The following is a 504506-nucleotide window of genomic DNA, read 5'->3' as shown; positions in this document are numbered from 1 at the left end:
GTTTCCCAGGCCAAACATGTAAGCTCTCTTTTCAGTGATCTAATGCTGCCCACTTAGGACTTGGAACCGGAACCTTCAGGGGCTGTGGATACACAAGCACACTCCAAGTTCGCCAGGGGACATAGCTCTTCTTCTGGACCCTGAAGGCTGCTGGCTAGACAGGTAGGCATTTCAGGCAAGGGCATGGGCACCCGGCTTAGGAAGCCCACTCCATAGGGAGACCCTGTCAAAGGGCTCGTATCCCCCAAGTTCTACCTGTCTTGGCTGTCTGAGACCACCTTCTGCTTCACACAAACACATTGCTGGACGGTCCCCCTGCCGTTGTGACCCACACTGACCTCCCTGAGTCGCCCCATGTGGCCTTGTTCTCTGCCAGATTCTGTCCCCTCTCTGGGAGGGGCAGGCACATGCTTGCTCCTCCCTGTGTCCCTGCTCCTCCCACCTGCCGCCTGGGGCAGAGTGAGGAGCAGAGGGGAAAGGAGATCCAAGTTCTCCCCATCAACACTGACACAGTTCTGGTCCCAAATGGGTGGAGGAGCAAACTGACCAAACTACGATTATTTTTTGTAATTTCTTTTTTTCTAACCCTCACCTGAGGACTCAGTGGGTTGAAAGGAAGGAGAGGGGCCGACTCCTGGCTGTGTGGGAAGATAAAGGATAACGAGGTTCCCATGGATGCACCTCTGTTTCTTCCTGCCCTTGGACTCGGCTGTGTCCAACAGGGATGGAATCCAGAGACACCAGGTGCAGACTTGCCCCCCGCTCACCTGGCGACTGGTCCTCGCGCTGTCTTCACCCAGCCTAAGATGTCATCATCGGAAAGTTCCTATCAAGCGTCTGCCTGCAGGTCATAGGCAAAGAGTGGCTTCTATAACCCTTATCTGCAAGCAACGTCCCAAGCCCCCTGGCTTTGCAATGTCTAATTGCCCCCTAGCTAGGGGGTGGGAGTTGGGATGGGGGGGCAAAGGAACAGAAGACACATGGATAAATCCAAAAATCTAAGTGTATTGAAATTCACACTGATTTAAAAATAAATGTACACCACAGGCATGTCTAGGAAAATGGAGAGGGGCTGAATTTGAGGGGGAAGAATTGCTAAGTGGCACGCAGACAGGCTGCAACTGCTCCAAACAAGCTGTGCCTTTCGTTCCATTTCAAAGCCTTGTGCCAAGCGAAGCTGGAAGCTGAGCTGGAGAGGGGCAGACCCCAGGAAACTGGGCTGAGGAAGGAAGACAGATGACAGCTTCTGAGCGGGTTTCCAGGGAATGGGGAGCGCAGCAAGAAGGGGGACCGAGGAAGCCCATTACCACCTGGTGTCCAACTCTCTGGGAACTGTGGTCCCTCAGTGACTTGATGGTGTCTCATGTAGACATTTCTTGTGCATGAGGAAAAAAGAGGGGGAGGGGCACAGGTGTGTGTGAGAGAGAGAGAGAGAGAGAGTGAGCGCGCGCCCAGGCTGTGGGTCATCCTCCAGGGCATTCCTCAAAGGTCCCAGGGGAGGATCCAATAGACTGTCCATCAGCTTCCCAGACCTATCCTTTTGGGGTCCTGGTCTCCACTGATTGGTCGGCACCAGGGACAAGGCCAGGGAGCGTTAGTCATCGCAGCTGGTCCTGAGGTCGGCCAGTGTCTCTCTCTGCCTGGTTTTGCTTCTTTTCTGTGAAACACAACCGAGGCCTAGATGTCACATCTAGTTTGACCAAACTCTGTCTCTGTGGTCAGCAGACTGAAGGCTTCGTCCCTCAGATTACTTGACTTGGGTCAGAACCTCATCATCCTGAGAGCTCAATGCTTCAGGGAGAGTTGTGCAAGGGCCTGTGTGGGGTTCTGTGGGGCTGTTCTCTGGCCCCCTTGCTCCTCCTCTGTGGGGTGTCAGCTGTGTGACCAGCGAATGAAAGGTCAGGAGGTCTAAACTTCCTGTAGCGCATGCCAGGGAGGAAAGGTCACCCTGGGGCTGAGGTCCTCACCTACACTACTTGTTCTCCCGGTTTTCCTGCGGCTGGGCCCCTGGGGCATCTGGCCTGGTGACCTTCCATGCCTGGCCCGTGGTTCCTGTCCCACTCCAGTCATCTGCCTGCTTGCTCACACTGCTCCTTCGCTGGGCCTTCCCCACACACAGCCAGCAGGCACGCTGGTGCCAAAACTGAGTCTCCATCCAAACAGTTAACTCCGCCGGTCCCCCCCTCATCACACAGAGACCTGAACCTCTTTCAGCAACAGTTCCTCACAAGCGGCTGGCTGAGCCTGTGCCCTGGACTTCCCTGAAATCTCCAGAAGGTGTACAAACCCCACACAAGCAGTGGCTGGCCTTGGTGTGCCCAGTACCTCGTGCCAGGCCACCGGAGCTCAGTGCGAGCAGCGGCCGGACACAGAGCAGTTTGTGGCCCCTACCAGGTGGCCCCAGGCTGGTCAGAGGCAGTGGTTGACCTTGGCCTGCCAAAGCTACTCTACCCAGCAAGGCTATCACTTAAAATGAAAACAATGATAAAGAGCTTCCCAAATAAGAAAAAGCCAAAGGAGTTCATCACCCTCAAATCAGTATTACAAGAAATGTTAGAGGGAGCATTTTAAGAAGGGTGAAAAAGATTTTAAAAAATATGAATAATAAAATGACAATAACTACATACCTATCAATAATTACTTTAAATGTAAATGTATTAAATGCTCCAATCAAAAGACAGGGTGGATGAATGGATAAGAAACCAAGACCCTCACACTTGTCGCCTACAGGACACTCACTTCAGAGGGAAAGATGCACGCAGATGAAAGTGAAGGGGTGGGAAAGAGAGTTCACACAAATGGAAGTGGAAGAGAACCTGGGGTGGCAACACTTATCCCGGACCAAGGCTAGGACAAGAGACAAAGAAGGATGTGTCCTGCACCACAGCAACCGAAGTGTCCACGGGCAGACGGCACGGTGCAGACACGCAAAGGAGTGTGACTCAGCCGCCACACAGGACGAAACGTTGCCATCTGCAGCAACGCGAATGGGCCTGGAGGGCATTGTGCTCAGTGAAAGAAGTGAGGGAGACAGACAAACGCCACGTGATTTCGTTCATGTGTGGAACCTAAGGAACAAAATAAATGAGCAAACAAAATAGAAACAGACTCACAGACACAGGGAACAGACGGAGGGTGCCCGAGGGGAGGGAGGTTGGGGGCAGGCTGGGTAAAAACGGTGAAAGGATTAAGAAGTACAATTTCACAGTTACAGAACAGTCACGGGTACACAAAGCTCAGCTCAGGGAGCATAGCGAGCAATATTGTTGCGACTGTGTGGGGGGCTGGGTGGGTGTGAGGCTTATTGGGGGTCGTTTCCTAAGTGATATAAGGTGTCTAAACACTGCACCTGAGCCTAATACAGCATTGAATGTCAATTGCATTTGGAACTTCTTAATTTTTTAAAAATTATGTTTCTCGGAGAGGCTGGAGCTCCAATTACATCAGGTATTAAATCCAGGTCTGGGGTCATGGGCTTTTAGAGCCAGTGACGCCAGGTTGGGCTGCGGTTTTCTCTCTAACTACAGGTGTCCTCCCTGCAAGACCCCTGGGGCGCCCACCCTGGCATCGCCCCGAGCACGCTCCCAGGCCGCCCAGTCGGTGCTGGAACATTCTTGGACTGAGTAGAGGTCCGACTTCATTACCCTTCGGCCCCAGTGATCCCACTCCTGCCCTGCGAGTGGCAGAATGAGCCACGTGCTTCTCTCAGTCGATAGCTTGCCAGACATTTGAAGGCGGTAGTCGCGTCCTTCTGACGTCTCCCAGCTACACACGCCGGCCGCTGCGGCTCTTTGTCCTGTGAGGCAGAGCCCGGGCCCCTGCCCGTGTCCAGTGGACGGGCTCCAGTCTGTCACGATCCCTCTCAGCATGTTGTACCCTGCAGCATACACGGCACTTCAGAAACGACCTGGCCAGCACCACGTTCCCCGGGCCGGTCACTCCCTGCGGCACCGGATCACCCTCTGCCCAGTGATGTGGCCCCTGAGGCTGCACTGGCTGTTCAGCAGCTGCTTCCCATTCAGGGCTTTTGCTGGACCCGCGGTGACTTTACTCCCCACATCAGTTTCGTGTGAACTTCAGCCAAGTGAGGCTTATATTGTGCAACAGACTTTTCAACCAAAAACGGGGCCAATAGAGCTTTTCGCGCTGAATCTCTTCATGCTGGTTTTAGCCTCTCCTGTCAGGCAGGCCCGTGGCAATGCTGACCCCTCGTCTCTAAATGAGCCGTAGATTTCAGTCTAGTTCCATTAGCTATCTTTCCTAGCTTTGTGTCATCTGCAAATTTAATTCAGTGTGGCCTTGAACTAGTCATTTCACCTCTTTTAGGCCTCAGTTTCCTTACTGTCTGTACACAGTGAGGGGGCAGGGTTAGGGCTTCCTGGGTCTTAAGAAATTTCAATAGATCTTGTACCAACTCAAATGGTGCGCTGGTGAAAGACTGGGGAGGGGAAAAAGAAACCATGGAGTGACCCCTTCCTCGTCGGGGTACTTTGCTCAAGTAACTCATGGTGGTCACTTCCATGTGTCCACCCGACTGGGCCGACGGAGGCTCAGACAGCCGGTAAAGTACTGTTTGGGGTGTGTCTGCGGGGCGTTTCCAGATGGGATTAGCACTTGAATCAGCAGACTGAGGACAGAAGCTCTGCTCTCACGCGCGTGTACAGGCGTCGTCCAACAGCCAAAGACCCCAAAGAACAAAAAGGCTGCGGAAGAACAGAGTCCCTCTCAGTCCCCTTGAGCTGGGACACCCGTCTTTTCCCGACCTCAGATAAGGGTGACCCTGGTTCTCAGGCCTTCAGACTCAGACTGAATTATATGGTGGGCTTCCCTGGTCAGCAGCTGGCAGATGTGGCCGAGCTGAGCAAGTGGCCCCAGGCCCACCGCACGGTACAAGACCAAACTCTGAGGTGCCTCCTTTTGCAGGGGGAGGGAGTTTATTGTTCGGCTGCCTGACAAGGAGACAGGAGGCAAAGCTCAAATCTGTCTGCTCAAAGGCTTGAGATAAATGTTGTTTTTTTTAAATATCATCACTGAATGACGTGTTTCCATTGATTTTAGAGAGAGAGGAAGGGGAAGAGAGACAGAGACAGAGACAGAACCATCAACTGGTTGTCTCCCCAAGCGGGGATGGAACCCACAGCCGAGGGCTGTCTGGGCCTCCGTCGGCCCAGTCGGGTTGACACATGGAAGTGACCACCACGAGTTACTTGAGCAAAGTACCCCGACGAGGAAGGGGTCACTCCATGGTTTCTTTTTCCCCTCCCCAGGCTTTCACCAGCGGGCCATTTGAGTTGATAGAAGATCTATTGAAATTTCTTAAGACCCAGGAAGCCCTAACCCTGCCCCCTCACTGCGTACAGACAGTAAGGAAACTGAGGCCTGAAAGAGGTGAAATGACTAGTTCAAGCATGTGCCCTGATCTGAATGTACTGGGAGCTCTTCAGCGCCCGGAAGGCTCCGGCCAACCGAGCCACGTGGCCAGGGCCAGAGACAAGTTTTAAGAGGCGAGGATAAGAAGCGGGTGCACGTGGTCATAAGCTCCAGTTGAGGAGGGTCTGATCGGATGGTTCTGGCACTTCACCAGTGCAGGGAAGGAATGGGGAGAGCAAGCGGAAGCACAAGGGAATTCCAGCTATGGCACGGACTGCGCTGGTGGGAGCCATGCTTCCCTGTGGTGGTGGTTTTCTTTCACGAGGCCACAGGTTCAGGCACGGCTCACTTCAGGTGCGGGTCCATGGGCACCGTGTCTTCACAGGCTAGGCCCCCCTCATGTGAATTTTGGTTCTGCCGGGCTCTCAGGGCCACGTTGCAGTGGCTCAATTGCCGACCACACAGGTTGAGGTTGGCTGGACCCGGTCCAAGGGACACTGGCAGTCACAGTTGGCGGTTACAGCTGGAGGTCACACGTGGCTCTGCCAAAGGGCCGGGACACTGCCTCCTGCCATGTTCCACAAGACACTTAGAAAAACTTGTCATCAAGGAAAAGAAACGTGGTTAGTGTCCGGCTGGTGTCTCATTCCACAGGTGGCAGATCATGGGACTGCTCGGCCTCCGGGACTGTGGGAGCCAATTCCTACAATAAATGGATAAATGGACTTACTTATTTATTTTTCTAGAGATCCCTAATACAGGGTGGGGCAAACATAGGTTTGCAGTTGTTCATATGGAAAATAATAGTATAATAAATAACAATATGCCCTGGCCAGTGTAGCTCAGTGGATTGAGCACCAGGCTACAAGCAAAGGGTCCTTGGTTCAATTCCCAGTCAGGGCACATGCCTGGGTTGCAGGCCTAGTCCCCAGTAGGGGGCACTCAAGAGGCAACCACACGTTGATGTTTCTCTCCCTCTCTTTCTTCCTGCCTTCCCCCCTCTCTAAAAATAAATAAATAAAATCTTTAAAAATAAATAATACAAGAATAAACTGTTTTGTGTACTCACAACTACAAACCTACTTTTGCCCTATCCCGTACATAAATGTTCTGTGTTCAAATACATGGATTTCACCTTTAAACCTCAGGCATTCCCTTATAGAAATTAAACTCTGAAAACGACATAGTAGATACCTTCACCATAAATAGACATTCTATTTTGCATAGCTCTCGTCTGTGGGGGGAAAGGCTACAGAAACATATAAGGATTTTGTCAACTGAATTGCTATAAATGCACCTCCGTAGTTCCACATGTTATCTACAACTATGTGGTAAAATATTCATCTCATACTCCCTGCAGTGAAATCAGTGCTACATATTGTGTTTACATTCAGAAATCCACTCTAACATGGCTCAGTAAGAGAACCTATGGAAGATCTGTTACCAGAGTGTACCCGTGCCTGTTGATTTTGCAACAGCCTTTAGCCCTATAGTCCGCGGCAGAAACCTGCCAGCCTGGTCTGGATTCACAAGGCACGCTTCACTTCTTCAACGGGAGACAGCAGATGTCTAAAAGGCGTGAAGACATTCCAGGGCCAGAGCTGCTCCCACCTCCACAAGAAGGTGGGACTGGCACCTTGGCTGCCCATTACTGACGTGAAAGCAACCTTATCCCCAGCCTTTGAAAGGTCTATCACTCCAGTTGCTTTTCCTCGGAAAGTCCTCCCTGCCCAAGCCCCACCCTCCATGACAATGTTATTAAATTTACCTAATCATCTCGTTGATGCTAAACACTGAAATGAAGGGCGGGGGTCAGAGGGAGATCAAGGGCACCTTTGCTATGTGACAGGGTGGAGCTGAGGCCACCACCAGGGTCAGGGGTGAATAAGCTCCGGGGTCCAGCGTCCCTGACTTACCACTGGACCTCGGAAAGCCCACCGGGGGTCTTACATCTTTCCTCCCTGAAGCCTAGTGTTTACCACTTCTTGTTTATAATGCTTTTCAAAATAATAGAGATACTGAGTGTTTCTGAATGAAACAAACAAAAACTACAAAGTCTAATTTACCAAGGGGAAATTAGAAATTATGATACATTCAGGTGATGAAATATTGTGTAACATTTCAAATAACATTGTTAACCCTTCCTGGTAGCTCAGCTGGTTTGAACAGCGTCCTGATGCACCAAGGTTGTGGGTTTGAGCTCTAGTCAGGGCTCACACAGGAAGCAACCAATGAGTGCCTCAGTAAGTGGAACAAACGAAGCACTATTTCCTTCTCTCTCTCCCTCCTCCTTCATCCCTCTCTCTAAAAATCAATGAATTAAAAAGAATTTTAAAATAAAGCAATGTTTTTAAAGAACCCCCAAAGCCAGTGGAAACAGAAATTAGAACATAAGAGGTACCAGAAATGACAGTGACTCTGGACGTTCTGGGACGTTTTCCCTGATGTCCCTTTGGTCCGTCCCCACACGGCCGCGGGCCTCCTGCTTTCTGGTCAAGCAGAACGGGGTGGTACTTCCAGCTGGACCACTGGGTTGCACAGTCTTGCACAATAGCCGGGATAACTGGTAGGAATTGAGGAGCGGGAATTGGAAGACAGTGAGAGACGCCCGGAGGACGAGGGGGCTCGGCGTGGGTTTGAGGCTGAAGAACAGGCCGTCTGCTGGGCGTCTCCAGACACTCCCTGTCCCTCGTGGCTCCGCAGACGCCGGGAAACCGGGAGCGCCCGGCGCGGCCCCCGCTTACCTGGACCTTCTCTTGGCCCAGCGGGGCTCCAGCTCCGGTTCCCACGGCAACCGCGACGAGCCTGCGCCCACCCCAGCCCGGGCTCGGCGCGAGGACCGGCGGGGGTCTCCGCGGGGGACCTCCAGACCCTACGGGGAATCGGGGGAAGGACCAGGCAGGCAGGTGGCTGCGTGCGGCCGCGGCGGCCCCTGCAGCCCGGGGACCCACGGCCGCGGGAACCGCGCGGACCGCGCCCGCAGGAGAAGCCGTTGGAAGCCCTCACCGGTGAGTCCCAGCGAGACTCCCTTTAGGGGAACAGACCTCCTAAGCGACGAGGCGCTGTGTCTTGATGCCTTTGTAAAAACGACATTGAAAAATGGTTAATGGTTGGGAGGCATTTCCCTGTCTGACACCTTCTGGTTTACTGGCGTTATCGTTTCGTCTGTCTTTAAACGCACGGCTCCCCTAGCCAGTGGCCGCTGCACCCAGGCCCCGTGCTGGCATTAGCGCACAGCCCCCCACCCGCGCGGACACCCGCGTCGCAAACGCGCGCCCGGAGCCCACCGCAGAAGCGGCAGGGACCCCATTCACACACTTGCATCCAATTTGCTCTCCGTTCCGACCGCAACCAAGCAGGCACGACCGCAGGCAAACCAGGGCCAGCCCGATGTCCGAGGAATGCCGGGAGGTCCTCGGCGAAGCTGCGGGTTTTTTGGCAATGAGCTCACGGCAATGAGCCCACGAGCTCCCCCAGAAGAAACAATCGCGGCCGGGGGAGGAGTCCCCTTCCCTCCAGCGGGGGGCGCCGGGCGCACGGCGCGCTCCACTGCCCCAACCGCCGGCTCCAGCTGCAGTGCGTGCGGCTCAGGGGCCTCTGCTGCAGATCCTGAGCAAAAGGACGCTCAGCTCGAGCCTTCCTGGGGGCTAAGGGAGAGGCTGGTGGAGGGTGGGGGTAACTGCTTGGGGACCGCGTCTTGTTTTAAAGGCAAACGATGGTTCCCATGGCAAAATACTCTCTGGGTCTCGAGTGCTCTCCTTGCCCGTCAACCCCACCCTCCAACCCCGACTTCCCCCCAGGCCTTCCCTGTTGGTGTAGCACTGTGATCAGCTAAGGTTTTCGTGGTTATAAAGATTCCTTTTTTAAGGGAGGGGGAAATCTTGCTGAAATGAAAGGGAAACAGAAAGCTGAATGCTGGACCCCTGCAAGGCTGGTGTTCTGGGTGCCCCTGGACCCTGCTTGCCGGTTGGAACACCTGGGCGGGTGGTTATAGAATGTCAGGGCCTGGGTCTCATACCCAGACATTCTGAATTAATCCGTCTGGGATACAGTCTAAACACTGGGCGGTGCGGGGGGCGGGGGGGGGGGGGGGAGGTTGGCCTGGGGGGGGCGGTTTAAAAAGCTGTCAGCTGATTAGAATGACCTAAATTTGTCATCCATTCTTCTAATCAATCAGGGTGACGTTCTTCCATGTGAACTTGGCAATAGCTTAGCCTCTCAAATAGTTGGCTGCTGTGGGGCAGGGTATATGACCTTCACCAATGCCTAGAAGCTGCGAGCTGAGAGCCGGCAGGGGTGGGGCTGTTCCAAGAGGTTTAGGATGCAGGTCAGGGAGCATCTCTCTCAGAATAGGTCCCCTCAGGACCTTCCGATTATAGCCCAGGGCAAGGGGGAAAGGAGGTGGATGCTTTTGCAAGTGAGTAGGATGAAAGATGTGGCCGCCAGTGGACTGTGGGCTTCAGACCTGCTAGCACTGACCAGAGTCCCGTGTGTGAACCCCCCACCCGCCCAATGCAGAAGCGCACACAGGGTCCGGACGCTGTGGTCAGGCCAGTGAAGGGAGAAGCAACGGATCGCCTGGATCACAAAGGATGCTCTGTCTCTGGCCTGCAGCCCTTCCAGAGGGCTTGAACTGCTTCGCGGCTGGAGGGCAAATCCTAAAATCTTAGTTTTCCTGAAAGTTACGCTGCAGGGTAAGCTCCTTCCTACAGGCACTGGTCCCGACTGGAGGCAAACCTGTGCTGAGAGGTTCTTCCCCGTGGAATTCTAAGGTCATCTCATGAATATTCATTATGCTGTGGAGCTGGTAGGAGGCAGAAACTGCAAGTAGGTAGGAGTTCCAAATGCCTAAAGTGCTCAAGGAAATTAGGTAATCCCTTAAAACTCTGGGCGTGAGAGACAAAACTTGAACTACACTGGTTACTCTCCTGGAGCCAGAACCTCGACTGCTGCTGTACAGAGAGCATTCTGGGAAAGACAAAATCCGGGAAAGAAAACAGATTAGTGATTGGCTGTGGCTACAAAGGGGCACCAGGGAACTTGGAGGGGGTGGTAGAACTGTTCTATAACGGCATGTATGTTACAAATCAGAACTGAACACTAAGGAGGGTAAATGGCCCTGTAAATTATACTTGATACACCTGACTGGGAGAGAAAAACAGCTCCATGGATACATTCCCGGTCCATGAGGAGAAGTTCACTGGGCAGGAGAACATGAAGGAGCAAACAGACGCAGAGATAGGAGTTTGCCACCAGCAGCAATCAAAGCTGCGAACCACTTCTTCTTGCGGGTGATTAACAAAGTTAAGACCACAAGGCTGTTGAAAGTGCAACCAAAATTCATTGTTGCAGTGTGAAGTGGTAGAATTGAGGGAAAGGCAACATGATAATACACAGGAAAAGCTATAAAAGTACTCTACCCAGGAACTTTTCCCAATAAAGTTACTTAATAACAACTTTTTAAAATTCCAAATGCATGAAATATATACTCTATTGTGTTAGTTGTAATACAAAGGTAGAAATGGCTGAAATGTCCAACATTAGAGGAACAGTTTTAAATTTTCTGGTTCATCAGTGCAATGGAACATTTTGCATTTATAGCAATGAGAAAGTCTCATGATAACGAACAACAAAAAACAAACCAGCAAGCACAGCATGTTTGTAATCCAGGTGCACGGGGAAGACAAAGTGCGTGCGGGCAAGTGGCCGTGCCGAAGGGACGGATTGCAGATCGTCGTTAAGCTCCAAAATTCATTTGCTGTTGTGTATTGCCTTACCAATAACAAAGAACACTCAATAAAACCTTCAAGACTTGGAGAAATAAATGTGGAAAATAAAAGAACTTCCAGAAATTATTACAGTACATTGTCGATTATCGTTTTCTCAGGCCTAGAAACCAGAAGAGTGAGGAGAATCACAATGATGTGGAATGACTTCACCCCATGGGGATTTTCTTTCCCTCTCATTCTGAGCTAATGTCAACTCTGGTGCATTCTTCTCTTACAGCAGGTAGTTTATGAATATCTGCTCGAGGACTGACTAAACAGCTAGGTCTTTTAGTTGTAGGAAACCTGGATTTATCTCTGAAGAAGCCTCACAGATTTTAATGCAAATAACGTCTTTCTTTAATGATCTAGTATGAGGGAACCTAATTTTTCCAGCACAGGGAACACACCTTTGGGTTTTTTCCCTCATTAAAAGATTTATAAGAACATTTTGTCCTGGCTGGTGTGGCTCAGTGGAGTGAGCACTGGCCTGTGAACCAAAAGGTTGCTGGTTCGATTCCCAGTCAGGGCACATGTCTGGGTTCTGGGCCAGGTCCCCAGTTGAGGGCATGTGAGAGGCAACTGATTGATATTTCTCTTCCCCTCTCTCTCCCTTTCTTCCTCCCTTCCCCTATCTCTAAAAATAAATAAATAAATAAATAAAATTTAAAAAAAGAATTAAAAGAGCATTTTAAGTAGGTCACATCTGTGAAGGGAAAGGTAAGTTATGTGACGGACACGCTCCGGGGAAACTTTCATAGAACCTGGGCTAATGTGGATGTTGGAATGATGGGAAGAGAGTGGGGAAGAAACAGAAGCAGTAGTTCGGGGACGTGTTTGCTTGCTCTCAGACCAGCTGGCCTTGGTTCCTCAGCCTTGAGAGGCGTGGAGACTGGCTCTCTTCCTTCTCCAAAGGCATGTGGGGCAGAAGATGGCATGCGCGTGTGTGTGCCCCTGCGTGCCCACCTTCAGGGAGTTCCTGACTGGGTGAGTCAGCTCCAGTCACGTTCAGTTTTTGCATCTCTCTGCTTCACACACCTTCCAGGAAGAGAAGTCCGCCTGCCCCGGCGGGGCCTGTGCTGCCTGCCTCACAGACGGACAGAGTGCGGGGCTCATCGGTGGACGTGACGGGGTGGGGCAGAGACAGTTCCCTCTAAAGAAGATGTAGTGCTGTTGCCCAGCAAGAGGGCCTGGGTGCTGGGCAGGCAAAAGCCGTAGATGCCCACCGTGGAGCGAAGGCCCCGATCACGCCAGCCCAGGGCCAGGCGCCGAGGAGCAGCCAGCTCCGTGGATATCCGCGGCTGCTGGCATTTTCATGTCACCTCCTGCGAGGCAGCAGTTCCATGCAGCCCGTTGTGTGTGACAGTACACCTTGAAATCCCCCCTCAGGGCTCTTGGTACAGGTGTCCTGATACAGCCCAAGCAGAAGATAATGTTTGAACAGAACACGGGGGACTGACAAGGTGCTGCTGCAGGAAGAGGCTAGCGGGAGGCTCTTGGCCACCACTGGCCACGTTCTGCAGCCCCGAGAGCCAAGGACATGAACGTGTGCCACCCCACCCCCTGCCGCCCCTGAATTTAATGAGTCTCTGAGCTAGCAGCAAGCAGGGAGAGGGCGGGGGGGGGGGGGGGGCGGGAGTGGGGGGAGCTGCCAGCTATTTCTACCCCCAGGGCTTTCATTGTCAGGAATTTGAGATTTTCAGGAAATAAAAGGAACTTCTCTTCTGGACAACGTTAGGGACTCTGGCCCATTTTCTCTCCACCTGCGGTGCCCCTGTGCTGCTGCGATGCACCTGGGGCAGCTCTGAGGGACAGAGACCTCTTGTTGACACGCACAGGACCTTTCTGAGCAGAGATGCGTGGGCAACACCAAGGACCTGGGGTCATGACAATGGCTGGAGGACCCGGCAGACGTTAAATCCGGAAGAAATGTGGATGCTCTTCTCAGTTCCCCCTCTTCCTCCCTCCCTCTCTCTCTCCCTCTCTCTGTCTCTCTCTCTCTCTGTCTCTCCCATTGAATTTTTCTTATTACAAATGTCTGCTCCGTTGTCCATTCTTCTCCCAAATGAAAAAGCACAAATAAGCAAGAAGAGGATCATTTCGAGCCCCACCATCTGTCCGTTCACCTAGATGTGAACACGTTAGGGTTTGTACTTTCAGATTCTGGTCTTTCTAACTCTCTACCTACCACCGCCTGGGCAGTGAGGTTGCTGAAAAGCCCTGGTGTGGGGAGGGGCGGGGGCGCTCTGCTTCTCTGCTTGTGGGCACTGGGACCAGGGAGAAAGGAGGCTCGCTTCAGGGAACACTTTCCCTGTGTTTCGAGAGGCCACTCACATGACCATTCTCTAAGAGCAAGCCTCCCCCTCTCCCAAGACAGCATTTTCCGCCTGGCAAAGACCCTTTCTCATCCAAGTCGCATTTTCCCAGCTGTACTGTCAGCTCATTGAGGTCACGCCCTAGGTCTGTCTAATTGACCTTGGAACTCTCCCAGCACCCAAAGCACCTTGCCCATCACAGACATCCATGATGCATGAATGAGACATAATGAGAGGCTTAGCTCAAACAGAAGTTTCATGATCTTAAGTGAGAGCAAGGAGGATTGGGGGTCCTATACATGGCTTTGCTAGGCACCAGATAAAGGGAGACTTGAGATTTCTCCTTCCCTATAACGAAGCCGATCCACTTGGATGTGTCCTCTTGAATTTAAGAGTGAGATTTGGATGCCAGTGGTTGCCAGCTTGTTAGTTCCACTCTGAGGTCCTATCGGGGCACCTGCTGTCCTTCCTCCACTTCCTGCATGTGCGGGATCAAGTGCACTCTCCCCCTTTTCTCTTTCACAAGTGAAAACAGCTGTGTAAAATGTTATTTTCAAATATAATGCAATCGGGCTGACCATGCTGTTTGCCTCATGCAGTATTGAAGCTGATGCTTTCGTTTTTAGAACAATGTGTCTGAGAAGCAGAGGAAGGCGGAATCAGAAGGCAGGACTGAAATTTCTTCCACAGACTCCCGTCTTGGTCTTGCTTGCTTACACTTAGAATTTCTGGCTGCTCCAGAACGTAAATACCCCAGTGAGTTTGGGGGAGCACCTCCCAATTTTTTTTGCCATTGTGTTACAAAAATGGGTGCAGAAGTAGATTTGCAATTTTGTCAGGTTGCATTTAAATTTCCTTTTTTCTGGCAGAGTGGAACTTTCAAGTCAATCAAAAATTAGCTAGAAAGATTTATTTAGTTAAAAGATTTCAATTTGTTTAAAACCTCACTTGATGATGCTAGCCCAGGGATAAAGGTCAGGACCCAGGGTGTCTACCAGCTCAGGGACGTCCCAACCCATGATCCCCAAGCTTTTCTCCAGAAGACTGGGTGGGCTTCAAATCAGGTTTCTGTGTAGAAGAGGAGCAAGGATGTCAGCTTTTTATAACCTCAGGTCTTCATTAGGTCCATGTGACAGCAGATGCAGCCCACAGATCAAGTTTGTACCAAACCATTCCGTTCCTCCCTCTTGATGGTCTTATCCTACAGACAGAGGATGGGCTTCTGAGCTTGCCCATGGCATCCTGGGAGCCTTCAGGCTTTAGGCTCGGGGTTTCCCTGGAGGAACCTTAAAGTGGAACACCCCTAGTGGCTGTGATGGGTGTGATATTTGGGATGCTTGGAAGGGATGTACTGAGTTCCTTTTGGACCACTGAGTCCATCCACAGCCAGGGTTTCTTTCCGTCAGTATGTGTATGTATGTGTGTGTATATATATATTTATATTTATATTTATATTTATATTTATATATATTTGCTCTGCTAGTGACAGGAAGTTAATCTTACACCAAACTGGTGTAAGATTAAATAAATAAATAAATAAATAAATAAATAAATAAATGCATGTCCTGGCTGGATAGATCAGTTGGTTAGAGCATCGTCCTGATACGCCAAGTTTGTGGGTTTGATCCCTGGTCAAGGCACATACAAGAATCAACCAATGAGTGCATAGACGGGTGAAACAACAAGTTGATGTTCCTCTCTCTCTAAAAAAATAATAAAATAAAATAAAAATAAATAAATAAATAAAACATTTAAAAATTTTTAAAAGAAGGAATTCCTTGTCTCATGGCTTCCCATGAGCCTCGATTCAGGGCTCATGGATGCGACCAGACCCAACTTTCCCTCTCTGCATTTCTCAACTCCACCCTTTTGGGTTGGCTTCTCTTTCAAGCAGGCTGTGCCTCGTGGCCCAATACAGCTGCCTATAGCTCCCAGAGCTACCTGCATCCCACTTCCAGTCCCAAGACGGGTTGTGAGCAGTCCCAACCAAACCACACTGAGAATGGGGAGGCTACTGATGGCTGGAGAGGAGGAGACCCTGTGGGGGGTGATCATAAAACAAAGATAGAGCCAAGGGACAAGAAAGCCCGGCAGGAGCAGAGAGAGACATTGAGCAGATGAGCCACTTGCTATAGAGGATGCGCTGCCAGTTCTGTCCACTTGGACTCATCCACATCAGAGACTTGGGTGCCATTGAGGAAATGCAACTGATTCTAATATCAGCCAGTGCTCAGTGTAACTCAGATGACCGATACCCTTTCACAGCTGAAACGCTTTGCACTGTGCATTTGTTACCCATCTCAAAGGTATATAGACCTGTGTGTTCTGAGCCACTGCCTCGTTTGGGTTCAGGTGAAATGACACTGAGTTTGTCTGGCCACTGATCATTTCAGCAGATTCTACCCCGAGTTCTGTATCATTTTTCAGGGATTTGGGAGAAGAGTGGTTGAGTGGAGGAAAAGGGAAACATACACTATAATTATTAAAACAACAAGATGTTTTTCATCTGTCAAACTGGCAGATGAAGGATTACAAAAGCAGAGAAATGCCCAAGACTGCTGAGACTTCAGAGAAATAGCCCCATCATGCATTGCTGGAGGGAGGGTAAGTGGCATAACCCTCCTGAAAGACAGCTTGGAAATATATAGGAGACATTTAAAAATGTGTGTGCCCTTTGATCAAGCAAGTCTATTTCTAGAAATATTAAGAAATATTCATAACATATATAGTACATGGATGCTCCTTGAAGTTACATATAATAATGAAAAATTGGAAATAATCTTAATGACTAAAAATATAATCTTGTTTAAATAACTTAGGGTTTAGTCATATGATGCAGCCATTTAAAATCATGTTTTAGAATTAATTTACTTGACTTTCTTTTTTTGTTTGTTTGTTTTGGAGTTTTGGTTTAATTTCTTTTTAATTTTTATTGTTATTCAATTATAGTTGTATGACTTTTCTCCCCATCCCTCCACCCTAATTTACTCATATTTCCAAGCCACCTCCTTGGTTACCATCAAAGTAATGATATGGTCACCACATTAGTGGACTCCTTTTCACTTTTATTTGAGTTTTGACAATGTCTACAAGTTTGTGGAGTTTGACTTACATTTTTGTGAGTATTTCTGGATGATTCTTAAGGATTATGAGGTTTCTTTTGGGGGTAATAGTAATATTACAAAATTGGTCAGGGTGATGGATATATAACTCTAAAAAAAAGCCACTTAATTGTATACTTAAAAATGAGTGAGTTATATAACATTTGAATTATATCTCAATAAAGCTATTAAATTATATGAAAAAAATAAATAAAATCATGTTTTAGAATACTATACTATGTTGGCATGGGAAAATACCTAGTCTATTGTTAAGGAGAAAGTAGAGTGCAAAGCAGTTTGATCAAATTTTGTTAAAAAGGTAGATAAAAAAAGATACACAAAGAAAATACAAGAAAAAAATACATCAAAATGGTAACAGTGATATGCTGGGAAGGGTAACAGGTAATTTTTATTTATTTTTTTGGTGTGCTTTTCTATTAACAAATTTTTGACAATGAATATATATTACTTTTGAAATCAGATTTTTTTTTTCTTAAAAAACAAGACAGAACACACCACAAGCCTTCCAATGGCCAAAGTAGGGATTGACTTTATTTTTTCCACTGTTTGGTACCTGACCAGTTATTTCTGGGTATCCTCCATGTCTCCACCTTTCTCCCCAGAACACATGCACATCTCCCCCCCACCCCGTCCTCTCCCATAACTCAGCTCCTTCTCTCGCTGGAGTGGCTGAGGGCATGGGCTTGCACGTTACCTGGGGGTGGGATCCTGCCCCACATCTTCTGAGGCGCAGGCCGATCTTTCCTCACCAGGTGGATCTGAATCTGTCACCCTCATCCACTTAGCAAGTGTGGGCTGTGGGTGAGATCCATCAGGATAACCCCAGGCAACCTGACAGCTCTTTGTTCATAATAGGTGCCCAGTAGATGTGTGGATGCATAAATAAAGCACTCAAATCAGTAGAGACATTTTATGGCTCTCTGGGGACAAAAAGACAAGAGAGCCATGGGCCAGCCAGGCCGAGAGCAACTCAGAAGGATTGGCTTTAAGATACTGTGCTCAGGCCTCAATCGATATTAAAAGCTTACTGGCTCCCACATTTTATATTATGCTAGGGTGTCCTCCCCTGTGAGGATTTCAACAGTTTTTTTAAAATGAAATCATTAGTCCAGCTTATATTTCAGGGCTGTGTTACACTGGTCAGTGGAGCAGGATATTTTACTAAACAGCAAGTTGGACACTTACCCGAATTGGTGGGCCGCATCGCCCCACAGAGAAGTCCCTTCCTCATGGGCATGGAGCTTAGTCTGTGTCTAGACAGCAGGGAACAGTTTTCGTTGCCCTTTGCCACTGAACTTGCCAGATGTGTCAAAGGCCTAAGCTCACTGACAGAACATAAACAACACACCAATAAAAAGAAACACAGTCCTTGTCCCTCTGCAGAAGTCTTTCTTGACTCGGGTTCCACCCCCTGGATGCCAGGCGTGGGGTTCACTGTTGTGTTTGTTCCCATGTTGCTATCTCTGTTCTCTACTTGTTACACAGACAAGGTTGTGCTTGCTCAGGGTGCAGGGATTTCCATGGGGAGAATGTGCAACTTGGAAAACCAGACTCTATTGTGCACCAGCCTTGTTACCTTGTTACTAGTCAGCCATGCAGAGCTGTAGCTCTCTCCCTCGCCTGCAAAGAGAGGGCTCCCAACCCTTCTCACGTGATTGTTTTGAAGCTGGAATGATATTATAGGGGTAGAAATGAGTGTAAAACATGTTATACGTGTATGACATTATCTTTTATATGGAGTGCAGTAGGTTCCTAAGAAATAAGAGATAGAATTGCATTGTGGGGTTATGAAGGTGGGTACAGAGTTAGAACCTCACTGTGTGTACTCGGGCAAATCAGCTTCTGTGTGCCTGGTTTTCCTTCCATAAACAGGAAGAATAACAACACTTCATAGAGTTGATATGAAGGTGAAATGAATATAATACATGCAAAGTACTTCTAAACAGTACCTGGCACCTATGAAGGGGGTATCCCCACCAAAACCAGAATTATCTTCTGGAGGGTGGGCCCCTTGTAGTACAGGCTTCCCTGGCTAGGTGAGTGTTCTAGGAACCCATCTGTATCAGTGCACCAGCTGGCGTTATTGTGAGAGGCTGCATTCAACTTCAGTGAGTTTTGTTTGACGACTCTTTGAATGTGTTTGCCCATTTCATGATGGGTGGTTTATGAGCACACCTGCCCACACCGCACACTGAGTGTTCAGCAGCTTTTGACCCAAAACAGTGTGCCTCCCATGTTCCCCCCTCCCTATTCACCTGATCTTGCCCCAGAGCTGTTTTCTTGTTTGTTTGTTTGCTTTCCAGGATGAAAAGAGTCCTCAAAGGGAAATGTATTGCCAATGAGGAAGAGGTGAAACAAAAAACAGCAGAAGCACTAAAAGACATCAACATTGACGAGTTCAAAACTGTTTTGAGCAGTGAGAAAAACATCTTGATAGATGTATTGCATTTGAAGGTGACTGGGATTTAAACATGTAAGAATAAATACACAGTTCTTTAGAAATACATTCCATTTTTTGGGGTCCCCCTTTTGTAGTAAGCATTCAATAAATGTAAGCTGCTGCTGTAAATGAATGAGAAAGGTAAAAATGTCCATAAAAAATTGCACATTGGGGCCCCAAATCAGAGTGATGGGGGCACAGAATAGAAATGGGAGCTCTGTAATCGAGCAGCTTCTGTGATCAATCCGGGAAGGCTTCATGAAGGAGTTGGACTTGCAGGAGCTCTTTGAATAACAGTCAGAAGATTAGTTGTCTGTCTGGGGAGGAGAAACTGTATCCAAACTCCTGATAAAATTTGGAAGAAGGTTCAGAGGGTGTAGGGTTACCAGATTGATGGGAGGTTGGAAAGCTCTGAAAAAAGAAGCTTGGTAGCCAAAATGTAGGCCTGACTGCCTGTAGAAAGCTCTAAAATAGAGCAGACTAGGCCCCCAGGGCCACTTTCAAAGTCTTGAACTTGACAATTGTGCTTTGGAAGCATCCTTGGCTGTGCTCGGAGACGGCCTTCCCCAGACTTCAGATGGACGGGCGGTCAACAGGCAGATGCATATTAACTTAAGTTTTGTCTAATCGTGTGATGGAAGAGAATTGAGAAAGAGGTGACTGTTGGAAAAGCACAAATTCTGGGATATTCGGGGGCTGGGGGGCTCTCCACATCTGAGAAGAATAAGAAAAAAGCTGTATTCTAAAGGAGCAGGGACACAGAAATAATATTTCATTCGTCTTTACAAAAGGTGTGGTTGATACTGTCTGTGTAAAGGATTTGGTGTCAGAAAGTCTACCAACTTCCAAACAGTTCTTTAGGATGGCGTAGCATGCCCCAAGTCGGAGGAATACTGGAGAGTAAATACTGTTAATCGCATACAAAGGACCATGGGGTCACGAAACAGAAGGGCTGTCAGGGATCAGTTCTTGTCCGACGTCCTCCCCGTATTAGAGGAGGAAACTGAGGCTGAGAGAATGGGGTAACCCACCCAAAGTCTCTAATCCAAGCATTTCAGAATTCCGCTAGTCTCTTTGTTTCCCGTTTGGATAGGATCAGGAAGAAAATTCCCGTTTCGTGGTGCGGCGGCGGCTAGCCACGAGCGAGTCCCCTTTAAGCGCATCCTCTCGGCTCCCTGGCTGGCAGGCTTTGATGCGCCCACCGTGCCTTCCCATTGGTCATTTTGTGCGGCTCCTTGGCCCCTTCCAAGATTCCCAACCAATCCACTGCTCCCTCTGGCGCCGGGGCGGGCTTTGAGGAATGTACCATGCGGATCGTGCGGGGGGGGGGCGGGAGGGGAAGGGTCTGGCGACCTCGCCTTCCTTTACCTTTGCCTGTCACCGTGGCATTCCCGCAGCGCTGGAGCCCGTAGGTAGCAACAGCTACCTAGGGTGGGGAGCCACGCAGAAGCGCCCGGGGTGCACTTTGAGCTGCCACCCCCAGGCTGCGGCCCCGTGGTGGGGCTAGAGGGCCGCAGCCCCCGCCCTTCCATGTGTCCGCCCCGCCGGCGGCCGCAAGGCGCACTCGGCTGCGCGCTGGGTGCAGTAGCCCGCGCCAGGGGCTGCGGAGCGCGGGGCGGCGTCCGGGCGGCAGGGGACGCCGCGCCGGAGGACACAGCAATGAGGAGCAGGTGAGGACCGCCAGCCCCGAGCTCGGGTTTCCGCGGACGCTGGCGGACGCTTGAGGCAGGTGACCCCCGCCACCCGACGTGTGGCCGCGGTGCTGCGCCCGGGCCGCCCGGGGGCGCGAGGCTCGCCGCGGGGATGGCGCCGCCTTCTGGAGGCCCTTCCAGCCCTTCTTCCGCGGTCACGGCCCCCCGGCCCCTGCCCTTGACCCCTAGAGGTGGCGGCCGCGTGAGCCCCGAGTCCGGGGAGGTCTCGGCATCTGGTGGGAGTGGAGCGGGGCGCGGATGGAAGGTCTGGGAGGCGTTGGGTGCGGGGGTCGGAGGCCGGAGGCCGGGGTCGGGTGGGGCCTGCCCGCTTCCCGCTCGGCCTGCCCGGCCTCCGGGCGTTGCTCAGTCCTGCCCTGAGCGCCCTGGTCTGCGGTCCGGCGGGGCTGCGTGTGCTGTGGGGTCTGCGTGGCAGGTGGCCAGGACGGCACTCTCCAGTCCCATTTCCCGTTCTTTTGTTGTGATAGTGGCGCACAGAGTGAGGCGATGGCAGCCACACGCATGCTATCTAGGAGCCTCCTCTCCTACTCCCCACCCTAACCGCCTGGGAGGTATGCTCAGTCCCTTGGGAATTCCTGCCGGGACCGTCACCTGGAGGAGTTGCGTATTGGGTCAAAGGCACCGGGGCGCGCGGGGAGCCGACGCGGCGGCCGCCGAGCTGCGGGGCGCTGGGCAGGGCCCCAGCCTCCCTCTGGTGGGGCAGGGACTGGCCCTCTGTCTCGGCTGTGCGTCCGCACAGCCCGAACTTGGGAAGCGCTTCCAGGAATACAAACCACGTTTACGTCCTTTCACGCTGGTGTTTAAGGCAAACGTTAATTATGGTTTTCGCCAAGTGCGTTCATGCAGAGGAATGCAGGTGAATTGTAAACAGCGTCTTTTTTTTTTTAAGGCTCGTGACTTTTTTTCTAGTGGCGTGTGGATGAAGAGAATGGCATTTAAACAGCAATACACCAGTGTGTATTTGGTCCCATCTGATTGTGTGCTACATAGACGGTCCTTAGGTTGACAGCGTGTGTCCCCCAGGGCTGAGGAGCTGGGTTTTGTAGAAGGAGAGGCTCCTCACATGGAACTGTTGCTGCCCCCGGGAAGGCTTTGCCCTCTCATAGGTGGGCACACAGGTGCCAGGTCTCAGCTGGGATCGCCTTCTCTGAGCACGTCTGTAAAGGGCCTTCAGCGGGATCTTTAAAATCCCATGCTCTCTATTGTCGCATGTACTTGTGTCAGAGGTCCGGCTTAGGTTGTTTTGCCCTGCACTGAATCCTTCTTGTGCATCAGGGTTTAAAATTTTAAAAACTTTGATAGTGTATTAAATAGCATGAGCTAATTCCAGAATTGTAGGGGAAACATAGTTTGGAGTTCCTCTTGCAAAGGATCTTGAGGAACTTGAACGCAGTTCCTAGTCAAGACTCCTTGTGTTCACAGCACTAACCTTTAAAATGCCTTGGGCTTGATGACCAGATGGTGATTTTTTTTCCTCCACCTGGTACAGTTCCCATCCAGTGAGGCTGTTTCTAAGTGTGGGAGCAAAAGTAGGCCCTGGAATAATGTATGTAAAGTACTCAGGGCAATGCCTAGAGATGGTAGACATTTAGTAGACGGGAGTGCATTCTTTTCTTTCCTCTCTGGAGGCCTGTGGGTGATGAAATTGGATGCCATGGGATTGCATGCTCACTTCTGAAGTGGGGGAGGTGGGCAGCCTTCTTCCCACCCCAACCTGTAGCTCTCACTTGGAAACTTTTGTGGTAGGTTATAAATGAAATTCAAACCTCTAGACCCAGAAGTAAAAATCCAACAAGAGAAATTGAGCTCCTTCCTCCTGGCTTGCGAGTCACATGGTTCCAGAGAGGACGGTGCTCACCTACGGCAGGAGGTCTGTACCGCTCTGTGCAGGAAGCTACGTGGTCAAAATTGACCCTGACCTGGGTCTGTTGAGTAGTCTTGCGGGTGAGGAATTTGATGGTTGTTGGTTTGACATGTCCAAGTGGCACCCTAAGCCTTCCCGAATTTCTCCTACACCGGAGTCTGGGAGGTGGCCCCGGGTGGGGGAGGCCCGAGCAGCAGGTGGGGCAGTCTCAGGTTCACTGGGCCCTGCCTCTGACCTGGGCTGGTGAGGAGCCCTATGTTATTCCCGTTCTATAGGAGAAGTGGAGGTGACGTGGTTTGCTCTAAGTTGCCAGTGACTTGATGTCTGAGTTGGACTTGAATTGGGTTTTTCTTCTTATCTTACATTCATTGATACTTTTACAGGAGAAAATAAAACTCTCTTTCTTGGGAATATGAAGGACTAAAGACACCAGACCATTGTGTTTTTCTGATGACGAGAGAGCTAAGAATAGTTGCCATTTGTATTCCGTGCTGGTGTGTGGGAGCCGGGCTCGCACTTCCTGCACCTAGCCCATTTCTCCCTCACGGCCTTATGCAAGGCAGGACTCCTTATTGGTTCCGTTCTGCAGGTGATGAACTAGGATTTGATGAGAGCCCAGGACAAGGAAGTGACAGAAAGCAGGGCAGGCCCTCAGATCAGGGCTGTCTGAGTCCAAAGGGTGGACCACGACCCCCCGTTCACCGGTGGCTAAGGAGCCAAGCAGAGTCCCTGACACTGTTGTGTTGCTTCCCTGGTGTGAGGGGCTGTTGGTTGTGCTTGGCTTTATTTTTTATTTTTATTATTTTTTTTTCAATCTACTGATTTTTACAGAGGAAGAGAGAGAGAAACATCAACCTGTTGCCTATTCATGCATTCATTGGTTGGTTCTTGCCCATCCATGCATTCATTGGTTAATTCTTGACCAAGAATCGAACCCACAACCTTGGCGCATCAGGAAGATGCTCTAAGCAACTGGACCAACTGGCCAGAGCTGGGCTTTATTTTTCCCTGAAGTAGAGTTTTGACATGCTGGACTTTCCTTGTGCCAGAAGCATTCCTCTAGCGAGGTGGAGGGTTATTACTTTAGAAACAATAGCCACAGCTGAAAAAAATCTGTATTTGGAGACTTGAAGTACTTAACAGGACCAGATAGGAAGAATGGGGCAAGAGAGTGGAGGTGGGTTGTGGACAGAGGACGTTTGTGCTGTTCTAACCCAGGGGACATAATGAGAAGCCAGGCTTTTTAACTTAAGCTGTGGATTGAAATTGTAAACCTGGAGACCTTGCACTTGGGCTAACATCTGTGTAGTAAACGAGGCTCTCGGTTTCTTTAGGTGGCAGGCTTGAAAATCTGATTCCTCTTTGGTCTTTAGCTACACAAAATTGTGGGAATGGTGGAGCTAAGTGTTTGGAAATTTACCTAAAATGTTTGTGGACTTCCCCTACCCTCTGGACCCTCGTGCCCTTTGGTTCTGCTTTTTGGAATTCAGCACTAACCCTGTGCCGTTGGGCAGGGTGGTGGAGGGCGTCTTGCTCCTGCTTGGGATGCATCTGCAGACAGGACAGCACCCGCCTGCCCGCTGCGGCTCAGCTGCTCGTGGCCTGCCGTTTTCTTGGCATGGGCTTTAGCTGTCTTGTCGTTATCATTGTCCAGACACTGCGGGGTGGGATGGGGAACAGGTCAACTGTCGCCCCAAACCCTGCAGTTCATGACTTTTTGTCATTGGCAAGTCAGGGTCCCACAGAGGAGGAAAAATCGTGGTAACTTAGAGCCGCAGCGGAAATGGTGGTGGTAATCAGATGGAAGGATGGAGAAGCGGGACTGTGCCATGCCTTGTGAGGTGGACACCGAGGGCGGAGCACCTGCTGAGCAACCAGTTTGCTCCTTGGTGAGGAAGCTGAGAAAGGCTGCATCTCTCAGCAGCGCCTGCTCTGCGTCTGTCACGAGGAAGGAAGAGCCAGCGTGTGTTGGTGTGTGAATGAACAAAAAAGGAGTCTTCACTTAGATGGGCTTGCAGAGGTCGGTTCATTGTGCATCTGCTCAAGGATCTGGTCTGGTTAGCTGAGCAAGGAGAGGGACAGTGCGGGCACTTGGGTAACTGGTAGCTTTTATTGAGTTTTCCTTGCTGCCTTAAGATAAGGAATAACTATGTGGAAGGCAAAGTGAAACTTTGGTTGGTCTCAGCCTCGTCCTCTCTCCTGCTCGCCTCTCTCCTGTTGCTGATTTGCCTTGCCGCGTCGGTGCCTTGGCTTCAGGAGAGAGGAGGGCCCTGCCATGCAGAGGGGAAATGGAGAGGGGGCAGGACCTGCTCCCAGCACCCACCTGCACCCCTGGTTCCAACAGCAGACCTGTTGTACAGGCTGTCCCCGGCCCACAGAAAGCTGGCCAACGAGATCTGGCTGGCACCACCAATGCTGCCTTGTACTGAGTGAGAATTGCGGGGTTTGTTAGGGGAGAGGAAAGGCAGGGGCTGCGTCCAGATGCTGGTGGCCTCAGCAGGGATTGTCCAGGCAGGCCAGCAGCACAGAGAGACCAGTGAGGCACCCCAGGCCTCCCCTCCGCCCTTTCACATTTCCTTCCCTTTGCTCCGGGTTTTCTCTCTGGAAGCCTCAGGAGAGATGCATTTAGGTTAAGCAGCATGTCCTTTATAACTGGGACAGAGTCGGGAGGTGATTTTGATGCATTTAGAGGAGAGCACAGGTGTGTGCTTCCCAGCAGGGCCACTTGGGATGTGTGAGGGTCTCAGGACCTCAGGGCTGGGCCCCTGGACCTGGGAGGAGGGTAGGTGACAGCTCTGCTCCCAGAGAAGGGGAGGAGGCCCTTCTCTTCTCACCCTGGTCTTCTGCAGACCCTGGGACTGCCCCAGCTCAGCCCTTTGGGGGCAGTTTTTATTTTACATGTTTAGTTTTTTTTATCCAAGCTCATCTGGGATCCTAACCACTTCTGGGAACAGAATCTCTTACCCAGTCTGGTCATGACTTGGTCAGTCACTTATTTACCTGTAAAAAGGAAAAGAGAAGTGTTCTAACTAGTGAGAGACAGGGAAAAAAACCAACCTGCCTTTAGCATTTTAAGCACTTTTAGATAAGTGGTTCCTACGGACACTTCCATAGTAATAGCTGTCACTCACTGGGCGTTGCTGTGGGCCACAGGCCTTGCCAAGTGCTTTGTGTGTGCACAGTGCGCCTGGCCTTCAGGTAGGCATTACCACCCTATCCTATGGGAGAGCTCTTCCGGAGAGCAGTAGGGCCTACACCCAGTCAGTTGCAGAGGCTGGATGACTCCTGAGTCCTGCGTGTTTGGTCACCTCGCTGAAAAGGTGAACTGTGGAGGGAGTGACGGAAGAGGAAATGGGAAGAAACACATGAGACCACACCTTGCACAAGCTGCAGCATGCGCTGCACATGGCGTGCGCAGCCTGCCTGGGAAGAGTGGAGCACAGGAGCCCGGGAACGCAGGACCTTCGGGCTCCACGTTGGGGCAGCTGCTGTGCATGGCTAAGGCAGGTGCCGGGTGAAGGATGATGTTCACCTGTGAGAGGTCACAACGTTGCGGGGGGGGTGCATAAAATGCATAAAACAGAGTTGCAACGAGGGACTTAAATGGCCAGGGATCCTGAACATGAAGCGGTAAGAAAGTTTATATACTAACTGGAAAGTTTACACTAACGGTTAGGTTTTGTTAATTTTATGCACATGAGATGGAGAATTCCTAGACTTCACCTAACCCTGTGGCTGTTCTTTCAGGCATGTTTGCATCCTTGCAGACTCCCCTCTGAGGACCAGCCCTGTACCTGGGTGGCAGGAAAGGCTGGGGCCACGTCCCCTCCTCTGGAGGTGGCCCTGTGGCCTGTCTCAACTGAGGGCCTGGGGCTCAGCAGGCTGTCCTTGCAGTCCCTGTGTGCCTGGAGGCTGAGGGGGTGGGGGTGGGCGCTGTGAGCAGTACATTGACGAGGCAGCTAGAGGAGCCTGCCCTCTGGGGGGCCCTTTCCCAGGCATTTCCACAGGGGTGGGAGTTGTCTGGGCACAGAGTCCTTAATTGGTGCTTTGAGAATAGTGATGACCCTGTTACTGTCAAGGCTCTTCTCACTCAGGGACCTGGAACCAGTGGTGGCCTTGGGGTAGCGTCTGCCAGGCTCCCACTCCTCCTGCTTCCTTGAGTGTCTCTTCGTCATGCGCCAATTTTAGAAGCTGATACATTGTGGGAAAAGGCCTGATGGGATTCTGACTGGTGGAGATTCTTAGTCAGAGACAGTCTTTGCGTGTGTTTTAATCTCTTAGGAGACCTGTGGGTCACTTTGATCAGTCCGTTCAAATAGAAATTACTCATGTCTCCTGGAAATGAGGTCCCCATCCCTGCTGTGTTGACTGAGTTGGCTCAGTTTGGTAATAACTCGTAGGACACAGGTGGCAAACACAAGGCCCACGGGCCGAATCCGGCCCTCCACCTTGCTTTATCTAGCCCAGCACCTTGTTTCTACCCGGCTGCAGCGCCGAGCGCTCCCTTAACTGTCAAGGAGTAGTTACATTTATACAGTCCTAAAATTACATTAGGCCCTTTGAAGGCAACCATGAAGGTGATGTGGCCCCCGGTGAAAATGAGTTTGACACCCCTGCTGTAGGACCTTTCTATGTGCTGCTCAAATTCTCTCTCTCTGTGACCTTGACCCCCGAGGTTTGTCAGCTTAAAGGTATCCCTTACTTTAAGAAAACTTGATGTGTGGGCATGTGGATTGACTCCCAAAATATAATACTGTGTCTGTACTTCTTGGTTTTAAATTTAATTCTTCACATAAAGCAATTTTTCAACAGAATTTGTTCTCTAGGAATTTAAAATTTTACCTTTCCATATACAGCTTTTTAAGGCAGTCTGGTCTTCCACTGTTGGTGGGAATGGCTGCTGGTCACTTTCACCCACCTTGCCCTCTCTGTCCCCACCACACATGCAGCCAGGAAGCCACAGGTGTTACCCAGCTCCCAGGCCTGTCGTCTGCATGTGCAAGTGTGGCAGACAGAAGCAGGTGCATCGTGGCTGTGGGTCAGGACACATCCTGGCAGTGCCCAGCTGGCCAGCCTTTGCTTATGTAAAATTCACTGAGCATCAGGGTCCTTCTGTAATGCAGATGGCTGTGCTTAGCACCCCCCCCCAATCTGTGCTCACTGGTCTTCAGGGTCTTCAGGCTGTTTCATGAGGCCCAGACAGGCACTAGGCAGGAAAACCCAGGCAGAGCAAAGACTGTTCCACAGTAGTCAAAGAGGTCAAGGAAGTTGGCTAAAACCCTTACCTACATTGAATAAGGATCACACTGAGGTGGGCAAGGTGGGAAGGGAATTGGTTTATGAGGAGTCTGTTTCATAAATACACCAAATGACAGGCTCTCCTTTGACTGTTCCAACAGGTATAGCAGGTGAAGTGAATGATGCCCACGGAGGTAGGGGGACGTAGGGCCCAGTATGGTCAGATGACTTGCCTGAGGTCTCTCACCTGCTGAACAATGCATTAAGAGTTGAAAAACCCAGAGGTGTCTTGGTTGAGAGTATGAACTCAGGGAGTGGTCTGCGCTGCACTGTTCCCTGCAGGAGTGACCTTGGGTGGGTTCCTGACTGCCCGGCCTCTGTCTCCTCATCTGTTCAGTGGGTGCCTGCACTGAGCATTCTGCTGGTGCAGGGCGAGCACGTAGCTTGTCAGCTCCTGCTGGTGTGGACCCGAGTGTAGGAAACTGGGGGGGGGGTGAATTCTGAGATTTCGGCTTGCTGTCATCCAGCAGCCTCCAGTGAACACATGTGGGCTCATGCTTATTAATACGAGGGTCCCTCAAATGCCCCCCAGCCCCAACTCCTGCTCTCTGCTTTTTCTCTGCCTCATCCGGGGCTCTGCGTTATTTTTCTCAGTACCAACTTGTTAGGTTTCCTGGAATAGTTTGTTCATTGGCTCAGGGCTCTTGGGCTCCTCCCCCACATGCGCGCTGTGCTGGGTGTGAGGGTGGGGCAGAAGCACGTGACCGGTTCCTGTGCTGCGCTCTTGCACTTCACTGCTCCAGAAGGTGCATGTGCCTGTGCAGAGCAGGTGGGTACAGGGGAGGAAGAACAATGAAGCAGGTGATGTCAGAGTGCCTTTATTGTACACCGGGCACTGCTCCAGACTTCCCCTGCACTGTCAGCCCTGCAGGTGACGTCGCCATATCCCACCTGACTGATGAGGTCCTACAGGTGTGCGCATCTTGTCCACCATCTCACAGCCTGGAGGGAGGCTCCTGGGGTTGGAACCGTGGTCCACACAACTCCACGGTTCCAAGTGCCCCCACCCCACCCCACGTGTCCTGTGTCCCAGGCCACTGGTAGGGCTGCCCGGGTGAGGGGCAGGGAGCTAGTGGGAGCCAGGCCGAGGGCTGCCAGCGCACAGGACACGTCCAGAGCAGTGAGGGGCCGGCTTGGCGGGGCGGGGCGCGGGCAGCGTCTGCACAGCCGAGCCAGGTTCCTCTGGGTGCTGGGAGGCTGGTGCGGTGTGCTCCTTGCCTGCTGGGGTCTCCCAGGGTCTGGGGAGACAGACAGACACACAGATGGTTTTTGTTCTGTGGCGAGAGCTAGGGCAAGGCAGGACTGGGTGCCGAGGGGACAGAGGAGGGTCCAGGGAGGCCCCCTGAGTCCTGGTAGGTGAGCACAGGCGTGAGAGCACCCTGCCAGGCGGAGAGCAGCAGGGCCTGTGGGCTTCTTGCGCTGGTTGCAGATTATTCTCCACGTCTGATGGGTGTTGCGGTGGCCACGGAAGTGGCGTTTGTGTGGGTTTGTTGGGCGGAGGCGGGAGAGATGAGCACCCAGCCAGCTGGCGGTGGGAGGAGCCGCCACGTTTTACTGTGAAGGTGGGAAAGTGATCAGTGGCCACGTGGCCTCTGGCCACAGACAGTTGGTCAGCGCCTGGTGCGGCCGCGGGCCAGCAACGCTGCACCTCCTGGCCCCGCGTTTGAACTTCGTATAATTCTCACAAGTCAGAAAGTCTTTTAATACCGCCCCCCCCCAACTATTTAAAAATGTAAAAGCCTCCTTCACTTGCATGTTGGTTTGGGCCCCCAGCTCAAGGTTGGCTCACCCTGAGCTGTGGGAGGTGACGGGTGATGTTCAGGTATGACCTGACCAGGAACTGGGGCCAGGTGCTGGGGTGGAAGCGGAGAGGAGGGGGCTGGTGTGGGAGGCCTTTGGGAGGGACAGTGCTCGGAAGACCCAGGGCCCTCCCCAGGGGCGAGGCCTGGAGGAGCCGGACTGAGGAGACTCGGGCATCGAGGAGGGGAGGAGCTGGACGAGTGGGAGGAGCCCGGGGCGTGGAGCGGCACCAGCAGGAGGAAGGGGATGAGCCCCCCCCAACAGCATTGCGCCTTCAAGGCTGCTGTTTTCCACGTGCCAGGAATATGACTTGATTCTGCAGAAAAACCCAGAAAGAGCCAATATCTCAGGTGCTCCTGGACTCTGTCAGCGCGGTTGCTTGTTCCGATCATCTCCTTCTGAGTGTCACTGGGCTGCCACCTTGCATCTGGGCCTCCAGGTGCCTTAGCAGGAGGTGGCCTGCCTGTTAGGTCATATGTAAAGTTCATTTTTTGAATAATTATTTCTTTTGATAAGATTTTAAATTTACAGAGAAGTTGCAAGAGCAGTACTAGGAGCCCTTTGTACTTATTATTTACATTTATTAATTGGACTTTATCAATTGTTTACATTTTGCCCTGTTTGCTTTATCATTCTCCCTCCACCCATGTGTTCTACGTGTTTGCCCTGACCCAGTTGAAAGTTGGAAACACTGTGTTCCGTTTACCCTGAGACACTTCAGTGCAGGTTTATCAAGAATAAGCGTGTCCTTCCACAACCGTAGCAGGGTGGTCAGCATCAGGAAAGTGAACATTGAGATACTGCTGTTACCTAAGGGTTATTTTGGACCCTAACACCCCTCCATAGCCGTTACTCTGAGATTACCTGTCATGCAAAAAAGGATACTGCTGTCCCTTTAGCAGCACGATGGACACAGGTGGGTACCTGCTCAGCTCTGGAGCCTACACCCCCAGCAGCGGTGGCTCCCCAGCACCCACGCAGGGCTTGCAGTGGGGTGTGGCAGGGCCAGTGACTGACTGCCAGAAAGGAAGAGGAGTTTTGGGGCTGAAGGCTCCCGTGTTATCTGAGCCTCCCAGGGGCAGAAGCCGTGTGCTCACGTGGCCCCCGCTCTCCCTGCTGCTTTCGTGAGCAAGTCAGACTTCCAAACGGAAGGGCACCGCACCCACTGCCCTGCCCGGAGGTCTCAGCGCTGTTACAGGCCAGCGCTTCCTTTCAGCTTTGTTCTCCTCCCTTGCATCGCAGTCCATGCAGAGTGGGTTTTTTCGCAGGTTTGCTCTAGAAAGTAGGTTAGGTTGGATTAATTTATTTTGGAAATTACCATTTCTGACTTAGAGCAAAAGGGATTTTCTTTTTGCTGCTTTAAAAGACTGAAACCATGCCCTGGATGGTGTGGCTCAGCGGATGGAGCACCTGCCTGCGAACCAAGGGGTCCCTCCCTGGTGTGATTCACAGTCAGGGCACAGGCCTGGGTTGCGGGCCAGGTCCCCATTGAGGGGCGTGCGAAAGGCGACCACACAATGATATTTCTCTCCCTCTTTCTCCCTCCCTTCTGTCTAAAAATAAATAAAAAATTTTAAAATGACAAATCAGAGGCAGGGCAGTGTCCGATGCCTGTTGTGTTGCTCCTCGTGAGGAGCTCGAGCTTGCTTGGCTCCTCAGGCACCTGGGGAAGAGAGTCTGGAAGTTGTGCACGTGACAGGGGCCGGCTGCTTTCAGCTGAGCTCTGGGACAGGCCAAGAGGCTTGGTCTTAGCCTTCGATGTGCTGACCAGACTGCGACCGCTCCCTGCGCTCCGTTGCTGCTGTCTTGTGATCTGAGCGAGACGCCTGAGTTGTAAGAGCTGAGTCCTCGTGCCTTGAGTCTGTAAGCCCCTGTACTGGTGTGGGAGGGGTGTCCGGGCTCTGAACTCCTCGAGTCCCTGTCTGTCAAGCAGAGAGATGCTGGCTGTCACCATTGTAAGGGGACATCCTGAAGATACAATCTGAACATGAGGTTGGCCGAGTGCTTGGAAACAGATACGAGTACCATGCACATTCCGATGTTTTCACAGCAATACCCTGCTCCCCACGGGCACACGCGTCCAAAGCTGCCCGGATAGGGTCTTCTGTCCTTGTGAGCCACGTGGCTCATGGAGTCCACCAGGCCAGGCAGTATTCAATTAACTTCACCTGGAAAGCACCCAGGGGTGTAGGGAGCAAGCTCAAAGTTCACTCTGGGCATCCAGATAAGTGAGAAAAGAGCAGCTAGGACAGGGATGTCAAACTCATTTTCACGGGGGCCACATCAGCCTTGCAGTTGCTTTCAAAGGGCTGAATGTAATGTTAGGACTGTATAAATGTAACTGCTTCTTAACAATTAAGGGAGAGCTCGGCACAGCCACTGGGTAGAAACAAGGTGCAGGGCCAAATTTGGCCCACGGGCCTTGTGTTTGCCACCGGTGAGCTAGGAAACACTGGAAGACCCAGAGAAACAGCCCTGCACAGCCTTGTGCTGCTCAAAGCCCAATGTCACTGCCCTCCACTCGCTTTGCTGAGGCTTCCCAGGCCTCCCTGTCCTGCAGCAGGCCAGGCGCAGCCCACCCTGCGGCCTCTGCACACGCTGTTCCCAGGAGGTCACATGGTCAGTTCCCTTAGCCCCACACCACTTTCTCCATGGAAACTTCTCATGACACCCAGTTCAAGTTCCAGTGTGTCCCCTTCCACCTCGTCCTCTGAACCCTTTCATCCTGCTTGTAGTTCCCTTTCTCCCAGGGCGCTCCCCACCCTGCAGCGTGCACCACTGAAGTTCACGGGGCGCTTTGTAGTCCAGGCAGCGGGGTCCAGGTGGCTAGGTGTACTTCCCAGCTTCACCTGGGCCAAGACTCACGTCACCTCGAGTAGATGTCTTAACCCTTGTAGCTCAGTTTCCTCATTCAAAAGAATGGTCCCTAACTCAGGATTTTCATGAAGAGTAAATGGATTGATATTTATAAAATGGAGTAAGTACTGTATGCGTGATTGATCACTATAGCTTTTACTGTTTCCTCCCACTGAATGGAAGCTTTGTGAAGTCGCAGAGCTTTATCCGTTTTGTTCTATAACGTGTCCCTACATTCAGAACAGGGCCTGGCGCAAGTGAGAGTGCTGAGTGAGAGGGCAGGTGTAGGGGAGCTGGGCTCACCTGTGGCCAGCAGGGGCTGAATTGGGTACCTGGTCCTGCCCCACATGTAGCGGCTGTGCAGTCAGACAGGGTCTTTTTAAACAGTTGTTTCATTTTCAGACAAGATATTTTGACTTCCTAGCATACATTCACAGCTTGTTTCAAACTCCCCTTGTAATACTACTGAGCTTCGATTGTATTAATTTTACCTTGTCAAACATTGACATTCAATTTTATAGCATAAATCCTCTAGGATTCAGCGGTAATTTTTGATTATTTTATTCTGGCTTTTCTGTTGTTGATGCCTTTATTTTGATTCATCTGTCAAAGCCCTGACCAGCGCAGAGATGCTCCTTTGCACAGCTCCTCCCCCCTGCTCACTCCTCCCTCGTCTGAGCCGGTAGCAGAGTCAGATAAAACGTGGCGCACCAAGCACCCAGACGATAGTGGCCTGGCTGGGAGCAGGTGGTGACTGTTGATGCTTTTCCTTCCTCAGCTCCATGGGAGGAGTGAGAAGGGGGGAAGCGGGTTGGTTCGGGCGGTGGGGGGTATGGTGAAGGGAGAGGGACAGAACCAACCAAGGTGGTGCATCGAGGTGCAACCCTCACAGGCAAGCCTGGCTGGGGCGGCTTATAAAAGGAGTTGTTTATGGTCACACTTGATGCTAAGGTGAAGGGCTGAGTGTTTCTTTGATACTTTATTTTGATATTATTTCAGGAAAGTGTAAGAATAATGCCAGGAACTCTTGTTTACCCTTTTCCAGAACCACCCGTTGTTTACATTTTGCCTGTGTGCTTCTTTGTATATTTCTCCTCCTCTCTGTATGAAATAGGTACTTGTATTTATTCCTAGGAACTGGAATATCCTCTTAGATCTTGACAGGCAGCCTCAGGTTCTTAAGTAAGGAAGTGGTACAAAAGGAAAAGTGCTTGGGGAGATGGCAGGGCCTATGGGTGGCCGTTTGGCGTAATTTCCACTGGAGGGTGTTGACGACATCAGTGATAGAAGTGGACAAGGGGGTCGGACCCAGGAGGGGCTTAGTGGAGCCCTGGGTGTGTCCTGCTGGGGACAGCTGAGGATCAGAAAGGAGGGGCCTCGTCTGCCATAAAAGCAGCCCTGCTCTCTGGGGAGGACAGCAGCATGCATGGTCTGAAAAAGCAAACCTAACTTTGTTTTGTACGTGGGGAAATGAGACACCACTCTGTGCTTTTACTTCTGCAGCAGTATACAAAGGTAAAAGTGTTCTGCGTTGTTTTTTTCCCATACATATTTAATCCTCAGCTGAGGATACATCTATTAATTTTGAGAGGGAGAGGTAGAAATGTTAGTGGGTTGCCTCCCATACGAGCCCTAACCAGGTATCGAACCCGCAACCTTCTGGGGTGTGGGACTTGATGCTGCTCCAACCAGCGGAGCCACCCGCAGGGCTCCTGCATTCCTAAGGGAGCAGCAGGGACCTGCTTTCCGGCAGAGGCGTGCAGGGTGTGGAGGGTGTGGGGGTGTAGGGGGCAAGATGCAGCAAGGTCTGCAGGAGGCACTGCAGTTGCTGCTGGCGGGGGAGCTAGTCAGCAGGGACAGAGTCTGATACAGGTCTTGGGACCATCAGCGATTCAGTGAAGACCTTTGGGACCCACGAGGGGTGAGGTGCAGAGGAAGAAGCTGAAAGGCAGGGTGGCAATAGTGATGTAAAAAGAAACAGGATTAAGAAAGGACCCACACGGAGCCAGAGTAGACCGAGTGAGCGAGCTCCAGCGTTTCAGTGCCAGGCCAGTGCCTGCCGGGCCCAGAGGTCCTGGTCGGGCTCTGTTTTTCCAGAGATGTGGCCAGAACTAAGGAACACCCGGGGAGCGATGCCACCCAGGATGGCGAACCCAATCAGACTGTTGAAGGGTTTACAAGTGACCTCCCAGGGCCCAAGTGTTTTGTGGAACAAATACCTCAGGGAGAGTTTATCATCAGAGAGGGGGTCTTACATTTGAGCTGATACTAAGCATCGAAAGACCCTCCCCTTCAAAGATAACATGTTAAATGGAAGGTTGATATTCTCTGTAGCTTTCAGAATCTCCAGTTGTAGGAGAATCTTCCTACAGGAAAGTTGGGTGGCCCCTGGAGCAGCAGCTCTGAGGAGTGAAGTTGCCACGGGTCACTTAGATGGTGTTCCCACACGTGTGCATCCGGCACCTCTGTGGCTAGAACACAGAGAATGTGGGGGTGGCGCCCAGTAGGACCTCAGGGTCACATTTTCAGGAATTTTGCAAGTTGGTTGTTAAAAACAGACATTATTAAAAATGAATCCTATAAACATATAATTAAGTTATTTAAAAACAAGGGTAATAGAAACACCCATCTCACCACATCCTAGTTATTTTGGCATTGGCTACACCCTCCCATTCCCTGAGCCACGTACTGGAAGTTCTGGGGCGGGGGTGGCACATCTCCTGCCAGCTCTGCGTGTTTGGTCCGTTGCCTCAGCAGGTGATGGAGAAAATGTTACCATTTGCAGTTTACACTTAAAGTGTTTGTGTCTGTCGCCATTACGTTATGAACAGCACCCAAATAATTGAGGAAATACGCTCCTTGTATTTGAAAAGTAGGGTGCAGTTCAGCAACGAATTGCTCAGATCATGTTTGATATGCATCTTTCTTGTTCCACTTTTGTTTCACTCTTACAGTAAATAAAATTACCCGCCAGCATTCATTCATCAGCCTAATCCAGGACAGCCTTCTGTGAGACCCAGTTGGAGTGGGGAGTTTACTGGAAAGGCATCGTGTATTTTATTGCTACATTACTATCGTATGCTGGTGTATGTTTATCACTGTATTGCATGTTTTAGTACTGTTGTATGTTATGTATCTTTCATGTCAGTAAAATTTATAATGAGTGTTTATGCATATCAAAGCAGGAACATGTTTTTGGAGACCAGGTTAAGCATTGACCAGCATGCCACCAGACCTTTGGGAGTCCCCAGTGGTGTGGGGGAGACGTCAATAAATCATCACAGACAGCTCAGTGTGACAGGCATGGGGGAAGGACCAGTGAGGGTCCCTGAAAGTGTGTGACCAGGTGCTTAGCCCGCAGGGAGCCAGGAAGGCCTCAGGGAAATGATCCAACTTCAATAAAGCAGAAACTGGGGGTGAGGGGGTATCGGGGCGCCTACGGCAGCGGCACAGCTCTGGGCGAGGTCAGAGTGTGAGGCTCAGAGGGAAGGAGGCAGGTGTTCTGGAGAGAGGGGTGTGGAGCAGGCTGTGGGGCTGCTAGCTGTAGGTCGCGTGAAGGGCATGCTAGCGGTCTCAGGATTCTGCTTTAGGTGGTCGGCCACTCGGTTGCCACAGACACTCACAGGCAGTTCTCCATGTGGCTGACCAGATGTGGCTTCAGGAAAGAGGTGTTGATAGGATTCCTGTGGAATAAGCAGTTAGACTGGACAAATAGGAATCCCCCACTTGCTGTGTGCAGGACTTGGTATTGGTGGTTTCCAAGGAGACAAATGGTAAACATTGTCCCTCATCCCCGAGGAGTGTGTTTCCGTGGTCAGGGAGCCACGTGGACACCCAGCGAGCTGTCTGCATAGACACAGTGCTGTGGGGGGAGCAGTAATGCTGACTGCAGGTGCGGACGGCCACATGGACAGGTGTGCTAGGAGTGTGTAATAACTTTCCTTGGGGGACCCCGGAAGAGTATCCCACTTTCATTGTGTGTGTGCCAGTAAAGCATTATTTATAGACCAGGTAATTTAAAAGTTAACATCGTTTTCACATGTCTCGAAATTTGAAATGTTATCCTTCTTCTGGTTTTTTCCAACCATTTAAAATGTAGAATCCATTCTTAGCTTGGACCGTAATTGCAGACTCCCGCTCTAGACTAGAGGCTACCAAAGGCTGCAGGAAGTTTCTTGCAGTGCCCAAGAATGTGGAGAAGGACACATTAGGAGCCAGATGGAAATCATTAACCCAAAGTCTGGGAGGGAGACGGTCTCCACCAGCCACACTCAAATGGGAAACCTGGGGGCTGATGACCACTAATGACCACCTCTCCCTCTCGAGGTTACAGTCTGGGCATCCCTCCTACCAGCAAAGCTTGAAGATCACAAAGGTTTTAAACCAAAGTTCCTTTATCTCACTGTGGTGAAGCGATTTCTTCTCTCTGTCCGTGGTTGTAAGGCTTCTCTCCAGCGAGTGTTCAGCTGGTGATTCAGGACAGTTTTTCTCCAGTGAGGCTGCAGTTCCCGATTGGTCCTTGGAGGAGGTGGGTGTAGCTCCCACTCACTCCTCTGCCGTTGTGAGTCCCTGAGGATCCTGCTTCTGACCAAAGGCCTTTCATGTCTTGGTTCCTGATTGATCCCCATCACTCACTGCCTTGCTGGTGACCGATTTGTTGAGTGCTCATCGGTTCCACCCGAGTGCTGGGGTGGGACGCTTCCTGCCATCCTCCCATCCTTGGGGACGTGCTTCCAGAACGCTGTGCTGCTGCGCTATGTCTACCAGGAAGGCTTCTGGGAAGAGGCCGAGACGAGACTGACACGGAGCATCCGCCTGACGTCGAGGAGCCATGCTGGGCTAGAAGGAGGTGCAGAGAGGGGCTCTGTCCCTCTGGGCCAGGGTCCCAGTGTGGCACAGCGCCCTTCCAGCGAGGTCTTCGGTGAAGAGGCTCAGCACTTGTCTTCTCATTTTACCCCATTCACTGAGTGCCTGCGACGGGCCAGGCCCAGTGTTACTGAGGATAATACAGTGACACATAAGACGTGGGTACTGATCTCAGTTTTTGTAACTGCTTTATTGTATAATCCACATTCAGTTCTGTTCACTCATGTGGCATGTGCGCCTCACTGGGCTTCAGGACGTGCAGAGTGGCGCCACCATTGCCATAATTAGTTGTAGAACATTTCTGCCCAAAAAGAAACCCGCAGGCCCAGCAGTGAGTTTTCACTTCTCTTCAGCCCCTGCCCCCAGCCCTAGGCAACCCCCACTCTCCTCTCCGTCTCTGCAGATTTGTTCTTTGGACGTTTCTCACGAATGGAAGCACACCATATGCGACAGGTCGGCTTCGGTCGCTTAGCACGGTGTTCGTTCGTAGCACGCGTCAGGACTTCTTTGCTGTGACCGAACGGTACCCCGTTTTGCGGGTGCGCCGTGTCTGCACTGCACAGGCGATAGACACTCTGCTTCTGGCTGCTCTGGACAGCGCCACTCTGAACACTCGATTGCAGGTTTTGTGGGGACCTTAGCGCCACTCTGAACACTCGATTGCAGGTTTTGTGGGGACCTTAGCGCCACTCTGAACACTCGATTGCAGGTTTTGTGGGGACCTGTGTTGTCCCTTCTCTCGTGCACACAGACACCTCGGCGTGGGGTTGCCGGGTCACAGAGTGATTGTGGGTTTAACACCTTGAGGACCTGCCAGACCGTTTCCCACCCCCACCTCCTCGGCCACACTGCTCACAGTCTGTCCTTTTGATCCCAGCGATGTGAGGTGGTGTCTCACTGCGGTTTCGGTTGGTGTTTCCCCAGCGACTGATGATGCTGAGCAGTTTCTCCTGTGATTATTGGCCATTTGTGTATCGCGTTTGGAGAAACTCTAATCAAATCTCTATCTAGCTCATTAAAAATTTGGGTTACTTTTTAGGATTGAGTTGTAACAGTTCTTTGCATATTCTGGACAGAAATTCCTTGTCAGGTACATGATTTCCAACAATTTTACCCATTCTCTGGTTGTCTTTTCATTTTCTTGATAGTGCCTTTATGCTTTGAAGCATAACAGCTTTTCATTTTGATGAGTCAGATTTTCCCTCAGCTCTTGAATAAACCCCGGTTTCTGAGGTTTCAAGTGTTTTCTGTTGCATTGGAAAAGTCTCTAGAGCTGAGTACTATGTAACCAGTCTCATAACTTTTAATCCTCGGAACCTTGTATGTTGGTGATGTTGTTTCAGCCTCTAGAAACTTCAAATCCCGTGACAGCAGAGACTAAGGCATGTCAGGTTCTTCACAGCATTCATTCACCACGTTGCTGGTGAGAACGACCACTCTGAGACCATTGGACACGCTGACTGAGGCCAGACTTCTGCAGGTAGCTGGGCACACAGGTATCAGGGTGTATTTTCGCACAAGCCACGGTCACGTCAACTCCTTTGTGTGATCTCAGGAGGTTGTTCAGCTCTGTTTACTCTAATAGAAGACGTGGACTTAATAACAAGAAGTGCGTCTGGGTCCTGCAGGTAAGTGATCAGAAGGAGAAGGGTGAACTGTCTCCCGTGCTGATATCTACGATTATGTTGGCAGTCCACCCGCCCCCTCTGCTGTTCAGGCAAGACAGGGGAGAAGTAAGACGTTTGCTGACACCTGACAGACACCTGTGACAGGACGCTCCGTCCCAGTCGGTGGGGTGGAGCGAGCTCCGTTGCGGCACAGCAGGACCATGTTCCACTATGAGGTGGGGAGGCTGGGTGCTCTTTCAGGGCCTCCTTTGTTCTGGGCCTCTTTTATCACGCGTTGCCGTTCCTGAGTTGGGGTAAGCGAGTGTGTGGGGTTTTTCTTTGTGTGTAATGTGAGTAAGTGGATATAAATCGTGTAGCCGGGGGTGGGTGGCAGGGCATAGCATCATGAACGGTGAGAAGGAGGGGAACCTCACTAAGGAGAAGTGGAGAAGATGACAAGTGGCTTCTCTCCAAATGCAAGGAAGCTGTGTCAGTTTGTTAAATAGGAAATGAATCAAATAGGCACAAGACAGTTTAAGAAATCCCCACACTGGCCAGGTAGTTCAGTTGGTTAGAGCATTGCCTGGATGCACCAAGGTTGTGGGTTCTCCTGGCAGGGCATGTGTAAGATACAACCAATGAATGCATAGACAAGTGGAACAAGTCGTTACTTCTCTCTCTTTCTCTCTCTCTCTCTCCCTCCCCCACCCTTTCTCTCCCTGTCTAAAATCAATTTTTTAAAAAAGATTTTACTCATTGTTAGAGGACAAGAGAGGGAGAGAAACATCAGTGTGTGGTTGCCTCTCATGTGCTCCCTTCTGGGGACCTGGCCTGAAACCCAGGCATGTGCCCTGGCTGGGAATGGAACCAGCAACCTTTCGGTTCACAGGCCTGCGCTCAGTCCACTGAGCCAAGCCAGCCAGGGCTCTAAAATCAATTTTAAAACATCAATTAAAAAAAGTATGACTCACAGGGCATCGAAATACTTGGATGAATCTTGAGCAGGTACAGTTTTGTGATGGAGCCTGGTCTCACAGTCCCACTGTGGGTTGGGATTACCTGGGATCAGGTGGGTGCTGGTGGCACCTTGGATGGCTCTGGCCTTTCTGTGCTGCAGAACTCAGGACCATCCTGTGCGGAGTTGTGACCATAAGCTGACCTGAGACTGACCGTGCTTCCAGAGCAGCCAGTCACGTGTACACTCTTTCAGGAACCTGTGAGGCTTGGGCAGCTCTGGCCGTGTTCTTCTTGGGGACGATTTCCGTGCTTTGAAGATGGGTATGAAGTGGTTGAATGCGGAGGCTGTAAAGCACCCTGCCTGGCTTCAGTTCTGTCTCCTGCCACTTAAAGCCATGCGCCTTGAGGACATTGATACATTCGTTTTTCTGTGTGTAAAATGTAGACGATAATGCCTCCTTTGCGTGCTCATAGCGAGGATTAAGTGAACTCCCACGTGGAGTCCAGAGACCAGCACAGAGAGCAGGGCTCGTCGTGTGGTGAGCACACGGTAACTGTCGCTGTGCTGATGCTGACTTGAAACAACCAAGCGTTAACTTCTGCCCAGCCCTCGTAAGTGAAGTAGGTGATCAGATTGGGCAGAGGTGTCTTTAGTGAAACGTGAAGTGTGAAAATAAAAGATGATGTTGTTCATTCCTATTACCTCCTGTGTGTTAGGCCCTGTCTCACACTCGTGTGGGCGTGCGCGCGTGGTTCTCATTGCAGTCACGCATGAAGGTGCTCAGGGGGGCTGGTCCTCATCACGCATCTCCCAGGAGCTGGGCATTCTCTTGACTCTCTCACTGCTTTTTCCTTGTCTGTGTCTATCTTGGGAGCCAAAGCAACAAGAAAGTCGTCCTTTTGCCCTGAGCCTGTTGTGTCACCGACTCATGTAAAGCCACACCCTCAGGGAGCTAGGAATTCTGGAACATCTTTTTTGGGTGAGTCTTTCTGTTGCAGCAATTGAACAGTGATATGGAAGTCTTCAGGGGACCCGTCTTTCAAAAAGGTCTGTGATCACCTGTCCTACTGATCCCTCTTCCCCCACAGCCTCACCAGTTGCCCCAGGCTGGGGCATGAGGGTGCGACCCTGTGTCTCCTCCTTGCTGTCCGCACACAGGCTGCCTCAGGGCAGGGTCGGGAGGACCCTCCTGGGAAGGAATATGTGCTCAGCGACGTGTTTTCCAGAAACACATCCCTGATCAGATAACATGATTTGCAGAAATCTCCCGTTCTGTGGGTTGTCTTTTCACCTTTTGTTGGTGTTTTTCGAAGCCTAACATTTCCATGCCACCCCTCCCCTGCTCCTGCTGTCTGTCCTGTGTCCCACCTGAGGAGGCTGGTGGTGCCACCAGATATCTGAGAAGAGGGATGTAGTACCCCCCGCTCCCCCCCCACTCCCCTTGTCCATCAGAAGGTGATCAGCCCACAGAGATTTACAATGAAAGACCTGCGGTTTGGGAGGCCCAGAGCCAGGGCAAAGCTCCGTCTGAGGGACTTGGGGATGCAGAGAACACCGAGGGCTGGTGCCACCTGGGATGGACACCCAGTGGAGCGCTGAGCATGGGGGCTGCTGTGGGTCTGGCAGTGCCAGAGACTGCACACGCGGACGGGTCAGGTTGTGGTTGCCGTGGGAACCGTGACCTTTGAATTTCCTGGCATAGGCCTGGAATTTTAGTTGCATAATACTACAACAACTTGGAGCTTTGCCCCTTCTAGCCCTCCTTCCTGGCATTTAATTTTTATCTCAGTGAATTAGACCCACAGCTCTTGGTCTGTCCTCCTCTTCTGGGGACCAAGGGCCTCCCTTTCCCTCTCCAGCTCCCCCAGCACTTGGGCAGGAGACCACGTGGGGCCCTGGCCTGTGCTGCTTCCTCTTATCCCCAGGCCAGGCCTGAGGCTGAGAGCTGCCCCCAGGTGGATGGAGGTAAGGTTCAGGGTGGGCCCAGCCGCCCTTCTGGGCCTGCCAGTCGGCTGCTGTGTGTGCAAGTGTCCTCTCAGAAACCTGTGTCCCCCTTCCAGTAAACTCCACATGACGGGGAAGTTTCATTTGGCATTTCATCCGCTGTTGCCTTGGGGTATTTTTCTTGTCTTGAGAACATTTGTCATTTGGGATGGATGGGTGGTCTGGTTTCTATTTTCTACAAACCAGATTCTAGGATTCTTGAGGGCCAAAGTTGAAGTCACTGAGTTGCTTGTTCAGTGGTCACTGGATCTGTGGGGTTAAATGCGTGTTCTCCTAGTGTCTGCTCTGAGGAGGGCCCCGGTCTGGGCACTATGACGGCTACAGGGCAGACATGGGCCTTTGGTCAAATTCCTTAGGATTCCTCGCCTGGCCTTAAGCGCCATGGGCTTACCCACCCTGCCAGCTTCTTCCTCTCCCCAGAAACTACCCCGCCTCTTGATTACCTGGGGGCCTGAGCACAGAGCTTCCTCCTGCCCCCAGGACAGCTCCATCAGTCACTTAGCGCTGTTCCTCTGGTCCTGTCGAGACATCACTTCCTGGCCAAGGCCTCTCTCCTGACCAGCGCAGCCAGGGCCACCCCAGGTCCTGCTCTTTTTTCCCCACGGCTCCTCCACAGTCCGTGGGGGCATTTGCTCGTTTGTTTGTGCATCGACATTTTCACAGTAATGGATAAGACCCTGGCTGTCTTCCCACTCCTGGGACGTCAAGGCAGCATTTTGTCCACACTCCGTACTCAGACCCAGGTGCCTGGAGCTCAGTAGGCTCATAGTAAATGCCAAACGATTGAGTGTTCTTGTAGAAACGTGTGCACTTTCTTTTTAAGGGACAAGAGGCATAAAGTGGTGACTTGTCCTGTGATTGTACCACCGTGGCTGTTTGCGGTTGATGGGCCCGTGGGGCCACCAGGGTCCCACTCTCGAGGTGGAAATGGGGACTTCTTTGATCCAGGCAGAACACACGTGTTTCCAGTTCTCTCTTCCCTCCTTTGTTGGCTGGTCCTAGAAATAGCCTCAGGCAGCCCGGGCTCTGCCCTGTGCTGGACGGAGGGCAGAGTGAGGCAGGACTGCTGTTCCTGTCTTGAGCAATTGCAGACACTGATTTCAGAACCTTTGGGACACTTGGTTCCACCCAAACTCTGAGTCATTTCTGAGCAGCCGCCTCTGAACAGCTAGGAGAAGCAGAGGTCTTGGTTTTTCCTCCTCGCTTACTTCCCCAGAGGAAACTAATATGGGTATGTATGTTCTTCCTGATCTTTAACAGGGGACTTAATATCTCCACTCTGCCATGGGCTGGAGGCTGCCCGTGACCTACTGTGAAGTGTCTACACAAAGAACCTGCATTGCTGTCTCCCAAACACTTCCGGCTTGTCGGGGAGAAAGAGGTGCTCTGCAGACCCAGGGTGTAATTATTAATCAGACTTTCCTTTCCTCTCCTTGGCTCTGGGTCTACCTTCTCAGCTCTACTGCAGTGACGGCACAGGGAGGCACCGGCTGGCCCGCCCAGCCCTCCTGCCCAGGGACACAGGCTGGAGGGAAGCTCAGCTCACCACACAAGTGATTTTCAATCCTTTCATCTGGTGGCACATACAGTAATTACACTCTGCAGCACACCAAAAATGTATTTTTTGCCAATCTGACCCCCAAAATCAGTATAATTTTGATTCCTTTTCACCAGACAGCTATTGTTGTTGGCTGGTGTCATTGTTGGATTTGACAATGTAAGGGAAAAGAGGTCAGTGCCCCTGACTAAAGAGTCAGGTGTTGGCATGTTTTAAAAATTCTTGTGGTGCACTGGGTGAAAACCGCTGCCCTAAGCCATATAATTTAGCAGGATTTACAAAAATGTAGAAAAATGTTTTATTTTTATCTTGTCCTCTATTTCAGCGCCCCGCCCCACTTTGGGGCAGTACTTCCTAAACTATGTTCTATGGACTGTTAAAGGTATTCTGGAGAAAATTAAAACATGTTCTTAATGAAATGATTGAATTTTCCTATGTTTTTTTAATAGGGGGAAGATTTGTTTATAAAGCTTTTAAAAACTGATTATCTTCTGCAACAGTTAATTCATCCGTGAGACCATTTGATTTGTGATTGATGAAACACAAATGTATCCAAAATGTTAAATTCATAGTTTGGAACTAGGCATTTTTTTGTCATCCCATGCTAATCTAAGTACACCTAATATGTCTTGAGCTCTTTTAGTCTTCTTTTTGTCCGTTTTCTTTAAAAGCTTTTGTGGTCAGATCCATCGGGGGAATGCTGGGCTAGCATGGAATCAGTCTTACCTTTAAGAGGACAGCAAGTCCTCCCTTAACGTTGACAGATTCTTGGAAATTGCAACTTTAAGTGAAATGACATTGTATCAACAAGAGCTAAGTTACTACAGCAAAAACATTTTCACTGGTCACAGAAGTATCACCAAACTTCTAATAAAGACCCAAAACGTCTCTAATATTAAAAAGTGAAATAAATGTGAGCTATGCATACATCTAAGAACTATTAATAAAAACAAGAGTTATTTTTGAACCAGTTATTCCAGTTCCGGGTCCCAGTGGCCAGAGCCTCTCCCAGCAGCTCAGAGCGCAGGCAGCACCCGCACTGGACAGGACGCCCTCGTGTCACGGGGCCTCCCACACCCATACTCACACCAACTGGACGCTGTGGACTCTCCAGTGAACCTGATGTGCGTATCTTTGGAGCGTGGGAGGAAGCCCACACAGCCAGTGGCCCCATCCAGGAATCAGGTTTTCCCTCCTCATCGTTAGAGGGAAGCGATGCTGAACGAAACGACTGTGGAGGGCCGGCCACACGTGGACTGTGAGCAGGCGCCTGCTGGGTGGACACTGTCCTGAATGCTTCAGAGAGTTACTTACCTTGAGCCTCCCCTCAAAGTCATCCTATTCCCCTGAGTTACACCGTGTTAATGTCTGTCTCCCAGTGGGGGTGTGGAGGCTCAGGGAGCCGTGGGGCACCCTGGCCTAGTGTGTGTCGGTCCCAGGTTCGGCTCCGGATCCCGGGAGCTTTGGAGCCCATGCTCTGTCCACAGCTGCTCCTGGCGTCTGCACGATGCAACTTTGGGGAGCTGTGTCCTTGCAGTGCTGCAGGTCTGAACCTTGGGCCAAGGCCACTGCCCCTGCCCCCCTGCCCTCCAGCCCCCTGAGCACGCAGGCTTCCCAGGCACCTCCTCTCTGAGCCGCTGTGCCCGATCGATCGATCCATCCCACTCATCCCACGGGGTCTGCCCGGTCCTGTCTCCTGTGAGACTTGTCTGGCTCTGTTTGTGGACCTATTTTTACAAGCTTTGTCTTTCCTTAAATAGTGAAATGCTTATTATAATTAAATTTGTGAGGTGTTTATTGAATTGAATCCGTTAGAAGTTTACAGCTAATCTCTTCCTGGCTCCTGAGTGCCTGCTGTCAGTAGCAGCCAGTGACTCATGTCTGTGTGTGTGCACACGCGTGTGCACATGTGTGCATGTATGTGCCAGGTTGTGGATCCTGAGTCATCAGATATCTCAGCCAGGGTTAATGCCATTTTGAACACACATGTTCTAATTTTTTTTGCAGCATATGTGGGAATTCATTGGAAAATGTTTAATTCATAACTCTTTAATTGATAGGCATGTTTCAACCAACAGGTTATAAGGAATAGACTATATCATGTAACAGTTAAAAAAAAAATAGGTGATGGGCCCTGGCCAGCTGGCTCAGTGGGTTGGAGCATCGTCCGTGCACCAAAAAGTTGTGGGTTCGCCCCCTGGTCAGGGCACATGCCTAGGTTTGGGGTTCAGTCCCCAGGCGGCTGTGTATGGGATGTTTCTCACCTTGATGTTTTTCTCTCACCCTCTTCCTCCCTCTCTCTAAAAATTGATAAACATATCCTCAGGTGAGGATTTTTTTTAAGTGTTTAAAAAATGCCTTTAAAAAAGTAGTTGATGGTAGAAAGGAGTCATCACCTCATTCTCCCACCAAAAAAAAAAAAAATCCCTGGGGACCACTGGCTGTACCATGCATTTGGCGTTTATGTACCGTGTGTATTTACAGTTGTTTTGTGTGTTGTCTTCACTGCTTGCCTTGACCATAAGCCCCGGGAGGGTGGTACATCCGTCTTCAAGCAGAGGCGGCCCCAGGGGAAGGCTGCGGTTCCATTCAGTCCTGGGATCCCGAGTCACCTCCTGCCCCCACCCCTGGAGCTTGCTTCCTGGAGCCCTCCTATCCCTTCCTCCTTCTTGCAGCTTTCACAGACCCCTGACCTCCGGGAGGTCTCACCATGAATGGCAGTGACTTGTTGGGCTCCAGCTGTGCTTTCAGCGGCATTGGGCTGGGCTATGGGCCGAACGTTATTGTTTAAATAATTATTTAATGAGCATTTTGCTAGGCGTTTGGAAAATGCTGTAGAACTGGGTTCTCTCACTTACTTCTTAGAAGTACCCTGTGAGGCAGGTACGGTGTTTACTCCGTCTTGTAGATGATGCACCTGGGCGTCGCCCTGCTGAGTGTGCAGCGGGTCTGGCGGATCCGCATGGTGTTGGTCTCCCAAGGAACTTTCCACTGGGGAGGCAGAGACGGTGGCACTCAGCGGTGCTCGGACAGGGACCAGTATCAAGTAGTTTGGTACTGCAGGGAGCTCGGAGGCAGAGGGACTCAGGAAAGATGGAGGAGATGAGGGGCTGGGCAGGAAGCTGCCTTCTGCTGGGCTCTGAAGCGAGGGAGGGAGGAGAGGAAGCGAAGCTCCAGGGGCCTGCTTGAGAAGGACATGCTTGTGGGCGGTGGGGGTGGGGACGGAACTCAGCTGGAGGGCAGAGGGTCTCAGGGCAGGTGGGAGATGAGATTGGGTCACTAGAGCCAGAAGGATTTGAAGTCACACAGGAGTCTTCTGGGACAGAGATGCTGAGTGCATCTGTATGGTCTGGGGCGGGATGAGTTTCCTGCTTACTAGCCGTGAGGCTGGCAGCAGATGACAGCCTCCTCTGGACGCCGGCTGCCATCAGATCTGTCTGGTTCTTCATCATTCTCTCCCTGTGAGCCCTGGGACGCTACCGTCACCTGTTCTGGTCCCCGGGAACACCTGTCGGTACAGTGGCCCATGTCCATGGGTCAGACCACCCTGGAATGTGGTGAAGCTAACAGGTACAGAGAGGAGGCCAGAGACTGGACTTGACCCCGGCCCTGTAGCTGGACAGGTGATCTAACCTTCATTCTTGTTTGCCCCCGCCTGTAATTTGCAGGTAATGACATAGCCCCTAGGGTAGTTGCAGGATGGGTTGGGAGCAGATTATCAGTACAGAGGCTGTTTAATCTAGTGCTTCCCAACTTCCTGAGATCAAGGGCCAGTTCTCTGCCAGTGACTTTGGGCAACTGAGTGCCACACCTTTTTGTTATCTGCAGAGTCAGGTTGGTGCTGTCACTGCAGTCCTCACAGTGAGGATTAATGTGGTCACGTGGTAGTAAGTCCCTGAGGCTGTGATTAGCACTGTTCTGGTCTCACAGGTGTGGACACTGGAGACTAAAGCCTTTGGACTTCTTAGCTAGACACTGTCCCCCATGCCCATGTGGAGGCCGAGTGCCTTGCGCTTCTCTGAAGCATCGAAATGACCACTTCCAGGATCTTTCTGAGATTCCAGGTGTTACTGAAATCCTTCGAGAAAGTCAGTCATTGTCTTCAGATTCAGAAGGGCTCTTGCATCACAGCTTTTCTTAGGCACGGAAACATTTCCCTTCTTTTTTAGATAAAGGGCGATGGGTGGGGCGGGGAGAAGAATGCCTAGATTGCCTTCAGCCACAGTTTCTACCTCTGAAGACTTCCTCCTCCCCTGAGCAGGGGCCATCTGCCTGCTCAGGCCAGGTCAGCGGGCTTGGCTAGGTCAGCCCGGATGTGGCCTGGGGCCCCCCAGCTGCTGCGGAGTTTCTGCTCAGGAATGTTCTCCTCCCCCGTGCCAGGCCCAGACCAGCCGGGCTGGCCTCAGCAGTGCCTTCTGGCTCTTCCTCCCAGAAGCCTCCAACTCCTGCTCTTCCCCAGCAATTGGGTCCGAGTCCTGAATTGATCTGTTTGGAGCAGTTCTCCCCCCCCCCCCCCCATTTCCCTTCTTTAAACAAAACTCGATCATTGGATCTTGTCCTCTGTAGATGAAGTGAGAGTTGCTTTCACAGGACTGGTTCAAACCAGAAACCAGCTGCCTTGAAATTGCTGCAACCTTTTTTTTTTTTTCTTTTTTTTAAGTTAGAGACAGGGAAGGGAAGGAGAAAGAGGGAGAGAACTACCAATGTGTGGTTGCCTCTCACGTGGGCCCCACTGGGGACCTGGCCCGCACCCCAGGCAAATGCCCTGACTGGGAATCAAACCGGCTACCCTTTGGTTCACAGCCCACACTCAATCCACTGAGCTACAGCAGCCGGGGCTTGCTGTGACCTTTAAAGGGGCCGTTGGTGTGTGGACCCAGTTCCCTCCCTGCGGAACCATGTAGTCTGCAGGATTCTGGTGCAGGCTGTGCCCATGTCCAGCGGGCAACACCTGGCAGGGGTGCATGGGCTTGGTGTCAAGGCTTTACTCTCCCGCAGTGTCGGTCTGGTGGCATCAACCCCTTTCACCCTGCCCACCCGACCCCACGGTCAGTGGACATGCGCCATGTGCAGGGTGGTGAAGTAAACCCAAAGGCACACACTCCCACACAGGCAGACAAACAGAAGTGCAGCCTCATCACTCAGTGCCTCTGGAGTTGGCAGCATGTCTTGTGTGGGGAGTGGCCACTGAGTAGTTACTTTGTAAATGGCTGGGAGATGAGGCTGCGCATACTTGGCCTCTGCCATGCAAGATGAAAACGCAGTTGGGGGCAGTGAGTGGACAGCCTGCTGGAGGGCGGACAGGCGCCGAGGAGTGCAGGGTGATGGGAGGCTGAAGGCTGGCCTCCCCCGGGCTCTGTCTCTTGGGGCCTCAAGCTGGGTCTGAGCAGTACGGCCCGTCTCTTCCCTGTTAGAGCACAGGGTCCCAGCCCCAGGGGTGCCGTGGTGTGGAGCAGTCCACTGTCAGTGCCCTCGACATTGGGGTTAGAAAGAAACAGGCCCTGCCTCCTTCGGAAGGACTGAGGAGGACATCTCTCTCTGTTAGAGCCTCGCTTGCTGTCGCCATTGCAGCTGCACGTCTGCGGGGGGCTCTGATCTGCCCTGGACGATAAATGCAATAAGGATGGGGACCATGTCCTTCCGGTTCAGGTTCCGTCTGACCTGCTGCTCGGTGGGTGAAGAGGCTTCCTGCCTGAAGCCTGGAGCTGCTGCCCATGGAGGTGTGGGGCAGGGTGGGAGCGGCTCCTTCAGGGTGCCGCCTGTCTTCCCTGGAGCCTGACTTGCAGGTGTGCGGTGACTCCTGAGGGTGATGGGGCCCTTGAGGTCAGAAGGGGCTCGGGTAAGTGCCATCTTCCTTGGTCCAAGGGGTGTCAGCCCCACCTCCCACCTCGCCCACGTCCCCACCACTTGGCAGACGGGCAGGCGCAGGACAGTGGGCGCACCGCATGCTGACTGCTGCCTGCCTTACTGTTTGGGGCCGTTGTGATTCTTGGATCTTTCCCCAGGTTTCTGTAAAACATTTCCCCTCTTACACGTGGGTGCCTGACAGTCTTCCTCGGAGCTGTCTGTGTGGGGGACAGTTGTGGGTCAAGTTAGGCCGCGGGTTGGAGCATCAGAAGCATTTGTCAGTCCTCCTCCCCTGCACCAGATGTGGGTAGTAAGTAAAGTCAGCATTGGGTTTGTATGCCCTCTATATCTAATCTGCTTTGTTTTCTTTCTTCAAAATGTCTTTGAAAGTTGCTTGTCCCCAGCACCTCAAACTACACCTGTCAAAGTTGCTGCTCAGTGTTTGTTAAATGACTTTTTCTTTTAGAAGTCCTGTTCCCATTGCCACAGCTCTAACCTGGGCGCCCCCGCCCCCCCCCCCGCCCCCGCACACACCTGTCTGCAGTTCACCTTCCTTGTCCCACCCTCCGGGCTGATGGCTGGGGTGTCCTACTGCTACCCCAGGGGGGCCCCCGCCCTCCCAGCCCTGTGTGCCCCCAGCCAAGTCTTGCTCTGGCCTCTTCTCTGCTTGCCCAGTCCTAGCTGTGCCCCCTGCACCCCCGGCTATGTGGCAACACAGCTCAGGACACATTTGCCTCTTTGCTGTGGGGCCTTGACTGGGTTGTGAGCGGTTCCTCTGGCCCTGCCAGTGGTCATCCATCCCCCATCAGTCACTTCGTGCACAGCAAGAAAACCCTCGATTCACACACCGACCGCTCCTACGGGCCACGGCCTAGAGAATATTCACTAATGAGCCTTTGCCTACCATGACCCCACTTCAAACCCTTTTTCTACAGGTCTCATTTTCTGTTTTGGGCTACATGCTCAGGACACAGGTTTTGTGCATTTGGCTAAGGGGAAAAAACCCAGTTTTTAAGCCAAATCTCACGGGAGGTGAAGTGGTCAAGGAGAGGAGCCCCTGTGGACAGACATGAGTGGGGGCCACAGCAGGTATGGCTCACAGCCTGGGGCTGGGAGACCTTCCTCCAAGCAGGAGCCCACCCCACCCTGGAGGCCACCACCAGTCACCTGTCTGAGGGCAGGCAGAGCTGGGGTGGGGAGGCAGAGACCCTGCAGCTGCCCTGGCTTCCCCTTTCTTATCTCCTGTTTTCCCACCTCCACCCCAAGTCTGGCCAACCTCCTGCCACGTAGGAGATATTGGTGCACCAGTGTGGGGAGGGAGGTCTGGGAGTTGGTGTGTGGGACTGGCTGGGGATTGATAAGGGGCCCAGGAGCAGGGCCTGCCCGTGTGAGGGCACATGTCCGTCCACTTGGGGTGGGTCGTGGGGCTGAGTGGGGCCAGGAGACTGGCTCTGGAGACGGCCGGCAGGGAGGGGCGCCTGTGTGTGCTCCTCTCCATTTCTTCACTGGTCCTCTCAGTGCCTCAAGTCACAAATCTTGGGATCACTGTCTCTTGCTGTCCCTCCTCGTGCTTCACTCGTGAGCACGTCGTGTCACCCCCACTCCACGTCTGATCCGAAGTTCTCCCCACCACCACCCACCCCTGGGTGTCTCTGAAAACCTCCAGCCACTGCCCACCCCTGACCCCAGGTGTGTGGTCAGCCCAGTAGCAGAGTGGCCCTTGAAACCTGGCTACGGTCTCATCACTCTTCCCGTGCAGAGAGACCTCAGTCGGTGGTAGTTCCCCAGGGAGGTGGGAGATTTGGGCAGGGGAGGGGGTGGCGAGGCTGCCCCGGTGTCAGAACTGGCCACTGACTGCGGAGAGGGGTGGATGCTGATGGGGCCTCGGAGGATGAGAGCACCAGTGCAGAAGGTCTGGGGAGCGGGAAGTGGGGTGCTGGGGAGCATCCCCATGAGCACCATCCCCGTGTCAGAGCAGCTTTTCTCTGTTCTCAGTAGTGGAAACTGGGTGCTAACAAAAGTAGAACCACTCAGCTGATCCAGTCCAGGGCTGCAGGGTCTGCAGGGCCCTGAGTCAGTGCGGGACCCCTGTCCCCTGTCCCCCTTCGGTTCCGTCCCATTTAGGGACTGGGGAGCAGCTCTGAGCAATTGGACTCCTGAAGCCCCTTCAGGGATGCAGACACACCAATGCCCCAGGCATGAGTCAGCAGACTCCTCTGCTAACATCCCAGAGCAGAAAGGTACTTGGCTTCATGGCAGCTGGTGACAGTCACTTCACCCCTCCAAAGCCCCATTTGACTTGGAGTGAGTCCATACTTCCTTGCTGATGCTCTGAGTCTTCCTTTTGTGAAAGGAATGGTAAATGCCAGGCACACGCAGTGAGGTGCTGGCAGGTAGGGGCGCGTGGAGACAGGCCTCCCTCATCTCCAACCCTTTGGGAAGCTCTCCTACCCTCTGTCGCGAGGCAGATCGAGCTCGGGTCGGGTGTCCGCTTTGTGCAGTGGCCGTGGACCAGAGAGGTGATGTGGCTCGTGGAAAGACAGAGCCTGTCCTTCCTGTCCAGGTTCCACCCTAATTGGGAACCTAGTCCTGCCTCACCACCTGCCTCCTTGAGCACACACAGTGCACACACTGGGGGCCGTTCCCCGGGCACACATTTCCTTTTGCGGAGGGACTTCCTGGGAAGCGCCAGTGCCACTCTGTCTGAGGCCACAGTGGAAGTGACCCATCTAGGAAGCGGGGCCACGTTGCCAGATGGCTCGTCACAGAGGCCGCTGTCCTGGCTCTTCCCTGGGAGGCCAGCTCAGGGTGGTGCTGAGGTGTCCCGTCCATTGTGGGACAGTGAGGATTTAAAAAAATGACTTGGGAAATGTTCCTCGGCCAGTGGTGGAATGTGGGCCAGAAGTTGCGGTGTGAGGCTGGGAGCATCCCCGCAGCTGGGTGGCGGGCGCTGGTTCCAGGAGGTGCTCGCTCCCTGCATCCCCTCAGCAGGGTGGACGCGGGGCTGTTTGCGCAAGTGAGACAGCTCCTGGCTCTCGGGCGGGGCAGCTGAGGACAAGTCCACCCTAGCAGCCTAGGTGTTCGTGCGACCCCGCGGCCCCACTCTCAGACCCTGTTTCTCTCATCCTGACCTGTCACCCGTGCTTCCAGCTCCCCTCAGTCCCCGGGGGCTCTGTTTCTCATTCCGCCTTTACCTTCTCTGCAGCCCCCGGGCCGGGCAGTCCTGTGTGACTCGGGCTCCTGTTGGTGAGCCGTCAGGTGGGCATGGTCAGGCACTTGTTACCAGGGCAGCACCTCAGCCACTGCCAGCCCCCTGGCCTCTGGAATGACCCGGCCTGGAGACAGCCCTCCAGGGCTCTGGCGCTGTGTGCGTGTAGGAGCCTGCAGGGCGTATCCACTTGCGCCCGGTCCTCCCCTCACCTCTGGGCGGATCCTGGCACAACCTGGCCACAGACTGGGCACGAGTCAGTGTCTCCACAGCGACCATGAGTCCCCATTTGCTGAAAGTGTGTCCGAGCACAGAGGGAAGGTAGGAGAAGGCTGACGTGCGTGCTCACAAAAGTGACAGCTGAAAGGGCAAGAACAAGCACGAGAGGATGCGACCATCCGAGTCCCCCCGCCACCCCCCAGGCTCCGCTGGGGGCGGGACGTAGGTGTTGGAGCCAGCCGAGCCAGAAAGCTCCCTGCCTGGTGGCTCACTGTTGGTGCGGGACCGGGAGGTGCGGATTTATCTGAGCTCTGAAAGGGGCTAATGGCACACCTACGTGGCCACGTGAGGGCTCAAGGCTTGGCAGGCGCAGAAGTGGACACCATGGCCCAGCTTTTGGGAGAAAGGGTTTTATGGCCAATGGCAAGGAGCCCACAGGTGAGACTCACGTCTGTCTCCCATCCTGGGCTCAGGACAAGATTTACGGGGTTTCAGCACCGGATCTGCCTGTATAGTGGGCCCTCTGCTTCTGAAAGGGTTCCTGCGTCCTCGTTCCAGTCAGGCCCTGGCCAGGCCCCGGTCCTTTGGGTCCACGGCGGGGAGCAGGGCAGGGCTCATAGTGCTGTGTCCGAGGGTTGGACCAGTTTGTGCTGGTTCTGAGGTTACACTGACGATGTCCGTCCAAAGGCACAGGGAGACGATGCAGGTAGAGCACGTAACAGACGCACTAGGCGAGGGTAGGCGCTTGGGACACTGAATGTGTTTGGGGACCCAGCGACAGCAAGAAGTTGAGTTACTTCAGCTGGGCTCTTGTTCCTCTTTAAGATTTTCCCGTTTTTCCAAGAATCACGTTACATCTGCCCCGTGCTGTGTCGTGATCAGCGGGCCGGGCCGTAAGCTTCCAAGTGCAGGTTCAGTTCTCCCCAGAACACCCGTCTCGGGAGAAGGGCCTGCTGCCACCGGTGTGTGGATGGGTGTGGGGGAGGGAAAACCGCCGTGGCGCCCTGTGCCCATTCCGTGTCCCCCCGCTGCCCCCGCACCCTTGCTCCTACAGACAAATGCACAAAACGGACCACTGAATGGTGGGGCCCGACCGAAACAAGCATCCTGGGAGCTCGCAGGAACACAGTGCTCCTGTCTGTCCTCGCCAAGCTCGTGCACCCTGGACAGGGAGAGGCAGGCAGCAGGAGGGAGGGGACGGACTAGCCCCGGCAGGTCAGCGAGAACCGGCAAGTTGTCCTGCAGTGAAGGCCGAGCGCCTGGGACCTCCCAGTAGACGTCCTGGGTCAGCGCTGACCAGCTGTGTGTCACGGTCTCTGCGGACGCATGATGCTGGTTGGCGGGCGGCGTGGGTTCTGGGGGTCAATTCACAGAGGCACCTCTGGGTCTTTAAATATGGAAACCAGTGTGCTCACCCGCTGGACCTGTCCTGTGTAGAATCTGCTTTGCTTGCTGTGCCTGAGCCTTGTTATACGTCGTGTGACCATTTGTAATGCCAGACTTGCGACGTGATAGTGCCACATCAGTGAAGCATCAGATCTCACAGAACCCGCCGGTCAGCACCGTTGGTGATTCTGCAGCAGCTGCGTGGTCCCCTCCCGTGAGGTTCAGTGGAAGGGGGGCCACATCCTGCAGCTGAGAGTGAGGCAGGTGGCCCGGTGTTCGCCTGACCTCTGCAGGGTCTCCTTTCTTGGACTGGCCTGTGCTGTGGGGGTTGTGGCTGTGTGGCGGGCAGCCTTGGCCCCCCAGGCTCAGTGACCCCTTTGGCAGGTCCAGCCTCCTCTGCAGGACACAGGCTGCCCGGCGGATTTGGGCAGTGGTCAGTCTGGCCGAGAGAGCAGACTAGAGTGGGTGTGCCATCCAGGCTGGCCCAGCAGCTTTGCTCCAAGCCTAGATGGACCACCATTTGTGTACGGTGTTTTTCTGAAGTCTCTCTCCTTTCTTTGTGATTTCAAAGATTTTTTGCCTCTCACTGGGACTCAGCCCTGCTCCAGATCTGGAGTGTGGGGAGTCAGCAGCAAGATTCTGAGCCCCACCTTCCTGCCAGTCCTCACCCAGCAGCTTGCTGGAGAGAGAAGGAGGGGCTGGGGGGGGGGGGGGTACAGGCAGGAAGGGCCAGGGCTAAAAATAGGCGGCTCAAGAGAACCTGCTGGCCGCTGGCTCAGTTAGATACAGTCCTCCTGTGATAACTGAGCTCAGAGTAGAGTGTGCTCTCAGGACGAGGAGAAAATACGTCAGACCTCATTAAAGGAAAGAAGCAAATGAACGTCACCGCAAAATACAGGCTTTTACTCTGTCCCAGCTGAGAGGAACTTGGTGATTTTGGAGGTGTGTCCCTGATAATCCTGGGGACGTGTGCTTGTGAATGTGTGTGCACACGTGTGTGGCCTTAAGCATTTTCAGTGTTAGATGCTGTACGCTCTGGGGTGGCCGGTAGGTGTTCTTCCAGAGGCTTTCCCGAGAGGCTACCATGCGTGCGCCAACCCGCACCTGGAGGAGGCCCTGTGGAGGTGCGCACAGTGAGCGCACAGAAGTGCGTTGGGTCTCACACGGGAGGCAGGTCTTGCATGGGAGGTGCCTGGCTGTGGAGGAGAGGGTCCAAGGGCAAGCGGTCCTGGTCATTCTCATGTGGCCTACAGCTGGCTTCATCCCTTCTGTCTCTATTATAAAAAGTTGGGGTCCCTCCCTACCTGGGAAGGGAAGTCTCCCCTAGCCACCCAGACTGCAAGGCAGGTGCTGAGGGACGGCTCTGAGGGAAGCCAGTGAGACCACTCCCAGGACCCCACGGAAAACGTCTCCAGGACTTGAGCTGTGACCTCTGTGAGTCACACATGTCTCTCCTGATGCCTAGTGCCCTGTTTTTGCCAGGGAGGAGGTTCTGGCCTGGCTTTCAGACTGGGTTTTAAACAACTTATAAGGTTCTTGCTTTTGCGTCCTGCATGGCTTCTGTCTGCTTTTCCCCGTCACCTCAGAAGGGGGCTGTGCACTGGGCAAAGCTCAGCCCTGCCCTGTGCTGGAGCCGCGTGACCGGCCAAGTGAGTGCTCGTGTGGTGCTCGGCCTGTGGGACTCCCGTCGTTTCTTTCACCTTGGTCTGTGGCTACGTGCAGCTGTCTTTCCTTGCCCCCTTTGCTCCCTGGGCAGAAGATAAGCCTTGTTTGTGGTCTGTGAGGAGTGGGCTGTCCTGGCAAGGCCTTCTTGGGTGAATTGGGGCACCCGGGCGCTGCTGGCTGGCTTGGAGGCCCCTTTCCCTGCTAACACCTGAGCCTCAAGCCATAGCCTCTCTGGTAGCAGATGGCACTTCCTTCTGTGACTCTTGCCGCTGTTCCATTTGGGGAAACCTGGGCACGTAAATGATGGAGGATCTTCCCAGTAGGGGCCTTTCTTCTGGCTCTCAGTCCTACAGCGGGCAGCTGTGCCATTCCCACTACCCCACGAGGGTTAGATGCTCAGAGCAGGTGTCGGGACTGCTGGTGCAGGTGAGTTGGCCCAGGACCCTACTTTCCGACGGCTGGGGCAAGCCGTGCCTGAGGCACACTCTGAATTGAGACATCTGTGTGAATGTCGACAGTGAGCAAGGGCCGGGGTACAGGCCCTGGGGTGGCTCCGAGACCTGGCTCCCGGCTGGCTGCCTTCTCCCACACTGCAGGCCAGCAGCACCAGAGACCGGCCTGCAGGCTGACCAAGCCTGAAGCTCACAGTAGAATGTGTATTTATTGGCTTAATCTTAATTTTACATCTAGTCATACTGTTAAAAAAAAAGTGCCACTGCTTATGAGACATATTTAATTCATACACATTTAATTTAACTTGATAGCATTTTTATCTTTTATAGTAAGCTCAGGGGGTGTGGTAGCATTGAAAATAAATCACACAGTGATCAGTCAGTCACAGCCTCACCGCCCCCCAGCGTGTGTGCGCCCCTGTGCCTTCAGGGAACTCCCTGGTGCACCATTGTCACTTACAGGGAGAACTGGTGGGATCCAGTAGCCTCAGCCTTGGACCAGAGCCCAGTGTTGTCCTCCTTGCCGCCTGACCCTGCCCCGCGGGTGCGGCTGTGAGTCCCCAGGAGAGCTGGCATGCACCCCGGGCAGGCGGGGGACGGGGCCTGGACACTGCCTCTGTGCCCTGAGTGGAGCTGCCTCCGGCTCTATTGTTCAGGACTTGCTGCAACAATGTGCTTGGACATCAAGCCTCGTGCTGCGGTTGTGAACAATACTTGCTCTGTGAGTTTTCTGCTTCACCCTCCTCTCCTCTGCCATGGCCACCCCGCTCTCCCTGCACATTCTGACCTCTGCCAGATGGCTTAATTCAGGAGGTGGTCCATGTTTTCTGGGACGAAAAGGGACCCCCAGGACTGAGCCATGGGGTACACAGAATGCTGCGTAACTCCTGTGCGGAGATCTTAACTGATGTCTAGGCAACCTCGGGCATTTCTGTGCAGTCCCACTCCCTTCCCCGCTCCACAGCCCTGTTTGAACACACTCGTACTCACAGTCACTCGCACTCAAACACACACACACACTCTCACACACACTCACATGAGCTCAGATCACAGAAGCAGCTTCCCACACTCTCCTTCCTGGGCAGGAGCACTGGGCAGACTCCTCACAGCTCCTTACGGAGCAGAGGCTCTGCTGCCCGTCTTGGCGGGTGTGGGGGTGGCTGGTGGCAGGGGCCCAGGTGTGGGACCGGATGGTCTGCTGCTCACACCTAGGGGATTTGGGGTCTCTCTGTTTTCTCCACAGAAAAGTGTTGCCCCCGGCATCTCAATCCTATAATCGAACATGAAAACAGCGGCAGAGAAAACCCTGCCTCACACCTCTTGCACTTTGAATCACAGTGGCTGGTTTCACAGACGACCCCGCTCTGCCTTCCTGCGATGATGCCTGGCAACGACGTCATCGCGGCGTGACCTTCTTAGTCCCTAGCACCCGCAGCGGAGCTCTGGGTCCTCGTTCTCCTCCAGCTCACGGTTTGGACAAGAGGAGGCAGTGGGGGCAGAGCTGCCCCTGTAGGGTCTTAGCAGAGATTATTACGGTGTTTTTCAGGAAACTGTATTCAGGAAAGGGCAGGAAGAAGGAGTAATTCCAGGAAAATAAATACGTGAGAAAATGTTACTTGGTTTCTTGCGAAGTTGGGGAACGCTTGCTGTCCACTGGCTTCTGTTACAGAGGTGGCCAAGCTTCGATGTATGAGGGGGTGGGGGGCTCCAAGGAACGTGAGGGGCTGCTGTCGCTGGTCGGTGGGCTCCCGGACGAGACACGTGGAAGGAGCTCATTGCCACCCAAACAGCATCACAGGAAATGCCAAAGGGATGTGTTTGAGATGAAAAAGTAAAAAATATTGCAAAGAGAAAAAACTACTGCTGACAATGGCCAACACATCATAAAAGCAGGGATTCAGCCCACATGAAAGCTGGCACGAAGGTTAAAACGCAAAAGCGGGAAGATCATGTGTAATTACAACAGTAAATTAAGGGGTACACACAAACACACCCTCACAGAAGAAGTAAAAAATAACAAAAACATAAATGTGGAGGGGCTGAGAAAAATGGTAGTGATTTCAGAATGTGTTCCAACCTAAGTGACCATCAGCTTAAAATAGGCTGCTGTTCAGTGTAAACATAGCTTAGTGTATCTGCCCACAAACCAGAACTCTGCCAGAGAGACATATGAAGCGCGGAGTGAGGCTCCCGACACGGCGCTGCAGGAAGTCGTCGACACACAGGAGGAGGAGGAAGGACCGGAGAAGAACGGAAACGACCGGAAAACACTAAAATGGCAGGGACTATGAACGTGGATGGACTAAATGCTCCGAATGGCTGGAGACGAAGCGGTACCTCTGCACAGGGCAACCCTGCTGGGCCGTGAAGAGGAGGAGCTCCTACCAGTCGCAACGGCGCAGATGGACCTGGAGACTGTGGTGCTAAGTGAAGCTAGTCAGACAGAAGGACAAGTACCTCATGGCTTGACTTATATGTGGAATCTGAAGAACAAAAAACAGAAACAGACTCTTAGAAACAGAACAAACTAGGGCTTGGGGGACTGAGTGACAAGGTGGAGGGACTGAGAAAGACAGATGGGCCGTCACAGAACAGCCCTGGGACATGAAATCAACCATATTGTGACTGTGCATGGTGCCAGGTGGGCACTGGAAACATCGGGGCCACACTCTAAAGTGTATGACTGTCCAGCCACTGCACTGTGCACCCGAAGGCAGTACATAGTAATATTGAATGTCCACTGTAGTTGAAAAAAATTAAAGTCAAACAATTTTTTAAATTAAAAACACAAAAGTTACCGGTGAATTGGCCCTTGGGTGGGCTTGATGAGATCCGCCTTTGCCTGGTCCCAGATGGGCCTGCTGTGGTGCAGGTGGGCGGTGGGGCCCCTGGGGCCCCAGCTGAGTGGCACCCATTGGGCTCGGACTTGCAGCTGCCTGGGATGTCCTCACAGGCTGGGCTTGCCTTGTGCCAAGCAGCTGAATTACTGGACACCTGTCACCTGTAGCTGCTTAGACCTTGGGAAGCTGAAGGGAGTGGCCAGGCCTCTTCGGGTGTCTCTGTGGCAGGAGGTGCTGACGGTGGCCCCTTCCATTGGGGGTCCAGGGGCGCTGACTGAGCTCGGAGAGCCTTTGTCCTGCAGGGTCACACACAAGCATGGCCCGAGGCCCAGCAGTTACCTCAGGACAGATTTTCAGCCCACCTTTTCATCTTCCAACTAGTGGTCATACCTGAGTTAGCACTGCCCACAGTGACCATTCCCAAAAGCTCAACCACAGAGTCACTCTACTCTGGAAGGGCAGGAGGTGAGTATGTCTGGCAGGAAACCTGTGGGCGGGCCAGGAGCTGGGCCAGCGTCCGCCCCAGCCACAGAGCCGCCCTCGGTGGAGCGGGGCTGTGTTTATGGGCCCTTCTGAGACCAGCAGTTGGATTTCTTGGGGGAAAGGAAACTCTGAAGCTGGCGTGGCAGCCGCAGTGGCTCCTGCTGGTCTTCCTTCGCCCACTGGGGTTGTGCTAGATTCTGTTCTCTTCTGCAGACATGCAATCACAGGGCTGTCTTAGACGCTCTGGTGTGACTGCACCTCCGGAGAGACAGTACGGCACAGCCGGCTTACGTTCTTCGGAACAAACACACGCCTAAACATTAGGCACAGTTACCTGAGCCCTGTGGGACATTCCTCAGCCCTGTGGCTGGGCAGTTTTCCTTTTGTTGTTGTCGTTTTCACATTGGGGACAGTAGAGATTTGCTGAGTGGGTGGCTGACCCGTGCAGGGGAGAAGGCCGGTTTGAAGGCCAGTGCTGCTGCGTCCCCAGATTCGCCGGCCCTCTCATTCCGCTCTGCCCACCAGTGTGTTAGAATTCTCATGGGGAGAGTGACAGACCCCCACCCTGGGCCACCACAGACGCTCTGACTCGATGGAGCTGGGCTGGGGCCTGATAAACACACAGGTGTAGTTTTTCAAGTCTCTTGATGGCCCCAGTGAACAGAGAGCTCATCACTGCAGACTGCACTGAAATGCAGCGTGTTTTCCTTTTTCTTCCTCTCTCAGGTCGTGCACCCAGAAGTGGCATATGGATGGCAGTTCTTTCTTATCATAAAGTATGTGTTCCATACATGGAGAATTGCTTGAATTTTAAGAATGTTAACGGTCACTTTGGTGTGACATCTGAAGCTCAGCTCATCTCCGCTCTCCCTCTTTTAACTCCTGTCTGTTCGGGGGAGCTCCTTGTCTTCTGGGGAGAACCCAGCTGCCCAGCTGTGGGCTGCTGAGGGCTGTCAGGGTCCGAGGGGCCTGCCGTCCAGTGTCCACTGAGTGGAAAGCTTCGTCTCCACTCCTGGGGGTGACGATGGCTTTCAGCTTGGCTGACCATAGACATTGGAGCTTTTGTTCACTTCTCTGATGGTGGAATCTCTCCAGGCAGGAATCTTCCAAGTGCCCCAGGGCAGTGGCAGGCCAGAGCACAGTGGTATAGAGCATTGCTGGCCCTCGTTCCCCCATAGTCAAACTGCAGACTCACTGAAGTCTAAGAGAATGAGGAGCGCAGTGGGGTCTGGGCCATGTCGAGTGGGTCTGTGCCTGGGCATGTGGGTGGAGCACATGCTCACCTGGGTCCATTGTTACTGGCAGGTGGGAGCGGGGCAGGGGGTCAGACCCACCCCTGTACCGGGTCCTAAGTCCAGCAAGTGTGCTGGGCTTTGGGCTTGTTTTGTGTGATTTGTCACATCCTCGTTAGCTCTCTGAGCATTTGACGCTGGCCTGTCATGCCGAATGGACAGCTTTTCCTTTGATGGATCAGCCCATGGATCTAGAAAGTGTTCTTTGCCTGTGTGGTATTCTCCAGCCCCTCTCCCTCCCTGATAGCCTCAGGAGCTTCACGTGCCTGCTTACACCCTGGGTTTATGCCACCCTTGCTTCTCTCCTTATGATAAGTGCTTTTTTTTTTATTCATTTATGTCCAGATCTGTTTATTCTTTTGTGTGCTATTCAGCAGCCCACCACGGGCTGCACACTGCGTGGGATGAGCCCTTCCCTGTTCCCTGTGACCCCAGGTTTGGTTTGGCTTTTCTGAAGTTGTGTTGTGTAGATTTACCGGCCTCGTCAGCATCAGTTCTGCTTATAGATTTACTCAGAAATACTTTACACCTATACCAAGTCTTGGTTTTGACATTATGTTTAACTGGCCCCAAAAGAGCAGGTGTGGAAAGGCAGCTGATTGATATGTTGACAAAATCAGACCTCAGGCATCACATAGGAGGGTATGGAAGATGAGGGAGAGGCAGTGTCTGGGGGAGAAGTCACTGTAGCCGCTGTGATGGGGTTCGGTGGGCAGCAAGCACTGCAGCTGCAGTAGCAGCTCCCGCGTGTATGGCTGCAGAGCGTGGGCCTTAGGGAGCACTTAACCCACCAGGGACCGGAGGGCAGCCCTGGCGGTGAGGCTGGGCTGGTGGGGGCATGGGTGGAGGTGGTGGGGAACCAGGATGCTCAGAGCAGTGTGGGAATACTCGTTTAGTAATGTAAGATGCTCAGGCAGCTCACATACTTGGCCTTGACTGTTGAAAGTAAAGATAAGGCGCTTGGTGAGTTTTGTGTCGGCTCTCGCTGAGAAGCATGGGCACGGTGGACATAGCCTTCATCACTCACTACTTTCTCCGCTGGCTGAGTCTTCTGTTCTGCTCAGACCCAGGTGCGGCGCACTGAGTGAGCCTCAGGGCTGGCAATCCCTTACTGACACAGGGTCCAGATTGTGTTTGGTATTACCAAACACAGTGATTAATTTTAGATTACCTTCAGTTAGTCATTAAATATGACATTCTGTTCTCATAAAATAAATTATGCAGATCAACTTAACTAGAGCAACAAGTCCTTTACCACAGTTCCAACATTACAGACTTTACGTTTTTATAATGTGTAATGAAAATATCACCTATGTCCTCTGTTTTGAAAATACAGCATGTGTGTTTTTATTTGAAAGGCAAAGGTGAAAAGTCTTGGATTCAGCAAATGAATTATTTGTAATTTGATTATTTCATTTTGCTAATAAAAGAAGAAAGTCTGTGCTTTATGTTTGAAAAATGAGGAAAAAATGAAAACCGACCTTGGCACTTCCTTGCTCGGCTTCTGTCCAGGGCCTTGGAGTCTGGGAGCCTCAGGCTGCTGGCCATCCTGACGGGCCATCGGGGCCACTGGAGGGGGTTTGGGGCCCACCCCTGCCTGCTGACAGCGTCTGCCAGGACTGCGCACCAGGGGCGCCGGTGTTCCCTGGAGTCTCAGGGCCCCGTGGTGCTTGTGTGTGCTTGTTTTCCTGTGGCACCTGGACAGGGTGGATGGGACTCACTCTTGTTTGATGTGACAGTAGGAGCTGAAGTCTCCGAGTCACTGTCCAGCCAGGAAGATCTTGGCATCGCTCAGTGTGGGAAAAAGCATTTGGCTTCTTTGGAATGATTGACGGTCTGATGCCACCTGGCCGAGTTGGAGAGAAAGGCAGTCGGGTCAGTTTTCCACAAGGTAACAGAGCCGACTCAGAGCCTTGGACTTGCCTGCCTATACCTACTGTCTGCGGCCCATCCGTCTCCGCGGGCTTCCTGTCCTTGAGGATGGCAGCACACGGGGCTGGTATCACCCCTGCCTTTGTATCGGCTAGGACACTGTTCCCCACCAGGTGTGGGTGTGCAGAGTGGGGCTGTGGCTGGGTTTCAGCTCCCTTCTCCCTCCTCTCCCCACCCCCAACAGGGGAGCTTGCACGGCTACTCCTGGCGGCCAGGGCAGGAGCCTGGTATTTACCCAGCATTGTGAGCTCTGATGCCTGTGCGGATGTGTGTTTGTCTTTCGTTGCTTGTTACTCAAATGATGTTCACTGCAAGTGGTGAATGTCTCTGAGGTCCCAGCTGAAGGCAGGAGCAGCATCAGGGAGAGCAGCATCTTCTCCTTTTCATGAGAAGGGGCCTGCCTTCTGCCCAGTGTCCATTCAACTTTCAAAGGAAGCATCCTCTCCAACCAGGGGCCGCCTCATTCATCTCAACACCCACATTTTGTCCAAATTATGTTTGGCCCCAGAGCACAACACAGTGCTCCACCACGGTTAGTGTTGGTAAGGGCAGCATTGTAAGGAACCCTGCTCCTTCCCTGATCCTAGATCTGTGTCTCGGGAGCATCTGGAGCTGCTGGTGCATGGAGCTGAACCTGCTGATGCAGAGTGAGGTTCCAAACTGCCTCTGTTCCCACTGGGAGCTTCTGTCTCTCTGTGGAGGTGGAACCTGCCTTCCCTGGGTGACGGAGGAGGCACTTCAGGAGCAGATGGCAGTGACTTGGGCTTCAGACCGAGGTCCACAGCCGGCCTTGAACCTTATCCTCTGCATCATGTTAGCTGGGCCAGCCAGTTATCCCCTGGTCCCCAGTTTTCTCATCTGCATGGTGATGGACCCTAAGAGTTCAGGTAAGACACAGTCCTTGGCCCTAGGACACAGCAGTCTGGGGTGACGGTCCTCGGACTGGACCCCGGAGAACAGTGCAGCCTCCAAGGACTATGAGAGAAGCCACTGTGGGACATGGGGAGTCAGCAATGTCTTCTCCCAGCAAGTGTGGGACTGTAGTAGGTGGGGGAAAGCTGGACTTGGGCTTTATTTAAGTGAAAGTATTCTTGGAGGGTTGATTGATGGGCACCTGGAAGGACCACAGAAGAAGAGTTGGGAATCTCTCTCGGCCTCGTCCAAGCAGTGACGTGAGGGGGCATGGGAGGCCATGGGCAGGATCTAACCATTGAGCCACGGTGCCACTGGTGTGATGTGACTTGGCACAAGTAATTTCCTCTCTGCCAAGAGGGTGGCGTGAGGGGACGTCTGCGCAAGGGTTCCAGACAGGGCCACACAGCTCCCTCTTCTCATTACTCAAGCCTCTGCTTGGCTCACCTGCTCAGAAACACGTCTGTGACCACCTTGTAGGGGGTCCCACCTGTGTTTCCTGGCCTCCCCTTCCTGGCCCTCTTACTTTGTAATCACATGCTTGTTTGCTCACCTGTTCATCATCTGTGTTCTCCACCAGTCAGCACACCCCCCGGGAAGGGCATGCCATGGGCTCCCACTCCCCCAAGGGAGTGCAATGCTGTGCATGGGTCCTGCAGAGGCTGTACCCTCGACGAGTAGTCAGCTGAAGGAAGGAAAAGGCGGCAGAGAAGGCACGTTGGTCTTTTGCCTAGGCAGTGGCTGCTCCCTGCTCCCTTGTGGGCACCCAGAGGTGGCGGCAGCAGCACCAGCCTGCAGGGCCTACGCCTACGCTGCGATGGGCCATGCCCCAGGTGTTACAAAACGGACCTGCTATCGCTGGTGGGGATTGCGGCTTCCATGCAAACAAGGGGGTTAAATGGCCCCACTGGGGGAGGCTGCCCTTTCTGATGCTGTCCTGGCGGGACAGTTACTCAGCTCCTCCTGCCCTCACATTGTCAGCTTCTGGTCAGATGTCTCCTGAGAGGCAGACTGAGGTCCTTTAACGAAGTCTAATCTCTGGATTAAACACATACTTACATTCACTTTTCTAGAAGTGGGTCTACTCTGTGCCCAAAAGGGGACCTGAGAGGGGATGCTTCCCTTCCCCCCAGAGCCAGCACTGCCCAAGCCATCATGGGGGAGGGGCCCAGCAGTACCTGTGGCCATGCCCTCAGGCCCTGGGCCCCTCGGATCTTAGGCTGAGTCCATGAGCCAGCAGACCAGTGCACAGGAGCCGGTGCCTGGAGCACAGGAGATGACAAGGTCTAGAAAGTCGGGGTGGGCCTGAGTGGCTGCCTGGCCAGAGGAGGTGCCTACAGGTGGCCCTGGGCCTCCCGGCCATGGATGGCTCTGAGGATGCGGTGGGTGTGGAACGCCACCTTTCAGCCGTTGGGGGCTATGCCCCCTCATCTCACTGTCCTGCCTTGAGCAAAGATTAATTAGTCTTCTTTGGAAAAACTTTGGTAGTTGCTGGCTTTGAGCCCAGAGTAGTTGGAATTTTGGAGCCCAGAGGTCTCATGGCAGTTGGTCTTTTGCAGTTGGTCTTGGAAGGAAGGGGGCTGGAGTTTTGGCCGTCCTTCGGCACCCCTGGCTCGGGTGCGAGGCCATGCCTGAGACGGGGTGGCAGAAGCAGACGTGGCTGTGCCCATCCGTGAGTCTGCGGGGCACAGCGTGGGGCTCTTGAGGTGTTCCGTGAGCAGAAGACAGAGGAGCTGCTCGCTCTTCTTTGGATATTTCGTTTCTAACCGGATGGATCCTTCCCAGTGTGGAGGGTCCCCTGCAAGGTGGCCAGCAGTGTGTGCTTGCTCAGCAGGAGTCAGAGGTGGCGCAAGGGTGGCTGGGAAAACCGTGCCAACATCCCCAACCCTTTTAAGCTACTTTTGGAGGGAAAGTACAGGGGAGGGCAAAAGTAGGTTAATAATAAATAAATAAATAACGTACAAGAATAAACTCTGTCTCACGTCCCCATGACTGTAAAACCACTGTTGCCTGCCCTGTGTATTCTTTGGGGCTGGTTTAACATTGGTCCTCTTGGTTTCTCTCTGCCTAGAGACAAGTGGGGTTTTCACCATGAAGACTGAGAGATTAATCAGAGCCTTGAAACCCGCCCTCCCTCGGCCAGCCTTCTCCAAAGAGCATGTGCTTGTCCTTGGCTGCATGTCTCCCGTCTGCCCCCATGTCCACCTCCGGAAACCGTGAGGCATATGGGGTGTCTTTTCCCTGTTGTTGCCTGGCGGCGGGCACGTCGCGGTCACAGCACTGCGACGCAGAGACCCTCTGGTGTGCAGAGAGGTGAAGGTTATCCTGGCATGTGCCGTGAGGACAGGAGCCCCTTCCATAACGAGGGGCTGTCCTGAGAAGTCTCAGGGAACTCAGCTCAGGCTACTTCCTGTTCTTCTCTCACCTCTGAATCAGTTAATGATGAACTAACTACCCCACAGCCCCTCTTCTGCCTTCCTACAAAGTCCTCCGGTGACCTCAGACATTGTGGCCCCAGGGAGCCTTTGATCTGTGGATAGTCACGTGTTGGGGCAGGCAGGTGGGGCATGATGGAGGGGGTATATCAACAAGTGAGAGGAAGCCCGAGGAGGAGGAGGTTGGGGGAGGTTGTAAAGACCATGCAGTAAGGCAGCAAGTGCCCTGTCTTTGGAGCGGCTAGCGTGTTGTGGGTGACGTGTGTGGGCTGGCTGGTAGGACCAGGTGATCCTTCCTGTCCACCAGCCTTTGCCAGCCTTCAAGTTCTGTTCCTGGGCCCTCTCCTGCAGGGGTGGGTGTTCCAGGCCAGCCTTCTAGGCCTCCAGCTGCAGGCGCCACCCCTGGAGAGGGAAGCAACTGGGACACTACTTTATAGCCTCTAGGGGGCCTTGCCTTGCTTCCAGCAGCCGTGGTCTCTTCATGGGGTGTCGCAGTACCTTTGGGCTTTCGTGGCCCCAAGGTCGCCCTGCACCTGCTGCCGCACGGGTGTCCCCACAATAGACCCACACACAGTGCCTCCCATGCACCTGGAGCTGGGTACCCTGCGCCGTGTACAGGAGGCTGGCACCACTCCTAGGGAAAGCAGCACGGGCTATGCTTTGCTGGAGCAGAGCCTGCGAGAGCCTTGCTCCCCTCAGAGGTGGCACAGGAAGGCTTTGCTGTGGGCTCCCTGAGGGGCTGCTGGTGGCTGAAGCTTCAAGCTGGGACATGCAGGCAAGCCCCGTGTCGGCCATGCAGCCTGTCCATGGCCACTAGGAAGAGCTGCTGTGGGACAGGGCCAGCCCCATTTCGAAGGAGCAGAGGCAGTGGCATGTGGTGAGAAGGGAAAGGTCCTGGGTCGTGTGTTCTTGCTGCACATGCTTGGAACGGCACAGCCGTGGGCAGCTGGGCAGCTCTCATCCCCACAGGCTCTGCTCTCACACTGAGGGGCTGGGGGCCTCCTGAGGAGCTGTGTTCTCTGGTGGCAGCAAGCGGGGCACTGCTTTCCGGCCGTGCGGCCTTTCCTCCTGTCTAAGCGGCAGGCACCCCACAGACGGTGCCTCGTGGCCGTGGTGACGTGTGTGTCTGACGACTCGTGACTCTCGGTCTCGGCTGTTTTTGCTGTTACTGGTGGAAGCGCTTCCGCCTTGCGTGTCCTAACATCTCGGTTTGGCAGGAGCTCACTGACGTGGGTCCTGCTCCTGAGCCCGCCCAGACAGATGGGGCAGGAGGCAGGGCGATGGTGAGCAACGGGAGTGTTGGAATGTTTGTCTTTCTTTGAAAAACAGCTTTCTGCGGGCTCTCCTTCTGGATGTGAGTGGCCATTTATGTAGCCTGAGGGCACCTTTTGTTGCCGGGATGATGGGCTCCCTGACGGTGGTCACAATACGGCCATTGGCTGGGTCTGCTGTGTGCCTGGTGCCGCCGGCCATTCCACATTCATGACCTCAGCCCCTGTGACTCACCCTGTAGATGACCCTGGGCCTCAGCTCCATCCGACTCCTGCTATTTCCCCCGGGGGCCAGGCTTGCCACCTTCGCTGGGTGTTGGGTTCTGTCTGGACTCTGACGGCATGTTTGGGTGACTACCACAGGGCAGAGGTCGCTTCACTTCTGACGCACTTTGTACCTCCGTGTGTGGGTAGCTTTTCCTGAAGGTGTAGGTTGTTAGCGAGGAGAGTAAAATGAAAAGTGACGGAGGATTTCCCCTAGGGCTGTGTGGGGTCTTTCAGGATCAGAGAGTTAGATTTCAGGGCCAGGCTGTCCCAGGCTCCTGTCCGACCCCTCTGGGGGGCCCTTCCACAGCCTGGGGTGCATTCGGGGGTATGAGAATCCACAGTGAGAGGGCCAGGTTCTTGCTGCTCTCTCACTCGTAAGGACCCCCTCCCTTGCTGCCCAGGCTGCCACAGCACTGAGTGCCGCCTCTTGGGTAGCACGTCGCACATGTCCTCTCTCCTGTACTCCTCGACTCCCCCAGCCCCGAGGACTGGTCCTGCCAGCAGGGCTGCTGGGTCCCCATGTGGACCCCATGAGGGGCTCACGTTTCCACTTGGGGTCAGGCCGCAGCTCCAGAAACCTGGGCCATCAGCAGTGCTCAGTGCTGTGCCCACTCAGGTGTAGGTGTGTGTGGAGGGGGCCACAGGTATGAGGATGGGAGGGGCGGCACGCAGGTGGGGTAGGTGACCTGCTACGTGCCAGCGTGATGTCGAATGGGAGGGAAAGTCAGGAAGTTGCTGAGGATGGGCCCTCACAGCCAAGAGAAGTGAGAACACATGAGGAAGACGGCTTTCCTGCCATGTCTGAGCTCGCTTCTTGGTGCCCAGGGAGGCTGATCTGAGGGATTGACGTGGGAGTCCGAGGAGGGGTCTCATTCCCGTCCATCTGAGCTGGTCAGCTCACTGCCCCCTGCACTGAGGCTGTGGTCCTGTCTGCAGGTGATGTGGCCTGAACAGCTCTCGTTTCTGAGGCAAAACACATAGGAAACTCGGTCGTCTGAAGGCATTTCGCATCCAGGTTCCAAAACAGGCTTCCTCCACCCACCCCCAAGGTGTGTGTGGGCAGGCCGGGCCTCTACCGGGACAGGTGCGGCTCATGGTAGGTGTCCAGGACTCGGAGGCCACATGCTGCCCTGTCTGCTGACAGAGCAGGGCTGGGGAACTGGGGCCAAACTCGACTCTACTTTTATGCTCTTCAAGTTTAGCTCTTACTTTGTTGTTCTGTTTCTCTTTTCCTTTTTTTTAAAAAAAAGATTTTATTTATTTATTTTTAGAGGGGAAGGGAGGGAGAAAGAGAGGGAGAGAAACACCAGTGTGTGATTGCCTCTCATATGCCCCCCCCACTGGCGACCCGGCCTGCAACCCAGGCATGTGCCCTGACCGGGAATTGAAGCGGCGAGCCTTTGGTTTGCAGGCCGGCTCTCAACACACTGAGCCACACCAGCTAGGGCTCCTTTTCCATTTCTAAAGATAACTCTCCCATCCCTCCGGTAACCACCTGCCTATTCTAAGAGCTGCAGGCCGAGTGTCCTCATAACCAGCCCTGAGTCCACAGCAGCTGCCTGTTTACTCTTGTCATCAGCAGGGACATGAACTCGCCCCTGCACACCCCTCACAGGCGTCTCTCTGGCACCTTCCTCCACGCAGGGCCCGCAGGGCCTCTGAGGCAGCATCAGCCCTGTGGAACAGGTGGGCAGGGCTATCTCGCCTTCTCTTCCTCTTCCTCTTCCTCTTCCTCTTCCCCTTCCCTCCCCGCCCCTCCTCAGGCTCCTCACCCCATCCCTTCCATCTACACCTGGGCATTCCCGTCCCCGGATGTCTGACACCTTCCCACCAGGTTTCCTGGTCTCTAGGTTCCCGTGATGATTGTGCTGATTTTCCCAGGATACTGGGATGTGGCAGCACCCAGCGCTGGTCCAGGAGGGGCAGGTTCTGGGTCTGACCTTCAGGGTTGAGGGAAGTGAGGGCCACACGGGACCGGCCCTGCCACTGCTCGTCTGGGTGCCAGAGGAGTCCCGTGGTGCAGGAGGCCGCAAGTCTGTAGGCAAGTCTGCGGAGCTGCAGATGACACAGTCCTCCCTGTCGCTTCATTTGGTTTGCAAAGCAGGACAGTGAGGCGGCCCCAGGGAATTGCTCTCGTGTCCTCTCTCCTGAGGTTCCTGTCACATTGTTACAGGAACCAGCTCGCTTCCACTTATCTGGTGTCATTACTGACCCACAGGTCAGAACCCCTGACTGGGCTCTCCCTGCCGGCCTGCCCCCTGGAAGCAGGCTCTGTGGCTGAAACCTCGAGTGGGAAAGTGTTTCCAATCAGCAGAAGGGTCCGGCTGCTTTGAGTTGGAGGTTCGTCTGGGCTGTGGTTTGACCCGGTCCTCTGTGCTGTCAGCGCTCTTTGTTAGCCTGCAGAGTAGGCCTCATCTCTGCAAGCAGATGCCCGAGAGCCTTTGGGGGGGGGGGTGAGCGTGAGGCCAGGGTGACAGCAGCCGGGAAACGGCTTTGGGAAGTACATGTTGTGGGGTCTCCAGCATGTTGGTTTGAGCGGAAAAGTTGTATTTGCACTGAGAGCCCCAGTCCTGGCAGGCAGGGAAGGTGGCTGCTGTGCAGGAACAAAGCGAAATAATTTTCTCCCTTGACACGAGGCAGAAAGATTGGATCCGGGGTGTTGAAGCTTCGCCAACACTGGACGGGTAGGGTCAAAGCTGACGCGAGCCCCAGTGGGTGCACAAGGTCAGGTGGGCAGGCTGCCATCTGCTGGTCGGAGCAGCCAGTGAAGCCAGGAAACCGCCACAGAGGCCCCGGAGAAGTGCGCTCCGGACCCTTGTTTCTGGTCCCCGCTTCTGACCTGCCACCTTCCTGCACGGGTGCTTTTCCTCCCTGACAGCCATCTCTGACTATCTGTCATTTCTCAGATGAGCCTTGGCTTAGAAGAAAAAACACGAGCAAACTTTAAAACACTTCTCTTGCTGCTTACTGCCGCCTAGAGTAGACTTTGATTCAGGGGAAACTGAAGATGAGTTCCAGTTAATTCCGCTCCTTGCTGGGCCCTGGGCCACGCGGCTGTGGGAACACGCTGTGTCTCTCAGTGGTGTGGTTTTTACGTCCAGAGCCAGGGGGGTTGTTGGGTGAGCGACATGTTTGGGAGGAGAAGCCAGGCCGGTAGGTATGTTTTGGGTAAAGAATGACTCCAGTTGGCTTGGCCCCCACAGTGCGTGAAGAGTGTGTCTGTCGACACAGAAGGTGGCAGAATGGCAGTTCCTGGTGTTTATTGAAGACTTACTTTCGCTTATGAAACTTAAGCCACGTCCCTGGTTGAGTGGTTAACCTTCGCTGTCACGGGGAGGGGTGGAGAGGAGCAGGGTTGTCTCTCTGTCATGAAGGGGCGTCCCCCGTGGACTAGCTGCCGGAGAGAACGCAGTCTCGGTGCCCGCCTCCTGAGAACTGACTTCATCAGCACCGACGGCTGGTAGCTCCCAGGGCCCTTGGGCTGGTTCAATAAATAGGTTACTCATTGCTCCTACGCCTGCACGCAGTGGGTCAGCAGCTGACTTCTTCCACCTGCCCCCACCTCCAATGGAGAACCCGCTTCCATGCAGAGCTCCCCTGGGGTCCTGTCTGCCCCCCAAGTGGCCCGTTGTGGCACTCCTGTGAGGACCCGTCGTCTTGACCATGGTGCCAGGAGTGAGGACGGTGACCACAGAGACCCTGTGACCGTGTGGCCATGTGGCTGTGTCGGGACCTGCAGCCAGTACCTGGCGCTTGGGGCTCGGAGTCTCCCTTCCCCGCCTCCTTTCTGTGCTTCCTCTGGCTCTGTCTTGCTCTTTGGCCTTTGCCTCCTCCTGCCAGCAGTAGGCCTGCAAAGGGGAGATGAATGACACACGGTACATGTGACACATGGTGACACATGTGCAAGACAGCGAGTGGGTGAGTAAGGGAGATCCTGAGGCGCCTCACCCCCTGCAGCCCGGAGGCAGGTGTGCGGCTGTTCGGAGAGTGGAAGGTGTGGGCGCCCTCACCGTGGTCAGCTGGGTATGTGGCCTGGGGAATGGCCGTCGGTCCTCCCACCTGCCATGCCCTGGTGGGCAGAGCAGGGCTTTCTCGGGTCTTCCCGCCCTGCCGACTCAGACACTTCTGGTTTGTGCTTTGTAGACACCGTGATTGCTGCCCTTTGGTTCTCCTCAGACCTGTCTTCACGCTGCCTCAAATCTCTGCGGGGTCTCGTCCTTCTCTGCCACGCCTCTCAGTCTGGGGGGCCCAGGTCTGGCCCAGAGCCATGGCCGCACTGTTACCAGGACTCTCCTTGTGCGCTCACTGGGTGTCCTAGGCTCAGCGACCACCTGTATGCGAAGGGTGCCCAAATCGGGGTCTGGGTCCCCAGGCTTCTGTCACACCCGCCTGCCCAGTGAGCTGTCCCCAAGTGTAGTGCCTACATGATGTCCTAAAGGGACGTCCCCTCCAACCCTCACCCATGAGTCTTTATGGTTCCAGCCCACTGGCCTGGGGCCGCCATGTCCTTGGTGGCCTAGAAATCTGAAGGTTATCCTTGACCCTGACCCTCCTGTTTTACTTACTTTGCCGTGTCCCTGAAAGACTCCATCTTTGGCGGGGACCCCCACCCCTGTGACTTGGTGTTCCCAGACCCCGTGCCTCTCTCACAGCCATCCCTGCACTCCATGCAGGCTGTGCCAGAGGGGTGCAGCCCAGCCCTGCCCAGTGAAGGACTTGGACGCAGAGGAACTCCACGTGGAAAAGTTGTCTCCCAGGATGTGTTTGTAGACACAGATTTGGATTTGCTGACTGTTGTTTTTCTTTGATTTTGTCAGGCTACTCTGACGGCATCAGGTGGACCGGCACCATCCCCTGCCCCCTTGCTGGGGCCTGAGGGAGGGGAGCATGGAGGAGAGCAAGGACGAGACAGCAAACCGGGCACATGCCCTCTTCGACCGCTTCGTGCAGGCCGCCACCTGCAAGGGGACCCTGAAGGCTTTCCAGGAGCTCTGCGAGCACCTGGAGGTAAAGCCCCAGGACTACCGCTCCTTCTACCACAGACTCAAGTCCAAGCTCCACTACTGGAAAGCCAAAGCCCTGTGGGCGAAGCTGGACAAGCGGGGCAGCCACAAGGACTACAGGAAGGGGAGGGCCTGCAGCAACACCAAGGTACGGTGGGCCAGCAGTGGAAGGACCCACAGAGGCTGTAGGGCGAGAATGGGCCAAGTTGAGCCGAGGTCTGGTACGGGGGGTCAGGCTTCTACCTGTGGGAAACGTCCACTTGACTGTTCCGGGGGCTGGACTTTATTCGTGCGCCGTGTGTTCACATATTGAACATTCCGGGTTTTAGCTGTTAGAGAACAATTTAAGTAGTGCAGCACCTTGTTCGTTTTGCCGAGCCTCTGCTTTGAATCTCACACTGTTAGGGGTTGCAGGACAGCGAGCAAAGCTGCAGCCAGGCCTCGCCAGCATCCTGCACAAGCGTGGCTCCGTGGTGTGGGGGTTGTTTCCCTCCCCGAGTCACGATCCTGTGCTCAGTAACTGGCAAGGGACACATAGTATCCAAATAACCAGGGAGGGACACTGGTATCTCAGTAACTGGCGAGGGACACATAGCATCTGCCACCTGGGGCTTCAGGCCGCCTTTCATCCTTATCCCAAAGGTCTGTTTTCCTAAGCAGGGGCCTTGTGAACACGGTGATTTGTTTTGGTTTCTTCACAGTATACAGAAGCTGTGTTCTCAAGAAGAAGGTGGGCCTGGGCAGGGCTGTGGTTTCAGACACCTGAATGAGGTCTGGGAGCAGGTGGAGAAGGAGGAGGGGCTTCCTGCTGCCCCGCCCTTCTGGGGCTCGAGGGGCTGGCAGGGAAAGAATGTTGCAAATGACTTCATCACTGTGTCCTCAGTGCTGTTTCCCGAGTTTTAATTTGCCCCTGTGGGGGCCCTGACACCCACCCCAGCGGGTTTTCGTTTGGTTGTTGGTTAGATATTCGTCAGCACAATTTGGGGAGTTCAGAGGCTAAGGTGTGTGAGGGAGTTGTGGAGTTTTATTAAGGATAAAAGGAGTTCAAAGCAAACCATGGCGTGCCTTTCTTGATTTTCTTCTGCACATGCAGTGTGAACTAGTTAAGTGTCCAGGCTCACCCTGAGTACTGCTCTAAAATTCAGATTTTCAAGATTGTTTTCTTGGACTTTAGTCTAAAGACAAGGTTTTAGAACTGTTGTCAGCACGAGAAACTTGGGCCCCTGGCAGTTGCCTCCTGGGAATCCCTGGAGTGGAAGGCCATCCGGGACTCTGTGTATGACGTTCAATCACCCGTCTCCTTGGACAGAAATCTGCATCACCGAGAGACCTTCCCAATGGACAGGAGATGAGATGCAGTTTTCAAAGTGCTTGTTGAAATGACAACCCCCCCACTTAAACATGCAGTGAAGAGCCCTGTGGGGTGGGCTTTCGGGAATGGTAGTCGTGAGGTCACCAGACTTGTTATCAGGGGGTGCCACCCTTGCCTGAAGCAGCCGTGTTTTTCAGTGTCTCATCATCGGAGCTGGCCCCTGTGGTCTCCGCACGGCCATTGACTTGTCCTTGCTGGGAGCGAAGGTGGTCGTGATTGAGAAGCGAGATGCCTTCTCCCGCAACAACGTCCTGCACCTCTGGCCTTTCACCATACATGATCTGCGAGGTTTGGGTGCCAAGAAGTTCTACGGCAAGTTCTGTGCTGGGTCCATCGACCACATCAGTAAGTGAAACTGGTTCTCCTGTAGGTCTGCCCTCCCTCCCCCCACCCCTGCCCCCTCACCCAGTGTGTTCTGCAAGAGACCCAGGCAGGTTCCCTGAGGAACACGTCTGCAGCTGCCCTGTTTGCTCTGTGTCATCAGCGTCTGCTGTGAAGAAGCACGTCTACTGGGAGGCAGGACCAGGGCTCTGGAGTACAAGCACTGAGCTCTGGGGTCACTGAGTTAGGCCTCAGGCTCTCCTTCAGCACGCGCAGTGGTGGGATGGACACTGGGGCCAGGCCAGGCAGTAGATGACCAGTGTGGGTGGTTTCAGCCGGCTCTTTGGAGCGTAATGTGGAAGCGGCTGCACTGGCGTGAGGGCAAAGTGCTGTGGGCACACGGTCCTGGGGAAGCTGCAGCCGCAGACGTCTTGTTGGGTACGTGGCCAGCTGACGAGTCCGCAGCGGGATTCCTAGATTCTCGTGGGGCCCACAGCCCCGGGGCTCTTGTGCTCTTGCCCTCTCCACGCTCGGCTTGGCCTGTCTTTCCGGGGTACTTTGAAGTAAATGCAAGTCCATGCAGACGTGGATTCGTTTCTGTGACAGTGTGTGCGCAGGGAGACTGCGTCTGCCTTACGAGGGTGGAGGTCTCGTGTGCAGATCGTCACCGATGGTTCCAGGGAAGGCCTGTCAGGGGACCTCCCTGACCTCCTCCTGATGCATCCCAAACCCTCCGCTGTGTGAGGGCCGTGGCAGTTTACCAGCATGGCCACAGCTGCGTCTTCCCGGCGGGACTCTGACACGTAGAGTGTCGCAGACCCCAGTTGTCGTGAATGTGAAACATGCGCCAGCGTGGGCTTGAGTGAGTCTGCATGTGGGACTCAGGAGCGGTTGTGTTGTGTGAACTGGGAAGGCAACTGGAGGCTCTAGAGGAGGGTTTGCATGGACTCCTGGACAGCAGCTGTTAGCAAAGACCCAGACCGCCCGTTCGGCGGGTCTGCTGGCTAACATGCGGCAGGCTCAGCCACAGGGCTGCATCCGGTGCCAGGGGCCCGATTTTTATCTGCCTCTGGGGCGGCTGTGTGTCTGACACCTAGCCGGTCCTCACTGGATGTTAAATCAATGAATCTCATGGGATAATGAGCAAGGTTTTCGTTCATTTTGAGCCTTAGTTTCTCCAACTGTAGACCAGACGGGGGTCAGGGGAGACAGTGAGAAACGATTGAGCTTGCTCTGGGCCTTTCCCTTCTCACCTCGTCGTGCCTATGGAGACGGGAGGTGAGGAGATGAAAGGAGTGCTGGAGGCCCAGGGGGTTGGGCCGCCCATTTGGGTCAGGCCAGAAGGAAAGCGCACAGGGGGTGGGTGCACAACATCCGCCTCCTCTGGTCACAACCAAGGGTTGCAGGTCCTGCTGAGTCATTGAGGCTCTGACCAAATCGGGGAAGTTGGAAAGGCGGGTCTCCTGTCGGCCACAGTCTCAAGTTTAATATCTCACCCAAGAGGTGAGAGCTGGCCTGTGTGTCTTTGCAGCATGTTTCTGTCCCTTAATAAAGGAAGAGCATATGGGACATGGCTTGGAACATGCTTCTGTCCCAGGACCTTGAAGAACCTGCATCAGCCCTGTGTTGGGGGCAGGTGGGGCCTGAGCAGGGCCACCAGCAGGCACCCCCACCACAGCGGCCCCGACAAGTGTTGTCCTTTGACTCCCCAGGTATCCGCCAGCTGCAGCTCATCCTTCTAAAAGTCGCGTTGATCCTGGGCATTGAAATCCATGTCAATGTGGAGTTCCAAGGACTTGTGCAGCCTCCTGCGGACCAGGATAACGAGCGTGAGTGGGGGCGTTGGAGAAGGGTCCGAGGTGAGGCAAGACGAGATCAGTGCAGAGAATGAGAGCAACCTGCGAGCTGTTTTCAGAACTGGCTGCAAGGGGCTCTCCGTGTAGCCTGTATCTTCAGAGGGACTTTTGGGAGTCCCTGGAGATGGCCTTCGACGGGCAGGCGCTGGTGCTCATCTCAGAAAACTGAGGGACGGGAGTGCTTCCACGAGGCTCCTGCCTCTGGACCACATGTTTGCTGTGGGCTCTGCCTGCTGGGGTGTCGTGAGATGTCTCAGATGTGGGGGTGTGGTCGCGGCGCTACCCTCACTCTGACTTTGGTCCACAGGGATAGGCTGGCGGGCCCTGGTGCACCCTAAAACCCACCCCGTGTCAGAGTACGAGTTTGAAGTGATCATCGGAGGGGATGGCCGCAGGAACACCTTGGAAGGTACTGGTTGGTCCTGCACAGACTGGTGGGTAAGCAGAGGGAGGGCAACTTTTCTCCGCAGCCTGGGCTGAGAGCTGTGTCACCAGCGCTCACGCTGCTCAGAGCCCGCGTGGGGATCACAGCTTAGTAACAAGGTGACTTCCCTTTTGTTTTTAAATGGAATTCCTGGTGTTGAGTAATATTCTGGTTGGTCAGATTTCAAATTTTTTGTTAGTGTGTGGGAGACATTGTGCTCTTTTCCGGGTTGTTGCATTCTTTGGTGAGTAATCCCCTTATTTTCCGGTGGAGAGGAGCAGCCCTACAGTGTTCCCGTGGATTCTTCCCCAATGTGGTCCCTGCCACCATCAGCAGTGCCCCTCATGTCCCCACCTCCCAAGCCAGGTGCCACCACTTCTGAGGGCATCTCTCCCTCCAGGGTTTCGTCGGAAAGAGTTCCGCGGCAAACTGGCCATCGCCATCACAGCCAACTTCATCAACCGAAACACAACAGCGGAAGCCAAAGTGGAAGAGATCAGCGGTGTGGCTTTTATATTCAACCAGAAGTTTTTTCAGGAGCTGCGGGAAGCCACAGGTGGGTGTGGGTGCCTCAGAGAGGCGGGTTTGGGGGGTGGCCCACGGCCCATGCTCTCCTCGCTCCTGTGCTCTCATGTTCTTCTCTGCGTCCCAGGGCCTCAGCCCCTCCGGACAGGGTTTGCATTCGTGTCTGTGGTTTTTTTTTTCTTTTTTCATATCGTGTCTTTGTTTTTACATGTTCGTTCTGCCTCCCAGCTCTCCCTGACCCGCTCTCCCTGACCCGCCCTCCCTGCCGCGGCCCTGCGGACAGTGTGGGGTGCAGGAGCCTGCAGTTGGCAGTCCTCTGGTTTATGGGCGCCCCAAGTGTGTCCTCTTGCTCCTGACTCCCACTTTGGCCTTGAACTAAACCATGTGCTAGATGGGAAAGAGATTATTTTGTGACCACTTTGGAATACGTTAACATAGATGTTTTGGTGCAGCGATAACGTACAGCAAATTCCAGTTCTCTGTTTTCTAGAACATCATTTCTTTCCATGACATCTGGTTTTTTAGATTGATTGAAATTAAAAGTCAGTAGTTCATTCTCTGCTTTCAGGCATCCAGGTGTCTGCCCCATTCTGGGAAGTTCCCCAGTTGCCTTGACAACTGTAAAAGCAGCTTTACCTGGTCACTAACGCAGACCCTCTTATTCTTCCTTCCCTCACTGTTGACTGTTGTGTGTGGGATAACTTGGGGTGTCGGGGGACTACAGAGCAGTGCAGGATAAACTGAGTCCACCCTCTTTTTGTGACCGCAATGGGCAGGAGGTGAGACTCCGCTAAGATGTCTTGGTCATTGTCCCCCTCCCTGCCTGCCTGCCTGCTCTTCCCCCCACACCTCTGCCTCCTGCTCGCAGGCATTGACTTGGAGAACATCGTCTACTACAAGGACGACACGCACTATTTCGTTATGACAGCCAAGAAGCAGAGCTTGCTGGACAAAGGGGTGATACTGCACGTAAGTAATGAATTCTTCCATCCATCGAGAGGGGGCGGGGAGAGAGAGGTCACGAGTGCGAGTGTTACTGTCCAGGGATCCTGTTGCGAGGCGGTGACAGTGAGCCGGCCCCTAGCTTGTCCTCTGGTAACATATACTCTCATTTTTTTTAGTTAAACTTAAAAGATGACCTTGTACTGGGGAAATTTTCTAACATAAACAAATGTGGAGAGGACTGTCCGATGACCCCCATTACAGAGCTTCAACAATTATCAGCACCCGGTCAATACTGTGTCAGGAGAGCCCAGCCCACCCCCATCCCTGCAGTTGGATTATTCCAAAGCACATCTCCAGCATTATAGGAGTAAATATTCAGTTGACTTTGAGGTGATGTGATTTGAGGTTCTAGAGAATTGCGGATATGACCAATTGTTGGTTGATTCATAGGTGTCTTTTGGAAAGGGTGCTGGAGGGCACGGAGTTCGAGCAAGGAGCAGGGGGTGGTATCCCCGGAAGCCTGGCCCAGGTTTTCCTGTAGATGCGGCCGTTGGGGCCCCAGGACACTGACTGGGTCAGAGGTGATTGGACCCCAGCAGTCAGGGGATGGTCTGCACGTGAAGCCAGAAACCCCCGGAGCTGGCTCCCTAAGTTTGATTGTGTCTCCGCGTGAGCACTGCTGTCCCCGCACGGTGAGCTGGGGACACGTGGCCCCAGTTTGGGCTTGAGCAGCCCCACCAGACTCGAGTTGCTCTCAGGGGTCCCTTGTCTGCGGGGCAGTCCCGGTGTCTTCCGCCATCACCTGCTGCCACCTGGTGTCCACAATCCCGTGTCTGGGAGGAGAGACGGACCAAGCGGGTGCGAGCCCTTGGCCCTACCGAGAGCACGGCTAAGTGGGTCCGGTGCCTTGCCGCTGAGGCAGAGCGGTGAGCCCGTTGCTGCCAGCTGCCGCTATAGAGCGACTATCTGCAGTGCCCAGGCCTGACGTCCTCCCCTTTTCCTCTGTGTATTTGAGGGTGGGGGCCATGCACCTCCTATGTGTGCGGCTAAACCTAGATTCACTCAGGCCACTCACTCATTGGTGAGCACTCTGCTTCGAGGGCAGCTTGAGGGTGTGTGTTTGGCTTTTAGCATCTCGTGCTGATAGCTGAAGGTGCCGTCAGAGCCCTTGGGAGCTGGAGACCACACCCCAGGAGCACATACCAGGCTCAGTGTGCAGCCCTCTCGTCAGGAAAGGAGCTTCTTGAGCCTTTGTGCAGGACACCTCTTTTGCTCAACTTTGTTCTGTGTTGGTGGGGCTCTGGGGAGCCTTTCAGAATGGTCTTATTTTTTAAGCTCCTGTTCCATCTTGAACATCTTCCTTCCCAGTCCCCTGGGTGGCTGTCACTCCCAACTCCGCCTCCTTTTGGCAGAAGCTTTGGGTTCTGCCTTTGGTTTTGTTGAGTTGGTCTGAGCATTGCTCTTGGTCCCAGTTGCCTAAAACTGTTTGCTACCCAGAAGGTGGTGACAGGCGATAATGACAAACAGCTGACTAGGCACTGTCATGCAGATTACTTGGTTCGTGCCCAGCACGACCCTGTGAGGTGGACGGGAGAGGATCAAAGAAGTAGTGACTTGCTCCAAGTAGATGGAAAGCCAGGACTATGTTTTCAGCAGCAAGGCCTGTGTTCTTTTAGAAATGCCCCCCACCCTTCTTTGTATTTTGTGGGAAAGACTTGTGGGAACACGCATTGCTGTAGGGGAAAGGCAGGGAGAAACTTGGTGTGTGCACCGTGGCGTGGCTCAAGCCAGGTAGACTGCACCCAACGTCTCCAGTGAGCCTCTTCCCTCTTGGGAGCTAGGACTACGCCGACACAGAGCTGCTGCTGTCCCGGGACAACGTGGACCAGGAGGCTCTGCTGAACTATGCCCGGGAGGCCGCTGACTTCTCCACCCAGCAGCAGTTGCCATCCCTGGACTTTGCCATCAACCACTATGGGCAGCCCGATGTGGCCATGTTCGACTTCACCTGCATGTACGCCTCTGAGAATGCTGCCCTGGTGCGGGAGCTGCACGGGCACCAGCTCCTCGTGGCCCTGGTTGGGGACAGCCTCCTTGAGGTGAGTGGGCAGGGGGCAGCCCGGGACAGTGGTGGACACCATCCGGGGTCCCAGGAGGAGTGAGCATCTGGGCCCTGGGGACAGGAACGGACACTGTCAGGGCCCCTGGGAGGAGTGAGCATCAGCAGCATATGGTGACTCCCTGTGGGGGAAGTGTCAGGAAGCCCCGCCAGGCAGCCCCAGGGCTGAGGACCATGGAGAGGCTGCAGCTCTCCTGCCGGGCCCTCCGCTGGGTTGTCAGAGGCTGCTTTCCACTGCAGACTCCGTCTCAGAGCTCTTGTTCACATTTTATCTTGTGAAAGGCTGTTATCTTCGCTCTCTGTTTTCTCTTCTGTGATAGCCATTTTGGCCAATGGGAACCGGCATTGCCCGGGGCTTTCTGGCCGCCATGGACTCTGCCTGGATGGTGCGAAGTTGGTCTCTGGGAGCCAGTCCACTGGAAGTGCTGGCCGAGAGGTAAAGGGAATAGCGGGGCCGCTGTGCAGAGGGACGTGGTCAGGCGAAGCCCAGGATTCTGCTTTCCCTTTCTTAATGAAAGATATTTTCACGTGTAAGAGAGGAAGTTACAGAAACTTAAAGATTATGTACTCTAAATGCTCGTCTCTTACCCTTTCCAAATGGAATTCATTGCTCCTGATGGTATCTGAATCTTGGTGCACCGTCAAAGGGTGGTCCCTGCGTCCTTTGTGACAGTTACGTGAACTAATACATAAGAATAGTATGTAAGTCCTCGCATCCCTAAACGGGAGACACTTAAAGTAATGAAGTCAGCAGGGGTAATACGGGAGATACTAAAATAAGAGAAGAAATTAAAAGTAACTTAGAAGTCACAGTAAAATAACCAAACTGCTTGTTAACATTTCTCAAATTTTCACAAGTCAGATGCTTGAAGCAGATTACTGCAGGTGAGGCTGGGTGGTAACCTGCAAAGCCCTAACCCGAGAAAGAGAGAAATGGGATTTGCTGCTTGAGACGGGTGGTGGACGGCGTTTGAAGTCAGTCACCTGGGGCACCGTGGGTGGCTCGGTGGCACGTTCTTTTTTCATCTGTGCTTCTCTGAAACATTAAATGCTGGCATACTTGAAACAACAAAACAGTGAATGGACCTGCCTTTTTGGCCAGAGTCGGGCAGTGTCTCTGCCCACAGCAGGGCACCCGCAGTTATCATTGGCCCTGCCAGGCCCCTGGGGTCACTGACCTGGTGGCACTGGGAAGCAAGAGCTGAGGTTGCGTTGGAGGAAACCGGTCAAGGAGGAGGATTTGTCTCATCCTCCCAATCATTTGGGGACCATCGACACACAAGTGGCCTCCCAGGAGAGGGCGACATCACTGCGCGGGGCTGGATCTGAGTGGGGTGCTGTGTTGTTGCAGGGAGAGCATATACCGGCTGCTGCCTCAGACCACCCCTGAGAACGTGAGCAAGAACTTCAGCCAGTACAGCATCGACCCTGTCACCAGGTACCCGAACATCAACATCAACTTCCTGCAGCCGAGCCAGGTGAGCACCTCTCTGCCCGTGGTCCCTCTGTGGGTCTGGTGACAGCGCTTCTCTGGGGTGGATTCAGGTGGCCTTGCGTCTGAGTTGGTGGGAGGGGAAGGCCGACCCCATTGGCAGACTGAGCGGCTCAGGCCGAGGGTGGTTGGATGACCTGCCAGGAGGCCACACGTGAGAAGCGATGCCCCAGGACCTGGGCCCACACCTCTGAACTCAGACCATGTGTTTGGGAGAGCGCCAGTCACTCACTGGTCGGAGCATGCGCCTTCCGCTGGCACAGTCACTGCCAGGCTCTGTCACTTGGGTGGGTCATTTCTTGTTCCCTAACCCTTGGTGTCTTCCTCTGTAAAACAAGGGGATAGTCCCTGCCACTCGCGGACGGGGTCACTGGGGGAAAGCGGAGACTGTCCACAGGGGAGAATGTGGAGGTCAGCCACTCTACCAGTAAAAGATTGCCAGCCACTTCTCTGTACTGAGTTGTTTCTCAGAACGTCAGAGCCTTACAGTTCCATTACAAGTGACATTCTCTAGAGTATAGCCATCCCAAAGAGCCCACCAGGCTTTGGAAAGTAGCCGTTCAACATAGCTGCCTGTGTTCTCGTGGAACTTTTGATTCACTTTCTACCTGAAGTTTCCACCATCAGGCCTGTGTCTGTGGGTGGTGAGTCACAAGGGTACGTGGAACCTGCTGTGGAAGGTGCACAGGGCCCAGCCACTGACGAAATGACCACACATGGGCACCAAAGACACACCATTCAGGAAGCTTCATTTGTAACACGCGTCCCCCCGCAGGACTGTGAATAAATTCCTGCAGGTGCCCCATGGCCACGTGCGTGCAGCCGTGAAAAGGCTGGACTGCCACTACGTTCAAAGTGAAGGCACCTCGGAGACACCAACAGTGCACAAAAGAACCCTACACCCAAGTGTGTGCCGTGTGACTTCATTTACACGGAGTTCAAAAGCAGGAAGACTGGTCCTTGGGGATGGAAGGCTCACTCATGGTCACCGTGGGGGAAGGGTGCTGACGCGAGGCTGGATCTGTTTGGTCGGGTCCAGTGGCACTTGGGAATATGCACCTACAAAAATGCTCCGAGCTCGACTGTATGTACTGTGAATGAAAACAGTGAGCTGGGCAACAGCAGCAGCAGCACCAGAGGCCCGGCAGCCACTGTCAGAGGGGCCGCGGTGGCCGGGTGCTGAACCTGCGGCACAGCTTCCTAGCGAGTGCCTATTTGTCTGTGACCCAGCACGTTCCGGAAAGGGTTTCAGAGGTCCTCCTGACTTGTCTATGCTTTGCCCCACCTGCTCTCCCAGCCTCCCATCTGTCATTCTCTGCGCTGGGGGGAATTTATTACTGGGACTTGACTTCCTTCCTCACAGCATTTTACCTTTCTGTCAGGTGCGCCATTTGTATGATTCTGGGGAAGCAAGGGACATCCACCTGGAGCTGGAGGGCCTGGCGCATCCCAGGGCCACCCCCAAGCTGGTTCGCCATGGTGAGTCCTGGTCCTGGCCTCTGCAGGGCGGGGACTGTCCAGAGCAGTCTGTGACCACGTGGTCAGCTCCCAAGGACGGTGGGGTGTATGGCTCTGGTTCTGCCCCTCAGAGCACATCTGGAAGTTTCTGGAGACCTTTTCATTATCCTGACTGGGGAGGGGTGGTGCAGCTGGCTTTCAGGGATGCAGCTCACAGTCCAGCGGTGTGGTGCACATGTCAGCTCCCAGCCAGGACGTAAGCCGCGTCAAGATGGGGGAACCTTGGTCTAAGAAGGTATTGGGAGGATCCAAACAGAAACTAGACAGGGGTACTGCTGAGGAGGAGGAGGAGGAGGAGGGCGTGTGGGCACACACCCTACCTGAGGACCAGGGCAGCATGTCTGCTGAGTGTGGCAACGTTGCCAGCGCGCAGGGACAGAGGGAAGGCCAGCGTGTACTTTGTGTGAAGGGAAGGGCCCCTGAAGCTTTAAAGGAGGGGGGGGTGTGGACACGTACATGCAGGATGGGCTGGAGGAGGCGAACACCTCTCCAGGAGCCACGCTGATGGCCGCAAGGCCTCCCCCGGCACTGATGTGGAAGGGGGAACAAGGCGGGACCGTGGAGCCTGGTGAGAAGGGCGGGCCATGGGGGGCACTGCTGGGTCCCAGCCCAGGCTTCACCGTTTGTGGAGGGAGTGGTCTCGAGCAGGTGACTGGTGTCTCTGAGCCCTGGTGCCTAGTAGGTGAAGTAGGGTGACAGACACCTGCCTCGCATGCTGGTGCCCAGGCTCGTTGGTCTTGGTGCCCGACAGCTTGCTATTCCTGCCATTGGTGACTTTGCAGACTGGTTGTGCGTGCTACAGAGAGGGCCCACGTTGGTGCTGCTAGGTGACCACGCTTCTGTCGGTGTTTTTTTTTTTTTTTGGTTCTTTTAGAGTCTGTGCCTCGTTCAAACAAACTGCTGAGCTGGTGCCAAAGGCAGACGGAGGGCTACGCAGGGGTCAGCGTGACGGACCTCACCGTGTCTTGGAAGAGTGGCCTGGCCCTGTGCGCCCTTCTCCATCGATACCGCCCCGATCTCATGTGAGTCGTGAGTGGTGGCCGGACTTCCTGTTTCATTTTGTGTCCCCAAGGTCTTGGAGCACCCTACTATCAAGTCGCCAAATTTGTACATTTTTCCTAGAATGGAATCCATAGTAAGACACTTTCTCTAGAAAGCAGTGATTAATTTTGATTCGATTCTATTTAAAATTCTGAATGTCAAGCATTATGTAGCTCAGCATGGAAATGAGTCCCTGAGTTTTTAAAATCACAGCACTCAGATGGTCAAAAACCGATTTTAATGCCCACCTGGAAGTATTAACTTCACACAGAGGGAACCTCTGTGTAGTGGCCACAGGTTGCGCTCTGCTTCAGCCACCTGTCTCTCCATTGTTGCTGGTCATAAGAGCTGGCTGGGACGCAGGGCTGGCTCACAGCGAGTGTGTTCCCCATGCCTGGTGGTGTTCTCCCCCGTCACGGCCCACATACCTGCAGACACTCACCCAGCCCTGTGACCCTCAGGTCACCGTGACCACCACCAGTGGCCGCTCCCCTGGGGGCCTCCGTGCGGAATCGGTGCAGTAGGATGACCCAGGTCAAGCAGATGACTTGCGCACAGTGGGCTCCCCAAGGGCTTTCACCCTGGGACCCAGACAGGCGTGTTCGGAGCAGAAGTAGAGTGTGTGCCTGTTCTTTTATCATTAGGTCCACTTAAGGGCCCAGTTTTTTGTGTTTGGTTTGTTTTAACGTTTGCTTAAGAAACCCGCAAGGCCACAGCTCCTGTGTGTGTTAGGCTGTCAGTGCACGAGGCAGGCGCTGCAGCGGCAGCCGTGCCCAGGGCGGGCAGTTTGGGAGTTGGGTTTCTGGCTGGTCAGAAAAAAGGTGAGTGGCCCTTTGTTCTGCACCATAGCTCACACAGAGGTAGTGCAGGGCTCGCCCCTCCGAGATGGGGGCGGGGGAGCATGGGGAAGACTGATACTTGATGGCACAGGAGCTCTCGAAGGAAGAACCAGGTGAATCAAAGCCCTTCCTGGGGGGCGGCAGTGACTGGAGGGAGCCCAGCGGGTGGGGTGTGTGGGGCAGGAGCTGCGGGTGAGACCCGCTCCTGTTGGGATGACTGGTGGCCGGCTATCTGCTGGAGGCCTGGGCTGTGTGCTCGTCACAGAGGGCAGTGCCCTGAGGAGGGAACTAGCCCGGTTCGGACCACAGGGACCCCACTCAGGTTGAGCGGATCAGTCAGCAGGCTTAATCTACAGGGGAAAGGAGTTTTTGAAAATGAAAACCTGCTATGGGTCAGCGGGTTGGCACAGTGCGAGGCCTGCCCACTTCACCCGGTCACTAAAGGAGACCTCAGTCTTCCGTGACTGAAGAGCAGTAGGCTCAAAACCCAGTGGGAAATACTTGTCGTTCTAAGTACTTGGGAAAATCCAAGAAATTTAGTAACGGAAAAATCTTTTGAGGAAAGTTTTGGAATTCCCCTTTAAGGAGGAGACTGAGTGAGGTTTATCAGAGTGGATTTAGGGCGTCAGGAGCTGGTCAGGGGCCCCAGGGAGATACTGCCAGGCCTTCAGAAGCAGTCGGGTCAAAATAGGGTTTTTATCTTTATGGAGCACTAGGTTAATCAAGATCGAGCACACACGAGGTTCCAGAAAATACATATTGAAGGGCCCCAGTTCTTGAGCCTGGGTTTTAGTAAGAAATTTATGTAATTGGGAAAATGAGAAGAAATAACAATCTAAACTTCTAAAAATAATAAAATAACCTAAAAAAAAAAACCCAAAAAAGAAAGAAAATGATGGTAGTTTTTCAGCTTCCCCCGCCTCTTTTTTCCTTCATGGATAGATTCAATCATTTTTCTTCTCAACGGTGATTTGCCCTCAGATTTCAGGGAATCCCTGCCCACAGGATTTTAGCTGAGCCACTGAAAAATGGTGGTGACTTCCTGACACTGTGTTTTTGGTGAGGGGACAAGCTCCCCATCTTGACGCATTTTCCTTACCCCATTTCTCAGAGACTTTGATTCTCTGGAAGAGCAAAACGTGGAGAAGAACAACCAGCTGGCCTTTGACATTGCTGAGAAGGAGCTGGGCATCTGCCCCATCATGACGGGCAAGGAGATGGCCTCGGTGGGCGAGCCCGACCAGCTGTCCATGGTCATGTACCTGACCCAGTTCTACGAGATGTTCCGGGACTCACTGTCCTCCAGTGGTGAGGACCTGGGGCTCAGGTGGGGGCAGGGGGGCCCTAATGTCCTCATCGGTGCTCCCGAAAGCAGGCCGGCACTGACTCCCAGGCCAGCCCGCTGTCTTCACCCAGGCCTCTCGTGCCAAGGCTGTGAATACATAACGGCCCTCCTGTCCAAAGGGTTCCCAGACTCCACCACCTTCTCCTCCCTTTTCTCTCAGAACCAGCCTTTCTGAAACAAGTGGTTCACACTTGTGGGCTGTTTCTCTCCTGCCCAACCTTTGTCACCCCTGGCAGCTGGCGTGTCCTCACTGCTCTGCCAGACAGATGTCCGCCGTCACGAGGCCCTGCATGTCCACATGCGCCTCTCCTTCTGGGTCTCGCTGCGTGTAGCTTGCTGCGCCAGGCTGCACAGTGGGATGACCTCCCTTCCTAGACTCTCTCTCATTCTCAGCATCTGGGACCCTGCCCCCGACGGGCTCCCACACTTCTTCCTGGCACTGTTCCTCTTCTGGCTTCTCTGGCTTCCCATCCATTTTCCCGCTTTCCAAACATCTCTCCAGCATGAGACTCCAGTCTGTCTGCCTGCTACCCCAGGAGTTTCTGTCGCCATCTGTTGTCTCTGGAATGAGCAGAGCATGGGGCTTAAGAGTGTCGCCCATGGGCCCCAGGCTGGGTTTACACCCCAGTCCTGACACCTGTCCAACTTTAGACCAGTTACTCCATTTTCTTGTGCCTCAGTTTCCCCATCTGTAAAATGGGTTTTTTCTATAATTAGATTGTGACAAAGAAAATCTAAGAAGAATGTTTCTCAAGTGGAAGCACTTAATAAATGTTAGCTGTATTATTAGTTTCAATTATTTAAAAAATTACTATTGTCACTAATAAGACATTGGAATCTATAGTTGGTGGTACTCCAGGGTCTTCCAACCCACGTAGCCTCATAGATGTCTGTGGCTTTTTCTGACAAGATGTACAGTTTTTACAGCAGAAATCCAAGGCTCAGACATCCATCCACAAGGTTAGCGAGCCCCTCAGTGTACAGTGGGTATGTGGGCTTGGTGCCTAAGACCCCGTGGCCCTGCGCCCCCCTCTCTGCCTTGAAGCTTTTATCACAGAGGTGAGGCGCCAGCGCTCTGCTTGGACGGCCAACCAGTCACAGCCGACTTCCAACTCCTGTGAAAGTTCCTGTGACACAGGTGGAGGGGAAGGAGTGGGTGTTGTTTGTCTTGATGGAGAAAGAAGGCTCGGTGTCTAGACCTAAGTGCGTTCTCTCAGTGGGATTTCCTGCTGACCCTTCAGAGCCTCCGGGGGTCCCAAGAGGCCCCTGCGGCTGGGGCAGCCTGGACGGTCCTTCAGAGCCTCTGCAGCGCTGCCCTCTGTCCACAGATGCCGCAGCCCTGAACGCTGAGGAGAAGGCGGTTCTGGTATCCAGCACCAAGTCCCCCATCTCCTTCCTGAGCAAGCTCGGCCAGACCATCTCCCGGAAGCGGTCCCCCAAGGTGAGCGGAAGTGGCTTTGATCTGCTGCGAGCCCAGCAGCGAGATGTGGTGTTGTTGAGAACAACGCAGTCCGGTTCCTTCTTGCTGCAGGATAAGAAGGAGAAGGACTTGGACGGTGCTGGGAAGAGGAGGAAGACCAGTCAGTCCGAAGAGGTGAGAGTCATGTGGCATTTTTTGGAAAAATTTTGAATTGCCCTTTTTGTCTTAAATCCTTAGTTTTCAAACTGGTGTTACTAGACCTTTCCATGTCCCCTTTTATCAGGCTGCTTGTGGGCAGGTACTTTTCTGTGGGTTGTGCCTCTGTCTGATGTTTTGGCAATGCGCACAAGCCCGCTGTCCTGGGCCGTGACAACGCCAGCAGGAGTCGGGGACCCTGTCCTACTCCGTCTGAGACTAGAGCTTGGAAACACGCTGGCCATGTGCTCCTTTCAGGAAGGGGCATGTGGGGCTCCTCTCACGGAGGCCGTTTGGTGCCACTGTTGATCAGGAGGAAGTGCCCCGGGGCTACAGAGGAGGGCGGCCGGCTCTGGGAAGCGCTCTGACTGACCGGAGGACCGATGTTGCCCTCGGCAACCAGAACAAAGTCAAGTACATGGCAACCCAGCTGCTGGCCAAGTTTGAAGAGAACGCACCTGCCCAGTCCAGCGGCCTGAGGAGACAGGTGAGCACTTCTTGCACCTGGCCATCCCCACCGGAAGGGGGGCTCTTCTCAGTCAAAGGAGATGAGGGCTCATGGCTGAGCCTGGTCTCTGCTTGTCCCTGTTCAGCCATGGTTGACGAGCTCTCAGAGTTCCTGGGGCCTTGTGCTCCCCCTCCGTCCAGGGTGTCAGGTGGCAGTCAGCAGAGGGATTTTAAACATGTGCCTCTGTGTTCACGTTCACTCTGTAAAAGAAGTTCGTGCCCCGAGTCCCATCCCTGCTCAGTTGCCCTTCCCTCCGGTCCATCCGCGGAGCACGCTGGTTCTCACAGCCAGGCTGTCCTCCACATGCGCGTTCTGGGCTGCTTCTCTAAGGACTTGGGCCGCAGCCCCACCATCTGCTCCCAGCGGTGCCTGCGCTGTGTGCTGAGCCTGCCAGCTCCTCCTCTGGGGCCCACATGCTGGCTCCTCATCCCCTGGACACGGCACAGAGGTGACAGACATCCTGGTTAGGAAGTGGCTCCGCATGCCTCAGGCAACTCTCCTGGGTACCCCTGAACCAGGTTGAGACGAGGAACCTTGTGCAGTTCCCCGTGGACACCGACTGGCGTCCTGAATCCTGCCTGTGCCGGGTGGAGCCTTGAAGGGCATCTGTTCGGGGCCTTGTCTCCACGCTCCCTGGTCCGAAAGCCACTGAGATATCCTCAAGGGTGGGGCTGGGACCCGAAGGTCCACCCCCGGGGACCTGCCCCCTTTCACTCTTTCAGGGCCCTCAGCTCTGCATCAGCATCAGTGATGGCCCAAGGGCAGAGGGGGCTGGGCTCCAGGGGTCACTCACCTGTAGGCTTTCCTCGTTTTCAGTGAAAGATTAGTTTCCAAACCAGAGCGAGTGGTTGAGGCTCAGAACGCTGAGCTCGGGAGGAGGAGGAGCACAGCTTCTGTCCTTCTGGGGCTGGGGTTTTGCTTCCTTTATTAAGTGAACCTCTCTAAGAATCGATTCTATGTCTCCACCCCCGCCCCCAGTACACAGATGTGTGTCTGTCCTCCACAAGCTCTTCCTGTGTCTCCTACCTTAATACCTTTCATTTTGCTTTGTCTGCATGTCCTGCCCCCACCTGGTCTGTGCGTCACAGCCAACACAAGAACGTGCGGCCGGCCAGCTGTCCCGTGGCCGGCCTGAGCAGGGCCGCCCTGCTCCCACTCCACAGTGGAAACAGGTAAAGGACCTGTCTGGAACCAGAGTGGGCGCTGCCTGAGGGCTGCCCGCCCTGCTCCTCCTGGACCGGCCCGTGCAGGGCCCCCTTGTACCCAGCTAAGCCCAGGACACGTCCATGCTCGTCTCAGTAACGACTCTGGGCAGGGCGACGGCAGCACACCGAATGGTTCGGCTCCTTCTGCTCTTTGGGGTTGAGAAACCCGTTGGCGGGGGGCTGTGACTTGGATGTTGGAACCAGCTGAAGCTGTGTGGTCAGCTGTTCAGGTGCCCTGGCCTTCAGGGTATTGCCGTTCTGACTCTGTCCCAAGCTGACTGGGGGCTGACATGTCCCTGTGACCACTGGAGGGAGGGGCCGGCAAGCTGGAGGAGGGGCATCCTTTCATGGCACACAGGAAAACGTCCAAGAAATTGTCTTGAACTGTGAGTTTGATTTGCTTCAGACTCTGGACAAAGAGGACTGTGGGCTGCTTCTTGGGTTTTGTCTACATTTAAAGGGTCCTTTTTAAAAGTTTTCTCTCGTGGGGCTGTGGGGTCTCCTGGCAGCTGCCTCCCGTGAGCAGCAGGACAGAGAGAAGAGGGACAGAGCCACACTGTGCCCCCTCCGCGTTGGCCTGGACGCGTTTTCTCGGACCTGGTTCCATTTAGGGCTGCGGTTCTGAGAGGTTGAAGGGTGGACCTGCTGCCCCCCTGGTGCTACAGTGCCTGCTGCCTCTGGGCGGCACTCAGCAGTGGCCGGCATGGTTTTGGGGGAATATGTTCAAGGCAAAGTGAATATAACTTGTGTTTCTCACCTGTATTTTCATGTGAGGCCACATCAGAGGCTAAAGTGGAAGTTTGGGAACAATGTCCAGACTCAGGGAGCCAAGCAGCCCCGTCCCTCTGCATGGTGGGCCTTCTGGGGGCGGGGGCTGCGTTGGAGACTCCTGTCCCTTCCCTCAAAGTCTCAGTGGGAGTCAGGATTGGAAGGTGGTCTCTGGTGGAGGGGCTGCTGAAGGGCAGCATGGCCTCTGCTCTGGGCCTGAGCTCCAGACCCTCACGGGACTCTGGAGCAGCGAGCAAGGGGGGCAGCTGTAACCCGAGTGAGCAGGCGAGCAGGTGGCCCCAGGGCATGTGCCTGGGCCCCTGTGGGTGAGCATGCAGGGACATCCTGGGTAGGAAGTGCATCCCAAGGGGCCTGCCTGTTACCTGGGGCAGCTGCCTGGAAGGGCATCAGGAGCTCGTGTTTGGAGGCCTGTGTGCGGAGCACTGCTGAGCTGGGCAGGCAGCAGGGCTGAGCCGCAGCCTCTCTGGTGGGCTCTGGGGGTTGGGCCCCAGCCGGACAGTCAGGCAGAGCCACTGGGGGTGGGTGAGAGCCCAGGTGCCAGGAGCATCCTACCAGGTCCCTGACCTCTGGAGGGGGAGCTGTGCATTTGCTTGGCTGTGAGGGAGTGTGTAGGATGTTCCCCATGTAGTTTTTTTTCCCAACACTAAGCAGGGAGGGTTCAGGCCTTACAAGTTGCTGGTTGATTTTCCTCCTAAAAGATAGGCCTCTGAGGGGCAATGGGAAGCTGCAGACACCTGGGGACAGAGGGTAGGGGTGGCGCTGGGCCCTCTGCACTGACCCACCCCAGCTGCCACTCCCCACCCCCCAGGAGTGGGGCTGCCTAGCAGCACCTGATCCCAACTCACTTGGGCCCAGAATGAGGCAGGAGGGTGTGGCAGTGCCAGCCCAGAGGCCCAGGACCAGTTTTAATGTAGAGGATTCCTGAGGGTGCTTCTTGCCAGGGACTTTCCTGCTCAGCCCTCCTGGATCTCGACAGCATGTCTTAGAGGCACACGGAGCCCTGTCCAGCCTCGGTGGGGAAGGAGGTCGTCTCGGGAGGTGGGAGCAGGTGGGGCGGGAGCTGCTGCCCAGCCCCACTCGCACACAGCCCTTCTCCTTTCAGGCCCCACTGGTGCTGCTCCACTCGGTGGTTGTTTCCTAAGTCCTATGGGGCTCTCGTCCCGGACAGACTCACCAGGAAGGGGTGCAGGGAGAGGATCAGGGCGGGGAGGTGTCCGTGGCACGGATGTGGTTTCAGGTGGTGAAAGGTACTCAGTTTTTACATTCTAGTTCCTATACTTCCTTGTATGTCCTTGGTTGCTTTCCAGAGCCTTCTGAGGGTGAGTTAGGGGCCTGAGGAGAGGAAGTGGTGGCAGGAGGTCCCACAGTTTGCCCTGAGCACAGGCTGCTCTGCCACTGCTGGAGGTGCAGGGGACCCCTGTGGGGGTGGCCCAGGTGTCCATCCTCTCTGCTTATAACCAAGCTCAGTTCTTGTGTCCCCCACCTCCCGGATAGAGCCTGCTGAGGACATGCCCTTGGCCCCTGGTGTTTAGAAGGGGCTGTACCTCGAGATGGACCTGGACACCCACCATGGGCTCCACCACACGGCCGTCCTGGCCACGAGGTGCTGGGCAGGCAGATGGGGGCGTAGGGTAGGGGCCCCTTGGTCCTTCTGGACCTAGCCAGAATGTGACTACAGTTTCACCAGTGTTCTCTCTGTTTGTGTCTGTTGTGCAAAAGCGGCAGGGAAAGGAGCGTTCACGGACCTGTCCCAAAAAAGTGATCACACTCTCTCCACCCCCCACTCCACCTCCCTGCCGGGCATGTGGCAGCCAGCAGGTGATCTTGTGTGCATGCTCCATTGTCTGTCTGTGCCATCCTGCCTGTCTGTGGGTGGCTGGGGCAGAGCCCACACCAGGACCCCCTCTCTTCAGGGATAACTGTCCCAGAGCAGAAAGACTGGAGCAGCCTTTATGGCTACACACAGTCACGCTCCTGCCGGGCCTCAGGGGAGAGTGCTGCTCGCATTCACACCCTCGCAGCTGCACCCTGTTCTGTGTCCCGGGCATCCAGCTCTGCGTGCATAGGCTGAAGTTCAAACTCCCTCATGGAGATGAGGCCCGAAGCCCTGGGGGGACACACGTGTTCGTGTAACCCCATCTCAAGAGAAGGAAGCCATTCTTGCCTTGCTGCCCACGGGACAGAGCTGAGATGAGCTTTGGGGAGCTTTCAGTGGGGCTGTGCGGCAGGCCTGCTTCCTTTTGATTCTGACAGCCCAGCCCCCACTTAGCCCCCTCTGCGCAGACACCGGCCCTCCCCCCAGCCCAGGCAGACCCTGGGAAAGTGCGCTGTGGTGAGACGTAGCAGGCGTGCACGGTGGTGAGCGCTCTTCTGCACAGCTGCCCTTTGTCGTGGTTCCACATAAAGTAAAATGCCAGCTGCAGAGGCAGGACCTGGCGCAGGCGACTCCTCCAGGGAGGACCTGGGCTGTAGAGGCCCGGCCAGTGCCTGGCCACTGCTGCCCCACGCCGGTCTCTGAGTAAGAGCCGACGCACAGGAGCAGGGCCCAGGGATAGTCCAGGAGCTCCTTCTGCGTGGTCTCGGCCATTCTTCTGGCAGCCTGGTGAGGCCCTAGCTGCTCTCCCCCCTTGGCAGACAAGGATCCCAAGGCATAGGGCAGGGATCACCCAGGGGGACCCAGGGGCCCAGCTCTGTCCTTGTCCTGCCTGGACCAGAGCAGCTGCAGCAGAAGCTTCAGGTCAGTGTCCCCAGTACGAGGCTCTGAGGGGCCCCAGGCAGCCTGACCCCATCAGCCAGGTTCCTACCCAGCCACACAGGTGTCCCGTCCACTGGCGCCACTTCTGGGCTTTGCCCCCCTTGTCTCCCCTTGTCCCCTTTTCACAAATGCTGCTTTCCCCCATGCTTCTGTGCAGGGACCTCTGCAACCCCTGTCCCCTCTGGACAGCGTGTGTCACCCACCTTTCAGCTCTCTGGAGAGCCCCCCCCCCCCCCCCCCCCCCCCCCCCGCCTAACCCACCTCTCCCCTCTGACCTTCCGCCTGACGCCGTTGGCCTTGTGCCACCTTTGCACCGATAAGTCACTGTTCATCGTGCCGCTGACCTCACTGGGGCCTGGGTGGGCAGCACAGCTGTGCACGGTGTGGTCCTTGGGTCACCGGCTCTGGTGTCAGTGGGATTGGGGTTCCTTGGGGTAGGGCTTGGTGGGGGCAGGGGTCTGTGTTGACATGACTCTGACTTTATGGCTCTGTCACTTAGGTCCACATAGAGTTTTTAGATGGAGCTTAAATGTCTCCTTTGTTGCCAACAGACGCACAGGGACCGTGATGCCGACCACCGCGGCAAGCAGCGTCCCTACCACGAGCGGGTAAACACACAGACAGCCTGTGGCCCGGGTTGCTGAGGCCACACAAACGGGCACACAGGGGGAGGGAGATGGCCCCCCTCCCCTTGCTTTTTGCACGCTCTTGTCACCCAGCTGAGAGCCAGCGCCCTTTGCTGACAGTGGTGACTGGTGCCGGCAGCATGCACCGCAGAGTGCCCACCACAGCACTCTGATTGGGCAGATCCTATGGTTGGGGACCCATGGCACCCTGTTGCTGCCCCCTACCCCGTTCCTACCCCAGCACGCGTGTGTGGCTTCCCAGGGCACAGGGCGGGACCAGCCAGCAGGTGGCCTGCGCTCAGCTCTGAGGGCAGAGGTGGGGCTTGAGGTGGAAGCACTCAGTGATGGGGATTTCCTGAGTGTGAGGAGGATCGAGGGAAGGAAGGCGATGACAACGATGACAATGGGAGGGTCACAGAGGAAGGCTTCCACCACCCACAGGGGAGAATGGCAGTGACATTGGGCCATTGGGTGACTTGATGGGAAGCAGAGGTGCCTGTTTTTAAAAGCCTGCTTATGTCATGCCCCTCCCTGGTGGTTGCTATCACCTGTAAAGGTGGTCTGGCGGGAGGTGGGGCAGGCTGTGCCCCTGCTAACCTCACATGGGCCTGCAGCCGCCTTCCCTGCCCCTCCCGCCTTGGCTCTCCAAGAAGCCGGGCCCTGGCTCTGCAGTCGCTCGGCGGCTTCTCGGGTCCATTGGGAAGCTGGTCATAGGCCAGGTCCCTGTGCCTGCACTGAGCCAGGCATGCGGTCGGGCCGCCCAGAGCATGGCTTCCACGCACGAGCTCTGTGAGCCCGGCCTCTGCATTTTCACAGAGTGGGGCCTTGCCCTGTGTGCTGGGGAATACATATTTAACGAGGATTTGAAGGATTTTACTGAGACGAAGAGCAGGGGAAGCGTGTAGAATCCAAGGAGACGCTAGTGGGGAGGGATGTTAGGGTCTGGGGCAGCCGTGCATAGAAGGGAGGGTGGCGGCAGGGAGCTTCCTTCCATTTTCCCAGAGGGCTGCTTTCCAGACGCTGCAGGGCAGAGGCTTCTCAGCGTCACTGTGCCACACCCTCTCAGGACTTCCCGTGACAGCGCTGCATGCAGGCTGCCGCCCTCTGCTCCACTGCACCCCACATCCCACATACACCCACTTCCCATCCCCCAGAAGCTCAGTCTGCTGTCACTCCTGCTGGGTCACACTGCTCTGCGGCGACCCCCCCAGCTCCCCCTCAGCTAGTCATGGGGAGCACAGGCTGGTGACGCTCACACTGTCATCCCTCTGCGCTGCGATGTCAGTGTGGGCTGCTGGGAAACTGAGCATTTCTCATTTGCCAAAACCTCCGCCACCTTCCCTGTGTCCAGGAACTGCGCAGGTCTGTCCCTGCAGAGACCCTGCCCACACTGCCAATGGACCACCTGCAGTCTGCAGGGAACTGGGAGCCTCACGTCCCTTCTCGTGGCGACCTCTGGGCTGGGCGGACTCCTTGTGGGCAGAGCACTGGCAGTAGGAGGAGGAAGAGCCACACTGCTGTCTTTCATGTGGGGGGAGCAAGCTTCCCCCTAGACTTGCATCTCCTGCCCAGGAGAACCCAACTCAGGGGGTCGAGTGGGGGTGGGAGGATAGGCCGCACATGCTGCTGCTGCTGCTGCTGAGAGCATTTCTTTACCACGTGGCTTCTCGGGTCTGAAGTGGAAAAGGCCCTGGAAGTGCCGGCTTGTGCAGGTCCAGGTCCGTGTGCGACTTAACGTTTCCTCTGATTCTTTTCTCCGTCTTGTGTTTTATAGCCAGAGTCTGAACCTTCTCGTCGATTTTTTGTCGACCAGTGGGAGCTTTCTCTTAGTCTCCGTTCCTCCAGCCGCCCTGCCTCTCCCTCCTCTGACTCCCTGCGACAGGTAGCAGGCCTAGAGCCGGGCGGAGCTCTGTGTGCCCGCAGCCTCTGCGCACGTCTCTGCACGTGTCCACCTGGCCCGGGCAGGCAGCAGAGCGCTCAACTTTGGCTCGTCTCCTGTAGGGACCTGTGTGTGTGTGTGAGAGAGTGTGCACATCAGCCTGTTTTACGTGTGCCGTTTGTGAGCATGTGCCTGTGTTGGAGAGGCTGCCAGCTTCTGCTGCATCATGTTCTGTGGACATAAACCTACGTTCAGTACATTTCAACTGTGTCAGTGATGGTAAACACTTCCCAGCTGTTAGGTTTCTAACTCCGGATGTCTTTATGTTAACGTGTGTTAGAAAACAGGAACCCCAGATCAGCTGATCTCTTCAGCGGCATGAACGTACTGTCACTAAGGACTATGGGCCTGAGCCAGCCTCACAGTCGTGGACAGAGGACGGAGGGTCACTTCCTGTCCTCAAGCCTGCGCTGGCCATGAACGGGGTGTGTGGAAGCAGGTGCACAGGTGGCGGCAGCAGGACAAGTCCAGCAGTGGCTGCACTGTGACCGTTTCTCAGAGCAGGAAGAAGGAAACCACCTGCTCTTTATGCCCAGGACAGACAGAGCCTCTCTTGGGGAGATACTTGTAAACATCATCACGTCCCTCAGACCTGGGTGTGACAAAGGCCTGTGCACGCAGCCAGCCCTGAGCTGATCCCAGGGCTGTCCTGACAGTGCGGTGTCAGGGGCAGGGGGTGGCATGTGGAACAGCATGGCCCCAGGGCCCGCTCTGCATCCCAGCCTCGCCCCTGACACCCAAGCCAGGCCTCAGTCGCCTGCACAGATCAGTGGAGCGCGGTGCCCACTCCCTCGCATCAGCTCCGCTCTGCCTGGCGCTGGTCAGCTCCCAGCCTCAGCTCTCCCAGGGACCCTGACTTGAGGAAGCTTCAGTGTGAAGGCTGCTTATTTTTCTCAGCCACTAAAATGCACCTGAGTCCTCAGCCTCAGCTCCAGCCAAGCCTTAGAGCATCACTGGCCCACTTTGGCGTGGTCAGCGTTCCCTCCAGGGCTTCCTGTTTGTCCTGCCAGCCAGGGCACGCCTCACTCAGCGCTTCCCTCACACGTGGCTTTGGTGTCTGTCCACTCAAACCCTTTCTAACTGCAGTGCCGGCTTCCCCGAGACAGCGGCCCTGTGAACCCTGTGTCACGCAGCTCAGGAGCAGAGTGTCCCGTGTGCAGACGTCCTGGCTGTCTGCACACGGAAGCGTCCCGGGCGTGGAGCCTCCCAGGGACAGCCAGCAAGACTCTGGCCTTGTTCCCCCAGCCAGGCTCACAGTGGGGTTCCTTAGCAGGAAGGCTTGCAATTAGAATTGGATGGTTTCTCCTGTTGAGTCTTCAGCATTGTTAGAAAGAGGACTGATTTGGTTAGGTTTTTTTCTTTTATCTTTTTCAACCTATAGAAACCAGTTCCTCTGGTATGGAAACCTTTTCTGACTTCCCAAGACTGAACAGAGCAGCGTGTCTGCGTGCTGGGGGCATGGGCCCTGCAGCTGCGCATGAGCTGCCCGCCCCAGCTGGCTGGCAGCTTGGCCCTGGGGCCTGGACCCAACACAGACATCCACAGTGCAGGTGGGCTGGCAGGGGCCTTCCAGATAAAGCCAGGGTATGTCCGATGCACCCGTCAGGGTTACGAGTAGAGCGTCAGCCACAAAGAGGGAGGTTATTTGTTACTCATGTGGAAGGTCTACCTTTCCAAGAAGGAGCTTTCTCACTGAGGAAATGACCCCCAGGCCCTCCCAACCCCGGAACTGTGCTGTTGGCTGGGTGCCCCGTCCGGACAGCATCGCCCCCTGAGTTCTCTGAGAGGTTTGAGTCACCAGAGACAAAGGCCTGTCTTACACTGCATTGTGTTTGCACCCCGTCTGTCCACCCGCCTGCCCCCCCTGTGCACAGCACTGTGTTCCCCAGACAGACACAACCGACGGGCCCCTGTCCTGGGTGCAGTCCCCGACCTAGCTGTTGCTCCGCGTGGACACCGACACCTGTTGCTTCCCTGCTTGTGGACACCATGTGGGCGTGGTCTGCTGCTGCACTTGTGTTCACTGTGCACCTTTTAAAGAGTTCTTCGTCTTAATTCATTTGTTTTTCCTTTTCATTCCTTTCATTCTGGTCTCTCTGTAACCTCCAACCAATAGAAGTATATAAAGATGTACACAGGTGGAGTGAGCTCATTGGCTGAGCAGATAGCCAATCAGCTTCAAAGGAAAGAACAGCCCAAAACCCTTCTAGACAAGAAGGAACTGGTAAGCTCTGTACTGAGGAACCGTCTCTAGATGTAACACGCCTGCCTCGTTTTGAGAACCGCAGTGACACGTGGGGCCTGCGTGTGCCGAGGGTCCTTATTTTCGAGCATGTCTGAGTTCTGTGACTGAATCTCCAGGACTATAATTGTTGCTCAGCTAGAGTGTTGGTGGGGAAGCTCACTCGCTTTCTCTGAGAGTGACTCCTCTAGAGGCTAGGAACCCGCGTCCATGCAGAAACACGTGAACACGTCCTGTGCATTTTTATTGACCTTCCCAAACAGTTCTGTCAGAACAATTTGGTTTGATTTTTATGCACCTCTGTAAAATGGACTCAGGTTTCTTCTCGGCTGCTGATTCACATGGATGCAGCAGCGCCTGGTGCTGAGCGTGGTGGGGGACACGGGACACTCACTGTGGCAGTCCAGGAGCAAAGGGAGCATCTCGGGCCGCCTCGCAGCAGGACTCCAGGGAGGCCGTGCCCCCAGAAGCGGCCCAAGATGGCACCCTGATGTGTCCACCCCACCCTCCGCAGGGCTCCATGAAGAAGGAGTTCCCGCAGAACCTGGGAGGCAGTGACACGTGCTACTTCTGCCAGAAGCGGGTGTATGTGATGGAGCGGCTGAGTGCCGAGGGCAAGTTCTTCCACCGGAGCTGCTTCAAGTGCGAGTACTGCGCCACCACGCTGCGCCTGTCAGCCTACGCCTACGACATCGAGGACGGTGAGTCTCCCTCTCCTCCGTGTCTCTCCAGCCTTTGTTTCTCCCCACGACGCTGATAAACAGTCCCCCAGAGTCCTGGGGCCGCAGCCCCGTGTCGCGCAGGGACTGGTGGTGAAAACGGCCTGGATGCAGTCATCTCCCGTCCTCGGGGACACTGGGTACAAGGGACACGATGTGGATCAGTCTGGTCTTGACTTTGGAGGAGGGGGATCCTACTTGTTGTCTAAGCCCAGTGACGGCACGTTGACACCAGACCCCCTGCCTGGGCTCTCAGGCCTGGGCCTCCTGAGGACGCCGGGGCTGGGCTGGGGCCTCCGCTCTTAGCCATAGCATCTTGGGTAAATTGAGTCTGCTGGGGTACCTGGGCCCAGCAGAGGGACATGTGCCGTTAGGAGACAGCCGCTCGGGCAGCCAGACTGCTCTTGTCATGCGTGGACAGGCCAAAGGCCTGTGAGTCAGGAGAGGCCGTTGCAGAGCCACAGTGGTGGGCCGAGAGGAGGTAACTCAGCATCCTGACCCGGGGCCCCTGCCCCGTCAGGGGGAAGCCCCTCCCAGCGAGGGCAGGGCCCAGGTGGCCTCGAGATGAGGAGGGTGCTGTCTGGTCTGGACTTGTGTTCCCTTGTCCCACACACCTGCCCTTCGGATAGCAGCTTAGATCTCCAAGGACTGGGCTGGCGGGAAGAGCCCCCGCACATCTCCCTAACTGTCCTCGATGCCTGGGTTACTTCAGCCTCTTCCCATGTGATCTGCCTAGTAAGAGGGGCCCTTAAGGACTGGCCTGTGGGTTCCCAGGTGTGTTTGCCCATGGACAGCGTGCTCGTCGCTGCCGTGTCCTCTCGGGGACATAAGCAGAGTGTGAGCGGCCCTCTGGTTGTGTCGATGGGACAAGTGCCTGTGGGGCTGCAGCCGTGTCAGGGCATCTGGTGGGGCAGAGCTATGGCATGTAGGTTCTAACTTGAAGGGACACTCGGGAGCTCAGGAGCCATTAGGAATGACTGATCCAACCTCAGGCTCAACACAGAGAGAGAGATGCAGAGGGAAGAGCTGGCACACTCAGCGGGGGGCGGGGGGTTGAAGGGACAGGGTGACGGTGGTGTGGGGACAGGCAAGCACGAGCCAGCTGGGTAAGTGCCCTGCTCTTGACCTGGAGCAGGGAGGCAGTGGGCTAACCCAGCTCCCCCAGGCTAACCCAGGTGGACTTTGTATGCACTCCATCAGCCTCTCCACACAGGCCTGGTAAGCTGGAGAAGAGAGTGGAATTTTAGGAGCCTGTTCTCCAACCAAATCCCTGTGTGATTCAGAACTCAAACCACAGGGCCTCTGATAAGTAAAGAAAAGGCCAGGGAAAGTGTGGCTCAGGATGAAGGAAATCACCCCGGCGCTGTGCCGGGCCTTTCAGCACCTACGGGGTCATTCCCCCCTTATACCACCCTGGCGGGCTGGTTCTGTCACAGTAATTTTACAAGTCAGGAAGCTGAACTCAGAGGTTAAAAGTTGCTTGCCCACATTTGCACTCTCTGAGATCCCCTTTAGTTCAGATGCTCTGGGAGTAGTAACTCTGGGTCCGTGTCAGCTCCAAGTGGTAAACCGAGAAGCACACATTCCCAAAAAAAAGTGCATGTCTTCCCTTTGTCCCTGTGTACTCTTCCTCTCAGCCCTTATAGAGGGACACAAGCCGCCCTCAAAGTAAGCCGCTCCTTTTCTTGTCAAGTGCTAGCTTAGTTTTTGACTGCTGCCAAGTTTGAAGACATGAGCTCCAGATCAGAGAGCATTTCAAGTCTCCCTTGTCATCCTGAGAGGCAGTGTGTGCAGGGCCCCACCCGTCTCTGCCAGGCCCACCCCAGCCATGCTGCAGCTCCACCTGGACCGCTGGGCCTTCTGCCCCACCGTTGCCCCCATAGGCTGCTTCCACAAAGCAGCCAGGGCATAAATCAGATCTCCCCAGTTCGCATCTGCTGCAGTGCAGACAGCAGCCAGCCTTCCCAGGCAGAGGGCCTCGCATCCACCGCCCGGTCCAGGTCTCTAGCCTCTCCACTGGGAGCTGCCCCCAGCTCCCTGTGCCCAGCCACACTGGTCTCCTGTCCGTTCTGGACACACGGTTACCTCGCTGCCCCAGGACTTGGCCCTCGCTGTCTCCTCCCCTAAAGCGCACTTCCCCTACCTTCTCAGGGGCGTCCTGTCGCTCACATCCTTAGAGAGGCATCCGCACATCTGGCCTACAGGGCTCACCACCGCCTGGTCCTGCCTCTCATGCTACCTGCTCCCTCCATGCAGAGGCCAGGCTGTCTCCTGACGGGAGCGTCCTCGGTGATTAGCTTGCAGCCTGGGATGTGATGGCACTGGGTGAATGAGCTCAGGGCCCAGTTTCCCTGTAGATGTCTGTTTTCTCCGGTTCCCTTATCCACTCACTCCCATATTTAATCACCACGATTCCACACTTCGTTTGGACTGTGTAAAATCAGGGACTTGACTGCATCAGCCGTAGCCTGTGGTTCGTGTATCACACGGGTATGGCGGGAGACATGGTGCAGTGGCTACAGGGAGTGCCTCTAGAGCCAGGCGTCCGATCCTGTCTGAGAACGGCTGGGTGGGGCCACCGGGCTGGCTGCTTAGCCTTTCTGTGAAAGGTGGACGAGAGAACTGACCTCACTGGACTCTGAGGATTACATGGGTTGATGTAAAACAATTATAATAGAGTCTGGCACATGGGAAGTGTCAGATAAAATGAGCTCGTTTTGTAATCAGTCTGAGAAGCAGAAAGCACCACTGGGTTGAGTATAAGAAGAGACCTGTCGGTGGGCACCTGTGCCTTGGGACACGTGGCATCTCACTTCCTTACCTCCTTTGAGGGTGCGGGGCAGGCGGGTCTTCAGGTTCCGTGCAGGAGCAGAAGCCGTACGGTTCACACAGCTGTTGAAAGGTAGAGACAGAGTTTAAACTGTGGTCCGACGTCAGGTTCCTGGAAGAAACAAGGTTCTGGGATGTCTTTGAAAATGGCCTTTGGTTAGGCTCGTGGGGCTTGTGTTTAAAACCTAGACCGTTTGTTCCTATTAATTTAAGATATTGTAGCTAATTCACTGAGAACCCGCTGGTGGGTTACCTATTCCATTGTACTTTAAAATCTAGGATTCTACTTTTGTAGGAAAAAGCAAATTAATGCAGGGGAAAGAGTGGAAGAAAGGAATGAAAGTAACTATAACTGATTGTGGTTTTCTGATTCTGTAACAAGCAAGACTCTTGGTTACAAGTAATAGGAAACCCAGTCAGATTGGAGTTGGGCGTCGGGTTCACGTCTTCCTTCCAGGAGCGGCCTCAGGGAAGGGTGCCCCCCGCACCACCGACAAGAACCCCAAAAGGCTCTCAGAAGCCCGGCTCAGCCACATGCCAGCTCCTAGAGACCACGTGCTGGGTGGGCTGCAGGGAAGGGGTGTTCTGCCCGACTCCTCTGGGTCGTGTCCACTTCTGTGGTGGGCAAGGCCAGGCCCCACAGTCGGAGCCATGTTGGAATCATGTGGACAAAACACAAAAAAGTGGTGTGTGATGTCAGCACTCACATCTTTCCTGATTACATTTTATCTGAGTCCAAGTTGAAGGTGAAGTGGTTTATTACCGATGGTAAAGGGAGACTGTGTCCCAGCAGAAAAAATCTGCCCGTGGCTGTGCTCCCCCGCAGGGACGTCAGCAGTGAGGTGGCCGGTCCCGGCCTGTCGGCTGGCCGCCACAGTGTGGGCCCCTCTGTCCTGTCCCATAGTCACCAAGATCCCCTCTCCTAACGACCGTCAGTGCCGCGCCCAGTGCTGTGAGCGACAGCCCCCGTGCAGCACATTAGGCCCCCACCTGGCTGCTCTCGTGAGAGGAACTCTGTACCCTGGGCCCTGTCCCCACCCCTCAGGCCTGGCAGCCACCCCTCCGCTCTGCTTCTCTGGGCATGTCTTTCTAGGTGACGCATGAGGTGATGTCACATCATGTTTGTCTTTACCTGTGCGACGAATTTCACTGAGCCCATGCCGCCAGTTTCTTTTCTCGGTGACCAGCAGCACTTCATTGTGCCGTCACCATCCTCCCTCCCCACCCGCCCACCCCTAGGCCGTGGGATCTATGCTCGGTCACATGGGTGCAGACGTCTCTAATCGACTTCGGTTTCTTTAGATACCACCCAGGAGTGGAGCTGCTGGATCTTACTGCGGTCTTATTTTGAACTTACTCACCCTCCACACTGTTTTCCGTAGTGACTGCACCTGTTCACAGTCCCACCCGCAGTGCACAAGGGCTCCCTTTCCCCCACACCCTTGCCAGCTCTCGCTCTGTTTGTTGACAGCCATTGTGATGGGCGTGAGGGGACACCTCATGGTTTCTCCCACGTCTCCCTGACAATTGGTGCTACCCCTCATCTGCCTACTGGCCATGTTTGTTGTCTTTGGAAAACTGTTTCAGTCAGGTCGTCAGATTTTGTGCTATTGAGCTGTGTAAGTTCTTTACCTAGTTTAGATGTTAATCCCATGTCAGACATGATTTACACACCTTTTCTCATTCAGTTGGTGGTTTTTCATTTCATTTGATGGTTTCTTCAGCTCGCAGGAGCTTTTAGTTAAATGCAGTCCCACTTGCTTATTTTTTGCTCTTTGCTGTGCTTTTGCCGTCGCATCAAGAAAACGACTTCTGAGACCAGTGTCCAGGAGTTGGTCCCCTCTGCTTCCGGGAAGTTTACAGCCTCAGGTCTCACGCTGGAGGCTTCCGTCCGTTTCGGGGTCACTTTTGTGAGTGGCGGGAGACAGAGGCTGATGCCTCTCTCCCCACTTTCCCAGCACCATTGACTGGAGGGACTCTCTCCCTGTTGAGCCTCTCAGCCGCTTGTCAGAATCAGTGGACTGTCCGTGTGGGCTTAGCTGCAGGCTCTTGATTCTGGCCCGTTGGCCTGTGTGTCTGCTTTCCTGCCGTGATCTTGTGGTCTCGACACTAAGTCTTGAAATACCATCCGAAGTCAGGAGTGTGGCAGCTCCAGCCTTGGTCTTTCTCAGAGTTGCTGCTTGGACTCTTCAGGGCCTTCTGTGGCTTCATACACATTGAGGACTGTTTTTCTAGTTCTGTGGAAAATGCTCTTGGTGTTTTCTTAAGGGTTGCGTCGAACCCATAGGTTGCATTGGGTGGCGTGGACATTTTAATACTATTAATTCTTCCTACGCATGAACTTGGGACATCCTGCCAGGCATCGTCTTCAGTTTCGTGTCATCGTCGGTGGACAGGTCTCTCACACCCGCTTCATTTATTCCTAAGCATTTTCTTGTTTCTGATGCTGCCGTAATGGGATGGTTCATGTCTTCTCCAGGTGTTTTGTTAGCCTATTGAAATGCAGCTGTTTTGGGGGCATGTTGATGTTGTATCCGGAAACTTTACTGAATTCTTTGGTTAGTTTTAGAAGGCTTTTGGTGGAGTCTTTAGGATTTCCTCCATATAAGGTCACGTCATCTGCAGACAAAGACATTACTGCGTCTTCCTGTCCCGTGTGGGCGCCTTCTGTTTCATCTCCTTGTAGGGGCCCTGGTGGGGGCAGGGCTCCCAGTTCTCTGTCCGATAACTGGTGAGAGTGGGTGTGTCTGTCTTGCTCCCGATCTCAGAGGGAGCCTTTCAACCTCTCACCCCTGAGTGTGATGTTGGCATGGGCTGTCATGCGTGGCCTTGGTTATATTGTGGTGTATTTGTTCTACACTGAATCTGTGGAGCATTTTTTCACGAAAGGATGCTGTACTTTGTCAAATACTCTTTCTGAATTGATTGAGATGATCGTGTGATTCCTGTTTTTCATCCTGTAACGGTAACGTGGCGTTCCACATTTGTGGATTTGCTTACATTCAGTCACCCTGCATCCCAGACATAAACCCAGTTTATGATGCCGAGTGACCCTTCGCATGTGCTTGGAGTGCGTGTGCTACTGTTTTGTTGAGAAGCTTTGCATCAGCGCTCATCAGGGACGTTGGTCTGTCGTTTTCTTCCCTTGTGGTATCCTTATCTGGCTTTGGTTTGGGGGTGGTGCTGGCTTTGTAACACGAGTTTGGGGACGTTGCCCCCTGTTCAGTGTTTTGGAAGAGTTTGAGAAGGGTTGCTGTCGGTCCTGTAAACACTTGGTGCAGTTCCCCAGTGAACTGGTATCTGGCCCTGGGCCTCTCTGCCTGGGGAGGGTTTTGGTTACTGATTCAGTCGTCTCGCTTTGTTTTGGTCTGTTCAGATTTTCTGTTTCTTCGTGTTGTAGGTTCGTAGTAGGTGGTGTGTTTCTAGGAATTTACTTCTCTCTTCTGGGTCGTCCAGCGTGTTGGCATGTCATTGTTCACAGCAATTTCTCACAGTCCTTTGAATTCCTGTGGTACCAGTTGGAACGTATCCTTTTTCGTTTCTGATTTTGTTATCTTCTCATGTTTCTGAATTAATGTAGTAAAGGTTTGTTGATTTCGTTTCTATTGTTTCTGTTTTTAAAAACAGCTCTAGTGTTACCGATCTTTCCTATTGTTTTTCTGGTGAGGTTTCCTTATTTCAACTTTGAGAGCAGTTTGCTCGTCCAAGGAGCCCTTGCTCCTGAGCGGAGCGTGACGGGGTCCCCCGCGGCAGCGTGTCTGTGGCAGGCAGGCACTGCCCTGTGGTTTTCAAGAGCCGGTTTCAGTGGGAGTAAAGCAGAGTGGGGGAGAATGACCCTTTGTGACCAGCTCCTGCCCCCAGCGTCTTGGGAAAAGCCAGTTGGTGTTTCTCAAACCTCTGACTGTGGGAGTACGTGCCACCTCAGGACCCAGTGAACACAGGCCCAGCCAGACGCTGTAAGAAGTAACTTCAAATGTTTAACCCTGGTTCTGTGCTGTGCACTCGAATGCTTTCCATTCTGTCTTGTTCTGCCTCGCTATTTACAGTCCACTGCAGAGTCCGTAGGCTTTGTCCTCACTGTTTGTGGACTCAGTAAGGTCACGTGGTACAGTCTGAGCCGTGCTGGCCGAAGGTCCTGTCAGGGTTAACTGGCGTCCAGTGCCGCCCTTGCAGCCCCCACGCCTCCACCCTGCGCCTGGGTTCATCCTCGGTTTCCCCAGAAAGGCCGCTCCCCCTTCTCATGTGACCCCTCTTTGTCCGCACACACTGCTGCTTTGTGTGCGCTCCCCGCACCCCCACCCTGTGCCAGCCTGGCGTCGGGCGCTGGCTGGGGGTTGGCCCAGTGGCTTCACATGTGGAAAGGAAGCCCCTCCCCTTTAGGTAAATCAAAGTTTTAGGGGGGCCTGGCCTCCGGGACAAGAAGCCTGAGCCCGGGGTGGGGGCCCCCTGTGTCCAGATGGACAGGAGTAAAGTTAAGAGTCACGGAGCCATGCTCATGCCCCTTTCCCCTGCCTCTTGCCCCCCGCAGGTAAATTCTACTGCAAACCTCACTACTGTTACCGCCTATCCGGCTCCGCGCAGAGGAAGAGACCGGCGGTGACCCCCTTGTCTGGGAAGGTAAGGGTCCTCCTGAGGGAGCAGCAGGCCCTGAGTGCTTCGGCATCAGGACTGGTCAGGGTGCAGCCGCAGCGCCTGCTGAGCAGGCGCCGAGTTGCCCCTCCTGGGGAGGGACGGTGCGCTGGAGGGCATCCGCAGTCCAGTTTGGGGAGGGGGCATTTCACTGGGGCCACGGTCCGTTGCTCTCTCTTCTGTCACTGAGAGTCAGTAGCTCCTCCCTCAGTCTCGCTGCCGCACAGTCATCGCCCAGTCAGTGCAGGCAGGCGGTGTCCTGTCCCCTGCAGAGGGCCTCGTGGGAGGAGGTCTGGGGTGCAGCCAGGCGTCTGCTCCTCGGGACGCGCCTGAGGAGTGGCTTTTGAAGAAAGGCCTACTGTGTGAGCAGCACGGCTCTGGGCTGTTGGGCACCCTGCCTCCCAAGCTCGGCGGCTTCGGCCCCTCACCCCTCTCCCTGTGGACTTTCCTAGGATGCCAGAGCACCCCTGCAGGAGGGCCCCGCGGCAGACACAAGTGGAAGGGCCAGCGGTGCTGCTGGCCCTGCGGAGAGAACTCCAGGTAGCCTTACTTCCTTGTTTGGCTGGGTGGCGCGTCACTCGCTGGGCCTGTGTGACAAAGCTAGGGGGGTGAGCCAGCACCTGCAAAGCAACATTTCTGCGATTGGGCTTCAGGTAGCCCAAAACCCCCTGGACTCCTTTTTCATGTGCCAGCTGCTTGCATTCGGAGTCCCCTTTCTCTATGGCCTGTCGGAGGTGCTGGTGCAGATCCGAGGGGAGTTTCGAGGGCAGGCTGGGGCCTGCCGGGGCACCGTCTAGTGAGCGAGTGGGACCCCCAAGGCTGCAGCACACCTCAGTGTCACTGCAGCCATCAGACACATGGGGGTGGCTGCTGCAGGCTCCGCCCGGGTCACCAGGACTTCGGAAGCAGCTGCCCTGCCGCCGACCCTGTGCGAGCACAGAGTCGCAGGGCCTCTTGCGGTTCTAGTCTGGGACTCCCGGAGGAGCACAGAGGTGGATAAGCACCCTCGGTCTGGATTGGCATGCACCTGAACTTGGAACTCTTGCGTCCCACTCCCTATTTAGGTGTCTTGGTGGGCTGACACTTGTCTGCTCTTTGACCTGTGATCACTGAAGGTCGTGCCCTGCCCTGACCACTGAGGGCACGTGACCTCCTCAGGAGGACGGAACATTGTGCTGTTAACTCCCCTTCCCATGTCGGGGCGGGGGGACACCATCCAACAGCAGCAGTCTCTTTGGTCTCAGGGCAGGACTTGGGGGCTCGTGGGCACCCCACTCACTATGAAGAATTGCGTTTTTCCCATTAAAACTGCTCCACGTCCAGCCAGCCTGTGCGACATGCCCACGGCTCAGCCCAGAGCCAGCAGCGGGGGGTGGGGGAGCTGGGAGGTCAGCAGGGCCGTGTGTCTGCCCCACGTTTCCTCTCAGGCAAAGCAAATGTATCGGAAGCAGCCATGTAAAGATGCACAAAACCTACTGTGAAAAAACTAAGATGGTCAATTAATGCCAGGAATGGTGGGGAAGGCAGGGGGTGGGAAGAGACAAAGGTACCTACTCAGCCTTCATGTGAAAGGGCCCAGGGCCACCTCTTTCCCGTGCGGAAGAGCTAGTATGCATCTAGGAGAGGCGGGGTGCGCCCGGGGGGACCCCTGACGCAGGGACTGGAAGCCAAGCGCGGTAAACTGGGCTGTTCCCCCTGCGCGGGCCCTTTTCATACCCAGGGAGGCTTTCTCAGTGCCCTGCAGATTGTACCCACGTTTTATGCCACGGAAGATCCTGAAACCTTCTGTAGCCTTGAGCCTTTTATACTCTGTCTGTCCTATGAAGGGCTGACAGCCCTTTGCCGAACATGGGAAGCGCCGGCAGAGAAAAGAGCCAAAGGGATCGAGCCTGGTCAGGGTCCTGTGCACCACAGTGTGCGTCTGACCAGGTCTTGACCCAGCAGGTACAGGTTTTCCAAGGAGCCCGGCTGCTCTGTAAAAACAGTCCCAGGGATTGAGCCTTCCTTCCGGGTGCGGCGTGCAAGACAGTCTTTAAGAGGAGCAGGCTCAGTGGGGCTTGGGCTCTCCTGAGCAGACTGCTCCCTTCCGTGTGGTTCAGTCTGGGGCTCTTGTCGTCCTGTTGGGAGGCATCGTGGGTCTCAGGGTTCTGTTGAGGAGAAGAGTCCTTAAGAGCAGGGAGAGGAGATGAGAGTGGGTTAGACAGTCACAGCCTTGGCAAAGTGATCCCCCCACCCCAGTCTTGATGGGGGACAGTGAGAGTTGGCAATGTGCTTAAAGAATCAAAACAAACCAAAACTCATAGCCCTGAGTTAAAATCAGTCCCCAAGGTTCTGTGCTCTGAAGGTGACTTGCCTGTTGTAGCCCAAGGGGCCTGAGCTGTGACATCTCAGACCCAGACCCAGACCCTGAGCCCTGGGTGAGGGAGGCAGGCACTGTCCCCCCTGGAGAGGGCCCGGCTGATGGTGAGAGGGCCAGGCCTGGGGTCTGCTCCAGAGACGGGAGCTCTGGGGCTGAGTACGGCCCCAGGCAGCAGCTCTGTCCCGGGAGGCTGAGTGCTTTGCTGACAGCCTCTACAGAAGGGGCAGAGGCGTGGGTGGTCTTTCATAGTTGCCATGGGAGGGATTTGTTTTCTCCTTGGACAGGGATTTCCTTCTTTGTGTCCCAAATTAAGCTTTGATTGGTTAACTAGAATTTCCTTTTGGAAAAGCTTCGGAAAAACTCAGGGTTTTGGCATCCTCGAGTGTGGTAGATGGCAGCCATGACCCCAGGGACCATGTGCCCCCTGCACTCAGGAGGAGAGAGAGATGAGCCAGTGAGCTTAGTTGTGCAGAGCAAAGGCCCCGCCCCCCAGGCCCTGTCCCCCGCAGCAGGCTGGACGTGCCGTTGCAGTGCCTGGCCCCGCCCCTTCCTTGTGCACCAAAACACAGCCAGCCCCCGAGGTCCAAGTGGACTCGGCCTGCAGTGCAGTGTCGTCTTTCTGTGGTCATCCCGTCTGGAGCTGCTGCCTGACTCGGTGTCTGGAGGGCATTGTTGACAGTGCTGCTGTGGTGTGCTTGTGACGCAGAGACTCCTTTCTGTCCTCAAAGCCTGTAAACTCCTCGTTCCCCAGTGTCCCCCCTGACCCAGAGTGCCTTTCCTGGGCCCCACGTACCCCGCCCTGACCTCAGGAGAAGTCCGGGCACCGACCGGCAGAGAAAGGAAAACCCCAAGTGGGCTCTTCCCCGCCTGTGTGCGTGACCCTGAGCCGCATGGACCCCTTTTTTTGTCCAGAGGAGTCCCGGTCACCTCTCAGGTGGTGGATAACCATAAAAGGGGCAACAGACAGGATGGGGGAAACCCTTTGTCTCCTCACCTGAGGGAAAAGGCAGCCTTAACCTAAGAAGGGCCTCTCAGAGAAAGGACTGCCGGCAGGTGCCCGTTCCCTTCCCCCAGCACCCCTGCCTGACACTGGAAGGGCACTAGAAACGCAGGCATTGTTTCGCGGCCCAGCTGGAAGGGCCCTGCCCTGGGGCCATGCAGGCGTTCAGCCTGGCTCCTATCAAGATGTCTTTTCCTGCTCCCGCGGAGGGGCGTCTCTGCAGAGCCTGCTCATAGATCCGTGAGATGCTGCAGCCCAGCTGAGCACCCCAGCCCTGCCTAGGAGTCATAGTTAATGGTGATGTGTGAGTATTTATGTCTGTACACATAGCTATTTATAGAGATTTAATTTCTTACATACAAGTAGATATCTATATATTGTGACCTAAGTAATAATAACAATAATAACGAAGCTGCTTCTAAAGGTCCTTTTTCCTCAATTCTGGAAACCAAGGGATTGAACTTGGCAAGACAACCCCGGCCAGACTCCTGCTCTGCTCTGCCTGGGAGGGAGCCGGGCAGCCAGCACACCCGTGCAGGCAGGACTCAGGGGGTCAGTAGCTCAGAAACTGGGCAGGACCTACTCCCAGCCTCAGGAAGTTGTTTCAGGAGCAAACTATGGAGGCCCAGGTTCTGCTGGGGAGACTCCATAGAGAACGCTAGCCCCCCACCCCCACCCCACTGTGTTCTCAGGCTCAGCTGCAGCTCCACTTGGCTGCTCATTGCCATTTAGTGTCCAGTGTATCCCTGAAAGGGGACCCTCTCCACGCCCTTCAGCTCAGGGTAAAAGAGAGGGTGCGGTAGGGGCAGCAGGCAGGTGGCTCCCACTCGGGGCCCACAGAAGCCCAAGTGAGCAGGTGAGGGAGGGCGGCTGAGCTCAGGAGTGTCCCACCCACCTCTGCCTGCCCTTCCCCAAAGCCTTCGCTGTGCCCTCATTTTTAACCTGTGTTGTCTGAGTTTTTGGTGTGTATCTTTGTGAGTTTTTAATTTAACTGTGTAACTTTGTTTTCTGCAGTTTCTGTGAAACTAAGGTGTTGTGCTTTTAATTTTTTTTTTAACAAGTGTTACCATTCTTAAAAGAATAAACTCCAAACAATCTTCAGGTTTCTGAGTTTTTCTTTTCCTTCCCTTTTTCCTGATTAGAGTGGGGAAGGGAGTAGGGCAGGCAGGGCGGGGAGGAGGCAGGACTGTGTTAAAACGGGGAGCCTGAGCGTGGGTGCCTGGGGTACATGTTGCCATGTTCGGGGTTGGAAGACATTAACTTTGTAGCAGCTGTGGGTGGAAAAGGACAAGAAATGCCCCCACGTACCACGTTTGATCGGCCAGAGTGAGAGCCAAGGGCAGAGCTGGCGGAGGGTGGGTATTCCATGCCATGTGCAGACCCTGCTTCGACTCCAGTGCCTGCATGGACTGGTAGCAGCTCCACCCCCTCTCCAGACTTGGGGCTTTTGCAGGAGGTGCAGGGGCCCCCCACCTCCACCCCTGCCCCACTCCTGGTGCCTGAGGCTCTCACTCTGTGCTCCCTGGTGACGTCTGTCCCCTGTCAGCTTCGCTGTGGCCCAGACGCTCAGCTGGGATGTCCAGTCCTGCTTGTCCACTCCAGCCTGGAGGGACATGCCTGTCCCCGCCTCCCACACAGTGCTGTGTGGGCACAGTGGCACAACCCAGCTTTGGTGCCAAATGGGCCCACAGAGGGCAGCGTGCAGGGGGCACTCAGGGCCAGGGCTGCTCCTGATGGGCTTTGGGGACCTGGTGTCTGTCGTCACCAAGGCCTGGAGGCCTCCTGGGACGTGAGGAGCCGAGTGGCAGGGTCCTGGGTGCACCTGGCAGGGAGGGTCTGCGTCCATGCCGAGTTCACAGCTCTGCCGAGCATGGATGTCTGTTGCTCTTTGACCCTCAGAGCAATGCGGGCTCAGAATCTGTGCCAGAGGGGGTTTCAGTGGCTTCCCCTGGCCTTCTCATCCCCACACACCCCCAGGCCTTCAGTCCGTTGGTCAGTCAGTGTCCGGGAGCCTGCACCAGGCCGAGAGGAATTGCTTAGGGGCGTGGGGGATGCAGCAGGTCACAGTGAGTTGACTGCGGATGGGCGATGGGGAGGGGCAGGCGTGCATGTGTGACCCTCAGGCTTGAGCCTTGGCTGCCGTGGCTGTTTCGGACAGTGCTGGGCAGCACCTCAGAGAGCTGTGACAGCAGATGGGACTCTGCCAGCTGCTGTGAGGCCCCGGAGAACGGCCCTTGGGCCTCAGTTTCTGTCAGAAGCTTCTGGAGCCCAGTCTCTTTTTTTCTCCCGAATTCCCTGGTGATTTTCCCTGATAGAGGCCCTCCCTAGGGGGAGCTCTGAGGTGCAGACGTGGCAATGGCACCCCGACGCGGGGCCCTTTTTATACTGAAAGTAGGGCACAGGCCCCAAGGGTGCCCCCTGAGGTGCAGGGGGAAGGGGACACCCACGCCAGGCTGTGTGGATGCAGCGCCAGGCAAGCGTATCGGGAAGAGCCCTCCCCTTAGGGCTGAGGCTGATTTTCCTCCAAAGACTTCCAATCCCCTTACAGACCTCCAACCTTCATCAAGTGCAGGCAAACCGCTGAGTTGTAATGCCTCGCAGGAGGGTGTCCCTGGCTCAGGGAGGCCCTGAAGGCCGTGTCCCCAAGTCACCCCCAGTTTGCTGTTGTGTGTGTCCTGTCGGCCATGCCCTGTCTCTTTCCCACCCACACTCGGTAGGGGACAGGCCGGCCCACAGGAACACCTGCCCTGCACCTAGGCAGGGGAAGAGGCGGGGCCCCGGCACGTGGCCCTCTCTGTTATTTCCAGGTTTCACCTGCCGCACAGACACTGTCTCCTTTTACTTCCTGTAGGTCAGCTCCTGCACCTCGCTGCCTGCGACTTCTGACTATTTCTGGGGCACTGGAATGGGCCTCCAAGAAAGACCGCAGACGAGAGGTGGCATCACTGCCCCCCAGGCGGAGGGTGGCGGCTTTCTCAGAGCACTCCCAAAACCTGAGGCAGCGACTCCCCACCCCAAGGCCCCTCTCTGGCATGAAGGCAGTTTGGGGACCCCTTTTAGCAGAAGGGAGCCCAAGGCCCCAGCTCTGCCCTGTGTACAACAGCTTTCCTAGGGCCACACTGAGAAAACCAGTGAGTGGAGTTGGCATCGCTGTGGCAGCCATTCCTGTGCCTGTTGTGTGCCTGCGGCCTGAGTGCTTTGCTCCGCCCCTCTGTAAAGTGTCAGGCTTGTTTCCACTCCATCACTGTAAAGTTATCGTGTAGCCCAAGCTTTCAGGGCCTTGCCTGGAACTGTAGGCTTTTTTTAGTTGTTTTTTTTTTTTTTTTTTTTTTTTTTTAGAGAGAGGTGAAGGGAGGGAGAAAGAGAGGGAGAGAAATATCAATGTGTGGTTGCCTCTCGTGCACTCCCCACTGGAGACCTGGCCTGCAACCCAGGCATGTGACCTGACTGGGGATCGAACCAGTGGCCTCTCAGTTCGCAGTCCGGTGCTCAGTCCACAACCACACCAGCCCTGGCGGAACTGTAGTCTTTAATAATTATGTTCTGTTCAGTGGCCCCTGCCAGCCCAAGAGCTCAGGCCCTTGCTCCCTGAGCACCGGCTTCTCTGAGAGCCTGAGGCCTCCTTCCCTGCACCCCTGCCACAGCCCCCTCCCCAGGGGAGGTGAGCCTGCTGAAGAGAAGGGGCCCCAGCACCACTGGGCCAGGACCCTGGGGAGCCAGGGAGACTTAGGGCCACTGTGGGTTTTGGTTTTTGTCAACAAACATGACAGAATCAGGGGTGTTTCCCAGGCAAATCGCTAAACAAATGTCCTCGTTCAGTTCTCGTGGTATTTCAAGGTCAGTAAAGGCAGGAACGCCATGGGCGCAAATCCAGAGGGGTCATCTCAGCATTCGGCTGTTGCTCAGCATTGGAACCTGAAATGTGCCATTAGGTCGAAGCTCACGGGGGCCTAGGAAGGGGTTTTGTCTCTGAGGAGCAAATCTACCCCAGTAACAAAGGAATAGCTGATATCGATGAGGACAGAGTTATTAGAGATTATTGATTCTTGTTTCCCTGTTTTTAGAACTCAGGCAGCATCTAGAAAGGCCAATGTTGGAGAGAGACCCTCTGCACAATGTCCCTCCCACCATTGTACCAACCCGACTCGTATTTCGGTTCATTGTTTCTTCTTTTAAAAGTAAATATTCTCTCCTAGAGTTTTGTCTAAACCAGCTCCCTGCCTGCCCTTTTTGGGGATCCGACACTGGGAGGCCTGGCCTCGGGCCGCAGGCTGTGCTGGGCGTCCCGGGCGGGAAGGAACAGGCTATAGGAGGGAAGACTGAGGTCACTGGCTTTGCTGGGCCGCGGAGAGCCGGCAGTCACTTTCCACGCTGCCGAAACACCATGATGGGGTTGTCGGTGTCCACAACCAAGAGAGCCCCCTTCTCTGCCCACGTCTCTTCAAAAAAAAGTAAGGAGTAAGACCAGAGTTGCCCTGACTCTGGTTTCCCCAGCGACTGGCTCTTATCGGGCCCTTGGTGACAGTAGTGGGAGCTGTGGAGCTGGACGCATCGTGATGATAGCAGCCGGCAGGGAGCACTCAGGCCCTGAGTGTCGGGCCCTGTCCTGGGACTTCCTGTATTTTATTCACCACCTCCCGTGGTGGCTGATCAGGAGACAGGCAGGCAGCCACGAGGGCGGCAGGGTGGATGGAGCAGGACACACAAGAGCACAGTGCACCCACTATGCAGCCGCCCACCCTGCTCCCCTGCGGCCACGACCTCCGAGTGAGCCAAGAGGGAAGAGCACCCTAAGTAAGGTTCTTAGAGACAGGCACAGACACCCTGGGACGTGCCCATCCCGAATTCCTCGCTGTGATCCCCCCCCAGGAACCGTGCCTGGAGAGAGCAGCAGGGGACAGAGCTGAGGTCTGTACTACTGATGTGTGAATGGGAGAAACCATCAGACCACGTTGAGGGAGAGAATTACCCCCACCGACCGGCTGTGAGTCACAGGAGATGGGCGCCCTCTTCATTTTCTCCTTCTTGGCCCTTTTCTCGGCGGAGGAAATGCTGGCCTCCATTTCGCGTGGGCAGCACTCTCAGTCAGCCTCCGCGCCCTGCAGAGTGGCCGCCCCAGCAGTCCAGCCACCTCCCATCGTCTCACCGTGGGCCCCCTCCCCCACCTTGTCCCCAGACACTCTCCTCAATAGCCACCAGTCTGGTCTGGGTCTCCGGTTTTGTTTGGTTCCGTCTGTCTGTTTTGTGCAGACTCCAAGCGTGAGCGAAGCCGGCGGCACTTGTGTCTCTCCCCCCGGCTGGCCTCCTCCAGCAGGGAGCCCTCACGGCCCGTCCCTGTTGGCCCAAACGCCGCGTTTCATCTTTTCTTACAGCCAAGTGGCGTCTGCTGGGTAAATGCACCCCATCACCCCATCGCCTGCTCACAGGCACCTAGTTGCTTCCATGTCTTGGCTACTGTGCATAATGTTGCAGTGAACCAACTCTGTTTTTGGTCTTTATGGATAAAACCCGGCCTGAAGCTGTGTGGTTAAGAAGGAGCCTACAACGGTTCCTCCCTGCGTCCCTCCAAATGGAACAGTAAGGGGTCAGGGGGAATTGTCGATTGTTCTCCGGTCCCCAGAGTAACTGCTTCTGACCTAGGATCTCCGCTCGCTTGGGGCTTTCTGTACTGCCTCGTGTCCTTACACCACCCCCGGGGCGGAGGAGCTGACAGGTCCGTTCTCCCTGGCTGCAGTTCTGCAGAGGCGGCTCATGGCCCTCATGGGAATCTCCCTGCCCCGCCCCGGAGGGGCGGTGGGTTTAGGGGATGGAGACAGTGTCTGGCTGTTGTCCTGCCAGCTTGAGCGGAGTCCCCTGTGACAGGAACATGGAAGTTCTCAGGTGTCCAGGTTGGAGCCACTCCGGACTGAACTGCCAGAAAGTGACCGGCCGCAGCTGTGGGCTCACGTGCACTCCGCGGCGGGCAGCAGTTGGGGTTCTGCTGCGCCGGGCACAGAGATGCATCCAGGAAGTTTCCCAAGCATGCGTGCTTGCCCTGACAGGGAGCCGCCCGAGGCCGTCGATGGGGTGTTTTCAGAAACTGGGAAAAAAAGAAGAGCTGGGAACACTGGGAGACGGAAGGGGTGTTTCTCAGTGCTGTGCCCAGGAGCCTGGGTTTCTCCTGGGTTTAGGGCAAGGGGCTCCTGTGGTAACGTCACAGGGTTGTTCCACCCGCCAGCGGGCCTGCAGCCTTCCCCAGGAAAGGGGAGGGGAAAGGAGGACAGGTAACCAAACTTGTTTTTGGTCTTTTAACTTTTACCTCGGCCACATAGTAGAGCTCACATGCAAAACAAACCTGTGGGGCGTCTGGGGGGGCCCTTCTGTGGCTTTGCACAGGGTGGGCCAAGCCGTGATCTGTGAGTGGGGCTGTGCCAGAAGGTGGCATAGGTCCAGAGTTGTCCTGCCACTCAAAGAGTGTGGCCTCAGAACGAGCTCACTCCTTGGGATCCAAGCACCTTCCCGGGTTTCTCTCTGCAGACGAGCCAGCAGCTCTCTGTTCGGCGTGGCCATTCCCAGCTGGTCCTTCCCTCGTATTTCCGTGGGTCCAGGGGTCTTACCTTGGCAGCAGAGGTGAAGATGACGAGCATCCTGCTCTGTGTTCCTCAAGCACCTAGTCCAGGGAAGGCGGGGTCGGCGTGCTTGGGCGGCCTGGCCTGTGTGGCAACAGGTTCCACATGGTTGGACACCAGTTCCAGACCAGGCTTTGCTGCTCCAGCTCAGCAGCACTGGCACCGGGAGTTGGCTAACTCCCGGCGAGGGCTGTCCTCTGTGCTGGGGGAGATCCAGCAGCATCCTGGCCCCTTCCCACTGGGAACGTCTGCAGACTTTGCACGTGACCCCTGAGGAAAGTCACCCCAGATAATAAACCCCCGATCTCAGCTCAAGTGGAAAGAAGGACAGACGTGGTGTGGACGTGCAGTCAGCCCCGGTCTGATGGCTGCGAGTCGGCGACCAGGAAGGAGAGAGCGCCGGTTGTGGACGTGACCCCGCACACGTTCGAGGCAGTGGCCCCGAAACGCCACTGCGCGCCGCACCGCCGTGAGCACGCACGCCCAGAGCATGTCTGCTTGAAGACACGCCAGTCCCCTCCACGAACACTGTGCTGACGGATATTCTCTTCCTGCACCCCCAGAGTGCGTTCCCCTCCTGGGGTGGCCACAGGCTAAAAGAATCAAGCTGCGTCTAAACGGAAGGAGCGTAGATCAGTAAACGAGAAGCTGCTAACGTGAGTTCCCATTCTGTAGCCTTTCTCCTTGCCATCTGTGGCCATTCCCCTCTCTGAACCTCAGTTGCCCCATTTCGTAAAATTAGAAAATGGACAAAATGCTACCTGCTGTTCTCGACCTCGCGAGGCTGTATAGAGCAAACAATCTACAAAGTGTGGAAACTTGTTTGCTTAAAAGCAGTGTAGGAAAGTCAGAGGTGATTGTCATCAGCACAGGCTCCAGAAAGCACTGGAATAACCAGGTGAGGGAGTGCGGGAGGGTCATTCCTAGTGCCTGGCCGAGGGTCTGCCTGTGTGGGGATGGGGCACAGTGGCCCGTCGGGGTGGTTCCTGACCAGCAAAGACTTGGGGCAACAGATAATACGAAGGGCTCGGGGCGCTCTCGGCATCCGCAGAGTGGGCTGCAGGGTGGACGCACCCCGCATGCCTGCTCTTTCCAGGCATCGTTAAGTCTGTGTATGCACTTGGCTAACCTGCCACTGCTTTTCCTCAGCGTGCGCGGCGGGGGGTGAAGTCACTGCTGACTCCGTGCTGTACGTGAGGCTTTACCTGCCTCAGGATGTCAAAGATCTGCCCCACAAACGGATTGACTTGATAGATCACCTTCATTTGACTGCACGGGGTCTCCTGGTGTATGAGGCACGTCCACAAACTAGCAAGTTAAACTAGGCAGCCCGGGCCCGAGCTGGAGGCTCTGTTGGTTGGAGCGTTGTCCCGTACACTGTGAGGTTGCAGGTTCAGTCCCCGGTCGGGCGCATACGGGAGGCAGACACACAAGCACATGGACATGGGTATGATTTTGTCCATGTCTGGGACGCCCCTGGGAGTTGGGCACCGTCCTCATTTACACGCCAGGCAGTGGGCACTTGGTGCTTTCATGACTTCCCTGGGGCCTTCCAGCCCGTCCCTGTTGGGGTCAGGTGTTGAGCTTGGATTTGTCCGACTCTGAACCTGGGGGCTACGTCATGTTTCAGAGAACACATTAAAGAATGAGTAAATTATTTTTTACTGTCATTCAAGGATGTGTTCACTGATTTTTTTTTGGAGAGAAGGGAAAGGGGGAGAAGGAGAGAAACATCGATCAGTGGCATACGCACCCCAACCAGGGATTGAACTCAGAACCTGGGAAGTGTGTGCCCTGACCAGGAGTTGATCTGGCCAAGGCGAGAACAAGGAAGTTTTCTTTACATGTGGGTAATAAGGTACTTCAAAACAACAGTGGTGGTGTTGACCGGGAAACTGGTGTAGACTGAAGGAGATGAAGGAGACAACAGTCAAACACAACAGTTAAGATTCTCAGACGTGAGTCCATAGCAGTACTCAAAAAAAAAAAAAAACAGGAAACGGGAGAATTTCTCTACAAAAGGGTGATGGTGGAGAAGGAACATGAGAACGCCCAGTCACCAGTCCGTGATCCCCGGTGTGACAGCTGGCTCGGGCAGAGCTCACCGAGGATGCCGACACCAGCAGGTGGAAGGGTGCTGGAGGCAGGAGTCACCACAGAGCTGACTCCCCACAGGCCAGGCCACCAAGCCTGGGTCGCAAGGCGGGGGCAGCTCAGTTGCGTCCCTGCGCCCCAGTGCTGTGGGAGGGTCAGCGTCACAATGTGGTGGTGTTGGACAGCAATGCCAGTGACTCTGAGCAGACAGAAGGGCCTGCAGAGGGGGAGGTCAGCAAGCAGCCACAGGGCAGGAGCCACAGTCAGATCCTGGGTCAAGGGTGGAGCCATGGGGAGGACTTGTCCTTCAGAGGGGAAAGCTGCAGGAGAGGGCCTGGGGCTGGGACAGAGCTGCCTTCTTTGTCCTCCCAAGTCTCCCTCCCTGGACTCAGGCTCTGCCCTGTCCTGTGCTGGGGCCCCAGGTCCGTGCTGGAGGCCTGTGGCCCTGCCTGGGGGGCTGATACATCACAGCTGCTCCTGCATGGTGAGGTGCTGCTGCACTCACACCAGGGCCCCTCCCGGCTGCCACCACATTCGTGGCCTTGCTGACTTTCCATCTCCCCTCCTCTGGCTCCCTGGCTGTCGTAGGGGGCTGTCCCCCCCTTTCACAGGAAAGAGTGGCCGCTGCCTGGGTGCTCAGATCGTCCTTCCAGCAGCACCCCTCCTGCCTGCCCCCTTCGGTCATCCCCGCAGCAGGGGCTCAGCGCCCGCAGTCAGTCACAGAACTTTGCTTCTTCACTTCTCTTGCAGGGTCCAGTGTGAACGGCCTGGAGGAACCCAGCATCGCCAAGCGGCTGCGCGGCACGCCGGAGAGGATTGAGCTGGAGAACTGCCGCCTGTCCGTGCAGCAGGCTGCAGAGCTGCAGGAGGTGCCTGAGGAGACACAGGCCGAGCACAACCTGAGCAGCGTGCTGGACAAGGGCCTGGAGGAGGACGCGGCCAGTAGGTGAGCTGGGTGGGGCCAGACCATGGCCTCTGCCCCTGCGCTTCCCCAGACCTCTTCAGTCAGTCACATGGAACCAAGACTGTCTGGGCTCCCAGACCCCGCTGTGATGGGAGCTGCTCCTGACGACTGGGCTCTCTGGCCCTCGTCCTTCCTGGGGCAGGGCAGCCTGTGGTCCCAATTTCTGCTCCCGGCTGCCGTCCAGGGCAGGCAGGATGCCCACAGCCTCCTCCCTGCAGAGGGCAGACCCAGCAGCAGGCCTGTGCACAGGCAAGAGTCTAAAGAAGCCCCAGGTGCTGGTGGCAGGAGCCTGGTCAGACCCCAGGGCTTCTGCTTGGTCCCGAGGAAGTGACCTCCAGGAAAGCGCCGCGGGGAGTGGCCAGCGCATCCACCTCAGTTCCCAGGTGAATACAGCACGGCCCCTCAGAAATGGCCTGAGAGCCTGCGGCCTGACAGTGAGGCGAGGGGGGCCTTTCCATCCTGCGTTGTGCTCTGCACCCCAGGGTCCCAGCCTGTCATAGGTACAGCCCCTGTGGGCTCACAGGTAGAGGTGGGACTCCCTGCTCATGCTGGGTGCCATGTGGGGTGGGGTCAGGGCAGCACCCCACGCCCCCTGAAGCTGCAGCTTATCTCACCCCACCCCTCAACCCACCCAGGTTTCCAGATCAGCATAGGAGGCTTTGTAGCTTTGAGTTTGAAAGATGTAGAGTGACAGTCATGGGGTTGCACGTTGTTGTGTATTTATAAGAAAGGAAACAAGTGGCCCCGGCTGGTGTGGCTAAGTGGATTGAGCACCAGCCTGTGAACCAAAGGGTCGCTGGTTCAATTCCCAGTCAGGGCTCATGCCTGGGTTCTAGGCCAGGTTCCAGTAAGGGGTGCGCGAGAGGCAACCACATATGGTTTCTCTCCCTCTCTTTTTCCTTCCCTTTCCCTCTCTCTAAAAATAAATAAACAAACCCTTTAAAAAGAAAGAAAGTAAACAAATGAAAACTTAAAGGCAAGGCAGAAGTAAAACCTAAGTAAATTCAGAAAAATAATCAAAATCCAGTAGCCACTTTTCTGTCTGTAGCCCAAGCGCTCATATTCACCCACATCAGACGGCTGGTGGGGGGTGGCAGCAGAACCCCGGTCCTAAGGGCCCAGCTGCCTGAGCTGCCGAGGGTGTGCAGACCCTAGGACAGGCCTCGCTCTGCCCTGGGTCACCTGTGGGAGCTCCCAGGCCACCGTGGGCTCCATTGTTTCCTGGAAGGACTCAACACGCCCTGACAGGTAGCACACGTGTGAGCCGGGGCAGGTGCCTCCTTGTGGGCTGGGCTGGGCTAGGCTGGGCAAGAAGGAAACAATGGCACAAACACAGCCACTTGTCAGGAGCATTGACCAGGGTCCGGTGCTTCCACCCTGTCCCCATGGCCCTGCTCGCCCCGTGCTGTCTGCCCCCCACCGCGTCCAGCTCGTCCGCCTCCATTACCCACACCTTGACTGCCCACCAGGGTGCAGGGACAATGCTGCTCTATCCTCTCACAGTGGCACCTCCTCCGCACCGTGTCTCGTACGCCTGAGTCCAGAGAGCAGCTCACAGTAAAAGCAGACTCTCTCCACTCTTGACCCCTGGGGTCATGAGTTCACATCAGAAGGAGCCCAGGGTCTCTCGTGGCCATGTGGTGATGGCAGCTCGCCTGCGTCTCTGCCACTTTGCCCTCTGTCCACTGCCCTCCTGCCCCCTCCGGTCTCCCCTGGGCAGGGCGGCAGGCTGGCCCTCCAAGGGATCCATCCCTTCCCGCCCAGGAGTGCTCTGCGGGACACGTGCATCCCCCTGCAGTCTTGTCCCGCCTCACTTGGCCCGTGGTTCTTCCCACAGCAGCTCCGAGTCTGAGATGGAGGAGGAGGAGGACGAGGAGGAAGAGCCCCCGCTGCCCACCTCAGACCTGGGCGGCGTTCCCTGGAAGGAAGCCGTGCGGATCCACGCACTGCTCAAAGGGAAGAGTGAAGAGGAGGCAGATGCCTCCAGGAGCCGGGAGCCTGGGGAGGAGGAGGAGGAGCAGGAGGAGGAGGAAGAGGAGGATGAGGAGGAAGAGGAGGAGGAGGAGGAGGACTACGACGCAGAGTCCAGTGAAGGTGAGAAAACCATCCCACCCACCGCAGCTCTTCCCTCCCTCGGCATCCTGCCTGCCTGTGACCGGGGGCCCGGGCTAGGGAGCTGTGCACCAGCAGCCCCCCCCCCCCCCCCTGCACGCTCTGACCTGCCGTCGGAAGGTAGAGGGCCACGCTGGGGTCCGAATACCCCTCTCCTTGTCTTCCACTTTTTCCCTTTAGTTTCAGTGAGTAAAATTTACTTTGATAAAGAAAGGGAACTTAACTTTCTGGAGGCTCCCCAACACCAGGCACCCGATCCCGCAGGCTGCAAAGGCAGGCACAATCACTTGTTCAGAGCTGCTGCCACTGAGCAGGGCTAGCAGCCAGGCTCCCACGGGGCGGGCTCAGCCAGAGACGGGTGCTCGCGTGCTTGTCCAGACAGAGCGGCAGCTCCAGTGTCCTGGTCCAGTTGGCTCTGAGACGTTTTCGTGCTTTGGTTCAAGCTGTTCCAGTCCTGGCCCTGTGCCTGGCCCCGTGTGTCCTTGAGTGAGGGGGGAGGAGTTTGCTGGGCCTCCTCTTCTCCCCGTGGAGGACACAGCGTCCTTCTTTCTGTCTCTTGGCTGCACAGGGGTCTCAGTGCAGCCAAACCCCTGAGGGCAGAGGCTTTCTCCGAGGGGCATGGAGGAGAAGGGCCTGGGCCCCCAGCCTTCCAGAGGCAGTCAGTCCACATGGCCTGGGCATGCAGCACTGGCACTGCTGGCTCGGCCGCCCCATCGACCCCAGGGTCTGCTTTCTCCAGCACAGCGAGGGCAGAGCCTTGCCGGGTCTGAGGCCCCAGCTTCGGTCAGAGGCAGGGCACAGCCAGGTCCCTCAGGAGCTTCTCCACCCAGCTCTTCTGTGGGGGTGGAACCCACGAGGCAGCCCTGTGTGAGGTGTGGAAGGAGGAGGCCCCGGGCCCCCATGCTGGCGCTGGGTCCTGTCCCAAGGCTGCATCTCTGGCCTAGCACTGCCCCACGTGCCTGCTGGTCATGGGGCCACGGTGCAGGGTCACAGCCTATGTCCTCTGCAGCAGAGCTTGCCCGTCCCCCTGGCAGACTGCGTTTCCCAGGCCCGGACCTGGCACCAAGACCAAGCCCACAGTCCGGGCTTCAGAGAGACACAGGCAAACTGGCTGTTGTGCTTGGCCCCAGGCTGGGCCTGGGGCGTGGCCTGGGTACCTGTGTGGGCAATGCTGTGTGGGAGGCTGCCGCCTTGTTGCTGAGGATAAAGCTCCCTGTTCCTCTCTGCTGTTTCCCCCACGAGGGCTGCTCCTCGCTGCCTTTGCAGCTGTCTGGCTCCCCCTTGTGTACAGGCGGAGGATTGCGCTGGGGCAGAGGACAAGGCTGCTCCGGCTGTGGGGTTTCTCCCCACTTCTAGCCCGGCGCCCCCAGGCAGCCGTCCAGACTCTGCCTCCCAAGGCAGGTCGCAGGTGCACATACCTGTTTCCTAGAGCCGAGAGCCGACCGGCCTCATTCAGCGCACAGCCCGGGCCCAGCCATCAGGCCGCTCGTGCCCCAAATGGCATGTGAGACTAGGGGTTCAGGAGGAAGCCAAGAGGAGAGCCGCAGCGACCTCATGAGTCCGGCTGCACGTTCCCCTGCTCCCCTTATCCGGTGATACCTCCCGTCACAGCGCAGGCCCTGGAGAGGCCATGGGGCCCGGAACCTCCCTCCACTGCTCCTTCGGCGAACCCCAGGGGGGCAGACCCAGGCCCATTTACTGCCAGGAAGCAGGGAGGAGACTTGCGCTCTCCCTGTCGCTGTGAAGATTAAAGGGCCCCATGTCTCTCTCTGACTTGTCTTCCTTGGTCCGAAGACGACCAGGCCCTCTGGTGGCATCGCTATGATTCTGTCCCACCCAGCACCACAAGGGCCAGTCGGCCTTAGAAAAGCCCCCAAGGCTACAGGGACCTGCAGGTCTGAGTTTGGGACGACATTGTGCCCGCCGCCACGTCGGTTGGTTTCATCACACTCCGGCCCAGGTCACATTGCCCATTGCTTGTGAACACACAGCTGTCTTTGCAGCAATGAGGCTGAAGCAGGTTGTACAGTCAGGCTGCTGAGCGCGGGTGCCGCCAGGAAGTATGGGGTCCTGGGCAGGTGGCACCGCTCTTGCTGCCTGAAGAGCCCGCCTCCCTTCCCCAGTGCTCCCTCCCCTGAGCTGCTGGCTATCCCTGTACTTCACCCCACTGTGTGGCCTGGCCCCAGCTCCGACTATGGGGAGCCCATGGGGCAGGAGCCGCTTACAGACTCCTTGAGCTCTGGGAGCCAGAATAGTCCACGGGGCCCTCTGGCAAGTCCTCGTTTCGCTAAGGAACTGGCTCTCATGTCCAGTGGCTCCAAGTGGAATTTAAGGGAAAAGGGCTTTGACCTCAGAAAACGCAGAGAGGGATTGTTGGCCCATGAAGTCCCAGAGCTTTGGGAATTTATGGGACAGAGCTCTGCTTCCCCACAGCCGGGCCTCCCCACCTCTGCTGCCCATGGCTGCATCCCTGCTGTGGACCCACACAGGGGTGGGGGGTTCTGACTACAGACCGGAAACCCAACGCTCCTGTGCATTTCTGTCCTGTGCGAGTTGGCTGGTTGTGGCAGAAGGACAGTGTGTCCCCTCCCACCTCGTTCTTGTCACTCAACTCGGCTCTCAGAAGCAGGGCGGGCGGCACCCTTCTGGGTGACCCAAGAAGGAGTCCGCTCTATGGGGCCACCCCCAAGGCTGTGGTCAGGGTCTGCTTCTCGAACGTGGCCTCGGTCCCTCGAGGGTAGGCATGGGGAGAGGGGCGTCCAGAGGGAAGTTCTCGGTGCGCAGGCCGTGTCTCCTCGTGCGAGTCCACGGCGAGCGTGAAACTTGAAAGGACATCACGTGGGATACTTAGGGGCCACGTGTGTGTGTGTGTGTGTGACCTGTCGCGTGATCTCGACATTTGCCTCTTCCTGATTCAGTCTGGCAACGAGGTAATTTTTCTCTCTGTTTCCTTTCCTGTGGTGTTTCCTTCCCTCCCTCTCTCCTTCCCGTGACTGTTCATCTTCTTCCTCCTCTCCTTCATCACGCCCTTCCTCACTCCTCTCTCCCCTGCCGGGAACTGGGTGCAGCAGCTGCTGGAAGCCAGAGGCTGCTGCAGGCCCTGAGCACAGCCGACCCCCTGGAGATCCAGGCGGACGTGCACTGGACGCACGTCTGGGAGAAGGAGGAGGAGCGCACGGCGCCCAGCTCCACGCCCTCCGCTTCCCGAGGTAACGGTGTCAGACCCCGCACCCGGGCCCTCTCCTCACTGTGGGGCTTTGCTGTCATGGCCAGAGCAACCTGTCCGGCCCAAAGGAAGAGCTGACAGACGTTGTACTTTTTTCACATTGCTCCTGACCTACCCTGGGCAAGTTCAGAGGTTGTGAGTTCTTTCACAATCGATGCAAAACTGGCAGAGTGAACTTGGCCTTGGGGCGTGAAGATCGTGCTTTCTTTCCCCGTGTGACGAGGCCGGTCACTCTTGCCCTGCCAGGTGGAAGTCCAGCCCTTGGCTCGTGGGGTGTGCCTGACGGTGCGTGTGCTTTGGCAGGAGGGGCCGGGAGGCCTAGTGTGAACAGGAGTGAGGTTTTCAGGGAACATGGCCGTCAGGGAGGCCAGTGAGTCACTCTAGGCTGTGGGCAAGGTGGTCTGTGCCCCTGGTCGGGTGACGAGGATGCACACGTAGGAGCCGCGTGATTCCACCCCCTTCCCCCCTTCATCCTGCTCACTGAGCCTCACGTTTCCGTCCAGTCCCAGCAGGAACTGCGAGTCTCTGAGGACTCCAGGGGGTAGTCCCCACATTCGTGAAACACCTTTCATGCGGTCATTTGATTTGCGCCTCCCAGCCCCAAATCTTCACCCACAGGCAGGAGTGGCCCCAGTGAACTGTCCCTGCAGCAACACGAGTGCATGCAGAGGCCCCAGTGGCCTGGACACGGGTGGCCGTGAGCCCCCGTGCACCTTCCCACGCCTCCCCTCCTTTCCTGTAGTCCCTCCACACAGGCTCGCCGCCGGACCATCCCCCGTCAGTGCCGATAGGCCCGGCCGTGATGCCACCAGGGCTGCGCTCTTGGACTTCAAGGGTGACGCGAACCTGTTCAGGGGGCTTCCTTCCTGTGTAACGTCATGTTTGTGTCTGTTTTACATTCAGCGCCTGACCTCCCCTCCGTGCGCCGCGCAGCCGTGCAGGCCTGGCTGGAGACAGTGTCCGGAGGTAGCCGGGGTGTCTGTCCTTCCGCTCACTGTAACCGCTCTCTCTCAGCAGCTCCACTGACCCCTAACACTGGACTCCCGGTCCTGAGGCTGTGCATGTGGGGGCGGGGGCGGGGCACATGCATGCCTCCCCCGAGGGCCCCCTGCATGGACGGACACACTCCCCACGCCCCACAGGAACGAGCCAGGTCCTGTCAGCGGGACAGAAGCCAGCGCTTACTCTGATGCACAGATCGGGCAGAGGCCAGAGCTGCGAAAGCATTGTTAGCACTGAGGTGTAAAGTCTGCAGAATTCAGCCTCGTGTGAACGTAAAGGAGTCAGTGAATACTCCACAAACCTCCTGAAGTGTCAGGGGAGGAGGCAGCGGTGCTGGGGGGACAGATGGGACAATTGTAGGGGATGCGATGTTGTTCAGCTCAAAGCAGAGGGACAGGTAGCCTCAGCCAGGTCTTCAGACAGAGGTGCGGTGTCTCTATAAGTGATTAGGCCAAGAGCTGGCAAAGGAGCCTCAGTTGTCCTTCTTAAACTTTTTTGGGGAGAAGAATTTCTCAGTGAGGAGCTCCTGGCATTTGGGACAGGATGGCTCTTTCCACTGTGAGATGTTCGTGGCCTCTGCCCTCTGAATGCCCGGCAGCCTCACTCCCGTCCACACAATACACGCAGACCGGCTGCACCGATACCCCTCGGGGAGGGGGCTGCTGTGCCCGAGGTTCCCTGGGTCGGGCAGCGTGGAGTTCACAGGGGCCGCCAGTGTTCTCCCAGCAGCAGCCGAGGGAGAGGAGTGGAGCCAGTTAGCTCCTGTCCCCAGCACGGGTGGATAGGCTGAGGTGTCAGGACGTCCTAGCTGGCAGCTACGTGTGGCTGCAACTTTTGGCCTCCATAGTTAGTGGCAGCTCCCAGCACCCCGCACCTCACTTAACCGGGATCTGACCCCAGTCCCACCCCTCCAGCTGTGACTCTGAGAATACCCCGGGCCACCCTGGTGCCCTCACCTGTCTGTGACACCTGTGTTGTGACCTCTTGGGGCACCTTTGAGGGCTGTGGACTCTCACCTCTGCCTCTGCAGCGAGGCGAAGGCAGGCCAGGCTGAGACTGAGGGCGTCCAGGGCCTCGGGCTTCTCCAGGCTCGCTTCCCGTGTGCCTGTGCATTAACGGTGCAGGGAGCCCTCGATGCCCGGGGTTGGCACGGTGGCCTCCACGGTAGGCCCAGGTGCGGTTCCCACCGAGTCGAGGTGCCTGTGAAAGAGCGAGGTTCTGGCAGGGGGCAGCGTCCACCAGCTGGGTCAGCAGGGCTGTAGTGCAGCTATGAGCTTGGCCTGCAGGCAAGTGGTGCGGTGCAGAGGAGCAGAGGCGTCCCCCCGGCGTGTGGGACCATCTGAGTCTCCCCCAGGGTTTCCCCCGCAGATGCTGCTGTTGCAGGTACAAGCGGGGTGTGGCCGGCTCCCTGGGCTGCTCTGCCTCCTCAGAGGAGGGTGGGACAGTCACCATCTGCCAGCCCCTAAAGTGTCTTGAGAAACTCCCCATTTCCCCAAAACTCTCACTGTTAGCCCAGACCTGTCGGTCCAGTGCTCCGAAGCTGGGTGTGGACTGAGCACCCCCTTTCAGGAACTTTGGTGTACATGGGCCAGGAGATGAGCACACAGCCTGAGGAGCCACTACGACCACGGCACCACCGTGGCATGCCTAGGCCCAGGCTGGCGTCTGCTAAGTGCTTCCCCCTCCACTCCCCCGAAAGGTGGGCACTTCCTTGGTTGTCACTGGACAGTGACCTCAGCAGGCGCTCCCAGTGTTTCTGCCACACCCACTCTGCACGCTCTCAGGTACGGGGCTGCCTGTGAGCAGACTGACCCAGGCACCCGGGGCGGGGAGGGGGCGGGGGGGGGGGCAGGGCTGTCCTGGATTCGGCACAGCCTTGTAAGGAATCCTGCAGCTGAGCTGCGCTGGCCCCCCTATGCCCGCTGTCCTGTGAGCTCCAGTTCTCAGGCTCCCGTACACACAGACCACACTCCAGCCCCCTTCCCTTGGGTGACAGACAGCTTTCAGCAGCAATGTGGGGATGGCTGTGCTTTGAACCCGAGAGGGAGCCACAGGGCCCTAGACAGATGGGTGACGCTGGGGTGTAGCAGCAGCCTTCCCAGCAGTGGCCTTCCTTCAGACTTTTAGTATGAGCTTTGAGCGTGCAGAGGTCGGGGGCAGCTGTGAGTGTGAGTGTGTGTGAGTGCACTTTAGGGGCCGGCTGCTCCTCAGGAGAAACGAGTGTGTTAGTGCTTTGTCTGCCTTTGCAGCCCTGAAGGGCTAGGCCTGGGCCCAGCGGTGGACCTCTCACATACCCTCTCCCCACCCTGCACTGCTTTAGAAAAGCATTTCTCCTAATCACCCCAAGCAGAGCTGCCACCTCTGCCGCCCGTGGAGAGGGTGCAGTGTGGGCCACACCTCCCACAGTGATGTCGCCGACGCAGAGCACAGCAGCCACGGACAGTGTTGTCACAGATGGGTCAGAAACGGTCCCTCCGACTGCGTGAAGGGACCCGTGGTGTGGGGCACAGCCACACAGGGTCAGGCTGGCGCTGCTACTTTGCACTCAGGGGTGCTGGGCCTGGGCCTGGAGGAGCCGCGTCCCCCTGCCCTCAGCCTGGAGGAAGGAGATGACTGGGCTGAGTGTGAGTCCACGCCCACGTGCCCCATAGAGAAGAAGTCTCAGGTGTCAGGAAGGGCCCCTGCAGGGCACTCTGCCTGTCCTCCTCCTTCCTCTCCTTCCCTTGACGTGTCTGCTTCACAGGCCCGTCGGACGAGCATGACCTGGAGGAAGACGTGGACTCGGAGCCGGCGGAGATAGAAGGGGAGGCCGCTGAGAACGGGGACACGGGGGACACTGGCGCAGAGCTGGATGACGGTATGGGGACCCCAGACCCCCCTCCACAGGAGTGGCTGCCCGTTCCCCATGGCAGAACAGGCCAGAGTGCTCTAGACTCAGGGGAGATCAAAACAGTGCTCGCTAGACAGTAGGCAGAGGCAGGGGGCTCGGGGGCCAGCTGCTGGACCTCCCGGTCCGTTCCCTGTTCGGCCCTAATGGGGGTGTGTGTTGTACACCTGCCGTCGGCCGCCACTCAACACAGCCTGCATCCGTGCGGCTGTGGTTGAGAAAAGGAGCCGAACTGGGGGCTTGTACAGGGCCTGTGGCCCATGGGTGCTGTGTGAAAACCAGACACGGGGAAGCGGTGTTGTAGAATTCCACTTCGGTTGGTCGGGGCACAAGGGGCAGGGGCTGGGCTGGAGAAGTCAGAGGGGCAGTCCAGGCCCGGTTGTGGGGCAGCAGGGCTGGAGCCGCCCATGGGAGAGAAGAGCAGGTCAAGGCCAACCCTCCCTGGGTTCGCCCACTGGCCACCTTCGGCTCTGCTGCTAAGGGGCCCAGTTTGGCCCAGCGTCAGCTGCTGGGGGAGGAGCAGCAGGCAGGCCCAGGCCTGACTGAGCTCACTGTGCTCCTGTTCCTCTGCCAGATCAGCACTGGTCTGATGACGTCCTCTGGGAGGCTGAGGCTGAGGCGCACAGGCAGCTGCCGGCAGTGGCAGCAGCATCAGAACTGCAGCTGAAGGTCTCAGAAGACGAGGTGGCTTGGCCCCCTGTCTCTCCACAGCCCCAAGGCAGAGGTCAGTCTGCTGTGGCAGGAGAGGCCCCTCTGGATCCCCACTGAGGCCATGTGAGGACAGTGGCATTGGGGCACCTACACACCAGCCTCAGGCGACGGCCCCTGCCCCCAATGCCTGGGCCCCACCCACATGCAGCTTCAGCACCAGCCCTGGGTGTCTGTCACTGGGGCCATGAGAGGGTAGAGGACTGACCATCCGTGTGACAAAAAGCTGGTGCTTCTGACCCAGAGTGTGCACACAGGGCGCCTGGGGAGGCTGGTCCCTTTGCTCCTCATCCTGTGTCTGCAGGTGGCCGAGGGTGCCCAGACCCCGCTGCAGAACTGGCTGGGGGGAGGCACCATCCCACTGGCCACTAACAGGGTTTCCTCCTGTCAGTCCTCTGTTTCTCTGCTTTGCAGGTCCCTCCCAAGTCTCCAGTCCCATCCGGTCCCCTTTGGCAGAAGCTGCTCTGTTCCCCCGCATCCACAGCCCCTCGGCCGAGGTAAGAGTTGGGGCTCACTGGTGGGGGCAGCACTGGTGCCCTGAGTGGATGTGTTGGGAGTTAAGGCCCCCATATTTGTGGGATTACTGGTGCAACAAGACAGGTGCATATCTCCTTGGTGTTTTGTTACCATGAATTATGAGTTTTAAGTATTGTATTTATTTACTTTTTAGAGGGAGAGAAGGGAGGGAGAAGGAAAGGAAGAGAATCATCAGTGAGTGAGAGATACATCGATCAGTTAGTTGCCTCTCGTGCACCCACTACTGGGGACCTGGCCTGCAACCCAGGCATGTGCCCTGACTGGGAATCGAACCCACGACCTTTCAGTTCACAGGCCAGTGCTCAGTCCACTGAGCTACACTAGCCAGGGCAGAACTGTGAATTTTAACATTAAAAATATCCAGATTACCGGTGGTATGTGAAGCACACGTTGGAGAATAGTGTGTAAACACATCGTAACAACGTGTCCCATGGAACGGGCTTTGGAAAATACCTTCTGGAGGAAAGATCAGGAAGGGAAGTCCGAACTGCAGGCGGGTCTGCTGGATCGGGCCTTTGGGATCCTAAACAGCGAGGCAAACGTGGTGGTTTTGTGTGTGTGGTGGGGGAGCTTCCTGAAGCAGGGGTGGGTGGCCAGTGGGTGGGGGTTCATGTAGGGGTCCCTGGACCTTTGAGCCTCCCGAGGGGGATGATTTATAACACAGGCTGTGAAACAGCTGTTTTTAATCCACTCACCAGGGACCCTGATGGCTAGGGAGGGAGAACAGGCTGTGCCATGCCCTCTGATAAGCACGTGGCCAGCACGCAGGGGATGTGGGATGCATGCATTTGAGGGGGGCCAAGCCCTGACCACTGAGTCTGTCCAACTGGGCTGAGTGGGTCTAAACAAGTGGAAGGTCCTCCTGGAGGCACTGGAGCAGCAGCTGAAGGCGAGAGTGAGCACAGGCCTTTGGAGAGAGAAAGCTCCCCAAAGGCTCTCTGCTGACTACCAGTTCCGGCCCTCTGAGCAGCGTCCGTCTGTCCATCTTCATTTCTGTAGGGGGCCCGGATCCCACTCCTGTCTGAGGTCGCCAAGGTGAAATCGCCTGAGGAATGCCTCTTCCCAGAGCTCTTGGTCCCCAGAGTGGACGTGGCCACTGACCAGAAAGCTACACCCTCTCCTGTCCAGGCCCCGCCAGCAGCCCTGCCACCTCGGTCCCCGCTGGCCACCCCTGCTCCGCTCCCCATTTGCTCCCAGCCACAGCCTTCCTGCGAGGCTGCTGTCCCATCCCCAACCTTGTCCCCAATATGCTTCCAGCCTGGTCCAGCCAAGACATCCACCCCCCTGGCCCCTGTCCCCGTGAAGAACCAAGGGGACGCCCAGGACAGGCTGGGCAGCCCTCTGGCTGCAGATGAGGCTCTGCGGCGGAGCGACCTGGTGGCCGAGTTCTGGATGAAGAGCGCTGAGATCCGCCGCAGCCTTGGGCTCACACCCGTCGATCGGGGCAAGGGACCTGAGCTCAGCTTCCCCTTGCCTGTCTTGAAGCCAGTGTCCCTCAAATCCTATTCAGTGGAGAAGTCCCCTCAGGGTGAGGGGCTCCATCTCCTGAAAGCTCCACCTGTTCCCAAGAGACTGGGCCTCCCGAAGCCTGAGGGCGACCAGCCCTGCCTGCCGACCCCCAAGTCCCCATCTGACCGTGAGCTAAGGAGTGCCCACGAGGAGCGGAGGGACCTGTCCAGCAGCTCGGGCCTGGGCCTGCATGGGAGCTCCTCCAACACGAAGACCTTGGGCAGCCAGAGCTTCAACACTTCGGACTCCACGATGCTCACGCCGCCCTCCAGCCCGCCCCCGCCCCCACCGCAGGGCGAGGAGCCCGCTACTCTGCGCAGGAAGCCGCACCAGATGCGCGAGCATCAGGGGACGGAGCCCAGGGCCTCGGGGATCCCCCCACCCCCACCAGCCACCGCCCTGCGGCCCCCCCGGGAGGAGGTGCGGAAGTCATTTGTCGAGAGTGTGGACGACATCCCCTTCGCCGATGACGTGGAGGACACATACGAGGACAGAACCGAGGACTCAAGTCTGCAGGAGAAGTTCTTCACACCCCCGTCCGGCCCGCCCCTTTCTGAGAAGCCCCTCCGGCCACCCTCGACCAAGGAGAACGGTAGGTTGCCCAGTCTGGAGAGTGGGGTCCACCCGCAGAAGAGGGGTCTGCTTGTCGTCTCTCCGGAAGCCAAGGAGCGGGCCGAGGAGCGTATGCGGGCCAGGGAGAAGTCTGTGAAGAGCCAGGCACTGCGGGATGCCATGGCCACGCAGCTGCGTCGGATGAAGGAGATGGAGACTGGGACCAAGGCCTCCAGGCCCCCTGGGGGCACCAGCCGCAAAGCCTCCTCAGGGCCCTCCAAGGGTAGAATCCCTGGCCTCACATCCCACAGAGTTTCAGAAGAGCCCACCGCCAAGCACAAAGCCACCGGCGAGGAGATCCTGTCGCCCGTGTCTGACTTGGGGCCCCCCGATGGCTCACTTACCTCCTCTGAGGGCTCCAGTGGGAAGAGCAAAAAGAGAGCATCTCTCTTTTCCCCACGCAGAACCAAGGGGAGGGCGACCAAGGGGGAGGGCCGGCCCGCTGAGAAGCCCAGCGCAGACCTTCCAGAGGAGGCAGCGAACAAGCCCAAGTCCTTGTGGAAGTCGGTCTTCTCTGGGTACAAGAAAGACAAGAAGAAGAAGGGAGACAACAAATCCTGCCCCAGCACGCCCTCTAGCGGGACCACTGTGGACTCGGGGAAGCACCGGGCGTCGCCCAGACTGAAAGCAGGTGTGCGGGTACCCGGGGCCCCCACACTCCCCGCCCCACCCCGGGGCAGGGCACAGGACACATTCCTCTCCGAAAGTCCGGTCCCCATGCCCCATACCCCAGCCCAGGGCCCTAGAGCTGTGCTGACTGGGGAGAGAGAAAGGACAGAGGCCTCAGGAGGGCAGCACTGCCTGCAGACTGCAGCCTCCACACTCTGGCTCCTTGGGTGGGGAGTCATCTGAACTAGACACAACCCAGACCTCCAGCACAGGCCAGCACTGATGCTGCCCTTACCTGACCCTCCCTCTCCCTCCAGAGCTGCAGCTCCGTCGCCAGCTGAGCTTCTCAGAGGACTCAGACCTCTCCAGTGATGACGTCCTCGAGAGCGCCTCCCAGAGGCCGAAGCGAGAGGTATGCAGACCGGTGGGAGGCTGTGCGGGGGCGGGGGGGCAGGCTGAGCCTCACCCGGTGGTGCAGGTGGAAGATGCAGCAGGACCGAGCTCAGGCTTCTCAGGTAGCAGCCAGGGCTCCGGCCTCCGTGGCAGGAGTTTCTGGGTTTAGTTCTGGGAAGACAGATGTTCCAGGCCCAGACATTCCATCTGTCTTTGGGAAGTGCCCCGCGCTGTCCCTCCATTCCGTTGTCCCCTGCGGAGCAGCACTCTCTAAGCCAGAGACAGGGCTGTCTACACAGGGCCCCAAGAGGCTGCGAGAACCGGGCCTTCCTGGTCTCCATTGTCCAGCCCTGGGCACACGCTCCCCACCCCCTGCCCACCCACGGGGAGGTCCAGCTGCCTCCTGCTCCCCTTTCTGAATGGAAACTCCCCCAGAACATTCTGCACCTTCTTTACCAGGCTTCCCAGGACTTGGTCTTGCCTGCCAGAGGGGCTGCGTCCCGTCTGCATCTTGCTCCCTCCTCCCGGCCCGACCCAGTTCCTCTTTAATAACTTGTCAAACCGGAGGAAGCCAGTCCTCCAGCTGTCACCGCATTCCTGACGTGTTCGTCCCCCTGGACCATGCCAGTTCTGCATCTGTCTCTTCTCCTAGAAGGACACCCAGATTGCCAGGCGCCGCGGGAGACAGGGGAGCTCCTGTGTGCGAGCCACGCAGGGACTTGGTGGGGGCCTGGCCGGAAGGAGCACGTAGTCTCTGTGCTGACAAGCAGACCAATCAGTCCCGAACTTTGTCAGCCGGTGATTCTGGGGTTGGGTCTCTGCACTGTTCCTCTATTAATCAGTGAACCGCCTGGCGCCATGCTGAGCGGCAGGCTGCCCGAGCTGGCTCTGTCAAAGCCACAGCTCGGCGAGCACAGCCTCTCCCTGCGGAGCACAAGGCTGCAGGTCCCAGACCCGCTGCCGGAATCCTACCCCTCACAGGGGTGGCCGTGGAGGGAACCAAATATCCTCACGCCCACTGGGGTGCGGAGCCAACTGAGTGGGAGAAAACTGCTATTTTAAGAAGCAAAGCTAAAGGTGGAGGGACTGAGGGGGACAGAGGGGCCGTCACAGACCAGTCCCAGGATGTCAAGTGCAGGGAACACAGTCAGTTGTACAGTGGTTGCTGCGCAGGGCGCCAGGCGGGCACAGGGAACACCGGGGGCAGAGCTCTGTGAAATGTGTGATTGACCCCTGCGCTGTGCACCCGAAACCAGGACAAGGTGTGGCAACTGCCCACTGTCACTGAAAAAGGCTGGATGCTCACACAGGGAGACAAACCAGAGCAAAAGCAGCCGTGGGCACTGGCCGTTACAGGAAGTCTGACCATGGATAGCACACACACATGACCTCACTGGGCCGTCCTGGGCCATCGGCACCAAGTTCCTGAGAGCCCTGCCGCCACGTAGGGAAACGACTCTGCCCAGCAGAAACGCACTGACGTTTTTAGGGATGAAGCACTGTGGTGCCCACAGAAGTTTCAGGAGAAAAGATGGGGTAGAAAGTCTCTCTGGTGTGTGCGAAGCCAGCCAGCCAGAGCAGGTGAAGGTGTTCGCTGCCCTCCTCGGTCAGCTCGTCTGCCAGTTTGCAGAGTCTCAGAGCAGAAGCAAGGGGACCGTGGGCACCAGGCAGGAATGGGTCCAATGGACTCGCAAGGGGCCGGGTGCTGCCCACGCCCCCAGCAGCCAGGTGGGGGGACCGCGCCTCTGAGTCACAGGCCTCCTGTGAGGAAGCAGCTGTGACACTAGTGCCTGAGTTTTGTTTCATTTTTTTTTTAATTTATATGGTAAAATACAATTAATACAATTATTTCAAAAACTATTTGTTTTAGAAGTCCCTGGGGATTCGTCAATGTCCTTACTTTCCATGTGTTTACATATAATTAAGGAAACACTATTAAAAACTCATAAAACAAAAAAACACCAAAAATAACTTATTTTTACTTAAAATGTTTATATAGAAAATTTAAGATAATACACATTTTTATAAAATTTTATTTATTTTTAGAGAGATGGGAAGGGAGGGAAAGAAACAGCAGTGTGTGGTTGCCTCTCATGCGCCCCCTACTGGGACCTGGCCTGCAACTCAGGCCTGTGCCCTGACTGGGAATCCAACCGGTGACCCTTTGGTCTGCAGGCCAGCACTCAGTCCACTGAGCCACACCAGCCAGGACATAATACATATATATTTTTTAAATCACCTTGTAGCCTTACCAATAGGAGAGGAGCTCACATTTACATCATTTTTCTTTCCCCTCAGTCTAGCTTGAATACAACCCATGTGGCCTCTTGCTGCTAATGCTGCCACTCCCACCGCAGTCCAGTCTTGCTGGCTGTAGATGCACTGGCCCGGCTGACCTGCCCCGGGCGTATGCATGCTGGCACCTCAGGCCTCGGGTTGCTGCCTCCACCAGGGTTGTGCCGCCTCCCGCCTGGGTTGTGCCCCTTCCCGCCAAAACCTAGACAATGGCCACCCCCAGCCCCTGCGGGGCGAATGTTTAGTGCTGGTCCTTCGGTTGTGGTTACAGGGTTTTGAGACGCTGCTTGGGGAAACCCCTGTCTTCTGTTTCCTTAACTGACTCGTTCAAGTAACAAAATTCTTCCTCCCGGACGATTGGTGGGAGACGTGGGTCCCCCGAGAGGCAGGGTCCACACGCTCAAATTTAAACGTCGCCACTAGTGGCTCCTTCTTCTCGGGGCCCATGTGTGGGGGACCCCAAAGCCATGTGCAGGAGCCCCAAGGACACTGCGTCCGAGGCTGTGGGTCCCCAGACCTGCAGCCCCATGGGCTGGGCCGACGGCAGCTGTGACCCCCCTCCACTCTGAGCGGCTCCGCTCAGGGCTTGCTGGAGCCGGCAGACACAGTCTCTGAAACGTGTCTGATAAACGTCAGTTGTTCCTGCTGTCTCAGCTCCTTTCACTGTGTACAGTCAGGAAATGCGCCCCCCCACCCCACCCCAGGGTCTCTGGCGGTGGCGGGCGCCCTGGCCCTGCCTGAGGAGCCCTGCCAGGGGCTGGGGGCCTTTGGAAGAGGGTGGGTGTCGGAGCTCAGCTTGCTCTGTGTCTGTCTCCGGCAATGGGCCCCCCCCCCCCCCAGACCCTGTCCCAGCACCTGTTACATTCAGCGGGAAGGAGCCACCTGAATTGCCACAAGCAATTGGGCTACTGAGGGGCCAGTTTTAATTTACATGTTAGGGAACTAGAGGAGGGACAAGAGAAGGTTGGGGGCATGAGGAAGAAGCCGTCTTCCTGGGAGAGCCTGAGCCTGGCCCGAGTCAGGGTGGGGCTCCTGGAGGCGCCACTGGGGGGTCTGCACCCCCTCCCCAGCCCGGCATGACATTCTAAAAAAATAGTCACGTTTTGGTCTATGTGTTTGTTTTAAACTTATGATCTTGCTCCATTTATGTGTGCTGTTTTTAATGGTGATTATCATTGCTGTTCTGTTTTGTTTTCCGTCGCCACCCCTTTAAAAGTCGATACATTTGCCACACACCTTGGCGTCCAGGAGACCATGTGCACCGAAGGTAGTACCGCGTCCTGCCCGCCAGTCACTGTTGCATGCGTGTCTGTGATTAACCGCGGCGCCCAGCCCCCGCCACAGCTCACTAACTGTCCTGCGTGCATGGAGCGGTCACGCACAGCAGCCGCCATGTCAGGACTGGAGAGCATGAGGTGGCATCGGTCTGCGTGCCTGGGCCAGGGCCGGCACGGGGGCTCACGGCCCTCGGCCCCAGGTCTGCAAGGGGATGTGCTGGACACACCAGAGCGGCAGGACACAGGGCCGCCAGCTGGGTGGGCTCCACACAACCCTGTGCTCTGAGAATAGATCTGATGAGAGTGTACGGCTGGGCCGCACTTGAGCATCTCCCCCACAGTTGAGAAAAGTCTCCTTTTTTATTTTCCTGGGGTCCGTGAAGAAGGCGTTATGATTACAGGCAAACCCCCCTGGCAGCTGCCTCTCAGAGGTAGCCCAGTGCCCCTTTGGGGTGCCTGGCACTGCCTCACACCCTCACTGCCCACTTCTGCCCCTGGAGTGGCCCTGGCCGTTCGTTGGTGGAATCAACTGGATTTGGCCAGTGGCTGCCTCGACTCTTCACAGCACTGGCTGGAACAGCTCTGCCACCTGCCCTCCTTCCAGCAGCTATTGGGCAGCCCCCAGGGTCCAGGCAGGGTCACCCCCGTGGTTCCTTCTTCGGACTGTTAGCTGGTTCGGGGTTCATTCAGACTCAAAGTAGAAGCATCCCTGTTTCTCTACTTTAAATGTCACTTTTTAAAAGAACTGTATAAATATCACTCATCTGAAGGGAGTGGCTTTTGATTCCAAACCAGAATATCAGGGACCCTGATTTTCCTTTGCCTGCCTGTCTCCTACAGGCAGGAGGCATGGGGAACATCTTACCGATATTTTTACCCTGAAAAAGTCCTAAAAAGAACAGGCAAACTTGTATGGGAAACAGGTGAACCCTCTGTTGCGCCAGCTCCCCAGCTGTTGTCCCCAAGCCTCCTTGTTCCTGTCACCTTGGAAAAGCATCTCCACGTGGCATTTTGGGCTGCAGCCTCGGGGCCTCCGCACGCCGCGCGTGGGTGCTCTGCCACCTGGAGCTGGGCTCTTGGGCCCCTGCCGACCAGTGCCACCTTCTCAGGGCTGTGTGCACCTGACCAAGGGAACATCTTGTTTTCCCCAGCCGCGAACTTACACGGAGGAGGAGCTGAGCGCTAAGCTGACACGGCGCGTGCAGAAGGCGGCGCGGAGGCAGGCCAAGCAGGAGGAGCTGAAGCGGCTGCACCGAGCCCAGGTAACCCCAGGAGGGGCCCCAGCTCACGAGGGGGGTCACACGGCCCCATCCTCCTTCCAGCCAGCTTCGTCCCCATCCCCCTGACAAGGGAGGCTGCAGAGGACAGGGCAGAGCAGAGGCAGACGGGGCATCCCGCTGCCTGAGAGGACGGCCCCTAAGCCTCAGGCCACAAGCCCCTGGCTCACTGCAGCTGCACACAGCCTCAGCTTTGGGGGGTTGTGGGTGGAAACGGGAAGAGCCACGCTTGTGTTTCCAAGTCCTTACGGTAGAATGATCATTGCAAAGCCTCCTCCTTCAGTGGTGAGGACAGTTCTTGAGGGGCTCCATCACCTATCAGCCTCTGAGGGGTCTGGGACTTCCTCCCCATCATCAGCCCCTGTCTGCAGGCCCCCCCAGATCCCAGACCACCTGGATTGGGGGCAGGGAGACTGAAAGTAATTTCTTTACACAAAGTATTAAGAGATACCTAAATACAGTATGGTTTTTAAATGCAATCATATGTATTCAGAAAGTACACTCGTCCAAAGCTGTACACCAGTGAGACACACAAACAGCACACGCAGACACCAGCAGGTCTTCCTTCCTCTGGACCCCACGTCTCGCCGGCCCTCCTGCACATCCCCACTGGTGCTCGGGACCAGCCCCGCATACACTACCAACAGGCTCCAGCCAGTTGCCCCATTCTGGATCTGTTTTTCCCAGGGCAGAGACAGGAGGTCACCGTCAGAAAGATCCCGGGCTGTCGCACTTGAGTCCTTCCTGCAGGAGTTCACTCCACTCCTGGTGGGCTGGCCGCTCCTTGGCGCCTCGCATGCATCCTTCATGCTGATGTGCCAGGGCTTACAAGCATCCTTCACTCACAGGAGCATCTGCCTCTCTCCTCCGGGCGTCTGCAGAGCACCTGACCTCCCAGCAGCGAGGCAAGGCCAGGCTGTGAGAGACAGGCGCCCCTGTGGTTTTGTCCCCGCAGATCATCCAGCGGCAGCTGGAGCAGGTGGAGGAGCGGCAGCGGCACCTAGAGGAGAGAGGGGTCGCAGTGGAGAAGGCGCTCCGTGGGGAAGCAGGTACTGTCCGGCCTCCCAGGGCGGGCCATTCCCGGGGGAAGCCCCCGCCCACCCCCACGGTAGGGCTGGCTTTGCATCACCTCCTCTTTCTCTCAGGCAGGCGCCTCTGGGCCCCTTCGTCGCTGAGGTTGGGGGCTTCCTGGGGCTCTGGGAGAGGAAAGCCCCTCTGTGTGGGATGGCCCCTGGCCTGAGGCCTTGCCATCGGCCTGCAGGAAGGACCCCTGGTCCACGTCCTCTGTTGCTGGCAAGCGCTGGGCCTGCCCCCCTCCCCACCCCGTCACTTTCTCTAGGAGAAAAGACGTGGGGAAAGGGAGCCCGCACCACAAGGACCATCACAGAACTGCACCGGCAGGGCCTACCCGCTCCCCGCGCCACCTGCTGTCCTCAGCTCTCTGGTCCCCCTGCTGCCCTTGGCACTCACAGCAGTGTAGACGCCCCACAGAGCCCTCCACCTCCTGGGGCACAGTGCCCTGATACCTGCACTGTCCGGCCACCCAGGGCCCGTGGGCAGGCTCAGGGACTGTGGGGAGCCGGCACTGAGGGGGTGCTGGGCAGGAGCCACAAAAGCCGTGAGCCAGGTGGCTGCCGATCAAGGAGGATCTCAGCGTGCTGCATGGCAGCACCGCCACTCACCAGGGAGCCTGCGGGCGGGTTCGGCACAGTTGGGTGCAGAGAGAGCAAGGAAGTCCCTGAGTCGTCCGGAGTCCCTTTTGGTGCAAGATCTGGAAACCACCGGGCCAGCCCGGCTGCAGCCCGGCACAGGCACAGCCAGAGTTGCACGCCTCGGCCATCTCTACACAGGAAACTCGTCTCCTGCAGGGAGCACAGGCCTCTCCAGGGCACAGGGGCTGTGGCAGGCCATCTGAGAGCCCAAAGGGGAGCCAGTGGCCGCAGCCAGGAATGGGGCCCACTGCTGCCCGATGACTGACTTCCTGGTAAGCTCCCCGATGGGGTGGCCTCGTCGTGTGAGCCTGGAGTCAGACGGACTCAGGCTCTCAAGGACGGACGTTCGCCGGGGGAGTCGGGCCCAGACGTGGAAGAAGGCCTGGACAGCACAGCCTTGGCATTGGCTCCGTGCTGACCTTTGGGTGAAGAGCAGACGGGGGTGGGGGACAAGTGTGGATTCCCTGCCTCAGCCACCAAAGGAAATAAAAGACTCTGAGCCCCCATGGAGCCAGTGGGCCAGAGCGTGGCTGTGCAGCGGCTGGCCAGCTGGTCCCTGCCCTGCACACTGATGGGGCTCCTCGGTGAGGCCCTGGAGGGAGTTGGCCCAGACCTACTGGAAAGGCCCTGCCCTCGCCGCTCCCTCTTCTAGCAGAAGACCCGGGTCAGGGGCCAGGCCTGCCCTTCCTCCTGCGCCTTGCTGCAGGTGACAAAAAAGAAGTGTCTGTCGAAGTAGGGAGTGAAGGGTCACTCAGCAGGCACGCGCCCCTGCACCTCATGGTTCACAGATGTGCTCATGGAAGACGTCCTGCCTCCCCTGCACACACACAGGTGCTGAGGCTCAGGTGGGCGGCCCCGCCCCAGGGGCACCCGCCTTGGCACAGTCTGACCCTGCGAGGTGCTTCAGAGTCTCCACCACAGGCTGCCAGCGGCCGAGGTGCCAGAGGAAAGCGCGCCATTGGAGCCTGGTGTAGGTTTCCCCAAAGTCCCTCCTTCTAGGTGTTTAGATAATTCCCGTGTCATAAACACAAGCAGCCAGGATTCCCTTTAAGTCAGTGGTTTTCAACCTCGTTTTTTAGCAGCAGAACCCTTTTTACAAACAAAGTTATAAGTTCAAGTCTAACTCAAGAATAATTACTCTAGAATGTTAGTGAACGCAAGTTGGAAAATGCAGGTTTTGGTGGAGAGCCACCTCCACTCCCAGTGCGCACAAGGTGGGGACCCTCGGGACACGAGGGCGATGGCCGTGTCGGGTAGCGGTTGTAGCCGTGCCCAGAGCACTGGGGGCACGCACGATGGAGCAGCAGGGCTGGCTTCTGCAGTTAAATCGCTGACGGGTCCAGCGGCAGCCCACTCGCTTCTGAAGAGGAGACGCAGAGAAAGGCGCCCAGATGTGCAGTGACCACATGCCCGGCTCTGCTGGAGGCTGTGACATGTGAGCCACCCGCCCAGAGGACCTCGAGTGACGGGAGTGTGCTACTCACCGGAACATGGATGAAGGAACACGTGTCGCCTGCTCGGCATGTTCACAGGGAATGAAGACGCTCACTTCTTACGGAAACGCTTCGCTCCCACAGCTCCCCTTTTGTCAGAAGTCCGTGGCCCTGTCCCTGCTGGGCAGAGGTCGATCCGGAGGCCCATCAGTGTGCACTGGCTGCTCCCGGCCAGTCTGTCACTACAGCCTGAGTCCCCAGCAACGCTAATCTGCCCTGTCCCTGGGGGCCCACGTCTGGCCAACCTGCTGTTCAGTCTCACTTTGGGCGATGCTTCTAGCGCTGCGAAGGGGCACATGACCCAGTTAGCTACCCACCCTTCCAGGGAAGGCATCTGGAACGGACCTTGCTCTGGCCACTGGTCTCCCCTCTCCCCAGACACACAGACACTCAGAGCCTTCAGCCAAGGGCAGGACAGACACAGACGTGAGTCCTGTCTGGAGCACCTGGAAGCCCTTGCTGTTCCCAGACCCTGAGTCACACCTGAAGCACTGGGTCAGCCTTGAGCTGCGTTGGAAAACCACCAGGTTTGCATTCTCCTTTCTGCTGCATCCTCTCTTGAAGGGGCAGCCCTGGCAGGGAGCAGAAGGCTGCCAGGGTCAGCGTGCAGGCCGTGAGGTGCGGCACCCCGGGAGAGGGTGAATGGCCGGCATATGCTGGGTTCTGCGTGCATTTGTGACTAACTGGAAGCCCAGCCCCTTGGCCTGGCCCCGTCTCTGCATCTCAGGCGTGCAAAGCCCTGACATGCTTCTGGGGCAGCCACACACAGCTGAAAGCCAGGAATCCAGTGGCCGGCAGGCCTCCTTGAGCCTGCGGACAGTCACAGCCCGTGCCCTACTTGCTCCAGGAGGGGGCCACTGAAGCTGGGGCCCTGACCTCAGAGGGGCAGCATCTCCTTCATCGTGACCCCCCAATAAAGGGGTTCCTGCAAGGTCCGGGCGCACTCACAGTGGGGCCACACGCGAGTCCTCCAAGCGCTCTGGCTGCCTTCACACCTGCAGGCCGGAGGCCTTGCTTGGCGGTTTCAGGGTGTTTCCGTCCTGTCTCCAGCCCTGGAGCATCCAATAGTAATTGAGGAAGGAGCTGCCCCCGATCTGCCCTTGAGTGTTTTAAATCTCAGGTGAGGTCAAGTCCTAGCAGAGCTGGGATTCCCCACAAAGCCAAGGCCTTTCATCCTCACTGGTCATTGGAGGTGTCAACAACGCTGTCACCTGTGGGTTAGTGACCACCCCCCACCCCCACCCCGGCAGGAAGGGCGCAGCTCAGCACGTGTGTGTGTGTGCCCTGAGAGGTGCATGCATCCCAGCCGATCCTCTCCCTGTCTGGCTGCATCTCTGTCCCTTGCACTTCCCGTTCTTGTTTATACTGGGGGGCAGAGGGGTGGGCTGTCAGGTCCAGTAACTGTCTTCACCGGTTCCTGTTGTAGACTATTGGGGAGAGTCTTGTTACAGTGGCCTCATCGACTTGCATCTGGGTGGTATGTATGGTGGCACCTGTTGCTGACACTAACCTGCTGACCATCCCCCCAAGCTCTCCTTCCTCAGTCCCTGCTCACAAAGGGCAAAAAGCAATCAGCCCGGTAACCGAATGGCAAAGCACAGGCTCTTTTCCATCTTGACAGAGCAGCAGGGGTCCGTGCCCCCCTACCCTCCTGCCCCATGGGCTCCAGGGAAGAGCGGAAGTGGCTTCTGCTGCCCGGGGCCACCTGGGTTTCTTATGACCAAAGTTCACCTGTCCCACCAACCTCGAATCTGCACCCTGGTCCTCCTGATACCATTTTGGTGGTTTGACATCCAACACACACACACACACACACACACACACACACACACACACACACACACACACACACACCCAGCGTGACCTCACCACACGGCTTGCAGGTGGCATCCACTGGGGAGCTCACATTTCCCCCAGGAGGCCTGAGTGCATGGGGAAGTACCCCTTAGGGTTTCCACCCAACTCACCAACCTTGGGCCATGTTGACAGGTGTCAGTCACAAGGACCTTCTTCCTTCTGTCCCTCTGTCCCGGGCTGACTTTGTGGGTGAGGCCCCAAGGCCACCCCTCAGCTTCGAGACCTGGGAGCTTGTTATACATGCAGGTAGCCGCTCCCTACCCCAGGCCTGCCGAGTCAGAACCCTCGGGGGGACCCCCAGACCCTATGGAGTGAGAGGGCGCCTGCCTTAGAGGAAGTCTGGACCTGTGCTGTTATTTGTACTAGATGAGAGGGACCTGGGCCCATGAGCCTCATCTCCAGACGCTGGGCAGTCTTGCCTCTGGAAGCCGACACTGTGTCTAGAGGGGCCGCACGGCCGCCCCTGAGGTGAGCGGGGCTCTCGAGCCCCCACACCCTGGTTCGGGCAGTCTGGCCTCCCCATCCACCCAGCCAGCTCCTTGCCTACAAGTGGCCTTAAAACAAACCAGCTGGCACATACCGTTCTCTCTCGTTTCCCACCGCTGTCTCACCCGTCCCTTTAAAGTCTGAAGGCGTGGCTCTGCGGTTCCTGCCGTGAGCTGCCCAGGGAGCTGCCGGGCTCCTGGCTGCGCCTCTGGGCTGGGTATCACCGATCTCTGCCCTCTGCCTTCCGACCCCTTGGCCTATGGGTTGTTCAGGGACTTCCATGCTCATGGCCATTGAGACTGTAAAAGGGCTGATGCTTCCGCTCTGATTAACAGACCCCATTTCTTACCTAATGTCCTCTCCTGCCTCCTCCTAACAGTACCAGGGGATGTTTGTGTCGTTTCTAAGTGAATCTCAATGTGTGAAAATGTTTGTTTGTTTGTTTTAATCCAAATCTCCTGGGAGGGACTGTGACAACCCATTTCTTTAAGATTGTATCCACTCTTCCGTCCCCGTTCGCCGAGTGCCCCTGTGTGTGGTTTAGGTTTCTCTGTCCCCGTTGCATGAATGACAGGTGTTCCTCAACTCCAGCTATGAGCTTTTCAGATTTGGAATTCCAACAAATTGCAGGGGGAAAGGAAATAGATTTTTTTAAAAAGAAAGCCAGTGTGTCTTCTGAACTACGAAATGCCTGGTAATCCCTCTACTTGACTCTCACTGTCTCATCGCTCCTTCTTCAGCTCCTGTAATTTCCATGTGACAGTCGAACTTGTCCCTTGGCTTCTGACCGCCGCACGGAAGCAGGAGAGACGCCCCTCCCAGAGGGCGTCCCTGTGTTCCTGGGCGGGGGGCCCTGCTCCGGGTGGCCCCAGCAGAGCAGGTACCAGGGTAGGTCCCTTTTAGACCCTGCCAGCATTCCACCCTGGGGCTCTTGGCCATAGTCATTATTTGGGGGAAGAAATTACCCTTCTGAACCCTGAAGCCTGAAAGGTGGACCCTGATTGCTTCTCTGGTCCTGCGTCCCATCCCCGAAAGGCCACACACAGCCTGTCGCTGGGCCAGTTCCGTAGTTCACAGTTGAGCACACGAAACAGAGTTTATTCTTTTATTACTTGTTAATTATTGTATCACGTTTCCATACGAACAGCTGCACACCACGGTGGCCCCGCCCCGTACACACCTAACTTTCAGAGAACAGGAATGGCCCCGAAACGTAGCCCAAGGCCTGGATGTGATCTCTCACCGCTGCGGCAACCTGGGGTGGGAGGCACGGCTGGGCTGAGGCTGCCCCCTGCCCTCCCTCTGGGTCTTCCTGCCCTGCTCGCCACTTTGGTTTGATGTTGGCAGAGTTGGCTCATCTTTGCAGTCTGAGCCTTAACCTGGCTCTGTCTTTGCTTAGGAACTTCAGAGTCCTTGCGATTTCCCAGCACTCTCCTGTGTCTGTGTGAGGATGTACACACGTGTGTGTATAAGCGCACTTGGATGTGCTGGATCTCAAGTCTTAAATGCTGTTTTTTTCTTTCTTTTGTGTGTGTGTGTTCTTCATTTTTCTGGAGATCCATTCTGTAGTCAGTTTCATTCCCCCAATGAGTCCCCTGGCCCTGTCATCTGTATGCAGACGGGACCTCCGCACCAGTATGGTGCCAGCAGGCCGCTCTGCCGCCCGGCACCCAACCGGCCTGACCCCACCAATGGGGCCACAGTGTTTGTTGCTGTCCTGGCTTGGGACCAGCCCCTCATGTCAGGCCTGGCACCAGCGCTGAGCCAAGAGCCTTCCTGGCTGGAGGAGCGAGAACAGTTATGCATAATCTTGGTCCCCCAGACCTGGCTGATCTTCCTGTCCTCAGGCTGCACAGAAGAGAAAGTCCGTGAGAGCCCCACTCCTTACACCTGAACCTCAGGATGCTCTCTGAGCCCTGGGCAGGCAGCTTTCTGCACGTTTAACCAGGTGGGCTAACCTTGGGCCTGGAAGGGAATGTCCCTGACGTGCCTTAGGGAAAACAGAAGTCTGGTGCTGTCTGTGAAATGAAGCAGATGAACTGCCTTGCTGCAGCGCTGGGTCAGTTACCAGTGCATACAGTGGCGTGACCGCCAAGCACAAGTGTGAGGAATGGCAGTTACCGGGCAAGATGAGTTCCCCACGCGTGGCTGCCTGCAGGGACTGGCTGCTCAAGGAGGCAGAGCCTCGAACACACCTGAGGAGGAAGCACCCCTTGCCACCTAGCATACCGTGGAGGCTAAGAGGAAGCAGAATGAGAAAGAATCTCTTCCTCCCGGCAGGATTTCTCCGAAGCATCGCTGGGAGGACAGCCCTGAGCTCTGGGGTGTTTGGGAGGTGTCAGTGCCTAAGCCAGCCACAGTGTGTCGGGGGGAAGGGGGCAGTTTTGTGCCTGAAGAGGGTGCTAGTGCAGTGTTCCTGACTATTTGGAATTCTGTATTTTCATGTGGGAATGCAGGTGTAAGTGGTGGCTCAACTTGTGAAAAGTCCCCTTCATGATGCTTGTGTGCGGTGCTGAGCCCTCTGATCTCCAGCCACAGCCAGTCATCCTGTGGGAACAGCAGCAGCCTGGGCTGGGACCTCAGGGACCCGCTCGGCTCCCTCCCAGCCGGGCCCTCGCCTTGCTGGGCCAGCCACCGGCTGGACGCTGGCCCGTGGCTAGAGCAGGGCCTTGGGCCGGGCCCATCCAGGCTGTCACTGTCCTCACCTCTCCTCATGAGAAACGCACTAGACCCTTCTCCGTGCCCCAGCCTCAGGGGCACGGAGAAGGGACAGAAGTCGGACTGGGTTTGTGTGCATTTTGTGTGGACGTCCAAGCTCGGGTCCTGAGTCTTGGCTGATTGTTGGTTTCCTGTCAGCTGATAGGGTGGGGAGGGGTGTGGGACTTTGGGGTGAAGTGTCTCAGACGAAGCCTGTCGGAGGAAGATGGAAACAGAATGGACAAGTGCAGAGAAGGAGTTGCCAGAGAATCGCCCACCTTTCCCCTCAGTCGGCTCCGCAGCCTTAGGCTGCACAAGAGACAGAGCCTGGAGCGAGGCATCGCAGGCCAGGGGCAGTGTGGGAGTGTGGCAAGCACCTCAACCTGGGAGGGCAAGACCTGACCCAGGCCCCAGCTTCACGAAGTCCCCAACTGGGTCACGTCCTCTCTGGGCCTCTATGGAGACTGCAGGGCCAGGTGACTGTGCCACCCGACCAGGCCGATGTGTGACTGTCTGGCTGCAGCCAGGAGCCACTTGCCAAGAGACCCCCCTACCCCAGGAGCCTCCGTCGGTGCCTGGGGGGGGGGGGCAGACTCTCAGTTCAGCATGGGAAAGCAAGCTTGAGTTTTGGCCACATTCAGGTTCTGGGAGCCTTGGACACCTGCATCACAGGAGAAATGCTGGGGCCTATTGGGAGCCGCACAGGGAGAATCCATGACACACAGAGCCGGCTTCGCCTGGGCTCACTGCTGCCCTGGGACGAGCCGGATCGTACCTCCCTGGGCACTGCTGCTCTGCCGCTCCTCACGGAGCAGCTGTCACCTGCCCCCAGAGGTCATGGCAAGTGGTCACACTCCAGGAGGACATGCTGCTGCAGAGGAGACTGCCCGCTACCCGGGGGCGCTGGGGGTGGGGCAGGGAGGGTGGGAAGCCCCTGCCAGGACTGAGCCAGGGGTCACTGTGGAGTTGGTTTGAGAGGGTGAGACAGAGTGACTGTTACACAGGGACAGAACCCCAGCATTTAAAATTCCTGACCTTCTGTTTGCCGTGAGCTTGACACCATCTTTACCCCAGAACATGTGGACTGGGCCCATTCCTCAGAAGAGGCACCCAGACGGGGGCCTCCGCCGCCCACGCTCGCTGCAAGCTAAGGCTGTGCACAACCCCCCTGTCGGACTCAAGCTTCCCTCGGTTTGCACCCCTTGGGTTCTTGGTAAAACCGTCCTTATCAACTGTGTTTCCTGATTAAAATAGCATAGGTTATGGACATTACAGAGCGAGCAGAAAAGTCTAGAAAGCCAGAGCCACGTGGTGTGGGCTCACCAGCTCCCCTCAGGGGGCCCCCTGCCCTCAGCTCCCTGCCACAGCCGAGGTGGCGGGTCGAGGTCGCTGTTTTAGACCCTCGCTTCACCCAGTGCTGCCTGCTCTGACTTCACTTCCCGATTTCCGTTCTGAACGTTCTGCAAGGCCCTCTCATCCTCTGTCTGTGGAAGGGCCTCTGAGGGTGTGGTCGGCAAGAGAGGCCTGGAGGCTGTTCTGTGAGATGCGCGCAGGCACATCCTCCTCGCAGCACGTGTGTGTCATGTCCCTGTGCCTTGCACGCATGTGGGCGACATCTGTCCCAGGATGCGACCGGGGTGCTCAAGCATACGTGTTTCCTGGGATCTATCTGCGTGTCCTCAGCACGGACTCTGCGCTTTCGTCACAGGGAAGGCTGGAGGCGGGCCGGCAGCACAGCGTGTCTGCTGAGAGAGGAACACTCCCCGCACCCCCACGAGGCGGTGGTCGTGGCCAAGTCTGCTGAGAGCTCTGGGTGTGACCAGCATCTCACACAATTGCACCCACAGCTCTGGCTGCAGCTCTGAGTTTCACCAGAAACCAGACACGCATGCACAGCACTGTGGAGGCCACATGAGGCTCGGGAGGGAGAGGTGGGGGCCGGAGCTGCCCTGCTGCACAGCAGGGGGCCGTATGTTTGTCTGTCTAGTGGCTGGAACAGGCTCACTGCTCACACCATGTCCTCATGGTAAAGCCACCCACTCACCTGCCAGCCCCAAAGTCCCCAGGCATGTCTGCTGGGCACGCCCTGTGTGCCTCTGTGGTTCTGTGATGGTCCCTGCTGAGCTTCCCTCTCCCCCCCACCCCCGTCACCATCAGCTGTCAGCCTCCGAGGTGTCTGCGCACTGTCCTCTCCCAGCCGTCCCGTCCACGGCTGTCAGTGTTGGCATGTCCTGTCTTACAGTCCAGAGTGTGACAGCCTCTCCTGCTGTGGCATCGGACCCCTCTGTGCAGATGGGAGGAACAGGAGAAAAGGGGGGTGGCTCCCGCTGGCACATGGGGGACAGCGAATCGGACATGGGGGAGCAGCTCGGCAATCCGAGCATCGCACCTGTCAGAGCAGGGCTGCCGCCTGGCCGGCACACTGCCTCCTACGGCTGCGGCCGCGGCCTGTGGCCTGTCTGAGCTCAGCTCCATCGGAGCGTGAGGGTCTGTGAGCATGGGCGCAGGCTGGGCAGCCGCCCAGGATTACCACCTGCAAACTGAGCAGCAGGTTTGCTCCACAGAGGCCAGCAGGCCTGTCCTGGGGCTTTGGGTGTTTTTGAGGAAGGAACCCAACACCCAAAACTCAAAAGGCCCCTGTGTGGTGATGCCTGGTGCCACTGCCCCTCGGTGAGGACTGGAGGAAGGAGGAGCAGCCCCACCGGGAGCCACTCTCAGCCCGCCAGGGAGCGCGTGCACCTCAGGGGCCGCCCGAGCCGGGTCTGCATTTATTTGTCCCCATGTGGAGAAAGGACTTAACTTATGTGTAGACTTTGTCTCCCTTGCTTCTGCTTTTCCACTTCTTGTATTTTTTTCTTTTCCTCCTGTTGCTCCTTTCTCACTTTTATGCTTTTTGTCCTCTGCTTGTTTTTGTTTCACCGTCCCCCTGTCTCTCTCCACTCCCACACTCCTCTCCTCTTCCGTGTGTCTTTCTCTGTCTCCTCCTCCTCTTCCTTGTTTGGTCCTTTTTGAAGTTGAGCCCAGTGGCGGGACTCCACGGCGTAGACCTCTCTCCTTCTGCCCTTGCTGTGTCCAGGAAGGTAACGTAACCCCCCATCCCCACTGCCTCTCAAGTCGTAGCAGCACTAGTTGAAGAGGGACTCACTGCCCAGCTGTCTCTCTCTCTCTCTCTCTCTCTCTCTCTCTCTCTCTCTCTGAAACCTGAGAGCCCTCTTTCAAAACTCCATGAGTGTGCAGCAGTTTCTGACAAGGCACAGTATCCCTTGGACTGTCTCAGGGGAGGACGGGGTGTGGAGTGAAGCCAGGGGCCTCCAGGCCAAGCAGAGTCCCAGGACGTGGCTCTGCGGTCCGTGGTCGGCCTTTCCGTCCCCAGCGCAGCAGGTAGAGGGGCCAGGAGCATGGGCGGTTTGCACCGGTGGCGTCGAGGAATACTGTCCTTCAAAGACTGGTCAATGCAGATGCCCGAGTTCCTCCCCTGAACCACCATGATAGCACACTTCTCTGCCCCGTGTCTTGCCGAGTGTGTGTGTGTGTGTTTTAAGTTTGTCCAACCTGAAGTCTGTTGTGGGGATGAGACTGTCGTTGCTGAGGCATGTGGGGAGGGTGGGCAGTGTGGTCATGACTAACCCTCGCTCACCCCTCCCTCCGCTCTCATGCTGCTCACCTCTGACTCTCAATGTGCCTTTGCTCATTGGCTGTGAGCAGTGTCTACCAGCGCTCGTGAATGGTGTTTGGGCATCTCCCCGTGGGATTCGGGGTGGGGGTGGGGTGGGAGAGACCGCCTGGTGTGCTCACAGCTTGCCACTCGGACGGCTTGCATGCCTCGGGTCTCCACCTTCCGCGGGCACGTGGTGGGCACACTGTGCAGAGACGCTCAGAAAGGAGTGCATGGAACTGCCTGCGGGCTGCTTTTCCAGCCCCAGAACCAAGTCTGTCAGGGTTGGGGGGAGTGCCCAGACCCTCCAGCACCAGCACACACTCCACAGTAGCAGGCTCAGCCAGTCCTCCAGGCAGGGAGGGCGTCACCGCTGCATGCGCCCCCAGGCACTGTGCCCACATTCACTAACCCCCCGCCCCCCCCCCCCCCCCCCCCCCCCCCCGCGTACAAGCGTGGCCCCTGTTTCTGCCTCTACAGAGTGAGGCCCTTGGAAAGACTAACTGGCCTGGGCCTGTGTGTGTCGAGCAAACGACACAGTGGAAGGAGAGTTGGCTTTGATCAGTGTGCCAGGGAATCAGGTGTGGAGGCTGCAGGAAAGCCATGAGCAAGGAGCTGGACACATGAGGACTGTCCACCCAAGGGGGTGCTCCGTGTGTTCCTGAATTTGGCCATATCTAGGATAGAACATCCAACCCAGTGGCCCTAAAACACGGAGCACCTTGAAAAGTTCCCCAGTCTTAACGCCTCTTCAGCCAGGGCCCGTGGACAGGCTTCGGGGACCCCGTGAGCCCCCCCGAGGCTCCCTGTGAGGCTGTTGGGTGGGCACAGATGCGTTCCTCCCGAGGAAGAGAGCCCCTAGCTCTCCCGAGATGCCCGAAGCAGTCTGTAATGCAAACGCACCGAGGAACCGGTGCCACAGTCTGTCGTTTGCCTTCGGGCAGCACCTCAGTGGGGCTTTTGTGCTCCCTCTTTGGGTACTTGGATTCCTTAGGTCTTCTGTCCAGCCTCCTGCCACGGTCAAGCGGAGCGGGGCCAGGCTGCCCCTGGTGGTGAGGGAGGTATCAGCAGCATAGCACTGGGGCAGCTGGCGGCACCCCCAGACGCTAGCAGCTGGGCGGATCCGAGCGGTGCGCCCTCGCGTTTAGTCTGGGGTCCGCTGGTGCTGCTCTGCCCTCGGTGAGGAGCCTGGTGGCCACCCTGGGACGGACTGCCTGTCCCGTGCAGGACCCCGGGGAGAGCGTCTGGTCAGGATGAGAGGAAGGTGGATCCCCGAGGGGGCAGCACCCAGAAGGAGCTGAGGGTAGCGAGTGCAGTGTGAAAGGCCGAGTGTGGTGCACAAACTCACACCTGCCTCGGCCCGAAGGCTTAGTGTGTACAAGTGCCAAATGAATGTCAAGTGAATGAGCAAGGAAAAGAAGGGCACAGCGCTTAGCACAGACGGAGGGAAACTACTGACAGGCCCAGGACAGGCCCCAGCCCATGGAGGCCAGGTACTGAGGGGTGAGGGCCGGGCCTGGGCAGGACAAGTGGGAAGCACGGGTTCCACTAGGCCCCAGGGTGGGCATGGCCCTCTGGGGTGGCAGGCAAAATGGACCTGGCTTGGGCGGTTCCGGCAGCATCTCGCTCTGCTCTCTTTGCACATTTGCCCCAGTGCGGTGCCTCCTGCTGGCCAGGTGGACAGCGCGCCTGCCGCGCCTGACACGCCCTCCCCCTGCAGGCATGGGCAAGAAGGACGACCCCAAGCTGATGCAGGAGTGGTTCCGGCTGGTGCAGGAAAAGAACGCCATGGTGCGCTATGAGTCGGAGCTGATGATCTTGTGAGTGGCTGGGGATGGGGCAGACCCAACGGGGGTGGGGAAGGGCATGAGCTTGGTGCCTCTCACGGCAGGAGTACAGCTCTGTCCTAACTTAGGGGGTGAGGAGACGGGGTCCCCAAGTCACTGCTGCTTGTCTCCCTCTCTGTCCCCACCTCCCAGTGCCCGGGAGCTGGAACTGGAGGACCGGCAGAGCCGGCTGCAACAGGAGCTCCGGGAGCGGATGGCCGTGGAAGGTAAGAGGGATGAGGGTAGGCCACCCCGGAAAGGCTGGGTGTGGGCCTGCGGCCTCCCGCCCCGCAGGCCTGACGCCACTGCCACTGCCGCTGCCCAGACCACCTGAAGACGGAGGAGGAGCTGTCGGAGGAGAAGAGGATCCTGAACGAGATGCTGGAGGTGGTGGAGCAGAGGGACGCCCTGGTGGCCCTCCTGGAGGAGCAGCGGCTACGGGAGAAGGAGGAGGACCGGGACCTGGAGGCTGCCATGTTGTCCAAGGGTTTCAGCCTGAACTGGTCCTGAGCTCCTGCCACACACGCTGGCTGGTCCGTGGCCTACTCCGGCCCAGCTGGGCCCTGCAGACCACCCAGGCCCGAGAGCCGAGCAGGCCGGTGCCTCCTGGGCGTCCACGGGCCTCTCAAGCAGCAGTCAGGCATCTGTGCGGCGCAGAGCCCGGGTGGAGGTGATTGCCCGCGGCGGCTCTGCCTCCTTCAGGAGACTTGCCTGACTTCCGCCCCAGGGAGTGAAGGTCACGGGGCGGTGGTGCCACTCGGGTGGAAGAAAGGACTACGCGGTCCCCCTGGATGCGCAGGGACCGGTGTCCCTTCATGTGCAGCCATGGGCGACAAGAGAAGGAAGCAGCTCCCTCTGTCAAACCCATAGCCGCCAGGGTGCACCCCACGCAGAGGAGGGGCCTGTCTTCACGGCCCCAAAGTGCCACCAAAGAAATGAAGGAGACAGCCAAGGAAGCTGCCTGTGAACTAAGACCAGTAGGGGCCACGGCCAGTCAGCGTGCCGCTGCCCCATGTCACTGGGAAGCTGAGGGGCCCCATGGCCCAGTTCAACATGCAAGTAAGCAGGACCCACAAGGGCCCTGCTCCCAGCCCCGCACCACACACTGGACTCCACGTGGCCAAATGCCCCAGGCCTGTCTCTGACTGTGGCCTGAGGCCTGTGTATTGCTGCATTTTGCTTTTAATTCACGACCATTTGAACACTGGAAAATCCTGACTCGGCGATGTGTCAGGCCCCGAGGACGGAGCGGCGTGAGGCTGCTGTCCCGGGCGGGAGTCACCCTCCCGGTGTTTTCCTGCGTTTGCACATTGAAATGAAGCTGACAATCCAGCAAGACACTCAGACGCTTCAGACTCTTTTTGTCAATTATTTTTTTAATACTTGAAAAAGAAAGACTTCCTTTTTATATCTTTATTAGGGACACTGATCACCTGGCACCTGGTGTGGGGGCAACAGGCGTCCCCAGTTGCTGCCTGTGTGCTGGTTACACCGTCTGTTGATTACCCTTCCTTACAGCACCCCGGTTTGGGGGCTCCACTCCCAGCGCCTCCGTCCCCTCCACCCGGCACCCTGTCCTCACGCTGGCGCCAAACTTGGTGCCGACACCACCCACCTGTCAGGAAGACATTTTAGCTCAGTGTGCGGCCGCCCGTCTTTCCCAGTGGGAACCCCGGCTCTGCAGGACCCATTTCCTTCTCTGTTTTTGGTGCCAGGGTTTTTCACCTCCTGCAACATGTTTATTGGAGGAAGTTGGGGTTAGGCCCTCTTGCAGACTGGCTGACCCCGTGCCTGGTGAGCCCACCTGATTGGGATTCCCTCTTCCCAGCTTCAGATCCAACCAGAGAGACAAGCAGGTGGGGGCCAACCTATCGGGGTTCAGGTTGGTTTCTCCAGGCCAGACCCCTCAGTTCCTAGGTCTTGGTGGGGAGACACGAGGTGATTCCTTACCGCTCAGCCACAGTCTGAGGAAGCCTGGGGCAGCGTGGCACCACTTGGCCATCCACAGAAGTAGCCCACCGGTGTGAGGCCAGTCGGGGGGGTCCTCCAGCCAACTCCCGTGCAGAGTGGCCAACGTTCAGAGAGCTGAGCCCAGCAGCTTGTCCAAGCCACCTGAGGTCAGGCAGCCCGGGCATCTGTGCTGACCTCGGACTTCCATGGGGAACCACACTGTGCCTCACCGTGAACGTTTGTCCTCGCCGCGGAAGAGCAGAGCGCCTGTCTTACCCCTCACATCACCCCAGCGCTGCCACCCCTCCTGTGGGTGGCCGGGGTGCCGCCAGCCGCCTCCACAGGTCTGCCTCCCACCCTGCTTGCTGCGAGGCTGACAGACTTCCATTTTTAGTCTCTTAAAAGGGGAGAGGAGGGTATTCTAGATTCCATCCTTAAAACCCAGTCTTCCGTCAAATTGGACCTAGGACAGGACCTTTGTCGACAGCCCGTGTGGCCTTTTGCAGACCCTCCACCTCTTGGAGGCTCGGAGCCTGGCTGCACCCTGGGAGAGTCACCGCCCCACCCCCATGGCAGGGACGCCGTGTGCAGAGCAGTGGAAGGGACGTGGCCAGAGTGGCCCCCTGAGTGGCCTAATGCCACGGGATGTGAGGTGTTGCTGTCTGCCCATGCTGCCAGCCCAAGCTCTCCCCTCTGGAATGCACACTGCTTCCTCCCATCCCTGGAGCAGGGCTGAGGACTTCGCCGAGAAGCTCTAAAAACCCATGAGCCTGTACAGGGTTCCCCAGCACTCCACTCCCACACGACACTCTTTTTAAAGCTCCCGTTTTATAACCACTAGTTTCCAGTTTATTTAGAGCCCTGGCGACGTGCCGCATGATGTGTTTTCCAGCTCTGGAAGTGCATGCATGCAGCTCCAGGCAGGTCCTCCTCCTGAGGGGTAGGTCCCCTTGAAGGCCGGGAACAGGACAGACGTTTTTTGGAAATGCCCGAGGCCAAGTAGGCCCAGACATGGCCAACACCATGGGTGGCTGCCGTGCCCCCTCCCAAGCCTGAGTTGCCGTGGTGGGGGGCCGAGAGCAGGTCCTCGCCCTGCTCATGGGGTGTGTCAGGCCTTTGCCCCAGGAGCCAGCTTCCAGCTTCTTTGACCAGCAGTGACAGATGACTCTTCCAAAAGAAATTTTTCAGTGGAGCAGGAAGTGAACTGAAAGAAAAACATTTCTAAAGTGGTAACAACTGAGCTACAAAGGGGAATGGGCCATTTTGTGCGCAATAAATGTTTTCAGAGAAATGCAGCGTGTGTGAAGTCATTGTGCCAGACCCACCCCACCCCTACCCATCTTCCCCAGTAGCTGGTGCCGGTGCGAGTCCTTTCGTTGTGTCTGGTGCGGGTGTGCGTGTATGCAAGGTCGTTACGGAAGAGGTGGGTTTTCGTCCATATTACCCCAGCTCAGCCGTCCACTGTTACCACTAGAGAAAATGTCAGAAGCAACACAAGGTGGTGAGAAGCTGCTCCTCGAGGAGGCAGCCCAACACAAAGTTGTAAACATACCCCAAACATTGAGATTTTTTGTGGTTACGTGTTGCGATATATTCCATGTGTGGTCCAAGACAACTTCTTCCTCCAGTGTGGCCCAGAGACGCTAAAGGTTGGACATCCCTGAGTGAGTTCACAGCCGGAGTGGCCCTGTGTCCCCACAGCAGCCGGCCGGCCTGGCTCTGGCCTGAGAGCCAGCCCTGTGGGGCCCGAGGCCCCCGTCAGCGTCCCCAAGGACGTCTTGGGCCTTGGCGTCTGGGCCTTGGGGAGCCAACATCACCCGCCTCTAGTGGACACTCCCCAAGAGGGAAGGTGATTGTCCTGGAAATGCTCCACTCTTGGCTACAAGAAGCCCCCCGGCTGCTTTTCCTGATAGAGGCGCGGTGGCTGCCCCCTCCCCTGGTGTGCTGGCCAGGCAGGAAAACTGGGCTTGTCCCAAAGGCACAGTACTTCCCTCGGGGGCAGAGACAAGAGCAGCACGGTGACTGATGGGTGCCAGTGAGCCTTGCCCAGCCTGGAGGTCAGCCGGCTCAACTGCCAGCTGTCCCAGAGAGAAGGAAAGAGCCTGTGGATGCCAAATACCGCATCTTAGCTGGTATGCACGCACCTTGGCCCCAGTTACTGGAAGGAAAAAGGCTGGGTGCGTGGGCCTGTAGGGAAGAAGAGGCATTTGGAAGTGCTGTGTGGCCGGTCCCGGTCACTTCTTGTCCCTCCAAGTACCCCCTGGGTTGGAACTGGATGCAGGCAGGGTTTGACTGCAGATCAGGAAGCCCCCGTGGCAGGAAATGGGGGCTGTGGGTTTGGGCCGGGCACGTCCTCCCTCTCTAAGAAACAGCCGCATCTGAATCCCGCTGTCCGGTCACAGAAGTCAGAGTGGAAAATGGTGAAGGGAGAGAATGTGCCATTTTATTTCACTTCCTGAGCTACTGGACTGGCCCACAGAAGGCAACCCTGCCCCTCTCTGTCACTACACAGAAGGCCTTCTCCCCACCAGCTCAGTGAGGAGCCTCCCCAAACCCCTGCTGCTGCGGATCTTCACTGGGCAGAGCTTTGTGGCAGCCCCAACCCCGTCTCCTGCCCTGTGCTGGAGCCACGTGAGCTGGCTGCCTCGGCCTGAGAAGCCCCGTGCCAGGACAGCCAGGGAAGGGGAGACGGTGTGCTGTGACACACACATGCCCGTGCGCACACGTACACACCCGCTCCTTCCATGCCCCGCATGGCCTTTCTGGACAGAGTGGATCCGCCATGGGCCAGGGTGGGACCCGCTGTGCTGGTGGCCCAAGCCAGGCAGGATCCAAGTTGAGGGTCTTCCTGCCACTGTCAGCAACCTGGGCCCAGAAGGCCGTAGCCATGCCGACCCATCTCCAGGGTAGGTGGACAGCACGTCCCCCGGGCCCAGGAAAAGGGGCCTCCAGAGCAGAGCTGACTCGCTCACATGGCTCCCGTGGAACAAGGGCAGGCTGCTGATGTCTGACTACATCGGGGAGAGCGGCAGGGGCGTGAGGCGTGGTACTTGTCCCTGCCTCTCCCCACTGCAGACATGGCCTTGGGCACCTTCCTCCATCTCACCTGGGGCTGGGGCCCCTGGGACCAGTCTGGGGGGACCACACATTTTAAGGGCTTCGGACTAGAATTAGGGCCAGTGTTGGTGCAGACGCCCTTCATGGCAGAACTGACACCCATCTTGAAGAACGGCAAGAAGGCCCGGGGGGGTGAGGTGGGAGTGGGTGGTGGGAGATCCTAGTGCCACCAGGGCTGGCTCCCAGCCACCCAAGGTCATCTTGGGTCCCGGGCATTTATTGTTCTTTATTTTAAATGTTGTGCCGGCCCTGGCTGGTGTGGCTCAGTGGATTTAGCTCGGGCCTACAAACCCAAGGGTCACCAGTTCAATTCCTAGTCAGGTCACATGTCTGGGGGCGTACAAGAGGCAACCACGCATAGATGTTTCTCTCCCTCCCTCCCTTCCCCTCTCTAAAATAAATAAATAAAATCTTAAAAAAAAAGTTGCGCCAAATCCTCTGTTCAGGAACTAACTTACTGGACACAGGTCACTGCAGACGGGCAAGGGTCCCAGAACATCAGCTGGGCTGCCGCTGGCTGCAGGCCTGGGGCTGGACATGGGTCAGCACTCTTGGCCCATAGGGACGCCTCCGGCTTTTTCCTGCTGCCTCCCCTCAGCCCAGAGGAGGAGCCACGGCTGGCGGTCCCAGGGTGTCTCTCCAGAGGAGCCGCCCGGTGCCTGAAAGACAGGAAAGCAGCCCTGGGGTCCCGCCATGTTCTCCTGGGGGATAAACATGTAGCAGGAGCACGGAGAAAGGACCAAGTTTCAGGAGGAGGGAAGTGCCTCTCCGTGCCAACGTGGCTCTGGTTCCACAGAAACTGGGACAGGCACTGCCGACTCCGTCCACGACTTCAAGTCATGTGAGCCACGGCAAGAGACACACATACTGAGAGTGCCTTTCTCCCGTGGCATGGGGCGGGTGCGCACCATGCACCCTCCCCTGTTCGCCCTTGTGTGGCCAACACCCAAAAGAAAGTCAGTCCTTACTTTTTTCTTCGTTGTGGAAGAGGGTCATTTGCCCCCACGACAAGCAACTTCACTCCCTCAGCGGCACAGGATGGGCCTTCCCCCCTGGGCCCAGCGCCAGGTCCACCTGCCCACCAGGCCAGGCACAGGCCCACCCGGTGGCCTCCGCAGTGTGTATCCCCAGAGGTGACAGAGCCCTTCTCCCACTCCTGACCTGCTCTGCGGGGCAGTGAGAACGCTCCTCCTCCCCTTCCCCAGCAGGCAGCGAGGGCTGCAGGTTTGGGTCCAGACCACGTGGAAAGCCAGAGTCATGTCTCAGCGGGTTGGAATCTCTTTGCTGGTCTTGCCTCCGATTTGTAGAAAACGCTACTCCTGCGATGGCACAATAAAGCAAAGTGGGCATGTCTACGTCCTGGTGGGATGGAGTGGGCAGAAACATTGTCTTCTTTCCCCAGCTTTCTGCCCAGGCGGAGGACAGCCATGGCCCCATCAGCACGAAGCCCTTCACCTGCCCCCAGCGTGACCTGGTGGGATCAGCCAGTGCCTGCTCCCCAGGCTCCAGGGAGCGGACGCTATCAGATGCCCTGAGCAGGGTGCAGCCCACCAGAGCTTGGGTGACGGGGGTGCCTGTCGGCCTCTGGGGCTGTGGCAGCCTGGCCTCCCTGCAGCCCCACCTGCCAGTGTCTGCTGCCATCGGGTGCAGGAGAGAGGGGCTGGTGAAGAAGTTAATGTTTAAAACCAGTGAAGCATCAGAACAATGTCCGCCCCCAGCCTCCTCACCCCAAACCCCACGCTGTCCTCTGGAGGAGTGCTCCAAGGACGCCCAGGAAGGACCAACCACTCTCTGGGACAGGCCAAGGCCGCCTGGGGGAGCAGGGAGAAGCCATCTGCCCTGCCCAGCAGGCTAGTGACTGAGGGGGATGCCAGCACCACCCCATACGCGGCAGTGGGACCTGCGCCTGAGGAACACTCAGGCCTTGGATGGAGAGGTGTGGCTGGGTCTCCAGGTACCCAAGAACCTCCCGAGACTTTGAGGGCTGAGCTGCGAGCTCACCAGGGAGGGAGCCAGCACCACTGTGCAGTATGGGGTCTGCAGCCCAACCCGGCACCCTGCAGTGGGGCTTGGTCCCAGGGGTTTGGGTGGGTCCACCAATTCAAACATTTCCCATCCTTCTCTTCTTCCAGGCCAACAGTGATCTCTGCTCAGCCCCCCTCTGCTTGTCCTTATCTCCTGCCTCCACCCAGGAGAAAGTTCTTTTTTTTTTTTTTTTTTTAAGATTTTATTTATTTATTTTTAGAGAGAAGGGAGGGAGAAAGAGAGGGAAAGAAACATCCATGTGTGGTTGCCTCTCACGCCCCGCACTGGGAAACTGGCCTACAACCCAGGCATGTGCCCTGACTGGGAATTGAACCAGCGACCCTTTGGTTCACAGGCCCGAACTCAATCCACTGAGCCACACCAGCCAGGGCCAGGAGAAAGTTCTTTATCGGAGGCCACTGGCCTCGTGAAATGAGCTGGGGACCAGGACTCCAGTCTGGCACGTGGCCCCAGCTTGGCCACCTCCTGGCTGGTGGACCCTGGAAGCGGGAAGATAGCACCCACTCTGCCCGGGAAGTGGTGTGGGGCTGACAGGAGCTCAGAGACGTCGTGGGCTCTCAGTCTGTGGGCACTGGGCCAGCCCTCTGGCCACTGCATCACATGCTGCCCGCAGCGCCACCTACTCCATCCTCCCCTCAGGACCGAATGGGGCCCCTGACCACAAGCAGATTTGTCCCCGTCCCCAGCGCTCGTGCCAAGAACCAGCAGCAGCTGCTGGAGCCTGGTTTCCAGGAAATCAGTGACACAGCGCTTGTATGAAAGAAAGAAACCAGGGGCTGGCTGGGATGCAGGGAAATCCAGCTTCAGAATGAAGAGCCAGAAACTTCATGTGACTGAGGCAAGGTCTCGGGCCCTTGGGGTTCACGCCCAGACTTCTGCTCCTCCTAGCCGCAGGGCCAGCCCTGGGGGCACAAGGCCACCAAGTCCCACACAGGCCACAAGCACCCTCCCTCCTAGCATACCCATCCCTCCCTCTAAAGAATCAACGGCCCCAGGACCTCCCCTGGGCTCAGCTGACTCCTCAGAGCTCCTTCCTGAAGGGCAGGAATGAGATGCGGCAGGTGTGGGAGCCCCACAGCCTGGCCCACCCTGGGGGCCCCACTCTGGCAGCCCCCACCTTCCCTGCCCAGGAAGCCCCCGCCCATCTCCTTCTTTGGAGCCCATTCTGAGCAGAGCCACTCTGTTCCGATTCCGTGGGTGAAGGAAACCACCCCAGCAACGCTGGTTGTTGGCCCAGAGAGAAAGGTCCAGGGGGAACACCTGTGTGAGGTGAGGTCGGAAACTTCAGGTTGGTGGTTTAGTGCTGAGTCACAGCTGGGCCACAGCCCGCCCCTCACAGCTGCCCTAGGACTGGGAGACACAGGCAGGCCCCCTGCTCAGGGCAGCTCATCACAGGCCCCCAGCCAGATGGGGCCATTGCTCCCCCTCCTCCCCAGAGGACTTGTTCTCTTTCCCTCTCTCCTCCCAAACCCACCTGTCCCCCAGGCTCACAGCCCCCTGGGTGACTGTGCAAACAGCACTGAGTGTGGGGAACGTCAGGCGTGCCCACACAGTAAAGTATGAAACCCAGGCTCTTACTTGTTTTGCAAGACTTTATTCAAATGAATGACATACGACACACCTATCAGGGTGGTTGCCTCTGAGGGAGAAGGGACGGAAAAGGGAAGGGAAGAGGATAAATAAACTGATGACGAGAACTTTGCTAAGAACCAGAGGCGTGACTTATCCAGTCCACTGCACTGGAGATTTTTTTTAAAAGAAGAATAAAAGGAAACACTAATTTTTTTTCACTCTAAAGCATGAATACATGATTTTTAAACAAGCTACAGCCCTGGCCAATAGCTCAGCTGGTTGGGTGTTGTCTTGTGAACCAATATTTCCCTCTCCCCCTTCCCTTCCCTCTAGAAGCAAAAGTAAAACATCCTCAGGTGAGGATTAAAAATAATTAAAATAAAATAAGACAAGCTTACCTAGTGATTAGGAGATCGTTCAGGCTCAAAGTTCGGGCTGGGCCAGGGTCAGGGAGGCCAAGAAGAGCCGGGAAGCCCCACACCACATCTGCCTCTCCACCTGCAATGCAACAGGCGTTCTTGGTGCATCTTCCCAAACCAGTGTTCAGCCATAAGCGGTCCTCACACCAGAATACCTTCAGCACCTCGATCCGCCAAGTCAGCCTTGAACAGGCACTGCGGATGGAGCGGCCTGGGGGTGCCCTGCTGACAGGGCTGGGGGCCACACGCGGGTGGTGCCTGAGGCTGGGGGTTCAGTTTCCCTGCAGGCCTGGGTGTGGGCCTGAGCAGGACCTGGCCCTGGGCCCAAGCCTGGACAGGCCAGGTCCTAACAGGAGTTTGGGGGAGCCCAACACTGCTCCCCATAAGTCAGCAGGCACCGAGGCAAAAGACAGACTATGAGGAGAACACTCAGGGACCCAGGCCTGAGGAGAAGCGAAAGATTTGAGTTTTGCTAGAAAAGGGCGAGCTTTCCCTTGAGGACAGGGCAGCAGCAGAAGATCAGGGCAAGGCAGGTTCCTAGGGACAGGTGAAATGATGGAAGTGTCACCAGAGCTGCCATAAGAAAGTGCACAGACCCGATGGCTTAGAGGACAGAAGTCCCAGATGGAGGTGGTGTTGGGCGCTTTCTCCCGAGGCCACTCTGCTCAGCGTGTGGACAGGGCCTCCTCCCTGTGCCCTCACCTGGCCCTTCCTCTGTGTGTGTCTGCGTCCTGCCCCGTTCCCATAAGGACAACACTTGGACCGGATCAGGGCCCACTCTAACGACCTCATTTAACCCCACTGACTCCTGTGAAGGCCCCGTCCCCAAAAGCACTCACACTCTGGGAGGCCAGGGGTTAGTGCTCCAACACGTGAATTTGGGGGAGACAATTCAGCCCCTTACAGTGGACTTTAGGAAAAACCTTTTAGAAACGAAGCTCCTCAGAAATGTTTTTGAAAATGCCAGGCTGTTTCTGCTGCAATAAAGAGAACTTAGGCTGGTGGGGGTAGGGGGTGCTTCCCACAAGGATGGGGCCTCCCCACCAGCAGAGCGGGGACCTCAGGGAAAGGGGAAACTGAGGTTCTGACTGCTCAGCCAGCTGCACCCTCTCAGCGAAAACCTCATGGGGTTTGCATCCTGTTTTCATTACCAAGAACATTATTCTCTCGTTTATTTATTTATGTATTTACTTCATTTTGAATTATCATTTTTACATATAGTAAAATTCATCTTTTAGTGCACAGTTCTGTGAGAGTTCTTATAGTTTTTTTTTTTAAGATTATTTATTTATTTATTTTTAGAGAGAGGGAAAGAGAAGGCGAAAGAGAGGGAGGGAAATATCCATGTGTGGTTGCCTGTCAGGCGCCCCTTACTGGGGACCTGGACCACAACCCAGGCATGAGCCCTGACTGGGAATCAAACTTGCGACCCTTTGGTTCACAGGCTGGCACTCAATCCACTGAGCCACACAGGCCAGGGCAAGTTCTTATACTTTTGACAAAAGTACACAGCTGTGTAACCATCAGCACAATCAGGACATAGACGTGTTCCATCTCCCCCAGAATTTCCCTGTTCTCCCATAGCCGTTCCCCCTTCCAATCTGTGGTAGCCACTAATCTGTTTTCTGACCCTATGGCCTTTTCGAGAAGCATCCTTCTCTCTTAATTTACAAACAACGCCGACAGATTTTAAAGCCCAAAGCATAAGAGGAGCAGCAAATCAGAACCAGGGGACTGGACTCGGGAGAAACTACCCCGACCACAAGAAGCTCTTGAGAAACTTGCAACAAGCTGGTTCCAAGTGCAGACCAAGTGGTAGAAACCCCGCCCTGCATGACAGGGTCAGTGGGGCCACACTGTTTAGGATAAGATCCGAAGCTGTTCACCCAGGCTCCACAGCCTCCCTCCGACCCTCGCCTGCGATGCCCCAGCTGCGAGCCCCTCTCCGCCTTGGGACCCTGGCAGTACATGTGCCCTGGGCCCCCAACGGTCTTCCCCTGTTGCCAGGTCTGGTCCCTTCGACCTTAGCCACCGGCTTAGAGACGACCTTCTCAGACCCGGGTCTCAGCCACCAGTCCCTCGCCCTCACGGTGCCCTTTGATCTGCTGTCCAGCACCCGCCCCACCCGGCCTTCTCGTCCACACGTTCGTTCCGTTTGCAGAGCACCCTGAGCACCAGGTACTGTTTTCGGCACCAGGCAGGCAAGGCGCTTGAGTAAAGCAAGTTATTGACCTCCTCACAGAGTTCTTTCCAGGGAGGGGAGACCGTCCAGCACAAAGGAGTAATTGCAGAATGCTCCCGGTTGTGCCACGGAAACAGAGCAGGCCCGGAGCCCCAGGCTGCTGGGCCGAAGCAGAGTAACAAGGCGCGGCGGTAGGAGCTGCGCTCCCAGAGGGGGCGCGTGCACAAGACTTCGTGGGTCAGTGAAAGGCCTGGGAGACCATCATCTGACCTGTAAAGAGGGAAAGAATACGGGAAGCCTGGTGGTGGTGCGAGAGTTGGCAGGGGAGCCCCAGGAGGTGGGGCAGCTGGTGGGAGGGCGCAGCCGTGCGGCCACGTGGGGAAGCGAGCAGTTTCTCACGAAGTCAGCACTCCCCAACCCTAGACCAAGCGGTTCCGCTCTTCTGTGCCACACGCAAGAGGAGTGAAGACGCGTCCACAGAAAGGTTTGTAGGACGACGTGCAAGGCAGCGTTGTTGCCACCCGGCGTTCACAGAGGCGGGAGCAGCCCGGAGACGCAGTGTGCAGGGCGTGGCTTTGTCACCGTGACTCCCAGGCCTAGAGTAATGAAACGACGTCCAGAGTCCTGTTCAGGAACACAGGGAAGCGTGCCGTCTGCCACTCGGCCTGGAGTGGCGCAGTCGGCAGCAGCAGGGTCAGGAAAGCCGAGTGGGGGGTCGGGGGGAAGGGGTACCCGCTGCGTGCATTGGTTACAAGCCCAACCCCTCTGGCAGCCCGCGCACAGCTTCTTGGGGGACACGAGGTGGTCGGGCTGGTCCACACACAGTACAAGCAGAGCATTTAGGGTTTCCTGATGTACTAAAGGGACGAGAGCGTCGAGGCTAGAAGCGACTGACCGCTTACGTGGGGGCTCGGCTGCCCACTGAGGAGTGTCTGTTCTGGGAGAGCACAGCGCTCTCCTGCCCCTCGGGTCCCTCTCACTCCTCCGCAGGGCAGCGTGCGGTGCACGGACCACTGCCCAGTCATTCGGTCGCTGGCATCAGGCATCCTAATGAGTACTGTGCCCTTCACACTGTGAACCCCTAGAAAGAAGACACATGCCAAGAAGTGCTCCTGTGCTCAAGTTTAAAAAAAACAACGACAACAAAATCCACAGCCTAGAGGCTGTCTCCCCACAAAGGCCTCCCACAAACCGTGCTGAGAGAGCAACCCGCCCTGTATTCCTACTGCCTGAGCAGCCTTTCTAATAGGAGCTCCTGGGATCCTGTTTCAACCAATCGGAGTGAGGCTTTCCCCATCCAATCAGAGCTGCACAACTAACCCCGCAACATCTTAACTGACTAATCAGAGCACCTCCATTCTGACTAATCAGGACAAAGCCCTTTGGACCAATCAAACAGCAAAGATTTGGATTCCTTATTTGCATGAGAACAGGCCAATCAGGGACCTGGGGCGGGGACTTCTGTCCACATACAGCAGCTCCCTGGGGTGCTAGGGCTGCTATTTCTCTTTCCACCGAAGGACAGACGTTGCCTTTCCTTTGTACCACCCTGTGTTTTTGTTTTTCTTTAATTGAGTTATTAAAATCATTGTATTTTCCCAAGGAAAGCGAGGGGGAGGGAAATGGCCAGCAATGGATTTCAAAATGATGGTTAGCAAGTAGAAATACCCTGCATGGCAAAGTCAAATCAACAGTCCCCAGTGATGGGGGTTAGCAAAGCCCAAGGGGCTCTGTTTCCTGGAGCTCAGAGGTAAGGTGGGGAGGTCCGGGAAAGAACAGACAGGTGCGCCCTATCCCAGGGGTGGGTTATGGGGAGATGTGTTGCTGCGCCCCTGGGCAGTTCTCTCCTGCAGAAAGTAGGCCTATGTGGGCTGGATCCATCAATCTGGTCTCAAGCTAATCGTTTCTCTCTGCCCGGGAAACATTATCACCACACAACCTTCTACAAGAGGAAAACAACTTCCGTATCCAGGTCACTGAAAAGCTGGAGATTTGGGGGGTGGAGATTCAAGTTAAAGCCTGGAGGGAGGGATTACCCCCAAGTCCTGAGGGGCAGGCAGTTGGATAGAGTGTGTTTGGAGTGCCTTAACCCCCCACCCCGCCCCTCGTACCTATGCTGCTTAGGAGACTCACTTCAGATAGAAGGAGCCACACAGACTGAAAAAAAAGAGACGGGAAAATGTGTTTCATGAAAATGGAAAGAAAAAAAAAAAGCTGGATAGCAATTCTTACACCAGACATAATTGACTTTAAAACAAAGATTATAACAAGAGACAACAAAGGACCCAGCAATTCCACCTCTGGGTATTTACCTGAAGAACTCCAAAACTAAATGGAAAAGACATAAACACCCCTGTGTTCACTGCAGCATTATTTACAATAACCAAGACATGGAAACAAGTGTCCTTTAATAGATGGGTGGATGAAGGTGTGCATGTACACAACGGAGTGTGACTCAGCCATAAAAGAGAATGACATCTGCCATCTGCAGCAACATGGGTGGGCCTAGAGGGTGTTGTGCTGAGTGAAAGAGGTCAGACAGCGACAAATGCCATGTGATCTGACTTGGGTGTGGAATCTGAAAACAAAACAAGAACAGAAATGGGAACATTCTGATGGTTGCCTGATGGGGGAGGGGGCCCAGGGGATGGGTGAGAAAGGTGGAGGGATTGAGCAGAACTGATTGGCAATTACAGAACAGTCACAGGGATACACAGTACAGCATAGGGAATATAGTCAATAATAGTGTAATAACTACATGTGGTATCAGATGTGTACCAGATTTACTGGGCGATCACTTAATAAGTTACATGAATGTCTAATTACAGGGTTGTGCACCTGAAGCTCATAGAATATTGTCAAGTAAGAAGATAATATTCTCAAAAAGGAAAAATAAGCAAACACAAAAATGTAGAGATTAGAAAATTCCTGTGGTTTTTATTATTTTAATGTAACCATGGGGAGAGTTTTAGCGATACATTCTTCCAGTCTCGTCTCTTTCGGAAGCTCAGTTTCTAGTCCAGTGTTCAGGGATGAGCAGCTTCCTCATCCTCCCAGAAACTCGCTTTCCTGTTTCTGTTTCCCTTTCGCTGGTGCCACAAGTGTGTGTGGTTGGCCTGGGCGCACGGCCGCTGGGCGCGGGGCCTGGAGAGGGGCTTTCCCGGCCCTGACTTCTCGCGCCGAGCGCACCGGGCATCACCGAGCTCCCTCAGAGCCGGCAGTTCCACGCGATAAACCCTGGACTCGCCCCTGCGTCGCGGGGGTAAGCGGCCACCCGCCCCAGGTGGCTCCCTTGATCAGGACCTTGTCCTCTGCGTGTCCGCGCCCGCGCCAGGCGGAGCCAGGGCCCCCATCCCCGTGGGCGGTGCCCTGGTGGGGACACGCGCGGTGCGGGGGCCGGGCGGGACGCGGGGACCGGGGTGGCCCGGGGGCGGGGCCAGCGATCCAGGAAGTCAGTGAGCTGCGCTTGCTCCTCCGCTTCCCGCGCAGCCCGCCAACGCGCCAGTCGCTTCTGCGCCTCGGGCTGCTGCTGGGGGTGAGTAGCCGCCGGCCGGCCCGGTCCCGGGCCCTCCTCGGGACCCTCGGGGAGCTCCAAGCTCGGAGCTCCTGTATGCGGGCGAGGGGCTGCCGCCAGCCCAGCCCTCCAGAGGTGGCCGCGGCCGCGCGCGCCCTGGGGTGGGAACAGAGGGCAAGGAGACCCGGTGCACACGGACCTTCTGCTCCGGCGTCGGGGCGCCCTCCGTCCCCCATGGTCTCCGTGGTCCCCGCAACCCAGACTTGGTCAGAGAGGCTTTCTGCTCGGAGCCGCCAGCGCGCACGGGGCCGAGGCAGGAGAGCCTAGCCCGCGCGCTCCTGGTTTCGCGCCCTTGGCCGAGAGGCCCAGGCCTTGCCGGGGACCGAGAGGCTTTGTCCTCTACTCCCCATGGAGCCTCGCGTGTGGCCTCTTCTGCCGGGGCACGGAGTGGCGGTGGGGAGGGCTCAGACGTCCCGCCAGCGCGTGGCTTAGACCGGAGGCCTTGCGTCCCACGTCCAAGACCAGAAACCCCGCCGGAATGGACGGGTCCGGAACCCAAATCGAGGCGCAGACCTTGGACTCTGGCCTGTGGCACTTTCCCCTGGCACCGATGTAGCACCTGCCCCGGCGTGTCTTAGCACCGTAGGGACTCTGTGTGGAGCTGGCAAGGGGCAGAAAGTAATTCTTTCGATGTCAGTGACCCCAGGAGTCCATGGGATGGAGGTGGCTTTACTCCCCCATCCACAGCTGGGGAGAGGGAAGCTCCAGCTGTGGGTTTGGGCCCCGCCTTTTGGGACCCAACAGTCCTCTGAAAGGCCTGGAAGTGGTGAGGCACAGGCTGGGGGCCCCCGCTGTAGAGCATCTCCACTTCTCAGAGAACTGCCTCTTCCCATCACCAGGCGCCCTGGCCCTTCCTGCCAAGGCTTATCTGCTGGCCCAAGCTTCCCTCGGTGCCATCTCAACCGGCCCCTTCCTAGAAGGGGCTCAGCAGGATGCGTTTTTCCACGTTCCATCTCCACCCCCCTGGGCCCAGGGTGGGCTCAGGCTTGAGGGGACCGTCCTGGGCCCGGGAGTCCCTGGGAGGGAGTGTTCTGGAAGTGAGTCAAAGTGGGCGGGGGTGGGGGGGTGGGTCTGGTGTTACAGGCGAGGTGCACAGACCTCCAGCTAGACATATTGGAAAGAGGACCCCTGTGCCCAGAGTGTGCGGGGTTTTGTCGCAGGGGGAGGGGGCTGTGGGGAGAGGTGAGGGCAAGGCTCCCTGGAGTGCTGGGGGCCTTGCTGTGCCGGACATGGGGTCACAAGGGGCTGGGACGGAGACTGCTGTACCTTGATGGGAGGCGGGGTTTGGCGTGAAGAGCTGTGTGAAGGTGCAGGGGTTGGCTGGGGTTGTTTTTTTCCTTCACAGTTCATGTTCAGCGTACCCTGTACTAGTTTTGGGTGCCCAGCACAGTGGTTAGACCAGGGGTGTCAAACTCATTTTCACCAGGGGCCACATCAGCCTCGCGGTTGCCTTCAAAGGGCCAAATGTGACTTTAGGACTGTGGAAATGTAACTACTCCTTAACTAGGGGCAAGGAGCTCGGCACTGCCACCAGGTAGAAACAAGGTGGAGGGCTGGATTCGGCCCTCGGGCCTTGTGTGTGCCACGTACACTTGGCGGAGCGCTGCCCCCGATGTTGCCAGTGCCTGCCTGGCACCGTGCACCGGCACCCCAGTACGGGGCTGACTGTGTTCCTTGTGCTGCACTTGACATCCGGGACTGTCCTGTGATCTGTCCTTCTCAGTCCTTGCACCTCGTCACCCAGTCCACTCCTGGCCACTGTTCGGTTTGTCTGAGGACGCGAGGCTATCTACGTGGACTCTGACCGGTGACCAGCAGCCTGCCAGCTCCAAAAGGGGAAGTGCCCTCAGGACAACGCAGGGGAGGCTGGGGCAGGCGCCTCTGGGTGGAAAAGGGCGTCTCCAGGTGGGAAGGGGTGCTGCAGCCTCTGCCCCGTGGCCTCACGGCTGCAGCCCACCTGGGAGACTCGACTGGAGATCTGGGAGGAACTTGTGGCAGGAGTCTTCCTCTCTCAGAAGGGGAGGGACTGGCTGGCCTTCTCTTCCTGTCTCAGCAGGGTGGAGGCCTGGGGCGCTGAGACAGTGCCATCCAGGTCAAGGCCAGGAAGGACTGTGTGTGTCCTGTGGTGGCACCCGGGATGCTGGCTCTGCAGGGCTGGCCCTGAGGACACTCAGAGGACGTGCTTCCTGGGGCCGCCCTGGTGACCTTTTGCCCGCCCCCTCGGGCCTCCCACACACAGGGGGCTGCCACACCTGGCTGGCCACCCCCAGAGGCGGTGTACCCTTGCCCAGAGCCCCTGACAGGTCTGGAAAGGTCAGCCAGCTGGGGCGGGGGGCGGGTGATGCAGGACCCTGATGCATGAGCTCAGCACTAGCCACACGCACCAGAGAGAACTTGGTGTGAATTAGCTCGTGTGGACGGACGGTGTGGTCATCAGGCACTGGGTTATCCCTGCTCGTTAGATGGGGAGACCCAGGCACCAAGCGGCGACGGGACCCGCCCAGGTTCACGGCTGAGGGAGTCAGACTCTGAGCTCCAGCTCTAACCACTGGACACGCCGCCTCTCCCTGCTCATCCCCGAGTGGGGCCCCTCCACCTTTGCACCTCTTACCTGTTCCACCTGGAGGGTGAGGAGCCAAGAGAAGGATAGTGGTCCCCCCATGACTCTCCTGCCCTGAAGGCGGCCCAGGTGACAAGGCAGGTGTTCAGGGAAGGGGGGGAGCTTCTAGGGCCAGCCCCAGGCCCTCTCCACAGGATGCCGCCCCAAGATCATCCCCAGGTCCCCCAGCCCCAACTCCGTCTGACTCGTCCTTCCCCCTCCTCTTCCTGCCTGCGAGGCTCAAAATGGGGAAGTTTCAGAGGAAAGGCAAACTGCCTGAGGCACAAAGCAGCTACTTTGGTAGGATCTGCCACCTTGTGAATCAAGCACTAGGCTGACTCCAGGGGTGTCTGTGTCCAGGGGCCCAGAGCTGCCCCCTGAGAACACGGGGTGGGGTTTCAGTGTCCTGCCCCCCAGCAGCCCTGCCGGGTTTCAGGTGCTGGCAGTGGTGCCCGAGGAGAAGGAGAAAGGAGACCCACACTCAGGTGGAAGGGGTCCCCTTACCTGAGGCTCACAGGGATGCCTGAGAAGAGCTGTGCGGAAGTGGGGCCTCCATGCACACGGCGAGGCCAGTCCTCTGGGTCCTGGGTGCCAGGGTTACCATGGCGCTTTCTGCAAAGCCTGGGGCCCGGGCCTCTGCCTGGCCAGACAGGAACCTGCTGGTGGCTGTGCGGAGGGGGACAGGTCCACACCACCTTCGTGTTCATGTGTGTGTGCAGGGGTCCCACCTGTGGGATCGCCCAGGCCTGTCCTGTGGGGGGCGGCTCAGCTCCGACTGGGTGTGATTTGCATAACGATGTATCACACTTTCTCACGCTCTTTTGTGAAGCTCTGCAGGTGGGTAGCATCCGCTGGGGTTTTTCACGCACATGCCGTGTTTGGACAGGTGTTCAGGGGACTGCAGCCCTGGGTCCCTGGCTCCCAGCCTGGCCATGCCCCAAGGGCTTCCGCCTAGATCCACCCCCCACCCCAAACACACAGTGAAGGGAGGGACCTTTGGGTGCCTTTCTGTTTAGGGCACTGTCCCTGTTACCTAGTGGGCTCCCATGGCAGGGGGCAGGCCTCTACTCCGGATGGAGAAAGTGAGGTCATGTGGCAGGTGTGGAGCCAGCTGCGACCCCTCTACCTGTCCACTTTCAGAAGGTCGTCCCCTCCCGAGCCGGGAGTGCCAGGCCTTTTAAAAACATGCTGCTTTGTGCTGGGGTTCAGGCCTGTTGCTCTAGGCAGAGCCAGCTGCAGTCAGAGCGGGGGGACGGGACAGGGTAGGGTCTTGGTGCCGGGGGACGGAGGCCTTCTGTCCCCCTGGGAGTTGGTGCCTGAGAGGGGCCTGGGCTGAGGAGCCCGGTCCCAGGAGGATAAACCCAGGCCTGCGGCCTCAGCAGCATGGCACTCAGTTTGGAGAAGGCGGCTGGGCCTTTGTGTCCCACCCGCCAGCCCAGCTCTCAGCATCGGCAGCATTTAACCAAGGGTGGGACTGGCAGGTAGATCCCTGTCTGGCAGGGTTCTTGGAAACGGGAAGGAGGAGGCCGCCTGTGGGTTCTGCTGGGGAGTTGGAGCTTTGGGTTGCCGGCTTATGGTCAGGAAGGGCACCGCTTTGGAGACTGCCTGTCTTGCTGGGCCCATCAGCCTCTGTGCCTGGTGGTAGAGGGTAGGGGGTGGGGAGGGTGGAGGGACTGCGGCAGGCTCAGCACAGCGGAGGCTCCAAGGGGCCTGAAGAGGGAAACTGCCCCCAACCCCACCTCTGGGAACCTTCTTGCAGGGGCAGGCGGTTCCTCACCCAGCCTGCAGAGGTCTGCTGTGGGCTGTGAGGCTGGTGGGGTCCCAGGCAGATGGCAACAGCGGCTCGGCTGTGGGACCCCCTGGCCCTGGGCATCCGCCTCGTCTCAGCCTTGTTCTCTCCTCAGACCGTGGGCAATATCTGACCTCCCACACTCTGACCTGGCTGACCAGGAGGTGAGCCCGGGGCCTCCGCTGGTCACAGCGTCTCATCAGGGAGATGCTGATGAGGGTGTATGCACTGCCCAGATCTCCTGCCAGAACACACGGGAGGCCCTCTGTCCATGTGTGGTGGCCCTCCTGCCAGCTCCAGACGGCCAAGGCTCGGACCGGGTCTTGGTCACATCCTTTTTCTCCTGACCGATCGGGAAGAGGGGGATAGTTGCGCAGAGTTGACAGGCAGGGCAGGGAGACCGTCAGGAGCCAACCTGGACTTTTGGGAATAGCACCTGGGCCACCTGTCCCATTCCCAGCTGGCCCCCCGGCCCCGCCCGCTGTGCACAGTGCCTGTGGAAGCCCTGGGCCTGAGTGGGGGAGGGGAGCGGGAGACTCCAGGTCCTGAGGTCTTTAGCCCCCAGGATGATGGGCTTCCAGGCACCTGTCTGAGCAGCAGAGCTGGGGGAGGGGATGGCCTGAGTCACCTGGTGAAGGGTCTCCTGGCAGGGCGGCCCGGTGGGTTAGACCATGGTCCCAATGCGCCAAGGTTGTGGATTCATCCCTAGTCAGGGCACCCACAGGAATCAACCAATCAGTGCATGAGCGGGTGGAACAACAATTGATGTTCTCTTTCTCACCTTTCCCCTCTCTAAAATCAACAGAAAATAAGAGCCCCTGGCCCTTTGAACCACCTTCCCTGAGGCTGCCCTTTTTCTTAATTGAGGTATTTCCCATATCACAAAATCCACCCATTTAAAGTGGTTTTTTAATGTATTCAGAGTTGTGCGGCTATTACCACAACCTAATTTGAGAAAATTCAACATCCCCAAAAGAAACTCCAGGCCCGTTATCAGCCACTCCAGGCCCCTGCCTCCCCGCGGTCCCTGTGGCCCCAGGCGGCCGTGACCCGCCTTCTGGGTCTGGATTTGCCTGTTGTGGGAAGTGGGAGGAAATGGAGCCGCCGTGGCCTTTTGTGACGGGCTGCGTCACTTACTGTGCCGCTTCATCCCTTTTCACGGCCAAACACGACTTATTGTAGGGGTGTTCCACATTTTCTCTGACTCATTAGCTGAACATTTGGGTGAATGCTACTTTTAAACTGCTTTGTATAATCTTACTCTGAATAGTTATGTTCAGGTACAAATTTTTCTGGGGACATAGGTTTCATGATTTCTTTTAGACGTATACCTAGGAGTGGGATTGCAGGGTCACATTGTAACCAAAAACAAAAACGGGGGTCCAGCTGCCTGCCCCCACAAAAGCCCAACCTGTGAGGCAGGTGCCAGTGATAGAGGAATGAGGTGTTGTTCAGGTGCTTCATGACCTGGGAGAATGGTGGACTCCCGTCTCATATACCGTCTCTTTCTGCCATGGAAAAAGTCCAGTCGAGTCCTCAGCGAGGACAAGACAAAAGCCAGTGCCCAGAGTTCTGCTCCATTTTAAAGGACAGTCCTCTGGAGCCTGCAGGTGGCTGCTAAGTTGTCTCAGCCCCCGTCCAGGTGGCTTAGCTTGTTCCCAGCTGCTCTGCATTTCGGGCTCCCTCCTGGAGGCTGCGTGTGGAGCCTGCACAGCTGTTAAGCCACACAGCTCAAGGTAGCATTTATCCAGGGTGGAGAGTGCATCACCAGGTGGGCGAGGGGCAGAGGCAGGTTGTGAGCCAGCGCGCTTCTTTGTTCGCCTGGGATGATGTTAGCTTGGGTGTGGGACGGGCCAGGTGCTTTCTCAAAATGGCCAATCAGCTTCCCAGACTTTCCTGTGCTCCGAGTGGGCCCACATCCCAGCCAATCCCCCTTCCTCAGGATGGATTACAGGCCCGGGCCCAGCACCTCCTCCTGCCCCCACTTTGCCTGTCTTCCCCCACCCCACCTCCGGTCTGGTGATGGAGGGGCGGGGTGGGAAGTGCCTTTCTCACACTTGGTGTGAGAACCTCCTCTGGTGCCGTCTTGGCCAATGGGGAAGACTCCCGGCCTTCTGGACAGAAGGTCTACCAGGGAACTACTATAACTCTGTTCGGGTGTCCTGAGGACCTGCCAGTTTTCCGCAGCAGCAGCAGCAGCATTTTGCATTCCCACCAGCGGTGCGGGAGGGTTCCGGTTTCTCCACACCCTTGCAGCCACTGATATTTTCTGTTTTATTCTAGCCATCCTAGTGGGCATCTCATTGTGGTTTTGATTAGCACTCTCTGATGACCAAGAATGTTGAGCTTTTTTTGAGTGCTTATTGGCCATTTGAATATCTTTGAACTGTTCAGGGTTTTTGTCTAATTTTTTTTCTATTTATTTTTAGAGAGAGGAAGGGAGGGAGAAAGAGAGGAAGAGAAACATCATTGTGTGGTTGCCTCTCACGCACCCCCTACTGGGGACCTGCAACTCAGGCCTCTGCCCGACTGGGAATCAAACCAGCAACCCTTTGGTTTGCAGGCTGGCGCTCAATCCACTGAGCCACACCAGGCAGGGCTTTTGTCTAATTTTTAATTAGATTATCTTTTTATTGTTGAGTAATAGGAATTCTTTACCTATTCTGGATATAAGTCCTTTGTGAGATAGATGACTTGCAAATATTTTCTCCCATTCTGGGGGTCGTTTTTTCACTTTCTTGATGGTATCTTTTGAAACACACATTTATCATTGTTAAGAAGTCCAACGAATATATTTTTCTTAAGTCACTTGTTCTCATGATGCCATATCTAAGAAATCATTGCCAATTCTGACATCATGAAGTTTATTTTGTGTTCTAAGAGTTTTATATTTTTACCCTTTCCATTTAGGTCCATGATCTGTTTTTTGTTAGTGTTTGTGTATGATGTGAGGTGAGGCCCAAATTCATACTTTAAAAAACATTGTTTAAGTTCTCACCCGAGGATATGGGATATGTTTATGATTTGGGGGTGGGGGGGCAGAGGTTAACATCATCGTGAGACAGATACATCAGTTGGTTGCCTCCCAATGTGCCCCAACCAGCAGTTGAACCCATGACCTTTTGGTATGTGGGACAGTGCTCCAACCACCTGAGCCACCTGGCCAGGGCCACAACTCCTTCTGCTCGTGGTTATCCAGTCATCCCAGCACCATTTGATGAAAAGACTGTTTACCCCTGTACTGGCCACTTTGTCAAAGATCAATTAACTAAATATGAGGGTTTGTGCATGGACTCATTTCCATTCCATGGGTTCCTGTATGTGCCCTGACCAGGGATCGAACCCACAACCTTGGAGTATTGGGATGATGCTCTAACCAACTGAACTACCCGGCCAGGCCGGAATTAGTCTCTTTTAAAGCCTCCCAGCTGATTCCAGTGTGTGGCCAGGGTTGCAAACCACTGGTCTTGCCCAGTTCCTGTGCTTGGAGGGGAAGGAGGAGCCAAGTGGTCAGAGAGAGTGTTTGAACTTCTGAGTTTCCCCTGGGCCTGTGGGGAAGGCGGAGGAGGGAAGGGGGCGAATGTCGCAGGGTCCTGACCTCCAGCTCCCTCAGTTCCTGGCGGCTCCCCTCTGAGCAGACAGGCCCAAGCAGAACTCATAATAGAAGCCAGAGGAGGATGCCCGTGAGTGAGGGAAGCCCGTGGGCTCTTGGGACTGAGGAAAGGAGTAAGCTCGGGGCTTGGTTGTCTGGGAGGAAGAGACTTCCCTGTGCCGTCAAGGTTCTTTCAGTCACTCTAATGAGTACATGTACTTGGGACCCATTAAAAAGAGAAAACGGTCAAATTTAATTGCATACTTACATATGGGAAGCACACCACACACAGGAGAGGCTAGAGACAGAAAAGCATTCTGAGTCACGGGCAAGGTCAAGCACAGGGGCTTCAAAGGGAGGGCGGTCATCACAGGACCACAAGGAACGATGGGTGTTACCAGTTTGTCCTGCCCTCTGATAGGCCCTAAAAGCTTCTGTCTGGCGATGACTCTTGTGATGGGCAAGGCCCCTGATTTAAAATTCTTGAAGGAAGAGGGGAAACTGTCTCCTGAGCCTGCAGGGTCTCATGACTTTCAGCTCAAAGTAATTTACATACCAGGGGCACATCTTGGTGTGACTTGGTCCAAACCCCTGGAGACCCCTCCTGAACGTTCCAAGCTTCCCTGGAACGTTCACCTTGCAGACGTGGGGTTGCTAAATTGTTCTCCATCTCCTTTCAGGAGACGGTGGTGTGGGTGGGTTTGCGAACTTTGCCAGCAATTCGGTACAGCGGACCCTTGGCCCTCGAACTGAATTCCTTCCGGAAACCTGTTCAAGAAATGATTTGTTCGAAAACTGATTCTTCCTTGTTTGTTGCCTGAGAGATGCCTGACTGGTTTGGGGCTACTTAGCAAGAGGTACATTCACCGCTTACTTGGAATTTCAGCCTTGGTAGGTTTTTGGAGAAACCGCAGCACGGCACCAGGCTGGCTAGTTACGTGGACCAGCTTCAAAGAGGTGTTTGGCTGGGCTCTGAATGGGGTGGGGCTGGGACTCAGAATCACCGGGGTGTGGTCCGTGCGCCAGGTTGGTGGGGACTCATATCTGGGCTCCTGTGGGCTGTGGTTGGGAGGTCTCAACAAAGGAACAGTGGTGTCTGCAGCCCCTTGAGTCTGGAGAAAGCTGCCCCTCCAACCCCCACCCTGAAGCCAGACACTTCAGTTTCTCCCTGTGAGTCCCTGCTCGAGGTGCTGGCCCTTTGCTGAAGCTCAGGGTGAGTGTGTGTGAGTGAGCGAGGCCATGCGGGCCCTTTGATAGGACGCCTGAGTCTTTGGCAGCCTTTCGACCCACTTGGATGGAGTCCCTGCTGGTTTTTCACGTCCAACTGAGGGTGACGCCAAGGTTGTGGATTCGATTCTCGGTCAAGGCATATACAGGAATCAACCAGTGAGTGCATCCATGGGTGGAACAACAAGTCAATGTTTCTCTTTCTCTCAAATCAATAAAATTTTTTATTTAAAAAAAAAAAACTCATCTTTTTTCTCCAGTCTTAGGAATTAGGGCGGTGAAGATAGCTGCTTTGTAAGTGAAGGATAGTTGCTCTTGGAGAACTGGGTGGTCACTTGAGTGACATCATAGGCTGATCTGTCTGACTGTGTCTTCTCATCTGCAAAGTCAGCATCAGCACCGCATCCCACCTGCCTCCTCCCCCGGCGTGTGGCATGGCGAGGAGATCCCCCAAGGCTCCGAGAACCTTTCTGACGGAGGGGAGGAGCTGGTGCTTTTGTTGTGAGAAGGAGGAGTTGTGGTTAGTGGCCACGCCAATGGTAATAATAATAAAACAGATTTCTGGAAACTGCTAGGTTTGCTTTATTAGCTAAGTTTTGTTTTTGTAGGGAACTCCCTAATGTACATATTACTTAGAAAGTATCCATAACCAGATGCCCTCCTTGCGTGGACTGTGAGGCCTGGGCATTGTGAGCGGGAGGAGAGCAGGGCAGAGGCTGGAGGGGCGAGCACGGTGCGCTGCTCAGCACCTGGCCAAGTCTCCGCACTGCGAGGGGACCCACTCTGGGGCTGCAGTGCTCAGTTCCTCCCAGAAGGGGTGTCCCACCTGTGTGTCTGTGTCTCTTCCAGGCTGCTGCCTGGGACACCTGTGCCTGGACTCCAGTTGCACCACCAGCCGCCATGAATCCTCAGGTCAGGTGCTTCCTGGGGCGTGGGGGCAGGGGATGGTGTGGGGATGGTCAGTGGGACCCAGCCCACCCTGCTGGCTGTGGTGCCGCAAATGGGCGAGAAGGACCCTGTGGCTCAACACTCTTTCCCCGTCTCCCCCCCTCTGCTGTCAGCCTCCTCCACCTCCTGCCTGTCTGTAGGAGGCTGTCTGATATGAGATCATTTGAAAGCTGTAGAGGTCAAACAGGCCATCCCCTGCCTTCACAGGATATACACGGGGCCTTGTCTGCACCTGCTTTTGAACAAGCTTGGAAGAGAAAATTGTAACATTCCATCAAAAGCTCTTCATTCCTTTACCAAGTTCCGTAAGGTCTTCAAGGCCACCAGCTCTTCCGTGTGCACCCGCAGGCCTTGGCCCCCCACTGCTCCAGCGGCTGCCCCAGAGGGTTGGGATCTGTCCGCACTCTGGAGCCTACAGCAGGTCCTGGCACCCGGGAGGTTTGCAACAGGTGCCATCGGACATCTTTTCAGAAGCTCAGGAGCCACCTGGCATCGGGAGGGCGAGAGCCATTGTAGGCTTAGCAGGGAAGCCCTCTTGCGTTCGGGCCCTTTCACCTGGCCCATGGCTGTCTCTCCCAGGGGTCAGCTCTGTCCCCTGGGTCAGTCTTCCTGTGCTCCAAGGCTCGTTAGCTGTGGGTGCACTCCGCCCACTCTCCTGTTTCTCCTGACAGCCCTGCGGTGCAGGGAGGTGGATGCACTTCCTCCTGGGTTATTCCCAGAGTCCTTTGTCCCATCGAGGGGAGGAAACAGACCTGCTGCCTGTGTCCCACAGAGTCGCAGAGTCGGAGTCACAGGAAACCAGGAGCTGTGGGGCAGGCCTCGGCCTCTTCCCCCACCGTCAGCATTTTCTTCCTGTGACTGGTTTTTCTCACCTTTGGCTTTGATTCTTTTTTTCAGTTTTTGAAAATTTTGGTAAAAAATTTTAATTTGTGGTAGAATATACATGGCATAAAATTTACCATTTTCACCATTTACACGTCCAGTGTAAGGGCATTAGGTCCATTCATGGAAGAGTGTCGGCATCTCCAACCGAAGCTCTGTCCCCATTAAACACTCCTCCTCGACCCAGGTGGGCACTGGTCCCTGCACCTTACCATGTGCCTTCTATTTATTTAAAACAACTTTCCCCCTAAAAACCGTCTTCTAAAAGTTTTCTTATTTTTCTATTGAAAAATATCGTGGACTCTAGGATAGAAGTAAATTTCACCTGCACCTCCATCTCCTGCTGGCCTCGTGCGGCCCAGCACGCCTGCTTGCGTGTGTCCGGGCCTCCCGGACGCTTCCGTCCTTCATCCCGGGTCTTTGATTGTTCTGAGCACACCTGGCCACCGATGCCAACAACATTGTCCCGAGTGAAGTCCCCATACCAGTCGCACGGCAGAGGCTGTGCGATGGTGAACAGATGGGCCAAGGTCACGGCCATGCCCAGTCTCAGCAGGAGCCCTGTTCCCCCAAAGTAAAGCCAGCCTGCCTGCGTGCCAAGGTATCTGGCCACCACTGCCCAGTATTTGCTGAAAGCCTGCTGTTTGCACAAGACCACCCAGGGCCCCCGCAGGAGATGGCAGAGGAGAAGGAGCTGCTCCTGCAGGGCCACAGGTGGCTGGCAGGGTGGGCGCGGGTCGGGGAGAGACTCCTGGGACTTGGCAAAAGCCAGGATGTCCTGAAACCACCCTTGCGGTTCCCTGCCCCGCACTCGAGCACAGCCCAGCTGCACGGTGCCGGGATGTCGGTCACACTGTGGACAGCCAGCTGGTGCATCCCTGGAGCTTCGTCTTCAGCATCTGCACACAGGCCCGCAGATGTGGCCTCTGCCTGCAGAGACCGGCGGGACCTCCGTGTCCACAGGTGACTCAGGTCTCGGGCTGGTGTCTGAGGCCTCCCACCCCCTTTCCTCTCAGATCCACAACGGTTCTGGCCTTGGGGTTGAGCGCCTCACGGACCTGCTGGTGTTCAGCTTCCTCCAGCACGGCCCCAGCGACAAGCTCCAGGAGGAGCTGAAGAGGCTGGGCCGTACCCTGCCTGTGCCCACCGGCCCCCAGGGGCCCTGCGAGGAGGAGCTGCAGACAGACGGCAGCCGGTGCAGCCACTTTGTCTCCGAGGGCCGGAACAGAGGTGGGTGCCCGCCCCTCCTGCCTCGCATCACCAGCGACAGTCAGGGTACCTAGGACTCGAAGGGACTTTGGGCGCAGCCCCCACCACACGTCTGGGTGCCACGGGTGGGGGGTCCCAGGTCCCCGCAGGGGAGGCCTCGCGGGGTTTCTGAGTCTGCAGTGGTTTCTTTGTGTCTGTGCAGCACTTTGCACACTCACTTCCACACGTTAGGGGCTCTGAAGGGTCTGACTCCTGTTTCCAGATGGGGAAACCGAGGCCCAGAGAACAGAGAATGATAAGCCCAAGTCAGACGAGTCCTGGGCCCTTCCGTGGCCACCCTGCCTCCAGCCCGTTGTCCTCAGACCTTCCTCACTTCCCGCACCCTCATCCTCATCTAGCCTCAGGGTTGACTTCCCTCAGCTGCCCCTGCTGCTCCCACAGAGGGAGGGGCGTCCCAGGCCCTCTGTTGGCGGGTGAGCACCCGCTGTCCCCCAGTGAGGGAGCAGTGGTTTCCAAACACTGGGTCCGTGGCCCTGCTCCTGCGGCCTGGACCAGTGTGTGCCCGGTGGCGGCGGTGGTGGTGGTGAGCGCCCGGTGTGAGATGTGCTGCCTTAGAAGCCTGAGGTGACTGGGAGGCCTGAAGGTGGAGTTTGCACTGCCCTCTGGTGGCCGTGAGGAGGTCCAGCAGCCCGTCCAGCCCTCAGACCCCTAGCTGTCTCAGGTCTGGGGTTCTGGCCAATGGTCCCCACCTGAGAAAACAGCGAGTATGTCATCAGGCCAGGCGCTGCACTGGGATGAGATGAGAGCACCCAGCCCCTTTGGGGAAGGGCTAGGACGGGCGGGGCGGGGACGCCTTTGCCTTCTACACCATCCCTTGCCCCCAGAGGCAAAGCCTGGCGGGACTCCGTGGCGCTGGCCGAAGTGGTGATGGGGTGACGCACGTCACCTTGCCCTCCAGCAGGAATGAGCCTGTGAACTAGGGAAGCAGAAGGCAAAACATAGGCTCTGGCCACTGCCAGTTCTGTGGGTGAATCCACTCACCAAGAGGGCACAACTCCTGCAGCTGCTGAAACGGGGAGGCGGGGGGCCGTGCTGGGGGACAGGAGCCGGCCGGCAGTGCAGCTCGAGCTTCAGAGCTGGCAGTGAGGATGCCACACCTGCAGGGATCAGGAAGGGCTCTCTGGCTGCACTGAACTGGCTGTGAAACCGAGGGCAGTTCTGCAGTTCTGCTCCGGAGGTTGGGAAGCAGGAAAGGCCCGGGCCTGGGGAAGGTGCTGTGAATCGTTGAGTTTGGCTAGAATGTTTGAAGGGAATGGTTGGAGTTCAAGGTGATTGAAGGTTCGGTGGTGACTTGTCATGTCAGCAGAGGTGAGCACGTGGAAATCCGAGGAGGAACGTGGTATCGGGTGGACACTGCATGTGTCAAGGTCAATGCCACGGGGAGGTAGGTGGAACACGCAGGCACAAAACGCCTCCCGAGCCACGCATGGTGAGCGGATGGAGCAGGGAGTGCGGGGTTCGGAGGCCTCTGATTGTCCAGGGGCGAGGCTGGGGAGAGCTGGCCCGGAGGGGCAGCCGGTCTGTGCCATGAGATAGGATCTGCCCACTGGCTGAGGATGGGAAGGGTGAGATTTCCGTCCTGGTGAGTAAGGAGCCAGAGGGGAGTGTCAAGCACAGAAAAAGGAAGCTTTGGTCAGAATAATGACGAGAATTGCCGCGCACTGAGCCCTCCGTCACTGGGAGCCGGGTGCGCCCACCAGTCCTTCATTCAGCGTTTGCCTGCGTGTTGTCATCCTCGTGCTGTGTGGTTGGCAGGAAACAAAACTTTAAAAAACCAGGGCCCTCCTGAAGCTGACGCTCTGGCAAGAGGGCCAGACAGAGGGCACAGGTCACAATGTAGGATGTGGTCCCGAGTGTCAGGGCGGCGGGGTGGGAGAGGAAGGTGCGCTGGGGGAGCGGGATGTTCACCTCAGACAGGGGTGTCTGGCAGACCTGAGGGAGTGAGAGGAGGGCCTGGGAGAGGGCCCCCAGGTCCGAGTGAGGAGGAGGTTTGCTGAGTGAGGGGGACACGGGGATGGGGATGGCCGACAGGGGGGCCTGTAACTTGGCCTGACTGGAGCCCCTGCCCTGACAAGGCCCCAGCCACGCCTGTCAGGTGGTGGGGCCCAGGCTGCTGGCAGGCTCCTGCCTCCAGGACCACCCCGGATCCTCTTGGTGGGCAGGGTGGAATCCGTGGGCAGGGAGAAGCCTGCTTGCTCAGGCCTTTTCCCGGGACCAGTAGTCTCCTGTTGGGTACCCCTCCACCCCCCACCATGAGGTGCTCCGCAAGTGGGAACTGGCTCTGTTCCAAAGCAGCATCCTTCCTTTTCCAGGGGGTGGGGTGGGGTGAGGGGGTGGAACAGGCCGTCGTCTCAGGCTGCCTCGTCTCTGCCGCCCCTGCCCAAACACTCAGGTTCTGAGACTCAAGAAGATGTCATCCGGAACATCGCCCAGCAGCTAGCCCAGATCGGGGACATGATGGACCACAGGGTCCCCCCGAGTCTGGTGGGCCACCTGGTGATGCAGTTTAGGGACAGGAACCTGTCGGAGGAAGTAAGTGAGAAACCACCCCCCCACGTCCCTGTTCTGGGGTCCCTGAGGAGTGGGAGGGGTCTTCTGTGCCCCGTCAGATAGACCAGTGTCCAATGAAGGGCCCAGTCTGTGACCAACCACAAAGGAACTGACAATAGAGGTTACAGAATGGTTAAGGGTCTTTCTGAAGAATTAAGTCACTTGATATTTAAGAAACCTGAACCCTAAGCCACAGTTAAGATTTGGGGGATAAAAGTGCAAAAAGATAAGCAAAATGCATATGATTCGTCCAGAAATCACGTTCTGCTGTAGGGGACAGCGACAGAGAACGGTCAGTCCCTGCCCCGGATATGACGAGAAGAGTGGCGTTTCAGCCGCTGCTCTCCGCTCCGTGGTGCCGTCCACCCACTCACTCACGCTGTAGGGGTGCGAACACAGGTCTGCAGCACTGTGTCCTTTCTGCGGAACTCGGGGCGGGGGGGACACCCCAAGGGCTGTCGGCAGATACACGCCAACAGAAGTTCAAGGGGGGAGAGGCTCCATTCTTTGGACCCCCAGCTAAAACTGCAAGTGCCCCTCGCTATCTACTAGGGACGCATTGACCCTCCAGGGTCCAGCCAGGCCGAGCCTCTGGCCTCCAGGGGTGCTCGTCCCCACTTTAGTGGTCTGGTCCCCTGCACTATCCTGCCTTGGGCTCCCTCCCACACGTCTACTTAATCTCCCACCGGAGTCAGGAGCCTGAGGGTCCTTTCCCGCCACTGGCATCATGGGGAGCTCACTCATTGTTAATGGCAGTGCCTGAGAGGCAGGGGTCCCTGGTGCCAGGTGTGGGCACACGATGCTCGGGGACCACATGTCTGGTCTGTGTCGTGCTCCAGGGAATGGTCTCATCTGCCTTTCCGGCTGCCTCTCAACAATGAATTGTTGCTCATTCCCTCTCCTCGCCACCAGGGCTGCTCTGGAACTACCTCCCTGTGGCACTGGAGCTCCCTAGGGGGAAGGATGGCATGGCCCAGTCCTGGTTTGGGTCCCATGGGAGCCCTCTGTTCTCGCCTCTGCAGGGCCGGAGGGCATGCCTGGCCACCGCGGTGGACCAGGTCTTGCAGGCTTGCCCTAGAGACATGGAGGAGGAGAAGACGATGCTACTGGTGACCATGCTGCTGGCCAGGAAGGTGACCAGTCACACTCCGTCCTTGCTGCGCACGGTCTTCCACACAACAGTGAATTTTATTAACCAGAACCTGCCCACCTACGTGAGAGACTTGGTCAGAAATGTAAGCTCCTTGGCACTTGCCTGCATGCTCCTGGTCTCCACCTGCTCCCCGAACCCACCTCCCCTGAGGTCAGGAGACTGGCAGAGCCCTCTGCCTCCTCCCTCCCTTCACCCCGAGTCTGATGCCCAAGCCGCACGGAAGGCCGTGCGGGCCATCTTGCTCAGGTGGACGGGCTCGGCCCTGCTTTCGTGAGCAAGACAGCAGTGTGGTAGGAGGACCAGGGACCCCTGGTGTCCTCTTGAGCTTCATCAGCTTTATTTGTAAGACATGCTACTGTCAGCGGGGAAGGCTCACTTCATCCTGCCCGTCGCATGGTGACTGTGGGGCAGACACATGGAGCATCCAAGAATGTGGCCGAGGGGCCCAAGCTGCGCTTCTGGTCTGCTCCCAACTTCAGCTTGTCCCCAAAATAAGTATGATTAAATTATTTAAAAACATGTTTACAAAAAAAAAAAAAAGCTTACCAAGAAGGATGAAGGAGAGGCCAGAATGGGGGGGGAAACTGTCTAAAACCTGCCCCAGAAACATGTCCGCTAGGCGATAACCAGGACATGAGATTCACAGTTCCTCACAATGCTGCCCAGGAAGGCAGACGGTCCTTCAAGTCTGCTGCTCCCACCTCACCGAGCCGAGTGCAGGTGCAGTGGGTGTCTCGCTTCTGTACAGCTGAAGATCTTGGCGACTCTGGGATCTTATGGGTCAGGAGCGTGACTCAGACATCGAACCCTCTTAATGTTGACCGATAAACCTGAAACGCTCCTGTCCGCCATGGAAGCAGGGATACCTGGGAAGGTTCCCAGGCAGCAGTTATCAGCCAGTATCTGATGGGCATGGTGGTTTCATGTCATGGCCACTCCCCAAAGCCCGAAGGGCCCCAACAGAGGCTCGACTCTGAGGGCTCGCTGAGGTGCCTCCTGGCACCAGAAGGGACCCTGTGGGTGGGAATAGCCACATCTTGGCTCCTCTGGGGAATATGTTTTTGTACAAACCCCAGCTTAAGGGCTGAATTCTGGTTTGTAAATTAGGACAGCTAGTTTAGACCTGAGAAAATAATCGTCGATAGAGTGGTGGTGTCTACTGTATTAGAGGTGTGGAGCGAGCACTGAGAACTCACAGGAGAGGACAGCAGTGAAAACCTAACTGGATTTTAAATGTACTAGATAAACAGTGTGCTCCAGGTGTTGTTAGGGGTGTGTGAGGGGCTATAGATTCTAACTAGTCCTTGAAGCAAATCTTAAAATCCAGGTTTCAGTTGTAGCAGAGACTGCTAGATGCCCCCGTATCTGGTCCCGCCACCCCCACCCCAATCTCCTGTAGTCGCAGGGCCCATAGTGTGGGGCATGCGGCCATCCTGTTTGTCGATGGTCCCAGGCTCCCTTGTGAGCCGGGTGTGACCTGCGACTAGCCTGACAAAAGGGGCTGCAGGCTGGAGCACATCTCTGACCTGGGTCCCTGGAGAGAAGGAAGTTGCCTGTGGGCTGGGATGTGCGTGAGGATGTGGGTACAGCTGAGGGTAACACCTTAGTGACACGGAGCAGAGAGAGAGGCTCCTGGCTCCCGAGCCCATGATGCCGACTGCTGGCAGAAGTAGAGGAAAACTATCTTGTTTACGTCCTGTGTGGATTATCTGTCCCAGAAGCTGAGTGTCCGTTCTAAGAAATGCAGTGTGTGCGGTCAGGTGAGGGATATAGAACCCCCAGCCATCCACAAGGGCTGCTGGTAAATGGCACGGCCACGTTCATTCAACTGTGCACCATCCCTGGCTGCTTCCACACTGCGATACCAGAACTGAGCCTAAAATATCACCTGGGCCACAGTGGAGAAAGTGTCCCTGGAAAAGGAAAGAAGGAACTCTGATTGTTCAGAACAAGTTAGGAAAGAGGGAGAACAAGCAAAAAGGAAGTTAGAAGAAAGAGAATTTAAAATAAAAGTCAGCCCTAGCCAGGTAGGTGGTTGGAGCATCACCTGGGTATGCCGGGGTTGTGGGTCTGACCCTGGGCACAGATATGAGTTGACCAATGATGCATCAATAAATGGAGCAACAAATCCGTGTTTTGCTCTGTCTCAAATCAACCCTTAAAAATTTAAAATAAAAAAGTCGGAGTTATGACCAAATATCTTGGTGGTAAAAAAATTAGAGCGGCTAATTCTGGTTCTTTCTTGCTGTAGGAGATGGACTGACGGTGGCTGCAGACAGTCTGGTTAGTACCTGCATCCTGTGGAGACGGAGCTCAACATGTACACAAGGCTCCTGGAGCAGACGGACTCAGGACAACAGCTGTTTGTTCCTCACTGTTTTAAAGGTGATGCTTGAAGCTGGCGCCCCAGTTAGAAGTCTCCCCAGTGACATACTTGAATGAAAATGGCAACTTGCACATATTCAAACGAGTTCGATCTCATCGTGTAAATCTACGTGTTGTGCCTTTATCTTTTTGAGCTGTGTGGGTCCCCACTCAAAAATTAAAGTTAAAGCAGATTATAAGACAGAAGATTAAAAAAACCCACTTCATGTTTTTTGTCCCAAACAAAACACTTTATTAAGGTGTAGCCTTGGAGCACAGTCTTACAGTGCTGTCGTGTGTGGGAGAGCAAGGCCCAGACACGGGACTCACGTGCCCCTTACAAGTAAAAGTCCTCGAGGAACAGGGTGCATAGCAATGCTTAGGAAGGAGTCGTCTTCCTGTTCAAAAACCACATAGCACAGGGGGGTCTAGATTCAGAATGTGTTGAACGTTTTCAACTTAATTTCCTTTTATCAGAGTCGAGAAAAACTGCAGGCGAGTAAAAGGTGTGGAGGGGACTTAAGGGCCCATGTCACCCAGTTTCCAAAATCAAGTATCTGCAGGCACCTGTGTCTGTGCAACAAGTCCAAGGCTGTGATGAAGTTGTCAAGGGGCTGGAGTACCAGAAACTGTCTGCCTGTAGTCTTGTTTTCATTTCCAGCCGTAGCCCTTAGTCCCTCCAAGCTTTAGAGGCTGTATCAGGAGCGAACAGGTTCTATTAGGCATAAAACATGAAAAAACTTTAAAAAAATTCAGCAGCCGAGGTGCCTTTTCTAGTGACACGAAATCAAATCTCTTAGCGTGGGCGGGCGTGTATTCAGCAGCGGCGCCCCGTGAGTGTTCCCCGGGGTCGCGCTGACACACGTGACAGTGGATGCTGTTCCGTGCCTTGCACGTGACCCTTGCTCCATGCTGACACCCTTGTTGCTGTGAACGGGACACTCTGGAGAAGCTCATGAACGAGAGTGATGAAGTACCAATAAACGTTTCCTGTTACCAAACGCCTGTCTGTGCCGTGAATGTTCCATCAGAAAACAGGACGACGTCGTTCAGCATGAGACACACACCCCAGGGCTGCGGGCAGTCTGCTGCCTGCTACGTGCCGCGAGTGTTAAAAGCAAATCGTCCCCTCGCAGCGTGAAGGCCGTCGTTTGGGAAAGAATTCCCGGTAAGCGGTACTGGGAGGGTTTTACGGCGGACCTTTTTCAAAGGGTCCCCGTCACCGCAGAAAGAGTTGGGTCACGTTTATTGGACGTGCACTCCCGCCCACACCTGCAGCACCCGTGCCGGGAGGTTTTCTTCCAGAAAGCGCAATTTAAATACCAGCAGAGCTCTAAAACAGCCACTGTTTTGCTTAAATGAACCCATTAGGCCACTATTTTAATGCAGATTTTACGCGATTCGGTGAAGATGTCAGCAGCCGTCTGACAGACCTTGCTTATAAAGCAAGGCCGCCGCCCGGTCAGCGCCAGCGCCCGCGGGGTGCGTGGGAGAGGCCGCCAAACGGTGTTTCTCTACTTCCCCTAAAACGCAAACGTCCCGTGGCCGGAGGATTTTTTTTTTAAAGGCGCCCGGCGCAGCTGCACGTCGGGTGGGTTCCGGGGGCTGCGCGGACGGCGACGCCCACGCGGGAAGTCCGCGGTGCGGTCCGGCTCCGGGCCCGGCCGCGCGCTCGCGAGACCACGGCGCCGACGCCCCGGAACGGCTGCTCCCCGGTCGAGCACGCTCCTCGGGCTGTGAGGAGACCAGCCGGTCCGTCATCCTCAAACCTCGTTCACGGCGGCCGCCGCCGGGCCCGCCCCGCCCCCCGCCGCTCTGACGCGGGACGGCACCCGGACTCCGGGTCTGGCCCCGCCCGCCGAGCGCGGGGGCGGCGGCGGGGCCGCAGCGAGGGGCTCGTGTGCTCGCCGCCGCCCGAGTCCAGTCGCTGGGACACGGTTCGAGCGGACGATGCCGCGCCCTCGGCGGGGGTGAAGCAGGTACGAAGAGGCACCTTCGGCCGGAAGAAGGCCACAGAAGACTGACGGGAAAGCCGCGGGCCGGGAAAAGCCGCGCTCTCGCTGAAGGCCCGGCCTGTGTCCTCACGCGACTCTCGTTAGAGCCACGGGAGCAACTGCTGACGGGAGAGACCCGGCTCTCCTCGCCGACGCGTGCGCAGCTACATTCGGCAGATCTGGCCGCGCGCCGCCCGCCTGTCGGTGACGCGGCCCCAGGGGGACAGCGGGCGGGGGCGGCGGGGTTCCGGGCACAGCTCGGGCTGAGGCGGCGGCCGAGAGCCGGCAGCGCCCGCAGAGAGTCTTTCGTTCTGAGGACGTCCGTGGTGGGTGGGGCCGGAGGACAAAGTCACATACTGATGGGTGAAGGCGGTGCCCGCTTTCCCAGGGGCACGTGACGACCTAAACTGAGGTGCGTGCGGGGGTCTGTTATCCCGAATCCTTATCTTGCTCCAGATCCCCTTTGTTCATGTTGTCCTAAAACGAATACGCGACAGGAGGCAGTTAATGGAAATTGGGCCACTTTCCAAAGTTAGTTATGGGATCTTTCTGTGAGCACTAAGGAGTCCCTCGTAAGAGAGCGACCAGAGGTCGACAGTTAACCAGAGCTGTTTCATGGGCTTGTTCCTTCGGGCACCGTGGACCCTTCCCCGCATTCCAGGCCCTGGGATGAAAGCCGTTTCAGCGCTTTCTTTCCCAGACAGTGGAAACGCTACATAGAAGTTCAAGGGCTTCCCTCCCCTCTTGCTAACGTGGTGTTTCTTGTAATGTGGGAGCACCTGGCCGCGCTACCCACCAGGCTCAGGGCTGCTGAGTCGGCGGGTGAGCCCCGCCTCCCTCCTCCTCCGGCCTGGGTTTGCTCTGCGTTCTCCGGAAGTGCGGAGAGGCGTTTCCTGGCAACCAGGACGCTAGCCGCAGGGCAGGAACCACAGCACAGTCCCCGAGCTCTTCCCGTGCTGTCCCCGGCCTCACGACCGGGTTACTGCAGACTCTTTAGCAGGGGAGACTCTACACCTTTCCTGGGAAAGGGGACGACAAACTATTTTTTTTAATTATTTATTTTAGACGGGGGAGGGAGGGAGAAAGAAACATCGTTGTGTGGTTTCCTCTTGCACCGCCCCCTGCTGGGGACCTGGGGCACAACCCAGGCCTGTACCCCCACTGCCAACGGACGACCCAGGTGGTTTGCAGGCCAGCGCTCAATCCACTGAGACACACCAGCCAGTACGCAAGCAGCTAATTTTGAAGTGTCGGAAGTTTTGCTCTGATAGTCCACGCGCGGACCACTTTCTTGTAGCATTGCACAGTGCGCCCTGAGGGGGTCAGTCACTCAAAGCTCCCCTCAGGGTGGGGGCGGGAAGATCCCAGAGCGAGCCGCTGCTCTGCGTGACTCAGGCCCCGCGAACGCACCTGAGAGCAGGCGGCTCCGTCTGAGCCACAGCCGCCGGGCTGGGCTCCCGCTGCGTAAACTCCGCTCCTAGCCGAGGGCCTGGCTGACCGGCGCTGCCGGTGGGTTTGAGGTAAAGACAGAGCCTTGCTGCGTCACTGACGGCAATACATTTCCGACCCTGCTCTATGGAGGTGACTGAACGACCGCGCCGAGTTCAAACTGGCCGACGGATGAGGCGCTGCTGACCCCGCTTCTCGGGGCTTCCACGGGGCGGCGCCTGCGGTCAACCTCCGGCCGCGCGAGCCTCCGGCCTGGGACTGGGTCCCGGGGGCCCCACCGCTCTCGACGCCGACAGGTGAGCAGCCAGGACGGAGGGGAGGGAAAAGGGGTCCCCGGCGCTGCTTTCTCACCACTCGGCGCAGACTCCTGTCCACGCGCCTCGCCCTGGTGCAGAAACGGAAATACCCACCCAATGTGAACTAAGGCGGCAAACGGGCCCCAGCTGGTGCGGCTCAGCGGACTGAACGCCGGCCCACGCACCAAGGGGACGCCGCTCCGGTTCCCAGTCGGGGCACAGGCCTGGGCTGCGGGCCAGGTCCCCAGTAGGGGGCGTGCGAGAGGCAACCACACACTGATGTTTCTCTGTCTCTCCCTCCCTCCCTCCCTACCCTTCACCTGTCTCTAAAAAGAAAATCTTTTTTTAAAAAGAAAAGGAAGGCCCCGAGAGGAGCCCCTTCCCAGGTCGTGCCGTCTCCCGCCGCTCTCCAGCCCGCAGGGCCCCCCCGGACAGATCCGAAGGAGTCCGGGGCTCGCACAGGCCGCCTCTGGGTGCGGCAGACGGCTGTCCTGCCAGTGCTTGTTGGGCCGGTCACAAAACACGGTGCAAACTGGAAAAGCGTGGAGTCAGGAAAATTCATGGCCTTCATATGCTCGACTTTAGAAAAATTAGTAAAGGCTCAACTACTATTTGCCAAAATTATAATTACCCACACTTTTTCATGAAAAGGGATATTCTAATATGGACAAAATATGCCTCCTGAATCTGAACCCACGCCCCGCCGAGCCTCCTGGGGTGGTACGTGAACGGGGCGTCACTAACGCGCGGGGAGGTTCCGGGCACGAGCGCGGGCCGAGCTGCCAGTGACGTGAGGCTTCTGAGGGGCTGGTTCGGAGCCCAGAGGCTACTTCTGTGAATTGAGGAAATGTTACTGTCTCAAATTTTTTGAACGGTAAGTTCATGTAAAAAGACATAATAAATTAAGAGAAAAGGAAGAGAAGGCAATTTTTTTTTACCTGCAATACCTTTTATTTCTATAAAACAGCTCTTAAAATAATTTAAACATTCTATGGGCCTGACATTTGTCCACCGGTCGTCATCCCTCTGGGAGAAGAGCGGGCGCAGGCTCGGCTTTGACCCCAGCAGAGGGAGCGAGCGCAGGGCTGAGGAAGCGAAGGGCAGTGGCGGTTCCACACGCTCCGCCCGCGTGCGAGGGCTGTCCCTGCAGTGCGGACCAGGGCCAGGCACAGAAGGGCAAGGGCAGGCGGCGGGGGCGGGGGCGGGGGCGGGGGCGAGTGCGGGAAACGGAAGGTCAAGTCGTCCTTCTTCGTCCAGAAAGCCTTCTTTCTAGAAGGCAGTGATCGGAGAGCCCCCTAAGGCACACACTACAGAAACTGATTTCCCCGGGCTCGGAATTACCATTTTATTACAGAGGATAAATTAGCGTTCTTTAATTCGTGTTACTTTTCTCAAGAAACAGGCACTGGCTTTTTGCCAGGTGACCAGAAACCCTTCCACCCAGCAGAGCAGTTAAGAAGAGCTGTGGAGGACTAACAAATCAGTTCGAAGAATGAGGAATGACGAACAGTGATCTTGTTCCTGCATTTGAGTTCTGTAAGCACGTTGGATTTCTTCCGAATCATCCTTTCACCTCAGATTCAGATGTTAGGTAAGTAAGGGGACAAGAAGGAATGGCTTCCTACTGCCTGCCCCCACTAGAAGAAGGGAGGGTGAGACGTGATCTTCTCTTCAACGTAATATCAAAATTCACAGCTGCTCTGCAGAGCAGCTTCTGGGCGCTCCCTCCCTTTGCGGGAGGCGGGGATAAGGCCACGAGGACAGAACAGGGTGCTAGCGCGCCCTGTTTCTGCTCAGGAGCTCACGACTGGAGAGAAAATTAGAGCTATTTACCAGGACCCAGCAAAACGCAGCCAGCCAAGGACTTTGTGTGACCGTCCCACAGCCGGGACGACAAAGCAGCGCAGGACAGCATCGCATCCCCACGGCCTGTTCTTTGCTTTAGTGGAGACACAGACCCAAAGATCCTAAGCCACATGTTGCTCTCAGGCAGCTCAGAGATGAACCTGGTTTGTTAGTGTTGAAATGTGCTCAGCCAATGGGGTTGAGAATAGAGTTTCAAAGTGTGAACAATGTAAAGAAAATATTTTATTATAAAAGGGGGAAAAAATCAAGGTGACACACCAGCCTGCTCTTCCTCTGTGCAGACACAATTTTTAAAGATTTAGAGAGAGGGGAAGTGGGGGGAGAAAGAGAGGGAGAGCAACATCAATGTGTGGGTGCCTCTTGAGCACCCCTCACGGGGGCCTGGCCCGCAACCCAGGCCTGTGCCCTGACTGGGAATGGAACTGGCAACCCTTTGGTTCACAGGCCGGTGCTCAGTCCACTGAGCCACATCAGTCAAGGCTTGACCAACTTTTACATAGTATTGCTTTAGGGAGAAGTGTTAATTTTAAAAAATAAATTTAAAAAAGAAAGCATATTTAAAACATCAACTTTTGGTGATTAGGATAGGTAATTTTATCACAAATTTCAGGATCTAAAAAGTAATGTGTTCCACTTGCTAAGATAAATCTGAGATGACTGGTGTCAGGCAAGTGTGCCCACATCATGACACCAAGACCCCTGGGCACAGAGAGAGACACCCCTCCCCACCCTGTGGTGGTGGGGTCAGCGGAAGAAAGAAAACCACACTGATTCGCAACAGCACACGCCACTTAGGACCATCTGTTCCGCATCCTGGCACTGGACTGGGCAGAGTTCAGTGAAGGAGCCAAACTAGAATCTTCGGGGTAACCAAGAAAGTCAAGCTTCTCTTTTCATACTTTTTATTTCAATGACATTTAAGAGACTTTCTGTATTTATTAAGAATTACGATTCAGGTGGTCGGTAAGGACTGCAAGGAGCCAGCTCGCCGACCCGGAAGAAGACTGAGTCCAAGGCCCTGGCCCCAGACAGTGGCCCTGTGCTCATTTGGGCCGTACCTGCAGGGCCAGAGGTCATGTGAGCCATCTGCTCCATAAGACGGGTCTGGGAGCCTGTGACCCACCGCAGCACAGCACCTCCCTCTCTTTGAAAGATGACTAAGGGCAGTGTCTTTACCAGTGGAAGCTGTTGAGAAGAGTTGGGGACATGACAGGGACAGAACAGAGCAAGATCTCTCCATGGATCTTGGAGGAAACTTGGTGCGAAGAGGAGCCATGTGGCACCTGAGACACAGGGCAGAGCCCCCTCATGTGACAGGACCAAAATGGCGGGCAAGAAGAGCCAGAGAGAAGAATTGCAGAAGGGCGCACGAGCGTCAGGAAGGAGGGCATCCGAGGGCAAAACCAGTCGTGGCTGAGGGGTACTGCCATCCCGAGGCTTCCAACATAACCCTCCCCCTCTAAGCTGTGGCTCTGCAGGGGGGGCAATTGCACCCCCAGGGGACATTTGGCGATGTCAGGGAATACTTTTGGCTGTCATGACTGGAGGAGGATGGTATGGTATTTAGCAGGTAGAGGCCAGGGATGTTGCTAAACATTCTATAATGCACAAGACAGCTTCCCACAACAAAGAATTATCAAGATAACATTGGTGCAGAGGTTCAGAAACCTGTGCCCGATGAAGGACTTCACTCCTGAGACCCAGAGTCAAGCCTGAACCACGGCCCTTGGGACTCACAGTCAGACACCCATGAGTATCGCCACCTCCCATCCTCCTGCCTGGGTGACCTGAGCATGCTCCACAGTCGTGCAGGCAGCTGCTGATGGCTCACACTCAGCACAGCCAAAACCTAACATTCTTGCTGTCTCTTCTGAGAAACGTGCTATTTCTTCCTCAGAGCCAACGCCACCCCGACTGCCACCACCAGGGCAGCAACAGCGGCGGCCCCTCCAAACAGTAGCGTAGTTGTGCCCCTGGCTGGTGGCAGGGCCCTCTCCTCACCGGCCAGGGAGGGCCCTGGCAGGAGACGCTCTCCCTTTGCTTCCGTCCCCTCACTCCGCAGTGTTCCCTTGGGCTCCAGCACAGGCACCGCCTGCTCCTCTGCTTCACCAGGTTCTACAGCCAAGGAGGGCGCCAGGCTAACCTTTTCCACAGCAGTCACCTTTGCAGGCTCCCGCATCTGCAGCAAGGAGGTGGCAGTGATCCGTGGAAGCGAGGAAGCAGGGGCTTCCGGGAACACTTCTTGCAGCCCCCTGGTTGACAAGACTCCAGGAGCCGCAGCAGCCTCTCCTGCGCCCTCGGGGATCTCTTCCTTCTCCACATGCACGATGTCAGAGTTGGAGGAGTTGTTCTCACTCTTCTCTCCAGCCCCGTTGCTGTCTAAGCTTTTGACTTCTGGGTCCACGGCAATTTGCTGCCAAGACTCGGGACCCAGGGACACCGGGAGGCTCTCAGTGTGCCAGCTCTGGCTGGTGGACAGGGAAACTGGTAAGCTCTCCGACTGCCAGGAAGTGGTCACAGTGGGAGACTCTGGAGGACTGACCTGTCCAGAGTTGTCGCTGGGCAGGATGTAGATGTCATTGCTGTCTTCGGCAACAACTCCAGGGTCCTCCTCCTCCTCAGACTCAAGATTAAAGACGGTGCCCTAGAAAAAGAGCAGGAGAGTCAACACAAGGAATGGTAAATATAGTTTAAATAGACGTAAATCTGGAGCAAAGGAACAAACACAATACATTGTTTAAACCTACGGTACTTTCTGGATTCAATGCACTTATTTGTAGATCAATGCAGAGGAAGAATTTTTAAGAGATGGTCCTCTGACTAGTTTCCCTGAAGCTAAAAAAAATAAAAAGTTCATATTTAATTGAATTTATATATATTCGATGCAATAACTAATGCAAACTAACAGAGAAAATAAGGTGAGAAACTTGCTCTCAAGGAACTAATGACTTAGCAGAGCACAAAAACAATGCTATGCCCTGGCCAAAGCACTATGAAGAGTTCAGACGGAGTCCTGGCTGGTGAGGCTCAGTGGACTGAGCGCTGGCCTGCCAACCAAAGGGTCACTGGTTCTATTCCCAGTCAGGGCGCAGGCCTGGGTTGCAGGCCAAGTCCCCCCAGTAGGAAGTGCGGGAGAGGCAACCACGCATTGATGTTTCTCTCCCTCTCTTTCTCCCTCCTTCTCTAAAAGTAAATAGATAAAACCTTTAAAAGAAAAAGAGTTCAGATGGAGAACTGACTCTCTGGTGCAGGCTGGAGAGGGTGGGGAGGTGACCTGAAAGCGTCATGGGGGAACCAGCATCTACATCCTGCTGACATCTGAAGGTTGTAGAAGCGTTCATGGTGAGAGCCACATAGAAGATATAATACCAGCAGAAGCACAGAAAGAGGAAAAGGGGAACAGGAAGTAGCCTAGGTTAGTGTACAGTTCTTGTAAAGAAGAACAGGAAGTTCAGTTATGACAGGACTGTAAAGGAATGTGACAGAACTAAGCAGTATGAACTTTACTCAACAGGAAAAGGGGAAATGGCTAGTCCGTGATGCCTGCTCTACAAAATGACAATCAGGGACACCAGAAACGGGAGTCTTTCTAAAAGCAAATAGTATCAGTTTTCATTTTCACATTTAACAGTTTAGTTTAATAGGACCCACTGTGTGCCTATGGACTAGTAGGTGCTGTGTTAGGCACCAGAGTGATAAGAATGAATGAGACCTAATTCTTGTTCGTAAAAAATTCACTGTAGATATAACGACTGGCATGTGGCCCTGGCTGGTGTGGCTCAGTGGATTGAGCACCAAGCTGAGAACCAAAGGGTCCCCAGTTCTATTCCCAGTCAGGGCACAGGCCTGGGTTGCAGGCCAGGTCCCCAGCAGGGGGCGTGCGAGAAGCAACCACACATGGATGTTTCTTCCCTCTTTCTCCCTCCCTTCCCCTCTCTCTAAAAATAAATAAATGAATGACCAGTAGTGACAAACTTAAATGTGATCGAATTTCAGACAGGCATGTGTGCAGGGTGCTGGGGAGCCCAGAAGTTAGACATGATCAGAAAGACAGGAAGAGAGCCAACAGAGTGTCATGTCAGAAGTGCAGAGTTTTACAAAAAGTGTGGATGGAACTCAAATGCTGTGGAGAGTGTGACTAGGATACGTAAAGTAGACTAATTTTACTCTTTAATCAAGACCAGTAACTTGTACACTAAGTTCCGTGTACACTAAGGGTCTAATGTAAATCAGTAGTCCCTCTAACTAGTCCACAAAAAAGGAAAGCCAGAAATATAACTAAGCAAATCACAGGACCATAATGTCAACCAACATTCTGAGTGGCGCCCATCTACCCCGATCCTGCTGCAATGTCAAGAAGAGGTCCCGATAGGCATCAGATCGTCCAGCAATGAATGCAAGTAGAGAGGCAAACCAGCACAGTAATTAACAATGCAGTGTTTGTAGTAAAATAAGAAGTGTCTTGAATCCCACTTCCACCACGCGCCAGCTATGCAGTTATGAATGTCTTGCTTAACTTTTTTTAAACTTTAATTTCTTCATAAACAAAATGGGAATGATGACTTAATAAAACTGTCATAGAACTAGATGTAATATTTATAGTGCTCAGCTAGTGCCTTGTACACAGTAAGCACTCGATAAACGATGCTATTTTTCATTGTTCTTTTTGTCATCGTTTCATTTCGATGGCTATTATTTTGGGAGGCATGAGGAGGGGACAGAGCCACTCTAAATGCCATCTAGCTCTCTCCCCATAGCAGCCTGAGGTGACCTCAGAAATTGATTTGGCAATTCATTTTCAGAGGTCATGCCAAAAAACTATGCAAATTGAGAGGTTCAAATCTTTGTGTTCAAGAACACTCCTGAAACTTTCCAAGCCACCAAAGATGTGCATGTTTGAAATGCCACCAAGCATCTGAAAGATGTCATTTTACAGAAGCCATGTGTGCCATTCTGTCATCGACAATGGTGGAGTTGGCAGATGCGCGCTGTTCCACCTGTGGGACTGGAAGCAGGGTCAATGGCCCAAAAACAGTGCTGAATTTTTGCTGCATGTGCGTAAAAATGCAGGGGGCAATGCTGAACTGAAGGGTTTAGATGCACACTCGCTGGTCACCAAGCACACCCTGGTGAGCAAAGCTCCCAGGACCGCAGCGCAATGCTTGGAGAGCTCCCGGCCACGTGGAGATGCTGCTGCTGAAAAAGCGTGATGGCCCCTAAACCAGAAAGGAGGTTGGACAGAAGAAAAAGATATCCCAGAATAAAGTGAAGAAACAGAAACTACTGCCCAGGAGAAAATTCACGATAAAATAAATGCTAATAGAAGTAAAAAATAAAATAAAATACATCTACATAGAAAAAATTTAAAAAGTAAAAGCAGCTTGAAATAATACCCTTCCCTGGCAATTAAACTTTCCCCTCCTCTCTCATCTCTTCCAAAGAGAGACACCACAAAACGGAAAAACTCGGTCTCTTTGGAAACGACAGTGCTCGACACAGGGCTGTTTCTGGAGGACAGGGTCACAAGGCAAGCGTCTTACGTTATTTTTTTTTTACAATGGTCATGACTTAGCAAAAAAGATCTAGTTCCATTTTTGAAAAAACGTGATATAAATGGCCTCTGCTACCTCCTGGGAACTTGAGATTAGACATTCAACCATCTCAACATGAGCTGGGAAATAAAGAGGGGGGGGGGCGGCGGGAACCAACCTCTGGAATTTCTCCTGCAGGCGCCTCCAAAGCAAACGGCAGGACAGAGGCAACCATCCGAACGTGGTTCTTTTTTTAGTATTGACATCTACCTTTGGAACATTCACATAACCTAACATTCACCATTTTTAGATGTACAATTCTGTGGGTTTTAGTATATTCACAATGCTGTGCAATAACATTTCACCACTATCGACTTCCTGAACATTTCCATCACTTCAAAACAAGAAACCCTTAGCAGTCATTCCCTAGTCTCCCCCCTTTGGCCCCACACAACCAGTCATCGCCCTCTGTTTCTGAATGTGCCTGCTGCAGGGAGTTCACGTGAGTGGAACTGGCCGGGAGCCGCTCCTTCACCGTCACTATCACTGTCACTGGCATGCAGCACAATCCGCACAAACCTCCAGCCTGGCCATATGGGGTGCCTGGTAAAAAACAGTGTCCATAAATAAATACAAATCACAATAAAAAAAAAAAGGATGAGGATGGGTGGGGCCATAACAAAAGTGGGTGTTTTCTCTGCACAATCTCTTACAGTACTCACTCTGTGTCTCTTTCTTGAGGCTGGGCCTGCACACACCCCGGCCACCCTGGAAAGCAGGGGCCTGGGAAGGGGGGCACTTCAGGCCAGCTCATCTGAACCAGAGACTCAGCGAGTGGGAACCGCCCTGCCACCCAGCTTCTACTGACCCAGTCCCAGTGACTCTCCCCCACCCCAGTACTATATTCAAACTCTGGGCAGGCATTTTACTAACCCTAGTCCCTTCTTGGCCTGTAAGACACTTCAGAATTTCCTCACAGAGGTTACTCCTGTTTAGAAATTTTCAAGGGCTCTTTTTCACAAATGTCACCAACAAATTATAATTTTGTCTTTTACTGACTTGCATGATTCATAGTACAGTGTGGGGCAAAAGCAGGTTTATAGTTGTGAGTATGCGAAACAGATTATTCTTGTATTATTATTTATTAATTATTGTATTCTTCTCTATGCAAATACTGTAAAACTACTTTTGCCCCACCCTGTGAAAACCTTACTCTTGCATGATAACTACCATCAATCTTTTAAAACAAGATAAGGTTAGTAAATGATATAAATAGCTTGGTTGTTTTGATTTTCTAGAGAAAGGGCAACTTCCCTAACCTTGAACTTACAGTTATTAAACAAACAAAAACAAGACATGAGAAAAAAATATATCTTGGCAATAAAAAATTATTTTAAGTAAATAAAAACAAAAAAGGAATTAAGAATAATAGAAATACAAAGGGAAATATAGCTCCTTATGTATGTCGAAGAGATTAAAAAAGGATGTTTTGAGACATTTGGAAATTTGAATACTAACAAGATATTTGATATGAAAAAATTATTATTTTTTTTGATGTAGTAATGGTATTGTTTAGAGAGCCTTTATTTTGTAGAAACCCATAGTGAAACTTTTCAAAGTTTCTTTTTCTTTTTTTTTTTTTTTTAATGTTTTAATTTATTTTTAGAGAGGGGATGGGAGGGAGAAAAAGCGAGGGAGAGAAACATCAGTGTGTGGTTGCCTCTCATGTGCCCCCTTCTGGGGACCTGGCCTGCAACCCAGCCCTATGCCCTGACTGGGGACTGAACTGGTGACCCTTTGGTTCACAGGCCAGTGCTCAATCCACTAAGCCACACCAGCCAGGGCCCATACTGAAATTTTTATAGATAAAATTATATGATGTCTGCATTTTGCTTCAAAATACTATTAACAGTGGAAGTGCCCTGGCCGTGTAGTTCAGCTGGTGGGAGCGTCGTCCCATGTGACTGTGGGTTCAATACCCAGACCAGCACCTATGGGAGGCAACCAATTGATGTTTCTCTCACACTGTTGTTTCCCCCCCCTCTCTAAAATCAACAAACACATCCTCAGGTGAGAATAAAAAGTAAGAAGAGTGGAAGTAGGTAGAGTGTGGATAAAGCACAACAGGCAATGAGTCAAGGACTGCTGTGCCCCAGTGATGGGGGCTCATTACACTAGCCCATCTTTTTCACAGATGTTTGAAATTCTCCAAAATAGAATGATTTTTAAAAAGTAAGCTGTATAAGAGAATGAAGACATAAAAACCCACTGTACCTTCCCCTCTAAAATAAAGAGGGGTAAAGCAGCTCTATGCCAATATAACTAAAGATTTTCTAGGATCATATCCTAGAAATATCATCAAAAACTGACAAGAAAACCAGAAACCTTCCCTTGGATAAAACACCAGGTGGTTCTACAGGTACGCCATAGGAAGCAAGACACAAATAATTTCAATCTCACATAAACTGATCCCGATAGAGAAGAATTCTTCCCAATTCCACCTTCTTTTATGAAGCCAGTGTGCCCTTCACACTGAGACCGGATATGAAAACCGACAGGCCAGCCTCACCCACCAAGACTGGCACAACTCAGTGGGGAAGCCACCGAAAGCACTCATTTTAGCATCGGGAGAAAGACAAGGAGGCCTCCACAACTATTCCTATCATGCCGCAGATCCTGATTAATGCCGTGTTTTAAAAAAGACAGTTTGTCAAAGAAAAAACTATCACTGTTCACAAATGGTGTGGGGTTTTCTCTGTAGAAAACCCAAGGGAACCTAGAAATAAATCATCAGAATTAATACGAAAGCTCAAGAAATTTATGGGGCATAAAATCAACATGGAAATTCAATCATTTTGACAAAGATACCATAGTTACATACGATGATAAACCAGAGAAAACTGTGTGGACTGCATAGAGAAACACTTTATAACTTTTTTATAAATCTAAAATTATTCCAAAGTAAACTTATTTTTAAAAATGACTTTAAAAATTAAGTCTGACAATATTAAATGTTAGGAAAGATGTAGAGTAACAAAAATTCTTATAAATGCCGACAAAGGTAAGTTGGAAAACACTTTGGCTTTGTCTTGTAAACCAGAACACACCTGTACGCTCAGACCTGGAAATTCCACTCTGAAGTATAGACCCAGAGCAACCCTGGCACCTACGTGCAAGGATGTTCATAAAAGAATGTTTGTGACAGCAAAAAAGTGAAAATGTCTGCTGATGATAGATGAATAAATTATAAATAAACAAACTGTGGTGTGTTTGCACAATGGAATACCAAACATCAGCCAGCGCATCAACCTGGATTGTGCACTCTAAGGGGAAGGGTTAGGAGGTAAAAACTAGTTGGGAGAGGTAGGAAAACCTTAACTATCACAACGGCTGTGGCCTTCCAACACACCACAGTACACGGGCCTATATCTGTGATACTAAAATTTCATGGGGGGAGGAGGGAGATAATTAGGATAAAAATGTCTAAAAAGGATCCTTAGAGGTATAATAATAAAAAAAGGGTTGAGAAACAATGACCTAGGTAAATCTCAAGAACATACTATTGAGTGAAAAAGCAAGGTACAGAAGAATAAATGTAGGATGATACTATTTACATAAAATTCAAAACACACAAAATAATATATTGTCTAGGGATAGGTACATGTTTATGTATATATGCAGATACATGTGTTTAAATTATAATAAAGAAAGCAAAATAGGAGCTACCCTTGTGAATAGGTAGCATCAGGTAGAAATCTAGGAGGGACATATGAGGAAATTCCCAAGTGTTGGCTGTGTTCTTTTACAAAGGTGTTAATTTTATTTCCTTATCCCTTAGTTATTTACATATTTTTTGTTACTATGAAATGCTTCATAATTAGAGCTACTTAAGAGCACTACTTAAAAATACCACATATCAATTCACTATACATAAAAACTCAGCAGTTTAACTGAAACTCTAGAACGGCCTCTCCATGGGTTGTCACACAATCAGTATTAGATGATATTAAATGATGATATTCATAATATTAAATCTATGCTTAATTTTTCTCAAGAACAGATTTTTAAAGCCACAGCACATACCCAGCCGCCCTGCTGGATGATGAAGTCCGCTGCGTGGTCCTCCAGGTAGGTCACCCCGAACTGCAGCAGGGCGCTCAGGGGCTCCTGACCGCGCCTCGTCAGCTCCGACAGCATTTGTTGCAGCAGAATCAGAGGCACCAAAATCTTCGATGAGAAGATGAGAGAGAGACACACAAATGGAAATTCTTGCAGTTCATTCTACTGAGAAATTATGCTCAGATGCATCATTATGGAGTTTCACTTTTATTACAAAAGGGAAATAAAACAATAACCCCTGCTAGAATTTTTGTGTATAATATATACAGGGTGTATACCTTAGGGCAGCAATTTTCAACCAGCATGTCAGAAGAATTTTTAAAACAGGAAGTACCTGACTACTGAGTCAGGGGTATGGACCTCTTTTCCTTCAGAATGTCAAATAAGAAAATGACAGCAGCCAAGACAACAACAGCCATCCAATGTGAATGAATGAAAATTATAACTATTTTTTGTGACATCGGCCAAAAAAAAAATACGTCTTTTGGTGCACTGCAGAATTTTAAGAGTTAGTTTATGTGTGCCATGAGAAGATGAAAAAGGTTGACACTCGCTGCCTGAGGATGTCAAAAATAACCGTAATACAAAAGCTACCGTGCCCACGGGTGCAGTGCAGATGCACAGAGACGCCCCTGAAGCCTCACTCCCGCACACAGAAGCCTGGGAACGGCCCCACAGGCTCTGTCAACGCCCAATCAACAACATTTAATTTCGGTGAAAAAAGCAATATCCTGGAGAGTGTGTGCGATAATGTTATCTTTTGTGTAAAAAAAAAATATACAAGTGTATGTGTTTGTATAATCCTACAGTCTCTCTGTGCAAATATACAAGAAACTGGTCACAGTGGTGGCCTCAATACAGGAGATCTAGGTAACTGGCAGAAAACATTTTTCAGTGTGCACCGCTCTGTAGTTTTTACACTTTATGCCATGTGCTTTTATTATTCTGGGGTGGGAAAAAGTAAGTTTACAGTTGTGAGTATGCAAAACAGTTTTATTCTTGTATTACTTTATTATTAAAATTTTTTTTCTCTTTTTTAAGGTTTTATTTGTTTATTTTTAGAGAGAGAAGAAGGGAGGGAGAAAGAGAGGAAGAGAAACATCAATGTGAGGTTGCCTCTCATGCACTCCCTTACTGGGGACCTGGCCTGCAACCCAGGCACGTGCCCTGACTGGGAATCGAACTGGCGACCCTTTGGTTCCCAGCCTACACCCAATCCACTGAGCTACAACAGCCAGGGCTATTTTATTAATTTTTGTATTTTTTTTTATATAAAATGTAAACCTACTTTTTCCAACTCCTGCATATTTGAAAATAAGAACTTTTAAAATGATGATCTATCTTATAAAAGTCATCAAAACCCAGAGGAAACGTTATTATGATTCCTAGTAACCTTGTGGCTCAGTATTTTAAAATCATCAAAATTTATGACAGAAAATAACTAGAGTCTCTTGCCTTCCCCCAAAAAATTGCATGCTGGAAAAAAAAAAACACTAAGCATTTTCAGTTAACCATCTGCATGCAATCTTTTTTCTAAAACATCAAGAAGTACCAAATTGACTGAAAAAGAAATGCAAAAGGAAATCAACTCAATTCCAGTTCCTTGCTACTTAATTGCCAAAGTATAAAGTGAGAAATTACAAAATATTTCTGCAGAAGAAGACAAACAGAAAAGACAATGAGTTTATATTCATACTAATACTCTTTGACTTTTAAGTAGAAGCAGCCCCGAGGGAATCGATGTTCTAAAACAACTCCATCCCAAAATACATTAAAAACCTCTTCTTAATACCAATGGAGGGTACAGGACTGGAGAGAGGAATGCATTAGGCTTTTCCCACGATTAAAAACCATGTCATACTAAAGACGACAAAACTTGTTCATCTAGTCCCAGTATTTTGTCTTAGCAGGAGCAATAAGAAACAGCTTGTGAATCAGCCTTGTGGGATCACACCATCGTCTCCACTTCAGAGGCCTGGGATGTGCTGCACCTCAAAAGATTCAAATGTCCTGTAATAATCCACTAACATGCACCACTTTAGAATTATTCCTGTCCAAGCTGTTACCTCTTAGGGAAATAAGTTGCAAACATTTTACACCTGCTATGTGAAACAATACTTACACATACTTGCTTCAAATTTACCTCTTCCATATCACAAAGCACATGCCCTAGTCTCCCTCCATAGTTACCTGGAGATAAAGCTGTAACCCTGTCACCACTGTCTCAGTTTTAGTCCCCAGTCACGTTCCCGCTCAGTCTCTGCACTTTTGGGGCTGAATCTGCAGATCTTCAGTAAGTTCTGCACAGGGCGATCCCTACGCTCTGTGCAGTGACCATGTGTGTGTCCTTTGCTGTGTCCCTAAGTGCAGATGACAGGCCTCAAGAGACTCCAGGCGGTATGTGCCGTCTGCTTTACCTGCCTGACATGCTACTTTCCAGGGACCTACGTCATGACTTCCAGGCCCACTCTCTCTTCAGCACAGTTCAGATGCCTCTGTGTCGCTGAGGCCCCTGTCCTCTCACCTTGGTGACTAGACGCAAAGTTCCATGAGCTCCTATGACTGAGCCCCACCCACTGGGAAGTTTATGGTGCACAAGGATTTCATACCATCTGCACACCTGGCATGTTTCTGTGCTCCCTCCCACAGGACTGAAAACACGTTAGCACAAAACTGGGTTCCCAAGCATCCACACCTACAAGGCCTGACTGTTCGTATCTCTGGGACTTAAAAGCCACCAAATAGAATAACAATACAAAATTAAAATTAAAAAAAATAAAAATAAAAATAAATTAAAAATTTTTTTTAAAAAGCCGCCAAATAATCTTACCCTTTGAATTCCTTTCTGTCTTTTCCATACTGAAGAGTAGTCATCCCCACAACACACGGAAACCCTTTCTTCTTCATGTACTTTTGCAATAGAATTCTGAAGTGCCTTTGACCATGCGACAGAACTACCTCCACGGTCTCCTCACACGAACCACATGGCATCTCCTTTCAACAGGCTAGACTCTGCTAACAACATCCCCCTTTCCTATCGACCGTGTGAGCCCGCCCGGGTAGAAAGAAAGCCTACTGGATAGCTCCAAGGGCCCCTTCCAGTACAAAAGAGATCTGGGGCACTGTTTTGGTCTATCAGTCTACAATGTAATCAATCTATGTCTCAACAACTCTAGTGCATGCCACAAATTCTATCTGCACCGAATCCATCAATTAGGCTGGAAGTCTCTGTTCTATCTGCTTCAAAATAAAACTGAAGACATAACCAGGCACTGGGCATTGCTATCCCACAGCAAAGTGCAAAAGGAAATACAGAACAGCAAGGAAGTGCTGAGGCCAAAGACTGAGTCTGACCACACCCCAGGCCTCTGGATCCGCCTGCCCCTGGAAACACTTCCATGGGCAGGCACCTGCGAAATGGTGCCTCAGTGACACAGCCAGCAGATCCCCAGGGGACACACAGCATGTGAGTCAGAGCGAGAGAAAACAGGGAGAGGAAATCTACATGTGACAAGAGGCTGAAGTCACCAATGATGAGACTGAACCTCTATGCGACATCCAGAAGGCACACTCGGAGCGGAGGAATGGGCAGGGGGCTGGGCGGGGCAGGAACGGGGTGTCTCTTGGGGAAGAAAACATTTTGGAATTAGACAGTGAGCATGGCTGCACAACTCTGTGAGCACACTAGGACCACTATAGACGGGTAAGTCTTAGGGCATGTACAATACATTTCAGTCTAAAAAGGGAAAAGGAAGTGGCGTCGGCACCATGGCCAAGCAAGCAGACCTCTTGGTTTCCCCCCTTCAAGCCACAAGTTGGACACCAAAGGGTCCCTGCTCAACACGTGACCAGGCCTGAGCGCAGCAGGACATGCTGCCTCCTGAAAGGAAGCCCTTGTTCTTTCCCCACCGAGGCCCACTCACGTGCTCACAGACACAAGTCTGGAGCAACGCCCTGTCTGCCGCAGAGAGTTGAAGCCGTGACGGAAGCTAGCGGCAGGTGGAAATGCACGGCAGCGAACGACAGGACATGCAGTTTGGGGCCCAGCAGGACCTTGCAGCATTAATCTAAAACCCGCTTTAATCAGAAATACCTGCTTCACAGTTGGATTGACGTATTGAATAAAGAGCTCTAACAGTTCTCTCATTTGCTGACAGCAATCCCTCCAAACTTCATCATTAACACATTAAAATCTTGTTAGAGAAAATGTAATTTGGTTGGTACCTTATCCCAGCCGCTGGCATGGACTGCGGTCTCCAGTGTACACTCCCGGTATGTCTGGTACGTCACTGGCCTGTAGGAATTGTTTTTAAAAGTCTATGTCACTAAGTAGGAAAATTCGACATTTCCAGGAGAATAAATACACAGTCACTAGTCCAATGTTGTACAAACTTTTTGCAGAAGTAACAAAGGTTATCCAACATACCGTTTTGTAGGAGAGGGGTTTTACCACGGGGCTGCACTTTTCTCCGTGAGCTGTCTATAGGCTGACATGTATGCTACCAGTTTGGGGCAGCAGTTCACATAACAAGTAATAATAAATAATAATGTTTTATAATTGCTTCAAACTTATCCAACTGGATTTCTATGTTGTAGATAAACACAAATACTTGGATTATTAATATGGGATCAAATGATAACATAATCTTAATGAAATTAAAAGCATAATTGTAATTTTTTAAAAGGCAAAAACCCTAAAATATATAAAAATTAAAGAGACATAGCAGGGGAAGACTTTTCGAACTGAGGACATAAGAAGTTGGAATAAACAAGGCCAACAATCAGAACTCTATATTTTTAACTTGGTGTCTTATGAAGGAAAACCCTTCAGGGCGGAGAGACGAGCCTCTCTGACCCCAGAGCTCAGGCGCTGAGTGACGGCAGTGTCGCTCAGTGATCTACTAAGGGGCTCCAAGCACTGTACTCCAAGTCTTGGCTTCCTGTGCAAATTAGCGATGACAATACTTGGTAACAAAGTAACATACAAAGGCATCAAAAGCTTGAGTAAGAGATTTAATAAAATTTACTTCCCCCTTTTGCAGACAAATTATTAACATATATATAAAAAGGAGAGGAGTCTAATTTTAAAACCCATCCAGCCCTGGCTGGTGTGGCTCAGTGGATTGAGCACCAGCCTGCAAACCAAAGGGTTACCGGTTTGATTCCCAGTCAGGGGACATGCCTGGGTTGCGGGCCAGGTCCCCAGTGGGGGCACTTGAGAGGCAACCACACACTGATGTCTCTCTTCCTCTTTTTCTTCCTCCCTTCTCCTCTCTCTAAAAATAAATAAATAAAATCTTTAAAAATAAAGTAACTTTTTAAAAGGAAATCTAGTATTAAAAAAATGTTCTGATGACACAGGTATTCTTTTATACAAGTCAAAATAAAATCAATACTACAGTGATGCTGAGGTACCAGGAATGACCTTTTTAATAATATGATATCTTCCTGATAGCATATTCCCATCAAAGTAAGCGTAGTGTTTTTTAGAAGCCTTGGACTAAATACTATGCATTTGTGACACCTGAACTTAAGCAGATACTACACAGTCTCCCTACCTAGATTCTCCCTGCAACTTTACTTGCATATCTGTCCCTTCACTTCCTACCTGAACAGCCTGAGGCTGCTGTGCATCACAGTGGGCCTTACCGGTAGTTTGTCTATCAGGCTAAAGTCCTTTAGCCTCCTTCAGAATGGAATGATTTGAAAGATGTATGTATAGACATATATGCACATAAACAATCCAGCAGATTAAAACATTCAAATGAAATCTAATACACAGAAAAATTAGCAGCTGAAAAATCAGACGTATCTGATGAGCTATTTGAAACACAGCAAAGAAAAAGGGGAGCCCTGGCTGGTTGGAGCGTCGTCCTATAAACTGAAGGGTTGCAGATTCAACTCCTGGTCAGGGCACAGGCCAGGGCTGCATGTTCTGTCCCTGGTCAGGGTGCATGCAAAGGACCCGATCAGTGTTTCTCTCCCTTTCTTTCTCCCTTCCCATCCCTATCCCCCCACCACCAAAAAAATACATTTTGAAAAAGGGGGTGGGAAGTAGGGGGAACATTTTGAAAAGGCTCCTTCTACAGGAAGAGGCAGGGATTAAATTCCCATGAACGAACTGGAGGAGGTGGTGGTCATTTTCCACGGTACAAAATATTGCCACAAACCTGGGTAGTAATTCTGGTTCATCATCAGAGAGTTATTTTCAAGGTATTAGTAACAGCAATAATGACTTTCAAAAGTATATTTCTAATAATCACAATATTTTCTTCAATACTGGCTAAAATGTAACAGAACATTTCTTCTTGACTGCTAAAAGGGGTTCAATATTCCTTAAAAAATAAAAGACCCCTGCTTTACTATTTGCTATTTGATATCCTTTAGATTCTATAAATAAAACATCTTAACACTAAAAATTCTTATCTTTGAGTAGAAGAAAAATACTGAAAATAAATGCAATACTAAAAAAAAAAAAAAAAAGATTTCTGAAGAAAATTCATTCAGGGGCCTAACTTTGATGTACAACCAGAGATACCAATTTCAAAAATAATTATATCTGTATTCAGAGTTTAGAGGAAAAAAAACTAAATAAATATTCATCAAAGACAAGATATTAAAAAAGATTTTATTTATTTATTTTTAGAGAGAGGGGAAGGGAGGAAGAAAGAAAGAGGAGAGAAACATCAACATGTGGTTGCCTCTTGTGTGCCCCCTACTGGGGACTCCCCCTCCCGACAAGCCAGGCATGTGCCCTGATTGGGAATAGAACTGGTGACCCTTTGGTTCACAGGCTGGTACTCAATCCACTGAGCCACACCAGCCAGGGCAAAGACAAGATTTTTAAAATTATTTACTTGGCAGTGGAAGATACCCATTTTTCTTGTACATTATGAAAAGGACTCCAAAAATAATGCTTTTTAAAAATACTATATAATACTATTCTTCAGAGAGTTTATAATATCCTAGTAAATTTAAAATTAACAGATGGATAAACTGAGATAGTTTGTATCAAAATTGGAAACAGAATTTTTTTGTCTTACACATCTCAGTTATCTGACTCCCAGTCCCAGTAGCTTTTACAAGGTTGGTTGGTTTGGGCAAACTCTCTTCAGTTCGTCAAACAGCACCAGAGAATGTCCGTGGAAGCAAGGCTGCTCTGCTTTAAGAGCAGTGGGGCGACCCTGACCACCTCCCCACTCACCTGTCCTCCCTTCCACGGGGCCACTGGGCTCCGAGCATCCTCTGGCACGTCCTCCACACTTCCGGTTAGGCTTTATTTCCCAATACCCATAATGTGACCTCCTCTCCACATTTATGCTTACACCTCCCCATGTGTGAGGGTGAGAAACCCAAACGTGGCTCCATCGCACCACTTCCGGGGTGCGACCGGGGTCTCACGTGTACTCATGCCGCCAGAACATGCAGAAACCAACCGAATTCTCCTTCAACCCGCACTGCTTCCTTCTAACAAACAGCAACGTCTAACGTCTACATCAAAGTAAGGAATGACCTTACTACAACAGTAATTTAGCTTCTGAATTTTGGCCCTTTTCACGGAAGAACAGTTGTCACCCTGTTCTGGAGAGTTGTCAGTCTTCATTAAAACAAATATGTTTTTCTAACTCATACCAATTCCATAGTGATTCTCAACAAAGAATTAGGAGAAATGAATTTTTAAGATTTATAGTAAGTGATTTGTTTCTATTTTAATATACTTTCTCTGTGAGCTTCCTGCCTTTAGCTCTGACAGCCAGAATCATAGCTAGAAGGGAAGTTCCCACTTTAAGAACATGGCAGGACATCCATAGGCAGAGCTGCAACCCCGAAGTTCGGCAACATTTGGGACACCTGAGACACAGACCTGAGAATGTGAATCCCCGTTACAAGGCCTAACAGCCTGGCCCTCATCTCAGTGCTGGCTGCTGTCGAGAAGGGCAGAGCGTGGCCAGGACAAATGAACAGCTGTGTTTACAGCTCAGGGAGGGCACCTGCTGAAGCAGCTCAACAGGAAACACAACTGGAATGCTGATGGGAAGGGTTAAATCACTTTTCTAATGCAAAAGCTGTCACTCAAACCACAAACAGAGATGCTTGGAAAAGCAAAAGAAAAAGCAAAGAAAAGTGAATGATAAAAGAAGTGACACCGTTCACATAAAGCACAACCTTGACTGGGCAGTGCTGTGCTCACGGCGCAGAGGCTACTCGGCCGCGCAGCAGGGTCACTCACTGGCTGAGGAGTGTCTGCAGCGCCTTCCGCAGAGGCTCGTGCAGCTCCAGGGACACTCTCTCTCCAAGGTGAGCCAAGCAGTCTTCCACGGAGCTCTCCGGGTTAGCAGGGCTGAACACTGGAGAAGTGTGCCGGTCGAAGCCTGTGCTGGGGAAGGCTGAAGACAGGGCAAAGGGAACCGGATTGAGTAAACAGCATCGAAAGTTGTGCGGTAGAAGCTCAGGGGATGGGACACCTGCTACTGAGAGTGAGCCATGTTAGAAGCCACTTAAAAAGGGTCCGATGATCACTATGGGATATTAATCTTTCCTGGAACACAAAACTGGATAGGTCCTAAATTTGGAGATGTTTTTAAAGGAAAGATATTTATAGAAAATCTTAGTATTAAGAAAAGAAAAAGACTAAACTGAAATGATAAAATATGCAAACCAATGTAGTACATTACTACAGACCAGTGTCATGGGAGAACGATAAATGAGCCTTGGTGGGGTAACTCAGTTGATTACAGCACTGTCCCCATACGCCAAGGTGTGGGTTTGATCCCTGGTGAAGGCACATACAGGAAACCAACCAATGAGAGCACACATAAGTGGAACAACAAATCCATGTCTCTCTCTCTGTCTCTCTCCCCACTTTCTCCCTCTAAAATAAATTAATAAAAAAAATGTTTAAGATTTTTATTCATTTATTTTAGAGAGGGGAAAAAGGGTAGGAAGAAGAAGCATCAATGTGTGGTTGCCTCTCACATGCCCCCTACTGGAGACCTGGCCTGCAACCCAGGCATGTTCCCTAGACTGGGAATCGAACTAATGACCCTTTGGGTTGCAGGCCGGCACTCAATCCACTGAGCAACACCATCCAGGGCGTTGAAATGAAAAACTTTTAAAAAGTCATCAATGAGATTTATCATCCCTCTCTTACTATTTTGTTTTTACCCTTGTAAAGGTGGAACTTCTTAAACCACACTCAAATTGGTTTATTCCACCATAGAGAAATGAGTCGATTAGTTCAATCTCTAAAGATTTTATTTATTTATTTTTAGAGAGCAGGGAAGGGAGGGAGAAAGAGAGGGTAAGAAACATTAATTAGTTGCCTCTCCCACATCCCCCACTAGGGACCTGACCCACAACCCAGGCCTGTGCCGACTGGAAATCAAACTAGTGACCTTTCGGTTAACAGATGGGCGCTCAGTCCGCTGAGCCACAACAGCTAGGACATCAGTTTCTTTTCAAAACGCACTTTGTAGCTCCACAGCCCTGCCCATGGATACATGTGGAAACTAGGAAGGTTTACAAGGACAGAAGCTGCACGTGGAAACAGCGTCCCAGCCTGTCCTCCTCGGCCCAAACTAACAGCCTCTCCGCTGCTTCCTGCTCGCATCCCGTGGCTGTGCCCTTCTCTCCCAGCCAGCAGACAGGCGGGATCACTGGGTTCCAGGAGACACACAGGACTCAGGGCATGAAATCCCAGGAAAGCAAGCAGCTGCACCCTACTCCCAAGAACTATCAAAAATCTCCTTACATAAAGTATTTACTGCACTAGTCTAAGGCTTGCTCCTAGAAGGCTGTCAACTTTACGAGAGTTGAGTACACTATTCTTTAAGAAGTGCTTCCTCCAAGAAAGATGCAAAGGGCTGCCAGCTTCACCAGCAGTCTGTCTGAGCAAGCCTGAGCGTGCTGATGCAGCGACTGGTCTTTGTTAATAGGGGGGCTCCAGGAGGTGAATACAATGAAACCTTTGCTGCTCTTTGTCTTCTCTTGGCCTTTAGCCCGTTCTACTGTGTGTAAGTACTGCTACCAGAAGTGGACGAAGGATTCAAATAGAACTGCAACTTTAATCAATTAAAAATGTTGGTAAAGGAAAATAAAAGATTAAAATTAGGTTTCTGGATTACTTGTCTCTATTCATATTCTTCTCCACTAATGGGGAATTGATTTATAAAGATGATTTATAATTTTTCTTGTTAAAAATTATTGGGCAATATATATCCACACAAAAACTATACAGGAATGTTCATAGCAGCATTATATGTAACAGCCAAAAAGTGGGAACAACCTAAATGTCCACCAAATGATGAATGGAAAAACAAAAGGTGGCGCACCCACACAATGAAATATATTCTACCATAAAATGGAATGAAATACTGATATGTGTGACCACATGGACGGCCCTTGAAAAAACTATGCCACATGACAGGCATTCGCAGAAACCAGAGTGTAGGATTCCATTTGTGTGTCAACCCATAACAGGCCAATGCAGAGACAGCAGCAGATGAGGTGGGGCTGGCAGTGGGGGCTGGTAGTTGTGGGAAGTGACTGCTAATGTGTCCAGTGCTTCTTTTTGGAATGTTAAAAATGTTCTAAATTTAGATTGTGGTGATGGTTGCATGCTTTGTACAACTGAACTGTACACATTGAATGGGGTAGATTTTATGGTATGTAAAATGTATCTCAACAAAGCTACACGTGTGGCTCAATAGGCTGGGCATCTTTCTGTAAACTGAAAGGTCACTGATTTGATTCCAGGTCAGGACACACACCTGGATTGCGGGCCAGGTCCCCAGGGGGGTGTGCGAGAGGCAACCGATCAATGTCTCTCTTGCACAGCGACGTTTCTCTCCCCTCTTTCTCCCTCATATCCCCTCTCTCTCTAAAAATAAGTAAAGAAAATCTTTAAAAAAAAATAAAGATATCCAATGCATTGTTATTTTTGGAAGGCAAAACAAGAAACCACCCAAATGTTCCTGTCAATAGTAAGGGAATAATGGAACAGTCATTCAAATGCGGAATTTCATGTAGTTAATAAAATGATAACTACTCTGAAAGTTTATGGTGTAATGCTACGTACAAAATGTATGGCTATAAAGTTACATCCACATTACTGTTACGACTTTCTATAGCACAGATACGTGCAAAACTGAATGCAGTTTACCGACACTGTCCCCTCAGTGTTGTTATCAGGACCCCACTGAAGGGCATGTACCTCAACAGGACAGTTGAGGCCATCACTTAACCCCTGAACAGGCTGCATCTAAACTGCTGGGTGCACTTAGGAAACACTTAGAAAAATGAGAGGCTACTTGTTTCCCCCTTGTAGCTCTATACCTACAGAGTCATGCAATACTGGGAACACTGTACTGTAAAAAATCAAATTAAACCAACAGTAAACTCGAATAAACATAATCTTCTAATTAACTAGGAAAATAATAAAGAGACCTTCAGAAATTTCTTTGTCCAGGGATTTTAGCTCTTCTTCAATTTCAGATTTAACTTTTAATAAAACTTCTTGATCCAGAGATTGTGAAGCTACATCTTGTTGAGCTCCTGAAATCAACAAAAAGGTTACTATTGACAGAGGGAGAGGGAAGCCAGTAGAATATGGATAGTATTTTAATTATTAAGTCAAAATTATAAAGTTACAACGCACTGTCAAGGCTAGGGCTGGGAGAGGGTTAGAAAAGGGGGCAGAGAGGCCTGGGCCGGGCCCCAGTGCTGCCAGGAGAAGCGGGGCCTGGACCCGGTCACCCTGCGGCTAGAACCATGCATGTCTCAGACATGCATGTCCCAGGAAGCAAGATCTCAGAAACATTTGTGACAGGACAGAAATGGAACCTGAAAGGCTGTCCAGATCAGTGACACTATCTTATGATATTGACATTCTTCAATATCTTCACCATCCCTTATCTTCACAGAAACTTCAGCCCAAGAGAAAGGCTGTTACCATCAAAAGATTTATACCTTCCAACTGAAGAAAACCATGAATATTCTCATGCAGTAAAAGGGAAGGGAAGACCTTGGTCTCCAGCACAGAATGGAGAACTAAGGCGAAGAATCTGGAGGAGAAAATTAGACCAAATACTTGACAATTTACTAACTTCTGCCTCAGATATTTGGAGAACTTCATCATTTCTTCTAAAACACTGAATCCAAATATGACACTGCCCACCCCTCCTACTCAGAATATATTTACAGATGCATTTTCAGCACGTTCCCACCCAGTCGTTCATATCATTGTTTTCTACCACTGACAAGTTTTATAAAGAGAGGGATTAGATGTTTGTATGTTCTCATTTTTGAAAGCAAAATAATTCTTAATTCAAAGATAAGTTTATTGCCCTGGCACGGTGGCTCGGAGTTGGTTAGAGCATCGTCCCAACACATTAAGGTTGTGGGTTCAATCCCCAATCAGGGTGCATATAGGAATCAACTGGTGAATGCATAAATAAGTGGAACAATAAGTCAATGTTTCTCTCTCTCTCTCTCTAAAAAGTCAATAAATAAATTTTTTTTAAAAACTCAAAAAACAAAGATAAGCGTATTATTTTGAGCCAGCAAACTTGATTATTACAACATCGATGGGTCTTTATAATATCTTCGAAAAACAAAAGGTTAAACATTTGTTTCTTAGATTCACTTAATTTTCAACTTTAAAGTTGACAAATAATTTTCCTTTAGGCCACATAAAAAACTTTTCTTCTGAGCTGAGACTATTTTTTGTGGAAAATACAAAATTCCTTAATTATTTCTAGTTGAAGTGCAACATAAAGGATCCCCCTCGATGCCATAGTTAACAGGCATTTGCTTCACTGGACAGTTCACTCACCTGTTCTGCCTACACACATGAAAACTGGAACAGGGGAAGAAGGTGGTGTGGGCCATTGGTGTGAAGAGCAGGAGGCCAAGAAGATGGTAATCCCATTTGAGAAAATGCCCAAGAATTCTGGCACAGACAGGACACCCAGCCCCAAGGAGATCTTCCCCGCTTTGTCAAATGGTCCCTCTACATTCGGATGCAGCAGCAAGAGGCAGGTCTCTGTAAGCGCCCACCCAGGCCTTGGCCCCCCAAACAGCCATGCAGTTGCGTGAGCTGGCCCCCAAAGACAGACCAGAAACCAAGCAAGAGAAGCAGAGGTTGTTAGCCCAGGCTGAGAAAAAAAAGGCTGCTTGGCAAAGGGGATGTCCCCAACTGCCCTCCGAGCAGGGGTTAACACTCTCGCCACCCTGGTGGAGAACCAGAGGCCCAGCTGGTCATTAGGGCGCACGATGTGATGCCATCGAGCGGCCCCTGTGCCACAAAAAGGGAGCTCCCTGCTGCTCCATCAAGGGGAGGGCCAGGCTGGGCGTCTAGTCCACAGAAGACCTGCACCACTGTCGTCTTCATACAGGTTAACTTGGAAGACAAGGCTAAGCTGGTGGAAGCTATCTGGACCAATTGAAATAACAGAGAGGATGACAATATGCCACCACTGGGGCGGCAATGTCCTGGGTCCAAAGTTGGTGCCTTGCAGAGCCAAGCTGGAAAAGGCAAAGACCACTAAGCTGGGCTAAGTTACACTGTTCAGTTCTCTGTACATGAAAGTAATAAAAATAATCCTTCAAAAAAAAATTTTAAAAACCCAAAACATTACAAAAAAACATATACAATCTATTGAGCAAAATTTGAAGACAAGGTATCCTAGGAAGAAGGTAATCTTTTAAAATTCTCATAGGTATAAAAGTCTTGCCCTGGCTCGTGTGGCTCGGTGGATCAAGCGCCAGCCTGCAAACCAAGGGTCGCTGGTTCGACTCCCAGTCAGGGCACATCCCTGGGTTGTGCGCCAGGTCCCCAGTTGGGGTGTGTGAGAGGCAACCACACATTGATGTTTCTCTCCCTCTCTTTCTCCCTCCCTTCCCCTCTCTCTCAAAATAAATAAAATCTTAAAGTATCTTTGGCAAAAAAAACATTGCTAGGCAAATTAGAAGTGTTAATTTCAAGGAGAATGTTTGGCCTATTTAAAGAAAATAAGCTTTAAAAAAAATGTCTACCTTGACAGATGGTGTTTATTTTACCAATTTTTTTATTGTGGTAAAATACACATAAAATTTGCCATTTTTACTATTTTTAAGTGTATAATTCAGTATTAAACACATTCATAATGCTGTGCTACCAGCATCATTACCCATCTCCAAAGCTCCTTTATCTTGTAAAACTCAAGCTTTAAACCCACTAAATACTAACCCTTCCTCCCTGCCCCCCACAACCACTGCTCTTCTTCCTGTCTCTATGACTCAGACTACTCGAAGCACTTCATGTAAGTGGAATCACACACTATTTGTATTTTAGAGACTTGATTGTTTCACTTAGAGAGACTTTTAATAAATCTCAAGTACTGTTTTATTAATTACAGGAGGTTTCCTTTTAGAACACCTTGTAGTTCCACTAGGCAAAGTGACTTCCAGATATGCTGTGACATTATTAAGAAAAGGCAAACACAGACTGGAAAATTAACTTAACAGCAATTGTATTTCTTTCAATGAAATTATCTTTTTCTCTCTGGCTTCCTGGAAGGCAGCTCAGTGAAGTAGGACACAAGCTTTGGAGTCATACACTTCAGCTCATTGTATTATATTTTTAATTCTGTTTTATTGATTATGCTATTACAGTTGTCCTGATTTTTCCCCATTTGCCCCTCCACCCAGCACCCACCACTCCCTCAGGCAATCCCCCCACCACTGTTCAGGTCCATGGGTCATGCATGTAAGTTCTCTGGCGACTTCCTTTCCTGTTCTGTACTTACATCCCCATGGCTATTCTGTAACTACCTATTTGCACTTCTTAATCCCCTCACCACTTCACCCATTCCCCACACACTCACACCCCATCCAACAAGTATCTGGCAAGTAACTTCTTTTCTCTTGCTGCTTTGAAGATTCTCTCTTTGTCTTTAACCTTTGGCATTTTAATAATGATGTTTTTTGAACTGGGCCTCTTTGCATCCATCATAATTGGGACTCTGTGCTTCCTGGATTTCCATGTCTATTTCCTTCACCAAATTAGGGAAGTTTTCTTTCACTATTTTTTCTGAAAATTTTCCAATTTTTTGCTCCTTCTCTTCTCCTTCTAGTACCCCTATAATGGGAATGATGGAATACTTGAAGTTGTCCCAGAGGCTTCTTACACTATCCTCATTTTTTTGGATTATTTTTTCTCCTTTGTTATGCATAATTGTTTTCACTTTATGTTCCAAATCATTGATTTGATTCTCAGCTTCATCCACTCTACTGTTGTTTCCCTCTAAATTGTTCTTTATTTCAATTAGTGTAACCTTCATTTCTGACTGGGTCTTTTTTATGCTGCTAAGGTCCTCACTAAGTTCCTTGAGCATCCTTATAACCAGTATTTTGAACTCTGCATCTCACAGATTGCTTATCTCCATTTCGTTTTGCTTTTTCTGGAGTTTTGATCAGTTCTTTCATTTGGGCCGTGTTTCTTTGTCTCGTTTTGGCAGCCTCCCTGAGTTAGTAGAGCTGCTTTGACTCCGTGTCTTGGTCGTGTGGCCTAATGTAGTAGATGCCCTGTAGGGACCAATAGCACAGCCTCCCCTATCACCCAAGGTGGGTACTCGAGGTGCACCCTTCAAGTGGGCTGTGTACACCCTCCTCTTGTAGTTGAGACTTGATTGCTGTTGGCAGATCAATGGGAGGGGTTTACCCTCCTATGGCTGTGACCACTGACCACTAACCTCTGCCCTCCATGGAGGATCAGCTGTGCAGGAGCAGGGTGGTGGCCTGCCAACGTGGTCTGCAGCTGTCCACTGGGTGCACTGGCTCTGGGGTTTCCGGGTGCTGCAGGCTAAGGTCAGCCCCCACCTGTGTTTTGCCTGGGGCACCCTGCGTGAGCTGAAAAGCAATCTGAGATGGCTGCTACTTGTGCTGGGCTTGGACATTCCCAGGAGAAGCAGAGCTGTGAATCTTGGCTGGCTGCTGCTGCCAGTGTTGGGCCTAGGGCTCATTGAGGCCAGCCGCTCCTTGTTTGAGAGGGTTTAGGAAGCAGTGAAGCATGAGCCAAGACCAGCCATTCATATGGAAAAGCCTCTTGGGAGGGGCCCTCAGTTGGGTGGGGTGGAGTCTCTGGGGATCTCCAAGGTCAAACAGTGTTAGCCAGGTTTATAGAGTCTCAGATAGGGCACCAGTCTGCTGGCTCTGTGGGGGGAGGGTTTAGCAAACGGACAATGGCTTCTGCTCACCCTGATGCCAGACATTTCAGTTTTTCTCTGTACACTGATGCCCCTCAAGCCGCCTCTCCATCACCAGAGCTCAGAAGGAGTGAGTATGAGTAGGTGGGTCCATGTGCAGGTTCTCTAAGAGGAACTGCTTGGGGCTCCAGAAGTTTCTTCCATCGACTCAATCTCTGCTGATTTTTGCAGCCAGAAGTTGTGGGGATTTATCTTCCTGGTACTGGAATCCTGGGCTGGGGAGCCTGGAGTGGGTCTGGGACTCCTCGCTCCCAAGATATCCCTCCCAAATTTTGATCCACCACACGTGGGTGAGGGACTAGCCCAATCCGTATCAGCACCCCTCTACCAGTCTGGATGGTTGTGGTTTCTGTAATTCTGTAGTTGTCAGACTTCCACTCTACTCCATATCTGACGGTTCTAAGTGACGGTTGTTCTGTATTTTAGTTGTAATTTTGATGTGGTTGTGCAAAGAGGCAAGTCATATCTGCCTATGCCACCATCTTGACCAGAAGTCTCATTTTAAATTTTAAGGTTACAGCCCTGGCTCAGTGGGATGTGTCAGGATGGGCGGGGGGAGGACAAAATGGCAGCCGAACTACAACCCGGAAGAGATGGCTGACGTCAAACCAGGGAACCACCAATGATGGATTGCCGCTTTGTTCAAGGAGACCAATCCCTAGCCCCCACGAAGAGAGCCAACCAGAATTTGGAGCATAAAACCCCGCCATATGCCCTGCTTGGGCGCAACTTCCTCGGCCCGCTCTGCGGACCGGGAGCCTCTCCCGGTGCACGAAACCCAGTAAAGCTCCGTACTGCCTGATTTTGTGGCTGACTGGCACTTCTTCCTCGGCGAAGCCTAAGGAAACCTTTCAGGATGGGGAGTCATTCTACAAACTGAAATGCTGTGGGTTAAATTCCCAATCAGGATACATGCCTGGTTTGTGGATTCAGTCCCTGGTCGAGGAGCTTACAAGAGGCAACCCATTTGTGCTTCTCTCTCACATCAATGTTTCCCTCTCTCTCTCCCTCCCTTTCTCTTTCTCTAATATCAATAAGTACGTCCTTAGGTGAGGACAAAAAGAAATTAAGGATACAATTCAGAATATATTCACCTAAGAAGTTTCACTAAAGAGCTACATTCCTGAATACCAGATGTTCCACGGTTTTGTATGTTTCCTGATATGATTTGCCTCTAAGAGGCTTGACTTCAAACGTTTTCCAGGCTAAAATAATCTCTGCCATGCTCAAGAATGTTAGAATTTTGATCACTGACTGTCATGAGCTACAGTGAATAGAAGTGTTCTTAAGAGAATCCTTTTTATACACACTGATATTTTTTTCAAACATGCCTACACAACACAAGTAGGGTAACAGCCATGCTGAAAAAGTTTTAGTTAGCCTCTTAAGTTCTGCAAAAACATTTCAAATTTAACACCTGCTAATTTGCTCTTGACCTGCCCTTAATCAGAAACATAGAAATGAGCATTTCAGGCACTTGCCAAAGATTACAGCCTACTGGATCTAATTTTTTTAAAAGAGTTTATTTATTTATTTTAGACAGAGGAGAAGGGGAGAAAGAGAGGGAGAAAAATATCAGCGTGTGGTTGCCTCTCAGGCAACCCCTACCGGGGACCTCACCTGCAACCCAGACATGTGCCCTGAATGGGAATTGAACCCGTGACCCTTTGGTTTGCAGGCCGGCACTCAGTCCACTGAGCCACCCCAGCCAGGGCTGTTGCATCTAATTTCTTATAAGTTTCCTGATATGACAGGTAGTCCCTCCATTTCTCTGCATTCTAGATTTTATATACCTGTAATCTAGGTCTCCAGATAGTGTTAGCTGTTTGTCTTAATTGCACTTTGGTGGCATATCCTTAGCTTTTATTCAGAATCACATGAAGAGACAGTTTTAAAACTCAGTGCTGTGTTTGATGTTGACAGCACTTTCTACTGCATTCCTCTCCCTGTGCCGTGTGCAATGAAGCTCTTAAAAGAATGTCGTGCGGCCTCTTGGAACTAAGTGCACCTCTACTTTTCTGTCTCTGCAATGAAGATTCCGAGGATTACAATGAATGGATCTACATGTGCAGGTGACAACCTGGCTGGGGAGAGAAGACACTTAAGAAAGAAGACAATAATGGGAAAGTGATATAAATTCAGAAGTATTAAAAAACAAGGTTATCAGTATATTTTGAAGCCAGCTCAAATGACAAAAGTTAAAAGACATAAGAAAATGAAAAGTCATTCTACATGACAGAGTAAGGGTCCAGACCAAACACCGCTGGGACAGTCACGAGAGCACCTGCTCGTGGTGACGGAGTTGAGAGAAGAACACTAAGAGCGAGGAGTAAGGGGAGGGAGGCCCAGAAGGGCTCTAGGCCAGGAAGGCTGTAATCGACGTTTGAACCCTGCAGCCTCACCGCAGACGTGGGCGGGTCTGGGAGCTCACGGTTGTGGGGGTCATGCTCCGCACCACGTGAAGGATGCGGGACTTGGGGATTTCGAGGACGTGCCTCGGCTCCCATTAGTTACACAGAAACAAGATTAGAAAGACCATCCTCTGGTGAGCACAATTATTACTGAATTCTAAATACATGGCTACAGTTGCTGACATACAGTGAAAATGAGGAATACGTGAATGTCTTATCTGCCATCGACCTCTTTGGCAAAGCTATATACATGAAACGCACACACACCCAACACCCACTCACACTGCCACCAAACCACAACCATGCCACGGAGTAAGGGACAACTATGTCTTGGTCCCCAGAGGCCTCACCTGCCAGATTATAGGGAAGCAGCTGACTAAAGGAACAGCAAGCTGTCACAGCTGATACTGAGCCACGTGGAAAACCCCAACCATACAAAATCTGCTGCTGTCCGGGCAAAAAAGGCCATTTATCTAGTGAGCCAGTGACACAGACAGATCTTGTGATTTGCATTTACTCACCCTCCCTCCCAGACTCAAAAGCACAGAAAGCAGCTATGCAGTAGCACCAGTGCAGCATAAACCTGCACTATCAACCCGGAGGAAACTTTCAAAACACACACAGACCTGAGCACACTAACTTCCACCCCCCTCAGTGTCAGGTGAAGAGTCAGGAGGTCAGCAATCAACCTGTGCCAGCCCTGAAATGTCCGCAGGGCTGTCAAGGTGAGCATCAAGTTAACAAATCTAGATTAGTCAGTTGCATGCACTAGACCTTCTAGAGCAAAACACTTTCTAAATCTCTGGTTCCCCAAATGAGAGGCACAAGAGTTAGCAAAAGAATCGGGTAGACACCCAGATTTCAAGAACCCCATGGAGACTCTGGTGGCCCAGGTCAGGGGTGGAGCTCCACAGTCTTTGGGTAAGTTTTCAGGCCCTTTGTCTGGACAGCACTGCTCTAGACGTCCCAGCTAATTACAACCCAGTTTTAAAAATCTACTGAACATACAGATATCATGGTTCAATTAATTATTCAACAGCAAAAGCAAATACCCTGCATGATACTATACTGGACTAGTGAGCAAGAAACCAGTTTTTTTAAAAATCCAAATTACGAAGGTGCCAACCAGATGGGGTTTTCAGGCTCCAGTGCCCCACAGCCCCAGACCCTGCGCACAGGGAAGGACTTCCAGGAGGGCAGACTCAGAGGGGGAGAACGCCGAGGACACCTGCCATGCACCCAAGTCTGGCTGCACAGAGGTCAGGGTCCAACACCTCCCACTCCTGATGGGACACCTGAGGAAGAGACGCACACCCGTCTCCAGAGAAGGGATTCTGAGGCACTGTACAGAATCTGTGTGGAAAGGGAGTCTGACACAGTAGTACTCCCCCACTGATCTACAATGCAACCCCTATCACAAGTCCAATGCCACTTTGCCAGAAATGGACAAGATAACCCTAAAATTTATACAGAACTACAAGAGAACAGCATTTTTTTAAAGGAACAAAGTTGGAGGACTCACATCTCACAATTTTAAAGCTTACTACAAAGCTACAGTAGAAATCAAGATAATGTGGTAATAGTACAAGGACATACAGATCAATAAAATCTAATTGAGAGGCCAGAAATAAATCCGTATGTTTAAGGTCAATCGATTTCTTTTTAAATTATTGATTTGAGAGAGGGGGAGAAAGAGACATCAATTTGCTATTCCACTGATTGATGCATCACTGGTTTCCCTAGTACATGCCCTGACCGGGGATGGAACCTGCAACTTTGGTGCATCGATGCTGTAACCAATGGAGTCACCCGACCAGGGTGAGGGTAACTGATGTTTGAGAAGTGTACCAAGGCCATTCAATGGGGGAAGAATGGCCTTTTGCACAAATGGTGCTGGGACAACTGGGTATTCCCATGCAAAAGGATGAATCTGGACCCCTACTTCACACCATATACAAAAATTAACTCAAAGTGGATCAAAGATATAAATGTAAGAGCTAAAAGTATAAAATGGTTAGAAGGGAACCTACGTAAAAATGTGCATGACCTGGAATTGGGCAACAGTTACTAGATGTGAAACCTACAGCGTAAGAATCAGAGAAAACACAGATTGGTCGGACTTTGTAAACACTAACAACCTCCTGCAGGTCAGAGGACACCACCAACGTGCAGTGAGAGGACAGCCACAGAGCGGGAGAGTAGCTGGAAGTCACATGTCTGGTCAGGGACTGGTGTGCAGAGTAAGTTCTTGTAACCCAACCACAGAGAAACAAATGGTCCAAACTAAAAATTGACAAAGGATGTGAATACACATTTCTCCAAAGATATACAAATGGCCAATAGGCACATTAAAAGATATTCAACATCCTTAGGCATTAGGGAAATGCAAATTAAAACCACAATGCAATACCACTGCACAGCCACTGGGAAAAGGAAAACTGTAACAAAAAATATGGACGACAGCAAGTTTGGCAAAGATGTGGAGAAAAGGAACCCTTGGACACTGCTGGAAGGAATGCATGATGGGGCAGCCACTGTGGAAGACACCTTGGCAGTTTCTTACAAAACTAAACACACTCTTACCATACCTTCCAGCAATCATGCTCCTTGGTATTTACCCAAATGAGCTGAAAACTTCCATGTACACAAAACCTTCATACAACTTTTACCAGCTTTATCCATAATGGCCAAGACCTGGAAGCAACCAAGATGTGCTGCAATAGGGGAACGGGTAAATAAACTACGGTTCGTCCATACAGTGGAATATCATTCTGCAGTAAAAAGACATGAGCTACCACAATGACATACCACTTCGTCCCCATCAGGATGATATTAGAAAGAGTAAAACACAGAAAACAACTGTTGGTGGGGATGTGGAGGAACTGGAATCCCCATGCACTGCTGATAGGAATGTAAAATGGTGCAGCTGCTGTGGAGAGAAGTGTGACAGTTCCTCCAAAAACCAAACACAGAATGACCATGTGACCCAACAATACTTTATGTGGGTTTACCCTCCAGAGCAGTGACAGCAGAAACCCAGAGAGCTGTAAGCCAGGAGGTACAGGAGCATTACTCACAACAGCCAGAAGGTAGAAATAAACCAAGTGTCCACAACAAATGAATAGAAGAACAAAACGTGGTATATGCATTCAATGAATACGAGGGAGGACCCCAAAATAAGACGTTTATAAAAAAATTGGTTATTTATTTTTACGTGTTTAAACTTCAGTCACCTTCAACTACTCTCCATTTGATGCAATACACCTATCGAGACTTTTTTCCACTGCTAAAAAGTCTATTTTTTTTCAAAGATTTTATTCATTTTTAGAGAGAGGGGAAGGGAAGGAGAAAGAGAGGAAGAGAAACATCAATGTGTGGATTCCTGTCCCATGCCCCTGACCGGGAACCTGACCCACAACCCAGGCATGTGCCCTGACTGGGAATTGAACCAGCAACCGATTGGTTCACGGGTCAGCACACAATACATTGAGCCACACCAGCCAGGTCTGAAAACAGTCTTTAAACTCATTGATTTTGATGCCTTATAGTGCTTCTGCCATTTTTTTTTGTTTGTTTCATATCTTCTACATTGTCAAAACGTTTCCCTTTGAGAACGTTTTTCATCCGTGGAAACAAAACAAAGTCACTCGGGGTGAGATCGGGGAATAGGGAGAGTGGTACACGGGGCTCATGATGTTTTTGGTCAGAAACTGCTGAACACTCAGCGTGTGGTGTGGGCAGGTGCGCTGATAAATCAGCCATCATGAAATGGGCAAACACATTCAAAGAGTCTTCAAAAATATTCACTGAAGCCAAACACGGCCTCTCACAACAACGCCAGCTGGTGCACTGATACAGATGGGTTCCTAGAACACTCACCTAGCAGGGGAAGCCTGTACTACAAGGGGCCTGCCCTCCAGAAGAAAATTCCATTTTCTGGGGGGACCCCCTCAAAAAAGAAATGAAATCCTGATATAATTCTACAACATGGATGAACCTTAGACATTAGGCTAAACAAAATGAAGCAGACACAAAAGGACAAATATTGCCTAATTCAAATGAGGTGCCTAGAAGTGTCAAATTCAGAGAGAGAAAGTAGAGTAGTAGTTGGAAGGAGGAAGGGAAAATGTGGAATTACTGTTAAATGGTTAAACAAGTAATAAACCAGTATCACAACTACATGTTTTTGATAGTCACATTACTAATTACCACACATGAAGTTCCCTTCCTAACCTAAGAGAGCAATGTCTTTTTTAAAAGTTAATCTTTATTGTATTTTTTCCATTAAGAAATGTCTATTAAATCCAATTGATTACTATAGTATCAAGGCTCTATATTAATCGTATATGCAAAGTTGAGCACAACAGAAGTTATTTGACTCAGCAGGACTTGAACTAGTCAGAATATGTTATCCTTAACATGGTCGACGATACTCAGCACAAACTAACACCGTCTAGAAGAGCTGACTCGTTCTGTAAAAGTGTAGTTAACCACTTGTAGAAAAGTCTGCAGGCTGTCGAGCGCAGCTCAGGGAACACAGTCGACCACACTGTGCAGGACCACGTAACTAGGCAGGGCGTCAGGCGGGCACTGGGGTCACTGGGGGCAGCACTCTGTGAAGTGTGACTGTCTGACCCCTGCGCTTCGCACCCGAAACCAGGACAAAATAATACTGAATGTAAACTGTAATTGAAAAATAAATTTTTTAAAGGTGAAATAAAAAAGGTCTGTATACAGCACATGCTTCACTTAGGAAAAAATGAAAGACATTTAATGTGACAGAAATCGTGAGTCACGAATGTGGCCACCACCTCTCGCCTCCTCTTTTCCTCACACTTACTGCTTCCTGGGCTGGAAATGAACCAGCCCATATCACGCGGATGAACGATGCAGCAGGTCCTGGTTGTAACAGTGTGGCACAGAAGTGAACTCTGTGTCACATTTTATTTTTATTTTTGATTTTAAAAGTCTGTCCTCCACTGTAGCTACCAGAGCCAGGGAGCTGGCACAAGTCCTAGGTGGTCAGTGGTCAGTCTGAGTCCCCTCATGCGGGCTGTCACGGGTAACAGCCTGGTATTGGACCCCATCCTGGCTCAAGAGGGAGGACCCCATACGGTTGCCAACACCTCCTGGGGAGGGGGCTACTTACTAATACTGCTGGGTCTGAGAAAGACCCTCAGGCCCCCTTCGGTCTGTCCCCTGGGCAGCATCTGGGCTCTAGCGCATGGCTGAGGTCAGTGCTACAGAGCCAGCGGCATTTCCCGGGTGGCCCAGCTATGTGAGCCGGACTGAACGGACGACAGGGCGTCACTCCACTGCACTTAGTCCAGAGGGTAGACAGTGAGGAGTACCCGCCTGCAACGAGTCCCAAGCACCCCCATATCCTTGGCTCAGGGTGACCCCTGAAAACCTAACTGTCCTGACGCTGAGCCATCTCTGCAGCATACGCAGGTGGAAATGGCCACAATGTGACTGCGGGCCCCTGGGGAAGGGGTTCCCCGCAGTGCCCCGTGGAGCTTGTGGGCAGAGGACCAGCGTCACCATGATAACGCTCCTGGGGTCTGCTGGGCTGGGATCATGAACTGTCTGGCTCGGACCCTGCAGTCCCGATGTTTCCCTTGGCGCCCACAGAGTGCCAACAGACTGGAGTGTAAAAACCACGTACTTCCTAAAACTGACTCCCAGAATCACCCTCCCGACTGAAGTGCTGCGGCTACGCAGGCCCCACCTGACCTCAGGCCCCGCCCCCTCTGTGCTGGAGCTGCTCTCAGTGCAGCCTGCTCCGCCCAGGGCAGGTGCCTGCGAGGTCTGCACTCCTGAGGCTCAGAGCAATGGAACCCAGAGTTTCAGAAGTGACAACTAGTTTTTAGGACACTGCGTGAGAACCTAAAAAGATACTACATGGTATGACAAGCTATAGGCCACGTGTTTATTTTAAATGGCAAGACCCTCATGAAAACAGTATTATTCTTCGATTCTGTAGATTGACTCTAGATACTAATTAATCAAAAGTAAATAATTTTTTAAAAATCAGTGTAGGGTAGAAACACCCCTGGTAACCCCCATTGACGTGACCTGTTGTCGCGAGAGGCTTGCCGCAGTCTCACCGCGGAACCTCCCGAGGACGCCTGTGAGTGGGGACGGAGGCAGCGGGTGGGCTGCTCTCCAGCGTACTCCGTAGGCTGTATGCTTAAGAAGAATCGTTTATTTTTCTCCCACCCTGTTTATTAAAGTTGAAATTGAAATTCTCTAATTTATTTAAAATCAAAGACATCATTGAAATATGACTGTACAAAGACACTTGATATTTCTAGGAAACCTAAATTAAACGTTTTGGGAAGTTGCTTTAAAAATATCATTTCAGGTGGGGTATGAGAGAAACAACTGTAAAAGGATGGGGGAAAATCATAAAAATCTAGAATGACTCTTTAATCGTATTTTACACCTGTGTTTATGTTCTTACTCTACTTTAAATAAACATAAATTTGGAAACTATAAACAACAGACCCATATTAAAAAAAAAAAAAAAAAAAGGCCTTGGCCCTACTTCAAAATTACTAAGTACATGCACACTTATTAACATTTTAAAATAAAATTTCTTCTGTGTGACTCTTTATGTATGATCCCCTCTTCAATCAACTTTTTCAACTGCAGCCCTACTGCCAGGGCCAGCGACCTAGCTAGGCCTCTACAGCAAACCCGAACTGTACGGCAGTGCTTCCGAGTGAAAGGAAAAGAAAAGAAAAGATCTAGACATACAATAAAGGAGATGAACACAGAAACATGCTTTAAAACTGTGAAAAAAATTACAAATAATTGATTGCAACTATGTGTGAACATCAATAAAGATCATAAGACAACAGAAAGTACAAGTTGTGTGAGTGTGGCCACATAATAAATTAGACATTTGGTGTCACATTTTCTTTCATGAGTTTTAAAAGTCATTTGGAAGCCCTGGCTGGGTGGTTGGTTGGTTAGAGCATCATCCCAATATGCCAGGATTGCAGGTTCAATCCCTGGTCAGGGCACATGCAAGAAGCAACCCATGAATGCATAAATAAATGGTACAACAAATCGATGTTTCTCTCTCTCTCCCTCAAATCAGTGATTTTTTTTTTCAAGTCATTTTGAGGTAATTTTGTTTAGAATAGTAACCTACCTTGGGCACTTTAAATATGATTCGATATTTAAGAATACAACACCCCTGCCCTGGCCAATGGCTTGCCTGGCTGGAGCATCATCCGGTGCACCAAAAGGTTGTGGGTTCCGTCCCTGGTCACAGCATGTGCGGGAGGCAACCAACTGATGTTTCTCTCTCACACTGATGTTTCTCTTTCTCTCTCTCTCAAATCGATGAACATATTCTCAGGTGAGGATTAAGAAAATAAATTTAAAAAACTTTTTAAAAAACCATCAGATATGAGACTTCATTGTTTAAATCTAATATCCTTAAAAAAAAGGCAATTCAAGAGACTAAACTGTATTATAAATTGAAACTCATTATGTGATTCTAATGCACATCTTATTAAGTATGCAATCCCTAACGACAAGTGGACTTGTTTATTTACATGTATGTAATAGGTTTTGTCCCAAGGGCAACCATTTAGAACACCCAGCTCCTGCCCTGGCCGGGCAGCTCAGCTGGCTGGGGGTCATGGTGGGGGCACAGGCCTGGGTTGCAGGCTCAGTGCCCAGTAAGGACACATAGGAAAGGCAACCAACTGATAATGTCTCTCTCTCACATCAGTGTTTCCGTCCCTCTTTCTCCCTCCCTTCCCCTCTCTCTAAGCCCTCTCTTCTCTCCCTGCCTCTCTCTCTAAAAACAATGAAAAAAAGGAACTGGGTGAGGATATAAAAATAAGAAACTAAATAAATACATACATAAATAAATAAAACAAAACATCAATCTCTTAAAAAGCATTTAAAAGTAGTTGCTTCTGGGAACGGATCAGGGGATGGGAAGAGCGTACTGGTACCGTGTGAGCACCTGAACAAGTATAATCGCCTGGATGTACATGCTGTCACACAGGAAGCCCCCACCACTACTTAATACAAGCGCCTCCGCCGAGGACAGTACCTGGGGCTGAGGAGAGGCGCTGCCTGTGCGGGGGCCCCTGAGAGAGGAGCCCCAAGTAGCTGAGCACCACGAACTTGGTCTCGTAGTGAAAGCCCGCGGGCACAGCAGCAGAGGACGCCATGGGGTGGCGGCGGCGCTCCGGGAAGGTCTGCGGGCAGAGGTGCGCAACCTACGGCAGAGACGCGTTCTTTCAGTTTAAAGTCGGTTACATGCCAGTACATTTTCCCACAGACTCCAATTAGTCAACTAAATACCAAAACAAGTACTTGCCAGACTCCTCTTCTCAGTAATGTTTCAAAAATGTACTTACCAGCGGTCATGCCCCGCCCTGCGCACCAACCCCAGCGCATGTTCTCTCCTTCCAACTAATAACGCCTCCTCGACGTCAGCGAGGTCCCTGGCCCCCCAGCTGCGGTCTGTCTCCCAGTCTCCTTTGCACCATGATGCACCAAGCTCCGCCACGGGCCTGTGAGCGGACGTCCTTCTCTCTGCCCTGTGTGGGTCTTTCCTGAGAGACTTCCTGCTCCCTTCTTCCTAGGGCTTGAGATGTGAATGTGGCAGACACCTCGCTTTGACGTGCAAACCAGGACGCCACTGTCGGGGGCCACGAAGCAACTAGACAGAAGGCTCCTGGGTCCCTGGATGACCATGTGCAGCACAGCGGCCTCGGCAGCCTTGACCACTAGCTTCTGAACTGTTATTTAAGCTCCTATTTTCTGAATCTCTTCGTTATGCCTCCTAATTTGTTTCCTAATCAACACAAGTACAACTTTTTCACGTAGACTTAGTAGCGGTTTTACCTGCTATGTACCTTTTTAAAAAAGATTTTACTTATTTACTTAGAGAAGGGAAGGGAGGGAGAGAGTGAGGGAGAAAGAGAGTGAGAGAAACATCCACGTGTGAGAAAACATCGATGAGTTGCCTTTCATACACGCCCCAACCAGGTCGACCGTTGACCCAGGCTTGTGCCCTGACCGGGAATCGAACCAGGGACCTTTTGGTTTGCAGGGTGACACTGAACACCAGTCAGGGCAACACCGTATCATTAACTACAGTCCCCATGCTGTACATTTTATCCCCACAAATGACTGATCCCTACTGTGTACCTTACTAATTGTTTCCAACCAAAAGATGTTTCCAAATAACTTTATTTTCTACTTAAAACAAAATACGGACTGCTTTAAGATCTCAACAATTATCCAGTAAAAGAAAAAGATCTGGATAATCAGCAAACAATAGGAATAAAGCCAGGCAAGGCTAGCAAAATTTAAGATCTGCAACAAGCAAACAGAGAAATGTCCTAGAATGATTACTGTTTCTATCTTCTCGGGGGTAATGCTACAAAATTACACCAAAATATCCAACAAATCAAACAATATGCCTTGGACTGCCCAGCTCAGCTTTAAAAGTTCCCAAAAGCTTCAGAAAGGTATTTCAAAATATTTCCACATTCTCCAAAGAAAGGGGCAAGTGCTACGGCTGACACCACAGGAACACAAGCAACACCCGTGTTCTCACGGGGTGTGCAGAATATTCGGTCACACTTTCACCAGGTTCCCCAGTGCTTTAACGGGTTTTCACCTTTCTGTTTTACTTTCTTGCCAGCCTGTCATCTGAACCAACTTCTGACCTCGGCAGCATCCTCCAGGACACTGTCTTACTAGAAAACAAACCCCCACTACAGAGGCTACGATGGGCTAGATACTCTCCCCCTGTCCTGGTCTGTAGCACCCAGAGGACGAGAGGTGGTCTAGGTACAGCCCAGCCAGAGGGTCACACCTAGGATTTGGGCTCTGGAAGACATTCAAGGTAATTTGCAGAGAAGGCAGTGGTGTGGGTCTGCAAAGTTGCTGACCACCCTAGTCCTGTGGCTAGACCCTGGCAGAGGCTGCAGTAGGACAGCCCTTGGTTCCCACCACATTCCCAGCTGTCCCATCCATTCTGAGAGACGCCCTCCCTGTAGGTGCCTGTCCGCACACATGAGTACTGCGGGGCCACATTGTGTAAGCGACCAAGACCTAACTGGGACCTACTGTTCTTAAAATTTCTAAGGCAGTTTCCCAACAATTGTAACACGCTGCATTCTCAATTTACAGTTTAGAAGACATTCCAATTCTACAAAGCCCTCATACTGACCTGGTAACTATATCTATTAAAATAGAAGACAATGCCTTCTGACAATTTTGTTTTGGTGTGTTCATTCACCAAGTGCCTTAAGATACAAGGCTCACCACAGGTATCAGATACAAAGACAATCACCTGCCCTCAGGAGTTTTCAATTAAGGAGAACAAAACAAAAATATATAAACAAACAAGAACAACAGAGTTCTGTGACACAAGTCAGTATGCACCAAGTGGAAGACAGCAACCCAGCAGAGGAAACAGGCAAGCCTCCCTGGGGAAGGGGAAGAGGAAGTGGAAATCAGAAAAGGCTTTGTTAAGTAAAACCTGAGCCCCGTGGGGATGTGAAGAGGCATCCACTAACCGAACCAGCAGGGCAGTGGGAAAGGGATGGACGTGAGAGGTAAAGCAGGACAGAAAAAGGCACAGTATGGAACAGCAAGGACAACACGCGAACCACAGCGTCTGACACAGCTGTGTCCTGCGCCAGAGGGGGTGGGCTCAACAGGCCTAAGCAGAAGTCAGCGTCTGCTGTGCCAGTCTGGCAGGGGAGGCTAGGAAGCTTGCGTTGGATCCTATACACCAGGAGTTATTGTAGCCGTGTCCATGAATGAACCTTCTAAAACTGTGTGCAAAGTCCACGTGCATGAGCCTTTTTTTTTTTTTCTGGAGAGAAAAAACACTCCATTTCTTTCATTTGATTCGCAAATTAGGTAATGATGTAAACAGGCCAAAAACTACTGCAGAACCCCTTAGAAATTACGGAAGGGCTTTAAGCCATAGAAGCATATTAACACATCCTACAGTACTTTACAAATTCACTCTGGAGCTGGTGTGGGAGATGGAATGGAGATGGAAGGCAAGGACACAAGGTAGAGGAAGATGGGAAACATCTGAATGAAATAGGCTGGAGCTAGAGAGGAACAGCAGCAAGGGGAAGGTGATGGACAGGAAAACAGGCCAAGTTCAAAGGTGTGTCAACTAACTCAGTGAGACACTAACTGAGTGAGCTGTGTGGAAAATGGTATCATTCCTATTTCTCAAGTCAGATGGTACAGGAGAAGGGCTGGTTTAGGGACAAGGGCACCAAGTTCACTTTGGTGCACGCTGAATTTTAGAATGCCTGTGAGTTGTCCAGGTGGAGATGTACAACCACTAGTTGGATACTCAGGGCTTAAATGCAGAAAGAGGTCTAGACTGGAGACACAAAGCTGTACCCACATGAGGCAGCGGGAAGGATGGGAAGGGCGCCAACATCGCAGGGAGTAGGGAAAGGGGCTACAGAGTTTGAAAACACAGGAAACCTACTGTTTTCAGATTACAAAGTATAGAAAATAAAGCTCAGTAAATCTTCAATCTTATTTGTATCAATGACTCTCAGTGATGGGCTGGGAGGGAAGAACTCTATACCCCTCATCCCCATCCCAAACACGACCACTAGAGTAAGAGGCAGAGGAGTATTTATTTCTCAGAAGGACACATGATATGAAAAAGAAATACAATCAGAACTCAGGGCAACACTAACATTTCAGGGGTGGCCAAAAGGTGAGCTGGCAGAGGACAGTGGCAGCCGAGAGCTGGGAGAAGACCAGGATGGAGTGTGCCGGGAGTCAGGCAGGGGGCCAGCATGTGGGTGGAACATCCAAGAGGGAAAGTGCCAGGGTCCCACTCATGGCTGCAGAGCTCTGGGTGAGTGGGAAAGTAGGTCTACTCTTTCAAAGACAGAGCTAGGTTTGCAGGGAAGAAATGGAAGAGGCGAGAGAGGAGCAAAGGGGCTGCTCCTCTGCTCTGTTCTGTTTCTGTACCCAATTATAGAGACTTAAGCATTTTTACAATTAGTTGAGAAAAAGCCAATGAGATATAAAGAAACACAGAGCAAGGGATAAATTATGTAGAAAAGTTCCAAAACAGAAGGGGGGGGAACAGAGCAACTTAGCGTCAAAATGTAAGCTTTAAAAAGTCTAAGAATTGCCCTGGTTGGGTGGAGTGTCGTCGGTCCAGTGGACCGAGAAGTCACAGGTTCCATTCCAGGTCAGGGCACACGCCTAGGCTGTGTGTTCCATTCCTGGTCCAGGTGTGCACAAGAAGGCAACTGATCGATGTTTCTCTCTCCCCGCCCCCAACCTCCTCTCTAAAATCAATAAATATATCCTCACTTGAGAATTAAAAAAATATGTTATTAAAAAAAAATATATATATATAGTGATTTATACCACCTACCTCAGACATACTAATTTAGAATGTCATGGTAATGGTAAAAAATACAATAAAGATAAAATAAATAAATAAAATAACAGAATGTCATACCTATATTATATTCCTTACCTACCCCTTAGGACCATAACAGAAACACATTACAATTTAACATGTTTAATTAAATTAATTCAGGAAGCTCTTTGTTTTTAGGCCATTTCTTTCCACTATAATAAAGTTATAATGTAACAAGATTATTTACTACTCCAGCAATATGGAGTTGAACTGATCTATAACCCTGGTTTGCAAAGAGAGAAATAAAAATCCAGATATCTCAGCCACAAATCAAAACTTGTAATTTTAAACATTAACAAAGTAGTGTGGTTACCAGACCTCTAGTCTCAAAACTCAATGGTGGTCTGAATAGGGAACTTTTTTTGAAGTTCCACAAATTAACATAAATCCAATAACTATTTTTTTAATCCATGCTTTATTATCTCCTACAGAATTCTAAGACTTTCTTCAAAATTAAAGTAAAGTTAAATAATCCTAATGAAAATTGTGAAATTACAATCCACTCCCCCCAGCTGAGAAATGCAACTGAGCAAGCTGTCATTTTTAAAGCTCACCAGGCTCTACCTATTCTAATGCAGGCCATCCCTTTCCAACTCAAACACGCCGATTTGAAACCCTGCAGTTCAGCCCTGGCTGGTGGAGTGCAGCGGACTGCAGCGCGGCCTGTGAACGCCCCGGGTTCGATTTCCGACAGAGCACATACTTGGGTTGCAGGGCAGGTCCCCACTTGGGGGTGTGCGAGAGGGAACCAATCAACTGACGTCTTTCTTGCACATGATGTTTCTCTCCCCCTCTCTCTCCTTCCCTTCCCGTCTCTCTAAAAATAAAACCTAAAGAGTTGCCAGGGAGCAGTTTCTCAATCTGTTGAGATTTTGGCTTCCCCACAATTGTTGTCAATTTGCCTCAAATAAACTCATAAAAATTTAAAAATCAATCGATCAACCAATAAATAAATAAAGCTGCCCGAAATGCTCTCTCATCAGCTGGCACTCACTCTCCCCACAGACACACGCAGACTGACTTTCACAGTGAATCCCTGGGGCTCCCGGACGTTTGCCGACAGCTGGTGTCACAGGGAGGCCCAGTTCAGCTACTGTTACACTCCCAGGTCTGGGCCAGCGAGAAAGGAAAGCACCTGTCTACACAAACACCTGCACGTGAGTGATCACAGCAGCACTGTATGTGTAACAGCCAAAGCACGGAAATTACTTCCCATCAACTGATGGATACAAAAACGGAGCAGCTTCATACAGTGGAAGAGCATGTGGCCATGAAACGAGACGAAGTGCAGACACGCGCCACAGCCCGGTGGAGCCCTGAGAACGCTGCGCTGAGGCCCTGGGCCACCGCGCACACGCCTGGGTCAGGTCCCTGGTTGGGGGCGAGTGAGAGGCAGCCAACAGATGTTTCTCTCCCTTTCTCTCTCCCTCCCTTCCCCTCTGTAAAAATAAATAAAAATAAAGTCTTTAAAAAATTATGCTAAGTAAAAAAATCACAAAGTCCACATGTGATATAATTCCCTTTATGCGAAACGTCTGTCCAGAATCAGAGACTCTACTGAGATGGGGTAATACAGTGGCTGCCCAGGCCCGGAAGTAGGGAGACTGGGGGGTCAAGAAGGGCTGCTAAGGGGGCTGGGTTTCCCTTTGGGGTGGCGATGGTTGTGCACACAGGGAAAGTACTAAAAACCACTAAATTGTGCAACTGGTAAGTTCTGTATGTTAATTATATCTCAATAAAGCTGTTAAAAAATAGTTTTGACAACTCTTTTTAAGAGTTGTCAAAACTCTTGGAACTCTTAGTCACCAATTACTTGGAATAAGATATAAATCAAAGTCATGTTTAAAAAACAGTGATAAAAACAGAACAGCAGTAGTTAATGATTGTTTAAAACTTGTTTTGTGCCCTGGCCAGGTGGGTCAGTGGGCTGAGGGGTTCGATTCCGGTCAGCGGGAAGCCCGGGGTGTGGGCTGGATCCCTGGTCCTGCGTGTACAGGAGGCAACTGATCGATGTTTCTCTTTCTCTTAAAAAAAAAAAAATCAATAAACATATCCTCGGATGAGGAATAAAAAACCAAATAACTAAAATTTGTTTTGTAGGTCTACGTTATTGGGCAAGAAACACATTTTTTTAGGGCAATGACTATCACTGCTGTAAATCACCGTCTGGTTATTTGGTAAATATTAACCCACATGCTGGTAAGCTCATCTTGTCTGGACTGAACTGGCTGGACTCAGCCTCACAAAGCTTCGCACAGAATTCAGTTATCAGGGTACAACCCTCCGAAAGACAACAAGTCATTTGGGTGGGCGGGGGGAATGCTGGGGGCAGCATGCGACCGAACAGAGTAGAAGAATCTGCAAACCCCTGGAAGCATATCATCACAGGGAGGCTGTTTCATCAGGCTGGACCGGTTCCCCTTTGCAGGTGTACGTGCGCAGTGGCTCCGCGGCCCCGCCTCCACCAGCCTTTGCTCAGTTTTCCGGGAAACCAGAGAAGAGGCACGACGAGGGTGTGGCCGCAGGACGAGTTGGGGCAGAGAGAACGTGCCGGCTCACGAGCAACCTCCACCAACCTCCGGGGAGCCTCATCGACGACCGCACTCCGGCTTCCAGGCTGATTTGCTCGACAACCCGAAGGGGAGGTTTATGGCCTCCAGGCGGAGACAGCCAGGTCCGCAGCGGGAAACGCGCGCTCTTGCGGGAGCAGCCAAGGCTGGAGACAGCGGGCCAGGCTGTCCGGTCTCACCCGAGGTCCCAGCCTCGGCTCGGAAGCCTAAGCGGGAGAGGAGCGGAGAGTTCCCGTGGAGCGGCGAGCAACAGACGGCTAGGAGGCGTGGACCCGGGGTAGTGTGTAACAACAATCATTATCATCACTGTCCTCATCGTCGGTGTCAGCACGTCAGTGCGGAGAGGATAAACGACTCCAACGACTAGGGCCGGCAAAGCTGACCCGGAACCGCTCTGAACGAACTCCTGCTTCTGACAGAAGAGCCGCGTTTCGGGGTGAGGGCCCCCCGCCGGTCGCCACCCGCCACCCGCTCAGGAAGCCCCGCTCCGCGCGCGACCGCGGAGAGACCTGGCCGGACAAGTCCAGCTTCGAGAACGCTCGGGCGACACCCATGGACACTCCCGCGTCCTCGGAACCGCTGAGCCGCCGGCGGTCCCGCACCGTCTCCAGACACCTTCCCACCCCGTGAAAGCCGCCGGCGAAGCTGGGCGAAAGCCCGCTGCGCGCGCCCGGAACCCCAATCCCCTCACCTGGCCCTGGCCCAGAGGAGGTGGAAGAGGCGGCAGCGGCGGCGGCACTTGTTTCTCAGAGTCCTTCCACCAGCGGCGCGGGCGGCTGCGACCCGCGGCCCTAATCTACCGCCGCCGCCATGTTGGAGGGTTAGGTCACCGTCGGCGTGATTCCGTCACCGCCGGCGTAGCAGCGGGCGGGGTCGCCCAGGGACGCCGGAAAAGGCGGCCGGGGTTTCCCGATCGGAAGTACGAGCCATAGAGGCCTGGAGGTCTCTTCGCGCAGATGTGACCCGGAAGAGCCGGCCTCTCTCGGCCTCTCTTCCCGGGAGTCGCTCAACTCTATGACCCCTGGGATTGGCCGAAGTGGTTGGCGGCGGCTGGAAGGTGGGTGGGTTCTTTACCGCTGTTCCGACAGAGAAGCTGGAGACTCCCGCGGACGGAGCGTTGCTGCGTCCGCAGAACACGTTCTGTGTCCACAGACAAGCGTATTCGAGAAGTGTCAGGAGAGCCGCGGAGCTGGCGGCCAGTGGTTGGGAAAGCGCCCTTCAAAGCTGGGATTTCTGGGGTAGGGATGGGGTGGTGTAGAGAGCCCGTTCTAGGGGCGGGGGACGGGGAGACCGTGGTTGAGCAGAGACACTGTGGAGATAAAAGGGGCCGCCAGTAGTAATCTGTTTTGTTCTTAGCACCTAGCGTTGGACATGAAATAGACTGTGTTATGGGAGATCTACCGGCCCAGCTTCTTTGCGGGGTTTAGTCGAAAGGGTGTAATATCCAAACCTTGCCAAAGCTAACCTCAGGACCGGATGCCGTGACTAACCACCCCCTGCCCCGTGCCTGCCAATCAGTGGAGACCACGACCTTGAAAGGACACTCCTGGAAAGCTGATGAATAATCTAGTGTATCCTCCCAAACCTCTCCTAAAATCCCTGCTTTATAGAACAGTTAAAAATTCTTAGGCAGTTGTGTGTCTCTTCGTCAAAAACCAATGAATATATCCTTGCGTGAGGATTTTTTAAAAATTAAGTAGGGAATGAAAGGAAGACTACATGATAGTGGAAGAAAGCAAGGTAGAGACTGGATTATAGGATGGTTGGCAACATTATTTGTTCTGAAGGTAGTTAGAATTTACACGTGGATGCACAGAAACAATGTACAGGGCTTGCTGGAGGCTAAAATAATCCTTTAGCGAAGAAGTTTTATGTGTGGGGGCGGGACTACACATCATTTCCCGCCCAGTTAGGAATTTATGATGAGATCACTTCCTGAGGTTAGTTTTTAGACAACCCCTTTTTCTTCCTCCACAGTACTTTACTGTACTTTTTTAATGTCTCAACATTGTAATAAATGATACAGATTAGCACAGTTTTCCAAAAAAAAACAAAAGCACATTGATTTTGACTGTGCCACATCTGCTCCAAACATTAATTTCATAAGTGATTATACATGTGTCATCAGATTGTTCCTTTTACTCCCAAACCCGTTATTTGCAGAATACTTAAAAATAAATGGTAGGAGAGTCTGTAATAAAAAAGAGTGATATCGCCTCACGCTGACCTAGGGATGATACAGGGAGGCATAATCCTGGAAATGTCTCTCTGAGATGGTGAAGAGTGAAGTTATTAACGCAAACGCTAGCAAGGCGAGAGAAACGAACATCTGGCGTGGCTTAGTTCATGAGAATCCTGAACCAGATGAGGTCCACTTCGTGGGTTTCTGTTGCCCTGAAGTTTTACCATCCTGTGGCTGAACCCTCCTCCTTTGAAAGAAAAGTCTTATCAGGGACACGCACCAATCTGTCAAACCACAAAGAATGCCACCCACTGGTAGAGCTGGAAAACAATGTGGTAGCCTTAAAACTGCGTAGCATTGCCACGGAAAGGTGCTTCGCCCAGTGCTTCACTGAGGACACATGCCACACATGCAGTACTCCTTCTGAATGCGTAACCTGCATCTAAGTGTGAGGAGACTGTCAGACAACACTGGCCCCTTCAGAGGTCTGGAACGCTTCAAAAATGTCACTATCGGGAAAGAAAGTCAAGGAACTAAGTCTTCCATATTAAAGGAGACTAAGAAGACATGATCTCGAATTAGATTCTGAATTTTAAAAATGCTACAAAGGACATTAGTGGGATGTGGATTAACGGGAGCATGGACCTGTTAAATTTCCTGAATTTGATTGATGTATACCCTTATTCTTAAACACCGAACTATTTAGAGTCATAATATACAGATGCATATACACTCAAATGCTACTCGACTTACGATGGAGTTGCATTTTGATAAACCCATCATAAGTTGAAAATGCATTTATTGTACTACATCTAACCCACCAAACGTCATAGCTTAGGCTAGTGTACCTCGAATGGGCAATTATCTTGAGTTTCATCTCAAAGAGTAATTGCCCTTCCTCTTCTCACTGGAAGCAGGAGACATGGAGGGAGATTTTGTATACATTTGAGGCTAAAGTAACATCCAAAAATGCTCACAGCGCGGTATACCGTAGAGAATCGATTGTTTACCCTAACGATCTCACAGCTGACAGAGGCGTGACTCGCTGCCACTGCCCAGCATCACTAGAGAGTACAGACCACGTATTGCATATGGCTAGACTGGGAAAGATCAAAATTCAAAAAGTACAGTTTGTACTGAAAGCACATTTTTTCACCTTACTGTAAAGTTAAAAAAGAAAATCTTAAGTCCAGCCCCGGCTGGGGAGCTCAGTTGGTCAGAGTGTCGTCCTGATACACGGAGGTTGCGGGTTCCATCCCAGGTCAGGGCACAGACAAGCATCAACCAATGAATGCATGAGTAAGTGGGACAGCACATCGATGTCTTTTTCCCCTCTTTGAAATCCAATACATATTTTTTTAAATCTTAAGTCTAACCATTGTAACTCGAGGGCTGTCTGTCTGGACAGTGATAAAGCAAACACAGCAATACATTAACAATTGGTGGATCTAGGTCTAGATGATGGGAATTCATTGTACTATTCTTACAACTTATTATATTTGAAATTTCTTCAAAATAAAAACCTAGTGTTAAGTATGTGTGAACCCTTTAACCCACAGTTCTACTAATGGGAGTCTATCCTAAAAATAAAGCTTCCCAGTCTTTGCCTTTATAGCTAGGGGAGAAAAATTGGGGTTCGAAGCAAACACGTCTGGAGTAATTTCTGCCCTAATTTTCTGAATAATTCCCTCCAAGTGGTTTCTGGGAATGATGTTATAAAATGCACAGACCCATTCAGAAGAATTCCAAATAAATTATGTAGCTATTGCACCCCAAGCGAGATGGAGCATAGCTCCCCACTCCTTAGTAATTCCTTCTCAGAGTATACAGTACGGAACGGGTGGGTGGGGGGAACCTGACACCCTCCTTTAGCCAGCCGGTCAAGGTCGACATCGAGAGCCAAAAAGGATGTCGACAGCAGGAATCTCTGGCCTGACCTGATAAAAATGGCATTTTACATCTGCGATATTCCTACGAAAAACCCGAAACTCCCAACCAATCATGAGAAATTTCCAATCGAGGTGCATCCTGCAACATACCTCACCAGACCCGCCAAAACTGTCCAGATCCTCCAGTTCCTCGAGAAACTGCCACAGCCGCGAGGAAACCTGGGAGATGTGACAACTAAGTGAAATGCAGTGCCGTGGATGGGACCCTGGGACCCAAAAAGAGCATGCGGTTAAAACTAAGGAAACCCAAATAAATCATTGACGTTAGTTAATACACCAGTATTGATGATCTCGCTGTAACAAATGTATTGCACTAAGAAGTTAACAATTTGGGAAACTGAAAAAAAATACCTATTTTTTTGCAGTCAAGAAAACGACAAGGAAAACTGTGTGAGAAGGACAAAAGTATCTGATAACCCTCTGCGCAATTGCGTCTTTGTAAATTTAAAATTGTTCTAAGAATAAAATCTATTAATAAATCAAAAGTTATTGAGTTTGCTGCTTCCCTTAAGCCCATGTCAGTAAACACTAAATTCTGGATTTGTCTAAATAAAATATTTAAGCTTCAGACTGGAGAAATCCACACAGGTCTACTAACTTAAGATGCCGGAATCCCTGACCTTCCGTCTGTTGCACGGAAAAGGAGGCTGTTGAGGAAAACCGCGCAAATCGTTTGCACGTAAAGGGACTCGCGCAGGGGCACTCGCGCACTGGCACTTGCGCAGGCGCCTACCCCGGGGGAGGGGGGGCGGGTCCTCCCCGAGCCTGCTTCCTTCCCACTGGCTGAGGGTGCTCACGTGTCTTAGCTTCGCGGTCACGTGACAGGAACAGGAAGCTGGGGTTATAAAGCAAACAGAAGCGGAACCTACGCTGGCTTTTTTTCTCCCTTTCCTTTCCTCTATCATCTCTTTCAAGCGTAAACTCGAGCTCGTCGCGCACCTGCCGAGCCTCGCCGTCGCCATGGCCCTCAGCGACGCTGATGTGCAGAAGCAGGTGGGGGGCTGGGTGTGGGCCTCGCGATGCCGTGGCGCCCCTCTCTGGCTGGGCCGAGCCGGGCGCCGGAAGGGTGGGCGGTCGCGGTCCCGGGATCCCGCGACCTCGCGGCTTGTCTGGGGGAGGGAGTCCTGCCGACCCGGGAGGAGCCCCACTGCTCCTGTGACGGGTGCCCAGTTTCGCGCGCCGCCTGCGTGGCCTCTCGGCCCCCACTCGGGTCCCCGTTTCCCGGGTCCTTGTGCCTGGTGGCGCAGAGCGTGGCAAACATGGATGGAATGGCAGGAGGAATGCAAGGCTGAGAACACCGTCTTCTCCGGGCTTTAACCCTGACAATGCCGAGGGCGGAGAGCCGCTCCCGCGTGTGTCTTTCTGAGGTCGCGCACTTGACTGTCGCCTTCACCTTGGAGGCGTCGGTTCATGAGGCTGTGCATTCAGTCTGTGCGGCGCTGAGCTCTCCTCTTCACTGCATGCGCCGGGCAGTGTTCGGCACGAAGTAACGAGCCAAGGTCTATGGGGAAAATTGTTAGGAAGGTTGTGAACGTACATCAGTTTTGCAAGCGAACAATCAGTCCTGGGCAACTTTGATTTTTTTTTAAGAAATGAGCTACACCTTCAAGTCTGTCGGCAGTAGGAACGTTAAACTGCCAAAGTCTCTCCGCAGAACTTGTCCGGCCGAGATTGATGCTGAAACCAGGGTCCTTGGGTTTAGGGGTCATGTTGCCAATAGGTTTTATAAAGGAGGGAGTTTAACGCTGCAGTTTAATCTGCGCCTAACTTGGAGAACGAAGTGTCCTTCTTTTAGAGGCAGTAGGAAAATTCTGTGACTAAAGCTCACTCGCTGGCTTATGGATATTTTTGATGAGCAATACAGTGTTTTTTCCTTTGGATGTTTCCATTTCCTTGCAAATACCTTTGAATTTTAGTCTTAACCTAAAATGCTCTGAGAAGAGTGGGGTGTTTCTTCATTTCAGGGGTTCTTGTGCTAATCGCAAAGGAAAAAGGGTGACAAAAAATGGCCTCTGGAGAATTTCAAGAAAGCTTTCAACAGTCTTACAGAACACTGGGCTTTTTGAATTAACATTTTTAATTTTTAGTTATTGATTTCAGGGAGAGAGAAAAAAACATCAATTGGTTGTTCCACTCATCTGAGCATTTACTCATTGGTTGATTCTTGGATGTGCACAGACTGGCAGTTGCACCTGAAGCCTTGGTTACTGGGACAAGCTCTAACCAGCTGGCTACCCGTCCAGGGCAGAGCAGTGGACTTTTTTGAACAGTTAGCACTGCTGCTCAGATTTTTACTGCAGGAAAAACTTGGCAAGTGTCAAAGTACAATGCTGCCTTGTGCTCTGGTAGTGCGGTCATTAGGACTGGTTCTCCTCTTGCTCCTTCGTCTTCCCCCCCTTATTCTAACATATTGAAGACTCAGGCTTCCCTAGGAGAAGTATAAAGGTAACGCAGTGTATTTCCCTGGGCTCTAGGCATAATAACTTTTTCTTTCTGTAAAATTGAAAGAATGAAGACATCTGCCAGGACCTTGCACACCACACGGAAGCTTCTGGACACCAGTGGATTTTGTTCCTGTATTTTCAGCCGTGAATAGGCCAAGCGCTAAGCACATAGTTGTGCCTAATAAATTCTAGATTCCCTGACTTCTTTCCCATTGTATAAAACACTTGGATATATTTGCCTTTTTGTCATGTATTACACCAGATTGTCAAAGGAATCGATCTGACTGCAAAGAATTAGTGGGTTAGCTGGAAAAAGAAAAGTATTTTTTAAAAGGTCAAATTCTTCTGCCTTAGGGGTGGAGTTAAATGTTCTTAAGGGGTTGAGTGTAAACAGGCTTTTTTGACCTGGGTTAAAGTTAGTGCCATTGTAGTATTTATAAACATCTGATTTGATGACTGTATTTAGTAAAACTACTTTGAAAATTCCAGACCGAGTTCACTGAGGCTTCAAACTGAACTTGGGGGAAGCTGCATTCTCACCTGGGCCCCACGCACACAGGTGTGTGGGGACTGGTCCTTCCTGCAAGGTAACGGGGCTTTCAGTACATGGAGCCCTCAAGTAGGTGCCCCAAGTAGTTCAAGCCTTTAGATTTTGTAAGTATTGTGTAACTTCTAAAATAGGCTCTGGCCCTGGCCAGTATTGCCCAGTGGTTTGGATGCCATGCTGCAAAGTGATAGGTTGCCGGTTCGATTCCCAGTCAGGGAGCAGGCCTGGATTGCGGGTTCGGTCTCCAGTCGGGGCACGTGGGAAAGGCAACCAATGGGTGTTTCTTTCTCACATCAGTATTTCTCTCCCTCTCTCTATTCTTCCTTTCCCCTCTGTCTAAAAATAAATACATAAAATCTTTTTAAAAAGAGATGTTGGAAATTCAAGGAGGGTAAGGCCAAGATTCCAGAGCAAGGAGACTTTTGTGATTTCTTGAGTGCAACTGCAGTGGGCTGGAAGGGGCAGCAGTCAGGTGGGCGTGTGTGGGGAGTAGGGGGTGAGAAAGCTGGAAGAGTGAATGCAGCATCTCTGTGACAGCCGGGGCAGAGCGGGTGGAGGCAGAGGGGCTGGCTGAAGGGTGGGAGGGAGACCTCGGCAGGTCCCAGTTCCTCAGGAGGAGGATACCTGTGTTACTGAATATTGTACCTCGGCCATTTGCTGGAGCACATTCCAGGTGGTAGGTCCCTGAGCACAGGGACTGATTTTCCGTATTCTCAGAGCCTGGCACATCATATGTAGTCAGTAAGTAGTTGAGTGAGTCAGGAAAGTTACGTTTTCTTCTCTTTTTATATTCAAAAGTAAAATAATCTTTTCTTTTTCCTTACAGATTAAGCATATGATGGCTTTTATTGAACAAGAAGCCAATGAAAAAGCAGAAGAAATAGATGCAAAAGTAAGACTCCATTTTTGAGGTTTAAGAAGTTACAAAGTTTTATATTGTTCTGTTTTGATAAACAGTAATTAGTAAAATTGTTTAACAATGCTTTGCATAGGATTAATAAGAATATCTCTCATATTTAACATTAAAAACAAATTTTCCTTTCTAACATTCTGATTGCCAGTGAGTGTCCTGAAATATTGTGGTACGGAATGGGAAGGTAGTGGATGGGGAGAAAAGACACAGTCCATATAGGAGATACCCACAAGACACACATAGGTACCCGCCCTCGGCAAGAACTCGGAGCTTAAACCAACCCCCCAGCCGCCATCCTCCCCAGAGTGTGGGCTGCACTTGGTGACCAACTTCTAAGGAAAGGGAAAGTGGTGACTTAACCAAGTGATCTGGATAATGGCTCAGGTTGCCCCTAAATATGACCAGAGGAGGACACTTCACCTGTGTGGTATTCTCCTGCCAGCCTGGTATTCCTCTCCCAACACCAGCCTAATTAACTACAAGAATCAGACAGACCCAGTCTGAGGGATGTGCTGTACCATACTGGTGCTCTGCAAAGCTACCAAGGTCGTGAGAAACAAGGGAAGCGACAGTCACAAGCCCGATGAGATATAAGGAGATGCAGTGACCGCGGACGTGGTGTCCTGGGTCATGCTGTGCAACAGAAAAGGACATCAGATAGCAACAAAGGGAATAATATTTGGGTTTTGGTTCATTGTAATGGGCTGGTGTTGCTTTCTTGGTTTTGACAAATTGTGTAGATAAGATGTTACAAACGGTCAGTGAAACTACAGTCTCATAAATTTGCAACTTTTCTGTAAATCTAAAATTTTCCAAACAAAAACTTGAAACATTTTTTTAATTAAAAAGTAATGAATGAATTGATTTTCTCATGGAATCCAGCATTCAGACATTTAATACCTGTGATTGTGATAGTTGATTAAGTGTAGTATTTTTCTGCTGTTTTGTTTTTCATTCATTGATGCTTGTTGCAAAAAAATAGGTATCTAGGAAGTACATAGGGTAGAAAATGAAACCTCCTGCCGTTACAAAGGCAACAGTCAGCATTTAGGAATTGTGTGGCTGTTTCCAGTTGACGTTGTTTATACACAGAAAATCACATTGTTCTTGAGGCAGTAACCCAGATTTTCTAAACCCCAAATTCTGTGTTCTTTTTATTAGCTCTCGAGTAAGAAAATGGACTAAATTTAGAATGCATAATGATTTTTTTATATACAAAATATTCCACCTGATTATATCTTTTGTAACTTTGTTTCTGGGTATGATGATCCTTGATCAAATTTTCAGTCTTCTCATTCATTATTTATGATGAAAATAACTGTTCTTCCCTTTTGAGTAAACTAGGTAATCTTTAAAGACAAGTAACAATAAATTTCCTGGTTTTGGTCTAAAATAAAGTCATTATGAGCAAGTACCTCTGGTCACCAACTGCTTAAAATAAAACTGTATTTTATCCCTGGCAGGCAGAAGAAGAGTTCAACATTGAGAAAGGTCGTCTCGTGCAAACCCAGAGACTGAAGATTATGGAATATTATGAGAAGAAAGAAAAGCAGATCGAGCAGCAGAAGAAAATGTAAGTGGGTCCTGGTCACAGTATTAAACTAAGGGAGCATCACAAAGTCAGTGGGACAGGAGGACGGGGCAGGTGCTCTGGAGCCAAGCAAGTCTGGGTCGTGTCTTAAGTTGGTCACTCACTACCTGCCTGACCTGGGGCCCGTTGCTCAACTTCTTTACTCGTCTGTGGAAGTGGGAGCCTCAGAGGTCTGTGGGAAGCCTACACAGGAATAACTGATAGGAAAGTGCTTGCCTCTTGGTAAGCACTTAGTAAATGTTTCGTTACCTTTGAGAAGAATGTGGTAGAAATACCTAAATATATTTCAGTGGAGTTCTCTTTGGGGAATGTACAAAGAGAAGTGTTTGTATATACAAAGGAGGCTACACATTTCTTTCTCTACGGGTTTTGATTTTTATGTTGCACCATTACTATTTTTTCACACCCTTTGCAGTCAGATGTCCAATCTGATGAATCAAGCAAGACTCAAAGTCCTCAGAGCAAGAGATGACCTTATTACAGTGAGTAATTCACCCCTATTGATTATGAAATTATAAAACGTTTGCCTGTTATAGAGAATTTACTAGTTAATGTTCGGTAATTAAAGAGTTCAGTGATTTTTAGAGAGAGCGCATTTGGTCAGCAGACAGATGCGTAGGTTAGACACAAGGAAGCCGCTGGGAAGGGTTGTCGCCCTAGGAAGAGCACAGAGGCCACAGAGATGGGGCACGTAGTCGACAAAGCCCAGAGCTGTCAGTCACCTTCAGGACGAAACCTGGGTGCCTGCTGCTAGTCCACTGCTACTCACCATTATTGCAGGGCCCTCGGTTCCTTGTAAAGTGGAGAAATAAGGTTATGGCAGTATGGGAAAGGAAGAAACAATGACTGTTTTTGCACATTTGTTCGTCTACACAGAAAACACAACATCCAAAAAACAGTAAGAACTAGTTATTGGTTCAGAAAGTGACAGAAAGGCTACAAAGAGAACTTAGAGAAATTAAGTTTTTCTACATGCCAACAGTAACCAATTAGCAAGAAAACAGAACAGATCTCTTTATAATAGCTACGAAAATTATTTTTAGTTTTTGGGAATAAACGTAAGTGACAAGACCTCTATGGGAAAAGCTGTAACACTTGAATAAATGGAAACCATACCATTCTCTTAGATGACTAAAGAAACAAACCAGTGTTGAAAGATAGCGATTCTCACTAGACGAATCTGGCATGGTGTCGGTGTTGACACGTTTTACCAGAAGACGTTGCAGAGGTTGACTGCCGATTGATTCCCCCTCTTCCAACTTCAATGCCAAATACTAAATTTCAGGCCTGGCTAACTAGGAGTGGTGTTTCCGTGAGTGAAAATGGGAAGTCAGAGCCCTGAGTGGCGTGGCTCACTGTTCGGGGCATCCCACAAAGCTGAAGGGCACAGGCCCGGGTTTTAGGTTCGGTGCCTGGTTAGTGGGGCGTGAGATGCAACCCACTGATGTCTCTCTCTCTTGTTTCTCTCCCTCTTTCTCCTTTCCGTTCCCTGCAAGAGTAAGTAAGTAAAATCTTCTAAGAAATAGAACCACCTTGTATACCTGTCTTAACAGCTTGCTTTTTGAAGATGCACCATACAGATTTACCGTGTTGGTCAGTTGTGCACGTCCAATAATCTGGGCCCCTCCTCTACACTGGCTTCCGGGGAGCTGCAGTGGTGCTTCCTGGGACCCGTGCGCTCGGGACGCGAGTGGTCCATCACACATCTCAGAGGACCCGTTGAATGGAAATGGCTATGAGCTGTGATGCAAGGCACAAGCTGGTACCAGCCTCACAATGCGTTTTACGCTGACTACCCAGGTGTAGAGATAACTTCTTTCTTTTCCACTCATTGTAGGACCTACTCAATGAAGCAAAACAGAGACTCGGCAAGGTGGTAAAGGATACAACCAGGTACCAGGTGCTGCTGGATGGACTGGTTCTCCAGGTATCTGTATAGGCCAGGTCTATTCCAGTTTATAGCCACAGTGCCTAAAAAACTGACAGGCTTGTCCTGGCTAGTGTGGCTCAGTGGATTGAGCACCCACCTGTGAACCAAAAGGTTGCAGGTTCGATTCCCAGTCAGGGCACAGGCCTGGGTTGCAGGCCAGGTCCCCAGCTGGGGGCGTGTGAGAGGCAACCAATCAATATTTTTCTTGCGTACATTTGTGTTTCCTCTCTTTCTCTGTTCCCCTTCCCCCCTCTCTGAAAATAAAATGTTTTCTAAAAATGACAAGCTGTATTAGAGGACAGGTCCCTTGTTCCTCTGTCGTCATCTTTCTTCCTTTCGTTCTTTCCCTTGTCTGACAGAGAACGGTGTGCTGCATGAAGAGGCAGGACTGTCCGTGTGGCTGGACAAGACTCCACGCTTACCGCTTTTTCATGACCTTACTACTTTTTATAATTCAGGGGTCAGAGTTGCTTACAGCCTTCAGCTTTCAGTTCTAAAGCTTTTAATCAGTTTTCCTAATCTGATTTCAACGCTAAAATATTACTTGCTTTGATTATTGGGGTTCAGATGAAAGGCTGTATACATTTTAACCCTTTACTGCTTGGCTGTGAGTCCTTATTTTACTTCTGCTAAATTACCCAGTTGGTGTGAGGTGCAGCTCCCATAGAAATTCTGTTTCTGCCAGCTGAGCTTTGGGTGCGTTTTTGTGCTTGATGACCTCGAGACCGTGTTTTCACATCCTCCTGTTACACGCTGTGTTTCGGGGAAATCTACAGGGAGATGTTTTCTCAGAACCGGAGGGGAGAATCATAAAAGCAGTCCGCTTTGCTGCTGCCTGACTTCACAACGTGTTTTCCCACTGACTGCACCTGCTTGTGTTGCAGGGGATGTACCAGCTGTTGGAGCCCCGGATGGTGGTTCGTTGCCGCAAACAGGATTTCCCTCTGGTCAAGGTAAAGAGCTCGGAGAAAGAACCCTTTTTTAGGGGGATGAGATGCACGCTCTTAAGAGATGGCAGCGTGATCATGGGGACAAGAGGGGCTGACACATGTGGCGACTCGGCCCCGGGAGCTCGGCCTCTGACTTTCTTGAAGCCACGCTGCCCTCAGAGTTGGCCCCCACCTCCTTCCCGGGGACTCAGTGAGACCCCGATTTTCTGCGTGCCCACTAGAACTGAGCAGGGCCAGCCCGTTGCTCTTGGGCCAGTGAGGCCTGGCTCCAACCTGACACCCCCTACCTGGAGGGGGTGCTGGGCGCCAGAGAGGACCGGCTGGTCAGCAGTGCAAGCACACACAGCCGTGGCCCTGGGCCTTCTGCGTGCCCTTTCCAGGAGAGAGGGCACCGTGGTCTGTAGCGCAAGCTGCTGGCCCTGACGGGTGCACCCGGGTTGTGGCAGGAGGGCAGTGCTCTGCACTGAGGAGCCTGAGGCCGGTGAGCCCCAGGGCCGGAGTGGACGCTCTTGCCGAGGTCTGTGCCATTGAGTGGCCCTTCACGTGAAACCCTCTGTGCAGCTGCTCTCAGGTCAGGGTGTGAGTGCCGAGTCCCTCAGCTGTCCCCTTTCTTATAAATTAGTATGTTCACGCTGCATGACACCTTTTCATTCTTACTGTGATTTGTCTCCCCAAATTACTGGTCTCCTAGGGAAGAAAAGGAACGGGCCAGATGGCCTAGGTGTGCGAGCCCCTTAGCCTGCACAGTAGGTTAGGGCACCATGGTTGTGGTTTCTGAACTGTGTTGGTGACATGGGTCCACAGCCTCGTCTGTGAGCCCGTGCAGCAGGGAAGCAGACGCACCAGGTCACCGGGTGCTCCTCGCGCTGTGGTGACAGGTCCACGCTGCCTGCTGGCCTTTCCTGGGGGGTGTCACTGGGTGTCTGCAAGTTTCTTCTCGAGGTGGACAGTTTCAGTGCCCTGAGTAGCTCTCCAGGGTGGCGCTGCATCAGATTTGAGGGGAGGGAAGATGGAAGAAATGCACAGATCTGCTGAATTGCCGACACTGTCAGAGGAAAACATCCCAAGTTATTTACATTTGCGTTGGGTTGGACAAAAAGTCTGTTGTATTTTTTTTCTGTATGATGGCTCTAGTAGTGCTTAGTTGTCTTTAACTTCATTTGAAACAATGTCGTTAGATTGTATTGTGACAGCTGTCATATCAGCGTGCATTTAAAAAAACTTATCAAAACAGATGAATTTTTTTTAAAAAATAAAGTCACCAAAATGGGTGAACTTTTGTGCAGCCATTTTAACATGGAAGATGGAATATGCAACATTTTTGGCGTGTTATGCTTTGTTATTTCCAGAGATGTAAAAATGCAACTGAAATGCAAAGAAAGATTTGAGCAGTGTGTGGAGAAGGTGCCGTGACTGATCAAATGTGAAAAAAGTGGTTTGTGGAGTTTCTTGGTGCTATTGACATTGTGGCCAAATAACTCTTTGCTGTGGGCTGTCTTCTGCACTGGAGGGTGCTTAACAGCACCCCTGGCCTCTGCCCACCAGAAGCCAGTAGCGGGAGACAGCCAACAGACTCAACATACCTGAATAAGTAAAGTTATGGGTGAAAATGAAAAATGTGCCTTTTATGGGAAAAACAAAACAGGCTTTTTGGCCAGCGCAATCCTGAAGTGCTCACACTGTTGTTCAGAGACCAGACTTTCCACTGTTGGGGGTTTTATCGCACTAATTGCAATACTGTACTTAAAAGCTCACTTTCATGTATAAGAAAACTGGTATAAACTACATAATAAAAAGTTGACAATTTTGAACATATAGTTGCTTTAAATGCACGCATTGCTGTGAAACCATCACCACCGTCTCCTCCAGAGTTTCACCTCCCTGAACTGAAAGTCAGTCCCCATTAAACACTCACTGCCCAGCCCCCCACCCGTCTGTCTCTGTGGATTTCACTACTGTCACTGCCTCCGGCTGGAGAATCACACAATGTTTGTCCTTTTGTGTCTGGCTCAGTTCGTGCAGCGGAGTCTCCGTGGTTCACCCTGTGCCCAGCAGGTGTCTGAACCCCCTTGATCAGGCTCCGTCATGCGCACCCACCACACTCGGCTCATCTAGTCATCTGTCAACAGACACCCGAGCCGTTTCTGCTTTTCAGCCACTGTGACCAGCACTGTGCATGTGGGGGTGTGAGTCCCTGTTGGGGCCTTTGCTGTGACTCGTTTGGGTGGCCCAGATGTAGCACTGTGGGGCCACCTACTAACTACGTCCAGTCGTTGGCAGAACTGCCACACTCTTCTACAGCAGCTGTGCCATTTCACATTCTATTCTCTATTCTCTTCCCTGAAATACAGAACTCCTGCACAGTGTAGGATTTTACTCTTGAATACCTGCTTCATGGTTTATGCTAAGACCGGTTATCTTCTGTTTCCAGGCTGCTGTGCAGAAAGCCATCCCCATGTACAAAATTGCCACCAAGAAAGATGCTGACGTCCAGATTGACCAGGAGGCCTACCTGCCCGAGGAGACGTAAGGAGCCTTCCTGCTTTTCATGTCTGCCTCTTGCTGCGAGTCCAGCCCTCACCTGGACCTTCATGGAGGGCGTGTTCTCCAGGGCACCTTGGTCTCTGCCAGGCCCCGTGTGCTTGTCCTCCTGACCTAGGGGACACTGTTTGCCAAGTCCAGCTTCAAAGGGCCCTTTGGTTCCTTCTGTGGAGAAGCAGCACCGGTCTTGACCAGGACGCAAAGCCGGGCCCAGACCCTGTTGTGTGCGGAGCAGTGTAGTCTCCCACCGAGGGGCCCCCAGAAGCAGGACGCGGTCATGTGTGACTGATGGTGAGGGTCCCCGGACACCGCCTGGCAGACACCATGGCCTTTCTGCTCACTGCAGGTGGAGGGACCTCTCTCCCCCACACACCCACCGTGAGTGCCAGCGGTGCAGGTCCTGGGACGCAGGGCGGAGCTGGGAGCCGCATACTCGGTGCTTTCAGACCTGCTGCGGACCGCGGGATGGGGCTACACCCCATCTGAAGTGGGTCCACACCCGTGCTTACTGTGTCATGAGGGAGCAGAGGGAGGGACTAGGTGACTGTTGAAGAGCTCTGCCCACCAGGAGGCGCGCAGGATGGGCTTGAGCCTTACTGCCAGGTGTGGGTTTGACACTGCCATGTGCCAGTGAGGTGTCCTTGACCCATTGTGTGGTCTCATGGAGCCTTGATCTGCTCTGTCCATCCAGGGGATGACACCTGCCTCTCAGATGACTTGATGTCTGTGGCCCCTCCTGCATGCCTGGTGTGGGCTCAGGGCTCACTGTTCTTCCTCCTCCTCCCAGGATACTGTTAGTGCTGTGGCCGCCAGGCAGATAGAGTGCTGAGTGGGGCTCTGGTAGAGAAGGGGTGTGAGTCAAGACCACTGTTCCCGTTATATAACACCCCCGAGCAGGGCCTGAGCATAAGGGACCCTCCTGCTACAAGGGACAAACGGAGTGCGGGCTCATGCCCAGCCAGGTGACAGGGCAGACAGGCTTCTTTGTCACACAAATTAAATTGTTTTGTTTTTGGAGCTTTCAGAATTTCAGAGGAGGGCCTGGGGGCTTACTCTAATGCAGATTTAAAGTAGTTTTAAATATCGCCATTTCACTCAGTAGCTTTGTCACTTTATAAACTCTATGTAAGCCTGTCTTATGCTGTGAGGACGCCCAGTAGGTGCTCAGGAGACCTGCGTGCGGGAGTCTCGTTCTTCCCTTGCTGCCCACTCTGCGTGGACAGCAGCTCCAGATTTTCAGCAGAGAACTAAACACCATACCCTTGGGGACAGCAGAGTCTGTTCACAGAAACCACAGATAGGTGGAACAAAGGACTGGCAGGGAGGGAGGGTGAAGGAAGAAAATACTGGGGTCACTGTCCATTAAAGTTCGCCAAAGAAAATCTGCAAGGCTTTTCCCAGCTTTTGTCCCACAGCCTGCTGTCAAGAACTACTTGATAAGGTAAAGTTCTGGTGTAGCGCACGAATTCCATTTCCCCAGGGTCCGTGTGATCAGATTTGACCCTTGACCCATCCCCGTTGAGTTCTGAGGAACGGGAGCAGTGACAGGAGTGAGGTGTGGCTGAGGCAGGACTCCCCCAGTGTGGACTTGTATGTGACACAGGACTTCACTGTGTCAATACTCCTGGTCATCAGCACGACCGTGCCCTGATGCATTTGCAACGTGGGACTAAAGTGTCCACCTTCTGATACTGCAGGTTAGAGGTGCATTCCGACAGTCCCTGGTGAGCCACGGTTACCACCAGCTCCACCCCTTCAAGCTTGAAGAGACTTTTTTTATTCCAAGCTTTTGCTTATGTTCACTGGCCCCTTGTGGTATTGAGACATTCCACACCCCAAAACTCTCCTCCAAAAGAGTGGAGTAATTGTGCTGTGTGTCTGTCTGCCTCAGACCCGTGAAAATGGTCGTTTCTCTATTCTTTGCAGTGCTGGTGGAGTTGAGATCTACAATGGGGACCGTAAAATCAAGGTCTCCAACACCCTGGAGAGCCGGCTGGACCTCATCGCTCAGCAGGCGAGTGGAGGCTTGGGAGTGGGCAGTCCCTGCTGTTCGGAATGTGTGGCTCTCCGTCCCCAGTTTCTGACTTTTCCTTAAAAAGTATGGGATCACCATTCAGTGGTAGCAACAGTCCCCAACCTTTTTGGCACCAAAGACCGGGTTTGTGGAAGGTGAGGGGTGATGGGGGGACAGGAGGTGACTCTCAGGCAAGCTTTGCTCACAGCCTGGGAATTGGGAACCCTGATTTACAGGAGGGAGGATTTGGGGTCAGAACAGGGGTTTTGTTTATCAGGGTTTTAATGTATGCACTTACTGCAAGTGGATGCTGACCGAAGTTCTTTGTCTATCAAGAACGATGGGAACTGAAGTAGACTGTGTTTAAAGAGATTACTGTGGGGCTGCTGGCTCCCCAGTGCCCGCGTCTGCACAAGGGAATGCTCTGGAGACAGCAGGAAGACGCGGTTTCAAAGTGCTCGGCGTCGCCCCGCGGAGGCGGTCTGGCACACTTCGAAGGGGAGCATCACCTTGCAACCTGCCCACGACAGCGCTGTGGCTCAGCACAGCCAACTGCTGCAAATGGATATTTTTTCTTTCTTTTTTTGGATATTAAAGTTAAGCAAAATTAACAGTTCAGTTCCATGGCTGCACTGGCCACATTTCAGGCACACAAGACCACTTAGGGGCTCATGGCTCTGCTGAGCACCCAGCCTTAGCAGGTTGGGGTTAGATCCTAAGGGATTTTCAGTTGCCGCAAGGAGCCCCTCAGCCCAACTTGCGCCCCCAGCTTTTTGCGTGGTCCCTGGGTGTTGATGAGTATTTGTGGAGGAGACTGCAGGTGGCCCAAAAGGTGAAGACAAGGCAACAGAACTGTGGGTGGACACTTCTCCCAACGTCACAGTTCACAGCAGGAGCCTTAGATAGCAACGCCTTCGGTTCTTAGTGTTTTTTCATTGTCCCTTAGCCTGGTGGCCCCTTCCCAGCGGTGGAGGGTCACGACGTGCCGTCTGTGGTGACAGAGGACATGTGGCTCGGGGTGCTGAGTGCACGCTGCACTGTACAGATGACGTAGCACGGAACTGCACCCTGAAGCCTGTGTAAAGTTACCACCAGGGTCACCCCAACACACTCAGGAAACTTTTTTTAGGTGCTGTTCTTCCCAGGTTTCCCAGTCGACTACACTTATTTGCTAATGACGTTACTTCTTCGCAGATGATGCCCGAAGTGCGCGGAGCGTTGTTTGGTGCTAATACCAACAGGAAGTTTTTGGACTAGGCCAGCCAGGAGGCGGGTGTGTCTGATCACTGAAGAAACAGCACTGCGTGGCATCCTCTCTGCTGCTCCCGTAGTCCCTGTGTGTCCGTTGGTGTCCTCTGTACTATGCCCTTTGCCAATTGTTAACAGTGGGAGAACCCAATCGCTATGATTAGGGAGGGACCTACCTCTTGCTTCTCTGAAGGGATCGCAGCTTTCCGCTGGTCCGGCAGCCTGACAGTGAAGGAATGGGTGGTGGTTGCGTGGGCCTCGACATCTTCCTCTCCTCTGCTTCTAGTTACCTAGCGCCGCATGGTGTCTCTGCTCTCTAGGCCTGACCTGCAGGCGGAGCATACATCCTTCTTGCCACCTGTGGGCCCAGGGGACTCCGTCTGCATGTGTGATGTAAAATCCAAGCCAGGGGGCTCTATTTATTAAACAAAAGGTTTATGTGAAATTTGTTGTGATTTGTTATGCAAATGAGTTTGTGGTTTGAGGTTATAGTTCTTTGTGAGTAATCTAGAAAAGCTACCATTTTCTAACTGTCCAGCCTCTGCTGGCTGACAGCTGTTGGTACTGGACACATGGACCCAGGTTGCTGGCACCTCTGTTGGCTTTGGCCAGACCCTCACCCCACAGCATTGCTTCCCACTCCTCCCAGCTCTACACAGCACATACGTGGGTGGTCCCATGACCTGCCCTCTGTGGGGCCGATGCCTTTATTGAGGAAATGGTTCTACTGGCTTTGGCAGAGCCAGAAGAGACAAGAATCTACGGGGTTTGTGGGGACAGGGCCTACCACTGCTTCCTTTCATTTCTGGGTTGTTTGGTGTTTAATTGGACACAATGGTAGGGGACCAACTGCTGGCAGCAGACAGACTGCTGCTCCCGCTCTTACACATCAGGGATCAACAACATGCCCCCTGACCTCACGCAGGGACCCGTGGGGGGGGGGGGGCACGGACGCCGGCCCTGCCACTCACATTCAGCCCCACAAGCTGATGGGGTTCACCTGGTTTCACTGTAGGCACTGATTCTGAGGACTTGCACAGTGCCCTTGACCTTCTGATTCTCCTTCCTCCTGAAACGAGTGCAGGACTCACCGTGCTTTACTTTCAGGTCAACAAAACCGAACCCTCCCGTTGACTCAGATATGCTGGGCTTATGTGCAGAATAGGGATGTACAATATGGGAAAACCCTCTCTTCCTATCTGTGAAGGTCCCATAACTAATACAACTGAGTAGGTACAGTTCCTGTTGAGAGGCGGGTGGTCAGGAAGAGCAGGGCCAGAGCCAGCTTGCCTGTGGGAGCAGGGTGGCTTCTCCAGGGGGCCAAGGTAGTGCTTCAGCGTAGACACAGCAAACATCATGCGGAGCCAGCCTGCTCCCCGCTGGTCCAAACAACTGGCCAGAGAGACGGCCTGGATGGCGCTCCAGCTGTGTCTACTCAAAGCACCTGAGGACCCGCTCCCCGATGCCAATGAAGTATACGCCTTGGGCGATGCCGAAGAGAGGGGCAATGACCAGTGCCCGGCAGCCCGCACCCTTCAGGAAGGCGGAAGGCCCCTCCTGAGTCCAGAGTTTCCTGGAGAAGGAAGAGCCAGGGTGAGGCCAGCTGCAGGGAGTGTGGGGGCACCCCCTCCTCTGGCATTTGTGCGTCTTTCCTTTGGAAAGGGGTGTCACAGCAGCAGCAACGAGGTCCCAGGAGTATGGGAGCCACGCCTCCCAGGGTGTGTGTGCGGCTCGGCAGGGAGCAGCTGGGTGCAGCCACAGAGCGTGGGGGGCACACAAAGGGGAAAAAGGAACCAAAATCAAAGAAACAGAGCTCGGTGCGGCTGCAAGGGGGACAGGCTCTCACCTGGCACAGTCTGCGATGCCACTGTAGCTGTCCTCGCCCAGGCCTTTCTTGAGGGTTTGAATTCGTGTTTTCAAAACTAGAGCGAAAGTTACAGTAAGTAGAGAACATCTCACTCTGGAGTCCTCCTCCTAACACGGAGTGGTCAGGTCCCCTTCACGGCTGCACACATGAGGCTGAACCCTGAGGGGCCACATTCTCGGGGTGGACCTGACCGAGGTCACAGGTTGTGACCCAAGGGTTTTAGGTGAGGGCTGCCTCATCACTGTCTTAAAAGTGCAGAATTATGATTTATCCTGTAAATGACCACGCAGATGCCTGACCTGTGAGGCACATTGACCCTGCAGCCCTTCTGGCCCTGATGCACTCACCATCCAGGGGTGTCACGGCGACAGCAGCCACGGAGCCAGCCACGCAGCCTGACACGAAGGAGTGGGCAAAGGAGGCCTTCCCCGCCGGCTCACTGACCCCGAGGTTGTTCAGGTTGGCAAACAGAGGGAAGTAGATGACGGAGAACGGGATGTCCCTGCAGGAAGGAGGATGAGACCTGAGCCACAGGCCGCTCTGGGCTTACCCCCAAGGCCGCGGAGGTGGCTGGGCTGCTGACAGTCAGGGACAAGCCTACAGTTCTGTGCTCCTGCCCTGGTACCCCCGATGTGGGGTGACGGCATGAGGTGTCACCCCCATCCCAGCCCACTCCTCTGCCCTCATGGCACCTGCAGCTTCTGACAAGGAGCCCGATGCAGACTCAGAGACTGGGGACAGAAGCTAAGAGATGAGGGGACGAGACAGGCAGGAAGGTGATGTTCATCTGTCGCCCAGGGAATAGAAAATCCCTGGCCTGGGATACTGCTGATCAACTGGAAGGAGTTGGACCAAGTAGCAAAGTAAAATGAGGGGGAATAGCCTCTCATTGCCTTGAGGTGACCCACAGTCCTTTGTACACAGGACATTCTAGGTGCCCGTGGGCCCAAGATCACCCAGTCATCCTGTGGGCCTGGTCACTGGACACGGGGCCTAAGAGTTGTCTTCCTGCGACCCTCTCTGTGCAGCCCTGCCCAAGGCTGGACAGAGTCTGAAGCATCGAGATGCTCCGAATGCTCCAGGAAGAGTATGGGCAGGTCTGGGCCTCAATCCCTGGGGCCCTTCCATGTCCCACGTCTGGGTGGGAAGCCTCACCTGAGGAGAGTGGCCCCCAGGCCCTTGTAGAGACCAGCCAGGCCTTGGGTGCGAAGCAGCTCCCGGGCAATGAGGGTGGCGGAAGGACGCTTCTGAGTGGACAGGGAGAAGGATGGCACTGAGGCCGAACCCTGAGGACCGGTGGCTGAAAGGGAAAAGGGACAGGTTTCCTGTCACCATCCAGGTCCCACACGTATGAGTGGCTCCTGCTTCCCATGTCTGGGCTGACTCAGACAAGGCGGCAGCCCTGCCAAGAGTCTGGAGAGTATCCCAATTCCAGATCACACAGCGTTGGCGCCGCGGACACCTCTGTGGGACCTGTAGTACCCAGCGCACAACCCTGCCCAGCTCTCTCTGTGGACGGCTCTGCCATCAGCATGCCCACCCCAGTGCCGCAGCCTCCCACTCCTAACGGGCTCTAAACCCGCCAGCGTCGTTTCTTCCCGTTGGCTCTTTGGGATATGGGAACCCCATGTCTTCTGCCTCAGATGAGAAGCAGCAAATGCCTTGTTTGTTTAAAACTAGCTCTTTAGACTTCAGCGGAGCCTCCTCCAGCTAGCATGCTGAGGTTGGGTGAGCATGTCCTCTAGTCCCTGTGCCGTTTTGTAAGAATTTGATTCTTGAGATGTCAACCCCTTTTAGCTGAGTAACTCAGAGTTCATACTACAATGAGTCAGCCCTGGCTGGTATGTCTCAGTGGATTGAGTGCCGGCCTGTGAAGCAAAGGGTCACCGTTTCGATTCCCAGTCGGAGCACAGGCCTGAGTTGCAGGCCAGGTCCCCAGTTGGGGGTATGCAAGAGGCAACCACACATTGATGTTCCTCTCTCTCTCTTTCTCACTCCCTTCCCCTCTCTCTAAAAATAAATGAAGTCTAAAAGGAATTATTAAAAAAATGACACAACGAGCTAAACATCGAATACACAGGATGGGATTATTTTTTCCTAGAGCACATCAAATACAAGCGTTTCAGGTGTGGTGAGTCCCGGTCATGACCACAGGATGCAACGCACTGGAACCGTGTGGGTGCTGATCGTCTTAATTCTCAGTGTTCGAGAAGCTTTGCGTAGATCCTAGGCCCTTGCACAAAGGCAGCTACTTCACGCCCCATCTTCAACCCCCAGCAGGGCAGCACGCGCTCCTGTGGGAGAGCCACGGCCCAACCCGTGCCCACTCTTCCCGTCATCTTCAGACGCACGTCACTCACCCCGAGTCCGTCTTTCTCTCCTTTTAAAGTGTTTTAGGAATACTACAACTTCCCACCCAGGTTGAAAAGCAAAGCGGTACAGAGCTCCTCCCTCTTTGCTGAGCAAATCAGGTGAGGACTTCCCAGCATCTGACCACAGTCCCTTTGGCAGTTTTATCTGCTCCACCCAGGACACACACCATATGTGCAGGGGAGCGTGGGGAGGGGAGGGCGCGCACAGCTTGCAGGACCTTGCCAGGTGCTCAGCTCTGCACGGGACACAGTGGCTTATTGAATCTGACCCTGGCTTGGCCCAGAGGAGCCCTCTGCCTGCACCCCTCCTCTCCCCACCACTGACGGCCGGCCTTTGCTCTGAGCAGACGCTGTGGTACCTACGCCACTCTATTTTCAGAGGGACAGGATTCAGCAAAGGGCCAACTTCTCTTTCAGAGAAAACCAAAAGAAGAGCAATGGCTCTCCTCTCCTCTCCTGTGCTTTCCCACTCCAGCCTAGCTGCTATGGCACAATATATTTTAACGAAGCCTCCATGGACTGCGGTGCGGTGATTGGGCCTCTGGTGGTCGGTCCTCAAGGACTTCAGGAAACCAAGGGTTACATTCAAGGCAGTGTGGTCGCAGAGTTAGGGAAGGGGCCTCTGTCCCTCCCACACCAGGATTCTCATTCCCGCTACAGGTTCTAGAGCTGCCAGCATGTGGTGGGATCCAGAACGGGAACCGTGACATGCAGACACCTGCTGACCGAGAGCAGGCTGGGTGACACAGGGAGCCAGGTGCGCAGCGGTGGGAAGGGGGGACCGGCCTCACCCAGGCGCCCGGCATCCTGCAGCTGGATCTTCAGCATTTCCATGGGACAGGTGACCACCACCTGGCACACCCCGGCGCCGCAGCCCGCCAGCATCTCCATCTTCAGGTTCCGCTGTGTCCTGTGGGCCAGGAGTCAGTGGCCTTCAGTCCCAGGCAGCCCCCTGCCCCACCCGGCCGAACCCTCCATCCTATTCCTGGTGACCACCGCCCACCCCGCTCAGCCTCAGGCTCCCTGAAGACAGGAAGCCGAGTCTAGAACAGGATGCAGGAGGCAACATCCATGTGGGAGCTGAAAGTAGCCGTTGCCGGGAAACTACCCATCGCAAGAATGTCCCCAATCCCTTGAGCAACTGTCACTAAGGCAACAGGAGGCACAACAAGAAGTGGAAAGTATTTGGGGTCCACTCTTAAAAATTCATCAGCATAAAAAAAGACTCGTGATCCACGCAGCTGAATCGAGCACCAAAAAACAGACCCCAGCACGTACACTCAACCAACTCTGACTGGGGAGCCACGAGCACTCAGTGGAGAGCAGAGTCCCCTCACTCACCGGTGCTGAGAAAGCTGGACGTACGCGTGGAAGAATGAACGCAAGCCCTGTCTTAGAAAACTCACAGAAAATGATTTCAAATGGATGGGAGATTTAAATGTAAGACCTGAAACCATAAAACGAGGAGGAGAAAGGGACAAAGCTCCTGATATCGATCACCTGAAGCAGGAGCAACAGGAGCAGAAATGAACAAACGGGACATCAGACATCAAAGCCGCACAAGCCAGAGGACATCAGCAAAACCAGAGTCAGCCCCTGAAGGGCAGATGTTTGCTCATCTAATCCTGCACCTGATAAGGGGTTAATATCTGAAATACATAAAGACCTTACATAACTCCACAGAAAAACAAAACCAGCAAAAAGAAAAAAAAAAAATCCAATTAAAAAATGAGTAAAGGACCCGAACAGACCTTTTTTCAAAGAAGATATTCAGGTGTCCAGCAGGTACGTGAAAAGAAGCTCAACACCACTAATCAGCAGAGAAATGCAAATTGAAACCATACTGAGATGTCAGAATGGCCGTCATCAATAAGCACACACACAACAGTACTGCCAAGGACGCGGAGAAAGCGGAGCCCTCGAGCACTGCTCGTGGGAATGCGGCTGGTGCAGCCACTGTGGAAAGCCGTGTGGGGTTTCCTCAAAAAATTAAAAATGTATCTGCCATATGACCCAGCAATTCCACTTCTGGGTATAAATCCAAAGGAAATGAAATCACCACGTTTACAACAGCCAAGACTTGGAAGCGAACTCACAGAAGAGATCAGACCTGTGGTTATGGGGCCGGAGAATGGTGTGCAGGGGGTCAAAAGGGCTGGGCGTCCAGTTCCAGCCAGCGCAGACCCCAAATGCTCTCACCACGGGGAAGCCGGAGTTTTACGGCTGTGTGAGGGCGCAGACGTCAACACTGCGGCCATCACATCGTAACACGTGTTGAGTCACGACGCTGTGCGCCATCAGCACACACAGTGCCGTGTGCCGGTGAGACCTCCACACCGGAGACTGACAACCCTGGTGGGGAGGCTCTGCTGCTGGGAGCGCCGTCCCGCACACCAAAGTGCTGGGGGTTCAGTTTCCTGCTCTGGAAGCCCACGCAAGGCAACACATCGATGCATCTCTCTGTTTCTGTCCCAAACCAATGATAAAATATCCTCAGGTGAGGATTAAAAAATACCACTAAAAAAATATCCATCAGCTACTTGATGTGTACATGTTCTCTATGGCCTATCTACACGCCTATTATCACCTACCTACCTACCTACCTACCTACCTATCCATCTGCCCCTATCGTCTGTCACCGATCAGTCTAGAATACTCCAAGTCCAACAGCTCATCACCCCCGTTTCTGTGCCCCTGCTGAGTCCCGCACGAGCTCGCGCCCACCCACGTGCAGACAGGGAAGCCTCGGCCCGGCTGTACCCATCTCCCAGGAGCAGCTGCCGCAGGAAGTCATTGGCCGCCAGCTTGATGGCCTTCTCCGGGGTGACCAGCGCGAGGTTCACGGCGGCACCTGGATAGGGCAGGTCAAGGAGGCTCGTCCCTCATTTTATTGGGATAAATTGCCTTCCAGCCACGCCGCCCCCTCCTCCCACCTGGCTCTGTGCTCCAGCCTCGCGCCCACTCCCCAGGGCACAGTCACCTGACACAGGGACACCCCGCTTGTCAGTCCTGCCAGCCCCTCTCTTCTGCTCTTGCTGGTCAGCCCTGAGGCAGCAGCGAGGGGAGTTGGAGGCTCTGTGGCCTCCAGCATCATGCTGCGAAGCAGGGTTGTGCCAGTATGGGGCCCAGGGCGCCCCCCAACCTCACACCACGGCTGCTTGTGTCACTGAGAGACCAGAGCAATTGGTCCTGAGCCACCGGGTAGCCAGGCCATCCCAGGAGTTGTGCGGGCGGAGATGCCATCTCCCCGTGTCTGTGGAACCCCGGCCTCTGCCACCCCCTCCGGCCTCCCCCAGGGTGTGGGGAGCCCACCTCGGTACATGCCCAGGAAGCCCTCAGCCCTCGCCGTCTTCACCAGGCAATCTGTCCTAGAGACCGGGCCGAGAGGACATCAGTGCATGTGCGAGGCTGCCCCTGACCCCCTGCTGCCACCCGAAGCCCCATCCTGCCGGGCTCCCCTGCAGAACACCCCTTCCCCCCACCGCCAGGGTACACATGCCCCGCAGAGACCGCCCGGGGCCCCCTCTCCTTGCCCCTCCCCACTGGTACCTACATCCCTCTGTATGTGTCTGTCCCATGCTGGTTCTGAAGTCGAGTCTTGGCCAAGTCGATGGGGAACACACAGGTCACCCCCACGAGCCCCGCCACGCCTCCATTGATGAGTTTTGCTGTGATGCTGGATCACGGGAGGAGGGGGCGCAGGGTGAGAGAGGGGTTCAGGGTGAGAGGGTGGGGGTGCAGAGAGATGATCATCAGCTGAGACGCTGCAAGGGCTTCTGGGAAGGATGCTCCCCGGGGTTGCTGGGGGTCAGAGCACCCCCTTCCAAGCCTGTCCCCATTTGGGGCCACAGGTGGACTCAGCTTCCAGCACGTTGGAATTTCATCTCAGAGTTCAGGTAGTCAGAAGTGACTCTGCGTCCTGGCAGCACTCTCAGGTGAGCAGGCCGCTGTCTCAGTTCTGCCTGGGTCCCTCTGTGACCCGGTTAGTGCGTCCGGAGAACGGCGACCTTTGTGCTGACAGGACCCACCTCCCTGACTCGAAGGCTTCGAGTCAGCCTGACAGACCCGGGTTAAGCCAGCGAGATCTGGTTCTGGCCAAAAGTAAAGGGTAGTCTCACTTTTCATAAGTGGGCCCTCATCCTTGAGGAATTCATAAAGTCTGAAAATAGGAAGTAAAGCTTTTCTCAGACTCCTTGGAGCTGAGTAACCTTTTCTTATCTTTGTGGTCAGAGGCAGATGTGCGCAAAATGCTACCTGGAAGTGGTAAAAGTAGGCGAATAGTCTTAAATTTTGCAGTCTGAGAAGATGCAGTCCAAATAAACACAAATTATATTTAAATATAGGTATGTATTAATATGTGATTATTTTTAAAAACCCCTACCTGAGAACATTTTGTGGTGTTGCTTTTTTTTTCCTTTCTTATGTTATTTCTTTCCAGAGATGGGAAGGGAGGGAGGGAGGGAGAGAAACATGGATTGGCTGCCTCTTGCACACCCTCCACCTGGGACCTGGCCCGAAACCCACACGTGTGCCGTGACTGAGAATCAAACCCGCGACCCTTTGGTTCACAGGCCAGTGTACAATCCACTGAGCCACACTAGCCAGGACTAGCTTCCCCGCCCCCCCTCCCCACCTCTTGCAAAGTGAGATCAGAAGACAGAAACATCCATTGGTTGCCTCCCATACAGGCCCTTTGGTTACGGGATGATGCTCCGAAGAGCGGAGCCACACGGGTCGGATAATTTTTCCCTCTACAGGGAGATGGGTTTCTCTTGCTGCTCCCTGGATCCCAGCTTTTACTTCAGGGACCTGGAGGGAAGCTGAGTGATGTCATTACCACAGCAACTCCTCCCCTAAACCCAGCCCGGAGATGGGGCTGCCTCAGCCCAAGTTTACCTCAAATCCTGCTTAGACATCCTGAGGGTTGGGGGCTGAGGACTCAAAGCTGTTTTATCGCTCCTCACAGCAGATGTCAGCCAAAGCAGAGGACACAACGTCCGTACCCTTGACTCCAGTCCACCAGACCAGAGGCCCAGAGCAGGTGTCGGTGGCGAGTGGCAGGGGCCACCTCCCAACAGGTCACAACCCCTGGGGCTGCAATAGGTGCCTCCTCTGTAAAGCAACCAGACCAGCACTGACCTAGTGTGGGATCCACACCTGCCATAGGACAGTGTCATTCACCTGTTAATGCTGCCGAAATCGTCTGCGACCTTCCCTCACTACCTGGAGGATTTTGGGGACTGGGACCAGAAGAGAGAGGGAGAGAGGACAGGCCCCAACCTCTGGAAAGAGGTCCTGGGCATTTAGGAGAGCACCCGGGGCCGTGGGGATGCAGTGGGAGGGGGTGCTGGTGGATATGGAAGAGGGATTCCCAGGACAGTTTGGAAGCCCCCCTAGTGTCCAGGAACAACAATGAAACACTCACGTCCCGAGGTTGCGTTCTGGCTCTGCAAGTGCCTTCCGAGCTCCTGACTGTGCTGCAGGAAGGCTGGGCTGCAGGAGGCCGGGGCGGACTGGGTCCTGACACGTCTGGAGAACAGAGAGCCATGCAAGGACGGCCGAGCGGCAGCGTTTGTTTCCCGAAACTACGGTCCAGAGTGGGCTGGGAGGAAATTGCTGTCTGGGCCTCCTGGTCACGGGCCTCGGCAAGGTCACAGGGCGCCCCCATCACCACCCACCTCCCTCAGCTCTGCTGTCGGCAGCAAGGCCAAGGGCACTAGAGTGCTCACGTGGGCCCCAGACCAGCTCTCCCACATTGGGACCACTTCCCCTCTATTCACGCAGACCTGGCCCCTCCACCCCCACCACCTCCCAAACAGCTGCTCCGCCCTCCCTGCCAGCCACTCCCCACATTTGGTACAGTTCACCTTCGGGCCACGTGGTCTCTGGCCCTTGAGACTCACCCACAGTTCCCATTTCCTCCTGATGACTTACCAACGGTTCTTTGGGCTTCACCTTCCTCCCACGAGTCCTCCCAAGTCCCCCCAAGTTGTCGAGGAGCCCTTTCCTGGGACCATTTAACACCCAGTCCCCACAATTGCTGTGTTGCGTCACGACCGCTTCTTCACAGTCTGATTGTCAGGCGCCTGAGAAGAGCCTCAGCAATGCCTTTCGGAGCCCTGCACAGGGCCCTTCAGTGCAGACCTTTGTCTCGGTGACCAGGAGGGTGGCTCCTCACTGTCAGTCCTGTCCTGGGTCACAGTCCTGCCCTCCCGTGACCGACCGTGCTCCCCGGGGCCAGGTACCCTGCTGTCCCTTCCTCTGACAAGCTGCTTCCTGACCCAGATGGAGCCCAAGAGGCCCAGGTAGACAGCCACTCCCCCCCACCTTCTTTGCTAGAAGGGGGTCTTTTCCTGCCAGCTCTGAGCTTATCCTTCAGACACCACTCACCTGCTCTCAGAATCTTCAACTTCTCTGGGTGCCGAGGCAGAGAACAGTTTACTGCTGAGCTGTGCTGGGGGCTGGCCACAATCCCCGTGTCATTTGCAGCCACCCGCCCCCCTGAAGCCCCCAGAAACCCCTAAGAGATGCAGCCCAGCCCTCTTCCCCCAGGTCGCTGTTGACTCATGGCTGGTATGACTGGGACAAAAACTGAGGCTAGGATTTGCTGAAAGCACTGCGTAGGGGGGCCGGCGGCCTGGAGGTCAGGGAGAACAAACAAGAAATCAATGGAATGCAAACACTTGGCCAGACCTTTGGTGCCAGAAGCTAGTCTCTGCTCCTCAAGACTTGGGTACTTTTCTAGCTGCAGGTGGCCGGCTCTGCATTTCCTGTGGTCTCCAGGCACCCCCTCTTCGGGGACACATGCACCTGCGGGAGGGCTGCCCACAGGGCATCCCATCTGAGCTGTGCGCAGCTCTGCTCTGGAGGTAAAGCAGAAACCCAGCTGCTTTTTAGGGGCAAACTGTCAAATTTGGGGCAAATGCTAAGTCTGTTTGAGGGAGATGAGGCTGGCAGGCCGAGTGGGGTCTGGGGGGCACAAGGCCCTGTCGCCTGGCCAAGGGTTTGGGAGAGAGACCCTGTTCTCGTGAGACCCAGGTTCAAACCCAGCTCTCAAGTTAATAGCGACCTCACTTGAGGCAAGCTGCTTGATTAGTGCCTTTCTTCACCCACAGGGGACTGAGGGACACACTTCGGGACTGCTGGGAGGGTGGCATGAGGCAGGAGAGCTGGGAAGCCATCACACTCTGGGGGAAGGCTGCTTGTGACCTTGAGGTTAGGGCCATGCAAAGGCCAACATCCGCTCGAAGTCTGCCATGACCGGAGAGCAGTGGCTGCAGGCAGCCCTTCCCAGGGCATACACTTCTCGAAGGGCATACACTTCTCGGTGGCACCAGACTGTGTACAACGTGAGGGCTGACAGGTGGGGGGGGGCGTGGGGGCCTTCGGTACAGCAGCCGGAGCTGGGGGCTTCCAGCCACTTTCTTGGTTTGTATTTCAGTGCATTTTGCAGTTAAAAGTTTTTGCTAAAAGTAGATTGATCCTTAGTTGGACAGGGGACAATGCACGCACAGTTCTCCTTAAAAAAAAAAAAAAAAAAAAAAAAAAGACATTGCCACCAGGGAATGGGCCTGCCAGCCAAGGACCCAGCAGGGGAGGGATAGTGAAGCAATCGTGGGTCAGACACTGGGCAGAAAGGCCACAGCAACTCTTGCCTAACAGCGTGAGGACACACCAGTCACCTCTGCAAGAGGGTTTCAGGGTAAAGGTCGGCTTCCCAGCAGCACCAAGTTTTGAAAGCGTTGACCAGTGGAAGGCACTTTGTTCTGGTCCCAAGCAGATATACCTGCCAACCCCCAGGGGATCTGCTCAGAGCTAAATCCCATGAAAAATAAAGTTAGACCTGACCATTAGCTCAAACTGTCAGAATCTGGATCTCGATAAGGAATTCATGTCACAGAAGGGGTTTCTGTTGGGAACCCAGAGGTCAGTCATGTCACACGTGTCTGTAGCTGGGGTATGCTTTGGACGCCAAAGGCCACGTCCCACGCCCCCGGCTCTGTCAGCAACTGTGTGGTTCAGATACCAGGCTCTGCCACCCTAGGGTTTGGAAGGTTACAGTTGGTGTATCACAGGTGCGCCCCAGACAGTGCCCAAGGGCTGGGTGCGTGTGGGCGCAGAGGGAGAGCACCCCGCCCAGACGCTGTGCAGATGGGCTGGCCAGTGTCACTTCCGTCGTTAAGTTCTCCAGGACACGCGCCACGGCACCCTGCTCCCACCGCCCAGGGCACCGCACCCGGACTGAGTGGGCTAGGACCAGGTGGCTCTTGCTGGGTGACAGCACTGGGGACCAATGTCCCTGATGAGAAAAGCGGCACACAGACACACAACTCACACACACCTGAGACGTGCTATTTGAAGGATGTAATTTATACAAAATAACCAGTTCATATGGAAATAAATCTACAGACCTCCAAGGATCAAAAAGCTTTTTAAAAAGTTCTTCCAAAAAATTATCCAGCACACGATATTGAACTAGCCATTGAGGTAAGTCGCTCTCGGTGAAGCAGGGCATCAGCAGACCACGACAACATATACACAACACAGAAATAAATAGTGTCCCCTTCCCGGTGCTGGCGAGGATGGCGCCCACAGCCTCCGCAGCAGGTCCCTGAGCCCGTGTGCAAGGTGGGTGGGCGAGGGCTGAGCCCGGGGCTAGGGGGGACAGAGGGTCCCACGGACTTCTCTGATGGGGGGCTCAGCCTTTCAGCGACTCAACATCTACACCCCCGTTCCCGACCCCACCCCACAGGACAGCTGTACCAGGCATTTCTACAGGAAGGTTGTGGTGTCCCCTGGGGTGGGATGAGAGACTGGCCAGGAGGCAGCTTCTCCAAAAGTCTATCCAGCAAAGGCCATGCAAGGCAGAGAGGGCTTAACACCCACCTGGAGACCAAACTCACACCAGCCTCCCTCGAGCACCAGGATGCAGAAGTATCCACCCAGGTCCTATTCCACCAAAAGGGCAGCAGGACAAGGCTGTACGTCGTAGGGCTACATGGCAAGTCCAACCCCCCAGGAAGAAGAGGGCCTGGGTCCCCTGCTCCCTGCACAGCGCCCAGAATCCTCCCCACAACCCCAGCAGCGGCACCCACTTGGAATCTGGTGGGCGAACAAGATGGACAGGAACAAGGGGAGTGGGGCAACTATGCTAGGAAACCTGCAGCCTTGCCTTCCCGAGTCCCTGCGAGTACACGGCAAGCCTCCACACCGAGAGACCGGCGTGCCTCGGGGCTGCGGGGAAGACTTCCTGGGAACTTTCAGATTAGGTCTTAAGAACAGTACCTTATTTGTAGATCTGAATGTCCACTAAAAAAAAGCAAGACAGTTCACCCGAGTGGTTGGGATCGAAGGCTTGCCTCAGACCCCAGGCCTCCTACGCACAGCAGGCCTGTGCAGGGAGCGTGGCCCACAGCACTGCAGAATGGCCGCACACCCCACCCGGTCGGTCAGTCAGGGCCGCAGCCACTCGCCGCCCAAGGCAGTCGGAGTGGAGCTCAACCACCTGCTCACGCCTACCATCTGACTAACCCAACCTCACCAGGGAGAGGGGAGGGGGCTCACAGTTTTATTTTCAGAAAGCGGGACAGAAAAATGCCTTAGAATCTGCATATTTTGTCCCTCCTTATTCTCTAAATGCATCTACCACAATAAACTTCAGGCAACAGCTCCTTTTTTTAATGAACAGACTCTGAAGGGAATAAAAGGCAAACTAGCAAACCTTATGAAAGGTTTGCCTTTTCTTTCTGATCTTTCATTTCTCCTGGGTCTTGGGGAAGAGCTTCTAACTCCATTACCAACTGTGATAAAGGTTATCCATTAGCATGAAACAGAACAGGCGAGACGTCCTTCCCAGAGCCCTGCTGTCCCTCTAGGGGCTGCAGGGGCCTGTGTCGGTCCTCCCGGCCTGAACTCAGACCTTTCCAGGGTGTCCTGGCACCCAGTGACTGACTGCTTGTCACACAGCTGCCCCTAGAGGAGAAGAGGCCAAAGGTCTGCTGAAGACCCCTGCTGAGGGGGAAGGCCAGAGGGGAAGGACGGGTCAGCCAGGAGCATCTGCCGTCACAGGTGGTGAGAGCCCAGGACGCACCGGGCAGAGACAGAGCCCAGTGCCCATGACACAGGATCAGGTGCCCACGTGGGGTGCAGCAAGGCCAACGACATCCCTGCAGCCCTTGTTCACAGTGTTAGAATATAATACAGTAGTTCAGCCTCCTAGTTCCTTCCTTAACTACTTCTCACCTCTCTACCTACTGAGAAAGGAGATTAGGACAAAAGACATCACTGATTTTTTCTATATTGTTCACAGCTTCTAACAGGGAACAGGGTTGGGAGCTGGGGGAGCAAGGACAAATGGTTGCCCTGGTAGTGTGTCCACAGCTGCCCCACCCAAGGGGTCCACAGAAGGGGAAGAGGCCCTGTGGTCGGGCTGCTCCTGGTTCAGGGGAGCAGAGGCCTCTGTCAAACCAGCTCTGATGTGAGAAGGCAAAGACTGTCCAAGGCAGAAGGCTCCAGGTCAGGCCACAGCCCGGCCGGGTCGGAACGCACTACAGCGACCGGCTGGTCTTCGCTGCTCACTGCCTCTGTGTACACACAGCAGCAGGAGCAGCGAGGCCGCCCTTGGCCATACCACCCAGATGCCTGCCCACCTCCCCTCTCTCCCTGCACAGAGAACACCGACCCCCTTCCCCTCCCTCCCTGAGCCAGGTTGGGCCTGCGGCAGGTTTTGAAGAACCAGCCTCCGAACTCCTGCCCCGTGACTGCACGCCCCGTCTGAGACTGGGGTCCCGCCGCTGTGCACCTGCTCCTGTCTCAGCAGCCGGGGCCACAGCCACCTGCGGGCAGACAGGAATGACCCCACGTATGTCCCTGATGCTGCAGCAGGGTCTCAGAGCCACCTGTGTAACCTGAATGTTTGCCGTTGGTGTCCTTCCCGAAGGACAGTGAGCACATATTTAGCAAACTTGAAAACGACATGTCCCCAACTGGCCTGGGATGAAAGGTCCCTGTCCCCACAGGGAGGAGCTCAGAGGGGACTGGGGCCCCTGGACTGCCTTCCCAGAGATGGGCTTAGCAACGTGCTCTTCCTCCTGGGCACCTGCCTTCTGGGCACTTCCCTTCCTTTGTGAGACAGTCACAGAAGCCCCAGCTTTGGTGGCACCTCAGCTAAAACCAAACACAGAAGCTAAACGGAGAATCTAGTGTGATTTGCTCCTCAAACTGTAATGAAGTAATGTTAATACTGTAGAATCGTCTGCTACCACACACTCAACAAAAGGTTCCCCAGACCTTGCTCCCCACAGCTACTTTAACCGCCGTGACTGGTTTCACTACGATTCACTTAAAATGAATAAAGGCTAAATACACTGAAATATTCCTAAACTCAAATTGTAAACCTATAGACCACACTTTTCCTATCCAGAACTGTGCAATTTCCTTATTGATTCTAACATATACAGACCTGAGTAGTCGCCTCCACAAACGCGATTCGTGCCGGAAAGCCACGTGGCGCCCCAGACGAGCCCCGTGGGTCTACAAGGAGGCCGCTCCCCCAATGAGGAAACGCCCCGTGGCCTGCTTCCAGACCCAGCTCCCAGCTCTCCGAACAGCTGCTGGCAACCAGGAGGGCTCCGACTGCCGGGCCGCAAGCACGGAGTGCACCCTGCCTGCTCCCCAGGCGCAAGCGTCCAGAAGGCCATGAGAGCACACTGCCTCTTAACAGAGACGGAGCCACTGGGGCAGTGGGACTGGAAAGAAGGCCCCTGCCTGTCCAAGGAAGGCTGGCCACCGAGGGAAGTGACAAGGTCAAGGAGCATTCCGCCCACTGGTTCAGCTCCCCGGCTTCAGTGTGACGTGATTGTAAACAGGTAAGACCCCCCAGGGCTGTGTGCCCCCCCCCAATCAGGATGCCCACTGCTTCAGATCCCCACCCCCCCATTATGTACAATACATTCACCACCAACAACAAAAATTAGTTTAAAAGGCAACATGAAAATTCTGTAAACTGGACCCAGCTCCAAACCTTAATACTACGAGTAGTTCCTTCCCCAAATGTGTACCTGAGTTTAGCTGCTCATGAATGTCTACAAGCACCTCCATTCCTACATAACCCCTCCCAGCTTAGATGACTCTTCCTAAAACAGTCTCAGAACTTGGAAAAGCCTCGTCTAATTCCAGTTCATTTGTTCCTGACCAGCAGCCACACAGGAGACCTGCCCAGGACCCTGCCAGCCACAGATACTTGTCCAATGCGTGTGCTTCAAGGGCTGTGGCGTGGCCGCGGCTCCAGGATGCCCGGGGTGGTGCTGCGGGGCACAGCAGGGCAGGGAGCAAAGACAGGTGAGGCTCGCCCCCCTTCTCCATGTTCCAGTCTTCTCGTGCAGCCTTCTGTCTCCTTGGGGGCTGTTTCCTCCTCAGACTAGCTCTGGGAAAAGCAAAACAGGGATGATTTAAACAAAATTCACATTTGTGTTCATCATTAAGAAAAATGACATATGCCAAAGCGGTTCCTCCCATCTGGAAAACGGCCAGATCTTATTCCCACAGGACTCCCCACACACAGGGCAGGGCACTGTGGTGGCCACCGAGACTGCAGCGAGACCGGCGGGAACAAGCCGCACACAGAGGCCCTCAGCACAGCGCCAGGCAGGGCGGCACTCAAAGGCAGCAACTGTGACTTACAAACCTGACGGCCTCGTCCCTCAAAAACCCAACAAGCAGAAAGGATGAAATAGGCAAGAGACTGCATCAGAATAAATGCTGGTGGCCAGTTTGGGAAAATGAACTTCAAATAATCCCCCAACGGCTGGTCACTGTGGAGAACCAGAGGAGGCACAGGTGGTGACACGGAAGAGCCCCACCAATGAGCCGTTGCAGCTGGCCCTGGGCCGCTGCTTCCCGAGGGCCTGCAGAACAAGACACCCTTCTTGGAAAGTGCCCGTCCCTGCAGACACAATGACTTCAAGTGAGAAGTGTGGGGTTGGGGGCACCAGCCCACCATACAGCTGAAAACCCCCAGTGCAGCAGATTCCCAGCTGCACTGGGCCCACGAGCTTCCTTCCCCACCTGCAGGGCAGGACGTGGGAGGGCTCCAGCTGTCCTACCTGATCGAGGGGGAGTGTCGGGGGCTTGTGGGGCGGCAGCTCTTCCTGCAGCACTCCTGGGGCCGGGGTCTTTGGGAAAGAGGATGGCGGCTGGATCGGATGCACCTGCACGCTACAGCCACAAGAAAGGTACAGGTAAGGACTGAAGGAAGAGGATACTTGAATCACGAAGACCTCAGGCAGATACTGCCTTCGTCACCTAGGTGATTAACCTGGAATCACCGATCCTGGGACGACACAGGCATCACGAGCCTCGAGGTGGATGCAGTGAGCACACGGCCCCCGTTCCGTGTTTGACCCTAAACACAGGAACACAGCAAGCACCCAGTGTTTGGGGCGCTGCGTGAGAAGGAAAACGACGCAACAATGGGGTGAATGTTCTAAATCACGTGAGTAAATAGACTGAACAATGAAACGTGAATGCATAAGCCTTGATTGGCTCTTGAATGAAAAATAAATCAAAACAGCTACATAGCTACGAAAGCCTGTTCTAGGAACAATGGGAGAAGCCAAGACCCTGCATCCAATGGATATCCTTGGGTGAGATGCGTAGTTTGAGGCTGCGTTCATCCCGGGCAGACATGTGCTCAAGTGTGTACGGATGAAGAATCGTTAGGTCTATAATTTACCTTCCGATGGTTTAGGGAAAAAGGGGACAGAAAAACAAATGAAACACACACTTAGTCAGATGAGCAAAAGACAAACAGGACGAACTGTGACTGGGGGAGGGGTCTGGAGGCTGGGTAGGTTTCGAGGGGGACAGAACTGGCTCCCTGATCAGGCCTCCCGACTTTCATGGACACGAGGAACGAAGCCTGAAGAGGATGTCCCAAGAGTAACCCGCGTCTCCCCGGTCAGAGTGCGTGAGCTCAGAGACAGAGGTGAGACCTGGCCCGCACCCCCCACACCAGGCCTTCTGTCTCCAACATCCAAGAATGCCAGCTCACTTTTCCACGAGGGGAATACGCTGGAGATAAAATCAAACCTCAAGGTTAATACATTTCCATGAAGCCTCCACATCCACAGAAGCCCACTCCAGTTCCCCTTCCTTCCCAAAGCGGTTTTCCTTTCAAACACTAACGCCTGCTCTTTTGGGGGGGAAGAAAACGAATCAAATGCGCTCTTACCCCGAGGGTCTGTACACGTCCTGGAAGGGCCCCCTTGCTGCCCCCGCAGGACCCTCCTGCTCCATCATCACAGCCTGAAAGTGGCCCAGGCCATCCTCCGGGCAGTGGTAGACGGGGCCCTCTGGTGGGAGGCCGTTGGGCTGGGCAGCTGCAGTGGAGGCGTAGGCCCGGGACTGGAAGTGGCCGGCCGGCTGAGGAGCTCGAGCTGCGTAGGAAGGCCTAGTATGCAGCATCCCCCCGTGCGGAGGGAAAGCAGAGGACGAAAACCCCATCCCGGAGCTCAGAGCAGGAGGTGGTGCTCCATAGAGATACTCGCTGGCTGACAGTGCGCCCTGCTGCTTGGTAGCAGCATTGTGGTTGTCCAGGTCTAAGAACTCTTTGGGACTCTCTGGCCTCTCCAGAGACTCGTCCAGCTTCTCCTCCTCTGGGCCAGGGTCCTGCCCGTCAGTGGTGATGGCCTTGGTGGCCAGTGCATCCATGCGGGCAGGGGACATTAAGGCAGCATTCAGTGTCTCGCAGCCTTGCAGGCTGACCATGGTGTTCTTGTCTGAGAAGAGGGGCCTCGGAGGGGGCAGCTGGCCGGGTGGGAGCCCGCCCGGGCTCTCTGGGGCGTGAAGCTGTCTCTGCCAGTCAGAGAAGCCCTGCGGGCAGGTGTAGTAAGGAGTTCGCTGATAGTGATGGTAGGAAGGCTGAGGTGGTGGCTGGTAGGGATACCTCATTCCTTGGTGGGGGCGGGTACCGGGGGAAGACCCCCGAGTGAGGGCTGTTAGGGTGGAAGGCCCGAGGCGGGAAATGCGGAGGCTGGGGCCCCGAGGGCTTGGCTCCAATTGCAGGGCCCGGGCCCTGCAGGCCCGAGCTGCCATGGTAGTGAGGAGCCGAGCCGGGGTACTCCAGGCCAGGAAGGTACAAGGCAGGAAACTGTCCCACAGCGCCTCCCACCACACCAGGGTCTGTGCTGGGAGGGGTAGCTGGGCTCGGCCCAACACACGGCACAGTGTCCTGCAGTGTTTTGCCCCTTGGGCAGAGGGGCTTTTCTGGACCACAGCCACTGAGGCCTTTTCCCTCCGAGCCACACGGAGGCCCTTCAGCCAGCACTCCGTTCTCAGGCAGAGACCCTCGGCCCACCAGCGTGGGCACGTCCCGCGTGCAACCCTGGGTTGTGGGACCAGGGTAGCTGCACTCTGAGGCCCAGGCACTCTTGCCCTTCACTGCCCGGCAGTTGTCTTCAGAGGCTGCGGGGCCACCCGGGAGCTCTGAGCCCTCGGCCTCCCTGTCCCGGGGCGAGCTCTGCTGGCTGGGCGCAGAGTGAGGTAGCTGTTGGAGGTACATGCCGTCTGAGGTGCCCACGCTGGGGGGCTTCTCGAGCCCAGGCAAAGGCTCTGCTGCAAGGGAAACGGAGAACGGAGCCAGCTCAGCAGCTGAGACATCGCCACCCATCAGGTGAGAATGGGAAGGCTGTGACGCGTGGCCACATGGGGGGCGGGGGCAATAGGGCTGAGGCAGGCATGTGGCCGCTCCAGTTGTAGCCAGAATCCTGGCGGACGCCCATATCCTCCCTCTCACAGGCCAGGAGACAGACCCAGCACCTTTGCAGCCACTAGGAGGGTTTGCCCTCACTGGCAGCCAGTGAAAGGGTGTGTGGGGAGATGGCTCCCAGATGGCATGGCTGTCCAATGGGTTGTGGGCCAGGCTGGGAGGCTCTAAAGCTCAACCCATGAGCAGACAGGAAGGCTGTTCCCAGCGTGTGGCCTATCAGAACACACACTCCACAGAGCGGGGACCTCGCTTTGTCCCCAACGAAACCCCCAGTCCTCGCGCAGAACAGGGAATCAGTACTAAATGAAAACACTCTCTTCATCTGAATATCTTCAAAACAAGATGCCTATAGCATAAGCCTCAAAAGCCCTTGCTAACATATTACAGAAATTTAACCGAATGAGATTAACGTATTGGACTCAAATGCTTAATGACAACCTCAGAATCCTTTACCTGTGATGTCAACCCGTAAACGTGGTTGTACTGTTAGGGCCTTTCTGGTAGAGCTGTGGCCCCAGCATGGTCAGATACCACCTGGCACTCGACATCAAGGACAAGATCAAGGTCACACAAGGATTCCTGCAGGCCTCCTAAGACCCCCGACTATGAAGGTCGAAGGGGCAGGCTGCACAATGGAAACCAAACCTGCACTTTACTCTGTGTGGCCGACATAGAACGCAGGGACGACAATCTTTCCCCAGGAGCCACAGGCGCCGTGTGATCTGCTGTCAAAGGGCTCTGCCGGGGCCAACGGTCCTGGAGCAGGACTCTGCTCACTGCAAAGTCAGTCTGAGTCCCAGGCCCACATGACGCGAAACCCCCACCCTCCCTCCTGTGACACACGGGGACACCGCCCCAGAACGAGCACCGATTACACAGGGGCGTTCTCTGCCTCAGACTCGGGTGCCCTCTCTTAAGGGGGCTCCTGAGGACTTCCTTCAGGCTTCACTGCACCTCACCACTCTTCATTCTTAGCCCAAACGGACGTGCACCCCAGGAATAAAAGGACAGAAACAACTAGGCTTCCAGCACAATACTAAGAACTGGCTCCGTGACTTGGGGGTTAGAGTCTTGGAGGCTGGATCCAGTCTGCTCGGGTGCAACTCAGCAGCACCACTCACGAGGCCGCTCTCAGCCCAGCCCCATCAGCTCTGGGTCTTGGAGGTGCCGTCTGTAAGGACAGGGCCAAGGACAGCAGCGGTCAGGGAGGCTTGAGGCCAGCACAGTGAGCACCAAACACCCTCTCGGGTCTCTGGGTCAGAAACAATACCGGGGCTGGCTGAACCCTGACTAGTTCAGAAGAGGAGGCTGGAGACCAATCTACGTTTGGCTTAATGCTGTGTACAAAGATCATTCACACATCAACAGCTTTCAGGGCCGGGAGTCAGACAAGTGTCAATTACCTGGGTCATGTTCAGGCTCCTGTGCCTCACTGTTATCCTGTGTCCTCCCTGGGTCCCCCAAGGCAGGCTTGGGGGCTGACATGCCAACTGGTGCAGCGTGAGCCCCCTGCGGGAAGGGGCCGGGCACATGGGGGAGCATGGGTGGTCGGGGGTAAGGAATGCCCGGTGGGCAGACGCGGGAAGACAGCTGCTGCATGGCCAGCATCTCAGGGCTCTGCATCATGGAGTCCCCGCCCTGTACCCCACGCAGAGGCTGGGAGGGGGCTCCAAACAGGGGGCCTGGTGCCAGTGGTGGTGGCTGCAACCGGTGCCCAGAAGGTCTGCAGGGGGGCCGCATGTACCCTGAAGAAGGAATGCCATGAGGTAGAAAGCTGGGGCGCTCAGCCCACTGGCTGGAAGGAAGTGGCGGTCTCAATCCCCGGGAGTCCAATGTATGGCCAAGGCTGCGTGGCTGGTGCGAGGGGCCGGGCTCCAGGAGGGCCTTGTCATCAGGCCCCGTGGGTCCAGGGTTCACAGCACCGTGATTCCCATTCCAGACGGCAGGGTGAGCACGACTCAGGTATTTGTAGGACCGGTACATGTGGCTGGGAGGGATTTCTGAGCTTTCAGGAAAGTCCAGGGGCCGGGCTGGAACCCCTCCATGCCTGGGAGCCATCAACCCGGGCTGGAACTGAGCTGGGGGGTACATACTTCCATCCTGACCGGGGCCACTCATGTGCCCCAGAGGCAAGGGCCCAGGGTGCGACCCCCCGTGGGAGAGGTGTGCCAGCCCCCCACACGTGGGCTTCTCCTCGGGCGTGCCCAGCCTGGGCCCTCGGTGTTTGTTCATCCCGACCGGAGGCTGGCAATGAGAACAGAGGACAGCAGCGCTCAGCAGACCTATTGCATATGGTGCGTCCTCTCCAGCGACAGACCCCACAGCACAGGAGGTGGTAATGGCACCCCACCTGGGAAGGGCATGAGTCTGAGACTCGCCGGGCCACACGAGTGGGTCACTCACCTGCATGGCGAACGGCTGCCGCTGCTGCACAGGCTCCCCAGGGTGCGGCTCCGGGACTCTGGAGGAGACGTACAGGCTGGTGGAATCAGATCCGCGAAGAGGGCCCAAAGCTCCAGGCACTGCAGGCCTCTACAAGGTGTCACGTGAAGGTAAGGGGGCAGGAAGGAAAGAAAGCACAGAGTGGACATGACAGCCCACTCACTCACAGCTGGCACAGAGGCCAAGCTCCTCGTGGACAAGGGCAGCTCCCTGGCCCGAGCTCTGTCCCTACTTAGGGCAGACAAGCCGGAGTGACCAGTCACCTCTGCCCTCACCTCCCCCACCATGAGACCCCAATGCCACAGGAGGCTGCATCCATGTGGGTCTCTTCCCTCTACACCCAACTCGAGGTGTCTGGCCCCAGTGCTTGCCCATACTGAGGCAGATTAGCATGAAGGAAGAAGGACGGACCAATGAGAGAGAAGGAAATCTCTGCACAGGGAGCCTCCTGAGAAGGCTCTCTGGTCCTGTGACCTCACCCACCAGGACAGACACAGCAGAGTCCCAGCCTCCTTACCATCTGGTTCAGAAGAGGCGCCTGGCTGGACGTCCCACCACAGTGCACGGGGCGAGCAAGGCCCCGGCCGCTGGCAGCCCCTGTGTCCCGAGGGGTCTGCGTGGAGCTGCTGCTGGGACCATCCCCAGAGGAAGGGGCTCGGCGGGCGGGTGGCAACGCTTTCCCTCCATTCTCTGTAGGCACCTGCTTCCTGCTGGGGCCCTCGGGGTCTCGAGAGCGCGTGCACACCTGGCTGCCACCGCCTCGTCCCGCCCGGCTCCTTCTCTTCTCCCGCTTTTCATCCTCTCTGACCCAAAATTCCTCGTCTGTGTCCCCATCCTCGCCAGGAAAATGCTTCGTCATTGCCCGGTGGAAGCACCTCTCCAAGTTGTCCGACATCTTGGTGTACTCTGCAGGGAGAGACGCCACCGACCTCCAGGGGCAGCTCCTACAGGACAGGCGGCTCCCCTCTCACACACACCAGGAGCGGCCGGGCAGTCGGAGTTTCTGTCCCGAGGGGTTCTGGGCTAGGTGGCTAGAGTGTAACTGAATTTTTACTGCCTTGGGGCAAAATTGTGGAATATTAACTATAACCTCTGAGCCTGCTTAGGTTTTAAACTACAGCACGCTGAGCCCAGGCACAAGAGACTCCGAGTCTCCACCCCCGGAGCCTCGCACACTGTGTGCAGTTCGCAGGTGACTGAAGAGCGGCTCCAATCTGCATCCGTGCTGTCAGCGGTCACTGTCACACACAAAGGCCCCCAGCTGCTTCTCCCTGGCGGGAGGGAGCTCCAGCTGCAGTGTGCAGCTAGCACGGCCCATTGTGGGGGTTTTTGTGCACATCCTCCTTCTACTCCTGAAGAAAGGCCGGGATCACCGGAACACACGTTTCTCAGAGCAAAGGTGTCTCACTCTCGGCTATGATGGCGCAGCCCGAGCCCAGGTGCCCCACAAGCTGACGCTGCCCCACTCACCACTGCTCTCCCCGTTGTATTTCCGACAGTTCCTGAACATGGTCTTCATGTCACTCACAAACTCCTCCTTGGTACAGTACAAGCCTCCATTTAGTTTCTTCTCCATGCTTGAAATGTCCATGGGGACCTGCAACGGAACGTGCTGGGTCACAGGAAGGTGGAAGAAACACGTCCTAATCTGCACAAGGCAAAGGGATCACGCTGCTCTGAGCCACTCAAAAGCCTGGAGCCTCCAGCGGCCTTGCTCTCAAGGACAGGGATGAGGCCACACCCACCAAACCAGACACAACACAGGAAGCCAAGGAGAAAGACACGTCACGAGAGGGGTGACCATGCAGGGCTGGCTACCTTGATAATCTGATAGTAGTTTGGGGCGTACGACTCATCCACAGGCTCCAAGAAGGGCCAGGAGTCCTTGTGCGCCTTGACCACGTCTAGGACTGAGAGCCAGAGGAGAGCGCTCAGCACCAGCGGAGCGCGCTGCTGGAAACCCGCAACGGGGACAGGAACTGACCTTTGTACATGGCGGTGACATCGTCGTCCAGCTCAAAGCTGCGGGGTCATGAAGTAAGGAATCAGCAGAGCAGTGACCACAGCACCCCGCACCCGACCCCGGACACAGGTGGTAGCGCCAAGTTTGGGCAGAGACCCAGTAACGACGTCAAAGGCATGTGTGTGACCGTGGCAACACTCCAGAGAATGAGGATGAAGGGAGATGGGAGTCAGCGTACTTCCACAAGAAGGGGGCAGTTTTTTTCTCATCTGCATGATGGCGCAGTGGCTGCGACGCTCTAGAACCTCACTTATGGCCTCGAGCTGCGCATGTGACAACACGCCCTTCCTCAGACCTCACTTGCTCCCGAGTGTTCCTGATACGCAGAGTGATCACCCAGGAAAGCACAGCTTGGAGGCGCAGCTCATCACCACCAAGCAGCACCCACCACATGGATGTTTTAAGGGTGCAATGAGGTCAGTGCTTATTGGCACAAGGCCTGGGCTTAAGTAGTGGTCACAAGTGGCTGCTGCTCGTGTGCTAAGTACTCACAGGTCCTTCGTCCTCTTCTCGTCCCTCATGGGGGAGGTGGGGTCCAGGTGGGACAACTCGCGGGGCAGCTCCTTCCCCTGGGCCAGCAGCCACGCTCGCTCTTCCCTGAGCCTCCGCCGCTTCGCTCGGTCTGCGTGGACACAAGGCAGCGAGGTACAAGTGAGTCACGTCATCTCTGTGGAACCAGGCATTGGTGACATATCCTCACCACCTGAGAGGAGGGGGAAGGCGTGGCCACAGAACTGCATGATGACGTCACTTGTGCCCCCCTGTAGTAGTCAGGGCGACTCTGTGCAGGGGGTGCTTTATGAAAAACAGAAACAAGTGTTCCTCCTGGTCATCCTGAGTTTAGGCTGAGGGACGAGGGCAGCAGGGAAGCCCTGGAAAGGGGGGGGGGGGGGGGGCCCGCAAAGAGCAAGGCTGGAGAATAACAAAATTAGAAGAAAAAGAAAAAAAAACAGAAGTTTGAGTGAGGATCATCCTTGCCACGACTGGAACCCTTTCCTCTTTCTCTCAAAAAGGCCACGTGCAGCTTCAGGACCAGGTTCTCAAGTCCAACCATACAGACCTTCCTATGCGTCCCCCAGCTCTCCAGGCTTTGCGGTCACAATGGCACCATGCACATCCACACCCCTGCCCTCCTGTCCACCCCATGCGGCAGCAGCGATGTGTGGGGCTGGGAACTGAGGGAGCAATGCCCTGGAGCTGGCAGGCCTGCGGGGATGGCCCTTTCCTGCCTCAGAGAGAGACACACCTGCCCTTCCAGGAGGTCGGGAGGAGGGAAAAGGCGGAAGGGAGAGATCAGGACAGGCCTTGTTTTCTTGCCCACCTGTTTGAGCTGACACAAGTCTGCAACAGTATCTCCATTGCTACATTATTTCCATGGATGGACTCTGTATCTGCTTCAATTAATCAAAGGTTGCTATCGACAACCTCTAAAAATTGTTTTTTTTAAAGAGAACTACTTCGAGCTTGCAACTACATTAATGGATACCCACGTGTCTACCAAGCAAGCTGTCAGAGTTTAACATTTCCACCCAGACTTTAATACAGTGCTTCTCAGGTTAATAACCCATTTTCCACCTGACTGCAATTTTGTCGCACTTTGTAACGGTAACGACTGCTTTACACAATACTTCTTACTGTTCGCATGAAAGCCCTCCAGGAAACAGTACCAGCACAGAACTGTCGGACTGGAGAATGGGTTGCCTTCACCGTTCCAGAAGCCACAGGGGCCATAGCCACTCCCATTACTGACATGGGTCACTGCAGCCTCACTTGGTCAGGTAACAGCATTTTGCCAAACTGATGGGGGTGACAAGGCATTTGGATGGTTTCATTTCCACTTTTCTGAGTGGCGTGATAATGAACACACTTCTGGTTTATTAATCCCCTGCTCAAAAACTTTGTCCTTTTCTCCCTTTGGAGTTTGGATTTCTTACTGATTTGGAGAAATGCTTTAAATAATCTGTTGATTGTGTGTGCAATCATTTTCTTCTGCTCCATGATTTGTCTTGCACTCTGTTCATGGTGTTTCTTCCACATGTAAGTTTTAAAAAATTAACATAGTGAAACCTATCAATCTCTCTCCCCTTAAAGTTTGAACTCTTCATGCTTAAAAAATCATTTTATCTCAATATCTTAAAGATACTCACCTGTATTTTCTTTAAAAAGGTTTTGTCCTTTTGTCTATCTAGAAATTATTCTTATAGGAGAAGCAAGAGATGCAGCCCTCCCCCACCCCCATCAGTAAGCAGCTGCCCCAGTGCCACTCACTGGGGGGTCCCTCCTGCTCCCCAAAGGCCGGCACTGCGGGTCCAGCCCCACTGCACTCACCGCCCACCCTGGGCCTGCACCAGAGTCTCAGTCACTGTCGCTCTTGTCACCTCGTAGAAGGAGGGCTCCTACCACATTGTTTTTGGAAATCATCTTAGCCCTCTGCTTCTCTACGTGAATTTTAAGACTATAAAATGGTCTGTTTATTAAATATTGAGTCAGAGTCAAACACGTCCCACATGTTCCATAACTTCTTAAAAAGTTGGTTTGCACGAATCAAACCCAAACAGGTGCATACACCGCACATGGCTGGTACCCCCCTTGACTCTGGTGGAATTCCCCACGCGATGGCTTTAACTGAGGGCCTCGCTGTGGGGCGTCACCAGCGCATCCCTCTGCCCCTGGAGTTTCCTATAAACCTGGTAGTTCTATGTAGAGGCTTTGATCAAACAAGTTTGATTTCACTGGTGCTTAAAATAATGCCTGTGAACTCAGTTGTCATCAACAATTTATTTTTTTCTATTCCACACAGAGGACATTGCAGAGGTGAGAATGAAAGAGAGGTGGAGAGGAAGACTCGCCTGGCCGACACCCATGTGGCCCAGGAGCCACGGCAACAAGGCTGGATACCGATGAACCAACAGCACAGAAGACAACTTACAATTCAGGACTGAGTGGGCACTGGCCAGAACATGGCCAGAACCGGCTCTAAACTCCCCACCCCTGGAGGAGCACCCCGCCCACCCCACATGCATCTGCCCATGGGCCACACCGAGCGCCCGCTTACCTTCCATGGCCTTGACCTTCTCCTCCAGTTCCCGTTTCTTCTCCTCCCGCAGCATCTGCTCCTGCTCCTTCTTCTGCACTGCAAGCAGGACCTGGCGCTCCTCCTCCTCCTCCCGGCGCTTCTGCTTCTCCATCCGGGCCAGCACAGGCGTCTCCTGGGAGGGGCCAGCAGGGGTATAAGATCAGTTCTTCACTCCAAGATGAGAGCCAATGTTTTCTGAATTCGGTCTATTCAGTAAGTAGTACTGGATAGCTGGGGAATTAATTGCGTGACTATAAATCCATTTTATCACCCAAAGAATACACATGAGTATACGCGGAAACACACTAACAGTAAAACACAATGGAGATTGGAAGCAGGGCCCAAGTGCGGGCCAATGGCTGACACTGTTTGTCGTCCCTCACAGGGAGATAGCCTGTGGGGGACGTGCTGGCCGGAGAAGCAAGCGAGGTGGGTCAGAGACCAGGCTCCGGACCTCATACCCGGTCAAAGTGGAACCTTGCAGAGCACCCTCGTCCGAGGTCGCTAGACAGGGACACAGTGTCGACGATGCACACCACTGTGAAGACTTAACTTTGTTAAAAAATACATTTTATTGATTATGCTATTACGGTTGTCCCATTTTCCCCTATTTCCCTCCACCCCGCACCCACCCTCCCACTAGCATTCCCTGCAGTGTTTCATGTCCAGGGGCCATACATATACGTTCTCTGGCTTCTCCATTGAAACCCTTAACTTTTACACCTCACTAATAAAACAATGAATAAAATTGGGGCTTTGGTGGGAAGGACCACCATTTTGCCTTAAATACACTGGGAATTTGCCTAAGAACTGTAATAAAGAGGACTATAACCATAATTCATTGAAGTTTCACTCTGTATGTCCCCAGTGTAACTAATCTGAGCTGTTCTGTACCCAGAACACTGAAGCTAGCGCTGAGCCATTTGTTTTCAATTTCTGCTCTTGTCTTTTGAGCTGCTGTAAATGCTAGAACTGCTTATGATTTGGAATTGTTACGGAGGAAGTAGTAACTATCATCTGCAAGAGAAAACATGTTTGAGATGTAACTTTATCAGAAATGCGAAGCTTTTCGTCAGAGGTCGCCAACAAGAAGAAGACTCAAGGATCTGCCATGCACATAAACCTCTGTCTCATCTGGGGACCCCACACAAGGAGCCCCACTGTGGGGAGAATGCAGCACTGTTCACGTCACCACTCAACACCGAAACTGCGTATTAAATTTACACTATTTTCTTTACAGTCCTTAAAACCAGGTTTGGGTAAGACTGGAGAAATAAGACAGGAATAAAAGTATCAACCGTAATTATTGAACACAAAACACGGCACTCATAAAGAGCCTCCACAGACCAGAGAGAACGCAGGTTTCCGACAGTCGTCACCCTACAGCCGGAACAGGGAGTCACGCAGGGTCGATACCATGTCTGCAGCGGGATGCTGCGGCCCGAGCGAAGTCAGCTCTCCAAGGAAGGCCCCTCCCCACACTCCACCAGCTCTGTCGCCACTCCTCACCCATCTCCTTTAGGCAACAGCGTCACTCAGAAGTACAATGGAACATACCAAAATGACTGCTATTGCTCCCTCCAGCCACACAGGGACCTCAGGCAGACACCTTTAGTGTATCGATTCACAGGGTGGGGAAAGGAGGGGACAAAGGAACACTGCAAACTGTAGTAGTTTCTACACATCAGACACAGTGAAAAAGGAAAAAGGGACACATATTTACATGTAATGATGATTCTGCTCGTGTGTGACAAAGGGCAGCTGTAGAAGGGGACATTAAATCAGACCAGAGATTTAAGGACTAAAGAAATGCAAGCCAATGACTCATAGCCAGTGTGACTCAGTTGGTTGGAGCATCGTCCTATGAAAGGAAACATCGTGGGTTCGATTCCTGGTCAGGGCACATTTCTAGGTTGTGGGTTCAATCCCTCGTCAGGGCGTGTGTGAGGGGCAACCAACTGTGTCTCTCTCTCCCTCCCTCTCCCTTCCACTCCCTCTAAAATCAACAGACGTGTCCTCAGGCGAGGATTTAAAAAAAATATCACCAAGTCATCTGGAAAACATGGAAACATTTCACGCGATAAGTCAATGGAAGGGGAAAAGGGGAGAAAATAGTTAACTACACAAATCTTTCAAACATCTGATAAGTCTTTTTATAACAAATATGGTGATTCTAAGTCACCTCCGAAACAAACAGAACACAAATACAAAACTCACAGAAGATAAACCACATCAATGACCAAAAGGAAGAGCACAACACAATGGCCCTTCCACTCACAAAACTTTCAAACAAGATAAAAGTGACGCGTAGGCAGAGCTGTGGTGAGACAAGCACTGCAATCCTCAGGGCTCTTCCGGAGGACCATTCGGTGTCAGGCAACAGAAACCCCAAACGGAGGGACCACACGGACACGGACAGGCAACACTGTTTCTGTGGCAGCCTTACAGATGGGATTGCAGTCACCAACACACAATCAACAACAGTTCCATTGCCGAGCACTGCCTGCTGAAACACCCTCTCAGTGTCACAGGAAAACAGGGCACGGCGGGGGGGGGGGGGGGGGGGGGGGGTCCAGTGCAGCCCCAGGTGTGACAGGTGCACATAAAAAGGCCCTGAAGCAAACATGTGCACATTGTGAGGACTGCTGAGCCGGAGGCCACCCCATCGCCCTCTGCATGTGAGCTCACGGAGATTCTTATGGATGCAGAACTTCCCCAACAAGTATTACAAGTTCCAAAATGATCTAATTTTCATTAACTTTTTACCTCCTGCAGTATGTGAACCCTGTTAAAAGTGTAAAGTTAAATTATGTCGAAGTAACAAAAGGTTACAATTTGTAGATTTTTAAGGTGAAGTATTACAAATCGACTACAAACAGTTTAAGGTATTTTGATAACAATGAAGCGGGAATTTTAAAACTCAGAAACTTATAGATGTAAATGATTATTACAAATCAGACACTCTCCATCATGTGAACAAATAGGTAAAAATTCCTCCCATAGTTTTACCGAAGTGAAATTCACATAAAATCAGTAATTTAAAAGTGTACAATTCAATGGCATTAAGTACACGCACAATGTTATGCAGCCACCGCCTACATTAAGTTGCAAAACATGTTCAGCACCCGAGAGAAAACCTGCGCCCGCTACACAGCCACTGCCTTCTGCACGAGCCCAGCGCCACGGCATCCCCGCATGCTGTCTCTGTGGCTCGTTTACTCCGGATAGTTCGTGTGCACCAAACCATTCGCTACACATCTACTTAGTTTCAACTACACTGACGTTTAAGCTAAACATGTAAACTATAAAAACTGAATTTATAGTATCTTAAAATAACTAATTCATACAACTCAACAGCAGAAAAATTCAAATAAAAAATGGGCAGATGGTGTGGCTCAATGGATTTAGTGCTGGCCCGTGAACCAAAGGGTTGCAGGTTTGATTCCCAGTCAGGGCACATCCCTGGGTTGCAGGCCAGGTCCCCAGTAGGGGGCATGAGAGGCAACCACACATTGATGTTTCTCTCCTTGTTTCTCCCTCCCTTCCTCTCTCTAAAAATAAATAAATGAAATCTTTAAAAAAGAAATGGGCAGATGATCTGAACAGACATTTTGCCGAAGACATAGATGACCAACAGGTGCAGGAAAATGTGCTCAACATCACTAGTCATCACAGAAATGCAAATTAAAATCACAGTGAGGCACTACCTCACACCTGCCAGAATGACCATCACCAATAAATCAACAAACAACAAGTGCTGGCGAGAACGTGGAGAGAAAGGAACCCTAGTGCACTGTTAGTGGGAATGCAGACTGGTGTGCAGCCACTGTGGAAAACAGCGTGGAGATTTCTCAAAAAATTAAAAATGAAAGTGCCTATGACCCAGCAATCCTACTTCTGGGAATTCAGCCTAAGAAATTCAAAACACAAATTCAAAGACATACGCATCCCTATGTCCACTGCAGCATTATTCACGATAGCCAATTTCCAGAAGCAACCCAAGTGATAAAGATGTGGGATGCAACACAGGGACATGGGGTGACCCACCCTGGCGAATACATAAGGCTCCACCCCTTACATCCCAACAAGTGCACCGAGACACCCCCCCCCCCAAAAAAGCTCAAATAAAAGAACAAATCAAAGCTCCAAAAATAGAACTAAGTGAGGAAGAGCTAGCCAACCTGTCAGATACAGTTCAAAACTCTGGTAGTCAGGATGCTCACAGAATTGGTTGAGTATGGTCGCAAAATAAGAGTAAAGGGTGAAGGCTATGCAGAGTGAAATAAAGGAAAATGTACAGAGAACCAGCAGTGAAGGGAAGGAAACCGGGACTCCAATCAACCGTGTGGACCAGAAGGAAGAAATAAACATTCAACCAGAACAGAATGAAAAAACAAGAATTCAAAAACATGAGGAGAGGCTTAGGAACCTCTGGGGCAATTTTAAATGTTCCAACATCTGAATCATAGGCGTGCCAGAAAGCGAAACCAGCCCAGGAATTGCCTCCAAATTGTCCCGCCCGAGGGCAGGGCATCAGACCCCTGGCATCCCCGCCAGACCTCGCCCATCTCACAGCTGTTCAAGCCTGGCTCACGGTACAGCGCTCCCCACAGAACCACCCAAAGCACTGATCCTGGGGGCCGGCATTTTCCCCAGGAGTAAAAACTGTAGGACTCCCTGAAGTGGTGAGGCCGGGTGCCCTGGGGATCAATGCCGGCCCAGATCCTGCCTGTGAGGCTCACAGGCCTGATTGCTTCCTGCGATTTAAGCACAGGCACAAAGCCCAGGCCACAGTCCAGGTCATCTCTAGGCCACCTGGTGCCACCACAGACATCAGAATCCCTACCACCCAGTTACTTGTAGCTAAAACTAAAGAGCAACATCGACAAACAAAACCACCACTGCCGAGAAGAAACGTTTTATCTTGCAGGAGTAAGGAAGCGCTCGGCCTGCAGTGTGGACAGGCACAGCCTGACTCAGCCCGGGGTGGTGACCAGAAAGCAGGGGAGCGGGCCTTCTTCCAAGGAGGCACCTGCCAGGGTCACAAAGATGGGAGAGAGCCCGGCACAGGGTCAGAGGGTCAGGGCTGGGCGTCAGTTAGGAACTGACAGCTGCTAGGGAGAAGGAGGCCAGAGATCAGGAAGTAGGGCCATCCCAGAGCTGCCAGTTCAAAGCTAATGCAACGCTGGGCCATTTAGCTCTAAACAAGAGCACACCTATGAGCTCAGGGGAAAAGAGAGATAAAGGGTAAATCTAAATATTAAGAAGAAAACGTAAGTTTACATAAGTTTTTCCCTTTTCAGGACTCAAGGTAGAATATACTTAATGACAAGATGTCTGTCGTGTTCTATCACATCGTCACTTTGATGGAAGAGCCACACACACTGAGCCAGGCAGTGGGACACTGTCAGACCGTCACAGGCTGGCTGGGGACAGGGTCTGGAGTGACCTCCCGCCTCCTAGGGTGCACACTTCCACAACCCCTAGCTGCGTGAGTGTTCCAGGCAGCGGATGCTGACAGGACACCGGCGGCTGGAAAGCAGACACAGCAGAGGACAGGCGGCCCTCCTCGGACCCACAGGCGTGGCTGGCAGGCTGGGCATGAAACCCACACCCTGCAACTGAGCACCTGCCGCGGGGAAGGCCCAGTGCCAGGTGCCGGGGTTGGGATGGCGACCCAGATGTGGTTCCTGAGACAGAAGCTGCCACAACTCACAGCAGAGATGAGTCAACACATGAGGGAGCGGTGGGACAGCTCGTGGAGGGGTGACTTTGAGGTGGGCTTTCTGAGAGACTAGTGTCCGCACGGGGAGGGGTGCAGAGGGGAAAGACTTGGGACAAGTAAGGAGTCAGTGAGTGTCCACAAAACCCCGGGGGGGACAGTTTCTGGCACTGGTGCCCTGAAGGAGGCATCGGGGGCGGAGCTCGGTGGGGGCGGGGGGGGCGGCTGGCGCTGCTGCAGCCACAAGGACACGTCCCGTCAGGACTTGCTGCCCGGCGGGAAAGGGACACACACAGTAAGAGGCTGATGGGGAGAAAGCACAGACAGAGGTGTACGGAGGGCAGGACACCTACCGGGGGGCTCAGGGGACGTCTGCTGGGGACCACTATGGGAGGGGGAAGCCAGCAGCAGACTGAGGACGTCTTGGACTAGGAGAATAAAACCCGCAGCCCACAGGGAAGGCCCGTGTGCGGCCTGAGGAGGAAGGAGGAACCGCTCCAGCGCAGGGGCAGGGCCGGCCGTACCTTCTGGGCGATCATGCTGCAGATCTCGGGCAGGAAGTCCTCACTGAGGAGCTTGTAGAGCTGTCGCTCCCGGAGGGAGGTCCTCTCCCGAAAGCTCTCTGTGACCTGTCTCCACTCCTCCTCTGTTTGGCACAGGAGCCACCAGGTGCCTTGGCCGGGCCCTTGGGACCCTGGGGAAGAAATGAAGGTTCACCCAACAAATCCCATGAGGGCCTCATCCCTGCTTACTCTCCGGGCCATATCTCCTCTGGTCAGGACAGAGGTGGGCAGTCAGGACGAGAGACCGGCCACTCTTTAGTGTGCAGGGTGCTACATATACTTTTGACATTTCTGTTCCTGTCACTGTTCACAGCTAAGAGGGAACCCCAACCTAAGGCCACACTTATGACCTTTGTGACCTTCCTCTGGCACGTTTGAGACAGACACAAACATGCCAGAGATGCAGGCGTGTATCTCCTCTCCTAAGCAACAGTCTGGGTTTGCTCTTTGGCAGAGCCTCCCCTGTCTCACAGACACTGAGACTCTGCAAACTGTCCCTCCCGCTCATGCAACCTGGGCTGCAGACATGAGCGGGAGTGGCACAACCGTCCAGTCTGCTGGGCAGGGAAGCATGTTGTGAGAAAATGACAGCTCTTTCAGAAGTCACTTGTCACCCAGGCGTCTGGGTGCCTGTGCCATGTCCCCTGTCAGACGGGGATGGGATGGCACTGGACCCAGCGCAAGGAAGAGAGAGCTGAAGGGCAATAAGGCTGGTCAGACGGCGCAGGGCCCTGGACGGGTGAGGCCCCGTCCTCACACACCCCCACCAGCTCCGGGATCCCCCCACCCCCACCCCACACAGGCCATTACCATTTCTCCCCTGAAGCTCAGGTGCCGAGGAGTTTTCTTCCTGCTTTTCGCTGAAACACAGGAAAAAGAGGTGAACACGTGAAGACATTGTTCAGAACTGGCATTTCCCCTGGAAGGCAGACCCCACTGACACAGGGAGCCTGTCAGTGTGTGCGCGTCAGGTGGGTGGGACCAAAAGAGCTGACTCCGCTGAAGAAATGGCACCCCACCGAGCCTGGACAAAGATTAACTTTTAAAACATGAAAATAAAAAATCAGGAGTTTCATGTTGAGAGTTAAATGCCAAGAAGAAAAAAAGGGTGAGGACTCCCTCGTCCTCCTGAACTCAGGCCTACACTGGACAGAAAGCATGCAAGGGCAGGCAAAAGAAGGGTCGCAGATGTTAACAGTAATACAGGGATCCACTCTGTCCCGACTCCTCCCCACTGCGGACCACCGCCACCCGCCCCGCAGTTTAACCGAGCCCCACGCAAGGGAAGGGGGAGGGCACGGGCTGAGGACAGGACCTGCAGCTCCCCACGGGCCTGGGGGAGGTGGTGCAAGTCCCTAGGAAACAGAGCTGACAGAGCGGTAGCCTCACTGGAGGCCAGGCATGGGGCGGTGAGACACAGAAACCCCTGCTCAGCACGACGGGGTCGGGGAGCACGGCCGCCGTGCCCGCCTCCTCCTGGACACCCCGCCCCACAGGACTGTCTGGGGTGCAGAGGCTTCATCCTGCTGTTGACCAACACGACAGCTCGGAGCCACACGTGGCCACTGAGCACTTGAAATGTGGCTGGTGTGATGGAGGAACTGAACTTTAAGTTTTATGTAATTTAAAGATGTTTAAATATCACATTGACTACAGAGCTCTGAAGAATAAAATCACCAGTAGAGGGTAGCACAAGTCCATGTACGCCTGTTACCACAAGTCTACGTTCCAGCGTGAAGGCGCTTTAACGTCACTCACAGGGAAGTGTCACTCACAGGGAAGTGGCGAGAGTGCAGCGCAGCTCTTTGAGCACAGACGGAGCTGCAGACTGATCGCCACCAAGACCCAGAAGAAACAGGCGCATTATGTGTGTTGGGGGGAGGAGGGGACTGCTGGACAGTTCCCACAGCCACCCCACAGGGGATGACGCCACGGCTGGTCAGGCTGCCGGGAAGGTGAGCACGACACCGCTTCTGAGGTGTAAAATACAATCAAACTCTGATAAATGTAACAGAGTCTCTTTCTCTTTGCTAAAATTAAACACAAAATAATTTAGAACATGTTTAACGTCTTGCCTTTTCTTTATTTTAGGAAACTGTATTCTAAACAAAGCAAAGCATGTTTGCTAAAATCTCCCTAATAGGCAAGAATTAATTCCTAAACTCATATATGATATATAGTTCTACTAAAATGCTGACTATTAACCACAGAACTTGCTACACGCTCCTGTGCAAACATGTGTGGCGTAAATCCTAAAGAAGCCGACACACCCTGCGTGAGTGAGCACACGCCCTGCTCTCAGCCGGTCCCAGTCCCCGTCAGAACCACCCTCATCCAATCAGACCACAGGCAGAGAGACAGAAGCTGCAGCCAGGACCCCTAGGTCCCCCGGGCACACCGGCCACTTCGTGATCCCCACAGTCTAGGTTCTGGGTCCTTCCCCGAACAAGGAGAAGTCGAGGATGAAAGAACTACGGGAGTAAGGTCCCTTTCAGCAAGAGGGTCTGTGACCGCTGGACTAACAAGACTGTCTTACCTCACTGTAACCTCCTCTTGCAGTTTCTTCCGTTTAGGGGGCCTTCCTCTCCTCTTTCCTGTTTTCCCAGGAACACCAGAGACATTTTTCTGTCCTTCACTCTCCCTGAGAAACAGCACATCAGACAGAAACGTCCAGTCACAGTGCACATGCCCCGTGAGCACAGCTCTTCTGCTGGGGGATCCTGAAGGAAAGACCGCGGCGCCCCAGACCGCCAGCGCTTCCTGACCCTGGGACCTGAGCGAGACCTGGTACCTTCTGAGCAGCAGGAAGAGACTGCGGAAGGCAGGAGGGCAGCCTCGCTGCAGGGAGCTGTGGAAGGGCGAGTCCCCATCGGGGGCTCAGCTGCTCCAAGCCTTCCCTAAGGGCCTCCTGGTCCCCTCCCGATGGGGCCTGTCACCTATCCTAGCAGGAAGATGGAGTCTCAAGAACAGAGCACATGGAGGAAACCACGGCAGCAAAGTGCCTGGGCTGCTGAGACAAGCCGCAGCCCAGAGCAACCTCTGACCGGGGTGGGCGCTACCGCAGAGCCTGAGGCACCCCGATCCCCCCACTGCCACCCGAGGCTCCAAGCCGACTCCTGCTACCGCTGCATAAAGCCGCCCAGGGCCACCCCTTGACAGGCAGACAGCCAGTTCCTCACCAAGGGAACCACGGCGCCACTGAGGCATTCACTCTGAATAGCATTCCTGCACAGCGGCTCCCACAGCCCCAACCCTGAACAAAGTACCTGCTGGAGGAGAGCTCCCCGCCGGGTTTCCCTGGCACTGGGTCCTCCTTGTACATCCGTGTGCCATAGAAGTACCAATACAGCGCCCCGGAGTTGTCTTCCCCTAGCGGCTCCACACGGAGGCTGTCTGCATCCAGGCCCTGGGTCCAAGGGCAGGGAGGGAGGTTGGGGAATGGGGGACAAGACAGGAGAAAGGACAGTGAGGACTCGCACTCAGACGCAGCCACTCCTGAGAAGGCCCAGGGCAGCAAGTAGTTTTCTGAGACAGAGAACGGCTCCCAGCCCACCCCCGCTGTCGTCGCACTGAGAGGAGAGGCCCCAAAATGAGCTGGTGAACGAGTTACAGGCGTGGTGGACTTGTTCCGAGTGTGTGTCCACACCAGGATGGGCAACAACAACAGAGCGGAGCCTGCATTTCGAAGCACCGTCCCCTGCGACCCACCCCGGCTGCTCCACCAGGAGCCACAGTGACAACTTCTGCATCCCGCTAAGACCGCAGCCCACCCACCTCTGCGTCCCGCCACTGCACACACCTGTCTGCAGGAAGGACTGCGCTGAACTGCACGGTGACAGCTACACAGTGTCCATGGGCAGGGCTGAGCTGGGAAGTCATCAGCACAGCCCACCACTGCTGCCCGAGAGGGTCAGTAGCTGACCTCCCTGTGGGCGAAAAGCCTCTGCCTGCTCCGTCCCTCTGAGACAAGCGTCTGAATGGACCCAGCAACAGAATGCGGGGGGGGGGGGGGGGGGGGGGGGGGCCGCCCCTGCCTTCTCCAGCACACTGGTGGCGATGTGTGTGTGTGGTAGGGATGAGCTTCACTAGCACAGATGGGTTAAAGTCTTTTGAGTTTTCAACAAATATTTCAATTATTTCAATAAAATTTTAGGCCTTAGGAAACAAACTCAGTGGTTAATTTGGCTGATGACATGAAGACCGTTCTTCTGTGTCTGCAACTCAACGCATGTGAAGGGGACGGAAGCAAACTCGAAATTCACCCGACACACAGTTGTACACATGGGTGCCTTAGAATCCTCCGGCCACAGAGGCCACGTTTTAGAGACACCATTACTGCCAATTTAAGAGTCCCAGGACTAGCCCTGGCTCGTGTGGCTCAGACGACTGAGCGCCAGTCTGTGAACCAAAGGGTGGTCAGTTTGATTCCCAGTCAGGGCACATGCCTGGGTTGCAGGCCAGGCCCCCAGTAGAGGGCGCACGAGAGGCAACCACCCGTTTGTTGATGTTTCTCTCCCTCTTTCTCCTTCCCTTCCCCGCTGCCTAAAATGAAATTAATAGTATCTTCAAAAATAAATAAAATCTTTTAGAAAAAAAAAAAGAAGAGTCCCAGGACTAGTTTACACACACCAAGCTCTGGTGTCTCAGTATGTTCAGAGTTTACATACTGGAGTGCTGTTTATTTTTTTGTTTTTTTGGTTCTAAGGTGGAGGTTTTTAACAGGTGTGACGCAAAAATTTTAAAAACATGCGATACCCAACACTTAGGGGCACTGGCCTCTTTTCCCTTTGACTGGAAAATTAAAAAATGACTACAGCCAATGGTAGGCATCCTGTGAGTGAATCAAATTACACTTATTTTTTTGTCAGAACATCAAAAAATATGTTTTTTGGTATGCCACAGAATGTTAGCAGCGAGTGTTGCGCGCCAGGAGATTGAAGAGGCTAAACTGCTGTGTGGGGACAGGGTGGTGCCAGCACCTTGAGCAGGTCAAAGACGTCGTCCGCGTCCAATCGGTAATCACAGAGACGGTGCAGGATCTGCACCCGCGTGCGCAGAGGCAGGTCTTGGAAACTGGCTTCTCTCAGCGGGTTGGGCTTCCCTTCCTCCAGCTCCCAGCGGTAGTTTATGATGTCCTCGAGGTAGCTGTGGAAGGTCTGGGGCCTGGCACGACGGCCCCAGAACGGAAACACGTTACTATAAAACACACAGGGGGGTTGGGGGAGGGGGGCACTTTGGCGGGCCAGGGGCTGGCTGAGGGGCGGGGCTCACACAAGAAGCAGAGGAGGACAGGCCGGCACAGGAGTGTCTGCCAGCCCCTTGTGGAGCCTGGCGTCATCGCACCCCCTGCTGGGACCTCACGCGGTCAAGTGCTAAACAGGGTGAGCACATTAGGAGTTTCTCACAGCACAGGTTGTTTAACTTTAAGCCACGAACAGCCCATGCTGGTGAAACAGGTCCACGTCTCGCTAATTGACGGTACAGACTGCGAAGCTGCGGCCCACAGTCCACCTGTGTGCACACAAAGGGAGAGACTGCTCGGTCTGGACGCAGTCGGGCTGCCTAGCCCAGTTACCTTCCATTTCAGGTTAAAATGCAAAGGTGGAGAGAACTTCTCTGGACACAAGCATCCACTCCGATGTGCAACTATCATTTTCTATTCCGTTATACATAAGTATTAATCCATGTGACAAAATACTGTAATCCAAATTTTGAAAATAGTTTTTCCATGGGAAACATTTAAGACAGTTTGATGGCAACTTACATTTTTCTGGGTCAAAACTGGTAGTTCTACAAGTGCACTTTGGTGGACACCGAAAACGCGCCTTGTATATGACCTAATAAATGTATGATTGTTAGATGGCTACTCTACACCTCAGACAACGAATCTGATACAATGACGAATGCCTGATTTAAAAACTTCTAACCCGTGTGTCTCACAAGAGTTACATGTGAACACAGTTTAGAAAGAGGCAAGCTGCCGTGCTGACTTGTGACCTAAGGTGGTTATATTGGTGGAAAAGTCAGAGGAAATGGTCATGGGAAAAAATCAAAGGGCCCTAGGCAAACAAAACAGACATTTTTCTTTGGCAGAGAGACAGACAACCATTTCTACGACTGAGGGAAACATGGGTGAGATCCCTGCAAATGCAGCACAAGGCCTTAGGGGCAGACAGGCTCCCTCTCGGCCTGAGAGGCTGGCACAGCGATGCAGGAAGGAGGAGCTGGACCGGGAGCCATTCAAACTGCTGGGGAAAGCAGAGAGCGTGGCAGTGGTCAATTCAAACATAAAATGCCATGCTTTTAAACAACTGCTTGTTGGCAAGGAAGAAAGGAAGGTGACGATGTCTCTTTGGTAATAACCCCCTGTACCTACCACACGCTCCACAGCGTTTTGACACACACCATACAATAAGGTGCATTTGCCTGCAGTTTATAAAATACAGTGTGGGAGCAGCGGCAGGAGATGGGCTGGGCCGCACCCCAGAGGGCGTGCTCCCTCCACCCACTCCAGCGAGGGGCAGGGCACGCGGACCAACAAACACACGTGCACCCGACACACATCTCCAGCGTCCCCACCTCCCCTCCTACAACCTGGCCTGGCCTGTCCAGCCCACCGCACCCCGAGAGACCTGGCAGCTTACAGTTGAAGACCACTCGTTTTCTTTGACGATGTCTCAGCCAAACAAAGTCAAGCCAGGAACAAAAGGGGCAGTGCTCCCTCACACTGAACGCTGAGACTGAACACTCCCCTCTAAGACCAGGAACAGTGTGCTATGAGTCTCAGCCAGTATAGTTAGGATGAGGCCAGGAGGGACAAGGGGCATGGAATGGAAGAAGCAAGACTGTCTTTAGTGACAGACTACGTAAACACTCCTCAGGAATCAGCAACAAACCAGGAAGAAGACTATGGAGACACAGTCAGTACACAGAAGTCAACTGTGCTGCATGTAAACCAGCAGCAAATCCTGGACAATATACGTGTTAACTGCTTCCATCCACAGTAGCATCAAAAATACAGAACTCCCGGAAATAAATGGAAAGATGCCCAATACCTGTACAATGAATCCTATAAAATATTGCTGAAATGAAAGCGGGTAAAGAAATAGATACGTATCATGTTCAAGAACTGGAAAATTCAATTATTTGTTCAAAGTGTCCATCCTCTCTAGCAGGCTTTTTGTTTTCTGGAGAAATTTTGGAGGAAAAAAGCTATGCAGGAGCTGCCCCAACACTGAGGCCCCAGAGACCCGATTCGCTGTGTGAATGCCCTTCCAAGGAGGGGGTGGCGCCCAAGCTGGCAGCCAAGAGCAGGCTGGCCTTCCCGTCACGGGGCCACGCAGGCTCCTGATGACAAAGCAACGTGAAGAAACAGTTGGTCTGGAGACATTTCTACTGGCACTCGCCACCGAGGCCACGCGGCACAGCAAATTCCCACACAAAATAAATAGAGCCACACCAAGCCTATCATTTACTGTCGAGTCGAACAGTATTACACTGAAAACTGTAGCCGTGGGTGCGGCTGACAATCACAGCAGAGCAGGAGGGAGCTTCGTGAAAACGGAGTCAGACGACCTGGGTCCTCACAGGTAAAACACTCTACTAGATGACACCCACAGTCCCTTCCTTCTGAGACACAGACTGTCGTGCAGACTAATCTGAGATTTGAGAAACCTTTTAAAGCAGAGGTCCACATACTCAATTCAGGCAGTCCATGAACTTGGTTGAGAAAATACTAATTGTCATTTTAACTAAACTCTAAAATGTCATATTCGATTCAATTAGGAATGTAGGCAACAAAATACAGTAATTTTAGTATTAGGCGTATTTTTCATCTAAAGATATCAGATATGCCCTGATGATGGGACTCAGTGGGTTCGGCATTACCCTGCAAAGTGAAAGGTTGCAGGTTCCATTCCGGGTCAGGGCACATGCCTAGGCTGCAGGTTTGGTCCCCAGGTGGGGGCGTGCTAAAAGCAACCAACTGATGTTTCTCTCACACATTGATGTTCTCTCCCTCTCCCCGCCTCATCTCTCTAAAAATAAATAAATAAAATCTAAAAAACTATTCGATACTTTCATATCCCATTAAATGTATTATAGATACCTTCCTATAACATTTACAATCATGAATACTTGACTATAAAATAATCTTGCGAAATCAGGCTTGCTGCTAGAGCACATTACTTAATTAGTCGATGAAAAAGCCCATTACTGTATCAAAATGCAGAGCCCAGCTTCATGTTACTGTAGCTGGGCTCTGCTGCCACACGAGGTTGTGCCATCTCCCCGTACTCTCCTACAACGCACAGACTCTGCCACAGGGCCCACGTGAGCCGCACACACGCCTGCGCTGCCGGTCTCGGAGGAGAACTGCTTTCCCTTGCCGGCCTTCCTGCTCTGTTTCATTTCCCGTGTGGGGCTGGGCTCAGAGCTGAAGGTCTGGCCAGCCGGGAGCCCGACCTGTCCTCTGTCAGTGACCAGCTGTGACCCGTGCGGCCTCGGGTGAGTCATTCAACCCCTGAGCCTGGGACACTCCCCTAACAGGTGGGCGAGCACACTGTGCCGGGCCTGCTGCCAGGCAGAGAGGCCCTGGGAGGTGCCCAGCGCGGCCAGAGAATAGCAGGGGCCCGGCTGGCGTGTGCACTTTCCCTCGGTGGACACAGGCTGCCACCGCCCCATCAGGGCGCCGAGAGCAGTGTGGAGAACTCAGTGAAAAGGCGACATGGGCTGTGTGCTGGCATAATGGTCACAATGGTTAGTGGGAACAGCGTGGCAGCCTGTGTGATCTTCTAGAAGCAGGGACTGGTCACCTAGGGCCCCAGGACTAAATCCAACTGAATGTGTGTCTCTTTTTACAACTACAAATATGAAGTCACTCTTGTTGAAACGACTGGGGGGAAATACTACTTCATGACACATGAAAATGATATAAAACTCCAACTGTAACGTCCATCAAGTGCTGATGAGACACAGCCAGGGTTGCGGAAGCCCCCCCCACCAGACCCCACGACGCCCCCCCCCCTGTCTGCCCTGCGTGCCCCCAGAACCCAGAGAGCAGAAGTTGGGAAGCTGCTACAGTGTCCTTTCTACTGCGCACGTGCACAGACAAGCAGCATTTCTACGCACACCGACGTGATCAACTGCTCAAGACTTTGCTGCGGCTTCCCCAAACTCTTGAGTCTTCCCCTCACAGCAACTCAGTGGGCACCGTTGCCGGGCCCATTTCACAGACGGGGCAGGGGGAACACAGAGACCTTCGTTGACTTCTTACTCCCTACAAAAGGCAACGCTTAGAACCAGAGGCAGTGGGGCACTCATCTGTCCCCGCCTCTCATTATGGGCTAGGGTGACAGTAAAACCCCAGAGAGTGTGAGCAGGCCCCTGACGGTGCATGCACATAGTCCCCTGGTGGAAAAAGATAACCACCACTGTGGACAACTCCTTTCAACGCGAAAAGCAGAGTCCACTGCACAGTGGCTTCCCGTCTGGGTGCTCATCACACAGGTCTATTCGGCATGAGCACCCACTGAGCTGCGTGGTTAAGTAAGGTGCCTTTTCCTGTGGGCATATTACACAGCAGCAACTAGTTCCTGAACGGCCGGGGCCCAGGCCTCGCCGAGACCAATTAATTCAAAACTACGGTGCTCCAGCCCTGAAACGCATTTGTCCATTCACAATATTTCAGTCCATGTATACATAACATTTTTACACAAATAAAAACCCTACATTGCTAATGAAAAATACTTTTTTTAAAAAAGGGTAAAAAAACCCACACTGGTTTCTGCCGTGCCCTGCCACGTCACAGGTACGTTCTGCAGAGTGAGGTTTGAGAATGGCTGTGACTAACCACAGGCCCCTGTGCCCCCCACAAAGGGTCTCGAATGGAGCATGGGGCTCCCTCACACTTACCTCCAGAAGCAGGAAAGTCACACCGTTGCTGGCAAAGCAAAGGCGAAGAACTCCGCTCTCTCCTCCCCATTTATAACGAGCACTTACAAATGTTTAACACTCAAGAAGGATCACTTAAAAAAAATGAACCCCTCTTTTCAAACAACAGCACTCAGGAGTCACTGACACAGTGCTGTGATGAGGAAGCAGCACGAAGACGGCGGAGGGGAGCAGGCAGCCTCTGCACCCTCTCCTAGGACGGGCCCCCACGCCACCGGCCACAGCAGGTGTGCCGAGAGGACAGAGAAGGAACAGGTGACAGGAGGAAGCAGGGCGGCTGCATGTAACTGACCTTCCAACATGGTTCTGATGAGACAGACGCTTCCTAAAATTTATCAACTCTCTCTGGCCCTAAGACACGTGGGCGGCACACCTCTCCCTACACCCCTCTTCGAGGAGGGGTGCGGATTGCCACTCCAAACCACACTGGGTGGCTTTTTAAAACTTTGTTTTTTATTCTGCCAAAATGCACTAATTCCATGCAGAGAGTACAGAACATGAAAGGGTCTGACTTGCAGGCCTACAATTCAGGTCCTATGAGCCCTGTCCTTTCAATTCTCCTCATTTTCTTGTCTCAGATAATGTGGGAATCATTCATCTCCTTATCAACTATATGACCTGACAAAAAACTTAAATTTGCAAATGTGTTCCCTTCCCTATAAAATGGCACCTTATTAATCTGTGAGCTGACCTTCCTATCATTTCTTTATCAATTCATAAGAAGACTGAAAAAATGAGATGAACCCAAGTGAAAATATGGGAAAAGGTTATAACTAAGCTAAAATTACTCTGAAAAACATCTGTTATTTTCAAACTAGTTGTTTTTATAGAGAATATTATCAATGTAGATACTTTTCCTGCAACTTAAGAGCGGAGACTAATGGGAAAATGGGAAAAGTAAAAATTATACTAGGAACTAGTTATAGTCATTGACCCAGGGGGCAAACCAATACCTCTTGTTGATAATTCTGCCCACAGGTGATCATCCAAAAACCAACTGGTCCTCGTCTGACAGTCACCACGTGACACACACAGTCTGTGGCGTGCTGTCGGCCCCCACGCACATGTGACCGGACGCAAGCACACAAGGCCCCCGGCGCCATTCAGTGCTGTGCTGGAGTCAGAGCCCGCAGCCTCCCAAGGCCTGCGAGGTGGGCTCTGCCTCTCCTGCTGGCTGAGCTGGGGGCCACGTGGAACAGGGACCAACTGTGAGGGCTGACAGCAGCGCCCAGCCAACTGCTGCTAAGAGCCCATGGGCTACAGTACTACAAATGCAAGGGCACAACCCAGCCTACGACCTGCACGAAGCCACACTCCTTCCCAACCAGTGCCACACCCCTGGCCACGGTCAGTGACAGCCCAGGACCCTGAGCAGAAGGCACAGAGGAAACACGGACGACTTCTGACCTACAGAACTTTGAGATAACGTGTCTTTGAACTACCCAATCTGTGGAAGTCTGCTGTGCAGCAACAGAAAACAAAGGCGTGGATGCCTCCCAGCCAGGCCCCGGGACAAGTGCAGTCCCTACGAGGCCCCAAGCTGGACTCACATAGCTAGGTTGTGCTCCGATTTCCGGCCTGCAGAAACTGGGCCCTCACAGACTTCTGCTGTTTCGGCCATGCTAAACTCCAGGGTGTCGGGCCACACAGCAGTGGGTACCTCCTGCAGCGTGAAGCAGGCCCGAGGAAACCAGAGCAACCACTGAACACACTGAGGTCCCTATACGGAGCAGGTGCAAGGCAGACACAGAACATCTTCTACACTGAGAAGTACCTGAGGTATGAATGTAATCCTACTCTTTAATTCTTAAAAAGATTTTATTTTTAGAAAGAGAGGAAGGGAGGGAAAAAGGAAACATCAATGTGGGGTTGCCTCTCGCATGCCCCCCCTCCTGGGGACCTGGCCTGCAACCCAGGCACGTAGGAATCAAACCGGTTACTTCTGCTCAATCCACTGAGCCACACCAGCCAGGGCATCACTCTGCTTGTAAGAGCAACAAAAATTATAATAGCCAGGAATGCATCTGGCCTAAGTAAATAAAGCTAAAAGTTTTTACTGAGTAAATATAAAGAACTTTAAAAAAGAGATAAAAAACCAATCTCAGTATTGTAAAGATGCCCCTTTTATCCAGATTAAGCACAGGTTCATTTGACTGTAACTAAATGAAGGATACTGCTTACAGACATCATCCTTCTCTGGAGGACTGAACAAGCAGGACAAGCGAAGACCAGTGGGAGCAGAGCCAGAGCCACCCGACTGGGAGGTACCAGGAGCACCCGAGGGTCCCAGCAGACCTGGCAGGCGGCGCTGTGCAGCCCGCCTGCAGGAGGTGTGAGGAACGCTGGGGACGGAGGCGGCTGGTCTCCTGAGTCAGTGGCGGTCAGATCTTTAGAGGTTTTCTAAACGCCACAGGCTGAGATTTTAAACATGAGATCTCCTTTTGAACATCGCCACAAACTACAACCCTGCGTCTGAACCACATGGGACCTGCTCCTCTGCACCTACCGTCTGAGCTCTGCTCTCAGACGGTGAGCCCTTGACCGTCACCTCACTGCCTGCGGGTCTTTGGCAGGTTCACTGCTCACTCACTCATATACGTGTTGATCAGGCTTTACTGGTACGGACGCTGAGAAAGCTCGCATGCGCCAGCCCGGGCCTCTTGATCACCGTCTCACACAGGGTATGCACGGCATGGACCCCAGAGTACTTACACTGTGGCTGCAGGAACCACAGTTGCGCCATTCCTGTATGCTCACACCTGCCGGCACTGTCAGCTCTGTGCAGACCAAGACCCTGGTCGAGCCAACACCTGCCGCCAGCACAGTCGGCCGTGCTCCGGGCAGGGCAGGGCACCCTGGCAACTGCCCTGGAAAACCTGCCATAGGTGCCCCCTCCAGCAGAGTGACCTCACTTCCAGGACTGGGAACGAAGGAGCCACCCTCGAGGCACGTATTCTGTGTCCAAGGCCAGGGATGCTAACTGTTTTCAGCAGTTAAACGCTGGACAGAAACACCCATCTACCAAACGGGATTTTTGGATAACCACATTTAAAGAAAAACTAGTTATAAGAAAACAATTCATTGTAATGAAAACAGTCAAGCTACAGAAACGTGAAGTTATAGACACGATGTGACTACACTGTGCTTAAACTGCACAGGCCCCCCACATTCCATCCACAGAAGACTGGGGAGCCATGGAAAACGGCGTCACCACGTCTGAGCGGCGACAGGGCCAGTGACTCCCCTCTCAGTCCTCCTCTCTGTTTGGTGAGACGCCCATGAGTCCTGGGGACAGAGTGCAATCAGCACGCCAGACAGGACCGCCAGACTGGGGGACCCACGTGTTTCAGCCTTTTGATTCTGTGTGGAAACACACGGTGAGGAACACAGCTATCAGGCCAGGGTCAAAGCAAGGGCCGCAGGGGGAATACCCTCCACCTGTCCGCAGAGGCATGGTTTCATCAGGCAGGTGAGGAGCGCGGGAGCCCGAGGCCAGTAGTGGTGGCTGCACCGTGGCACAAGAGAGCAACAGAAGCACAGTGGAACCCCGTTTGAATCTGTTCGGCTGCATTGCTGTAAATAAAAATTGGAAAGGGAGGCACATCCCAGGCAGAAGAAACCCTACACTTGCATGTCAGTTGGGGGACTTGTGAGGAGATGCAAAGCTGTGGCTGGCACCGCAGAGAGAGCCAAGCCCAGGGCTCAGGGACTGTCGGCGACCAGCTGTCCACCCGCGCTCCTGCTCAGGGTGGGCTCTACTTGGTCGCTGGGCCAGGCTGGGGTTGGAGACTCACGTGATGTCCCTGCGCTGGTAGCAGCCCTGCAGCAGGCAGGCAATGAGGTCGCTGATGAACTCGGCGTCATCGTGGTGCAGTGCCGCCTCCAGCTCCTGGGGGGAGAGAGCAGGTGAGAGGCCAGATGGACCCAGCACTCCTGGTGCCACCTGTCCCGGCCCCGCCCCGACCCACATCCCCACAGGGCCCCCCACACTACAGAAATGCACACACGCCCCTTCCCAACAATCAGCCTTCAACTGACATAAATGTGCTTTACTGCAAACATGGAGTGACTTGGAAACTTTTCTCTGTGTACTCAACAGGTTCAACAGGTGACCCAACTGGGACAGTTTTAAGGAGCCCCTGTTTTGAACAAGCAGTGGCAGTGAGCCATTTAGCGGCTTGAATTTTAAGGACACCACAGGCCCCCCTCGGAGGGCCACACCTGTCCCGAGCCAGCTGCTCCAGGGAAGCCAGCAGATGCCCAGTGATAGGGTCCAGAAGGGACAGTGAGGACTTTCAGGGGGCCCTGTTTCTCTGCTCGACCCCTGGGATAAACTGGCATTTTCTGAGGGGAGGGGTGGCAGAGCTCGGGGTGTGAGCAGCTCATCCCCGATCAGGCCTGGACCTGCAGCCACCAGCCACCAGCCACGTGGCGCACCCCAGAGCACACACCGAGCTGCTCCTGTGCACCACGGCCCTGGGGCTGGTTCTCACCTCGTTTCTCAAATTCCTACACCGGCAAACTTCACAGGACCGAAGACCGTCGCACACACTAGCTAGTGCAAACAGAGCACAAAACTGCCTCGAGGTGGTGCCACGAAAGAAAGGAAGCCCGTGCAGCCAGCACGCCCAGGTGACTGGGCCAGGAGGCAGGGCTCAACCTGACAACATACTGCTTTTAAGCACAAACTTGGCAATTATTAACACGCCCACAGCTGTGTTCTTATTCTTGTATTAACTTACTGTTTTCTACATTCTAGTTAGTGACCGTCCAGGAAAATAAACGCTACCAAGCAAAGATAACAAGGATTCTTTCATGGAGCAAACATGCAGTGGGCACCCGCCCTGCGTGTAAAATAATACAGTACCTCCCACGCACTGGGAGCTTAGTTCAGTTAGAAGAGAAGAATGTACAAAGACAGACAAACAGGCAGACAGAAATTAGCACAGGTGCTGTGGGAGTTGGGGAGAAAAAGATGATTCTGGCTTTTTCATGGAGACAGTGGGGGCACACCTAAGGTGAAGAGCCGTGACCTGACCACAGGGCACTGCGAGGACACTCGGGTCTGTGGCAGGGAGAGGGAGACACCTGGATCCAGGTCCAGCTGAACTCAGGGAGAGGCCAGGGCAAGATCCGAATGGCCCCTACTTGAAGCCTTATCAGCAGGCAAGCATGACTCTGGAGTGTGCCACAGGGTGACAGAGGCTGAGCCCCACCGGGCAGGTGAGACAGTCACTGAACACAACGCTGCAGGTGAGCTCTCGCATCTCCACTCCCTTGACATAAAGGTGGAGAGAAGCCACGTCTGGAAAGGTCACATGGCCGTCTGTCCCCACTGCACACAGTAAGCCCCAGGCACCCCCAGTCCCCGCCCCACGCAGGTTCTGGTCTGGGACACCACCACCAGGCCACACTGTATCCTATCCATGAAAACCGTCCTCTACAAGCCACCTGCCCCACCGTAGCCGTCCTTCCCCATCACGGTGAACCAGGAGCACAGTGCGACCCTCAACTAAAGGCACGGCCGTCTGCACTAACGGACACTTCCCAGTGTTTTCACAGAACACAAGTACCAAGGCAAACGGTGACCAGGGCCACATCTGCAGAGAGGAGAACCTGACCAGCTGTGACGAGGAGGGGACAGCGAGAAGTCTGCGGCAGATCAGTGGGGAGGAGCACAGGATTCCTAGTAGCCACGCGACAATCATACTATATAGCAAATTGCAAAATGGACATTAACTTTTTACATTCCTGAACAAAAAACGTCAATCTTGTAGGAACAAGTTCAAACCTACCACTAATTCTGTTTCTTTCCCACCTCCTGCCTCCCACCTGGACACCCTGCTCTGGCTGCGGCACAGACGCCCGCGGGACGTTCGCCCTCCAGCAAAGTGAGCATAAGTCCTGGCCACTCTGTCTCTGCCCATGACGCTGTCCTCCGAGGAGGCAGAGAGAGATGTGGTGGCAACAGTGTCAGGGAATGAATGCCCTTCCTGGTTTCCTCCCTGGGGCCCCGCCTAAACAGTGGCTGGCCAAATAAACTCACCAACCACACACATGTGCATGTGCCGCTCCTACTCTGCACCAGATGACACAAGACACCAAGATGAGTAAGGGCAAGACCGTTAAGACCCTGCTCCTGTCTTTCCTCCCCGCCGCCTGTCACCGTGTCCCGCATGTTTATGGACCGGTGGGAGGGGGGATAGGGAGAGCAAAGACAGGGGAAGGGCTGAGATGTAAGCCACATTTTCACGTAGGCACTTTTTTTTAAATTTTGCATTGTTATTCAATTACAGTTGTGTGCCTTCTCTCCCCATCCCTCCACCCCACCCCACGTGGGCACTTTCGTGTGCACCAGTATCTCCCCAGCAACGGGCCCAGTGCCTGGTGCAGAGCAGGCGTTCCCGCGGCTTCCAGACTCGACAGGAAAGGACTGCGCAACAACACAGTGAGGGCCACGCTGGACACGAGAAGCAGCTCGGGGAAAGCTGCAGACACTGAGGACGGTGGGGGGGAGGAAGAGCATGTTGAGTCCAAGCAGGGCAGGCCCACCCCTGGAGAACCTTCTCTGAAAGCCTCATGGAAGAGGGTGGATCTGCTCGCACGGGCGGCAGTGGAGTCTAGGGCCAAAGTGACCATCAGCTGTCCGTTCTGACAGCAAATGCAGAGGGTGGGAGGGGTCTGGAGGGCAGGACCCTGGGGGCAGCCGCAGGCCCCACAGCCTTCAACAAGTGCCCCAAAACTCACAGGCACACACAGTCAGGGTACCCCTCCAGAAGGCAGAAAAGCTGCAGTAACACAGCAGCAACTGCAGAAAGAGAAGGGAGAGGACTTGAGAACACGCAGAAGATGAATTAACACTGTTAATGGGCAGAAGACACAAATGCAATTGCATCAGAAGCAACACGAGGCCATGGACTGAAGGCCTGTATGACTACACTCGCAACACTAGATGATTACCGTCCAATCATGCAGTTGAAGCCCAGCCGTCCCTGTCGCTGGGGTCTGCGTTGCTGCCCCGACCTGCGACCTGCAACTGCTGGACACACCAAGGAAATGAACGCTACCCCGACTCCCAGGAGCCCCCCACCACCTCAGCCCAGGGTCAGCATCAATGGTGAAAAAAGCAGATCCCTTGCTCCATACAGAAGAATGTCACTGCTACCAATAAATCTACTTAAAAACCAGGAAAAATATGAGGACGTGTTGTGAAGTTTCTGGTCTGAGCCATCGCCAAACAGCACCTACTGTCGACATCTTTTCATGGTTGCCACTGGCGCGTGAGGCCAGGGCTTCAATGACAAAACAAAAACCAAGACCTGCGAAGGTTAAGCTTGGCACAGCCAAAGATAAAACACCCTTAAATTAAAGGGTTACCATACTTTACTTACATGTAAATTATTAATTTTCTAGTTTAAAAATACTAACATTTTGTTAACCTGTGGCAGTTGACACAAATCAAAATTAGTAAATCAGATATAGATTCTTTCAAAGTCTAAGAACAAGTTATCTTAAATGCTTAAAAACACTTAAGTTGAATTATTAATCTGTAACACATCTATATTAAATCTAAGGTAACTTCACTCCATATCTGGATTTTTAACATCTCCCATGGGTGCCGGCAGGCAGAAGACTGTGGGAGAGAAGCACTGATATGTGAAACATCCACAGACCAATGACAAAACGTGTTATGAGCTAAGAATTACAACTAATAAAATCTGTGCATCTGAGGTTTAAAAAGAAGGAAAAAAAGGTCACAGTTCTACATATTCTGCCTACCTCAGGACCAAGGCTTAACTGGCGAATCAACCCCGGTTTTCTTAACATTATCGGCAGAAACTGGGGACTGACATCCCTACCTTAATTAGAAAAAAATGGTATAAATGACCTGTCCAGCTGTGGTGGCCAGGCTAATGGGGCTAGGCGATGGCTCTCCCCAGTGAGTTGGCCTTGCCTGGCTGGCAGGCCCGTGAAAAGTGCCCACAGCCAGGACACTGGTGCACAGACGGCTGCTGGGCCGGGCCGGCACGGCATGGAGAACAGGCATGCGTGAGCTGTCTCTCCAGTGACACAAGCACCGAGGGGAACTCTGTGTCCTCTGCAGACACTGTACTGTAGTCCTGTGCCTACCGTTTTACTGATGGAACAGAGAAACACCTCATCAGCAAGAAAATGGGTCTCAAAATAGAAAGTTGCTTTTAAAAATGGATTTGTACAATACTATGCTTCATAAATTAGAAGCTACCTAGCTAACCCACCGAAAACATAAGCAGGCCCAGGGCAAGTCGTGAGCTGATGAAGTCATCAGTGAACTTCAAGCACAGAATCAGTTAAGCCTGAGCTGGAGATGAGGCGGTGAGCCCGGGCGGGCAGAGCCCCACAACGGCCGCCCTCAGTCTATGCTGAGCCGTGCTGAGCGGGGGAACCAGCGGCACTAACACAGGCCCCAGCTCACAGCCCTGTGCTGGGGTGCTGGGTAAGCGCATTACAGAAAGGCAGCACAGATGAGAAACAGGAAAGCAATTCCAATCCTGCTGAACAAAAGAACTCCCTGGTCGGTTAAACATTCTCTACTTCGATGGGGACGGAGCCAGATCTGCAAGAAGCAGATGTCCTGGGGGATCCGCTTCACAACAGCGTGAACAGATTTAACACGTACTGAACCGTGTGCTTGAACGTGGCTAAGGCGGTACATTTTGTGTCGTGTTTTTTGCCACGATTTAGAAAAAAACTCACAGAGACGTATCTACTTCCCAACGGTGGCTGCATGGATTATATGAGGCAACAGTTCATAAGAGGGGTTCCTCCAGCACACAGTAGGTGCTCTGTAACAACATCACAACTATTCATCTTCCTCTCACAGGGGTAGTGTGTGGGGAGAAAAACAACTGCTTTAAAGATAAAGTGGTTTTTTGAGGGAATTCTGAACAGAAATTCCCATTCTTTGAATGCATGGCCTGCAGTGTTCACAAGCCAATAAAAACTCCAAAGAAACACTAGGAAATGCAGGTTATTCAAAGCCTCCGTGCTGGCACCCCCATGTGTCACCAGGTCCCAGACTAGGGCAGTGGGCCGTGCCCTCCCTAACACTCCACCCCCACCCTCCCTCCTTTCTGCATTTCCTTTTCACTGTGAGCAGTGAGCTGTGAGCACGAAACCTGAACTTTGCCAGGAAAACCAGCCAATGGGCACCAAGAAGGGGACCGGTCCCCCTGCTGCTGGGCACTGAGAGCGGCTGAGAGAGTCGCAGGGTTTGTCCTCTGGCAGCTGCGTCACAGCTCATTAGGGACAAGTCCCTGTGACATCGCCCGAGTCCTCCCCCCTCCAGAGCAAGCAGAGGCTGCTGGGAAAGAACACAGGACTCAGCAAGGGGACAAACCAGGACAGGCCAGGGAGGGGGAGAGGGCCTTTGGTTCATGCCTCGAGAAAACATCGACAGGCCTTCATTTACAAAATTCCCACCTGCCTAATAAATAATTTCCACACTTAAAATATTACAAATTTCTTTTTTTTACAAAGATTTACTTATTTTGGGGGGGGGGGCGGAGGGATGGGGAGAAGAGGCATACAGCTGTAATTGAATAACAGTAAAATTTTTTTTAAAAGATTTACTTATTTTAGAGAGGGAAGGGAGGAAGGGAGAGAAACATCCATGTGTGGTTGCCTCTCGTGCGCCCCTCACTGGGGACCTGGCCCACAACCCAGGCACGTGCCCTGACTGGGAATTGAATTGGTGACCCTCTGGTTCACAGGTCAGCACTCAATCCACTGAGCTACACCATTCAGGACAGAATATTACTAATTTCTTCAATGTGCCACCTCTGTAAACACCTTTTCTTAAATAATATAAAAGGTACTTCTTACTGCTTGATACACTTTTAATTCCTGCATTTTTTTGCTAAAAATAATGCTAAAGAGAGAAACCTTCTTTTCTTCAATTTCCACATTAGGATAAAGACCACTGATTTCTACTACTGCCATCCAAGCACAGTAATTCCTTTGAGTTTACTTAAGGAGGGAAATAAAGGCATAAAGAACACCAAGCCCTGGCTGGTGTAGCTCAGTGGATTGAGTGCCAGCTTGCAAACAGAAGGGTCACCAGTTCGATTCCCAGTCAGGGAACATGCCTGGGTTGTGGACCAGGTCCCCAGTAGGACCCACACAAGAAGCAACCATATATGGATGTTTCTCTCCCTTCCTCCCTCCCTTCCCTTCTAAAAGTAAATAAAATCTTTAAGAAAAAAAAAGAGAGAGAATGTCAAATATGTTGTACTTGATTTTAGAAGATCACAAATCATCTTAATTTACACAAGAACCAACTTAGTCAGAGACAGGGCTCCTGTCTAGGGCCAGAACTACTCACATGCAGGGTGCAGAGTTGCCCAGCTGCTGCCAGGAGAGCCGCCTGTCACCGGGCCAGGAGTCAGAAGAAACCAGCCTGCAGCCTCCAGGGGCACCCTGAGCCAGGCAGCTGATACTTTCCAACCCAGTATAAATTAATCTAATCCCAGAGGCCTGCCCTTGCCAATTTAGAATGTAAAGTCGGAATCAGCTCAAGTGGGCACAATGGTGAGACTTCCCCAAAGGCTGCAGGTCCATACTGCGGCTCCACGGCAGCTTCCCTCCTGCTCCACCTGGAACCAGAGACAGCTCTGCCACCGTGTCCAGCTGGGGACCAGTAGAGGGGAACCCAAGCAGCTCCTCCGGTCAGAGAGGACCGCCCCCATCCGTTCCCTGGAAACCCCTAACCACACCAGAGAAAGTATGAATCTATGAGAATGTGAGCTGCTGAAAGAAAGTCAGTGAAGTAGCTCCTTAGTAACAAAAGGCAGAGAAGGTCCAAGGAAACGCCCAAGCTGCAGAGAGGTTCCCAAGCACTGCACTTTCCCCGAGGCTGGTGCCTGGGCATTCCCTCTCAGGTTGTGTCCACAGCACCGCAGTGCGGAGCCACGCATTGAAAACAATTCAGCTTCCTAGTCTCGCTTTTACTTTGATTTCTTGTTGTCACTGTAGCTGCTTAGGAAAATGGTCCCCCCTCCTTTACTGAATTTACTGGAGTGGCACTGATTAAGAAAATTATACAGGTTTCAGGTGCAGCTTAGGAAGACATTCGTAGCTCCTATTTTTTGCATGAACTTAAAAAAATGAAACAGGAGACTTCCTCAGACAGCCCGTCTGGAGATTCTTCAGACCCTCATCACCCGCAGGCTCAGCTGTGCATCTGTCCTCTCTGCTGCTGGACACAGCCCTGGTTTTGCTGGAAGTTATTTTAGGTACTGGAGCCCCTGTGGAACAGGCAGCGCTTCTGAACAGAGAAGAAAGGCTTGTCCAGCTGGGAAGGCTAATGGGATGAGGTTTTCAGGACACACTGCAGGGACCGAGACTGGAGGGTGACAAGGCCCCCAACCTGGTCCCGGCAGGAAGTGAGGGGCCTAAACCAGAAGGATGACGGCAGAAATGTGAAGGAGAAGATGGAAGGGGAAAATTTCAGGAGCGGGGTGAACAAGGTTTCCCAACTCAATACTTCGTGTTTAAACTGCGTGTTTAAGAGAATGGAAAAGGGGGTTTCAGGTAAGCACGTTCGCTGAACAGAAACAAGGATGATGGAAGTTGAATGGAGGCAAGGTGGTAGGTGTGGGGTGGGTGCTGATTCAGCTCAAAATACAGTCTTAGAAGTTTAAAGTGTTCACGTCTGACTGTGTCCTGTCTCCTGCATGAAATGACAGAATCGCACATACACAACTTCATGTAACTTCGACGTGTGCAAGGGCTGGGGCCCTTCTGACAGAACAGTGCAGTCAGTTCCACACAGGCAGCCACCGGATGGGACACAAGCGGAGGGGCGTCCCGGGCCCAAGAACACACACTCTGCACCAGGCCCTTGTTACCTACGCACTCAGGATGCAAAGAGAATGAGAACCCCATCCTCAAGTAACGTAAGATGGAGAAAGAGGTGCAGGAACTGAAGTCCGTGTGACGCCCAGCACAGCAGAGCGCTGCCATGGAGACTGGCAAGGTGAGCGAGGTGGCAGTGACCAGCACACATGGGGTGGCAACAGCAAGGCTGTCCGGGAAGGGCAGGCTGCCTTTAAGACAGGAGGGTTGCCCACAAGCACGTGGAGGCCCGGGCCAAACCCCTGGCGCTGCCCAGCACCTGCACAGGAGCCACGGAAGGTCCACAGAGAAGACGAAGAGAAATCAGCCATGGGGAACAACCAGTCTGAACAGATGAATGTCAGAAATGCCAGAAAGTCAATCAAGAGAAGAAATCTGGGAAGACAGGACAAACCAGGGATGAGCAGGGTACGTCTATCACTAAGAAGATAGTATCATCTGCCCTGGCCAGTGGCCCAGTGGGTTGGAGCGTCGTCCCATGCACCAAAAGGTTCAGGGTTCAATCCCCAGGTGGGGCGTGCACGAAAGACAACCGATGGATGTTTCACTGTCACATTGATGTTTCTCTCTCCTTCCTCTCTCTCTAAAGTCAATAAAAACCATACCCTTAGGTGAAGATTTTTTGAAAAAAACAAAATAGTATGGTTCATTAAAAAAAGTGTTATGACCGAAAAGGGATGAACTGGCTCACGTATGCTGGGCACTCTGGTCCAAGGTGAAGAAGTGGAGGGGCTTCCCCAGCCCTGTCTGACTGGGCAAAGACCAACTGTCCTGGCTGGGGGCAGGAATACTTCATCAGGCCTGGGAGGGACCCCCCAACCCCCCGCTCCTTGATTAGTAAGTGGGCCTGGTGTTCGGGAGGTGGTGTGTGTCGATGGTAGGAGTGAATATAAGGACCCACCCCAGTTTTCAGTAAGTAAAATGTCACTCTGAGACCCGGGGCCTAAGGATACCACTCAGTTTTTGAACCAACAAAGCTGAGGGCCAGAACTGTTCATCTGAAAGCATTCCCCACAGAGACAGAGGGGAGCGAGGGTACACATGGCAGGCAGAGGGGGTAGGGGTGCTGCTGCTGGCGGAGGAAGGCTTGTTCAGCAATGTCTCTCTCATAGAACAGTTATCTAGAATATAAATACTTCCATTACAAGACACTCGATTGTTTTATTTTAAGATAACAGTAGTTAGACAAGAGACAACAGCCTGAAACAACCTCAACCAATGCCAGATTTAGATCCTTACAGATGTCATTTGATTCCACCCGTTTTGCAAGGAGACCAAAAAACAAAAAACAAAAAAAACATTTCACAATGATTCAGCCAGTGCTCTGGGGTGAGACATCGATTCCAAGTGTTGGTTATCATTATAACAACCACTGTAAATAGAAATATACACCCACAGAGCAACTGAAAAGCCCAATGATCCTATTACAGGAACAGGTACTTGTGACTTGGGAGACGTTTTCAGAAAGCAGCGTCTAAAGTAGATTCAAAAAATTAAGACAGAAGTGAGGGTGAAGTGCTCTAGAAAACTGTATTGAGTTGTTCAAAAGTGGTTCTAAGTGGTGATAAATTACTTTTTTGGAAATAAGAACAGGGAAAAAGCAATTATTTCTAAATTTAAAAATTCAAGTGTTTATGTAAAAATCTCTAAAATAAGTTTTCCAAACAGAAATTTGACCATTTCATCTCTGTCATTAAAGTTCATACGTACTAGCCCTGGCCAGGTCGCTCAATTATTAGTTAGAGCGTTGTCCCCATACATCAAGGTTGAGGGTTCAACCCCCGGCCAGGGCATGCACAGGAAGCAACCAGTGAATGCATCATAAGAAGAACAAGTCTCTCTCTAAAAGTCAATTTTATAGAAGTTTATACATAGTATGATTAAGTCAATACTCCCCAAAAGTTCTACTGGATCATCTCACTGGGAAGACTGCTTAAATTTAAGCACACATGATAGCTTTAACCTGCTACCACCACTAGGAAAGGAACTGCTTAAGTCATCCTAACAAGTGGAGGTTCTCACTGACTCATGCCCTTCCCCTTTTCCAAAGGGAACCACACCTCACCAGGGAAGAGACGGAAACAGTCTGGGAAAATGGAAAAGGTACGTAAGCAGTAGTTTACAGTGACCCCATTTCTTCTGAAACGCAGCCTATGTCACACACTATGTTCCTCATTCAACTTCCAAGCAGGAAGGATGGCTACCTCCACCCCACCCTTCCAGCCCCTCATCCAACATCCCAGTTATCATCCCAATTAACTCACACCCTCCAGTTCATTAGGCCCCCGATTTAGAAGGCTTCTTTATAACCCCAGAGCTCTCCTGTTTGCTTTCCCTTTCATCCTCCCTCATCTTCCACCAAAAAACAAAAGCAAACACAAAAAACAAGAAAAACCCTGCACTCTTTTTTTATCTAGTGGACTAACGAAACACATAATCTGATATTTTCCAATTAGGTTTTTATCAACCTCTGTAGTGGGAAACATCAGCTTCACAGCAGGAAGGAGTTAAAAAATAACCAGGAAAAACAACAACAAACTGGTGAGGGTCCTTGAGAATCAGGTGAAGGACTTAAGATTTGAGTAAAGAATTTGACACAAACAACTTGGAGGACAGAGTCGTAATGTAGGCAGAAGGAAATACAGGCATGGGAAGAACAAAACCAAGAATGGGGCTGCCAGGTGACTGCAACCAAAACACCACGTGTGCACTCTGTGGCGTACCGCACGCCCTGATGACGCTCACGTACAGAAAAGACCAGACCGGCGTCTCCAGGACAGGCCAGAACATTCAAAACCTGTTGGAACGCACGCGTCCATACGTTTACATTGGACTTTCATTTCTCAAAAGTGCAATGAGCCTCAAACAAATGTTAGCAGTTAGCAAAACTCGCTGGAGCTCAGTGCACCAAGCCGAGACCTCTGTGCCCAGCCTGCACTCGCCCTTCAGGTAGGTGTGGCTGAGCCGTCAACCACAGGACACGGTCACTTTTCTGACCACTCAAATTTTTTAAAAATTACATGGATGCCGCCCTGGCTGGTGTAGCTCAGTGGATTAAGCGCGGGCTGAGAACCAAAGGGTCGCCAGTTCGATTCCCAGTCAGGGCACATGCCTGGGCTGCAGGCCAGGTCCCCAGTGGGGGCCATGTAAGAGGCAACCACACATTGATGTTTCTCTCCCTGTCTTTCTCCCTCTCTTCCTTTCTCTCTAAAAACAAATAAATAAAATCTTAAAAAAAGAATAAATTACATGGATGCCTTTTAAAACTCCACACTGGTCGAGAAATTTCACTGGTTCGCCTTAAGCAATGAAGCTTCTGGTTATTTGCAAAAAGATGAAACATTAGTTCATTTATAGTGAAACTGTGCACTAAAATGACTGAATCTCAGAGATAGTAAAAAAAAAATTATGTGCAAAATATTCTCACCAACATTAGTGATGCAAACACATTTCCATTCCCACCATTCTACTGCAATCAAGTCAAATCCAATGAATGGTCCTCGGCACTACCCAGGACCTAAAAGCCATATTTAAATTTGCTGATTCTCTCCCTTCAGAGCACATCCTCACCTCACTGGCAGCCCCTTTCCACCTTCGCTGGCCCCCCACTCTCCCAGTTCTCGACATGAGAGAAAACAGCTGGGCCCAGGCGCTGACCTGCCTCTCTTCCCAGTCCTTTCGGGTCTCTGACTCTCATTGGCACCTCCCACTTCTCAGACTTCCAAAGTTGGCTTAGGCAAAGGGGCACACCACTGCTGAGGGTCAAACAGGCTGCACACACTTCCCAAAACCCTCACCGAATACTGATCCCACCGCCTCTCACCTGCCTCCATGCAGACCACCCCAGTCTCAATAAACGACATCTTCGGGGTGCTCCAGCGGAACGCTTCTCGTTTCTTCCCGACCCTTCTCAGAAATCAAATACGAGTTGGCCTCTCAGCTGTGAGGCTGCACCTGTACAGCCCCCAGGGACAGCCTGTCACTCCCACCGCCCACTCTTGCACATCCCACACTCCCAGCAGCCTTGGACGCTGCCCCCACCCTCCTGCCTCTAGCCCCTATCCCCTATTCCCACGCCTCTGCCCTCTCGCTGTCTTGCATCCTTGTCCCTAGTGCAGAGCTAATGCAGATGGAGGCTGAGTAAGCAGGAGGCTGGAGTCCCAGGCAATTTCTCTTAAAGGGCCTGTGCACGGGGACTTACTCAGTCCCACCCCCTCTGTGCTCCAGCACCAGGACAGAAGCTCGAAAGGCACCAGGGACACAGGGGGAGGAAGTGAAGCATCAGAAATCAGGGTGAGAGCTGGGGGGCAGCTTTCTCCCAGACAGACCTGCTGGCAGAGGCCACTGATCCTTTGCTGAGCGACTCCCCCATCACAGAGCATGCAGGTGCAGGCGGAAGCCAAGTCTGCATCTCCGCCAACCTGGCTCTCACACCATCTGCCCCATCCCACTTCCAGGCCCATCCAAAGCCCTTTCCTGTGGCTTTCCTACACAAATGGCCTCTCTTGCCTCATGCTTCACTTTCCTAAAGTTTTTCAAACAAGCCACATCTGATCTTCAGGAGCCCCTCACCTCTCGCTAAGTGTCCCAGGCCCAGCACTAACAGCAGCTGGCCTTGGTTCACAGCCTGGCCTCTCCTGGGCACCTCCAAGCCCAGCACAAGTAGTAGCCATCTGCACATCACTTTGCAGCTCATGCTGGGTGGACCCCAGGCAAGGCACAGGTGGGGGCTGACGTTGGCCTACACCTCCTGGGAAGCCCCAGAGCCAGCACACCCAGTGGACAGCTTCACACCATGTTGAAGCACCGCCCAACCCCCTCCACGAGAGACACACTCAAGGGGTAGACTCAGGGGACACCAGCGCCCCCTGGAGTGAGTCCTGCTCCCTGGGGTCAGCCCCTGCCCAGCTGAACCTCCACAGTGATGGCAGCCAGTCCTCGCGGCTGACTGGCCTGGGAGCAAATACCTCCCAGTGACGTGTCAACAGCAATCAAGGCTCACCTACAACAGCAGTACAGAGCCCACAGGAGGGGGCGGGGAGCAGCACACTTGTAGCACCCTGTCTGGGTGAATGAGGAGTCTGTGTCACTGGACAGACCCTACAGATCGCCTGCCCCATAAGGCCACACCCCCAAGCCCAAAAGATAAGCAGCTCTAGCTAATACACAGACACACAAGGCAGCCAGAACGAGGAGGGAAAGAAACACAGCCCAAATGGAAGAACAGAGCAAAACTCCCAGAGGAGGAGGAAGCAAAATGGAGACATGCAGTTGACCTGACACAGAGGTCAAACCACGGGCTATAGGGGTGCTCAGCAAACATAGGGGAACAGGCACTTAGAACTTCAACAGTGAGGCAGAAAACATAAAAATGGAGATGGAAACCATTAAAAGAACCAGTAAGAAATTAAGGCGACACTAACCAGAATGAAAATTACAATACAGGGAATCAACAATGGAGTAGATGAAGCAGAGGATCAAACCAGTGGTTTGGAAGACAAGAAAGAAGAAGACACCCAATCAAAACAGCAATTAAAAAAAAAAAAAAAAAAAGCACCGTGTAAGGAGCCTCTGGGACAACTTCAAGTGCATCAACATTCACAACATGGAGGTGCAGGAAGAAGAGAGAGCGAGCAAGAGATTGAAAATCTATTTGAAAAAAATGATGGAAAACTTAACCTAATGACAAAATAACACACAAGTCCAGGAAGCACAGAGAGTCCCAAACAAGATGACCACAAAGAGGGCCACACCAATACACATTGTAATTAAAATGCCAAAGGTTAAAAACAAAGGGAATATTAAAAGCACTCAGTTACCTACAAGGGAGCTCCCATAAGATTGTCAGCTGACTTCTTAACAGAAACCCTGCAGGCCAGAGGGAGTAGCAAGAAATACCCAAAGTGATGAAAAGCAGAGACCTACAGCCACGATGGGGTCCAAGGACAAAGCTTCCCAGAGAAGAAAAAGCCAAAGGAGTTCATCACCACCAAACCAGCATTACAGGAAATGTTAAAAGGTCTTCTTTAAGAAAAAAGAGGGGAAAGTAAGGTCAAACGTGATGTGAAGATTCTCCTAAACCTGCTTCTCAAAAATGATAATTTGTAGACGCCATGCAGACAGATAGGGAGCACAGCCAATGGGGCAGCTAGTGGGAAGACTCTAAGGAGCTGGAGCAGTCGGTGAGGAAGGGAGGTTTCCTGAGCAGCAAAGGCCTCTAGGAGGAAAGGAGCGAGAAGGCGGGGCTTCAGAGATGCGGCAGCAGAAGCAGGGACAAGGGGGCCCAGGCAGTGCCCACCCTGCAGAAGCTCAGCTGCTGCCAGGAGCTGGGCCTTCAGTCACCATTCAACACACTTGACTGGAGGTTGGGCACTTTAACTTGAGCTGACCAGGATTCGGCCACAAAGATGCCATTGGAGAAAGAAAAGCAAAGAGCTGTGTGCCTAGACACCAACTCTTTCGTCTTCCAGAGAGTTGGCAGGTGACAGGGCAGACCCGCCACTGCTCCCCCCTTTCTTCATTGTCATCTCCCAGCCACAAGCTGGAAGCAGGAGTCAGACAATTCTGGTTTCTAAGCCTGGCGCCTCCCCTTACTTGCCTGTGCATAAAACTGGGGCAAGTGAATTATTCTAAATCTGTCTTCTTATCTGGAAGTTGGGAGTATTTCTCTCATAAGTTGTTCTAAGAAATGCATGAGACCAGGGATGTACACTGTCAGTGGGTAGCAGAGTGCTCAGTACACGAACTGTTGTTGCTCCACTGTCTCCTCTCGCCCCTGGGGCTCTTGTCCCCGAGCAGCGACCCTTCCTGGCAGGCTCCTGGGACAGGCAGCCTCTGCCAGCTCACTCTGGAGGCCTGCTCTCGGGACTCCCAGTGCACTCTATTCAAATGCGACCTGACACTGGGGCAACGCAGAAATATTTTCGGGTCTCGAAGAGACTTAAAGAGTCTTCAAGAGACTTTTAAACAATAGCTGTCACAACTTTGTAATAAAAACCCAAAACATTTCAAAGAAAGTAAGTGTTGACAAGGGTGTGGAGAAATCAGAATCCTCGTGCATTGCTGACAAGGATGTAAATGGCACGACCACTGCAGTGAACAGTGTGACGGTCCCTTTAAATTACACACAGGTCTACCACGTGACCCAGCAAATCCACCTCAGAAGATGGGGCTCAAACATACCTGCACACCTGTGTTCACAGCAGCTTTACTCACAGTCACCAAAAGGCAAAGCAACCCAAATGCCCACCAGCGAACAGAGGGAGAGCCAAAATGTGGTGTGTCCCTACAATGGAGCGCACAGCTCCATTCCTGAGTACAGCCATAAAAGAGGAAATTCTGACACACAATCCAAACGGGAGGAAACCTGCCGACGTCAGGCTGAAGTGACAGAAGCCAGACACAAGAAGACACACACAGCAGGGCTCCTCTTCCACCAGCCTCCAGAGCAGTTGGACTCCCCAAGACAGGGCGCGGTGCAGCTGCCAGGGGCTGCGGGGAGGTGGGGCACGCAGCCTAGCCGTGGCGACCAGGTCTCAGTGTAGGAAGGTGAAACGTTCAGGGATGACAGAGGGCTCACTACGCACTGCGAACCTGAGTGGGGACAAACACCATTACTCAAGCTGAGCTGAGCCAAGTATTTAAACTGCTCCCCTCTTCTGTAAAGGTGAGGTATCTAAACTACCAGCACAGAGCTTGCCCTATGGAGGCAGTCAGTAAGTGATCAATGGTTTTTATTTTTTAATATTTATTTATGAGCCCTGGCTGGTGTGGCTCAGTGGATTGAGAGCCAATCTGCAAACCAAAAGGTCATTGGTTCAACCCCCACTCAGGGCAAACGCCTGGGTTTCAGGCCAGGTCCCCAGCAGCGGGCATGCAAGAAGCAACCACACATTACTGTTTCTCCTCTCTCTTTCTCCCTCCCCCTCTCTCTTAAAATAAATAAATAAAATCTTTAAAAATACGTACTTATCAGAGATGGAAGAGAGGGAGGAAGAGAACAAGAGAAACATGGATCAGTTGCCTCTCATAGGCACCCCAACCAGGGACCAAACACACAACCCAGGCCTGCGCCCTGCCTGGGAATCAAACCCACGACCTTTCGCTTTGTAGGATAACGGACCAACCAACTGAGCCATACCAGTCAGTGCAAGGGTCGGTGTCGTATAATTATTGTAAAGTATGGTGATAGGCACCCTCTGAAGAACTGTGGATGGAACACAAGTCAGCAAGAAAGGAAAGGGCATGTTCTATCTTTTCTTCTTAAAAAATTTCCTGGTAAGGATATAAAGTATAGAGATTGCCACACAGCTTCCAGAGCAGCCAGGCGGAATCAGAACTGTGCCTTTGTCTGTTCCTTCTCTTCTCTGTTCATCCGTCTGAGCAGGTCCTCAGTCTGCGCAGTGGTCAGTGCTGGGGGACATGGGCACTGTGACCGTGAGCAAGTCTGATTCCTGACCTCCGGAAGCTTATCATCTTGGAGACACGAGACAGAGAGACACATACTGGAACGCAGGTGGCGTGTCCAGAGGCGGACAGCCTGTGGCACAGGCAAAACGGGGAGGGAGGAATCACCTGCCGTGGACACACAAACACGCCTGTGTGTAAAGACAGGAAGCCGAGCGCAAGTGGTGGGTCTGCAGCCTGAGCAGGCCTCTCAGGTGTACTCAGGGTTCTTGGTAGCTGCTCTCCCATTCCGATCCTGCATCCTCTCCCCTCCCCTTCCTGAGGCTCGAGGTTGCAGTTCTGGTCTCAGATTCCATCGTCCTGAGACGATGAGCAGATGGCTACAGCAGCGGTGGCAGGACTGCTCCCTGTGTTACACTCTCACTGGTGACAAATCTGGCTCCTACGTCAGCAGCAGCTGTGGTTCAGCCTCATCACCGGGACAGAGCAGGGGTGTACGTGGTCCGAGCGCCCTGGCCCTCCCCCTCTAGGACTTCTGGTGCCACAGCAACATCACCCACCCCTGCTTGTGAACAAAGGTTCAGCAGTCCCGTTGTGGGAACCTGGTACTTTTTCTTCATCTTCCTAGCCCTCTTCTTCCTCATGGAGCTCTTCTCGGTTCAGATTTGGCATAAACAGATTAAGGTCAAGCCACTGAGGTCAGGTGAAGTGGAGAAGGGCTCCATGGTGAGAATCCAGGGTCACTTCCCCTCTCCAAAGAAGTCCATCCTGAACTTCCACCAGGAGGAGTCACCTTTGCTTCTGTACCTCCTTCACGTCCTCCTGCAGGCTGGCACGTAGTGCTTGGTTTTGTTCTTTCTTGTGTGCAAACACCTGCCGCTGGTGCGCCAGGTCACCGCTCACTGCAGAACGGACAGGTGCACTGGACCCTACCTCTGCCTGGTCAGGGGGCCACGGAGAAGCGTATGTCCATCTACACCCACGTCACCTTATCCTTCCTGGTCACCCTCTTCTGCTCAGGGTTCCTCATGCGGAGTATCTGCCCACCATCACCTGTTGAAAGGGCATTCAAGGGCTAAGTTCTAACCTGACTGACACGAAATTTCTTACTGAGTCCTCCCTCCTCCACACCAGGAAGTTTGTGTTCCTGCAAATACCGTGTCTGAGGGAGGGCTTCCTCCTGCTAACCATCTTTGCCTTTCTCCTTCACAAAATAAACACGTGCTGTTACTGTTTTCTCCCCCCACAGCCACGCTCAGGCCGTCTACCTGCGGGTGCACTGTTCTCTCACACGTGCTGTCTGGTTTGGTCCTCACCAGAAGCCTGTGACACTGCACCTGCCACTTCATTCCTTCAGTCAGGACGAGTTCCCAACATCTACAACAAGGAGCCAAAAAACAGTCAGAGGGGACCGGCTGACTGGGCTCTAAGCCCCAGGGGGAGCTGCCAGGGGGAGCAGATCACTCTCCTCCTCAGGAAAACCCACAGTGGGACTTGCAGGGCAGGCTCCCGAAGCTCCTATGTGTGGGCCACCAGCCTCCCTCACTTGGGTGTCCAGTGAGGACTAAATACACCTGAACGAGTCCTACTCCAGAGAGATGCCTGTGGCTGGGAGCAACGAGGGTCGGTGGAAGCAACACATTGGGTCCGACTGTGCCTAGCAAGGCGCCCACCCCCAGATGGGACCTGTCCATGTGGGGACATGCGGGAGCCCAGTGCAGGTCCACGTGTAGGTTACACCTCCCTTTGGGGCTCCCTGCTGAGTCTAGCCATCTGTCAGCACAAGGCGGTTGGACTAGACAACAGCCAAAGTTCTTCTTCCCATTGGGGGGGGCCCCCGAGATGGGCGCCAGAGTAAGGATGTCACAGAGTAGGTATGGCTGTGCAGGCCTGTCCAGCAGTCATCGGAGTGACTTGTCTTATGCCAAAGGCTCGGACTCCCTCCAGGGGCTCAGTGTGCGGTGTGGAGCAGAGCGCAGCATCAGCAGCCCTGTCCTGTGGCTGGCGGGGCCGTCAGACCCTCGACGCCCCATGGGCTTCGCCCGCCTGTGCCCGAACTGTAGCGCAACCTCTGCCTCTCGAGCGCAGGTGGGAACTGGACTTGCTTCTGACTCAGCGACTGCAGCTTCTGTGGTGATGTCACATCACACAGCACTCCACGTCAGACTAGAGGAGGAGGCTCACTTGGTGGTTTTGACAGGATAAGATTTCCACCTCTCGAGAACTGCAGGCAGCCTGAGAAAGGAGAGCGGCCCCGCTGACAGCCAACCGGGAAATGGGAACTGGACTCTGCCAAGAACATGTGTGAATTCTGCAGCAGTATCTTCCCTGGCCAGCCCTGCAAATGAGAACATAGCCCAGCTCACCCTGGATGTCCTGTGTGTGAGGCCGTGAGCGCCATCCCCACTGTGGCTCCTGAGCCCCGGAGACAGAGCGATCACATAAGCACAGGAACTGCCTGGACGCAGCCTTAGCCTTGGAGGAGGTGGAGGGGCTGCCCAAGGAGCTCGATCCTTGACCGGCACTGAGGGTGTCAGAGGCCGCTACTCAGAAGAATGAAGGCAGGTCCCGTGGTCGCTGCGGCGGGCTGCTTGGTACTCCCAAAATAAGCACTGTCCTTGTACACAGGTCACGGTAAGCAATGTCCATCTCTCACATTCGTGGTCAGTGGGCACTCACTACAGTTGGTACTACGTCCTAAAGCTGAGCGCTTTTGTCCTTCCACCCCGTCAGGCACTCTGAAGAGCCGGTGTAACCACTGGCAACAAGCAGCTATGTTCCCCTTGAACGGAGTTTGACGAACTCAGATACCTTTCTATCCATCCACTGTTATCCACAATGAAGTGGCATCATGGACAAGGAGGCCTTGCGAAGCTCATCCACACCCACAAAGGTGTCGCATGAAAGCAGGACTCCCACGTTCTGAATCAGTTCACAGCAGCCCACCCCTAGGAAGACGGCGGGGGTGGAAATGGAGGACAGGGGAATGACAAGAAAGAGAGTGAGTCAAGATCTATTTCCAGATCCTCAATGACGGGGGTGGGAGGGAGTAATGGAAAAACCCTCCCACGATTACACACATGTCCAGAAAATGTACGTGTGCAGGGTGATCACAGTTGCAATAAACTGGAATTGAAAAGAAAAGACTGAAGTAGCAGCAAGTAGATGAAAGACAGCCCCTTTAACATTTGCGCCCGGAGTCCAGCAACTCCCAGCAGTTGGCTGGAGACTGAGCTGGATGATCCTGCCGAGCTTCAACAAAGGGACGAAACAAACTCGAGTCCCTGGGGCCCCCCTCCCGACAACGCGTGAAACAACTTGATAAATGATTGCTCTGTCAGGGGATGAAGAGATGGAGACGTCTGGGAGCAGAGGAAGGAATGTATCTAATTTAGAAGGCCAAGGTGGGGGAGGGTCGAGGACAGGGAGGCAGGATGGCAGCCAGGAGCAAGGCCCCCTCATGACAGTAACAAGCAGAGAACCTAGAAGCACACAATCCCAGCAGATGTGACAAGGAGCCAAGTCCTTGGCGTCCCACAGGAGACCCCCCACAGTCCACTCGCTCCGCAATCACTACTCTTCTGGGGGAGGCATTGACCTTCCATAGCCCACTTCCTAGCCCCAAGTCCAAGCCTAAAACACACTGCTCTGGTGTTCCTCCATTCATCTAGGGATGACATGAAACAAGCATCATGCCCCCACCCCACCCATGCCGAAAGATTGCTGATTCGGAACCAAAGCCTAAAAGCACGAGAGCCTGAAGTTTAGCTCAATGCAAGGAAACGTTAATTACCCTAAAACAAAAACAGTTGTTCACATCTAGGCCCCAACACAGAGCTCCCCTTCCCCCTCTGGAGTGCGTGCACAGCTATTTATACAACCTCTTCCTGATGGAGAAGGGACACTAGTCCCAGAGGATGGCCCTGTTTGGGGAAACCTCCGTGGGGACAAACTCGGTTGACCCTGAGATGCAGGCAGGCAAAGCCTCTCAATTTGAGAAAAGGGTTGTTAGAATTAGTAGTTGTAAAAGTATGGGTTTTTCAAAATCAGTTGCCCAAAGAGTAATTAATTCAAAAGGGACGTTAATTATTCAAAAGGGACAAAGCCTAAGTGTCTGATGAAAGAGCATTAGGCAAGCTCACTGAAATGCATGTCAAAGGCAGGGGCAAACAAGCCACATGTGAGGAGTGCCTAATGGACACTCCCTTCGGCTGCTCCAGTGTTTCACGGGGCGGACCAGAGGCAGGTAGCAGGGAAGTACTCTGTACTGCAACAAGAGTCCATCTAAAGTCCCAATCCAGCTTTCACTGTAATTAAGCATACTTTAAACTAAGGGCAAACTGTATTTCAGGAAAGGGAAGAAGTTAGAGAATTTGCCTTTTCTGACGCTCAGTACCTACCCCTTGGAGGGTTACAGATAATTCATACTCTGTGCCCCAAGTTGAATTTGTTACTGTACTGTATTATGGAACACCTGACACACTAACAGTAAGAGAAACACTGCACTGTGTTTAAGGGACAGGACAACCACAAGGAAAGAAACATCTAAGTGTGGGTTACATTGGAGGATCCCGCCCTATTAAGGTCACTTTTTCTTGGGAGTAAATGAGATCCAGGGAGTCTATTCTAGGTTCAACGCATTTGTGATCTGTCTAGAATTTTCACTGATTAAAGAAAACAAGATGTCCTGTGACCATCTCACTTGCTAATCCCCCCAAAACCTGCATTAAACTACACAAATCTAAAGGGGTGCTAGGGCTTCCTAAACATAGCAGCAGTGAGAGAAAACGCACCCCACCCCATCTCTGACTTGAGACAATTCACAAACACGTGGTCTGCAACGACATAACCCTATCTGCGCCTTCTGCCTGGCCCTACCACCTTGCAGCCACACTCTGGCTCTTACAAAAAAGTAAATTCCTGTTTGTGGTCTACTTCAATCGGGTAATCTGATGTGCCTTGCAGTGGGGGCCACTTTGGGTCCATCTTGTTTGGGACTCTCTGCACTTCCTGGACTTGGGTGTCTTATTTCCTTCACTAGCTTAGGAAAAGTTTTCTGTCATCTTTTTAAATGGGGTTTCAATTTTTTGCACTTTTTTCTCTTTCCAGCACCCCCATGATGTAGAAGTTGTCCTGGAGGCTCCTTACACTATCATTTTTTTTGGGGGGGGGGATTATTTTTGCTGTTTTTTTCCTTCCTTATATTCCAAGTCACTGACTTGATTCTCAGCTTCATCTACTCTACTGTTGATTCCCTGTAAATTATTCATTTCAGTTAGCATGTCCTTCATTTCTGTCTGATTCAGTCTGGTTTCTCTGTCCTTTGGTTTCATGCTGTTGGAGTTCTAAGTTCCTTGAGCAACGTCATAACCATTGTTTTGAATTCTGTGTCTGGTAGTTTGCTTGCTTCCATTTCATTTATTTTTTTCTGGATATTTCCGTTCTTTCATTTTGGGCATGTTTCTTTGTCTCCCATTTTGGCTACTTCCCTATATATGTTTCTGTGTATTAGGCTAAGAACTGCTATGCCTCCTGGACTTGGGAGAGTGGACTTGTGTGGTAGGTGTCCTGAAGGGCCAGGTGGCACAGCCTCTCTAGCCACCCCAGCTGGGTGCTCCAGTTGTATCCCCTGTGGGCTATGTGCACTCTCTCGTTGTAGTTGCACTTTGATTGCTGTTGGTGCCATTGGGAGGGATGGATCCCCAGGCCAACCAGCTGCAAGACCTGGCTGCGAACACAGCTGAGGAGGTGATGTCCAAGAGACGACCCTATGGAGCAGGACTTGCTTCAATGAGGCTCCGGAGCCCACAGAATAAGCCCCTTGAGTGTGTCGCTCTGTAGGTGGCTGGGTGGTACCTGGACATGGCTGAAGTTGTCCACCTGCTGGTACACTGTCTCGAGCCTCCCGAGAGGTGCAAGGTCAGCCACCACCTATGTTCTGCCTGGATCCACCTGGCATGAGGTACAACGTGGTCTGCAGATGGTGGCTACTTATGCTGGGCTTGGAAGTGCCCAGGAGAGGCCTAGCTGTGAACCAAGGCCAGCTGCTGTTAGTGCTGGGCCTGGGACACTTAGCAAGAGGAAGGGGGCACAGAGGCCAGATGCTGCTTGCTTGAAAGATCTTAGGGAAGTCTGAAGCATGAGGCGAGAGAGAGGCCAGTTGTGTGGAAAGGCCACTGGAAACAGCTGGGGTGGGCCCACAAGTTGTGTGGGAGTGGGGTAGAGTGATACCAGGGAGGACAAACAGTGTGAGCCAGGGTGATGGGGACTCAGATAAGGGGCCCTCTTGAAGGATCTGTGCCGGGAGGCTCAGCGAAGGAGCAGTGGCCTCTGCCAGCAGGTCTGTCTGGGAGAAAGCTGCCCCCCAGCTCTCACCCTGATTTCTGATGCTTCACTTCCTCCCCCTGTGTCCCTGGTGCCTTTCGAGCTGCTGTCCTGGTGCTGGAGCAGAGAGGGGGTGGGACCAAGTCCCTGTGCACAGGCCCTTTAAGAGAAATTGCCTGGGACTCCAGCCTCCCGCTCACTCAGCCTCCATCTGCACCAGTTCTCACAGCCAGAGGTTAGGGGGACTCACCTCCCAGCCCTGGAACCCTGGGCAGGCTGGGGGGCCTGGTGTGGGGCTGGAACCCCTTGCTCCTCAAGGGGATCTGTGCAGCTGAGCTGCCCTCCCGATTTTTATCTGCGGCACATGGGTGTGGGACCAGCTGGTACTTCATCTGTCCCTCCCACCAGTCCCGATGTGGCTGCTTCTTTAAACCCTTAGTTGTAGGGCGTCCATTCAGTAGATTTCAGGCGGTGCTGAGTGGTGATGGTTCTGTAGGTTAGTTGTGTTTCTGATGTGGCTGTGGGAGGAGGCGAGTACCACATTACCTACACCGTCATCCTGACCAGAAGTGAAGACTATTATTGAAAGTCTATATACAAATAATTTCATGCTCAAGATGGAATGGATTACTCTTAGAAATGAACAAATTCAAGCAAAAGCCAGGACATTTTGGAAGATGTTCTAGACCATAAATTTACCGAGAACAGGAAACATGCATGTTTAATACTTTGTGTCATGTACCACGCTTGATGCTTTGTGTACATACTACTTATGATTCTCCCGACCACCTTGCAAGGTAGGCCTTACTGTCATCCACTGAAATAATTCAAAACCAGGTTTCTTCATGATCCAAAGAAAACAGGTCATTTAATTAATCTAAGCTTCAGTTTCTTGATCTGTGAAAGGGATAATGCAACCTACATCAGAGTTCACGTAGGAGCGAAGTGAAATATAGTATATTAAAAGCCTACTACTAAAGTCACTTAAATTTCTGTCTTTTACTCCAGCTTCAGCAAAAACAGATGCAGCATTCAGAAAGCTACCAAAATGCGTAGACATGACCGAAGTTATGAATCATACTCAAAGATCATCCATACGGTTATGTTCACCACGGCTCTCTGTAAGTTGCTGTAACCACTTAATCACGCAACATGAGCAACCAAGTACTTACAGAGCATTTATAAGCAGGGGTGGCTGTCCTGGTCCCGTAAACTAACAGAGTTAGCCTAGCACGTATTTTGTGATGTGCCCCAAGTTTGCTGAACAATTACCCATGAAGAATGGGAAGACAGACGATCGTCCATCACTGTTACAACTTACACGGGCACAGCAATTGTTTCCAGGGTCATCTGAGAGCCCGGCACCGAGCTGTTTTTAGAAAGAGCAGAAACACTGCAGCCACAGCCCACAGGAACGATGCAACCTTGCACTTCTGCCCACTTAACGTTTCCAGACGCCTCGGCAGGAAGCTGAGAAACAAGTCAGAAGAGTGCACAGAGCACAACTGAGGCTCAGGGCAGACAGTTCCTTCCCCAGCATTGAAAACCCGACACGCACTAGCCCTGAGCGAAAGCTGGTAGAAGAGGAAGGAAATCAATCACAGTGTGGTGGGGAGGGTGGTGGGGAGTGTATTCGGGATGGGGAGGGGGAGATAATTGTGTGTGATGAACTACAAGGGCTGATGGGGGATAAATTGGCTGATACAACATCTTGGAGAATCAGGAGATAAAATAAGAGTGACAGATGGAACGAAGGCCTAAGGACGTGTGGGAGGAAAGGCAGGGACAGGGTGCAGAGCGGTAGGACCACTCCTGCAGACGCACATTCACAGTGTTTTCCAGGAACCTGTGCTCACTGTTTTGCCAAGTGAATGTGAACACAGATGACGTGCACATGTCAGACAGCGAGCGCCACGCTGGGCAGGCTGGCCAGTTCAACAGCGCAACCTATGAAAGGCACACTGCAGATAAAATGGCAAGAAATGTAGCAAGCAGTACCCCAGGTGCTGGCTGCATGACATGAAGTGAACAGCCAGAAACAATACTGTACAAAGCCGGCACAAGAACCCACCCCCAAACCTAAGTGTGGAGCTAACAGTTAGGGCAACAGCACTCAGATCCATGAAAATAGTTCACGAATGTGCTGCACTGCACAACTGCTGGAACTGGATACAAGTGTATCCCATACCTTTACTATGTTAGGCTGGGGAAGACATAAAAGGGTACATATTACACCATTCTATTTATTTTGTAAAACATGCGAATCTAATCTGCAGTGAGAGAGATCAGATCAGTAACTGCACGGGGGGGGGGGGGGGGGGGTGCAGGATATGGGGGTGCATCGCTGTGACTAGAAGGGGGTAGAAGAGTTCCTGGGGAATGAAAGTGACATGCATTTTGTTTGGGGTGGTGGTTACAAAGGTGTATACAGTGGTTGGAACTCAACAGTACCCATATACTTAAAACCTGTATACTTTTTTGTATACGCATTATACTTCAATAAAGTCTATTGGAAAAAAAAAAAAAAAAAGACTGGGAAGTATAATATATTCCATCAAGATTTCTTCTCAAAATCAGTAAATGAAATTTTAGGCCATCAGCCCTGGCTGGTGTGGCTCAGTGGACTGAGCACCGGCCTGCAAAACCACAGGTTGCCAATTCAATTCCCAGTCAGGGTACTTTCCTGGGTTGCGGGCCAGGTCCCCAGTAGGGGATGCGGGTCAACCACACATTCACATTTCCCTACCATTCTTACTCCCTCCCTTCCCCTCTCTAAAAATAAATAAAATTTAAAAAAAAAAAAAGTTTAGGCCATCAAGTGGTAGAGTGGTAAACTGCAATATACAGAACCTCAGCTACCCAGGAGTTCTGTCTCCAAGGAAGTCCAAAGAGACACACTTTTACTTCTCACCCTAAGCAGATTGTAGCAAATAACACTTTGCATGCTGACATTTTTTTCCTTACTTTTCGTAAAACTTCAGCAGTGAATTCACTGATAGTATTTTTCACTCACTACAACTTAAGTTGCTGTAATATTTTTCCTTCTATAGACCTAAAAATAATTATTGCCTCTCTGGGATGCAGGTGCACTACAGTAAACTTCCGGTTTTATAAGCCAAAACTGAGTTATCAAGGTGGACCCTTCAAAGAAAATATAATGCCAACCACAGCTGTTGCTACTGCAGACACTGAGAAAGCAGACGCCTACTAAGCAGGGCTCCAGGTGGCTCACCCAGCTTGGCCGTCTCCACCCGGGGGCCTCCCACACACCACAATGGGGAGAAGCCCACACTGTTCCTGCCATCTGAGCAGCCCTTGCAGAGGAGCTCCTAGATCCTGTTTCAACCAATGGGACTGAGGCTTTCCCCATCCAATCAGAGCTGCTGAGCTATAGCCCCAACATCTTCACTGCCCATTCAGAGCAGCTCCATTCTGGACAATCAGGACAATGCCTCTTAGACCAAACTTCAACAACTGGAGTCCTCATCTGCATGAGGACAGACCTATTAGGGGCCAGGAGCAGGGACTTGGGTCCATGTAAGTTGCTCCCAGGGGCTCCAAAATGCACTCTCCCTTTCCCCCAACCTCGCTGGGGCAGAGTGCAGGAGCCTGCCTAGGCCCTGCTCAACGGAGAGGCCTGGCCCCAGGCCTCCCAACCAACGCGGGCTGTCTGCTCAGAATAACATTTCCTCCTTCACCGCCCCCAAAATTGGGGGTTCCCATTGGTGTTGAATTGACACCGATGACCTTTGGTTAATACAGGCCTTTATTTAAATTTTTGTAAATGGTATTTCGACTAAAATGCATCCAACAGAAACTGTTAAACGAATGTGATGAAGCCCATTAAAAATTCAGTCTCTTTACAGGACTAAAAAATTCAATGAACTGCTAGCTATGTGATAAGGCTATTTTAAATTCTTAAAAGATAAAGAATTATCCCGTTGTGAGAACACACCTGACAACAATGTCAATGTGAGATACACATCAAACAACTTTAAAAACAGTAACTTTGGCACTCTGAGGGATTTATGAGATGGGAGCAATACAAAATGTGCCCATTTGATTTCCATTTGTACTGTTTTTATTAAAAAACAAACCAACCAACCAAAGCACTGAAACAAATGAAGGATCCAAACTGGAGGCAGCGTAGATTTGGAGCCTAAACTCTTAACATACTATATTGGCTTCACCCATTTTATCATTCAGAGCATGAATAAGAAGGAAGAAAAATATCAGTATTTGACAGCAGGGAAACAAAAAAAATGTACAAGACAATAAAGGTTTAGGACAAGAGAACAATGAAAAGGATTCTATATTCCATCTTACTGACCCATTATTAAGAAGTTCTAGCCCTGGCTGAGCCCCAGCCTGCAAACCGGACGGTTGTCAGTTCAATTCAGACCCAGGTCCCCAGTGGGGGGGGGGGGGGCCTGTGAGATGTAACCAACCAATGTACCTCTCACACACGATGTGTCTCTCCCTTTCTCCCTCCCTTCCCCTCTCTCTAAAAGTAAAATATTTTTTTAATTCTAATCTCAGTGATTATTCGTACTTGTATATACAGGGTATGGCAAAAGTAGGTATACAGTTTTGAGTACATGGAACAGTTTATTCTTATGTTAATTATTGTATTATTATCTATACAAACTATAAACTTACTTTTGCCCCACCCTGTATACATAAATCACTGCTTGTTTCTCTAGCTTACCCTTTGACTCTGTATCTGCCTGTGTTCAAATATTTTACATGAAATTCATCGCTATTCAGGGAACTGCACTCAAAGGTACTTCAGTAAAGAGGGCACTCAACTCCCTCAGCATGAACTGCTGGCCTCAGAATCTCACTATGTCAACTTCTCCAACACAGAACGGAAAGGTCTGGAAACACTAAACATAATCCTAAAAACAGTCTCTTCCCCCAAATCATCCATATACGGGGAAGCTTGGCCCTCTGGAAGCAGTGAAGAGGTCTCAAAATCTCCAGTGAGCAAAAAACTCAATGGAAAAACAAAGTCTCATCCCAGTGGATGCTACAATGGATGGATGGACTGACGGATAGTTGGTGTGAGAGATGAAAAGCTTCAAATTATTTACAGAATAAGGCAAGGACTAATTGCATAAACAAACTGCTAAGACCAACATTTTCAAACTCTAAATTCTGGCCCTCTGGGAACAGAAACCCCCATCCCATGGAGATGGGACACCAGGAAGGCCTGCTGTCAAAGGCAGAGTGACTGCTAAGCCGCCCCAGCCTGGCCTGGCCTGGCCTGGCGCAAACTCTCCACACTGCCCGGCCAGCTCTAGGGCCTCCCAAGCTTTCTCCTACCCGTGGTGCCCGTGTCAACTGCCTGAGGCACCGCAGCTTAAGTCAACGGTAACAGAATGGGGTGCGCAGGTACCATGCTGCTGAAAAAAGAACCGACTACACTGCCTCACATCAAGAACCACCTACAGACACAAATGGAGGCACGGCTCTCGAGCTGCACAGCAACAACTGCAGAGAGACCTCACCCACGGGGTGCTGCTGCAGGAGCGGGGCGCACGCTAACGGCTGCAGCGCCCAACGGGGATCTGGGAAATGTGAAGGAGACTGCAAATTTCTTGTTCTTTTAAAATTAAATACTTAGCTTTATGTATAAAAACCAATACTAGGCCATGTAGATGACCCACACTGAAACTCTAAATGGCCATATATGTTTTCACCCTGCTGACACCATTATTACTGCTACTTTCCGGTGGTATCACTAAAGGTTAATCCAGACCACCTTAACATATTAATATTTAAATTATATATGACATAAATCAGAATATTTTGAGATAATCCCAACTGAATACAGTAGGTACTTGACCACCAAGCTGCATCCATAAAATGGCAGTTATATCAGGAACAGTGAGATGTGCAGTCCAATCAAACAGTTCTGATAAATGCACTTTCCCGTCTCTGTGTACCTCTTGGCACACCTACTGGAGTACAGTACTGCGCCTGGATGCATACGGGTCGCCGTGTTTCTAGGAGTCCAGGTGCATCGGGCCTCTCCTTCCCTTGTTCCCACTTCCCTTGTTCCCCAGGGAGTGTGGCGCCCACGGTGCTGAATGCTAACACCGTGTGTGCAGGAGCTTCTCTGGGAGAAGGTAAGGAAACCTGCCCCCTAACACACACATTCCGCTTTCCCGTCTCTCTACTTCACAAAAAAAGGAATGACTTCAGATACAGTACCACACTGCAGTTTGGTGCTTTGCACCCTTTCATATGGAATTATTTCTTTTTTTAATTTTTTAAATTATTTTTGAGAGATTGACTGACTGATTTGTTGTTCTACATGTTGATAGATCCACTGGTTGATTCTTGTATGTGCCCTGACCAGGGATCGAACCTGAAACCTCAGGGTATCAGGACAACACTGTAACCAGCTGAGCTACCAGGCCAGGGCCTGGAATTATTCCTTAAGGTGAATTAAAATTTTATCTTGAGTGCCTTGAGCTTCATGACACCGTAACTGCAGAAACCTAGACTTTTGTAAAACTGGGGATTGTGAACTGCTACCCTGGAATGAGCCAGAAAACGTTGTCTGTCTATGAGACTTTTGCTGGAGGAACGTGTCAATTATCAACTATGGGCCAGTGCTGTACAAAATGCCAGTCAGGTACTAATCTACAGCCAGGCAACTGTCCAAGCTGTAAAGCTGTTCATGTGAAATGCACAGCAGAAAGCAGTTCGCCTAGTGGTCCTACACCAGCCACAGGCAAATGTGAAAAGTGGGCCAGAAAGGCAGAGCACTGAGTCAAGAAGGGAAGAAAATGATGCTGAAGTCGGTAACTTGAACAAAAAGCCAAATGTCTCTTAAACAGGTATGGTTCACTAGGGAAAATCAAATAATTCTCACGTGTTTAGTCATTTACTCAAATACATGGTTCACACTGTCCGCACCGAAGGAAGTGGCTTCTACGTGAACTGTATCACCACCCTGGACACAGCTGTACTCGCCACAGAGAAGACTATTTAATAAAAAAAACTTCACATTCCATATGGGCAATTCTCCCTGTGTAACGGGTAAGCACGGGTTGCAAGGAGATGCCTCGAGTGTGCAGGCCCAACAGGCACGTCGCTGAGACGGCTGAGAGGATATAGACTCTGCACTAGTTACAATCTACTCCAGCAACTTCTCTCCCACCCCAAAGAGCATGTGAAAATGAGTCAGAACATCACAAAAATAACCTTGCATTTGCTAAATTAAATGTTTAGTAACGTCATTTGCAAGCTAATTCACAACCAGTAACCAAGTGCTTGCAATTCACTTCAAAACTTTGTCATCATCAAGAAACCGTCTTCCTGGAAGTCCAGGGTAATTCTGGAATCCACCTTGCAAATGCACAGGGAGTCTGGTGAGCTTTAAACCACACACCTGACCTGCAGGACTGTCTGAGAGGAGAGCATGTTCCAATGGTGAGGCTGAGTAACAACACAACGCCAGACAGACTTGAGGTCCCGCAACAAAGCCGGCCCTCCGACAGGAAGCACTCTGCCTCTGCGCCGCTGCAGGAGTCATTCAGGAGCGATGCGCAGCAGGAAACGGGGGCCGCCAGCCCAGACAGATCCGTCCAGTAAGGAGATGCTAGAGAGCAAGTCGGAGCAACTGGGCCCCCACAGGGCCTCTCGACCTCGAAGGGTGTTTGCCTGGAAACAGATCCTGCACAGCAGTGAGAGGTCACAGGCTCCGCTGCTGCTGAGGACACCACTTACCTGTGTCCCTTCACTCCCCAGCTTCCAAGATCCGAACGAGAAATGTGCTCCCCACCGTCGTTTTCTGACTCCAGCCCCTCTCTGGGAGGCCCAGGATCGCCACAGGTCTCTTTCATTTAAAATCAGCCCCACGACCAACTGCTGGCTCTGCAGAAGGTGTACTTCCAACAAGGTCACAGAAAGGTTTGCGCACCCCGAGAGGGTTAGAGGTCGAGGTCAGACACTCGCATCCACCTCAGACAGGGTGTCAGGCATTTCCAAGAAAACTGAACAATGGCTACTCAAGTCAGACTGCAGCCGGTCTGCAAGGCCGGAACGTGCTGCTCACAAGACGGGGCATGGACGCCGCCAGCAGAGAGAGAGGCTGCTGCACCCATACTGCCACGGGAAGGCTCCAGAGGTCTCCTGAGGAGGCAGGAGACCCCCCACCCACGGAAGCCCCCACCTGTCTCCGGCACACAGGCTCAGAGCACCACTCACAGAGAGATCTCGCGCGGACTCCACACAGCACTTCCAAGACCCTTCCCAGCCACACGAAGGCTGTGGCACACAGCAGCCCCAATCTCCCAAGTCCTAATTCACCTTTAGCAGAGCCTTTGTAAACAAGTTGTCCTTTTCTCTGACCCCAAAGCAAGATCCTCCCTCAGTTACCTTTGCTTAAGTAGGAGGGGGCTGAAATGCCTATGGGGACCTTCCCCCACTTTGAAAATTAGCAAGTGCAGAGAATTTTGAAGGGAAGTCCAAGGCCAGCTCCGATGAGACACACGCCGGCCCACTCTAGGCACCACACAAAAACCAGAGTCACTGGAGAGAACGGGAGGGGGGACAGGAATTTAAAGTGGAAGGAGAAGCTAGAACCGGAACAGGAAGTGTAAAAAAGGAACAGAATGAGTTTTTTATGAAGTGGACTTCATCACACATTATTAAGATTCAGTGGTGGGAACCAGACTGGACAAGTAGAAATTACGCTTCCCCAACGTCTTTTCATCGTATTAAATGGAGCACAGCCCCAGAACTGTAGCCACCACTGTGTGTCTTTCATTTGACATATAAAACAAATGAGGCAAGTTGTTAGAATATTAGCCACAACAAGCAAAAGCACCACTTCAAAGAAGAAGAAAAGACTGGTTGGTACAGCTCTGGCCAGTGCAGCTCAGTTGGTTGGAGCGTTGTCCCGTAAACCTAAAGGTATGGGTCTGATCCCCAGTCTGGGCAAGTACTGGGCTGGCAAAAGAGTCTGTTACGTTTTCCCATAAAATAAAATATGTTTCATTTTCACCAGTAACTTTATTGATTGGGATAAGGTTGAGTTTGTCGGCTGTCTCCCACTATTGACTTCTGGTGGGCAGAGGCCAGAGCCACTGCTAAACGTCCTCCCATGCAGAAGACAGCTCACAGCAAAGCATTATTTGGCCACAATGTCAATAGCACCAAGAAACTCCACAAACCACTTTTTTCACATTTGATCAGTCATAGCACCTTCTCCACACACTGCTCAAATCTTTCTTTGCATTTCAGTTGTGTTTTTACATCTCTGGAAATAACAAAGCATAATATGCTAAAAACGTTGAGTATTTTCTTCCATCTTCAATATTAAAATGGCTGCACAAAAACTCACCAATTTTGGTATTTTTTTAAATGCACGCTGATATGACAGCTGTCACAATCTAACAACATTCCTTCGAACAAAGCTGAAGACAACTAAGCACTATACAGCCATCTTGCAAATGGAACATAATGGACTTTTTGTCCAACCCAACACAAAAAGCAACTGACTAGTGTCTCTCTCTCACATCAGTGTCTCTCCATCTCTCTCCCCCTCCATTTCCCTCTCCCTAAAGTCAATAAGCATGACCTCGTGTAAGGATTGATTGAATGAATGAATGAATGAATGAATGATGGCACATAACCATGAGCACAGAAATTCACTGTGAATTTTATCCTAAGAAGACAGCAAACACACAGAGGTCGCCTTTACACGGCTGGTTTATGTCAGACTGAGAAAAACCTAGCTGTCCAACAACCGGGGTGGGGGGCGGGGGTGTTAAATGAACAACGGCACAACCATATCAGATTGTGCCAGTACAGACCTGCATATTGACGTGAAAAACGTCCATTCTACATTACTCTTGAAAAGACACAAAACATGTTATAACACCAGCACGTTTTAGAATTGTGTCTGCATATATATATCTATATATAGACCTGTATAGGCTCAAAATAACTATAAATAACCATTTTGTTTTCTTCTTCCTTTTCTTATCTCTATTTTCTGGTTTTATCAATCGACTTTTTTTTTTTTAAACACATCAGGTATTTAATTAGGTCCTCCGTTAGAAATTCAGACCACCAGTCTGTGAGGACAAAGCCCGCCTGTGCAAGCGAACACCGAGCAGAGAGCACCCTGGAGCTGAGGAACCACTGATTTGGGCAGAACGCAGACATCCATGGCTACCCAACCAGCCTCCAGCTGCTGTGCCACCTCCCACTTTCCTTTCCTCTGGGTGGAAGCCCCCACCCCCCACATCTGGGCTGGGCAGCCTCTTCCTGAAGGAAGCACCCGGGAGTTGTTGGGGGTTTTCACAGCACTGATGCCAATTTGGGTGGAGGTGGTTATGACAACGGCTGGTGTGTTCTACGCAGAGGGACCCAATCAAGGGACAGAGGTCCAGTCACTGGCAGCAAGCCACCAGCTGCTATGGTCCTGGGAGAGGCGGGCTCGCGCTTTCCCCACACGCTGACTGAAGGGTTCAGCTTCCAAGGCATTGAAGCATTGTCAGTAGGATGGCACCTGGGTGTTTCGCGAGGTTTAACCTCTCAGGTGACACCATTCTCATCGCCACCAGCTGGTTCTGTGACAGTAGCAAGAATGTCCTTCTTTTTCCTTTTCAATCCCAGATTCAGCTGCTGAAAACTTCCTCCTGTTCAAGGGTGGGACTCCAAAACAAAACAGAATTCACGTCTAAAAAATTGTGTATTTACTCTTATGTGTTTAAACGTCAGTCACCTTCAAAGTACTCTCCATTTGATGTAATATACCTATTGAGACGTTTCTTCGGCTGCTCAAAAAACAGTTTTGAACTCATCAGTGTTGACGTCTTTTGTTGCTTCTGCCAGTTTTTGTTTCACCTCTTCTACATCAGCAAAACGTTTCTCTTGGAGGATTTTTTCATCCGAGGAAACAAAAAAAATGTTGCTCAGAGCGAGATGGGGTAAATAAGGAGGGTGGGGCACAAAGGTAACACCGTTTTTGGTCAAAAACTGACACTCAGCATGCGGTGTGGGCAGGTGCATTCATAAATCACCCATTGTGAAGTGGGCAAATGCAGTGAAAGAGTCTTCAAAAAAAATTCACTGAAGCTGAATGCAGCCTCTCACAACAATGCCAGCTGGTCCACTGCAACGGATGGGTTTCTAGAACACTCACCTAGCTGGTGAGCCTGTACCACAAGGAGCCCACCCTCCATAAGATAGTTCTGTTTGGGGAGGGGGGTCACCCCTCCTCGTACATGGCCTCTCGGCAACACCTGCCAACTCCTTGGACTAGGGCAGGGTTTCGGCTGCAGTAGAGCACTCCCTCCTTAGGCATCTTGGGCTTGAGGTGACCCTTCTTGACTTGCCTCCAGCATCAGCCTCCAGATTTCTTCTCTGTAGTATCGGGCTCCTCAACTTTTCCACCCTCCATCTTGCAAGACAGGAAAGAGCTACAATCAACTTTATTTTTGAGAGAAATGGGATTGCTTTAAATTTTGACATTTACTTAAGTTTTCTTTATTTGATATAAAATAAGATAATAATAGGAACCGAGGTGCCAATGGTCTGGATTTTACTAGATAAAAAGAGAAGTCCTACATTAGAACCGTCCATCCTAAACCAAGTCTTCAGTTCCTTGTATCTTAACTATAACATTTCCACGTCCACCCAACCTGACAATTACTTTCAGCAAAACTGAGCATGTACACCCTGTGTCCGTGACATCACAGCCCTGCACGCAGGGGAGGCACAGATGGAGCCTCAACTGTGGCGGACAGCGGGAGCTCATGGACTGGTTCCAAAGCACTGAGCCTCCATCTGCAGCCTTCTGTTAATCCTCTTCGTCTTACCCATCCTGTCACCAATTCTTGTGACACACCCATTGCTCACGCAACCAAGATTTGCCCTCTGGGTGTCTCTTCCCATAAATCAGGTAGGAATATAATATTAAATTAATTCTCAAATAAAGCAACACCTTCTGATTGTTCTCTTAATCCAAAAATATCACTCTGTGGCTAATGATGAAAGCTACAGAAGTTACTAAAAAAGTATAAAACAAGGTGGCAGATTACCCAAGGTGAAAGAATTTAATTGACAGAAGTCATCAATATGAAACAATGAGGAAAAAAGATAAAGTCTTTACCTACTATTCACTGCTGTGCGTGGCTCTCACTTCCAATCCCAATTCCACCCACTGCCCTACGATGCATGACCTGGGCAACGTCTTCACCTGTAAAACTATGAATTCAACTTAAATTATCTCAAACACCCTTTCCAGATCTTACCTTCTATAGTTTTGGAAACAACAGGCAAAGGGAAGATATAATGTTTTGTCTGCTTCCAGAATGTGTTAAAATTACCTGTGAGCAGACGACGAGAAGACGAAAAACCGAGTGAATCTGGTCGGGGGAAATCACCGACTGGTGGGAAGCCTGTTCTCACACAGGCAGGGTGATGAGAGAGAGAAACTGAAGAAAAAGGACACCTTCCACCTTCCCATCTGAGAAGCCCTGAAGAGAGTTCTTCCGTTGTCACTAGAGAGGAGCTGTGACTTGAAAAAATTAAAAAATATCCGACTGAGTACTAAGTGACAGACTGCTCTGTGTGAGTTGCTCTGAACTAAGCAGACTTGAGAAACCAAATGTGCATGAGCAGTCCCTGCTTTCAGGAAGCTTATTTTTCTTTCCCTCACGCATTCGGTATTTACTGAGCACCTACTATGTCCATGGACAATTCCAGGCACTGGCGATTCAAGAGTGAGTAACACCCTGGCCCGCAGCCCGGGTGGTCGGAGCGCTGTGCTGTGCTCCGAAAGGCTCCGGGTTCGACCCTCGGTCAGGGCACACACCTAGCCTGCAGGGCTCCATCAGCTGTCGGGGTGCATAACAAGAGGCAACCGACTGATGTTTCGTTCTCTCTCCCCACCCCCTTCCTTTCTCTCTAAAAATCAGTAACCATACCCTCAGGTAAGGATTTTTTTTTTTAAAAAGGATGACAAGGACAAAATGCCTGCTTGATGAAACTTCTGGAATACAAAGTGGGCAGGAGCAGACACAACACAGTAAACAGAAAGGGCAATGACCGCAGGAAACAGCAGAGAAGTTGTGGGGCACTGCTGGAAACTCCCCGATCCCGCACAGCAGGACATGAACGACTGTGTCACGGGAGTGCACCGTAATCTCTCCACTTCCTTTTAAATTTCTGAAACACCTGGCTGGTGTGGCTCAGTGGACTGAGTGCTGGTCTGTGAACCAAAGGAACACCAGTTTGATTCCTGGTCAGGGCACATGCCTGGGTTGCAGGCCAGGTCCCCAGTAGGGGACATTTGAGAGGTGACCGCACACTGATGTTTCTCTCCTCCTCTCTCTTCCTCCTTCCCTTCCCCTCCCTCTAAAAATAAATAAAATCTTTTTAAAAATTCTGAGCAAACAAAACCTGGGCTAGAATTTCAACTTTGAAGACAAGTAGCATTCTGGTGACTCTGACAGCTGTTACATGAGTCAGGAGGGCACTGAGTGGCCTGAGCCCAACAGGCAGCAGGAGGAGGAGCGGGGCTCCTGGGACGTGAAGTGCACTCCCCTTGACTTCCTGTCCCAGGCTCACTCCAAAGCTTCTGAAGAAAGACGCCAGAGAAAGAATGAAGAGACCAGAGACAGAAAGCAGATGGGTGGGTGCCAGGGGCTAGAGCCAGAGTGAAGGGGAGAGGGACTCTTCAGTGGGTACAGGGCTTCCTTCCGAAGTGATCACGATGTCTCGGAACTAGATAAATTATAGTCACATAACACAGTGAATTCAATAAATGCCTTTAAACTGTAGACTTTAAAATGATTCACGGTTAGTTTTGTGTTATGTGAATTTTACCTATATTTTTTAAATGAACTTGAAAAAATAAATAATAATTGTTCAGGGGTTTACCACAGCTGATGACAAGACTATGTAAGTCGCGGAAGTAGCTTTGAAGATTCATGTTCTAATCAAAACTCAAGAGATCCTCAGCCAGTGTGGCTCAGTTGGTTAGAGCGCAATCCCAAAACTGGAAGGTTGTGTGTGCGATTCCCAGTCAGGGCAAGTCCTCCGAGGGGCCCACCACCCTGCTCTTACAGTCAACCAGCACCTGACTTTTCTGTGTTCAGTTCCTCAGCCATCAGCTCGCCCATCTACGGAAGGAAAGGCCGCAGTAAGGCCACCTCATGCAAGGTCTCCTCCAGTTCTGAAAGTCCAGCCACGCTCTTTGTCATCACCTATGATTCACAACAGGTCCAGCGAGGCCGTCTCCTTCACCAGCCTCCTCTGCGCGCTAGGCTGCCGCAAGCGTATCGCCAACTCACCCAGGAAACGCTCTGACCCTGGAAACCCTCCATGACAGGAACACTGGCGCCGGAGGGCTGGTCGCAGACTCCTAACCCCAAGGAGAGCTGGCATGCAACTCTCACACGAGGCCCCAAGAACACTGCTACTAAAGGAGCACTCACATGGTTTCAGGACTCCTTTCTGCACCTGTGTCTGTGTCTGCTTTGTTTGTACTTAGCATGCTTCTTAAACTGGGTACTTCTCTTGAAACTGACTGAAACCTCTGCTTCTTTATCCCAGGAGAGTTTTCATGGGTTTCAGACTTTTCCCTTTTCACAGATTCCCCAGGCATACTGGGCAGGAAAGGGTTATTTTAATTAGTTCTGTGAAGGCTCAACGAATTACAAGCAACTTCATTTAATTATTAAGTAGCCAACTGGGTGACCTCGGTGGCTGATCAGTGTGATGGTGAAATCCTGTCTTCCAGTTCAGAGTGGTCACCCCACTGGAGGACAGAGGCTGAGAAGCCGAAGGAAGAGCTGCCGGGACCTCCAGGACTCACGCTATGAATCTGGGGAAGGGAGACAAATCCATTTCATGTTTCACTCCAATACGTATGAGCAGATTTTAAGTTCCTGAACTGAGACATCTGTAGACACGCAGCTAACAGCAGCAGCAGACACAGTCTTTTCAAACGCGCACAAGCCCTTTATTTAGCAAGAAAACACATTCTGGTCTGTAAAACACATCTGGGTAAATTTTAAAGGATGCAAGTCATACAGAGCATCCTCTCAGACCAAAACAAAGTGAGAAACAGGTAACGGAGAGCTCTGTGAAAACTTCCCAATTCGTGGAACTGCCAAGTAGCTTGGAACCCTGGCCCCAGCACTTGATGGGATGCTCTATACAGTGTAGTAACATGGGGTGGGGATGGGCGGCAGACGGAGGGAAGCAAGAGGCATCCAGAGAGAAAAAAGTAAACCATCCTTCTTGCTGATAATATCACCACGTAGAGAATCCAAAGAAATCTGTAACAAAGCTGCTAAAGTGGTGCATTTAGAAAGGTGACAGGAGCCAAGATCAATATACAAAACTCAGTCATATTTCTATATACTTGCAAAAAACAACTGGAATTTTAAAAATGTACAATAGCATTTAAACAGTATGAAACGCTTCAGGATTAAGTCTAACAACAAAAAAATTGGAGAGACCTAAACAATAAAAACAAAAATATTCATTTTTCAGTGAGAAATTATAGGAAACCTAAACGAACAAAAGAGAACCATTTTCAGGAGTCAGAAAACTTAAGTACTATTATGTCAAGTTTTCTACAATTTGATCTATGTATTCAACATAATCCCAATCAAAATCCCAAGCAGGTTTTCTTTCTGTAGAAACTGATAAATTCTAAAATTCATATGGAAACACAAACAATATAAAATAGCCAAAATATCTGAAAATGAACAACAGAGGGAACATTACTAACATTACTTAGTTTTAAGACTTATTACAAAGCTACAGTAATTAAGACAGTGTGGTACTGGCCTAAAAACAGACAAATCGAGTAACAAAAATAAGCCCATACATATACAGGTAACTAATTTTGGACAAAAGCACAAAAGCAATTCAGTGGATGAAGGGTGGTGTTTCAAAAGTTGCTAGAATGAATGAACAAACAGAACTAAAAGAAACTTTGATCAATACCTCCAACCATACGCCAAAATCAACCAAAATGGATCACAGACCCAAATATAAAATCTAAAATAAAACTTCAAGAAAACTTTGTGACTCTAAGAAAATGGTAGTAAACGTACAACCATATAAAAATAAACTGATAAATTAAAATTCATAAAAACTTTAAACATCTGAAAAGACAACCCACATACTGACAGGAAAACATACATCAGAAGGATTTGTATTCAGAAGACATAAACAACTTAGCAACCGATTTTTTAAATGGGCAAAAGATCGTTAACAGGAATTTCAAAAATATGTGAATAGCTAATAAACACACACACACACAAAAGGTGCCAAACATCATAAGCACTGAAGACAGAAATCAAAACCACAATCCAATAATACCACTTCGTAGCCACTAGGACGCCTAGCATCACAAAGACGGACAACATGCCCAGATGATGCGGAGTAACCAACACTCCTACACGGCTGTTGAGAATATAAATTGGTGCAGCCACTTCAGTAAACAAGTCTGGCAGTTTATTAAAAGTTAAACGTGCCCTGGCTGGTGTGGCTCAGTGGACTGAGTGCTGGCCTGAGAACAAATGGTCGCCAGTTCCATTCCCAGTCAGGGCACAGGCCTGGGTTACAGACCAGGTCCCCAGTAGGGGGTGCGTGAGAGGCAACCACAAACTAATGTTTCTCTCCCTTCTCTTCCTCCCTCCCTTCCCCTCTCTCTAAAAATAAAGGAAAAAAAATAATAAAACACAAGCCCTGGCTGGTCACCAGTTTGGTTCCCAGTCGGGGCACAAGCCTGGGTTGCGGACCAGGTCCCAGGTTGGGGGCACAGAACAGGCAACACAAACTGATGTTTCTCTCCCTTTCTCCCTCCCTTCCCCTCTCTGAAAGTAAATCAAATGTTTTTTTTAATTAAAAAAATAAAAAAACAAAACCAGAAAACACAGCAGTCACAAAGGCAGGACGCAGAGCTGAGACTCACACACTGCTGTGGGAAGACCAGGAAAGACGAGACTATTTCTCAACTTACACACACATCTACCCTGTGACTCAGCAATCCCAAGGGCTCGCATGCCATCGGGAAGGGAATGCTTAAGCGACTTTACTCACAACTGGAAACAACTCAAACATTCTCCCACTGGTGACTGGTTTGTCCCATCCATGGAATATTATTGAGCAATAAAAAGGAACGAAGGGCTGACACACGCAACACCACGAATGGACCGCAATGCACCACACCAAGTGAAAGATGCAGGATTCGAAAAGCCGTGGTTGCAGGTTCCATCCCGGGCAGGGCACATCAGCCAGTGAATGCGTGAGCAGGTGGGACAACAAATTGGTGCCCCCCCCCCCCCCCGCATGCATCAATCAGTGGAAAAATGTCCTTGTGGAGACAAGTGAGGGCATTTGAATGTGGACTGTGGAGATGTTATTAAAGCATCGGCATTAGTTTCATTAAATGTGAGCAAGTTACTGTGGTCATTTGGGAGAAGGTTCCTATTCTCAGGAAATGCCGAAAGGTGTTTGGGGGATAAAGGATCATCGCATTGCCAACTTAGTTTTGAACAACTCAGGAAAAAGCTCACATGGTGAAATGTTAGTAACTAATAAATCTAATGGTAGGTTTGAAATTTTTTTAAATAAAACAAAAACATGACATCTAAAGCTTTAAAAATGACTTTACTTTGTGAATATTGTTATAACCCACTTTAGCATATTTCCAAGAAAACAAAAAACTTTATGAATTTATATTCTTATCAGACACTAAAAAGTCTTGAATCACTTAAAATCCACACATAAAAACTGCCTGCAACTTGTAAGCGTAAAGGGAATAAGGAATTTGAAGGTAACTAGCAACTATGGTGTAGTAACAACTCAGGCGAGCAGCCACACATGGGCTAATGAACTGAAGGATGGGTGAGACTGTGATGAGAAGCGGGGCGTGCACGGCGGGTCTGCCCACCAGGCTCGTCCACTGCAGCGACTCCGCAGTAGAGAGGCAGGTGTGGCGGACACCAGCGGATGCAGAGAGCGCACACTGAGCACTAACGGCCACCGCCCACCCGACGGGATGCATGCAGGACACCGGCCGCTGCTTCTGCAGTCCTGCCAGAAACACAGCACCCAAGCCTAATCACGAGGGGAATCCAACAAACCTAAAGCAAGGAACACTCGTTCAGATGCGCTCCTCCCAAAAGGGCAGGGAAAGACAGGGTGACCGCCCGGATTAAAGGGGCCAGGGGGCCCGAAAGCTAAACGCAAGGCGTGACCCTAGACTGAAAGCCAGAACCACAAAAGAGAATCTGAATAGATGTTTTTCCAGCAAGACACACACGGCCAACAGGTACATGAAAAGTTGTTCAACGTCACTAAATTATCAGGGAAATGCAAATCAAAACCACGATGAGACATCCCATCACTCCTGTCAGATGGCTGTCATCAATAAATCCACAAACAAGTGCTGGTGAGGACGTGGAGAAAGGGGAACCCTCATGCACTGCTGGTGGGTATGCAACTGGTGCAGCCACTGTGGACAGCAGTATGGAGTTTCCTTGAAAATTGCAAATGGATCTGCCTGGGTATTTATCTCAAGAAAATGAAACCAGTGTACCTGCACCCCTATGCTCACTGCAGCAGTTACAACGCCAGACAGGGAAGCAACCGTCTGTCCACTGACAGATAAATGGATAAAAAAAACTGTGGTGTGTGCGTGCAACAGAGCATTATTCAGTCAAAAAAAGGAACTTTCCATTTGCACCAGCGTGGATGGACCTCAAGAGCATTATGCTCAGTGAAAGAATGGGTGAGGGGTCAAACGCTGCACCCTGGCTACAAAATCAGTCCTAGGGACGTAATGTACAGTGTGGTGCCTACAATTTGTAACACTGTGTATAAAAGTTGCTAATAAAGTAGATTTTAAAAGTTCTCGTCACAAGAAAAAAACTGTAAGTAACTAAGTTCAGAGATGGATGCCATACTGTGGTGATGACATCGCATCATACACAAACCAGCACACCGCACACGGAGACTGACGTCCTGTCAGCTCAGCTCCAACAAGGAGTGAAGCAGAGAGGAGCTGATGCGTGAGACGCACTTGGCATAGGGCCTGGAGCACGCGCCAGGGGCACCAAGTTCACGGTGGCTTTTATCACGCAATGTAAGATAAAAAATGACTGTGAAAAAAACGTAAAACTTCAGATTAAAAACACCAGTCCCATCTGGGGAGAAATATCTTCTGTCTGTGGTTGTTATGATAGTAAACAACTAAAAATAACCTTAATGATCCACAAAGGATTGGTTAAATAAGTCACAGTTTTCTGCCATGTGATATTATTAACAGAATAAAACAGGATTCAAAAGGAGAGCTGAAATATAATCCTATCTACGTTTGTAAAACATTGAATATACACAGAAAAATTGGCAAGTGTTAGGCTCTGGGGCGCAAGGCATGCAGGCTACCTCAGATGTGGGGTACCTGCAGGACACGCTCCCTGGGACGGGCACAGAGCCCCCAATGCATCCCCCCAAGGCTGGGTCGCAGCCTCTGCTCCTGCATGCAGGCTCCCAGCTCACAGCAGGCTTCTCACCATGCCTGCCTCCCAGGGTCTTTCCCACACTGACTTGGTAACCCGTCTTTCCTTGGTTACACTTCCAAGACCCAGTTCATCTTTCCTTGCAAGGTTACCTGACCTGGGAGGAGGAAAGAGAGAGGGGTAAGGGGCCAGGAGAGCTGCCAGATAACCTCCCAAAATTTTTGCAGAGCCACGGGAGGGAGATCAAACAAACGAAAAACGGCCTTTCTGTTGTACCGTAACTTCCCCAGGCCCTGAGAACCTGTCATCAGGTAGAACACATAACATCCACACCCGACTGTGTTTTTGTACATGAATCCTCATCATGAAAGGACGGAAGCCCCACTAAGTCTCACAGACCATTCCCTACTTAGCAGAGACAGACTCAAAACTGAAGTATCCAAATAATCCACAGTTAAGCAAGAGTAAACCTAGGGTTCCAATGAAAAAAGGGTCCATTTCTGTGTCTGGATTTTCATTTTTATTTTACTGAACAGGACGCTGAAACACGGGGCAACTGCCCCCCTTAGTGTGGTGAGGGAGAAGAGCCGTGCTAGCACAGAGTCTGGGGTAGGATGTGGACACAGACTGGCTGTTCATTTTGAAAAAGGGGGGGTGGGAGTGCCCGATGGTTGACTCCTTCAGTGCGGCCCTAACACGTGACCCACGTAAACACTGGATTTCTTCTCACTGTGATATTTATGTGTCATTTGTAAAAGGGTGAGAGTTCATTTTTAAGTTGTCTCTTTCCCACCACTCTCTTGAGCTTTCCCTCCTGTACCCTCCTCCCCAGACTCTGAGGCCGGTCTGGGCTATCTTCCAGTGGAAGATGCCCGTGCCTCACTCAGCAGCACAGGCCTGGCACAGCGGCACCCATCCTGCAAAGGTGAGCTGCATGTGGCCTGAGTGCCGGCCGACACTGGTCACTGAGCTGCCACCCCTGCCAGGGGCCACCTGCCTCCAGATTCCATGCTCACAGGACACTCCACAGTCAAGCTTAGCACTCTGTTACCTGCAGCCAAAGACATCCTTGACACTACCTTCTTTATGGGCTCCAGTATTGGTGGTGGTCTCCTCCTGCCTGGGCTAAACCACCACCTAGGATCCATGCACTTTCCCATCACCACTAACTTAGGAACGGCACACCCATTCCACTCCAGTGTTTAAAACCAGCCTTTCTTCCTCCCATTTCTACCACAGCTACCAATACCAGATTTAATCTACAGCATCTGGCACACAGGACGTTCTTAGTCTAAAACTGTCATTCTTGTCTTCAATGTCTGAATACAAGTAACGGCCCTGGCGTCCCTGGCCTGTGGTGACATTCTACCTACTACCGCTAACTTCATTTTTCATGAGCCTTCCACTAGAAGAGAAGGCTTCAATCCAGCCGGCTACACCAACGTCTTCGACACGAGCCTCCACGGCAGCCTCTTCCAGAGCACGCTTCACACAGGCTCACCACCAGCCATCTCCTCGACTACTCGCTGGGCACATAACACTGGCGTCACACTATCATCGCCACCGACCTGCCCTTTAAAAAACAAACCAACCCTGGCTGGTGTAGCTCAGTGGACTGAGCAAAGGCTGCGAACAAAAAGGGTCACTGGTTCGATTCCCAGTCAGGGCACATGCCTGGGTTGCAGGCTGCATCCCCAGTAGGGGGCAAGTGAGAGGCAACCAATTGACGTATTTCTCACACATCGATGTTCTCTCCCTTTCTCCCTCCCTTCCCATCCATCTCTCTAAAAGTAAATAGATAAAATCTTTAAAAAAAAAAAAAAGCAAGAGAAAAGCAGTTAGCTACCTACAAGGGAGCTCCCATAAGACTGTGAGCTGATTTCTCAAAGGAACATTTCTGACCAGAAGTGACTGACACAAAATACTCAAAGTGATGAAAAGCGAAGACCTACAACCTACACTACTCTACCCCGCAAAGCTGTCATTTAGGATCGAATGACAAAGATCTTCCCAGACAAGTCAAAGCTAAACAAAGTCACTGCAAGAAATGAAAAACTGACTTAAGAAAACAATCAAAAATATGAATAAGGCAATAACTACATACCTATCAATAATTACTTTAAATGTAAATGGATTAAATGCTCCAATCAAAAGACAGGGTGGATGAATGGGTAAGAAACCAAGACCCTCACACTTGTCGCCTACAGGACACTCACTTCAGATGGAAAGACGCACGCAGATGAAAGTGAAGGGGTGGGAAAGAGAGTTCACACAAATGGAAGTGGAAGAAAAAAGGCTGCGGTAGCAATATTTGTATCAGATGATCTCATCTGTATCAGACAAACTAGACTTCAAAACAAAGGCTATAACAAGAGACAAAGAAGGACGAGTCACGTACAACAGCAAGTTATGGAAGCTCCCTAAGTGTCCACAGACAGACAACATGGTAGTAAACACATACACACAAAAGAACATTACTCAGCCGTGAAAAAGAATGGCATCTTACTTAGTGGCAGCAAGGACGGACCCAGAAGGGACTAGAAGTGAAACAAGACAAGAGAAAGACAAACACCATGTGACTTCACTTATATGTGGAGTCTAGTGAGCAGAATAAACAAAACACCACAGAAACAAACTCACAGACACAGAGAACAAACTGGTGGCTGACAGATGGGAAGGGGGTTGGGTGGCTGGGCGGAAGGGTGAAGGGATTAAGAGGGGCAGACGGGCAGCTGGGAAACAGCCACAGAGACAGGGAGTGCAGCACAGGGAACACAGTGACATACTGGGGTAACTGTGCATGGTGTCACGTGGGCACTAGCCTTATTGGGGGGTCACTTCATAAGTGACAGAAATGTCTAACCACTGTGGTGTACACCTGAAAAAATATAATGTTGTATGTCAACTGTGATTTAAACTTTTTTAAATTTGTAGATACACTAATTTAGCAAGTTTTGAAAAAAAAAATAAACTACCCTATTGCCCCCCCCACCCCGTAACAGTGTCCCCTAAACAAAGAACTCCGGGACACTGATTCTAACCCTCGTCTCCCACACCTAAAAGAATCTGCAAACACAACCTTTCAGGGAGACAGAAGAGACACAATGAGAACGGGGAAAGAAAGGTTGGCTAAAGAAGTAGACCTGTTAATTTAACACTTTTTCTGTCAAGCACATCAACTGTCCTTAGTGCCACTGTCCCTGAAACAATGGCCACGCAGGGACAGGGTGCTCATTAAAAGGGCTGATCGGAGAAAACCCCTCTCCAGCAACAGCATTTTCCACTTTAAGAACTTACTCCGTTCTCCGCAACTCTTAATTGGAGGTCATCTGAAACTTCAACTTTAAACACGTGAAGGGTTAGTGCAATCATGACCCTATTATTTCCTGTTTCCACTAAATTTTGGTGGTGGGAGAGGGGCAGAGAAGGTGCACACAGTCTGCTGTGACCGCCACTCACACATTTAATTCAGGGGGCCACAGGCCTCAGTGACATGTTGCCACGGCAGGCGGTCACTCCGGCAAACCCACCCTAGGGAAAAGGCAGCCCCGCAAAGCTCCTGCGGAGTCGGGGCTGCAGAATCAAAGCTAAGAGCTGACCGCTGTGGCGTGAAACCCACGGGAACACAACTGTCACTTCAACCAACCAAATACCCACCTGAAAGTGTAACGTGGCTTCCGCAGAAGTCTATGGAAGGTAGTGTTTCATTCTCCCGTGGAAAGGTCCCCTGAGGTCAGGGCCTTTCCACGGGAGAATGAAACACTATCTTCCGTAGACACCTGCGGAAGCCACGTTACACTTTAAATGGGTGCACGGATAACGAAGTGCAAAGCAGGGCAGGTAAGAGGTACTCAGAGGGGTCATTCGCCCTCCAAGAGAAGAAAGCTTCCTTTTGCTTCAGAAGTGACCAACTTCATGCTATTTACACAAATTTTGGGATCCGGACCCTGAAGCAGGCCAGATATTCTACCCCTGCTCTACCGCAGCCCACAGGAGCCCTGGGCAGGCAGTGGGGACGGCACAGCAAGGAGCAGGACAGGAAGAAGCCGTGTGGCCAAGCCTTACTTCCCCAACAAAAGATAAAGAGCAAAAACTAAGGCACTGGGCCCCAGCAGTGAGCAGACACCCCAAGATGGCAGAGATGTCCTCTGAGATGGACACTTCCCGAAAAGACACCTTCAGGAGCCGCAGACAAATGACGACTGAAGTTCTCCAGGCTCTTTCTCCCCCAGGACTCGAAGCCCTGCACAGTGCACTGCTGCTGCTGAAGTCCTCGTCACAACGCATTTCTTCTCCAAACCAAAATGAAAATTTGAATTCATAAATACTGTCACACTAGGAGGCAACTCCAGTGGGAGAAAGCATACAAAATATTAAAAACGACATCAAGAAAGGTTCTGTACTTGGTATGGTCTAAACTGAAAATTCTGAGGGAATAATGAACTTTCTGTACTGGATATACGCCTGCATCCCCAAGATGCACGCGAGGACCAGGCGTGAGCACACTCCCACTCACGTGCACACACATGCTCAGTTTAGTCTCACTGAACTTTTGACCTGGTCTGGACTAACCCCCGCCCCACAGTCCCCCAGGCACAAGGCGCAAGAGACAGTCCAGAGCAGCCAGCGCTGTGACAGGCAGTGGCAGCCGGGCGCCGGCCTGAGTGGCACCAACCGCCATCCATCCACTGCAGTCAGGCCCGGCGGGAGGGAGTCAGCTCACAGCCTCCTCCCCTCAGGCCCCAAACCGCTCTCCTTCCACAAGACAGAAAAAAATTCCATTTCTTGAGTTGCTGACATGTGCAATTGCTAATGACACGCACGTCTGGGAGCAACTTCAATTGCCTTCAATTTCTAATAACAAAAATATATTTTTTTAAGATTTTATTTATTTTTTTTAGAAGGGAAAGGAGAGAGAAAGAGAAACATCAACGTGTAGTTGCCTCTGGCGCACCCCTAACTGGGGACCTGGCCCACCCCTAACTGGGGACCTGGCCCACCCCTAACTGGGGACCTGGCCCACCCCTAACTGGGGACCTGGCCCGCAACCCAGGCATGTGCCTCGACTGGGAATCGAACTGTTGACCCTTTGGTTCTCAGGCCAGCACTCAATCCACTGAGCCACACCAGCCAAGGCAAAAAAAGAAAATATTAAAAGTTTGCATTAAGGGAAAAGAATCGCTACAAGAAGGAAAAATTCACCTACTTCATATGCATACAGTGTACCTTCCTTACAATGACCAACCCTGTCTTCCCTACTCCACCTGAAAGACCCGAGTCTCAAGTAGGACAATCCCACTCACACACAAAAGACACCTGTCAGTGTCTGGAGGCATTTTTATTTGCCACAGCTGAGATTGCCACTAGCTAGCACATAGAGGCCAGGACGCTGCTAAACATCGAAACTGTGTCTGACAGCCTCCCCTAGCGAAGGCTCATCAGGCCCAAAATGCCAACTGTGCAGAGGCTGAGAAACCCGGGGCACTAACGAAGCCCATAGGACCCTGAGCTCAAACACCCAGCGATTCCTCTCTCAATGGTAAGAACTACTGAAAAAAAAAGCGACTTGCCTGGTTTTCCAGTATAAATGGGCTAGTAATTTTTACAGGTTAATGTGAAGGACATATAAGAAAAGCACCCAAGGAACAGCACCCAGTGAAATATGAAAAAACGGGAGGCTGCAACAGACCTCTGAAGGGTGCAGTTATCAAAGGAAAAGGCAACCACAAGCTAGAAACTATCGTTGGATCGTGCTCCATAGACGAAACAAAAGTGAGGGGAACGTAACATAATGCAAGACCTCTCCACCCTCCAGAACTCTGCGTAACCTCGAGTCTTAGCTCACGGGCTGGAGACCTTGGGGAGCAGCAGATGGTCCATCTTCAAGTCTGCAAAGCTACTTTCCAAGCATATTTGCAGACTAGGTTTCCACAGAAAGGCAAACTCACATAAAGACATAAAGCACTAACGCACCAAGTATGGTTTTGCACCTTCATTTTGTACAAATTTAATTTTAAGACCCAGATCTGAACACAGGTCCCACCCTGGGTCCAAACCCATGAGGTCAGGGCAATTCTGGGTGAGCTGATAGCACTGGGCATGCTGAGGAATATCCCTGGAATCGCTGAACTGTAGTCCGAGGAAAACCTAGGAACCGTGTAGTTTAAAATTCCCACTTCATAAAAGGGGCATTTGAAACCGCATGGGATGTGCCTGGCATCACAACTCAAGTAAACGACGGAGGTGGGCTCACAACCCAGGCTGCCAAGATGTTCAATTCCACAGACTGAACCTAAGGCCCCGTGGCTGGAAGCTGGGCAGACCTGCCCACCCTGAATTTTTACCTGCACCAGCTTTTGCACCTGGGTTTCAAGCACTCTGCTAGTGCTCCTCATTCTTGCCTGTTCCCAACCACAAGAACCCAGCGCTGAGCCTCTCCCTGTCAAAGGGCAGCCAGTCGGTCGTGCCAAATGCAGCCAAGGTGTATTTTAGGCTATCCTAGTTGTGTTCCAGAACACTAAGTGAGACCAAGCTGAGCTTCTGCCATAGAGGCAGCCAGATGCTAGCAGGCTGCCCTTCAGAGACGAGAGGAAACCTCCCCTTCTACAATGGCAGAAGCCCCAAAGCCCCTCGGAAGCTTCCCACCGCAGGCAAAAGCTGTGAAAAAGAGATAAATAAAGAAGACTTCCCTCTCGAGATGCTGGTGTGAACAGAAAGAGACCCAGCATTCCCTCTGGGGGCATCACACTTTGACAGAACACTCCCCTCCGCAGGATTTCCAGCAGCATGAATACCTGCCCCTCCACGTGCCACAGCCCGTTCGTGGGCTCTCCGGTCCGGCTCTTCAGAGGACGTTTACCGTGTGGCATCTTCCAACACACAGGTTCATGGGGCCAACCACTTATTCTTAAGTCATTTTAAATCACTTATCTACAGGCCGACTCAAATGCCACCTTCCACAGTGAGGCAGTACCTAATCACCCCTTTTTAAATTGCAACAACCCCCCTCAACGTGGCCCTCCCTTTGGCTCCACCTTGCTTGATTTCTTGTCACCCCAACAATTCATTTACTGTCTGTCTCCTTCCACTGAAGAGGGCAGGTATTTCTACGTTCAAAACTGTATCCCCAGCGCTTAGCATATAGTAGATGCTCAATAAATACTAGCTGAAAGAAACTGAAATCATGCGCTTGTCCATCCATACTTAATTAAGCAGTTTTAAAACAATCTTCTGCAGTCCACGTTATTAAGAAACAAAGAACTGTCAACCTACACCGTGGAGTTTCGGTCTAGCCCTTCATTTCACCATGAAAATTGACACGGAAACAGTGTGAGGGCCTTGGCCGGGTGGCTCAGCAGGTTGGGGCGTTGTCCTATCTCCCAAGGATCGCCATTCAATCCCCGGTCAGGGCATGTGCCTAGGTAGTGGGTCTGGGAGTGTTCCGGAGGCAACCTCAACGTTTCTCTCCCCGCTTCCCGTCTCTCTAAAAGCAATGAAAAGAAAATGTCCTAGGTGATGACAAGAAAGGAACTACGTGAGACAGTAGCAGCAGCAATAGTTTGGCATCAAAGGTCCCAGGATCCATGTGAGTCTTCATGCAGTGACTCGGCCTCTCTGAACCTGCCACTGCCTCCTCTGTAAAGTGAGGGTAGCTCCTACCCCACTGTGACGGCTAGGGACACAAAACGAGGTAATGTTGGGAAAACGTACAAAGCGCTCCTATAGAGCACCATTTAGTCACTAGGCTATGTCGACCTACCCCAAGTCATTAAGAGCTAGTTAGTGGCACAATCAGAGTAAGAGTTTCAGGCTCCTGATTCCTAGCCCAAGGCCTCTTGTGTTACAAAGCGAGGCCTCCAATGGCCCTATTCAGGGCCAGCTTTTTCTTCTACCTCATTCAAGGCTTCTCCAACGTTGGGTGGTAGGGAACAGCTCTCAGGATTTGAGGAGTGGTAGCCCCTCTCCTCCAGCAAAGCGTATTCGTGCGCACCAACACAAACCTCCTGCAGGCCAGGCCGTCCACAGGCCCCGGGTGGGGAACCCACTGATACCTCGGCTGTGCCCCTGAGCTGCCCTCGGCAATTTTCACTACTTATTTTAATGAGTAACAATTCACGCCTTGGTGCTCTCCACTAAGAGGTTGGGTCCAAGGGAACAGCAAGAGCAGACTCCAGGAATCTGCACTGAGAACACCGCCCCGGTCATCTTCCGATGCGGTACTGGCACCGCCGCCGCCACGCCTCCAGGAAGGGCGGCAAAGGCGGCAGCATGCAAAGGCTGCAAGTTCAGGACAGAAAGTGGATGGACAATTACATCGTTTTTATTATGCTGCCACACTGTACAAGAACCGTTCAGGTAACTTTACATGACCACTTTCAAACCGTCACCGAGAGGCACCACAGTCTCTTCACTGAAGAAAATATGCCCAAAAATGTCTGGAATGGAATTTCTGCTCCCAATCCTAACCCCATCACGATTCACTCCAGACCAGATTACATACAATGATTCCATCCCCCCCTTCCTTACTTTGTTCAAGTAACAGACCGTATTCACTGTAAAAATAACGTGCCTAGGAAAAAAACAAAACAGTACTAAATCTTCGGGGAGATCACTAACCACTACTGAATGCAGTGCCATTGATCCGCTGCTGCCTGGCGGCACCTCCACACCCTCGTCTGGAAACCACTCGAACACCCAACCCACGGCACACCCACACTGGAGAGCAGCTGGTAATCTCCACACTTGTTAACAGCTTCTATCTCTGAGTGGTGGCATTATGGTGACTTTAATTCTCTTACCTATATTTTGCTTTAATTTTCAAGTTTTACATAATGTTTATGTATTATTTTTAAAATCAGAAATTTTGAACTTAAAGCATTGCCTATACATTCACAGATTTTTGGTCTGATGATTACAGAACCCCAATGTGGGGGGTTGGAAGCAACATACAAGGCCTTACACATATCCCCCGAACAAAAAATCAAGCATACTGACTCTTCCAAGGAAATCCAGTACATTCAAGGTTTATAAACAAAGTTCTTTATTTAACATGCAAAACTGATGTCCATGCTTGGGGGACAGTTTAACTGGGAGGTCTCGACCTCTTGCAGAACTGTACCGTGAACCCTCCCAGCCCTTCCTTCTAAAGACTGCTTCACTCCAAACAGAAGCCAAGTCCTTGAGGGTTCTGCTTCCTACAGTTTCTAAATCCAGCAGTTCAGCTTGGAGGTCCAGAGTAAAATGAGATCTTTCTCACCGGTGAAAACTGGCTTCCTAAAAAAGCTAATATCCAATTTCTACCCCTTGGTATTATTCCTCAGTTCTCTCTCTTAAGGTTGCCATAAGTTAAGATTGCACGGCCTTTGCAGCTGGCCGAACAAGGTGTAACTCAGCATTAGATTTTTTTTTTTAAGAACAGTCTTTCACTGCATCATAAATTCGAACCAAGGGATTGTGTCTCAAACTGTCAGGACAATAAAGTATTAAATTAAAAACTCACCTCAACAAAATAAAAATAAATTTATTTATACTTAGAGAATCAAAACTGATAGTGTTCTTGGTGAGTTCTCCCGTCAGTCAAATTTATCACAAACCTAAAAATAAATTTTTATATTTTAATTTGATAGCTACCTAAAATTTTAAGTTAAATTTTACATTAGCCATTTCAAAACACCCCTTACCTGAGAAATGAGAGGGTTATACAGGTGTAAGTAGTAATCAAAATGGAGCCCAAACATCCACTCCTGCTGCGTGTATTGGGAAGAGCGGACCTTCCACCTGAGAGGGTGGCCTCCCAGAACATCTCCAACAGCCCATCACTCACCTGTAGCTGACTTTTCATTTGTTACCCATACAAATCTGACCTCTTCTCTCAGCTTACACTTCCTTTAGGAATTACATTACACTCGCTAATCCTCAGAAATCAAGGTCATTTCTCCCAACGTAATACAAGCTATTTAGAGATGACTCTAGATAACTGTAACGAGGCAGAATTAGTTACCTCTATTTTTCCATCAACAAAATGGGAATAAATGGGTTCAGAAGGATGAGTTTTCCCACACTACTTGTGGAACAGGTCCGTAAGCTCGGAAACGTGTGATCTGCAAGGAAGAAAATGCGCTGGGGCCGTCGTTCGCGGCCAGCGCCCCAGACGCATGGTTTCGGGCAGAAGCTCCCAAACAAACAGCCACCATTTTGAGCCCCAGGATCTGAACCGCTCACGGTCTCACGCCAACCGAAGGAAAACACAGGGCTGCCCGAATAATGGTGGGACCTCTCTCGACTTTTAGTATTCCCCAACCTTTTTCTGCGGCCCTGTTTCTCTCCTTGAGTCAACTAACATAAACAGTTGTCCCACGAAAATTTTTAGTAAAAAGCATGCTTTTTACAGTCTCCTTCAAACTTTGAAAATAAACACTGTGGTGCTACCTAAAACACCCCAGTGACTCTATCCTCCTAAAAACAGAAGCAGCACACGATGTAATCACATTGTTTTAATCAGTTTACGGAACTGAGAAGCCAGTGAATGGCCCTAGTTATCAGCTTGCATTCCTCTTCATTCCCCCACCCTGGCCCTTTTGATCTTTTATTTTCCCGATTTCATTAACTCTGCTATAAGAGCAAGTTCCCACACTTCATTCATAGAAAAAGCAAATGTTATTTCCGCAAACGACTCAAAATCTAAAAATAAAGGCGAGGCAAAAAATCTTGGGGGAGTAAACGAACTAAAATCAATCCGAAAATGGCAGAAAGTGAGATAGGTGGGGGCGGGGAGGCCACGACCACGATTCGCTCCTCCAAACGGGTGACTCCTATTTTGATGACTCCATCGACGAACTCCAGGGCAGAACTGGAAAGAAAAACTGACCCACCGTTTGCATCCACCTTTGTGCAAAAGCACAAGGTGGGAAGTTACTACGCACATTGCTATAGGCGACCGCCCGATGCAACCTGCCGACCAATCAAATATTTCACACCGCCTTCCAAAATTAAAAATAAAAGAAAGGAGGATGCGGATGCTGCGGGGCTGATCGCTCTTCTAGGCGACCGGGTCCCTTCAGTCCCCCACTCTCCCGCCACCAGCCCCGCCTCGAGGAGCCCGGTCGAGCGCGGCGCTCACAAAGCCTCGGGCGTGAGCGCCTTTGGCCAGGCCAGAGCCGCCCCCTCCTGCCGCGATAATGGTGGCGAAGTCGACCCCAGGGCTCCGCAGGTCCCCGCATAAAGAGGGCCGCCCGTTCCGAGGAGAGAGGCGCGGTTCAAAAATAACGGGAGTCTTAAACTTTCCCTCCGTGGCCCCACAGCCCCGACTCAGCTCGGCGCGCCCGCCGACGTGGGGACGCGCCTCGCCCGGCACCCCGGCCCCGCGGCCCCGCCCGGTGCCCCGTCCCGCCGGCAGCGGGCGCGCCGCTCCCGCCGTCCCGCCGTCCCGAGAGGGAGCTCCCGGAGGCCGAGGAGCGCGGCGGTCTCACTCCCACAAAAGCGCGCTGCGCCGCCCGCTCCGCCTCGCTGGAGCAGGCGCGGTGCGCGCAGCGGCCAGCCGCCTGCCCCCGTCCGGAGCCCGACTCCCGCCCCGGCCGGCCCGCTCCTGGCCCTCTGCCGGGCGCCTCTCCCTGCCGCGCGGAATCGGACGCCGCGCGCCGCCCCTCACCTCGATCTCGAAGTCGGGCAGACGGAACGCCGTGCGAAAGAGCGAGCAGAAGTGCGCGATGGCCGGGACTTCCCACCAGGAGCGTAGCTCGCCCAGCCCGGCCGCGCCGCCCTCCTCCGGGCACATCTCCCGGCCCCGGCGCTGCCGGCCGGAGCGCCGGCCCGGAGCTCGACGCGCGCCTCGCGGCCCCACGCTGCCCGCCGGACTCCCGCCTCAGCTCCGCGGGCGGGGGCAGGGGCGCGGGCGGCGGCTCCTCCCGCTGCCGCCGCTGCTCGGCGTGAGCATGAGCTGAGGGCGGGCGCGGGGGGCGAGGGCTCGCCCGAGTCACTGAGGCGGCTGAGGCTCCGGCTGCCGGCGGGCTCCGCGCCCGCGCCCCATCCCGCGGCGGCCGCCCCCAGCCGGTCCGATGCAATCACCGCGCGGCCGGCGCACACAGATGGGGCTGGGGGCGGGGCGGGGCTCGAGCGAGGCCCGGGGGCGGGGCCGCCACGAGGAGGGGGCGGGGCCGCCCCGCCACAACAACAACCCCGCCCCCACCGCGGCCGGGACAGCTGCACGGGAAGAGAGGGGGAGGGGAGAGCGAACTGAGCGCCCCAAGAACGCAGCGTGAGTGGACGCGGGCGAGGGGCATCTCAGGAACGTCGCGGAGCACCACTCCGCTTCCCAGGTGTTCGGGATTGAGGAGTTGAATGACTTTCAGGAGTGAGGACAATGACGCTCTCCCGCCCACCTCCCACTTGGCCTTAGTGGTCGCATCCTTTTAAAGGGCCCGCGGCGTGGTGCTTTCCTTTGGTGCCAGAGGTAGAAAGACGCACGTGTGGGAGTTCGGTTATTATTGGTGCGGAGGTTAGCACGGGAGAACCAGCGGACGGCGCACCGCGCAAATCGAAGGCTTCGAGAAATTAAATGGTTTCCACTTGTTCCTGAACACTTTTATTCCATCCGAGAAGCACTGAGGAGCTCTAAAGTGGCTCTTTTCTCCGAGGGAAGAAAGCAGCGGGGCTGGTAGAGCTGGAACCCAGTGGAAAGGGAGCGCAGCGGGAAGGGTGGGGTAGGGGAGGCACCAATCAGCCAACGCTCCCCCTCCCCCCCGGGAATGGGCTCCTGTGACCGCCCTAGAGGAGCCGAGCTTGGAGCCAGGAGATACCCTGGCTGCAGACTGGCGGCCTGGAAGGGTGCGCGCTGTGTAGTGAGAAAGTTGGGGGATGGGAAAAGGGAGCTAGTCCGAGGAGTGGATTCTGGTGGGGGTGGGGTCATGCGCGCCTTAGGCTGAGAGACTACTCTAGCAGAAGGGTGGGTATTGAAGGGTCTACTTTAGAAATGTTGCATTCTACAGTGTGTTAGAATTCTGCTAAGACTGAAGAAAAAAAAAAGGAATCGCCTCCAAAGCAGAGCAGAAATTTGGAAAAACTACTTGAATGCCCAGATTATTTGTAGTGGTCATTGCAATTACGTATCACTTGACCAAAGTTTGTTTTCTGCAAGATGACTGTAGGAGTGCTTAGCTGTGTTTAACTTAGAAACATTTTTCTTAGGTTGTATTGTGACAGCTGTCATAGCGTGCTTTTTTTTTTTAATTTATCAAAATTGGTGAATTTTTGTGAAGCTATTTTAATATAAAAGATGGAAGAAAACATGCAACATTTTTAGCATGTTATGCTTTATTATCTCAAGAAAGGTAAAAACACAACTGAAACACAAAAACAAAGATTTATGCAGTGTGCGGAGAAGGTGCTGTGACTGATCAAATGTGTCAGAAGTGGTTTGCTGGAGATTTCTCACCAAACATGCAACACAATCGGGTAGACCAGTTGAAGTTGATAACGATCAACTCAAGAAATTAATTGAGAACAATCAATGTTCTAACACTCAGGAGACAGCTGACATCCTCAAAATATCCAAATCAATAAAGTTATTGGTGAAAATGAAAAATGTGTCTTTTACTTTACGGAAAAAACAAACCCAATATTTAGCAAGTGCATTCTAAAGTCTCAAAGGGCCTGAGTGGATTCTGGATTCCACCTCTCAGGCAGGAAGCACCAACCCTGATGCTTCCCCCAAGTTAATGGAGTACTTACTGCCTGACAGGTACAGCCACAAAGTGTGCGGCGGTGAAATCAAAGGTCCTCTTCTGCCTTTAGTCGGTGTGAAGTCTGCAGAGAACCACAAGCAGGATGGACGTTATGTGATAGATTTGGAGCGGGCTGTATGGGTACTTGCCTCCCACTTCTCCATCTCATTATTCTGGTAGTTTCAAATAACCCGTTTTGTTTTTATAAGGCAGCAATTTTCAAAAATCCAACTTCTTAAAATGTGTATTTAAGTGTATCTTTTATGAATCAACTAATCCCAAAATATTTTTATCTTTTAAGACACCCCACCCTCCCCCAGAGAAACAGCCCAAAAGTTCTACAATTTTGTTCATTACCTGGAACTATTTAATGATTTAAAATGCAGCTTCAAATTGTACTATTTTCATCTTTGACAGAAGCATACATCTAAGAAGCAGAGGTTACATTTTGGTGTGTTTATAAAGCACAGCTACCAGGCAGATATCCTGTTAGCAGACCAGATGTAAGAAGGGTGACCAGCCCCTGTGGAATTCATCCCATAACCTGAATTAAATGTTTTCTAGACTTCTTTCCTTGTCCTTCTTCATTTCCCCATGGGTCAGTTCGACTTTCCACACTTTCTCATTGAAGGGTCACCGCTTTCCTTCACATTTGTTTCTAATCCATTACATCCTGACTGTTCTTTCCGCACCTTCTTTTCCCTGGTTCTCCATCTGTCTTCTCCTTCTTGCCTTTATCTTTATCATTGTTTCACCTTTTTCACCTGGCTACTTAATTGTCAATACTGGCCGGCTTCCCAATAGTGCCTAGAACGTCAACAATACTGGAAAGCAGAAAACTAAGACGTCTTGGATACTCTACATTTGAACGTGAGTTACAACCATCCCCCCAACCTCCACTTGAAAGCTACTCTACTGCCCTCTTCCCTCCTCCACACCACTGCCCAGTCCTGCCCATCAGTGATTCAGCCTTTTTCATCCTACAGGCCACATAAACTAATTACCAACATCCTGCGGCACACCAAAAAACATCTTTTTTGCTAATCTGACAAAAATAGGTATAATTTTCACTGATTTAGAAAATAATAATAATAATTACCTGCCCTTTTTTGCTCCAAAGTGACTTTTAAAAAACCAGATGCTTATACTTGCATATAAGCATTTCTGGTACCAAGAATTAACCAATCAAACACAAAATTATAACAAGGTGACCAATAAGATGCTGCTCTATCATCTGACCCACATATTTATGGTTCAGGACAGGGCGCACGCATCAGATGGCTTCTGTCCTGTTGGCTGCTGTAATTTTGTTGTTTGACAGTCTAAGGGAAGACAGGTCAGTGCCCCTGACTAAATAGTCAGGTACTGCGTGCTTTAAAAAGTGGTATGGCCCACTGGTGTGCTGCAGCCCACCCGTTCAAAATCCCTGCTGTGAATCACCAAAGCTGTGTTGAAACTGGAAGTGCCCCCTGGTGGTGGCCTGGGTCTCTCCCTGTCTCTTCCTGGTGATTTGCCTCCTGGACCTTTTTCTTCTGAGGGTCCCTTCTCAGTGACAGGCACATCAACTTGAGACCTATTTCTTTCTGTCTACCTCCACCTCTGGTTCAGTGTCTGCAGTTCTTGCTTGGTTGCTTCCCCCACTGGGCTCTCCACTCACCCCAGCTTCTGCCAACAGCCTGGACCCTGTCCTGGTGTGAGGAGCCAATGAGCCTCGTGTGTCTTCGGTGCCAGGGGAAAGGGTGGCCACGTGTTCCTTGAGTTCCAGTTCCAACTGGAGCCTCCATTGGAATTGACACCCTGGACCTTTGACCCTGCCTTGAACATTTGCCCCGCCTTTCCCACCCCTCCCTGTGGGACTTAACTACCTCAACTCTATTTTCTGGATGTGCTTCCAACCTAATCTCCTGGAATCCAGATTACTGACCCCTGTACCTGCCTGTCGGAAGCTTGTCCCGTCCCCCCCTTTCCTTTCTCCCATTGTTGCTTCCAAGTGGTTCTCTCACCCCTGAGGTTTTCCAGCCTGGCCAGTTCCTTCACCCTCTGTGCATTCATATGTCATCTTCCCCCAAAACATACACAGTTCCTTCCCTCCTCCCTTCCTCTCTCCACTGCCGTTAACCTCAGCTGACCTTGAAAGTACCAAGCAACTCCTTCTGGATCTGGTGGAGCAGGAGGCGCCATAGGGGGAGAGGACCGCCTCCACAAGGACTGAAAGTTTGGGCACACAGAACCCAACAGCCAGGACCTCTACCTAAGGCTGTTGGTCAATCTGTAGAGGTTTTTGGCCGTAGGAACCAACTCCACCTTAAACCAAGTGATGCTGGGGGAGGGAGGTGGGTTCGGCTGGGGTGGGGTGGAGGGATGGGGAGAAAAGGCATACAACTGTAATTGAATAACAATATAAAAAAAAAGTGATGCTGAAGAGGTCGTTCATGAGTCACACCCACCGGCCCCCTCTGTCCCTTTCCCCGACAACCCACAAGATGAAGCTCCCTGGCCGGGAGGGCAAACTTGCTGTGGCTGCAGGGATGGTAACCCGTGATGTGCGTGTGAAGGAGGTGCCCGGCCTTGAGGTGTGTGCAGTGTGTGGCAGCCGCCGCCAGAGCAGACTCCTCGTGGCCACGGCCCAGGTGGCCCTGGGCTCCCTCAAGGGCTGTGGCACCGTCCTGCTCTGAGGTCCTCAAGGGCAGAGACGCGTACAGGCATCTGGGCACGTCCCAGGGACCCAAACCTGGTGTGCCCTCCGAGGTCCGGGAGTTCCAGTGCGCCAGAGGCGTGGGCCAGCTGTGGTAACAAAAACTAACCCCAGATCCTGCCTTCTCATTAAAAAGATTCTGAATGCTGAAAAAAAAGTGCCAAGAAGCAATTTTCTTTCATATTTATATCCTTCAGCTCCATAGCCTCTTCTAAATAAATGGAAAGAAGAGGCTATGGAGGTTTCCATTTGAAAAAGCACATAATAAGCTCTCTCTGGTCGCACAGACCCTCTTCTAGGTGGTGAAGGAGCTAAGAGGACAGCCTGGAACCTCACCCTGTGGAAGATGGAATTTTTGATTCTGGACATTTTAAATCGTTTCTAGGGAGAAGGTTAAAGTCAATGGGAAACTGGAAGTCTTGGGAATGGTGTTCACACTGAACACATCAAGAATAAAATTACAGCCCTGGCTGGTGTGGCTCAGTGGATTGAGTGCTGGCCTGCAAACCAAAGGGTCGCTGGTTCAATTCCCAGTCAGGGCACATGCCTGGGTTGCAGGCCAGGTCCCCAGTGGGATGTGTGAGAGGCAACCACACATTGATGTTTCTCTCCCTCTCTTTCTCCCTTCCTTCCCTCGTCTTAAAAAAAAAAAAGAAAGAAAAGAATAAAATCACAGTGGTTTCTGAGAAACAGTTCTCTGGAAGATATTGAAAATATCTCACCAAGAAATACCTTAAGATACCTTAAGAACAGTGTTCGTGATTGGCTGCGTGTAGTTGCATCTGATAAGGAGACTTTCAAACTTGGTTACTTGCCGATTAGTCAAGATGAAGATGGGTCCCAGTCTGAGGACCAGGGGAAGCCACCTTTTTCAGGGTTTGCTTACCTATAAAACAAATGAAGTGTGTAAGAGCAAAAAAATAATAAATAAAGTGGACTTTTAGTGTATCAGTGAGTAAAGCACGCAAGCCCTCTTCGTGTTAAGCTCCCATCTCCTATTTCAACGTCTGTTGTTTGCATGATGCTGGCCACCCTTACACAGCTGCTACACGCAGAATTTAAATAGCTTAATGCTGGTGGAGTTTTTCCCAGGATTTCTGAAAGTCACTGCTTTTACCGAGGTCCTCAGGTTAAAGTATGTAGCATTGTATAGGAAGTAATTAATAAAGCACAGTTAGGGGTATAACTTTCTATAATAAAATTTTTTTTAATTAAAAACAAGACCCTGGCCAGGTAACTCAATTGGTTAGAGATTTGTCCCAATAAGCCAAGGCTGTGGGTTCAATCCCCAATCAGGGCACATATGAGAAACAACCAATGAATGCATCAATAAGTGGAACAACAAATCAAAGTTTCTCTCTCTCCCTCTCCCTTTCTCTCTCTGAAAAAACAAATGAATAAAAATTTTAAATAAAAGTAAAGAAATAAAAATTTAAGAACACACAATCATTAGTTTGGCTAATCAGTTTTGCTTATTAATTCATGTTCCCAAAGTATTTATACACTCGACCCTGGAACAACATGGGTTTGAACAGCACAGGTGTACTTATGCACTGATTTTTTTCAATAAATATATACAGTACTATAAGTGTATTTTCTTTTCCTTATTATTTGCTTGATAACATTGTCTTTTCTCTAGCTTACTTTATTATGAGAATAGAGTTTATAATACATATAACATACGAAACATGCTAATCGACTGTTTTGTTATAGGTGAGGCTCCCAGTCAACAGCAGGCTATCAGCATTAAGTTTGGGGGAAGTCGGAAGTTATACTTGGATTTTTCACTGTGCAGGGGGTCGACACCCCTAACCCCCAACGGTTGTTCAAGGGTCAACTGTATATTTCTTCGTAAAATATGCAGTAATTTCAGCTATGATGGAATTTATATAGGTTTCTGGAGGATAATATGAGAAACGAGGCACTATTTTTTTTCCTTTTAACCGTTTGAGCATTTATTGAATTAAATGGTTCTGTCCAGACGGCTACTGTATTCAGGCCCATGAAATCCCAGACTCCGGCAGACGGGCCATTCACGATCGCTCCCCAGACCCTCAGTGTAAACGGGAAAGTGAAGAGTCCCAGCTGGAAGGCGTACAACAGGATGCCGCTCCCTGGTTAACTAGGCTCACGGGCAGAGGCGGGCCTTGAGTGCGGAGCTCTAACAAAATCAAAAGTAGAAGCCTCTGCCCATTCTTGGAAGGAAGCCAGACTGCCGTAAACCCTTGGAGTCCTGTGGTACATAGGCTTCTTTGGACCCCCACATAAACAAGACTTTTAAGTGCTTCAAACACAAAGCACAGGACTATTTTGATGTCCCAAGGTTTATAGGGTCCTGGAGGAAATGAGGCAGCTGGAAGGTAGAACCTGTGCTGTTTGGAGGCCACAGGGCCATCTTCTTGCCCGGGACTTGCTGTGGGACCAGAGGGGTGGTGGTAAAGTGAACGCAGAGTTGCCCTCCGTCCTGCTGATCCCTTGGCAACACTGCGGTTGAGCCGCCTGGGCAGTCCTTGGGCATTCTGAGCAACGTTGTTGACCAAGACACCGCGTCGCTGGGCACTAAGTCATGAAGTGGCTCCTTCACATAGGGGTAGAGACCGGGGCCACGGTGTGATCCTCAGATACAATGCCACTGTCGGGTGGCGAGGGGCTCAGATTGTTCCTGCAGCTCTCCCTGGCTCTCTCTGACCATGTCAAGGTGACAGTGACAGTTGAGCTGCTGGTCCAGGAGCTGGAGAAGCCCCTTGACAAAGAAGCTGCAGCCTCCGGGCCACGGGGGTCTCTGTCCTGGACACAGACGCAGAACCAGCCTCCTGCCGGCACGAGCTGCCCTCACATGTGGTAGCCACCTCTCATCACACTGTCTCTCTGGAAAGGACGAGTATAGAGCGAGTTCCAAACAACTGGCCACAAACATTCACAACCTGATTTACCAAACCTTGGAAGGCACGAGACACGGAGAGGTGCAGCTTCTTCTGTAAGCACTACACCGTAAGGCAACACAACTCTCATCCTTCCCCCGGTGCTGTCTCTCAGACTCCGCTGCTCTCCTGTCTAGTTCCACGGCCCTCCTCTCCATTGGCCTCCAGCCTGACCTGGCCGCCCTCGTCTCACACCCAGACTCGGCCTGGAGCCCGAGCAGAGGACTGTGGGAGCACTGTTTCCTCTCGCTTCAGTTGCCTGTGGATAGCTGGGGTGTGAGCACCTCACACGTTCCTGACACACTCTCGCACACCCCTCTTCTCTCCTGAGAGAGCTGTGTTCCATAACGTGCCAAAGAGGGCTACAGGCAGGCTAATTTAAGAATGTAGAGGTTGTAGAAAGTGAGTTAGATTACTAGTCAGGAGACGTGGGTCCACTCTCAGAAACGGCTCTTACTTTCTCCACCTCTTTGGTGAGAGGAAGGGCTTGAACTACACAGCCCCTGAGGCAAGGCAGCGGCTGGTGGATGGAGTGGCCCCACATTCATGTGCGGATAAACCAGGAGGAACAACTGGGAGCAAGACAGACCAGCAGCCCAGGGTTCCAGCGGGGAAATAAAGCCTCAAACCTCTGACTGAGAAAACCTGTGGGCGTTGTAGCGGAGGGAGAAACTCCCAGCCTCATAGGAGAGTCCAGTTGGAGAGACCCACAGGGTCCTAGAACATACACAAATCCACCTACCTGGGAATCGCCACCAGAAGGGCCCAGTTTGCTTGTGGGTAGCGGGGGGAAGTGACTGAAAGCTGGGGGAGAGCAGAGCAAGTGGCACTGTTCCCTCCTGGACCCTCCCTCAGGTACAGCGCCACAACGCAGTGACAGTGATGTGGGTTGCCCCACCCTGGCCAATACCTAAGGCTCCACCCCTTACTACAAAACAGGTGTACTGAGACCAAAAAAATGGCCCAAATGAAAGAACAGATCAAAGCTCGAGGAAAACTACAACTAACTGATGAAGAGATAGCCAACCTATCAGATGCACAGTTCAAAACACTGGTAATCAGGATGCTCACAGTATTGGTTGAGTATGGTCGCAAAATAGAGGAAAAAGTGAAGACTATGCAAAGTGAAATAAAGGAAAATACACAGGGAACCAACAGTGACAGGAAGGAAACCGAGACTCAAATCAATTGTTTGGACCAGAAGGAAGAAATAAACATTCGACCAGAACAGAATGAAGACATAAGAATTCAAAAAAATGAGGAGAGGCTTAGGAACCTCCAGGACAACTTTAAACATTTCAACATCCAAATTATAGGGCTGCCAGGAGGAGAAGAGGTAGAGCAACAAATTGAAAACTTATGTGAACAAATAATAAAGGAAAACTTATCCAATATGGCAAAGGAAATAGACTTCCAGGAAGTCCAGGAAGCTCACAGAGTCCCAAAGAAGTTGGACCGAAGGAGGAACACACCAAGGCACATCCTAATTACATTACCCAAGATTAAACAGAAGGAGAGAAGCTTATAAGCAGCAAGAGACAAGGAGACAGTTACTTACAGAGGAGTTCCAATCAGACTATCAGCTGATTTCTCAAAAGAAACCTTACAGGCAAGAAGGGGTTAGAAAGAAGTATTTAAAGTCAAGAAAGGCAAGGACCTACATTCAAGATTACTCTAATCAGCAAAGCTATCATTTAGAATAGAAGGGCAGATAAAGTGCTTCTCAGATAAGGTCAAGTTAAAGGAGTTCATCATCACCAAGCCCTTACTATATGAAATGTTAAAGGGACTTATCTAAAGAAAAGAAGATCAAAAACTATGAACAGTAAAATGACAACAAACTCAGAACTATCAACAACTGAACCTAAAAAAAATGAAAACAAACTAAGCAAACAACTAGGACAGAAAGAGAATCACAGAAATGGAGATCACATGGAGGTTATCAGTAGGGTGGGAGAGGGAGAGAACAGGGGAAAAGGTACAGGGAATAAGAAGCATAAATAGTAGGTACAAAATAGGTTGAAGTTAAGAATAGTATAGGAAATGTAGAAGCCAAAGAATTTATATGTATGACCCATGGACATGAACTAACGAGAGGGAAGGCGGGTGGGAGCGGGAATGCAGGGTGGAGGGGAATAAAGGGGGAAAAATGAAACAACTGTAATACCATAATCAATAAAATATAGTTTAAAAAATAAAAAATAAATAAACGGCCCTTGTGCTCTATGTGTTTTGCCTTAAAAATAGAGCCAGATTAATGCTCTTCAACTTTAAATCGTCTTGCCACTCGCTGGCTCACAACTCAGAGACTCTCCCTGAGCACAGGGGAAAGTCCCAGCTCTGGTAGGTTCTTTGCTCAAGACCTGCCATTGTTTGGCTTCAGCCTGACTTTTGAGCCTTCTTCCCAGGCCTCACCCAACCCCATCTGACCAGTGCCTGCTTTGCACCTGCCCAGCTGGGTCACTCACCCCCTTCCCCAGAGCTCCTTGCCTCCTGCCTCTGATCACTCCCTTGAATTACCTGGAAAGACTTACAGCTCAGCCTCTCAGTCTACAACTTCCTCAAAACTCTCTGCCCTCATAAAGCTTTCCTGGAACACCCTACCTCAGGGGTATCTCTCCAGGTGCTCTATCTGAGGAATTGCAGCCTGCATGATTCCCTTATCAAGCACTCCCTTGGGTCATCTTTCTATTACTTATTTGGAAGTGCTACTTAAGTCTTTTACTGTAACTGGGGTTGTCTTTTTTCCTCAACCAGATTAGACTTTTGCAGAAGGATTGCCCTAATATGCAGCAATGAAATGATTAATTTGATTATATATTATATAATGCTGATGTAATTGAGCAATGGCATAAACCCATAAAATATTCAGAATAACATTACTTTTTTACATCAACAAAAGCTAAAACTTTAATGACAGAAAATATATTTTATGGTATTACAGTTTTTCAATCAGAAAAATATGTAGAAAATTATTTTTAGTTGGTTAATCATTAAGAAAAAATAGGCATTGTGCTAGGTGCTGAATACAGATTGATGAATGAAGCTGATATTTTTGTGAAAAGAACCAGATTCAAACCCTTTTCAAATCTGTCCTTCTACTTTACTATGTATTACTCACTGTTTATTACTGAGACATACTGAAGTGCTGCTAGCCAGCTTATTTAAAAATAAAACACAGCTGATTCCTAAGACCCACTTTTCTTCCACTTCTGTTTTCTTTCCTGGGCACATTCATATTGTAGATTTCTGCCTGAACACGAAAATAAGACGGAGACCACCTATGGCATCATGGGTAAAAAAAGGAGAAACAATTTCAAACAATTGCATTTTAGTTTGTCAAGAGTACTTTTTATCTTTTTTCTCCAAGTTTTCCCTATTTTATTTTAGTTTTATTTTTACCTTTGACTCACCCTTTGTTTTTACTATTATTATTTTTAATCCTCGCTCAAGACTATGTCCACTGATTTGAGAGGAGAAACATCAGTTGGTTGCCTCCCTTATGCGCCCCACCATGGATCAAGGACCTTTTGGTGGACAGGTTGATGCTCCAAAACCAAAATAAACGGAACCACCCAGCCAGGGCAAAGTATCCCCTTCTTGTGCCACCGATGCTCGTCCCACTACTTACCTGTGTGTCTCCTTCTTTTTCAGCAGCCCTTCGGCTTCTGTCCCAGCTCTCCTTCCTTCCCAGCCACCTGGAACTGTGGCTCCCATTCTACTGCCTTCACGTGTCATGGGAAGCCCGCCCATTTTGCATATTCTGCAAGGGAGAATATTCCAAAGTGGTGCCTGGGAGAATCCAAAAGGATGGATGGGCTGAAGGAAGAGATGGAGATAATTTATTGAGAGAGACAGTGGCAGAAAGCTTAAATTGTTTTATTTCTATTTATTTTTTAATCCTCACCCAAGGATATGTTTACTGATTTTAGAGAGGAAGGGAGAGAGAGAGAGAAACATTGATTAGCTGCTTCCTGTACCCACCCTGATCAGGGATTGAACCCACAACCTAGGTATGTGCCCTGACCAGAATCAAACGTCCAACCGTTTTGGTGTACGGGATGACGTTCCAACCAGCTGAGCCAGCCGGCCAGGGCAGTTTAAATTCTTTTTAAAAGTGTATTGGTATAAGGAGCCAAAGTCACCATAAGGATTCCCTGTGAATGGAGGAAGGGTTCAGCAATTCTTTGGCTAATGGCGTGGTGCTCGGTGGAAGTGTGCCTGCCTTCCCAAAGACCTCTCTGAGCATTTCTCGCCAGCCAGCAGCGGGGCCTCACACAGCACTTTAATAACAGCCTGGAGGCTGCCTAAGCCCCCGACTAGGGGAGCAGCTCTCTACATTTCTGACGTGAAGTCTGGTCATTTGTTATTGCTGTACAACTGAAGGGTCAGGCTTGCCACCCTCCTGGCCCCGGTGGGGAGCGGCTTCTGGCGTCCTGAGAGGCTGGGCTGTGGGCAGAGAGGCTGCGTCTCTCAGCAGTCTTTCTTCTGTCTGTCCCAGTTTGTCCCAGCAGGGACCAGGGCCGGAGTGGCCTCACACCAAGGCAGCACAAAGCATTGCGTGTGTCTGCCAACTCAGCACTCCAGGGGGACAATAAAAAGCAGCTGAGCCTTCTCTCCCCTGGGCGTCCTCTTGGATGCAGGACTTGAAACTCACCAGAGTTTATCGCCCACTGGAGATCTCTTCTTCATTCTGCTCTAGAAACTGCGTCTAAGAACCAGCTCCGTGCTGCCTCTGGGTTGCTGACTCCATGCTCCAAAATTCCTCTCCCAATTCCTGGCCTGTCCATCTCTGGCCTGGTGTCTCGTTTCCCCTTGCTCTCGACAGCAGATCAAATAGCTCTGCAGCATCTCAACTCTGTGCCGTTCAGAAGCTGGTGAATTTTTTTTTCTAATAGTAAACTTTAGAGAGATGGCCAAGGAGAACCAAGACTATTTTTCGTTTTTTATAAGAACAGGGCACAGGTATTTTGTAAGTCCATAAAGGTTTGGCTTTTTTCTTTCCATTTGTACCATTTCTTGGTAAAAGTAGGATTTTTTTTTTCTTTCTGCAGGCAAAAAGGACTCTCCCTTCATCTTTTTTCAAAGGGACTACAATCCTTAATTTCTTTTAGATTATTTTACCTCCCTTTGTCCTTTCCCTGGCCTCACACTGTCCCTACTCCATTTAAAGGTCGCATTATCTTGGTTGACAAGGTGCCCGAGGAGGCTTACACCTGGCCCCAAACTCCTTAGCTGGGTGGAGCTGTCTCTCCAGTTTGTTCATTTAACACAGAAGTACTCATTCAGGTAGAAAATTCCGTCTCTGGCCTCAGGGAGCTTCTCGTGCAGTTGGTAAGATTGTCTGTGTTGTATAGCATAGGAGTGTACTACCACATGATGTGAAAGTTATGGGATGTAAGAAATAGTCTAGTCCACTGGGCTCCTTTCAGAGTGAACTGGGGTGTTTTAGGGGGGCTTCATGGTGAAGATGGGTCTCGCTTTGTTTTGTTTTTTAATTTATTGATTTCCAAGAGACCGAGGTAGAGAGAGAAACACCACTTTTTCGTTCCGCTTCTTGATGCACTCATTGGTTGCTTCTTGTGAGCCCTGACTGGAGGTCGAACCCACAACCTTGGCATATCAGGACGACCTACCCAGGCAGGGCATGCGTTACCTTCATAAGGAAAAAGACAATAAACTTAACTTTTAATAGAAAAAGAAGAAATACCTACTAATTGTAGAGAATTTACCAATAAACTAAACAAAATATAAAACAAAATTGCCCATAATCCCCGTCAGAAATAACTCCTATTAACTTGTTGATTTATTTCCTTTCAGCCATTTCAACATAAGTTATTTTAATAAAAATATATAATTTTGTATCTTTTCCCCCTTCATGTTAAAACAGAAGCCACACTAGCTAGGACAAGCATAAGTTATTTTTATAATAAAATATTTTAAAATCACCACAAACTTCAGTTGCTTATAAATTTTGAATTTTTTAAAATGAATTAAGGATTACCTATGTGTGCCCCTGTAGGTCTCCCAGTCCTCTTGGAACATCCTTCATATCCCAAAGTCCACTCTGCACTGTTGGTCAGTGCTGTCCTGATGTCCGAGTGGCCTGTGTGGCTTGACCATCCCCTTGAGTGCAGGGACGAGCCAAGACTGGCAGGCTCGGTGTTCAGATTCAGCCCTAGAGAAGCCTGAATGGATAGCAATAGCTTTTTGCAGCCCGGCCTTGTCACCTGTGGAGAAGCCCCATTGTGCCAGCCGAAGGTGCCCGCCAGCCTTGTGTCCTACCTGCTGAACAGGTATGCCTACCACTCCTGTGACGCAGCTTCAACCTGAGCTTCTGCAGACACTCGAACTATCTGCCTATCGTCCTGTTTACTATCGTCCTGACAGTTGCCCCTGTTCCCTCCTTGCAGCCACCCCCTCGCTGTCTCACTCACTGGGTGAGTGGTGTCGTAAACACCTTGCTCCTGTGCAGGTGAGCCAGGTGTGCTCTTGTACCTTCCGTGTTGGTGACCTCGTCTTGTCTGTCAGGTAAGTAGGACTCAAGAATGAAGTGATGAGACTTAAAGGGATTAGCCTCGAGGTCCAAGGAAGGCAAAAGTCTGCAAACATAAGAAAACCTTATCTTGGCTCTGTGGGCTTCTAACACAGTTTGAAATGGCGTGTCAGCTTGCCCCAAAAGGCACCAGTGTGCACGCCTCAGGGTGTCTCCTACTCAAACTTCCAGTGCCGAGTCGGGCCATGGGTGAAAGGTGACTGACCGATGTTTCTACAGGCAATGTTTCTCTCCCTCGCTTTCTCCCTTCCTCCCCCTCTCTGTAAAAATAAATATAATAAAATCTTTTTAAGAAGAGAGAGAGAGATGAGCCGTCGCTCCTTATGAAAAGTTCTGTGGGGGCCCAGCCACCACCATCCCCAAGGGCTCTGCCCAGGGCTTGAAAGGGCAGCTGCTTGCCAGACCCCTGAGGTGGGTGTGCTCCCTGGGCTTCCTGCGGAACTACCAGTCTCATTAGTCACCTGCTCAGGGACTCAAACTCAACACACCTATCAACATTTCCAACCCCTCATCCAATCTGCTCTCCTCCTGCCTTCTCTGCTTTAGAGAATGCCTTCCCTGCCCGCCCTACTGCTGACATATCCGAAACCCTGGAATCGTCCTGGAAACCTCCTCCTGAGTGCCCCGTCCCCCGCACCCCACCTCCCTACCCCACCTTCTCTGTCTCCAGAGCCCATCCCCTGTCTTCTTCCTTCCCCACCCTGGTGGGTGCTCTTGCCCCGTCTGACCTGGACCACCACCACAGCATCCTAGCTCTTCCTGTTGAGTCTTTGTCCCTCCCACTAGACGTGGCTTCTCAGCTTCGGCACTGTTGACGCTTTGGATCAGATACATGTTTGCTGTGTCTTCTGACATTGCCAGACTTCCCCAGGGAGTAAAATTGCCCCAGTTGAGAACCACACTCCCAGATTGTGAGCTCCTTTGGGGCAGAAACCATGTCTTACTTGACTTCTATCCCTAGTATTTCTCATGGTGCCTAAGAGGCTGTAAAGACTCGATACAAATTTATGTAATGAATGAAAGGAAAAGGAAATGAATGTTCTTCTCATTGATTGCTGCTGGCACAGTTAAACGGAACACCACTAGTGAAGACAACTTCGCTGCATCTATACAAATTACAAGTTAATTTACCCTTTGATCGGGCCATTTTTCTCGTAGGGGTTTCTTCTACAGCTGTACTCTCGTATGTGTAAGAGGACATGTGTTCCCGGTTTGCCAGGTTATTTATTGAAGCCGTGTTGTAATAACAGATGACGAGAATCCTGATTGGCCGTCAATGGGCCGGTCTCGGGATGAATTCTCGTCCTCCCTTCAAGGAACATTCGGCACCTGTGAGAGAATGCAAAGCCCTCTACGGGCTGATATGGAAAGGCTTCTGAGACACATTATGAAATTTTAAACAGCAAAGCGCAGGACAGACTATTTGTGTAAAAAGAGGGGATAAGAATACACATCTGTACTCACCTGTATGTACACAAAGTCCAGAGGTTACAAGATGCTGGTAGTAGCAGTTGTCTGTGTGTCTGTGTGTGTGAGAGAGAGAGGAGTGAGGGTGGGAGATGGCAGGGGGAGGAAGATTCTGCACGGTGTCCTGTGACCCATTTACAGTATCCGATTTTTAAAGCTCTTAAGTACATTGCCTGATTGAAATAATTATTTTTATAAGAAAGGCAGAAATTTTTCATGGAATTTATAGGTACTAAAATGTACACAATTCTGCCCTGGCTGGCGTGGCTCAGTGGACTGAGCGCTGGCCTGCAAACCAAAGGGTTGCTGGTTCAATTCACAGTTAGGGCACATGCCTGGGTGGCAGGCTGGATCCCCAGTTGGGGGAGTATGAGAGGCAACCACACACTGATGTTTCTCTCCCTCTTTCTCCCTCCCTTCCCCTCTCTTTAAAAATAAAATAAATAAAATCTTTTTTAAAAAATGTACAAAATTCTAACTAATAACTGGTTAACTCAACAGATAAAATTTTATTATAATAATTATTGCTACAAAGAACAATTTTATATTAAAATATAATGAAACCTTTTCAAATCCATGCTCATTCATGTTCCACCCATATAACAACAATGAGTGTATCTAATTATAAGAAAGTCTGTGAGCCCTGGCTGGTGTGGCTCAGTGGACTGAGCACCAGCCTTCCGAACAAAGGGTCACCGGTTTAATTCCCAGTCAGGGCACATGCCTGGGTTATGGACCAGGTTCACAGTGCAGGGCATGTGAGAGGCAACCACCCATTGATGTTTCTCCCTCTCTCCCTCCCTTCCCCTCTCTCTAAAATAAATAAATAAAATATTTTTAAAAAGCAAGTCTTTGAGTCTCTGCGCAACAAGTGTTTTCTCTAGTCCAGTGTAACATTCCGTAGGTTAATAGGTTGGGTTTTTATTTTTTTACTTTTTTATTCAAATTACCATTCCTCTGGTATTTACTGAGAAACTACTTGGTGCAAGACAGAGCAGGAGATGTTTTGAGGGAGAGGAAATGAACAGGACACACTCCCCGTTTCTGAGCTGTTTGTGACCTAATCAAAGTGTTCAGACCCTGCATCCGGACCCCCAACTTGGCTTGTGCCTCTGCTCAAGTGTTACCTTATACTCTGAGCCCGACTTCCTTCCTCCCTCCCTCCCTCCCTCCCTTCCTTTTCTTTCTTTCTACCTTATGTAGTCTTTCTAGTGCCTACCCAGCATTTACCCAGGATACACCAAAACCCACACACCTACCTCCCCACTCGTCGTCGTCCACGACAACTCAGGCTTTGATATCTCCCCACACATCCATGTCCCAATAGGTCACAAATCCTTTAGAATCCCTTGCTTACCTGTCCCCTCTTCATTTCCAATGCTACCCCCTCCTTCCTGCCTTTCTCTCCTTACGCCTGGGCTAATCCAGTTATGTCTAGTTTTTCCTGTCTGCACATCACCGCCAACTCATCACAAATGGTACAATAAACGTCACGTGATTCTTCTACTAGGAAACTTGTAAGACCTCCCTCTTGTCTGATATAGAAAACCCAAACTCACGACTTAGCATTTAAGGGTCTCCTGGCTCTGGCTCCCAGCTCCGTCTCCCGCTCTGCCCCTGTGCCTCTCCCCCTTGACTTCCTTAATCTGTCTTCACCAACATCACACAGCTTCAAATGGCTCTTCGCCCAACCCCAGCTATTGAAATCTCAAATGCTACTCACCCTTCAAAGCCCAGGGTACACCACACTTCTTCTTCCAAGAGGCCTTTCCTGAGTTCTCGGTCCTCTTAAGCTCTTTTGGACTTTCTACCATTTTTTATTCCACGTATATCTGTCACAGAGTGCCTCCTAGTATAATTATTTATGTCCACAGCTTGGCTGTCCCGAGAGGTTGCAGACTGTGTGTGGGCAGGGGTCCTGTTCTATATATGTCTTCGCATCACACTTGCTTGGCTCAATACCCTTCACAGAGAAGAGTCTTAATAAATATGAATAAATGAGTAAAATCATAGTGTTTCGAGACCAGTTCCATTTGTAACAGTGGCAACAACTGCCGCTGAGTTATAATCGAAACCAGAAAGTACACTTTGGAGAATAATTAAATTTCCTTGGCTCATTAAATGTCATAATTTGGGAAGTGGCTTCAGTAATGTGGTCATTTTTCTGCTAAACCCCAAGCCCAGACCATCATCAGTTCACGATGACTCAACATGTGGAAACATTTATCAGCTACTAAATGCAAGAGCGGAGGGTTTTTCCCTCTGCCAACAACCAATCCATCAGGGCACTTAGTTCTGCATGCTCTGGGCCCAGGAGTTCAGATAGGAATTATGAGAGATAGAAAAACAGTTTTAAGTTGTCATCATTTCATGGAGGCTTTTGATTTCATTATGAGACAGAATCAGCATACTTGAAATAATTTAAAAATAGGCTGACAGCTCTGGGAGGGCAGGGGGTGGAGAGATTGAGCAAAAAAAAAAAGAGAGAGAGAAACACTCATGAACACGGACAACAGTGTGGTGGTTGTACGGGGTCCAGGGGTTCAGGGAGGTGCAAGAAGGTATAGGGGGATAAATGGTGATGGAAAAAAATAAAATTATTTTTAGGTTTTAAAGATTTATTTATTTTTAGAGAGAGGGGAAAGGTGGGAGAAAAAGAGGCAGAGAAACATTGGCCTGCAACCCAGGCATGTGCCCTGACTGGGAATTGAACCTGCAACCTTTCGGTCTGCAGACCAGCACTCAATCCATTGAGCCACACAAGCCAGGGCTAAAATTATTTGTATTAAAAAATATATAAACAGCCCTGGCCATTGTGACTCAGTGGATTGAGCACCAGCCTGTCAACCAAAGGGTTGTCCATTTGATTCCCAGTCAGGGCACTTGCCTGGGTTGAAAGCCAGGCCCTCAGTGAGGGGGGGTGTAAGAGGCAACCACACATTGATGTTTCTCTCAGTCTTTCTCCTTTCCTTCCCCTCTGTCTAAAACTAAAATAAATAAAATCTTTAAAAATAAATAAATACAAACAATAATTTAAAAATAAATAAGGCTAATGTATGTGGTATTGGTAATAAGTACCACAGAAATTTCTGGAAAAGAAAAATTAAATAATAATAGTTCCTGTTTCAGTGCTTACTATTTGTCAACTTATTATCATTATTTCATATAATTTCCCCCAAATCTTACGAGCTAAGCATCGATAATCTCATTTTAGAAACTGAGGTTAAGAGGTTAGGTCATTTGCCCAAGTCCTAGGAACAGAACTAGAAAATACCGTCATTTATTTGCCAGAATCCCCACCCCAGCCCGGTCGGATTCCTGAGCCTTGGAACCTGGAGAACAGAACCACCTACTATTTTCTGCAGCTGGGTGTGGGGTCATTTGTCCCTCAGCAGCAGATGACTGACACATCCAGGGAGCTGACGAGATCGAGGAGAGTGTGGCCAAGGCCAGTGGAACTCTCCTTTAGGTCTCAGTGTATCGCAAAGGCCCGGCGCCTGCGAGAGGAAATAAGCCTAAAGAGCAACTCGCCCGCTCTCGCGGGTGCGGCTCAGTTGGTTGCAGCGTCCTCCCGTGCACCGAAAGGTCGGGGATTGGATCCCTGGTCGGGGCACGTACCTAGGTTGCAGGTTCAGTCCCCGGTCGGGGTGCGGCATGGGAGGCAACCAATTGATGTTTCTCTCCCTCTCTTTCTCCCTTCCTCTCTCTTTAAAATCAACAAACAGGGTGGGCCTGGGATTCAGTCTGGGCCGGCTGGTGTCACTCAACGCTGGCGAAACGGCCCCTAGGGCTGACCGGAGAGCAGAGCGACAAAACTTGCGGGTGGGGTTTGTTCATCCGCAGCATCAGAGCGCCTCACCTTTGCGAGGCCTCACAGCATCCCCGAGTTATTTCCAGTGCGGTTTCTGTGCGCCGAAGAGCAAGTACTAACAAAGCAACTGCCTTATTCTTTAGTTAAGAGTTCCGAGATACAGGGTCTGGCACAAATAATGCCCCCTTTTTTTATTACAAGCTCTTTTATTACAAAATCATAAGCATGTAATTCCGTAACATAACACTATCACACTCAAGCACCTCCTATGACATTTTAGGTGAAATGGTCAAATTAAAACTATAAATTATTACACCTGTATTATTATTACCCTTCCAAGCACACTCAAGCAGGGGTTACTTCTGCTGGACCCTGCATTTTCCTGCTCAGCAAAAAGATTTATCTCAAAGCAGCTTGCTCTCTGCTATGCACAGCTGGTGATTCCTTTGCTATTTAAAGTAACTCTTAAAGGGGAGTAATGATATTGTCACCCTGAAACTGCTCTCTGATTTAAAAATAAAACAACTTGGCCCTGGCCAGGTGGCTCAATTGGTTGGAGCGTCATCCATACACCAAAAGGTTGCAGGTTCAATGCCAGGTCAGGGCACAGGCCTGAGTTTCAGGTTTGATGCCCAGTAGGGGTGCGATGGGAGGCAAGCAATCGATGTCTCTCTCTCTCCCTTCCTCTTTCTCTAAAATCGGTAAACATATTTGTAAAAAAAAAATTAAAAGATTTTATTTATTTACTTTTAGAGAGGGGAAGGGAGGGAGAAAGAGAGACAGAGAAACATCAATGTGTGGTTGCCTCTCACGCACCCCCTACTGGGTAACTGGAACGCAGCCCAGGCATGTGCCCTGACTGGGGATCGAACCGGCGAAACTTTGGTTTGCAGACTGGCGCTCAAGCCACTAAACCACACCAGCCAGGGCCAAAATTTTTTTTAAAAATAAAAACAGAACAACTTAAAATACACACAAACAACAAAATACCCACTGGGTCAGGTATTTCTCAGCCCTTTTTATTTATTTATTGTCTTTCCTTCCACATTCAAGTCTTTGCAGAGAAAAGAGTAACTATGAAACCCCTTTTAAAACACAAGCCTCCTTGCCCTTTCTAATTAAGACGCTGAGCCTCCTAATAACAAGCCAAGCAAGTCAAAGTGTCCAACATTACTTGTCAGAGGCAGAGGCCAGTCAATTGTCAGTTGTCCCCTCGTTTCTCTTCCAGATGTTTGGCCTTTGAAGATGATACCAGACTATTATCTGAACAGGCCCCCCCACCCCCACCCCCCAAAAAAGGCAATTAAGCTGGTTCCAAAGAGATCAAATGCTAGGGACAGGCAGGAGATCAACGTGATGGGGGGAGGGGAACGTCCCTCGGCCCAGTTCTCCCCCGGCCGTTGTTCCCCAGCAGTGGCTCACCTGCACGGGAGGCTGGGGACCGGGTGAGCCTCCAATTTGGGACTGGGGTCCACGTCAGGGCCTGAAAAGACCCCAGGAAACAAAGCTGTACTTTACCTCTCGAGTGACTCATCAGGAGCTTTCCTCTGAATCGAAGTTAACAAACCTAAAAGGTAATTTAACCACTGAAATTATTAAATTTGGCCGAAGTCAGCTCAAGAGTCTCACATGGGGACCGACGTATTGCATGGTGACTGTGGTTAAAATCACTGTCCCCTATATCTGAAATTTGCTAAGAGGGTAGATATCAGGTGTTTTCAGCATGCACACACAAAAGGTCACTATGTGTCCCTGGCTGGTGTGGCTCAGTGGATTGAGCTCTGGCCTGCAAACCAAAGGGTCACCGGTTCAATTCCCAGTAAGGGCACATGCCTGGGTTGCAGGCCAGGTCCCCAGTGGGGGGCTCACAAGAGGCAACCACACATTGATGTTTCTCTGTCTCTCTTTCTCTCTCCCTCCCCCTCTCTCTAAAACTAAATAAATAAAGTCTTTTTAAAAAGGTCACTATATGAAGTGATGGACATGTTAATGAACTGGTGGTGGTAGTCATATGACATACTTTAAATATCTACACTTTTCAGTTGTAACAATGTCTCAATAAAGCTGGAGTTTTATGGACTTGGTTAATTATAGAATCATCGGTTTTTAGATCTGAAACTGATTTTTAGGGCATCTAGTTCAAGCCCTACATTTTATAGAAAAGGGAAAATAGAACAGACTTGCTGAAGGTTGCCCAGTAGGTCAGGAAAAGGGTTCTGATTCCCCGTCGCAGGTGAGTTTTCGTGGCTGAACTACTTTGTCTTCTTGCTGCAATGGCGTGAGTTCCTCCGCACGGGTCACATTCCTCTTCCTACCCCCAGTCGCTGAGGCCTGGCAGTCACCTGCCCGGTGCTGGAAACCAGGTGAGATGTCTTCTGTCATACAGGTGGATGATTTTGAACCTACCAGAAGGGAAGAAGGGAAAAGTGAGGGAGCTGAAAGTGGAGAGGGTCTGTTTCAGGGTCAAGTTAACCCCACAGGGCCCAGTGAGGTCCTGGGAAGCCGGCGGCCTCTGTGCATGGCCACGCAGGGCGTTTCACACTTCGGTCTTCATAGCTCGGCACAAAAGTTGGTAGAAACAGCCCTGCCTCAGTCTGTTCAGGCTACTGTAAGAAAACGCCATAGATTAGCTGGGTTAAAAACCACAGAAACGTACTTCTCACGGTTCTGGCGGCTGGAAGTCAAAGATCAAGGTGTCGGCAGATTTGGTATCTGCTGAGGATTCACGTCCTGGCCTAGCCGATGGCTGTCTTGTCGCTGCATCCTCACGGGATTTTGAGAATCACCTTGTGACAACTGATAATAATTAGCACTGTGGTTTCCTCATCAAGTGGGCAATCAAGGAGGATTGTGCAAGATCGCCCGTGAAAAAGCTTAGATAAAAACCCTGTACAGTGTGTAGCTGTTCAACAGAAGGGAGCCTCTCCCTGGCCAGAGATGGCTGGCTCCCATGTCTTGGGAAGCGTACTCTCCTGAATAAGTTTCCCCGCTTGCTTTGCTTTACAATATCTTTGTGTGGTCAGCCCAATTCTTTGTTCGTGACCAGCAGGAGCCTGGACCCCATCTCCATCTGCAGCAGAGCCATTGTCTCCCCAAAAGCCACTGCTGAGAATGAAGCTGCTATTAGGAGCTTAACAACTTGCCCTCTGGTGCTCTCCTGTGAGCCGCCCACGGATCGCTGCGCGGACAGGTAAGCCTGGGAAAGCAGAGGTTTTCTGGGGGCGCAGGCAGGCGTGGAGGAAGGGAGGAGAAGAATTGCTCAGGTAGCAGGTGGCGGGCTGGGTGAGCCTGGGGCTGGAGCTGTGAACTGTTCTCTTCTCCTTTCTCCAGTTTTTGCTCTGAGCTTCTTTTCGAGCCTCAGTTCCCTCCTGGTGTGAGGAGCAGAGCACCCAACCGGGGGAAAACGGTCCAGGTGTACAGGCATCCTTCCAGCGGGGCAGGTCACGCGCCCGCGCTCTGGGAACGCAGCCATCGGGCGCCTGACCGCTCCCCTCTCTTTCCACCCAGCACAGCTCCTCGTAGAGAGCGCGCCGGCGTGGCCCAAGCTCACCCCTGCTCCCAACGAGTCAGGAGGGCCCGTTCCATCCAGAACGCTAGAAAGTCGACAGAGAATGTGTTGGGTCCCTGCAACAAGTGACATTAACCGTGTTCGCTTTTGGAGGGGGGTGTATTTAAACCAAATTGAAAACAATAGAAACTAAAAAAGGCCTCGTCACCCTCTTATTGAGAAGTTACTGACCCTTCACCAGAGGCATGAGGGCTGGGCTGGTCGGTGTGACAGGCTCGCACCCCACTCTGTTTTGTGCTGGCTCCGCCCTCACTGGTCAGGGGACTTCTCAGCATTGCCCCCCGCCCCGCCCCCACCCTGCAGTCCGCACTTCATCCTGGTGTGACTCCTGCGGCCCTCGCTTTACCTGGCCCTCCCCCCTGCCCTGATCACCAACTTCCTATTAGTCGTTTCTACTCCACTGTGCCGCAGGGACCTCAGGTGTAACCTGTCTGAACAACACCCTCAGGGTTCTCCCAGTTCTCCTGCACCGTCATCTCTGTCACGCACGCCTCCCTGTGTCCTTCTCTGCAGTTCTCACACTGACAATCTCCTCTTTCATCTCCTTTCCTGCTGGCGTCTCCTCTTCCTCTTCCTCTCCCAGAATCCAGTTGTTTATTCACACTTGGTACCCGGAGTGCCGACCACGGTGCGAGGCGTTGAGGATATCCCGGTGAGCATGCGGACGCGCTCTGGCCCTCCCGGACCGCAGCTGAATGGAAGACACGGAAAAGTCCACAGGTCCTTGCGACACGGCGACAGGTGCTTTGACGGGAAGCACAGAGCCCCCAGAGACTGAGTGGACGGCCCTCTCACTGCCTCTGTGGAGGTCAGGGAAGGCAGGGGGAAGACTGAGTCAGAGCCCCCTCCATGGATGGAGGGGGATTTAAGGACGTTGCTGCCCAGGAAGGACCAGAGGCAATCACGACAGCAGGACACAGCAGGGGAGCGAAAGGCGTCCTTGGGGCTGGCCGGGTCAAAGGGCTTGGAAGTCCTTCCAAGACAGTCTCAAGCATTCGAAGGGCGCAGGGCGGGGGAGAGGTGCGGCGGGACTCGGGCTAGAAGAGCACCCTGGGGTCTCCATGCACTGACCAGGGCTGGGGGGGACGCCCAGTTGTCATGAGCCTGCCCCAGCTGTGAGCTAAGCAGCTCACACTGGTGCATTTCCACCCCCCCTTTCTCTCTGTGTGTGGGAGGGTGGGGGTTTTTTTTTACGATTTTGTTTATTTATTTTTAGACAGAGGGAAGGAAGGGAGAAAGAGAGGAGAGGAACACCAATGTGTGGTTGCCTCTAGCATGCGCCCCAGCTGGAGACTGAACTTGCAACCCTGTTCAGGCCTGTGCCCTGGTGGGTAATCAAACCAGCCACCCTTCACTTCCCAGGATGATGCCCAACCCACTGAGCCGCTTGGTCAGGGCTTCTGATTGATGTCATCCAATAGAAAATAAGTGTGCTGCCCAGGCCGGGTGGTTCCATTGGTTGGAGTGTCATCTGGGACACCAGAAGGTTGCAGGCCCGATTCCTGATTAGGGTGTGTGCCTACCTTTCAAGTTCAATCTCCAATTGGGGCGTACAAGAGGCCACCAATTGATATTTCTGCCTCCCTCTCTCTCTCCCTTCTTCTCTCCCCAAAATCAATAATATATTTTTTTTAATTAAAAACAAAATAAAATAAGCCCTGGCTGGTGTGGCTCAGTGGATTGAGCACTGGCCTGTGAACCAAAAGGTTGCAGGTTCGATTCCCAGTCAGGTCATGGGCCTGGGTTGCGAGCCAGGTCCCCAGTAGGGGGCACACAAGAGGCAACCACACATTGATGTTTCTCTCCTCTCTTTCTCCTGCCCTTCCCCTCTGTCTAAAAATAAATAAAATATTTTTAAAAAGAACAAGAAAATAAGTATATTGAGGTTGGAGACATGGCTTCTCTCTCTAATCAGCCTTAAGCACCCAACCGGTGCTCACTGCGCTTCACTCCACCGGTTCCTCCAGCTGGTACTTTTGTGACGCAGCGAGAGGGAGGTGCGTCAGTGCCTTAGGAGTTACCGACAGGTTGTGCTCGGTTCTGCTCTGCACTTTGCAAAAGGATACATCTGAGTAAAGTACAAGGGTTGCCGTGCAAACAGCACTTCCCACAGAAATTTCTATTTCGAGAATGGATTTCAGGGCACAATTACACACCAATGGTATGAAGTTTGTGTGTGTGTGTTTGCTTGTTTAATATCTATATTAATATCTAACATCTTATTTAGATATTAGATATTAATATAGATGTTAATATAGATATTAGATGTTAATATCTAGGCATATTTAATATCTTTTCTTTGGTGACAGGGCAGCCATACAGGGAGGCTGCTGAAATGCTTACTCACAGTTGTCACCCTAACGTCATCTCCAGGGCGGGACAGGCTTCCTGCAGGGCAGACCCCGTGGGGGTCAGCAGTTGGCAAAGTGAGGGGCTCACCATGTCCAGGAGGTTCCAACGGGCCGCTGCCTTGTGCGGACTCATCAGGTAATTGCTCCTCCCTTGGCGTTCCATGGAGCTGGCTCAAGTGACAGTGTTTGGAGCTGAGGTCACCGAAGGGGGAAAGGCCGCTGGACCAGGGGCCACAGCGGGAGAGAGAAGGGGGCGAAATCCCAGCGGAGTTGGAGTCGGGTGGGAGACAAAGGCCCAGAGGTGGGGAGGGAAAGGGAGTGAGAGTGGGGAGCACAGGAGGGAGGCGGCTCTGGAGACTCCCTCCTGAGCTGAGGGTCAGACCAGACCAGGACAGACAGGGAGCCTCAGCAGGAGCAGCAGTCAGAGTGCGGCCTGCAGAGGACGAGGCCAGAGGGGGGAGGGAAGAGGTAGCGGGGTGCCAGCCAGCTTTGTCCCCAGGGCTCCTGAGAAAATGGGGGTGGGGACGGTGGGGACCGTGGGGACGGTGGGGATGGTGGGGAGGGCACTTTGTCCCCCTGGGCAAGGGGTGAGCCTAGTCCCCGGGCACGGAGGAGGCTCCCAGAGGAAAGGACAGGTCACCACAATACACAAGGACCAGGACAGACGTGGAGGGGCCTGGAGAGGGTGCTGGGCAAGGAGGCTGAGGTTGCTGCAGCCGGAGGGTCCTGGCCCATGTGCAAATGGCCACAGGCGCCCAGAGGGCCCTTGAAGAGAGACAAAAGCAGCAGCGCCACTGTTGGGGTCCCGCTTTGCTCTGGCGGAGGTCTTCTCAACAGTAAACTCGTCTGGCTCTGGCCAGTGTGGCTCAGCTAACTGGGCATCGCCCGGTAGACCGAAAAGTCGCGGTTTGATTCCTGGTCAGGGCACATGCCTGGGTTGCTGGTTCGGTCCCGGTTGGGGTAGGAAAGGCAACGATCAATGTTTCTCTCTCACATCGGTGTTTCTCTCTCTCTCTAACACTCTCTCTAAAGTCAATAAGCATGTCCTCGGTTGAGGATTAAAGAAGTAAACATATCTGAAATTCAACCCACTTTGTAAATAAGTCAGTCAATACAAAAAAAAAAAAAGTGGGGGAGTTATCCAAATATCCATCGCTCAATAAAAAAATGAAAAAATCACGGCACCCAGACTAAGTTGTACTATGACGCAGCCTATCTCGGGATGGGGTGTGCTTCCCACGGGCACATGTGCATATCCCGGTGAGGCCGCCATGGGATGTGGTGACAGACCCCGGGGGTTCATGGAGTGGAAGGCCAGGGTGGGGGTGGAAGGGAGGTGTCTTGATGTGTTCTGAGTGTTTTTATTGTTTGTTTACTCATAAAGAAAGAAAAAGTCGTGGAAAGGATGATCTGGAAGGAGAACCAGCAGAAACAGGAGCCTCTACCCTTGTAAGCAGGACCCCGGAGCAGGGCCGCAGGGGTCCAGTGCATCTGTGGGGAGAAGTGTCCGCCGAGCCCAGGAGGAGACCCGCATCTGCTCAGAGGAGGCGCTTCTTTTCACGGAGTTGCCAAACTAGAAAGGACGTTGCCGCTGGTAATAACAATACGTTAGGGCTCCACCTCTCCCCGCTGGGAGTCAGGTCTGCAGGCCCCTCCCTGAGTGCTTAGGGAGACAGGGCCTCCCTGGAGCTCCCAGGGACAGCCTCCTCGGCTCCGAGGCAGTTTGCTTCCTGTTGTCCTAGAACAGGAGCCCTGAAAGCCCCCACCGCCAGTCCTTACAGCTGCACCGGTGTCTAACTTGGTTTGTATTGTCCGCACTGTTGCAGATGTCTGAATCTCCTGCCTCTGCCCAACTCCACCCAGCACCCCACCTTTCTGGGCCTTTACTGCCCGTGTCTGTGGGTCATGCATACAGCTGATCGGTCCCCTTCTTTCATCCAGGCCCCCGACCTCCTCCCCTCTGACAGCTGTGAGTCTGTTCTCCGTTCCGTGCCTCTGTCTCTATTTTGTTCATCAGTTCAGTTTGTTCATTACATTCCACGTGTGAGTGAGATCATATGGTAATTGTCTTTCCCTGACTGGCTTATTTCACTTAGCATAATGTTCTCTAGGTCCATCCACGTGGTCACAAAAGGTACAATTTTCTTCTTTTTATGGCCACGTAGTATTCCATTGTGTAGATGTACCACCGCTGTTCTATCCACTCATCTACTGGTGGGCACTTGGGTTGCTTCCAGAGCTGGCGATTGAGGATAACGCTGCAGTGAACACAGGGGTGCACGTGTTCTTCCAAATCAGTGTTTCAGGGTTCCCAGAAGTGGGATCGCTGGGTCGAAAGGCAGTTCCATTGTTAACTTTCCGAGGACAGACTACCTTCCCACGTCCTCCCCGGGCCGGGGCTGCCCATCCTGTGTGCCCACCACCTTGTCCCCACCCCAGGATTTCCAGAACAGATAAGCAACGAGGCTGGTAGAGGCGTCCCTGTGATTCCTTCCGCCTCAGACCTGACATTTGAAACTTGATGCTCCGTAGGCAGGCTTGCCAGAAACGGGCCCACTGTGTTTCTTAAGCAGGTCAGCAGGTGAACACTTGAACCCACAGGCCAGATGGCCCCAGTGGTATGGGTGACCCTGTCCCCTTGGCCTGGCATTTAGCTGTTTGGGGAGACAGTTCCGGCCCACAGCCAACACTTGGGGTGCTGTGGCCAAAGTGGCACTGGTGCCTTGCCAGTCTCAGGGGAGCCAGAGAAAAATGGGGGGTGTCCCCTTCCCTTCCCCCAGCCCTTCCCATGGAACAACACCCACCCTGAACCCCCTCTCAGGGCCAAGGGGAGTTCCCAGCTCTTCCCAGGCAGTTTGGAGGAGGCCCGGCCAAAGTGCAATTTGGGAGGAGGTTCTGCTGAGCTCATGGCTGGGTCCCTCCCACCCCTGAGCCAGGAGAAACAATGGCAGGAGCAGATGTTTACCCCCAAGCTGCAGGGAGGGAGGGAGGGAGGGCTGCATCTCCCACACCCACTCCCGCAGGAGGAGGCCTCCACGGGTGGAAGAAAGGGAGGGCGGGGATCGACCCGGGTGAGGGGGCGAGGCCATAAAGGCTCCCCAGATGGTGCTGAGAAGGTCCTGTGTCAGAACGGCCCTCAGTGCTGTGTTGGGGCTGCCTCCTCCCGCCCTCAGCTCCATCACTGCTCCCTCTGGGCCAGAATCGCAGGTGGGAGGCCGCACCTGCAGCCTCACAGGCAGGGGCAGTGCCTGGGCCTTGCTCTCGGGCCAGACGGGCTGAGTCCCGGATGGCTGCCAGGGTCAGAGGCTGCTGTGGACCAGCCGCCCTGCCTCCTGTAACTGTGCTGCAGCTCTGTCCCCTGGAGCCGCACCAAGCTCTCCCGAGGGCCTTTTGTCCCCTTTCTGTGCCCCTGACCACACTCACGTCCAGCCACAGGTAGAGAGGGACAAAGCCAGGACCCTCAAGAGTTAGGATGCCTCAGTGTTTAGGCTTCTGGCTGCTGGGCCGGGACTTCCTTTGATTTGATGGATTTTACCTGGGAGACCCTTAGCAGCCAGGGGACCCGAGGGTGCCACAGCACCGCAGCCCACAGCCCTGAGACTGGTGGGTAGGAGGGGGAGATGGAGGTACAGTTCCTGAACCGGTCAGGAGTAAGCTCAGGTTCCATCTGGGGACCTGGGAGAGCCGGGCCCCCGGGGGCTCTCCGGAGAGGGGTCTGGGCCTTGGCAAGTAGGCTGGATGTCCTGTAACTGGGTTCTGTGCCCTCTCTGGGTGGAATTGGAGGTGCCCCATTTCCTCACACACGCCACCACCACCACTGCCTGCTGGAGGACATTTTTACTCGTTGGTGGAGTGGGAGAGCATTTTAAAATATTTTTCTTATTTAAGAAGAAAACAAAATAAAAAAATTTTTTAATTACAAAAAAATTCTTATTTATTGACTTTAGAGGGAAAGAGGAAAGGGGAGGGGGAGAGAGAGAAGCATCGACTAGCGTTCCACTCATCCATGCACTTATTGGTTGGTTCCTCCTGTACTTGGCCTGACCAGGGATTGAACCGCAACCTTGGCGTAGGGAGACGAGGCTCCAACCAACGGAGCGACCCGGCCAGGGCCGGGAGAGTGTTTCTCAATTACTGACGAGAATTCCGTATCACGGCGTGGTTGGCTCTCCAAAAACCAAGAATCCCTCATCACTTCTGTCTTCCTACAGACGAGGAAAATGAGGTCAGTTCTCAAGAAGTTTTGTCAGAAAACACTGACACAAGGAAGGCAGCAAGGCCTGAAACTGTCAACCGGGGCCACTGAACTGAACCGAGGTACAGAGCTTAAGGGCCTCACGGACGTGTGTTCCGGGAAGGAGGGACGGCCCCCGGGCGTCGCTCCTGGACGACTTGTGGCAGTCCCTGTTGGAAGGGGACAGTGTGCCAAACCTGCAGCGCTGGCTGAGAGGCGGGTCACCCCCTCACTCTAGGCTGGTGTTCTGAAGGGTCCCGGCCTGGGTGTCTGTCGGGCTAGCCCCATAGCAGGATCTGCTCTGCCACTCACAAGCTGTCAGCCCGCCTCTCCGGCCTCAAACAGGTCATTTAGCCATTAAGTGAAATAAAGTCAGTATCATGCCCCCAGCAGGTAATGGGGGCTCATTAATTCTACTTTCCCCTCTTTCTGAGGTTCATTTCTTGAGGTGAGGGTAAAGCCCCCACCCTGACTTCTGTGCTGCCAGCTGCTTCTTTCTGAACATTCTCTGCTCTGGTACAAGGACACATATGGAGGTTGTCTCAGCCTCCCAAGATGTCGCCGTGGCTGCTTCTTTCTTGTTTCAGCTATGGAGATGGAAGCTCGTAAGGTTGAAACAGCTCATCCAGGGTCACGGAATTAGCCCACAGCAGGGCTGGGCTTTGACTGAGACTCTAAATCTCACACTATCAACCCAGCCCTGGCGGCGGGATCTGCCCTCCACCAGCCCTGCCGCAGAGAGCTCCAGAAAGGGCGCTGGAGCTCAGAGAGTCTTGGCCTGCTTTTTCTGGGGAGGTGTAGCTGGCTGCAGGTATGACCCAAGCTGGTCAGGGTGAGCGATCAGGGTCAGGGTCCTAGCCGAAAACGAGAGGCTGTGTCCTCAGCTGGGACTCCACCAGGGAAAAGAGACACTGAGTGGTTGGTGACTGAGGGCGGGGGCGGGGTGGTGGAGCTGGTTCGTTGAGATGGGAGGGTGAGGGGGGCAGGCAGGCACTGCCAAGCTTGTAGATCCGGTGCCATCCCAGTAAACAAGCGCAACCTTCAGCTCCCCGGAGGGCCAGGCAGCACACGTGCGCCTCCGGGCCCCTCTCCCCGCAGCTCCTGCAGGTCCCCCAGCCCCCAGCGCAGGAAGTGGAGCTGCTGAGAATCCCTCCCGCAAACGTGCCTCCCGCGGAGACGGTCTTCAGCAGCGCAGCATTTCCTGGCCTCGTTAAGCCGGGTAATGAGTAGCTAAGAGGAAGGGTTCAGTGCCCCCGGCCGGCGGCTCAGGGCCCAGCGGTTTATGACGGGGGCGTAGGCAGCCAGCGACCCTCCGAGGGAAGTTAGTCCTCAGAACCCTGGGGACTTGCGGGCTGTTTCCACAGCACAGCGAGCCCCAAGCCAGGCACAGAAACTGCTGCGTCTTTGGGGGCCTGTCTGGGATCCCGGGAGGGCGTCGGTGGGCGGTGCTGGGGCTTGGGGGGGAGGGCTGATCAAGAGCCACTGGGCTGATGCCCTTGACTTAGCCCCCAGCTGGGGTGTCCTTGGCAATTCCACGTGACCCCCAGGGCTTGAGTCTTGCATTTCTTAAGTGACAGGACCATGCACTGTGGGCAGTTTCCTGATACCTGGTCTGGTGCCGAGGAAGGCAGTCCGCGCCAGTCATGGACCCGACTTCCCTTGGGTCCTTGGTGAAGGGGCTAAAACTAGTGTCCTGGGAAACAACCGGGAGCGTCAGAAGCCAGGAGTGGGCTGGGTGTGGCACCCGGTGGAGAGAGGAAGACTGGCACCAGGCCAGGCCTTCAGGGACGCTCGAGGGCCACATGCTGCCCAACCCCAACCTAAGCTGCAAGCACTCAAAACCCACCCCAGTGGCACACCCACGGTACCTGTGTCTTTGCACCTGTGTCTGTCCTATTGGTTTGCCCAGTCACCTTGCAGCCCACCTGTCAGCAAGGGCACCTCTGGGGCACACAGGAAGGAGCACCCGGTAGGGCCGGGGTCCAGGAGCGGCTTCCGTCCTTCAGCTCCTGCATGAACTTGGGGGGTCATGCGACCCGTCAGCTGTGGGGTATCCACGGGTAAGATGAGGGCTCTGGACATGCTGGCCTTCAGGATGGGATGACCCCCACTGTCCATGCTTGTGGGGAGGACCGCCGTTCCCGGGCCTTTCACATTGGGGGGGCCCTAGTGTGCACTGGACAGAGGGATAGTTCGCGGCGTCTGTCCTGTGGGGCAGGGCTGCGCCCTGTGACATGGGCTCAGGCCCCCACTTCCACAATCAGCATTTCAATCTTTTCTGATTTTCTCAGTAAGACCCGTTTGGGCCCTGTCGGTTTCCTCTGTCCGGCTCAAGTCCAAGGTCGACAGGAATGTGGGGGTCCCTCCATTGCTTCTCCCGCCCTCACTTTCTCCCTCTGCTGTTTTCATTGTCCCCGTCTATTCTCTTGTCCTCTTGCTTGTCTCCCTTTTTCTCCAGTTTCACGGACTTATAACTGACCTATGACATTGAGTTCCATGTATACAATGTAACGATGTGATGTCTGCGAAATGTTTCTCTTTCTGAATGACACCAGTCAGATCACAAATAATGGCTGTAGCTGTCCACGAACTGGAAGGGCACTTGCTGGCCCGATGCCTGGCCCAGGGGGGCCGCTTAAGCTGCCCCAACTCTGCAAGGATACCTTGCACTCTCAGAGTTCCCCGGGTTGGGGGATCCCTGGGGTTCCAGATCAGGGAGGGCAGGCGCGGAGCTCCCACTCTGGGCCTTTGCCCGCCCTCCAGCTGGGCAGCCAAGCCCAGGCGCCTCTGCACAGCAGCTGGGCTGGCGCAGGAGCCAGCTGGCCCCCAACATGTAATCCTGGTTAAAAGGAGCAAGGGGAAAGGGTCTGTTTCCCGGACACGGACAACTGAAACCAGATCCTCAGGTCAAAGAAGTCCTTTCGCTGAGAAAGGCAGGAAGAGAAAAGGGGACAGGAAGAGGAAAATGAGGGGGAAAGGTGTGGGAGCGGCCCCTGGGAGCACTGAGCTCAGCTGGAACGTGAGTAACACCCGCCGCCGGCCTGATGCTGCCTCTCAGTGAGACTCTCAGGGACAGCCGAGGGACACGGTTCCCCGAGGCGGGGGCAGCGTCTTTCACAGGCCTGTCTGTTACCCCTGTCTCCGTTCCTTAGCAGCCTCTGTCCCTTTTTCTAAAAAATTTTTTTTTAAATTTTGATTGATTTTAGAGAGACAGGAAGGGAAAAATAGAGCGAGAAACATCGACGTGAGAGAGGAGCATCCATCGGTCGCCTCCCATACCCACCTGACCGCAGATCGAACCCGTGACCTTTTGGTTTCTGGACAACACTTCATCCACCCAAGCCACCCGAGCCACCAGCCCAGGCAGCCCGTCCGTTCTGTGGGAGGCTGGGAGCACCTCCTTCCCTTCTCTGCCTTCTGTGTGAAGGGCTCACACAGTGCTGAGGAGGAGAGCCCTTCACCATGGACCAACGAGTGGCATGTCTTCCTTCTCCCACCGGGCGAGCATCCCATGACTCCCTGGGTGAATGAAAGCGACACGCTCTATGTGGTCACACGTCCGGCCGGGCTTGGCGGGGTCGGGGTTGTTCATCTTCGCTCAACTACAAAGGACTGTGGGTGTTTATTAGGCTAAAGCCACAGACTCAGGGAGGCTGCTTCGTGAATAGGTGCAGTTGTGGGAGACATGGACATATGGCAAAGCCTCTGTCCCCGAGGTGCAGTGTGCCGTCTGGCTGAAGCCCAAGGCCCCCAGTCGGAACAATGAAGGGACGGTGCACAAAGAAGCCCAGAATGGAGCCCAAATATGTGATCCGCCCGGGGGAACGGGGCCCTGGGCTTCTCCCCGATGACAGTCCCTAATGTTACTCTCAGAGTCAGCCATGGTCTGTTGAGCTCCCGCAGGGTGCCGGGTGCTGGTCTGGGCACTGGGCACACTGCTGTGAACAAGGCAAACAGGTACCACCCTGGAGGAGCGCCCCCTGCAGACCCTCACTGCATCCTCGTCCACACGGTTTCATATCATAGAGCTCATTTACTTATGTATGTATGTGCCATCTGTATTCAGAAAAGATCCAAGGCAGCTGATAAATAAAGGGACCCTAAAACCAAACACTGGGGGGATGCTTGAGGCCCAGAATGACAAGGAAGCTGGGGCAAGGAAACAATTACACCAGAAAACCTGGGTTCAGGCAAATGCTGTGACCTCTGAGCCTGCAACTCAGCTCTGAGCTTCCTGGTGGTTGTGTCAAAAGGGGAAAGAGTGTGTCTGATCAAAGAAAGCATTTCCTGAGGGTCCCTTCTTTCCCTTCTCCTCTGCCCCATGCACTGAGCCTAACTCGGGTGCGCTCCCTTTCGCAGAAGCAGAGCCTGGACACACTGCCTCCTGAACCTGGGTGCAGACGGCTGGCCACACTCCAAGAGTCCCACAGATGGCACCAGCCCTCACCCTCCTGTGTCTGCGCCCCTCCCACCTGGCTCTGTCAGTCTGTCACAGCCCCTCAGGCACTGCACTTGGTCCTCATTTCCCCTGGCCAGCTTCTCCCCCGGGCCGGATCCCTGTCCCTCATCCATGTCCCCAGGGCCCATCAGAGTTCCTGGTGCAGTGTATCCAATAAAAATTTGCTACCCACAATTTTTTTTTGCCATCAATTATGTGCCAAGTGGCACAAGAATCGTCTTACACGTGTTATCTCCTGTATCTCTTACAACCGCCCTGCAGCCTTGAGGCCACTGTTGTGACCATTTTACAGATGGAGAAACTGAGAGCAACAAGCAGAGAGCTCCCAGGGCCAGCCCCAAACTCAGTCTGCCTGGCTGCAAAGCCCTTGCAGGGTGGGAGGCACCTTCCACCTACGACCTGTCATTGGAATTCCTCTTCTCTTTAGCTACACTGTGAGCCCTTGAGGGAAAGGTAGGAACGTCTTTCTCTCCCCACAATGGCTCCCACAGTAGGGACGTGTAAAATCATTTTTGGCAATGAGAGTTCTTTTCCTTTTAATCATTATTTATTTAAATCCCTTTGAGAGGAAGGGAGAGAGACATCAATCAGTATATGCCCCAACTGAAGCGGGGGGTGGGAGAATGAACCCAGAGCCCAGGCACGCACCCTGACCGAGAATCGAACCCTCAGCCATTTTGTTTACCAGACAATGTTCCATCCAACTGAGCTGCCCGGCCAGGGAGGCCACGACGGTTCTTAATGAAGACAAGTGCAGAATTACCCTGCAGGCTTGAGCTGCATTGGAGGGAACTTGGCAGCTCCCCAATGCCCAGCTGATTTAAACTCACAGGCTGCGGGGCTTCTAGCTGGATGGGACCTTAGTGTCCACAGGCTCTGCTCCTGTGCCACCTGGAGCCGTGGTGGAGATGAGACGTGTGGCCAAGGGCACACAGCTGGCTGGCCAAGTCACAGAGTGAGCGGCAGGGACAGACCTGACTCCTGGCACCTGGCATCACTTTCCCATTTGATTGAAAATTCCTGCCCTGGCTGGTGTGGCTCAGTGGACTGAGCGCCAGCCTGTGAATGAAGGGGTCACCGGTTTGATTCCCAGTCAGGGCACAGGCCTGGATTGTGGGCCAGGTCCTCAGTAGGGGGCGCGCGAGAGGCAACCACACATTGGTGTCTCTCCCTCTCTCTTTCTCCCTCCATTCCCCTCTGTCAAAAAATAAATAACTAAAATCTTTTAAAAAGAAAAAAAGAAAATTCCCCTCAATCCTGGAAACACGGTGAGAGCACAGCACACTGCACTGCAGGGGCAGGCAGCTTCCGCCCAGGCAGGGCCACTCTGGAGGGCATCGCTGGTAGGCACCGCTTTGCCCTCCCTCTGCCCGCGTCTGCCCTCTGGGCCTCGGAGAGGCTCCTGCTGAAAACACAGGGATGGTGAAGGCCGTCCTTGCAGCCTTTGCTGACTCCCTGCTGTGCACACAGCCTGGTCCCCTGCCAACCCCCAGGGACACTGGCAAAATGTCTAGAGACATTTGATTGTCCTAAGTGGGAGGAGGGCTGCTGCTGGCATCTCGTGGGCAGAGGCTGGGATGCTGGTTTTTAAGGCTGCAGTGCACAGCACCACCCCAAACAAAAAGCAGCTGGGCCAGAATGGTAGTGAGGCCGAGGGTGGGAAACACCTTCCGTAGGCTGGAGTCCCCACCCAGAGAAGTTCCACCTGCTCCTCTTCCCCACCCAGTGGGCCTGCAGGCACCTTCCCAGAATGACTGGGTTTGGCCTGCAGTGTTCCTGCCGCTCCCACTGGATAGTGTCCACTTGTGTTTCCAAAGGAAACTATGTTACTGAGCACCAAGCTGGGCCCCAGAATGCCTGGTGTTTCATGGAAGTTACACGCACTTGGCCTTGTCATGGAATGTCACTTGAAAAATCAAGAGTAGTTACATGTGTGAGGTGGGTCTTATTTCCATTGCACCTTGGGGGAAACTAGGCTCCGAAAGGGTATAGACTTGCCAGGCATCATGTAGCTGCCGACGGTTTCAGAGTCGGCACTGGTCCAGGAGCTCCGGCTCCTTCCCACGAAGCAGCAGCAGTGTGGGCTGGGCAGGCGCATGGGAAGCAGTCAGCAGATGGAAGGCAGGTGTGTTTCCCCAACAAATGTGTGCCTCCTCCCTGAAACAGTGAGCTTGATGCTCTGAGGAAAAAGGCTTGGGGGTGAAGCCGGGCTGGCCAAGCCAATGTCAACCCCAGTGCAAACGCCACATTGCTCAGGGACCCTCTGGGGGTGGCTCTCCACCACCCAGCTCCTGGCACACAGCCTCCCGGGGAGGAGGCACTCAGTCCCTCTCGCATCCCCACGTCATCTGCTCCTCCCCATCCCCCTGCCCCAGACCCTCAGGAATCCCTTCCGTTGGCGCTGGGGACTTATTAAACTGCCCCAACTCAGAGCTGACTACCAAACGCAGAGTCTGTTGTGACAACCTGTATTCTGTTAGTGAGCCCAGACACACAAGCTGCTGGAAAGGGGGCCTTTCTTCAGGGCTTAAGCTGCTTCCTGCCGCCCGCATCCCAGGGATCTGCCTCCCCAGTTTGCACCGGAGCTGCCCCTGCGGCTTCTGCTTTGGTTAACCCCTTCCTCCCAGCCTCCCTGTGTGGGGGCTCTGGGCCAAGGGGCCAGACACTCTCTGGCTTCAGGCCTGTGGCTGCTATAGACTCATTTTCCTTGGGAGCTCGGGAGCCCCAGGAATTAATGTCTGAAAGCGCACTGTTTTGTTCGAAGCGGCTCCGGGAGGCGGGAGAGCCAGGGCTCCAGACGCACGTTCCTCATTTGCCACTGGTGCGGGCAGGGGGAGGGGCTGTGCTGGGGCGCAGCTGCGGCGGGCGGGCTGAGAGGTTTGGCTGCCGGGAGGAATGGGGGCAGAGAGCGCGAGGAAGAAGGGGAGGGACTTGGGGACTAGAGCAGAGTCACGGGGGAGGAGGGAGCAGGTGGCGGCTTGTTTATCTGCTCAGCTGTTTTGTGTCCGGGAGCCTGAGAGAGACAGAAGCAGCTGGGAGGAGAATAAGCAACTGGGCCAGGGGCCCTCTTGGTCTTTCGCCGCAGCCACAGGTTCAGAAACCAAAGCAAAACCCCCAGAGAGCGACTCCTGGGGGTGTAGCCTCCCTCCACCTACCCGGGGTGTCAGGGCCCCAGTGCCAGTTTCTGCCAGGCAAACAGCTGGGCAGTGCCCTCCCGGCCGAGGTGCGCGTCTCCTACAAGTCAGGCAGCCCCATGGGGTCAGCACTGGCGCCACCTGGGTCCTGCTGGGCCCATCTCCTGTGCTCCCACCTGTGGGCTGGCACCGTCCTCAGGGACCCAACCACCTAGCTCCAAGCCTCGGTGTCAGCCCGGACCAAACCCACAAAAACCATTCCTGGTAGAAATGGGTGGCTGCTCCACCCCTCCCCCGTCTCCCTGGGGGCCCCCTCACTGGCAGGGCGGCCATTTGGGCTCCCTCTTCAACTGCTCAGGCTGGTGCAGCATGTGACTTGGGGGTCTTCTTTGCCCCCCTCTGAGCCCCAGGGCTTGTGTCCCATATGCAGGCTCAATGGTTTGGAAACAAGGCTGGGCAGTCATTTAATTTGCCTGAAGTCTTTTTTTTTTCCCTCTTTAAAGACATTTTTATTATTGATTTTAGAGAGAGAAAAAGGGATTGAGAGAGAAAAACATCGATCAGTTGCTTCCTGTACATACCCGAACAAGGGATCGAACCCACAACCCAGCAATGTGCCCCGAACAGGAATTGAACCTACAACCTTTTCAGTCTACAAGACAATGCTCCAACCCACTGAGCCAAACCTGAAGTCTTTCGACTGCCCCTCCACTCCCAGGAAAACGCTTGGTGCTTTAATCACCGTACTACTTCAGAAGTTTGCTTCTCTTCCCCACCTTGGCTCTTTTTCCATTTATCATCTTCTTCCTGTTTGTTGTTTAAATGAGAACATTTGCTGGGACTTCCATGGACAATTCCCTCATTCTCCTCCCCCAGAGGCCAGTCCGATGCTGGTGGACTCACTCTGGCCCCTGGGTGCGCAAAGGGTCTGCTTCTTGGGCCCTGGCCTGGCTGTTGGGGACAGTGTGGGGCACAAAGATGCCTTCTGCCTCAGTGTCCCCGGAGTCGGAGTCTGTGGGACTTTATGGTGCCTATCGGCAGGAGGGATGGGGAAGGCTGTGGAGGATTGAGTTCGAGGTTTGGGGAGGGAGGAGTAATGAGACTGTCTGTCTGTCTGAGTCGGTGAGGCAGAGGACTGGTCCCCAGGGGGAGGCAGCTGGGGCAGGAAGAGCTGGGAGCAGGGGGCCAGAGGCTTAGCGTCTGGTTAGTACCTGCTCTGCTTCTAACACAGCAGATGTTGCTGGCTGGACACTTCCGCTCTCTGCACCCTCTGTGTCACATGCTGGATTGAAGGCTCTGGTCCCGGGGTCCTTGTCCAATCCACAGATTTTCTTGCTTTTAGAACTCTCATTTATTCCTCTCGAGTCCATTTCCTTCTCATAGACCAGGTGGCCCCGTAAACTGACCCCTTCAGGGTGGTCGGTAACGCAGCCGGCTGCCATGGTTGTTTCCCCAGACCCAGAGCCCCCAGCTGCCGCCGCAGGTCAAACTTTCATCCTGGGGAAGCTTTGGAAATTCCCCTCTCTCAGGCCAAGGTCAAGGATTCCCAAGGACAAGAAGAGCCAGGAGAGCATCCCTGGCCCCTCCCCCAAAGCCCCCACCCAGAAGGAGCACCCTGAGCCGGCTTTATTAAAGGCCAGGGTGCCGCATCTTCAGGGGCATTCCATCCAACGCACCCATTGCTGTTGTTGAGCACTCATCTGTGACCGACATGGCGGGACCCAAAGGGGTGTCGAACGTGAGTGACCTCGTCTGGACCCCAGGACAGTTGACTGATCTGTTGGTGGCCGGGATGCAGAGTGAATGTGGCTTTATACACGAGAAAGCCTCCTCCAATGTGGTTAATGAGTGGAGCAAACGATGGAAACCAGGGAAGTGACCTAATGTCGGCACCAGGACTCGTGATTAGAATGCCACTTTTGTTCGGGATGCGTTTGCTTTGGGATAACAACATGCAACCAGAAGTGGCCTAAACAACAGGGCACCTCCCATCTCACAGAACACAGTGGCGCTTCTTGGAAGCTCAGATTTAGGCTCTTCTTTCTTAGGAATTCAAGCGGGATTGACTATGTCAGCAGATGGTTGGTTATATCAATTCAACAACAAGAATCCCCAGTTTGGGGCGTGGTGAAGGGGATTTTATTCAGTGCAAACAGCTCAGCTGTGATTCAGCATGGCTGTGTGAGGTGGCCCAGGACCTAGCTCCCACTCCAGCTGGACAGCTCTACCTGCTCCAGTCTGGCCCATGCCACGCCACGCCAGGCTCCAGTGCAAACACAATGACCTGTGGAAAGGGAAAGTGCACTCGCCAGGACACAGAGGAGCTGACTTTCAGTCAGAAGTCCCCACCCCTGGTCCCTAATTGGTCTGTCCTTATGCAAATGAGGATTCCTCATAGTTTGATTGGTCCAAAAGACAGTGCCTAGGTTGGTCAGAATACTGCCACTCTGATTGGTTAGTGAAAATGCTTATGGGCTATAACTGTAGCTCACATGGGGGAAGCCTTGGTCCCATTGGTTGAAACAGACTCCCAGGAGCTCCTCTACAAGGGCTGCTCAGATGGCAGGAACAGTGTAGGCCTCTCCCCAATGCAGTGTGTGGGGGTCCCTGTGCAGGGACAGCCGCTAGGTTGTTTTTATTTTTACTTTTATTTTTTTTTTAATTTGAGTCCAGTGAGCCACCAGTCCTTCTTTGTAGGCATGTTCTTTCTCAGCCCCAACAATCAGCATCCTTCTGCTCCTGTTGGTAAAGCCATACCCGTGCCAAATCCATGCTTCTGATGAGCTGCCAGTATCCCTGGGAAGTCAAGCCCCAGAGACATGAGGAAGTCCAGGGAGGATGCTGTGACCCTCCAGCCTCCTCCCCTGCAGTTAGCTCCTCAGTCTGGCTCCAGCAGTGGCCTGTGTTGAGATGGGCATTAGCCTTGGGCTGGCTGGACCTCCAGGGCTCCCAGCTCTGGGCTAGCTTGCCCTGGCTATCTGCATTTGTTTGGTTTTGTCCTCCTGATCTCCATTCCATCCAAACAAATGCTCCTAAGAGGCCCTGGACACTCCCTTTCTCAATAAAAGTGAACCCTCATGTACTTGGTCCTGACTGGTTTTAAAAAAACATTCCCAACCTGTCACCGGAGGTGATGGTACTTTGGCTATCACTAGGGCTGGGTTGCCGCCCTGTGGATGGAGGCAAGGGAGGCTGCACCCCGGGAGCCTGCAGCACACCTGAGAAACCTGGCAGCAGGACTCCCCAAGCTACCTGTGCAGCCTGAGTCCTGGGGGCAAACACGGTGGGAGAGGGAGGGGCAGAGCCTGCCTGCATGCCAGGCCAGTCTGCATCCCTGGCCCTGAAATGATGGGGAGAAATGGGTGTCTGTCCCGTCCATTCTCATTCTGGTTCCATTTGTCTCTCGAATTCCATCAACTTTTCATCCTTGTCCTCCTCCTTCCCTCCCACCCCACGTCCCATCCCCTCAGTTGATACCTCTGCATGCTCAGAAGCCCCTACACCCACCAGACAGCCACTGAGTGATGCCAGAGGGGAGGGCCTGTCGAGAGCACTCAGTCACCCGTGTCTGCCGAGTGGGGTGGGGAGCGGGAAGCCGAGGGGCAGCTTTAAGTTCACGTTGGGGGGGGTGGGACTCTGGGGAGCAGAGCGAGACCCACAGCTGTCTCGTGATTTCAGAAAACCTGAAATGAAACTGGAGTCTGAGTCGTCCTTGTGGCTGGGGCTTTCTGAGTAGCTTTCGCTGTTTGGAACAGGAGAGACTGCGGCAGGAACAGTGACTGAGACGAAGGGGTGGCCGTCTGCCTGCTGCCTCATTGCTCCTCCTCGTGCCGGGTTCCAGCAGCAGGGGAGGTCTGCGCCCCACAATGTTGGGCGCGGTTACACGTGGCCTGGTGGGGAGGCCGTTGTCTCCCACAAGTGTGTCTTGCCACCCCAACAAAAATCGTTCAGCGGTGGCAGTGAGCACGGCTGCTGTTTCTTTAGTCTCTGCCACAGGGTAACTGCTTCCTGACTCCGTCAGGCGATGCCCACATGGTGCTGAGATGGCCCGGTGTCTCCTCTTCCACGGCTCCAGCTTTGCCACACTTGGCACAGAGAGGGGCTCCATGAACGGCTTCTACACAAAGGACTGATTTTTTTTTTTCTGTCTACAAAGGGCAAGACAGAAGGGCAAAACCTTCCTGAAGGTTTGCAGGGGCTGTTGGAACCTAAACTTGGTCTGCAGATTCCAGCACAGCCCCTCCCTTCAGCTGGTGGAATGAACCAGGGTCAGTATCCCTGACTCAGAGAGCGTTTTAGCCCCCAAATTCATATGTTGCCCCCGAATCCCTAGCACCACAGAACGTGACTGTAATCACAGATGAGACCTTTCCAGAGGTGACTGAGTTGGAATGAGGCTGTGAGGGTGGCCCGATTCAGTCTGCTGGCTGTCCTTATACAGAGAGAACATTTGGACACACAGGGAGACACCAAGTGCACGCACCGGGGACAGATCAAGTGAGGACACACAGAGAGAAGGAGCCGTTTCCACGCCATGGACACAGGCCTCAGGAGGGACCAAACTGGCAAACTCTCGGGTTTTGGTCTTTTCACCTCCAGAGCCGTGAGAAATGCATTTCTGCCGTTCAAAGTTCCCAGTCTGCAGTGTTCTGTGTGGCAGCCCCGGCAGCATGACAGAGAAGCAGAGACCCCTCAGGAGGGAAGTGAGGGGTCTCACTTCTGCCAGAGAGTAGCTCCAAGCCTTCTGGAAACCCCCATGGCTACACATCCCATGCATGGGAATTCCCACACAGGTACCGCCATCCAGCCGCGGCCTGGGTTGCTCCTCCCCAGGCTGCCTACAAAGGAAAGGAAGGGGCTCTGTCCCCACGAAGAATTCCTTCTCACCCCCTCCAGCCTCCCTGAACCCTGCCTTCCCCTCCCTCACCCTGCCACCGTCCACGCACACAGCCCTGACGCTGTCGGGGAGAGCACAGTCAGTCCACAGTGCGTTTGCGGTGACTCCTGGGAACACCTGCCCAGGGCTGACGGAACCTGTCCCTGCTTCCGGGGAGGCCAGGCTCTCGGACACCAGCCTCGGGCTCTGTCGAGAGGCGGGCACAGGGAGAGGCAAGTCTGAACAACTCCTGTGCCCTAACGGGCAGGTCAGAAGTGACCAGTGAGCTGCTCGGGCCACTTGGAGAATGGCAGGTGTGTGGGAGAGACCCAGCAGGGAGCCTGGGCCCCGTGGGCAGGGATAGGCAGACACCCCCTGCCCTTTGATCCCCAGAGCTCTCGGTGAAGGCAGAGGTTTTTATAAGCAGGGAGAGGAGTTTGAAAAATTCTCTACACACAGACGAGCACAGTCCATTCCCAAAGACAAGTGATGGTCTGGTGTGCGTCACCCTGGTTTAGTAGTCCTGGCTCTATGGTTGAAGGTCAGAGTCTGTATCTTTTGAAGTCAGTTCCTGGGAGCCTTATGCAAACGTGCTGTGCATCTACAGGCTACTCGTTAGTCAGAATCGGCACGTACGGAAGCAACGTCAAAGGAGGCTGGGTGGGTTGCAATTGCCCACGGTAAAATCCCTGTTACACTGCTGGTTGGTGTTCGTGCCCTCACCCGAGTCTCTTCCTCAGACCCCTTTGCAGGTCCCACCTTCTTCTACACTTCTTCTAAGTTTTCTTCACTTGTTTGAAGGAAATTTGTAAGCTGGTTGCTCCTCATCCACCTTAGTGAACTCAGCTCACCCACCACAGGGCGTGGGTGCTGGGGGCAGGCAGCACGGGCTCCCTCAGCCGTTTCCTGTCCACTCCGCTCCACCTCTGTGAGAAGGCTGCTCTTGGTCCTCCCCCTTTCGCCACCCCCATGCCTGCCCGTTTCTGCAGCAGCCTCACCAGGCAGCTTCACTTGGAGACGTGCATGACTGAGGTCCCCTGAAGAACTCCTCAGGTGGCCTGCTCAGCAATTCATTTGGTGACTCACAAGCAATGAGTCCATCCCTGCAAACGAACTTCACTGTCACCATTGCAAATGACCCCAGGGGGAAGTCACTGCATGCTCAGTTTTTTTTTAATTTAATTTTTTAGAGAGAGGGGAAGGCAGGGGAAAAGAGAGGGGGAGAAAACATGCGAGAAACATCAATCCTTGCCTCTCATAAGTGCCCTGACCAGGGGACCTGTAACCCAGGCAGGTGCCCCGACTGGGAATCAAACCCATGACTTCTTGCATTGTGGGAAGGTGTCTAACCCACCGAGCCACACCGGTTAGGGTGCACACTTAGTATCAGACAGTCCCCCACGCTGCTCCCTCAGGCAGGCTCAGGGGCTGGGGAAAAGCAGACGGAGAAATGAAGCCGGGGCCTGGAAGCTGGGAAGGCCAGGGGAAGAGCAGCAGAGAGGTGAATGCAAACCCATTTTAAATCCACTGGAACAGATGTCCTTGTCTCCCCTCAGTGCGTCCGAGGGGCCAGGGCTCCCAGATGGAAGTCGATGTGCCTGTCACCTCTCAGCGTCACGGAACATGCTCGACTCGACTTCCCCTTGCTGCCAACCTGCCTGCCTCCATCCTTCCTTCGGTTCTTAAACTTCCCTCCTCAGAACCTCCACACTCGGATTTGCTTGGCTGAAAATACTTCTTCTCCCTCTGGCTAACTTGTGTGCATTGAGACCTCCCATGCTATTGTCTCTCCGTACGCTGAATGTAATTCTTTTCATGTATGGAATTAGTTAACCGTTTATGAGTGTTCTTTCTCTCCCTATAGACTGCTAACCTCGCCAGAGCAGGGACCACACCCATTGCATTGCCTGGCAGACAGCAGATCGCAACAGATATTTGGCGAATGAATGACTGAGCAGAGGCAAAGAACAGATCACTTCTTCATCAGTGAACACTCAGCACTCACCAGGTGCTGAGAACATCAACATGAAATTCAGCACAGTTCTGCAGTCAGAGATCCTCCTACGAGACAGCAGCTCCTGGAGAGAAGTGTGAGGGGAGCAGGAAGTGCAGGAGAGCGTGCTTGGGGCTAAGGCCGAGTCCTCCCCTCACCCCCTGAGACAGAACATTCCTGTTCTGTTTCTGTCTCAAGCGACCTCTCGGTTTTCGGTGTCTTCCTTTCCACCCTCAGTCACTGACTCGGGAGTCATGTCCCCTTTCCACTCGCTCACAGCCCCTAGAACTTTTCATCCTCTTCCAGCCTCTAGCACCTATCTGGCCTTTCTCTCCCGGGCCCTGGCTGGTTTTTTACAAAGCACAGGAGCCCACCCAGCATCCCCTTTCCTCCGCCTGAGTCAGCTTATCACCCTGACAATAAGGAGCACTTAAAGATTCATTACGTCTGTTTGCATATAAAAAGTAATCCTTTTGGCAATCCATTACTTGTATTGCAACTTTAAAACTAGTTAAGGCTCTTCATTTACATTTTTACACAGACTGTGCTAAGCTCCATGTTTGGGGAATGGAGTCACCCCAAATATCTCCCTTCGCTTCAGGGGTGGAGAAACGTAACCAGGAGGTTGCTCCAATCACACCTGTGGGATGATTCCAGATATGAATTGCTGTTCTCGGTAAGTTGAGGGGCACGCACAGCCCCTAAGCCCTGGTGTCAGGCCTCACGGAGGTCTAACCTACTTACCACCTTGACTGAGACATTGGGAAGAGATTGGAGGGTCCGTGGAAAGTAGGTCGTCCTTGTGGAGGTACGTCCTAAGTTATGTTCAGGATTGTTTTGAATGCAGAGAAGGCTATGTCCCATTGCTCCCTGTCTCCTGCACTTGAACTTGTCTCTGAGTTAATGTGGTCTCAGCTAGGAACTTCCCAGTTTAGCAGCTGCCCACAGACGGTTTTCCTCCTCTGGCCCTCACTGTCCCTACCAAATAGAGCTGGAAATTTTCACAGTGTTTGCAGAGAGGAATAAAGAAAAGCCCTCAGAGGATAGAGGCCCACACCCCTGGGTGTGGGGGGCCGGTGGGCACAGCCTATGCAGGTCTGATTGATTAGGGGACACAGCAGCCGCATGACAGACTGAACTGGAGTCAGTTTGGCTAAGTCACGTCACCAAACCAGAATTTAACAACTACCCTAATCACAGTTTCAGCTTCTCCCAGGAGAGGAACTGTGAACCAATCTTCCTGGAATGGGGTGATCAATGAGCACTCGTGAGGTGTCTGCCACATAAGACTCCCTGCCTTTCCCGGGGGCAGGTGTCCCAGCCGGAAATCATCAGCCCTTTTAACTTCTTAGTCCCACCCTCCTCCAGCCTGTGCACACCTTCCAACCAGTGCAGCAGCTCAGAGGCCCTTCTCACCAATGGACGGGGAGCTGCCTGATTCATGGGTCACTTAACGAAAGCCTGACAGATGCTCAGGTTCACTCACTGAATGCTCTCTCATGAGGCATTGCTTTCCCTTGGTGCTCCGGAGCACAGGGGCAGCATCGTCCCTGGAGTCGCGGCTCCTCCTCGCTGTGTTCCTCAGGGAGCACAGTGGGTCTGGTGGTCGGCAAAACCCCGGATTCAGGTTTTACAGAAGTTTATCTGAGCCAAGCTGATGACGTGTCCCGGGGAGCAAGACCTCAAATGTTCCAGAGAATAACAGTTTTTCAGCTTCTTTTATGCTTTGAAATGTCAGGAAGATTCCGTGGAGGTGGGAGAAAGCAAGGTGGGGAGCGGATAGAGGGGTCTCTTGAGGGGTCCGAGAAGAGGCATTTCAAAGGCATGTGGGAACCTGGCTGCACAGAAACAGTGGACAGGGCTCACCGAGGCAAGGACAGGTCTTTTCCTGAAAAAGTTACAGGCCTGGGGCGAGACTGCCCACCAGGGCCCACCTGCCCAGTTAGGAATTTATGACCAGATTGTCCTGTGAGGTCACCTTCCATAACCCCCATTTTCTTGTCCACACGTTTATACTGGGAACTCTGCTTGACCAGCCTTCCGCGGGCCGTCCTCCCTGGTACACCTGGCCCGGCCAGCGTGGCAGGCTAAGGAGTGTCCTCCTCCTCCCTGGGCTGCTGCTCAGGGTCATGTCACACCCCAGCTCCTGAAACAGGCAGCAACCAACTCCCTCCTCGACTGTGTACACCATGCCTCATACCTCACCTGTCTCCTGAAATGCGGTGATTTTCAGCCCTGGCTGCAGGTAAGAATCTCTATGGAAGCTTTAAAAAAACAAAACAAAAAAAACCCCAGTGTTTTTCTTGGGCAGCTCAGTTAGATCGAGCATCATCCTGTGCATGAAAAGATTGCGGGTTTGATTCGGGTCAGGGCACAGGCCTGAGCTGCAGTTCACTCCCCGGTCACGGCTCATACGAAAGGCAACCAATCGATGTTTCTGTTTCACATTGATGCTTCCCTCTCTTACTCCTTTCCTCTCTTTCTAAAATCAATGGGCATAGTCTCGGTAAGGATAAAACAAACAAGCAAACAAACAAACAAACCAACCCTTTTTTTTAAAGGAAGACCCCCAGCCCAGCTGGCTTCGCTGCACTCCCTGGGGAGCCAAGCCCTGGGCGGCAGGCCCAGAGCCAACATTTTTGGATGTGAAAATTAGGTCCCACCTATACTCAAAGCTTTGGGAAAGAAAAGCTCTATCTGTAGCTCTGATCTGGTTTTTTAAAAGTCCTCAAAATATTTATGTTCAAAATCAGTGACTTACCCCGCTTACCTTTCTGCTTTAATCAACGTTGTCTTTCCTTCTCCTTGCTTGTTCTTTCCGATCCCTCTTAGTGTTAAAAAATCCACCGTGAGCTCTCGATGAGGGGATTCCTAAGTCCTTTATATTTTCACCTTTGGATTTCTTCCTGTTTCCTAAATGGACGATATTTATGCTCTTTGGAGACGACAAGGGTCCCAGAGGTTCCAGCCATCAAGGTGCAGAAGTAGAAGTTCCAGGGGGTTTGTGGGTACATTGGGGCATAAGGCCTTGAGGGGAGCTCAGAAGGAAAGGGGTGCCTAGCAGCCAACTCTTCCCAGGGGCCTCCCACAAACCACATTTGGGGAGAAGCCACACTGTCCCTGCCATCTGAGCAGCCCTTGTAGAGGAACTCCTGGGATCCCATTTCAGTCAATGGGAGCGATGCTTTCCCTGTCCAGCATCTTTACCAACCAATCAGAGCAGCTCTATTCTGACTAATCAGGAAGTACATTTTGGGCCAAACTGCCAGGATTTGGAGTCCTTATTTGCATGAGGACAGACCAATCAAGGAGTAGAGACTGGAATTCCTCACTATATAAGCTAGGTCCCCTCTAACTTTACTAACCACTTTCCCTTACCGCTGAGAACTGAAGACTGAGTTTCACCCCAACTGGGCGGGGCCGGACAGGGCGGGGCCGGACAGGGCGGGGCAGACCTGAGTAGGAAGATCACATCACAGGAGAGCAGGACTTCTTCGCCCCACGGTTGCCTCACAGCCCAGCTGTGTCACAACTGAGCTGTCTGCACCAGTGTTTACTTCTTCACCTGCACCCCAAATTGGAGGTTCCTCTTGGCACTGAATTAGCGCCGGTGATTATTGGCTGACAACCCTATAAAGTACTTGCTTTTCCCTACCTGTCTGCCCCCATGTCCTTGATTTCTCCCCCTAAAACGCTCACCTTTCATTATATCTACCATTTCAGCCTTCGGCCAGTGGGCTGCCCACCCCTTCACAATCACATCTCTAGGAGGGGTGCCCTTCCCGAAGTTCACGAGCAGATTCCAGTGTGCTTCCTTGTGGTCCTTCTTGTCCAAAACTCTGTCTTGGGTCCTATAAAGGCACAACACTCACAAACACACATACCCTCCCCCCAAATAAGCACAAACCCACACGTGTGTACAACCGCCCCACACAGACACACACCAACGCACGCAGGCACCACGTGCACACAAACCTCCCGGCTCCAGCCCGTGGCACTGGGTCCCGCAGGTTGTTACCCGCTGTCTTGTGCAGGCTGGGAGGAAGTGAAGCCTGCCTAGATGGGAACTGAAACAGACCGTGAGCTTTCCTCCTGTTTCTGACTCAGCGCTTGGGGGGACCCAGCAAACAGTCTGCAGTTTCTGGAGCCGCTCTGAGGTAACCGGGACCCCTGGGGTGGGGGTCTGGGTGGAGTGCCGGGCTCCCGAGGTCCCCGGAGGTGACCGGGAAGCCGGGCTCTTGGTCTCTGCTCACCTGGTGCAGCCCTCCCCGCCGGTCACTGTCCTGTGGGAGGTAGGACACAGGCGTTCTCCACTGCAGGGTTTTGGAAGGGTCTTGGGCCCAAGGACGTTTACTCAGAACCACGGATGTGCACAGTCTGTTCTTTGTTCTTAGCCTGGAAACAAAGTGTTGTTACAGGGTTTTCCTTCACCCTCTTGTCGAAGTCAAGAAACATTTCAAAGAGAGAGAAAGAGAGACAAGAGGAAGTAAATATAACAGCAAGGGATCTTTCCTTATGCTTGACCTGGCCCTGACCAGCATTCGATAAGTTTTGTCTGGTGGGCTGGGAAAAGCCCCCGTGCTGGGCTGCACAAATCCATTGTTGGGGGTCCTCAGGAAGGATGCAGGTAGAGGTTTGGCACTTGGTGGCCTCTGTCCAGTGTCGCCAGGGAGAAAGGGACAAGGGACTGGGGTACCGAGTGGGGTGGATGGGAGGGTAGCGTGGACGCCACTATCTCCTTGTAGCAAACACTGTAGTTGGAGGGGATGCAAGGATTTGATGAAGTCAGAAGGGTCCCTCCACCTCCCTGCTCTCCAGGTTGAGGGTGGAGCCCCAGCCTGACTGTGAGCCCAGAGTGACTTGTCATCCGGTTCCCACTGGTGTCCAGTGCACCGTGGAACAAACTGAATGTGGGCCCTGGGAGGTCTTGAGTGTAATGCATTTCGGTGACTACCGAACTTCTCATTTTTGTGATATCCCTGTGCCTCTATTTGCTTATATATATATATTTTAAATTAACTGGCTTAGCCCTGGCCGGGTGGTTCCATTGGGTAGAGCATTGTCTTGTACACCACAGGTTTTCGGGTTCGATTCCCTGTCAGGGCAGGTACCTAGGTTACGGGTTCAGTTCCTGCTCAGGGAGCGTACAGGAGGAAGCTGATGGATGTTTCTGTGCTTCTCTTGCCCTCTTCCTCTCTCTCTAAAATCGATAAACACGTCCTTGGGTAAGGATTAAAAGAAAAAATAAGAAAAAATTTTCAGCTTTCAACACTCAAATTTCTAAAAGCTCTTTGTCATTCTGTTCATTATTTTGTCATTCCTATATTATAAACACAGTATCTTTTTAAAAAATCTCTAAAGAAAAAAAATTTTTTTAATCTCTAAAGATATTAATTCCAGTTTTTTTGAGTTCCTTTATTTCCTTCATTGTTTCCATTTCCCTTTAGCTCTTTCTCTTTGTGTGTTATTTTTTAAGTTTCTTTACCATGTCAGAGCCTCTCTTCACATGCCTTCTGGTATTTTGCTTGTTGGTCGCATTTCGAAGCGGGACCCTAAAAATCTGATCGCAATGTCTTGCTCTCTGTGTGAGCAGGGCTTGCTGACTTGCTGACGGAAAAGCTGCACTGCAAGGAGGCCTCCTGGTAACCTCCTGCTTGGGGGACCCTCCCTGCTAGTACCCGGAGGCCTTTTCTCCGGGGTCTCAGGGAAGAGTCCTCCCACGTGCCCCATCCTGGTGCCCTGAGAACAGGGAGTGAGAAGGAAAATCGACACTTAAACCTGTTAGTTTTCACTCGCACTGCCCCTGTTAGCGTGGCTGAGTCCATCTGCTCATTTCCTCTTCCAGGCACCCCCATGTTGGCGGGGGCCCCACCTGGGCGGGCCGCCCTCTGCTCCCTGCTTTTGGTGGGAGCGATGGCCTTCCTCTGCTCAGCCGGGTCCATAGACCAGGAACGAAAGCAGCTGCTATGGAGAGAGAGGATGATGCGACTGGGGGGGCAGCTGGTACTGACCAGAGAAGAGAAGCTGGCCAACCAGATACTCATGGCCCGCAAAGAGGCCGAGACGCGCAGCCCGCAGTTCCCGCCCAGCATGCACTTCTTCCGGGCCAAGCACCTCATCGAGAAAAGTGCCGTGTTCCACATCCTGAAGAAGATGCCAAAAGGTAAAGGTCTGGCCGGACACTTCTGGGGTTCCAGGGAGGCAGGGAAGCAGAACTTAGGGGTGTTGTTCGCGGTTGTTATGGGCTCTGCTGTTGCTCTGAACTCAGTGGCTCTGCCCCTAGTTCTTGCTGGCAAATTAGGGAAGGTGGTGTCCAAAGGTGGCTCCTGGGTCACCCTGGAGCCAAACACCCCGCTTCCACAGGGACTCCGCCTCAGATAGCTAGCGGGAAGCAGGCTCTGGATGTCCCTGGCCTTCCTGACAAAGCTGGGGAAGTGTCCACCTGTGAGTCAGTGTCCTGGGCCTGCAGGACCCTGGTCTTCCCTGCATATCGTCCCTCACACCCCTCCTTCCAGCCTTTTTCCGGGGGCTAAGTGACCAGAGGGGACGCAGGAAAGAGCGTCCTGGAGGAACATGTTTCCACTGCTGAATTTTTTCGGGGTAAACTCATCGTGTGGCGAGTCACATAACCCTCATCCTGCACATGTAAACAGCTGTGTGCAGCTTACAAGGACTTTGCCTTTTTTGTTTGATGTCATTAGTAGATACAAAAAATAAAGCCTATGAGGTTGGCGAAGGGGCATCCCCAGGGGATGGAGAATGTACGCTTTAGAGAGGGTGGCCCTGCAGAGACCCCCAGCCGGGGCCCCGGTCGAGGGGCCAGTGTCAGGCCGGGTGCTGAGATGGGGCGGGAAGTCCAGGGGGACAGTGAATTCTGGGCCTTGAGGAGCACTGGGGGTGAAATTGGGGTCCGGTCTGAAGCATAAGCCCAGGGCCCCAAACTACAGCCCCCACAGACCAGAACCCCCCATGGGAAGTCAGGGGTGGAGAACAAGGTTGGGGTCCAGGGCTTCAGTTAAAGGGGTAGTTTGATGGACAGCTAGCAGCTGAGGGAGCCCCACTGTGACCCTGGACTCAGCTGCTGCCCCACGCCCTGCCGTCCTTCCCTGCCCAGGGGCGGCTCTGCACGTCCATGACTTCAGCATCCTCCGCATGGACTGGCTGGTGAAAAACGTCACCTACAGGCCCCACTGCCATTTCTGTGTCACCCACCACGGGGCCCTGAAGTTCAGATTTGCTCACCCAACTCCCCCGACGGCAGCAGAGTGTTCAGAGTGGGTTTTGCTGGAGAAGTACCGACAGGAGCTGCAGAACGTCACCGAGTTTGACGAGAGGTGAGTGGCGGTTCACAACACATCATACACCAGCCACATGCAGGCGGCCCGCCAGCGGGGCTCTCAGTGCAAGTGTGGCCTTAAAAAATCAAGAGGAATTTTCTTGGAACTTTACCAGGGAGTTCTTTACAGCAATACTGTTGCTGCATCAAATGAAATTTGTCTCAATGCCCCAGGAGAGCCGAAGGAAGAGAAGATCCCCCCTCCCAGTCAGCGACAGTTCAGCTGGTGGGTGAAACAGCTTGAAACTCTGATGGAGCTTTTTCCTAGCAAACCTCAGTAGTAATATTATAATAATAATAGTTTTAAAAAAGATTTTAATTTATTCTTAGAGAGAAGGGAAGGGGAAAGAGAGAGAGAGAAACATCAATATGTGGTTGCCTCTCTGCACCCCCTACCGGGAACCTGACCCACAACCCAGACAGGTGCCCTGACTGGGAATCAGCGACTCTTTGGTTCGAAGGTTGACTCTCAATCCACTGAGCCACACCAGCCAAGTTTAATAATTATTTTCATCACAGAATCACCTACAGGGATTTTCATGAGGTTATTTCCCTTGACAAGTCAGAAACACAACGCCCAGCAAGGTTGAGGGTGTTGCCCAAGGCCTCAGAGCTGGGAAACGGCTAAAGTCCATGTAGGAAGTGTCCAAACCTGTGAGGATTTTTATGAGTTTATTTCAGCCAAGCTGATGACAATGGCCAGGAAGCAAAGTCTTAATGGACTGAGAAGATGCCCCTGAGAACGGCAGCTTTGCACCTTATTTTATGCACCAAAGTCAAAGGAGGAGACATGGGGCTTCCAGAAGTCCACGGAGGATCCATTAGGGAGGTGGGAGGTAGCAAAGAGGGGAGTCCCTGGACTTGGATAAGAAGTAAAGCCAACACACACAGCTTCTTTCACACAGGTGGGTGCAGGATGGCAAGGCGTTAACAGTTAACTCGTGGTAACAGCAACAATGAGGGGACTTGTGGCCTCTGCCCAGGTGCCCTGAGGGGTCTGGAGAAAGGAAATTGCCCTGACATTCCAAAGGTGTGTCATCAAAGATGCACAAATATGACAGACGCTCTGTTAAGGGCAAGATCACCTCCCTCCCTCTGGGAGATAGTGCCAGGACGGCGCTCTCTCAGGAAGCTTTGTGCTCAGAGCGTCCCACACGGTTCCTTTGGGTCTGAGTGTAGAAGGCGCCACGCAGGCCTCTCTGAGCTGGTCAGATTTTGAGTGTGGGCGGTCCCTTGTCATCCACACTAATCAGGGGTGTGAACCCGGCCATGCAGGGCTGTGTCCAGGGGTCTTTCTGTCTGACAGGGCCGCCCTAGCAGAGCACAACAGACCGAGTGACTCAAAGGACAGAAATGGGTTTTCTCATGGGTCCGGAAGGGGGAGGTCCATCCAGACCAAGGTGTGAGCAGGCTTGGTGTCTCCTGAGGCCTGCCCACCCCCTCTCCGGCCTGCAGCTCACCGCGCCCGCACGAGGCCTGTTCCGTGTGCCTACCCCCTGTCCCGGGGCTCTTACAACAGTCTGGCTTGGTGTTGGCCTCGCCCTTGAGCCTTCATTTAACCCGAACACCCCTTTCAAGTCCCTCTCTCCACGTACCATCCCCTGGGGGTCAGGGTGTCCACGTATGGATTCGGAGGCTCACAGTTCAGTGTACAACACCCACCAAAGAGAGCTCGGTGTAGCATGTGAGGAAAGCAGGGTCGGGCGGTCAGTGCGCAGAGGGGCATGGGAGAGGCGGGCTGGGGACGTCCAGCCTGGGCCGTCTCCTGAGGTGGAGCCTCTCACCTGGCTAGGGGCTCCCTGCGATGAGGCCTTTTCTGGGATGCAGAGGCCAGGTGGGCGGGACTCCTGCCCGAGCCTGCTCATGGCTTCCTGTGTGTCCTGGCAGCCTTCTGAGGAATTTCACGCTGGTGACCGGGAACCCCGAGGCGGCCTACCCAAACCAAGATGTCCTCTGGTCCAAGTTCCAAACCATCTTCTTTACCATCTCGGGCCTCATCAGCTACGCGCCGGTGTTCAGAGACTACATCTTCCAGGGCCTGCAGGAGTTCTACCAGGACAACGTGTTCTATCTGGAGCTCAGGGCCCTGCTGCTGCCGGTGAGTCGGCCCCTCTGCCTGTAGAGTCACACCCTACGGACCCTGCAGGTCGGCACAGGCTCCCCACTACAGTGCCAGGACAGGACTGAATGAGGACGTCACCCCAAGGGGATGTGGGCCGTTCAGGGCTGTGAGCAAGGCACCCTGAACCGGGCTGGGCCAGCCCCGGCCAACCTGGGACCATGGCCCCCACTGCTTCTACTTCCCTTCTCTGCTGGTCCCCGCTTCTCACCCTTGCCTCTGGCCTTGGACTCTGAGCAGGGCCTCTTTCCGGGACTTTTCTTGACCTGTCTCCTTTCATATCAAAAGTTTGCTTCCCTGAATCCCTTGGGGCCATGCTCCTGGTGTGGGGCACAGCCGAGGATCTGGGAAATGGATCTGGTTGTCTGTAACAGTGGGGGTCGGTAGGTTCCCGGGGACCCTCCCTGTGGAGCCCAGGTGCATTTATCTGGGGTCTTGCTTGGGCAATGCTACCAGCAGAGGGGCTGGTGGGAAGCCTTGCTCCCTCCCGGGTCGCCCTGCACCCAACACCGCCCTGCCCCGCCCCACACTGAGCTCAGGGCCAGGCACTGCAGGCCTGGTGTCTGCCCGGAAGGCAGAGGCCTGGGGACCTGCTGCTCTCTCTGCTGTGGTCCGCCTCCCAGGTCCGGGCCCTGACAGCTCCCTGCACTGTGCCTTCCCTTCCACCTTCTGCTGACTCTGCTTCTTCTTTGTTTTTTATACATTTTATTTATTTTTAGAGAGGGGGGATGGGAGAGAGAAAGAGAGGGAGAGAAACATCAATGTGAAAGAGGAACATCGATCCGTTGCCTCTCAAATACACCCCAGTGGGGCATCGAACCCAAAACTCAGGCCTGTGCCCCGACCAGGAACCAAACTGGCAACCTTTTGCTTTGTGGGATGATGCCCGACCCACTGAGCCACACTGGCCAGGGCTGCAGACTCTTCTCATTTCCTGTTTGTTCAACCTCAGAAGTTTCCCTCCTGATGTTTCCTCAAATCATTCTGCACCAGCCTCTTCTTTAATCTCAGTGGGATCATTCCACTCTTTGACACGAAATGACAGCCTCTCATGTCTACACGGTAACCGCCCCCCATGTTATTCCTAATTTCCTTCCACCCCTTCCTCCCTATTTCTTTCTTCTCTCCTGCTCATCCAGTCACCAGACACCTGCAAGCCCCTATCCTGTGAGCTGCTAGGCTTGGGGTTCAGTGTCCTTAAGGAGGACAACAGTTTGTCTCTGGGAGACTCGTGGGTGAAAAATACACATGACAGATATTCTTGTACATGTTAAAAAACCATTTACAGCCCTGTCTGGTGCGGCTCAGTGGATTGAGCACTGGCCTGCGAAACAAAGGGTCGCCAGTTCGATTCCCGGTCAGGGCACATGCCTGGGTTGTGGGCCAGGTTCCCATTTGGGGATGTGCAAGAGGCAACCAATGAATACTCCTCTCTCACTCTTTCTCCTTCCCTTCCCCTCTCTCTAAAAAATATCAAAATAAAAAATCTTACAAAGAAAAAGAATTCTTTACAGGGTGTAGAGGGAATACAAAGAAGGCATAGGTTAGTGGTCCCTGGCGGGTGGGTGAGGTCAGACATGCCTGATGGAGCGAGTTCTGGGAGATCATGCTTGGTCCCCTGAGCCGAAGCGAAAAGGTGGGCAGATGTGTTCTCCTCAGTGGGGCCAGCAGCACAAACAAAGGGGAAGGCGCTGTAGACACTTCTGCGGAGCCTGTTTGGGACAACAAGGAGCTCATCATGACTAGATCCTAAGATTCTAGGGACACTCATGGAAAATAAGACTGAAGCCCTGGCCGGGGGGCTCGGTTGGTTGGAGCGACCGACGTCCCGCACACCAAAATGTTGTGAGTTTGGTCCCTGGTGGGGGCACATACAGGAGGCAACCAATTGCTGTTTCTCTCTCTCTCCCTCTCTCTCCCTCTCTCTCTCTTCGCTTCCCTAAAACATATCTTCAGATGACGATTTTATATATACATCACCCTTTGCCCAGGAGGGGGAAAGTACCAGCATTAATGGACTATTGAAGACAGTGGGTTCACATGCATCCATATGCATCTATAAAACCTCTCTGGGAAAGATGCAGTATACAGCGACTCTGATATTTTTGTGTTCTAAAACCATGTGAAATTCTGCTTGGGAATCCCTAAACTGACTTGACCACCCCCCTTGGATCTGAAGGACTCAATGGCTCTCCAGGGAAGGGCCCCCCGAGAACCAGTAATTCCTGTTTGCGGGTCGGGTCGGGCTCCTTTCCCTTCTCCTGAAACAAAGCTCCCTCTCGTCTCCACTCTCCCTTTCTTGGCCTCCTGCGCTGACCCACCTTTCCCTTTAGATATGTTAATGCCCTCCCCGAGGTTAGTTTGCAGCCTGCTTTCTCCTGGCCATCCCCACGGTCGGGGTGCGAGGTGTGTTTGCCGGTTTGACCCGCGTTTAGATGCGTGTTTTTACGTCTCAGTTCTGGGGGAGTGGGAGTGGGACGCAGCTGGGTGCCCCCGTCGAGCATTCATGAGTCACGTGAGCTGTGTAAACCAGGCCTGGGCACCAGGGCTCCTCGTGAACAGACAGAGTGGGCTGAGGGCACCCACTGTTCGGGGAAGAATTTCCGAAGGAGATGAACTGACACTGGACCTGGTCTCTGTCACGCACGGCCCTTCCTGGAACAACTGAGTCTCACGTTTGGGTCTGGAAAACCCTTCTCTCCAAGCCTGCTCCAGACCGCCCTTCTCTCGGGGTCTGGCATGAACCCCGCCTCCTGGGAACTGCGGGGGTCCATGTCTCCCCCTTTGTCCCCAGCAATGTTTATCTCTGGCCCCCGCGTCGTTGTTTTGAGTGGGGGCCCTGGTTTCCCAGCGAGGTTGGCAGCTGATGTGACCTTGCCCAGGTCTCTGAGATGCCCCGAAGTGGTGACCATGCTCGTGGGTGGCGGTCCTCACACCTGCGTGCGGCAGGTGTACTTGCACCAGGCCTAGGATTCTAACTCTGTGCTCTGGGGCAGGGCCGGAGGCTGCTGGTGACCCAGCCCCGCCCCCTCCTCCAGGGACTCTGATGCAGGTGGTCTTGCCCAGACCACACCTGAGAGGCTTTTAGAGCCCAGAGCAGCCCCCTCCTCCTCTGGGGGCTCTCTGAGGGGCATCCGGCCAGATTCCAGTCCTCCTGCCCAGGAACGAGCGCCCCCAGGATGTGCCCAGCGGCTGCTTCCCGCCCCCAATCCGCAGCTGCCCCCTCGGGGAGAGCCACTTCCTGTTGGGCAAATTCTGGCCACTTTCTCAGTGCGGGCAGAATCTTGCAGGAGAGGGCCTGAGCCTGGGCTGCTTGGAAGGTGGCTGACTCTGTCTTGAGCCCGGCGGCAGTATCTGGGAGGGTGGCTGGGCCGTCGGATTGGAGGGACAGAGAAAGGCCTGGAGCCTGGTTTCCTGTGCAGCCCTCCTCCCCCTTTTCTGCTGCTGACCCGGCCAAGTGGGGCGATGGGCTCCGGGACATTCAACCAGGGGACCCTGCTCGGCTCGCCCCCTCCCCACTCTGCCCACCCCCACCGACCGCAGCCAGCCTTCCTGGAAGGTGGAGGGCTCCCGGGATTTGGAATTCTGGGAGAGGCCTAGGGGGATGGGACTGGACCATTTGTTCTGGTCTGACCCTGGAACAAAGGCCCCTTGCAATGGAGAGCCTGAGCCCTGACGCCCCCGTTCGCCGAAGTGGGGGCGCCACCAACATTAACAACTAGAGAAACCGTCTGCTCTGGAATTCCTTTGCTGAGCCGCACTGCCCCCCCACCCCCACCCCAGCTTGTGGGGCTAATTCAGGGCCTGGGATGATGTTGATGGACTATCCTGGCTGCTCAGCCTCCTATTGTGTTACTAATGCTCAATAACAAAGGCTACTTGCCTTTAGCAACAGTTGCTAGGCGGGTCTTATCTCCTGGGCTCCCGGTCCCTTCCCCCCACAGCCAGAATCTGAGGCCCAGACCGGGTCCTGGCCGGTCCCGAGATTGGGGCTCTTGTAACCCAGCAAGTTCGCCCACGGGAGGCGGCCCTGCAGGCTCTTACTGATGGGGGTCTTAGGGAGAGACAGGTCTGCGGCAGGGCCCACTGGTGGTGGTCAGTCCCGGCGTTTCTGGCTGCTGTCCTTTGGGCTCTGCTCCCTCACTCCCCACCACGAGGTTCTCCCTGGATTCTCAGCAGACCCCTCATGGGAAATTCTACCTGGCTCATTGCTGCAGTGAGAGCTGCCTCCTGGCGTTGGCACTGCTCCGTAAGAACACCAGCAGAAGCCCTGGCCGGTGTGGTGTGGCTCTGTTGGTTAAAGCCTAATGTGTAAACTGAAAGGTTGCAAGTTCGATTCCTGGTCAGGGCTCATGTAAGGAGAAATGGAGCGATGTTCCTCCCTGGCGTCGATGCTTTCCTCTCCCTCCCCTCTCTCTATGAGCATGTCCTCCAGTGAGAATTAAAGAGAAAAAAAAATACTGGTAACAGGATTTATCTCACCATGCTGTAACTGTCCTCTTCACCTGTCTCTCAAATCAACAAAGATGGCAGGCCTTAACCCTGGCCGGACATTATTTGTGCATTAGCATCACCTGGGGGAATGAAAACGCAAACGGGTTCCAGCCCAGAGACTCCCTGGCTGATTCCAATGTTGCAGCCCAGTGGAGACCCGGAGAACCGGAGACTTGGGGGTGGGGGCAGGGCCACTGGGACGACCTGAGAGGCTCACGGTCAGCACGCTGCTGAATGAGGCTCATCAGACCCCCAGCTCCAGCTGTGCTGGAGGACTGAGCGTCTCAGAACTTGTGAGCCTCAAAACTCTCATCTATGAAATGAGGAAGTGTAGTTTCAAGGATTGAATGAAACATTATGTGAAGCTCATGGCCAATGTCTGACACATGGTAGAAGCTCAGTTAATGCCTGGAAGCTGTTGGAGTTGAGTTAGAAATTATGCGTCCTGGTTTCTGGTTGCAGGGAAGCCAATTATGTGACCTGAGCAACTTCTCTCCCAAATCCCCTTTCACTTCCTTCCAGCTTCAAAATTCTGCAATTCTGTGACATCGTAGACAATGAAACTTTGTAATATTATACTGGTATATGAAAGTAGTATGTGGTTTGTTTAACTTTTCCACAAATTTACAGTTCGTCGATGAAACCATAGTTAAAAAAAAATTGAGATAACCTGCCCTGGCCAGGTAGCTCAGTTGGTTGGAGCAAAGTCCCAACACACTAATGTTGTGGGTTCGACCCCCAGTCAGGGCGCAGGCAGGAATCCACCAATGAGTGCACGAATAGGTGGGACGACAAACCAAACCGATGTTTCTCTCTCTCTCTCAAATCGACAAATAGAAATATTAAAGAATCGAGGTATGTAAATTGGTCCAATGTGCTTCTCATTCAGGAGGGCTTGTTCCACAGATGCAGCGGTTTTTGCATCGTTTAGCCTTGGACGAAGGATGGGCACCACCTACCTGTGCTCACAGGTTGTTAGATTCTTAGCTATTGGCTCATCCTGCTAGGAAACCGCAGCTTTTGAGCTGTTCTCCTATATCTGGTTGAGAGATGGGTAATATTATTATTCATAGTTATTATTTCGAAGTCCGTTACAAATACCAACTCATTTGCTCCTCACCATGCTCCTATGAGGCATGATTCCACTGGAACAGGTGGTACAACATCTCACCGAGGGCCTGGAACCTCCAACCAGCAGACAGGTTGCCTCCCATGCCTGGCTTCCCAGCAGTGTTCTGACCACAAGGGAGGGGGGCCAGGAGGAGTTGAGGGCCCCCACTCCACCCTGGTGGAAGTGGGGGTGCTCCGGAGCGTTCAGACTCTACCCAAGGTGCTCCCACTAAGCCTGCAGTTTCTCTGGCAAAGGCCCAGGATTGCTGGGCACCGTGGACCAGTGAATGCCGGGTGCAGCCCCTGTGGCTGCCCGTGCTGGCGGAACCGGCATTGGCATAGGAAGCCGGCTTCTCTGGCGTTGAGTACAGGAACGGCAGAGTGGAGGACTTGGAACCCCGGCTGCCGCTCTCCCCATGCTTGATTACTCTGCCAGGAGTCTTCTTGTAGGCTGAATGGTCACTTGTTGGGTTTTTTTTTAAAGGTTCCTTCCTCTCTCTTCTGTTCAGTTAGCGCCGCTCCCCCCCGCCACCCCTCCAACCTCCCTCCTCCCATTCTTCTGTTCTCTGAAACACACTGCCAAGGGCTTGGTGCTTTCAAAACCCCAAGTAGGCCACACTCTCTCAAGTTAGCGCTTGCTTACGGAGTTCCCACTCGTGCTGCGGGAGGGTGAAATCAAAACTGCCCTCAGGGGCTTATCACCCAGGCTGGCCGGTGGTGCAGTGCTGCCCGAGGCAGGGGCAGAACTCTGTCCTCTCCTCTGCAGAGTGGGGGTAACGCCGAGATGGCCTGTGCCAATTCTGGGCTAAGTTCACTCAGTGGCTCTCACACTTGTACATTTTGAGGATCCCAAAGGGCTTGTGCTTGTGTGGATCACATCTGCTTTATCCTGTGTAATATCGCCCCAATTAGGAAACAATATGAGAGAGAAATTTTCAAAGCACACGGGTCACACAACCCATCTTTTGTCAGAGCGACGTTGTCCCACCTGTGCAGCTTCTGGAAAGTTCTGAACACTCACGAGAGAATGAGAGTGAAAAAGACAAATGACTTTGCCCTGGCCGGGCAGCCCGGGTGGTCGGAGCATCGTCCCGATGCGCTGGGATTGCAGGTTCAGTCCCGGGTCGGGGGAACGTGCAGGAAGCAGCCAATGAGGGCACGGACAGGTGAAATGGCTGGTTGGTGTTTCTCTCTCTAAACTCAATAAATGAAAACATTAAACTGAAAAAAGGACAAATAACATCTTAAATTGTTTACGAAGGGAGTTCTGACTTTGTAGACTGCCTGGAAAAGTCTGGGGGAGCCCCCAGGGTTTTCACAACAACACACAGCGGCTCTTGCAACATTGGAGTGGAAGATTCTGACCGAGGGCCTGGAAGTCTGTGGAAGTCTCGATCAGGGACAGGAAAAGCTCTCTTCAGAAACTCTCGGTGAACTAGTGGCAGCGGCGGTGAGAGCAGCACCCTGTGTCAGAGAGCTGGAGCCAGGCCGGACCTCCGTTCAGCAACCTCGGTGCTCAAGTTCTGCCTAAGAATTCGGAGCCAAGACTCAAACTCATAGAGAAAGTTTAGTTAGAAAGTCGCAGAGGTAGAAGGTGTGAGCTTCAGATGAAATAGGCTCAGGATACAAGTTACAGAGGAGGAAGAAGGGCCCATGGAGCTCAGGGGAGAGAGGGGTAAAGGTAACGCACCTGGACGGGAAGAGGAGGGCGAGGGGAAAGGTGCAAGCTTGTTCCCTAAAGGGCTTTCTAGGGCAGGGATTTTATGGGGGGGTCTCAGGGGAAGATCTCAATAGACTATCCACTAGCTTCCCAGACCTGTCCTTTCAGGGTCCTGGTCTCCTCTGATTGGCCGGCACCAGGGACCAGGGCAGGGGGCGTCAGCCATCATGGCTGGTCCTGAGGTCGGCCAGGGTGGCCCTTGTCTGGTTCTGCTGCTTTTCTGGGCCTGGAGCTGAAACACACCTGAGGCCTAGGTGTCGTCTCTGCGGATTCGTGCTTAAGGGGGTGGTTGTATAAGGGGCCACGTGGGGGTCCCCTGAAGCCACTCTTTGTCCCCTTGTTCCTCCTCCAAGGGGGTCTACCGCGTGACCAGCGACATGCTGGGGAGGAAGGTCCAGGGAGGGACTGAACCTCCTGACCAATGATGTGCCAGGGGAGGAAAGGTCACCCTGGGGGCCAGGTCCTGTTTTCCCAGTGTTGCCCATTGGTGGCACCCGTGGCCTTCCGCCCTGGTGACCTTCCGCCCTGCGGCCCGTGGTCCTTGTTCTGCTCAGGTCTGCTGACCGTAGTAGGAGAGAAAGAAAGTTTTCTTTCATCTTCTTTGGTTGTGTTCTTGGGGCTACAAATTAAATGACAGAGCCACATCAACAGGAGTTAATATCATGTTAATTTAAAAAAACATTCTCCTTATTCATTGATTTTTAGAGAGAGAGAAACATCGATTTGTTGTTCCACGTATTCATGCATTTATTGGTTGATTCTTGTCTGTGCCCTGACCGGGGATCAAACCCTCAACCTTGGTGTATTGGGAGGACACTCTTAAGTGACCCACCCAGCCAGCACTGATGTTAATTTTGTGTAAAGGTTGTATTTATTTATTTTTAGAGAGGAGAAGGGAGAAAGGGAAAAGAACATCCATTTGTGGTTGCCTCTTGAGCGCCCCCTACTGGGGACCTGGCCCACAACTCAGGCATGTGCCCTGACACCATCCAACCAGCAACCATTTGCTTTGCAGGCTGGTACTCAATCCACTGACCCACACTGCCAGGGTTGATGTTAATTTTTATGTGCACAGAAGCCTTCATGGAAAAGAGGTGGAGACCCGACACAGTGGTTAGTCCAGGTGCTTGCAGACTGTTTTATCAAATGGAAATCAGCTGTGGAGAAAAAGGGGTTTGGACTTCCAGGGACAGTGAAGTAGAGGGAAGTAGGAGAAGATAAAAGCTCTCTTAGGGAGGCTGGGTTGTTCAGACCCACCCAAGCCGACTTTCTGTGTCAGTGCTGAGCGTGTTTTCTCCTGTCAGGGGACAGGGGCTGGGACACCTCCAAAATCAGATCAGTCCTCCCATTAGGCAGGTAAGAACAGGGCGGAGTGCGCCGTCTTCATTTGCTGCTCTGTAATTGCCTCCTGTGAAAAATAATCTTGCGTACAAAGTGGCATATTTTGGTAGGGTAAGTGACTACTGAGACCATAATGACCCCTTCAGTAAACCATAAGAATAATGGGCAGCCCTGGCCATGTGGCTCGCTGGGTTGGAGCGTCATCCCGCCCACCAAAAGGTTGTGGGTTTGATTCCTGGTGGGGGCACAGACATAGGTTGCAGCTTCAGTCCCCAGTGGGGCCACGTACTGGAGGCAACAGATCACAAAGTATCTCTCTCACGCAACAATGTTTCTCTTTCCCTCTCTCTGGAAAGTCAAATGTACCCTCAGGTGAGGATTAAAGAAAAGATGCTGAGTGAACCACCTAAGGTCCTGCGCAGGGCCACACCCCCACCCAGCAGTCAGTCCGCCTGAGCATGCTCACTGGGAAATGGCCTTGGGGGGCGGGGGTGCAGTGCCAGGGTTCGCAGGGGCAGCTGCCAAGGAAACCAAAGAACAAGGCCTCGGGCCAAGAAAAGGGGCTGGAAACAGCCTCCTGCTCACCCACTCCCCGCACCCGGGCAGCAGAGCAGAACCTTCCAGGGAGGAAAGGGAGGAAGGCCGCTCTGTGGGCCTGGGGCGCCCAGCGGGGTCGAAGGGCAGCACCTGCAGGGGGCAGCCGGGAGCGGTGGGGAGGGTGAAGTGAGGGACCGGACCGGACAGGACAGCACCCGAGTCTCTCTGCCTCTTCTCCTGGCTCTGGCTCTGCCTGGCGGTGGGTCCCCGATGTGCCCCCCAGCTGCCCTCCCACTCCTGCAGGTCCAGACCCCCAGGATGAATCGGTTTGCTTGCAGAGGTCCCCCCACTTCCTGTTTATCAAATCCCGGTCACACCAGCCCCCAGCTGCACACCAAGGCCAACCGCCAGGGTTGCTGAGCCTCCCGGGTTGAAGCAGCCCTGCCCCCTCGGAGACGCCCTGTTCCTCTCACACAGTTCTTCCCCCTTCGAATCGGGAAAGTGTGGAGAGTCTGCCTCTTCTCCAAACTGGAAGCTCCTTGAGGCCCGGCGCCCGGCCTTGTTAGCCAAGCCCACTGTCTTACGTCCCGTCCGCTGGCCGCTTCATCACCCTCCCAGGGAACGCAGGCGCCCTGCATCTTCCTTCCCCCCACCCCCCACCCCACCATCTCTGCAGAAACTTGCACGTCTCGTCCTGACCTAGAACTGCCACTACAGGCTGCCACTTCGAGTGGGGGAGACCTAGGGGTGAGACCCCGGAGCCCAGCCCTCGTCCCTCCTGGCGCGTGGAGCAGCCCCCACCTGCCCAGCAAGAGCTGTGGCGTGGGTGCCGTCACACCCGTCCATCTCTTCCCTTTGCTTTGCCTCTTGCCTGTCCCTGGCTCTTGTAACCCCATCACTCTTGGTGTCCCTAGTGGCCGCGGCCATGCAGGGGTGCTCCACCTCCAGCAGGAGAGGGGAGAGGACCTGGGTGCTGGCCCCCGCCCGTCTATTCTAAACTTGTCACTTCGAAGCGAGGCAGGAGATAGGAAGGAGGACACTCCGGAGGTGCCCCAGGGCTAAGATGAAGGGCGTCCATACAGGACAGAGACCCTGTTCTAAGACCGGTTGCTCCCGCCTTCTGGAAAAGCGCTGAATCATGGTGAGTCATGACTGCACCTGCACAGAAGATGCTACATGACCCCTGCTTCATTGTAATAGTATTATAATAAATTAACATGGTGCGACCCCTTCCCTGGTGGCCAGTCAAGGAAGACCGCGGGAGACCACATGTGCAGTAGCTTTAAAGCAGTACAGCTACTTGTACATGCGCAATGAAAGCCAGCCAAGACCAGCCAGGAAGGAACTGCCCTATGAGAACACGATCCCTCCAGCCCCTGAGGTCAGTCTCTGCTCAGAGTTGGCCTGCTCCCATGTCTGCAGTGTGTACTATCGCTTAATAAATCTGTTTTCTCTCTTTCTGCTACAAAATCTGTTTGGTTCAATTCTTTGTCCGTGATCATCAAGAAACTGGTTACCTGTGCCCACCTGTGACAGGTGCTTACCACGCCCCTCCCACGATGGGCCAGGCCCTGCTCTGGGAAGGGGGGACCCAGCCATCCACAACACAGGCAGAGACTCCAGGTTAGGCCCCCCGGAGGGGTCAGGGCTTCTGGTAGAGGCCAGAGGCCACCAGCGGCATCACCTGAAAGCATTGCCAGGTCCTGCCTAGTTTCAGAGGTGATTGGTGGCAGGGATGAAGGTCTGCTCCACTCATTCTGGTGTCTGCCTGGGACTGTGCTCCCGCCCCCAAGGTGTACGAGCTGGACGGGACGACCTACAGCCAAGAGTGGATGGTGGAAACCTACAGAGACGTGACTTCTCTGTTTGCAAGAAAGCATCCCGGGTTTATCGGAATGAAAATCATTTATTCGGATCACAGGTGAGAGAGAACATGCTGAAACGGGGAGACAGGCAGAATGGGGTGTGGACAGAGCCCCAGGCTGGGGAGGGAGAGAGGAGAAGAGATGGGGCAAGAAGGGAGGGGGCCAGAGACCCCTGGGCTAGCCTGCGTGGGTGGGGGAGAGTCCAGAAACCTATCGCCAGCAGTTTTCCAGATAGTAATTCTAGGCTGTGATCCCACATGTGCCCCGGTGTTCGGGGAACTGGCCCATTTCTGTTTTAATTTGCCAGCGGGGTTCTGCCTCAGTCGGCCCTGTGACGTGTGTGGCTGCAGGCAAGACCTTGATGGGCAGCTGGGCCCTGAGTGACAGCTGCTCCCGCGTCCAGGTGTGGAGACCCCGCAGTGCTGGAGGCGGCGCTGCCTGCGGGGTCTGGTGGTGGGAAGAAGGACCCACACTTGCCCTAAGCAAGTGCAGACACCTTAGAACTTCATTTTCTTTCAAACTTTGCCAAGATGAGAGCTCCCTGCCCTTGTTAAAAGGCAGCCGGTCTGTCCGGGGGCGGTGACAGCCCAGGGCTGGATACACAGGGCAGGGGCAGCAGGGGGCTGGGCTCAGAGGGGCAGTCAGACTTCCCGGGAACTTCCTCCCTGCCTGTCCCCATGGTCCCTTCCCTGGCAGGGCCCAGGGCCACCGAGGCTGCCCCTGTGTGCTGGCCACCAGGATGCAGCTGGCAGGACAGGCACCCTGGCTCTGCTCAGAGGCTCCCTGGCGGCCCGCACAGGAGGGTGTCGAGGCTGGCCACAGGGTCCCCACAGGGCTCTGCAGGAGGGAAAGTGGGCAGGTGGGGGCACAAACTGGGATCCCTGGACTGGACCATGTGAGCTAGCTGCCGGGCTCAGCCCTTCCTCCAGCTGGGGCCATGCAGGGAGCAGCCCCGAGCACGGGTGCTGCAGGGCGCGGGCCTTGCCACTGGGGTCAGGGGAGGACAACTCTGGCGGCCAGGTGCCCGGCCGGGACCGGCATTTCACCGGTGTCCAGTGAGCAGAGAGCTGGCTTCTGTCCCACACCCACTTCCAGAACCCATCCCCTTCGGGGTGTAGGACGAGTTCTGGACAAGGCCACGTCCACTTACCCAGACGGAGAACAATGAAGCTCGTCTCCTGGGTCTCCTAGCCTTGCCTGCTTTTCAGACCCTGTGGGTCCCCTGCAGCCGGAGGGAGCCCTTGACAGGGAGGGACTGGAGGGGGGGGTACCCTCAGGTGCAGCCACTGAAAGTAATGAGAGGGCCCTGCCGGGGCGGTCAGGGGGCGGCACCGAGGGTCTGGGAATCGGGTGCCGAACACCCTGGGCTGGACAAGATGGCCAGCGCAGGAGCTGCCAGGGCACAAGGCCCCTCAGCGCCACGCCACACTGTCCTCACATCTGTCTCTCACAGATTCAAAAACGTGTCCCTCATCGCGAAATCTGTCCAGATGGCCATGAAACTTCAAACCAAGTTCCCTGGGATGGTGGCAGGGTTTGACCTGGTAACAGTCTCCAGGGGCCTGCAGGGGGGAGGCAGCCACCAGAGAAGGGAAGCAGAAAAGCCCAGGTGCAGGAATCAGGAGGGATTTGGGGAGCAGGGCAATGACGACGGATGGCCTTGTTCCCGTCCCCGGCCTTCTGCCTTTGTTCCACACGGGCGCTGTTCACTGTCCTCTCTCTTCTAGCCACTCAGGCGGAGTCACCGCCACCCCCCCAATCAGAGCCGCGGCCACACGCCCCCATACAGGCCTTACCTCCCCCAGAGGACTTGTTGCTGAATTAATCCGGACTCTTTGGCTAAAAGGCACTGGGACCTCCCTTTTCAGAGCCCACACTGTCCTGGAGGCTTCGCCTAAGTGGTAGCTCAGAGCAGCCAGAGCCCCGAGGAGATTTCAGGGAGGTGGCTTTCTGGACCCAGGGTGTCCTCCTGGGACCCCTGGGGGGGCCCAAGGCTCTGCTGTGCAGAAAAGGGGCAGAAGTCCCTCCCACCTCGGCTTTTACAACAAAGGGGCCTCAGCAAATGTGGAGGTTCTGGAAGGGTCCGTACAAGGACCAAAATGGACAAGTCCTCATGGGAAACCAGGGTGCAGGGGACAGGTGGCCGTTGCTCAAGGGGTCCGTTTGCAGGCTCTGTTTCTTTCATGCCCACATGCCATCCTACCACGCTGAATATGCATATTTCCATATTTGTTTTATCATAAAAATGTGTCAGGGCCCCCCTTACAAATTAAAATGGATGCTCTGAAGGAGGGGCCCTTTCCACTGGGAGGCGCTCCTACCGCAGCACTCGGCTGCAAAGCCTGGGGCATGGGGCTGACCTGAAAGCACGATGTTGGGGTCATGGCCCTTCCCAGGAGTTACGTGGGGTGGGGCAGCTGAGTGGAAGAGGGACCCTGCCAGGAAACGGCCCCCCCCCAGGGTCCCCTCAGGGAGGACTGGCCCAGGCTCCTGCTGTCTTGCTCCCTCACTCTCTCTGTCTCTTTTGTTCTCAGCCTCTGCCTCTCTCGTTCTCACTTTGTCTCTCTGTGTCTCTCAGGCTCTGTTCTCCATCCATTACTGTTTCTTCCCCCAAAGGAGCCCAGGGCAAAGCATGGGGGCAGTAAGACAAGATGGAAAGGACTTAGGGGAAATTCTTTGGGGGCAAGAATGCACTCTTTTCTGTCCTAATTCTGCTGCTGGGTGACAAAGTCCTCCAGCCATCGAGGCAGGGTCCAAGGAAGGGTGTCCCCAGGCTGCAGGTCACATGAGCAAAGGGAGGCGGGACCCCCGCAGGCAGCCCCACGGCCCCTCCCCCCTGTCCTGCAGGTGGGGCGGGAGGACACCGGACACTCCTTGCACCACTACAGGGCAGCTCTGACGATTCCCGCCTCGCAAGGGTACAAGCTGCCCTACTTCTTTCACGCTGGAGAGACAGGTGAGCCGCGTGGGGACGGATGGGAGGGGAGAGCGCCTGAGGGGCAGGGGGTGCTCGTCCACGTCACGTGCACGGTCTGCTTTCATCCCGACAGCTGGCTCAGTCCCTGCGGAGGGAACAGCGGTACTAATAGTGGGGCCAGGCAGCTTCCGTGTGGCACTTCAGATTCGCTCCCCAGCCCTCGTTTCGCAGACAAAGAGCTCAAGGCTCCAAACACAGTGTAGACGGTCCAGGGGAAAGGCGTGGAGTCTGCACTTGAGCCCGTCATTTGCAATAATCTCCGTTTTATAATGAGCAACTTGTGCCCAAGAGGTCCACTCACCTTTCCAAAGTCACGCCCTGGCAGCAACCTGCCCTGGCACCCAGGGGCCCTGTCCGAGCACCTCGGCGCCGAAGCAGAGACCCTGTGTTGACAACGGTCTGACCGCCATTGTTTCTGAAATGCCCTGAGCTCAGCATACCCTCTCTCCCCGAGGCCCCACAGGCTCAGTTCGGGAGCTTGGTCATCTCTCAGCTCTTCCCACATTCCGATTCTTGAATATGCAAACGCTGAGCCAAAGGAGCCCCCCAAAGGAGCCCCAGATCATGGCTGCAGTTTCAGATCAAAGGGACCGTTTGGGGGACCTAGACGGGGAGAAAAGATGGCTGCTAGTCGCCCTCTCCCCCACCCCAACCTGGGGCCTTGGGTCCCATACGCACCTCAGGGGAGCGGAGATGAGAGAGCAGAAGGGAGCTCGGATTTCACAGCCGCCTCAGCCGTGGTTTCTCCTAACCCCATTCCAGAGGAGAGTCCTCTTTTTCTGGACGTTTCAAGTCAGTCTGGACCACAGTTCTCCTGAGGGTTAAAGAACTGTTTGTGTGGGGGGGGCAGGGCTCTTCACCTTGAAGAGCTTGGGGTCTAGTTGGGGAAGAGCTCACCTGTGTGAAATCATCTCAACACAGCAACTCGGGACCCGACCGGGTTCTGAGATGCGTGGCCCCAGGAGACTTTTGCCAGGACCTGGGTGTTTAGTATCCAAGAGTAATGCTTCCCCTCCGTTTTTAAAGAAGACGTCTTTGAGAAGAAAGGACTGGATAGGAAACCAGTGAAAATCTACCTAAAAACACACCCTATTCAGCAATGGGAAACTTTTTTTGGCTTTATTCCTAACAGAAAGGTGCAATTTTCACATTTTACACGTGGATCCATCGGCCTAGATGCTTTCAGCTGCCAGGAGTGGAATGCACACACCTCCGGCAGGCTCTCCAATGAGGTTCTCTGTTGGGTCACATAATAAGCAACCTCGGCTGTCCTGGGACTTCACCTTCCTCAGCTGTGGGCACATGTAGGCCTCACCATGTCCGTGAAGCACAAAACAATACGTTTCCTTCAGGAGAGGAAGCCCCAGAGGCTCCTGACCTGTGACCCCGCAGGCCAGCCTTAGGATTCTCCTAGCTGCAAGGGAAGGAGGTTGTAGCTGTCTGCCTCCTCTAACGCGGGCCTGGCTGCAGGGCGGGTGCCGTGGGGACAGCCGGGACTGAGGCATCCGAGAGCATCTGCCACGACCTTGTTCCCGATGGCCGCTGCACTCTGGCCGTTACAATTGTCCTAAGGGCCCTGTTAAAAGATACAGATTAAAGTAAGTACACACAAATGACTGTACCGGTAGCATCGGCCACACATGGTCATAAAGATGGTAAACATCCAATTCCCAGACAGAAGCTCTGGAAACAAACCAACACGGAAAGAAGGCATAGGGACTGCGGGCCTCGCAGACCGAGGTTGGAAACCCAGCCTTGCTACTGAGCATCTGGTTCCGTCCACGAAGCCCATGTCAGTTCCAGCTTCCCCATCCGTCACATGCACATGCACATAGTGACACATGTACATGCATGCTCACATGCGTCGAGCAAAGGCACACCATGCTCTCTTGAATGTTGTTAGAAAGAAAACGTGTGTGTGCCTATGTGTTTAAGGGCCGTACAGCTTCCTTTTCTTCCTGGGGGGAGGGGCCTGGAGGCTTCACCTGAGGATGACCTGTGGGTCAAGTTCACTGTGTGGAAGACTCCCCCCTCTCCCCAGACTGGCAGGGTACTTCTGTCGATGGAAACCTTCTGGAAGCCCTAATACTGAACTCCACCAGGATCGGCCACGGATTTGCGTTGACCAAACACCCAGCCATCTGGACTGACTTGTGGAAGAAGGACATCCCGGTAGAAGTCTGTCCTATCTCCAATCAGGTAGGTGTGACCCGTGGCACCCACCCAGTACAGCAGTCTCCCCCAGCCTCATCCTCTGCTCTGACCACCAGACTCCTTCCTGCACGACTTCCCTCTCCTTTGCTCCCTCTTCTCCGGTGTCCCCCCTCCTTCCCACCCAGCTGAGTACAGCTACTGAGGGATGGGCCCTTGCCTAAGCCATCCCCAACAGTGAGGCTGCAGTGAGGGGCCCCGGGGGGTTAGAATTTTGGGCTCAGCTGTGGACAGAGCTAAAGGGACCCTGGGAGGGGGTGCAGGGAAGTGGCTGGGGCTGTGGGTGCTGCTGCTCCCATGGCTGCTTGGGTGCTTTGTGAATCTGCCCATCTTGCCGCGTTCAGGCCCGCTGCTCCGAACAGGACCGAGCGAGACTGAGTGCTTGTGAGGGGGTGAGCCTGGGAGGTTAGGAGAAGCGGGGTGGGGGGGATAGACTCTATCCCTGTGTTGGGACTTTGCCCAGAAGGGACCCCCACGTTTAGAAGGGAGGTGGGGCTAAGAGAGAAAGGCAGGAGCCCATGGTGCTTCCTGGGCTAACCTCCCTCGTAACGACTCTTCACGGTCAGTTTGTCCTTCTCCTTGGCCTCCTCCTGGGCAGGTTCTGCAGCTGGTGTCCGACTTGAGAAACCACCCCGCGGCTGTCCTCATGGCGACCGGGTGCCCCATGGTGATCAGCTCAGATGACCCAGCTATGTTCGGGGCCTCAGGCTTGTCCTACGATTTCTATGAGGCCTTCATGGGCATTGGCGGGATGAAAGCCGACCTGAGGACCCTCAAACAGCTGGCCCTGAACTCCATCAAGTGAGCGGCCTGGGTCCCTCTCGGAGCCCCACACCCAGAGCCTGCAGGTTGCCTTCCCATGGAGGTCTGGCGCAGAAGCCTGGAAGGGTTCTATGCGTTTTCTCCACGCGGTCTCCGGTCCGTCACTGCTCCCAGGCTGGGGAGGAATGTGTTCTGTGAGCGTCTGAGAGTCCCTCCCCTTCCCTGTCCTGCCCCCCAACCCTTCCCTGGGCTGACCTGAGCCTCTCTTCTTGGGCAGGTACAGCACCCTGCAGGACACAGAGAAAAAGGCCGCCATGGAAACCTGGGCGGAGAGATGGGATGCCTTTGTAGCAGAGCTGGCTGGAGGCCAGAGCAAGAAGACAGCCGCTTAGGACCCTGTTCCTTGGCTGTCCGCCACAAGCTGTCTCCCTGTCTCTCAGTTGTTCCTGAATCCACTCCAGTGTAGTCCCCACGCCCGTTTCTTTGTGAAGAATGACTTTGTGAAGATTAGCAAAGGCCTCCATTTGCTTAACATCTCAGCTATACTCCATCAGTCCTGGCTGGGGTGGCTCAGTGGATTGAGCACCAGCCTGTGAACCAAAAGGTCACCAGTTCAATTCCCAGTTAGGACACATGCCTGGGTTGTGGGCCAAGTCCCCAGCAGGGGGTGCACAAGAAGCAACCACACATTGATGTTTTTGTTCCTCTCTTTCTCTCTAAAAATAAATAAATAAAATCTTTTAAAAAATGCTTGATCAAGTGAACTCACGGCTTTTAAAAAGTATATTTTATGTATTATGCTATTACAGTTGTCCCATTTTTTTCTCCCCTTTATTCCCCTTTGCCCTGCATCCCCCCTCCCACCAGCATTCCCACCCCTATTAGTTCATGTCCATAGGTCTTACATATAAGCTCTTTGGCTTCTCCATTTCTGGTACTATTCTTAACCTCCCCCTGTCTATTTTGACTACCATTTATGCTTCTTATTCCCTGCTCCTTTCCCCCTATTCTCTCCCTCCCCCTCCCCGCTGATAACTCTCCACGTAATCTCCATTTCTGTGATTCTGTTCCTGTTCTAGTTGTTTGCTTAGTTTGTTTTTTTTAGTTTCAGTTGTTGATAGTTCTGAGTTTGTTGCCACTTTACTGTTCAGTTTTGATTACCTTCTTTTTCTAAGTCCCTTTAGCATTTCATATAATAAGGGCTGGGTAATGATGAACTCCTTTAAATTGACCTTATCTGGGAAACACTTTATCTGCCCTTCCATTCTAAATGATAGCTTTGCTGGATAGAGTCATCTTGGGTGTAAGTCCTTTCCTTTCACAACTTCGAATACTTTTTTCCAGCCCCTTTTTGCCTGTAAGGTCTCTTGAGAAATCAGCTGACAGTCTTATGGGAACTCCTTTGTAGGTAACTGTCTCCTTTTCTTCTGTTGCTTCTAAGCTTGAGAGAGAAAAAGACATCGTGGTCTCAGGCTCAGGGACATCAGTGCTCTTGGTTCCCTCCTCCTCCTCCTTCTCCTCTGGTCTCTGTGTTGGGTTTTCCCCGCACTTCTTCCTTCCTGTCTTCTGTTCACGTCTCTTTGCTTCTTTCCTCTTCTCTCTCACTCAGCACTCTTACTACATGGTCTCATTCATGCTTTTGCTTTTAAATCCCATTTGTTTGCTGATGATTCCCAAGTTTGTTTATTCACTTAGACGGCCCACAGGAATCTCAGAAACCTACTACATGCCATTCAGAACTCTCACTCTTTAGATCTTTTTAGATCTCTTCTCTTTAGATCTTTGCCTGGTTTTTCCCCCATCTTGGGAAATAGCGCTCCCTCCATCCCACCCAGTAGCTCAAAGCAGAAATTTCCTGGGAAATTCTTGCTGCTGCTCTCTCCCCACTCCCTACAACAGATTGTCTCCTGAAGCCACCCAAGCCTCTCCAGCTCTACTGCTGTGGGCTGAGTTCACGCCCCTGTCGCCTCTCACCTGAATTACGACAATGGCCTTCTAATTGACTTCCCCTTTCCTGTCTGCCTTTTCCACTTCACTTTTCACAAAACAATGGCTTTTAAAACGTTAAATTAATTCAGCCCTGGCCTATACGGCTCAGTTGGTGGGAAAGTCGTCCCACACACCAGAAGGTTGTGGGTTTGGTCCCTGGTTGGGGTGCGTAGGGGAGGCAACCGGTCAATGTTTCTCTTTCACATCAATGTTTCTCTCTCTCCCATCCCGTCTCTCCAAAATCAATAAATATATCAGAAAAAAATTTAATGTAAATTAATTTAGGTCAATTTTCACAACTCCAATTTTCACAACTGAGTGCACTCAGAAAACCACAGCTGTCTCAGCAGTGCCTCCTGTTGAACCCACGCCCTTCCAGCCTCCGCCGACCCCAGTGACCCCCGGGGCGCCAACTCTGGCCGCTGCGCACAGTCCTCTGCTCCTCCAGGAGCCCAGGCTCTGTGCAGCATCAGGCTCTCTTCTCACTGCCTCCGCCAGGGCTGCCCTCCTTCTCCATCCACTTGGGTCCCACTGACTGCTGAGCGCCTTTCAGGTTTCCGGTTTCACAGCGCTGTCTCAGAAAGGTTTCCCACATTCCCTGACCTGGTATCGCCTCTGGGGACCCCTTGCTCGTTTCCTTCAGGACTTATTACGATTTGTAAGTTTACGTTTATTTCTGGGTTCGTCGTCTCCCTCCCACCAGACTGGACGCTCCGTGTGGACAGACACTAATGACTGTTTCACGGGTATGCGGCCCCGGAGCCCCAAACCTTGTCAGTACCCAGGAACAGCACAGTGAACCGAGGGACATAACCTACACGGGCTGAGCCAGGCACTGAGCCAGGAGGGGGCAGAGTGGAGTCTCCCCAAACAGAGAACCTCACACCACAAGCAGGCTGTGCCTGTTTAATTCTCCAAGCTGCCCAGGATTCTGGAGCCTGCCTCAGCCCGCTAGGCCAGAATCCCAAAGCAACCCTTTTCCCAAGGCCAGGAGTTGGAAAGACTGATGTTGTCCTTGCTTCTCATGAGAACTGATCAGTTAAGGATTGGATATACAATATACACCTGTATCTACAGGCCAAAATTGTTAGCATACCAGATTATAAATATCTTCATGTAATATATTTCACATCATACTCGTATATGTTACTTCAAATAGCCACCATCCTAAAAACAACATAATCTTCTTCGTCCTGCCCTGGCCAGGTAGCTCAGTTGGTTAATGTTGTCCAGATGCCCCAGGACTGTGGGTTGGAACCCTGGTCAGGGTTCATACAGGAACCAACCAATGGATGCATGGATGAGTGGAACGGCAAATCAGTGTTTCCCTCTCTCCAAAATTCAATTTTGAAAAGTCGTCTTTGTCCTATCTTTTCTGTCAGGGCAGGTGGGGCTGGGAGAGCTCTGGTGGGGTCTGGGGGCAGCGTGGTGGGGCTGGGAGACATTTGGGATAGGGTTAGGTCTGTGCCGTGTCCCCAGGCCTCGATGCTCACGCGCGGAACAGGCTGCCCCGCAGAGCTGGGCGGCCTCGTGTCGAGGTTTTCTAGCTAATGCCCTCTTCACCCTCCACCTCCAGGGCGCCCGGATCCAGCCTCGCAAAGGGCCTTTGCGCGGTGGCTGTCCGCAGACCCCACGCGGGGAGGCAGCCAGCCCTTTGGGAAGCACAGGGAGGGTGCGGTTCCCACGCAGTCGGGGTTGAGAGGTCTGACGGTGTCCACATGTAACCTCTGTGATCCGGGGGCCTGATCCCGGCTGGCGTTCCGGTCCACTCCTGGGGGCCCAGGCCGGTCTGGGCAGCCTCAGACTCCCCCCCCCCTCCCCCGCCAGCGCCCTCGCGGAGGCCAGCAGGCTTCAGACCCCTAGGGACGGTGGCTTCCCGCTGGGCCGGGCTGACCCCTCCCCGGACCTCTGGCGGGCTCCCAGTCTCGGAAACGGCCTCAGTTTCCTGTCCCCACCCCCACCTCCCAGCTGAGACCCTGATTCCTGGAACCCAGGGCCTCAGCCCGGCCGGGAGCCTCCCCTTTGTCCAGGGCCCGCCCCCCATCCCCATCCCCGCCTGCGGACTGCTGTGGCCCTCTCAGACCCAGGGACTGCCATTTAGTGGGAAACGGCCGAGAGACGCGAGCCTGCGGAGAGCAAATGGCGAGGAGTGTGAGCCTGGGGCTGGCAGGAGAGACCCTTCCCGGAGCAGCTTCCCGGTCCGCACCTGTGGCCGGAGCCCCGCGCGGCGCGGCGCTGCTGCCCCCTGGCGGCCCCGCGCGGAGCCACAGGGGCGCGCTCCGGGACTTCCCGCGAACTCTGCTGTCGCCACCCATCGCGGCTCAGAAGACACGTAGTGACTGTAAAACCTGCTTGTGGACCGTGGTGTCTGCCGCGCAAAGTTAAAGGACGTGGCCCAGGGTGGGAGAGTAGTGCCGTCACGAGTTTCAAATTTTACTATATTTACATAAACATTTTAAGTAGCTATACGATCACTTAAATTTTTTTTTTAGAAAAAAGAAAAGGGATACATTGGACAATCTTCCGTCCACGCCTACATCCTTCCATCCTCTTCCCACCCCGCCTATTTTTCCCACCAGGTCTTAATTTCTTGTGTTGCTTTATGCAAAAGAAACGAATTCAAATATAAATATTCTGTTTTCCCCTTTCTGACTTAACAGACAGCATATTATCCACGCTGTTCTCAACTCTGCTGTTTTTATTTAGCAGTAGGTCCTAGGGATCCTTCCATTTTGGTACTTACAAAGTACTTCTTTTTTTAAACTGGGAGAGTTTCATTGTGGGAACACTCTCTAGTTTAATTAACAAGGACATTCCAGCCCCTACAGATTGACGCCTGAATTGTTTTCAAATATCTGTTAGTATAAACATTTTTGTTTTATTGTATTTTATTAATATTTATCCTCACCCAGGGACACGCTCACTGATCTTAGAGAGAGCAGAAGAGAGAAAGAGAGGGAAAGAAACATTCACCTCCCCCACCCAGCATGCGCCCCAGGCACCGAAACCACAGAGCCACACCGGGCAGGGCTCGCTCATTCATTCATTCATTCATTCATTCATTCATTTTTTTTTTTTTTAATGCTTCTGACCCTTGACTCATAGTTAGGAAGTTTTCCCTACCTCCAGGTTATAAAGAAATTAACAGATTTTCCTCATTTCCAAATCAGGGTGATACCACGTGTCAGCAAGACCTGATTTTAAAGAGAATCTACGCATCCCCACTGCTGGGAAGGGGTGAGGTGGAAGGGGGACAGCTCCTATTCATGGGGCTTCTCTGGATTTGGGAAGCCCAGTGTTTAGGAACTGGGAATTCTGGTGCGCCGGGTGTCGCCCCCCCCCCCCTTTCACTCAGGAGATTAGGGGACTGTCCAACCCAGAGAGTCTCATTACCAGTGATTGTGCCCCCCGAGGGGACATTGGCATGCGTGGAAACATTTTTGGCTGTTGTTCCAGCTGCAGGAGGGGGTGCTATTGCCAGAAATGTTACTAAACATCCTACTACGCTCAGAACAGTTGCCTGCAGCAAAGACTCAAAATGTCAGGTGTGCGGAGGCAGAGGAATCCTGCTTCTGCCCCTCAGACCCTCTCTGAGAGCCCAAGCAAAGCAGCAATGGCGACTGAAGCTGGGAGGCTGGGGGCGGCTAGGACGGGCGTCCACGTGGTTCTCCCCCTCCACCCCTCCCGTGGGACTGTGACCCTGCCTTCCACCTGGGGCGTCTCCATCTGAGCTGCTCACTGCTGCTGCCCTGCAGGTGGGCTACTGCTCTGACTCCTGGCAGTGATGAGCGAGTGGCTAGCTCCACGTTGCCTCTGGAGCTGGCATTGCTCTCTTTTCCTTTTCTTTTGTTTCTTAGGATGTATTTGAAGATGCCCAGGCCTCTGTTATGTAGAGCATGCCCATTCTGGACCTCACTGACTGCACCCTCGTGGTGTCCGTCCGCAAAGACCCACGGGCCCCTGTACTCCCTGTGAATGAGTCTTGATAAGATTTCATCTGATTCTCTCGGCAGGGCTATTTCACTAGTGGTGGTATTTGCACACCAGTGAAGAGCAGCCAGTCCAAGGCCTGCGACCGCCAGGGGCTGGAGACACAGGACAGAGCCAGATGGGGATCAGGCCCCACCTGTTAGGGGTCAGGGAGGGCAGGGGTGGGGGGCTGGGCTCAGGACGTTAGTGAGTGTGGAGAGCAGGACCAATAAAATGGCGTTGGTCTGGTCAAGATAGGATAAAGTATATAAAACAAAACAGCGCCACTCATCAACCAAGAGGGCTGCGGGTCAGCCATGACACTTAGGTCCAGGAAGGAAACTGCCTAAGCCACGCCAGGCACCCTGCCAAAGGCCTGCCAGGGCGGCGCACCCACGATATGGGCACACGGACGCGTGAGCGGAGAGGGCACACCTACTGATAGCGCGCTGGGGGCTCTTGGCCCTGAGCCACAGCTCCATCAGGCGCCAAGAATTTGCGTAGAACTGAAGAGGACTTCAGAGACACCGCTGAGAAGCTGCTCCACGCTACACTGGGCCACGTGCCGCCGGAGCTCTGGAACTTTCACGCGCCTGAGACCCCCCCGCTCACCGACGCTGACTCCCGGACTTGGGACCGAGACTCTGGGACTCGGGTTTGTTAACCCCCAAAGGGTTGTTGTGTGTTGACTGTGTGTGGTATTGCAGAGGGCAGAATAGTAAAGTGGTGTTGATGTTCTCTCGTGTGAACCTGCATTTAATAAAAGCTGCACGTGAGCAACAGCTCTGCAGGCTCTCGCCTCGGTCCTCGCCGCTGCCCCGTGTAGACGCAGCCCCGCAACCTACTCCTCAAACCCCCGCCCGCCCCCGCCGGAGGTGCGCTCTTACCTATAGGAAACGCTGTAACGAGGCCCTCCTTGAGAGGTACGGGTCGTTTGTAGGGTGCTCAGCAGTCAGACTTCTCAAGAGCCTCCTCCTTGCCTGCCCCCGCGGCCACCTCCCTGGCAGGGCCCGGGGCCATCCAGGCTGCCCGTGGGTGCGGATCACCAGGATGAGCCCTGTCTCTGCTCAGAGGCTCCCTGGGGGCCAGCACAGGAGGGTGTCGGGGCTGGTTGCAGGTTCCCCACAGGCTCTGCAGGAGAGAAAGTGGGCAGGTGGGGGGACAAATTTAGGCCCCCAGAACTGGGCTTCTCCGCTGCCCTCACGCTGGCGAGATCCGGGACACGCATGCGGGACTACAACTCCCGAGAGGCCTTGGGCGTCGTCCGCCGTTGATTGGCCGCAAGGCGCGGACCGGGCAGGCGCAGTGCGCGCAGGCGGCGGCCAGATGGCTGTGTTGGGCGTCTTCGCGGCGGTCCGTGCGGCGCCCCGGCTTTGGCGGCGGGCGGCGCGGGCAGCCGCGGGGTTCCGGGGCCCCTGCCCTGGTAGGGGCTACTCTGTGAACCCCGCTCAGGTGAGGGCCACGCAGGTGAGCCGGTCTGCAGGGCTTGCGGGGAGGCCGGAGCGCCGGGCCTCCTCGGAAATGGCCGTGATTGGGCACCTGGCTGTTGGTTCTTGCCCTAAGCACGAGTGTCCCCGCGTGCCCTGCCTCCCGACTCGGGCCCTGGGGCGTGTGTTTGGCCGGGAGAAAAGTGATCCTGGCTGGAGCAGGACAGAACACCCAACACACGCACCAGGAGCGTCTCTTGGCTTCTCGCCGCTCTTGGTCCCCAAAGTCCCCGGCGTTTTCCGCCTTCCTGTTTCCTCTCTGAGGTCCATGATGAGGATTTTTGGGTTAGGATTTTTAACTAAATTTGAAAAAGGTTTAGGGGCTCGTGATGGACAGTTCTCCTGAGCTGCACCTGCAAGGAACAGCCAGGAGGCGAATGTAGTTTTTTTTTTTAGGGGGGCGGGGCTTTTCATTTGGGTGCCATTCACTTGGTCTGCTTGGAATGAGCGGCCGTCCTGTCCGGCGTGGGGGCGGGGGAGGGCAGGAAAACCGGCGCAGGGTTCCTAATTTGTGCCAGGTACTTCCGTAATACCTAATTTTCTCCACCTTGGTGGTAGGTATGACCCAGGTGTTAGTAAGGACGCTGAAGTTTGGAGTCAAGTTTTTAACAACTTTGTTTAAAGGTCCCACACCACGTGCCAGGACTTTGAGCCAGGCAGTCCTGTCTTTCACCAACCCCCCTTCCCCTGAGCCATTTTGCGTGCTAAATCCAGTTTCCGCATGCATTAATGATAATATGGTACATTTGTATGATGCTTTTGCCGTAACACTTGGGTGCATTTCAAGTCAACTACTTATTTACAAAAAACAAACACACAGTACTTTGTGCCACGCAGTATTCTAAGTACTTCACAAGTACATCTTGCATCCATAGAATTTTCATAACAACTTTGTGAGGTTAGCCCTATTTCACAGAGAGGTTAAGCAGCTTGCCCAAGGGTACACAGCTGTGAAGTGGCTGAATCTGGAACCCAGGGTGGTCTGGTGTCAGGGTTCTAGCTCTTTTTAAAATATTTATTTTTAAAGAGAGGGGAAGGGAGGGAGAAAGGGAGAGAAACATTCATGTGTGGTTGCCTCGTGTGCCCTCAACTGGGGACCTGGCCTGCAACCCAGTCGTGTTCCCTGACTGGGAATCCAACTGGCCACCCTTTGGTCCGCAGGCCAGCACTAAATCCACTGCGCCACACCAGGCAGGGTCAGAGTTGTAGCTCTTAACAGCTATGTTCTCCTCGCAGTCATCTTGTCTGTGGAGCAGCTAAGATTCAAAGAACTAAAGGCACTGGGTACTTGAGCTGGGGGCATAGATACTGATGGGAGGACTGTGAACTGCAGCGACATTAAGTGTGAAGAATTGCCATCATTTGTAGTTATTGTGTTGGTTCCGGCATCTTTGTGGGCCCTAAGATATTTCTGGGAGGCTTTTCTGATAGCATGGACAACGGGAAGGAAGGATGAAATGCGTCATAGAATTTAAGAGCTTTGGAGTTGAGCCCTGCCTGTAGTGTGTACCTGAGGCGAATTAACCAGCTTTCTCTGCGTCAGTTTCTGGATATATGGGATGGGGGGGGGTCTTAATTCCCATGCAGCGTTTTTGTGCGAAGGTACATACGGTGCCTTTTGTGATAAATGTGGAGTGCTTTGCACAGTGACTGGCATTATGGTAAGTACCTGAAACGTGAAGTGATTGGAGGGGTCAGTGAAATGGGCTATCTTTGTAATGCTGTTGTCGTTGTTGTTGTTTTAAGGTTTTATTTATTTTTTAGAGAGAGGGGAAGGGAAGGAGAGAGAAACATATGTGAGAGATCATTGCCTCTTGCACGCCCCCAGCTGGGGACCCGGCCCACAACCCAGGCCTGTGCCCTGACCTGGAATTTAACCGTGACTTTGGCCCACAGGCTGGCGCTCGACTCCCTGAACCACACCAGCCACGGCTTCTGTTGTTTCAAACACACCAGATTGCCCTGGCTGGTGTGGCCCAGTTGGTTGGAGCATGTGGTTTAAGATTAATTTGAAATGAAGGGACTGCTTCGATGTTCCTTTGTCTTTGCTTCTTACCTAGAATCGGTTTGGTATATTTTAAATTTTAAAAAAATTTATTGATTTGATTTGAGAGAGAGAGAGACATTCATGTGAGAGGTAAACATTGATTGGTTGACTCCCATATGCACCCAGACCCAGGATCCAACCAGCAGCCTGGGTATGTGCCCTGCCCAGGAATCAAATCTGTGACGTTTTGGTCTGTGGGACAATGTTCCAACCAAACGAGCCACACCAGCCAGGGCTGTCTCTAGTTGTTGTTGTTTTTAACTGTGTGGTTGTAATGAAATTTTGAAACGTGATATGAAGGCTATTATAACAGGTAAAAATGTGTATATGTTAAGCACAGGGAACAAGATGAAAAGCGGCCCATACAAAGCACACTTGTAGCGACACAACAGGCAAGAACAGAAAATGAAGGGAGGAAAGGAAACTGGGTTGTGTTAAAGTGCAGGGGTTACGTTTTGAATTTCCGTTTTCTACTTCAAAAATTTCTTTCCATTAATTGTGGGAAAATAATTTTAACAAAGTAGTTATGGGCTTAATTATATATGAGTCCTGACTGGTGTGGCTCAGTGGGTTGGGTGTTGTCTCGCAAAGGGAAAGGTCACTGGTTTGATCCCCCGTCAGGGCACATGCCTGGGCTGCAGGTTTGGTCCCCAGTGAGAGAGGCAACTGATGGAAGTTTCTCTCTCACATCGATGTTTCTCTCCCTCTCTTTCTCCCTCAAGTCCCATGTCCTCATGTCATGCCTCAGGCCTGCACAACCTGGGAATGATGTGGATCCTCTCTCTTTAAGGGTCGTTTTCTCCCTCCCCTCTGCCTGTTGACTCAGGCAGGAGCGGCTCTCTTCTCCCCCTGCAGAGCCCGCCCACCTTTGGATTCCTGCTGGACATCGACGGAGTGCTGGTGCGGGGCCATCGAGTGATCCCCGCCGCTCTGGAAGCCTTCCGCAGGCTGCTGGACGCCCAGGGGCAGCTGCGAGTGCCTGTGGTCTTCGTCACGAATGCCGGGAACATCTTGCAGCATGACAAAGCCCAGGAGCTGTCGGCCCTGCTGGGCTTCAAGGTGCGCAGACAGATGGGGACACGGAGCCCAAGGACCTTTTTCCCAGTGGAGCCCCGCCCCCACTCTGACAAGGATCCCCCCCCCCCCACGCGGTGGGGTTGGAGGACAGGATTGATAAGCCCCAGGGCGCAGCTGTGGGTTCAGTACAGATCTCTCAGCCCTGCTGGAAAAATAACTTGAAGTTCCAGCCAGGCCTCGTGAGTAGAGACCTAATCAACAGGCTCATGGTTGTTTTTTTGTTTGTTTGTTTTTAATGTACCTATTTTTAGAGAGGGTTAGGGAGGGAGAAAGAGGGAGAGAGAAACATCAATGTGTGGTTGCATCTCGAGCGCCCCCTCCTGGGGACCTGGCCTGCAAACCTGGGATGTACCTGAAGTAGGATCGAATGAGCAATCCTTTGGTTTGCAGGCTGGCACTCAATCCGCTGAGCCACACCAACCAGGGCAACCGGCTCATGTTTTATGCATACCTACATGTTGGCGGCGAAAACCCGCCCATGGAGGCGGCAGTGCAGCCTACTGTCTTTGTTCCCATTTCTTTTCTTCTGGGCGTCAGGGTCCTCTCTTTTGACTCGGCAGCCCCTAGAAAGCAAGGGTTGCATTTTTCAACATCTCCGTATGCCAGGTGGGACTCCCATAAGTAAGATGCACTCGTGTGAGTGAGTGCTGTCCCCCAAAAGCAGGCCCTCTTCACCCACTTGCAGACACACTCCTCCTTCCTTGTTTGAGGGTGCATGGAGTTTGGGAAACAGAACTTTGGAACCAAGAGAGTAAATAAAGTGGCTGATTGATGGGTGGCCCTGCTTGAGGACGAATCAGGGAGCAAAGGCATAAAACTGGTTCCCTTCTGCGGTTTTCCCAGAGGGTTTCAGGACATTCTGAGACAAGGCTGCCTTGTCATAGTTAAACGTTAAAAGCTCAGTCTTCCAGTAGAGCACAGAACTGAAAGTCGAGGTGAGAGGCGGGGACCTGTGGCAGCGACCAGCCCCTTCCGAAGGGGCACCGAGCAGGGCACACGGATGGGCGTCAGAACCACGCTGGCAGCACGTCCTGCTTGCTGTTTTGTGTGGCAGCAGCCAGCCCAGACTCCCACAGCTGCCTGCATCATTTCTGGGATCTAGGAACGGAGCTTTTCCCCCGCTTGTTTTTCTGGGCGGTTCCCTCCTTCGTAGGTGGAGGAAGCCGCCCTCTCTCTACCTCTACTTTCTCTCAGCCATGTGCTTTCCCCCCTTTCCTGTCTCTCGGCTGTCCCCACAGGTGGAGCCAGACCAAGTTATTCTCTCTCACAGCCCCCTGAAGCTCTTCTCCCAGTACCACAGGAAGCGGATGCTGGTGTCGGGCCAGGGGCCCCTGGTGGAAAATGCCCGGGCGTATCCTTTTGGTGCTTCCTGCTCTGGCTGGAGAGGAAGGGGCAGGACGGGCCTTTCCTCCCGTGGCCAAGGGGGCCCATGGTGAGGCACGCCAGGCCTCCTGGGGCCTGTGGTGGGCTCTGAGGGAGGGAGGGCAGCCCTCAGGTGTGGCCTGTCCTTGCACCTGGCGTTTCAAAAAGCCAGCCCAGAACCTCCTGGGAGCTCAAAATGCAGATTCCTGGAGAGCCTTGTGTCACAGGGTCTGAGACGAAGACCCGCAGTCTGCGTCGTAAAAAGGGAGATGGGTGATTCTGTAATTAGGTTTGGGAACCGCTGCTCTAGGGCTGTCTGCAGGGGCGCAGCCAGCATGTCTGCAGTATGGGTACAAGTCTGCAGCGAAAGCATCCTTTGAGCTATGCGCACACTCAAAAGGCAGGAGATTTGTCCCTGTTCTTAAGCAGCTTTTTTATTTGCTCCTCCTGCAGACCCTGTCCAGCAATTCCTGTGCCCCTGCACTGCGCTGTAGGCCTCGGGGGCAGGGCCAGGGGAAGCGCAGTGGGATTTCAAGTTACTGGAGTCAGCAACAGCACAGCCACCCACGGCAAAGCAGAGTTTCAGATGGCATGGGACTGAAGGCTAAACGAGCAGTGTGGGTTCTGGAGTCCCTGCTGTCCGGGGCACAGGAGCATCCTGGGAGCAGGAGTGACTTGTGGATTCATGGAGGGGCGTGGCTGTGCCACAGGAGAGGTCTCGGGTTTTTCAGCAGGGGCAGCAGCTAAGGAGGCCACAGAGAGAGAAGGGGTGATGAGGACCTCGAAGCAGAAGATGGGACTGGGACGGGGCAGTGCTGGGTGTGGGAAGCCGCAGAAGCACGTGCTGAATGTGAGAGTTTATCCGCACGAGGGCTGTGGGGAGCCTGCAGGTGTAGTGCCTGCCGCTGGGTGATCTGAGAGAAGCATTAGTTTTGGAGAATTCGTTTTAAGAGTAACTTGAAACCATGCTCAGTTATGATGGCAGGTGGGAATTAAGGACGGGGAAGTGTCATAGAACAGACCCATGGGGAGGTATGAGAAACTATTACCACATAGACCCCCCTTCTCCCGGGGTCCCCTGTACTAGGTTCGCCTTGCCTGCCGCCAGGGAATTACAGCTCTCCATGCCAGAGATTGGCGAAAAGGAAAGGAATTATTTACTCAAAAGTTATACAGACTTAAGACTAATGACTTAATGTCTTCATTAAAATCCCAAAGTTCCTTAAAACAGCCACAAACACACACAGTCCTTCCTTCCCCCCTTTGCCCAGGCCGGGGTACCGGACCTCAGGAAAAGAAATGGAAGTCCGTGCCCCAGGTGGCCCCCTGGCTCTTCCCAGTAATCTGTGCTCGGCGGGCAGGCCTCCCGCGGTTCCCAGCACCATCAGCTGTGTTGCTGGGATCTCCAGTTCTCAATCCAGATGCGCGTGGCACCTTCTCCTGGCCCTCCAGCAAGAGGCCTTCCACCCCGTTCTTTCCTGCAGCATCTCTCCTGCATTCTTCCAAACTGCTAAGAGATAGCCCTGTATTGCTGCTACATCTTGCTTTCTGGCTTCCTAAGCTATGTGGCCAAGGGAGCCCCCAAACCGCATGGTTCCCCCTCCTTGCATGGCTGCTGTGCCTGGGTTTCAGTCCTGGCACCAATCTTCCTCTGCATCCCCACTTCTGACTCCTCCCACAATCGGCTACACCTGGCAGCCTTCCCGTATTTTCCCAGCCTTTCCTGGGCTGCCAGAGTAAGTCTGGGCAGGTGTGGCCCCGTGGCCTGGAGCCAATCATCTCCAAGGATGTAACCAAGGCCAGTCATGGGTGGACTCGTCCTGGTTACATCCCAGCTCCCTGGCTCAAAGCATGGCCACAGCTACTTACCATATCCTTGAAACCAGTTAAATGTTACAGGTATGTTAAATGACTGTTCCTGAGGTTATTTCCAAAACTGCTGCTATGCAGAATGACTCTCAATGGCCCTGCTCCAAGTGTCCTATCCTCCAGTTCAGACTTGTGAGGGTGAGGACATCTATGTATTTTTAGTATTTCCTGGACATCCTGAGTTCTGGACCCCATTACAAATCCCTCTTTGGCGGGGCCCTGGCTGCACCCTGTTACAAATTCCCCCTTTCAAATATACAACCCCTCTATAATCATATAAAGGACAATGGGCAAAGGTCTTGAGATTTAGCTACTTCTGGCTGGACATGGATGTCGTCCTACCAACCCTTGGGTCTGGGGTTCCCTGAAAGAGTGGGGGGAGCAGCACGGAGGACGTCCTTCCCATAAGGGGGAGGACCTTGCAGAATCCAGGTCTTTGGGCTGTTGCTGGGAAGTTTCAGGCTCCATGTCCAAAGACGGGAATTACTGGACAGTTGGCATCCTCGTCATATTCTGGAGGTGACAGTTTTGGCAAGAGAGTTGGAAGGCACAATTAAATCATAAGCACTAAATGGTGCAGGCAGTGATTTAGGTAAAGAATGGCCTGTCTGGAGGAAGGTGTACAAGGCATGCTACACCTGTCCGAAGCCCTTGTGGCCCACTACACTTAGCTTGGGCTGAGGGGAATATTTTAGGTTTTCCCCCTTTCAGATTTCTGGGCCCTTTCTGGCCAGGCCATTAGGGACAGAGAGGGGAAAATCTGTTCTAAAGTGAAGCCCACAGACCGCCCGAACCCTTCACCAACCCAACCACTCAGTTCAGCCAAACCGTTGAGTCTCAGCGGGCGATGATGAAGGTGGACTCCTTAAGTGAGGCCTGTATTGCACCCAGTCTCTCAGGTAATGAGGCCATAGGCCCCACCCTATGAAAACAGAAGGAAGAACACAGGTCCATTCACACAACAACCCCCAAGCCAGTCCATGAAGGTCTTTGCTGCAATGGCATTAACAGGGGCAATTTGACCTGTAATTGAACACCTTTGTGCCTGTAATTGAACATCTTTGGTGATGTTACAAACCCAGTTTCAACTTCTAAATGAAAACGAACTTTCAAGACAGTCAGCTGTGCTGTTCCGATGTCCAATACTGAGCATTGTGATTTTCCTCGAACCATGATTTTTCTCCTTAAACCACCCTGATTGTTACTAGAGGGACTCCATTGAGTCCAGCTTTTAATTTTGCCTGTTCCTTTGCATAAACACCAAGAGCCGCCTGGATTACCTAGGATCTTTAAGTCCGCTTTGCTGGAACTCACACAGGGAGCCTTTAGACTGACTTTTAGTCCGCCCCTTGGGGCACAGAGGCAGAGCCACCCATCCGCCATCTGGCTTCGCCTGTACCAGTTGTTTCACTCAAATCCTTGAGGCTTCCATTGTGCCTGCAGGTTCCTCTTTAGCCGTCTTTCAGGAAAGAAACCTTCGTTCCTTCCCTGGAAAGACTGCCATGAACCGCACAACCAAGCAAGGTACCAGGCTTTTTCTCATGGGTTTTCGCTAGCTTCCCAAGTCAGTCCCAGTTCCTCAGGGCTTTCTGATGACGACCAGAACCCAGACATGCCTCTTTCAGGTGTGACATTCCAGTCAAAATCTTAGTTAACAAAACCACCATTAATGACTGGTCTTACTGGATTTATGCAAAGAACCCGTATGCCATCACTTACTCCTTCAGAATGCCAAGTTCTGGAGGGATCAGGTAGGGAGAAAACAAAGCATGAAGGAAAATCCTTTTCCTTCTGATATCTACTAAGATTGCATTTCCATGTCTTATACTTCCCCTGTTCACTTTCCTACATAGTGTGAAGGTTTTGTTTTGTTTTGTTTAGATTGTATTTATTTTTAGAGAGGGCTAAGAGGAGAGAAACATCCATGTGTGGTTGCCTCTTGCACGCCCCCTACTGGGGACCTGGCCTACAACCCAGGCCTGTGCCCCAACTGGGAATCGAACCAGCGACCCTTTGCTTTATAGGCTGGCGCTCAATCCACTGAGCCACACCAGCCAGGGCCATAGTGTGAAGCTTTAACCTTCCCTGGCATCCTCAGTTTCCTTTTCAGAGCAGACACAGCAAAGTGTAAAGCGCAGACAGAGTTCCCGAAGGACGGCACACGGGTGGAGGCACCCCCTCGCACCAGTGCGTCCCCTGGAGCCCCGGCCTCTCGGCAGAGATGCGCTCCTTCACCTCAGGCGGAAAGGACCCTCCCTGGGTCCCCAGTGGCACAGGCATTCTCGCCAACCGGTTACAGGTGACCTTGGCCAGGTCTTACAGGCACAGAGCGTTTCCAGTCAGAAACAGAACCCAATTCAAACCACCAGAAAACCAGCAAACGAGTAATTGAGGTTTCCTTTCCTCTAGGTTTAAAATTTTCACACCTTTGTACATTTTTTTTTCTTTCCCGTCCAGATTTAACCATAATTCCCTTTTAATCCCTGTTCCTTCCCTACCCTGGGAAGGACTGTACTTAAACTCAGCACCTTAAACTCAGTGTCTGGCAGCTAAAAGCCCCCAGCACTACAGGCGCCTTCCGCCAGAAGCCCCCAGATTCGCAGAGACACCCTGCAGCTCTCTGAAGCTTAGACCTGGCAGACACCCTGTAACTCAGACGGTCGCCCTTGGCCCCCAGTCCATGACCTTCAGAACCAGAGCCCTCCCTACAGAACCTGCTGCACAGAGAACCTGGCGGGTGCAGTGCCCACACAGCAGCAACACACACAGGCATATGCTGAAGAGAACCCTTAGCCCACCACCTCGCCCAGTTCCAAGAGGTGGAACTCACGTGACCCATCGCCCAAGATGGCAGCGCCCACGCATGACCCGTCCTCCACGGTGACCCGTCCTCCACGGTGGGGCACTCACGTGGCTCATCCTCCATTTTACCCAAAATGGCGCTGCATCCACGTGACTTGGTGTCCGTTCTCCAACAGACACACGGGCTCGGCTTACGGAGCCTAGGGGTTTGCTTCCCCCCAAACGCGAGTGCAGGCTCCCTTAGTGCCTCCTGGGCTCACCAGCAGTGTGCGCGAGCAGATGGGCAGCCTGGAAGCAGCATACTAACCAAACCAACATCCAAAACTCCATCATTCCAAAACAGTGTTTAGAAACAAGTTCTCAACCAAACCGTTGTGCTTCTCTGCTCGTTCCCAGATCCATTTCCTTCCCACTTTCCGGGCGTGATTAGGCGGCCGATGCCCTCAGAAGGGTGCAGACAAACTCGGAGATGGAAAATCCCGCCATCTCACTCTGCCACACCTGACTGAGGGAGTCGTGTGCCTTGGGCAATTCCTGCCCCACCTGGGTCGCCAAAACCTGTCACAGTCTGGACCCATGGGTAGGGGGACGAGATACTATTACCACATGGACCCCCCTTCTCCCGGGGTCCCCTGTACTAGGTTCGCCTTGCCCGCCGCCAGGGAATTACAGCTCTCCATGCCAGAGATTGGCGAAAAGGAAAGGAATTATTTACTCAAAAGTTATACAGACTTAAGACTAATGACTTAATGTCTTCATTAAAATCCCAAAGTTCCTTAAAACAGCCACAAACACACACAGTCCTTCCTTCCCCCCTTTGCCCAGGCCGGGGTACCGGACCTCAGGAAAAGAAATGGAAGTCCGTGCCTCAGGTGGCCCCCTGGCTCTTCCCAGTAATCTGTGCTCGGCGGGCAGGCCTCCCGCGGTTCCCAGCACCATCAGCTGTGTTGCTGGGATCTCCAGTTCTCAATCCAGATGCGCGTGGCACCTTCTCCTGGCCCTCCAGCAAGAGGCCTTCCACCCCGTTCTTTCCTGCAGCATCTCTCCTGCATTCTTCCAAACTGCTAAGAGAGAGCCCTGTATCACTGCTACATCTTGCTTTCTGGCTTCCTAAGCTATGTGGCCAAGGGAGCCCCCAAACTGCATGGTTCCCCCTCCTTGCATGGCTGCCGAGCCTGGGTTTCAGTCCTGGCACCAATCTTCCTCTGCATCCCCACTTCTGACTCCTCCCACAATCGGCTACACCTGGCAGCCTTCCCGTATTTTCCCAGCCTTTCCTGGGCTGCCAGAGTAAGTCTGGGCAGGTGTGGCCCCGTGGCCTGGAGCCAATCATCTGCAAGCTTTCACGCAGGCTCTGTAACCGGGGGAGTTGCCTTCCAGTTACGTCATGGGTTGAAGTCACTCCCATCTCCCTGGCTCGAAGCATGGCCACTGATACTTAACATATCCACGAAACCAGTTAAAGGTTCTAGATATGTTAGATGACCGTTCCTGAGGTTATTTGCAAAACTGTTGCTATGCAAAACAATTGTCAATGGCCCTGCTCCATGTGTCCCATCCTCCAATTCAGACTTGTGGGGGTGAGGACATCCCATATTTTTAATATTTCCTGTATACCCTGAGTTCTGGACCCCATTACAAATCCCTCTTTGGCAGGGGAGACCTGACTGCACCCTGTTACAGAAGTTGAGGCGGTCTTGGGCACTGAGGTTGGAGTGGCTTCTCTCTTTCCATGGCCTCCCCACCCTGGTGGAGTCTGCTCCCCCTTAAAGCTGTATCTCAGGTCTGACTTCTGCAGGCCCTTTGTGCAGCCACTAAGGCCACCAAGGAGGCCCCTCTTCTGAACCGCTCGGCACACGGCGGCAGCACTGCACAGATGCTGCTGCGATGGCCGGGCGGGGAACTTGGGGACAGAGCTGCTTGTGCGCCCCCGGCCTGGCATTGCCAGTGGCTGGGGGTGTGGCGCCGTGTGCTGGCGGCCCGCTCGGCTCATCTGTGTCGTTGGCTCTTTCCTGTCTGGGACCAGGAGGACTGTTTGCTCAGAACTGGGTTGGTTCCCCTCCCTTTAGAGACATAACCCCCCTGGAACTGTCCAGCGCTGTTTCCCTGACCTCCCTCTAGACTGGGCTTCGAGAATGTGGTCACTGTGGATGAGCTGCGCACGGCCTTCCCTATTCTTGACATGGTGGATCTCCAGCGGCGGCCGAAGACCACGGTAATGAGAAGGACATGCTGGGGTCTCCTGTTTCATTCTGTCCTCCTCCTGCGTGGACCCCTCTTGCTGACCTTGCAGCCCGCCCCTCAGAGCCGCAGCTCATCTGTGTTCTGCAGAGCCAACTTCTCGGAGAGGTGCGCCTGGCCATGGGCTTGTCCCCAGGTGGCTCAGAGGATCTGCCCCTGCTGAGGCTCTGCTCTCCGCACTGCTCGCGATTGTCCGAGAGCCCTTGCGGGGCCCTGCGTCCCCTCCAGTGAGCAGCTTGTGTCTCGGCAGCGGGCTCTCACGGGGCTGCCTGGAGGGTTGGGACCTTTGTTAAACTCTGCTGCCTGGCACTGCGGACACAGCCCTGGTGAGCAGCAGCCTGCTCGGAGAGGGCTGGCAGCTCCACGGTCTGCTGTGTTCCTTTGAGCTCGGCTCGTATTTGGACAGCTGGCTTGATTTTCTCTCTCTTCTGATCGGTAGTCGCAGGCCTCGCATCCATCCTCTGTGGGGTGTGGCTGCCCTCGGCTCTCTTCTGTACAACTCTGTATGTGAATCGCATTGCCCATATTTCCAGTCCAACCAGCATCAAAATGGGGCAAAGTTGTAAACAGAGAGGCTCACTTTTATTTACTTGTGCAGCCTTAGCCCTCCATCTGCCAGGGGTCCTGACTGAGTCGTGCCTTTGATGGCCTTTGGGAGCTTCTCCTAGAGCCCAGTGAGCCAGGTGGCGAACCAGAGTGCCAAAGTGGGGACGGATCTCAGAGCTGCGCGGAGGCCGATCCTCCCATGTGGCAGTGTCCCACTGCAGGTCACGTGGCTGGTCAGAGGCAGAGGCAGGACTATATGGTCTGGGAAGGAACAGAAGCCCTGGTGACAGGAAAGCTCCTGCCCCCAATCTAGCATCGAGGGAAGCAGCCGCCACTCCTGATGGCCTCCTGTCTCTCCACAGGCTCACCTTGCTCTTTGCCCGCCTGATTCTAGACTCTTGCTTGGTCCCTCCCTGGCCTCCTGTCCTGGCTGGGGATGGACAGCCGAGCGGCCTTCGCCCGGCTGACCTTCTGTGTGGTCTCCCTCAGCCGGGCCTGTGACCAGCGTGGTCAGCCTCTCCTCATGAACCTGCCTTCCTGAGTCCTCCTCCTCAGTCCTGTGTGGCTTCTCAGCATGGGCTGGACCATGGGGTGGTCTCCCATCCTGTCTGGACTGCGTCTTTCCTCTCCTACCCCGGAAACCAGTGTGATTGTGCGGTGGTGGGAAGTCGCCCTGGCGTTGATGGGCCTGTTCTTTGTCTCTTGGCAGCCCCATCTGAGGACCGACTTCCCCGCCATCGAAGGTAACACGGCCTCTCCGAGTGTGGGCGGGGTCTGGTGAGTCACTCCCTTCAGGCCCTGCGCGGGGCCATCAAACTTTTGGTCACCTCGGTCCTGGTCTCCGGTCTGCCACTCACTGCTGCTGAGATGCTTGTTGTCCATCCCTCCTTCCCCATCTCAGCTGCCTTGTTGTTCCAGAAAAATGCAGGCTCACAAAATCATAGAGCGGACCGGGACCTGGGGGTGGCCTGGAGCAGGGTTCCCTGGCCCCAGCACCAGTGCTGTCCGCGTGGGACAGATCCCGTAGTGGCCCCTTCACTGACCCGAAGGAAGCTCCTAGGCCGTGTCTCTCATCATTGTGATAGGTGGGCATGAAAACACTCAGCGAGGGATACGCATTTCAGTCGTAATGATCCAGAAAGACACACTGAAGCGGTAAAGCTACCGCACCAAGCGTGGTGGCGTCACCCCGAACGGCACAGCCACCAATGCAGACCTGCTGTGTTCGGGGGTGGCCGAGGGGTGTTTCAGGTGACTCAGAAATTGGTGCAGCTTTGTTGTAGGCAAAGCAGTTTTGTAAGAGGGATTAACTCTTGGTGCAATTTTGAAATAAGAAAGTACAGCCGTCTCTTGCCTTATTTGATTGTTAACATTTTTTGGGGAAAATCACAGTTTGCTAAAACCACCAAAACGCACCTTGTGTTTACATGTAGAGTGGAATGAGGGTGTGGGCCCAGTGAATTACCGACAGGCTGTTCACCGGCCTGAACACCAGGCGGGACACCCAGTCAGTCATTCAGAGACACGGGCAGTTTCTGACCGAGCCCAACTGTCCCAAGCGAGTAGCGTCCCTGGCCCCTCCCTCTGTCCTCCCCACCCAGCATCAGTCACTGTGGCCCTAGACACACCCTCCAGCTGCTGGAGCTCCCCCTGCGGGACAGTGGGTTGACTCGCGGTCTCCTGGTGTCGAGCACTGTGTGTGCAGCCCGGATTCAGCTGTGTGTGTTGTATCTTGTTTTTATTCTCGTAACAGTAGTAGGTGGTGTTGGGTGCTGAGGAGGCTGAGGCTGGGAGGAGGTGGGTGGCTTGCCCACAGTCCAGGGAGAGCAGCACAGTCAGCCTGGAGTTCGGGCCCTGTCACTGCACCTCCCCTCCCTGGCCGTTAGGGTCGCTGGCCCCCGGCTCAGCTCCCGGGGGCCCAGAGGGAGGTGCTGGGGAGAGTGAGTGCTTGTCCCAGCGCCTGCTGGGGGGAAGGGAAGAAAACAGTCAGCAGGGGCAGCGTCTGGGGTTGGCCACCGCTGTCTTGTCTCTGGCCTCTTCGGTGGCGTATGCTGGACGAGGTGCCGGTGGGAGACCTCGGGAGGTGCTTCCCTGGGCCCTGGGCTCTGCTCGCCTGCGGGAAGAGGTGAGAGGCTCTTTCAGGGCTGTTTTGGGAGCTGTGCCCTTGCCAGGGCAAGCGCACAGCGGGGTCAGGGCTCCTGGTGGGTGGCCTCAGCTGGTCTCTGGTCTCCATAGGCCTCCCTCCTGCCGCCACAGGGGGCAGGCTGGGCACCCTGCACCCTCACGCTGTGCCTTTGCTCTTTTAAGGGGTGCTCCTCCTTGGGGAGCCGGTGCGCTGGGAGACAAGCCTGCAGCTGATCATGGATGTGCTTCTCAGCAATGGGAACCCCGGAACGGGTCTGGCGACGGTCCCTTACCCCCATCTCCCTGTTCTGGCCAGTAACATGGACCTCCTTTGGATGGCAGAAGCCAAGATGCCCAGGTAAGGACACAGACCCGGCCTTGACCCGATGGCTTCTTCCGCTGTCCCCGATGCCCTGGGGCTCAGGCCTGGGCCTAGGTGGGCCTGCAGTTGCCACCATTCCTTGGCCTCCCAGGAGGGGTCTCGAGGGTCACACCACTTACTAATTATGAGTGAAAACTGCAGCTCACTGAGCACTGAGGCTGTGGTGAGGCGGCTGTTCACACACCACCCCTGCCCCCAGAACCAGGGCAGGACTTGGTCTCCAGACTAGAGGGGCCGAGCCGGCAGCCTCCAGGGTGAGTGTGCGTGCCGCTGCCCTGCTCTGCCCCCTCGCCTTCACCCCGAAGCGCCCTTCACTTCTGTTTCCACGTGCCCTGGAGCTGGAGGGGCGGGGGAAAGAAAGCTGTTCTGATGTGGGTCTAGGCCAGAGGACAGGCCCAGGCGGTGAGTGACTTTCTCAAGGCCCAGGGCAGAGCTTGCCTGGCCTGCCCTGTCCTCGGAGGGGCGCACAGCACAGGCAGCCCGGCCTCTGGCCTGCTGGTGCCTCAGGGAAGGGCGGCTGACGGTGGCATGGTGCTGTTCGGCTGTTCTGTCTGCCGGGCCAAAGTCTAGAATTTTCCGCCCTGACTCAGCCACTGACCCCCAGTGAGCTAGTGAGGGACATCAGGGTGTAGGGCCCAGTGCTGCCACGAGCCATGCCATGCAGGAGCCCGTAGAGATGGTGACTAGGGTGTTCTCTCTTGTTCCTTCCCAAGTGATTCTCTGTAGCTTGAGATTAGGTGTTTTTTCTGAGGTGTTCTGCCCAGAGTTAGGGTATGCTGACACCAGGTGAGGGGATTTGGTTAATAACTTCAACATATTGTGCACTATTGGTTCAGATTTGGTTTAGTGTCAAGGCATGGAAATCCCAAACAAAAGTATCTTAAACAAGGCAGACATTACTTTCTTATGTAAAGTAATTCTGCAGTAGGCAGTCCTGGTCTTGTATGTAAGCTCCGCCTGGCAGGGACTCGGGTCCCTCTGTTGTCCTGCTGTGCAATCCTGAGCCCTTTACCGCATAACCCACAATGGCTGCTCAGTGTCAGCCATCACATCAGCATCCCAGGTAGTAGGAAGAAATAGGGGAAGGTAGAGAAGAGCATCGACTCTGCAATTTTAAGGATACTTCCTAGAAGGTTAGCCCAGCACCACTAATGTCATTGGCTCTTTGGCTGTAGAGCAGTCACGTGGCCATACACCCAAGTGTGGAGGAGGAAGGGACTGGTTTTTACTCCTGGTGCACTGTGCTCAGCTGAAAATTGCGCCAAGGAAGGAGGGGAGGGTGGCACCCAGGAGTCTGCCTGAAGCCTAAAGCAGAATGTAAACTCTCTGAGTCCAGGTGCGGAGGGTATAATCCCAGCACCACCACCCTGGGCAAGTTACTCAACCTCTTTCTGCCTCAGGTTCCTCACTGGTGAAATGAGAATGATGATCTCCTAGGGCGTCTGAGAACTCCGTGTGGTATCTGTCGGCAGTGCCGGCCAGTGCTCAGTAACTGCTGCAGACGACAGCAGGTCACACGTGTGGGCAGTACAAGCCGTTCCCACTAGAAGTCGTTTCATTGTTACCTGTCCCCACGGGCCCTGGAGCAGCAGCACAGCGGCCTCTGAGCTGTTCACCCCCGCCCGCAGGTTCGGCCACGGCACCTTCCTGCTGTGCCTGGAGGCCATCTACCGCAAGGTGACGGGCAGGGAGCTGCACTACTGCGGCCTGACCGGCAAGCCCAGCGTCCTCACCTACCGGTTCGCCGAGGAGCTGATCCGGCAGCAGGCGGCGAAGCGGGGCTGGGCTGCGCCCATCCGGAACCTGTATGCCGTGGGGTGAGCGCCCTGCACCCCAACCCCGTTCCCAGCACTCCCCAACCCCCACCCCTGCCCTTGGCCCTGAACCTGCTTACCCCTCCTCTCTCCGCCGGTTCTGCTGCCGGACCAGGGACAACCCCATGTCGGACATCTACGGAGCCAACATGTTCCACCAGCACCTGCAGGCAGCCGGGCGGGAGGGCGCGGAGTCGCCGCCGGAGGAGCGGAGCTGCGTCTCCATCCTGGTGTGCACCGGCGTGTACAACCCTGCGGCGCCGGGGCCTGTGGAGCAGCCCCCTTTCCACGGGCACCGGGACTTCGGCCTCAGCCCGGGGCTCCTGGAGGCGGCCCACGTCGTGAGCGACGTGGACGAGGCCGTGGGGCTGGTCCTCCGCCAGGAGGGCTGGGCGTAGTAGAGCGCATTCGGCGCGGCGCTGTCGGGGGCCCAGGCATCCTGCCCGGCCTGCTGTCCCTGCTGCTCACCCAGGGACGCGCCGGTGACTCTTTCCCCCGCGGGCAGCAGCCCCAGGGCAGTGCAGGGGCGCAGAACCAGGATTTCCTGCGTCCGGGGCCGTCCGACCTCAACCCAGCTCCTGCAGCTCTGTGCCTCAGTTTCCCCGTCACTGCAGAAGGGCCTTCAGGGAAAAGGGGGCTGCGCGCAGTCGTGCGGCGCTCTCCGCGGGCCCTGTGCACGCTAAGTGTGGCCGACACTCAGACACTACTTTTTACTGTCCTTGGGCTTGCTGCCCAGAGACTTAACTACTGAGCTTATTTTTTTAATTAAAATAATTGTAATAAATATTCCTTATGCCTTGTCTTGTGCGGGCCTGTCTGGAGTGGACGGAGAAGTCCAGCAGGGGAAGGCCAGTGGGTGGGTGGGTGAGGCCTGGTCCCAGAGAGACCTGGCTCTTAACTCCAGCAGGAGCTACTGCCTCCTCCCACCCTCATCTGTCTCTGGTGGGCCCTGCCCAGGATTTGGCGCCTTCCCACTTGGAAAAGAGAAGGGGTCTGCCTTTGGTTGTCGTGCAGGGAGGGGCTATTCCTACAGAGACTCTCAGAGGGTGTGTCCCTCTCTCCAGGAGGAGCCCACTCCATTTCCCCGGCTCCCTGCCACCTGGGACCGCAGACTGGGCAGACCCCTGAGTCAGCTCTGCACTTGACCTGTCCAGCTGGCTGGGACCCAGCCAACCCACCCCTCCTTTCAAACACTGGCTTCGGCCTCTTCTGCTGGGCCTCCCAGCCTCATCGACAGTGGTAGGGACACAGGAGGCAGAGAAAGTGGCCATGAGATCCAAGGGGCTTGAGCTGGCATCAGAGGCAGAATGAAGACCCTTCCTGACCAAGGTGTCAGAGTGGAGCCCTGTCCCAGGCTGCCCGTGCCGCAGAGAGTCGGCGAGCCTGCAGTGCTCCCGGCTGCAGAGAGCAGCATCCCCGGGGTCTTACCGAGCTGGGCTCGGACTTGCCCTCGTCTCCCCTTCCTGTCTCACTTCCCTATAGCGGGGCTGGGCTGGCTGCCCGTTTCCAGCTCCACACACCGGCCCAGGCTGCCGCCTCCATGCCTGGACAGAGGGCTACGGTGGCCTCACATCTCCATCTGACCGGCCCCCCACCTTGTCCTCCCCTCAGCCCAGAGTCACATCACAAGCCTGATCCCTTTTCTGATGGGAACCCGCCGTGACCTCGTCTCGGAGTGAACGCCCAGGTTCCTCACCGTGCAAAGGCCCTGTCCTCCCCTTCCCTCGGCCACTGCCTACCGCTCACACCACCCCCCACATGCCTACCTCTGGGCTCCGCACCTGCCCCCCCAGCCTCATTGCTGAAGTCTACAAGGCTCCGCCTTCCCTCTTTTTAGTCCTTACCTCCTCCCCGCCTTGACTTACATTCATTCCTTATCCTGTGAGCCCCGTGGGCCTTGTCTCTGTTGATTCACCTGGGCCCCCACACCAGCAGCCAGTGTTTTGTAGGGTTACAGACCCTGCCGATCCCTGGAGACAGACATGGCTTTCTCGTCGCTCCCTGGGGAGTCCAGGCCTTGGAGTCAGCCTGGCCTGGACTCCACCCCCAGGTCTGCCGCTCACTGGCCGGATGGCCTTGGGCAGTGCCTTCCCAACCCCATGCTCGCTCCAGTCTCCCTCCTGTAAAACCGACAATGTGTGTTCCATAGAGGAGCTACTTTAAGTGCAGTCCCTGTCGTTCAGGATCTTGTTCTGTTGCTCGTTACAGGAGTCTGACCACAGTGGCGTGGACAGACAGGTGGTGGTTTTTCTAAACCACAGGAAGTGCGGAGGCGGGCACTTCAGGCTGGGGGAGTGGCTCGGGGTCTGGTCAGGGACCCAGTGCTCACCGGCCGTGCTCAGCGCGTGTGTCTGTCCAGGTGCAAGATGTACTGGTCCACTTTCAGGCCTCACCCACACTCCAAGGGGAAGGAGAAGGGGCAAAGGTCTTTGAAAGAACTTTCCGGAAGGTCCAGCTGTGGACTTGCAGTTCTGGGCGATTGGTTCCAGCTGGGTCCCAGGTACCAGGAACGGCGAGGAGGCAGGGCGGGCACTCTGCTGCTCAGATGGGACCAGGTGTGCGCAGAAGCGAGGCTGGTGGGATGGGCACTGGGTGGGCAGCCAGCAGCGCAGCCCCAGTGCCTGGGATTACTTCAGGGGATGCCCTGGCTTCCAAAGCAGGGCACCGCTTCTTGTCTGTGACCTGAGTCACTGGCCTGGGTGACAGCCTTGCCAGCGGACGTTTACTCTTGAGGGAAGTAAATGCCTTTTCCAAAGCATTTAAAACAGATGTTTGCCCACACTCCGTTAGAGCCCCACAGAGCCTCTGAAAGAGGCAGAGAGTCCTCGTCTGTCCACGTTCATGGACAAGGGCATCAAGGCAAAGAGCGTTCAGTAGAAACGTTTATAGAAGTCTGTGTGCCACGTACCCTCCTGGGTGCCATAGTGGTGACCAGCCGTGGCAACAGTGCCCACCCCCGTGGAGGTCACTTTTCAGTGACCGCGAGTCAAAGTCAGTCACTGGAGGGGCCGGCCTGGGCTGAAGTTGGTGCCCTGGCTCTGATGCCAGGGCTCTCATGAGATGTGTCCCATCCTTCCCAGCCCATGGCCGCCCTCCGAGCCTCGATTCATGTCCGGGCAGCTACTGCTGTGGAAGGGGTACAAGGTGCTCTCTCTGGGCTGAGGGGCCAAGTTTACCAAACTCGAGCATGGGCGAGAACAGAAGTGGGGGGACAAAGGCAAGGGTGGCGACTTGGGGAGCAGCCCTGCAAAGCCGGGAGCTCCGTTCCTGGGGCTCTGTGGCCGCTTGTCTCCGGTTCTCCTCTGTGTTTCCTAAAGATGACCGCCAGCTCTTCAAGGGCACACTGGAGGGCCGGGCCGGCCGCTCAGCCCCAATGCCCAGCTTACCTCACAGTGGCTTTGTCTGAACCTGTGGCACCAAGACCCACAGCCGCTTCACTAGCTCAGCCCCAGACTGAAAAACAATGGCACCTTTCTGTGTGTTGATGGAGCCAAGAGCCTATGAAACAAAAAGGACTTTGTAAGCCAATCTGAACAGGAAGGAAGCCCTCGTTTACAATAAAACTGTAATAAACCTGGAACAAAACTATACCATCAGGCGGCCACATTGAACGGAGTTGGAACAGGGGCACTCCCTGGGGGTCCCCCAGGTGGCGGGACCCCTCTCGGCTGCCCCAGGCAGGAACAGGGAGCAGGCTGGTAACCCCGCGGAGCCAGGGTTGCTGTAGCAACCGGCAGCACTTTAAAATATCTCGGCTGTCAGTTATTGCCCCCCAGTCGCTCTGTCACTGCCCCGCTGCTGCGTGGGGCTGCGGAGGCTGGGCGTGCGGGGCGCCTGCTTCTCTGCTCGCTCGCCCGCTCACTCAGGGCCCTCCGCAGCTTTTCCGGATCTGGAGGTGGGAGGACTGTCGCAGGGTGTGAACTGCCGGGGAGGTGACAGAGCCTCAGCTTTTGCTTCCAGGCTCCTCCAGCTCTTGCTTCCAAAAGCCTGATGTCATGGTTTCTTTTTTGGAAGGCAGAGAAGAGGGGTCTGACTTGAAACCCGCCCTCCCCCCTCCCACTCTGACTGGGGCATTCTGGCTTGCATCTTCCAGAGCGGCCTCTGCATCGCTGGGACCCTGGGACCTCTCTTTGGAGAGGGCAGGGGTGTCTCGTCGACTTTGTAGTTAAATAGCACCGAATACTTGGCCCTGAACTTCATCATACTTTATTGTGTACATGCCATCTCCCTCCCAGTCGGCTTCTAGGAAAGGACTTGCTCCTTTTCAGTCTCTGGAACCCCAAAACCTCATGCAGGGACTGCCCGGGGACACTGATGCTGGGGGGACTCCTGCTTTATGCAGGTGGGTGACGGCATCGCTGCGGGCACCTGTGGAGCAGCTCAGGGTGCGGCCTGGGGCCAGGCATCAAAGGAGCTGTGAATCGGGAGAGGGGCAGCGTCTGTCCTCAGAGAGCTCTCTGTGCGGAGGCTCCAGGTCCTGACAGCCCAGAGTATCACAGCCCTGCACTGCTGCGAGCTCTGCCCCCTGCCGGCCTCCCTTTCTGTCCTGAGAGTCACCTTGGCGACTGTGTGAGCACAGAGGGACCCTGCTGCTGTCACACCGCAGGGTGCACCTGTGAGTCTCCTCCCACCCTCTGATGGTTGCCTGTGGACTGTTCCTCTTTCCTCCTGGGAAGTGGAGAGACGCCGGCTCTGAGGGAAAGGACGACCTGTCCAGAGGGGGCCTCGGCTCAGCGCTGGGAAGGGCTGGCTTTGCCTCTCCGAGTTTCCTTTGCTGCTGAGTGACTAGGGACTTGTGCTCCTTCCTCCTAGTCCACCCACTGCGGCTCCAGGAGGCGTGAACCCTCGGCCCTTCTGTGCCAGGGGGACAAGGGCATCAGGTCTCCAGGTGAGCCCAGCACGTAACCGGCCCTAACTGGACCCTGCACCAGCTGTGTGACCTGGAGTGAGTTGATGAGGAGCTCAGTGACTGCTTTCCCTGTTCTAGACCCTTCTGGGATGTCTGTACTCACTTTAGATGGGAGGAAATCTTGTGTCTTCCGCCTCACCCTGTCACATCTTTGTCCAGCCCTTTCCAGGTGGAAGCAGAGCTGTGCGTGTGTGTACACAGAAGGTTAGGGAACACCCAGTGCAAGAGGAAATCCCCCGAGTACTCAGACCACCAACTGTGTGTACCTCGTTCTCTGTCCTTTTTATCTGTGGTCTTTTTTATTTACTTATTTTTTTTATTCATGAGAGAGGGAGAGAAACATGGATCTGTCACTCTACCCATCCATGTATTCATTGGTTGCTTCTTGCGTGTGTCCTGACCAGAGATTGAACCTACAACCTTGGTGCATCGGGACGATGCTCCAACCGACTTAGCTACCCGGCCAGGGCCATCTTTGGTGTTTTTACTGAAGGCCTCAGACCTGGAAAAACTGGGCTAAAGAATCTCCCACAGAAAGTTAATCTGGCTGACTGACCGTCTGCTTTCCCGAAACACAGAAGATAATAGGGAAGTCACCAGGGAGGCGGCTTGTCCTTAGGGGGCACCTGACAGGTGGGAGCAGGTGCCAGGACCAAGGGGGCAGGGGTGGGGAGTGGGGACAGGGTGTCAGTGTCCTCTCAGGGGCCCCATCCTCTGCCTTCGACAGCTGCCTCTGCTTCATGAACCTTGGGCCAAGGTTCAGGGTGGCCATTGGCTGGTGTCCCCTTGGGGGAGTGAGGAGACTGCCTGTAATCACCTCCCGCTTCCTGACCTGGGCCAGCTCAGCCCTAACCCTGCCCGCACTTGAGTGCAGGTTGTTCCCGTGCCCCGTGGTGGTGGTGGTGGGGGGGGTGCTGTCCAGGCAGCTTAGCCAGTGGGCAAACGTGCAGTCCCAAGCCTGCGGTGCAGGGCGAGGGGCAGGCGAGCCTCGGGCTTCGCTTTGATGGGGCTCAGGTGCTTGTGCTGTACATGAGCCTCACTTTATTTTGGGGGGTCACAACTGCTCTGGTCATTTCTGCTTCCCTAAACCCGAAAGTCGTAACTCCATCTGCTGCCTTCCAGCCCCGTGTGGACTGGGTCCAGGAATGAATCAGAATGGGCCCGGAGCTTGCGGGTAGGGGCATGTCCTCTGCCCACCTGGCTGGCGGTAACATTCACCGTCACCCTCTGCGGGCCTGCGTTTTCACCGAGGTGCCCCTGCCTCTAACTGTCCTTCGCCTTCCTCTCTGCTGGATACACCCTCCTGTTGTTTCCCCTTCAGTAGTTATTTGACCTGCCCTCTGCTCCTGCCCAGTTACACGCAGAGGACCAGTGGTTGCCAGGAACTGGACCTCCCCCTGTGGGAGGCTCCTGGAGCCCTGCTCAGCACAGGGACCTGTACAAACTCTGTGTGCGGCTGCTGCTCCCGGCCCCGTTGGTCAGAAAGGCCTGCCTCCTCTCTTAGCTTTTAAATGCCGTGTAGGGGTGTCCAGCCTTTTGGAGTCTCTGGGCCACACTGGAAGAAGAGTTGTCTTGGGCCACATGTTAAATACATTGTGACATGTAATCACAAAAGAATCTCATCATGTGTTAAGTAAATTTATGATTTTTGGGGGGGTCCACTCTCACAGCCACCCTGGGCTGCAGGTTGGACACCCTGCGAGAGAGGCAGGACCGGCCGATGGTGAGGGCGCTGGATCTCGAAGAGGCCCAAGCTGCCCCCTTGCAGCAGCAGGGACTGCGCAGAGCCGGGCGGAGGCCTGAGCCTGTCTGCCCCTCAGCCCCACGCTGGGAGGCTGTGTTCACGACCACTAACGCTCCGGGGTTTCTGCGGGAGGACCGCGCGGCCACGTCTCTAGGAACCTCGTGCTCCCTTCAGGCCCCTCCAGCGCTGAGCCCCCGCCTCTGCCCCTCCTCGTTGGGACAGCCACCTTCCCCTGCTGGCGCCCATCACCTCCCGCCCCCCTTTCTCCGGCTGATCCAGCCAGCCGTGCTTTCCCCTCCTCTGCGCGCTCCTCCTCCCCTTCCCCGCGATCCAGTCCTGGTTTCCCCGCAGCCGGCGGCCTTTCCTCCTGCCCGGGAGCCCCCGCCCCGCAGCACCGCCCCAGCTCCCAGCCTCCCGGGACTCGACTAGCCCAGTCCGGCGGCTCCAGTCCGGATCTCGCTGCTGCCCGACCCGCGTCCGGCTCCCGCCGCTGGGGAGGAGGCGGCGGCTGGCCCGGCTTCCCTCGGCCGCCCCGCCAAACCGGGGGTGGCGGCAGGGAGCCGCGGGCCGCCCCAGAGGACAATGCACCCGGCGCTCGGCCACCCCCGCTCGGTCTCGTCCTCGTCCGGCTCCCGCCCGCCTCGCCCAGCCGCGGCCCGGGCGCAGCCCCTGTGCCTCCGGGGGGGCGCCCACCGTGCGGGGAGCGGCTCGGGCGACAGCAGTGCCAGCGCCAGCCGGGGCGGGGGCGGCGGCTCCCCCGTCAGCAGCAGCAGCAGCAGCAGCAGCACCGGAGCGGAGCGGGAGGACGACGACGACAGCGTCAGTGTCAGCAAGCCGCTGGTGCCCGCCGCCGCCGCCGGGATCCCGGGGCCCCTGGCCGCGGGGGGCGCCCCGAACGCCGACCCCGCGCGCGCCGCCTTCTCTGCCGCCACCCCCTCTTCCACGCCCACCTCCTCCAGCAGCATGACGGCCGCGGACTTCGGCGGGGGCGCCGCGGCTGGGGGCGTCGGGGGCGCGGGGGGCCGCGCGGCCGGGGCTGCGGGCGGCACGGGGACCGGCAGCGGCGCCTCCTGCTGCTCGCGCTGCTGCTGTTGCTGCGGCCGCCCGGCCCCGCCGGCCCGCAGAGGTCGGCGCCCGGGCTGCGGCCAGAGCTCGGGGTGCGGCTGGGGCTACCAGGCGCTGTCCGTGGTGCTGCTGCTGGCGCAGGGAGGGCTGCTAGACCTGTACCTCATCGCCGTCACCGACCTGTACTGGTGCTCCTGGATCGCCACCGACCTGGTCGTGGTGGTGGGCTGGGCCATCTTCTTCGCCAAGAACAGCCGGGGCCGTCGGGGCGGCGCGCACAGCCACCCTGCGCACCACCACCACGCTGCCTCCGCCGGGGCCAAGGCGCGCGGGTCCCGCGGGGGTGCCGGAGGCCCCGGGGGCGGCCCGGGGACGGCCGCGGCAGTGGGCGAGTTCGCCTTCGCCTACCTGGCCTGGCTCATCTACTCCATCGCCTTCACGCCCAAGGTGGTGCTCATCCTGGGCACGTCCATCCTCGACCTCATCGAGCTGCGCGCGCCTTTCGGCACCACGGGCTTCCGCCTCACCATGGCGCTGTCGGTGCCTCTGCTCTACAGCTTGGTGCGGGCCATCAGCGAGGCGGGCGCCCCGCCGGGCTCCACGGGCCCCCTGGTCCTGCAGCCCCAGCAGCACCGCGCCGCCGGCTGCTTCCTGGGCACGTGCCTGGACCTGCTAGACAGCTTCACCCTGGTGGAGCTGATGCTGGAGGGCCGCGTGCCGCTGCCCGCGCACCTTCGCTACCTGCTCATCGCCGTCTACTTCCTCACCCTCTCGTCGCCCGTGCTCTGGCTCTACGAGCTCAACGTCGCCTGGGGCCAGGCCCCGGGGCCCCGCGGCTGCGGCCGCCTCCTGCGCCTGCTGGGCGGCTGCCTGGTGGACGTGCCCCTGCTGGCGCTGCGCTGCCTACTGGTGGTGAGCTACCAGCAGCCCCTCTCCATTTTCATGCTCAAGAACCTCTTCTTCCTCGGATGCCGTGGCCTGGAGGCCCTAGAGGGCTGCTGGGACCCGGGGAGCCGGGCCTCCCCCAGTCGGTCCCGAGGGGGCTATGGCGCTCCGCCCTCTGCCCCACCGCCCCCACCGCAGCCTCAGGGAGGCTCCCAGCTGAGTCACTGTGTTTCAGAGAACGAAGGGGGGGCCCACGGCTATGTCAACACCCTCGCTGTGGCCTCCCAGAGTTGAGCGGAATAAGGGGGGGCTTGCTTTTCTGTTGAGAGACCTCCACTCCCTTGTCCTCTGACCTCTCACCTAGCTGATACGAAGCTCTGTTTGGAAGAGGTCACCGTCGTAGGGCAAAGGGCCGGTGTGTCCTTCTGCGCTTCTTGGGTCAAGACAGCTTGGAGGAAGACCAGCCACTAATAGTGAGGGAGGAAGGTCCACTCCTATTCTCCCTTCTCCATGCCTGGCCCCTGACCCCAGCCTCCAAGGGCCTGGGTGCCTCTGCTTCTTGCTTTCCTGCCTCCACCCTCATCCCCACCACTGTGCAGGGGAGAAGGTCATGGAGGAGAGGAGGTGCCCGGGCTTGGGGTGCTGGGCCTTGGGCCTTGCCGCTCGCATGGAAGTGCCAGCTTCTTTCAGGCTCTGGTTAGCGACCATTGTCCCCATGCCTTGAAATGGACTCAGAAGCCACTGTCCCCCAATGTCTCTGTTGGATTTCTTCCAAGTGGTAGATGCAAAGTCTACATCCTTATGTCTGTGCCGTGTGGTTTCCTGGTGTCCACCCTGTGGTCCCTTGCAATCAGCAGGAAATCTGGGGAGGCCCTGCCATCCCCGCCACACATACCACGACCCTCCTGTTCCTACCTGGATTTGTGGCCATGCATTCCTGGGAGCTGCCCTTGGCTCTTCTTCAAGAGAGAAGCTCCCCCAGGATCTCCTCGGTCCGACCTCTCTCTTCTCAGCTCAGCGGGAGGGGAGGGTTCTCGCCCTAAGGACCAAACCACACCCTTTCGTGGGTGGCAGACATTTCTACCTCCACGCTTTCGACTTCTGTCGCATCACACACTGATGCCGCTTGCAAAAAATAAAGACAAACTACCCAGAAGTTGCATTCCACATGGCCCCTGGATCCAGCGGGGGTTTGCTGCCAAGGTCATTACAGGGTCTGTGGGGTATCAGCCCCTGGCTCGCCCTCCTCCCTCCCCACACCCCTTTGCAACCAGATCTCTTGCTCTTCCTGAGGGGCATTGCGGGCTGGGTCAGAGCTTGGCCCAGAACAGCAGCTTTGGTGGGATTCCTAGATAGATGTGAAGTGGGGGCTCCCATGGGCTCAGCTGTCCTTGCAAATGGTGTGGTGACCCTTGCCCTTTGCCCTGGTTAGGAGCATCTCCAGGGAAAAAGGAGGCTTTGTGAATGGGGTGGGGTGGGGGGCGGTGACGGTGGGGGAGCAAAGCCGGCACTGCCCAGCCTGCCTCCCTGGGGCTCCTCTTGCTGAGGTTGATGTGAAGGGACACCCAGGGGTTCCCACGGATCCCCTTGGAGTCTTGCAGGCAGGATGAGTATTTTCAGGGGAGGTGAGAGTGAATCCGGGAGCAGGACCAGGAAACAGTCTCCTCCACCCGGCAATAGGATGGGGGGCGGCTGTGAGGGTTTTTGTTTCCCCTCCTCCGTTCTTATGCTCGGGGAGCTCTGTGTGCTGTGACACATGCTGGACCAAGGGCCAGAAAAGTCACGGATTTTAGTTTTGATTGTTGCTCATTTTTGCTTTCTGGGCCTCAGTCTTTTGCTTGGGCCGCTCTCCCCCAATGTTCGGGGGGCTTGTTGGCAAAAGACATCCATGTAAACCGAGCCACAAGAGGGGCTGACAGCTTAACCAGCACGCTTGGTTTGTTAAGAGCGACCAACTGCTCGCACGGGGAACCGTGAGGAAAAGGTTTGCACTTGATGTGCCACTGTCTGGGCTTCCAATCCCTCACCCCCCGGGGACCCCACATAGGCTGGCTGCATTTTGCAGGTGATGGGGGTGTTTCCTGCCTTTTCTGCTTCCTGCTTGGGCACCTCTTCTTTTCCTTGGAATCCCACATGCTCCGAGTTTGGGGGCCCAGGCCCTGGCGGGTCCCCTAGCTGCTCTGTCCGTTTCCAGATCCTCCTTCCGGCTCCGTTATCTCTCTGCTGCCTGGTGTCCGTGACAGGGAAGGACTTGGAGTCTGAGCCCCAGCCAGTTCCCAGCTGGCTGCTGCCCCGCCCCCTTTGTGCTGTTTGGATGGTGGCCTCACATCTGGGTGCTGCTGGGTTTCCTGGGGAGAGGCTGTGATAGGTTCCCAGGAGCTGCCCCTTCCCTAGGTATGTCGGGAAACCGATGGCAACCGGGGAGATTTGTCTGCCAAACACTTGGTGCGACCACCTGGTGCTCAGGGGGTCAGGCCCTCCCTTCTTCTGCTGTGTTTTCCTTGAGTCCTTTTACTTTCTTCCCTTGCCCGAATCACAAGAAGAAATGACCCCTAAATCTTCGTTTTTCTTGCCTTCTAGGGGCACCTGTAGTGTGGGGGTCAAACTGGAGGTGTTCCCATGGGTCAGTAAGCAGGGGTGCACTGTCTCCTGAGGCTGCCGCCAGAAGCACAGCTCACAGACAGGAACCTGCTTCAGAACCCGGACTGCCTGCCTCTAACACGTGAGCAAGTCAGCACATCCTGCTCTGGGCCGCCGACTCCGTACCTGCTTCAGGAAGGCGCTAGACAGACCCCTCTGAGGCCGCCCCAACAGGACACGTCCTGACTGTGATTTTGTGGGTTTGGGGGAAGAGCTGGCTGGCAGTCTGAGCCTGGAAGAGGGAAGTGGCACCTCACTAGCATTTATCACGTTTTTCTCCCCTTCTCTTTTTAAAAATAAAACCAGCTTCTGTTCTGAAAATAAAAAACTTGAGACTTGTGACAAGCTTCCTGTGCAGTCTGTTTTAAGATCTTTCCTGTCCTGGTTCCCTTACTAAATTCTTAAATGTCACTGTGACATTTGTCACCATTTTATTATATATTTGTGTTAACATGATGAGTGTACCACGGCTACTTCCTTCTAGGCAGCAGCATGCGACTCAGGGAGGCTGTGTGGCCGTGACCTGGTGGGGGGTGTAGCCAGGCTTTCTGTAGGCAGCGTGATCACAGATGCAGCTGGAGATCCCCCAGCCACCTGGAACTTTCTCTCCCATTTCTTTCTAAAAATAACTTACCAAAGGAGGAAAGACTAATTTTTAAAAATTTTTTATTTATTTTTACAGAGGGTGAGGGAGGAAGAAAGAGGAGAGAAACATCAATATGTGGTCGCCTCTTGTGCGCCCCCTACTGGGACCTGGCCTGCAACTCAAGCACGTGCCCTGACTGGGAATCCGACGCTCAGTCCACCGAGCCACACCAGCCAGGGCTGAGAACTAATTTTTACTAATTACTAATTACTAATAGAACTAATAGAACTATTAGTTTTACTAATAGAACTAATACTCTGTCCTCCTCTGTTGCTCTTGCCTCTTCAGAAGCATGAATTCTTCTGTGTGAGTGAGAAGCACAAGGCCACGGGGGTTTGGTTTTGTTTTAGTATTATTTTACCATAAAGGGAACTGTGAAGTCCAAGACAGAACGTCGAGTCTGCACAAGAATAAAACTCGGCATGCGTATACATGTTTTTCTTTAGCAGAGAGGCAGCCAGCGCTATTCGACCCGCTCAGCGTTCTTGCCCTTCGAGCTTCCGGCCATCCCAAAGTCAGCACCGTCAGCGCCTGGTTGCGGGCGGGCTCTGCCTCAGCCTGCGGTGGCTCGGGCCCTCCCCCGACCTCCTGGGGTGTTTTCCTCTCGTGTAACACAGGGGCAGTGTTGCCCACCCGCCCAGGCTGTGGTGAGAATGACACGAAGTGACATAGGCCAACGGGGTCCTTTCCTCAAGACACCTATCGTTATAACCAGGGAACAAAATTCACCCGGGAAATGATCACAGAACCACCTGAGACCATGCTTTCGTTTCTTCCTAGATGTAGGTGGAGAGCGATATGGGGAGTTGGACTAAGCATTTCATAAACACCTATACACTTCTCATAGCTACGCAAGCTAGCTGGCTTGCGCCAATCTTGGCCCCCTGGAGCCTCTACGCAGGAGCCTTGTGCAAGGCGCCCAAGTGCAGGTGTGACCCAGGGGTGCACGGGCCTGCAGCTCCTGCCCGCGGGGCAAGCACGCGCTCCCGTCCTGGGCTCGGCTGCGTCCGGCCCTTGGCGCGCCCCGGCTCACGCCGTCCTCACAGCCACCTCAGAGTCGCTTCCCGGTCATCATCTTGAGGTCTGGAAAGACGGGGGCGCTTTCCGAAGGCCACACTGTGGTCAGGGAGGGGTCCAGACCTCACCCAGGTGTGTCTGCCTCCAACAGCCGGGCCCCGGCAGCCTTCTGACGCCTGCTGTTGGCGGGCTCAGTGCGGCCTGCGTCGCAGCGAGAGCTTCCGGCCGAAGGGCGGGGCTGGCTCTCCCGCTCCGCGTGTGCGCCGGGAGGGGGCGCTGGGCAAAAGCCAGCGGGGAGCCACCACGTCTGGGCCCCGGCCGGAGGGGTGGCAGCCGACGGCGACTCCCCTTGTCCCTCCTGCCCTCTCGGGGCTCTGCTGTACCTCCTTCCTCTCCGCGCGGGCAGGAAGGACCCAGTAACCTAACTGACGCTGAAGTGTCGGCGCCCTTCGGGTCCTGAGACGGGGGCTCCGGGAGCCTCCAACCGGGACCGACGGGCCGCGAGCGTGGGCCCCGAGCCGAGGTCTAGGCGGGGCGGCAGGGCCTGGGGAGCTGGGAAGGGGCCTGGAGGCCGGTTGGGAGCGAGGTGGGAGGCACGGAGCAGGAGGCAGCGGGCACCCCGCCTTCACGGCCTGCCCCCGAGGCCGGGGCGGGCGCTCCGTTTCGTGTTCTCCCGTTACCTGTAATCTACAGAACACATATTGTTTCAATTTTCCCAAAATGAGCACATTCGCTCAGACAACACGTACTGGGCTCTCAATACACGCCAACGTTACTGTCGGCGCTGACGAGGGAGGCCAAGACAGGAAAGGAGGCGGGAGACCCAGGAAGAAGCCCGGGCCTCTGACGGAAGCGGCAGTGGGCGGGGCGGGAGGGGCGGGAGGAGCGGGAGCACCCCACCCACTTACAGCTGTCGGGTGCGGACTGCTCCCTGGGTGCTACCAGGGGTGCTTCATCCGCTCCTCCCCACGCCCAGGAGATGCAGGAATTCCTGCTGCGCGCTTTTTACAGACGAGCAAGGTGAGGCCTGTGAGCCCGGAGCGAGAAGACACCTGAGACGGTCTCCTGGTAGGTAGCTAACTGGGCTTAAGTTGAAAAAAAACAGAAAAGCACAAACAGAAACAAATCCCCTCAGGAGCCCAGCAGCCATTTCTGTGCAGGGCCCTCACGGGGAAACGGCACTGAGGAGAAGCCGGCTCTGGGTTGCGCAGTTTGAGTGGCCGTCGGGGAGGAGCTCCTGGGATCCGGTTTCAGCCAATAGGCGTGAGGCTTTCCCCGTCCCATCAGTCAGGAGTGTCCGTTCTGACCAATCAGGATACGGCCTTTTTGGACCAATCAGGCCTCAAGGATTGGCGTGCGCGGAGTCCTGAGCGCGCGCGCTGAGCCGGTGCACTGAAGCTGACCGGCCGGAGCGGAGCTGTCCAGGGGAGACGCGTCGCCGCGCTTCAGCTGTGCTGCCCTGAACAAAGTTTCCTTTTCACCCCGCAAGTCGGGGTTCCTGTGGACGTTAAACTGGGGCCCAGGACCAGCACCCTCGGCCGGCAGGCGGGCGGAGGGTTACCGATCCAAGCCACTGGGCTGGCAAGCAGCGGGGCCTGGCGCCGACCTTGGGCCGCCCGCGCTCAGATTCTTTTTGAGAAAACTCCCCGACACAGCTGACGAGACCGGCGGGCTGGAGCGCCAGCTCCACGTGGTACTGAGCTCAAGGCTGCGTGGGCGCCGCCTCCCTGCAGCGTCTGGGGCGGGCTGCCTGCCGCCCCTCCGCGGCAGGTGGTCCCGGGAGGCGCGGGCGCCGCCCTCGCTTGCGGGGCGCGGGGCAGGAGCGCGGAACTCACCGTTGCACGTCTCCACGCCATCTCCGAAGGCCGGCGGGAAATGCGTCGAGTCCGTCACGCCCTGGCGTTCAGACACCCCGGCTGAAAGGGGTCAACGCGTGTTGCAGGGACGGAGCAGAGCCCTCGGGGCGGAAACGCCGCTGCTGGGCTCCCAGGCAGCAGGAGCGTCCGGGTTAGAACCGCGGTGTGCGCGGTGCGGCACCCGCAGCGTCCGGGTCGCCCGCCACGTAATCACGCCTTTCTGTTTCCTCCCTGACTGGGATGCAGACGGCAGCGGGAAACCGGTGGCTCCACCGCGGCGCAGGCTGGCCCGGAGCAGGGCCGCGAGGGTGGGAGGGTGGCAGCTCTCGGGGCCCCTGTTCTTGGACAGCGTTCTGGGAGAAGCAGGAGCCCGCCAGCCCTGGGGCAGGAAGATGCGGTAAGACAGACCTGGTGGGCCTCTACGAGCTCGGGTAGCTCTTGGCATTTGCTGGCGGCAGACACCACGCTCAGGCAGACTTTCCAGCTCTAGAGTGATCAGCTCAAGGTTTGGGGGCTCTAGGAGCAGGGAAGCGGCAAAGGAAAGACAGGAAGACAGGGTCAGGCAGCCCGCAGAAGCCCACGATTCCACGTGTAGATGGCGTGTCCACAACAGGCCCTCCGCGGAGAGGGAGGAGATGGGTAATTGCCTAGGGACGGGCAGGGGTGGGGTAGAGGGTCTGGGGGTGATGGTTAAGGGAGCCATGCTTCTGTTTGGGTAAGAAAACGTTCTAGGGTTGGGTCTGCTGCTGACGGCTGAACTCTGAACTCCTAAAGCCACTGGGCTGCAAGGGGTCAGTTGTGGGTTGTGTAGCGTGTGACTTACACAGCTTGGGATTAAGCTGGGATGGAAAAAAGCAGCAGCCCCACACATAAAAGGGACAGAGTGGGCAGCAGAGCCAGAGTGCAAGGTTTGCGGGGACACAGCACCGATGCCAGTGCGCTTCTGGGCACCAGGACCCACACGCTGCTGCCAGGCGGAGCCCTGCCCGGGTGAAGGATGGGTCCCTCGTGGCGGCCACACCGCAGACACTTAGTGAGCGCTCACTGACGGACAGCGGGGAGGGCGTCCCAACACCAGGAGGCCCACCTCCCGGTCGTGGCCACTGACGAGAGGGACCCCGAGAGGCTGGAGGCTGGGAGGACACGGTGGCTTTCTTCCCTCATTCCCTCACACCTGGGACAGTCCTGTAGACCAGGCAGGTCATATACAAATAGCAGGCGTTTGTTTCCCCAAGCCCTGGAGGCTGGGCAGTCCCAGGTCAATGCTGAACAGATGCGATGTCCGGTGAGAGCCTGGTGCTTAGGTGACCACCTCGCTGTGTCCTCACATGGCAGCAGGGGGAGGGAGCTCTCCAGAGTCTCTTTCGGAAGGGCACTAACCCCTCACCCCAGGAGTTAGGATTTCAACTTAAGGACTTTGAGGGGACACAGGTGTCCCATCTGGGCCCCCCCCCCCCCCGACCGGGTCCTTTGTGGCTTTTAGGCTGGATCAGGACTAGACACTGGCTGGGACCTCAGCCCCAGTGGTCCTGCTGCTCCCTGGCTCATTCTCCCTGCAAAACAGGACTCCCCAACAAGGAGCTTCTTGACCTGTGGGAACATGTGACTCAAAAACCACCACCAGGAACCCTTCCCAGAGTTCAATGTGTGCATCCTTTTATTGATCCTCTCTTTCACACACATACATGTGCAGCCAAGTTGCCTGCTTTCCCATCATGTTTCACAATCCTCTCCTCCCCTTCCTGCCCCCCCCCCCCCATGACACTCAAAGCTTCAGGTAAGCGCTCAGGCACAGGCAGCAGCACACCCTCGGCTGCAGGGCCAGATGGCATCCCGGGGTGCTCTCCCAGGAACAACCTCACGCACTGGCTCTGAGTGTCTCTCCTCAAATGTTGCCTTTGAACCTCATACCTGTAATAAGATCAGCATGGTGCACTCCCCTCTCCCGCAAAGGGCCTGCCCAGAGCCTCACCGTCCTCCCACTGCCCCATGTGGACCCTCCATAGCTCATACTCAGTTCGCTTTGCTGCTGGACCCAGTGTGGGGTATGGGGTATGGGGTAAGGAGGAAGGAGCTCAGGGCTTCAGGCCCTTCTCCCTGATGAATGCTGTTTACTTTCACATCGCAGTTGTCTCTCCTCTTTCCAGAATGAGCTGTGGTAGCTCCCAGCTATGCTTGGCCCCCAGCTGCTGCCTTTGCAGGGCAACAGCTCATCACATCCGAGGAGTGCCAGGCCTTCAGGCTGATGGCCCAGTGCCCAGCCTGGGCTGTGGCTGACTCTCCACCATGGCTCCCCAGGCTCATTGCGTAGCCTGCAGGGGGCTGGCTCCTCCCTCCCCAGCACCAGTGCCTCTTCCAAGCACAAGCTCCCAGCCGGCCCAGGGAAGTTGCCTCTTCTTTGGCTTACACATCACCTACTCCAGGACTGTGCCCTGGGCCAGGGGCCCCTTCTGTTTTCCTGGCCCCAGGCAGGCCTCAGTTGGGCCTTCACAGCTTGCACACCATCCTCTGTTTGCAAACCTGCTCCTTAGCGGCCAGGACAATGACAGGTGCAGTTTGTCTCTGTATCTCAGACACCTGGCGAATAGCAGGCACAAAATCAACAGTGAACAAATGCGTGAACGATGGAGACTCCAGGCTACTGCCGCCAGCTCCTAGGTACAGGCTGCAGACTTTTGTGAGGATGGAAGATGACCAGATGGTCCCAGAAAGGAAAATGATGAAGGGTGTCTAGGCATCAAAATCGGGGTGCCTGCATTTGAAAGGTACCATTTCACACGGGAATATATACACACACACACACAGACACATGTGCACACCCAGGCGCACACATTCCCTCTCACGCTCTGGGTCTGCAGGCCCTATGTGACCAGGCCCTCAGGCTCCATACTGTCCCACCCTGAGTCCTTCTGAAGCTCCTGGAAGAAGAGCTGTCTCTGGAGACTCCGCAGGCTCTCCAGCGCCTCTGGGGACAGTTGCTTGGCTGACTGTCCCAGGTCCTGCCTGGCTTCCTCTTCCTCTACTTCCACCAGCCCATCGGGGGGCTGCGGGGAGCTTCTGGAGATGTAGCCCTGGTCAGATTGCACTGACTCTCGCTGCCCCTCCCCGTAGGGTGTGTGTAGCTCTTGGAGGGCCAGCACCGGCCGCCCCCAGCCCTCTGGGGTCTGGCCGCGCAGGCTCTGCTGGAAGAGTGAGAGCATCAAGCCTTCAAGCTGCTCCCTTACAGCCTCGGGGAGGTCGTCTGATGAAACCCTTGGGGTGCTGCAGAGAGGGGTGTCCTCCAGGTCCACTGGGTAGAAGAGGACGCTGTTCCGCCGGGGGCCAGAGCCCTCCAGCAGTGGGCAGGCCTCAGTTCCCTCTACAATGGCCACCTGACTGGCTGCACTGCTCCTGGGCACAGCAGGAGAGACAGGCTCCAGAGCCTGAGCGGGAGGGGCTGCCTCCAGGGCAAACACCGTGGTCTGCAGGTTCTGGGCCACCAGCTGCCCCTGGGGCTGATGCCGGGTATGTAGCCGGGCCACTCGCCCACCCTCCTCAGTCAGGAGCAGCTCCACTGCCAGGCCGTCCTCGGTGGTGGGCTCCTGTACCAGCGGCATCTGCTTTGCAATCCTGCTTCCTGGTGGCAGCAGTGGCTCTTCAAATACCTCTTCGTCCAGGGACTGGAGGTCCTGGTCAGCTGCTGAGCAAAGGTTCTGGCGTTCAAACCAGTCAGGGCACTGCACCTGCCACTCACGGAACCGGTCCACAGCCTGCCGGAGCTGCCTGCCACTGGGGCTCTGCAGGTAGTTGTCCCCGGTGAGTTCCCCCACACAGTGCATCCGGCCTGGCTCAAACATCTCCAGGTCCTGGATCCGGAAGTACACCTCCTCAAACTTGTCCATGAGCGGGTACCTGGGCGTGATGTGGAAGAGGTCAGGGACGTCGTCCTCGCTGCTGATGCCACTAAAGTAGCAGATGATGTAGGTGCCGAAGCAGGCCGGCTTCTCGAAGTCTGGTAGGATCATGTTCATGGCCGCAGTGAAGAGGTCCCCGGCAAGCCTCTGGTGGTCACAGTGGAGCTGGACGGTGGGCTCCTCCCAGCCGAGGATGGCCTGCCACTTGGCCCGGGTGCCTCGGGAGCACAGAATGATAATCTTGGAGTTGCTGTCCACCATCTCCTGCTTCTGGCGGCTCACCCAGGTCATGACCCCCATCTCCGCAATGACCTGCTCCTCTAGCAGGTCAAGGGCCACTTCAGTGCCGCAGACGGTGAGCAGGAACTGGGCGAACTTTAGGACCACATCCACATAGAGGGGGTGGTCAGCCGAGTAGACGATCCAGACCTTCCTGGGCTTCAGGGGAGGCGGCATCAGGCCGGCGGTGGGCCCAGCACCTGGGGGAAAAGGCAAGCCCAGCCCATGGGTTCAGGTGTGTCTGTGCTCACCCTCCTGCCATGGGCCCATGGGGTGGGCCAGGTGTCACCGTCTGACCCGTCCTGGCTGCATGGAAAGAATCACAGCCTGGGGCCTCCTCTGTCCCTCACACTTCTATCTGGCTTTCAGCCTGCAGTTTATTAAAAAGGGGAGAAGGGTGCAGAGGCCTGCCCACAGGACAGAAATGTTACAGGGACGACCTCTTTTCATAGCAAATGGAGGGTGCCTGGCCTCCTTTCCCCTGTCTGAGGAATTTAAACAACATCCCCCAGCCTTGCCATCTAAGGGTGTGCAGAAGGTGGGCTCCTGAAGGGACGCGGGAGTCAGACCCACCCAGGTATGTCAGGAGACCCCTCTAGCCTACCTTTCCAAACCGCCCCCCTGCCCAGTGTGCCCACACCAGGAAAAACTGACCTGGGTCCCTGGTGCCCGGCTTCTCGCGATGAGACCCTGAAAGGAACAACACGGCACTGGCTCTTTCAGAAGAGAAACAGGGACCTCAGCCACGCCTGACGGGAGAGCTGCCCCCCATCCGCCCCCAGGGCCCCAGACAAGGGAGGGCAGCCAGAGCAGGGGGATCAGACACTCAGCTGTGGAGACGAGCCCTGAGACCTGGGAACATTATTAATGTCTCAGAAACTCAGTTTGTTCCTCTGTGAAATGGGTCGGGGGCGTTCAGTGAGCTGGTGTGTGTGAAGTGCCCAGCTCATGGGACACACAAAGGTGGCAGGGGGTCACAGGTGTTCTGGGCAAGGACCCGGCGGGCCCCCACCCTAGCGGAAGCTGAGGGCCCTCCCTGCACAACCTGGCCACCTGCAAGGAAACTCTGCAGGTACGTGAGGAAAAGCCCTTCCTGAGAGGAAGCAGAAACCTAGGGTCTCCAGAAGGAGTACCCTCCCCACCCTGTATGTCTTCTTCTGGTAGCTTGGAGGTGAGGAAGGGAAAGCAGCATATTTGAGCAATGGCTCCCCTCAGAGATACAAAGAAGAAAGCACCACCAGGTGCGCGGGAAGCCTTCATTTCAACCCCTCCCTCTCCCCTCCCCTGCCTCCAGGCCTTTCCAGGACCAGTGGGGTTCCTGTCCTTCCTGTCGCCCACTGTGGCCAGCACTTTAGGGCAGGTCCCAAGTGTGACAGCAGGGAGGCGACAAGAAGTGTCTGTGACACCTACAGGGCACTCTGTGGTTTATGGAGACCTGAACTCCCTCAACCAGCCGACCATCCTCTGTAGAAGGACCCTTCCCACAGGGCTCCTGGAGCCTGAGTTGGGGTTCTCCCCTACCACCCGATAGTAAACATGGACCAAAGACCGAATCCCGAGAGCCCTGCCAGGTGCAAGCGGCCTCCCACATCAACGGAGGAGGTGCCCAGGGTGGTAGCGGGCAGGGCGAGGCCAGGCCCCTGACCACAGACCCATGCTCTCTCCTGCTTAGAACCTGGCCAGAGAGGGCAGCAGTGTAGAGGGGGACCAACATCTATTTATTTCTTTGTCTAAAAAAATCCTGTCCGGCCCCTTACCGGACAGCCTCCAGGTCATGCAGAGGATCAGCAGGATGGCGGAGCTCACCAGCAAGATGGCAACCCCTGTGATGAACACGTACACCCACAGGGGCACATAGTCTGTGGGAGAAGAGCAGTGTGAGGTGTGGCTGGGAGGCCTGTGATGCCAGCCCCAAGGTCCCCCACCCCGAGGTCCCCCACCCCAAGGCCCAGCCTGCACCATGACATGCTGGTGGCCTCACCCAGCCCCGGGCAGTACTGTTGGTTCGGCCTTGGGTGCCTGGCTGCATGAGACTCCGTCAGGGGCTTCTCATGTGGCCCCTGAGGAAGGTCCCCTCGGACCCCCTGTGGCACACACTGGGAAGGAGCGTTGGCCTTACCTGCAATCGGGCCTGCTAGGAGAACAAAAGGAAATGGTATTTCACTTATTTGCAGGATCTCCAAATAGTCACCAACCCCCACCGAATGCCTGTGGATGGCTGTGGCCCCCCACTGAGCCCTTTAGGTAAGGGTGACGCTCGATGGAACCACCCACGCAGAACTCCTGGGTCTCTGGTCCACTGAACAGCCCCCATCGCCTAGTTAGGAGGCTGGGCTGTGTACCAGGCCAGGGCCGTGCCTGCTGCTTCCCACTCAGGGTGGACGGAGCCACAGGTTAGGCTGCAGGTGGCCTGTAGAGAGGCTCTGCTGCCTCCCCAGGGTATGACCTTGGACAAGTCACAACATCTCTGAGCCTCAGTTTCTTCATCTGTGAACCCAGGGGAGGGAGTTTCGCCATCCTGGTACAATTGTTCCCAACTTGTAAGGATTAAAAGCAATGATGTGGCCCTGGCTGGTGTGGCTCAGTGGATTGAGAGCTGGCCTGCAAACCAAAGGGTTTCCGGTTCGATTCCCAGTCAGGGCACATGTCTGGGTTGTGGGCCAGGTCCCCAGTAGGGAGTACTTGAGAAGCAACCACACGTTGATGTTTCTCTTCTCTTTCTCCCTCCCTTCCCCTCTCTTTAAGTGAATAAATAAAATCTTTAAAAAAAAACACTTAAAACCGTGATGTGCTACAGTGCTCTTCCTGTGCGTGGGGTGTGACAACCCCATTCCCCAGTCATGGAGGATGAGGTCAGACAGGTAGCATCCTTTGCCTGAGGCTACATGGCTGAGACAGGGCATTCTGGAGTCCCACTGGGCGTCTCTCTAAAGCCCTGCATCGCAGGCCTGAATACCCCACCCCTACCCTGTTATAGACCGTTAGACTCTGTCCCTGCCCTCTGTACCAGGTCAGGGTTCAACGTAAGCTGTTGGCCTTTATCCATTCTCATCCCTAGCATGTCCCAGGATGGCCGTGCACCTCCTACCTGGCAGATCTGGGGTTTCCGGGCAGCTGACATTCACAGTCCGTCTGTCACAGTCATTCAGACAGCTGCTGAAGAAGGGCTGGATCTGAGAGTCGGGGGCAGGGAAGACACAGGGACGCTGGGACCTGGGGTCCCACTGCCGCTCTCCCAATAGCTGAGCAATGGACCCTGGCTGTCAGGTGGGCCCCTGCACCCAGCGGAGGCAGGGGCCCCCAGACAGCAGTGGTGTGGGGTCCTCAGAGAGAGTGCCCATCATGGGCCATCCTCCTCCCATCCCTTGTCCCAGTGCAAGGAGTGCCCCCTGTGCACAAGCTCCCCATCCGCATCACATACCCACCTTCAGCTGGTGGCGGCAGCACCAGTCGCCATTGGGCAGGAGGAACGTGAGGTTGGCCCGCTGGTGGAGGGCCTCTGCTGTGGGCTGCGAGGGAGGGGCAGGGTGAGGCTGGTGGTGGGGGCTGTCAGGGTGTCCCGGGACAGCCAGGACCAACGCCTTGTGGGTTCTGCGCCCACAAAACTACATTTCCCTGGTGCCTGGGCCCGCTGGGAACTCAGGACATGGCCAGTGGCCGGCACTTCCCTCTCAGCTATGGGTGCGGGGGGCTCGTGGTGACAGATCTGTGCCCACCCCCCCTGGCGTGGCCCCATTTTCTGTGCTCATCTTGCCCCGGCTTCACCTGATTGCCTCATCTTCAGTTACCCTTCCTCTGCATTTCAACACTTTAAACATCTTCAAATCCGTTTTGAAATACGCTGAATCAACAAAGCCCAACAAGAAGGGAACAGGGGAGAAAGTGTGGGAGGGAAGGGTGAACAGGCTCTTGTCGGGTGGCTCCGTGGGTTGGAGTGTTGTCCCGTAAACTGAAGAGTTGTGGGTTTTGATCCCCAGTCAGGGCATGTACGAGAGAAAACCGATCAATGTTTCTCTGTCACAATGATGTTTCTTTCTGTCTCCCTCCCTTCCCCTCTCTCTAAAATTAACGGGTATGTCCTCGAGTGAGGATTTAAAAAAAAAACAAAGACAGGCTTGCTGAGCAGGGCAGAGACCAGCTATATCCTATCACTACCAACAGAAACCTCAACCACAGAACAACTATGTATCAACTGCACCCTAAACACAGGAAAAGGGACACAGCGCTACGTGCCAGGCTCCTGGCAAACACAGCTCTCTGAGAACCAGTGAGGGGCAGAGAGGTGGCTCTGAGTTGTGTTTGGGGGTGTGGGGGGCAGCGTTACCGCAGGCATGTCCACTGTGTGTTGGAAACAAGTCTGGTTGTCGTCCCGTGGGAAGCTCTCCAGCAGGATCTGGTAGCGGGCAGACTCGTTCCACGGGGTAAAGCTGGCCTGCAGCTGCTGGGAGGCTTCCAGGAGGTCCAGGGTGATGTTGGGCTCCCATAGGCTGCCTGTCCCGGGCACAGACACAGGTGGGCATGAGGCGGGGCCTGTGTGCCCCCCGAGGAGGCTCCCCTGGCAGGGCCCCCAGCCGCCCTCACCTGAGCTCACGCACGGCCTGGTTTCCTTCATCATGCGGTCATCACAGTCTGCAGACCAAGAAAGAGTGAGAGCGTCAGGCCTGTCTTATCAAGCTTGCTCTTTCCAGGCTGCAGACACCCAAGGTCACTACCTTTTCCTTCCGGGGAGCCTGTTCCAGGATGGCCCCTTGGAGGCAAGCTCCAGTACTGGACCAAGGCCATTGGCCTGATGTCCCAGGAGCCCAGGGCCAGCCTGCTGGCCTCATGGTGAAGGGCAGCTCCACGTGGTGAAGGGCAGGGCACACTCACTCGGCACAAGGAGGGTCCTAGACTGGTGGTTCGGGTCCCCGTCTGGGATGGGCTTAGGCAGGTGGTGGACGGTCACCTCGTATTCCCGGCCAGGCTCTACCACAAAGTGGCTAAAGGCAAAGCGCCACTGAAGAGAAGGGAAGAAGGGAGTGTCGGACAGGTCACCTGCCGTGCCTCTTGTACAGCTTCGCCCAAAGCAATGCCCCCCCCCCCCCAAAAGTTCAGTGAAACAGAAGGGGTAACCATCACAACAAGATCCCAAATCAGCACCTGGCTGGTGTGGCTCAGTGGATTGAGTACCAGCCTGCAAACCATAGGGTCGCAGGTTCGATTCCCAGTCAGGGCACATGCCTGGGTTGCAGGCTAGGTCCCCCATTGGCAACTACACATTGATGTTGCTCTCCCTCTCTTTCTCCCTCCCTTTCCCTCTCTCTAAAGATAAATAAATAAAATCTTTAAAAAAAAAAAAAAAGATCCCAAATCAGAGGCTCCTGTATTTGGGGTCTGTCTCCTCTGGTCCTTCCTGCCTATTCAAACCACCTGGATCCAACCCAGGAGACTTGGGGGTGAGCCCTCCACCCCCAGTGGCCCCTCAAAGTGCAGAACAGAGGCATCAGGGGGCCGAGTAGGACTTGGGGTCACTGGAGAGCTGGTTCCTGAGAAGCAGCTAAAAACTGTGTGTTAAATGACTCTTCCTCCTCCAGTGGGAGAGCCAGAGATCTCTTGAGAATGTTGTGGAACACTCAGGTGCAGCGGGAGGGCTAGTGATGGCCAGTGGAGTGATTTTCTGAACAGTGCAGATGACAGATACTGATGACGATGTCCATCTTCCTTACCCTGGTGGGGGTGGGGGGTCCTCGGCGTCTAAGTGCCCAGGCACCTGGTCCTCACCATGCACCCGGCACTGGAGTCTGGGGGCCCTGACTGAACATGGGCAGGGGTCTGTTGTTGCTGCCTGTGTTTGAGGGAGATCTAAGCGAGGGTTTTCAAACCGGCATCAGAATCACTTGGAGCCAAAATTGTGCGCAGCTCACATGCTGGTGCCCCACCAGCTCTAGTCCTCTGGTCCAGGCACAGCGGGTCCCTTCGGGAGGCTCTAATTACTCTCGGTTACAAATAAAGGTGGCTGGGGGCCAGACTGGGGAAGTCCGCTGCCCCTCCACTTCCTGCAGTGACTCACCGCGGAAGGTCGGAAATAAATGCAGGGTTTGTGCTCAACTGGGAAGTTCCCCAAAAACATGCCCAGGAGCTCGACTCTTACCCGCTTGCGATGATGCTGCAGCTTGGAAAGAAACTCAAACTTGACACACAGACGCTCGTTGGTGTTCAGCTGCAGGACAGAGAGCTCCGCCCCCTCCAAGTAGAGGATGCTGGCTGGGGGGTGGGGTGGGGTGGGGAAGACACAGTGCTTTGAACAAAACCAACGGCTGGGTGTGTCACTTCCCTCTGGGGTAAGAACATCTGCCTCTTACCCAACCCTCCACTTCCTGCTCCTCCAAGCTCATTCCTGGGCCTAAGCCTGCCCCGCAGTTACTTCCCAGCGAGGCAAGGACAAGCAACACTTCACACTGGGCTGGGAGCAAGAGCTTTGCAAGTCTGGGCTGAGGCGTTGGCAACAGGGTGTGGGGGCTGAATGTGGCCACTGCCACTGTCCTCAAAGAGGTTGTCACAGAAGCAGCAGCAGCTGGGGCCGAAGAAATACTCCCCGCTCCCCACTGGCCTGTTCACACCTCTAGGGCTGGCTCTTGTTAACCCCACCCTCTTCAAGTCTGTAGTGCAACTGCCTACCCCCAAGAGGTCTGGGGGTGTCACTTCAGGGGACGGCAGCCCCTAAATTAAGGGGGAAAGCAGACTGGCAAATGTGGAACCATTTTTCCTGTAAATATTTGGTACTGTGGTCAGGCACAGAATTCACCACTTGGCCTTTTCCCCAGGGAGGTAAAGACTTCAGGGTGAAGGACGGCCTGTCACAGATGGTGGCAGGATGGGAACGTACTGTCGCAGTCAGATGTCTGAAACGCTGAAAAAGTATCTGCTGCGCAACATGCAGGACCCTTTCAGCTCTAAATTGGAGCCCTTCTGTCTGAGCACAGGATGGGGAACCTAACTCTGAGTCTGGGGGGGGCAGCCAGGTGGTCCAGCTTGTGGGTGCACCTGGAGGGGGCAGGGTCCCCCCGGTCCCGCAGACAGGCCCGCTCACCATCTGTCTGCAGCGCCCACTTGACGTGAACCACAGGGACGCGGTCTCCATCCTGGGTGCGGGCCACCCGCACCTCAACCTGGACATCTTTTGGGGATGAGGGGGTCAAGTTTCGAGGTTGGATCCAGCTGTCATCCAGGCAGGTACCTGGTGGTCAGGAATGCAGACATCAGAAATGCCGTGGCCTGCGAGATTCTGGAGAAACTGCAAGGAACGGAAGCGTGCAAGCAAGATGCCCAGCTGTTCGTCCGGTCCCAAGAGCAGGACCTTAACCAGTTGGGGTCCACAACCTCAACCCTTGGAGGGGCTCTCAGTAGCCATCCTCCCCTTCCTCATGCTTGTCCGGGGTCACCGCAAAGCTCTGGAGCCTAAAGGGGACCCCAGGGGAGAGCACAGAGTGCACGGCTGGGTTGTGAGATGGAGCGGTGCTTGGAGATGGGGGCCGAGGAAGAGTGGGGCGCTGATCAGAGCTGCTTGAATTTTATACACCAGGGTCCCTAATTAGCAGGCACTTGAAGTGTGTGCCTTCTTCCTGTAGTAAAACACAGAACAGCCCTGGCTGGTGTGTCTCAGTGGACTGAGTGCCACTGGCCTGCAAACCAAAGGGTCACAGGTTTGATTCCCAGTCAGGGCACATGCCTGGGTTGCAGGCCAGGTCCCCAGTAGGGGGCGCTTGAGAGGCAACCACACATGGATGTTTCTTTCTTCCTCCTTTCCTCTCTCTAAAAATAAATAAAATCTTAAAATAAAAGGAAAAAAACAACCCCAACACAGAACTGAATCAACAGCACAGATGTGCCTTCCTCTACAGCTGGGTGACCGGCACACAGAGCAGCATCCAGGGTTCATCTCTGCGCGCAGGGCCCGGCTCCTGCCTGCCTCGGGGTGATGCGCGTTCTCCCAGGAAGTGCAGGTGTGCGCATGCACCCTCCTGGGGGCGCGTCCTGCTGCAGGGGTGGCCCTCACCTGTCTGCAATCAGCACAAGGTCAGCGCTTTGTTATCAAAGCAGCAACAAGAACAAAAGGCCACTTACTATTCTTGACCTGGCAGTTCAGCCCCTGTGGGAAAAAAGGAGGTAATTACTGATGGGAAGGACTTTCACTCGCAGGCCGGGACCCACTTTCCTCTGCCTCCTTCTCAAGGATGGAACCTCCCGGCCCTGCCCCCCACTTCTGGGGGTCTGTCCGGGGAGGCGACCAGATGATCCTGGCACTTGTCTCATCTGGCCTCACTGAGGAGAAACAGGACAAGACGAGGGGACAGTGGGCGCGAAGCGGAACTGGTGTTGTCTGAGGAAGCTTCTGAGCTGAGAACCTTCCACGTTTAGGAGATGCTGTGAGGGTCCTGTGGGGGCCTGGAGACAGGCCTCCCACCTCAGAGGCTCCCACCCTGCAGTCTGCAGGCAGTGCGGCAGGGAGAGGGGGAAACAGAACCCTGTGCCTGCCCCAGGAATTTCACAAAGTCCCTCCCAGCCCCCGGGAAGGGGTACCAGACCCTGTGCTGCATGAGGCCTAGAGTATGTTCTCTCTCGTGAAAGCTCACAAAAGCCCGGAGCAGAGTCACCTCGAGACACGGCCAAGCCTTGGTCTCCTCGGCCTGAAGACCAGAATAACCACAGCACCCACGTCCCCGCGCTGCCGAGAATTAAATGGTACAGAGAAAGTTGAGCTCTTGGGGCGGGAGTGGACTGGAGGTGACGGGGGTGTGTGTGCGACACTTTTCACCTCTGATGTGTCTGTCTCATAGAACATCTCCAGTGATGGCAGTGGGTGCGTGTGCCAGTTAACGCCATTAAGAGAATCGGTACATGCTCCCACGCCGGTAAACAGGACCCTGGGCACCCAGGGGAATCGGGAGGAGGGATTCTGTGGGCTGCCCAGCCCAGGTGAGGCTGGGTGTGTCCCGTGTCCGGCTCCTAGCTGCTGTCCTTTGGTCATGGGGCCCCTCTTACAGACCCTGGCGTGTAGTGAGTGCGAGCTACAGGGGGCCTGCGGCATGCTCACATGGGGCAGTGGGGCGAGGGGCCAGATGCACCCCATGGAGCGGCAAGACTGAGGCTGACCTGCCACCAGAAATAGGGGCTCAGAGCCGAGAGAGGAGGCGTGTGAATGGGTTACTGGGGCCGGCAGGTGCCTGTGTCTCAGGGTGGAGCAGGGAGGCAGGTGGGCAGTGCATGAAGACGCCGGCCTGCTTGGTTCATCCCGAGGCAGGTAAAGAGACAGTGTCCCCCAGCAGCTCCAGGAGCGCGTCTGGGCGTGCTGGTCGTCCGGAGTCTGCCGTGTGGGGACACCGGCTCACCGGGGCCTGACTGTGTGCATCCTGCCCGGCTCCTCTTGGCCCTAGAACTGTCCCACGTCCAGAAGACCCCCCTCACTGACCCCAACCCCGCGCTCTAACACGCGTCCCGCGGGTTCCGGAATGGCCGGGAGGTGAGGCCCTTGCATGTTCTGGTCCTCCTTGGGGCAGGGAAGCTCTGCTAGAAAACTCAGACAGACATGCTCTCTGAGTGACCCCACTACCCACTGGTTGCTCCTCAAACCCGCGGTGAGACGGTGCCGTGTCTTCACGGGGACCCAGAGGCCCCACAAGGTGTGGACACACGCTCAGCTCATGAACGGCGACACGGGCGGGCCCCTCCCCGTTTCCTGTGGCTGATGGAAACAGCTTGGCACTTAGTGCCATTTTGGGTCTTGGTTTTTGAAGCCATTGCTGTCTGTACGTATTTTCCTCCCATTACTGATTTCCTTACAGTTTCTATATAAAACAGCTCCCAAACCTTACCAAGTACCTCTGCACTCATCGGCATAACCGCACAGGTTTTTTCCTCCATCGATGAGCCAGGCATCCCGCTAAGCACGTCACACACATATGCCACTCACTCTCGACAACAGTCCCCTGGGGTACGGGCCATCGTCTTGTTTTTAGTGACCACAAGCCTGAGGCACAGGGAGGTCAGTGCAGGGGCTCAGAGTCCCCCACCGCCAACACTCTGGGCCATGCAGCTGGGCCCCGGGACCCGTGCCCCTAATCACTGCTGTCCTGCCCTCTGAATCAAATGGGGGACAGCGCTGCCCACCCTCAGTGGTGAAGAAAAAGGAAGAAGCAAAAGACTGTTGTCAGCCTGTGCACTCGATGGCCACACGGCGGAGCCTGGACCTGCAGCTCCGCACTCAGCAGGGGCAGCGGGGTGGGGGTCCCTGGGCGGGCCCCCTGGCCCCTCCGGCACATGTGGTCCTGTCGGCTGCAGGCTGCTGTGAGCACCGGACAAAGGAATACCTGCTCACCCCCTGGCACAGTGCCCCTGCACCCCTCCACCACAGTCCACACCGGCTGACCCTTTCACGTGTCCAGCAAGTTATCCGTTCTCCAGAAAACCCTGTGAGGTCAGGGTCACATCCTTTAGAGACGAACACCCAGCTCGCTGCTGTGGAGACAGGTCGGGGCAGTGGGGCTGGGGAGGGGGGCCAAGGGCTGACTCTCAGCCTCCATCTCTCCCTGCTCCTTGCTGTCAGTCTCTAGACCAGAGGCCAGCAGGGAGGGGAAACAAGAGGTGAGTAGGACGACAGGGGAACCTCTTGACTTAGCCGGGTCTACTGCCGGCAGTGAGCCCAACCCGGACGCCCCCACAGCACATCAGTCCCCACAGAACCCTCCTCTCACAGGGCGGAGTGCGGCCCCACAGAGAGCAGCGTCAGCCATCCGCAGATGAGGCTGAAGCCAAACGCCGTTCTACCGCAAGTCAAAACCACAAGCGCTCAGGCCAAAAAGCAGCTCAGAACGCCGCACACGTTCTGTCTGAAAAAACACTGTCTTAACAGTCACTGACCAAGTCCAAGTCCAAGCCTCTGCGGGCTTTCCTCTGGGCAAGCGGCCAAGCGAAAGCTGGGATGCAGCCCAGGCCGGGAACCTCGGCCACTTAGGGTGTCCCCAGCACTGACCTCTGAGTGGGGCGCCACCTGGGCTGGGAGGTGCCAGTCCAGGCAGGGGGGCACAGGGCTGGGCCTGGCCCCCATGAGCCATTCACTCACCATGCACGTCTGCCTGGGCCCCGTTACTCCACAGACGCGTACCCTGCCCCCACCTCCTGTGTCGGCAGCTGGGCTAGAGCAGAACAGGCTCCTCTCTGTCTCCGAGAGACTCGTCCCTGAGCACTGAACCCAGCCGAGCCAGGGATGGCGGGTTCGGTTCCCTCCCACCATGGAAACGGGAAAGCCAGGCGCAGCCACCTAAATGCCCAAGGTTGCAGAAACCGTAAGTAATGAGGTCAGCATGCGAACCTGGGTCCTCATCTCTACACAGGGTGTCACATCCACTAAAACACTATCAGGGAGAGAGCTCTGAGGGCTGTAGTTTCCTTCTTTTCAAAGGGCCCAGTCAAGGGCGCAGGGGAGCCACTCCTCCGGCAGGTGTCTCGTCTGAGAGCCAGGTGCTGGCAGAGCAAAGGCAGAGAAGGAAGAGCGTGGAGGCAGCAGGCAAACTTGGCCCAGGAGCGTCTCCCTCCAGCCTCTCTGGAGCCAAGCTGCTCAGGAGCAGCTCAGGTCAAAGGCATTTACTCCCACCTGGCTCTCAGGCCAGCCACGGGGAGTCCCCGCCTCCCTCTGTAGCTTCTCTCCCGTTCCAGCCGCCCACCCTCCTCCGCCCAGCCCAGGGCTGTAGCTCAGCCCCTTCCCACCACAAGGCAGGGCCCACCGCTCTGTCTGGGGGTTCCCACTGCCCCCGGGGCCACGCCCCCGTCCTCTCTGTCACTAAGAACACCCCAGCAGGGGGCGACCCCCCCCCCCATGCTGCCCACTCACTGGCTGTACGAAGAGCAGCGTCAGGCCGCCGTGTGCCACAGCTGCCCGCTCCGAGCCCCCTCCCTCCCGGGTGACTTAGTGCCTCGGACGGCAGCGTGTCTTCCTAGTCTCGGTCCCCAGCGCAGTCCCTCACGCTCTGCAGACGCCTGGCGAAGGGCCACGGAAACAGCTCGGAGCCCTCGGGCAGACGGGCTCCGCGCCCAGCCGGCGGGAAGGATCTGCGGGGCTCGGCCCAGCAGTGGGAGCCCACGGGCGTCTCCGACCTCATTCGCGTGAAAGCGCAGGGAACCACTCTGCCCTGCCAGTCAGACACCCCCGCCCACCCTCCCCGGGCAAACCGGCTACAACGCGCGACAGCGAGAGCGGCCTCCACGCTGGCCTCAGTCTTCGACTCAGACGCGGTTCATCACTCCTGGGGGTCAGCGGCGGCGGCCGCGGGGGGACGAGGGCCAGGGGGAGGGGGGAGGAAAGGAGGCAGCGGTGCGGGCAGGCGCTGTGTTTGCTGTTTCTTTTCCGCCTCCCCTTGGCCCCCCACCCCAGGGCCACCACCCCGAGGGCGAGGGCGGGGGTGTCACTTCCGTGGCCACAGCGCGGGTCCTGCTCCAGGGAAGCGAGCGGCCGCCGCGACCCCGGGCGCGAGGGCGGAGGTGACAGTGCGGGTCGCAGGGGGCGTTGTGTCCACCATCCGCCGAAGCTCAGCGCTTCGCGCTCCTGGGAGGTGGCACCACGCGGCCCGCACCGCCGCCCGGGAAGCTCGCGGGCTGCGTCTCTCCGGAGGTTCCGGCCCCGGGCCGCCCGGGCTAGTGCGCGCCCTTCTCCGGCCGAGGGTCACCCTGCCCCCCGGGGAGCGGGCTGACATTGTCCGGGGCCCCACCTCTGGCCCGGCTGCTGCAGGCTGGCCGGACAGCTCGGGAGGGGAAGCCTGAGGTCGGACCAGCACCCCCGGCTCCCGTGGCGGCCACCCGGGCACGGAGAGGTCTGCAGGGCGCACGGCGGGCTGCCCCGCCAGCGCCCGCGGTCTAACTAGCGCTGCCCGGTTTCTCGCGCCGGGCGGGCCTCGGTCTACTTCCCCAAACAGTGGGGCCCGGCGGAGCTGTCGCGCCCGTCTGCCCGGGACGGCGGTGGGGTTGTGCAACACGCGCCGCGCGACCTCTTTTCCCCGCAAACGCCGTCTCGCCCCGGGTCCTCACCGCCCCTCCCGCCCCCCACCCCGACTGTCCTCCCCTGGGGGCACCCGCTCCTCGTGCCACGCTGGGACCCTCGGGGACCCCAGCACGGGCTTCCTGCCCGCCCCGCATCCTCCCGGCGGCTCCGGCGCCTCCCGGTCACGGCGGGGGCGGAGAGGGGGGTCTCACCTCCTGGGAGCAGACGGGAGCCGGGTGGTCCAAGAGCCGCAGGGCAGCGCCGCCCCGGGCCGGCCAGCGCAGGAGCAGGAGCAGCAGCAGCAGCCCGAGCCGGGGCCCCAGGAGGCTCAGAGGACGGCGGCGCGGGGCGCCCATGGTCCCGGCACCGGGGCGGAGCGCGCGGCCCGGAGCGAGGGGCGCAGCGAGGGGACGCGCGGGCCTCATCCGGGCTCCGACGTCCCGACTCGGCCGACCTCGCCTGCTTCCGGCTCCCGGCCCCGCGGAGGGGCGGGCCGCGCGGAGGGGCGGGCCCCGCGCCCGCGCGCCCCTCCCGCCCCGCCCCCTCCAGCGCCGCCAGGTGCGCGCTCCCCGCGCCGGGCCACGGACCCCTCGCCCCGCCGGCCCGCCGTCAGTCCGCCGTGGAGCCCTAGCCCGCCCGCATTTCATGCCCCTCTTACCCTCACGCGAGGAAGTTCGGTCTTCGCCCTTTGCTGTTGCTCCTACTCCGACTTCTTTCTCGGTCCTTGCACGTCAGGCCCCAACTCGAGACTCGAAGGAAGTTTGTCCTCCGAGTGTCCCTGTCCCTCTTTGCGCCCTCTCCCCTTCTCCGGCCTTTCTCTTTCTCCAGCAGGCGCGCGCGGACCGGGCCGGCGCGTCCCTCTGTCCGGCTCCGGCGGAGGGAGTCGGAGCCGCCCCTTCCTGCACCTGTGACGCGAACTTGGAGACGGGATCGCTGGCCTCGCACTGTCCTGTGTCCCCACAGCGCCCCGAGTGCCGCGTTTCCCGAGACTTACTCCCCGTCTGCTGAAGGGCCGTCTTCGCGCCTTGGTATCTGTTAGTCTCGGGGAGAACGGGTCCCGTCCTCTCCAGCCCCCGTCGGAACGCGGGCGCGGTCCCGCGTTCCCGCCACTCCCTCCTGCGGGACTGTGGCCCTTCTCACCCTACACGCCCCAGCCACAAACGCTTTTCGAAAACCGCATTTTATCCCCTTTCTCCCTCCCTCCATCCTAAACCCACACCCCTCCGCCTTTCCTTGCCTTCGACGCTCATGGATTCCAGACGCACTTAGCGTCTCCAGGTGCTTTCCACGCACCTGGCCTGGAGCTTCTGGATCTGGGCGGTGGATTGTCCCTCCGGCCGAAGCACCCACTGCCCTTCACGCTGCTGTCAGACACCTGGAGACCACCTCCGTGGTCGTCCCTTCTGCCCTCCCCTCCCACTGAGAGCACCCGGCTGCATCAGGCCTGAAGCTCCGTGGTCTACAAACATCTTCACTTGTTTATTCTTAAAAGAACCTTGAGCCCTGGCTGTGTGGCTCAGTGGACTGAGTGCTTGCCTGCAAAACGGGGAGATCGCTGGTTGGATTCCCAGTCGGAATACTTGGCTGGGTTGTGTGCCAGGTCCCAGGTAGGGGGCGCATGAGAGGCAACCACACATCGATGTTTCACACTGATGTTTCTCTCTCTCTCTTCCTCCCTCCCTTCCCCTCTCTCTAAAAAATAAAAAACTAAACTTTGAGCCCTCCCAGATCAGGGTACATACAAGAATCAACCCGCCCTGGTAAGTGTATCTTGGCATTTTTCCTTCTGCTCCCTGCACTTCCTGCAGCCTGAAGTGAGGTCTGGACAAGAGGCTCGCTCTGATTCAGGTTCCCCATTTTCCACAGGAAGACCCCCTAGGTGGTATTGTAAGCTTCGGAAGACATCACATTGGGACACCTATACCGTCAGGTTGTTCTCACTATTATTTTCTTTTTTTGTTAAAAGATTTTATTTCTTTATTTTTAGAGAGAGGGGAAGGGAGAGAGAGAAACATTGATGGGGTGCCTCTCACAGGCACCCCAACTGGGGACCTCACCTGCAATCCAGGCCTGTGCCCTCACTGGGAATCGAACCAGTGACCTTTCACTTTGCCAGGCAACGCTCCACCCACTGAGCCACGCCAGAGAGGGCTATTAATTTTTTCTATTCTTTATTAAAATATGATTCGCATGCCACACAATTTGGCACTTAGAGGGACCAGATCTACGTCGCTTAGTAGTCACAGGGTCCTGAACAGGCCACCGCGATCTAGCTCACTTATTGGGGCCACATTTGATCGCCTGGTTACAGTGGAGACCACCAGAGAAGATACACTGAAACTGCACCAACATTTCTTGAGCTCCGGGAGCCGCGCCCTGCACGGGGCACCAGGCACGTCAGAAAGGCGGCAGGACAGGCGTTCTAAGAGGTCCTGTGTGAACTCTGAGAGCACAGCGTTCTGGGGTGAGGGAGCTGAAGCCAGACGCCTTGGAGAAAGTGGGTGTTGGGGAAGCGGGGCTCCCACAGGGCAGACTTCATTAGTGAGGTCTCAGAAAGGCAAGCGGGGGGCTGCACGCCTTTGCTCTCCCTTCCCCACACCTGCGTCTGTCCTCTGCCCGAGCCTGCATCCCTCCCAGCCTCGCACACTGTGGCCCTGGGTTTCTTCAGAACAGCTTGGCAGACAAGCTCCGGAAACCTGAAGCCCAGGTGAAAGCGGAGGGGACGAAACCGGCGTTTGCTGAGCTTGGACCCAATGGCGCCAGGCCCCAGTCTGGGCTTCACTCGGGTTATCTTGTTTAATCCTCAGAGCCACCTGGGAGGCGGGTGTTTTACAGCACAGCAAACAAGCCTGCAGAGATTAAGTAATTTCCCCGACGCTGTACAGAAGGGGTTTTGTGTGCTCGAGAATTAAGTCTAAATACCAGTTCGTAGGAAGGTGGCAAAGGTCTTCCTGCTCCCCCAATCCCTCACCACCCTGTTCTTAGGGCTCCCAGGGGTCTTTGGTCCCTGGAACCCTTCTTCCTTCCTCTGGCCCTCATGGTCCCTTTTGGCCTCTCTTCCTCCTGGACTCAGCCTGAATCAAGGTTGGCTATGTGGACTGTCCCTGACACCTAGCCAGGCGGGCTGTCCCCCGCACCCCTGGCCGGGTCTGGAGGGTGGTCACGACCCCTGCAGTCACCAGAGGTCGAGCCTGCACCGTGCACAGTTCTGGGAAAGGCTGACTGTGTGGAATCTTTCGGGAACCGGGCTTCCTGGGTGCACGTGGCACATAGCGTAAGCCCCTGGCTAGGTTTCCGTGCCCCCCACCCCACTTCCCACCCCCTCCCTCTCTCCCTACCGTCGCTTTTTCTTTTTTTAGTGTGGAGCTAGCAAACCAGATGCGGACAGGACACGTGTGAGACCAAGGCCACAGTCAGTGCGATTGGCCAGCCTGGCCCGCTGGCGCATCCTTGTTCTTCACCTGGCTGTGCCTGGAGTTCGTTCTTCTCAGCTGTGTGCATGCAGCTGGAGACCTTCCAGGCCCCAGGACCAAGGAGCACAGACCTGCTTTTAGGCTGACAGATACCGGGACCTAGAGCCCTCTTTTGGGCAGGTCTCCAGTGCACTGGCCTGTAGGGCAGGGCTATGGCGGCCACCCTGTGGCCAAGCGGGCAGGGCTCACCCTCAGCTCCATGGAACGGGAATGTGTGGGTGTTTCTCCCCCTGATGTTTGCCGGACTGTTTCCTTAGAGTGCCCCTTAGCACGACTTTGTCCGTTTCCACGGTTCTTTGAGTGTTCCTTGTCAACCTAGTGACGAGTAGTGACATTGAGCATGTTTTCATGTCCATTGGCCATCTGTATGTCCTCTTTGGAACACTGTCTATTCAGGGCCTTTGCCTGCTTTTAAATTGGATTGTTTGCTTTTTAGGTGTTGAGTTGTAAAATCTTTATACATTTTGGATAGTAAGCTCTCATCAGATGTATCATTGGCAAAAATGTCCTTCCTTTCAGTGGGCTTTTTCTTTTTTTTAAGATTTTATTTATTTTTAGAGAAGGGAAGGGAGGGAGAGAGGGAAACATCCATGTATGATTGCCTCTTGCATGCCCCCTACTGGGGACCTGGTCCACAACCCAGGCCTGTGCCCTGACTGGGAATCGAACCTGCCACCTTTCGGTTCGCAGGCTGGTGCTCAATCCAGAGCCACACCAGCCAGGGCATCATTTTGGTTTTGATTTCCTTTACTGTGCAAAAACCTTTTAGTTTGATGTAGTCCCATTTGTTTCCATTACCCAAAGCAATATATCAGAAAAAATACTGCTATAAGAAATATCCAAGATTTTACTGCTGTTTCCTTCTAGGATTTTCAGTCTTTGGTCCATTTTGAGTCTACTCGTGTGTGGTGTGAGAAGGCGGTCCGGTTTCCCAGCGCCATTTACCGAGCAGACTGTCTGTACCCTCTTGTATGCTCTGGCCTCCTCTGTCAAATACTAATTGACCATGATGGCGTGGCTTTATTTCTGGGCTCTCTGTCCTGTTCCATTGATCTATGTGTCTGCTTTTATGCCAATACCATACTGTTTTAATGACTATAGCTTTGTAGTACAGTTTAAAATCTTTAAAAAATAGAATCAACATAAAGGACCCCACCCGGGACCGGGGCTCCACATGAAAAGCAGAAGTAGCACGGGTCACCTCTTCCTTGTTTCTCCTTCCAAACCTCACCGTTAGCGCTTTGTTGACTGCAGCGTTTTGGTCTGAAACTCACCTTTGGCTGTGGGGAGGGACGTCCTTTCCTCGCCACGCGCTTTCCACTGAGTGATTCTATGAGGCTTCTCACTGACAACTCAGCTCAGTGTGGCCGAAAAATGCCCCCCCCCCCCCCAGCTGCCAATCAGCTCGATGGCGGTGTACCTGAAAGGCCCAGAATTGAGGGTGTGGCACCTGTGTATTAGCTGACAGTCAGGTCAAGGAAACAGCACGGCACAGTGTAGGCTGGACCAGACAGAAGGAAAAGATGGTGTCTCTTTTCCTATCAGTGGGCGGGCGGACTCCTTGTCACGAGCTAGATGTAGGGCTTGCCCCATATCTTAACCAACTACACAACTTCTTCAGAAAAATTGGAGAATTCCCTTATTATCACATCGATTACAACCCCAAATCCAGAAATCATAAAAGAGCTAACTCATAAATTCTACTCTATTAAGAAAACTTAGAAAAAAAAGAAGACTGACCAAAAAACATAAGCAATGGTTACTACAGTTTTCACCTTCATTATTCATTAAGCTTTTCAACTGTTCTGTGTGGTTCAGTAATGGAACGTGTTTTATTTTACAATAAAGTTTAAAAAAAAACACCATAAGCAAAGTTAAAAGACAAAGTGGGGAAAAATATTTACATCGCTGATATGAACAGAGGGCCAATTCTCCCCAGGCATAAAAATCAGCTTAGAAACTGGTAAATATCAACAACCCAACACGAAAACTAAGGACGGACACGGAGCTCCCAGAACAGGAAAAACAATTGGCTTTTCAACGAATTACGAAGGTTCAGCCTCCCTCCTGGATAAAGGTGGGTTTTTAAAAACCTGAGGAGAGTTCTCTTCCTACAGGTCATTTCAAAACTGAAGTTGGATCTTATTTATTTTTTCACTTAAAACCTGCCAGGGACTCCCTGTCTACGTAGGCGTTTGTTTTTTATCGACGTGGGATCATTCCCTCCTCATCTGTTAGCCCTGAATGCCTCCCCCGCCCCATCCAATCAGTTCTGAGGACTGAGTGAACCCGAAGCACCGACTGGTCCTTCCTGCCACAGGCTGTGCAGCGCTTCACCAGGAACGATTCTGTGTGACCGGGCTCTGCTGCTCCCTAGCAGAACTGACCTGACAGCTTGCACCACCCCCCACGGGCGTGTCCCAGAACGAGGACTGGGGTGCTATCACAGAAGGAGTGACTGAGCATCTTCAAACTTTCACACCCCACAAAGCTGGAAAGGTTTGACCGGAGGAACTTTGAGGCTGGCGGGGTGGGGCGGAGATGGCAGGGCAGGGACAGTCTGTGAAGGGAGGGCAGCTGAACTGTGGCCTTCCTCTGTGGCCACGGTCAGGCGGCCCCGAGCTCGAGCTGCTTGACTTTCTCCTGGAGCTCCCGGAGTCGGCTGCGACCCCAGCTGATGTGGCTCTGAAGACTGGCCATGTCTGCAGCCAGCCGCAGGCCTACAGGAAGGGGACAGATGGTCACCATGGTGTCTGCAGTGTGACACATAACTCAAGGGACCCTGGGCATCCCAGGGACTGGAGAGGATCCAAGCCTCTCCTGCCTCTCTGCCACCCCTAACCCATTCCAGGGTCGGCCTTGCAGTGGCTGCTCTGAACCTCACTGGACCCACCTCTGCCCCTCCTCCAGGTCTTTGCTGAAAGGTCACCTCCTCAAAACACTTCCTCAACCCCCTTCTGGTGCAAAACCCACCGATCGTCGCATCGTCGCCCCGTCTCATGCCCTCCCTCCCTTCCTTCCGTCCTCCACTGTCACGGTCCCTCACTGCTCTCAGGCTCACTCCTCCCACCCGTTTTCTTGCCCCCAACAGGACTCCACGCTCTGGACCCACCTCTCAGTGGCTTCCACCCGATGCCTCTGCTGGAACGGCTGCTGCCCAGTCCTCTGGGCCTCCATGCCACCCAGTCCCATGGCCAGTCCCGTCCGCAGCCTGCCTGTCCCACAGCAGAGCTGGCCACGTGTCTGACCCACTCTGTCCAGGAAACACTTTCTCCTTTGGCTTGTGGGACACCTTGCCCTCCGGGCTTTTCTTCCAGTCTCCTCTAATGGTTTCTCCCCTCCTCTCCCCCACTTCCGGCCCACCCTCCAGGCCCTCCCCTCGTCTCACCCCACCACATCTGCACCAGCACCTTGGGAGTTGAAACACCAGAGTTACACGGTGGCTCCTGACTCTCTCTGCCCAGCTCAGGCTTCTTCCAGACTCCAGATTCGTGAGCCCGACTGCCCGCTCAGACCCCACCGCACGCAGTGGGGACCCAGCCACACCCAATGCCTCCTGCCTTCTGGCTGCTGCTCTGCAGTCCTCCCTCACCAGGTGTGGGCCACACCATTCTCCCAGGAGCCCTGGCTGGCCCTGGCCGGCCACCGCAGGCTCCACCTTTGCTCCTTTCTTTCCCTTATTCCTGAATTGACCTGTCAGCAAATCCTGGGGGGTGGGGTTCTACTCTCAAAATACACAAGTCCCACCACGTGTCCACTCCTCCCACCTGCATTCTAAGCTCGGCTGCTCCCTGCCACCTGCTTAATCCTTCTGCTCTTGTCTGGTCCCAGCCAGGATCCACGGGATTCCTGTCACTCCCAGCTCTCAGATTTCCTGGGCCCGGACCCCTGCGACCCCAGCTCCTGGCACTCTCTGCGGTGCCAACGCCCCGGCAGCCCACTGGCCTCTTCTCTGCCATGCAAGACACAACCTCGCCTCAGGTGTTCGCCCTTGCTGGCCTGTCTGGCTAGAACACTGCTCCCCAGGCCACCACCAAGCTCCCTTCTTCCGACAGGCCTTTGCAGGCCTCCCTGCACAGAACAGCTCCCTCCACCCACCCTGTCCCACTGCACCCACCACACTCTACCTTACTTTTTGTAACAATTCTCATTACTTATGCACCTGCAGGCTGCCTTTCTCCCCTCTGCAGCACAACGTCCTATGAGGCAAGCTGGTCCCTCTCATTTCCTGCTGCATCCTGAGCCCCTGTCCTGAGCCCAGAGCACTGCCAACACCCAGTTAATGATTCCAGAGAAATAAAAGCAGCCGTGCACCAGAAGTCCGCAGTGGAGAAAGCGCGCGATGGGCTCTGCAGACTGACCCCAACCCCCGCCTTCGTGTGCAAGTGCTCCCTGCAGGCAGGGGGCCCAAGGGTCCACTCACCCTCCCGGAAGCTGGCTTGGGCCTGCCGCAGGCTGTGAGGAACCAGGATCCCAAACCAGTTTAGAGGGTCTCGGGGGGCTGACGAGGGCTCTGGCTCTGGGGTCCTGGTGAGGCCCTTGCGCCTGCGCAGAGCTGGAGAAAGAAAGGGCAGAGGCTGGGATCTTATTGCCTGGCCCTCGGCTTCCAAGTGACAATGCTGAACTCTGAGCTCGTGATCCTGGAAAATACTGGTGGTTGGAAACTCTCCCCAACCTTTCATGTCCCACGACACAGCTGACCACAAAGAGCCGCCGTTCCCACACTTGTGATTCAGATGTGACTCTCACAAAACCCACCGCCGTGTAGACAAAGCCGCACACCGCCCTTCCCCGGTTTACCAGAACGCGCCGAAAGGCCAGAGACCCTCCGCCTCCCCGTTCTTGGTCTCATGAATGAGTAGCGGAGACTCAAAGTCTGTCCCTCTGAAACTGGCTAGGCACGGACATAAACATTTTCTTTTCAACTGACTGGGACTCTCCCTGACTGCGAAACAACCCCAACCGTAAAAGACCTCACCTATAACTCGCCTACTTTTCCCTGTAAAAGTCTAAGGCAAAATCACTCTGCTGAGACATCTGATCTTTCTACCCGGGGTACTCTCTCTACCGTAACAGCCTGAACGAAATAATCTCCGCGACTGTATTCTGGCCTTGACATCGCGAGAGGTCCCCGGAGGGAAGGGGGCTCACCTGACTCGCGGGGCCCCACGTCCTCCGGAGCCTGGGCCGCGGCCCTCACCACCTGGAACTTCTGCAGTCCGTCGGGGTCCTCGCTGCAGAACGAGAGCGGAGTGTGGGTCTCTGACAGCCCGGCCCGGACACCGCCGCCCCCAGTCCCAGCGCACAAGGCTCCTCACCTGGTGCACACGCACACCTGGGGCTCCATGTGGGAAGCGTACTGCAGGGGCCCCACCGACTTGGCGCCCATGGCGTAACGAGCTTTGGACAGCGAGAGCCAGCCCTGCGCAGGAGAGGGGAGCGCTGAGGCTCAGCTTACCTGGCGTGCCCCCGCACCCGCACCCGCTCTCCCGCGCGCCCCAGGCTCCTACCTCCTCCACCCGGGCGTTCAGCGCCGCCCGCTTCGCCTCCAGCTCCTCTAGGTCCGCGAGCAGTCGCAGGAGCAGCAAGTCCAGCTCCGTCCGGACGTCTGCCGCCGCCATGGCTCCACAGCACTCTGGCCTGGAGCCAACCTCCTTCCGGTCGCCCAGTCAGCGCCGACGGAGCCGCGGTTACAGCCGAAGGGCGCGCGACATCCGCCTTCAAGGCGCGTTCCCAGGCCTCCTTCCGGTTGCCAAGTCACCGCCCACCGTGCCGGCTTCCAGGCAATGGGCGTTCCCAGCTGCGCACGCAGAAGCCGCGGGGTCACGGCGGCCGGGGCCAGCATCCTCCCGTCAGCAGCGTTATGGGACCGAGGAACCGCTCTCTGCGCTCACCACGTGAAGCGGGTCAGCCAACTGGAACGTCGGCGAGACCTGTGGGTGGTTCGAAGTCGCTCCTGAAGCAGCCGCATTTTAAAAGTAGGGCTGTCGCTGCGGCGGTGGAAGGCGACGTAGCGACCATTTTAAGCGAAAAGCGGCTTTATATTGAGTTCCAGAAGAAGCCCGTAGGCGACCCTGCCGTCAGCCGTTGTGCAGTTTTTATAGTTTCATTATTTCGAGCCGCCAGTTACAATTTTATTGGTACATCATTTTAAAATTGGGCTTCCTGTAGAGCGGCGCTAAATGGTGACGCCAAAGGCGGACGTCTGTGTTGACGGCAACCCTCACAACGTCTTGACACTCCCTTCGCCTATTGGTTGCTCTATGAGGCGCTTCCGGACTGGCCAATCGCCTCGCGACTTCCATCCACTGCCCGCCCTCTTACCTTTGGTCGTGCCCAACCACAGCCGCGTTCAGTGAAGCCTCTAATTGCCTTCTTGGTTGAGGGCGGAAGCGAGGCTGCGTAGCGCGGGCGGTGGCTGCACCTTTCTGTACCCACGTGGTAGCGGCGCTCAGGATGGTAGGGATGTTCGAGCTACAGTTAGGGAGGTTGGGGGTTCGCGGAAGGCTGGGGGTGTGGTCCAAGGACTCGGGGTCGGTGGTCCCCTGGGCTCGGGCGCGCGTGGCGAGGGGGACTGACACGCCTCACTGCTCCCCAGCTACGCCGCGAGGCCCGCCTGCGCCGCGAGTACCTGTACCGCAAAGCCCGCGAGGAGGCGCAGCGCGCGGCCCAGGAGAAGAAGGAGAAGGTTCGGCGCGCGCTCGAAGGTATAGTCCCCGCTGCCCAGGCTTTAGAAAGACTGTGGGTTGGCGTTTTAAAACCCAGCAGAAGTAAAGACCGAGTGGTATAGAACGCGTTTACTTAGCATTTCTCTGGTAGTGCGGTTGGGCATCTTTTCAGGTACTTTGCCTATTTTCCTTGCCTGTTGCGTTTTCCTGTTGGCTTGCAAGTGCCCCTCCGTAGGATGGTGTACATTACTTGTCGTTTGTGCTGCAGTATCCAGATTTTACAGCTTGCCTATCAGTTTTGTTTATAGTGTGCCTAGCTCTGATTTACAGTTTTCACCATGGTCCTATAGACATTCTCCAACCCCTCGTGGTTTTTCCTCTTGCTCTCTTCTTTAATACGAGGTAATACGCGTATCTTACTGCCTTTAGCAGTAATTTGAGTCCCTTGCATTTTTAAAGTGTTAATCTGTGTAGAACCTAATTTTATTGGCGTTGTAAATGAGGACTCTCACTTCACAATGTTTCTCTCACTTTCCGTTTGCCGTACACGTGAAGAGCTTGCCACACACGCCTGACTGGAATTGACACAGTTTTCTGTCCTGTTGTGTTCTGGTGTCCCTGAAGCTTCTCTCTTATCTGAGGGGGCGAAAACTCAGTATCCCCATTTGTTTTAACCTCGCTCTGACGTTCCCAGGTGCTACATACATGAAGTGTCAGTGGCTGTGTGTGTGTTTATGCTCAGCTTAATGGGGACAGCTGTGACCTCTCTGCCCATCATAAATGGAAAGCGGTGAGGCCCTGGCGGGGTGGCTTGGTTGGTTGACGCATCGTCCCCATGCTTCAAAAGGCTGCACGTTCTATCCCCAGTCAGGACCCAGACGGGCAGCAGCTGACTGATGTGCCTGTCTCTCTCAAAAATCAATGAACATATCCTCGGTGAGAATTAAAAAAAGAAAGAAAAAGAAAACGGTTAGCATACTGGGGTGGGCAAAAGTACGTTTACAGTTCACATGGAGAAGGACATGCAGGTGATTATTGCAGTAGCTTTAGTCGTGCAAAAACGTCACAAAAAGAGTCGCAACTGCAGACCTCCTTTTGCCTCCTCTTGCAGTTGAAATTCAGGAATGTTTTCTGCAACTTAGGTAACAGTATTGAATATTGTTTAAAAGTAAACTGTTCCTTGTTTTTCTTTGTGCTCATGTAGTGCTTATTTTATCCCTAAATCAAATTGGTCAATTTTCCGTTTTAAAGGTATATTGGGTTGTATGTATTCTTTGGCAGCCTTGTGTTTTTGTTCAGCATTGTTTCTAAAAATCTTTTGAGTATAGTGGAGGTTTCCTTCAGGTGTGGATCTTCCACGTGCATGAGGGCACACTTGTGCTCGGTGCAGGGGCTCGTGGTCTGCTCTGTGCTCCCAACATGGTCTGTCCCACGGCCCCGCCCTCTGCCCGGTCACCCTTCAGTCCACAGGGGGAGCCTCTTACCCAGAGCATCCTGATCCGTGGTTTCGTTGTCAGAGGGTTTCGGGATTTCTGGTCCACCTGTTTACGGAAAGAACAGTCTTAAGCCTTCAAGCCTTGAAACTCGGAAACCGTAGAAAATTAAGTCTCCTGTAACTGTTGTTAACAGATCAGCGTGTAGGCAGAAATTGTCCCCCACCTCCCGCCCCCTAATAATTACGGGTCATCTGCCTGCTCCGAAAGGAGGAAGAAAAGTGTTTTTCCTGTGCAGGTTCGTCAGCTGCAGTGTTGTGCCGACCGAGGGCTCCCTGCAGGAGTCTCAGTCACCCTGTCTCTCCCCACAGAGAACCGCCTGATCCCCACGGAGTTACGCAGGGAGGCCCTGGCCTTACAGGGCTCCCTGGAGTTCGACGATGCTGGTGGTGAAGGTAACTTTCCCAGACGCTCGGGGCCACACCTCTCCCTGCACATCAGCCCACTCTCCCCCGCAGCCTTTCCCAGACACCCGAGGAAAGGCTCTGCCGCTCCTGCCCCCAGAACTGCCCCCCAGCAGCCCTCCTGGTTCCGCACTGATGGCACCAGGGAGCTTGTCCTGAGTGCTCCCGGTTCCATGGAGACACAGCAAAAATGCTGCGACCCAGCTTGCTCTCTGCTTTGCTTTAATTGTCCCCTCGCTGAAATGTTGAGTGCTGCTAGGACAGGACAGTGTCCGTCATGGTCACTGCTGTTCCCCTAGCTCTCCGCACTTCGTTGGCACCCAAGTGTTTAAGGAAACACGAACGCTTGTAAATATTTGTCATGAGAGACAGGAGTCTTACCTTTGGCCTTAATACGGTTGGGATTTAATGCTGTCACGATAGCCACTAGCCCTGTGTGACTGAGACAGCTTAAGTGACTCAAATCAAATCAAATTAAAAAATTAAATTCCTCGTTGGCACTCATGCTTGTGGCCACTGTGGGGTGGGCCACCCTGTAGCCCACGTGGGTGCGGAGTGCTGGTCATCGAGGGTGTTGTCAGGTGGTGCCACTCTGGACGGATTTGCGCGCGCCCAAGTGAGTACTTCACTTCCCAGGATGATGTCATGTTCTTGTCCCCCATGCTGCTGACAGGTGTAACCAGCCACGTGGATGATGAATATCGATGGGCAGGGGTTGAGGATCCCAAGGTCATGATCACTACTTCCCGAGACCCCAGTTCCCGCCTCAAGATGTTTGCAAAGGTACGAGTAGCAGGGAATGTAAGGTGCTCGGACACCAGCGGCCCGAGTCCTGACGGCTGTGGTGCCTGTGCAGGAGCTGAAGCTGGTGTTTCCCGGCGCCCAGCGCATGAACCGTGGCCGACATGAGGTGGGGGCGCTGGTGCGAGCCTGCAAAGCTAACGGGGTCACCGACCTGCTGGTTGTCCATGAGCACCGAGGCACCCCTGGTGAGGCTGGTGGGGGGAGCAGCCCTTGCTGGGGGTGGGGGGCATCTCAGAGCAGACGTGGTCTGTGACGGCCCGCCTGGCCCCCAGTGGGGCTCATTGTCAGCCACCTACCCTTCGGCCCCACTGCATACTTCACGCTGTGCAACGTGGTTATGCGGCACGACATCCCCAACCTGGGCACCATGTCAGAAGCCAAACCCCACCTCATCATGCATGGCCTCTCCTCCCGCCTGGGCAAGAGGGTGAGTCTGGGGCCATGGGAGTTGGGCTGGGGCCAGGGGTGCCAGGTGGGGCATTCCCTGTTCTCCTTCCCTCTGCTCCAGGTCTCCGACATACTTCGTTACCTGTTCCCTGTTCCCAAAGATGACAGCCACCGGGTCATCACCTTTGCCAACCAGGATGACTACATCTCCTTCAGGTGTGTCTGTGGGCTGGGCCCTGGGGTTGTAGCCTGACCTTCATGTCCCTGTACTGTCTGTGGTTGACTCATGGCTGCCCCCTGCCTTCTCTTGCCCCAGGCACCATGTGTACAGGAAGACCAGCCACCGCGACGTGGAGCTGACCGAGGTCGGGCCTCGCTTTGAGCTGAAGTGTGAGTTTGGGGCTTTGACCCAGTGCTGGGGCGGGCATGCTGTCTGTGTGGGTGACAGCATCCCCATTCCCCTGTCCCCTCACCAGTGTACATGATCCGCCTTGGCACTCTGGAGCAGGAAGCCACCGCAGACGTGGAGTGGCGCTGGCACCCCTACACCAACACTGCACGCAAGAGGGTCTTCCTGAGCATAGAGTGAGGCCTGAGTGAGCCCTGTCTGCTGTGGGCCGTGGGCTCGGGCCAGCAGGCAGGGCAGGTCCGAATAAAGTCTGCCTCACTGCCCCATTTGCCTCTGAGTGGCTCGGACAAGGCCGCTGTCAGGGGACTTGTGAGGGATGTTATGCGTAGGGACGTGACAGCTCGGTACACTCTCAGGCCTGGTGTTGACATTGCCTAGGACAGCATAGGCCCGCTGTGCTGGCTTGCTCCAGAACTGTTGGGGCGGGGGGGTGGGAGGGGGGGTTGGCACTGTCCCTGGGAACCCCAGGCCCTGTGAGAGAGCTCATCCTCTGGGGGTACAGACAAGGGGACAGGACCTAATCGTGCTCCCCAGGGTCCCTCTTCCCTCCACAGAGCTGGTCCCTCTGTGTGCCAGCTCACAAGCACACTTCCATTCACCACAGACACAGGGACACTTCAGGGACTCCCCACACTCGTGTTGATTTTGCCCTTCCTCTGCCCACTTGCCTAGGACATACCCAGGGCCCTGGTTTCACACGGGGGGTCATAATGCACACAAGCATATGGGGAAGTGAAGACTGGTGGGGACAGAGGTCAGGTAGGGGGATGGGGAGGGAGAGCTCTGCAGGAGCCCCAACTGGTCCATGTGGCAGCATCACAGCATTCAGGGGGCATTCAAGGGGAGCAAGGGGTAGGACCTCACTGGATGCCCCTGACTTCAGGCCCCAGTCCTATGAGGCCAATTAGCGCTACTTCAGGGCCTTCTGGGACCTCTCCCGCCTTCCCACAGCCTCACTTTACCAGTGAAGAACATGCCATTAAAACTTTTGCAAGTTTGAGAGATACCAAAATACATACAAAAGCAACTGATGAATGTTTCTCCCTCTAAAAAATGAAATCTTTTAATAAAAAAATCAGCAAAATACAAACCATTTTTACTCACTGTCTTTTGGCCTCTACTATGTTAAAGTCTTTCCAGGTGCCTTGGAGAAACCCACAGGGGAGGCTCCCGCGGTGGGTTTTATGGGCCCGAGCTTTGTGGCTCCCTTTAAGTCTTGGGGTGGGTCGGATTTCTGGAGAAATAAATGGACCAGGTAGCTCTGTTGGGTAGATGGCTGTCTGGAGCCTCCAAGGTTATACTTTTTGATCACAAGAGAAATCACCTAGTGGGTGCATGGACAAGTAGGAAAATAATTGATACTTTTACTTCACACTGCCCCTGCGGTTTTAAAAGGCTTTGATATATGACAGGTACGGTATTTCGCATCTACACGGTGGTTTCTTCAAAAATGACTGTTGCAGGGTGAAAGCTAGTCAAGAAACCACACGAGTCTAAAGACAGCTGTGGGTCGGACACCAATATACTTCAAACTCCTATAGGAAATGCTGAAAATAAAGAGTGATAAAAACAAAAGTAGCATTTTCCTACGAACACCTTTCTTTTTTCTCTATTATATGTTCAACCAAAAATATACAATTAAAAACACGAAAAAAAAAAACTATTAACTTACATAACACAACTACGGTATTTTGTAAGGTTTACAGTCTGTTATTTGTAACCAAGTAAGAGTCAGGGGAGAGCGCGAACGCAGTCCCCCACTACCACAAATTATGCAGTCGAGTTTCCCACATTTGGGGAAATCGCAGGGGTCAGCACATCCGGAGTGCAATGGATAAGCCTCGCCCTGGGAAAACCACCTTCGTGATCATGGTATCTCCCCTGCCAGGTAAGTATGAGTTCAGCTTTTCGCCTCCAACGGACCCTCACGCTCGCATCACTTTACACACACGGACACCGTTCGCGCGCCACCGCCGCCGCACCTCCCTGCCCGAGCGCCCCGAGCTCCAACCTCGCCCACCGCAAAAAACGGCCTCGGGCTCTTTGGATCAGGGACCCAGGGGGCGCGGACGCAGTAGGACCAGCAGCCTCCGCGCGCCCGCTCATCTGCATACGCCGCACGAGCCCGTCGTGACGTCCCCGGCGCCCACTCTCCCGTTCTGATCCTAGCGACCAGGCGCAGGTGACGCCCGGCACACGGCGGTCCAGGCCCCAGCGAGCTTGTAGGTCGGGGCTCCGGCTTGGCCTCGCCTTCCTTCCAGCAAAAGAAAACTCCTTCCCACGTAAATGAACGTGTTGTCTCACTTATTCCTGCACTCGTTGGTTGATGCTCATTTATGCCATGAGTGGGGCTTGAACCTGCAGCCGTGGTGCATAGGACTGCTGCTCTAACCAGCTGAGCCACCCGGCCAGGTCCTGGCTCCTTCTGGGTGAGGGTCTCGCCCCTTACTTCCTGGGTGCTCTCCGGGGCTGGGCCTCCAGATCCGGCTCTTCAGGTCCTAAGACCGGCAAGGGCGCCAGGCGGGCGTGCTTTTCCCGAGGGCGCAAAATGAACCAAACACCTCCTTCGAGCCGGACTCGAACCAGCGACCTAAGGATGCCCGCACGTACTTGGCCTACAGTCCTCCGCTCTACCAGCTGAGCTATCGAAGGGTGCATGCCACCAAGCCTAGATCTTGACTATTTCTTTAGCTGATGGACGCCAAGACAGTGGTGCCCGCTCCAGAACAAGCCCTGAGGTGTCCGGCGGCCCCTTTGAAGCCGGCCAGGCACTCACCACCATCCACTTTCCGGGCGGATGACTGCGGTTAGGCGATGGCTCCGCCCCGCGACGAGGATTTTTCAGGACGCTTGGCTGGGCCTCACCTGTTGTCTCATTTCCCCTCCTTGTGCCCCTTTCTACTGGCGGGGTGGGGGGAGGGGGGAGATGGGGAGACGACAGTGACCTGTGGTCAGGAAGCGGGTAGGAAGGGAGGGGCGGCTAGGGGAGGACCACCGGCACCATGTAGGTGGCGGCGAACGGCCTGGCCACCTCCTGGTTTTTTAGTACCTTTAGTTCAAAATTACCGTTATTACAAAAATATGTAAGCCAACCTTGAGTCTCTTGATTGATCTTCCTCGGCGTTCCTCGCCACGCTTGCGGCCGGAGTGGGTTTTCGGGGTGGGGGCGGGGAATCAGCTCAAGCCATTCCTTGGCTCAAAACCTGCTGGCTCGCTGAGATTTAAAGTTTTACAATGGACTACAAGGCCCATGGACTACGTGTGACCTGGCCCCAACCCGGAACGAACACGGTCTAACCTGGGCTTTGCTCCTCCTACTGTTTGCGCCGGGGACGCCCTTCCCCCAGGCACCCGGGACCGACCCCTCCCCTCGGGCAGGTCTTTGCTGGCTCGGCCCCTCCTCGCTGTGGCCTCTTCTGACCACCCGGTTCAGCACATCCCTCTGCCCCTTATTGCGCGTCCCAGTCTCCTTTCCCTCCTTTTCCTTCTCTTCCCCCACCCCAGCTCTTAACACCTAACGTACTAATTAATTTACCTATTGCATCCGCTGTCAATTTTCTCCCGTCTCACTCCTCCTTCTGTAAGCACTAGGCAAGCTTGTGTTCCCAAGTCCCTGAGCGGTGTCTGGCACGGGGAATGCACCACTGCTGAGTGGAGAAATGGTCAATGTCATCACAGAGAAGATAAATCAAAACAAGGGGCCAGGGTTCGCCCGGGGTGTGGGGGCGGAGTGTAGCCATCCGGTCTGACCACAAGACGGAATTCCTCAAGTTGGCAACCGCAGAACTCCCAGCACAGAACCACCCACCCAAACCGCTCCCTGTACCCAGAGGCGTGACCAGACCCCCGCACAGCTTGTAGCATGCCTCAGGTCCTGTCCCTAGGCACGACCTCCGACTCCCATTAAATGCCCGCCTGAGAGAGATCAACACCTGACGTCCCTCTCCTAGAGATGCATATTCCTTTGAAATGGAGCCGGGAAGGGCCGGGAAGGACCCGGCCGTCCCAGCCTCCTAACTTCACACTGCGTGCCCACAAACACGGCTGGCCTGGCTGCTCTGATGCTGACCAACCCTTTGCGGTTTCTCGCTTCTCTGCTTCCACTGAGCGCCCCTTCGCCCCATTCCCCCTCTAAAACACCCCCATCACCGCTGCACAAATGGAGTCCAGCTTTCTCCACTGTGTCGGCAGTTACTGAGCAACGAGTGTTCCATCCCTTTCGCTCCTGTCTGAGAGAGTCTGGCCAAGTCAGAGGACCGGGGGGATGGGGGAGCCCTTTGGGGCAGCCCGCGCAGAAGAGGCGGGAGGGCTCCTGACCCTGTTTTCTCTCTGCAGACCTTCGCATCCTGGGTTTTCCTGTGCGTTTCTAGGTCAGGGTGCCACATCCTCCGAAGCCCGTAGTGTCACTTTGGCTCAGAAAGACCGCACGAATAAACAGGACCGGTATTTCTGATTGAGCTACTCAGCACTGATGTCAACCTGCAAAAAGGCCTTTTCCTGAGCTCTCGGTTACGTGATGAGTGGAGCAGGCGAGGGCAAACGTGGGAAGGAGTTTTCTTTTGCTGGAAGGAAGGCGAGGCCAAGCCGGAGCCCCGACCTACAAGCTCGCTGGGGCCTGGACCGCCGTGTGCCGGGCGTCACCTGCGCCTGGTCGCTAGGATCAGAACGGGAGAGTGGGCGCCGGGGACGTCACGACGGGCTCGTGCGGCGTATGCAGATGAGCGGGCGCGCGGAGGCTGCTGGTCCTACTGCGTCCGCGCCCCCTGGGTCCCTGATCCAAAGAGCCCGAGGCCGTTTTTTGCGGTGGGCGAGGTTGGAGCTCGGGGCGCTCGGGCAGGGAGGTGCGGCGGCGGTGGCGCGCGAACGGTGTCCGTGTGTGTAAAGTGATGCGAGCGTGAGGGTCCGTTGGAGGCGAAAAGCTGAACTCATACTTACCTGGCAGGGGAGATACCATGATCACGAAGGTGGTTTTCCCAGGGCGAGGCTTATCCATTGCACTCCGGATGTGCTGACCCCTGCGATTTCCCCAAATGTGGGAAACTCGACTGCATAATTTGTGGTAGTGGGGGACTGCGTTCGCGCTCTCCCCTGACTCTTACTGGTACAAAGATAGTTTCATTTTGCAAGTAGTTAGTGTAGACGATGTAAGAGGGGTTTTTCCGCATATGTACTTATTTTATGCTTATTCTTGCTCTTTGTCAGTGTTTCATGTACTATAACTTCAGCTAGCATTGGGGTTGTGTTTCATGCACTCCAATTTAACTAAGAGTTGAGTGAACAATTAATGTGGTATTTTGTACAACAAATTATTTTGCGAGGGGTGAGAAACAGCAAGATACAACACTCACCAGATAAATACTGAGGTTTCACAATATTGTAGTTTGTCTACAAGAGCTTTATAGTTCTAAAATGATAAGAACTGAAACAGCCAAAGTACTTGGATTTCGCAGGCTACCAAATCAATCCACATATATAGTAATGACGGACTTCTGCGGGGAACCTCTCTTCTGTAAGTGACTAGAGGTAGTTAAAAAGGCCCCAAATCCTTGGAGAATGTTTTGCTTCAACTATGAAACTACCAACAAGAATTTAGATTTATCAGTAAGACGGATTGGGGGGGGGGGGGCAGGAATCAACCAGACATAAACTGCAGATGACCATGTGACAGTATTACACTCAGGATGATTGCTGTTAGGGACCACAGTGGTTAATCTTAAGGGAATAAAAAACTTATTTTCCTAAGATCTTGTACAAGTCTCTATTGGTCGTTTTATCAAATATGTTACCTTTACAAAGTGCTCTTTTAAAATTATCTCATTTTTCTAATTCTTTTATTACTGGTTTCATTCCTTATGTTTTCCACAACCCATAGTGTTACACTTGACCATGGTTTATTCTCATCGTAAGTTATTTTCATTGGTTCTATGTCTAAGGAAATTAGTGCCATTATCCCCTCTCTGTACATAAATTTGTTTCAGCTTAAAGTGCTTTAAAGCCATACCCTTTTACTTTTCTTCTAGAAGGGATGTGGTTACCAACTCAGAGGCCTTTTTCTCCAGGGGGCACCACACACATTTCATCTAGGGTGTGGTAGTCTTTCATTTGCACAGCAAGTCTCCCCAGTAGGTTAGCATGAGGCTCGGGAGAAAGAATGAACACAGGTTCCTCCGTCAGAGGATCATCCGTTAGGAAATACGGAGAAAAAGATTAAGTAGCACCAGTATGTCCCAGAAAGGGTAAGGCCACAATCCGATGGAGGAAAGTTTCTGACACACGTGGTTGCTTCACCAGCCTCCACCTCTGAGATTCCCTCATTTGGCCAAGTTCGAGCAATCGACCAATTATTTCCTGCTCCAGTTTGCTCTGATTCCCTTTTCCCAAAATTTCTACTTTCCAGAATCTTTCTACAATTCCTTGTCCAATGTCGTGGCTTCTTGCACGAATGGCATACAACTTCCCCTTATTTTTGCTGAAGAAGCATTAGGCCAGACTGCAACGTGCATTCCAGGCAGAGACTGCAGAACTGTCTTAGTTGGTTCAGGCTGCCATAAACCACCACAGGATTTTCCCTTAGTGTTGGAGGCTGGAAATCAAAGACCAAACTGTTGGCAGGTCTGTGTTCTTCTGAGGCCTCTCAGAAGGACCCACAGCACAGGTGTAAGATCCCTGGAGGCAGGGACTGACTCACTATGAGATCCACCTCCGTCCTGCTCCCTTTTCCTGACTGTCCCCGCTTCCGCGTACCATACAGAAGCAACTGTGACTTCCCCCAGGAGCCTGGCCAGTTTCCCTGAAGCCTCACGCCCTTCTCCTCCAGTCTTTACCCCGAGTTGTGCCGCACTGTACGTCGGTGCCCTTCCCTCCCGAATCCTGGCCATTCTTGCCATGCCCTGCTTACGAGGTGTTATCCTCAGGCACCCAGCTCTTGGCCCTCCTGCCTCCTTTCCCAATTTCTTCTGCGCGCTCGGAGGCTAACCCTTCCATCACACTTGAAATACCTGACCACTTCTTGCCGTTCAGTGTTCAGTTCAGATTCACTGGCCCTTTTTTTTTTTTTTTTTTTTTTTTTTGAGTTCAGTTATGGGAACCCACAAGCCAACATGACTCCTTAACCCCAGAGATCCCATTGCCTCTGCGGGTATGGCTTGCTCTGCGTTTTTATATTGACACTTCCTTAACTCCCCGTCATTAATTCACCTCGATTCTGATACAGCACGGCTCCGCTCCTTCCTGCTCCGTCAAGACAAAAAACCCTCTAAACTGTCAGTGAAAAGATACGCTTTCAAGGCCGGAGGGCATCTGGCTTTTATAGACATTAAGTCCCACCCCTGGTCCCTGATTGGCCTATCCTCATGCAAATGAGGATCCAAATCCTCACATTTTGATCGGATCCATCAAAGTAGAGCCACTCCGATTGGTCGGGGCTGCTGCTCCAATTAGACAGGGCAAGCCTCACTCCCAGTGGCTGAAATAGGATCCCAGGAGCTCCTCTGTAAGGGCTGCTCACACTGCAGCAATAATATGGACTTTTCCCCCCCGAAGCTCAGTTTGGGGGAGGTACCTGAGCGGAAATGGTTGGTAGGCTCTGTTTTTTTTGAAGTCTGGACCACCAGGATCCCATCTTAGGAGATGTCTGCTTTCTTAGGGATAACATACAGCAATGACCACACTCAACACCAACACCCTGCCCCCATCCCTTGCCAGGCTGACCCCCTTTCCTTGTCCCCCGCAGCAGTGGAGACACGGAAAGAAGAGGCCCCTGCCCCGAGATCTCGCTCTCTTCCCCAGAGCCAACCCCTTCTCCACTCCCCTACCCAAACCATGTGCCCCGGGCGGAAAACGCGGAAAGGAAACGCTGCGCCCTGCACGGTCCCCACCAGGCCCTTCCTCCTGCAGCGGTTTCACTTCCTCCCCTTCCCTCCGCCCCTCCAGCAGGCGTGTCTCGGGAAGGAGCAGGCGTTTCTTGGTGCTTCAAGCCCTCGCCATGGCCGACACGTACGCGGTGGTGCAGAAGCGCAAGGCTCCTCCGAGCACCAGGTCGGAGGCCGCGGCGTCTAGCCCGGAGGGGGGACCAGTCTACAGCCAGGTGATGACGCGCGCCCGCCGGCCGCAAGCACCCGCGGAGGACGCGCAGGGGGCGCTGCTGGGTCGCGGTGAGTTGGAAGGCCGGGCGGGGGGCTGGGGAGGACCGGACCCACCTCCTTGACCGGACCCACCTCCTTCTCCGGACCCTCCTGCTGGGCCTCCGTCACCAAGCCCGCCTGGCCCCCGCCTGGCTGCTACCAGCGCGCTGGTCAGGGCCGGAAGTGTCCCAGTCCAAATCGCAGGCCCCTGGCTGGGGACGTTTCTCGGGGAAGCCACCTCATCTGGGCCGAGCTCTGGGACCCGCACCTCCTCTTCTCCCTCCCCCAAACCCCCTACTCCCTGCGGGAGCTGACGCATGGGGGCTGGTTTTCTGTCTGCAGTTCCTGCCGACCAGGGCCCTATTGGGCCTGGAGCCTACGAGGACGTGGCCAATGGAGCTCAGACGGGTGGTCTGGGTAAGTCAGATAAAGCCCAAGTGGCTGGGACTCTACAGCTTTGACCGAATTCCGAAGTGCTGTGGATGTGGCTGCAGTGAACCAGGGGAGCCTGAAGGCTTGGGGGTGGCCTTACCCAGGTTGCCTACCTCTCAGCTTCTCCCTGAGACCCACGGTGCTCCTCCTTCCCCAGGCTTCAACCTGCGCATCCGGAGGCCCAAAGGGCCCCGGGACCCTCCTGCGGAGTGGACCCAGGCGTGAGGGCTGCGCCCAGCCCGCCTGCTATTCCACGTGGGTGCCTGGACCGCTGAAGGCTGTGCTGTACTGTGTGAAGTGTTGGGAACCTGAACACTGGGCCTAGATGAAAATAAAATTTCTCAGGGCGGGAAATATGGGGGCCTTGTCCCTGTGACTACAGACTTCGAAGCTTGAGGCCAGGGGAGGTAGCCAGATGATGGCTAGCTGGGCTGCCCTGGGCGGTTGAAGAATGAACACCAGGAATGGGTTCAACCCCAAGGTCCCTGCCAGTTGTGAAGTGGAGGGTGCCGATGGGCCCCTGGAGACTGTCCCTGTCACCACGTAATAAAGACGAGCTCATGTCAGTATCGGAGCCTCCCTTCCTCAGCTGATGCCACAGAGAGACCGACTCCCCCACCATTCTGGCAGGTCCAAACCAGGCATGACAAAGCCATGTAGGCTGGTATCAGACAGGTGAAAAGATCTTCAGATGGGCAGACAGACAGATGGACCCTCAACCTGGATAGGCAGATAGCCATCCCCCTAGACAGCCTGGATGGATGGATCTCCAACCAGAGACAGACCGACAAACAGCCTGACAGACCACCCCCAGCAAGAAAGACCAGCAAAATGTTAGTCCTCCCCTCCCCCAGGTAGGTAGCCAGACAGATACCAGCCAGATGGATCCTTAGCTGGACAGATTCCCAGACAGATACAAACACCCCCAGCTGAGCAGACACACAAGCATCCTCCTAGGTAGCCAGACTCACTGCCAGGTGGGCAGACAGACTCCCAGCTAGCTATATGGACTCTCCATCAAAGAGACACCCCAGTCAGCCAGCCAGACTCCCAGCTGGGCAGATGGGTGGACCTCCAGGCAGGTGGACAGACTCCACCAAGTCTCCAACCTCACAGAACCCACATTTTGCAGACAAGTTGACATACCTCCTTTGGGAAAGACAGCCAGGTAGACCCCAGGCCGTCAGCGGGCCAGACTGGCGGGTGGACCTTTTAGGTGAGCATCTTGAGCCAGGCAAAATCTGGGCTGTCTCCCACCTGGGTGCACGGTGTGGGTCAGCAGATCCTTCAGACAGACCCCCTGCTGGTCAGAGGGACCTGCCCCTCCGACAGGATCCCACTGGGTGGATAAACCGCTGAATTGGACAGATGGGTGCCCAGTGTGACAGACTACCCTCAGCAGAGACAGAAATGAACTTCAAGCCAAGTGGCCAGCTGCCTCCCAAGCTAGACAGGCAGACCTCAAACCGGTAGAGACCACAACCCTCTGGGGACACCCCCAGAAAGCTGACGAATATTCTACTGAGATCCTTTCCTGAGACCTCCCCTAAAATCCCCGCCTTTGGAAAACAGATAAAAGCCCTTAAGATCTCGATAAGGTCTCCTTAAGGACCCAGCGTGCTCCCGTTCTCTCTCTCTGCCCACCTCCGTGCCCCGCCCCCTCCTTCCCTCAGGTGCGTACCTTTGCCTTTCTTTCTCCTAAACCCCAAGGACCTTCTTTTGTTTCTGTAACTTGTTCCCTGTTCTCTAAGTCCATGCAGCCAAGCTGGCTTACTTCTTCTACCTCCGTGACTTTCTAAATAAGTTTTTTATGGCAGAGTTCTTGGCTCTCAGTTCTTTCTTGTTGGAACATTGGCCCCCAGAAGATGTGCCCAAACCTTAACGCTGAGGTGCTGTGAAGGTGACCTGACTTGGAAGCAGGGTCTTACAGGTGTCATTCAGTTAAACACTGAGATCATCCTGGATTTAGGATGGTCCCCAAATCCAATGACTTCCATCATCATGAGAGGAAGGAGTCCTGGCTCGTGTGGCTCAGTGGATTGAGTGCCAGCCTGCAAACCAAAGATTCACGGGTTCGATTCCCAGTCAGGTACATGCCTGGGTTGCGGGCCAGGTCTGCAGTTGGGGGCATGTGAGAGGCAACCACACATTGATGTTTCTCTCCCTTCTCTCTCCATAAATAAATAAATAAATAAAACTTTAAAAAAGAGAGAAAGGAGAGGCTGTGAAATGCTTGGTTTCTGCTGACCTTCACGCTAACAGCTCCTGCTATAGGTAAGCTCATTGACCAGAGAAATCCAGCCTGAGTTTTGACCAGTGGCAGAGTGCAGCCTTTGTGGGTGAGGAGGTGCGGAGATAAACACAAAGTAATGACTCCAGAGCCAGACTCGTATCAGTGGGGCTCCATC

General features: G+C 53.6%; 13 protein-coding genes, 2 long non-coding RNA genes, 3 other non-coding genes and 1 pseudogene across 65 annotated transcripts; 11 read left to right on the top strand and 8 right to left on the bottom strand.

The window, feature by feature from the left end:
* Positions 1-20397: 20397 nt before the first annotated feature.
* Positions 20398-154833, top strand: MICAL3 (microtubule associated monooxygenase, calponin and LIM domain containing 3). Of its 22 annotated transcripts, XM_053916672.2 has the most exons (42): positions 20545-20682; positions 57553-59614; positions 60359-60408; positions 63444-63743; positions 72559-72892; positions 74254-74461; positions 76150-76266; positions 76601-76702; positions 77118-77273; positions 78111-78211; positions 80029-80286; positions 80627-80742; positions 81658-81784; positions 83181-83277; positions 84191-84338; positions 86308-86504; positions 87870-87982; positions 88073-88135; positions 88470-88643; positions 89753-89836; positions 92378-92476; positions 93965-94021; positions 95814-95921; positions 98095-98202; positions 98735-98921; positions 106297-106385; positions 106850-106937; positions 119209-119404; positions 121260-121516; positions 124603-124743; positions 125664-125726; positions 128506-128619; positions 129224-129373; positions 129772-129854; positions 130894-132646; positions 132942-133036; positions 137741-137851; positions 138822-138915; positions 149126-149191; positions 151487-151586; positions 151746-151819; positions 151918-154833. In XM_053916672.2, exons 5-42 carry the CDS (start codon positions 72629-72631, stop codon positions 152100-152102), a joined length of 6543 nt encoding a protein of 2180 aa, XP_053772647.1. In that variant the 5' UTR covers positions 20545-20682; positions 57553-59614; positions 60359-60408; positions 63444-63743; positions 72559-72628; the 3' UTR covers positions 152103-154833. The 22 variants fall into 22 exon arrangements, with proteins under 22 accessions (XP_053772640.1, XP_053772627.1, XP_053772626.1 ...); XM_053916652.2 differs by lacking the exons at positions 60359-60408; positions 92378-92476; positions 93965-94021; positions 95814-95921; positions 98095-98202 and adding an exon at positions 136529-136579 and having other exon boundaries at positions 20399-20682; XM_053916651.2 differs by lacking the exons at positions 60359-60408; positions 63444-63743; positions 92378-92476; ... (1 more) ...; positions 95814-95921; positions 98095-98202 and adding an exon at positions 136529-136579 and having other exon boundaries at positions 20399-20682.
* Positions 154834-165930: 11097 nt separating this feature from the next.
* Positions 165931-185826, top strand: BID (BH3 interacting domain death agonist). Of its 3 annotated transcripts, none has more exons than XM_024566716.4 (6): positions 165931-166140; positions 176509-176571; positions 178506-178719; positions 181151-181290; positions 182331-182543; positions 184713-185826. In XM_024566716.4, exons 2-6 carry the CDS (start codon positions 176560-176562, stop codon positions 184722-184724), a joined length of 591 nt encoding a protein of 196 aa, XP_024422484.2. In that variant the 5' UTR covers positions 165931-166140; positions 176509-176559; the 3' UTR covers positions 184725-185826. The 3 variants fall into 3 exon arrangements, with proteins under 3 accessions (XP_024422484.2, XP_053772787.1, XP_045056375.2); XM_053916812.1 differs by lacking the exon at positions 165931-166140 and adding an exon at positions 166162-166413; XM_045200440.2 differs by lacking the exon at positions 165931-166140 and adding an exon at positions 175300-175323.
* A 3665-nt stretch (positions 185827-189491) lies between these two features.
* BCL2L13 (BCL2 like 13) lies at positions 189492-238579 on the bottom strand. 9 transcript variants are annotated; one of them, XM_045200446.3, is made up of 8 exons: positions 238501-238579; positions 237993-238061; positions 226813-226981; positions 211526-211633; positions 208311-208467; positions 204305-204374; positions 200045-200188; positions 189492-193074 (listed from the first exon to the last, which is right to left on the bottom strand). In XM_045200446.3, exons 3-8 carry the CDS (start codon positions 226931-226933, stop codon positions 192313-192315), a joined length of 1362 nt encoding a protein of 453 aa, XP_045056381.2. In that variant the 5' UTR covers positions 226934-226981; positions 237993-238061; positions 238501-238579; the 3' UTR covers positions 189492-192312. The 9 variants fall into 9 exon arrangements, 8 of the variants coding, with proteins under 8 accessions (XP_045056381.2, XP_045056379.2, XP_045056380.2 ...); XM_045200444.3 differs by lacking the exons at positions 237993-238061; positions 238501-238579 and adding exons at positions 233778-234183; positions 234463-234728; XM_045200445.3 differs by lacking the exons at positions 237993-238061; positions 238501-238579 and adding exons at positions 233778-233977; positions 234463-234728.
* Positions 190017-202882, top strand: LOC128779891 (uncharacterized). 2 transcript variants are annotated; one of them, XR_008425957.1, is made up of 2 exons: positions 190017-190155; positions 200017-202882. It is a non-coding gene; the product is annotated as an uncharacterized lncRNA (long non-coding RNA). The 2 variants fall into 2 exon arrangements; XR_008425956.1 differs by having other exon boundaries at positions 190018-190155; positions 200022-202882.
* LOC112311676 (large ribosomal subunit protein eL8 pseudogene) lies at positions 211649-213931 on the top strand (annotated as a pseudogene).
* A 144-nt stretch (positions 238580-238723) lies between the features above and the next one.
* ATP6V1E1 (ATPase H+ transporting V1 subunit E1) lies at positions 238724-252525 on the top strand. Of its 2 annotated transcripts, none has more exons than XM_071220190.1 (9): positions 238724-238895; positions 241720-241785; positions 243270-243379; positions 243813-243879; positions 245235-245324; positions 246212-246280; positions 248709-248803; positions 250745-250832; positions 251169-252009. In XM_071220190.1, exons 1-9 carry the CDS (start codon positions 238863-238865, stop codon positions 251181-251183), a joined length of 633 nt encoding a protein of 210 aa, XP_071076291.1. In that variant the 5' UTR covers positions 238724-238862; the 3' UTR covers positions 251184-252009. The 2 variants fall into 2 exon arrangements, with proteins under 2 accessions (XP_071076291.1, XP_024423885.1); XM_024568117.4 differs by lacking the exon at positions 251169-252009 and adding an exon at positions 252027-252525 and having other exon boundaries at positions 238726-238895.
* Positions 252526-252592: 67 nt separating this feature from the next.
* On the bottom strand, positions 252593-263800 carry SLC25A18 (solute carrier family 25 member 18). 4 transcript variants are annotated; one of them, XM_045200515.3, is made up of 11 exons: positions 262710-263800; positions 261745-261848; positions 261216-261431; positions 259869-259995; positions 259632-259687; positions 259080-259170; positions 257111-257229; positions 255103-255247; positions 254295-254449; positions 253927-254002; positions 252593-253653 (listed from the first exon to the last, which is right to left on the bottom strand). In XM_045200515.3, exons 4-11 carry the CDS (start codon positions 259895-259897, stop codon positions 253512-253514), a joined length of 813 nt encoding a protein of 270 aa, XP_045056450.1. In that variant the 5' UTR covers positions 259898-259995; positions 261216-261431; positions 261745-261848; positions 262710-263800; the 3' UTR covers positions 252593-253511. The 4 variants fall into 4 exon arrangements, with proteins under 4 accessions (XP_045056450.1, XP_045056440.1, XP_045056434.1 ...); XM_045200505.3 differs by having other exon boundaries at positions 259873-259995; positions 261745-261921; positions 262710-263799; XM_045200499.3 differs by having other exon boundaries at positions 259873-259995; positions 262710-263799.
* Positions 263801-263881: 81 nt separating this feature from the next.
* On the bottom strand, positions 263882-354066 carry CECR2 (CECR2 histone acetyl-lysine reader). The gene is given in 19 exon segments (XM_053916436.1): positions 263882-268743; positions 269423-269534; positions 270550-271274; positions 271276-271931; positions 273489-274329; positions 274489-274617; positions 275045-275433; positions 275998-276124; positions 276346-276437; positions 276512-276549; positions 277043-277172; positions 279606-279759; positions 285873-286042; positions 286722-286771; positions 288448-288552; positions 289178-289317; positions 290891-291074; positions 299657-299751; positions 353646-354066. Coding segments are annotated over 19 exon segments (4269 nt in total). The 5' UTR covers positions 353772-354066; the 3' UTR covers positions 263882-268737.
* Positions 354067-401821: 47755 nt separating this feature from the next.
* Positions 401822-425036, top strand: ADA2 (adenosine deaminase 2). Of its 6 annotated transcripts, none has more exons than XM_045200549.3 (10): positions 401822-401938; positions 403627-403944; positions 404896-405115; positions 407005-407215; positions 418232-418359; positions 419757-419847; positions 421192-421259; positions 423383-423479; positions 424090-424292; positions 424531-425034. In XM_045200549.3, the coding sequence occupies exons 2-10, from the start codon at positions 403635-403637 to the stop codon at positions 424643-424645; spliced, it is 1443 nt and encodes a 480-aa protein (XP_045056484.2). In that variant the 5' UTR covers positions 401822-401938; positions 403627-403634; the 3' UTR covers positions 424646-425034. The 6 variants fall into 6 exon arrangements, with proteins under 6 accessions (XP_045056484.2, XP_045056482.2, XP_045056502.2 ...); XM_045200547.3 differs by having other exon boundaries at positions 421151-421259; positions 423322-423479; positions 424531-425028; XM_045200567.3 differs by lacking the exon at positions 424090-424292 and having other exon boundaries at positions 424531-425036.
* Positions 422386-431440, bottom strand: LOC112311716 (uncharacterized). The gene is made up of 2 exons (XR_002975469.4): positions 431099-431440; positions 422386-422856 (listed from the first exon to the last, which is right to left on the bottom strand). It is a non-coding gene; the product is annotated as an uncharacterized lncRNA (long non-coding RNA).
* Positions 431441-431505: 65 nt separating this feature from the next.
* On the top strand, positions 431506-448762 carry HDHD5 (haloacid dehalogenase like hydrolase domain containing 5). Of its 2 annotated transcripts, none has more exons than XM_045200581.3 (8): positions 431506-431663; positions 434601-434804; positions 436061-436173; positions 442977-443070; positions 444352-444385; positions 445950-446124; positions 447777-447965; positions 448078-448762. In XM_045200581.3, exons 1-8 carry the CDS (start codon positions 431538-431540, stop codon positions 448358-448360), a joined length of 1218 nt encoding a protein of 405 aa, XP_045056516.2. In that variant the 5' UTR covers positions 431506-431537; the 3' UTR covers positions 448361-448762. The 2 variants fall into 2 exon arrangements, with proteins under 2 accessions (XP_045056516.2, XP_053772416.1); XM_053916441.2 differs by having other exon boundaries at positions 431516-431678.
* Positions 448763-455106: 6344 nt separating this feature from the next.
* On the top strand, positions 455107-459502 carry TMEM121B (transmembrane protein 121B). Its single transcript, XM_053916864.2, has 2 exons — positions 455107-458959; positions 459146-459502. Exon 1 carries the CDS (start codon positions 455198-455200, stop codon positions 456857-456859), a length of 1662 nt encoding a protein of 553 aa, XP_053772839.1. The 5' UTR covers positions 455107-455197; the 3' UTR covers positions 456860-458959; positions 459146-459502.
* Positions 459503-464341: 4839 nt separating this feature from the next.
* Positions 464342-480376, bottom strand: IL17RA (interleukin 17 receptor A). 3 transcript variants are annotated; one of them, XM_053916646.2, is made up of 13 exons: positions 480118-480376; positions 475000-475024; positions 473966-474112; positions 473027-473139; positions 471766-471892; positions 471478-471525; positions 471221-471387; positions 470322-470405; positions 469985-470069; positions 469016-469030; positions 468654-468755; positions 467551-467586; positions 464342-467096 (listed from the first exon to the last, which is right to left on the bottom strand). In XM_053916646.2, the coding sequence occupies exons 1-13, from the start codon at positions 480328-480330 to the stop codon at positions 465586-465588; spliced, it is 2673 nt and encodes an 890-aa protein (XP_053772621.1). In that variant the 5' UTR covers positions 480331-480376; the 3' UTR covers positions 464342-465585. The 3 variants fall into 3 exon arrangements, with proteins under 3 accessions (XP_053772621.1, XP_053772622.1, XP_053772623.1); XM_053916647.2 differs by having other exon boundaries at positions 469016-469027; XM_053916648.2 differs by lacking the exon at positions 469016-469030.
* A 4761-nt stretch (positions 480377-485137) lies between these two features.
* Positions 485138-489154, bottom strand: CCDC115 (coiled-coil domain containing 115). Of its 2 annotated transcripts, XM_071220223.1 has the most exons (6): positions 488889-489154; positions 488697-488800; positions 488530-488612; positions 487802-487933; positions 486491-486631; positions 485138-486098 (listed from the first exon to the last, which is right to left on the bottom strand). In XM_071220223.1, the coding sequence occupies exons 1-6, from the start codon at positions 488997-488999 to the stop codon at positions 485986-485988; spliced, it is 684 nt and encodes a 227-aa protein (XP_071076324.1). In that variant the 5' UTR covers positions 489000-489154; the 3' UTR covers positions 485138-485985. The 2 variants fall into 2 exon arrangements, with proteins under 2 accessions (XP_071076324.1, XP_024423954.1); XM_024568186.4 differs by lacking the exon at positions 486491-486631 and having other exon boundaries at positions 488889-489136.
* Positions 489155-489247: 93 nt separating this feature from the next.
* IMP4 (IMP U3 small nucleolar ribonucleoprotein 4) lies at positions 489248-494642 on the top strand. Of its 3 annotated transcripts, none has more exons than XM_024566727.4 (9): positions 489248-489837; positions 489977-490085; positions 491851-491934; positions 492617-492726; positions 492800-492932; positions 493122-493174; positions 493256-493350; positions 493451-493524; positions 493611-494642. In XM_024566727.4, exons 1-9 carry the CDS (start codon positions 489835-489837, stop codon positions 493721-493723), a joined length of 774 nt encoding a protein of 257 aa, XP_024422495.1. In that variant the 5' UTR covers positions 489248-489834; the 3' UTR covers positions 493724-494642. The 3 variants fall into 3 exon arrangements, with proteins under 3 accessions (XP_024422495.1, XP_045056558.1, XP_024422490.1); XM_024566722.4 differs by having other exon boundaries at positions 489257-489837; positions 493020-493174; XM_045200623.3 differs by having other exon boundaries at positions 489249-489837; positions 493020-493350.
* A 633-nt stretch (positions 494643-495275) lies between these two features.
* LOC112314003 (U1 spliceosomal RNA) lies at positions 495276-495439 on the bottom strand. The gene has a single exon (XR_002975749.1). It is a non-coding gene; the product is annotated as a U1 spliceosomal RNA (small nuclear RNA).
* A 666-nt stretch (positions 495440-496105) lies between these two features.
* TRNAY-GUA (transfer RNA tyrosine (anticodon GUA)) lies at positions 496106-496195 on the bottom strand. Its single transcript is given in 2 exon segments — positions 496106-496141; positions 496159-496195. It is a non-coding gene; the product is annotated as a tRNA-Tyr (tRNA).
* Positions 496196-498470: 2275 nt separating this feature from the next.
* LOC112314073 (U1 spliceosomal RNA) lies at positions 498471-498634 on the top strand. The gene has a single exon (XR_002975760.1). It is a non-coding gene; the product is annotated as a U1 spliceosomal RNA (small nuclear RNA).
* Positions 498635-501049: 2415 nt separating this feature from the next.
* PTPN18 (protein tyrosine phosphatase non-receptor type 18) lies at positions 501050-502667 on the top strand. Its single transcript, XM_024566737.3, has 4 exons — positions 501050-501117; positions 501476-501696; positions 502009-502083; positions 502256-502667. Exons 1-4 carry the CDS (start codon positions 501065-501067, stop codon positions 502321-502323), a joined length of 417 nt encoding a protein of 138 aa, XP_024422505.2. The 5' UTR covers positions 501050-501064; the 3' UTR covers positions 502324-502667.
* Positions 502668-504506: the final 1839 nt, after the last annotated feature.

This window comes from Desmodus rotundus, chromosome 13 (assembly GCF_022682495.2).
Source record: "Desmodus rotundus isolate HL8 chromosome 13, HLdesRot8A.1, whole genome shotgun sequence".
In the NCBI taxonomy this organism is placed as follows: Eukaryota; Metazoa; Chordata; class Mammalia; order Chiroptera; family Phyllostomidae; genus Desmodus; species Desmodus rotundus.
This window is presented reverse-complemented; position numbering and strand designations above follow the sequence as displayed.

Coding starts and splice junctions, on each gene's coding strand:
- BCL2L13 (XM_045200446.3), bottom strand. CDS start 226,933: ATGGCGTCCTCTGCTGCTGTGCCCGCGGGCTTTCACTACGAGACCAAG. Junction 208,468..211,525: donor GGACAAAGAAATTTCTGAAG/GTCTCTTTATTA, acceptor CCCTGTCTTCAG/CCTTCCCCAGCACAGGCTTC. Junction 193,075..200,044: donor TCATCCAGCAGGGCGGCTGG/GTATGTGCTGTG, acceptor CTCTTTTTCTAG/GGCACCGTCTTTAATCTTGA.
- ADA2 (XM_045200547.3), top strand. CDS start 403,635: ATGTTGGCGGGGGCCCCACCTGGGCGGGCCGCCCTCTGCTCCCTGCTT. Junction 403,945..404,895: donor CCTGAAGAAGATGCCAAAAG/GTAAAGGTCTGG, acceptor TTCCCTGCCCAG/GGGCGGCTCTGCACGTCCAT. Junction 423,480..424,089: donor TCTGTCCTATCTCCAATCAG/GTAGGTGTGACC, acceptor CCTCCTGGGCAG/GTTCTGCAGCTGGTGTCCGA.
- SLC25A18 (XM_045200505.3), bottom strand. CDS start 261,235: ATGTCTAAGCAGGATTTGAG. Junction 259,171..259,631: donor CTTCCTGGGCATGTACCGAG/GTGGGCTCCCCA, acceptor TGCCCTATCCAG/GTGCCGCCGTGAACCTCGCG. Junction 255,248..257,110: donor GCAGGATGCCGGGCGCCTGG/GTGAGGCCGGTC, acceptor TTTCCCTTTCAG/CCACCGGTCCTCAGGGTTCG.
- PTPN18 (XM_024566737.3), top strand. CDS start 501,065: ATGGACTTTTCCCCCCCGAAGCTCAGTTTGGGGGAGGTACCTGAGCGG. Junction 501,118..501,475: donor GAGGTACCTGAGCGGAAATG/GTTGGTAGGCTC, acceptor CCGCCCCTCCAG/CAGGCGTGTCTCGGGAAGGA. Junction 502,084..502,255: donor AGCTCAGACGGGTGGTCTGG/GTAAGTCAGATA, acceptor CTCCTTCCCCAG/GCTTCAACCTGCGCATCCGG.
- ATP6V1E1 (XM_024568117.4), top strand. CDS start 238,863: ATGGCCCTCAGCGACGCTGATGTGCAGAAGCAG. Junction 238,896..241,719: donor ACGCTGATGTGCAGAAGCAG/GTGGGGGGCTGG, acceptor TTTTCCTTACAG/ATTAAGCATATGATGGCTTT. Junction 245,325..246,211: donor TGGATGGACTGGTTCTCCAG/GTATCTGTATAG, acceptor CTTGTGTTGCAG/GGGATGTACCAGCTGTTGGA.
- IMP4 (XM_045200623.3), top strand. Junction 490,086..491,850: donor GGTTCGGCGCGCGCTCGAAG/GTATAGTCCCCG, acceptor CTCTCCCCACAG/AGAACCGCCTGATCCCCACG. Junction 493,525..493,610: donor GCCTCGCTTTGAGCTGAAGT/GTGAGTTTGGGG, acceptor TCCCCTCACCAG/TGTACATGATCCGCCTTGGC.
- CCDC115 (XM_071220223.1), bottom strand. CDS start 488,999: ATGGCGGCGGCAGACGTCCGGACGGAGCTGGACTTGCTGCTCCTGCGA. Junction 487,934..488,529: donor CGTGGGGCCCCGCGAGTCAG/GTGAGCCCCCTT, acceptor TTCTTTCTCCAG/CTCTGCGCAGGCGCAAGGGC. Junction 486,632..487,801: donor CCAAGCCAGCTTCCGGGAGG/GTGAGTGGACCC, acceptor TTTCCTGGACAG/AGTGGGTCAGACACGTGGCC.
- BID (XM_024566716.4), top strand. Junction 178,720..181,150: donor CTCCGAGGGCCGGAACAGAG/GTGGGTGCCCGC, acceptor CCAAACACTCAG/GTTCTGAGACTCAAGAAGAT. Junction 181,291..182,330: donor ACAGGAACCTGTCGGAGGAA/GTAAGTGAGAAA, acceptor TCGCCTCTGCAG/GGCCGGAGGGCATGCCTGGC.
- TMEM121B (XM_053916864.2), top strand. CDS start 455,198: ATGCACCCGGCGCTCGGCCACCCCCGCTCGGTCTCGTCCTCGTCCGGC.
- MICAL3 (XM_053916672.2), top strand. CDS start 72,629: ATGGAGGAGAGCAAGGACGAGACAGCAAACCGGGCACATGCCCTCTTC. Junction 80,287..80,626: donor TTGGGGACAGCCTCCTTGAG/GTGAGTGGGCAG, acceptor CTTCTGTGATAG/CCATTTTGGCCAATGGGAAC. Junction 81,785..83,180: donor ACTTCCTGCAGCCGAGCCAG/GTGAGCACCTCT, acceptor CCTTTCTGTCAG/GTGCGCCATTTGTATGATTC.
- HDHD5 (XM_053916441.2), top strand. CDS start 431,538: ATGGCTGTGTTGGGCGTCTTCGCGGCGGTCCGTGCGGCGCCCCGGCTT. Junction 431,679..434,600: donor CTCAGGTGAGGGCCACGCAG/GTGAGCCGGTCT, acceptor CTCCCCCTGCAG/AGCCCGCCCACCTTTGGATT. Junction 436,174..442,976: donor CTGGTGGAAAATGCCCGGGC/GTATCCTTTTGG, acceptor ACCTCCCTCTAG/ACTGGGCTTCGAGAATGTGG.
- IL17RA (XM_053916646.2), bottom strand. CDS start 480,330: ATGAGGCCCGCGCGTCCCCTCGCTGCGCCCCTCGCTCCGGGCCGCGCG. Junction 473,140..473,965: donor GTGGGCGCTGCAGACAGATG/GTGAGCGGGCCT, acceptor CCCACCCCCCAG/CCAGCATCCTCTACTTGGAG. Junction 467,587..468,653: donor CATGACCTGGAGGCTGTCCG/GTAAGGGGCCGG, acceptor TGTTCCTTTCAG/GGTCTCATCGCGAGAAGCCG.